This window comes from Lycorma delicatula, chromosome 4 (assembly GCF_047948215.1).
Source record: "Lycorma delicatula isolate Av1 chromosome 4, ASM4794821v1, whole genome shotgun sequence".
Classification (NCBI taxonomy): domain Eukaryota; kingdom Metazoa; phylum Arthropoda; class Insecta; order Hemiptera; family Fulgoridae; genus Lycorma; species Lycorma delicatula.
This window is the reverse complement of record NC_134458.1, coordinates 146579641-147156356: the sequence shown is the minus strand read 5'-3', so window position 1 is coordinate 147156356 and position 576716 is coordinate 146579641. Positions and strand designations below refer to the sequence as shown.

General features: G+C 30.3%; 3 protein-coding genes across 11 annotated transcripts in view; 1 reads left to right on the top strand and 2 right to left on the bottom strand.

The window, feature by feature from the left end:
• The first annotated feature begins 57327 nt into the window (after positions 1-57327).
• Positions 57328-118879, top strand: LOC142323934 (acylamino-acid-releasing enzyme-like). 4 transcript variants are annotated; one of them, XM_075364314.1, is made up of 13 exons: positions 57328-57345; positions 69653-69882; positions 75945-76117; positions 81754-81899; positions 83322-83586; positions 88735-88877; positions 94777-94948; positions 96155-96406; positions 101131-101277; positions 105767-105990; positions 107861-107940; positions 114360-114569; positions 118642-118879. In XM_075364314.1, the coding sequence occupies exons 1-13, from the start codon at positions 57343-57345 to the stop codon at positions 118751-118753; spliced, it is 2157 nt and encodes a 718-aa protein (XP_075220429.1). In that variant the 5' UTR covers positions 57328-57342; the 3' UTR covers positions 118754-118879. The 4 variants fall into 4 exon arrangements, with proteins under 4 accessions (XP_075220429.1, XP_075220428.1, XP_075220432.1 ...); XM_075364313.1 differs by lacking the exon at positions 107861-107940 and adding an exon at positions 107735-107814; XM_075364317.1 differs by lacking the exons at positions 57328-57345; positions 107861-107940 and adding exons at positions 68679-68781; positions 107735-107814.
• A 136461-nt stretch (positions 118880-255340) lies between these two features.
• Positions 255341-528124, bottom strand: retm (real-time). Of its 2 annotated transcripts, XM_075364311.1 has the most exons (16): positions 527912-528124; positions 350884-351033; positions 334457-334588; positions 319376-319611; positions 317987-318087; positions 315385-315503; positions 310743-310932; positions 305132-305220; positions 301957-302094; positions 300128-300248; positions 298863-298981; positions 289220-289294; positions 277784-277909; positions 276991-277132; positions 274400-274661; positions 255341-260231 (listed from the first exon to the last, which is right to left on the bottom strand). In XM_075364311.1, exons 1-16 carry the CDS (start codon positions 527972-527974, stop codon positions 260180-260182), a joined length of 2115 nt encoding a protein of 704 aa, XP_075220426.1. In that variant the 5' UTR covers positions 527975-528124; the 3' UTR covers positions 255341-260179. The 2 variants fall into 2 exon arrangements, with proteins under 2 accessions (XP_075220426.1, XP_075220427.1); XM_075364312.1 differs by lacking the exon at positions 289220-289294 and having other exon boundaries at positions 527912-528123.
• A 21589-nt stretch (positions 528125-549713) lies between these two features.
• The window catches only part of LOC142323932 (uncharacterized), a 483338-nt gene continuing 456335 nt past the window's right edge, over positions 549714-576716 (bottom strand). For 3 of the 5 annotated variants that reach the window (XM_075364305.1, XM_075364310.1, XM_075364307.1), the window contains 5 exons: positions 571095-571478; positions 566483-567800; positions 560981-561084; positions 559739-559874; positions 549714-550655 (listed from right to left, as the gene is read on the bottom strand). In XM_075364305.1, the coding sequence (XP_075220420.1) occupies positions 550589-550655; positions 559739-559874; positions 560981-561084; positions 566483-567800; positions 571095-571478 (2009 nt within the window). In that variant the 3' untranslated portion in view covers positions 549714-550588. Of the gene's footprint in view, positions 550656-559634; positions 559875-560980; positions 561085-561294; positions 561353-566482; positions 567801-571094; positions 571479-576716 lie in introns of those variants that run through there. The other 2 variants (XM_075364308.1, XM_075364309.1) reach the window with 2 other exon arrangements.

Here is a 576716-nt window from a genome sequence, read left to right as displayed (position 1 = left end):
AGCTTTTAAAGCACCTCTTTGTTTGAATGCTACAAGAATGTAAAAAAATACTGCTACAGTACATTTTTCAGGTCAAAAGGAATGTAATCTGTGTAGTATGTAATTTTTATAAATTATACAAAGTAGTATTTTGTGTATAATATTAAATTTTGATAGTGTGTAATGTATCAATGCAATCAATTTATTCCAGCTATGGTAATGATGGGATTTTTCAAACGTTTTGAATATCTGCTTAAGTTAGTTTCCTGATATACAACTGTCAACTACTACTTCTGATGTTACTATTGAATTTTTTTTAAGTTATGAGTGTCATTTTTTTAATTTAAATGTTTTTCTGAACCAGTTCATTAGCTTAGCTAACTAAAATCAAATCTGTTACTTAAATTTCATCAGCTGGTTTGTTGTTTATACTTTTTTTAATCTTTTCCCTTTATTTGAAAATTTAATAAAGGATAAAATCAGCTACTGTTATGCTTAACTACTATATAAAGTATACAAGCTGTGTTCAAAAAAGACCAAATTTGTGTAATAAAACTTTTATTATTGTATTTACAATTTTATAATAGGTTTGCCTCTTTAGTTTCTGTTTTTAGCAATGTACTCATTTCTCTCAATATTTCTTCAATTTTAGAAACATTTCCTGTAATATGTTTTTGGAGATGGCACACAGATGTTGTATTGTATCCTCCTCAGTTTCATTAATGATTTGAAAACTATGTTCTTTCAAAGTTATCTTCAAAGTAATGTTCTTTCAAAGTAATTTGGAACATAAGAAAATGTCTGCTGTAACCAAGTTTGGAGAGTAAGGTGGATGAGGCACTACAGTTGTCTCATGTTTTGTCAGATAATGGCTGACAAGAAGTGATATTTGACCGGCGCATTGTTTAATGTGCAACATTCAATTCTGGTTTTCCCTTAGTTCAAGCCTCTTTCTGTACACAGCATCTCTTAACAGATGTGTAACTTTGATGAACTCCTTGTTTACTCTCTGACCTTGTGGATTGAATTTATAACAGACCATTTTTTTCCAGTTACGAACATCAAATTTTTGTTTGACTGACACATGTGGCCTTTTTTTTTGCTCAGGACAATAATTTTTTCTCATTGTGATTGTAGCTTGGTGTTTACATTGTTGCCACCTCCTCATCTCTTGTTAAAATGTTTTTCGAAAGGTTTTCATGGGCTCTGGTGTAGTGAAGAAGGTCTTGACTGATCAAATTCAGCACAAATTTTGCAGAGATGAAACAAATGTAAGTTTTTCCATTAAAATTTACATGGCATGACTGTGTGCTGATGCCCACTACCTCAGCAATCTCTTGGACATGATCTTAATAAACTGCATCAATGTTATCATCATTTATTAGCGTGGAAAGTTGTCTGTCCTGGTTTGGAATTCTCATGAGTCATTGTTCTACCTTCTTTAAAACAAGTGAACCATTTGTGGCACTCCAATTTGCTCATATGGTCTTCTCCAGGTGCTTGCTGAAGTATTTTAAATGTCTGAGAAGTTTACGAAGTTTGAATCAAAATTTAACACAATAAACAGTTATTCAAGATCTTTCATTTTCACCTAGTTAAAAATCTAATGAGAGGTTAATACCGTGTATTTACTCGCGCAACTGTTAGGTTGAAAACTAACAATGTTGGCATGATGCATCAAACAGTATGTGTTTGCAAAAGTTGCCACTTGGAACATGCTTAGTGCGCTCGTTTTCATGCTATTATAAATGTATTTTTGAACACACCTTGTAGATCAATATTAAGACAGTAAAATGTATTTCAAAATGAATTACTGTAAATCTCAGTAATTAATTGTTTTATCTTATATGATGTTTTGTAAGATATCATGGTAGCTATTAGTGTTTTACAATTTGTAGTAAATTATCTATAATAATTTTTTTTAATGAATAAATAAATCAATTTTTTGAGATTATTATATTAAGTTTGATAACAATAACAAAGTTTCATAATTATTTTTTTGTATTTATTGTAATTAGTATTTCATTTAAAATGGAATGTAAATAACAGAGGGAGAAAAGTATTGATATAAAGTAATTATTCACATATCTGGATGAATGAGATTTGAGTAAATTTGTATGTGAGGGATGTTTACAGACATAATTTTTAATTACCTTTGTATATATAGTATTTAAAAAACTTTATTATTTTTATTAATTTTGTCATTAATTATTTATATATTATTTTTTTAATATAACAAAACCCTAACAATTTCTATCTTAATGTTAGGTCATATATCATTTTGATTGTAAATCTTAATTTCATAGTTATAATTTTACTAAAAATAAGCGTTTTATTACAATTACACATTTAATTACACATTTTTCATATGCAAACAGTTAATTCACAATTTTCAATTATTTTGTCTAATTCTTAATAATGTCAATTATTATGGTTCTGCTTCGTAATATATAAAGCAAGAAAAAAAATTATTTATTATTTACAAGTTTTGTTTTAATAATTTTTCAGAAATAAACAATAATATTAATTGTATGGCTTATAAAAATCTTTTGTTCTGATAACAAGTGAAGTATATCCACATTTGAGAAATGAATTGAAAGTAACATTGTTTTATACTTTTTAATTGGCTTATACAGACAGTATAGACAACAGTGCTATAGAAACTCACAACAGTAACATCAAGATAAATAATTAAAATATACTGATAAATTGTAAGTGGCTTTTCAGAACAAACAACACACTGTTCATTTGGTGTATGGGCACTATAAAAATGGGCTTTAATATAAAAATTGGCACTGGTATAACTTACCAGTAGGTAACATCTATATTGTTCAGTAATTTCCTGTCTATCAGTCAGTTATGTGTCTGACTATAGTCAATGTTTTTGATTTGTTGCGATTACAGTCATGCAGTTACGATTTGCTTTTGTTCCTAATTAAAGTGAATCAAATATTCACTGCCAGATTATCAATCATGCTAGATTATAAGATGGGAATTATATAAATTTACTCTCTTTTGTATTTATTGCTTTATTTTATATTTGGAGGACTGTATATTTTTTCTCTCATTTGTATTTATTGCTTTATTTTATATTTGGAGGACTGTATATTTTTTGTACATATTAATTTTAAACCATTGTTTAAGCTATATTTTATTTATTTTTTTTTGTAATATTATTTTTTAATTAATGTTACTACAGGTTTTATATGCTTTATATATAAAATATTTTTTATTTTATAGATTTAAAGAATTTATTAATACTATTGTTCAATGTTCCAGTTTTATTTTTTGAATATTTTATTTTTTTTAATTATATAAACTGTACTGCTCAGAAGCATTAAAATATGATATCATATTTTAAATAACTCTTCACCTAGTCACTTTAAGTTATCAAGGACTGTCTAACTAAAAGTGATGAGGAAAAGTTTTGATTTAATCCTAGTTCTACTATAGTGAAAATTTACTTTAATATTATATAATTAATTTTTTAAAACTAAATATAGAATACCTACCCTTAGCTCAAGTTACAGAGTGAGGCTGTATAAGTAATTATAAAAATTCACGCATTTCTGTTATAACTCACATTCTTATATTTATTGCTGTTATATAATATTCAAACTTTCTTTTGATCAGTTTTTTATAAATGGAATAAAATGATATAATAATCCTTTAAATTAATTAATAATCCTCTAAATTTCTTCACATCTATACCCCATTCATTCATAGTGTTCTGCTATTAGAGCAGGTCCTGTAATGGCTGCCGCTTTCCAATTAGTTCTATCCTTTGCTAATCTCTTTGTTTCAGCATATTTTCTCTTTTCCATAATCCCAACCATCATTTGATATCTCTTCCTCTTCCTTTTCTTTCATTCACCTAGCCAGATCCTTTTCCTATATTCAATCAGATTAGCATTTTTCTGCTCTCTTATTCTCCTTACTCTTTCCTCGTTTTTTTCACATGGTTTTGTCATCTGACATTTATCATTCTGCCCCATACCCTTATCTCAAAAGCCTCAATTCATTTTCTGACTGTCTTTCTCACCATCCACAGTGTTGGTGACACAGCATCCCTATCTCACTCGCCTTCCTATCCCTATTCTTCCTGTCATTTTGTTTCCTACCCTCACTTTTATTCTCTGGTTATAGAACAGCTCTTATTAGGCACCTCTTTTTCCAGTCAACTCCCTTCTTTTTCAAAATTAACAGTAATTTATCCCATCTAACTCTTTCAAACACCTTTTCTAGGTCGACAAATGCAACACACTCTCCATCTCCTTTCCATGTATCAACTATTACTGTTAGCAGCCGTATAGTGTCTCTTGTTCCAACACCTCTTCTGAACCTATATTGTTCTTCCTCAATACTGTCATCCAATTTATTGGTATATTCTCTTATTTAGAACCCTTAATAGTAGCTTAGCTGTATGTGATATTAGGTTAATCATTCTGTTCTTCACACTTCTTTGTATTTCTTTTCTTTTCTTTTCTGTTGGTACCATTATTATTCTTTTCTATTGTTGTCATTATCCTGGAAATTCTCCAGCCACTTTCCTTCTTTAAGTATTAGATTGCGTAGATCTAGTATTCTCCTGTCTCTCCTAGTGTTTTGAACAGTTCAATTTGTATTTCATCATGTCCCTCAGCTTTTCCTAAAATTATCTCCTGCAAATTATCTCCTTAAATCATCTTGTCTAACATTTTCACTTGTAACCCACTTTTTTCATATTCTGTTCCTGTTTTTAAACCCTATCATCTCTTTTGTTGTTTCCTTTAAACTTCTTAATTTATCTCCCAATCTCATTTTTTCCAGCATCACTTCTTGAATTTCATGTAATTTTTCCTGTTCTTTTAGCTTCTGCAAATCATAGTATTCTCTTCTCCTGTCACTCCCAATTTTTGTGAGCTTAATGTTCACTTTTGCCACAACTAGATTGTGATTTGAACTTATATCTGCACTTGGATAAGCCTTAGCATTCTTTAAATAATTTCTAAAGCTTCATTGTATCGTAATATAATCAATTTTATACTTTTTTCTATTCATTCATGATACCCACATATATCTTCTTTTATGATTTTTAAACAGGGTATTTCCCAACACAAATTCCTTCTCCATGCAGAATCTAACCAGTCTTTCTACTCTCCAGTCTTTCCCTTCACTCTCCAACCACAGCATTCAAATCACCTAGTATCACTACACATGCCCCTTCTCTTCTTTCCCAATTAACTTTTCTATCTTTTTGTAACATTGTTATACTTCCTCATATGTGTGCAGAGTGGTTGGCGGCGTTCATGTGAACCCACACAACCTTTAATTAATTTTGCATTATTCACCATAATGGAAGCATATCATCATTTTAAATTGAATATATTTTTTTATATTTATATATGTTTTTGATAGTAATTTGTTAATATTCATTTAATGTTTACCTTAAAACATAAATTTTATATATTTTTTTTTTATATGGTAAGTTTCAAAGAAATCAATAACCTGATTGCAAGAACTTTTTTACCGTGAAGAACAACTCTCGTGAAATAGTGAACAACAAGAGATCAGTCTAGATTGATGGCAAGAGTATAAAATAAAAAACAAAATTAAGAATTTTTTTAAAGAATGGTTTTCTTAACAACTAATAATTATAACAGTATTTTTTAAGCAGTCAGAATAATATTGTCATATATGACCAAAAATAAAAGTGTCAAGAGTTCATCATTACAATTGGCCTTAATGATTCAACTGATGTTAAAGCCTTTCTCTTTATTTGTAATGATTTAATTATCATTACAAAGCCTTTCTCTACTTTTGATTTAATTATTTAAAATCAACATTGGTTTGATAGCTTTAAATTTTTTGTAAATTTTAGATAATATTCCCTTTTTTACAAAAATTATCAAGTCAACTGGAAAATAGGAAGTGGTTGAAAAATTGATTATAAGATTTTATCTGTGTGGACAGACAGTGAGAGTTAAAAAAAGCTATAACTTGTTCAGCAAACAGTAGGTACTTCTGAGCCATATCATGTCACAATAGCCCTTCAATAGAAAACTGAATGTATAAATTAAAATATTATACTATCATAAAATAATGTGCAAATTAGACCCAGGCCACAACTAACTGTATGAATTATGTATAACTGAAATTAGTTTATTCTATTTTTCTGTTATGAAAAAACTTATAATTCCAAAAAAATGAATATCTTTGCTGGTTCTAGTAAAATATCACACCACATTTTATTAAAAATTATTTCCAGTATAGGAACTAATAAAATTATTTTTTTAGTGATTACTGTACTATGGAAAATTAACTTAAAAAATATGTCCTGGGAATTCCTAGTTGCAAATATGTTTGTTTGTTCATTTACTACCCTTTTTAAAGTGATAATGTAAGAAAGAGATATGAAGTTTATGGGATTAGTGTGTTCAGTCATTATGTAACTCGTTAAAGCAATTAGTGTCTGCTTGAAATCAGTAGTGTGTGCTGTAAACTTTCATACATAATGCAATTGGTTCTTATCGAAGATTTATTTTTTATTCTTTTTCTTCAGATTTTATAGAAAAGCTATCACTTAACAGTATATTGTAGAGTGGTGAGTGAAATATATCAATGCGGCATAGTTCAAGTTTAATGTCTGTTAATTTGTATGTGAAGTTATTTTTTGTTTTTTATAAAATGAGCAATGAACAGCATTTCCACCCAGGGTATTATTACAACATAACATCACTTTAACTCAGGGTATTATAGTTTTTATGTAAAATAATTTGATTAGCATCATTACACTTTACACTCACTACTCATATATATAAGACCCAAGGCCCAAGGCTCAATAATTGTAACTTTATGTGATTGCTCCTTGAGTGGAAATAATAGTAGTGGATGACATTGAATGTGTTTAAATAAAAAATTACCCTTTTTCTATTTACCAAATGTACATTATCTTGTAAGTACTAAATTATTTTTTATGTACCAGTTACATTAATATTTTTTTTTATATGTATTCTATAGTATATACAAATCAAATACTGTATTTCTGTTTACTTCATAAATTTTTGTCAGTTGGTAAGTTATTTCAACTACTGAAGATTCATAATGAATGCCAATGAAACCCAGTTTTATTGTATTTTTTATTTAATTGCTTTTATTATTTTATTAATGATCACCTGAAATACGTATTATATTTAAGGTTTTTTTTTTTTTTTTAATTAAAAAATGATATAATAATTTATTTAAATGAAGAATATATTACCTTTTTATTAATTTAACTACTTTTTTATTAGTTTTAATTGTGAAAACCAATGATTGTTTTACCTTACCAACCATCATTGGACGATAGGTTTTTATTTTTTATTATTATAATGTAATTATACTGATAAAAATTTTGTATATGCAATTTATTATATATTAATATAATTTTTTTTCTTTATTGTATGGTATATAAAGTACATGAAGTAACTGCATTAGTACTTTGTAAAGTTTTTTACTGCTTCCTGTTAAGTTGAGGCTGAAATTTTCAGGAGCACTTTATTAAATATAGCCAAGAAAATCTCAAAATTTCAATGGGTTTAAAACTATCTATGCTCTGCTTCCTGACTCATGTTTTAAATTCTTTACATCTATTTAAGTTATCAGTGTAGCACGAATAAAAGTATTTTATGATATGAAGCACAGTATATTCAGCTGATGATTTCAAAATTAGATGATACTATGATAAATACTAAATGAAAATTAATGTTATGAACACAAAAGTAATGAGGAGAGAAGACAGTAAGCCAATGAATGTCTATGCAAAAGTGAAAACAAAATATAAACCAGGAACAGTTATTATGTTCCTAGCCCAGGCATCTTGTCAAATGTTATAATAGTAATATAATTTTGTGAGTATGGAACTAAGAAAAAGAGAGAAAGAATGGCTGGAGATATTTGAAATGTGAGCATAGAGAAGGTTGGAGAAAATTAAATGGATACGAGTGATAAATGAATAAGGGTAAGTAGAAAATGAAGAAAATAGAAGCTTAATCAGAACAATTCAAAATTATAGTTGGGACATATAACAGGAGAAGGATTAATTAGAAAAACAGAAAATTTTGGCAGTTTCTGTTTTTCTTATAAGTGTCAGAAAGTTTTGCTGCTTTCTCTTTCTTGAAACAGGGTTTTTTTTTATCAGGGTCTGTAAAAAAATCAAATGTTTTGATAGTGGGTTCTTCCTAACGTTGATACAAGAAAAAATTGATAAATGTAGGTCAAGAGTTTTTTCATCTGTCACTAATTTGTTTCTTAAATAGAAATTTGTATCTCCAGGTTGTGTTAGGAATTAAATGTTAAGGAAGTGCATACATTATCTGGATAACTTCTATTTTACAGGGGAAAAAGGTCAAAGTGTGACCCACTAGTTAATAAATGTTACAAAGTATATTTTGGCTGTGAAGTTGAGGATCAAGAGAAAGATTAGTGTACTGTAATAGTATTAGTGCTGTCTTGAATGCACTTCATCTTGAGTGTAAGTCTACATAATGGAGACTTCAACTACTTTAAAGGCTGTCGTTTTGCATAGTGGCAACAAATTTCCTTCTACACTATTAGCTAATGCAATTAATGTAAAAGAAACATATGACAATATAAAAATCCTTTCAGAAAAAATTCAGTAAAAGTCTTGCTAGACCACATGTTGTGACTTAAATGTTTTGCATTATTAATGGGTTTGTAGATCACATACATTATTTGTTGTCTTTTTTTGTGAAATGGACAACATGGATAAGATATTCTTTAATATCAGGAAGGAATGGCTAAAGCATGAAGCACTTGCACCTGGACAAAAAAATGCTATACATCCCTCATTAGTTAACTCAGAAATGATTTTTCTACCTCCACTTCAAATAAAAGTAAGGCTTAACTGTTGAGGCAATGGATAAAAATGGTAGTGGATTTCATTATTTAAAAGAATAATTTCCTTTTGTTAATGATGTAAATATCAAGAAAGGAATTTTTGTGGTTCTCAAATAAGAACTTTGATTAAAGATTATAATTCAAAAAGCTGTTAAAACTAGTATTTGTCAAATTTGAACAATTGTTAAACTGTTAAGTCGAAAAGTATGAAAGTCATTAAAAGTATTGTGTAACACCTTTTAGGAAATCATAAATCTCCCAACTACCATGACAGTGTGAATGAATTATTAGTCATACAAACATAACATTCATGGGATGTAATTTAGAGACAATCTTGGTGCTACAGTGACAGCTACAAGAAGTACTTACACCAGCAAATTTCAGACATGGGAAACGGTACTAGCAACAGTGGAGTACAAGACAGCTTGCAGATTACTGTTGGATGTTACAAAAGGATAATATTCCTTACCCCAAACACAAAATGAAAACAACTACTTTTAAGTAAATGAAATTGTGCCCAGCATGCATGTAAATTCTTACATTTTTGCAAAGTTTACCTATATATCATAAAAAAAATTGTGAAGGAACTATTTACATTTGAATTTAGCATGAAAATTTCTATTAGATCACATGTAATTACAACAAACATCTAATTTAAAGCAAATTTAATTAACTTACTCTGAATTATACATAATTAAAATTTAAATAGTTACATAGTTTAGTTAAAATTGATACTGTACATATATATTTTGCCATGCTCATTTGCAGGGCTAATACATTGTATTGAATGCTGGTTCTGGTTCTTGACTGGTTGATATTTATTTTCACAACACAAATAAATAGATTGTTTAAAAGGCTTGTATAATATGTATGACAGTAGATTAGGTTCCTACATCATGAACAAACATATTCCAGATCTGAATCGAACAATTCAATACATGTAGACAACAATCTATATTGTGATAAAGTAGAAAATTACTGGGCTATAGGAATTCTTAAAGAATAAAGAAGAAATAAATTTGATCTTATGTCTTGCGTCTTATTTCATTATTATTGAAATTAAAAAAATATGGTTAAACATTAGGCCTTAACTTGTGTACAGAAATGTGGTATTATAATATTTATGAAAAATACCAAGAACCAGGATTCTGAACTGGAACTTTTAAAATGAAAACCACCTTAAAATCATTTAGCAAATATTTGAGTTTTTATGAATCTTCGTTCATTTCTATTTCTTATTAAGGAATTCTGTGAATATGAAAACTGATGTATTTGCTATTCTGATAAGTATGTATGTTGACAAATTTAATAAAAAAAAGTAGATTGTAATGTAAGAGCCATTCTATATGACACTAGTCCATTGATATAAATAATATGATAGAGATCTTTCTTATAAAAGCATTTTTATAATATTATACAGTTCTGTGTTAATTAATGTAACTAATATATAAGCCTAATTGCATAAGGAGTGATGAAACTATAAACTCATTTATTATTATACTCTGTACAGTATTAAAACATTAAAGTACATTCAATTTTTGCATTTACGTAGAGTTAAACTTAGTCTTTTTCTTTGTTGCTAGCATTTTTACATAGATTTAAAATTAAATTGAAGTCTTTTTAAAATAATACTCTTAGAATGATTAAGGTATTTGTAATTAGGTGCCATACTCATGATGGTTGTACATGTACTGACAAGGGTTACTTCTATGATCATTCTGAAGAATGACAAACATCCCATGCTAGACAAACTAAGGAAAATGTATAAATGTCTTCTTGTTGCCTTATTCACAAAGTCAAATATGCTGTTGCATACCACATCTACTGAAATGCAGGTGATATTCAACCCTATAAGTGTCCACATCATTAATAGAAACAGCATCTATAAAAATTGTGTTAATACTGTTTAAAATTACAAAAAAAAATGTTTCTGTGTTACTTTAATAGTATGTTTTTCATAAATTTTAGTTATTTTTCTATAATTTATCTTACATTTATAACATTTAATAATTTATATAGTAATTCATTTTATGAAAATTATATTTACCTCTTGAAGTAATATTCCAGTTTGGATATTTTTCAAATCGCTGATTAATTAAAATATACTTAAACAACAGTAATATCATTTATTTGTCATTAGAGAGTAAACCCTGAACAGTTAATAAATGGAATATACAGGGTGAATGTCATTAAATTCACCACTTTCAGACCACTTGTCATTTTTGCTGTTACTGTTACCTTCCAAACATATTACATTTTCTGTAATATTGCCCACCATTTTTTTGTTTTATGCATTTTTTTTTTTTTTTAATTTTTCACAAGATTTCCAGTTAGAATTGTTCATTTCTTCAAATGTAACTGATATAACTCTAGAAAGTTGTTTTAGGGTAAGCATCTACTTGGAGCAGGCTTCTGACAGCAAGCTTAATTATTGCTGATGTATAGCCTGTTAAAGGTTTTCAGTATCGTCTTAACACTTAATTTGCCAGAACAAAAATTTAAATATTATTATAAAGGACCAAAAAGTGTTACTATACATATATTCCTTTATAATTTGCATTCAAATGTGAAACTTGTAATGTATAATTGAACCATATTTATTTAATATGTCTAAAAAAACTCATCAAGCAATGGTCCTTAGTGACTACTGGCATAAGTTTTTCATTTAGGCCTGAATTATTGCGGGAGAGTTTTTGAGTTAAAAATATACATGATTAAGAATGAAGTAAAACAATTATTGAATTGTGTTAAGATTATGTTCCTAATAAAAGAGTGCACTATGATGTCCTTTTTTGTGTATGTCTAAAATATCAAGATTGTTATTTAATATTTGCACTTTGATGACTACATTGATATGGTAGGCTTGTTGTGTTTTTGAGATTTGTTTTTCTAAAAGTTATCAAAAACTAGATCTCTTTGAAATTTTCTCTTTCCATCAGTTGTTGCAAAGTGAAATTCTTCTCTATGAAAATGGCTGAAAAAGTGACTGTTTATTTTATGATCATGCATACTTTTATATATTTATCTATTATTACATTATAGTTGACAAATTAGTGGCAGTTTTTTTTTGTTTTTGTTATACATACTGTAAACAACTTGAATTGAATATAACTGTAGACACTACAGTGCATAATAATTTTTCAGTAAAATGTGTAATTTCTATATTTTTTTTGTCTTCAGTCATTTGACTGGTTTGATGCAGCTCTCAAAGATTCCCTATCTAGTGCTAGTAGTTTCATTTCAGTATACCCTCTAAATCCTACATCCCTAACAATTGGTTTTACTTATTCCAAACGTGGCCTGCCTACACAATTTTTTCCCTCTACCTGTCCTTCCAATATTAAAGCGACTATTCCAGGATGCCTTAGTATGTGGCCTATAAGTATAGGCCTTTTAACTATATTTTTCCAAATTCTTCTTTCTTCATCTATTTGCCGCAATACCTCTTCGTCACTTTATCATCCACCCATCTGATTTTTAACATTCTCCTATAGCACCACATTTCAAAAGCTTCTAATCTTTTCTTCTCAGATACTCCGATTGTCCAAGTTTCACTTCCATATAAAGCGACACTCCAAACATATACTTTCAAAAATCTTTTCCTGACATTTAAATTTTGATGTAAACAAATTATATTTCTTACTGAAGCCTCGTTTCGCTTGTGCTATTCGGCATTTTATATCGCTCCTGCTTCGTCCATCTTTAGTAATTCTACTTCCCAAATAACAAAATTCTTCTACCTCCATAATCTTTTCTCCACCTATTTTCACATTCAGTGGTCCATCTTTGTGTCTTCATTGTTTCTTCTAAATCCTTTTTACTCTCTGCTAGAATTACTGTATCATAAGCAAATCGTAGCATCTTTATCTTTTCACCTTATATTGTTACTCCGAATCTAAATTGTTCTTTAACATCATTAACTGCTAGTTCTATGTAAAGATTAAAAAGTAACGGAGATAGGAGATAGATAATCCTTGTCGGACTCCCTTTCTTATTACGGCTTCTTTCTTATGTTCTTCAATTATTACTGTTGCTGTTTGGTTCCTGTACACGTTAGCAATTGTTCTTCTATCTCTGTATTTGAACCCTAATTTTTTAAAAATTCTGAACATTTTATTCCAGTGTACGTTATCGAATGCCTTTTCTAGGTCTATAAACGCCAAGTATGTTGGTTTGTTTTTCTTTAATCTTCCTTCTACTATTAATCTGAGGCTTAAAATTGCTTCCCTTGTCCCTATACTTTTCCTGAAACCAAATTTGTCTTCTCCTAACACTTCTTCCACTCTCCTCTCAATTCTTCTGTATAGAATTCTAGTTAAGATTTTTGATGCATGACTAGTTAAACTAATTGTTCTGTATTCTTCACATTTATCTGCCCCTGCTTTCTTTGGTATCATGACTATAACATTTTTGAAGTCTGACGGAAATTCCCCTTTTTCATAAATATTACACACCAGTTTGTATAATCTATCAATCGCTTCCTCACCTGCACTGTGCAGTAATTCTACAGGTATTCCGTTTATTCCAGGAGCCTTTCTGCTATTTAAATCTTTTAATGCTCTCTTAAATTCAGATCTCAGTATTGTTTCTCCCATTTCATCCTCCTCAACTTCCTCTTCTTCCTCTATAACACCATTTTCTAATTCATTTCCTCCGTATAACTCTTCAATATATTCCACCCATCTATCGACTTTATCTTTCGTATTATATATAGGTGTACCATCTTTGTTTAACACATTATTAGATTTTAATTTATGTACCCCAAAATTTTCCTTAACTTTCCTGTATGCTCCGTCTATTTTACCAATGTTCATTTCTCTTTCCACTTCTGAACACTTTTCTTTAATCCACTCTAATTTCGCCAGTTTGCACTTCCTGTTTATAGCATTTCTTAATTGCCGATAGTTCCTTTTACTTTCTTCATCACTAGCATTCTTATATTTTCTACGTTCATCCATCAGCTGCAATATATCATCTGAAACCCAAGGTTTTCTATCAGTTCTCTTTATTCTGCCTAAGTTTGCTTCTGCTGATTTAAGAATTTCCTTTTTAGCATTCTCCCATTCTTCTTCTACATTTTCTACCTTATCTTTTTTACTCAGACCTCTTGCGATATCCTCCTCAAAAATCTTCTTTACCTCCTCTTCCTCAAGCTTCTCTAAATTCCACTGATTCATCTGACACCTTTTCTTCAGGTTTTTAAACCCCAATCTACATTTCATTATCACCAAATTATGGTCGCTATTAATGTCTGCTCCAGGGTAAGTTTTGCAGTCAATGAGTTGTAAATCTTTGCTTAACCATGATATAATCTATCTGATACCTTGCAGTATCGCCTGGCTTTTTCCAAGTGTATATTCTTCTATTATGATTTTTAAATTGGGTGTTGGCAATTACTAAATTATACTTTGTGCAAAACTCTATAAGTCGGTCCCCTCTTTCATTCCTTTTGCCCAGCCCGTATTCACCCACTATATTAACTTCCTTGCCTTTTCCAATGCTTGCATTCCAATCTCCAACTATTATTAAATTTTCATCTCCTTTTACGTGTTTAATTGCTTCATCAATCTCTTCGTATACACACTCTACCTCATCATCATCATGGGCGCTTGTAGGCATATAGACGTTAACAATCGTTGTCGGTTTAGGTTTTGATTTTATCCTTATTACAATGATTCTATCGCTATGCATTTTAAAAATACTCTACTCTCTTCCTTATCTTCTTGTTCATTATGAAACCTACTCCTGCCTGCCCATTATTTGAAGCTGAGTTAATTATTCTAAAATCACCTGACCAAAAGTCGCCTTCCTCTTCCCACCGAACCTCACTAATTCCTACTACATCCATATTTATCCTATCCATTTCCCTTTTTAAATTTTCTAGCATTCCACGCTCAGAGTCGTAGAATGTTATTTTTTAATTTTCTGGTGACCCCTTCCTTAGTAGTCCCCACCCGGAGATCTGAGCGGGGGACTAGTTTACCTCCGGATTATTTTACCAAGGAAGGCGCCTCCATCATTGCTATATGAAAATGCAAAGAGCCACATTTTCTTGGAAAAAAAGCAGCTGTAGTTTTCCATTTTCAGCTGCACAGTACTCAGAGGACTGAGTGATGTTGATATGGCCGTTTAAGTCATTCTGAGTCACGCCCCTAACAACTACTGAAAGAGCTGCTGCGCTCTTTCAGGAATCATTCCTTAGTCTGGCTCTCAACAGATACCTCTCCGATATGGTTGCACCTTTGGTCCAGCTACTGTGTATCCCTGAGCACTCAAGCCCCCTCACCAACGGCAAGGTCTCATGATTCATAGAGGAGGAATTTCTATATAATTTAGTTATATTAAAAAAATTAAATTCTTTCAATGAGGAGGAAGATGAAAAATTCACACTAGATCGTACATTTAACTTCCAAACCCACTTGCATTGCACAATTCAGAAGTTTGGATAAAGGTAATCTGAACAAAGGGAATTTTTTGTGTATTTCTATGTTGTTGCTACACTGCTTGATCATACCTGATGTTTAAGTTGTCTGTGTAATGTGAGGTTATTGTTCTTTGGTTACTTAGCAATTTTCATGTTTTTTTTTTCATTCTTTATTTAAGCAAATTGCATATAAGTAAGAATTCCTTATAGACATACATATCGGTAATAATTTTAGTTGTTTCATATTTATTATCACCTTTAACTTCATAAAAAGCCGAGGTGCAAATTCTCGTGTCGGCTTATTATTGTAAAATTCAAATAATTCTTTTTTTTTTTTCCCAACCATTTTGATATAATTTTTTAGTGACGATAATTACCTTAAAATCGGTGAAAATACCAAATGAATAGTCTTTTATTTGTTCGTAACATTCATCGACACATGCGAATTTCCCTCGTGCTAGTATCTTGAGAACGGTTGGACCTAGATTCATGGGACTAGAACCTATTGTTCTGGGAGATCTCAAAGTACTCATTTAAGCCGTTCAAAATTGCGTTAAAAATAGCCTAGGACACACCGTTTTGGAGATACACCCTTTTTTATATTTATGATGTGAGAAAAATTTAAAGAACATATACAATAAAGAATCATTAAATTGAAAAAATGATGCTTGTAAAAGGCTGCATAATATGTAACTTTTCTCTAGAATTGGCCTAAGTCGCGTGCTGCTCTCTGATTGGCCCTTCTTTAATGTATAGTAAAAATGCTCTGCTCCTTGATTAGCTCTTGTGCTAGAAGGAACACTTTATATCTACTTTATTACAAAATCATATTTTCATATTTTTGGTCTTTGTGTCTTGAATATATAATAATGAACATAACTTCAAGAAAGCATTTGAAAATTGTTTCTCTTTCTGAGTGCTCCAGTATGATATAAAAAACAGATAGCTTCTGAGGGTGGAGTTGGACTATGGACAGTGAATGCTATTTTAAAACAAATTAAAGAAATTGTTTCCTTTTAGCCTCAAAGGAAATGCAAATGTGGCTATAAAAGAAACACTACTCCAACACAGCGTCAGTTATTAATGAGAAAAAGTAAACTTGATCTGAAATTATCTGTTGTGGACTTAATTGAAAATTTGCAACCAGTGGAACAAATTTACATGCGACAGCTGTTAAACACTGACTTGTTGCAGCTGGATAGAAAGCTCGTCAACCAGGTAAAAAGCAACTTCTAATACCAGCATTATATAAAAAAAAAAATGCCAAAGCACATGCTAACTGGACCAAAGAAGACTGGAAAAAAGTTATATTTTCCAATGTCACATTTTTATGTTCAGCGGCAAAGGGTTCCACATGTTAAGTGTCAGATGAAATTACATCGCCAGCTCATACCCAACAATCAGTTAAACATTCCCAGAAAAAGTGTTTTAAGGCCCTTATTCATTAATTCCAGTAAATGATATGTTGAAAAGTGATGGCTATATCAAGATTTTGAAGGAAAGGGTTGTGAAACAGCTTCAAAATAAATTACAAAACAGACTGTTCCAACAAGATATGGCACCATGCCATACTCCCAAAAAAGTGGCCAAACTTTTTAAAGAACGAAACAGAACATTGCTCGTCTGGCCAAGCAACTCCCCAGAATTGAAAATATTTGGGCAATAGTCAAAAAATCTCAAAAATAAGTTTTACTTCAAAAATTGACTGCATTAAAGAAATAAAATATATATGTAGTATACTTGTTAAATTAATGCCAAATAGAGTACATGAAATGATTAAGAATAAAGGACATTAATTACTAGTTATTCACAAATTGTACAGTATGATTTTTTTTCTAAATAAAGTAACTTCTTATTAAATAACATCTGTGTTTGGAATTTGTATGGTACTGTGTGTTTTTGCCTTTATTTTAATTTCAGTGGATAGGTACAAATTGATAGTTTTACATTGACTAAAAAACATTTATTACAGTTAAGTTGTATTATTATAGTTATATTCATATCTTATTGGTAAAATCCAGATATTAGAGGTTTAAATCTAAGAAAGGTTAAGCATTAAGTGATGTGCTTGAATATCCTTGGACGAGACAAAACCTTTCTTAGATACCTTATGCTTATCATATGGTGTCCTATCTGGCAGCAGGTCCCATATCCCAACACTTTCTCCATCCATCTCAGATCCAAGCCTTCTCCATCATCCCCTTATAGTTTTCAGTCTTCACTTCATCTTTCTCCTTCCAATCTAGCTGTAAGATTTCTTCCAATGCAGCGGATTACATTTTCTGTAACCACATGTCCTAACTAGTTCTTTTCTTGTCCACATGTCCTTTTCTTTATGTACTTCCTGCATGAATGCTCTTTTTTCTTTAATCCTATTTATTACTTCCTCACTCCTCTCTTAATCCATCCATCCTACTTTCTTCATCCTTCTGGATCCACATCTCAAAAGCCTCAATCCAGTCCTGCTCCCTTTTCCTTAAAATCTAACCTAACCTCTTCCTTAAAAGTTTTTTACTTCATAGCAATTTCCTCTTGTCACTGAAAGTTTTCTTTATCATCCCTATATTTCCTTTTATTTCCATTGTGTTCTTCCAGTTCTCTGTAACCATAGTCCCCAAATATCTCTAATTTTTAACCGTTTCTATTCTTCCTTCACTTGTTACCAATAAATCCTCTTTTCATGTATTTATTTAGCGCTTAATGTTCCATTTATTTTATAAATATGACAGTGATATTTACAAAATGAAGTTAGTATGCTGTAGAATTTCAAAATGAACTAGCATCTTTTCTCTCAGTGATATGTTAAAAATGATCTATTATTCAATTTAAATGAAATTACTACTTTTCCTAGAAAACGAGAAGCTATTTAACAACTGTATAGAGTCAACTGCTAAAGAAATAATAATAATAATTTGTAACGATAGATTTAACTTATCGCCTAAATGATGATCTTAAAGTCCCATAAATATTTTAAGCTATTTCTTAGAATTAAACAATTCAAAACTAATGAACCTATACATGTTCAAAATTTTATTTTTCCTTATAATCTACCACTTAATTGAATATCTTTAATTTAGTTTATAAGAAATTGCAGAGTATATTTTCCTTTCATTTGTAGATTCTGGGTCAAATCCCATCATATGCTACAAATTTGTTAACATCCATTCTAGTAACTGTTATTAGGCATCAAATTTTTGTATATATGAATTAATTATATTTTATATTTACACGTACATATTTCATTTTATATATCTCATATTTTATTAAATATATATTTATAATTAATAATAATAATAATTGATAAATATAACAAAGTACCAACCTCAAATATAAACCTAATTTTGTTAATCATCAGCTATAAAAAATTTAAACAGATAGGATATTAAGGTTAAACTTAATTGCCAAAAAAAAAAAACAGTTTTTTTAATACTGAGTGTCGTTCACCAGAATTCAGAACAGGGAAATGTACATTGATATTCTTCGTCATTTACAAGACGTAGTAAGAAGGAATTATCCTAAAAAATAGGAAAGAAGATTGGATATTTTTGAATGAAAATAGCTTGCAATTTGATCCATATTTGTCAAAGAGTATCTAGCATGATACAGTGGTGGGCTACTGACACACATAGACTTTGCGGACGAGTTTGGAATGGCAGATATCATGCATGTATCACATACATGCATCATGCATGTATGGGTCTAATCACACACCACATATTTTAAGTGTTGATATTTGTAAAACCACTTGGAGCATTAACTTTGAGTGTGTCATTTCATTAATACAATAAGCTTCACGCTTTTAGTCGTGCTTTGTATTTTATTATTCAAACTCTTATTTAATATTCATAATTTCAATATATAATTTTTATCACATTTATTTATAGTATATATAATGTTCTGTCTATATACGAGTATGTCTACATACCTATTATTATTTTAGAAAAAAAAATCAGATGTGGACATGACTAATTTGTACGCCTATTAAATTACATATACTCGTATTTTTTTTTAAATGAAAAGTACATAAAATTTTATTTCATTAATAACTTATGATATTTTTTCATGTTTTTTATTTTTTTGTTATTGAATTATTTATTGTATTTTTTTTTTACAATCTAAGGTTAATAATTATTAATAAATCAATATATTTAAAGTTAAAAAAAAAAAAAGGAGATGAAGTCAGATTCGAACCGTTGTACCTTTCCCTTGTAAGATGTAAATATTTCATTAAATAAAATTTTATTTGGCTATAACTCTGAAAGCAATGAAAATAAATCCAAATTTTTTGGGTTTTGGGCTTTTTTGGACACTTTTGGTTCATTCGATTGCAATCAAAAAGGGAGGTGTCCAACTAGAAGTTACAACAGTCCTAAATCCAAAATTTCAACATCCTATGACTAATCATTTTTGAGTTATGCAAGATACATACTGGTCAAAATGGATTCAGGGATGGTCAAAATGCCTATTTTCGTTGAAATCTGTAAACTGAAATTTTTCACGATCACAATACTTCCTTTACTTTGTACAAGGAAGTAAAAAGCAGCAATCCATTAGCTTTTTTTTTGGATGCATTGAATCTTACACTCTATATAGTAGAGTGTATATTTCTCCTTTAATAATGTTTATAATTTTCTACATAAACTTTAAGTGCATTTTTTTATTCAGCTGGGTAAATAGATCATTAAATATTTTATTTAGACCAGTATATAATTATAAATTACAAATATTCCATCAGTTATGGATAGTTTGGTACTTCATATATTATTAAAAAATAAAGAGTGTGAAATTCTAAATAAATAAACTATAAATAATACACTTTTAACAACAAAATAACCACCAAACACAGTAACAGAACCTAAAAAACTGATACCAAAAGTCGACTTTTGTAGGATCCTGCATAATCAGTCTTTACAAAATTACATCAAACAAAAACAAATAATAAATAAATAAAAACTAAAAATTTAGTAAACATAAACCCTAATAACCACAAAACTGGAACTAATAATTTAGACTGAATAGATAATCTAAACTGAAAGAATATTATTCCAGTTCATATTGAGTTGTGTTGTTCAAGTTTTGTGGTTATTATTAGGGTTTATGTTTACTAAATTTTTAGTTTTTATTTATTTATTATTTGTTTTTGTTTGATGTAATTTTGGAATTTTGTACTGACTGATGATGCGGGATCCTGTGAAAGTCAACTATTTGTATTAGTTTTTTAGGTTCTGTTATTGTGTTTGGTGATTATTTTGAGGGTACTTGGCACAGTGGGGTCAGTATGTAGATCAATTATTTGAATATTCACAAATATACTTTTATATTTAAAAAAATAAGTATATGTAAAATTAACCATTGGTATATTACATAATTACAAAACTGAAAAAAATCTAACATTTAGATTCAAACTTTAAATAAATACTATAGATAGAAGATAATCTTTCACACAAGTTAGCACTGTCAGCTTAAGAAAATGGAAAGATAAAAGTCTGCTATATTGCAGTAAAATAATAATTATGTAATTGCATGGCAACTTTTCCCAGTTTTGTAATTCCATATTACACTGTCACGTGTTTGCAGTTCAAGCAGGATATTGAGAGATGTAACAACTAATAAATGTTTTAATTCATTGTTACTACATGCTTACTGATAACACTGTCAAACACCTGGTTCCAGCACTTGCTTTACTCCTCGCTTAATAATACTTACTGCCCCGGAATGGAATGGAATGCAAAGTTGGCGGGAGTTTATTTCTCCCTGCAAATCGCAGAACCTGGACAGAGTCCCTTGCTGCTGTATGATTCTAATCGGGCGTGTTTTTAAAAGGTTTATTTTTAAATGGCGGATCTAATTTTTCAAGTTTTGTTTTGTTTATTTAGTATTTTAAGGACGGATTTAATTGCATTTCAAACACATTTTATGGGCCGACCGCGGAAGGCTAGGCTTATGAAACCTGTCCTCCCGACGTTATTCCCCTTCAGACCGTCCACTGAAGTCTTTCGGTGCTAACACTTCATAGGCTAGCAGGAATACGCCACAATGGGGCACTAACTATATGGAGGGAGCAATGCGTCCCCTTTTCCGGAGGAGTCGCAATTGCTGATTTGTGTTAATTTTTATTGTAAGTTTTAGATGAAGGGTTGTGTAGAAGCTCTTCATCCACTTCTGTTATGGCTGCCTTTCAGGACGCATCTCTGCTGGGCTCTGTTCCGGACTCCAGTCCGTGATGTTGGGACGAGGAGAGGGTCTTCCTTCTTCTTCTTCTCCCTCTTCTTCTTCCGATGACCTCTTCATTCTTCTTTGGCCTGCACTTTCCGAGAATTGGTAGTAACCGAAGTTACATACCGTTAACCTTAAAATTCCCGAAGGGCTGAACGGGGGAAAGTGCAGGTTTCTTCCTTCTTCCGTGCTGTCAGTGGCTGCTGGGCTCGTTCCCTCATTCTTCTTTCTTGAAAGGAAAGGGAATAGGGAACTTACAATTTGGTGGTACCTATTCGCGATCGCGGTTTTGGGGTGGCGATTGCCTTTTTCAGAAGCAAACAGAAGTTGTCTACTGTACATAATATTAATCTCCAGACACACGTGTGTCCGGGAGGGGTTGGGGGTACCGCGTGGCCGCAGTGAAGAAACGATTTGTTTATTGTGGTGGCTGTTGGTATCTGCAACAAAAGAAACAGAACACACAAAAAAAAAAAAAGAAAAAGTTTTTTACTTTTTTATTTTAGGATGGCAGGATTAAAGGAAGAAAGGCCGTTTCCCAAGACGGCACGACGAGTCGTTCCTCACCCACGTCTCTCCCGTTTCTGAAACAAGAGAAACAAAAACACGCGGAAGAGAAAAAAAAATGAGAACCGCGTTTTTGTTTTAACCACGACTTACCGTATTTTGATGTCTTGAGACCGTATATCTCGCGAAAACCATTCACTCGCGACCCCGGAAACGCCTCTGACGCGCTATTCCGTTTGTGGCTCATGCGATATGGAGGCCCCTAAGCCTGGTTTGTCGATTCTTGGCTCCCGCACCGCACTATCACGGTGGTTCGTCCAGTACGGCGTGAGGCCGCTTCCTTACAACTGTCGGGGTTGGGTCCTCTCGGCAGATGTCCCGAAGATGACTGTGTTCGGACACAGCCGCTCTCCCGAACAATCCGCGCGCCTGCGCCACCCCCACCTCGGACACGGACTGCAATCTCGCATCGGATCGGAGAGTGGCGTTCCTGACGAACCACGGAGCTCCAAATATCGTCCGCAACGCAATGTTTTGGACGACCTCGATCTTCTTCTGAAGCGAGGAGCTCAACAATGCCCCCCATGCCGGGTAAGCATATGTCAGAATCGGCAGTACGTACAGCCGAAAAATAAGTAACTTAGTTGCCAGTGGGTACGGGCTGGCACTGTTCAGCACTGGGTATTGTGAGGCTCTGGCGGCCTTAGCCCTCCGGGTCGCATAATTTACATGTTCGCCGAAGGTAAGCCGCCTGTCCAAGACCACCACCAGGTACTTAACCGTTTTCTCAAAAGGGATTTTCTCCCCTGAGATTTCCAGCTGCCTGGCCGGTTTGCGTGTCTTGTATGTGAACATCACGGCCACCGATTTTTCACCGTTGACCCTGATTCTCCACATATCGAGCCACGGCTCCACTAAGTCCAGCTGCCTTTGGAGCCTCCGGACCGCGTAATCCACATTTGCGGATTCGTAGAAATATGCCATGTCGTCTGCATAAAGGGCCGTTTTGACCCCTTCCGACAGCGGCATATCGTTTACGTACAAAGTGTACAGGAACGGGGAAAGCACTGCTCCTTGGGGAACCCCAGCGGCTATTTCTCTGGTAGAGGAAATCGTTTCCCCTACGCGAACGACAAAACGTCGGTCTAGCAAAGATGACCACATCAGTCTGACATAGCGGTACGGTATCGCCGATTGCGCTAGTTTATAAAGCAGCCCGCTATGCAAAACTTTGTCAAAGGCCTTGGCCACATCCAGAAAAACGGCTGCAGTCACCGCTTTCCTGTTCAGGCCTCCGACAAGGTCATCTATTATTTTTACCAGTTGGAGGGTCCGACCAAATTGCTCCGGCCGCACTTCTCTCTCCATGTATCGCCTCAGTTTTTCGAGGAAAATTCTCTCGAACAACTTAGACAATACCGGTAACAGGGAGATTGGCCTATAATTCCGTGGGAAAAGTAAACTTTTCCCCGGTTTGGGTAAACATACGACTTTGGCCGTTTTCCAACAATTCGGGAAATATCCAACGTACAAAATGGACGTGAATATCACCGAAATTGTTGTAATCACGGAGGCCGGTATGTTCCGGAATGCACGGGCGCTGATCCCGTCGACACCCGGGGCCTTGTGGCCTTAATGGCTGCGGAAACTTCCGCTTCAGTGACTTGGTCAAGCTCTAGAGGGGCGTCCTCCACCTGTGAGAAATAATCTACAAGAAAGGATTCCACCTCGGTTGTGTGCTCGTCGTTTGGGCGGGAGGGGGGTTTGGAGTGAATTGCTCCTCCAAGGCGTCGGCGAAAACCTCGGCCCTCTCCGCCTCCGAATATGCAAGAAAACCTCGCTGCCCCACAACCGGATGGCGAGGCTTCTTCCCTTCTCGCAGTCTCCTGTTCAACCTGAACACTGAGGAGATGTCGTCAGAGACCGAGGCGAGGCATTCGTTCCACGAATCCTCTCGATGGCTTGTCAGCAGTTGTTTCACCCTGTCCGTTTGATTATAAAAAGCCCGTTTATCATCGGGGGACAGGGTGATTCGATATCTCCTCCTCAGTTGTCGTTTCTCCGCTATGGCGTCGGAGATATGAGGAGGGAGGTCGTTTCGAACAACCGCTCGAGTTTTGGCCGATGAGCTGCCTGCCACGGCCTCGGTCATTGACGACGTGACGCGCCCGACAGTGTCGTCGATTTCCTCCGGGGTGTTTAGGAGCTCAAGATTTACCGGCCTGTACTCCCGCTGGAGGGTCTCGTAGAACCTTTTCCAGTTAACTGACCTTCGGGGTATAGGCGGGGGATCTCGGCCACCCCCTGCCTGTCCTAGTTCCAACAGGACAGGGGAATGGTCCGAGCTGAGGTCTTCTATCGTTTCAATCATGAACGGGAGGGTACCCCCCTTCATGACTGCGATATCTAGCACGTCAGGCCTAAATCTGCCTGAATGATGAACGTACGTGGGCACCTCAGGGCCTACGACGACCAAGCGGCGGGCTCTCGCCCTTTCGTACAGCAATCTGCCATTCGGGTTTGCCAGATTGCTGTTCCATGACACGTGTTTGGCATTGAGGTCGCCCATGAGTATCATGGGCCCATCCCAATTTTCCAGCTCGGCATCCAGATCTGCGCCGGTTACCGCATCGTTCGGCTTGTTATAAGCCGAAACCAGCCGATACACCGTGCCTAGATGCTCCACATGCACACACGTTTGTTACATCACGTTTGTATGAAGAACAACGCGCGTATGCATGTGGCGTCTATGGACTAAAACCGCAGTTCCACCGGCGGTGGGGTATCCGGGTCGTACTGGCCTATCCGTCCTATATGTAAAATAGTTCCGAAGGGTCAGTTGCTTGCTTGGGTTCAAGCACGTCTCAGACAACAGTATCACGTCTATCAGTAGATCCTCGGCCAGACGGCATAGTTCCTCCGTCCGACCTACTACTGAGTTGGTTTTCCACTGCAAGAGTCTGAGGGTGGGCCTAACCATACCTAGACAGTATAGTCATGAGGCACTCTATTAAGGACTGAATACAGTCCTTCAGAGATTTTGCCTGGAGCAGGCGTGGCAAAACCATCATGATATCTGGCAGGACATCCCTCACTGTCATTTGTGACAGGAAATCCATGCCAGTATTCTCCAACGGGGTGGCCGGTTTCGATTTGCCGCTGGAGGCGCCTTTTGATGCGGCCGCCCTTTTGGTGGGGCGCGGGGCCACAGGGTTTTTAACAGCCTGCTTGGCCTTCCCAGCCGGAGCAGGCTTTGCCTTTCCCGTCGAGGAAAGCTTGGCCTTCCCCGCCGGGGCCGGCTTGGCCGCAGCCTTTTGTTTTACCACCTTTTTGGTGGTTGCCGCCGGTTTTGGCTTGGCGGGTGTTGGAGAGGGTACCTCCCCTTTTCTCACCACCGCCTTAGCCACAGGTGCCGGCACCTCCGGTTTGGGGACTGCTTTCCCCCCACCGGCAACGCGGGCCCAGCTGCGGCCGTCAACAGTCACGGGCTTTTTAATTCCCTTGATCCTGCTGACTTGCTCCTTATAATAGGGGCAGCCCCTGTAATTTGCTGGATGCGGCCCCTTACAGTTCACGCATGAGGCTGGTTCCTCACGCGGCTTGACACAAGTGGCAGTGTCGTGGTCCCCACTACACTTAACACATTGCTGGGCCCTCTGGCAATAATTTGAGGAGTGCCCAAATTTCTGGCATCTGTGGCGGCCCCCCTCGTGACACAAAAGCAGTCACTGTGACCTTGCAGTAAAAAATACTGCTAAGGTCGTAAATGGTACGCGCCATAGGGGTCCTCTTAAGGGCCACTAGGCAGGTCGGGGTTTCCCGACCGTCCCTTGTGAGGAGCTTCTTTACGGAAGTCACCTCAAAGCCAAGGGAGGTCAGTTCCTCCCTTACTTCCTCCGGGGTAGCCCCATAGGGGATCCCCCGTATAACTACCTTCAGCTCCCTAAACTTCGGGAGCTGAAAAGAGTGGAAAGCGACTCCCTTTGAGTGCAGAAAGCTCTGCACCGCCCGGTAGTCTGCCTCGCTGCCCAGCTGCAGCCTTATCGAGAGCCCGGTGCTTTTTGCCACCAGGCGCTCCCCAATCCTCGACTTAATGTCCCGCGCTAATGCTGGCCACTGCTTTGGGCAGTCCAGCATTATCGGCGGGATTTTCTCCCGCCTGACGGTAGCAGGCTGTGATGGGCCACCATCATCAGCCTGCGGGGTGACGGCTGCTGCAGCCCGCTACGGGCTCCGTCTCCATAGGAGGCACGGAGTCCCGACGTTTTAGGCGCTTCCTAGCGCCTGCCCCGCTTTCCGCTCCTCCGTCGGACAATTCCGTAGAGGGAGAACGGGGTGGAGGAGGCCTTATTTTTCCTTCCATGAAGGAAAAATAAAACACTAATTAAAAATTAAAACTTAAATTAGCACTGCTTATACTACACTTCCTGTAAAATAAAAACACTGACAAGAAAAAACAAACAAGATATAACCTGGAAACCTAAATAGGAACAGATTAAATCGAACAATTTAAAATAAAATTATTTTAAGTATGACACAATAGTCCTATAATGATTGGCTATTAACCTAATGTAATATAAATTACTATAAAAGTTCACTTTACATTGTTAAAAGAAATAAAATTAAAAGAAAGGATTATCCTTTTCTTAAGTGACTGGCCTGGAATCCAGGTAGCTGGCCGCCTGGCGGATGTCCTAACAGCACCTTCTTACATTGTCCGGCGACGCAGGTAGAAGCACTGTTGAAGACCAGTCTGGACTGCACACAACTCACTGAATACAGATTCAGTGAGTTGTGTGCAGTCAACTCTTGTATTCTGTTCAGTTGTGCAGCACAATAGTAGACAACCTTTCACTACAAAAGCTATTAACTATTAGCTAAAAACTATTACCTGCCTCATTTCTTAACTGTTGAATCATAATAATTTCATTGTCTGCACACCTACATTTTCCCATAAATTTCTATTCCAGTCCGGTAACCCTTCTAGTTGAACCACAGCCTTTGGAGGTATGCCATTGTCAGTACTACAAAGAACAGATTGTTAAACAGACCTGTTAGCCTGAGAAAGGTATCCCTTTTAGTTCCTTTCTCGATTCCTTTCATTATTAACTTTCTTCTTAATTGGAAAGAATCCATTGCCCAGGTGCATTATACTGGTCGTGTTACAATACCAATGGTTAACATTTAAATACATTTTTCTTTTTAATATTATTTAAAAAGGTTCTTCAACTGCACTCCATAAAATATTGCAGTGATTTTAACAAATTTGTAAAGTTTTTAACTCTTGTAGCATTCTGAAAATGAATATTGGTTATATCTGTCATTTATTCAGTAAATTAAAATAGTAATATATTTATTAAATGTAATATAATTCTTAACTTTTTGTTTCTTATTAGATCAAATAAACAAACGCTACTCTACAATTTTATACAATAATCTTTTTATTAAAAATACTTTAGTGGTCTTTTATGGTTTTTGTAAATTAATAATTCAATAAAATAATTTCATTTAATCACAGGACAGATTCAAAGGGTATTACACAGTGATATGCTGTCAAAAATTATTATCTCGCTATTGCTATTTTTATCTTTACACTCTTAAATTTCCAGGATTCGGCCCTTTGGGATGTTAATTGATTATTTTAAATCAAAATATCTTTAATTAACAGAGATTATAAAGAAATTTCTTTTAGTGTAATCATAGAAAATTAGTTAATCATTATTATGTCAGGCTTTTTTATCTTATTTTACACTTTCAATTGCAGCATGGTACTTCTGAGAAATGATTATTTATTATATATAGATGAATAATTACATACATATATATTTTACCCAAAACCCAGTTAACAGTTTGCACTGTACAATAAATTTTATCCCGTGCATATTGATTGAGAGATAAAGGAATAAATAAATATCCTAGGATATTTTGAACAAATATAAAATAAAAGTTCTAAAATCGTGATAATTTGTATTTATAAATTTACCAATGTTTAATGACTATAAAGTCAACCTAAATTTTATGTTGATGAAGCTGTTATAACCTGAATTAAAACAATTTTACCACAGTATTCTGATATTTAAAAAACTGAAAATAACAAATGTGTTGTATTAGGTTATGAAAAAACCAAATTTTCTTCCTCTTCCTTTACCCACTGTAAACTAACAAATAATTGAACATTTATTGTACCATTATTATTTTTACTCTTATATTATTTGCGAATAAAGTGCAATAATGCTTTTACAAACTTACACACATTTCTTAGATATGCTTAATAAAAATAGTTGCTTAGTTGTAACCCAAATATTTTAATGAGTATTTGAATTTTGCTTCGCAGATAAATAACTAAGTAAATTTAACAAAAGATTTTGAGCTTCAAGTACTGATATTACATTCTCAAAAGAAAATACAACCGAGAATGATAAATTTTTTACTGATATCTTCAGCTGCAGGGCTGCAATGATAATTATTACAAATGAAAATTTATATATTAAAGTATAATTTATGTATATATGAAAAGATTATATATTTATAAAAACTAATATATTAACATATGTAATAAATTTTGATAAAAAGGTTAAATATTAGGTTTAATACATAGGTATTAAAGTGTATTTTAAAAATGTAATACATATGTTAATTTATTTTTGTTTTATATTTGACTCAGTTGTGTAGCATATCAAAAATTGAGAATAAATAAATTAAAAGTTTTACAGAATTTTTTTTTATGAGTTTACCAGGAGTTAATTGTAACTACTACAATTAATTATTTCCTAATGTTAGAATAAAAATTAACTTTGAATTTATTCTTAAAATTTGTAATTATTATTTGATTTGTAGTTATTGTTATGTTACCATGGACACAAAAAAAGTAAATAAAATATAAATAATAATTATAAATTTTTTTAAAATTCAACAGTATTTTAGGTTTCAACATTTATTCGACATTTATTAATTAAAAATTTTATACATCAAGGTAAGTAGCTACTTTTGAAAATGATATATTGTTAGTAGTATTCACTTAGTTTAATTTTCTAGTGTGATTGAATTCACAGAGAGGTAAATTTGTTTGATCTATAATTATAAAGCGTATCCCTAAAAGAATCATCCGATTTAAAAATTTCGTAACTATTCAGCTTTTAATCAGTTTTGATTGAGCAAAGTACTGATGTTAGAAAGTACTTTCGAAAGAGTTTCGCGCGGTTGCCGCTAGGTAGCACCAGAACTTCCTTCGCTTTAGTGTTAGAAAAAATGGCGACTCCACAACGGAATTCATTTTGCGTTCTACGCTTCGCGCAGTGTGATTCGGTAATTACTGTAAAGCGTGATTTCCTGTGTTCAGTGTAACTATTGTTCAGCGTAGTGAATACGGGGTAAACCTCCTACCGCTCAGAGCATTAACCGATGGTATAGACGGGTTGTTTGTGTAAGGGAAAGTAAAGCGGTAGACCTCGTGTGTCAGACGAAGGTGTAGAGCGCATCTTGTCAGAATTTATCACGTAACCCCCGAAAATTAACTTGCCGAGCCGGTAGACTTGAACATTCCCAATTTCTATCTGGCGTATTTTGCATCGACGTTTGCTTATGAAACCGTACAAGATTCAGTTACTGCAAGCTCTTGATATAAGTCACAAAAATTACGTGTTTTTGTTAATTCGTCCTTAACAAGCTGGCAGAAGATGACAGTTTTGTTTTGACGCTTAATGTTTAGTGATTAGGCTACTTTTCAGTGTGAAGGTAAACCGCTACCATGTTAGAATACTGCGTACGGAGAAGCCACTTGAATTTGTACAGCATGTGAGAGACTCGCCCAATGTTAACTTTTTTTTGTTCAGTTTCTCGGGAAAAGGTGTATGATCCCGTTTTTTCTTAGAGAACACTGTTACGGGAACAGCATATCACGATATACTGGAAACTAGGTTTTCCCTCAGTTAGAGGCCGATTCGGAAGATTTCATTTTCCAGCAGGACGGAGCACCACCTCGCTGGAGTCTACGTTAAAGAATTTTTGAATGATGGATTCCTCAACGTTGGCCCGGCCGTATGGGACCTAACGATTCAGATTTACATCATTGACCTCCAACATCGTCAAACCTCAGTGGCAGCAGTGAATAGAGAAACGCTTGATGAGGTTGGGACTAGTTGGACTGTAATGCCTCCCAAGGGGGAGTCATATTGAGCACGTATGACTTTATATGTAAAAAAAAACTTTATGAATAAATCTTTAATACAAAATTAATCTTAAGGTTTTATACTCAATATTTTTCAGATTTTACATTCAACATTTTTATTTATGTACAATTATATTGAGAATTAAAATATTCCCTATAAACTAGAAGTCCAATAATGAATTTTTGGGCCTGACAGTGCATAGAAAATGTCCAGTTAGAACATTGATGTTACATTAACTTATGTACTTGAAATAAAGCTGTTTTCAATAGTGGCGGTGATGATAAGGCAAAACTTAGATATTGTATAATTGAATAATTCCTTTTTCCCATAGAAGAATATATATCTTGACAATGAGCAAAACAAAGTTTTTATAACAAAATTAAACACATCCATTTCCATCTGGATGTATTTCTAGGATGGTTCAATACTCTGTTAACAATAAAATACACTCAGGTCTTCACTTGAAGCCATTTATAAGTAGGAGTTTAATCCTTCAATTAACCCCTAAATAAATAAATAAAGATCTCTTTTGCAGCTCAACCACCTTTACAACCTTCTAGATGAAGCTTTAGAGTCATAGTGTATATTTTTACTTCTGTATAAGCTATTTTATTGCATATTTATAAATTATTTTTCAATTGCTGATAAAAAATATTTGAAATATATTAATCTCATTAATATCTGCCACAAAACTTTGAGAAGGCAGTTCATACCTAAGATTATGGAAATAATAATGGCCACATAGCTTTAAAGCTGTAGAATAAACAGGAGAATTTTAAGTTTTCTTAGCAGGTTAGTTCTTTAAAGAAAATTACCAAAAAAAATAAAAACTTCCAGTTCCAATTTGTTGTAATACTTTTACAGGATCGCCCTATAAAATTTTTAATTTCTTTCACCAAGGAGGGGTAAATATTAGAATAACACAATGTTATATTACATATTTTTTATTGATATTTGATGTTTAATTTCTTTCTAAAGGGTCTGCATAAAAACCACACAAAATTTTATCATTCAACAAATTCAGAACATTAGAAGTGAGGAAGTTTTAACCTGACTGATAGAACATCTCCTAAATGATTACATCTAAATCATTAAAAATTCCAGCACCATAAATAGAAGATAAATAAAAATTTGTTATTTCTGATTTGTGCAGTAATTCATAATACAACTCTTACAGGGAGTTCAACTCCAATTTTCCACGGTTTTTTTAAAAGTAATTTGTTAGCAGATCTTTTTTCCCCTGTTTAGTCTCCAGGAATCACCATCGGGTATTACTTCAGAGGATGATATGTATGAGTGTAAGTGAAGTGTAGTCTCAAGGTTGACCATTTCTGAGATGTGTGATTAATTGAAACCCAACCACCAAAGAACACTGTTGTCCACGATGTAGTATTCAAATCCATATAAAAGTAAATTGCCTTTACTAGTATTCGAATGTTCAAAATCAGCTGATTAGCGAAGAATCGTTCACTAGACCAACTCGGTTTTGTTAGCAGATCTAAATGTAACCTCCACTTAAAACTTAAATTTCAGAGACCACAGGTTAAGAGATAACATAATGTTGATTGAGAAAGTAAACTGGTTCTCTGTATTACTGTACTGTAATTTCTGTAGTAGTAGAGTAGTACTCGCATTTGTATTGTGTATTTCAAAAGTCTAAAAATTTAAATCAGTTTAAATTTATTACAATAAATAAAAATTGTTTAAAGTATATATGTAAATAGTTTTTCTACATTCTGTAATCCACCACCTTGTTGTAGGTAAGTTATGTTGGTTAAGCAGGAAATCTACCAAAACAATTAATAAAATTTAACCAGAAACAGTTCAAAAAGTAATATATTGAAGTAAAACTGGCCAATTTATAAAAATCTATTTTTAATTATCTAAATTATGATCAAGTGATAACCAATTTCTGGTAAGTTAAATATTTTTTTTATGCATCATTATTATATGTATACCTTAAGTCTGAAAAAATAACAAACATTTTGTTATTCTGAGATTAATATTATTAATAAGATATTTAACAAGTTATTAAAAACTCAGATGTTAATTACTCAATTTATTAGAAAGAGAAAGTTAACTTAAAATTCGTCATTACAAAATTACATGGTTTTCAACTTTTTTTTACATATATGTAATTCCTTCTTCTTTTTGTTTATTTTTTTAACTTATCTGTTTCTATTAAACTGTACACTTACATATATATAATGAATTTAACCTCTTGAGTACAAAGTAGGAGTTAGCAGAGTATAATTTCAATCACTGATTACAATTTACTCATTTTTTCTGTATGAATGAGATTTTATTTGTTTCTGATACAATCTTTATGCTATTTGGAATTGTGAACTAATATAACAGTCATCGATAGGAGTAAAAATCCTTGTTAGATTATTAAATTTATACTTGTAAGAGTTTAATAATAATGTATACAGAAAATCAAAATGATTGATTTTTTCCCAAAATATATAATTTTTTAGGGTTTATCATTAACTGGTGTTCTGCCTGGCTGCAGGTCCTTTACGTCATTAGTGTCTCCACAATCACTTCTTCATTCGCTTGTAGTTTTTAACCTTCACCTCATCTGCTAACATAATCCTTCTTCCTTGCTTCTTTTTTCCTTCTACTGATCCTTCCAGTGCAGTTGTCAATATTCCACTTCCTCTAATCATATGTCCTAACCAATTTTCTTTTCTTTTGTGTACTTCCTGCATAATAGCTCATTATTCTTTAATCCTGTCCATTATTTCCTCGTTCCTCACTTTATTCATCTAACTTTTCTTTTCACATTTCAAAAGCCTCAATCTAATCCCTTTCCATCTTTCTCATTGTCGATGTTTCACTCCCATACAACAAAGCTCTCCATACATCATTTGGCTAACCTCCTTCTTATACTTCTTTCATGCTGTATATCCTAGAGATTATCCTTCTTTCATATCGTACTTCTAACTCTGCTGTTTTTCTATGGAATTTTTTATTCTCATCCAAGTTTTCTCATTCTTCTTTTTGGTAACTTTAATTCCCTTAGCTAATTTTTCTCTCATTGTTTCCTCATCCAATTTCTTCAGTTTTTCTAAGTTCTATATCTTTAACTACCTTTTTTCTGTACTTTCTTTGAAGCTATTCTCATTTCCATCTTGAGTACCTTGAGTACATCTTCTGTACCTGGTAACACTGATAAACATAATTTTTGTTTTGTAACATGCGATACATGATTTTAATCTGTTTTTTGATGCTGAAAACGAATATGAACTTCATCTTTCTATTGCACACCATTTTTGAAAAATTTGTAAATTTTAATTAAAGGGTTTTTTCATTTGTCAACATATAGTTAGCATTTTAAGCTCTTATATTGTGTTTTGTTAGGTCAATTTTTATTACTTAACTTTGTTAACATAATTTGTAAGCTATAATTAAACAATACTAGGCAAAGAATTAAATCATATCACAGTCACATTATGACATCATATCTAATACTGAAGAGTGAGCCTTCATGGAAAAGATTAATCATGTCTGTGCAGGTCAAAACATGTAGCTGAAAACAGCTGTGTTGTTTGTATTGAGCACTGGATTTAGGAATGAATTAATTTTGTTCAGTCTTATTGCTGTCTTAGGTTTGTTAACAGTGCAGTCTCATAATGCCTCAAGATTGTGTAAATGATGTGGATGCCTTTTGTTATGTATGTGGTGAGTTTACCATAAAATCAAATAGAAAAAACATTGCACCTTTAATTAAAAAACCATATCATTTGTACTTTCAATGTAAAATTGGTGATCTGGATAAGACGTGGGCTTCTCATTTAGTATGCATTAATTTTTCTGTCTATTTAAGAGGATGGCTGAAAGGTACACGGAAGGCTTTGCCATTTGGTGTACCTATGGTTTGGCGTGAACCAAAGGATCATGTAACTGATTGTTACTTTTGTTTAACAAGTATGTCTGGAATTTCTAAAAAATCTAAAAACATACTGTAAAATATCCTTCTTTGCAATCTGCAATCAGGCCTGTACCTAACAGTGAAATTATTCCAGTTCCTGAGCCACCTGTGAATGTTTGTTTCAAAAGTAGCCATGAAGAATCAGGCAGTACTAAAGAAGACAATAATGATTTTGATTTTGAATTATCTTCCAATAAGCCACATCTTATATCACAAGGTGAATTAAATGACTTTGTTGGGGATTTAAATTTATCAAAAATCAAGCAACTGTTAGGATCAAGACTGCAAGGTCGGAATTTACTTTAAAAAAAATATAAAAATTTTGGGCTTTTGAAACTGACAAAAAGAACTTTCTCACTACTTTATTGATGAAAATAATTTGGTTTATTGCACAAATATTGATGAGCATATGTTGCACTTAGGACAAGTTCATAAACCTGAGGACTGGCACCTTTTCATAGATTGTCCTAGTATAGTTTAAAAGTGGTTCTACTACTCAATGGTAACAAATTCCTTTGACACCAATTGCTTATGGTATTAATTTGAAAGAGACATATGATGTGATGAAAGACATTCTTGAAAAAATAAATTATAAAAAACAGCTGGAACATATGTGGTGATTTAAAAGTTATAGCTATTTTGTTAGGCATGCAGTTAGGCTATACTAAGTACATGCTTTCTTCGTGAATGGGACAGCCGAGCTAGTTTCTTCCACTCTTTGTTACCAAAGAGTGGAAGAAACAAAACAACTCCAAATGGGAAAAATATTATTCATGAGCCCTTCGTTGAACCGAAAAAAAATTTTTACTCCCTCTCTATATCAAGCTAGGACCAGTGAAAAATTTTGTAAAAGCAATGAAGGATAGTCCTGGACTTTTGTACATCAGGCAGAAATTTCTGAATGTAAGTGAAGGAAAAATTAAAGAAGAAGTATTTGTTGGGTCTCAAATAAGAGAGTTAGTCAAAGATGATGTATTTAAATCAATGTTAAATTTGATAAATAATGTAGAAAGTGCAGCTTGGGTTTCATTTAAAGATGTTTGCAAAAATTTTCTTTGCAAGCAAAAATCCGACAATTATCACGATATTGTTAATCTACTTCTTACTTCATACAGAGCTATGGGATGTAATATGTCTTGGAAAATACATTTCCTCCACTCACATTTGGAATTTTTCCCAAACAACCTTGGAGACGTAAGTGACAAATACAGTGAATGTTTGGAAAGCTGCTATAAAGGGAAACGGAATACTAACATGCTAGCCGATTACTGTTTGACATTAATTTGGGATGTGCCTGAGACTATTTATAAAAGAAAAGCATCAGCGAAATCATTCTAACACAGGTATGGCCATGCAAATTTATAAATTTTACAGATTTTAACTATATTTTCCCTTAATTTTTTTAGCGTAATTTATTTAAAATTAAGGGTGATAGAAAAATTGTATTTATAGATCTGTAATGTACGCAAAAAAGCAATTGAAAAATGGTATCACACGTAGAGAAACATAAAACAATTTTTTTTTGTTTATCAGTGTAATCGATTGCCTTTCTAAACACCACTCCTATTCCTTTCATCTGATAGCTACTTTGTCCCCAGGGATACCTGCATACAACTCTTTCTTTCATGGTTTTTAAACCATGTGATTGTTATAAATAATTTTTTTCTCTTGGCAAAATTCTTCTAATCTGTTCTCAATTGCATTCCTTATCCCTAAGCCAAATTTTCCCACCACACTTCCTTTTTCTACTTTTTCTGGCCACAGCATTTTAGTCTCCCACCAGTACTTACAGCAGTCCTTTTCTGATTATATTACATTTTTAATTTCTTATACATCTCTTCTATACCTTCTTCATAATTTAATATTGGCATATATACGTATAATACAACTCAATCTTTGTTTACATCCCAATCCTTAATGATATTAATCGATCATTAATCTAACATATATTCTGCACCCATTTTGCTCATTCATTTTTCCATAATTCCTCATAAGTATTGCCACCCCATTTTTTTATTTTTTCCAGAATAGAATATGGTAACTTCTCCACTCTTCATTTCACCCTGCCCTTCCCAACTTATTTCATTCAGTCCTAACATATTTTATTTATCCCCACTTCCTTCTTGAGATGCTCTAACTTCATTCTGTAACAGTCTTGACACTCCAAGTTCTTATATGCAATCTTTCATATAGGAACATGCAGTCCTTCAACCTCTTCTGTTTATTCTTCTAGAAATCTGAATTAGAAGCTATTTTAACTCGGAAATTTAACAGAAGCCGCCACCATCATAGCATAATGCAAGGAATTATCACTGTATTCTAATGCTTCTGAAGAAGTATTTTCTGCAAAGATTTTCTAAAGAAGTATGGGGGTAGTCTCCTACCACCAGGGCAGTAGAGTGCCCTGCACCCAGTGCTGCTTATCCGTCCTCGAAGAAAGCTGTTGGCACTTGTAATGTGGAGAGCAACTCCTGATACTGAGAGGAACTCTATCCCTTTTGTTAGCTGCTTGTATTTACTAGTATTTATTAATATATAATCATTGCCCCCCCTCATACTCTGTAGCACCGGGAGATAATTATTAGGATATTCCCTTCATCGAATCTTTGAGCTAAAAACAATTTCCTAAATTCTCTAGTACTTTTAGTGAGGTTTTTATACTACCAGTGTAATAAATAGAAAAATTTTAGTTTTGACAAAAAAAAAACATTTTTTGTCAATGTGAAGATATTTAGCATACATTTCATGTATTGTAAATTAAATTTTATCTTTCTAAAATTATAAACATTGAAATCATTTAAGTCTATGAAAACTGCCATAATGACATTTACATCACAAAATGGTATGAAGAATACAATAAGAATTTTATACCACAGAAATGTCAGTTCTGTATTGGGAAAAATAGTTTTATCTAAAAAATAAATTGTGTAAAAGCAAATAATAAAATAATTGGAAGCTGTTTCAAAGAAAATAATTTTTTAGAGTGATAAGCTTTAGTTTCAAACCTGGCCATATCCAATAGTTCATATTTCTGCCACTGTGATATTATTTTATAAGCTAACTATTTTTTAGGTTATGATACTTTGTATTGTGTGTTGTAACAAGTGGTTCATCAGAAGTGTTGTTTTTGTGTTTTAAGAAGGGTGCTCTCAAAAATTAAATTGTAATGGAGTGTAATCCTTATTCAGTTTTGGGTGATTTAGCTAGAAAAAAATGTGATCCTAGTAAATGGAAGAAAAATATTGAAAAAAAATGAAAGATATTCTGCTGCTAGTCCATCTTTCTTTTTCAGTTTAGCCTCTGGAATCACCGTAAGGTATTACTTCAGAGGATGAATGAAGATGATATGTATGAATGTAAATGAAGTGAGATCTTCATTCCTGAAGACCTCACTTCATTCAGGTTGACCATTCTTGAGATGTGTGGTTAATTGAAACCCAACCACCAAAGAACACCAGTGTCGATGATCTAGTATTCAAATCCATATAAAAGTAACTGCCTTTACTAGGATTTAAGCCTTAGAACTCTTGACTTCTCGAAATCTATCAAATGACCTAACTGTACGCACAAAGTAATGCATTTGGTTGTAAAGTACTTAAAAAACGACATCAATCATTTTCATTACTGTTTTTATGAATCTGGAAATAAAGTAAAACTATGCTTTTTTGTTAAAGTACATTGACAATGTAAAACCAGTTAGGGTAAGACAGTCTGTTTGTATGAGAGAAAAAAAAATGTTTCTATCAAGAACTTTGTGAAACTGTATGAGTCCAAAAAAAAAGTTCCAGTTTGTAGAACTGTATTCTTAGGCATACTTAAAATAACATAACATAGAGTTCAAGGTGTAATTCAGAGATTTAATGCTTTAGGTTGTAAACCTAAAGAAAACCATTGAGATGATAAAAGATCAAAATTTTTAAACCAAAATTAGATTTAGTTAAAAGATTTATTTGTCTCCCAGCAGTAGAAAATCACTACGTCAAAGTAAACCTCTGATAGGATTTATTTAGAACAGATGCGTATAATTGTTTGAACTGATGCATATTCTGCATGAATTTCTTTTGATTAAAAAATTAAAACTGAGGTAAGCAGAGATAAAAAACGATTTGATAGCAGAAAAAAGAACTCATAAACTTATAGCAAAGGCTTTTTACAAACGTTTAAGAGATAAATGAACAGATTTAGTTATTTTATCATTTGACTGTCAGAAGAATCCATTACAAAAACTCCTGACCAGAGTGCATATTATTCAAGGAATAAGTTTAAAATACAATTTAATAGTTGTTGGGGACTCACAATGCCAGCAAAGAAAAGTATTTATCAATGGAAGGAGACTGACTTCAAGATGAAGTTGCATCAGCTGTGTACGTTTTTCTTTGCCAACAAAATTTTTCAGAAACCATCACAACTGTCAGGCTAGTATCTGATGGTTGTGGAAGCCAGAATAAAAACAGTGTTGTGATTGCTATGCTCTTTAACTAGCTATCAAAAAATGCTCCTGGACACATTAAGATAGTCAATTGATTTTTCTTATCATTGGATATTCATTTTTGCTACCTGACAGGGTATTTGCAGGAATTGATAAATGTTAAGAAAAAGGAAGTTATTGTTAATCCAGCCAACTATGTTAGTGTTTTCAGAATTTGGAACATGTGATACCTGTGGCTGACTTAGTATTTGACTGTAAATCAGCTGCAGTAGCAGTTTTGAAAATTACAGGACTGGCATTTTACAATCAATCCTTCAAAAAGGTTCTTCATTACAAGAAAAAGTGGGATTCCAGAAATCAAGAGATAAATTACAATACAGAAACAGCTTTTTATTGTCAAAAAGTTCCGATCAGTGTTAAAAAAGGTAAGTTAGTTTCAGTTTCACTGGGATTATTATTTTTCTTTTATCATACCTCACAACATTTTCTTACTTTGTAATATCATTCTGCTTTCAGGAAAGAGGTCTGAATCAATGAACCCAAATTCTATTCCAGAAGGAAATTTTAAGATCAATAACCTAAAGTTGAATGATGCTGATAGACTTTAAACGTTTATAGATCAGATGACAACAAAATGAGGAACTTACTTTTTACAAAAATGCTCTATTGACAAATAGTAATACCACTAATTTTTCTGAAGCTTTTCATGAACACTGTGGAAACATTGATGAAATTTTTTGATACTCAATTCAAAATATAAAAATAATATTCAATAGTCACTTTTTATAATATTTTTAAATGTGTATTATTTTATAAGATTTTTAATTTTCAGATTTCTTTTATTGCCAAGTATTTCAGGGACAGGTTTTTTTTTGCATTGAACAGTTTTTTTGCACTAATTTAAAGTATAAAATGTACCATATTAAAAATTATTACCAGAATTTACATTAATTTTACATTTAAAATCATTTAATATTAACTAGTTTTAATATAGACTGCAAAAATTTTTGAGTTTTATTAAAGAAATCTTATTCCAAAACCAGCCAAATCTAAATATTGTTCTTCCAAAACAGACATCTCTAAAGTGTTTTTTGTTGTATAACCTTTGTATTGAAATTCCAAATAATGATATTTTCAGTAGAGTAAAAGAGCCAGAAAAGCTTTGATATAATGCCAAAAAATTGGAGATTGCCAGTTTAGAAAATATATGACTCATGTATATGTACAAATTTAGCCTTGGATAGAACTATATCATCCCAGCTGTTTTCCAATGAGATATTGATCTTGATATTCTGCAGTGTTAATCAATAGTGCTACCAGTGTAGCACTTTATACATAGGCATAATGGTGAATGGATTGGTGATGGAATGAAGCTTAATCCAGTCACTTTGTATGGAGCAGTCTGTATTTTATTCCAGATTCAAACAGTATTATGATTTTAAATGGAGCAGTAAGAATTTCTTTTCCAAAAGGAATGGATATTAAGTTTTTAAAGCTATCAGATAGATGAAAATAGTTTTAGAATCAGATATTTTAGAAGTTATTAAATTTTCTCTATTGTATATTTTAACATACCATTTTGATTTTTTTATGAATGCAGAAATATGAGCACAGAACAAAACGAGAAAAACTTACCTATTGAAGCTGATGAGTCAATTGAAAAATGGGATATAGTAGTTTATAACTCTATCTTGAATTTGGGTATGTTTTTATCAGTTTGATTAGGTTTATATTATGATTAATTCTGAATTAATTTATCTATCTTTTGCATTTTATAAATACATGCCAAATAATTTTTCAAAAAATAAAAAGAAGCAGTAATAAACAGGCACCACATATTTCTATGGTTTTTACCACTGTTCATTCACTATAATGAAAAAAATACAGTAATCATGACTTTAGATGTATTTATAGAATAAAAATATCATTAATATTAGAGAAATAACATAATAGAAAAAAGTTTACCATGCAGTGGATGATTAGAAGTTACGAGACAATTCAAATTTATTTCTTCTGAAATGTTGCATAAATCTTTGTTTATTGCATAAATTCTTATGAATAAAAGTGTTGCGATTAATACATTTTTTGTATAATTAATTAGTATTTGCATGATTTGAAAGAAAAATCAGATACTGACAAAACAGATAACAATATTAAAAAACATAACATTATAAAGCCATTAGTACTGAAAAATTATAATCACATTATTTAAGATTTCTTTGTTTGGATTAGTTTTGGCAAAAAATTTATTACCCTGGATTTTTGTTGTTTAATTAAAATCAGTTTAAATATTAAAAGTGATTTTTTAATTTTACTTTATTAAAAATAGGAATCTGAATCTTGTCGAAGACAAGACTTTAAAATTTAAAATCCAGGCAAAATTATTGGAAATCATCAGTTTTTCATCTTTGATTTATTTGTTTTTTTGTGGGGCTCCTTCACAACCCTTTATTATTGATTCTGTTACCCACACCCTGTTAATTAAAAAGTTTCTTTTATTATTATTATTATTATTATTATGCTTTTACGGCCAACATGGGACCACTTAAGTCAATTTTAGTTGGATCTTTTCTGAGAAAAGCGTGTTATTTTACTCTTTCGAGCTGCCCAGTATTTCTTCATCCGTTCAGATCTTGCTTTCTTTTCTTCATCCGTAAACACCCTCTTCGTTGTATTTTGTCGTTTGTCTGTCTTTTGTTTAAATCTAATGCTTTTATCTTTTAGCTTTGTAATTTTAAAAGTTTCTTTATCATGATGATTTTGGTCAAACATGATCAATTTTCTTTTATGTTTATAACTTACTTCTTTCTGAAAATTACATAAAAAGTTGCAATATCAGGATATGTAGAGTAATTTATCAATAATAAGTTAACAACTGGTATCAGTAAGTATGATTATTTATAATTTTGATTATATTATATTTATAAGCATTATAATCTTAATGCTCATATAGATAACCAGCAAGTTGGAAATACCACACAACTATTTGAAAAACCTATGTTAAATAAAATTTAAAAGGAATGTTTCCTGAGTATTTTATTCATAAAGACCTTCTTGAATAAAACATCCCTCACTTCATTTGTAACTTTTCATCTAATTAGGTTCATAGGAATACCACTACCAGATTGTATTGGTTGTGAAATTTTGACAGACGTCTATCAATTTTATAGATTTAGTATTGATGTAATATAACTGAGAAGTAGATTCTTTTAGTGTTATTATTATAAGTGTCTCGGTGTGCTTATAAATTAAGGTTATAAGATCAAAAATAAGGAAGCACCAAATTTACCACAAGAATTTTAGTTTGGTTTAATTTCAAGACAGAAGCAGGGCTAAATGTTTTGCAAGCTGAAATTTCACACGCGCGCGTACGTATTTTAAATACAAAATGACAATATGTTAACTATTCAGTGTTTAAATTAGTGCTGACAAATAAAAATGGTAACTGATATGCTAAAACTGGATAACTGAAATAATAAACAAAATAAAATGCTTTGGATACAAAAAAATAAACAGGATTTTATTTAATTTTAAAACAATTTAATTCTTTGATTACTGTGTAGATAACATATTTAACAGATATCAAATTTCATAAATAACTTTTCAGTCTTATACGAAAATGTTCTCTTGTATGACGCAGAAGAAGCTAGAATAGTTGCTGCTACTTGAGTCAATTTATTTGTCATTTAATGTTAGTTTGTTTTGCTCTTAACAACCTGAGCAATGCAGGTAGATTCACAGTCTCTAGTCCAATTTGTTGTTCATGCCTTAGAATGAGATTTTTTAATATATTTTTATTTCTGCCTTCAAGGAATCAGTATTGCATGAATAATTTTCTGCCAACAGCTAACATTTCTTTATCAAGGAACATTTTACTTTTGGGATTCAGATAAGTGATTGCTTTAACAGGTTGGCTGTCGTGAGATACGCTTGCAATCCTCAGTTGGTTATTGTGTACATGCCGCTAGTATCAATGCTGGTTCCTCAAATATTACTACAGTGTATTCACCACTTGTGTAGGCCTGCTGAGATTGCATTGTAATTATTATAGGCCTGTCAGTAATAATTTATTACTGCCATCTATATGCAGCAGTTGTAGTTACACTTACAAATATGTAAAAACTGTCCTTTTTATTTCTACTTGTGTTAGTGTGGCTATAGTGATTTTTCTGTTCGTTTCTTTTTTTCATTTATGATGATTTTTACCAATTCCACTTCTAAGTATGATAAAGAAACTGATCTAACAATTCAGAATCTTTATCTGACTATGAAGAAATTCATTTAGAAAATGTAGTTTTTTATGTGGTCCAGAAAAAGCAGACAGTTCACATCTGGCAAATGACCTAGAAACTGTAAACTATAAGAATCAGAGTGGCAGGAAGTAGATTCAGACAAACTCAACATTAATTTTGTGGGTGGAGAACAGTATAAATATCATGAGGATTATCGTCAAAATGAAAGATTTGACTGCACATAACTCAGCACTTGAACATGTTGCAATAAAAAAATAAGAGATAATCAGATAGACATATAAGAAGATGTGTATTATGCTATTCAGAAGCGTGTCAACTGCTCATGGTCATCACCATACCCAAAAAAAGTCAAACTCGTGACAACAATGTGTAATGCATGTGAAAAATTTGTGTTTACCTTGCTTCTCTAAATATGTTCAAAAGCTAATTGAGAAGTAAAGACAACTGTGGAAATTAAGACAATTAAAAAGTATTCAAATTTTAATAGCATTGTAAGTGAGGATCACCTGCAATACAGGTGGCCTATGAAGAAAATTTTTTTGTGAGGATCACAGGTTATCCTCACATTTTTTTAATCCTTGATAAATTATATAAATTTTTACTTATATATTTTCAATATATGATAGTTAATTGATAATATTTTGTGTTCTCTTGCGGCCCCTGAGGAATGCATTTCCTTAAATATTGTGGCAGCCAGCCTGTTAATTATTATTGCAAAGTTTGAAAGAAAACGTCTTTCAAGTTCGCTGTCTGTGATATATAGAATTTTATCAAAAATCAAAGATTTGAAATCTGTTGGATGTACAGGTTTAAAGTTCCAGCTATATTTATCTGGAAAATCACAAACATGTACCACAAGATGTTTTGGTAACTTTTGAACTCAGCAAAGAGTAGATGATTCTATGGGAATATCAGCACCAATTTTTGTTGCTACATATACACTTTTGTGAAACCTGTATCAGATTCACGCATTTGGTTGAAAATATCCCTTGCAGCTTGCAACCAGTTTGATTGCAGCAACATATCACAATCTTTATCTGGAGGAAATCGGATAATGGCTTAGAGGCTTGCACTCTTTCAACAAACATGTGAACAGACATAAATGAAAAATAAAAGAAAAGTTCTTCAGCTAATCCTGATGCATCTGCAGCTCGTTCTGAATTTTCACTTTGGATGTTTACTAGTATTACAATAATATTTTGAATTATCTTCTTCACAGTCAAACATGAGCTATACTGACAGACCTATAAAGTTGCTTAACATCTTCAATTTCACTTTTCCAATCCTCATTGTTATTTGTGTATTTATAAACATTTCACATAAAAATTTACAGTTCCAGCAGTATCATAAAAAATTTGTAGCTGAATAGTCAGTTGCCACTATAATGAGATTTAATTTATGGTTCATACAATGTGTGTAGATTTCTTGAGGGACTTCCTGCTTAAAAGAGCTTGAACACCTGCAAAAGCCACTCATAAGTGCATCTCCATCATACATTTGTGCAACGTAGTCTAAATCAACTTCACAGTTTGCTAGTTTTTGTTTAATGCAGATTAATAATGAAGAAACATCTAATTTTTTTGCAGATTCAAAGCATTCATTCATAGTGTTATTCCTTTAGGCCCTGCTCTCCACATCTTGTTCTATCCTTTGCTAACCTCTTTGTTTCCGCATATTTTCCCTTTTCCATAGTCCCATCCACCATTTGAGATCTTTTCTTCTATTCACCAAGTCTTATCACATCCACTAATGTATTATCACACCTTCTTATATAATGTTCTAGCCAGTTCCTTTTCCTATATTCAATTACATTTAGCATTTTCCTGTTCTTTCCAATGCTTCTTCATTTATTATACCATATGATATTTTACTATCTGATATTATTACCATTTGAAATTTATCATTCTATGCTACACCCATGTCTCAAAAGTCTCAATTTGTTTTGTTTCTGACTTCTCATCATCCACGTTTCAGCTGCGCAGAGCATCACACTCCATATAAAAATTTCATTTATCTCCTCCTTAGCTCTTATGTTTAATTTTTCACACAGCAGTCTTCCCTTCTTATTAAATACCTGCTTACTTGATATTTTTGTTTTAATTTCTACTGTACAAGTCAGGTCATCAGTTATAAAGCTCCTGAAGTACTGAAATTTCTTCATATGCTCTAATTATTTATTTCCTATCTTAATCACAATCCTCTCCTCTGTTCCACCTTTCTTTTTCTTTTAGCCTCCAGAACCAGCATGAAGTATTACTTCAGAGGATGATGTGTATGTATGAATGTAAATGAAGTGTAGTCTTGTACAGTTTTAGGTCGACCATTCCTGAGATTAACCACCAAAGAACACCAGTATCCATGATCTAGTATAAAAGTAACTGCTTTTACTAGGATTTGCACCTTAGAACTCTCAACTTTGAAATCAGCAGATTTGCGATGACGATTTCACCAACCCAATGGGTTCCTTTTTTCCACCTAATACCATACATTGTGTCTTCTTTTTGTTGATCCTTATATTCTGATTTTTGCAAGCTTCATTTTAGTCATAAAGCATTTCATTTAGTCTACTTGAACTCTCCCCCAGTAGTCCCAAATCATCAGCAAAACAAATATATTCTATTCTTCTTCTCCTGATCTTTATTACTCTTTTCCCATTCAGAAAGCATTATTATTTCTTCCAGATATTTACTAAAGTGTTGGTTACATGCAGCAACCCTACCTCAATCCCCTTACAATTTCTATCCCTCCTGTCATTTCATCTCCTACGCTCACTTTAATTCTCTGGTTATAATACAGCTCTTTTATTAGGTGCCTCTCTTTCCACTCAACTCCCTTCTTTTCCAAAATTTGCAGTAATTTATCCCATCTAACTCTGTCAAACACCTTTTCTAGGTCGACAAACCCAACATACACTCTTTTCCATGTATCTCTCACCTATTACTCTTAGCAGACCTATAGCATCCCTTGTTCCAACGCCTTTTCCCATCTAAATAGGAACAAATCACTATTAAAAATTGCTTGGTTTTTCAACAATCTTTCGACTTGTCAACCATTAGAGCACACTTGAGCTTTTTATACTTCATCTTTTACATCTTGTAGCATGATAAGAATTTCATTTTGAATATCATGATGAGTGTATTTTTACCATTTAGATTCAGGTTTTTTCCATTCTTGAATCTTTTTTCTAAAGATTTTTTTGGGAAAGTGAATGTTCATCCAATTAAGCACACTGTGTCACCGTGGAGCTCCTCGTGCAGAAATAACCGTTGAGAGGAGGTTATTATTTTTCATTTATGAATAGGGCACACTAGGCTCGCTAGTTATGTCTTACATGACTGTTATGTCTTTATCTGTTATGGCTTACATGCAAATTATGTTGGGGAATAATGCTGTTGACTGTCTTGTGATTTATAAAGGTCATGCATCTTTATCCTAGAATTTAATTTTTTGTACGGTCCTTGTCGACTGTGTAAACCATTTGGTGTATGCTATATAGTAATTTTTACTCTAAATTAACGTTTTTAATGTTGTATCCACTGTGGTTTTTATTTCACATTTAATATACGTTGCTGGCTTTATCGTTTTAATATGTATTTTTACATTGCTAGGTTGTAGTTTTTAATTAATTTTTGTCAGTTTTTAACATTTATTTTTATGCACAGCAAATATATTGTGTCCAGGTGATGATAATGCAAAAGCATTTTTCTCCCAGAAAAGTCCAAACAAAAAAAAAAATCATGACCTCTTTGAGCTATACCTTGTAAGGCTGTGATTCTTAAAGAATACTACCACGTGGAAGGTTTAAGATATTTCAGCAGAAGTCTTAATTATTCTGTGCAATAAGTTTAATTTTTTTTTTAATCAACTTTCCATTTCGATGTCCCATGTTTCAATACAACTTGTACTGTATCTTTTGATAATAATTCTAGCTAAAGCATAGTATAAAAAAAGTAAAAGCTATTACTTTATTTAAAAACTACCTTTAATCTTCATTTGAATTTAAAATGAAGTTTAGACATTGGAACATGATTTGCCGGTCACTACTAGTCTGCATGAGCAGTGCCAGTAGTATGAATTGGACCCCTGACAATTACTGTTTGTAGTTGTTTTCTACTCACTTTTGAGCAGCAGTAGGATGGTGCAAACAATTTTAAAAAAACAGATTTCCTTACCACTGCTTTCTTCATTTCTCAAGGATCTGATTTTAGGCTTCAAAACTGTTCCTTGTTGTTGAAATTTATTAAAGGCAGTTTGAATTTCAGCTCTGAAATTTTTCCTTTTTACCTGGGTGGACCAGAGAGTTGGCCAAGAAAAATTTGGGGGCTGGGCTCCAACCTGCCCTACCTGTAGTGCCACACTAGGATTACTATCTATGTATATTAACATTGTCACATTTAATACCTATCTTAGAACAACATTTCATCCACAGCCAAAATCCTTAGTATAAGTCGCCTGCAGGAGTCAAAATGTGAGCTACATTTCAGCAAGGTCTCTGTGATTCAGTTGAATCTTGTGGAGATATAGGCAGTTGTAGACTTATCTTGTTGGAGCATCTTAGAAATACAAAAGAATAACAACAGATAACTTTATTTTACCTATGGGTAATAACAATTACAATTTTATATTACATCACATCATTGTAAGTTAGCATTGTTAATCGTGCAGCTAATTATAATTATTAATCTTTTTCAGTTGAAGGTCTGGGAGTTGGACTGATTGCAGCCTTATTTTTAAAAAGTAAGTTTCAAAACCTGTAAAACCATACGTCTAAAGAAAATTCTAATAAATTACATCACAATTATTTTCTTATTGACCTTACTTCTCGTTAAAAACATTCATAGTTATTTCAGTAAGGCGTATGCTGTGCAAAGCTTAACAAGTAGGTTTTAAAAGTATCAGATTGTTAAACTAAGAATTACAGGACTAGGAAGACCCATGGCTCAGGGTGTCTACAAAAGATGGTGCTGAAATTTAGAATGTCTGTATGAGCTCTGTATATTGCATCTAATGTCATAAATGTATTTGAATCAGGTGGTAATGAAGTCAAAAATCTTCCAAGCCGTTAGAATTCAGTGTCAACATTTAACTGCTACCTTAAAAATGAATGAAATTACTATGAAAAGTTTGTTAAAGCAAAGTTATAAAAGAACTTTACTACTAATATAATAAATTACTATGTAAAGCAAAAACGTTTCTTATTTCTTTTTAATGTAAAATTTTTTTTATGAATATTCTTTTAAAATGGTTTATGGAAATGTTTTAGAAGGTGTCATTTATTAACTCATAAATGTGTTCTACCAAAAATTGACATTATAAATACAGAAATAAAAAATAAAATATAAGAATTAATTAAAATTAAAAAATAATGAATTTAAAATACATTTTACAATTTATGCAGAGAGTAGAATACCCTTTGCACGAAAACTACAATGACAGCTATGCTATGCAGTTTCAGTAAAGCTTAAAAAGGAGCACAGTTTTTCTCAGAGTATAAAAAATTATGGCTCATCTGATTTTTATCAGATGAGATTGAATTTTAATCAGTTTTCAAGTTCATTGGGTCTGTATATGCACTGTTGCATTCATACACCCACACAAACTTGAAAATCTCCAACAATGTATTTTGAACCAAATATGTTTTATCCATATTGAAAATATTTTTGTAATTTATTTTTTTGTAACTTTTTTCTCAGAATTACTCAAATTACATGAAGTTAATATGTTGGTTAAAGTCAATTGTTCTTCCATCTCATCTAAAGTTGCAAAGATTTCAAATACAAAGTTCTTTTTAATTATTTTCATTTTCATTTAAAATTTTTCTATTTTTTGTTACATTTTTAAATATATAATTCCTTCAATGTCCTTAAACTACTAAAATTACTTAATTGAGTTATGATTTAAGTTTCTGTTTCACAGAATATCACAGCCTTCATAAAATATATAATCTTTTTCCACAGGTGATAACAGCACAATTTATTAACAATTTGTGAAGTTATTTCTGTTAAATAAGTCTCTGAATTATATTTCTTATGATAGACTTATCAAAGTTGTCTAGTTAGATTACCAGATATTCTTATTTCATTGTTTTCTCAAATAACAAAAAGCACCTTCACCACTGAAAACTACTGAACTAGCGTTTCTGAACTTGTAACTAGACTGAGTTTACTTCATATTTTTATTTTACTTATACCATACCATCTTGTATTTGTTGCATTTAGTGCATTAAAAATAATTTCTTGGTTTGATTAAATATTGAATTCGTTTAGTTCTATCTTATTATTTTGTAGTGATTTGATTAACTTTTATAAAAAACATGAATAAATTTTTTTTAAGAAGAAGATTTAATCTTTGTAGCAGAATTTGTTTCGTGTAGTACATAGAATTAAATGAAGTAAGATGATAGTGACTTTTTAAAAAAATATTTTACTATGTAGTATTTTAAACACAATTATATATATATATGTTGTATTTTGATTTTTAGCTAATATATTTTCCATAACATAATTAATTTTCAAAAGCCATCACTCACTAACTTAAATTTTTACAAAAGCTGTTAAATTCCACCTGCGCTCAGTCTTGCAAACATTAAGGTGTAGAGAGCAATTATCGAGAAACAATACAAGCACTATGTTGACTACCTAATGACTTTTTACTTGAATAAATTGTAACTTAATATCTAATTTTATTTTAAGTCATTACTTTTTAATCATCATTGTACTTTGCTGTTTTTAGGTAAACGTACGGCTATGGCATCAGGTCTGGCATATGGTTGCGGTAAAAGTTATGGAAATTACTTAGTTGAATTCTCCAAAGAGCAGAAAACAAGTAAAAAAGAAACTTAAATACCAAAACGAAATCAGTTATTTGTAGCCACAGAAATTCCCGTTTTCGCGTCCCGAACCAATTCAATTTCAGTATTTTGGTCACATAGCATTGGCCCGCCCATCTGCTGTAATTTTTTTAAACATTAAACATTTAACGAATATTTCAAAGGTTGTTAGAACTGGTCAATACCTGTTGTTGTCTGGCCAAGTTGTAACGTCTCAGTCAGCAAGAGAATTAAATATTATTTAAAGCATAAAAAAGCAACTGTAGGTCTCGGAACTTAACTATACTATAGGTCTTGAACTGTAGGTCGCTTGGTAAGTGGGGAGACTGGTGCAATAAACTGCATGACACATGTCTCTCTGACCTCAAAGCGAACTTTGTTCTTTTGTCGGGCAACCAAGTGCGCGACCAGGAGTTGATTTTTTACACTTGAATTATTATTTTCTCCCGCCAACTTCATAACCTGCAGACAACAACTTTAGTCCATTTCTACCAACCTTTTAAATGTTAGTTGAATAATATAATATTTAATGTGTAAAAAAATTAGGTTGGCAGCACTTCAAGCCAAAAATTCCCTCAGGGAAAATTGAAATTTCAAGGTAGCAGATGGGTAGAGCCAGCAGCATCATGGACCAAAAACTTGCAATCCTATTCGTTCCTGACATGAAACCAGCACTCCTATGAATAAACAAAATTATAAATATGTAACTTAAATACTGTACAATGAAATTTTATGTTAATAAAAGAAAATTCTATAATTTTAGTGTACATTATTGGCATTGACAGCTAAAAGTTTAAATGTGTCGTGGAGTGGTAGCATCTGTCTTTCATCTAGGAGTTGATTGATTATGATTTTATGAATAATTTTTAATTGTTCCAGGTTACATTGAAAAACTGAGCTATGATGAGTGATACATTCACTGATATATGGTGCCATATGCCATGTTAAATATTTTGACTGACTGGTTTGATAACTTTGAACCCTATCCTTTTGTTTTATTCAAAACAAATGGATAATGTCATCAAGGAGCTAAATTAGAAGCTCTTGGTACTTGTTGTATTAATGTTAAAATTTTTAATGGTCTGATTGATATCTTGATTTCAATTAAAAAGGGTGGACAAAGAGGATTTGACCAATCGATTCAGAATAATGGAAAATTATTATGGATCTTCCATAGAAATGGAGTACTTACTGCTGTATCTATTTCTAATTGTGATATGAACTTTTATCAGTGGGCTGTGAGAGTCGCTTGTCAAGAAAAATTGTATGCTATTTGTAAGGCTACAGATACAATAAAATGCATGAAAAATTTCATCATCAAAATAAACATATGTAGAATTTTTTGAAGGATCATGGAATACCAGTATAAATGGATAATGAATTTTGTGAAGGATGTATGCTCAGTAATCATAGACTCGGTTTCAGTTTTTGGTGAAAGAATTGAAAATCTACTAAACCAGAAGAATTGATTTTTGCTGACATGTGGGGCACATTAACTCAACCTTCTAGTAAGATAATAATTGAAAGCAACATTAACATTGCAACCAAGTTTGAAAACTTATGCTGTCTTTAGGTAAACACTTTAGAATTTTAATTTTTTTTTTAAATTTTGAGAGATCATAACCCAGATTGTATTAACAAAAACAAGATTTTTAGTGTTACAGAAGGACTTTGCAGTTTGTAAAGCATTTTGTTACTTTCAAATTAGATACATAAATTAATCAGTACTTTTTACATAATTATAAAGGGAATATTGAATCATGAGTAATGGTAGTGTATTACAAAACTTGATCAAACTATATTGCGTTTAATTATACACAAATTTTAAATACTTGTTTTTAACAAGTATAAGTTTTAACAAGGTATAAGTTATTGCTTATACCTTGGTTTATAAGACTATCAGTTGTATGAAAACCAATTGTCATTGAATGTGGTACTTGTGATTCTTATTATTGTGATTATCCAGTCACTTATTTGGTGTTGAGGTTTGATGGAGTAAATTTTGTTTAATCTTACATTTAAAGTTACTGAAAATAATGTCTAAATGTTCGGTATCTAATTTTATTTGCAAAGGATCTTGAAAAAAATGTTTTTTTCCTATTTGGATTGATTTCATAGTTACAGATCAACTTAAGTTAAACATAATTAGTGTATAAAACCTGCTCAAATGCTAGTGGGACAATTTAAAATTCTAACCTAGGTGTGACTACTTCCATCCAATTTTTAGTGATAAATTTGATGAAATCATAACAAATTTACCTGAAGATAAACCTATTGCATTAAGTAATTGCCAACATAAAATAAAATTGATATAAATTATGTTCTTGATAAAAATTGTCAGAGATCCTTTGATTTTAAAAGAAATACTTTTAATTTATTATGTTTTAATGTTACAAGTATTAAAAAAGTTTTTTGGTAGTTTTGTGTCTTTATAAAATAACATAGAGGACCAAATGTAAAATTACATTAATTGAAACCTGAAATTCAAGGTTGCTTTCTTCACAATCTTAAGGTTTCTGATTGTCCATAAATATTCCAACTAAAATATTTCTTTAAAGCATAATTTTTGTTAAATAAAATAAATTTTTTTCCTGGGTGTACAAAATGTCATCAGCTCCGAATATTTATATAGTAATTAAATATTATAATTAACTTAAAATCATGGCGTTAAGAAATCGTCAGACATCCGACAACATTGATCCATGGTTGCTCATGATATTTCCGATGTTAGCACCTAGTTCAAACTTACGATGCAATGCCACATAACAGACACAGCCCACAAGGATGTAGTGCAGTCACAGCGAGCACAGATAGGTTTATCGATCTGATTCATGAGGTGTCCATGAGCAGGTGTAGTGTGCCCTATTTGCCAATGTTAAATAATAAACTCTCGACAGTTCTTCCTGCATGAGGAACTCCACAGTACCATGTTCTTAACTGGATGAACTTTACTGTTGATTGTAGCATTCCATTCACTTTTCCACACATCACAAACTACTCTCTTTAGAAAAAAGACAAGATAGTTTGGAGTAATGCGAAAGATTAGGAAATGAACAGATAACCATATTTTATCAAATTTTTATATTCTGTTATTTGCTACTTCTTACCATTTTGTTTTAAAAAATTTAACCAAGAAGGATATGTAAATGAGCTAGATTCCACTTCCCCTTCACTTTTGATGATAAAAAAGTGGACTGTTGAATGTAAACGTGTCATGCATCCATTCAAAATGACGAATGCTTGGGATGCCCAAAAATTGCTATTGATGAAATCATCACAAGAATTTACAGTGCCCTATTAAATGACAGTCGATAAAAGGCAGATAAGATCACAGTCACCTTGATAGACTGTCCACTACATTTAAAATAATGTTTTGGGTATGAAAAAGCTTTCTACTGGATATATAAACACATTCAACTGAGCACTTCTAGAGTGTGTTTAGACCTATTTAGATGCGATTCCACTGAGTTTCTTAGACATTTTATAATAGTAAAAGAAACATTGATAAAGATTACACACCAAAGACCCAGGGTTACTACCTTTTATATGAGATCTAGTACTAGTACTTATGAAAAATTTTTATACCTCAGAACCTTTTATGGAAATCAAGTATCTTTTTCAGAGGCATAATATTTATCAAAATTGAGTGTCATCTATTTATGAAACAAGTAAAATTTAATTTGCAATTGGGTTCCCTCTCCTGCTCTCCGGCATGATCTCCATGTAATCTTTAATCATCTTTGTATAAATGTCCTGCTGAGAGAATCCTTGGACTTTAAATTTTTCATGCTAGCCCATGCTCGCTAGCTCAGTTGGTTGTTGTATTCCTGCATTCGAGTTGCATTAGTTTAATTCACTGTGCTGATAGTTGTATATGTAGTGTGGTGGTCTACTCTACAGCTATAGTATTAATAATCTTTATTAGTGATAATGTTATATTGTGTAAATAATTAGTATAATTATAAAAACTGACCCTAATTCATATACAGAATATCATAATGAAAAAAACACAGAAAAACCCTTCGTAGTTTAGATTTGTAATTTTGAAAGAAAAAAATGACAGTTTATTATTTGTAAGCCAAAAGTACAGCTTATAGCCAAAAGTAAAACATCACAAAGCAGTAGTATAACTGAACATGTAAGAATTAATGATTCACTCAAATACAACAAATTCATCCAGCTTGGCTAAAAAACAAAAGTTAATGCCAGATTAGACGATCTGTTATTAAAATAGTGAATCCAGCATTGTGACAAAAACAAACTGTGTACTGTAAATACTGTAATAGAAACGGTTATTGCGTTCTAAGAGACTTAGATTTTAAGTATAATTTTGTGAAACATGGAACTAAAAAGAGAGCTAGAATGGCTGAAGATATATGAAATGTGGGCATGGAGAAGGTTGAAGAAAATAGAAAATAAAAATAGTGATATATATATATAAATTAAATGGACAGTGATAAATACTTGTCAGTGATATATATACTTTGTCATACATTCTGTCTGATTGATATATTCCATGTATCAGTATATTTATCTTTGTTAAGGGAATGTATAAATAAATTTAAGGGAAGAAGGGTAAATAGAAAATAAATAGGTAAAGAGAATATGAGTTAAATAAAAACAGTTAAGAATAGGAAAGCTAATGAGCTCAGACATATAATATGAGAAGTATTAATTAAACAGAGGTAGAAGGATTAAAAAAGGTGCAAAAAGAAAAACGAGAAAATATTAAAAGTGATAGGTGATCTAGAAAGAAATTGAAGCCATCATTCTATTTCTAATTAGATGTGAAGGTTAGGAAATGGCTCAGAACAGATAATATGATTCGTGTATTTTTATATTCTATTATTTTCTAACATTTGCTACTTATTACCATACTTGTAATTTTTTTTTAAATATAATTTTTGCACAAATTTGAATCTGAGCTGTTTTGAATTGCAGTTGTTTTACAGTCTGTTATGTTGACCACAATATTCTAGGTTATTTTCACAAGTATATCAATTTTGCAATATTCGTTATTTCACAATCATGTAATTTTTGAGAATTAGAAACCATAGGTACTTATAATCAGAATATTACTAAAAGATTGCTGTAGTAAATATGTGAAACAATTTAGGATTCATCAAAACTGAAAATGAAAAATGTAAATATGATAGTAACCACAATACAGATGAAAAAAATATTCTGTATGGGACTCCACAAACAAAAATAGAGTTAAATATTTCTGTATAAAAAGACAACTCTAGGGATGAAAAGTGCTGCTTATTATTGGAAAAAAAGAGAATTTTGTCAGTTTCTGCCTTAAGGACAGAAAATTTTGCTGCTTTCTTTTTCTTAAGAAACTGGGCTTTTTTATCAGGGTATATAACAAAAATCATTGTTTTGGTGATGTGTTCTTGCTAACATTGGTACAAGAAAAAATTTATAAAGGTCAAAAATGTTTTTTTTTTTTTTTAATATGTTGCTAATTTGTTTAAGTAGAAATTGTATCTCCAGGTTGTGTTATGAATAAAGTGCCAAGGAAGTGCATAAATGATCTAGATAACTTCTGTTACACATGTAGGGATTTATAAAGAAAAATGTCAAAGTTTGACTCCATTAGTTAAAAATATTAAAGTATATTTTGGCTGTAAAATTGAGAATAAGAGAACTAGATTAGTGTACTGTAATAGTATTAGTGCTGTCTTGGATGCACTTCATTATGAGCATAACCCTACATAATGGAGACTTCATTGATCATTCAAAAATTACTTTAAAGGCTGTCCTTTTGCACAATGGCAACAAATTTCTTTCTGTAAAAGAAACATATGACAATAAGAAAATATTTTAGAAAAAATTCAGTACAAGTCCTGTTAGATTATATATTGTGACTTAAAAGTTTTGTATTGTTTAGTTTTGCATATCAGCTGCACTAAATTTTGTGCGAATGGGACAACAGGGACAAGACAATCATTATATCAGGAAGGAATGACCAAAGCATGAAGCACTTGCGCCTGGGCAAAAAAAGTGTTATACATCCCTCACTAGTTAACTCTGAAATGATTTTTCTGTCTCCACTTAATCAACTGCAAAACAAGTCAAATTTGAACAACTGTTAAACTGCTGAAAGTCAAAAAGTCAGCATGGAAGCCATTTAAAAATGTTGTATAACACCTTTTAGGAAATCATAAATCCTCCAACTATAGTGACAGTTTTGTAAATTAAAAATTTAATATCTTGGATTCATACTTAGATTTATTTCCGGTTAGTTTTGGTGCCAATGACAACCACATGGAACACTTACACCAGTAAATCACAGTCATGGGAAACAGGTACTAGCAACAGTGGAGGGTAACAATGCTTACAGATTATTGTTGGATGCTATAAAGGATATTCCATATGCCACATGTGCTGAAAACAACTATTCCATTTTAAGTAAGTTAAATAGTATCCTATTTAATTTATATGCATATAAATTCTTAATTTTTTTTTTAAATTTACCTATTTATCACAAAAAAGATATGGTGGGTGATGATGAAAATCTTGTTACATATTTGATTTTAGTGTGAAAAGTTAAGATCAGTTATTTTGTTATTTATGCTAAAAAAGAGTTCTTTTCTCATTCTAAATTTCATAGAAGTATTTAAAATTGATCTATATGTACAAATCTTGCCATGCTCATTTGCAGGGCTAATACATTGTATTGAGTGCTGGTTCTTTAAGTAAATGTAAAAAAAACAATATTTTAAGACTGTTTATTTATTTTCACTACACAAAAATAAATAGAATGTTTAAAAGGTCTGTGCCCTGTATTTATTATTATGAATTAATTATTACACACATGTTAATTGTAAGATGGATGGCTATTAATTAGGTTCGTACATCATGAACAAATACATTCCAGATTTAAACTGAATAATACAATACATCTTATCACAATCTATAACGTGTGAAAGTAGAAAATTACTGGCTATAGGAATTCTTAAAGAATAAAGAAGAAATAAATTTGATCTTGTATCTTAACAGATACTAAAAATATAACACATATCATTATCATTGAAATTAAAAAATATGGTTAAATATTGATTTTATGACATGATTAATTCACTACATTAGGTCTTGACGTGTGTGCAGAAATGTGGTGTGATAATAGTATTTATGAAAAATAGCAAGGACCAGGATTCTGAGACGGTACTTTCCAAATGAAAACCACCTTAAAATCATTTTGCAAAAATCAGAGTTTTTACGAATCTTTGTTCATTTCTTCTGGGAATAAGAAAATTGAGTATTTGCTATTCTGATAGGTATGTATGTTGACAAAATGCAATAAAAAAAGTAGATTGTAATGCGAGTGATGTTCTGTATTTCACTAGTTCAAAATTATTAATTTTTTGACTGTTACAGATACCTTTCTTATCAAAGCATTTTTATTCTCATAATATTACACAGTTCTATGTTAGTGTCATAAAAAGCTAATGAAAATGTGATATAATTTTTTTTTCTTTTTTTAACTAATTATTAAATACATAACTAATATAACATAATTACATAATGATGTGATAAAAATTATCAACACAGTTTATTATCATGCTCTGTTTGTACAGTATTAAGACATTAAGTATATTTAAATCTTTGCATTTATATAGAGTTCAACTTGGTTATTTTCTTTGTTGCCTAGTTGTTTTTTACACAGATTTAAAATTAAATTGTAACTCTTATTAAACTGCACTGAAAGTTGTGATTTATAATGGTAGGTAGTTTTGTTTTATGTACTCTTAGAATAATTGAGATATTTGTATGTCAGGTACCACACTCATCATAGTTCTATGTGATCTGACACAAGGCATTCACTCACAAGAATGAAAAACATCCCATACTAGTCAAACCAAGGAAAAGGTAATTAATGTCTTCCTGTTTTCTTTTTCACTAAATCAAATGTACTGTTGCATACCAAAATTCCAAACCTACTGAAATGCAGGTAATATTTAACCCATTACTCTGTTCTCACAGGACTGACTGTGTAATGAACATTATTTCTTTAAGACAAAGCAAATATGACTAGTGCCACATACCTCAGATGTATTACACATGACACTATTCTATATACTTAATTAAACAGTGTCTTAACATATATCTCAAATATTGTGTTTTTAGCCCTTAAGCAACAATCCTAATTTTCTACATTTTCTAGTAGAATATTATTTAATAGTACTTGACTATTTGTCTCTTTTTTTATTTCTTTCATAAAAACCACTCTATATATTTACAAATCTTTAAGTACTAAATAATAGTTTTCTAATTCCTAAATAATTTTGTCTGCTGAGTTAATGTATGAAATATGAGGTAAATTAAAACAGGAAGATAAAAGAAACACCAATAACAGTGCTTTGGATTTGGCACTAAGACAATTCCAATAGTTATTAGTCATATTGAATTTTAATGTGCCTGTATTGGAAGTTTTTTTAGATTCAATTAAGCGTTTAGTCTTTGGACTGGTTAAAATATGACTATACATTGATTGGACGTCTGCAGTAATTAAGTTTATAGCCACTTTAAGTTAATATAATCTCATGAAAAATATAAAACAGATTTTTTCTTAATACATTTAACAGCCGTGCACAAGAATGACAAACATCCAGTACCAGACATACAGAGGAAAAGTGAAATAGCTCTCTGTTGCCTTCTTCACCAAGTCAAATGTACTTTTGCATACCAGAATTCCAAATCTACAGACATGCAAGTGATATTCAACTCTACAAGTGACACCTTTTCTTTGTAACTCACAGAACTGACATTATACAGTGTCAGCATCATTAATAGAAACAGTTTCCGTAAAATTTTGAGTTAATATTCCTTTAAAATTATAAAAAATAAAAAATGTAAATAAAATTAGTCTTTAATTAAATTTCAATTAGCACCAATTGCTATGTTATAGGCTATGCCACTCGCCTTTATTCAGACTGACTACTAAAGAGGCAAGATCAACTGTGCTGCTCAGGCTAATACCTAGCCTAACATTAGGTTGGTTGCAAGATTGTATATAAATTGATTTCTTTTAACTTGTTTAATTTTTTTCAAAAAGTTATTTACTTTGCTAGTATGTTTTTTTGAAATTTTAGTTAATTTTCTTTTCTTATATTTATTTTTATTTATTTAATGTTACATCAACCTTATTGGTCATTAGCTACATCTAGTGGGTCATGTATATATAATATTAAATTACAGAATGTTGCTTGTAGCAGTAAGTACTATTCGGGGGTTTCACACAGATTTAGAACACTCATGTTTAATAGAATTTGTTACTTAGAATTTACACTTATGTGTAATTAAGAGTTTTCTTACAATTTACCACATTATTAAAGCACTATTCTAGATCTTAAAGTATCTTATGTTTCATTCATATTGTATGATAGTGTAGACAGTCTGTAATAATGTGTTTAACTGACTGATAATCCTGGCAATATTCTCATAGATTTTGCTTGCTCTTTTTCTTCAATATGAGATATATATGGTTGAAGTTCCAATTCTCAGTCGAGTTATGATTAGAAAAGAACATGCAGGATTTTCTTCGTAAGTACTATTTCGTATTTGGTGGAGTTTCTGAGGTATGATCTATTGTCATTTTTTTCTCTCAGATATTGATTATTCTCTTTTTTGAGTTTATTTAAGTGTCAGCAAAGATGTTCAATTGTACAGAGTGTTCATGAGGTTCATCAGCTTGTTTAGCCAACTTGTCTGCTTCTTCATTCAGTTTAATGCCTAAATGGGATGGTATCCCTGAGATTGATATGTGTAGAAGGTCTTTTGGCTTTAATTAGGTTGTACATTTCATTTATTTTTTGGATTATGCCATTGTTCATTAATTTATTTTTTATTGTTGTTATTGCACTCTGGAAATCTGGGAAGATTATTACTTTTTCTATATCAGCTTTGTCGAACTGTTTCAGTGCTTGCAGAATGGCAAAACCTTTGCTATTGAAAATAGAAACATCATCTGGGAGTTTAAATAAAAAATTCATTTCTTGTATAATTGCAGCCTTGTTTGTACATATATATAATCAGCGTAACTGTCAGCTAGTACACAATCATACACATGATTGTGTAAGCCATAGTCATGTATAGAAATGCCCATATTGTCTTTCAGTATTTCTGATGATTGAATTCAAGGAGGTGTTTTAGTAAATTCTCATTTCATTTATATTGAGGTTGATATAATGTGATTATTGAGGTATTTTGTTGTGCTGTCTTCAAATAATTTAGGCAATTTCTTTGCATTTTTGTACTGAAATGAGAACTGCGTGGATTGAACAAGTTATTAGCTATGTTAGATAGTGTTGCTATTGTTGATATGGTATAATTTAATGTTAATATTTTTCTACAGTACTCAAGTGGTGTAAGATTTGCTTCACATAATATGCTTTCGATTGGGCTAATTTGGAATGCTCCAGTCATCAACCTTGCTGCAGCATTGTGTATTGGTTCTAATATTTGCAGAAACTGTAATTCACTAAGTTATAAACTATTGAATAATAATCTAGTTTAGATTGTACACAGGTACAGTATATTTTAATAATAACTTCTTAATCTGCTCCCCAGTTCTTCAAAGCTAATGTTTTCAAGACGTTGAGTCTTTTGAAACAATCCATTTTTAAATATTGCTGATGATCTTTCCATGATAATTTGCTGTCTAGCGTTAGAATATAATAATTTGCTGTCTAACGTACATGGAAGTATGATAAATTTATTACCAATGTTTTAAATTCTAGAAAAATCAGAGTAAAAATTAATGGCTTACTCTCAGAAATGTTTGAAATTGAAAATGGCTTTCCGCATGGCAGTATCATAAGTGTCACTGCATTATAGTAGCAATGAATGACATTGTAAAGCTATTTTCAGTAACTATCAAGGCCACATTATTTGCTGATAATGGTACGTTAATGCTAGCAGTAAGAAATATTAATACAACACAAACAATACTTCAAAATGCCCTCAACACACTCCAGACTTTCTCGGCAATGAAATAGGTTTCAAAATATCTACAACCAAAATCTAAGTTACAGTTTTTAAGGTACAGAAGAAAAATGAGAACAAAGAATAAAACTATACCTTGATAAAAAGAAATTAACTGTTATAGATAAAGTCAAAATCCTAGAACAGTTAATTTCTTTTTATCAAGGTATAGTTTTATTCTTTGTTCTCATTTTTCTTCTGTACCTTAAAAACTGTAACTTAGATTTTGGTTGTAGATATTTTGAAACCTATTTCATTGCCGAGAAAGTCTGGAGTGTGTTGAGGGCATTTTGAAGTATTGTTTGTGTTGTATTAATATTTCTTACTGCTAGCATTAACGTACCATTATCAGCAAATAATGTGGCCTTGATAGTTACTGAAAATAGCTTTACAATGTCATTCATTGCTACTATAATGCAGTGACACTTATGATACTGCCATGCGGAAAGCCATTTTCAATTTCAAACATTTCTGAGAGTAAGCCATTAATTTTTACTCTGATTTTTCTAGAATTTAAAACATTGGTAATAAATTTATCATACTTCCATGTACGTTGCAATTTGTTAGCAGTTTTATTGTACGGTCTGTCCACAACATGTCATAAGCCTTCTCAAGGTTAGTGCGATAAGAACCAGTTGCTGATTGTTTTTAAAAGCGTTTCTTATGGTGGATTCAGTTGTTAATAAACAATCTGTTGTATTGGCACTGTCTGAATCCATGCTGATGTGGTGACAGTATACTATTACTTTCTAAGTACCTCTTGAGTCTTTTGTTAATTATTTTTTCTATAAGTTTTCATGAACAACACATTAAAGCTATCAGTCTGTAGCTTTCTTTCAGAGAGATTCTTACCTTGTTCCCATTTTGAGGGAAATATGTTGTTCGACCATATATAATGAGATATTTCAAGTAGATATTGAAGTCCTGAAAGCAGAAAGTTTTTGAAAAATATATTTGGGATACCGTTCAGTCCTGCGCTTGTATTTTTGTATGATTTCAATACTTCCTGTAGTTCTTGAAAAGTCAATCTGCCATTTAGATTTTTCATTGCTTCATCTGTTTCAGGGTTTTCTGATACTGTATCATCTGTTGTAGTATTCTTTATGTGTTTAATGACACTTGAATTGTGATTAGAATCACTCTGAGTTGTTAGCAAAATTTTGAGCTAGGAGACTGGTTGCCTCAGAAGAATTTTGCATGTGAAAGTGTTTTTCTGATTTAATTAATGGAGGAATTTAAAAAAAAGTTTTTGTCTGAAGCGAGAATTTTGTTCCACATTTCATCGTTTGAGGTGTTTTTTTAAGTTCAAAATAAATTCAAGCCAGGATTTCTTTTTGCTCAGTTTGATTGCACGGCAAGCCTTGGGCCATTATGTGTTGTGCCATTTGAAGGTATTAAAAGCAAGTTTAGCATCTTTTACAGCTGTTTTGGTTATTTTAATATTTAAATAATTTTATAAACAAAGATTATGTTTACCTCTTAGTAATAAGTATTATTTCCAGTTTTTATCTTTTTCAATTTGTAGATTAATTAAAGTAAAAGTACTTAAAGAAAAGTAATATCATTTATTTGTCATTAGAGAGTAAATCCTGGACAGTTGCAGAAGAAACAAAAATTAATAAACAGAAATAACTCATATACAGCCCTAATGTCATCAAATTAAACATTAAATTCACCACTTCTAGAGCACTGTCATTTTTACTGTTACTGTTTTCTCCCAAACAAATTATGAAATTTTCTGTAATATTGCCCATCATGAATTTTTTTTTACGTATAATCCTTTTTTTTAATCTTTTCACAAGAATTCCAGTTGGATTTGTTCATTTATTCAAATAGTATAACTGATATAAAAATGAAACTACCAAAAACTAGATCAATATGAAATTTTCCCTTTCTGTTAGTTGATCCAAAGCGAAATTCTTGTTCATGTAGATGGACTGGATTTTCAGTCACAAGTGACTGAAAAAATTATGAGCTTTTCAGGTGTGAAATAAATTTGGTTTAGCTTTATTTCAATAGTAAAAATTCTAACTTACAATTTTCATTTTCGACCATCATGGATAAAAAGACATTGAATGTCTTGTTCTTCAAACTGATAAATTATTTTATAATTACTGTTATTTATTTATTATTACATTATAGTTGAGAAATTAGTGGTTTTTTTTTTATACATACTATAAACAACTTGAATATAACTTTAGAAAGCACACTAAGACTCGTAACTAATTCATTGAAATTTATAATTGCTGCTATTTATATTAAAAAATTAAATCCTTTTAATATTTTTATTATTTTTTGGCACCACAGCTGAGTGAGGAAGATGAGAAAATTCACACTTTGTATAACATCTAACTTCTAAGTGAACTGTTAACACAAATCAGAGGTTTGGATGAAGGTGATCATAAACTTATACTGTAATCATATCTACAGTAGTGTGAAAATTAATCTAAACACAGGGGAATTTTTTGTTTATTTCTATTTGTGGCTGCATTGCTTGATCATACCCATTCTTTAAGTTGTCTGCGTAATGTGAGGTTATTTAGCAAATTTCATGTTAGTGTTTCGTGAGAGTTTATTTAATTTTTTATCGCAAAATCATATTTTTTGTTCTGTGTCTTCTTTAGTAATGAACATAACCCCAAAAAAGTGTTCAAAAGTTATTTCTCTTTCTGACCATACCAGTACACAACGACAAATAGATACTTATTAATAGAAATACTTCTGAGTGTTGGAAAGTGAATGCTATTTTAAAACAATTTAAAGAAATTGGTTCCTTTTCAGCTGAAACGAAAGGCAAATGTGGCCTTAAACAAAAACTACTCCAACATAGGGTTGTTATTAGTGAGAAAAAGTAAACTTGATCCAAAATTATCTGCTGTGGACTTAAATTGAGAATTATCAATGAGTGGAGCAGATTTATATTTGACAACTGTTAGACACCAACTTATAGCAACTGGAGAGAAAGTTTATCAGCCAGCCAAAAAGCAGGTTTTATCACCACCAATGTGTAAAAAAAAAAACTTTTGGGCCAAAGCATATACTAACTGGATTAAAGAAGACTCGAAAAAGTTATGTTTTCAGATGAGCCACATTTTTATGTTTCAGGGCAAAGGGTTACATACTTTAGTAAAGCATCAGATGAAAATACATCACAGCTCATATCCAGTAATCAATTAAACATACCCAGAAAAAAATGTTTTGGGATTGTTTTACATTTGAAGGCCCTTGTTCATTACTTCCAATAGATGGTATGTTGAAAAGTGATGGATATATCAAGATTCTGAAGGAAAGGATTGTGATACAACTGCAAAAAAAATTCCCACAAGTTCCAACAAGATTTGGCGTTGTATCATTCACCAAAAAAGTGAAAAACAGTTTAGAAGAATGAAACATTAAAGTGCTCTTGTGGCCAGGCAACTCCCTAGTCTTAAACCCAATAAAACTTTTGTTCAATAGTAAAAAAACGACTCTCAAAAATGAATTGTACCATAAAACTTAACCTCATTAAAGCAATAATATTGGTATGGTTTCATGAGAAGAAATAAGAAAATGTATGTAGTAAACTTGTTGAATTTATGCCGAAGTGATAAGTGATTTATCTTATTTAAGTGGTTAAGATTAAAGGAGGATATATTAATTACTAGATATTCACAAATTGTATGGTATTGTTTTTTTTTTCTAAATAAAGTTATTTTTTATTAAATATGTGTTCAGTTTAATTTATGCACTACTGTACTCAAAACTTAATAACTAGCTTATTTCACAGCCTTAGTTATTACAGGCTGGTACTTCCAAAGATTCCAGGCATCATGAAACTTACATTGTAGGGGATGCAATTTACAATCTTCCTTAAGATCATACTTCTGACATTGGTGGTCAGAGGTATTTGAAATCTAATATAGTTTCTATTTTATAATGAAGTGTGTAAAATTTACCTCTGAGATAGCTTTTGCTCATGTAAACTTCTTTATACATTTATCCTGGGAGTAATCAATAAAGGATGCAAGCTAGACAGACACACTTAGCATCTCAAAATATACAAATACTGTCAAAACAGAAATATTATTCTAAATGAAGGAACACAATCTAAATTACACACAAGATAAACTAAGATATAATTAAGACACTCAGCTTTATTTAATTTGATCATAAAAAGATAGATAGAGAGTAAAAACTGTAAACTAAAGATTAAAGTCTACAACGAGCATTAGCACATAATAAGAGAGGTGTAGAGAATGCCAGTCAATTAACTGAAAACTCAATAAAAACATTAACATGTTTGATAAATAATAATCAGTAATACATAATTTACTTTGTATATTTGAATTAGGTGTAATTATCACTAGTCTGCAATGAGAATAAAAAAAAGTGTGGAGTATTTTAAAAGATGTGGGATTTATTTTACATACTTACGTAAAAGTAAACATGTAGATCTGCAGAATTACACAACAAAGAAATGCAGAAAACACAGAATGTTTTCTGAAAATGCCTCAACTTACATAAATGGCAAATTCAACTGATAAGAACAGGTGGTCAGCTTAAGAAAGAAGTTTATTGATGCCCTTTTGTAGGGTAGTAGGAGGAGGGTCACTATGTTAAATTCAAAATGGCAACTTCCAAATTATCTCCATTTTGGATAAAATCTATGTAAAGATTTTTGAGTGATTCAAGTAGCTTATTTGTATATCTACAATCACAGCAGCCAAGTAGTGAGCATTTCAGTCTCATATTCTAGAGATGTCAGGTTTGAGTCTTGTTTTACCATATTATAAGTAATGCAGTAAAAAAATTCAGTAAAACATTTTTACTGTTTTGTTTGAACATAACAATCATTAATCTAAAAATCTTTATGAAATTGTGAGAGTAGGGGTAATAAAAAAAAAATTGGGGAACAAGAATTAACAAGTAGGCAACTAACAGATTTTGTTTTAAAAGACTTGAACAAATTTTTATTTATTTTTAAGTAAATTTTTTGTTTATAAATACACTAAATTTAATTTTTTCAAGTTTTATAAAACAAACTCTGTTAGGTTATGTTATATTAATTAATAAAATAAAATAATTAAAAAAAAACATGAAACTCATAAATTTTTTTTATAAATATTATGTCAGGCGAGCATTCTCCCACTAAACCACCGGTGCATGCGATGCCTCCATGCCCCACGGGAGGCCGAGGCACCAGAAGCGTACGTGCATTGTTGGATACCGAAGATTGCGGGGTTACGCCGAGAATGTCTTCGGCTGAGACGAGCGGCGCAACGTGCAAGGAATTGCATAGACGCGAACGCCAGGTCAGCTGAGCAAAAAGCGCGAAGAAGCGGCTCCGTTGAGCCATCAACATGAGCAAGTCACGCTGCTGACGAGAACTGACGGAGACCGTGGATGCAGACCCTTGGAGACTGGGTTACAAGATAGTAACTCAGCGACTGGCGATCTCGCGGTCACCAGCTCCACTAGACGAGGAGAAAGTGGAGCACGTCATTAAAACGTTGTTCACGGTCAACTAGGTTCGCTCCGAGCGGGTCTTGGGCGACTTCCCGCTCTTCTCGTTGGAGGGAGTCCTACAGTCGCTGAAGGTCAGAAAAATCCTTGGTCCCAGTTGTTCAAGCAGAGGACCACAACCATTTTTCGCGCCGTGTGGTCCTTCATGTTACGTTGGACGTGAAAAACGCGTTCAACTCAGCACGGTGGAGCGATATGCTTTGGCCCTGGAGTATTCCCTCCATGTGCCTCGATACCTTCTCTGAATGGTGAACGCCTATCTGAGGAACCGCGTTCTTATCTATAAGCCTGCTACAGGCTGGCGTAGAACCAAGACCACATCGGTGGCGGCGCAGGGATTGATCCTCGGCCTGACTTTTGGAAGGCTATCTACGACAGCTTGATTGCTGAGACTGGAAATTCCGGAAGAGTGCCTTGGTGGAGTACGCAACATAGAAACAGACCTACACCCAAAGGTATAGGTCTGAATTTCTATGCTGCGTAAGACATAATTTTTATTGGTATGAGTGTAGCACTCATTTAACTTTAAACTCGCTAGTTTTCTGAGGTATTCACAGTCACGAACGGTGCTATCAAATCTGGACTTGGCGCGGGATTCGCATTTTCGGTTGTTTAATTTGAGGGAATCATGTTAGGTTGGATGTGAAGATGTCCATTTGAGGCCTACGTGAAGGCGAAATTTGATATGTATTTTACTGATGCATGGCATCCGGTAACGTCACAAGGTGAATGTCTTACACTTCGTTACTATAAATTATGATCTATCGCACTCAGCATCTCCTCGTATCGGTACGATTTCCAAGAGGAAAAAAGGTCGGAATGCTCTGTGGGTAAGTCGCTCAATAACGTTGTACCAAGGGGTACAGGTTTGAGCGATTGTGATGCGATCAGGATCTGGTAGATTATCTGGGAGACCTCGTACGGGATTTTCGTCATCCACGCTACAAAGGTGTTCCTGATCGTCGGCAGTTGGCTGACCATTATCTGGGGCAGGAGGGAAACTATCATGATGAGCTGAGCAGTTGGTCGTCTCCGCTGTTGTCGTCGTTCCTCGTCGTCACCGTCGTCCGTTTTGTCTTCTTCGCCGGTCCGGTGCCCGTCTGGTGGTCTTCCGTAGACCGCTTCAAAGACTTCCCTGAGGACGTAGGTCTTCTTGCCCAGAGGCAAGAAGACTACGACCTCGTGTAACAGAGGTCAGACGTATTTGGCCCAGGGGTTAAGATTTGATGAGACCAGAAGTGGTTCGCGCAACTCACCGCTGCCTGCGAGTCGCTTCCGCTATCTTGGAGCACTGAGCTTCCACAACGCGCTTTCGACGATTCCCCGGGATATGAGTAGCTTGGTGAGTGTGGCCCGATTTGTCAGGGGTATTCTCAGGGCCAAGTATGGGCATACGTCGCCAAGTATGGCGACGTATACAGTCCTGAGCCAGATGAAAACTAGGTAGCGGTCTACTCAGGGTAGGATAGGGGGACTCGACCTGTAGTAATGTGTAAAACGGTACAGGTTTAGTCCTGGTAGAAAGTCTGTTTAATAAGACCAGACCAGCAGTGGGAGCCTGGCACTCCATGTGTGAATGCATTTCCAGCTCCCTCGCCCTCCCAATAAAAAATTACACTGTATATTAAAATATGCAAGAGAAGAAAACTGGGTGCACTCCAAACATGGGATGGTCTGTATTTGGTCACTTCCAATTAAAAAAAATGTCTGTGTTAGTGTTTATGTAAGATAAAAATAAAAATTAAAAAAACAAACATGGAAACTTGACTAAATAAGGTAATTGAACACTCAAAAATCTTTAAGTGGAGTTTACTCCAAAATGGAGCCAAGTTAGATGTCAGTTTGATTCTCCTATCACCCTGAAAAAGGGCATCAATAAACAATATTATAAGCTGACCACCTGCCTGCCATTATAGGACTAAACATAATAAAAAAAATTTAAAATAAAATAAAGCTTTATAAGATTATAATGTATTGAAACTTTATAAACACTCGAGAATCTCAACTTTAAACACTGTGATAACTGTATAATAGTCACTGAAAAAGCAAGTATGAAAGTTGTACTAGTGTACCATAGATTTTTATAAAAATTTAAAATGGAACTGAAATGTGATATTAGTTTTTCTAAATGGTAAACTATAAAACAAATCAGACTGGACTATCTACTAATCAATACTGAAGATGCACAACTCGTACATTACAGTCTTCATTTGTTAAAATGATTATAAAAGTTACTATTAAGTATTTATCTTTTGAGGGATTGTGGGCAGGAATGACCCCAATCCTACTATCCTCAAGTTACAATGTGGTCTAGTTCCTGATCCAAGGCTGATTAGAAAAGAATTAACCACATCTTTGAATAGGAATTGATTTTCCTTTCACACCAGCTACTTTAATTATTCTTCTTATGAATTTTGATTTTTTTTGCTCATTGTAGTTTTGACTTGAGGACACTGTTTTCGGTCCTATTGGTCATAGAGTGTACAGTAAAGCTGGACTTCCTAATTCCATCTAAAATATAAATATATTTCGTTTTTAGGGTTAGGTGTCCTTACTGATTAGATATGGCATAGATCTAGATCATTTTCAAAACTTATTTGCATCGAGTCTGGCGGGCGATGCTAAGAGATACACTGAAGTCCAGAATTTACCTCAGAACAACACTTGCTCTAAGGTGAGAAGGTAATTTTTCATACCGTAATAGTATTCAATTATAGTGTGCAAAAACTTGCACAGAATGCTGTAGATATTTTAAGGTTAGTTCTTGAGAGTTAATCATTGGCAGGTGACGTGCTTACAAGCAGCAGCTTTGTTTTTTCTGGTGAGCGTGAGCAAGTGAACTGATTTATTAAACTACCTCGCAAATGGGGTTCGTACTTAAATAATTTTGTTTTAGCTACGTTCTTTAATTATATGTTGTATCTATATTAAAAATATTTATTTTTATTTTTAAGTATTAATTTAAATAAACCAATTCCTAATACTTTATGATGATTTAGATTGGTATATATAGTGAATGCCGAAGTTTCAAATGTTATGAAATAATCATTGATACTAATGGCATTGGTTCATAAATTTCAAAGAGGGTTGGTATACAAAAAACTAACCACTAATCTCTATATAACTGGATAGAGGATCAAATAGCGTAAAATACAATTAAGTATTGAAGAGTACTTCAGCGCCACAGACTAAGTGGCTGAGAACTAAATAAAATCAATGTACGCTTGCGCGACAATACAAATCGGAACACCCACTGCATTTAACCTTTTATCTTTATTCTTACTTATCTCTGCGCATGCGCCGTTTCATTCTATTTAGTTCTAGCCACTCATTTAATGGCACTAGCATATGCTTCAAATTTTACCAGTTCCAATATGTGGATTCTCTATCCTGTTATATAGAGATCAGTGAAATAAACAAACCGCTAAGCAATTGTGATTGATTAATTTGTACGTAAATAAGATTAATACAAATAGGTTTTGTCTCTTTTGAGAAGTCAACTGAACACTTTTTTCTTACTTAGGAAAACTATACTTTTGCTTTAGGATATGGATAAGGTGGTGAAAACGTTTAGAACAGTTGCACTAGTGCCAACCATTTCTGAAGGAAAAATTCTTAGAAGTGGAACTGAAAAATTAAACCGGATTACCATACATTCTTTATGGAGCGAAAGATGTTTAGAACGTGGTAAAAATGTAAAGATTCAGCAAACATATTTAGTTGATCTGTCTGATAAAGATGTCATCACTTTGATGCCTTCAGATTCTTCCTCTGAGTAAGTGTTTTTTATTTTAAAATTCTTGTAATATGCATTTTTATCAAATGTGTTAGCATGGGAATATAAATTTACAGTATTGTATGCATGCTGTGGCTAATTATTGAATCAGCATAATTATCTGTTACCATAATAAGGTTCTATATCTATAGTGCTGTGTTAGATTACAAAACTGTTCAACTGGAAAACTGTTAGTTTAAATTAGTATTTACATTTTCATATAACCTTACTTTATTATTGCTAGTCCTGACTGGCTGCAAACATATACATTAGCATGTGATCAAAATAATTTTCGATAAAGCCTAATTGTGAATTACTTCACAATCAGGCTTTAGTAATTGTTTTTATATTTAATTTTTTTACCCTAACATATATATTTGTACTGCCTGCTTGCCTATGGTCTACCTGAACCGCCAGTGCCCAGGGCTGCAGTGCTCGCTTCATTCGCCACTCCCTTCTAGCCAGAGGGTTCTAATTGTTCTGCTTCTTGGACCTCACATTGTCCGTTACCTCATGGTTGAGAATCAGAAACAGAATTGTCAGGTATAATGAATTCTTATAAGCTAGATTGTGAATGAATGATCTTGAGGATAATAAAAAAATTGACAAGGAAAAAATAAAATTTGTTTAATTAATTATATAATATTTAAGATAAATAAGATAAGTGTGCAAATATTATATTATTAGGTTTTACAAGTTCAAAATAATTACATTTACTAGAAGTAAGTATGATTAAATGTGATGAAATAAGCAGTACACACAGTATATGGTAATTAACTACTTGAAACAAGTTTTATCTTTTAAGTCAAAAAACTAAATGTAGCTAGGTAACCAAAAGGATAATCTGACTAGTTTACCATAAAAAAAAAGCTAAATCAATATAGATAGTGTTTACAATTAATAAAAAAATATAAACAATAAGGTTGCATAGAAAAACAATTTCACAAGTACAGAAGGAAACTCATCTAATCGGCAAAAATAAAAATTTAATAATATTCTTGCCAATGCTGAAATTAAACTAAACAAAGCATTTGTCACAATTCTACGAAGGTGTCCAAAATTATGAAGTGAAAAAGGGTATAGATATGGTCCTGTAAAGATTGTGTATTGAAAAATTATTTACTTGGTTTGTAAAACAGTAAATAGCAAATTGTTTCAGTTATGCTGTTGTAATTTCTTGCCAGATAACTAATTAACATCTGAAATGCCAACAAGTCTGCTACTGAACAAACATTTGCATTAAGTTAAATAACTCATAATCATCATGCCATCGATTTAGGAATGTAATATAGGAATTTAAAAGAAATAGTTGAGAATTACCTTTCTTATTATAATATTATTCTTTGAGTGCATTGCCTTAAAAAGGTTGATTTCTGTATTTACATGTATAAATATGGTTTATAATAGGATATCATTTTTACTTTATTTTTGTATCAAATTATTGGTACATTTACAAACAGTATTCCTTTTAAATTTATTTAGTTTTAAATATTTATTTAGAATTCAGTATTGTACAAGTGGATCATTTATGCATATTGAGTCTGAATCATTCTTTGTAATGTGTAGTTTGGTTTACAGTATTAAGTTTATATTATTCTTAACTGCTATAAAATTTTCTTTTGAAATATGATTTTTTAAAATTACATTTTCTGCTCGTTATTATTCATACTTTAATAAAAATTATTTCTTTCCTTGTTTTGCTTGTAATTCTGTGCAATTACACCTTCAACTCTTTTCATACTTTAATATACCATAAATAGATATGCTTAGGACCAGGAAAACACAATATCTACATGTCTGAAAGCAGGTTTGGACAATGGGTGACCTACACAGTCGAAGTCTATCGTGTGTTATCAGTACTCTAGTCAATTATGAATCAGCTTTCTGAATTATGGCTGTTCAGATGCTAATCTGTTATGTGGAGACAAGTTTGAGTTTTGTAGTGAGAGGAATAAACTAATCTTAATATCGTCCGAGTTACCTTGGCTGACTGCGCCCTTTGTAAGGTGATTATCCATCATACACATGACCTGATAGCACAGAACATGTGATGTAGTCTCTGTAGTGACTATTTCCATTTAAACTTAAATTCGGTCAAGTGTCCTACAAGATAGTGTAAGTATTGCCATACCCTAGTAATTTATCCCTAACCTCTCTCTACTAGACTAACCTTATTTTTATCTCTACCCTTAACCCTAATCTCCCTCCACAGAACAGGCACTGATAATGTGGCACAGACTTTGAACTTGCATGGGCCACCTGCTGTTCAAACCTGCTTTCTGATATTTAGATCTTATATTTTCCTGATCTTAAGCATCTATACTATGGTATATTAAAGTTTGAATAAAATTGAAGTTGATCAAGTAATTGCTCAGAATTACCCTTTTGCTTATTGACACTTATACAGATTTATTAATATCAAATCGGTGATGTTTTAAATGATAAAATAATTTAAATAACCATCCCTTAGTAAGAAGAATCAGAGTTATATTTGACATGGAAAATATTGATTTGATTGCATTGTGTTTTGATTTTATGGTCATTGTGTAAGAAAAAGGAATTATATTTATCTTTCACTTTTTATCCTATAAAATTTCTAATATTTATCAAGTAAACTAATGGTTCTTGTGATGCAAAGCCATTTAAGCAAAAATTTAACTTAGTTCATTTTATAGTTTCAGTTAAGTTGATTATAATATTGCTAATATTTATTAGAATTTTATTTCAGGTACATGAAATAATTATCTGAAATTTTTTCTGTGAAAAAAAAAACATAAATAAGCCTTTTATTTAGTTTCAGTTTTAAGTTTTATTTAAGCACTATATCAAATTTGTATAGACACTATATATTTTACATATATGGACACATATGTAAAAACCTTCACAAATGTAAAAAATAAAGAGCTACTTGTTAAATTATCTCTCAATTTAACCATTTGTCATTTGTTTATTTTTCACATTTGAAACCAGATCCATTACTGAGCATATTGCATATTGCACCATCTTGCCCAATATTGCATGCTTTTCTGTCTAATGTCAATCTATACCAATTTATTCCTGCAGCCTCCTTCAATCATCTTCCCTCCTTTTATTTTACATACCTCTTTTCTTGTAGAAAGATTTCCAAAATATAATTTGTTTTGTACACTTATCTACCAACCTTGCCAGGTGAACAGTTCATTTTCACTTCAGTTTCTTAATTAACTACATCTGCCACTCTGGTGTTGCTGTATCTTTTCACATTTAACTTGGGCTTTCCTTTTCATACCAAGCATACTTCTTTCTTTCATTGATCATTGGGATACTCATGTAATTTGTATGGACTTCTTCGACAATGTCCAAGTTTGTGTAGACGAGACAAGGTGTTACACAATGGACTAATAATTTACCTTTCTGTGTACTACTCATCTGGTTGTTTTTCATAATAAATTTAAGGGATCAAATTTTAAGGGAATTTAAGGGAAAACATGTTGATCCCTATCCTTCTTTGGCTGCTATCATTCTTTGAGTCTCCTTTCCTGTTCTGTTCTCAAAGTTCACCAGTTGGCCTAGATAGATAATTTTTTTTGCTTGTTAGTGATTCTTTCCTAGCAGTTATAATTCTTTCTCAACTCCCCATGTATTATAAGAACAGACTTTTTTTCATTAATATATAAACCTGCTGCCTGGTCTTGTTTTTCTAATTCATTCAACGAAGATGAACTAAGTAGTACTAGATCGTTTAAAAAGTTCAGATTTGTCAGTTTTCTACCACTAATACTAATTCCAAATTTTTTTCTATCCATTTCAATTTTATAAATACTTCCTTCAAGACTGCATTGAACAAAACTGGTGATAAAGTGTCTCCCTGTTTTATTCCTTTTTCCATTTTGAAATATGAACAGACTCGGCCCATCATTTTTCTGGCCTTACTCGATGAATATAAACTTTTAAATTTAGGTCTTTAGGAGACATATTTTGGGGCCTTAATGCTCTATATAGGAATTGATGGTTTATTAAATCAAAAGCTTTTTTATAATCAGTGAAAATAATATCAATATCTATACATTTCTCTAAAGAAGTTTCATGCTATTTGAATTATCCCTTTCTTCTTTTTTTCATTTGTCCACTTTTTTCTGTTAACCCAATAGTCCAGGGAACTCTTCTACTTATTTGTTTCCTGAGTTTTCTGATTGATTTATTTTCCAGCATTCCTCTTCCTCTTTGTATCTTGTCTTTGCTTTTTAGTTTTTTGGACTGATGTGACAATTTGCTGTAATAAATGGATCTACATGGTATATTTTAAAAAGTTTTAACTGTTTTATGTTTATTATAAAAAAATTGTACCATCATGCAAATATTTATATATATAAACTGGATCTGGTTATATATATATATATATATATATATATATATATATATATATATGTATGTATGTATGTATATATTTTTTATTCAGATCCAGTTAGGCTACATTCTCTTCTAGTTTACTTCTAATCTGTTGAATGTTTTCTTCTGTATAAATCCGAGTGGTGTTGTACCAGCTTGGTCTAGGTTTTGTTATGGTATTTTCCCAAGTTGTAGTTCGTCAGTCTATAGCCTGTGTAATATTTAAAATTGGAGCTGAGCTCTATATTTGTAATTAATTAATTTTTTTCCAAATTATAGTCTATTTCTATTTTAACTTGTCCAATGAAAGCAATCTTATATCCTTTCCCTCCCTGTGTTTCTTAAAAAAGGTGTTCATTGTGTAAAGTTGATTTTCTTAGTAGAAATTAATTAACCTTCTTCCTCTGTGAATCTCCTCTCTATATCCATAAGGACTTATCACAGTTTTGCTCTCTACTTCTTTATTCCCAGCATGACTGTTGAAGGATTAGGAACAAAAAAATGAATTCAGAGAACCATAGAAATATAGGGTTTATTTAGGAAAATTAAAATAAATGTTGGGTTTAACGAATGATAGGATGATACCATTTAGGTAGAAAATTTATATTGATTTGGAGATAGTGGATTGTGTAGGTTAATGCTAGGGCTGGAACAGTCCCTTGGACCAGTATGAGAATGAAGATACTTGATATATAAGATAAATGATATTTAATAATTTACTAAGCATTTGGCACCGTTGGTATTAATACAATTGTATAAAATAAAGTTCCACTTACCAACAATTTTAAAAGTATATATCCGAGTACGTTTGGAGCTGTTACTCCATCATTAGGGATTTCCCAAAAGATGTTAATTCAAATTCAAATGTATAATTGTATTTAAATTAAAATTTTTATTTTCATAATAGGTCGGTCTTCAAGAAATAAAATTAAATTGTACGCCAATAAGACTGTAATTTGTGTTTGTAAGACGTTTGCAACTATTATGTAGTTAATATTTAATAACACTAAGCTATAAGACATAGTAAATACAAATAATGATACACTCGCTGGTGGAGTTGCATACTGACTTGCAGGAGGAGATGATCTCACTCTTGACAATTATTATGCATGACTGATTTAATGACCGGCCACCACCAAACCTTATTACAAGTTCTTCCACCACTTCTCAATGTCCAACAACTGTTAAAAATTAATACTAACATTTTATTTTATAGTTACTTTCCAACTTTTCTAATACTATCTGTAAAACTATTTAAACTCCCTTTAGGTTTCTTTGCATGTTTCTTCATCTACTTACCAGTGCCTAAATTTGAATTAATATGAGTTTTCTTCTCTTGCTTTCATTTGAAGTAAACCTACTCTATCTTTAATACCTTCAAATCTTATTATTTATACTTTTAGAACTGTTTTAATTAAGAGTTAAATATTCAGACTTTCTGGCAATTATTCTCTGGTAGTATTTCATTTGAATATCTCTTCATTTGTGAGTTATGAACAATTATTGTATTACATTTCAACTACTCATAAATGCATTCTTCTGTATGGTGGATGGCAGTTTTTGTTAGCACTAGCAGTTATGAAAGTTAAATGTTGCTTAATTCTTTTTACAGAATTAGTTTTTTAGTTATTCTTTTACGTGTTGTGTATTAAATATATTTATTTTTTGCTGTGTATTCTTATTTATTATTGCAGAATTCTGTCAAGCATATCACACAGTCAAGAATCCAGAGCTGTAATTAGAGAAGTTCCTTCTCAAGAAAATTCATCAAAAAAATTGCAGCATCTTGAAATATGGTCGAAATCACGGTTATTATCTGTTTCAGATTTAACAGCCATCGATATTCATGGAGATGTTTATGCTGATAGTAAGATTTTTTGTCCAATTAACACATTTACTGCTTACCCTTTACTGTAGTATTTACTTTCTCTGCTGAAATGTTTTACTTCCAAAATTAAACCCTCCCTGTTTTTGTCCCATTACTGGTTTCATGAATTTTGGTAGTTATTTTGGAGTTATTCTCACCATTCCACAGGAATAAAAATTATACTTCAATAAAGTATTTATAAGTTTTGTTGTGATGAAAAAGTTATTAGCTTATTCTTTCATTTGATAATGGATCTTAAATCATTCTTGGAGTTAACAGGCAAATGCTGTTTTATCATAGATACCTTTGAAAAGTATCATACTTTATTACTGAAAGAAATGATGAAAGTTCATGTACTTTACAAATATTTGAACACAGTATTGATATTAAACATCTCCTGGTTAACCTTTCAGGGTACATTTAGCACTCTTATTTTCATGAATTGTTTCAGATATTTTTTAAAATCACTTATCAAACATAACATTGCAACATCTGGTACATGCAGTACTGGGTCTGAACTCCAGTAATTATGTATGGTAGTACATTTATTTCATCAGTATTAGACTTAGTACTTTATTGTAACAAAATAAACTTACAAATATGTATTATTTTTCTACATTTTTCGCCATTCACTGCAATACATTTTTGATATTGGTTTACCAGCTTAATTATTCCATTACTGAAGAATTCTCCTGCCTGTAATTTAAATCAGTTAATTACTTTGTTTTGTAATTCCTTATCCTCAAACTTTTGCGATGCAAGCCATTGTTTTAAATGGAGAAAAAGGTAATCACTCGATGCAAGAACCGGCCTGTAAGGTAGATATTCAAAGATTTCCCAATGAAATCGCCACAATTGTTCAATGGTTTTGTTTGCCATCTGAGATTGTGCATTATCATGGAGAAACGAGATCCCATCAGGTAGCTTCACCCACGCCTTTTGTTTTGAATTGAATATCTAAGTTTTGAAAGTATTTCACAGTACGCATCTGCATTAACAGTTCTTCCACGTTAAAGAAATTCAATCAGCAATATCCCTTCGTCGTCCCAAAAAACCATAGCCATAAGCTTTTTCATTGAACTTTTTTGCTTAAACTTTTTGGGCTTCAGGGATGATAAGTGCCACCATTGCATTGATTGCTGCTTTGTCTCAACATTTGAATAAGATTTCCACATTTCATCATTGGTTACAACTTGTTTCCTTAAATGATAACCTTCATTTTTGTAGTGTTTCAAAAATGTTTGAGCTGCAGTAAGACATCTTTCTTTGTGTGTTTCTGTCAACATTTTTGATACCCATCTAGAACACAACTTTCTGTAACCTAGTTTTTCAGTTAAAATGTTGTAAATTACTGATTGTGAAACAGAAGGAAATTCAATTAATAATTGAGAAACAGTAAGTCTTTCTGTTTTCACTGAGTTTTGCATTTACATTTTCAGTCAATTCATCTGTGATGACAGTCGGGCAACCACTACGTTGTGAACATTCGTACTTCCTCGAAGAAACAAACTACATCATTGGTGAACTTTACCTTTGCACATAACACTGGGTTCGTAAACATAGACAATTTCTCTATGAATATCAGTAGCAGATTGGTTTTTTGCCAATAGATAACGAATTACTGATTCGAATTACACTTCACAACTTACAGGGTTATTTATTGTGGCACTCATTTCAGCCAGGCTATACTCAGCAACTAACACAAATAACATTAACCTATTGCAAACAGATGACCGTAGATGTAAATAAATATGCTACACTAGCACTATCAATTTTCACCACATATAATGGCGGCAAATGGAAAATGGCCCTTACTTAAAAAAACACCCCACATATATGCCTTTAATTTCTTAGCAGTTATTAGTTCCTGGTTCTGTAATTGACTTTTTATTTTTAATAACTTTTTCATGAAATGTGTATAAATCTCTCTGTCAGAAAGTCATCATTAAATAGTACATGTTTATCATTAATAGTATATCCAGATTCTGAAATGAATTTACAATAAAGATATTTGCAAGTTTAGTTTATTGTAATGTATAAAATAAATACTAAAAATAATGAACGCAAAAAATATGTATAGTAAACTATTGTTTATTTAATCAGTGTATAAAGAAATAAGAAAAGTTATAGATGGAACTGTAGAATGTTTGAGGAATTCATTAGTTTCTAAACTAATTATCATTTGACTTTTTTCATCGTTCATAACTTCAAAACACCTTCAAAATGGTTTTGTAGTCATCATCCAAATTAAATAAGAAAAATACAATGAATTAATCAATATATCACAAAATACAATCCCATTTTCCTAGGCCTACAACCAGATGTTATGGCTTTTATAAATCAGTGAAATTTTAATAAAAAAAAATACAAAAAACTGTTAATGTACTCTAAAAATCACGTACAAGTACTTGTATGTTACACAAAACATGACCAAAAAAATGTAGTTTAGTGTGGATGTTTAGTTTAGTGTGGATAACAATTTATTTATTAGAAAAATAAGTAATGTATTGTGGTTGTGTTTGTATTTCTAAATGTGGTCAAAGAATCAATAAAACAAAAAAATGAAGGGTAATAGCTTATCTCGTTTGTCAGTTTTGTAGAAAATAAAATCTTCAGAAACCTCAAACAACTATTTCTGACAATAGTCAGTGAAGCATTTCTGTTGTTCTATGGCTAGATGGTTAACTTCTTTTTTTTTCATTTGTGTACAGTTCATGCAAAAAATAGCACCACAATCCATAATTGGGAAATATAAATCCTGTGAATACAATCTGACCTTAAAAAGAATTAGAAGCCTAGTTTACCAAACCTGATAAATGGAAAAACAGTTTTTTACAGTTAACATTTTTTTTTTATAAGAAATTATTTTTAGTTATAAACTTCCTTTTTTTCTTAAAATATGTCTTTAGAATTTAAAAATTATTATGAATTTTTTATAGTATCAAAATATTACTCATGAATACTTCAACCAGTGAGTTACAGTAGAATACTTAAGTACCAATTTTATTTATCATTAAAAAAAAAAACAAGGACTTACCTGAGGGTGTGGGTATGGGAACAGTCCACATGTTGAAAATCAAATGTGATTTGAAAAACATCATTAATGTTAAAAAAATAAAGATTATTCAGGGATTAGCTGGTTCCCAGTCTCTATGGTGGCTTTGATACAGATACATGGTGTAAAGATCTGATCAGTGTTGGTTTTGTTTTAGGTAATGGTGTTCATTTTACAGTATTCTATAATATTCAACTTGATTGGCTTATTTACAGGTAGTTATGTACTATAGGTCATAATTGCAGTTGTAGATTTACACCATCTGCTTAGGTCAAAAGTGTAAATTTGGACCTCTCCAGTGTAACAAAATAGATTTTTTAGTAAATAAGTGATGGAAAACAATAACTTCATAAAAAAAAAGTAAAAGATACAATAAGAATAAATAGTGTAGGGGATAAGCAATTAATAAACACTTAAACAGTCTTATAAAACGAAACCATTATTGGAAAGATCATGTTTTAACTATTAAGGTTTAAAGTTGTTTTATAATGATAATTGTTTATTTGTTACCATTTATTACATTTTATATGTGTAACAAAATTAGATATGCTTGTATTAAATTCAGTATATGTATAGTGAGTAAAACAAAATATTATCATATATGAGGTGTGTGAGAAAAGTAATGAGATTGGTAACACTGCGAGCGATCTGGCAATGCTGTGTCTACTGGTCTGTGCTAGACCGGTTTGTTCATCCCTTCCACATGCTCAGTACGAGTTTCAACTCTGTTCAGCCAACACATTATTTTTGACAGCGCCATAGTGAAGTTGTGTTTTTGTTGTGTGTTATGAAAATGGAGCATCGGAATTTAGAGCAACGTTGTGCAATCATGTTTTGGTGTGACCTTTGAAAAGTTGAAACAGGCCTATGGGGAACATTGCTTATCAAAAGCACAGGTTTTCCGCTGGCACAAATCATTTTTGGAAGGCCGAGAACACGTTGATCAACCTTGCTCAGGGAGACCTTCAACTTCAAAATCTGACAAAAATGTTGAGCGTGTGAGGGTTCTTGTGAGTTCAGACCGTTGTTTAACAAGCGAACAGTTAAATTTAAACACTTTCATCGTACATAAAATTTTGACAGATGATTTAGACATGCGAAAGGTTTGTGCGAAATTGGTGCTGATAAACCTCACAGGAACAGAAGAACAATCGAAGAGACGTGTGCATTGATCTTCTTGAGAGGATTGACAATGACCAAGAATTCTTCAATCGTGTGATCACAGGTAATGAAGCCTGGATATTTGAGTACGATCCTGAAACAAAGCGGCAAAGCGAAGAGTGGCACACTCTGTCATCTCCTCAACTGAAAAAATATCGAATGAGCAAATCAAAGATCAAAACCATGCTGATTTGCTTTTTTGATAGTAGGGGTATTGTGCAGAAATATTTTGTTCCTCCAAGACAAACTGTCAGCCAAGTGTTTTACAAAGGTGTCCTTGAAAGGCTCAGGAAAAGAGTGATTCGTGTGAGACCAGACATTGCAGACAAGTGGATGCTTCATCATGACAATGCCCTGTGTCACACAGCCATTTCCATCAGGGAATTTTTTACCTCAAAACACATTCCTACGGTTCCTCAACCCCCTATTCACTTGATTTGAGTCCTTGTGACTTTTTCCTTTTCCGAAATGGAAACATGTCTTAAAAGGACGTCATTTTGGAAATCTGGAGAACATTCAAATGACTGTGACCGACCAGTTAAATGCCCTACCAGTTGAAGCCTTCCAGCGCTGCTACCAGGAGTGGGAACAACGACTCCGCTGGTGTATAGCTGCCCAAGGGAACTACTTTGAAGGGGATAATATTGTTGTTTGAAAAAAATAAAAACTTTAGTAAGTAAAAAGTCAGTCTCATTACTTTTCTCACACACCTCGTATAAGACACATATATATCAAATAATATACCAATCCTTATTACCAGATAACAACCTAATTAAATAATAAAATCCATCTATGCACACTTGACATTAGCCTAATACTTACAAATATTTAATACTCAATTTTAACAACATATGTAATAGTTTGTTTTAACCCATTGATTAATTGTCAGTTAGATATTAATGTATTGTTAGGCAATGCATTATCATTGTTATAAATAAAAAATGTTGTAATTATTAATTTTTTAACTTAGGATATGAAATCTGGTTTATTGATATAAGTTGATTTTTTTTTTAAGGAGTGATATAATAAACTGATATGTATATTTACATGAATATTTAACTGATTTGTATGTTTATATGTATAATAAACATACTTATTGGAAAAAAAGATTATAAATATGTAAATATTAGGCAGCTAATTTTGTCACAACTTGAATACACAAAATAACAAAAAAAAAACTTAACATATGTATTTATGGAACATAAAATAACGCATTCTGCCTAGCAACTATTAATTAACCCGTGGAGGTTAATAACAATTTTATTACTGAAAAGTAATATATAGTGCTGAGAAAAACTTGTTGGTTTCTGAGAAAATGATTGGATCAAATACTTCTTAAAAGCAGAATGTGTCTCTAGTGGTATTTCATATATTTTAGTATTAACACCTTTCCGTAATCTGATTTTATTTTTTTAATCAGGTGAATTCAGTTGTTTTGAGTGGTCACCATGTGAAAATAAATTATTGTACATTGCTGAGAAGAAAGTGCCAAAAACAGAACCATTTTATAAACAAAAACCACAGAATAATAAAGATGATGCTGGGTCAGGAGATGGAATAAAAAAGGTATTTGCTTAGTTCCAGTCTAAATTTTTACTTTCAAGGAGATTTGAATCACACTCTGTGCATCTTATTCATAGAATATTCTTCTATTTGTGCAAAAACAGTTTTGGCACACATTTTTTTTGGTACTGTGTCCATGCCCAAGTCATCTGTTAAAGCTATGTGTTTGGACAGACATCACTAATCAATATCATTGCAATTTTTCAAATGATTTTCCATTGTCAAACTGCACCCTTTGTTAATGATTTTTGGATATCAGCTTGTTAGTAACCTATAAAAAAATGCTACTCAATTTGAAAATTGACTGAATTTTAAAATTGGTTATACCACTCTTTAATTTATATAAATACTTCATTTTTGAAAGCCTTCTTAGTCTAACAAATTATTTTGCTTTGGTTATCACCAATATTTGGCAGAACTTAATGCAGTAACATTGTTCAACATTCTCCATTATTATGGACAGAATAAAAATGTTGAAAGCACCTGTTAACACATAATACAATGGCTACTGGATGATAACTGATGCTGTCTATAAAGTTGCTAAAAAACGTACACTAGGTATTAGGATATAAAAAGTACACTGTGTTAGTGCTGTATACTTCAAAATTTTTACTTCTAATTCAAATATTTTTGAAGAAAATAAATATGGTCAGATACTTATTGAACAGACCTTATGTAGTTATTAATGGTGTATGAATCTGAAATATTTATTCTGCAGTCTTCTGCTCTTTACACTCAAAACTTTAAGCTTGGGCTTCTACTTGGACTTGTCTCTGAACATTTATTTGCTATATAAATAAATAAGACATGTATATTTTTCATTATTTTGTAGTCAGCCTTCATTTATATAATACAACAGGGATTTTCATATTTTCACTTCCTCATTGGTGTTATAATACTGGTGTGCTATCACTCCGTGACCGAGTGAAAACATCCACTTTTCGTCTAGAAGGTTCTGGATTCAAGTCTTGGTGACTGTAATTGAGCAAAATTCTACTGATGCTTAGAGAAAAAATAAATTATTAATCCAAATTACCTTAGGCCCATTTCTGCTATGAGAAATTTCTATTCCTGGCCAAAATGTTATATATGATAAGTTTTTGGTTATGAAAGGTTTTGTTAAATTATATGCATGTATGGACATGCATTACCTGAATTTTGTTTTTCTCCTGTTTATTAATCAGTTATTATATATATATATGTTTTTGTTGTAGTATTAGTTGTAAATATGTAATTGTGTGTGAATGTATCAAGTCTGTGATTACATGATTATTGTAATTAAAGATGGCCACATAGGGGTTTTTAGACCTAAAAAATTAATCCTCAAGTAGAGAATTAGAGAACTGTTATTTTTATTTAATTTTTTATTTTCTTGTTATAGAATCTAAATTTAATAAATACTAAAGAATCTTGTATAAATTTCAGGGTGATGAATATGTTTTTAGACAAGATTGGGGTGAACAACTTGTAGGTAAACATCAACCTGTTGTAGCAGTATACGATTTAAAAACAGAAAAGATTACTATATTGGAAGGAATACCTGATCATTATTCTCCTGGTCAAGCAATCTGGTGTCCTGGTGGTGGAATTGTTGGTGTTGCTTGGGAAAATGAACCTTTCAGACTTGGACTTATGTTTTGTACTAATCGAATTAGTTACATATTTCATTTAACCTCAGATGGAAATTTTAGTATGTTTTGTTTTTAATATATATTTACTTTTAATAGAAAAGTATATCCAGTAAGTTTAGGATTTTTTCCTATAAACCAGACATTAATGAACTATAAAAATAATTATTATACTAATGTGTGGAATAAATCTTCATTTGAATATTTATGTCTATTAAAGATGATTTATAGAACAATTTTCCTTAGGCACAAGTTAATACTTGGATACTCATGTCATGTGGTTATTTATGCACCATATATGGAGTATTAAATAAAAATAATAGTATATGGATACTCATGCACCAGTGGTTCCACATGAAATGAGTATCCTTGTATTTCTTTCTTGATGCTACATCACTTTTTTATTTTTTTAATATGATATTGCATCAGAGAGTCAGATTCTCAAAATTTACAGTATTTTGTGTGATTGTAATGGTCATAATTGAAAGAATTTCCAAATTCTTGAATTCACAATTAGACCTTTATTTACATATTTTGTGTTACTTTTTATTTTGGGTGAGTGTTTATGCTTTCTACTTTAATTACTTGTGATTAATTTATATAAACTATTGCTCATTTATTTTAAATGATATATATTCTTTATCATTTTTTTTATTATTCATTCCTTAGTTTGTGGAGTACCTTGACAATACCTTATTGTTTTTTTGTTTTTCTGTATGCAGTTGCTACAGCAAAATTTATTTTATATAATTTTAAAAATTTCAGATTTACTTTGAAATTATATCGCTTGTTTTTCAGTTTCTTGTCAAATTTGTATGAGTTTTTATATGATAATTTGTTCGGCCACAAAAAAAAAGAATTGCTGACTAGTGGCACTATGTAATTTGTTACTTGTTGATAGAAAGGATTACATTAATATCATGTATTACTTTGTTTATGGCCATCGATGAATATAAAGCACCTGATATTAAAATTTTTAAGCTAGCTTTCTACTTTCTCTAAGAGTAATGATGTTCAGTTAAGTCTTCTTTTCTTTTTAAAGAGAGGGATGGTGTTCATGTCAGAAGTGAATATCACCTCCATTCTCATGGGCTTGGAATGGTGATGAGCAGAAGCATATATTTGGCATAGTAAAAGGCAACCAACCATAAACCATTTCACCTCCCATTTTCCCCAGTAAGCTTGGATAATAACTTATTATTCTTAAGAACAGGTAACACTATTTTTAGAAGTTACTTGGGTCTGTCAGGTATTACACAACCATTTTGCTTAGCACATAATAGACACATATTGAAAATTCTTTGATTTACTTAATACATTTATTTTCAATTTTATTACTTCTCATTCATTCTATCTGTTGATGGCTTGAATGCATACCTGACATTTTTCATTCATTGAAATCTAGAGATATTTATTTGGCAAAGAGTTCTGGTTTCCATAAAATGTTAGGTTTGTTTGAAGAAATATTTTAACTAATAGGTGATTAATATTGTGTAGATAAATTGGGCAGTATGTTGTGTAGTAAACTACAAAAATCCTTATTGAAATAAAAATGTAAAAGTAGAGAATAGGTTATATTCTGTGATTTTTGGTAACTTTATGTATTCTGTATTAGGTATTTATCAAATGCTATTGATTTTTAGTCATTAACCTTAATTTCAGGCTGTAATACATGTTTTAAATAGTTAAAAAAAGCATGTGCTTTCTTGTCACATCTGTTGGACAATATCAATCTTAAACGAAAATAAAAAGAGAAGTGCAATAACTTTTCATTGTAATATGTGAAATACTTGTGGAAGGAGTTAGAAGTGAAGATTATGTGCATAACTCCTTCCACAAGTATTTCACATATTACAATGAAAAGTTATCTCATTTAAAATTGGGAGTCTGTATTACTCAAACAATACTACATGTTATATACAATCTTTTCATTATCCATTCATGAAATATATTTATTATGCAATTTGATTTCTTCCATATATTCACCTTGGTTTGAGCCATATTGCCATATTGTGGATGTGGAGTTGCACATAAAATTCACTTTATCCAGTTTAATGGATTTATCTTATTTTTGTACTGTACTTAGCAATAAGTAGTCTTTTGTTATTGTATAGGAATAATGTTACATACTATCACATTATATTTGTTTAATACTTGTCTCACTTTAATTAAACTTGTCTCTCTTTAATTAATTAACTTTTATTAATAGATGCCTCTCTTAATCTTAAACTTAGATTTTAGAAAATTTCTTGAGAGTAACTGGGCATTTGTCTTTTTGTTTTAATGGAGTACATTAATTCATTTCTATCTAACTATTGAAGATAACCTTGATATTTTTTTCTAGATTTATAAGAATGTTAATTCCTAGGCAATATAATAAAAATTGCCTCATTTTCTTGGGGCAAACCTTCTGTTGATTGATTAAGTAGCAATTCTAGCTAAATTTCTTAGCCAGCAAGTCGGGCATTATCTGTGCAGCTGCGGCATTAATTTGAAGTCTTAGCTCAACAAGATCAGCAGGCAAAGGTGGTAGGTACATAAACCTGATCTTTAATGAAACCCCACAAGAAAAAATCTAGTGGGTTCAAATCTGGGGAGCAAGGTGGCCATGCAATTGGACCTTCACGACTGATCCATCAACCTGGGAATCAAGTATCAAGAAAATTTCAGGCTTCAGGCAGTAGTTATGTGGTGCCTTGCCTTGCTGGTAGTAATGGTGTCCATGTTGGTCATCATTGTCTGACTAAGGAAGTAGAAAATTTTGAAGCATGTCCAGATAAATGATACCATTTACGGCTGCTTCGTAGAAGAAGAATGGGCCATACAGTCTTTGTTTGCTTAGGGCTCAAAAAATATTGACCTTGAGGGCTACCATGAATGTGCTGCAAAGTTTCACAAGGGTTTTTGCTACCCCATATTCAGCAGTTATGGGTGTTCACCTTGCCACTGATGTGAAATGTTGACTTATTACTAAAAATTATATTATCTATAAATGTATAGTTTTTTGAAATTTTATCCATCATTTCCACACAAAACTACAGCTGAGCAACTTTGTCATCGTCTGTAATGTGTTGAACCCCAGTTAGTTTGTACGGCTTTAATTGTAGTAATTTATGTAATATGCATCAAACAGTCGTTTGTGGGATGCCAGTCTCACATGACACATGTTGAGTTGATTGCTTCAGACTACTTGCAAAGGTTTCTCTGAGTTGTTCCACAGCAGCTTCAGGTATGAGCGGGCTACCTGTTGATTTTGTATTTTTAACAGAACATCCTCTTTCAATGAAGGTTTGGTGCCAAGAGTAAATTGTATACCTACTAGGAGGCTCCCTACCAATACTCTCTACGAAAATGACATTGAACTGCAGTTACGACTGCAAATCATGAAACCAAAATTCACAGGGAGTACATTCCATATCAGTAAATGTATTCATTTTTAACAACACCGATGACCGAATTAGGTACTAATGAATTACTTGGTGTGTTTGGTATGAAATGAGACCTCAGCCGAGTCAGTAAGTTATCTAAATAAATTTTTTTGTGAAGTTCTTTTTGAATCACATGGTATTGTGGACTACGGGGTACTTACGTATTAACACCACCGCAGCTACAGCTTTATTTAAAAACAAAGTAGTCAATCGGATTTCGGTAGAAAATGAACAGTCTTTTTATTAATTTTAATAAATTGTTATTTATATTTATTTATTTTATAAATATAATTTAACCAAACTTAACCTACGCTCGCTAACCTTGACTAATTAACACTGTAATTTTTTGAGTATTTATTTAATAAATTTAGTATTTATTGCAATTATTTATTATTTAAATAATCAAAACATTCCTGTTAATTAGTCAAGGTTAGCGAGCGAAGCGAGTGTAGGTTAAGTTTGGTTAAATTAAATAAATATAAATAACCGTTTATTAAAATTAATAAAGAGACTGTTTTGAATCTATGTTAAACTCTATATCGGCCCAAGATTTTCCACTGAAATCTGATCGACTTTGTTTTTAAATAAAGCTGTAGCTGCGGTGGCGTTAATACGTAAGTACCAACTATGTTTAAATTGCATCTATTTCTTTAATTAATTTTTTTTTCTCTGGAAAAATAAATTAAAGAATTGTAATAGAAATTTAATTTTTCTCGGTATAAAATTTGTTAAAAAAATTGTCATCAATTTCTGTTCTGTTAGTTCAGTTCATAATTTTAATATATTGAAAGATACTCTCGTAAACCATATGTAATACATTTTGGTGCAGTAATTGAATGTCAGTAATTATGAAACGGTATGTCAAATAATGATGTATGAAAAAATAATATATGATTCAAAAAAATAAGAATAAAGTTATCATTGATGATGGGGATGAAAAGAAGAACTAACATTCCTTCAGTTAGCATTACAGCTCGTGAATCAAGTTAATGCCCGCAGACATTTCTGCGGGCATCTAACTAGTCTGTAGTTAGTTAGTTAGTTAGTCAGTTAGTTGTTAGATGGCACCACTGAAAGTAGAAAATAAATAAATTAAAATTATAATCTAACTTTATATAATAAATTTATATAAGTAACTAAAAATATATAAAGTTAGATTATAATTTTAATTTATTTTCTCCTTTCAGTGGCACCATCTAACTGACTAACTACAGATCGTCTTTCTTTTGTGGGCATCTTGAAAAGTACCAAATATTGTTTACTTGAGATTAAAAATTTTAGTCTACTGGAAGAAAATCTTTCCTTTTTTGCAAATTTAAAAAAAAAAACAAGAAAAAGGTTGTTTAGTAGGTTTATACATTTTTTTGTTGTTGTAATTTTAGATGTTTTTAGTGATTGATGTATACTTATTTTTATTACTGAAACTGTTATATGTAGTACCTGTTGTCCCTGTTTATTATTGAAGAGTATTCACATTACATATTTTTGAAGTATCTGATCTCATATATTTCAGAGTTTATATGTATTCTGTTATTGTTTTTAATTGTAAAGCCATTTCAAGTGTAAATAAATTTTCTAGGCGTTTATAGAATTTTATCGGTATAAAAAATAGCCTACATTCATTATAAAATGAAAAAAGGCAATTTATGTGGCGGGTAAGGTTATTCACTATATTCTATGGGTATATTTATTAGGTTTTAGCATGTCTCCCCTTTAGACATAGCATTAACTGGGACCACCAGACTTGTTTTATTTTAATTAATATTGTTATTTTGTTTATAGAGATTTTGTCGAAGAAAGGTCTTTCTGTTAGTTCACCTCGATTTTCACCTGATGGAAAAAAAGTTATCTGGTTAGAAAGATTGGCTAGTGGTACGCATCATGCTACACATCGTTTAGTAAAGTATTGCTGGTCTTCTGGCGAGGTAGGTTTTATTTCAATAGTATAATTATATTTTTTGGAAAATACTTTAGTTTTGCTTCAGAAACGTTTAAAGTATTTTGAATAGTTCAAAAGAATATTTGTATTAGTCGGCTATTTATCTATAAATTTGTTTAAAATTTTCAGTTTCTTTACAAAATAATTTGGAAAATTTAAATATAACATCTAATCTTTCTAAAACGCTCATTGTTTGCAAATCTTAAATTTCCATTTTTTAGTTTGCCTTATATTAAACAAATTCAACATTGTGTGTAGATTATGTTGAAGTTATTCTCTTTAATTAGGTGATCGGTAAGAAAAAAATTGTTTTAATTTTGCAATTGGTGACTTAAAAAACTTTAGTTAATATTTATTATTCAAAACAGCCAGTTTTGGTTTGGAGTTTCTCATTTATATAATGTATATAAGCTTTGGAACCGACAACAAAAATTTGCTTGTTGCTAAACTGATAATTGTAATAAAAAAGCATTTGAAACATATTCTAACATAAATGTTAATTAAAAGTAAATTTTATGCACTTCATAAAGTAACAACTGCTTTTAGTGTATGAATTTTATCAAACAATTTAAATTGTTTGAATATGATGGTTTATTTTAAAAGAAACACAAGTTTTTCAAAATTATTTTATTTACTTATGCTACCATCAGATTTATTCTTTTCAAAGAAGTATCCTCTACTGTTAATATATATATTTCCCTGCATTTTTAACTATTGAAATATATTCTAGAGTTCACCTTATGGAAACTACCATTTCAGGATGGCTTTTATCTTTGAAAACAAGAGTCGACAGATACAATATTGGGAAAATAGATGGTGATGGGGTACAGCAGTCAGTAAAAGCTAAAAAAAGTTGCTTTGTCATGATGCAACATTCGTGCTTTGTTTTCCCACATTTCAGGTGGCATGTTTCTCATTGCTTCTCCAAAATACTGCAGCATTACTTCTGAATAAAAATCCTTTATTGATTTTGTGACCGCACAGGTCATACTTGCAATAAGTGAACTATTCCATGAAAAATGACTACTCGCATCACCTTTCTTGACGATTTAACATCATTTGAATAACTGATGTGTTTGATTTGAAATGCTGTTATCAATAATATATTTACAATTCTTATATTCTTTATCGTAAGCTTCTTGTAGCATTTTCAAAATATTTGTTAGTCCGTTTTATTTTCTGTTAATTTTTAATCACTTAATCTGTTCTAAAATTTCTGTTAATAATTTTAAGATCTGAAATCCAAGCAAAATTTTCCACTAGCTGTAGCTCGAAAATGAAGAATTTTAGGACATATGTTTTTATATGAATGTTTTCTATTATTTTCTCCAGTAGAATAGGTTTTTCAAGTCTTGGGAAAACTTTGTATACTCTAAAATAATATTAATAAAAGTTCAGTTCTGAAATAAAGCCTAGGTTATCCCTACCTATTCTGAAGAAAGGGAAACCTGCTGATTGCGTGAACAATTTTCAACTTATAGCATTTACAGTGTCTTGCAAGTCGCTTGAACGGATGGTACTGAGGAGATTACAAACTTATCTGGAAAAGAATAGGCTTATCTCACACAAAAAAGCAGGATTTAGATGATATTGAAGTATCATAGAACAAGTAATACAGCTTACACAAGTCATTAAAGATTGATATCATCGCAAACAAAGTTTGCCTGCTGTTTTTGTGGACTTAAAAACTGCCTTTGATAGGGTTTGGAGGAGACTTCTCAAAAAGCTGTTAAAAAAGGGTGTGCTGGGCATATTGTTTCAAACTATTTAATTTTACTTAGGCCAAAAACTTTCTCATGACGGCTATAGACAAAGAATATCCAAATTCAGGCAGATAAAACAAGGCCTTCTGTAAGGTTCGGTCCTCAGCCCTACTCTATTCTGTATAATGACCTTATACAGATTCTTGAGTCCATACCAGGAATTGAAGTGCTTCTGTATGCTGATGACCTTGTGATCTGGACTACAAGCTATGATATAGGGACATTAGAAGCTTACCTGAATAAAGCGCTAGAGAAGCTCCAGCAATGGGCTGAGGGAAGTTATTACAGGTGCCCCAAAATCATCTTTAATTATGGCTATGCAGTTGGAAACGTGTATAGAACCCATTAAAATAAAAAATGAGATTGCAGCACTTACAGTGAGCAAGAAACTGCAGCGTTTGGTTATTGGTTACTGGAAGAACTGTAACCTGCACCACAAAACTTAAAACCCAGGTCACATTCATGAATAAAATAGACTCTGTTAGAGAAAATCAAAGAATTGCCATTGGTACTAGAGAAAATTTTATTATGATTACACCAAGGATCCCTACAAAATCAGCAGAAGCCAACTTACAGCTCCTGTAGCCAATAAACAAGCAAAGCTGCCCAAGGGTAGAGCTAAAGAATTTTGGGCTCGAAACTATAAGAGAGTGATACCCTACATCCCTATGGTTACATGTGCTCACAGATGGGACTGGAGTTTATGCAAAAGCTTTCCAGTTATCAGAGCTTGTGGGGAAGCTAGACGGTGAATTCTCACCTTGGAATCCATTAAAAAGATCAAACCGCAGAAAGTTGTTATCCTGACTGGTTTGCAAACTGCCGTAATTGCCATTTCTGATGCTTCCTGTTCTTCTACAAATCAACTTAATATGTGACAGAAACTGATTGAGGAGTTGATTTTAGAAGGCATACACGTCGTTTTACAGTGGTACCAGCACAGTATGGGTTGTTGGGCAATGAAAAAGCTGATCAATTAGCTAAAGAAGGTGCCAGAAATGAACAGCCTGATAAGCCAGTACCTTTTGTGATGGCAAAAAAATTAATCATCAATCGGGAGAGTTGGAGCAGAAATGGCAGCTAGTGTTAAAGGAGAAGCAATGGGCATCTTTACTTGATGAAAAGGGACGAGTGCCAGTAGATCTTCCAAGGGGTGAGTCTGTTGTACAGTTTTGAATGAAGATGGGGCATGACTACTTCCAGAGCCACCTCCACTGTATTGGAGTCACTGAATCAGCAACATGCCTACTGTGTCGACAAAGGTCTATGACATCCCTGCATCTATTGACCTATCCTGAATTACTGGACATTTACTGGAAGAACTGTAACCTGCACCACAAAACTTAAAACCCAGGTCACATTCATGAATAAAATAGACTCTGTTAGAGAAAATCAAAGAATTGCCATTGGTACTAGAGAAAATTTTATTATGATTACACCAAGGATCCCTAGAACCCTAGCAAACGGTGAGGGTGAAGTGTATGTGGCTGCTGCTAGATGTCGCTTGACCGAAATGGCCCAAGACAATCAAGGCATAGGATAAAAAAGAAGTTTTGAAGTAAATGAAAATCACTGAATACAAGTAATCTATAAAATCATTACACACGAGTAAAAGCAAGAGATATCAAAAGAGTTTCCTCTTTGCCTCGAATACAAAATATCATTGTATTTTGTGTGCACAATTCCTGGTGGATGATTATTTATAAAATATTGACTTTAAATTTAACAATCACTGTAGAAAGTAGCAGGATTTTCTAAAACTTTTATTAGTAAGATCTGCTATGATCTGAACTTACCAAATTATTTTTTATGTGATAGCAGTCAAAGTGATGACCGGTGTTTCTACAAATTATCATCTCTTGTGTGTTACTATAAACATTATCTAAAACATTCAAAAAAGGTTTTTCTAAGAAAAAGGATTTAATTTTTTATCTAAAATTGCTATTTTAAATTTTTTCCTAAAATGCATCCTGTCGAGTTAATCATGATGAGTTCTGTCGAAAATATAATAAAATAATTCTGCAAATGAAAAAGAAAATTATTTCATTAAAGTCCATCCTCAGTGCAAAATGAAGTAAAAAACATGAAAAAGTAAACTTGTCAGAAGTACCCATTTGAAATTATAGAAAAAAATATTTTAAGAAAGTCATTTCAGATATTAATTTTTCATTTTCACTTTATTAATTCTTTTATAAGATGCATTTTGAAGAATTAAGAATAGGAAAAGTATATACAAGGTCTGTAAATAAAGTATTGAGACTGGTTCAGAAAAACATTTAATTTACAATTCAATTATACATGGACACTATCACCTTCGAAATAGTTCCCTTGGGAAGCCATGCAATGCTTCAAATGGTTTTCCCACTTTTCATAGCAGTGTTGAAACTCGGAAACTGGAATATCCTTCAGATGGGGTCGGTTACATTTTTAAAAATGTTTTCTACTGTTCCAAAATGGTGTCCTTTGAGGTGTTTTTTTAAAGTTGGGAACAGGAAAAAGTTGCAGGGACTCAAGTCAGTTGAATAAGGTGGTTGAGGAACTGCAGGAATGGTTTTGTTTGCCAAAAACTCTTTAATTGAGAGTGCAGCATGATAAGGTGCATTGTCATGATGCAGCATCCAGTTGTCTTTGATGATGGCTGGTCTCACGCGGGCAACTCTTTTCACAGCTTTCAAGAATTTCTTGGTAAACATATTGATTTACAGTCTGTCCTGTAGGCAGAAACTCCTTATGGACAATGCCATTACTATCAAAAAAACAAAGTAGCATGGTTTTGATTTGCTCATTTTTTTCTTTTTTGGAACCTGATGAGTTTGAAGTGTGCCACTCCTTGCTCTGTCATTTTGTTTCTGGGTTGCACTCAAATATCCAAGATTCATCACCATTAATAACATTTTCTAGAAAATCAGGATCAGTTTTAATTCACCCTAGAAGATCGCGGCACACTTCCACCCTGTTGTTTTTCTGTTCAACAGTGAAGTTTTTTGGGACCAATTTTTCACAAACTTTTTTCATGACCAATTTGTATGTCAAAATTGATGGAGTGTGATGTGGTTCAAATTTAATTGTTATGCAGTCTTCTGACAGTTAATTGCCTGTCATTGTATCACGTCTCTGATTCGCTGAACACTGTCGTCACTTTTTGACGTTAACGGTCTTCCAGAGTGTGGATCATTTGCAACTGATTCCCAGCCATCTGAAAACCACCTTTCAGATGAACCCCTGAATTCAAAGCCCCGAAAGATGCCTTTGAATTCAGGGGTTCAGAAGTCCCCGTGCTTCATCGTTGCCACCCATCTATGCAAGCACAGACGAACAGCAACTCCACAGAGGGCTATCCCTCTCCCCCTAACTCTTCGATCAGTTTCTTCACCTCGATGTTAGAGGTCTTTTGACAAGTAAACAGTCATCATGACTCATCAGTCCTCTCTATTATTCCATATTAGTCTGCACCCCACTCTCTGAGCTCAGCTTCCTTCTTTTTGATAATACAGTAGGAAGTTGCTCAACTGCAGCCCAGTCGTGAGCTTTGATGATTGCTAACTTTCTGTATACTGTAAACGGGGTTTAATTTTACATAGGGATGTTCAGTAAACTGTTTTATTAAGGACAAAAATTCTCGTAATAAAGTTGATGAATAAAAATAAGAACCTGGTAAAATAAAAATAATACATCTTCCCTGATTTAAAACAAAATTTCACTGAAACAATTTGAATCTGTCTTCAAGTATATTATTATTAAGAAGTATTTAGTATTAAATATATCGGCATGTTATTTCAAGAGTTTATGTTTTTCATTAATATAAATTTTGTTAATGCAAATTATTGAAAGTAGTGGTCATGCTTAAAATTAAAGAATTGTATCTGTTGTATTTGGCTTTGGCTGATTCAGAATAGTTTTTTTTTTTTTAAATTAGGAACTCTGCTTATAACAGATTGTAGATGCTCTCATAAAGTGGATAGTGGTGAGTAGTTGTCTGGAAAATGACAGCCAATAAAAAATATTAGAATTTGTAAAGTATAGTAAAATTTGAAGTTGTTTAATTGTAAAATTAGGTATATATATATATATATATATATAAAAAAAAATACAGTAGAAGAAAATTTAATTTTATAATTTCAGATAGAGACTGTTATTGATATTATAAAAGAAAAATTGGATGATGTTAATGCTTTCCGTTTCCGTGGGTTATATATTCACAAGTTACCTAAACGTTGTTGGTCATCAGATAATACTCACATAGTTTTCAGTACACCAGGACCTGTAAGCATTACATCTTGCATTGTTAATACAGGTAATAAAAATCCTTCTCCTTTTTTTATATGTTACAAAATTATTAGAAAATTATAAATCCCAGAGTTTAAGATTTGCAGAGATCATCTAGCTATAAGAGTGATGGGCTTCTAACAATTACACTAAATGGACTTGGATACATAGGTCTTATATGCTGCAGATTATTGAATGATTTATTAAAATCAACCTCCATGGAATGTAAGTTAGAGGAAAATGAACTTAGGGAAGACTACATACGTAGTTAAGTATGAACTGTGACATTAATTCATCAGAGCTTAAACATTTTTTTTTTTTTAATTGGTATTGATTTCTTTTTTTGCAAAATTTATTTTTATGAATGATCATTAAATTTAACATATTGTATGAAATTGATTATAACATCAACTCGCTCAGAATAAATGACAAGGTACTTGTTGCTTATTTATTGATTCTCATAAACAATTTCATTTTGGCATATTTACAATATTATACATTACAGCTGAAATTGTAATTAAAAATTATAAAAATATACAAAAAACAATCAATTGTTTAATGCTATAGATTTATTTTTACATAGAATTAGAATTGTTTATTTTTGTTAACTAATTAACATAAACAATACTACAGTAGAATGAGTACTGATCCTCTCTTATTCTCTCAGTACAAACAACTGGTGACATTTATACACTATGGTGTAGATCTGTAGATGACATTCTGCAAACACAATCATGTGTGCATACCATGGATGGTTTAGTGCATAGTTATTTTTTTGCTTAATATTATTTGTAAATGATTTTTTTTGTTTATATGTACATTTTTTTTTTAAATTGATAATTTCATTTGAGTATTGATATTGGCATGATGTTTAGTATCAGAATGAAATATATGTATTCTGTACTCGTTCTATATGTATTTTATGTGTTTGTTATATATAGTTCATGTCTGGTATTTGTGCACGTGATCTGTGACATGATCTTATTCTCCTAGCTAATGAGAAATCTTTGACCAAATATCATAGCTAGTGTCAATCGTGAGGCTATTATAAGTAACAGGCAAACCTTTTTCCAGGTCAGTATTATTTCCAAACCTTAACCTTTGATTGTGCTTCAAAATTCAGTATCTCTTATGCATATGTGGATTTTTTGGCACAACCTTTACATATTTATTTTGTTAGGAAATTAAGTTTTTTTTTTTAATATTTAATTCATTACTGAATTTTATTTTGTAGATAATAAAAAGATCACTTTATTACAAGCCGATGAGGAAGAGGATAGTTTAATAGTGTTAGATGTTGTTGACAATATTGTATTATGCTCACGATCAAATCTTAGATTTCCATCTAGTTTAATTGTTGGGAAACTTCCATCTGGTGTTTCTGATGAAATTCAGTGGATATCTGTAACCGATTGGAATTGTTTTCCTGGTCTGGAAAATGTTGAACATAAAATTTATTTTACTTCAGCCACTTCAAACAGTGTAGGTAAGTTTTTTTTGTGTATTCTTAGCAGTCAGTACTTAGTGAAAATTAAACAAAGTTTGATGGATAAAATTTAGACAACTCCTGAGTCCATCATGGATATATATATATTTGATATAATAATTTTGTAGTTTGACAGTATATAGATAAATGGGATAATAGTTTAGTTTTTCTGCTGCATTGTTTTTCTTTTTTGTTTGCCAGAAGCTGTGTTCACTATCATTCTGGTTTAGATTTGGGCAGACGTAATTTAATTAAATGCTTTATTGGATTGTAGTTTGTTTTTAGAAAAATCTTACGCTGAACTTCTAGTCATATTTGCTAAAATGTTTTAATGAAGTACATTTTTAACTTACAGTTAAAAATGGAGTTTTGAATTATTGATCTCGTTATCCCATTAATTCTTCTATTTGTAATCTTTGTGTTGCTGAATAGTTATGTTGTGACCAAAACTTCAGAAAATGAAGATCTAGCCTTGTTTTTTCTTGATATTGATTGTTCCGTTTTTATTATGTAATAATTTACGAGGCATGTGCATAAAGTGATGGCCGTCTCCTTATATTTAAATATTAGCGGTTCTGAACACAATTTCATACATGCAGGGCCATCTATTGACTATTTACGAAGCCACTGCAGTTGTTTTGAATTTGTAGTCGTTTGCCTGCCGGTGTTTGCAGATTGCAATGTTCACGGCAATCGTTTCTCCCATCAGTTGTGAAGTGGCACGCTGCGATTTGATTTTTGTGTACAAAAGGATCTTCAGCTGCTGAAATTCATCAGGATTTGTGCCTAGTGTATGGACCTACAGTAATGACTGAAGGAGAGGTTAGACAATGGTGTTAAAACTTTAAAAATGACCACAAATGTGCATGACAAAGAGTGGAGTGGCAGGGCCAGTATTCAGACCTATGAAATCGTTGGACCAAGTGAACTGAAAATTGCGATGTGATCGGCGATTGATGATTAGTGCTCTGGCTGATGAATTTCCGCTTGTTGGATGCACCTCTATCTATATGATTGTTACAGAGAAGCTTGAATATTATCACAAATTGTGTGCCAGGTGGGTACCGAAAATACTCACCGACCAACACAAAGAGCAAAGAATGTGTGCAGTGGACGAGCGTTTTTGGACTGCTATTGACAAGATGGAGATGATTTGCTTTCCCACATTGTTCCAGGTGACGAGATGTGGATATCTTACACTAAAGCAGAATTGAAACAACAGTCAATGCAGTGGCGCCATTCAAGTTCCCCAAATCTGAAAAAGTTTAAGCAATCTCCGGACTTGAGTAGAAAAATGTTGGCTACCATTTTTTGGGACTAAAAGGTCATCATTTTGGTTGATTTCGTGGAACATGGATCAACAATTACAGCTGACGTATACTGCAAAACTCTCACCAAAATGAGACATGCGATCCGAAATTGACGACGTGGGAAACTATTGTCCAGTGTAATCCTCCTTCATGACAACAGGCATACTTACACCACTGCCTTAACCAAGAAGAAGATTCAAGATTTTTATTGAGAACTTTTTGACCACCCTCTATAAAGTCCCTACCTTGCACTTAGCGACTACTTCATCTTCTTGCATTTGAAGAAGTGATTTGGTGGACAACAGTTTGAAAAAGATGGGGAACTCAAGACTGCCATTTTCAATTGGTTCAATTCCCAGACGGCGAACTTCTATGCAGAGGGGTTAAAGAAACTGGTGCAGCATTACGAAAAAAGTGCTTAGAACTGAATGGCAATTTTGTGGAAAAGTGAAGTAAGTTATGATCAATGTTTGAGCATAACCATTTAAGTTGATAGTCACGCATTACTCAACTTTAGGATAATGTCAATAATAATTTAGAAGGTAACTTACCTTCTAAATGTTTGAAAGACAAACCAGAAGTCAATCTTTTCTCTCAACTTAATGACCATATTTGAACTTTGAGTGAATAATTTAGTTCTAGCGTTATTTCCAATTTGCATTGTTAATATTTACTTAGGTAATGGCAATCTGCTTAAAGTTTAGCAGAACTTTTTTAATTATCTAGTTTTTTTCTTCAGTAACCTGTAACAAAATAATCATAAGTTATTATAAGCTCTATATTTTTATTAACCCTGACAACTGTTTGTTAACAACTGTTACTAGTTTTATTTTCAAATGGCACTATCAGAAAACAATTATTAAATAGTTATAAATTTTATATTTCGATTATTAACTCTTTTTCAGTTGTCTTGATTTTGGTACAAACAGGCTTACTTGAAAGCTGGCTTACATTTAGTTCCTTTGTCGCGTGTTGGATTTTCAGTTTTATAATTTTGCTACTTGTCATAACAGCTAGAAGTGAGCTGAATATTCAGATGTTGGCTATCATTTGTAGTTACTGTGTTTTTATTTTATTTTTGCTTTATTTATAGAAATTTATTGTAAACTATGTTTATATATGCTAATAGCAACAATGTTTATATATGTTATAGTAGTAACGATGTTTATATATGAAAAAATGTTCCTATATAGTCTTTTCAAAATATTGTCAGCACCCACATTTCTGAAGAACCTGACAATGCAAACTGACAACAGTGTATGACATGTAGTACAACCAATTTTATAACTATAGCAACATGCCAGCCATGTTTATCCACTAGTCTACACTCAGCAGCATTGTGAAGAACATGCGTACACTCAGTTTTTTTATGTTGTAAGTGTGGGTATAAAAACGGAGCAATGTTGTGCAATTTGATATTATGTTGGATGCCGTTTATTGGCCCTAGCAACTGTGCAAGAGTTGAAGAATGCTTACAAAGAAGAATTTTTAAGTGACGAGACAATATTTCATTGGTATAAAGTTTGTTGAAGGTTATGAGTCAGTTGTGGCAGCTACCAATGATGATGATTACTGAAGGAAATAATAACACCATGGTGGCAATTATTCATGACAAAAGACATTTGTCAGTGTCTAAACCCTTGAATTGTCGAGTCAGATTCTAAAAATGTACATCCATTGTTTTCTTACCGACCATTTGAACATACAGTAAGTATGCTCAATGTGGGTCACATACTGACAACAGAACAGATGAATAATCAAGTGGAGATTTGAAATTGAGATTCTTGAAAATTCAGATTTCTTCTGTAAGGTCATCACATGCGATGAAGTGTAATGAGAGTGACAGTGATAGCAAGTAATTGTTAACTAACGTTTAAAATAAATCTGTATGGCTAAATTTATATTTTTTTTCATACATGTGTAGTACTGAGAATTCTTTACCTTAACTTCCTTGCAGCTTGCTCTATTGTTAGTTAATGAACAACATTCTTATATCATTTTCAAACTGCTAGATAGCTTTTTTTGAAAATACAAGTGGCGTTGGCTGCTATTCAATAATAGATATGTTGTGTTATACATATTTATTATATTTAGAAATATTAAAGAAGAGAATATATACTGCAAAAAAGTCATTGCCCTTGATTACAATATACTACTGTTAGTACTTAAATATTTAATGTTAGCAGCGAAATATGTATTGGTAAGAGAGATAACATGTAACTGATTACACATTAATCATCTTATGACTGATTTGGATTTGTCCTCCAAAAAAGTAACAATTTTTTTTTTTATTATTGTATAAAGAACTGATTATAATGGCATGTTTTATAGCAGAAATATTATATTATATAATATAATAATAATAATAATAATATTTTTTTTTTTTTTTTTTTTTAAACAATTCTTGTATAACATATAAAAACTTATATGTTATACAAGAATTGTTTTCTTTTGTAATTTACCATAAAAATTATTTTATACTTAGGCCTAAATTTTGATAGCAAAAAAACCTTATTATATGGTTATCTATTTTTGAAAGAAAAGATGAACTTACTGGGTAAATAAAAAATAACTGACTATTTATTAAAAATAATTTTATCTAAAAAATTGATAAATATTTTAATGAAGAAAAAAAATGGTTTTGTTCTTGTCTCAAACCATAACTGGTGGTCCTGTGTATTGGCTTGGTAGTAACCTATTCAGCACCAGAGTTGACTGAAGAGTAATATATAGAGAAATTGAGAAAAATGGTCCCATAGTTAAACTAGATATTGTTTGTGATAATAATGTACAAAGTAATTTATGATGATTGGATCACTCGTCCAGGAATTATGTAAAAGCTGGGTTACTTGTACTGTACAAGTACAGTACAGTACTGTTTTCACAGTTATGAAACATGCTCATATTTCATAATGGAATAATTTTTCATGGCTGATTTGAATAAATTTATTTTATTTTACTGCAAGTTTAAATGTAAATTCCTGCATTTAAATGGGGGTTTTGAATGATAAATGAGATCTGCTATATAACTTAAATTAAAATTATTGTGTTATCAGGACCAGTAGAAGGGTTTTTTTTTTTATTAAATAGTCTAACTCTAAAGTATTAAAACCTTACTAGCTAATTTTTTCATATTTTTACAGTTAGTGATGATAATATGTGGATAATGTAACGATTAAATGTTAAAAACAATTATGAACCAAATATATCTTTTTAGCTTTTAATTTAATCTCATTTCAGAAAGAGAGTTTTATTACAGTATTCATGTATGTTCATATATATATATATATATATATATATAAAGAAGAAATGCTAACGTTAAATAATATAAAGGTCTATCTTTAAATAGAAGTCATATGGTAATATTTCAGTGTGTAAATATAACATATAGAATTTTTTTTCTTTGATTTTCAGATAATGTTAAACAATTAAATGCATTATATTTGAAGCCAGTCTCTAATCCTGGGCAGAAAGTTCCACTTATTGTTTGGCCACATGGTGGCCCACATACTAATTTTGTAAATTCATTCAATACAACAGCTGCATTTTTTGCTCTTTTGGGTATGAAAAACTTTTTATATATACACACATATATATAGTTAAGTTTTATATTAATCTGATAAACCTAAGCACAGAATTAATAAATAAAATAAATAGGATGACACCTACTTTATTCCATAATTCTTGCAAGAGCGCTTTCGCGAGTTACTTGCATCATCAGTTGCTCCACATAACTTTTTCAAATCATTCGTATCAAATTACATATTAAAATTAAAATTAAAAATCATTTTGTACTATATGTAAGATTTAAAATTTAAAATTGTTAAAAGATTTAAAACTAATTAAAATCAAAAATTTTAAATTCAAAATTTTTTTTTAAATTTAAAATTTAAATTAAAATTAAAAATTCCATATATATAAATATGAAGTTATTTACTAAAATTAAATTAAAAGTTAAAATTTAACTCAATAATTAAAATAAAATAAATAATTTAAACAAAATAATAAGTTAAGTTATATGCAGAATGAGTTCTGTTTTTAAAAAACATGACCTTTATTTATACAACTAATATTTTTACAGTTAGTATACATGTAATTATAAATAATTAACTGTTAACATCATTATGTGTACATGCCCATGATGAATTGAAGAGGACGATGCAATATTGAACAAGTCTACTAATGCAGAACTGTACCCCATGAGAGCTGCTATAGGACTATAGGATGATGTATATTGATTGAGTCTTAAATAAGACTTTAATGTATGAGTCTGACTGGAACTGAATAATTGTTCTATGTAATTGGTACAAGATGCGAACAGGATGCACTTGCACTGCATTCCCTCTCAGTGGATTTCTTAGTATTAATTGATATGAAGCACACTTGGCCTATGGAATCCAATGCATTAGGATTTTTCTGTAACGTAACTCTCCCATCCCCAAATAAAACTCCATGGGGTTGATTAGCATCTGCCACAGGTGTTTTCCTATTAATTATTTTAGTATATAATACAATTATAACAATTACAATTAATATACAATACAATATTATGACCATATTGATATGTCATGTTGTCCATATTATTCTTCCTTAAAGCAATAAAATTAGAGGTACAGATCAGGTGACCATGGAGGCCACTGCAAACAAGCTCATGCTCATGCCGACTGATCCAGTGATTAGGGGAAATGTCATTCAGTCAACCCTGTACTGAATAATGGAAGTGAAAAGGGACACCATCTTGTTGCCAATTAAAGTTCTCTGGTTAATTTTGCAGTTAAAGAAAGAGCCATGAACAGCAAATGAGATGTGGCAAAAAAGTAATGAGACTGATTGTTTATTTTTATACATCAATGTTGTATCACCTTCAAAGTAGGACAACTATACATCAGCAGAGGTGTTGTTTCAATCCTTCATAACAGTGCTGGAAGGCTTCACAACTGGACTTGCCACAGCTCTTTGGTTACACTCCTTTGGATGTCTTTGACTACAAAAATGATGTCCTTTCAAGTGGGTTTTGGGGAGTAAAAAAAGTCAAACAGATAAAATCAGGCAAACGGAGGGAGGGGAGTGAGAAACCACTGGAATCCCCTATTTTCATAAAAAAACTGGTTGATTGAGATGCCCTTGTGACATGCTTACAAGGGTATCTGATTGTCTTTCTGTTTAGTGGAAAGATTTTTTGTCGCCAACCTGGTCCACACTTTTTTCATGTCCAAATCTGAGTCAAATTCTGATGAAGGGTAAAACGATTCAAATTTAAAACACTACACTCATCAGTCTCAGTGTTGGTTGATCTGACCTTACAAGAGCTGTCACTCTTTCCACATTTTCCTTAGTTTTCGATGTTGAAGGCCTCCCTGATTGAGGTTCGTGTTCCACTACTTCCCGGCCCTCCAAAAATATTTTGTGCCACCGTACTCTTTATAAGGAATGTTCCGCAAAATCTTGTTGCAACTTTTCGTAGGTCAAACTCACAAATTCACAAGTTTAACACAAATTTGATAGCATACCATTGCTCCAAATTTTGCTGTTCCATTTTTGTTATGCTCTACAAAAACATAACTTCACTTATCATGTTCTCCAGGTTTGCATAGTTACACAAGGCTGAAACTTTAACTCAGCATCTGGAAGTGGCTGAAGCACAAGCTATGTGAAGGGGAAGTCTGCATTGTTGCCATATCATGCCCGGTGTTGCCAGTCTCGTTACTGTTACGCCGTGTATTCTTTTCTCACTCCACCCACCTTGTATCCAGATAAGCATTACCTGTTATGCTTGCTCAGTGAAATAGAACAGTCTATAAACTTGCTGTTGGGTTAGCATAGTCAGTAGGCTTCAAAGCCTACTTACTATGATTTGGATGCAAACTTGTTTCCTTAAAACATTTTACACTGTCTCACTGGCATCACTAGTTTGTGGCTGGCTTTTCTAACAAATTTTTTAGAACTAGCAGGGAAAACTCCCTGACATGTTCAACATTTTCTCAGTCATCCTTTTGTCCTCAGTCATCCTTTACTCGTCCCTTTACACAGACATCAGTCTTTTTAAACCAGTTGTTTTATCAATGAAGTTATTGTCACTTGGAGGATCACAATTAAACTTCCTGTTCCTGTTGAACTGAAACTACAGATTCACAGGTGGCAAACTGGAAAACACAGAACGCTTTCTGTTCAAGAGACACCCTCTTTGCTAGTAGTACTGTCAAGGAAAAAACTAGAAAATCAATTTTCGGCCATGCACAGAAATTAAAACTGCCCTTCTTGTTGCTTGATTCTAGCCTTAAATTTAACATGTTTCATCCAAGCAATATAACAAATTAAAAAACTCTGTATTCTTTTTTATACACCTGTTATATTGATCTAATGTTGAGTTGATTACCTGCAAGCAACAAAGTATTTAAATAATAATTGTCCATAAATTCTCCTACTTAACACTTATTCTGGCATTCTTCCAGAATAAGTGTTAAAGCATTGTTCAAATTAATAAGATTTATTAAAAGAGTGAGAAGTGTAGCATCCTGATGCAATCTTTCTTTTTTAATGTTTTTAACAGATCATTCTGTACCTTAATTTTTCTGGAGTTATCTAAAAATCATCTGCAAGTACTTAGTGTTGAAGATTAAAAATTTTTAAGGTGATATTTTAAATTATTGAGAATTCCATTACTGGTTAATATTTGTTTTGGATTTTGGAACTAGGGTCTAAATTTATTGTACCAAAAACAACTGGTTTTAATTTTTACAAATTCATAACATTTTTTGTTAGTTTTGTTCTGTTGTGTTTTTAGTAATAAAAGTTGACTTTATTTGTTTTCCATAGTTGATTAAATCAATTTTCTCAGAATTATATTCTCTACAAGTATTGGTAATAAAATTTAGACATTTATTAGTCATTTAACGAAGTTATTGTATCTCAAACCCCCAAAAAAGTGTTTTTTGTCACCAGGTTTTCTGTTTTACATTGGATATCATGAAAATTATGGGATACAGTTCTGGGACCAAAAAACATTACAAATCATCAGTGTCTTTAAAAAAATTTCACTATGACTTCATTTCACCAGGGAAACTGAAATCTGATCAAAATATTTTGCTATCCACAACTAGATAAAGCGTTTTTGGATATAAATTTGTTTGAACTTTTTTCCTTATTTCAAGCTTTAGAATTAATTCCCAAATTATGTGCCTTTCCTCCTGAATCTGTATATATAATAGTGATTATCAATAATATATAATATGTATTATTGATTGTGAATATTTACAAGATTTCAAAAATAAAAATAGTATATGGCATGAAAAATCTTTTGGTCTAATCTAAACTTAAATGGTCAGAATGAATGATTAATATCTTGAAGCTGTTAATCTCTCTGATGAAGTACACTGCTGTATGTTCTGTTAATTAAAAATTTATAGAGTTTATAGTATGAATAATATTAGTACTAACATACTTTTACTCTTGTGTTCCTCGTCCCACTACTACAACTACATGAAGATTGGATTTGAGCAATAGATTTATGGGTATATTATGCAGAGATCTACTAATTATATTTGATGACCAATTTAATAATAACAGACATAAAAGAATTTTAAATAAATTAAAATAATTTAATCCTCAGATATAATTTACATTTGTTATTTAATGGTTTTTTTTTTGTATTTTATTAACTGAGAATATAAACAAAATGCAACTCATATTTTTCAGTTAATACAGTTATTGTTCACAGAAATTCAAATTAACCTATTGATACAAAAAAGTAAAGTTTTTATCAATATATGAATATATGATACATGGAGCATATAAATATATTTTTAATAATTAATAACTATTTAACAACGTGATAACTTAAACAACGTGATAAGTAAACAATTAACTTAAATCGTTTTTTTTTTTAAAAAAAAAACATTTTTCAGATGTGAATATTGATCAATTTAAAATATTGTACAAATATATAATCATTCAATTTAAGAAAAATTATTAAAGAAATGTATGCTAGATTCTTTTTTTATTCTTAGTTTTTATTTAGTTTATTAGTGTAATCGTGTTAATTTATTAATAGGTTATGGTGTCGTTTTAATAAATTATCGTGGTTCAACTGGATTGGGTGACAATTACACAGAATGTTTACTTGGTAAAATTGGTGATATGGATGTAAAAGATGTACATCAAGTTGCAGAAGAGGTGTGTCACTTATCATACACTAATTTTGATTCATCTCGTAAAGTTTTATTTGGGGGATCACACGGTGGATTTTTAGTTTCACATCTTAGTGGACAATATCCTGTAAGTAAACTATATAGAATTTTTTATTGAAATGTAATAGACTAATATGTATCTGCATTAATATACAACTAATGTGGAAATGTCAGTTGCATTTGGAACCTACTAGGTTTTTTTAAAATTAATGTTAATTTATGAAATAAAAGCTATTAAATCTAAGTGCATACAAAAAATAAATAATGTGTATCGATTACTCAAAATAGATTATAGAAAATTATTCAAATAATATACCAATCTTATCAAATAAATTCTTATAATCAAATGAATCGTTACTTATTACAACCTCAATTTACAATTGCAGACTCAGTTTATGAATTATACTTTCTAACAGCAGGATTCCATACATTTTTCAATTAATCACTATTTTGGTTTAGAAGGAGATATTTGATATTGACATTTTGTAGACATAGTTTGGTTATTCTTATACCTTATAATCTACTGATGATGAAAATTTTGATTTCATAAAACTACTTAGATTGAGATTTGGCATCTTTTAATGTGATGAAATAACTGGTGGATCTGCTAACTATTTAAAGAAAAGTTATTAATTTTTATTGATTGCAAAAAATACTTTTTTGTTAGAAGTACTTTTGTTTCTAAAAAAAAATAGAAGGATGTTTCCTTGGTTTTTATCAGTTTTGTTAGATTTCAATAACAGTTTGAATTAAACAAACTTAATTTGTATCTTTGGTTTTAGTACATTAAAAATAAACATTGAATTAGAAAATAATCAAGAGCTTTTGATTTTATTGGTTGTCATGTGTAGATTTAGTTAAGATGGTGTGGTCTTTCAGAATATGGTGGTTTGAAAATTAGTCTTAGAATGATATGAAAGATGGTAAAGTAGTAAGTTTTTTTATAAATATCTAAAAAAAAAATACATTCATCTTAGCACAAAAATATAACCGTGTTTTGAAATGTTGGACAGTCCTTCCAATTTTGCTTGGTTTTACTTTGTGCTACAAAAAATAACCGAGATATGATGTTCTTAATTTTTGCATTTTTTATGTGAATAAAAACACTTATTTTTGTGATCAGCTTGAAAATTGAGGTTCTAATTAAATATTGTATAGTCACTGTTTTCCCAAAATTTATTTTTTATTTCTTTTCACTTTCAGAATTGACAAAGTAATGGTCAAGAGAGAAGAAACCAGTCATTTCTTGAAAGTATTTTTTTATTCTTTGGTGTCTTCTGCTTATGTTGAGGTTAAATAAAAAAGTTAATTTTTTGTTAGTAAATAAGGAATAAAACATGAACCTCTACAGTTCCACTTCAGAATATTATTTTTTAGGCATAATGTCATAAATACAGCAGATTTTCAATAAATGTTTGCTTTCTTTTTCACTTTTTTTTTGTATTCAAAGAATGTATTGCAAAAAGAAATTTATGCTTGGTGGTATTTTGGATTGATATATCCGCAATCAAAATTGCATCACTCATAAAACATTTAATTAAAATCAGTTCTTATACAAAAACTAAAGAAAAATTTATTTGATACTTTTACAGCCAGTTAGTCCAACAAAATATATTTCTATAATTGCTTTGAGTTATTACATTGTGTGAAAAAAATTTGTTACAGAGGTTTTTTAAATATAAATTGTTGCCTATCAATTTCTTATAAAATATTTAATTTTGATATGTAAAGTATTTCTTTGTTGTGATGTAAAGAATTTTTTATTGTAAAAATGTATAAAATAAATAATCATTTTATAGGAATCATATACTATAAAATAATCATTTTTACAGGAATCATATAAAGCAGTTTGTACAATTAATCCAGTGGAAAATATTATGATAATGGTAGGCATTACGGATATACCAGATTGGTAAGTTATATTATGAATTATACAAATGATAGTTAACTTTTTTCAGGGTTCATTTAAGGCAGTTGCAACCAGGAATCCAGGAATTGATGTTTGTTTCTTATCAGCTACAACTGATATTAGTGATTGGTGAGTTAAAATGGTAATCCACCATGTACATGGTATTCAGAAAGATTGCTTTTTGTTACAGTGTGCATATAATGCTGTTGTTATAAAAAATCCAGTTACATTTATTCTTTCCAAGGTTATTATCTCTGATATCAATTCAACGTGAGTTTTTTATATTAACTTCTTTAGCTAAATCTCTTAACATATTTCTTAACTTATTACAAGAATCATCTTTCGAGGTTACTTATTTTACATTTTAATAAACATGGATGATATATGAGGGTTATTTTTTTTTCAAGGTCCGATCGGTCACGAAATTAAAACCACAGTGAAAATAAAAAATTGTTTATTTGTAACAAGTACTTACATAGTCGCCACTCCGATTTAGACATTTGTCATAGTGTGGTACCAACTTTCAATACCCTTATCATAGAACGAAGCCGCCTGTGTTTTCAGCCATGTTTCTACGCTGGTCTGCAGCTCGATGTCTGTGCCAAAATGTTGTCCTCCTAGCCAATGTTTCATGTCAGCAAAGAGGTGAAAATTGGATGGAGTCAAGGCCGGGCTGTATGGTGGGTGATAAAACACTTCCCAACAAAAACGCTGCAGGAGCTTCTTTGTTACAGCTGCAGTGTGCGGCCAAGCATTGTCATGGAGAAAGACAATGCCTGATGACAACATTCCTCTCTGCTTATCCTGAATTGCCCTTCGTAGACGTTGAGGAGTCACGCAGTACGAGGCTGCAGTGATGTTCGTGCCACGTTCCATGAATTCCACCAAGAGAACTTCATTCCGGTCCCAGAACACAGTAGCCTTACACTTTCTGTTGGAGAAGGTTCACTTGAACTTCTTTGGTTTTCTGGGAGAATGAGAATGCATCCACCGTTTGGATTGTTCTTTTGTTTCTTCAGTTTCGAAATGGACCCATGTCTCGTCCCCTGTGACAATTTTGTTCAAAAAATCTTCTCAGAAACGTTAGGAGGCGTCGATTCTCATTGCTTTGTGATGGTCGGACAGCATCTTGGGAACCCATGTTGCACACAGTTTGCGGTACTGAAGTCTCTCACTCACAATGGTGTAGAGAGCTGACCTTGAAATTTCAGGAAACGAATCACTCAATACAGAAATTGTGAACCGACGATTTTCTCGCCTCATCCACTTGCTCAACGAGATCATCGGTTGACTCTCGCTTCCTTCCCTGACCGCCTGCATCATGAACATCTGTACGTCCTGCTTTAAAGTTCCTGCACCATTGTTGCACTTTGCTGTCACTCATTCAAGTTTCACCATACACATTACTTATTCGTCGATGAATTTCAGCTGCATTACAATCCTCAGCCTGAAGAAATCAAATTACCGCACGCATTTCACACTTGGCAGGAGACGCTATTGTTGTAGACATGTTTATGTGCTAGCTGCGCGTTCAGAACTAAACGAAGTGACGCGGCATGATTGAAGGCCATACTAGAGACGCTGCACAACATATGCGCAAAGGTTCATCTGATTTTTGCGCAGGTTTTTATTTCGTGACCAATCGGATCTTGAAAAAAATAATCCTCGTATAAGATATGACCAAAAAGTCATACCAATTTATTTTTTATTGCAGTTAGCAGTTGTACCATGGGAGGGGGCCCTTAGACAAACACACAGTCATCCTGTTGGAAAGCTCTGTGGCAAAAGAAAGCCAGGCAATCGCTAAACAATGTGAAGGTCATGCTGACAGTATTTTTTAATTATCAAGGCATGGTTCATCACAAGTATGCTCCTTAAGGATAAACTGTCATTAAAGAATATTATGTAACTGTTCTTTATTAGCTAAGAGGTGCTGTTCAACACAACAGCTTTAGGAAAATGGTGATTGAAAAATTCATCATGACAGTGCTCCAGCACATGCATCACAACTTATTCAGAGATTCTTGGCAAAACATGTTATCGAACTACTTCAGCAGGGTCCTTATTCACCAAACATGACTTCCTGCAATTTTTGGCTCTTCCCTAAGCTTAAAATTCCACTTAAAAGAAAGATTTGAAAACGAAGTAAAGATAAAAAATGGAGTAGAGATCAAAAGAAACCATGTAGAGGACTTATGATGCTCACTAAAAATGAAATAGTCATTGAACTAAATAGGTTAAGTAGTCTTGTTTTTATGAGCCAAAGATGCATACTTTATGATCACAGCTTTTATATAAACAGAAAAGTTTATGTTTTGTTCCGTGTAACTTATGAGGCATAAATATGATATATTACATTTCTTTAATTTTTTTGTGAATTTTGCTTTGTAATCTGTGCAGAAATAAAAAGATTTTAGCTTAAGACTGCATAGAATCTCCATAGGCAGAAAGAACTAAAGATAGTCTCTCCTGTCTTATCATGGTTGGCTTGAACTGTTTTTAATCGTTAAAACAATTTTTATAAAAAGTCTATATGTAAAAGATTTTAATATTTGTCAGAAATTACTCCTGATGAGCCCCCCAATCAATATAGCACCAATAGGTGCCCGTACCCAGCAATTAATGTATCTTTTACATTTTGGCCCACCTTCTGTTGTACCAACCTAACCCTGTACTATATCCTCTGTGGAGACTCAACCCCATTAATTTTAATTACTACACCATATATAATAAAAAATGAACAACACCTCTTGTCTTTCAGTAAACATTTCATTATTTTCTATCAGAGACAAACCCAAACGGAGTACCACACACAGATGGGTCGAAGCAGAATGATCCGTTGGATGCACTTTTGTTGTAAATGACAGAACTTATGTGTTTGGTCTACCTGGTATAATAAGTATTTATACTTATACATTACTGAACTATATGCCATCAAAATGGCCTTGAATATCATTAAATCAAAATATTTTCACATCCTAATCCAGCGATTTGTATAGTGCTCTCCAAGCTTTAGAGGATTTGTATTCCAAACATCCAATTGACACCGAAATACATACAATCATTGAATTAAATCCTCTCAACACAAAGAATAATTTTTACTGATCCATAGCCATGTGGGAATCCTGGGTAACGAACTTGCAGATTCCACTACTAAAGATGCGTATAGCCACCTGTCTTTCTCCACTCGAGTTACAACTACATATTTCATTAATTCCATTAAACAACATTTCAAAGAAGCCGGCAAGATGACTGGACTGCTACAGCAGATAAAAACTCTTGACAGGTAAAAGACACTGTGTTACCATGGGACTCTTCATGCAGTAAAATTCACTGTGGGGACGTGGTCCTGTGTCGATTGTGATTAGGATATACCAGAGCTACTCACTGGCACCTGATGTCAGTGGAGAGTGCACCACTGTGTGTCTAATGCAACTGCCGCTTGACTGTGGACTGCATATGCTATATGGCCTTAGATTGCAAATTTAAATTGCTGAGGGACATACGGCGTGTCATAGAAAATGACAAGAATGTACTAGACCAGGTATTGTAAGTTCTAAAATGGATTAATGTACCTAATAAGATATAACCTGTCAAAATTTTGATATTCACGTTTCATGTATTATCCTAATTGTTACGTTTCTTTTACTATTGAATTTTATTCCTATTATTATCTTAGTTTTCATCAGAGTTTTAACTCTATTTTAATATCCAAGAAGAAGCATCTTGTTATTATTTTGACTTTGGCGATGGATAACGCAAAAGTGTTTTTCGCTAAAAAAAAAAACAAAACGCTGGTTGTTAGTTTATTTATTTGCGCTAAAGTTAGCGCAGGCCACCTGTGAGCTATCCTCTGTGATCACATGATTGTGTTAATAAACATGATTCAATGAGATTCCATTTCATGTTTATAGTTCATGGTAGTGGATTTTTGGCTTTATTACAAATATCAGAAAGTGGCTTAATGGGTCATTGTTTTATTATGCTTTACAAGTTGGTTAGTTTTACCTTGATCGATTAATATATTTTAAATGGAAGAAGTACATTAGTAAACACATGAAATATTTTTTTAATGGTTTCTTCAAATGAATTAAGCACTGGTGACCCTTTTATATGGGGTGTGTGGGAAGTCCCTTTATGTTAAGTTATGAAATTATTAGGATAGGTGCAGCTTACCTTCTATGGATCTAAAATGTATGTGTGGGTTCCACCATGTTCAAAGCACAGCAGTATGCACATCCATGTCTGGTTGTTCATTTGCAACAGCATATCAGGGGTGATCATTTCAAATGCTGATCGAACAGTGCCTTGGAGCTGCTCTTTGTTGACATATCTGCAGATAGAAGATATATTGACATATAAGATTTGTTGTCAAATCTGCAGATAAAAGAACAGATCCAAGATCTCTTCTTTTACAAAACCACAGAGTGCATTGTCAGTTGTGAAGTCAGGGCTTCTTGTTAGTCAAGGCAATGGAGCCAGTAACTCTTCTGACCCATATCCAATCCAGTGATTCAAGAAAATTTCATTGAGGCGTCTGCAGACATTCAAAGCAAAATGCGCCAGAGCACAGTCTTGCTGAAATGTAATGATGTCAGCGATCCCTTTTGCTTAATTCTGGAACCAATCACTTGTTGATCATTCTCAGATAACTGTGTTGATTAACTGTGCCATTGAAAAAATAAGAACTAAGGATATGTTCAGCTGTCATCCCAGCCCATATCATAACATAAGGTAGATGGTGTTCAGTTTCCTCAAAAATGTTAGTTTTTAGGTTATACGAGCTTCGATAAATCTCACACTTGTCTCAGAATATGATGTTCTTTTTATCATTTGCTCTTGGAAAGTTTTCAAGCAATAACTGACATGTATAAACACATTCATCAAGGTCATTGTCATAACTTATTAACTGTGGCTGGACGAAAACATTTAACTTTCAAGTCTTTCATAATGTTCTCCAATCTTTCACTGTTCATATCTGCCATCATTCCACACTCGACTACAAGTAAGATCATCCCACCACGAATGAAGACACCAAACGATACCCACCTTTGTTGTTGACTTACATTTGTTTCATAAATATTAAAATTTGTTTAACATTGTTAATTTGGTTTATTTTAAGTAAAAATATTTTTTATTTGAATGTAAATGTTGATAAAATAAGGGAAGGAAAATTGCTTAAAATTAATTGATGCATTTTCTTGAATTTTGCATAACTTCATTCATTAGAGTGAAGTGCAATGTCAGTTACTGATCATTTATTAAGTTCTTTGGTGATCTACTCTCATTGTTTTTGTTGGGATCAATCCCCGTAACAGGTTCCTTTATGATTTTGTTGGTTCATCCTCATTGAAAAGTGGGAACTCTGTCAAATCAGCATCATTTTTAAGCATTCTTTTATTCTTTCTTCCTCACAGTCTTCAAATCTGGGAATTGAATGAAAAAAAATTGTCACCTCTTTTAATATAGAGTAAAGAAGAGCCTCAATACCTTTGTGAAACTGGACCCAGTCAGTTCAATTTATTCAGATAACTATGATAGTGTAGACACATACTAATTGACATGAGTGACTGAAAGATGCAGTTTCTTTTATTTAATAAATTATAAGGCCAATATTAATAGACTTGAGGGTGGCAGACAGAAACTTGATTCAAACATAAAATACTGAGCTTATGGCAACCTTCCATAAACATAACTCCTTAAAATAGAATACCAGTTTGTCAGTGCTAAATTCTGCTGGTGGTGCTGAATTGTACTGTAACATTCTGGTAGTGAACATTTGGCACAAATAATCTAAAATTATATTATAGTAGGATGGTAGATCAGAACAGTACTCAAGTGTTGTAAATTTTATATGTTCTGTCTGCATATGAATGACTTTTGTCTGCAACACGACCTTTTGTCTGTATTGTGGCTGTTTAATATAGATTCATTGAATGTAGTAAAAGTGAAATTGTCAACTTGTGGTTATACAAGCATTATATATGAATATAGCATAGTGTAGGACATTGTATTTTTTTCTTCTTTTTGTGTTTCTCACCTACAAATTGCCTTTTTGGCTAAATCTCAACCAATTTTACTGCTAGGAACAATCTTACTTCTGGTACTATATAGAAAATGATAAATCTTATATGTAAAATATATAAGAATATGTATTTATCTAAAACGTTTGATATTCTGTTGTACCAGTTACCAAAGATAAAAAGTCTACTTTGTGTTTTTAAATTTTAGAGTTGATAAATATTAAATATAAGCAAACCCTGTATTACCAGTATCACTTATATGGATTGAAAAGTAGTAAGTGTTCAGAGAGGAAGGTTACATGGGCAATTTATTTATTAACTTAATTTATTCAGTTTTAACTAAAACTTAATAAAATAAAATTACGCCAATTTAATTTGGTGTAATTTTAATAATTACACCAAAAAATCTTTTAAAAAAATTCTATTGAACATTTAGATGGATGATTGCTGAATAAAAATTTGATATATTTAGCTATAAACTGATTTTCTGTGTGAAATTTCTTAAACTAATCTGATTGTACATAGGTGTGCTGTGGAATCTGGAGGTCAATATTCATTGTCAGATGATGTACCAAAAGATGATCTTGCTAAGATGTATAATGCCTCTCCATTGCGACATGCAAATAAAGTGAAGGCACCTACATTACTACTTCTGGGAAAGAAAGATTTGCGTGTACCATGCTCTCAGGGCTTACAGTTATTTAAAAGATTGAAAGCAAATAATATTACAACCAAGTAAGTATAAATTTTCTCATCATTTAAACCTTATATTTATATAGGTAATGTGAATAAATTTTATTTTCATTCTTTCTTATCAAATTTTCAATTAGATTTTGAAAATTTGTATATTCATGATTGCTAAGAATTCTGTATTTTTTCAAAATTCTCATAATTATTTTTTGCTCAATCCTTGTGAGAACTTGTCTCACAAAAATCTAAAAAAAGATATTTAAAAAAAAATTCACCCTAGAGATCTATTTTCCTATCTACAATGCCTGCTCACATTATATTATACTAGTCAAATGGAACTGAAAAGGGAGTTGGTGTTCTAATATAGTATTTTATGTACTGAATCTGAATATGTATTCTGAAACAACCCATCACGTAACGTTCTTAAGTTACAACCTCTTAAATTTATTTGTTTCATCATTCATGGAGCAAACAGTACACATAAGTTAGTATGTTTGTATGTTTGCTTTATTCACATCTGATTTGTATTGTGATGCATGCTGTAGACCTACTTTTGAGACATAACAGTCAAATTATCTCATTTTACATCAAGCCAAACATGTACAGACAAGTCAGTGGTCAAGTAATGAGTAATTCAGTGTGATGAAATTTTCTTCAGTACGAGTTCAGTTTTTGGTATGACTTGCTGTGATCTTTAGTTGTGGTAGTGGTTTTATCTTACACATATTATAAAGATTGTTTCATAAGTGATGCCATAAATTTAGTAAAAGATTTTTATGACGGATTAACGTTTTTGGTATTATTTTATTGAACATCAAGATTTGTAAGTTGTGTGAGTTTCGTGCTGTGTTTTATTGCACTCCATGATGAAACAGCTTTATAAAGTATTTAAATAATTAAGCATTTATAAATTAAAACCTTATTATTTTTATAATTAAGTTTCTATAATATTTCAGTTTACTTTCATTCATTAAAACATTATAAAAATTGGGCTTGTAAAAATTCTGAAAATGTTTTTTGTTATGTTTGTGGAGAATTCACCATGAAAAGTCAACAAAAACCAGTATTGAATCTGCTGAAAACTGCATACAGACATATTTTGATTGTCCCTTGGGAGGCCAAGATAAATCCTGGGCTCCACATGTAGTATACATCATGTGCTATGTTAAACTAACCCAGGGGTTAAAAGGAAAAAAAGAGCATTTGCCTTTTGGCATACCTATGATTTGGCAAGAGCCTACTAATCATTATGATGACTCCTATTTTTGCTTAACAAATGTTACTGGTTTCAATTCAAACAATAAAACCAGTGTTGCATACCCAAATGTTTGTTCAGCTATGAGACCAGTACCTTATGGTGTTGATTTACTGATTCAGATTGCTCCAACTTCTTGGAAAGAAACTTCTGATTCCCCAGAAGGCTCAACCAATGAATCCTGAACTTCAGTAGTTATTAATTACATTGTAGAAGAATCAAATACTGAACCTCACCTCATTACACAAGCAGAACTCCTAGGTTCACGTTTTAAAGAATGGAATTTATTAAACAAGGATACAAAATTTCAGTACATAGAAATTGAAATGAAAATTTACTAAAATATTTTAGAAGAGATGGTTTCATTTGTTCCTGCTGTGATGTTAAGGGCCTGAACTGGACATTGAATATGTTATTCATGATTGGCGTTTATTTATGGACTTGTCAGTAAAGAAGCTTAAAGACAGTGTTGTTGCGTAACTTGAATAAATTTTCTTCTATACTTGTAGCACATGTTGTAGGAATGAAAGAAACATATGAAAATATGTAAAAATTTTAAAAGCTATTAAGTAGGATGAACATTCATGGTGAATCATTGCTGACCTGAAAGCAATAGGACTTGTGTTTATGTTTGTGGCGTAGTTGAGCTACAAATAAACACTATGCAGTTAAAGACTAGCCAAAAAGAAATCAGTTTACCCGAGGAAAGAAGAATGTTGTCAATATTCCCTATATCGAAGCAGATTGTATTATTTTACCACCTCTACACATAAAACTCAAGCCTGATGAAGAATTTTATAAAGACATTAGAGAAAGATGGAGACAGCTTTAAATATTTAGGTGAGGTTTTTCATAATAAGTGAAGCCACATTAAAAGAGGGAATATTTATCAGGCCACAAAGAAGAAAATTAATTTGTGAAAATATATTACAGCAAACTGAATCCTAAAGAACTAGCAGCATCAAAATCATTTAAAGATGTCATTACTGGTTTTCTTGGAAACAAAAAAGCTGAAAACCATGATCAGCTAAATATAAATATAAATGCTAAATATAAATGAACCCTTAGTCAACTACAAAAATTTAGGCTGCAGAATGTCATTAAAATTTTGATGTTTCTAATTTTTATACATGTGACAATGTTTTGAAAATGGTTTAGTAACAGCTGTTGCTAGTAAATAAATAACCTCAGTTTTGTGAATTGACTTCTGTTTGCATTGTATAAATTAGCCCCTTTTTTTACTTCCATTTACAAAACTGCAAATAATTTTATGACATTAAAAGTAATAATTCACATTTTCTGGGCATTAGCTAAAGTATAAGTTGGATGTTACTTCTGAACATATTCCTGGTTATTTACTAGACAATAGAAAGAATTTTTACATTTCAGTTTGAGGGTTGTCGCAAAAATAATAAACAGTTTATCAGGATTCAAAGAAAAATTGTTTGTACACCAAATCAAGTTTAGAGCCCTTCAGTATGACCTGTATGTGTAATATACCCTCACCAGCAGTCTGGCAGCTTTTGAATTCTTTTCAAGTATATCAAGTATATCTTTGTTGAGGTGTTGAATTTCCTGGGTTGTGACAGTTTACTTAGAATGCTAAAATGAATTTCTGGGAGTAGTTCTTTATTTTCTATAATTGGTGCTTTCTTATGTATCTGAATAATAAATAGAAAAATGTGGGTAGATCTTTTAGTTTTTCACAAAAATCAATGGATTTATTTATTTCTGTTAAAAAATGTAATAAGTGGTAAGATACTATTTCTGTGAACTGTCCATCTATTTATCTAATTCTCTTTGTATACAAAATATGAGAAATATCTAGACAATTACCATTTCCACTGAAAAAATATATGAACTATAAATATTTCATCCACTTTTTATGCAAAAGTAAAAAAATCTAATCCCTCATTTTTATTTATTATTTGGATATTTAAGACTGCACTGTTTACATCAATTCTAATATATGATTGATATTTTATTTATCTGTGGCATTGTAGAAGAAAATACTTTCTTTTTTTTCAAATAATTTTTATTCTATTAAAAAATTAAATAAATGGGAACAAATATTTCTGTGAACTACTCATTTACCTTACATTCATATTTATATAATAATATTGTTGTGAATATTATATCATAATTAATTATAATCTATATATATAGTAATAATTATATTAATATATTATTATTTATTATAATATAATGTGTATATTGTATTATTATAATATTGTGAAAATTAAAATATTTTGATGGCTGATCACAAAAGGTCATAAACTACATCCAGTAGGATGTTTTCAAGGTTCATTGGTTCATGGCTGGGAAATCTTTGAATTGACCTCACAATTCATTTTTTTCCATTTAAAACAATGGCTTGATGAGGAGCTGAAAGGCAGAGTAATTTATTTATTTAAACTACTGGAAGAAAATGTTTTTAATATATCTAGTAGATTTATGTGAGAAATATTATGCTGTTGTGGTAGGCAACTACGTGGAAAAATAATGGAAAAATAAAAAAACTACGTGGAAAAATACATGAATGTGAGTTTATTTATTAAATGGAACAGTTTTTTTCTGATGCTCTTGTTTGTTTTTTACCAAAATGGCCCTTTAAAAAGCATAACTCGAATAAAAAAATGGTTTAACTATTTAAAAAACATATTCTCTGTTTTGACTGAATATAAAATATTTAAAACAGGCCTTGACTGATAAAATTAATATAACATTAATCTATAAGTAAGATTTATTTTTTCATAGAACATTTAAAATATTGAGAAAAATTAAATGGAAAAGATTATGATAAACATGTTTTTCTGTGATGTCTGTAAACAGAGATGTCTTTAAAAAATCTGAATTTTTTAGGTTGTTGATGTATGATGATAACCATTCACTATCACAGGTTCCTGTTGAAATGGATTCACTGATAAACTCTGTATTGTGGTTTAATGAACATCTTAATATTTCTCAAGAATAATATATACAGATTTTCAATAATAAAAAATAATAAAAAAATAAATCAATTAAATGATTGTTTAAACAAACTTTATTTTAAGAAAGAATTATTATTTTTAATAAAGAAAATAAAGATTATAAATTTTAATTTTGTTTTATTTTCATAAATTTGTATTCTGTATCAGGTATTAAATTTCCATCTGCTTATGAAAATATTTACCCTATGAAGTTAATACTGAGATTTTTCAAACTGATTATGAGGCAAAATTGATGGCATGTTTTTAACCAACAAACAAAATTTAACAAAATTGAATATTCCAATAAAAAAATGAACATTTAGAAGCTTAGAATTAAATAAATTATTCAAAATATGTCCTACTAAAGTAGTATAGAAATGGGGATTATTGCACAACCTTAATAATAAAAGCTTGTTAAGGTTGTTAATAATTAACAACCTTAATGTCATTTCACATCACCTTGTTAAAAGCCTTGATGTCACCTTGTCCAATAGAAGTATAGTATTAATGGCAGTTATTTATTTGTACACGCTCATGTAAATTACTACACCCAAAACATTAAGCCACATGCCTGGTTGCAGCAATTATGTGCATCCAGTATTATTGTTGTTTTTTATGTACACAAAAACAACAATTACAAACTGTCCATATCATATTTATACCCTCCTCCTGCTTTAAATTCATTTGTAATTAATATTAATTATATTATGGATAACAATATTTGTTATTGTGTAAATTAATAAATTCTTTTATCAATTATTATAATAAATAAATAAATGATTTTTTTATTGTTGAAGTATTTCATTTACTTTTAAAATATTTTTTATGATTGCATTTCCACACCATCCTAGAGGTAGCAACCTCAGTGCATCGAGATGAAAAATACTTTCTCACCATTTGCATATATTATGAGAATGGTCAACTTATATCACAGGCCTTTATCAACAGTTTCATACAATGATGCTAATAACTATTATTTTAAATAAAACAATAGTTGTACATTACTGTATGGGGATTTAAAGTGTTTTTGTTTTGTGTATTTATATATGTAAGTTTGTATTGTATGTGTGTGTGTGTGTGTGTGTTGTAGTCCTGAAAAGAACTGTAGTAGAATATTAACATGTTCTGTATGGTTGTTTGATATTAACAGTATTAATTTTAAATCGTTCTTATCCTTGGAGTAAAGAGGTACGCAGTTACAAAACAATGGCTCTTGTCCCTGTTTTCAAGAATGCACACTTTTACAGAGTGCTCTATTGGTGTCTACATCAATCTTTTGTAGCTATGGCATTTAATATACTATGCTGTACACTACATGACTTATTTATTTATCTTGCCTGTTCTTGACTCCAGCAACAAGAACTGTGGTTAGAGGCAATAAAACTTGAAATATTTTCTTATTATTTTTTTCAAAAAAAATTATTACTTATTCTTGTAAAGATTTTTTGTTATTATAGAATACTTTTATTTAGATTAATTCTCAGCATATCGTAATAATTTTTTTTTTTTGCATAAAGGTCTTAGCTAAATCTAAGCTAGAATAAAAATTATCAACATACAAATGCCTACCCTCTTCTATCTGAAAACAATTAACCAGATCTTTTACTACTATTAAGGTATGGCCTTTGACACACTTTTATCACCTCATCCACTGAACCATGGCATTATATGTATACCTATCAACTGAGCATAATTTGTAAACTTTAGTGCCATACTTGTGTGCTTTGTTACTTATGTATTGTTTAATCAACAGACATCCTCTGAAAGGAATCATAATCTTATCAACTATGTGCCTTCAAAGGGTGAAATATTTCTGGAAATGTTTTAACAATAAATAAAATACTTTCTTGATTTTATGTAGTCTGTTTTTTTATTGCTCTGCATTATTTAAAAAATGAATAAATCTGAGTAGTAGTAAAAATTGATCCTTGGGCATGATTTTCACTATAAATTCATTTCTAAACATTTTTTCTTTACTCCAATATAAATCTACCAAAGGGAGAGGAACTAATCCCATTACCAAAAGAACAGATAAAACCCAGTTTAATTCAACCTCAGTATCCATTCAATTTTTTATGTGTTACAGGACTAATTTCCTGGCTAGTTTTTCTGCAGCAATATTGGTTTGTTTCCTCAACTATTAATTGAAAAATATTGCTATATATGAGTAAACTAAATTTGAAATGGATTATCAACTTCAATGGATTCCATGTTATATTGTCTGCCTAAAGGTAAATCGAGTCAGGATCTGATACAACTATCTGCTGCCAATTATTTTGTGATTCAGTACTTACTGATGGCAAATATTCTGGCTGCTGCTGGTAACTTGTTGATGGCTGCAAATTAGCCCCTGTCTGAACTTACTAATGGCAACACATCTGTCTTTGGCCGGTTTTGATTCCAAAACATTATCATTTTGATAAGTTTCATCTCTTTCCTTGCAGTCACTTGTATCACTACTGTCACTGTTAAATTCACTTTCAGGTCCATAATTCTGTTCATAATCACTATCATCACTATTAAATGGTTCACTTTCACTTTCACTTTCATAGTCATGTTGCATCAAGCTATGCAAGTAACTTCTTTCCTCGTGAAGACAATCTTATTTTATCTAAAGAACAAAATGATTCTAACTAGATCAGTGGTTGTATACAAACTGAGGAGCAGCATTGGAACACCAGAATTATTGATTCAATGATCTGACAAGAATCAGCATGTCTGTATTTAATGGCCCTATATGATGCAAGACATAAGAGCCATAAAATATAGTCTTCTAATGTGCTTGAATGATCATGTCTGCATGTTTTCATTATTGACTCTGAGAGCAAGAGCCGCTATAAACATATAATTTCATAACATAAAATCGGGTCTTGGTGCTACACACAAGAATATGTTATGCAAAGAAACGGCTATTGGCCCCAGGGTCAAGAACACAATAATCAACAAAATTAAGAAAAAATTAACACTATATGCCTATTATTCTTTTGGAATGCATATAACAAGTAAGAAAAAACAAACAACCCTGCTTTTGATTAAGTTATACCAAGAATTACACCTGTCTCTAGTACATGAAATTTTATTGACCTCAGGGCCAAGAACTGTAAAGAATGTGTTAATGAAATACCCGTTTTGATGAAATTGTACATATTTCATGTTGTAAACAGTTGTTGTACATTATAAAATAAATTGATGCTAACTGATGTCCTTGTTCATGTTGACCACTTTCACCATAATTTATTTTAGAATCTTCTGTATCATGCATCAAGCAGTGATCCCTTTTGTTGATGTTTATTATTATTGGAACAATAATCTATTTCATCGCAGGCTCTGCATCCATTGGTTACAATATGAGAGGTGATGGTGAATCTCCTTTACTTTGCAGTATGTACATTAACTGCAAGAACATTATTTTTTAGACAAGATGTAGTTAGTCTGTTTAACATAATCGTATCCAACACCATATTCAATGAATCATTTAACTTTACACGTTTAAGGCCTTTACACGTTTATTGTTCTCACCTTGAAAACTACACTATTTCTTTATTGCTGATGGCACCAATCGAATTGTTCCCACATTCAAAGTTACAAAATTAGTCATTATTCATCATATCAAAGATCATCTTTATAATTACATTATCACCTTCTTTATCAAATACATCAACAATGCAACATTGCTAAGATCAACAATGTATACATAACTGTACTTTAATTTGAAACACATTGGTGACAAATGTTGTTTACTAACTGTAACGTCTTCTTGCTTAATTAGCTCCATAATACACACAATGATGATGATGTTAACAATTTCGACTTCCTATGAATGCTAGTTAATTTGCCTCTTGCGCTTGACATTAACCGCATCGGCTCATACCCGGGCGGCGTACAACAGAGACGACGTTATCACCGAGATGATAAGTCGCCTCTTCGACGTACGTGGAATTCCTTGTCCCGCAAAGAGACCTCGCAATTGTTGTTTCCACTATGTCGCAGATCATGGCCACATGTCGAGTATTTGAGGTGTTTATCCAGCAACATCCCTAGATATTTAATTCTTTCCACCTCGACACTTGCATTTGGAAGGAGACTTCCAAACTGTTGTTGACGACTCATTCATTCACTAGTTCTAAAGTAACATTCCACTTGTCCTCCACTTCATTTAAGGTACTGGCCTCCACTAGCAACGAGATGTCGTCCGCGTATCCTACGACATTCACCCCCGGTGGGAATTGAAGTCGGAAAATTTCATCATAGAAGATGTTCCAAAGTAGGGGTCCAAGTATAGACCCCTGCGGGACTCCACCGAAGATCTGATGACTTACCACGCCATCCACCGTATTAATTTCAGTCCGTCTCTCGGATAGATAGCTGGCTACTTGCGTCACTATGTACTCACTTATATTCATCCTTTGAAGTACCCTCAATATAGCTGACCAAGGTACCGAACCGAAGGCGTTCCTTATATCCAGGAGTATCATTAGTGGGATACGCCTGGTTCTCCAAGTCCCAGCTCTCACCGCAGCAGCCTATGAAACGACTGTTGATGGCGTTACTAGTTGACCGCCCCCGTCTAAAGCCAAACTGATTATCTGATGGAGGAGGTTGTTGTTTTCCAACTCCTCTATTAGCGATGAGCCTCTCCACGACTTTTCCCACATTATTAATGAGACTTATAGGGCGATATTCAAGAGCCCCTGGATCTGACTGTTTGGGCAAGAACAGTTCTTGACGCTTTCCAGCTAGCAGAAAAAAAGCAATTCTGGACCCTATAGCTCGCAATATTTGTCATTTCCCACGGGATGACGGACATCAGACCCTTTATGACTGCAGCTGGCACACCATCGGATTCTGGACTCTTTTCATATTTAGTTTTTTAACCGCAGTCGCCATTTCATCCTGGGTGAACCTGCCGCGTTCACCAGGTATTAGCGCCGTGATGCTCGATCGCCCCGCGGGAAAAGCGCTTCCATGTGTCGTGTAGCTTCGATCTTATGAAGTACGGGCAACCGTCTTCCCAGTCTCTTCATGACTATCTGGTACGCCCGTCCCCAGGGGTCAGCATCTAGTTCACTGCATAGCTTCTGCCCTTTTGCATGCTTAATCATGAAGTTTAACTGTTTTCTTGCGCTCGGTATTGTGTAATCGCCGTGTTCAGGTCTTGATCAGCTCCGTATATTCTCGTTCTAAGCCTCTGCACGCGCTTCTTCATTGGTTGCAGAACCATGCGTTGATCCGCAATATCAGAGGACCACCAGTAGACAGGGTGATGTCTGGTAGCTCTTTCGGGGAGCCTGGCCAGCTCAGTGATCATGATCTGTTGTAATATATCTGGCGTGACCGGTCTTCCATCCGTCATTTTTGTAGCAACTTTGCGAACAATGGTCTCTACCTGACGTTCCGAAAGTCTAAAGAATAGATGTTGATTTCTAGTAAGAGTCTCAGTATCAAGGATTTCAACAGAAACAGCCAAATGATCACTTGCAGACGCGACCTGCAAAACCTGCATGCTCACTATGTCTGGTGGAAATCTACCGTCGATCAATACCAGATCCAGGATAGAGGAATGGCCGCGGGCGTAAAAAGTGGGCGACCCATCATTAATGCACGCAAGCTCAGTAGTTCCTAGTAGTTTTAGCGCTAGCTCTATGTTGTTCGAGGATTCAGCCCCAGCCGCTACGGTACGGCAATTGAAGTCACTCAAAACAATTGTCCTCTTTGGGGCGTTCATGACCATCCTCTGCAGTTCGAGCAGTCTGGCCTCGTTCTCCGCGAGCGTCACATTCGGGCTTATATATACTCGAAACAATACAAAGTTACAGAGTTCTATCGCAACGACTCCTTCAGTCCTCAAATATAAGCTAGTCCCAGTTTTCAGTAATTTTCTTGATAACCACATCCCCAGCGGTATCTGGCACCCATCGAGACCCAGCCGCAGAGTATACATTAGGCTCAGTGGCAACAACAAAGTTGTACTCTCCAGTGTTAGCTGTCTCCTCCATCAAGTCATGGGAGAGGAGGCTTCGATGGTTATTGATTAATAAGACTAGGCATCGCGCTTCATTCCGCATTCAGTGCCTCCGGTGCGGTGATTTAGGCTACGGCAATCCAGACATTTGGATGCCTCTGCATTCACGGACACGGTGTCCAGCGCCACCGCAGTTATAACAGAGATGGGTTCTGTCCGGACCCTTACAGTCTCTACTACCGTGTCCGGTGCCCCAACAACGGTAGCAGCGCTCTCCTTCTACGCGAATATAGATCCTACAATGGATCCAGCCAACTCGTAGTCTTAATGCCACCAGCTTTGTGGCGCCTCTGTGTCGTGATGACAGTGGCGTTTTTAGTGTCACCGTACGCTTTCCTGAGAGAGATGACCTGGATCGTCTACCCCATACAGACAACTCTGGAGACCGCCTCTCTCACATCCTTTTCGGTCGTGTCTGTGTTGAGGTCCTTAATGTGGACCACAGTCCTTCTGTCACCTCTAGAATGTAGGTCCACCTGAAGTTCCGCTGCCCGATCTCTCAGAAGAGTGGTGAGTTCTCCTGCCTTCTGCGTCCTTTATACTCACTTCTAATTCTTCATTTCGTCCTTTCCGAAGGGAAAGACCTCGCCTACCTCTTCCTGGGTGACTTTGTTTTTCATTGTTCTCAACAGGTCGGCGTAAGTCTTTCCCTCGGCCTTAATAACGGTAGTCTTACTATCAGTTACCGGTTCAAAATTTAAGGATTTCTGTGCCCACGACGAAGTTTATGCTTCTCAAGGGTGCAGACAAATTATCATACAGTCGTAACCCCCGTATTAAGTATAAAGGCTGTGTAATCAGTCGAGTTCGAGTTTATAAGTACGTAGGTGTTTTGTTTGATGAGAAGTTGCTGTTTAGCAGCCACATTAGGTAAGTAGCGGCGGACGCCGTCTCTGTGATGCACAAGCTAAGGAGGATTGCTCAAAAGGATTACGGACTGTCGGGCCGTCATTTGTACATGGTTTACCGAGGTGTCTTCGAAAGTATGACCTCTTACGCGGCGTTTGGGCGCATAGGTTGAATAGAAATCGAGCACTTATTCAAAATTTAAGGAGTGCCCAGGGCAGAGCCTTGTACTGGTGCTTTTAAAACAACCACATACGAGGCTACTACTGTATTGGGAAAGGCTCTCCCAATCGATTTAGTGGTGAAAGTTTGGGCGGCCATGTGGGAATTGCGAAGAGGCAGGGAGGCGGAGGTATTTGGGATGCGGTTTCGAGCCGGGCTAGTACCGGAGCGGAACGGTGATCTTAATGCATCGGTTCTAAATTTTGAACAGTTGCCCACCTCCCGCCTTCGGAGGAGGCTTTACAGCCTCGTGATGGAAGCATGGCAGCAAGAATGGCACGCCACGACTAAGGGAAGGCCCTTGTATAGATTTATACAGGATCTGGGGAATGGTATACCTCTCCGTTTTTAAGGGCAACGGGAGCCCGAGTGCTCTCCAACCATGTAAATTTAAACCAATATTTGTTTCGGTTCCTGCTGGCAGCTGATGAGCTGTACGTCTGCGGGGAGATCCAGTCAAATGAGCATATGATGTTTGACTGCCCTGCTCTTGGTGGGTCAGAGACCGGGCCACCCTGGAACTTAGAGGTCAAGGGGAAAATTGGCCGCTCATAAACGGCGAGTCAGTGTAGCGAGAGCCGCATTGTCGGACTGCGTAGGAGTTCCTCGATGAGGTTGCGTTGTTTAATCGACACCGGTAGATTAGTTAAGGGTAAAGTATAATGACTCCTACTGTGCTGCTGTGTGAAGCTAATCCAGAGATAATGGCTGCCCATTAGCCAGATAAAGTTCCAAGCGCTTTAAATGATGGACAGGTGCTAGCTGGCATTCAGCGACCGATGCATGACAGGAAATTACTGTCTTTTTAATATAATAAAAAGGGGTGCGCCTCCCCGGTTTAGTTTTATTGTATGACAAGTGAGCGGTTGGGACACGTAAACAGGAGGTGTATGGCACCTCGCTTAGTCCGTTCACGCTGTTAGGTAAGCTCACTAGGAGCTATTAGATTATTGGTCGCTAAATTGTTTTTTAGGCACAGTAGCCGTTTTTGGCACGGACATATGCTCCATATGCGTTAGCATATTTGCCGCTAGCAGCACTAGGTCTCATTTGCTTGTTCAAGTCTACGAAATTACATCTGTCAGAGCTATCAGATTGAGGGTCAACGGAAGTCACTCTGTTCATGGTCCACGTGGACCAGCGACCAGGCAATCTATCGATTAATTGTTCGTCGGTCAGTTCGGATTCAAGAATGTCAGACAATTCTTCTGCCCTGGAGTGTTCGGTCTGTGTCCTCTGTGATTTAGTATCTACATCAGTTATTGCGTTATTAAGGTGCTGAAAAGACTTATATATCTCCGTCAGCTCCCTCTTGTGGACCTTTTGATGAGTCACCGTAGACTTGCCCAGGTTTTTCCTAAATGTTATAAGGACATGGGCTAGCTTATAAGTGAGTTCCCACAATGTGGGAACTCACTTATAAGCTAGCCCATGACGGTAACCGCTCCCAGTGGTTCACGTCAGATGATAATATTTTCAAATGCCCCTGGGGTGCCGTTCGGAAATTGGGGAGGGGGTGCGATGGGGTGCCACCGTAATATCTCGGCAACCGCTACCCCCATTTTTACGATTCAAACGGCGTATCAGTAGGTCAAGCGCTAACTGTTTAACTCATCGGGTACACTGTTGATCGACCGGATCTTGGTTATCCGGAAATTAATTCGTTTAGCCCTATGTTTTGATTGCACTCACCCGACGTAATACGCACAGATCCAATCTTTCGCTAAATACGCTCAAACCTGTGCGCTAGCGAAGCTGTAAAGTATAAACTTATAAAGACTAAAAAGTAGAAAATAAAAAATATTTTAAAACACCACTCTTAAACTAAACGCACTAAAAGGACGGTATCTCAGAATAGATTTGACAACAAGGTTTGATGGTGATATGCAAGATTATGTGAGTCATAGCTTCAGATTCAAAATTTGATGTTTTTCACAATTTTATCTTATGCGTGATGAATGGCCTAAAGAGTGGGGTTAAAACATGCATAACAAAAGATTGGCAAAAACATCAAATTTTGAATCTGAAGCTATGACTCACATAATCTTAGATATCAGCATCAAGTCTTGTCAAATCCTTGTGAGATACTGTCCTAAAATTATTTTTTATACAGAGTTATCATAAAAGAATGGTGCGGTTTTGAACATGGCTTAAATTAAAACAGAATTATTTACAGTTTATGTTTTTTATTTTTCAAATTTGTCGTCTCAAACATTTTTTTACATAATTAATAAATTTCAATATGTGCGCCCTTAGTCGCTCGACAAATGTCCAAACGATACTCAACTTCTCTCTAAACATTAGTTAACATTTGTTCGTTAATTGTTGTCATTGCTTCATTAATTCTGTTTTTTAAGTGGTTTAGGTCACAAATTTTTTTGTGTATAAACAACGCTTTTGATGTATCCCCACAAGAAAAAATCGCAAGGTGTCAGTGTCATTGGCCTCCTTGGAGGCCAAAGTATGGGTCCTTGCCGGCCTATCCATCGATCTCCAAATTTTTCGTTTAAAGCGTCGTGACCAATGCATTGAAGTGCGGGGGAGCACCACCTTGTTGGAAATGAAGTTGATAAATGTTTTCGAGTTTATCCAGCTGAGGAAAGCAATAATCGGTTAACATGTCAAGATACACAACTCCATTAATTGTTTTTTCAGCAAAGAAGAAAGGCACTATTACATGATTTTTCATCACACCACACCAAACATTAACTTTAGGAGAATCGCGTTGTTTCTCAATAATTGCGTGTGGGTTTTCAGAGCCCAATATTCGTGAATTGTGTCTGTTAACGCATCCATTCACATGGAATGTAGCTTCGTCTGTAAAAATTATATCATCTAAAAATGATTCGTTTTCACTTATTCTGTCCAACATTTCAACAGCGAAATTGTAACGTTTTACACCATCATCAGGTTTCAATTCCTGCAGTATCTGGATTTTATAAGCGTGTAATTTCAGTTTTTTATGTAAAACTTTGTGAACTGTTGATTTTGGAATACCTAATTCGACGCTTCGACGGGGATGGACTTCCCAGGACTTCTAATTGGTTCAACCGTTTCGTCTGGTACACTTGGTCTGCCGGTTGATTTCTGTTTCTTAACCGATCCAGTTTCTTCGAATTGTTTGAACCAACGTGTTATGTTATTTTTGTGTGGTGGATCTCTCCCGAATTCTCGTCGAAACGCACGTTGAACTAAAATTACGGATTTTAATTCAGCCATCAATAAAACACACTTTCCTTTGTCTTTATCCGAGAACATAGTAACTCGCTAAACTCACCGCAACAACAATACAAGAACTGACGTTGTGGTTACAACTGCTGATAAACAAACTTTTGGGTTGGAGTCTTTCAGGGATACCAATTTCAAATTATACGGCATAACTTCAAAGACATTAATTGTAGAGGAGAATGTCCTCTACATTTCTTGTTTGAAAAACTTTTCTCTAAAATGCATAGATTCAGAGAAAACACATTTCAAAAACTTTTTGAGTTTTTCAGAAATCTATGGGAGGGGGATGTTACAAATCTGGAGTTAAGCTTCCCTCATCACCCCTAACGCATGGACAAAAGATAAATTGGCAGGTAAGGATTTTCAAATACAGCCTATTTTGATGACAAATTGCCTGTTCTACAGGCGAAACGAGATTTCAGTCAGAAATGACAGTTAAAGTCATTTCAGAATCTGTCGTTAGTAAAACGCTGAAGGTCAAGGTGCATCGGAAATGTACAAGGAGGCCTCGACTCATTGTCTGTGATTAGGCATCGACCTCACTCCCAAATACGGATCAGAGCAAAGAGAGAACGGTATGTTTTTATCAGAGGCTTACTAACTTTGTAAATCTGTTTCGAGGACTTTGAGTAATTCAAATCGTAGGACAAAACTGAGGTTGTTGCAGTCAACACTTGTTTTGGTAGCACGAGGATAGTATTTTTGGCGTTTAAAGACACAATCAAAAATGATTTGAGTGCATCTTCTAATTGAAGTTAGATATAGGGAGAATTTTCGTGTGAAACCTTCGGTGTTATCAAAGGCCAGACCTAATATATCCCATTTAATAAAAAATATTACGTCTGGAAATTAATTTATAACAAAATTCATTTTATATTTAGGTACTTTCACCGATATTAATTAACAAATTAATACCTTATTCTGTCTTAGAGAACATAATTTTACCAAATTTTTTTTCTTAACTGAAAAAAATAAATATCGGTGCAAAAAACAAAAGTTCAATTCTGTAAATTACTATTGACAGAAAAAAATTTCTGTCAATTTTCGACTACATCGGCAATTCTGATGACGTAATTTGTTTTTATTAAATAATATTTTAATACAAGTAAAAGTAAAATTATCGTTTTGAAATTGGTTCCTTCTTTTATTTTAAATTCATATATATATTTTAAAGCGATTATATATTAAAGATTACTAAGTTACGTCAGGAGGGATTCATTAGAACAATTAAACAACTGTAAAACCGTTGACCAATCAGGAACACAGAAAAGTAATTAACTTGTTTTTCAAATAACAAAATTGTTTGTCTATGCCTTTAACGTTGGACGGATAGATATGTCACGAGGGAGCCGCTCGGGTTTGTAACGAAACACTCCGATATGATTGACCAATCAGAAACTAATTTGTTTTTCAATCTTTTAACGAAGTAAGACATTTTTCAGTCACGTCGTTGTCGTTTACATGTGTGCATATCGTCTGTGTGGTAACTATGAACAATCTTCTAGAAAATAAAACCACACAATTTAGGACATTATTTTAAAGTGAGGGACATTTATTTTATTGTATGCAACATAGATTTATTTTTTTTAATATATCGGTTTTAAATTAAACATTTTTTTCTTAATTTACAGTTTAATGAAAATGAAAATTTAACGTGGTTTTTTTTTATGCACGTTGTACAATTTATTTGTTGAACTTTTTTACATTAAATTTTGTTTTTTAATGATTTTTTTAAAAATTGAATATCTATTATAGATAAATAATAATCTTCCATTTTACAAAATTTGTTTTATTAAAAAAAAAAGAGGGGTGATGTAATGTTTTTTTGAAATGGATACATTAACATGGCAAAATTTTTGTAAAATTAATTACCGATGAATTTTATGTAGGAACTAAAATGAATTTTTTTCAAGAAAATGTTATAAAATATATTAATATATTCAGTAATTTTATAGGAATTGCCTAATTTTTATATTACATCTGGATACAAAACTTGTATAAATAGTAAGTGTAATTTATATGTACTGAATAGACATGTCTTTTCTTTTGCTTGGCTACCTTTAATATCTACTGAAAATAAGTACAAGTAACTTAGTACGATGAATATCTTGCAAGAACTATCAAATTTTATTGTTTGATGTATCGAACACTTTAATTATTATTGCTGAAACAGGAAATATTGTTTAGAAACTGTATTAAGAAACAATTTGTATTTTGAATTAGGAAAATAACAATGTGCAGTTTTATATCATATTTAAAATACGCTTATTCTTTCTTAGTTTTTTCACATCATAATAATTGGGTTATCTCCCCACTAGAACAATCAGAATCTTCTTTCATATAAAATCATTGAACTAAATCTTATTGGACATCCACACATTTTCACATCTACGATGTTCAATTTCTTTTTTCTGTAATTCTCTAGAAAATTCTAGAAATAAAAGCCAATTATCACATCTACAAATATTTTCCATTATTGCAGAGGTATTCTTAATTTATTTCTCAAGAGTTTATAATAATAAGAAATTATCTTTTATGTTAATTAAAGATAGTTTTAAATTTATTTTTGTTTCCTATATTTCTGAATTTTTCCTGGACGTCAGTTGTAGTTAACTGCATTCATTTCTTGATTGTAACCTGATAAAGAAATCTTTTGTAAAGCTGTTTTATTGTGTAATCAACAGATCTGGCTAAATTTATTTTAATTTTTTTCAGTTCACTAATAAATACCAACAGAATATTCTAATCCAAATAAAACTTGTTCTAATCAATTTTCATTTGATCCTTTACCATGTTTAGTGAATTGCCAACAGGCACACAAATTTCTTAATAATGTAATACAATCAAAAAAGTTTAATCGTATTTTTAAATTATTTTCAAGCAGGTGCAAATTTTTTATTTATTATGATTATACAGGTGACTAGGTAGAAAGAAAAAATCAGGGTGTAATTTTTTTAATTACTCATTTTTCTTCTAAATGAATTTTAGTATACGCTTTAATACATTTTTTTATGTAATTCTTAACTTTGTTAGGTTAGGCACTTTAGTGGTTAAGGTACTGATGTCCTATACCTCCCTTAGAACTATATTCATACCAAAAAGGTAGTCAATTATTTCAAATAATTTCTTCATTGAAATCATTTACAATTTTTTACTCTTATTTTTCTTTTCAGTTACAATTATTTTATTGAATTTATTTAATTATGTATAGCCGTTTGTAAAACTTTATGCAGAAAGAAAAATACAATCCCAGTTTATATTCCTGCCTTTAAGCAAGTAGTCAAATGACTATATACTGTAAAGGTTCCATTTATTTTCATAACAACAGGTAGTACACTGTATTTTTGTTCTTTATGTGAATTCTCTGTTTTTTAATGTAATGCAAATAATACAATTTTTCAAAAATATTAATAACCATTATTTTCCTAACCTTTTAATTAAATATTTAACTTTAACCTCTTTGGAAAAAGATAACTGTTTTTACTATTTCATATACAAATTATGTTTACACGGTTTTGTTGGCTCATATACAGTAATTTTAATAATACATAAAATAATTAGGTAGCTTGTAATTGCATGTACTTGTTATGTAGCTAGTAATTTCATGTTTTTTTTATGTAGCTTGTAATTGCATGTTCTTTTTTTGTATCTTAGAAATATAACTATTTTATCATAAAAAAATTATTTTACTAGCATTGACTAACTTTAACATTAATTACACTAATTTAAGTTTAGATGATGGGTATTTTATGTATATCATTCATTCTGCTGTATTTGAGTCGAATATCTAAATTTAAATGTAATATAATTTAATTTTAAAGTATTAAATTAGAACTTTGTCTTCAAAGAGGTTAAATTATAATATAATTGATTTTAAGGAAGAGGGTATATAAACCACTAAACAGACAATTTTTTTTAAAAATAAATAGAAATTTGTGATTTGTTAATTCATAGTATTGGCTTTTTTCAATCGTATTAGATCTGTTTATGTAAAACAGTCTCTCATTTTATTTTTCTTTGTGGATTTGCCTTTATTTTGATAATTATATGAAGTAATTTCTTAAATAAATAATCATATGTAACAACAAAATTAAATCCAAAATGCCCCTTTGATTATCTATATATAAAAAATTTAAGGATACAACACATCATCCGATTTTTTTAGCTTTCATTTAAAAACATTTTCTACCTTGCCCTAAGTATTCTAAAAGCATCTAACATTAGATAAATCTATTTTTGACACCATCACACAGTATTTGAACATATACTGGTCTTCTGCTCAGAAACATCAAGGAACTATTACAGTATGTCCATCAGGAATCATTTTAGTTCTATTTAAAAGGCCCATCATCTTTACCTTTGATAAATTTTACAGGAATATTAAACCTAAAAATACATTACATTAAACCTTTTGTATGAGCAAACTATATATATAAACCCGCTGGTTTTAGTCTTCTAGAGTGTATGCCATATCTTGCCTGGTTGTTATCCGCTGAAATTATTAGTTTATTTCTATAAATGTATATTTTTTATAAACCATTTTCCCAAACCAGGTAAAACTGAATCAAGCACCTTCTCTTTTCTTATATGAGATTAGAATTTGTGATTTAATCGGTACCTGTCATCTGCTATTAATCATTCTGCACCATCACTATTCACATATATAATTTCTTTCCAATTATATTTCATATCGATGAAAAATTACCTCTTCATGGATTACAGAATAAGACTGAATTTTTTTCTATAATTCTACAGATCAGGGTAACTTCAATACTACATTTAGTATTTGCATTATTTAATACCCCCTTTCCACTTGGATTGCCATCGATTACTAATGAATTGCAAATGGAGTCAACTCCATTTGCAATTCATTAGCAACCTTACCTTTTTTCAATAATATAAATTATATAATTCAGAAGTTTGGATAAAGGTAATCTGAACAAAGGGAATTTTTTGTGTATTTCTATGTTGTTGCTACACTGCTTGATCATACCTGATGTTTAAGTTGTCTGTGTAATGTGAGGTTATTGTTCTTTGGTTACTTAGCAATTTTCATGTTATAAATAGTTTTTTGTGAAAGTTTATTTAATTTTTACAAGATTAATACTTGAATCACTAGAAAATAAATTTTTTAACAACCTAGTTATTTCAGTTTGATCACAACTTCTAAACAATAAATATGTGTGATACATTCTACAAAAAAATTGAGAAAATAGATATATTTCCCATAAAAAAGGATGGTGCGTGGGTTTGTTTGTTGTATGTCTTTACATTTTTATTTTAGTATCTAATGGCGCAGAACGGAAACATGTGCACCGGACAGCTGCGCGCAATGTACGAACGATTCATTCGTTCGAACGTTTATTCTTCCTTATACGAACGATTTACATAAATTATGTTTTGGGGATAAAAATGGAAAAATTGGGGATAGAGCTGTGTTGAAAAATCACAACTCAAGAAACAGCCAAAAATGTTCAGGATTTTGAAGCATTTCGTTGTAAAAATTACAGTTGGCAAAATCATTTGTAATGAAACTTAAACCATGTAATATTTTTGTGGCGGGGCATAGGCCTACCTTTTTCCTAGTTACAGCTAATAACTGGTGGTTTAGATCATATATTAATACTTGAAATTGCATTTTTCGTATCGGCTCTTGTTACGTAGTCTTCTTAAACTGTGTTCGTTGGGATTCGTAACCTCCCGGAAAATTACGTTCATCTAATTGTGAATCGTTCAAAGAATTTCGTTGATCCTCAAACGTGGTCACACACTCAAACATTTGAATGTGCATGAAGATATTTGTTGGAGAAGAATCTAAATAAGAAACGGTTCGCATCTACAGTCAATTGATCGATTTGTACAGGAGTGTGGATCACATGGCGGCAGCATGACATATACATTAAATTTTGCTAGGTATTGCTGCTTACTGGCCATCTGAATGTCAGGTGAATATTTTCCTTCCATTTTGGGGTTTGCTGTAATTAATATTGAAAAAGATAATCTGGTTTATTGTAAAAACTACAATTTCATTATGTGAAAAATTTTAATGAAAAAAGTGTTGAATAAATTTAAAAAGTTGTAAAAATACAAGTCTTTAAATAATTCTCTCATTGTTAAGAAAAAGCCCATAAATGAAATAAGTTAGATAAGCTGACAGATAATGGAAAAAGTATTCTGAATTATATTATTCGTTTGTTCCTTCTTTCTAACCTTAACTTGCTTTTACTCGTATTCCTTTCTGTGAACTTTGCGCTTCTTTATTGTGTGTCAGTTTCACACAACCAGAGAACAGGGGTCCTGTAGATTTCCATGAATTGTCAACAGAATTATTAGAATAATCTATAATAAACTTATAAATAAACTGATAATAATACAACAATTCTCTTGTGTTTAACATAATTATGCTTAAAGACCCAATAACAATGCATTAAGTAGATCGTGTAAGGAATGGATAGGTATGCTACTTCATAGGTGAAAAAGGAACTGTTACAGCATTCCTCTAGTTGGATCCAGGTAAAACCTTGTTCAGAGCAGCATTGCAAAATAAATAATTAGAAAGTGAAAAATAGATTAGACTAAAGTTTATATTAATTATTAAATGTAAAAAAACTTGAAATAATATTTAGATAAAATACATGATGATGACACTAAATGGAAAAAATAACTGTAATAGTGAGTTTCTGCAGGAACTCTAGCCATGCAGATTCCGTAACTAAAGATGCATGTAGCCAGCTGTCTTTCATCACTCATGTTATTACCACCGATTTTGTTAATTTTGTTAAACACACTCTTCAAGGAAGGTGGCAAAGTGACTGAACTGCTATAGTAGATAATTAACTCCGACCCGCCAGGTTGGTCTAGTGGTATAATCGTCATTGCAAATCACCTGACTACACAGTAAATAGTTCTAAAATTAAAATCCTAGTAAAGTCAGTTACTTTTATACAAATTTTAATCCAAGATTGTATCCATGATCTATTATTCTTTGGTGGTTGACAATCTAGGATTCTGTGGTGGTTAATTACAAACAAAGGAACGTTCCATACGCACGTGGAATAAAAAAAACTACCTTCTACCAGCACTCCAGGATTGTCACTGCGGGAACAACAGTTCTATGTCATTCTCGTAGCCTCGGTCCGCTTCGTATGTGCGCGTGCGCACAACAACCAAACACAACGCCGCTGGAACTATGAATTGCACTGTTCCATACAAAGATTTCATATCTTTTTCATAAGCTCGGGGATGGCTACTGACATTAAACTTGAGGATTGTATACTGTACAAGTATGAAGAAAGAATTACAAAAAAAAGGACTCATTATGTTACATGTTATCGATAATATCAAGTGGAAATATGAGGTGCTGCAGTTCCACAGTGCTTATACACGAGCCGCCACTGAGTGCGTTGTTAGTGAATATTTTTGTCGCGTAGTTTTCATTTATATGCATCAGGATTTACAAGAGATGTTTGCGAAGCGGTCACCTGAACACTCATACTTGCAGTTTTTTTACTTGAACTCTTTAAGCTAACTGAATAAGACCTAGATGAAAAGATGATTGTGACTTGTAACATCAAAATAAGTTAACGATGAAAATTTACTTCATTTTTAACGTATTTCAATATGATTGGGTCAAGAATGCATAATTGTTGGGAAAATTTAAATAAAACCTCTTAGAAGTTAAAATTATTTTATCATATCACACAGCATTTACTTTTCGCTGAACAAAAATAATAAAACAAACTGTAGAAAATCATAAATATACCCTAATGGAGTTAGACAGACCCTATAAATAATAATAATATTAATAATATGATTCGACCCCCAATTTATTTTCTTTATAATCGTACAATTTAGGGTATAAATTAAAATAAAGGACTACATAAATTTTATAACTATGTTTATTCATACGTTTACGGAATAACTTCCTTAAATAAAAAGATGAACCTTAAATTCACTTCTTTAATTTCTCTTCCGTTCTTGCTATTTTTATTAAAATATTCCTTTCTGTAAAAACTCTTCAATTATTATTGCTGAAACAGGAAATATTTTTTAGAAACTGTATTAAGAAACAGTTTTTATTTTGAATTAGGGAAACAGCAATGTGCAGTTTTATATCATATTTAAAATATATTTATTCCTTTTTAGTTTTTTCAGATCATAATAATTGTGTTATCTCCCCACTAGAACAATCAGAATCTTCTCTCATGCAAAATCATTGAACCAAATCTTATTGGACATCCACACATTTTCACATCTACGTTGTTCAATTTCTTTTTTCTGTAAGAAAATTCTAGAAATAAAAGCCAATTATCACTTGTACAAATATTTTCCAATATTGCAGAGGTATTCTTCATTTATTTCTCAAGAGTTTATAATAATAAGAAATTAACTTTTATTTTAATTAAAGCTAATTTAAAATTTATTTTGGTTTCCTATATTTATAAATTTTTCCTGGACATCACTTGTAGTTAATTGCATTCATTTCTGGGTCTCTCGATTGTAACCTGATAAAGAAATCTTTTGCAAAGCTGTTTTATAGTGTAATCAACCGATCCTGTTTTAGTTAATTGCCGACCATGTTTAGTGAATTGCCAACCAGCACACAACTTTCTGAATACTGTAATACAATCAAAAAAGTTTAATCATATTTTATAATTATTTTCAAGCAGGTGCAAATATTTTATTCATTCTGATTATACAGTTATTATACTGATTATACAGGTAGAAAGAAAAAATAACAGCATCATTTTTTTAATTACTCATTTTTCTTCTAAATGAATTTCAGTCTGTGCTTTAATATATTTTTTATGTAATTCTTAACTTTATTAGGTTAGGTACTTTGGTGGTTACGGTACTGATGTCATATATATCTCTTTTGTCACTACATTCATATCAAAAAGTTAGCCAATTATTTCAAATAATTTCTTCATAGAAATCATTTACAATTTTTTACTCTGCTTTTTCTTTCAGTTACAATTATTTTACTGAATTTATGTATAGCCATTTGTAAAACTTCATGCAGGAAGAAAAATACAATCCCAGTTTATATTCATGTCGAGAAATGAACAAAAAAATAACAAGAATTGTATGTTACTGACAGCTGAAGTTAATTTTAATTTTAATGTTCAACAGAAAAATTATAAAATAATTATGTTTTATTATAATGCATTGTTATTAAACATATTGTTCAGGAAAATATTAAAATGTTATTAGTTAAATTTCCAACTTGTTTTAATTAAGTATTCAGAATTTAATTTAAAAAAATAGCAATTTAATTAATTAAGTAAGTATTCAAATGACCATATACTTTAAAGGTTCCATTTATTTTCATAATAACAAGTAATTTTGTTCTTTATGTAATTTTGTTCTTTATGTGAATTCTTGGTTTTTTAATGTAACAAAAATGTGAACAAAATTTTTCAAAAATATTAAGTATTATTTTCCTAACCTTTTAATTAAATATCTAACTTTAACCTCTTTGGAGAGAGATAAATGTTTATACTATGTATATTTAACATACAAATTATGTTTACATGGTTTTGTTGGCTCATATATAGTAATTTTAATAATATACATAAAATAATTATGTAGCTCGTAATTTCATGCATTTTTATGTAGCTTGTAATTGTATGTTCTTTTTATGTAGCTTAGAAATATAACTGTTTTATCATAAAAAATTGTTTTACCAACATTGATTAACTTACTAACATTAATTATACTAATTTAAGTTTAGTTGATGGGTATTTTATGTATATCATTCATTCTGCTGTATTTGAGTTTAATATCTAAATTTAAATGTAATATAAATTGATTTTCAATTATTAAATTAGAAATGCATCTTCAAAGAGGTTAAATTATAATATAATTGATTTTAAGGAAGAGAGTATATAAACCACTTAACAGGCTGTTTATACAATTTCTCCAGTTTTCTTTAAATTTATTATTTTTATCACAATTTTTTTTGTTAAATAAGGAGATATTTGTGATTTGCTAATTCATAGTATTGGCTTTTTTCAATTGTATTTGATCTGTTTATGTAAAACAGCCTCACATCTTATTTTCTTTGTGATTTGCTTTTATTTTATAATTATACTAAATAATTTCTTAAATAAATAACCATATTTAACAACAAAATTAAATCCAAAATGTCTCTTTGATTATCTATTCATTTAAAAAGATCTTCTATCTCACCCTAACCATCTAACATTACGTAAATCTATTTCAGACACCATCAAACAGTATTTGAAAGTATACTGGTCTTCTGCAGAGAACCATCAAGGAACTATTACAGTATATCTGTCAGGAATCATTTTAGTTCTATTTAAAAGGCCCATCACTATTACCTTTGATAACTTTTACAGAAATATTAAACCTAAAAGTACACTACATTAAACCTTTTGTATGAGCAAACTATTATTTGCTGTAACTTTTCTGGTGTCCCTTGATACTTCAACTTATGCATCTACATAGATGATGCAGCAATACTGTTCAGAGGAAATAACCATACTGATTACAAGAAAACTGTAAGCTCTCCTTAATATAATAAATTCCAGGTTTATTATTGGAAAATAAAAATAAATGTCACCAAATCAACATAAATGTCTTCCACTTTAAAACTGGTAATTTGCCCACCAGTAAAAATCAATATTTTTTTGATACCCACTGAATCGGTTCATTATTTGGATCTAATTCTAGAGAGAAATCCAAGTAGAAAAAACACATAACACATGTTTTCTATTTTGCTAACACTAGATTTAGCCAATCATATTTTTTATTGGACCATACATCAATACTTCTTTTACATTTATGACTTGCCATATACAAATGTTTTGACAGCTCCATATGGACAAATGGTGGTCAATATTTGGTATACATAAATCTAATATGGACATTCTACAGTTATTATTGTGGTTTGACTCTCATTGACATATCTTTTTATCTCGCTAACTGAGCCTATATAAATATCTAAAATTGCCATCTTTAACAACTATCTTGAATGAGCTTTTAATTAACCAGTGAGAAGGCAATACAAACGAGATCTTTGCCCACCATAACATGTTGCACAAAATTTTTTGACAAACTAGTAAAGGTCAAACTTGAATATTGTAGAGTACAAGAAACCCTTCTATTAATTCTAAATCTTAACTTCCAACCTAAATATGAAAATATGAATAGTCCTCAATCTAAATTCTACATTTATTAATCACTTAGTCTTTGCAGATCTATTTCATAAAAATTTGCAAAATGTATTTCAATTTAGAATCATATTATAAGTGACTTGGTCAGTTCATTTTTATACCAAACATGTCATTTTTTTATTGCCATATTACCAGATTCAGTGATAAATATGTAATTTAATTTTACAATTCTGAATATAAATGAAATCGAAGTTAAAAAAAAAATAAATAAATAAAAAAGTGTTTCTCTATGAAACTGAATAAAGTTTTTTTAAATATCTAAAATGTTTTGATGCAAGTTCTAATGATAATTTGTTGTATACATTCAGGCTTGTGATGTAAGAAGTTTCCCAAAAAAAAAAATAAAACTTTTTAATGTGGCTGGGATAATTCAACATGTAAGTTTTGTTGAATACAAGACTGTGAATACACAAGCAGTGGTTGTAGTGACTGGAAATTATAAAATGTAACATTTAAATGTATAGATACTGGAGAGAGGCAAGATTTTGTATTTTTTAATACTAGTTTATAGGACAAGATTATGATATAAAAAATATTTTAATGCTGCACTACTTAATTGAATGAAGATTCAGTAACTGGCATTTTTATCCTTATTTACATCCTTCAATTTTTGTATACTATTAAGTTATTCCAGTGTAAAAGGAGGATCAGGTTTTAAGGACAATTAACTAATTATCTTCTCAGAAAATTGTAATTTCATTAAGATTTAAAAACTGTACCAAAATCATTGGATATATTTTGTTTAGAAAAACAAACTTTTTAAATGTTTACCCTTAACTGGAACTAGAAATTTTGAGTTGAAGCTGTAAAATCAAATATACAATCACTAGTAGTTTCCATGAAAATGGATTAAAAAACTAAATAAAATTGAAAATTCACTGAATTTGCATGCAGAAGCAATATGTCCTAAGTGATTGAGTCAAAAGTATGGAAACCCCTCAGCAATTTTAAAAGAGTTCCAGACAGAATTCTGTAGCTTTCAGGATAATGTATCGGTCAACTACTTTACCTTTTGATGAGAAATAGAATTTCCACCACTTCTGGGGGTGGTCCAGGAGTAATAACTCAAATATTTTAAATGGTAATATCCTTTATGTGATACATAATTTTAAAGATCTGTCTTTAAGACAAGAAAAATGGTATAAATAAAATGTTGCTACCCAATATGTCTGCAGGATAATTTAGGATTTTGAAAAAAATTATATTGATAATAATTTAAGGAACTGTTATCACAAATAAATAAATTTATAAAAATGTGATTAAATGAATTATACTGAATAAATCTATTTAAAAAAAATTAAGCATAACGTTTCCTTATTTACATACATTTCATTTTAATAAATATTTGAAATGTCCTCCTTCTGTTGTTTGACAGAGTATCAGTCAGTTGTAAAAGGATGATACTGCATTATTCAGTGATTCCCTGGTGATATATGTTGTGCTGATTCTCAAATTCTATTTTGTAAATCATTGATATCTTTGGGCTTATTACAAACAATACTTTTTAACTGACCCACAGAAAGTAATCCAATGGTAACATTGTGATTTGATGGTGATCTTGCTGGCCATTCTATTTGACCTCTTCGGCCAATCCATCTTACAGTAAAAATTGCATTTAAAATTTCATATGCTTGAAATGAGGTAGGACACCATCTTCTTGAAACCAAATGTTTTGGAAGTTGGGGCCAACAATGTTTTGAATATTTGAAATGATATGGTCAAGAAGCAGTCTGATATTGCACTGCATTTAAATTTCCATCAACAAATATAGGCCCCATCAATCGTCCACCAACAATACTGGCCCATACATTTACTTTAACCAGATACTATGTATGTGCCTCACAATTCCAATGTGGATTAATGAAAGAATACCATTTCATTCTTTATAATAATATCAATGTAATTTTTTTCAAAATCCTAAATTATCCCACAACCATTTTAGGTACCAGCTCTTTTAATTTTGACTATTTTTCTGTCTTAAAGAGACCTTTAAAATTATGTATCATACAAAGGATGTTACCATTTAAATTATTTGAGTTACAACCCCTAGACCACCCCCAGAAGTGGTTGAACTTCTATTTCTCGTCAAAAGGTAAAGTAAATGACTGATACGTAATCATGAAAGTTACAGAATTCTGTCTGGAACTGTTTTAAAGTTGTTGAGGGGGTTTCTATGTTATTGACTCGCTCTGCATATCACATATATATTTTTTTTTTAATAAAATAAAGTAACAACAAACAAAATTTTTTCAATTTTTTTTCTCTCCTTTTTCCCATTAATAAACAGATAATATAAGATTTAGTGGAAAAAACATACATACTTCTTTATGTACTCCAGCTTCTTCTAAACATAAGCTCTTTTTTTTAGACTTTATCCAGTGAGCTCTCATTTGTAGTATCCGAGGAATAACTCTTGTTTCTTGACCACATCTATACAACACAATAAAAATATTTTTAAATAATTTTGTTTAATTCATTTTTTTTGAAAATTACATAGTGTTTATGGCCAGTAAAGCAAACGAAAATAAATGTAAAATGTTTATTTGTCATAAAATAATTATTCAGATATTTAAATTAATAGATTTTTTTTTTGTTTTCAAAATGCTTACTGCATGATAAATTCATGTAATGCGGTAATATGAAAATGAGAAACAAAAATGAACGAGTACATTACTAAAATACTAAATAAGTACCCCACAACTCTTTATTTATAAAAGGCTTCAGTGTTTAAATAATTAACCTGTTGGTCAAGTTAGTCTAAACAGTCAAAGAAAAGTGTAGTAAGAAGACCTACTGTGATTTCATCTATTACCATTTATAGAACATTCCCTCATTCTGTGTTTCTACGTATAACCAAATAGTTCACATACTGCCTGAAAGTAGCCCCAAAGTTGTAGTATTGAAAAAAATTCCAAAAATTAAAACTAAAATATTCTATTATTACAGATCATATATCAATTATTCTAATATGCTGCAGAACAAACTTCAACAGATTCAACTCCAACTGAAGGTATAATTTTAAACCAAATTTGAATGGTTACAATATCATACAGATTAAAAGGGAACCCCCCTGGAATCCTGGAATTTTTTATGATTCAAAATTAAATATTGACAGAAAAAATAACCCAATTGTGTTTAATAAAAAAGTGAAACAATAATACACTGCTTGACCAATTAAACCAAAATTTTGTTTCATCCAGCAACTCAAATAATATGTTCTGCATTAACCTCAACACCCATAACTTGACTTCATCTGATAATCACTTTAAAAACAAAAAAAAAGTTTGGGGATGAGAGATTCAACAATAATGATGTGCTCATTGAACTTGTATGTAGTTTTTTTTCAAAACAGATGATAAAATTGTTTAGCTTTGAAACAACTGCACTGCAGTTGAAAGGGGGACTAGATAAAAAATATCAGGTAATAGACTGTGATTATGTTGATAATTCAAATAGATTCTTGTTTACATTTGAACCACTCTTACGGAAGTGCGAGTAAATGTTTACATAAAAGAGAGTTTTATACAGAAGAACCTGGCTGTACATTTTCATAGGTAGAATGAAGAATACAAAAGAAACCTTCAAATGCCCAAAATTGGAAAGGAGAGCATAATTCATCTTTGAACTGTTTACTAAAGACCATTAAAAATCTCAAGAATTTGTGAAGAGGATATCACAAAAGTTTAAGGTGAATTAAATCTTTATATGATTACAAATTTATGAGGAGAAGAAGATTTGTGAAGGATTTCTACAATGTATAGAAGTTTCATAATTGAAAACAAGATATTATCAGTAAAATTAGGAACAAACAAAATGATAAAGACAATTATCAACTGATTTATACTTCCAAGATTACAGCCTCTTATAATAAGATGAAAGCAGCTTAGGCCAACCAGTCCTAAGTCAAATATCATTATTTGAACCCTGATAAGAGAAAAATTGTTTTACCAACATTGATTAACTTCTAACATTAATTATACTAATTTAAGTTTAGTTGATGGGTATTTTATGTATATCATTCATTCTGCTGTATTTGAGTTTAATATCTAAATTTAAATGTAATATAAATTGATTTTCAATTATTAAATTAGAAATGCATCTTCAAAGAGGTTAAATTATAATATAATTGATTTTAAGCAAGAGAGTATATAAACCACTTAACAGGCTGTTTATACAATTTCTCCAGTTTTCTTTAAATTTATTATTTTTATCACATTTTTTTTTTTAAATAAGGAGATATTTGTGATTTGCTAATTCATAGTATTGGCTTTTTTCAGTTGTATTTGATCTGTTTATGTAAAACAGCCTCACATCTTATTTTCTTTGTGATTTGCTTTTATTTTATAATTATACTAAATAATTTCTTAAATAAATAAACATATTTAACAACAAAATTAAATCCAAAATGTCTCTTTGATTATCTATTCATTTAAAAAGATCTTCTATCTCACCCTAACCATCTAACATTACGTAAATCTATTTCAGACACCATCAAACAGTATTTGAAAGTATACTGGTCTTCTGCAGAGAATCATCAAGGAACTATTACAGTATATCTGTCAGGAATCATTTTAGTTCTATTTAAAAGGCCCATCACTATTACCTTTGATAACTTTTACAGAAATATTAAACCTAAAAGTACACTACATTAAACCTTTTGTATGAGCAAACTATTATTTTGGTTTTAGTCTTCTGGAGTATATGCCATATCTTGTCTGGTGGTTATCCACTTAAATTATTAGTTTATTTCTATAAATGTATATTTTTTATAAAACATTTTCCCAAACGATGTAAAACTGAAATCAAGCACCTTCTCTTTTCTTATACGAAATTAGAAATTGTGATTTAATCGGTACCTGTCACCTGCTATTAATCATTCTGCACCTCCCACTGTTCACATATAGAATTTCTTTGTATTTATATTACATATCGTTGATGAAAAAAGACCTCCTTATGGATTACTGAATAATAAGATTTAATTTTTTTCTATAATCCTATAGATAAAGGTACTTCAATGTTACATTTAGTATTTGCATTATTTAATACCCCTTTTCACTTGGTTTGTCATCGATTACAACTAGATTCCATTTGCTATTCATTAGCAACTTTACCTTTTTTTCAATAATATAAATTATAGACTTAATTCCAACCGGGATTGGCCATATTATGCTGTAAAAATGCATTCTTAAGATAATCTTAAAAGGGGTAATTAAGAGGTCTGGATAGTAATGCATTTTACTATCTGCACAAGTTCAAAGGGAAAAAAATAAATATGGAAAATACAAGTAAATTCATTATGATAGAGTAAATACATTCAATATTTTTAATATTGAAAATAATAGAAGAATCCCTTAAGTTATATTTTTTCAAATCCATAACATTTTTCTGTTGAATTTATAAAACAAAAATCTTCTGGTCAATTCATTTATTTCCCTAGTTCAATCTTCTAATTCAGTTTCATTTTTAGAAATACAGTTTCAAATTATGTAATTATAAAAACATACATATTAGACTGTATTATACAGATAGCAAATTTTCAGATATGCTTTGGCACAGTTCAGGGTATATTATTTCAACTTTTTCCTTAGCGGGTAGGAAATTCGATGTGCTCTTGCACAGTTCAGGGTGTATTATTCATATCTTAGCTTATCAGGTACCAAATTATTTTTAATTATAATTCTTGATTACATATTGACACTGTAAATATCTATGTTGTATGCAATGATTAGTTCTCGCGAGTGCGAGAACTATTCATTGCGTTTAAATAGTACGAGTACTTTATGTACCCGGCACTCACCGGGTACATAAAGTATTCTATGGCGACCGTTTTCATCATCCCGATATCATTCATCAGGTTTCAGTTGGGGGGTGCTGTGTATATAAATGTATGCAAAGCGTCTGTCAATTCCTCTAGCCTGGCCACCAGCATCCACAGACATAGACTCTTCACTGTACTGTCCTCTTCTTTAGACGACGCAACCCTCAGTCTCTTCAAAGCTGGGGATGCCACTATTTCTCTCTGTACCGCCTTCAACGGTCCCTCAACCATTGCCTCCATGAGCTCAGATGTTGTTTTACTCTGTCCTGTCAGATTTCTCCCAACTGATGAATGTTCCAGCTTCCTACTGAGTTAAAAGGAGCTTCCTCCATCTCACTGGTCTCTAATTGATTTTAACAAAAAATTACCCTCAGAACTTTTCTGTGGGGCCAATAACGCGTCTTTAGAGACCCCACACGACTATTTCGGTGTGGTTGGGAAAATATATCCCTCCAAAAGTCGATTTTTTTTTGGGGTCAGAAGTGCAGGGGCTCCGGATTGATGGTGATCCTGGGAGGATGGGATCGGAAAAGAAAGAAATTAATGAGAAGAAAATCCCACCTATAATTGTGGCTGTCAGCACTTAGAAAAAAAGGTAAGTCGCTCACCTGTATAAATGTTGAAAATGTTCTAAGTCTAATGATGTAATCAACTTAGGTCCCATATGACCAATGTATAACATTATCCAGTCGGAGTAGTTCAGATTATAGAAAATTACTTGTACAAAATTATATCTTACAATTAGTACAGTGTATAAAAAGAAGTTATAGAATGAATATTACATACAAGTATGGGGTGGGCGGGAAGTCCCTTTACGCTAGTTATGAAATTATTAGGATAGGTGCAGCTTACCTTCTATGGATCTTAAACATCTGTGTGGGTTCCATCATGTTCAAAGCAACACCATGTGTGTATGCACCACCACATCAGTGGATATGTTGTTCATCCGCAACAACATATCAGGAGTGATTATTTCAAATGCTGACTAAACAGCATCTTGAAGCTGCTTGTTGATGTATTTGCGTTTTTGGATCCCTTCAATTACAAAACTCCAGAGTGCATTGTCAGGTGTGGTGAGGTCAGGGCTTCTTGCTGGCCATACCAATGGAGCTGGCAACTCTTCTGACCCACATCCGATCCAGTGATTGAGAAAAATTTTATTGAGGTATAATAATAATAATAATAATTATTATTATAATTGTTCAACTTCTGTTTTTAAGTACATTAACTACAGTGATATCACATATATATATATTATATTTATAGTGTTATTTATATTATAATAAATAAACATAAATGAACATAATAGGTGGAAACAAAATTTTCTTTAAAAAATTAATTTTTTTCATCTCATATAAAGTTTCTTTTTTTAAATATTTTTAATCATAAAAAATTTGCCTATTATTAATGCTTTTTCTCATATAATATACAAATTGAAAGTAAAGACTGTTTATGCAAAACCTGAGTCTTTTTTATGATATATGTAAATTTATTTATTTTTTAAGAGAATTCTATTCCCCCAAAAAAATATATTTCAATGATACATTCTATTACATTTACACAACTCTCAGGAGTGAGCAGAGGTATGTTTAAATAACTTATACTTACTGTTCTTGTTTCATAGACTATGTATGAGTGTCAACACAATTTGGAAATGAAAGTTTGGCTTATGTTTATATTTATTGTATTAATGATGGTTATAACTAATACTGTTACTTTTTTGTCCATTTTATTCATCTTTACTGAAATAATTCTTTGGATTATTCTTTAATATAATAATTGTATTACATTCCATAAATGTAATAAAGTAGAAAGTCAATAATCAGATATGTTAACAATCAAAACCCATTAAATTTCTGATATTTTTCATGAAAAATGACCAGCTGGTAGTTTTTGTTCGTTGTAGAAAATCTACTAAATAATTTACAAATATTTTTGCTTTACAGTGAAAACTAATAAGTTTTACCAGAAGATGGTGGGTAAGGTGTCTTGGGAATTGACCTAAGAGCAAGATCAGCTCTGGCAAATGGGGGTAAGAATGAATAATGATGGGCAAAGTCATAATATATAGATGTTTGATACATCTATATAATATAAGAAATTTTCAAGAGAATCTCATAGCCTCTTCTTACATCAAATCCAGTATGCCTGTACATCGTGCCCCTGCTCTGTCGAGCAACCCAGTAGGAGATTTTGATAACCAATCCCATGAGAAACTAGGTCGATAAACAGATTCTATGTTGAAAAATTGAGGATTACATTCTCAAGAATCCTTTACACCCGTAATGATAGTCATATGGTAACACACGTCTCATGAAGGATTACCAGATTAAACCCTTCTATAAATCAGGTGGCCTAAATAAAGCCTTAAGGAAGTAGCCCTTCAACATTAGCAACCCCAGTGTTGTACCAATAATTCACCTAGTTATATTTTTAATTCATAAAAATAGTATGTGCCAAACTGGATTGGATAAAGATAAAAATTAACAGCGTAATAACACTTTAATGAGATTTGGGCAATGGAATATAAAAACTATTAATAGTAAAAAAGTTGAAATTGTGAAAGAGATTAAAGTTATAGAATAATTTCCATTTTAATATGTTTTAGGAGTGGATAAGGTCATGAAGGAGGGAAGTGCATAGGTGATGTTGAAAAGTAGATTTCATTTTAGATATTCAGGGGTGTAAAAGAATGAGGAGATCAAGAGAGGGAGTAGATGATATTGTGAAGTCACAAGTCCAAAAAGTCACAAAATGGTGCCCAGTAAATTTTAGAATAATAAGAGTAGTTATTGATTTGAAAGAAAATATCTTTGTGATACAAATTATGCACCCACCAAGAATTTTATTGTGATTTACAAAACACAGTGGATAAAGATATAGCCAGTTCAAGAAAGTGATTCGTGGCAGAGGGGTTCGTGGGTGAGTGAGCTGAGTGGGTTGTGGTAGTAGGAAAACACATGAAATCATGGGTCTGTACAAAGATAAGAGTGTAGGAATACAAATGGAATCAGACCAATTTCTATATTGCCAATGATCTACTCACAGGGAATAATATTTTCCAATCATAAAACGTACATAAGATTACTTTTGAGGAAGATGCAAGGAAAGTAAGAACTGAATGAAAATAAAAATTAGAAAGAAAGGAGATGGGTCTAAATATTCAGTATTAACAGGAAAAAATGGAGCAGATTAATGGTTAAGAGATATCTCTGCATGGCTTTTACAGAGGATAGAGAAGATTGGATAGTGAAGTAGTAGATTAAATAAAGAAATAACATAGACCCAAAAACTAAGACAAGACTTTATGAAATTCTTGAATCCTTAATCCTATTGTGCCAGAACTGGGAGTTTGCCATTCCAAGAGAAACACATGAACAGAATAACAAATCAATAACTGTCATTTCAGAAAATTAGATGCTACAGGAAGAAATTTGGCATTATGAAATGAGACAGATGTCTGAAAGGATTAAAGAATAGCTGAAGCAAGAGTCATTGAGGAGGGATTGTACTGGTGGAAAGACAATTGAATTGGTTTTGTCATTGTCTGAATGCATGAGAACAAAAAGCTATAAGATGTTCATCTAGGTATGATTGAAAGAAATGTGTGACAGCAAGGTTGGTAAAAAATAACTTATAAAAGCAGAATTGAATTACTGGGACATAATGCAGAAAAAGTTTTGAGTGCGATGAGCGGATCAGCAAGGAGTAGAAGAATGGAGGAACTGTTTGTGATACCCTCAACACTATAATGGTACAAGGGGTTAAAATGATAGAAGAAGGTCCTAGATAAGACAAAATCTGCAATATCTTAGAACCTGATGGTTATTGAACATCCCAGGAAGAAACATTTTGGGTGTTGAAGGGTGTGAATAAAGTAAAATTAAAATGAAAAACCACATCAATAAACTGAATTTTGTATAAGATGACCAAATTGAAACATGCTGGATGCAATACACTACGTACTATTAGCATTTTTGGCTTTTTAGTGGTAATAACTGCATCAGTTGATACTGATAAAAGAATTTTTTTAAAAATCAGTGTTTAAAATAAATAGTAACAAATTAAATGTATTATAAAAACAATCATGATTAGCAAACAAAGATGTTTTGATATCTGTAAATATTTTTACTTTACTTAAAATTTGGTTATTTCCTAGAAAAATGTTTGTTTTGTTTAAATTTTACTTATAAAACAAGTGTTAAAACAAGTGTGGGGTGGTTGGCCATGTCAAGATGAGTTGCCACAAGGAAACTTGCTGCACTTCCTGCAAAACATTTGGCCATGCTTTGGGGGGCCAAGGTTGCAGAAATGTAAACCAGAAGTGAGGTGTACTTGCTATGGAGCGTAGAATTACGGTAGCTCCAATACAGGATAGCCTCATCCAGGATAGCGTTGGAGACTCTGGCTTCTCATCACCGATGAGTGGACAGGGACTCTTGGCGGAGCCATAGGGGGTAAATTAGGTCGTAGTCTCGGTGGCGGATCCCTTTGGGGGTTTCTCATTAGGAGAAGGGTGGGGAATGTAAAACCATAGTCCCAGTGGGGGTTCATCACTAGAGGCAAGGAGTAAAGACCGCCGGACTCCTGGTGGGGGGAATCCTTTGGGGTTCCTCATTTGAAGTATGGCAAATAATCAAAAGACCGGTTCCCAGCTACCTGGGTGGGACCTTGAGTTCTATCAAGATAATTTGAGGTGATGGCACACCCCAGAGCTGTAGTTATGCTTAATTATGGGTCGGCTCTAGGGGGGCAGAGTAAACAAAGATGAAAAGAGTTTATAAATATTTTTTTAAATGTTGCGCTATCTTATTTTCTTCTTTTTTTTGTTGATATTATTACTTCATCAGAGATAACAGTTTTTTTCTTCATTTTAAAACTAAAATCTACAAAAATTAAATATAATAACAAAGTAACCGAACAATCATAAATGACTGAAATATCATTATTTGTTTTCTCTGCTGTTATAAAAAAACACTTAAAAATTTAAAAAAATATTATACCTTTGTCTGACAAATAATTAATGCGCTATAAAAATACTCACAATAAGAAAAAAATATAAAAAATGAGAAGTTTTAAATATTCATTTACAAATTATCATAATTTTATATTTTATATATTTATAATATAAAATAAAAACAAAAAAATAATTTTTTTCTTTTTTTTTGTATCTTCATATATAAAATCGTTATAAATAAAATATTTATTTTGAACAACCAAATAGAAAAAAATTAATATTAAACAATAAAATTACAACCTACTCATAAAACATGGCAAAAATATAAATCATATTTATTATGTAAATAATAAAAACTGAAAACATACATTAATTAAAATTAATTTATAATAATTAATTAAAATCATACTTTTATTTAAAAATTACATAAAAATTCAACAAATATTTATTAAAAAGTATAAAACTAGAAAGAAAAATACAGTTGATTATAACTGAAAATTTTTTTTCACATCTTTGTTTTTTTTTAACTGAATATATACATTTTTTGTTACCACTTCAGTCTTTATTTTTAAAACAGTAATATTTTATTGATACCTCAAATTACAATAAATATTTATATTTAACAGTAATCACTTCAACTATAAATTCAGTGAAAAAAAAACTGCTCTAAAAAAGTAATAAAACTTATAACATTTAAAAAAATATAATTCAGTTAAACTGAACAAATATTTTTAAAAAAAAACTAATTTGCATAACAAATACATATGAAATTTTAATACTTTTTAATTTTCAAGTAACAACTAGTTTAAGATAACCATTTTTTATCAGCTGTAACAGCTGATATAAAAAAAATTAACATTTTTAACAAAAAACAACTGCCAGAGGTAATTGTTTTGCACTAACAATAACATGAAAATTAAATTTTGATGGAATGTTAATTTTGATCTTTTAATTTGTTTATTTGAAGCTAATTAATTTTTTTTGTTAATACATTATGCTTCAAATTCACTGTTAAAAACGATAACTCATCAAAAATGAATCTTTATAAAATAATTTTTGTCATATCATGTATATTTTGTTTTTGTCAGTTTCTTAATGTCATAATTGTACTGTTAATAAGATGATTAACATTGCAATTATGTTAATTATCATAATCAATTATGAGCTGCTTTTAATCACAGATGAACACCTTTCTGCAAGTGGTACATCCATGCCCAAAAGGCAGTACTTAATGTAGCCAAGAGAATTTGCATAACAAATACATATGAAATTTTAATACTTTTTAATTTTCAAGTAACAACTAGTTTAAGATAACCATTTTTTATCAGCTGTAACAGCTCATATAAAAAAATTAACATTTTCAACAAAAAACAACTGCCAGAGGTTGTTTTACACTAACAATAAGATGAAAATTAAATTTCAAAGATTATGTATTACAAAGATGATTAACAAAGATCATCTTTAATTAATTGATTAAATTTAGATGATCTTTGTTAATAAGATGATTAAATAAAGGCGATAACACAAAATTTTTTTTAACCAAAAAAAACCCCTTCCATGATTTTTATTAATTTTCTAAACAAAACACACTTGTAGGGTTCAATCATTTTGGAAATAATGACGATGTAAAAAACTAAAAAATTAAAACTGGCTAACAAAACTGCAAATTATCAAGTGGATTTCCGTGATGATGAAATAGAAGTCTAATGATGCAATAGAAGTATTTAAATTTAATTGATGACTATATAAAAACAAAGGTTTTGTTGTATGTGTGAAATAAATATTTTCTTTATTATATGTTTTGAATTTACCATGGGCCAAAGGTTTTTCTTTCTGGATGAATCCTATTTGTATTTACTGAGAGCTTAAAGTTTATTTTTAATTAATATTTTGTTTGTCATATAAATGATAAAATAACTTATTATATGCTTAACTATAATTAAATTAATCATTTCTAGGAACATAATATACAAAAGATGATTATAAAACCAGATGAAGAATTCAAAATTACATATTATAAACCAGTCTGTTCAAAATTATTTGAAAATAAATTCTCAAATACTGGTCTATAAGATGTATTTGTAAAATGATTAATGGTTCAGAATGAAGAAAACAACCTTTTTCCTGAACCCCAATTTGACCTTCCGGCTTCACATTCCACCATTTAACAACTACAATAATGGGTTTCATTGTATTAATCCTTGAAATTAAAAAAAAAGAATTAGTAATTCCTGCATTTCTAGATGTGCACCAGGCATATGACCGTATCTGGTATTGTTTATTATTAAAATTTATGATTTTATTTCATCATCTACATATTATTTAACAATAAATAACTTTTACTGATAGAATTTTATATTTTTTTAAATGTCTCTCTCAAACAGCATATTACCATATTACAGTATATTATTAATAAAGATGCAGTCCTAAGCACTATATTATATTACATCTACGCCAGTAACTTTTATGGTGTTCCTTGATACTTCAACTTATGCATCTACATAGATGATGCAGCAATACTGTTCAGAGGAAATAACCATACTGATTACAAGAAAACTGTAAGCTCTCCTTAATATAATAAATTCCAGGTTTATTATTGGAAAATAAAAATAAATGTCACCAAATCAACATAAATGTCTTCCACTTTAAAACTGGTAATTTGTCCACCAGTAAAAATCAATATATTTTTGATACCCACTAAATCGGTTCATTATTTGGATCTAATTCTAGAGAGAAATCCAAGTGGAAAAAACACATAACACATGTTTTCTATTTTGCTAACACTAGATTTAGCCAATCATATTTTTTATTGGACCATACATCAATACTTCTTTTACATTTATGACTTGCCATATACAAATGTTTTGACAGCTCCATATGGACAAATGGTGGTCAATATTTGGTATACATAAATCTAATATGGACATTCTACAGTTATTATTGTGGTTTGACTCTCGTTGACATATCTTTTTATCTCGCTAACTGAGCCTATAAAAATATCTAAAATTGCCATCTTTAACAACTATCTTGAATGAGCTTTTAATTAACCAGTGAGAAGGCAATACAAACGAGATCTTTGTCCACCATAACATGTTGCACAAAATTTTTTGACAAACTAGTAAAGGTCAAACTTGAATATTGTAGAGTACAAGAAACCCTTCTATTAATTCTAAATCTTAACTTCCAACCTAAATATGAAAATATGAATAGTCCTCAATCTAAATTCTACATTTATTAATCACTTAGTCTTTGCAGATCTATTTCATAAAAATTTGCAAAATGTATTTCTACTCGTTCAATTTAGAATCATATTATAAGTGACTTGGTCAGTTCATTTTTATACCAAACATGTAATTTTTTTATTGCCATATTACCAGATTCAGTGATAAATATGTAATTTAATTTTACAATTCTGAATATAAATGAAATCGAAGTTAAAAAAAAAAATAAATAAAAAAGTGTTTCTCTATGAAATTGAATAAAGTTTTTTTAAATATCTAAAATGTTTTGATGCAAGTTCTAATGATAATTTGTTGTATACATTCAGGCTTGTGATGTAAGAAATTTCCCAAAAAAAAAAATAAAACTTTTTAATGTGGCTGGGATAATTCAACATGTAAGTTTTGTTGAATACAAGACTGTGAATACACAAGCAGTGGTTGTAGTGACTGGAAATTATAAAATGTAACATTTAAATGTATAGATACTGGAGAGAGAGGCAAGATTTTGTATTTTTTAATACTAGTTTATAGGACAAGATTAAAATATAAAAAATATTTTAATGCTGCACTACTTAATTGAATGTGAATCTTCATTCAATTAATTATTTGAGTTACAACCCCTAGACCACCCCCAGAAGTGGTTGAACTTCTATTTCTCGTCAAAAGGTAAAGTAAATGACTGATACCTAATCATGAAAATTACAGAATTCTGTCTGGAACTGTTTTAAAGTTGTTGAGGGGGTTTCTATGTTATTGACTCGCTCTGCATATCACATATATATTTTTTTAATAAAATAAAGTAACAACAAACAAAATTTTTTCAATTTTTTTTCTCTCCTTTTTCTCATTAATAAACAGATAATATAAGATTTAGTGGAAAAAACATACATACTTCTTTATGTACTCCAGCTTCTTCTAAACATAAGCTCTTTTTTTTAGACTTTATCCAGTGAGCTCTCATTTGTAGTATCCGAGGAATAACTCTTGTTTCTTGACCACATCTATACAACACAATAAAAATATTTTTAAATAATTTTGTTTAATTCATTTTTTTTGAAAATTACATAGTGTTTATGGCCAGTAAAGCAAACGAAAATAAATGTAAAATGTTTATTTGTCATAAAATAATTATTCAGATAATTAAATTAATAGAATTTTTTTTTGTTTTCAAAATGCTTACTGCATGATAAATTCATGTAATGCGGTAATATGAAAATGAGAAACAAAAATGAACGAGTACATTACTAAAATACTAAATAAGTACCCCACAACTCTTTATTTATAAAAGGCTTCAGTGTTTAAATAATTAACCTGTTGGTCAAGTTAGTCTAAACAGTCAAAGAAAAGTGTAGTAAGAAGACCTACTGTGATTTCATCTATTACCATTTATAGAACGTTCCCTCATTCTGTGTTTCTACATATAACCAAATAGTTCACATACTGCCTGAAAGTAGCCCCAAAGTTGTAGTATTGAAAAAAAATTCCAACAATTAAAACTAAAATATTCTATTATTACAGATCATATATCAATTATTCTAATATGCTGCAGAACAAACTTCAACAGATTCAACTCCAACTGAAGGTATAATTTTAAACCAAATTTGAATGGTTACAATATCATACAGATTAAAAGGGAACCCCCCTGGAATCCTGGAATTTTTTATGATTCAAAATTAAATATTGACAGAAAAAATAACCCAATTGTGTTTAATAAAAAAGTGAAACAATAATACACTGCTTGACCAATTAAACCAAAATTTTGTTTCATCCAGCAACTCAAATAATATGTTCTGCATTAACCTCAACACCCATAACTTGACTTCATCTGATAATCACTTTAAAAACAAAAAAAAAGTTTGGGGATGAGAGATTCAACAATAATGATGTGCTCATTGAACTTGTATGTAGTTTTTTTTCAAAACAGATGATAAAATTGTTTAGCTTTGAAACAACTGCACTGCAGTTGAAAGGGGGACTAGATAAAAAATATCAGGTAATAGACTGTGATTATGTTGATAATTCAAATAGATTCTTGTTTACATTTGAACCACTCTTACGGAAGTGCGAGTAAATGTTTACATATAAGAGAGTTTTATACAGAAGAACCTGGCTGTACATTTTCATAGGTAGAATGAAGAATACAAAAGAAACCTTCAAATGCCCAACATTGGAAAGGAGAGCATAATTCATCTTTGAACTGTTTACTAAAGACCATTAAAAATCTCAAGAATTTGTGAAGAGGATATCACAAAAGTTTAAGGTGAATTAAATCTTTATATGATTACAAATTTATGAGGAGAAGAAGATTTGTGAAGGATTTCTACAATGTATAGAAGTTTCACAATTGAAAACAAGATATTATCAGTAAAATTAGGAACAAACAAAATGATAAAGACAATTATCAACTGATTTATACTTCCAAGATTACAGCCTCTTATAATAAGATGAAAGCAGCTTAGGCCAACCAGTCCTAAGTCAAATATCATTATTTGAACCCTGATAAGAGAAAAATTGTTTTACCAACATTGATTAACTTCTAACATTAATTATACTAATTTAAGTTTAGTTGATGGGTATTTTATGTATATCATTCATTCTGCTGTATTTGAGTTTAATATCTAAATTTAAATGTAATATAAATTGATTTTCAATTATTAAATTAGAAATGCATCTTCAAAGAGGTTAAATTATAATATAATTGATTTTAAGCAAGAGAGTATATAAACCACTTAACAGGCTGTTTATACAATTTCTCCAGTTTTCTTTAAATTTATTATTTTTATCACAATTTTTTTTTTAAATAAGGAGATATTTGTGATTTGCTAATTCATAGTATTGGCTTTTTTCAGTTGTATTTGATCTGTTTATGTAAAACAGCCTCACATCTTATTTTCTTTGTGATTTGCTTTTATTTTATAATTATACTAAATAATTTCTTAAATAAATAAACATATTTAACAACAAAATTAAATCCAAAATGTCTCTTTGATTATCTATTCATTTAAAAAGATCTTCTATCTCACCCTAACCATCTAACATTACGTAAATCTATTTCAGACACCATCAAACAGTATTTGAAAGTATACTGGTCTTCTGCAGAGAATCATCAAGGAACTATTACAGTATATCTGTCAGGAATCATTTTAGTTCTATTTAAAAGGCCCATCACTATTACCTTTGATAACTTTTACAGAAATATTAAACCTAAAAGTACACTACATTAAACCTTTTGTATGAGCAAACTATTATTTTGGTTTTAGTCTTCTGGAGTATATGCCATATCTTGTCTGGTGGTTATCCACTTAAATTATTAGTTTATTTCTATAAATGTATATTTTTTATAAAACATTTTCCCAAACGATGTAAAACTGAAATCAAGCACCTTCTCTTTTCTTATACGAAATTAGAAATTGTGATTTAATCGGTACCTGTCACCTGCTATTAATCATTCTGCACCTCCCACTGTTCACATATAGAATTTCTTTGTATTTATATTACATATCGTTGATGAAAAAAGACCTCCTTATGGATTACTGAATAATAAGATTTAATTTTTTTCTATAATCCTATAGATAAAGGTACTTCAATGTTACATTTAGTATTTGCATTATTTAATACCCCTTTTCACTTGGTTTGTCATCGATTACAACTAGATTCCATTTGCTATTCATTAGCAACTTTACCTTTTTTTCAATAATATAAATTATAGACTTAATTCCAACCGGGATTGGCCATATTATGCTGTAAAAATGCATTCTTAAGATAATCTTAAAAGGGGTAATTAAGAGGTCTGGATAGTAATGCATTTTACTATCTGCACAAGTTCAAAGGGAAAAAAATAAATATGGAAAATACAAGTAAATTCATTATGATAGAGTAAATACATTCAATATTTTTAATATTGAAAATAATAGAAGAATCCCTTAAGTTATATTTTTTCAAATCCATAACATTTTTCTGTTGAATTTATAAAACAAAAATCTTCTGGTCAATTCATTTATTTCCCTAGTTCAATCTTCTAATTCAGTTTCATTTTTAGAAATACAGTTTCAAATTATGTAATTATAAAAACATACATATTAGACTGTATTATACAGATAGCAAATTTTCAGATATGCTTTGGCACAGTTCAGGGTATATTATTTCAACTTTTTCCTTAGCGGGTAGGAAATTCGATGTGCTCTTGCACAGTTCAGGGTGTATTATTCATATCTTAGCTTATCAGGTACCAAATTATTTTTAATTATAATTCTTGATTACATATTGACACTGTAAATATCTATGTTGTATGCAATGATTAGTTCTCGCGAGTGCGAGAACTATTCATTGCGTTTAAATAGTACGAGTACTTTATGTACCCGGCACTCACCGGGTACATAAAGTATTCTATGGCGACCGTTTTCATCATCCCGATATCATTCATCAGGTTTCAGTTGGGGGGTGCTGTGTATATAAATGTATGCAAAGCGTCTGTCAATTCCTCTAGCCTGGCCACCAGCATCCACAGACATAGACTCTTCACTGTACTGTCCTCTTCTTTAGACGACGCAACCCTCAGTCTCTTCAAAGCTGGGGATGCCACTATTTCTCTCTGTACCGCCTTCAACGGTCCCTCAACCATTGCCTCCATGAGCTCAGATGTTGTTTTACTCTGTCCTGTCAGATTTCTCCCAACTGATGAATGTTCCAGCTTCCTACTGAGTTAAAAGGAGCTTCCTCCATCTCACTGGTCTCTAATTGATTTTAACAAAAAATTACCCTCAGAACTTTTCTGTGGGGCCAATAACGCGTCTTTAGAGACCCCACACGACTATTTCGGTGTGGTTGGGAAAATATATCCCTCCAAAAGTCGATTTTTTTTTGGGGTCAGAAGTGCAGGGGCTCCGGATTGATGGTGATCCTGGGAGGATGGGATCGGAAAAGAAAGAAATTAATGAGAAGAAAATCCCACCTATAATTGTGGCTGTCAGCACTTAGAAAAAAAGGTAAGTCGCTCACCTGTATAAATGTTGAAAATGTTCTAAGTCTAATGATGTAATCAACTTAGGTCCCATATGACCAATGTATAACATTATCCAGTCGGAGTAGTTCAGATTATAGAAAATTACTTGTACAAAATTATATCTTACAATTAGTACAGTGTATAAAAAGAAGTTATAGAATGAATATTACATACAAGTATGGGGTGGGCGGGAAGTCCCTTTACGCTAGTTATGAAATTATTAGGATAGGTGCAGCTTACCTTCTATGGATCTTAAACATCTGTGTGGGTTCCATCATGTTCAAAGCAACACCATGTGTGTATGCACCACCACATCAGTGGATATGTTGTTCATCCGCAACAACATATCAGGAGTGATTATTTCAAATGCTGACTAAACAGCATCTTGAAGCTGCTTGTTGATGTATTTGCGTTTTTGGATCCCTTCAATTACAAAACTCCAGAGTGCATTGTCAGGTGTGGTGAGGTCAGGGCTTCTTGCTGGCCATACCAATGGAGCTGGCAACTCTTCTGACCCACATCCGATCCAGTGATTGAGAAAAATTTTATTGAGGTATAATAATAATAATAATAATTATTATTATAATTGTTCAACTTCTGTTTTTAAGTACATTAACTACAGTGATATCACATATATATATATTATATTTATAGTGTTATTTATATTATAATAAATAAACATAAATGAACATAATAGGTGGAAACAAAATTTTCTTTAAAAAATTAATTTTTTTCATCTCATATAAAGTTTCTTTTTTTAAATATTTTTAATCATAAAAAATTTGCCTATTATTAATGCTTTTTCTCATATAATATACAAATTGAAAGTAAAGACTGTTTATGCAAAACCTGAGTCTTTTTTATGATATATGTAAATTTATTTATTTTTTAAGAGAATTCTATTCCCCCAAAAAAATATATTTCAATGATACATTCTATTACATTTACACAACTCTCAGGAGTGAGCAGAGGTATGTTTAAATAACTTATACTTACTGTTCTTGTTTCATAGACTATGTATGAGTGTCAACACAATTTGGAAATGAAAGTTTGGCTTATGTTTATATTTATTGTATTAATGATGGTTATAACTAATACTGTTACTTTTTTGTCCATTTTATTCATCTTTACTGAAATAATTCTTTGGATTATTCTTTAATATAATAATTGTATTACATTCCATAAATGTAATAAAGTAGAAAGTCAATAATCAGATATGTTAACAATCAAAACCCATTAAATTTCTGATATTTTTCATGAAAAATGACCAGCTGGTAGTTTTTGTTCGTTGTAGAAAATCTACTAAATAATTTACAAATATTTTTGCTTTACAGTGAAAACTAATAAGTTTTACCAGAAGATGGTGGGTAAGGTGTCTTGGGAATTGACCTAAGAGCAAGATCAGCTCTGGCAAATGGGGGTAAGAATGAATAATGATGGGCAAAGTCATAATATATAGATGTTTGATACATCTATATAATATAAGAAATTTTCAAGAGAATCTCATAGCCTCTTCTTACATCAAATCCAGTATGCCTGTACATCGTGCCCCTGCTCTGTCGAGCAACCCAGTAGGAGATTTTGATAACCAATCCCATGAGAAACTAGGTCGATAAACAGATTCTATGTTGAAAAATTGAGGATTACATTCTCAAGAATCCTTTACACCCGTAATGATAGTCATATGGTAACACACGTCTCATGAAGGATTACCAGATTAAACCCTTCTATAAATCAGGTGGCCTAAATAAAGCCTTAAGGAAGTAGCCCTTCAACATTAGCAACCCCAGTGTTGTACCAATAATTCACCTAGTTATATTTTTAATTCATAAAAATAGTATGTGCCAAACTGGATTGGATAAAGATAAAAATTAACAGCGTAATAACACTTTAATGAGATTTGGGCAATGGAATATAAAAACTATTAATAGTAAAAAAGTTGAAATTGTGAAAGAGATTAAAGTTATAGAATAATTTCCATTTTAATATGTTTTAGGAGTGGATAAGGTCATGAAGGAGGGAAGTGCATAGGTGATGTTGAAAAGTAGATTTCATTTTAGATATTCAGGGGTGTAAAAGAATGAGGAGATCAAGAGAGGGAGTAGATGATATTGTGAAGTCACAAGTCCAAAAAGTCACAAAATGGTGCCCAGTAAATTTTAGAATAATAAGAGTAGTTATTGATTTGAAAGAAAATATCTTTGTGATACAAATTATGCACCCACCAAGAATTTTATTGTGATTTACAAAACACAGTGGATAAAGATATAGCCAGTTCAAGAAAGTGATTCGTGGCAGAGGGGTTCGTGGGTGAGTGAGCTGAGTGGGTTGTGGTAGTAGGAAAACACATGAAATCATGGGTCTGTACAAAGATAAGAGTGTAGGAATACAAATGGAATCAGACCAATTTCTATATTGCCAATGATCTACTCACAGGGAATAATATTTTCCAATCATAAAACGTACATAAGATTACTTTTGAGGAAGATGCAAGGAAAGTAAGAACTGAATGAAAATAAAAATTAGAAAGAAAGGAGATGGGTCTAAATATTCAGTATTAACAGGAAAAAATGGAGCAGATTAATGGTTAAGAGATATCTCTGCATGGCTTTTACAGAGGATAGAGAAGATTGGATAGTGAAGTAGTAGATTAAATAAAGAAATAACATAGACCCAAAAACTAAGACAAGACTTTATGAAATTCTTGAATCCTTAATCCTATTGTGCCAGAACTGGGAGTTTGCCATTCCAAGAAAAACACATGAACAGAATAACAAATCAATAACTGTCATTTCAGAAAATTAGATGCTACAGGAAGAAATTTGGCATTATGAAATGAGACAGATGTCTGAAAGGATTAAAGAATAGCTGAAGCAAGAGTCATTGAGGAGGGATTGTACTGGTGGAAAGACAATTGAATTGGTTTTGTCATTGTCTGAATGCATGAGAACAAAAAGCTATAAGATGTTCATCTAGGTATGATTGAAAGAAATGTGTGACAGCAAGGTTGGTAAAAAATAACTTATAAAAGCAGAATTGAATTACTGGGACATAATGCAGAAAAAGTTTTGAGTGCGATGAGCGGATCAGCAAGGAGTAGAAGAATGGAGGAACTGTTTGTGATACCCTCAACACTATAATGGTACAAGGGGTTAAAATGATAGAAGAAGGTCCTAGATAAGACAAAATCTGCAATATCTTAGAACCTGATGGTTATTGAACATCCCAGGAAGAAACATTTTGGGTGTTGAAGGGTGTGAATAAAGTAAAATTAAAATGAAAAACCACATCAATAAACTGAATTTTGTATAAGATGACCAAATTGAAACATGCTGGATGCAATACACTACGTACTATTAGCATTTTTGGCTTTTTAGTGGTAATAACTGCATCAGTTGATACTGATAAAAGAATTTTTTTAAAAATCAGTGTTTAAAATAAATAGTAACAAATTAAATGTATTATAAAAACAATCATGATTAGCAAACAAAGATGTTTTGATATCTGTAAATATTTTTACTTTACTTAAAATTTGGTTATTTCCTAGAAAAATGTTTGTTTTGTTTAAATTTTACTTATAAAACAAGTGTTAAAACAAGTGTGGGGTGGTTGGCCATGTCAAGATGAGTTGCCACAAGGAAACTTGCTGCACTTCCTGCAAAACATTTGGCCATGCTTTGGGGGGCCAAGGTTGCAGAAATGTAAACCAGAAGTGAGGTGTACTTGCTATGGAGCGTAGAATTACGGTAGCTCCAATACAGGATAGCCTCATCCAGGATAGCGTTGGAGACTCTGGCTTCTCATCACCGATGAGTGGACAGGGACTCTTGGCGGAGCCATAGGGGGTAAATTAGGTCGTAGTCTCGGTGGCGGATCCCTTTGGGGGTTTCTCATTAGGAGAAGGGTGGGGAATGTAAAACCATAGTCCCAGTGGGGGTTCATCACTAGAGGCAAGGAGTAAAGACCGCCGGACTCCTGGTGGGGGGAATCCTTTGGGGTTCCTCATTTGAAGTATGGCAAATAATCAAAAGACCGGTTCCCAGCTACCTGGGTGGGACCTTGAGTTCTATCAAGATAATTTGAGGTGATGGCACACCCCAGAGCTGTAGTTATGCTTAATTATGGGTCGGCTCTAGGGGGGCAGAGTAAACAAAGATGAAAAGAGTTTATAAATATTTTTTTAAATGTTGCGCTATCTTATTTTCTTCTTTTTTTTGTTGATATTATTACTTCATCAGAGATAACAGTTTTTTTCTTCATTTTAAAACTAAAATCTACAAAAATTAAATATAATAACAAAGTAACCGAACAATCATAAATGACTGAAATATCATTATTTGTTTTCTCTGCTGTTATAAAAAAACACTTAAAAATTTAAAAAAATATTATACCTTTGTCTGACAAATAATTAATGCGCTATAAAAATACTCACAATAAGAAAAAAATATAAAAAATGAGAAGTTTTAAATATTCATTTACAAATTATCATAATTTTATATTTTATATATTTATAATATAAAATAAAAACAAAAAAATAATTTTTTTCTTTTTTTTTGTATCTTCATATATAAAATCGTTATAAATAAAATATTTATTTTGAACAACCAAATAGAAAAAAATTAATATTAAACAATAAAATTACAACCTACTCATAAAACATGGCAAAAATATAAATCATATTTATTATGTAAATAATAAAAACTGAAAACATACATTAATTAAAATTAATTTATAATAATTAATTAAAATCATACTTTTATTTAAAAATTACATAAAAATTCAACAAATATTTATTAAAAAGTATAAAACTAGAAAGAAAAATACAGTTGATTATAACTGAAAATTTTTTTTCACATCTTTGTTTTTTTTTAACTGAATATATACATTTTTTGTTACCACTTCAGTCTTTATTTTTAAAACAGTAATATTTTATTGATACCTCAAATTACAATAAATATTTATATTTAACAGTAATCACTTCAACTATAAATTCAGTGAAAAAAAAACTGCTCTAAAAAAGTAATAAAACTTATAACATTTAAAAAAATATAATTCAGTTAAACTGAACAAATATTTTTAAAAAAAAACTAATTTGCATAACAAATACATATGAAATTTTAATACTTTTTAATTTTCAAGTAACAACTAGTTTAAGATAACCATTTTTTATCAGCTGTAACAGCTGATATAAAAAAAATTAACATTTTTAACAAAAAACAACTGCCAGAGGTAATTGTTTTGCACTAACAATAACATGAAAATTAAATTTTGATGGAATGTTAATTTTGATCTTTTAATTTGTTTATTTGAAGCTAATTAATTTTTTTTGTTAATACATTATGCTTCAAATTCACTGTTAAAAACGATAACTCATCAAAAATGAATCTTTATAAAATAATTTTTGTCATATCATGTATATTTTGTTTTTGTCAGTTTCTTAATGTCATAATTGTACTGTTAATAAGATGATTAACATTGCAATTATGTTAATTATCATAATCAATTATGAGCTGCTTTTAATCACAGATGAACACCTTTCTGCAAGTGGTACATCCATGCCCAAAAGGCAGTACTTAATGTAGCCAAGAGAATTTGCATAACAAATACATATGAAATTTTAATACTTTTTAATTTTCAAGTAACAACTAGTTTAAGATAACCATTTTTTATCAGCTGTAACAGCTCATATAAAAAAATTAACATTTTCAACAAAAAACAACTGCCAGAGGTTGTTTTACACTAACAATAAGATGAAAATTAAATTTCAAAGATTATGTATTACAAAGATGATTAACAAAGATCATCTTTAATTAATTGATTAAATTTAGATGATCTTTGTTAATAAGATGATTAAATAAAGGCGATAACACAAAATTTTTTTTAACCAAAAAAAACCCCTTCCATGATTTTTATTAATTTTCTAAACAAAACACACTTGTAGGGTTCAATCATTTTGGAAATAATGACGATGTAAAAAACTAAAAAATTAAAACTGGCTAACAAAACTGCAAATTATCAAGTGGATTTCCGTGATGATGAAATAGAAGTCTAATGATGCAATAGAAGTATTTAAATTTAATTGATGACTATATAAAAACAAAGGTTTTGTTGTATGTGTGAAATAAATATTTTCTTTATTATATGTTTTGAATTTACCATGGGCCAAAGGTTTTTCTTTCTGGATGAATCCTATTTGTATTTACTGAGAGCTTAAAGTTTATTTTTAATTAATATTTTGTTTGTCATATAAATGATAAAATAACTTATTATATGCTTAACTATAATTAAATTAATCATTTCTAGGAACATAATATACAAAAGATGATTATAAAACCAGATGAAGAATTCAAAATTACATATTATAAACCAGTCTGTTCAAAATTATTTGAAAATAAATTCTCAAATACTGGTCTATAAGATGTATTTGTAAAATGATTAATGGTTCAGAATGAAGAAAACAACCTTTTTCCTGAACCCCAATTTGACCTTCCGGCTTCACATTCCACCATTTAACAACTACAATAATGGGTTTCATTGTATTAATCCTTGAAATTAAAAAAAAAGAATTAGTAATTCCTGCATTTCTAGATGTGCACCAGGCATATGACCGTATCTGGTATTGTTTATTATTAAAATTTATGATTTTATTTCATCATCTACATATTATTTAACAATAAATAACTTTTACTGATAGAATTTTATATTTTTTTAAATGTCTCTCTCAAACAGCATATTACCATATTACAGTATATTATTAATAAAGATGCAGTCCTAAGCACTATATTATATTACATCTACGCCAGTAACTTTTATGGTGTTCCTTGATACTTCAACTTATGCATCTACATAGATGATGCAGCAATACTGTTCAGAGGAAATAACCATACTGATTACAAGAAAACTGTAAGCTCTCCTTAATATAATAAATTCCAGGTTTATTATTGGAAAATAAAAATAAATGTCACCAAATCAACATAAATGTCTTCCACTTTAAAACTGGTAATTTGTCCACCAGTAAAAATCAATATATTTTTGATACCCACTAAATCGGTTCATTATTTGGATCTAATTCTAGAGAGAAATCCAAGTGGAAAAAACACATAACACATGTTTTCTATTTTGCTAACACTAGATTTAGCCAATCATATTTTTTATTGGACCATACATCAATACTTCTTTTACATTTATGACTTGCCATATACAAATGTTTTGACAGCTCCATATGGACAAATGGTGGTCAATATTTGGTATACATAAATCTAATATGGACATTCTACAGTTATTATTGTGGTTTGACTCTCGTTGACATATCTTTTTATCTCGCTAACTGAGCCTATAAAAATATCTAAAATTGCCATCTTTAACAACTATCTTGAATGAGCTTTTAATTAACCAGTGAGAAGGCAATACAAACGAGATCTTTGTCCACCATAACATGTTGCACAAAATTTTTTGACAAACTAGTAAAGGTCAAACTTGAATATTGTAGAGTACAAGAAACCCTTCTATTAATTCTAAATCTTAACTTCCAACCTAAATATGAAAATATGAATAGTCCTCAATCTAAATTCTACATTTATTAATCACTTAGTCTTTGCAGATCTATTTCATAAAAATTTGCAAAATGTATTTCTACTCGTTCAATTTAGAATCATATTATAAGTGACTTGGTCAGTTCATTTTTATACCAAACATGTAATTTTTTTATTGCCATATTACCAGATTCAGTGATAAATATGTAATTTAATTTTACAATTCTGAATATAAATGAAATCGAAGTTAAAAAAAAAAATAAATAAAAAAGTGTTTCTCTATGAAATTGAATAAAGTTTTTTTAAATATCTAAAATGTTTTGATGCAAGTTCTAATGATAATTTGTTGTATACATTCAGGCTTGTGATGTAAGAAATTTCCCAAAAAAAAAAATAAAACTTTTTAATGTGGCTGGGATAATTCAACATGTAAGTTTTGTTGAATACAAGACTGTGAATACACAAGCAGTGGTTGTAGTGACTGGAAATTATAAAATGTAACATTTAAATGTATAGATACTGGAGAGAGAGGCAAGATTTTGTATTTTTTAATACTAGTTTATAGGACAAGATTAAAATATAAAAAATATTTTAATGCTGCACTACTTAATTGAATGTGAATCTTCATTCAATTAATTATTTGAGTTACAACCCCTAGACCACCCCCAGAAGTGGTTGAACTTCTATTTCTCGTCAAAAGGTAAAGTAAATGACTGATACCTAATCATGAAAATTACAGAATTCTGTCTGGAACTGTTTTAAAGTTGTTGAGGGGGTTTCTATGTTATTGACTCGCTCTGCATATCACATATATATTTTTTTAATAAAATAAAGTAACAACAAACAAAATTTTTTCAATTTTTTTTCTCTCCTTTTTCTCATTAATAAACAGATAATATAAGATTTAGTGGAAAAAACATACATACTTCTTTATGTACTCCAGCTTCTTCTAAACATAAGCTCTTTTTTTTAGACTTTATCCAGTGAGCTCTCATTTGTAGTATCCGAGGAATAACTCTTGTTTCTTGACCACATCTATACAACACAATAAAAATATTTTTAAATAATTTTGTTTAATTCATTTTTTTTGAAAATTACATAGTGTTTATGGCCAGTAAAGCAAACGAAAATAAATGTAAAATGTTTATTTGTCATAAAATAATTATTCAGATAATTAAATTAATAGAATTTTTTTTTGTTTTCAAAATGCTTACTGCATGATAAATTCATGTAATGCGGTAATATGAAAATGAGAAACAAAAATGAACGAGTACATTACTAAAATACTAAATAAGTACCCCACAACTCTTTATTTATAAAAGGCTTCAGTGTTTAAATAATTAACCTGTTGGTCAAGTTAGTCTAAACAGTCAAAGAAAAGTGTAGTAAGAAGACCTACTGTGATTTCATCTATTACCATTTATAGAACGTTCCCTCATTCTGTGTTTCTACGTATAACCAAATAGTTCACATACTGCCTGAAAGTAGCCCCAAAGTTGTAGTATTGAAAAAAAATTCCAACAATTAAAACTAAAATATTCTATTATTACAGATCATATATCAATTATTCTAATATGCTGCAGAACAAACTTCAACAGATTCAACTCCAACTGAAGGTATAATTTTAAACCAAATTTGAATGGTTACAATATCATACAGATTAAAAGGGAACCCCCCTGGAATCCTGGAATTTTTTATGATTCAAAATTAAATATTGACAGAAAAAATAACCCAATTGTGTTTAATAAAAAAGTGAAACAATAATACACTGCTTGACCAATTAAACCAAAATTTTGTTTCATCCAGCAACTCAAATAATATGTTCTGCATTAACCTCAACACCCATAACTTGACTTCATCTGATAATCACTTTAAAAACAAAAAAAAAGTTTGGGGATGAGAGATTCAACAATAATGATGTGCTCATTGAACTTGTATGTAGTTTTTTTTCAAAACAGATGATAAAATTGTTTAGCTTTGAAACAACTGCACTGCAGTTGAAAGGGGGACTAGATAAAAAATATCAGGTAATAGACTGTGATTATGTTGATAATTCAAATAGATTCTTGTTTACATTTGAACCACTCTTATGGAAGTGCGAGTAAATGTTTACATAAAAGAGAGTTTTATACAGAAGAACCTGGCTGTACATTTTCATAGGTAGAATGAAGAATACAAAAGAAACCTTCAAATGCCCAACATTGGAAAGGAGAGCATAATTCATCTTTGAACTGTTTACTAAAGACCATTAAAAATCTCAAGAATTTGTGAAGAGGATATCACAAAAGTTTAAGGTGAATTAAATCTTTATATGATTACAAATTTATGAGGAGAAGAAGATTTGTGAAGGATTTCTACAATGTATAGAAGTTTCACAATTGAAAACAAGATATTATCAGTAAAATTAGGAACAAACAAAATGATAAAGACAATTATCAACTGATTTATACTTCCAAGATTACAGCCTCTTATAATAAGATGAAAGCAGCTTAGGCCAACCAGTCCTAAGTCAAATATCATTATTTGAACCCTGATAAGAGAAAAATTTTTTTACCAACATTGATTAACTTCTAACATTAATTATACTAATTTAAGTTTAGTTGATGGGTATTTTATGTATATCATTCATTCTGCTGTATTTGAGTTTAATATCTAAATTTAAATGTAATATAAATTGATTTTCAATTATTAAATTAGAAATGCATCTTCAAAGAGGTTAAATTATAATATAATTGATTTTAAGCAAGAGAGTATATAAACCACTTAACAGGCTGTTTATACAATTTCTCCAGTTTTCTTTAAATTTATTATTTTTATCACATTTTTTTTTTTAAATAAGGAGATATTTGTGATTTGCTAATTCATAGTATTGGCTTTTTTCAGTTGTATTTGATCTGTTTATGTAAAACAGCCTCACATCTTATTTTCTTTGTGATTTGCTTTTATTTTATAATTATACTAAATAATTTCTTAAATAAATAAACATATTTAACAACAAAATTAAATCCAAAATGTCTCTTTGATTATCTATTCATTTAAAAAGATCTTCTATCTCACCCTAACCATCTAACATTACGTAAATCTATTTCAGACACCATCAAACAGTATTTGAAAGTATACTGGTCTTCTGCAGAGAATCATCAAGGAACTATTACAGTATATCTGTCAGGAATCATTTTAGTTCTATTTAAAAGGCCCATCACTATTACCTTTGATAACTTTTACAGAAATATTAAACCTAAAAGTACACTACATTAAACCTTTTGTATGAGCAAACTATTATTTTGGTTTTAGTCTTCTGGAGTATATGCCATATCTTGTCTGGTGGTTATCCACTTAAATTATTAGTTTATTTCTATAAATGTATATTTTTTATAAAACATTTTCCCAAACGATGTAAAACTGAAATCAAGCACCTTCTCTTTTCTTATACGAAATTAGAAATTGTGATTTAATCGGTACCTGTCACCTGCTATTAATCATTCTGCACCTCCCACTGTTCACATATAGAATTTCTTTGTATTTATATTACATATCGTTGATGAAAAAAGACCTCCTTATGGATTACTGAATAATAAGATTTAATTTTTTTCTATAATCCTATAGATAAAGGTACTTCAATGTTACATTTAGTATTTGCATTATTTAATACCCCTTTTCACTTGGTTTGTCATCGATTACAACTAGATTCCATTTGCTATTCATTAGCAACTTTACCTTTTTTTCAATAATATAAATTATAGACTTAATTCCAACCGGGATTGGCCATATTATGCTGTAAAAATGCATTCTTAAGATAATCTTAAAAGGGGTAATTAAGAGGTCTGGATAGTAATGCATTTTACTATCTGCACAAGTTCAAAGGGAAAAAAATAAATATGGAAAATACAAGTAAATTCATTATGATAGAGTAAATACATTCAATATTTTTAATATTGAAAATAATAGAAGAATCCCTTAAGTTATATTTTTTCAAATCCATAACATTTTTCTGTTGAATTTATAAAACAAAAATCTTCTGGTCAATTCATTTATTTCCCTAGTTCAATCTTCTAATTCAGTTTCATTTTTAGAAATACAGTTTCAAATTATGTAATTATAAAAACATACATATTAGACTGTATTATACAGATAGCAAATTTTCAGATATGCTTTGGCACAGTTCAGGGTATATTATTTCAACTTTTTCCTTAGCGGGTAGGAAATTCGATGTGCTCTTGCACAGTTCAGGGTGTATTATTCATATCTTAGCTTATCAGGTACCAAATTATTTTTAATTATAATTCTTGATTACATATTGACACTGTAAATATCTATGTTGTATGCAATGATTAGTTCTCGCGAGTGCGAGAACTATTCATTGCGTTTAAATAGTACGAGTACTTTATGTACCCGGCACTCACCGGGTACATAAAGTATTCTATGGCGACCGTTTTCATCATCCCGATATCATTCATCAGGTTTCAGTTGGGGGGTGCTGTGTATATAAATGTATGCAAAGCGTCTGTCAATTCCTCTAGCCTGGCCACCAGCATCCACAGACATAGACTCTTCACTGTACTGTCCTCTTCTTTAGACGACGCAACCCTCAGTCTCTTCAAAGCTGGGGATGCCACTATTTCTCTCTGTACCGCCTTCAACGGTCCCTCAACCATTGCCTCCATGAGCTCAGATGTTGTTTTACTCTGTCCTGTCAGATTTCTCCCAACTGATGAATGTTCCAGCTTCCTACTGAGTTAAAAGGAGCTTCCTCCATCTCACTGGTCTCTAATTGATTTTAACAAAAAATTACCCTCAGAACTTTTCTGTGGGGCCAATAACGCGTCTTTAGAGACCCCACACGACTATTTCGGTGTGGTTGGGAAAATATATCCCTCCAAAAGTCGATTTTTTTTTGGGGTCAGAAGTGCAGGGGCTCCGGATTGATGGTGATCCTGGGAGGATGGGATCGGAAAAGAAAGAAATTAATGAGAAGAAAATCCCACCTATAATTGTGGCTGTCAGCACTTAGAAAAAAAGGTAAGTCGCTCACCTGTATAAATGTTGAAAATTTTCTAAGTCTAATGATGTAATCAACTTAGGTCCCATATGACCAATGTATAACATTATCCAGTCGGAGTAGTTCAGATTATAGAAAATTACTTGTACAAAATTATATCTTACAATTAGTACAGTGTATAAAAAGAAGTTATAGAATGAATATTACATACAAGTATGGGGTGGGCGGGAAGTCCCTTTACGCTAGTTATGAAATTATTAGGATAGGTGCAGCTTACCTTCTATGGATCTTAAACATCTGTGTGGGTTCCATCATGTTCAAAGCAACACCATGTGTGTATGCACCACCACATCAGTGGATATGTTGTTCATCCGCAACAACATATCAGGAGTGATTATTTCAAATGCTGACTAAACAGCATCTTGAAGCTGCTTGTTGATGTATTTGCGTTTTTGGATCCCTTCAATTACAAAACTCCAGAGTGCATTGTCAGGTGTGGTGAGGTCAGGGCTTCTTGCTGGCCATACCAATGGAGCTGGCAACTCTTCTGACCCACATCCGATCCAGTGATTGAGAAAAATTTTATTGAGGTATAATAATAATAATAATAATTATTATTATAATTGTTCAACTTCTGTTTTTAAGTACATTAACTACAGTGATATCACATATATATATATTATATTTATAGTGTTATTTATATTATAATAAATAAACATAAATGAACATAATAGGTGGAAACAAAATTTTCTTTAAAAAATTAATTTTTTTCATCTCATATAAAGTTTCTTTTTTTAAATATTTTTAATCATAAAAAATTTGCCTATTATTAATGCTTTTTCTCATATAATATACAAATTGAAAGTAAAGACTGTTTATGCAAAACCTGAGTCTTTTTTATGATATATGTAAATTTATTTATTTTTTAAGAGAATTCTATTCCCCCAAAAAAATATATTTCAATGATACATTCTATTACATTTACACAACTCTCAGGAGTGAGCAGAGGTATGTTTAAATAACTTATACTTACTGTTCTTGTTTCATAGACTATGTATGAGTGTCAACACAATTTGGAAATGAAAGTTTGGCTTATGTTTATATTTATTGTATTAATGATGGTTATAACTAATACTGTTACTTTTTTGTCCATTTTATTCATCTTTACTGAAATAATTCTTTGGATTATTCTTTAATATAATAATTGTATTACATTCCATAAATGTAATAAAGTAGAAAGTCAATAATCAGATATGTTAACAATCAAAACCCATTAAATTTCTGATATTTTTCATGAAAAATGACCAGCTGGTAGTTTTTGTTCGTTGTAGAAAATCTACTAAATAATTTACAAATATTTTTGCTTTACAGTGAAAACTAATAAGTTTTACCAGAAGATGGTGGGTAAGGTGTCTTGGGAATTGACCTAAGAGCAAGATCAGCTCTGGCAAATGGGGGTAAGAATGAATAATGATGGGCAAAGTCATAATATATAGATGTTTGATACATCTATATAATATAAGAAATTTTCAAGAGAATCTCATAGCCTCTTCTTACATCAAATCCAGTATGCCTGTACATCGTGCCCCTGCTCTGTCGAGCAACCCAGTAGGAGATTTTGATAACCAATCCCATGAGAAACTAGGTCGATAAACAGATTCTATGTTGAAAAATTGAGGATTACATTCTTAAGAATCCTTTACACCCGTAATGATAGTCATATGGTAACACACGTCTCATGAAGGATTACCAGATTAAACCCTTCTATAAATCAGGTGGCCTAAATAAAGCCTTAAGGAAGTAGCCCTTCAACATTAGCAACCCCAGTGTTGTACCAATAATTCACCTAGTTATATTTTTAATTCATAAAAATAGTATGTGCCAAACTGGATTGGATAAAGATAAAAATTAACAGCGTAATAACACTTTAATGAGATTTGGGCAATGGAATATAAAAACTATTAATAGTAAAAAAGTTGAAATTGTGAAAGAGATTAAAGTTATAGAATAATTTCCATTTTAATATGTTTTAGGAGTGGATAAGGTCATGAAGGAGGGAAGTGCATAGGTGATGTTGAAAAGTAGATTTCATTTTAGATATTCAGGGGTGTAAAAGAATGAGGAGATCAAGAGAGGGAGTAGATGATATTGTGAAGTCACAAGTCCAAAAAGTCACAAAATGGTGCCCAGTAAATTTTAGAATAATAAGAGTAGTTATTGATTTGAAAGAAAATATCTTTGTGATACAAATTATGCACCCACCAAGAATTTTATTGTGATTTACAAAACACAGTGGATAAAGATATAGCCAGTTCAAGAAAGTGATTCGTGGCAGAGGGGTTCGTGGGTGAGTGAGCTGAGTGGGTTGTGGTAGTAGGAAAACACATGAAATCATGGGTCTGTACAAAGATAAGAGTGTAGGAATACAAATGGAATCAGACCAATTTCTATATTGCCAATGATCTACTCACAGGGAATAATATTTTCCAATCATAAAACGTACATAAGATTACTTTTGAGGAAGATGCAAGGAAAGTAAGAACTGAATGAAAATAAAAATTAGAAAGAAAGGAGATGGGTCTAAATATTCAGTATTAACAGGAAAAAATGGAGCAGATTAATGGTTAAGAGATATCTCTGCATGGCTTTTACAGAGGATAGAGAAGATTGGATAGTGAAGTAGTAGATTAAATAAAGAAATAACATAGACCCAAAAACTAAGACAAGACTTTATGAAATTCTTGAATCCTTAATCCTATTGTGCCAGAACTGGGAGTTTGCCATTCCAAGAAAAACACATGAACAGAATAACAAATCAATAACTGTCATTTCAGAAAATTAGATGCTACAGGAAGAAATTTGGCATTATGAAATGAGACAGATGTCTGAAAGGATTAAAGAATAGCTGAAGCAAGAGTCATTGAGGAGGGATTGTACTGGTGGAAAGACAATTGAATTGGTTTTGTCATTGTCTGAATGCATGAGAACAAAAAGCTATAAGATGTTCATCTAGGTATGATTGAAAGAAATGTGTGACAGCAAGGTTGGTAAAAAATAACTTATAAAAGCAGAATTGAATTACTGGGACATAATGCAGAAAAAGTTTTGAGTGCGATGAGCGGATCAGCAAGGAGTAGAAGAATGGAGGAACTGTTTGTGATACCCTCAACACTATAATGGTACAAGGGGTTAAAATGATAGAAGAAGGTCCTAGATAAGACAAAATCTGCAATATCTTAGAACCTGATGGTTATTGAACATCCCAGGAAGAAACATTTTGGGTGTTGAAGGGTGTGAATAAAGTAAAATTAAAATGAAAAACCACATCAATAAACTGAATTTTGTATAAGATGACCAAATTGAAACATGCTGGATGCAATACACTACGTACTATTAGCATTTTTGGCTTTTTAGTGGTAATAACTGCATCAGTTGATACTGATAAAAGAATTTTTTTAAAAATCAGTGTTTAAAATAAATAGTAACAAATTAAATGTATTATAAAAACAATCATGATTAGCAAACAAAGATGTTTTGATATCTGTAAATATTTTTACTTTACTTAAAATTTGGTTATTTCCTAGAAAAATGTTTGTTTTGTTTAAATTTTACTTATAAAACAAGTGTTAAAACAAGTGTGGGGTGGTTGGCCATGTCAAGATGAGTTGCCACAAGGAAACTTGCTGCACTTCCTGCAAAACATTTGGCCATGCTTTGGGGGGCCAAGGTTGCAGAAATGTAAACCAGAAGTGAGGTGTACTTGCTATGGAGCGTAGAATTACGGTAGCTCCAATACAGGATAGCCTCATCCAGGATAGCGTTGGAGACTCTGGCTTCTCATCACCGATGAGTGGACAGGGACTCTTGGCGGAGCCATAGGGGGTAAATTAGGTCGTAGTCTCGGTGGCGGATCCCTTTGGGGGTTTCTCATTAGGAGAAGGGTGGGGAATGTAAAACCATAGTCCCAGTGGGGGTTCATCACTAGAGGCAAGGAGTAAAGACCGCCGGACTCCTGGTGGGGGGAATCCTTTGGGGTTCCTCATTTGAAGTATGGCAAATAATCAAAAGACCGGTTCCCAGCTACCTGGGTGGGACCTTGAGTTCTATCAAGATAATTTGAGGTGATGGCACACCCCAGAGCTGTAGTTATGCTTAATTATGGGTCGGCTCTAGGGGGGCAGAGTAAACAAAGATGAAAAGAGTTTATAAATATTTTTTTAAATGTTGCGCTATCTTATTTTCTTCTTTTTTTTGTTGATATTATTACTTCATCAGAGATAACAGTTTTTTTCTTCATTTTAAAACTAAAATCTACAAAAATTAAATATAATAACAAAGTAACCGAACAATCATAAATGACTGAAATATCATTATTTGTTTTCTCTGCTGTTATAAAAAAACACTTAAAAATTTAAAAAAATATTATACCTTTGTCTGACAAATAATTAATGCGCTATAAAAATACTCACAATAAGAAAAAAATATAAAAAATGAGAAGTTTTAAATATTCATTTACAAATTATCATAATTTTATATTTTATATATTTATAATATAAAATAAAAACAAAAAAATAATTTTTTTCTTTTTTTTTGTATCTTCATATATAAAATCGTTATAAATAAAATATTTATTTTGAACAACCAAATAGAAAAAAATTAATATTAAACAATAAAATTACAACCTACTCATAAAACATGGCAAAAATATAAATCATATTTATTATGTAAATAATAAAAACTGAAAACATACATTAATTAAAATTAATTTATAATAATTAATTAAAATCATACTTTTATTTAAAAATTACATAAAAATTCAACAAATATTTATTAAAAAGTATAAAACTAGAAAGAAAAATACAGTTGATTATAACTGAAAATTTTTTTTCACATCTTTGTTTTTTTTTAACTGAATATATACATTTTTTGTTACCACTTCAGTCTTTATTTTTAAAACAGTAATATTTTATTGATACCTCAAATTACAATAAATATTTATATTTAACAGTAATCACTTCAACTATAAATTCAGTGAAAAAAAAACTGCTCTAAAAAAGTAATAAAACTTATAACATTTAAAAAAATATAATTCAGTTAAACTGAACAAATATTTTAAAAAAAAAACTAATTTGCATAACAAATACATATGAAATTTTAATACTTTTTAATTTTCAAGTAACAACTAGTTTAAGATAACCATTTTTTATCAGCTGTAACAGCTGATATAAAAAAAATTAACATTTTTAACAAAAAACAACTGCCAGAGGTAATTGTTTTGCACTAACAATAACATGAAAATTAAATTTTGATGGAATGTTAATTTTGATCTTTTAATTTGTTTATTTGAAGCTAATTAATTTTTTTTGTTAATACATTATGCTTCAAATTCACTGTTAAAAACGATAACTCATCAAAAATGAATCTTTATAAAATAATTTTTGTCATATCATGTATATTTTGTTTTTGTCAGTTTCTTAATGTCATAATTGTACTGTTAATAAGATGATTAACATTGCAATTATGTTAATTATCATAATCAATTATGAGCTGCTTTTAATCACAGATGAACACCTTTCTGCAAGTGGTACATCCATGCCCAAAAGGCAGTACTTAATGTAGCCAAGAGAATTTGCATAACAAATACATATGAAATTTTAATACTTTTTAATTTTCAAGTAACAACTAGTTTAAGATAACCATTTTTTATCAGCTGTAACAGCTCATATAAAAAAATTAACATTTTCAACAAAAAACAACTGCCAGAGGTTGTTTTACACTAACAATAAGATGAAAATTAAATTTCAAAGATTATGTATTACAAAGATGATTAACAAAGATCATCTTTAATTAATTGATTAAATTTAGATGATCTTTGTTAATAAGATGATTAAATAAAGGCGATAACACAAAATTTTTTTTAACCAAAAAAAACCCCTTCCATGATTTTTATTAATTTTCTAAACAAAACACACTTGTAGGGTTCAATCATTTTGGAAATAATGACGATGTAAAAAACTAAAAAATTAAAACTGGCTAACAAAACTGCAAATTATCAAGTGGATTTCCGTGATGATGAAATAGAAGTCTAATGATGCAATAGAAGTATTTAAATTTAATTGATGACTATATAAAAACAAAGGTTTTGTTGTATGTGTGAAATAAATATTTTCTTTATTATATGTTTTGAATTTACCATGGGCCAAAGGTTTTTCTTTCTGGATGAATCCTATTTGTATTTACTGAGAGCTTAAAGTTTATTTTTAATTAATATTTTGTTTGTCATATAAATGATAAAATAACTTATTATATGCTTAACTATAATTAAATTAATCATTTCTAGGAACATAATATACAAAAGATGATTATAAAACCAGATGAAGAATTCAAAATTACATATTATAAACCAGTCTGTTCAAAATTATTTGAAAATAAATTCTCAAATACTGGTCTATAAGATGTATTTGTAAAATGATTAATGGTTCAGAATGAAGAAAACAACCTTTTTCCTGAACCCCAATTTGACCTTCCGGCTTCACATTCCACCATTTAACAACTACAATAATGGGTTTCATTGTATTAATCCTTGAAATTAAAAAAAAAGAATTAGTAATTCCTGCATTTCTAGATGTGCACCAGGCATATGACCGTATCTGGTATTGTTTATTATTAAAATTTATGATTTTATTTCATCATCTACATATTATTTAACAATAAATAACTTTTACTGATAGAATTTTATATTTTTTTAAATGTCTCTCTCAAACAGCATATTACCATATTACAGTATATTATTAATAAAGATGCAGTCCTAAGCACTATATTATATTACATCTACGCCAGTAACTTTTATGGTGTTCCTTGATACTTCAACTTATGCATCTACATAGATGATGCAGCAATACTGTTCAGAGGAAATAACCATACTGATTACAAGAAAACTGTAAGCTCTCCTTAATATAATAAATTCCAGGTTTATTATTGGAAAATAAAAATAAATGTCACCAAATCAACATAAATGTCTTCCACTTTAAAACTGGTAATTTGTCCACCAGTAAAAATCAATATATTTTTGATACCCACTAAATCGGTTCATTATTTGGATCTAATTCTAGAGAGAAATCCAAGTGGAAAAAACACATAACACATGTTTTCTATTTTGCTAACACTAGATTTAGCCAATCATATTTTTTATTGGACCATACATCAATACTTCTTTTACATTTATGACTTGCCATATACAAATGTTTTGACAGCTCCATATGGACAAATGGTGGTCAATATTTGGTATACATAAATCTAATATGGACATTCTACAGTTATTATTGTGGTTTGACTCTCGTTGACATATCTTTTTATCTCGCTAACTGAGCCTATAAAAATATCTAAAATTGCCATCTTTAACAACTATCTTGAATGAGCTTTTAATTAACCAGTGAGAAGGCAATACAAACGAGATCTTTGTCCACCATAACATGTTGCACAAAATTTTTTGACAAACTAGTAAAGGTCAAACTTGAATATTGTAGAGTACAAGAAACCCTTCTATTAATTCTAAATCTTAACTTCCAACCTAAATATGAAAATATGAATAGTCCTCAATCTAAATTCTACATTTATTAATCACTTAGTCTTTGCAGATCTATTTCATAAAAATTTGCAAAATGTATTTCTACTCGTTCAATTTAGAATCATATTATAAGTGACTTGGTCAGTTCATTTTTATACCAAACATGTAATTTTTTTATTGCCATATTACCAGATTCAGTGATAAATATGTAATTTAATTTTACAATTCTGAATATAAATGAAATCGAAGTTAAAAAAAAAAAAAATAAAAAAGTGTTTCTCTATGAAATTGAATAAAGTTTTTTTAAATATCTAAAATGTTTTGATGCAAGTTCTAATGATAATTTGTTGTATACATTCAGGCTTGTGATGTAAGAAATTTCCCAAAAAAAAAAATAAAACTTTTTAATGTGGCTGGGATAATTCAACATGTAAGTTTTGTTGAATACAAGACTGTGAATACACAAGCAGTGGTTGTAGTGACTGGAAATTATAAAATGTAACATTTAAATGTATAGATACTGGAGAGAGAGGCAAGATTTTGTATTTTTTAATACTAGTTTATAGGACAAGATTAAAATATAAAAAATATTTTAATGCTGCACTACTTAATTGAATGTGAATCTTCATTCAATTAATTATTTGAGTTACAACCCCTAGACCACCCCCAGAAGTGGTTGAACTTCTATTTCTCGTCAAAAGGTAAAGTAAATGACTGATACCTAATCATGAAAATTACAGAATTCTGTCTGGAACTGTTTTAAAGTTGTTGAGGGGGTTTCTATGTTATTGACTCGCTCTGCATATCACATATATATTTTTTTAATAAAATAAAGTAACAACAAACAAAATTTTTTCAATTTTTTTTCTCTCCTTTTTCTCATTAATAAACAGATAATATAAGATTTAGTGGAAAAAACATACATACTTCTTTATGTACTCCAGCTTCTTCTAAACATAAGCTCTTTTTTTTAGACTTTATCCAGTGAGCTCTCATTTGTAGTATCCGAGGAATAACTCTTGTTTCTTGACCACATCTATACAACACAATAAAAATATTTTTAAATAATTTTGTTTAATTCATTTTTTTTGAAAATTACATAGTGTTTATGGCCAGTAAAGCAAACGAAAATAAATGTAAAATGTTTATTTGTCATAAAATAATTATTCAGATAATTAAATTAATAGAATTTTTTTTTGTTTTCAAAATGCTTACTGCATGATAAATTCATGTAATGCGGTAATATGAAAATGAGAAACAAAAATGAACGAGTACATTACTAAAATACTAAATAAGTACCCCACAACTCTTTATTTATAAAAGGCTTCAGTGTTTAAATAATTAACCTGTTGGTCAAGTTAGTCTAAACAGTCAAAGAAAAGTGTAGTAAGAAGACCTACTGTGATTTCATCTATTACCATTTATAGAACGTTCCCTCATTCTGTGTTTCTACGTATAACCAAATAGTTCACATACTGCCTGAAAGTAGCCCCAAAGTTGTAGTATTGAAAAAAAATTCCAACAATTAAAACTAAAATATTCTATTATTACAGATCATATATCAATTATTCTAATATGCTGCAGAACAAACTTCAACAGATTCAACTCCAACTGAAGGTATAATTTTAAACCAAATTTGAATGGTTACAATATCATACAGATTAAAAGGGAACCCCCCTGGAATCCTGGAATTTTTTATGATTCAAAATTAAATATTGACAGAAAAAATAACCCAATTGTGTTTAATAAAAAAGTGAAACAATAATACACTGCTTGACCAATTAAACCAAAATTTTGTTTCATCCAGCAACTCAAATAATATGTTCTGCATTAACCTCAACACCCATAACTTGACTTCATCTGATAATCACTTTAAAAACAAAAAAAAAGTTTGGGGATGAGAGATTCAACAATAATGATGTGCTCATTGAACTTGTATGTAGTTTTTTTTCAAAACAGATGATAAAATTGTTTAGCTTTGAAACAACTGCACTGCAGTTGAAAGGGGGACTAGATAAAAAATATCAGGTAATAGACTGTGATTATGTTGATAATTCAAATAGATTCTTGTTTACATTTGAACCACTCTTATGGAAGTGCGAGTAAATGTTTACATAAAAGAGAGTTTTATACAGAAGAACCTGGCTGTACATTTTCATAGGTAGAATGAAGAATACAAAAGAAACCTTCAAATGCCCAACATTGGAAAGGAGAGCATAATTCATCTTTGAACTGTTTACTAAAGACCATTAAAAATCTCAAGAATTTGTGAAGAGGATATCACAAAAGTTTAAGGTGAATTAAATCTTTATATGATTACAAATTTATGAGGAGAAGAAGATTTGTGAAGGATTTCTACAATGTATAGAAGTTTCACAATTGAAAACAAGATATTATCAGTAAAATTAGGAACAAACAAAATGATAAAGACAATTATCAACTGATTTATACTTCCAAGATTACAGCCTCTTATAATAAGATGAAAGCAGCTTAGGCCAACCAGTCCTAAGTCAAATGTCATTATTTGAACCCTGATAAGAGAAAAATAATTTGCTTTAATAAAGTTTTTGTTTAAAATACCTCTGAAGAAATTCAAAATTATTTTTTTCACAATATCCTTCCTAAACGAATTTTGAAAAAAATAATAATGTGATCAATGTACACCATGTATAGAAATATTTGTCCCAAATTTGAAGAAAATCAGTTTGGTCATTCCTGAGATGTAAGGCCAGAATCAGAACGACACACCTAGTACATACGTACTATGTTTTTTTTTTTTTTTTGTCTAAATGAACTAGTTGGACCCTAAAACATATATTTGAAAAAAAAAGCTGTACCCCATTTTTTGACATGATCATTATTTTCCTCATTCTAGCTATTTTGTTGGGAAAGTATATATATATATATATATATATATATATACACACACACACACACACACACACACACACACACACACACACACACACAACATATATTGTGTTTGTTTTTGTTTACTCATAAACAGACAAATATTCTAAATAGAAGGATAAAAAATGAAATAATAAAAAAGAAAGACAATCAAAGATCAACATTCATTAAAAACATTAAGATTAATACTTTTTCTTAAAAAATTATGTTTATTTTCATTTTAACCTTTATTAACCGTTTTGTAACATTGATAATCTTTTTTGTCATTGATAAATTGGATTACGTTTCTTCATAAATAATTACTTTATAGGTTTATTCAGCTTTAACAGATTCTAATTTACTCATTTTAAAAAAGGAAGTGAACTTTCTATCTGATATTATTCTTCATAATTGCCCTCAGTTAAGTTATCTAATCCGAATAATTTCGCAACAATGCAGTAGTATCTTTCTGATATTAAAAACCTTGATTAGGATTTGAATCCAGAACCCTGAAGGTTCTGGATTCAAATCGTAATCAAGGTTTTTAATTTTTCACATGCTACTATATTCATTTCTTATCTCTACCATAATAAAGTGACTGTAACTCTGCATTATTCAGTAAAAGATAAATTAAGTTCTTAAAGTTCACATTTACAGCTAGAGATGTGGATGAATTTAATTTAATCTTACAGTTTTTGACCTTTGAATTGCTGATGTTACAGTAGTTACATGCATTTTTAGATTTATGATGTAACAATCTGAGTTTGGCTAAAGACGATGGCTGAACAGACAAGAAAAGTATTATGTAATATAAGCAATTAAAAATTAATTATAAAAAAATAAAGAAATAAAAATCAAATAAGAAATCCTTTAATAGTTTTAAGAGTGTTTTCTGGCCACATCCCACTGTAGTCAGTGGGATGTGGCCAGAATCGTACATATTACAACAGTTTCAGATTTCTTGTAATATTTCTTAAGATGTTTAAACAAGTTCCATTGGCATTTTGCCTATTCTTACATCTTTTCCATTGATCATATATTTCATTGTTTGTATAACTTCTGATTTTAGGACTGCTGCTTCTACTTTACCCTCTTCAATTTCATCCTGATCTTCTATGGGAAGATCATTTTTGACTTTCTGTAGATTAGTATAGTTCCTTTCTGTATTCCTTCCACGTTTTAAGTATATATTTCTCCTTGTATAATACTTTGCATTTCTACTGGCAATTTCGCTAGAGTCTATACTCTTCATCTACTTATTCCATGCTTCTGTTCTTTTTCTTTTTATACATTAGTTCATATTGCCTGTTTGTTTCCAAATGTTCTACATCAGAACAACCAAATCGCAAGGCATTTCTTCTTTGCTTTTTGTTATTCTTCTTCTTAAATCATTACTTAACTTTCAACCTTTCAACAGAACCTTCCTCATGGTAACCTTTTATTTTGGTAATCTGTTGGTTACCAAAATAATTTTTCAAGAATCTTCAATAACATTAAACTTCATACTACCAGGGATCGCAACAAATATAACTACAACATTATCTATTGTAATATATTTTAATTTATTACATTTAATTTATATTTTTTCATCATTTATGTAATATCATTGATTAATTTCACATTTAATTTATTTTGTTAACATTTCATATTATTAATTTAAGTTATATAATACCATTATGGAATTTGAAGAATCATAAGACAAAGAGCATCAGTAAAGACCTCTATAACAAGAATTCGCAACTTTACTAATAAATTTGATCCCTCACAAGATGCCTTACAAATTAAGTTAAGGGATATTCTTGATTTGCAAGACAGATATAACATCATTCAATCAAACATTGAAATGGAATTTGATGATAATGATTTTTTTTTAGATCATGAACAAGTCGAACAAGACTTGTGTACTACAGAACGCAAATTACAACATTTAATAAATGATAATAATAATCAAAAATCACCTAATAAAGAAATTAATCCAAATACAATATTTAAACAAACTCAATTACACCCTATAAATATACCCATATTTAAAGTTAATGTGTTAGAATGGCAGCATTATTTTAATATATTTATTAATGTAATACATAATAGAGATGATTTATCTAACATTCAGAAATTACACTATTTACATTCTTTGAAAAATGAAACTTTAGCTCTCCTTAAAGATCTTGCAGAAACAAATGAAAATAATTTTGTTGCTCTAGCATTATTAAAAGTACAGTTTGACAATAAATATATATTTGCTTTACACAATGTTAAACGCATTTTAAGATCAGATTCTTTAAAAAGAGATTCTGTAGATACTTTGTCCAAATTTATTAATGAAATTTCCTCAAATGTAAACTCACATAAAGCAATGCAACTTCCTGTTAATACATATGAATTTATAGTAGTCCAATTTCTGATATCTAACTTGGATTATAACACCTCAAGATTGTGGAGAAAAAGGTTGTCAAATGAAAGGTTTCTCACCTTTACAGACTTCATTGAATTTCTTAATTCCAGACGACAACTTTTAGAAAATATCAATCCATCCACTTCAAACACACAAGTGAATACAGAACCAAATGTTTTAATTTAAACCCTAATAAACAATTTAAAGAACAAAATGTTAGTTATTATGAAAAATCTAATTTTAATCAGTGTTCATTTTGTAATTCAAATCATTACTTACATCACTGTAAGGAATTTTTAAACTTGTCCATCAATGATCGTAAAACGTTTTTGGAAAATAATAATTGTTCTAATTGTTTGAGTAAAGGTCATTCTATTAATCAATGCTATTCTAAGATTTTTGTAAAATTTGCACAAAGAAACATAATACACTTATTCACATGGACAAATTTAATGATTCTAAGTTAGTAAATAATAAATCCAAAATTAATACATATTGTTCGTTTAAAAATCATTCAAATGAAAATATAATTTTGTCAATAGCTGTATGTGATACCACTGATATACATGGTAGTACATATTCATGTAGATTACTATTAGATTCTGGAAAATTTTTGCACATTTAGTTTTGCCTGCAAACTAGGACTCAAACTTAGGAAAAATGATCTTCCTATTTAGGTCCTATTGCGTTCTAGATACAGAAACTTTACTTTCAAGGTTCAATGCGTTGCTTTACCAGATATTACTAAAAGTCATCCTTCACACGCATTTGACATTTCTCATCTCAAATTACCTTATAATATATTTCTGACTGATCTCAGTTTCAATATACCAAATAACATTGATACCTGACAGGAGCTCAATATTACTTGAGTCTTAGCCTGCCAGGGAAATACATTCGAAACTTTAGATATCCTATTATTCAAGAGACTAGATTAGGATACATAATTAGCGGTTGCATTTCTATTAATAACAAGGGCAATAACATTATAGCATCCTTTCTTACTCGTAACAATCATAAAAATTTATCAAACATACTTGAGCAATTCTAGAAAACAGAAGAGATTACCACTGATACATTAGTCAATAAGAGTTCCAAATGTGAAGAACATTTTCAATTGAATACTACTCAAAACCACCAGGGCAAATTTGTTGTAATGTTACCATGCAAATTTGATAATATTCATTTGTGCGATTCCTTTATTAACGCTAAAAACAGATTTCTATATTTAGAAAGGAGATTAATTAACAATTCTAAGCTTAAAAAGGACTACACCACTTTCATAGAAGAATATTTATATTTAAGTCTCACGCTATTACTTTATTCCAATGATTTGTTAATTAACAAATCAAATGTCTGTTATTTACCTCACCATCCAATATTTAAACCACCAAGTTTAACTACTAAAATTCAAGTTGTATTTGATGGTTCTGCAAAAACCACTACCGGCTTAGATTCAGAATCCATAATTATGTCATTACTTCTAATGTAGCTAAAATGTATCATCAAGTATTAGTTAAGTCTAGTGATTCCAATTTACAAAATATACTTTGGCATGATTCTCTAGATAAGAAGATAAAACACTACGCATTATATATGGCAATGTATGGGATCGCTTGTGGACCATATTTGGCCACATGGTGTTTAATTAAAATTGCAAATGAATATGAAAATGAATTTCCACTTGCATGTAAGTCATTCAAAATTATTTTTATGTTGCTGATCTCACAATGGGTTCAGACAACTTTGATGAAGTTATTCAGTTAAAAATTGATATTTCTAAATTATTACAACAATATGGTTTTCTACTCCATAAATAGTTTTCCAATAATAGCATCCTTTTTACTTCTGAACACAATACTTCCATTCCTTTAAATCAAAAACAGAACTTACGTACTTTAGGAGTTCTATGGAATGATTCCTGAGATAAGCTACTTTTCCAAACTACTCATGCTAATGATTCTAAAAACCACACTAAAAGAAATATTCTGTTCATCATAGTAGGTGTATTTGATCCTTTAGGACTCATTGGTCCTGTTGTTTTCTCACATAAACATTTTATGCAATCATATTGTGGCAACTTAAAATTAATTCAGACGAAACATTACCCAATACGTAACTAACACAATGGCTCAATTTATACAATCAGTTGCATTTGATTGAATCCATTAAAATAAATCGTTCCATCAAACCCAATATTGATAGTAGAATTAACTCTATTCAAATACATGGATTCTCCAATGCCTCTATAAAGGGCTATGGCTGTTGTATTTACATAAGAATTACATACACTAATCATACAATTTCTTCTAATTTACTTTGTTCTAAATCAAAATTGGCACCCTTAAAACAAATTACACTTCCAAAACTTGAACTTTGTGGTGGTTTACTACTTAGTCATTTATTATTAGAGGTAATTAATACCTTAAACATACAGTTTGACGAAATACATTTATATACAAATTATACAATAGTACTACATTGGATTCATGGACAACCATCTAATTGGAAAGTATTTGTCTGCAATAGAATTTCTGAGATTAAACAAATTACCACAAATGCTAACTGGCATTACGTCAAATCCTCTGATAATCCAGCAGACGTATTGTCTAGAGGTTGATCACCAAGTAAGTTAATTGACATGTCACTTTGGTGGCATGGTCTTCATTTGTTTTCACAAACTTCTGCCGAATGACTAAAATATATTAATATTATCTTTAAATAATAATAAAAAATATATTACATAATTAATATAAGTGCTGAATGTCTAATAGGAAAATGCAAACATATAGTAACAACATTTGCACCTATTGTTATATTTGAATAAACAGTACGATTTTTACCACTACATACTTTAATTCACACTTTATTTTTTGTTTCAGATTTATCCATAATGCCAAATCAAGACAATCCGAACAAATTTCTGGCCCTTTATCTACTCAGGAACTAAACTGCACTCTTACCTTTTTTATTCAACAACCACATCACATGCATTTTAGTGACGAATTAGATAATATTAAAAACAATCAAACTACATCTAAACAAAGCAAACTTATATCACTTGATCCATTTCTGAATAATTCAGGCTTACTGAATGTGGTAGACTACAACACTCTCTGTTACATTACATATAATATACTGTAATATGGTAATATGCTGTTTGAGAGACATTTAAAAAAATATAAAATTCTATCAGTAAAAGTTATTTATTGTTAAATAATATGTAGATGATGAAATAAAATCATAAATTTTAATAATAAACAATACCAGATACGGTCATATGCCTGGTGCACATCTAGAAATGCAGGAATTACTAATTCTTTTTTTTTAATTTCAAGGATTAATACAATGAAACCCATTATTGTAGTTGTTAAATGGTGGAATGTGAAGCCGGAAGGTCAAATTGGGGTTCAGGAAAAAGGTTGTTTTCTTCATTCTGAACCATTAATCATTTTACAAATACATCTTATAGACCAGTATTTGAGAATTTATTTTCAAATAATTTTGAACAGACTGGTTTATAATATGTAATTTTGAATTCTTCATCTGGTTTTATAATCATCTTTTGTATATTATGTTCCTAGAAATGATTAATTTAATTATAGTTAAGCATATAATAAGTTATTTTATCATTTATATGACAAACAAAATATTAATTAAAAATAAACTTTAAGCTCTCAGTAAATACAAATAGGATTCATCCAGAAAGAAAAACCTTTGGCCCATGGTAAATTCAAAACATATAATAAAGAAAATATTTATTTCACACATACAACAAAACCTTTGTTTTTATATAGTCATCAATTAAATTTAAATACTTCTATTGCATCATTAGACTTCTATTTCATCATCACGGAAATCCACTTGATAATTTGCAGTTTTGTTAGCCAGTTTTAATTTTTTAGTTTTTTACATCGTCATTATTTCCAAAATGATTGAACCCTACAAGTGTGTTTTGTTTAGAAAATTAATAAAAATCATGGAAGGGGTTTTTTTTGGTTAAAAAAAATTTTGTGTTATCGCCTTTATTTAATCATCTTATTAACAAAGATCATCTAAATTTAATCAATTAATTAAAGATGATCTTTGTTAATCATCTTTGTAATACATAATCTTTGAAATTTAATTTTCATCTTATTGTTAGTGTAAAACAACCTCTGGCAGTTGTTTTTTGTTGAAAATGTTAATTTTTTTATATGAGCTGTTACAGCTGATAAAAAATGGTTATCTTAAACTAGTTGTTACTTGAAAATTAAAAAGTATTAAAATTTCATATGTATTTGTTATGCAAATTCTCTTGGCTACATTAAGTACTGCCTTTTGGGCATGGATGTACCACTTGCAGAAAGGTGTTCATCTGTGATTAAAAGCAGCTCATAATTGATTATGATAATTAACATAATTGCAATGTTAATCATCTTATTAACAGTACAATTATGACATTAAGAAACTGACAAAAACAAAATATACATGATATGACAAAAATTATTTTATAAAGATTCATTTTTGATGAGTTATCGTTTTTAACAGTGAATTTGAAGCATAATGTATTAACAAAAAAAATTAATTAGCTTCAAATAAACAAATTAAAAGATCAAAATTAACATTCCATCAAAATTTAATTTTCATGTTATTGTTAGTGCAAAACAATTACCTCTGGCAGTTGTTTTTTGTTAAAAATGTTAATTTTTTTTATATCAGCTGTTACAGCTGATAAAAAATGGTTATCTTAAACTAGTTGTTACTTGAAAATTAAAAAGTATTAAAATTTCATATGTATTTGTTATGCAAATTAGTTTTTTTTTAAAAATATTTGTTCAGTTTAACTGAATTATATTTTTTTAAATGTTATAAGTTTTATTACTTTTTTAGAGCAGTTTTTTTTTCACTGAATTTATAGTTGAAGTGATTACTGTTAAATATAAATATTTATTGTAATTTGAGGTATCAATAAAATATTACTGTTTTAAAAATAAAGACTGAAGTGGTAACAAAAAATGTATATATTCAGTTAAAAAAAAACAAAGATGTGAAAAAAAATTTTCAGTTATAATCAACTGTATTTTTCTTTCTAGTTTTATACTTTTTAATAAATATTTGTTGAATTTTTATGTAATTTTTAAATAAAAGTATGATTTTAATTAATTATTATAAATTAATTTTAATTAATGTATGTTTTCAGTTTTTATTATTTACATAATAAATATGATTTATATTTTTGCCATGTTTTATGAGTAGGTTGTAATTTTATTGTTTAATATTAATTTTTTTCTATTTGGTTGTTCAAAATAAATATTTTATTTATAACGATTTTATATATGAAGATACAAAAAAAAAGAAAAAAATTATTTTTTTGTTTTTATTTTATATTATAAATATATAAAATATAAAATTATGATAATTTGTAAATGAATATTTAAAACTTCTCATTTTTTATATTTTTTTCTTATTGTGAGTATTTTTATAGCGCATTAATTATTTGTCAGACAAAGGTATAATATTTTTTTAAATTTTTAAGTGTTTTTTTATAACAGCAGAGAAAACAAATAATGATATTTCAGTCATTTATGATTGTTCGGTTACTTTGTTATTATATTTAATTTTTGTAGATTTTAGTTTTAAAATGAAGAAAAAAACTGTTATCTCTGATGAAGTAATAATATCAACAAAAAAAAGAAGAAAATAAGATAGCGCAACATTTAAAAAAATATTTATAAACTCTTTTCATCTTTGTTTACTCTGCCCCCCTAGAGCCGACCCATAATTAAGCATAACTACAGCTCTGGGGTGTGCCATCACCTCAAATTATCTTGATAGAACTCAAGGTCCCACCCAGGTAGCTGGGAACCGGTCTTTTGATTATTTGCCATACTTCAAATGAGGAACCCCAAAGGATTCCCCCCACCAGGAGTCCGGCGGTCTTTACTCCTTGCCTCTAGTGATGAACCCCCACTGGGACTATGGTTTTACATTCCCCACCCTTCTCCTAATGAGAAACCCCCAAAGGGATCCGCCACCGAGACTACGACCTAATTTACCCCCTATGGCTCCGCCAAGAGTCCCTGTCCACTCATCGGTGATGAGAAGCCAGAGTCTCCAACGCTATCCTGGATGAGGCTATCCTGTATTGGAGCTACCGTAATTCTACGCTCCATAGCAAGTACACCTCACTTCTGGTTTACATTTCTGCAACCTTGGCCCCCCAAAGCATGGCCAAATGTTTTGCAGGAAGTGCAGCAAGTTTCCTTGTGGCAACTCATCTTGACATGGCCAACCACCCCACAGTTAAAACATTTGTTTTAACTGTTTTAACACTTGTTTTATAAGTAAAATTTAAACAAAACAAACGTTTTTCTAGGAAATAACCAAATTTTAAGTAAAGTAAAAATATTTACAGATATCAAAACATCTTTGTTTGCTAATCATGATTGTTTTTATAATACATTTAATTTGTTACTATTTATTTTAAACACTGATTTTTAAAAAAATTCTTTTATCAGTATCAACTGATGCAGTTATTACCACTAAAAAGCCAAAAATGCTAATAGTACGTAGTGTATTGCATCCAGCATGTTTCAATTTGGTCATCTTATACAAAATTCAGTTTATTGATGTGGTTTTTCATTTTAATTTTACTTTATTCACACCCTTCAACACCCAAAATGTTTCTTCCTGGGATGTTCAATAACCATCAGGTTCTAAGATATTGCAGATTTTGTCTTATCTAGGACCTTCTTCTATCATTTTAACCCCTTGTACCATTATAGTGTTGAGGGTATCACAAACAGTTCCTCCATTCTTCTACTCCTTGCTGATCCGCTCATCGCACTCAAAACTTTTTCTGCATTATGTCCCAGTAATTCAATTCTGCTTTTATAAGTTATTTTTTACCAACCTTGCTGTCACACATTTCTTTCAATCATACCTAGATGAACATCTTATAGCTTTTTGTTCTCATGCATTCAGACAATGACAAAACCAATTCAATTGTCTTTCCACCAGTACAATCCCTCCTCAATGACTCTTGCTTCAGCTATTCTTTAATCCTTTCAGACATCTGTCTCATTTCATAATGCCAAATTTCTTCCTGTAGCATCTAATTTTCTGAAATGACAGTTATTGATTTGTTATTCTGTTCATGTGTTTTTCTTGGAATGGCAAACTCCCAGTTCTGGCACAATAGGATTAAGGATTCAAGAATTTCATAAAGTCTTGTCTTAGTTTTTGGGTCTATGTTATTTCTTTATTTAATCTACTACTTCACTATCCAATCTTCTCTATCCTCTGTAAAAGCCATGCAGAGATATCTCTTAACCATTAATCTGCTCCATTTTTTCCTGTTAATACTGAATATTTAGACCCATCTCCTTTCTTTCTAATTTTTATTTTCATTCAGTTCTTACTTTCCTTGCATCTTCCTCAAAAGTAATCTTATGTACGTTTTATGATTGGAAAATATTATTCCCTGTGAGTAGATCATTGGCAATATAGAAATTGGTCTGATTCCATTTGTATTCCTACACTCTTATCTTTGTACAGACCCATGATTTCATGTGTTTTCCTACTACCACAACCCACTCAGCTCACTCACCCACGAACCCCTCTGCCACGAATCACTTTCTTGAACTGGCTATATCTTTATCCACTGTGTTTTGTAAATCACAATAAAATTCTTGGTGGGTGCATAATTTGTATCACAAAGATATTTTCTTTCAAATCAATAACTACTCTTATTATTCTAAAATTTACTGGGCACCATTTTGTGACTTTTTGGACTTGTGACTTCACAATATCATCTACTCCCTCTCTTGATCTCCTCATTCTTTTACACCCCTGAATATCTAAAATGAAATCTACTTTTCAACATCACCTATGCACTTCCCTCCTTCATGACCTTATCCACTCCTAAAACATATTAAAATGGAAATTATTCTATAACTTTAATCTCTTTCACAATTTCAACTTTTTTACTATTAATAGTTTTTATATTCCATTGCCCAAATCTCATTAAAGTGTTATTACGCTGTTAATTTTTATCTTTATCCAATCCAGTTTGGCACATACTATTTTTATGAATTAAAAATATAACTAGGTGAATTATTGGTACAACACTGGGGTTGCTAATGTTGAAGGGCTACTTCCTTAAGGCTTTATTTAGGCCACCTGATTTATAGAAGGGTTTAATCTGGTAATCCTTCATGAGACGTGTGTTACCATATGACTATCATTACGGGTGTAAAGGATTCTTGAGAATGTAATCCTCAATTTTTCAACATAGAATCTGTTTATCGACCTAGTTTCTCATGGGATTGGTTATCAAAATCTCCTACTGGGTTGCTCGACAGAGCAGGGGCACGATGTACAGGCATACTGGATTTGATGTAAGAAGAGGCTATGAGATTCTCTTGAAAATTTCTTATATTATATAGATGTATCAAACATCTATATATTATGACTTTGCCCATCATTATTCATTCTTACCCCCATTTGCCAGAGCTGATCTTGCTCTTAGGTCAATTCCCAAGACACCTTACCCACCATCTTCTGGTAAAACTTATTAGTTTTCACTGTAAAGCAAAAATATTTGTAAATTATTTAGTAGATTTTCTACAACGAACAAAAACTACCAGCTGGTCATTTTTCATGAAAAATATCAGAAATTTAATGGGTTTTGATTGTTAACATATCTGATTATTGACTTTCTACTTTATTACATTTATGGAATGTAATACAATTATTATATTAAAGAATAATCCAAAGAATTATTTCAGTAAAGATGAATAAAATGGACAAAAAAGTAACAGTATTAGTTATAACCATCATTAATACAATAAATATAAACATAAGCCAAACTTTCATTTCCAAATTGTGTTGACACTCATACATAGTCTATGAAACAAGAACAGTAAGTATAAGTTATTTAAACATACCTCTGCTCACTCCTGAGAGTTTTGTAAATGTAATAGAATGTATCATTGAAATATATTTTTTTGGGGGAATAGAATTCTCTTAAAAAATAAATAAATTTACATATATCATAAAAAAGACTCAGGTTTTGCATAAACAGTCTTTACTTTCAATTTGTATATTATATGAGAAAAAGCATTAATAATAGGCAAATTTTTTATGATTAAAAATATTTAAAAAAAGAAACTTTATATGAGATGAAAAAAATTAATTTTTTAAAGAAAATTTTGTTTCCACCTATTATGTTCATTTATGTTTATTTATTATAATATAAATAACACTATAAATATAATATATATATATGTGATATCACTGTAGTTAATGTACTTAAAAACAGAAGTTGAACAATTATAATAATAATTATTATTATTATTATTATACCTCAATAAAATTTTTCTCAATCACTGGATCGGATGTGGGTCAGAAGAGTTGCCAGCTCCATTGGTATGGCCAGCAAGAAGCCCTGACCTCACCACACCTGACAATGCACTCTGGAGTTTTGTAATTGAAGGGATCCAAAAACGCAAATACATCAACAAGCAGCTTCAAGATGCTGTTTAGTCAGCATTTGAAATAATCACTCCTGATATGTTGTTGCGGATGAACAACATATCCACTGATGTGGTGGTGCATACACACATGGTGTTGCTTTGAACATGATGGAACCCACACAGATGTTTAAGATCCATAGAAGGTAAGCTGCACCTATCCTAATAATTTCATAACTAGCGTAAAGGGACTTCCCGCCCACCCCATACTTGTATGTAATATTCATTCTATAACTTCTTTTTATACACTGTACTAATTGTAAGATATAATTTTGTACAAGTAATTTTCTATAATCTGAACTACTCCGACTGGATAATGTTATACATTGGTCATATGGGACCTAAGTTGATTACATCATTAGACTTAGAAAATTTTCAACATTTATACAGGTGAGCGACTTACCTTTTTTTCTAAGTGCTGACAGCCACAATTATAGGTGGGATTTTCTTCTCATTAATTTCTTTCTTTTCCGATCCCATCCTCCCAGGATCACCATCAATCCGGAGCCCCTGCACTTCTGACCCCAAAAAAAAATCGACTTTTGGAGGGATATATTTTCCCAACCACACCGAAATAGTCGTGTGGGGTCTCTAAAGACGCGTTATTGGCCCCACAGAAAAGTTCTGAGGGTAATTTTTTGTTAAAATCAATTAGAGACCAGTGAGATGGAGGAAGCTCCTTTTAACTCAGTAGGAAGCTGGAACATTCATCAGTTGGGAGAAATCTGACAGGACAGAGTAAAACAACATCTGAGCTCATGGAGGCAATGGTTGAGGGACCGTTGAAGGCGGTACAGAGAGAAATAGTGGCATCCCCAGCTTTGAAGAGACTGAGGGTTGCGTCGTCTAAAGAAGAGGACAGTACAGTGAAGAGTCTATGTCTGTGGATGCTGGTGGCCAGGCTAGAGGAATTGACAGACGCTTTGCATACATTTATATACACAGCACCCCCCAACTGAAACCTGATGAATGATATCGGGATGATGAAAACGGTCGCCATAGAATACTTTATGTACCCGGTGAGTGCCGGGTACATAAAGTACTCGTACTATTTAAACGCAATGAATAGTTCTCGCACTCGCGAGAACTAATCATTGCATACAACATAGATATTTACAGTGTCAATATGTAATCAAGAATTATAATTAAAAATAATTTGGTACCTGATAAGCTAAGATATGAATAATACACCCTGAACTGTGCAAGAGCACATCGAATTTCCTACCCGCTAAGGAAAAAGTTGAAATAATATACCCTGAACTGTGCCAAAGCATATCTGAAAATTTGCTATCTGTATAATACAGTCTAATATGTATGTTTTTATAATTACATAATTTGAAACTGTATTTCTAAAAATGAAACTGAATTAGAAGATTGAACTAGGGAAATAAATGAATTGACCAGAAGATTTTTGTTTTATAAATTCAACAGAAAAATGTTATGGATTTGAAAAAATATAACTTAAGGGATTCTTCTATTATTTTCAATATTAAAAATATTGAATGTATTTACTCTATCATAATGAATTTACTTGTATTTTCCATATTTATTTTTTTCCCTTTGAACTTGTGCAGATAGTAAAATGCATTACTATCCAGACCTCTTAATTACCCCTTTTAAGATTATCTTAAGAATGCATTTTTACAGCATAATATGGCCAATCCCGGTTGGAATTAAGTCTATAATTTATATTATTGAAAAAAAGGTAAAGTTGCTAATGAATAGCAAATGGAATCTAGTTGTAATCGATGACAAACCAAGTGAAAAGGGGTATTAAATAATGCAAATACTAAATGTAACATTGAAGTACCTTTATCTATAGGATTATAGAAAAAAATTAAATCTTATTATTCAGTAATCCATAAGGAGGTCTTTTTTCATCAACGATATGTAATATAAATACAAAGAAATTCTATATGTGAACAGTGGGAGGTGCAGAATGATTAATAGCAGGTGACAGGTACCGATTAAATCACAATTTCTAATTTCGTATAAGAAAAGAGAAGGTGCTTGATTTCAGTTTTACATCGTTTGGGAAAATGTTTTATAAAAAATATACATTTATAGAAATAAACTAATAATTTAAGTGGATAACCACCAGACAAGATATGGCATATACTCCAGAAGACTAAAACCAAAATAATAGTTTGCTCATACAAAAGGTTTAATGTAGTGTACTTTTAGGTTTAATATTTCTGTAAAAGTTATCAAAGGTAATAGTGATGGGCCTTTTAAATAGAACTAAAATGATTCCTGACAGATATACTGTAATAGTTCCTTGATGATTCTCTGCAGAAGACCAGTATACTTTCAAATACTGTTTGATGGTGTCTGAAATAGATTTACGTAATGTTAGATGGTTAGGGTGAGATAGAAGATCTTTTTAAATGAATAGATAATCAAAGAGACATTTTGGATTTAATTTTGTTGTTAAATATGTTTATTTATTTAAGAAATTATTTAGTATAATTATAAAATAAAAGCAAATCACAAAGAAAATAAGATGTGAGGCTGTTTTACATAAACAGATCAAATACAACTGAAAAAAGCCAATACTATGAATTAGCAAATCACAAATATCTCCTTATTTAAAAAAAAAAAATGTGATAAAAATAATAAATTTAAAGAAAACTGGAGAAATTGTATAAACAGCCTGTTAAGTGGTTTATATACTCTCTTGCTTAAAATCAATTATATTATAATTTAACCTCTTTGAAGATGCATTTCTAATTTAATAATTGAAAATCAATTTATATTACATTTAAATTTAGATATTAAACTCAAATACAGCAGAATGAATGATATACATAAAATACCCATCAACTAAACTTAAATTAGTATAATTAATGTTAGAAGTTAATCAATGTTGGTAAAACAATTTTTCTCTTATCAGGGTTCAAATAATGATATTTGACTTAGGACTGGTTGGCCTAAGCTGCTTTCATCTTATTATAAGAGGCTGTAATCTTGGAAGTATAAATCAGTTGATAATTGTCTTTATCATTTTGTTTGTTCCTAATTTTACTGATAATATCTTGTTTTCAATTGTGAAACTTCTATACATTGTAGAAATCCTTCACAAATCTTCTTCTCCTCATAAATTTGTAATCATATAAAGATTTAATTCACCTTAAACTTTTGTGATATCCTCTTCACAAATTCTTGAGATTTTTAATGGTCTTTAGTAAACAGTTCAAAGATGAATTATGCTCTCCTTTCCAATGTTGGGCATTTGAAGGTTTCTTTTGTATTCTTCATTCTACCTATGAAAATGTACAGCCAGGTTCTTCTGTATAAAACTCTCTTTTATGTAAACATTTACTCGCACTTCCGTAAGAGTGGTTCAAATGTAAACAAGAATCTATTTGAATTATCAACATAATCACAGTCTATTACCTGATATTTTTTATCTAGTCCCCCTTTCAACTGCAGTGCAGTTGTTTCAAAGCTAAACAATTTTATCATCTGTTTTGAAAAAAAACTACATACAAGTTCAATGAGCACATCATTATTGTTGAATCTCTCATCCCCAAACTTTTTTTTTGTTTTTAAAGTGATTATCAGATGAAGTCAAGTTATGGGTGTTGAGGTTAATGCAGAACATATTATTTGAGTTGCTGGATGAAACAAAATTTTGGTTTAATTGGTCAAGCAGTGTATTATTGTTTCACTTTTTTATTAAACACAATTGGGTTATTTTTTCTGTCAATATTTAATTTTGAATCATAAAAAATTCCAGGATTCCAGGGGGGTTCCCTTTTAATCTGTATGATATTGTAACCATTCAAATTTGGTTTAAAATTATACCTTCAGTTGGAGTTGAATCTGTTGAAGTTTGTTCTGCAGCATATTAGAATAATTGATATATGATCTGTAATAATAGAATATTTTAGTTTTAATTGTTGGAATTTTTTTTCAATACTACAACTTTGGGGCTACTTTCAGGCAGTATGTGAACTATTTGGTTATACGTAGAAACACAGAATGAGGGAACGTTCTATAAATGGTAATAGATGAAATCACAGTAGGTCTTCTTACTACACTTTTCTTTGACTGTTTAGACTAACTTGACCAACAGGTTAATTATTTAAACACTGAAGCCTTTTATAAATAAAGAGTTGTGGGGTACTTATTTAGTATTTTAGTAATGTACTCGTTCATTTTTGTTTCTCATTTTCATATTACCGCATTACATGAATTTATCATGCAGTAAGCATTTTGAAAACAAAAAAAAATTCTATTAATTTAATTATCTGAATAATTATTTTATGACAAATAAACATTTTACATTTATTTTCGTTTGCTTTACTGGCCATAAACACTATGTAATTTTCAAAAAAAATGAATTAAACAAAATTATTTAAAAATATTTTTATTGTGTTGTATAGATGTGGTCAAGAAACAAGAGTTATTCCTCGGATACTACAAATGAGAGCTCACTGGATAAAGTCTAAAAAAAAGAGCTTATGTTTAGAAGAAGCTGGAGTACATAAAGAAGTATGTATGTTTTTTCCACTAAATCTTATATTATCTGTTTATTAATGAGAAAAAGGAGAGAAAAAAAATTGAAAAAATTTTGTTTGTTGTTACTTTATTTTATTAAAAAAATATATATGTGATATGCAGAGCGAGTCAATAACATAGAAACCCCCTCAACAACTTTAAAACAGTTCCAGACAGAATTCTGTAATTTTCATGATTAGGTATCAGTCATTTACTTTACCTTTTGACGAGAAATAGAAGTTCAACCACTTCTGGGGGTGGTCTAGGGGTTGTAACTCAAATAATTAATTGAATGAAGATTCACATTCAATTAAGTAGTGCAGCATTAAAATATTTTTTATATTTTAATCTTGTCCTATAAACTAGTATTAAAAAATACAAAATCTTGCCTCTCTCTCCAGTATCTATACATTTAAATGTTACATTTTATAATTTCCAGTCACTACAACCACTGCTTGTGTATTCACAGTCTTGTATTCAACAAAACTTACATGTTGAATTATCCCAGCCACATTAAAAAGTTTTATTTTTTTTTTTGGGAAATTTCTTACATCACAAGCCTGAATGTATACAACAAATTATCATTAGAACTTGCATCAAAACATTTTAGATATTTAAAAAAACTTTATTCAATTTCATAGAGAAACACTTTTTTATTTTTTTTTTTTTTTAACTTCGATTTCATTTATATTCAGAATTGTAAAATTAAATTACATATTTATCACTGAATCTGGTAATATGGCAATAAAAAAATTACATGTTTGGTATAAAAATGAACTGACCAAGTCACTTATAATATGATTCTAAATTGAACGAGTAGAAATACATTTTGCAAATTTTTATGAAATAGATCTGCAAAGACTAAGTGATTAATAAATGTAGAATTTAGATTGAGGACTATTCATATTTTCATATTTAGGTTGGAAGTTAAGATTTAGAATTAATAGAAGGGTTTCTTGTACTCTACAATATTCAAGTTTGACCTTTACTAGTTTGTCAAAAAATTTTGTGCAACATGTTATGGTGGACAAAGATCTCGTTTGTATTGCCTTCTCACTGGTTAATTAAAAGCTCATTCAAGATAGTTGTTAAAGATGGCAATTTTAGATATTTTTATAGGCTCAGTTAGCGAGATAAAAAGATATGTCAACGAGAGTCAAACCACAATAATAACTGTAGAATGTCCATATTAGATTTATGTATACCAAATATTGACCACCATTTGTCCATATGGAGCTGTCAAAACATTTGTATATGGCAAGTCATAAATGTAAAAGAAGTATTGATGTATGGTCCAATAAAAAATATGATTGGCTAAATCTAGTGTTAGCAAAATAGAAAACATGTGTTATGTGTTTTTTCCACTTGGATTTCTCTCTAGAATTAGATCCAAATAATGAACCGATTTAGTGGGTATCAAAAATATATTGATTTTTACTGGTGGACAAATTACCAGTTTTAAAGTGGAAGACATTTATGTTGATTTGGTGACATTTATTTTTATTTTCCAATAATAAACCTGGAATTTATTATATTAAGGAGAGCTTACAGTTTTCTTGTAATCAGTATGGTTATTTCCTCTGAACAGTATTGCTGCATCATCTATGTAGATGCATAAGTTGAAGTATCAAGGAACACCATAAAAGTTACTGGCGTAGATGTAATATAATATAGTGCTTAGGACTGCATCTTTATTAATAATATACTGTAATATGGTAATATGCTGTTTGAGAGAGACATTTAAAAAAATATAAAATTCTATCAGTAAAAGTTATTTATTGTTAAATAATATGTAGATGATGAAATAAAATCATAAATTTTAATAATAAACAATACCAGATACGGTCATATGCCTGGTGCACATCTAGAAATGCAGGAATTACTAATTCTTTTTTTTTAATTTCAAGGATTAATACAATGAAACCCATTATTGTAGTTGTTAAATGGTGGAATGTGAAGCCGGAAGGTCAAATTGGGGTTCAGGAAAAAGGTTGTTTTCTTCATTCTGAACCATTAATCATTTTACAAATACATCTTATAGACCAGTATTTGAGAATTTATTTTCAAATAATTTTGAACAGACTGGTTTATAATATGTAATTTTGAATTCTTCATCTGGTTTTATAATCATCTTTTGTATATTATGTTCCTAGAAATGATTAATTTAATTATAGTTAAGCATATAATAAGTTATTTTATCATTTATATGACAAACAAAATATTAATTAAAAATAAACTTTAAGCTCTCAGTAAATACAAATAGGATTCATCCAGAAAGAAAAACCTTTGGCCCATGGTAAATTCAAAACATATAATAAAGAAAATATTTATTTCACACATACAACAAAACCTTTGTTTTTATATAGTCATCAATTAAATTTAAATACTTCTATTGCATCATTAGACTTCTATTTCATCATCACGGAAATCCACTTGATAATTTGCAGTTTTGTTAGCCAGTTTTAATTTTTTAGTTTTTTACATCGTCATTATTTCCAAAATGATTGAACCCTACAAGTGTGTTTTGTTTAGAAAATTAATAAAAATCATGGAAGGGGTTTTTTTTGGTTAAAAAAAATTTTGTGTTATCGCCTTTATTTAATCATCTTATTAACAAAGATCATCTAAATTTAATCAATTAATTAAAGATGATCTTTGTTAATCATCTTTGTAATACATAATCTTTGAAATTTAATTTTCATCTTATTGTTAGTGTAAAACAACCTCTGGCAGTTGTTTTTTGTTGAAAATGTTAATTTTTTTATATGAGCTGTTACAGCTGATAAAAAATGGTTATCTTAAACTAGTTGTTACTTGAAAATTAAAAAGTATTAAAATTTCATATGTATTTGTTATGCAAATTCTCTTGGCTACATTAAGTACTGCCTTTTGGGCATGGATGTACCACTTGCAGAAAGGTGTTCATCTGTGATTAAAAGCAGCTCATAATTGATTATGATAATTAACATAATTGCAATGTTAATCATCTTATTAACAGTACAATTATGACATTAAGAAACTGACAAAAACAAAATATACATGATATGACAAAAATTATTTTATAAAGATTCATTTTTGATGAGTTATCGTTTTTAACAGTGAATTTGAAGCATAATGTATTAACAAAAAAAATTAATTAGCTTCAAATAAACAAATTAAAAGATCAAAATTAACATTCCATCAAAATTTAATTTTCATGTTATTGTTAGTGCAAAACAATTACCTCTGGCAGTTGTTTTTTGTTAAAAATGTTAATTTTTTTTATATCAGCTGTTACAGCTGATAAAAAATGGTTATCTTAAACTAGTTGTTACTTGAAAATTAAAAAGTATTAAAATTTCATATGTATTTGTTATGCAAATTAGTTTTTTTTTAAAAATATTTGTTCAGTTTAACTGAATTATATTTTTTTAAATGTTATAAGTTTTATTACTTTTTTAGAGCAGTTTTTTTTTCACTGAATTTATAGTTGAAGTGATTACTGTTAAATATAAATATTTATTGTAATTTGAGGTATCAATAAAATATTACTGTTTTAAAAATAAAGACTGAAGTGGTAACAAAAAATGTATATATTCAGTTAAAAAAAAACAAAGATGTGAAAAAAAATTTTCAGTTATAATCAACTGTATTTTTCTTTCTAGTTTTATACTTTTTAATAAATATTTGTTGAATTTTTATGTAATTTTTAAATAAAAGTATGATTTTAATTAATTATTATAAATTAATTTTAATTAATGTATGTTTTCAGTTTTTATTATTTACATAATAAATATGATTTATATTTTTGCCATGTTTTATGAGTAGGTTGTAATTTTATTGTTTAATATTAATTTTTTTCTATTTGGTTGTTCAAAATAAATATTTTATTTATAACGATTTTATATATGAAGATACAAAAAAAAAGAAAAAAATTATTTTTTTGTTTTTATTTTATATTATAAATATATAAAATATAAAATTATGATAATTTGTAAATGAATATTTAAAACTTCTCATTTTTTATATTTTTTTCTTATTGTGAGTATTTTTATAGCGCATTAATTATTTGTCAGACAAAGGTATAATATTTTTTTAAATTTTTAAGTGTTTTTTTATAACAGCAGAGAAAACAAATAATGATATTTCAGTCATTTATGATTGTTCGGTTACTTTGTTATTATATTTAATTTTTGTAGATTTTAGTTTTAAAATGAAGAAAAAAACTGTTATCTCTGATGAAGTAATAATATCAACAAAAAAAAGAAGAAAATAAGATAGCGCAACATTTAAAAAAATATTTATAAACTCTTTTCATCTTTGTTTACTCTGCCCCCCTAGAGCCGACCCATAATTAAGCATAACTACAGCTCTGGGGTGTGCCATCACCTCAAATTATCTTGATAGAACTCAAGGTCCCACCCAGGTAGCTGGGAACCGGTCTTTTGATTATTTGCCATACTTCAAATGAGGAACCCCAAAGGATTCCCCCCACCAGGAGTCCGGCGGTCTTTACTCCTTGCCTCTAGTGATGAACCCCCACTGGGACTATGGTTTTACATTCCCCACCCTTCTCCTAATGAGAAACCCCCAAAGGGATCCGCCACCGAGACTACGACCTAATTTACCCCCTATGGCTCCGCCAAGAGTCCCTGTCCACTCATCGGTGATGAGAAGCCAGAGTCTCCAACGCTATCCTGGATGAGGCTATCCTGTATTGGAGCTACCGTAATTCTACGCTCCATAGCAAGTACACCTCACTTCTGGTTTACATTTCTGCAACCTTGGCCCCCCAAAGCATGGCCAAATGTTTTGCAGGAAGTGCAGCAAGTTTCCTTGTGGCAACTCATCTTGACATGGCCAACCACCCCACAGTTAAAACATTTGTTTTAACTGTTTTAACACTTGTTTTATAAGTAAAATTTAAACAAAACAAACGTTTTTCTAGGAAATAACCAAATTTTAAGTAAAGTAAAAATATTTACAGATATCAAAACATCTTTGTTTGCTAATCATGATTGTTTTTATAATACATTTAATTTGTTACTATTTATTTTAAACACTGATTTTTAAAAAAATTCTTTTATCAGTATCAACTGATGCAGTTATTACCACTAAAAAGCCAAAAATGCTAATAGTACGTAGTGTATTGCATCCAGCATGTTTCAATTTGGTCATCTTATACAAAATTCAGTTTATTGATGTGGTTTTTCATTTTAATTTTACTTTATTCACACCCTTCAACACCCAAAATGTTTCTTCCTGGGATGTTCAATAACCATCAGGTTCTAAGATATTGCAGATTTTGTCTTATCTAGGACCTTCTTCTATCATTTTAACCCCTTGTACCATTATAGTGTTGAGGGTATCACAAACAGTTCCTCCATTCTTCTACTCCTTGCTGATCCGCTCATCGCACTCAAAACTTTTTCTGCATTATGTCCCAGTAATTCAATTCTGCTTTTATAAGTTATTTTTTACCAACCTTGCTGTCACACATTTCTTTCAATCATACCTAGATGAACATCTTATAGCTTTTTGTTCTCATGCATTCAGACAATGACAAAACCAATTCAATTGTCTTTCCACCAGTACAATCCCTCCTCAATGACTCTTGCTTCAGCTATTCTTTAATCCTTTCAGACATCTGTCTCATTTCATAATGCCAAATTTCTTCCTGTAGCATCTAATTTTCTGAAATGACAGTTATTGATTTGTTATTCTGTTCATGTGTTTTTCTTGGAATGGCAAACTCCCAGTTCTGGCACAATAGGATTAAGGATTCAAGAATTTCATAAAGTCTTGTCTTAGTTTTTGGGTCTATGTTATTTCTTTATTTAATCTACTACTTCACTATCCAATCTTCTCTATCCTCTGTAAAAGCCATGCAGAGATATCTCTTAACCATTAATCTGCTCCATTTTTTCCTGTTAATACTGAATATTTAGACCCATCTCCTTTCTTTCTAATTTTTATTTTCATTCAGTTCTTACTTTCCTTGCATCTTCCTCAAAAGTAATCTTATGTACGTTTTATGATTGGAAAATATTATTCCCTGTGAGTAGATCATTGGCAATATAGAAATTGGTCTGATTCCATTTGTATTCCTACACTCTTATCTTTGTACAGACCCATGATTTCATGTGTTTTCCTACTACCACAACCCACTCAGCTCACTCACCCACGAACCCCTCTGCCACGAATCACTTTCTTGAACTGGCTATATCTTTATCCACTGTGTTTTGTAAATCACAATAAAATTCTTGGTGGGTGCATAATTTGTATCACAAAGATATTTTCTTTCAAATCAATAACTACTCTTATTATTCTAAAATTTACTGGGCACCATTTTGTGACTTTTTGGACTTGTGACTTCACAATATCATCTACTCCCTCTCTTGATCTCCTCATTCTTTTACACCCCTGAATATCTAAAATGAAATCTACTTTTCAACATCACCTATGCACTTCCCTCCTTCATGACCTTATCCACTCCTAAAACATATTAAAATGGAAATTATTCTATAACTTTAATCTCTTTCACAATTTCAACTTTTTTACTATTAATAGTTTTTATATTCCATTGCCCAAATCTCATTAAAGTGTTATTACGCTGTTAATTTTTATCTTTATCCAATCCAGTTTGGCACATACTATTTTTATGAATTAAAAATATAACTAGGTGAATTATTGGTACAACACTGGGGTTGCTAATGTTGAAGGGCTACTTCCTTAAGGCTTTATTTAGGCCACCTGATTTATAGAAGGGTTTAATCTGGTAATCCTTCATGAGACGTGTGTTACCATATGACTATCATTACGGGTGTAAAGGATTCTTGAGAATGTAATCCTCAATTTTTCAACATAGAATCTGTTTATCGACCTAGTTTCTCATGGGATTGGTTATCAAAATCTCCTACTGGGTTGCTCGACAGAGCAGGGGCACGATGTACAGGCATACTGGATTTGATGTAAGAAGAGGCTATGAGATTCTCTTGAAAATTTCTTATATTATATAGATGTATCAAACATCTATATATTATGACTTTGCCCATCATTATTCATTCTTACCCCCATTTGCCAGAGCTGATCTTGCTCTTAGGTCAATTCCCAAGACACCTTACCCACCATCTTCTGGTAAAACTTATTAGTTTTCACTGTAAAGCAAAAATATTTGTAAATTATTTAGTAGATTTTCTACAACGAACAAAAACTACCAGCTGGTCATTTTTCATGAAAAATATCAGAAATTTAATGGGTTTTGATTGTTAACATATCTGATTATTGACTTTCTACTTTATTACATTTATGGAATGTAATACAATTATTATATTAAAGAATAATCCAAAGAATTATTTCAGTAAAGATGAATAAAATGGACAAAAAAGTAACAGTATTAGTTATAACCATCATTAATACAATAAATATAAACATAAGCCAAACTTTCATTTCCAAATTGTGTTGACACTCATACATAGTCTATGAAACAAGAACAGTAAGTATAAGTTATTTAAACATACCTCTGCTCACTCCTGAGAGTTTTGTAAATGTAATAGAATGTATCATTGAAATATATTTTTTTGGGGGAATAGAATTCTCTTAAAAAATAAATAAATTTACATATATCATAAAAAAGACTCAGGTTTTGCATAAACAGTCTTTACTTTCAATTTGTATATTATATGAGAAAAAGCATTAATAATAGGCAAATTTTTTATGATTAAAAATATTTAAAAAAAGAAACTTTATATGAGATGAAAAAAATTAATTTTTTAAAGAAAATTTTGTTTCCACCTATTATGTTCATTTATGTTTATTTATTATAATATAAATAACACTATAAATATAATATATATATATGTGATATCACTGTAGTTAATGTACTTAAAAACAGAAGTTGAACAATTATAATAATAATTATTATTATTATTATTATACCTCAATAAAATTTTTCTCAATCACTGGATCGGATGTGGGTCAGAAGAGTTGCCAGCTCCATTGGTATGGCCAGCAAGAAGCCCTGACCTCACCACACCTGACAATGCACTCTGGAGTTTTGTAATTGAAGGGATCCAAAAACGCAAATACATCAACAAGCAGCTTCAAGATGCTGTTTAGTCAGCATTTGAAATAATCACTCCTGATATGTTGTTGCGGATGAACAACATATCCACTGATGTGGTGGTGCATACACACATGGTGTTGCTTTGAACATGATGGAACCCACACAGATGTTTAAGATCCATAGAAGGTAAGCTGCACCTATCCTAATAATTTCATAACTAGCGTAAAGGGACTTCCCGCCCACCCCATACTTGTATGTAATATTCATTCTATAACTTCTTTTTATACACTGTACTAATTGTAAGATATAATTTTGTACAAGTAATTTTCTATAATCTGAACTACTCCGACTGGATAATGTTATACATTGGTCATATGGGACCTAAGTTGATTACATCATTAGACTTAGAAAATTTTCAACATTTATACAGGTGAGCGACTTACCTTTTTTTCTAAGTGCTGACAGCCACAATTATAGGTGGGATTTTCTTCTCATTAATTTCTTTCTTTTCCGATCCCATCCTCCCAGGATCACCATCAATCCGGAGCCCCTGCACTTCTGACCCCAAAAAAAAATCGACTTTTGGAGGGATATATTTTCCCAACCACACCGAAATAGTCGTGTGGGGTCTCTAAAGACGCGTTATTGGCCCCACAGAAAAGTTCTGAGGGTAATTTTTTGTTAAAATCAATTAGAGACCAGTGAGATGGAGGAAGCTCCTTTTAACTCAGTAGGAAGCTGGAACATTCATCAGTTGGGAGAAATTTGACAGGACAGAGTAAAACAACATCTGAGCTCATGGAGGCAATGGTTGAGGGACCGTTGAAGGCGGTACAGAGAGAAATAGTGGCATCCCCAGCTTTGAAGAGACTGAGGGTTGCGTCGTCTAAAGAAGAGGACAGTACAGTGAAGAGTCTATGTCTGTGGATGCTGGTGGCCAGGCTAGAGGAATTGACAGACGCTTTGCATACATTTATATACACAGCACCCCCCAACTGAAACCTGATGAATGATATCGGGATGATGAAAACGGTCGCCATAGAATACTTTATGTACCCGGTGAGTGCCGGGTACATAAAGTACTCGTACTATTTAAACGCAATGAATAGTTCTCGCACTCGCGAGAACTAATCATTGCATACAACATAGATATTTACAGTGTCAATATGTAATCAAGAATTATAATTAAAAATAATTTGGTACCTGATAAGCTAAGATATGAATAATACACCCTGAACTGTGCAAGAGCACATCGAATTTCCTACCCGCTAAGGAAAAAGTTGAAATAATATACCCTGAACTGTGCCAAAGCATATCTGAAAATTTGCTATCTGTATAATACAGTCTAATATGTATGTTTTTATAATTACATAATTTGAAACTGTATTTCTAAAAATGAAACTGAATTAGAAGATTGAACTAGGGAAATAAATGAATTGACCAGAAGATTTTTGTTTTATAAATTCAACAGAAAAATGTTATGGATTTGAAAAAATATAACTTAAGGGATTCTTCTATTATTTTCAATATTAAAAATATTGAATGTATTTACTCTATCATAATGAATTTACTTGTATTTTCCATATTTATTTTTTTCCCTTTGAACTTGTGCAGATAGTAAAATGCATTACTATCCAGACCTCTTAATTACCCCTTTTAAGATTATCTTAAGAATGCATTTTTACAGCATAATATGGCCAATCCCGGTTGGAATTAAGTCTATAATTTATATTATTGAAAAAAAGGTAAAGTTGCTAATGAATAGCAAATGGAATCTAGTTGTAATCGATGACAAACCAAGTGAAAAGGGGTATTAAATAATGCAAATACTAAATGTAACATTGAAGTACCTTTATCTATAGGATTATAGAAAAAAATTAAATCTTATTATTCAGTAATCCATAAGGAGGTCTTTTTTCATCAACGATATGTAATATAAATACAAAGAAATTCTATATGTGAACAGTGGGAGGTGCAGAATGATTAATAGCAGGTGACAGGTACCGATTAAATCACAATTTCTAATTTCGTATAAGAAAAGAGAAGGTGCTTGATTTCAGTTTTACATCGTTTGGGAAAATGTTTTATAAAAAATATACATTTATAGAAATAAACTAATAATTTAAGTGGATAACCACCAGACAAGATATGGCATATACTCCAGAAGACTAAAACCAAAATAATAGTTTGCTCATACAAAAGGTTTAATGTAGTGTACTTTTAGGTTTAATATTTCTGTAAAAGTTATCAAAGGTAATAGTGATGGGCCTTTTAAATAGAACTAAAATGATTCCTGACAGATATACTGTAATAGTTCCTTGATGATTCTCTGCAGAAGACCAGTATACTTTCAAATACTGTTTGATGGTGTCTGAAATAGATTTACGTAATGTTAGATGGTTAGGGTGAGATAGAAGATCTTTTTAAATGAATAGATAATCAAAGAGACATTTTGGATTTAATTTTGTTGTTAAATATGTTTATTTATTTAAGAAATTATTTAGTATAATTATAAAATAAAAGCAAATCACAAAGAAAATAAGATGTGAGGCTGTTTTACATAAACAGATCAAATACAACTGAAAAAAGCCAATACTATGAATTAGCAAATCACAAATATCTCCTTATTTAAAAAAAAAAAATGTGATAAAAATAATAAATTTAAAGAAAACTGGAGAAATTGTATAAACAGCCTGTTAAGTGGTTTATATACTCTCTTGCTTAAAATCAATTATATTATAATTTAACCTCTTTGAAGATGCATTTCTAATTTAATAATTGAAAATCAATTTATATTACATTTAAATTTAGATATTAAACTCAAATACAGCAGAATGAATGATATACATAAAATACCCATCAACTAAACTTAAATTAGTATAATTAATGTTAGAAGTTAATCAATGTTGGTAAAACAATTTTTCTCTTATCAGGGTTCAAATAATGATATTTGACTTAGGACTGGTTGGCCTAAGCTGCTTTCATCTTATTATAAGAGGCTGTAATCTTGGAAGTATAAATCAGTTGATAATTGTCTTTATCATTTTGTTTGTTCCTAATTTTACTGATAATATCTTGTTTTCAATTGTGAAACTTCTATACATTGTAGAAATCCTTCACAAATCTTCTTCTCCTCATAAATTTGTAATCATATAAAGATTTAATTCACCTTAAACTTTTGTGATATCCTCTTCACAAATTCTTGAGATTTTTAATGGTCTTTAGTAAACAGTTCAAAGATGAATTATGCTCTCCTTTCCAATGTTGGGCATTTGAAGGTTTCTTTTGTATTCTTCATTCTACCTATGAAAATGTACAGCCAGGTTCTTCTGTATAAAACTCTCTTTTATGTAAACATTTACTCGCACTTCCGTAAGAGTGGTTCAAATGTAAACAAGAATCTATTTGAATTATCAACATAATCACAGTCTATTACCTGATATTTTTTATCTAGTCCCCCTTTCAACTGCAGTGCAGTTGTTTCAAAGCTAAACAATTTTATCATCTGTTTTGAAAAAAAACTACATACAAGTTCAATGAGCACATCATTATTGTTGAATCTCTCATCCCCAAACTTTTTTTTTGTTTTTAAAGTGATTATCAGATGAAGTCAAGTTATGGGTGTTGAGGTTAATGCAGAACATATTATTTGAGTTGCTGGATGAAACAAAATTTTGGTTTAATTGGTCAAGCAGTGTATTATTGTTTCACTTTTTTATTAAACACAATTGGGTTATTTTTTCTGTCAATATTTAATTTTGAATCATAAAAAATTCCAGGATTCCAGGGGGGTTCCCTTTTAATCTGTATGATATTGTAACCATTCAAATTTGGTTTAAAATTATACCTTCAGTTGGAGTTGAATCTGTTGAAGTTTGTTCTGCAGCATATTAGAATAATTGATATATGATCTGTAATAATAGAATATTTTAGTTTTAATTGTTGGAATTTTTTTTCAATACTACAACTTTGGGGCTACTTTCAGGCAGTATGTGAACTATTTGGTTATACGTAGAAACACAGAATGAGGGAACGTTCTATAAATGGTAATAGATGAAATCACAGTAGGTCTTCTTACTACACTTTTCTTTGACTGTTTAGACTAACTTGACCAACAGGTTAATTATTTAAACACTGAAGCCTTTTATAAATAAAGAGTTGTGGGGTACTTATTTAGTATTTTAGTAATGTACTCGTTCATTTTTGTTTCTCATTTTCATATTACCGCATTACATGAATTTATCATGCAGTAAGCATTTTGAAAACAAAAAAAAATTCTATTAATTTAATTATCTGAATAATTATTTTATGACAAATAAACATTTTACATTTATTTTCGTTTGCTTTACTGGCCATAAACACTATGTAATTTTCAAAAAAAATGAATTAAACAAAATTATTTAAAAATATTTTTATTGTGTTGTATAGATGTGGTCAAGAAACAAGAGTTATTCCTCGGATACTACAAATGAGAGCTCACTGGATAAAGTCTAAAAAAAAGAGCTTATGTTTAGAAGAAGCTGGAGTACATAAAGAAGTATGTATGTTTTTTCCACTAAATCTTATATTATCTGTTTATTAATGAGAAAAAGGAGAGAAAAAAAATTGAAAAAATTTTGTTTGTTGTTACTTTATTTTATTAAAAAAATATATATGTGATATGCAGAGCGAGTCAATAACATAGAAACCCCCTCAACAACTTTAAAACAGTTCCAGACAGAATTCTGTAATTTTCATGATTAGGTATCAGTCATTTACTTTACCTTTTGACGAGAAATAGAAGTTCAACCACTTCTGGGGGTGGTCTAGGGGTTGTAACTCAAATAATTAATTGAATGAAGATTCACATTCAATTAAGTAGTGCAGCATTAAAATATTTTTTATATTTTAATCTTGTCCTATAAACTAGTATTAAAAAATACAAAATCTTGCCTCTCTCTCCAGTATCTATACATTTAAATGTTACATTTTATAATTTCCAGTCACTACAACCACTGCTTGTGTATTCACAGTCTTGTATTCAACAAAACTTACATGTTGAATTATCCCAGCCACATTAAAAAGTTTTATTTTTTTTTTTGGGAAATTTCTTACATCACAAGCCTGAATGTATACAACAAATTATCATTAGAACTTGCATCAAAACATTTTAGATATTTAAAAAAACTTTATTCAATTTCATAGAGAAACACTTTTTTATTTTTTTTTTTTTTTAACTTCGATTTCATTTATATTCAGAATTGTAAAATTAAATTACATATTTATCACTGAATCTGGTAATATGGCAATAAAAAAATTACATGTTTGGTATAAAAATGAACTGACCAAGTCACTTATAATATGATTCTAAATTGAACGAGTAGAAATACATTTTGCAAATTTTTATGAAATAGATCTGCAAAGACTAAGTGATTAATAAATGTAGAATTTAGATTGAGGACTATTCATATTTTCATATTTAGGTTGGAAGTTAAGATTTAGAATTAATAGAAGGGTTTCTTGTACTCTACAATATTCAAGTTTGACCTTTACTAGTTTGTCAAAAAATTTTGTGCAACATGTTATGGTGGACAAAGACCTCGTTTGTATTGCCTTCTCACTGGTTAATTAAAAGCTCATTCAAGATAGTTGTTAAAGATGGCAATTTTAGATATTTTTATAGGCTCAGTTAGCGAGATAAAAAGATATGTCAACGAGAGTCAAACCACAATAATAACTGTAGAATGTCCATATTAGATTTATGTATACCAAATATTGACCACCATTTGTCCATATGGAGCTGTCAAAACATTTGTATATGGCAAGTCATAAATGTAAAAGAAGTATTGATGTATGGTCCAATAAAAAATATGATTGGCTAAATCTAGTGTTAGCAAAATAGAAAACATGTGTTATGTGTTTTTTCCACTTGGATTTCTCTCTAGAATTAGATCCAAATAATGAACCGATTTAGTGGGTATCAAAAATATATTGATTTTTACTGGTGGACAAATTACCAGTTTTAAAGTGGAAGACATTTATGTTGATTTGGTGACATTTATTTTTATTTTCCAATAATAAACCTGGAATTTATTATATTAAGGAGAGCTTACAGTTTTCTTGTAATCAGTATGGTTATTTCCTCTGAACAGTATTGCTGCATCATCTATGTAGATGCATAAGTTGAAGTATCAAGGAACACCATAAAAGTTACTGGCGTAGATGTAATATAATATAGTGCTTAGGACTGCATCTTTATTAATAATATACTGTAATATGGTAATATGCTGTTTGAGAGAGACATTTAAAAAAATATAAAATTCTATCAGTAAAAGTTATTTATTGTTAAATAATATGTAGATGATGAAATAAAATCATAAATTTTAATAATAAACAATACCAGATACGGTCATATGCCTGGTGCACATCTAGAAATGCAGGAATTACTAATTCTTTTTTTTTAATTTCAAGGATTAATACAATGAAACCCATTATTGTAGTTGTTAAATGGTGGAATGTGAAGCCGGAAGGTCAAATTGGGGTTCAGGAAAAAGGTTGTTTTCTTCATTCTTTTTTTTAACTGAATATATACATTTTTTGTTACCACTTCAGTCTTTATTTTTAAAACAGTAATATTTTATTGATACCTCAAATTACAATAAATATTTATATTTAACAGTAATCACTTCAACTATAAATTCAGTGAAAAAAAAACTGCTCTAAAAAAGTAATAAAACTTATAACATTTAAAAAAATATAATTCAGTTAAACTGAACAAATATTTTTAAAAAAAAACTAATTTGCATAACAAATACATATGAAATTTTAATACTTTTTAATTTTCAAGTAACAACTAGTTTAAGATAACCATTTTTTATCAGCTGTAACAGCTGATATAAAAAAAATTAACATTTTTAACAAAAAACAACTGCCAGAGGTAATTGTTTTGCACTAACAATAACATGAAAATTAAATTTTGATGGAATGTTAATTTTGATCTTTTAATTTGTTTATTTGAAGCTAATTAATTTTTTTTGTTAATACATTATGCTTCAAATTCACTGTTAAAAACGATAACTCATCAAAAATGAATCTTTATAAAATAATTTTTGTCATATCATGTATATTTTGTTTTTGTCAGTTTCTTAATGTCATAATTGTACTGTTAATAAGATGATTAACATTGCAATTATGTTAATTATCATAATCAATTATGAGCTGCTTTTAATCACAGATGAACACCTTTCTGCAAGTGGTACATCCATGCCCAAAAGGCAGTACTTAATGTAGCCAAGAGAATTTGCATAACAAATACATATGAAATTTTAATGCTTTTTAATTTTCAAGTAACAACTAGTTTAAGATAACCATTTTTTATCAGCTGTAACAGCTCATATAAAAAAATTAACATTTTCAACAAAAAACAACTGCCAGAGGTTGTTTTACACTAACAATAAGATGAAAATTAAATTTCAAAGATTATGTATTACAAAGATGATTAACAAAGATCATCTTTAATTAATTGATTAAATTTAGATGATCTTTGTTAATAAGATGATTAAATAAAGGCGATAACACAAAATTTTTTTTAACCAAAAAAAACCCCTTCCATGATTTTTATTAATTTTCTAAACAAAACACACTTGTAGGGTTCAATCATTTTGGAAATAATGACGATGTAAAAAACTAAAAAATTAAAACTGGCTAACAAAACTGCAAATTATCAAGTGGATTTCCGTGATGATGAAATAGAAGTCTAATGATGCAATAGAAGTATTTAAATTTAATTGATGACTATATAAAAACAAAGGTTTTGTTGTATGTGTGAAATAAATATTTTCTTTATTATATGTTTTGAATTTACCATGGGCCAAAGGTTTTTCTTTCTGGATGAATCCTATTTGTATTTACTGAGAGCTTAAAGTTTATTTTTAATTAATATTTTGTTTGTCATATAAATGATAAAATAACTTATTATATGCTTAACTATAATTAAATTAATCATTTCTAGGAACATAATATACAAAAGATGATTATAAAACCAGATGAAGAATTCAAAATTACATATTATAAACCAGTCTGTTCAAAATTATTTGAAAATAAATTCTCAAATACTGGTCTATAAGATGTATTTGTAAAATGATTAATGGTTCAGAATGAAGAAAACAACCTTTTTCCTGAACCCCAATTTGACCTTCCGGCTTCACATTCCACCATTTAACAACTACAATAATGGGTTTCATTGTATTAATCCTTGAAATTAAAAAAAAAGAATTAGTAATTCCTGCATTTCTAGATGTGCACCAGGCATATGACCGTATCTGGTATTGTTTATTATTAAAATTTATGATTTTATTTCATCATCTACATATTATTTAACAATAAATAACTTTTACTGATAGAATTTTATATTTTTTTAAATGTCTCTCTCAAACAGCATATTACCATATTACAGTATATTATTAATAAAGATGCAGTCCTAAGCACTATATTATATTACATCTACGCCAGTAACTTTTATGGTGTTCCTTGATACTTCAACTTATGCATCTACATAGATGATGCAGCAATACTGTTCAGAGGAAATAACCATACTGATTACAAGAAAACTGTAAGCTCTCCTTAATATAATAAATTCCAGGTTTATTATTGGAAAATAAAAATAAATGTCACCAAATCAACATAAATGTCTTCCACTTTAAAACTGGTAATTTGTCCACCAGTAAAAATCAATATATTTTTGATACCCACTAAATCGGTTCATTATTTGGATCTAATTCTAGAGAGAAATCCAAGTGGAAAAAACACATAACACATGTTTTCTATTTTGCTAACACTAGATTTAGCCAATCATATTTTTTATTGGACCATACATCAATACTTCTTTTACATTTATGACTTGCCATATACAAATGTTTTGACAGCTCCATATGGACAAATGGTGGTCAATATTTGGTATACATAAATCTAATATGGACATTCTACAGTTATTATTGTGGTTTGACTCTCGTTGACATATCTTTTTATCTCGCTAACTGAGCCTATAAAAATATCTAAAATTGCCATCTTTAACAACTATCTTGAATGAGCTTTTAATTAACCAGTGAGAAGGCAATACAAACGAGGTCTTTGTCCACCATAACATGTTGCACAAAATTTTTTGACAAACTAGTAAAGGTCAAACTTGAATATTGTAGAGTACAAGAAACCCTTCTATTAATTCTAAATCTTAACTTCCAACCTAAATATGAAAATATGAATAGTCCTCAATCTAAATTCTACATTTATTAATCACTTAGTCTTTGCAGATCTATTTCATAAAAATTTGCAAAATGTATTTCTACTCGTTCAATTTAGAATCATATTATAAGTGACTTGGTCAGTTCATTTTTATACCAAACATGTAATTTTTTTATTGCCATATTACCAGATTCAGTGATAAATATGTAATTTAATTTTACAATTCTGAATATAAATGAAATCGAAGTTAAAAAAAAAAAAAAATAAAAAAGTGTTTCTCTATGAAATTGAATAAAGTTTTTTTAAATATCTAAAATGTTTTGATGCAAGTTCTAATGATAATTTGTTGTATACATTCAGGCTTGTGATGTAAGAAATTTCCCAAAAAAAAAAATAAAACTTTTTAATGTGGCTGGGATAATTCAACATGTAAGTTTTGTTGAATACAAGACTGTGAATACACAAGCAGTGGTTGTAGTGACTGGAAATTATAAAATGTAACATTTAAATGTATAGATACTGGAGAGAGAGGCAAGATTTTGTATTTTTTAATACTAGTTTATAGGACAAGATTAAAATATAAAAAATATTTTAATGCTGCACTACTTAATTGAATGTGAATCTTCATTCAATTAATTATTTGAGTTACAACCCCTAGACCACCCCCAGAAGTGGTTGAACTTCTATTTCTCGTCAAAAGGTAAAGTAAATGACTGATACCTAATCATGAAAATTACAGAATTCTGTCTGGAACTGTTTTAAAGTTGTTGAGGGGGTTTCTATGTTATTGACTCGCTCTGCATATCACATATATATTTTTTTAATAAAATAAAGTAACAACAAACAAAATTTTTTCAATTTTTTTTCTCTCCTTTTTCTCATTAATAAACAGATAATATAAGATTTAGTGGAAAAAACATACATACTTCTTTATGTACTCCAGCTTCTTCTAAACATAAGCTCTTTTTTTTAGACTTTATCCAGTGAGCTCTCATTTGTAGTATCCGAGGAATAACTCTTGTTTCTTGACCACATCTATACAACACAATAAAAATATTTTTAAATAATTTTGTTTAATTCATTTTTTTTGAAAATTACATAGTGTTTATGGCCAGTAAAGCAAACGAAAATAAATGTAAAATGTTTATTTGTCATAAAATAATTATTCAGATAATTAAATTAATAGAATTTTTTTTTGTTTTCAAAATGCTTACTGCATGATAAATTCATGTAATGCGGTAATATGAAAATGAGAAACAAAAATGAACGAGTACATTACTAAAATACTAAATAAGTACCCCACAACTCTTTATTTATAAAAGGCTTCAGTGTTTAAATAATTAACCTGTTGGTCAAGTTAGTCTAAACAGTCAAAGAAAAGTGTAGTAAGAAGACCTACTGTGATTTCATCTATTACCATTTATAGAACGTTCCCTCATTCTGTGTTTCTACGTATAACCAAATAGTTCACATACTGCCTGAAAGTAGCCCCAAAGTTGTAGTATTGAAAAAAAATTCCAACAATTAAAACTAAAATATTCTATTATTACAGATCATATATCAATTATTCTAATATGCTGCAGAACAAACTTCAACAGATTCAACTCCAACTGAAGGTATAATTTTAAACCAAATTTGAATGGTTACAATATCATACAGATTAAAAGGGAACCCCCCTGGAATCCTGGAATTTTTTATGATTCAAAATTAAATATTGACAGAAAAAATAACCCAATTGTGTTTAATAAAAAAGTGAAACAATAATACACTGCTTGACCAATTAAACCAAAATTTTGTTTCATCCAGCAACTCAAATAATATGTTCTGCATTAACCTCAACACCCATAACTTGACTTCATCTGATAATCACTTTAAAAACAAAAAAAAAGTTTGGGGATGAGAGATTCAACAATAATGATGTGCTCATTGAACTTGTATGTAGTTTTTTTTCAAAACAGATGATAAAATTGTTTAGCTTTGAAACAACTGCACTGCAGTTGAAAGGGGGACTAGATAAAAAATATCAGGTAATAGACTGTGATTATGTTGATAATTCAAATAGATTCTTGTTTACATTTGAACCACTCTTACGGAAGTGCGAGTAAATGTTTACATAAAAGAGAGTTTTATACAGAAGAACCTGGCTGTACATTTTCATAGGTAGAATGAAGAATACAAAAGAAACCTTCAAATGCCCAACATTGGAAAGGAGAGCATAATTCATCTTTGAACTGTTTACTAAAGACCATTAAAAATCTCAAGAATTTGTGAAGAGGATATCACAAAAGTTTAAGGTGAATTAAATCTTTATATGATTACAAATTTATGAGGAGAAGAAGATTTGTGAAGGATTTCTACAATGTATAGAAGTTTCACAATTGAAAACAAGATATTATCAGTAAAATTAGGAACAAACAAAATGATAAAGACAATTATCAACTGATTTATACTTCCAAGATTACAGCCTCTTATAATAAGATGAAAGCAGCTTAGGCCAACCAGTCCTAAGTCAAATGTCATTATTTGAACACTGATAAGAGAAAAATAATTTGCTTTAATAAAGTTTTTGTTTAAAATACCTCTGAAGAAATTCAAAATTATTTTTTTCACAATATCCTTCTTAAACGAATTTTGAAAAAAATAATAATGTGATCAATGTACACCATGTATAGAAATATTTGTCCCAAATTTGAAGAAAATCAGTTTGGTCATTCCTGAGATGTAAGGCCAGAATCAGAACGACACACCTAGTACATACGTACTATGTTTTTTTTTTTTTTTTGTCTAAATGAACTAGTTGGACCCTAAAACATATATTTGAAAAAAAAAGCTGTACCCCATTTTTTGACATGATCATTATTTTCCTCATTCTAGCTATTTTGTTGGGAAAGTATATATATATATATATATATATATATACACACACACACACACACACACACACACACACACACACACACACACACAACATATATTGTGTTTGTTTTTGTTTACTCATAAACAGACAAATATTCTAAATAGAAGGATAAAAAATGAAATAATAAAAAAGAAAGACAATCAAAGATCAACATTCATTAAAAACATTAAGATTAATACTTTTTCTTAAAAAATTATGTTTATTTTCATTTTAACCTTTATTAACCGTTTTGTAACATTGATAATCTTTTTTGTCATTGATAAATTGGATTACGTTTCTTCATAAATAATTACTTTATAGGTTTATTCAGCTTTAACAGATTCTAATTTACTCATTTTAAAAAAGGAAGTGAACTTTCTATCTGATATTATTCTTCATAATTGCCCTCAGTTAAGTTATCTAATCCGAATAATTTCGCAACAATGCAGTAGTATCTTTCTGATATTAAAAACCTTGATTAGGATTTGAATCCAGAACCCTGAAGGTTCTGGATTCAAATCGTAATCAAGGTTTTTAATTTTTCACATGCTACTATATTCATTTCTTATCTCTACCATAATAAAGTGACTGTAACTCTGCATTATTCAGTAAAAGATAAATTAAGTTCTTAAAGTTCACATTTACAGCTAGAGATGTGGATGAATTTAATTTAATCTTACAGTTTTTGACCTTTGAATTGCTGATGTTACAGTAGTTACATGCATTTTTAGATTTATGATGTAACAATCTGAGTTTGGCTAAAGACGATGGCTGAACAGACAAGAAAAGTATTATGTAATATAAGCAATTAAAAATTAATTATAAAAAAATAAAGAAATAAAAATCAAATAAGAAATCCTTTAATAGTTTTAAGAGTGTTTTCTGGCCACATCCCACTGTAGTCAGTGGGATGTGGCCAGAATCGTACATATTACAACAGTTTCAGATTTCTTGTAATATTTCTTAAGATGTTTAAACAAGTTCCATTGGCATTTTGCCTATTCTTACATCTTTTCCATTGATCATATATTTCATTGTTTGTATAACTTCTGATTTTAGGACTGCTGCTTCTACTTTACCCTCTTCAATTTCATCCTGATCTTCTATGGGAAGATCATTTTTGACTTTCTGTAGATTAGTATAGTTCCTTTCTGTATTCCTTCCACGTTTTAAGTATATATTTCTCCTTGTATAATACTTTGCATTTCTACTGGCAATTTCGCTAGAGTCTATACTCTTCATCTACTTATTCCATGCTTCTGTTCTTTTTCTTTTTATACATTAGTTCATATTGCCTGTTTGTTTCCAAATGTTCTACATCAGAACAACCAAATCGCAAGGCATTTCTTCTTTGCTTTTTGTTATTCTTCTTCTTAAATCATTACTTAACTTTCAACCTTTCAACAGAACCTTCCTCATGGTAACCTTTTATTTTGGTAATCTGTTGGTTACCAAAATAATTTTTCAAGAATCTTCAATAACATTAAACTTCATACTACCAGGGATCGCAACAAATATAACTACAACATTATCTATTGTAATATATTTTAATTTATTACATTTAATTTATATTTTTTCATCATTTATGTAATATCATTGATTAATTTCACATTTAATTTATTTTGTTAACATTTCATATTATTAATTTAAGTTATATAATACCATTATGGAATTTGAAGAATCATAAGACAAAGAGCATCAGTAAAGACCTCTATAACAAGAATTCGCAACTTTACTAATAAATTTGATCCCTCACAAGATGCCTTACAAATTAAGTTAAGGGATATTCTTGATTTGCAAGACAGATATAACATCATTCAATCAAACATTGAAATGGAATTTGATGATAATGATTTTTTTTTAGATCATGAACAAGTCGAACAAGACTTGTGTACTACAGAACGCAAATTACAACATTTAATAAATGATAATAATAATCAAAAATCACCTAATAAAGAAATTAATCCAAATACAATATTTAAACAAACTCAATTACACCCTATAAATATACCCATATTTAAAGTTAATGTGTTAGAATGGCAGCATTATTTTAATATATTTATTAATGTAATACATAATAGAGATGATTTATCTAACATTCAGAAATTACACTATTTACATTCTTTGAAAAATGAAACTTTAGCTCTCCTTAAAGATCTTGCAGAAACAAATGAAAATAATTTTGTTGCTCTAGCATTATTAAAAGTACAGTTTGACAATAAATATATATTTGCTTTACACAATGTTAAACGCATTTTAAGATCAGATTCTTTAAAAAGAGATTCTGTAGATACTTTGTCCAAATTTATTAATGAAATTTCCTCAAATGTAAACTCACATAAAGCAATGCAACTTCCTGTTAATACATATGAATTTATAGTAGTCCAATTTCTGATATCTAACTTGGATTATAACACCTCAAGATTGTGGAGAAAAAGGTTGTCAAATGAAAGGTTTCTCACCTTTACAGACTTCATTGAATTTCTTAATTCCAGACGACAACTTTTAGAAAATATCAATCCATCCACTTCAAACACACAAGTGAATACAGAACCAAATGTTTTAATTTAAACCCTAATAAACAATTTAAAGAACAAAATGTTAGTTATTATGAAAAATCTAATTTTAATCAGTGTTCATTTTGTAATTCAAATCATTACTTACATCACTGTAAGGAATTTTTAAACTTGTCCATCAATGATCGTAAAACGTTTTTGGAAAATAATAATTGTTCTAATTGTTTGAGTAAAGGTCATTCTATTAATCAATGCTATTCTAAGATTTTTGTAAAATTTGCACAAAGAAACATAATACACTTATTCACATGGACAAATTTAATGATTCTAAGTTAGTAAATAATAAATCCAAAATTAATACATATTGTTCGTTTAAAAATCATTCAAATGAAAATATAATTTTGTCAATAGCTGTATGTGATACCACTGATATACATGGTAGTACATATTCATGTAGATTACTATTAGATTCTGGAAAATTTTTGCACATTTAGTTTTGCCTGCAAACTAGGACTCAAACTTAGGAAAAATGATCTTCCTATTTAGGTCCTATTGCGTTCTAGATACAGAAACTTTACTTTCAAGGTTCAATGCGTTGCTTTACCAGATATTACTAAAAGTCATCCTTCACACGCATTTGACATTTCTCATCTCAAATTACCTTATAATATATTTCTGACTGATCTCAGTTTCAATATACCAAATAACATTGATACCTGACAGGAGCTCAATATTACTTGAGTCTTAGCCTGCCAGGGAAATACATTCGAAACTTTAGATATCCTATTATTCAAGAGACTAGATTAGGATACATAATTAGCGGTTGCATTTCTATTAATAACAAGGGCAATAACATTATAGCATCCTTTCTTACTCGTAACAATCATAAAAATTTATCAAACATACTTGAGCAATTCTAGAAAACAGAAGAGATTACCACTGATACATTAGTCAATAAGAGTTCCAAATGTGAAGAACATTTTCAATTGAATACTACTCAAAACCACCAGGGCAAATTTGTTGTAATGTTACCATGCAAATTTGATAATATTCATTTGTGCGATTCCTTTATTAACGCTAAAAACAGATTTCTATATTTAGAAAGGAGATTAATTAACAATTCTAAGCTTAAAAAGGACTACACCACTTTCATAGAAGAATATTTATATTTAAGTCTCACGCTATTACTTTATTCCAATGATTTGTTAATTAACAAATCAAATGTCTGTTATTTACCTCACCATCCAATATTTAAACCACCAAGTTTAACTACTAAAATTCAAGTTGTATTTGATGGTTCTGCAAAAACCACTACCGGCTTAGATTCAGAATCCATAATTATGTCATTACTTCTAATGTAGCTAAAATGTATCATCAAGTATTAGTTAAGTCTAGTGATTCCAATTTACAAAATATACTTTGGCATGATTCTCTAGATAAGAAGATAAAACACTACGCATTATATATGGCAATGTATGGGATCGCTTGTGGACCATATTTGGCCACATGGTGTTTAATTAAAATTGCAAATGAATATGAAAATGAATTTCCACTTGCATGTAAGTCATTCAAAATTATTTTTATGTTGCTGATCTCACAATGGGTTCAGACAACTTTGATGAAGTTATTCAGTTAAAAATTGATATTTCTAAATTATTACAACAATATGGTTTTCTACTCCATAAATAGTTTTCCAATAATAGCATCCTTTTTACTTCTGAACACAATACTTCCATTCCTTTAAATCAAAAACAGAACTTACGTACTTTAGGAGTTCTATGGAATGATTCCTGAGATAAGCTACTTTTCCAAACTACTCATGCTAATGATTCTAAAAACCACACTAAAAGAAATATTCTGTTCATCATAGTAGGTGTATTTGATCCTTTAGGACTCATTGGTCCTGTTGTTTTCTCACATAAACATTTTATGCAATCATATTGTGGCAACTTAAAATTAATTCAGACGAAACATTACCCAATACGTAACTAACACAATGGCTCAATTTATACAATCAGTTGCATTTGATTGAATCCATTAAAATAAATCGTTCCATCAAACCCAATATTGATAGTAGAATTAACTCTATTCAAATACATGGATTCTCCAATGCCTCTATAAAGGGCTATGGCTGTTGTATTTACATAAGAATTACATACACTAATCATACAATTTCTTCTAATTTACTTTGTTCTAAATCAAAATTGGCACCCTTAAAACAAATTACACTTCCAAAACTTGAACTTTGTGGTGGTTTACTACTTAGTCATTTATTATTAGAGGTAATTAATACCTTAAACATACAGTTTGACGAAATACATTTATATACAAATTATACAATAGTACTACATTGGATTCATGGACAACCATCTAATTGGAAAGTATTTGTCTGCAATAGAATTTCTGAGATTAAACAAATTACCACAAATGCTAACTGGCATTACGTCAAATCCTCTGATAATCCAGCAGACGTATTGTCTAGAGGTTGATCACCAAGTAAGTTAATTGACATGTCACTTTGGTGGCATGGTCTTCATTTGTTTTCACAAACTTCTGCCGAATGACTAAAATATATTAATATTATCTTTAAATAATAATAAAAAATATATTACATAATTAATATAAGTGCTGAATGTCTAATAGGAAAATGCAAACATATAGTAACAACATTTGCACCTATTGTTATATTTGAATAAACAGTACGATTTTTACCACTACATACTTTAATTCACACTTTATTTTTTGTTTCAGATTTATCCATAATGCCAAATCAAGACAATCCGAACAAATTTCTGGCCCTTTATCTACTCAGGAACTAAACTGCACTCTTACCTTTTTTATTCAACAACCACATCACATGCATTTTAGTGACGAATTAGATAATATTAAAAACAATCAAACTACATCTAAACAAAGCAAACTTATATCACTTGATCCATTTCTGAATAATTCAGGCTTACTGAATGTGGTAGACTACAACACTCTCTGTTACATTACATATAATATACTGTAATATGGTAATATGCTGTTTGAGAGAGACATTTAAAAAAATATAAAATTCTATCAGTAAAAGTTATTTATTGTTAAATAATATGTAGATGATGAAATAAAATCATAAATTTTAATAATAAACAATACCAGATACGGTCATATGCCTGGTGCACATCTAGAAATGCAGGAATTACTAATTCTTTTTTTTTAATTTCAAGGATTAATACAATGAAACCCATTATTGTAGTTGTTAAATGGTGGAATGTGAAGCCGGAAGGTCAAATTGGGGTTCAGGAAAAAGGTTGTTTTCTTCATTCTGAACCATTAATCATTTTACAAATACATCTTATAGACCAGTATTTGAGAATTTATTTTCAAATAATTTTGAACAGACTGGTTTATAATATGTAATTTTGAATTCTTCATCTGGTTTTATAATCATCTTTTGTATATTATGTTCCTAGAAATGATTAATTTAATTATAGTTAAGCATATAATAAGTTATTTTATCATTTATATGACAAACAAAATATTAATTAAAAATAAACTTTAAGCTCTCAGTAAATACAAATAGGATTCATCCAGAAAGAAAAACCTTTGGCCCATGGTAAATTCAAAACATATAATAAAGAAAATATTTATTTCACACATACAACAAAACCTTTGTTTTTATATAGTCATCAATTAAATTTAAATACTTCTATTGCATCATTAGACTTCTATTTCATCATCACGGAAATCCACTTGATAATTTGCAGTTTTGTTAGCCAGTTTTAATTTTTTAGTTTTTTACATCGTCATTATTTCCAAAATGATTGAACCCTACAAGTGTGTTTTGTTTAGAAAATTAATAAAAATCATGGAAGGGGTTTTTTTTGGTTAAAAAAAATTTTGTGTTATCGCCTTTATTTAATCATCTTATTAACAAAGATCATCTAAATTTAATCAATTAATTAAAGATGATCTTTGTTAATCATCTTTGTAATACATAATCTTTGAAATTTAATTTTCATCTTATTGTTAGTGTAAAACAACCTCTGGCAGTTGTTTTTTGTTGAAAATGTTAATTTTTTTATATGAGCTGTTACAGCTGATAAAAAATGGTTATCTTAAACTAGTTGTTACTTGAAAATTAAAAAGTATTAAAATTTCATATGTATTTGTTATGCAAATTCTCTTGGCTACATTAAGTACTGCCTTTTGGGCATGGATGTACCACTTGCAGAAAGGTGTTCATCTGTGATTAAAAGCAGCTCATAATTGATTATGATAATTAACATAATTGCAATGTTAATCATCTTATTAACAGTACAATTATGACATTAAGAAACTGACAAAAACAAAATATACATGATATGACAAAAATTATTTTATAAAGATTCATTTTTGATGAGTTATCGTTTTTAACAGTGAATTTGAAGCATAATGTATTAACAAAAAAAATTAATTAGCTTCAAATAAACAAATTAAAAGATCAAAATTAACATTCCATCAAAATTTAATTTTCATGTTATTGTTAGTGCAAAACAATTACCTCTGGCAGTTGTTTTTTGTTAAAAATGTTAATTTTTTTTATATCAGCTGTTACAGCTGATAAAAAATGGTTATCTTAAACTAGTTGTTACTTGAAAATTAAAAAGTATTAAAATTTCATATGTATTTGTTATGCAAATTAGTTTTTTTTAAAAATATTTGTTCAGTTTAACTGAATTATATTTTTTTAAATGTTATAAGTTTTATTACTTTTTTAGAGCAGTTTTTTTTTCACTGAATTTATAGTTGAAGTGATTACTGTTAAATATAAATATTTATTGTAATTTGAGGTATCAATAAAATATTACTGTTTTAAAAATAAAGACTGAAGTGGTAACAAAAAATGTATATATTCAGTTAAAAAAAAACAAAGATGTGAAAAAAAATTTTCAGTTATAATCAACTGTATTTTTCTTTCTAGTTTTATACGCGGCGAGGTTCTTTCAGACATCATGAGGGTTCTTTACTGCGTAAATGACCACACACCTTTCTATGCGGCGAGGGAACATATCTCTATTCTGGATTTAACCATAATGGATGGACGATGGGACCGCTCCAGGTGTAACTGGAGCGTCCTGCAGGACAAAATGGCAAGTGATCACTTGGCCACACTATTAAAAATCGAAGACCCGTCGTTTCGTTTGATAGCCAGTCAGAAACTTCCAAGACTGACACGAAAGCAAGTTGCAATTGTCGTCGAAAATGTTGCCAAACAGATCAGAGATGGTAGAAATTTGTCGCCGTTGTCTTTCCAGGATTTGATAGTCCATAAGATTTCGAAGATTCCTAAGAGTAGTAATAGGTTTCACCCGGTTTATTGGTGGACCGAGCAAATAGCGCATATGCAAAGTGAACTTCAGAGTCTACGACGCCGAAAACGTTTTAAGGGTTAAGGGTTGCGGGAAGGGATGCATACGAAGAGGCTGCGCAAAGATGCGTACTGCACGATCCTTACTAAATTATGAAATCAAGCAGTCTAAGAAAAATAAATGGAGAAAACTCTGCGGAGAGCTCGATTCAGATCCGTTGGGGCGGGCCTATCATATCGCTGTGAAGCGATTTGGAAGGCGGCTCCCCATTCTTACGGACGAGACGCCAACTGATTAGATTGTTTTCTTGCGAAGATAACCGCGCTACTGAATACATCGAGTGTGACTGAAAGCGCTTCACGCAAGATGAGGTGACGGCGGCCATCCTCAAACTGAAGTACAAAAAAAGTCCGGGTCCAGACGGCATACCAGCCGGAGTGCTAAAGGGGCTAGTCAAGGAAGTCCTGTGGGAGATTACGGACATCGCCAATCACGGACTTTCCCAGAGTGCTGGAAGAATTCAAGAGTGATTTTTCTCCGTAAGCAAGGTGGAGATGAACGAACCTGGATTATCGCTCCCTGTGCCTATTAAATAATTTCGGTAAGGCTGTTGAAAGGAGGCTTGCACTTTGCGTGATGGACGAGCTTAATGCGGGCGCGGGCATCCATGCAAACTAGTTTGACTTCTGGCCGGGACACTCCACAATACAGGCGATACGAAAGGTAGTGGACTTGGCTGCTTTAGAGACAGAGCACCTGCGCACAAGAATGCCCATGCTAATCCTGTTGGACATACATAATGCATTTGGTTCAATAACATGGGAATTGATTATGGCAACGCTGGCTGTGAAGGGGTTCAGTGCCTACCTCAGGAGACAAATTTCTGAGTACCTGTCTGACAGATGGGTTGATGTTGACACCCAGAATGGAAGGCTGAGATAAAACAATTTATTAGAATTATAAAAAATAAAAATTATCACAAACAGTTACCACTATGCTATATGAATTATAAAAATAATGTTTATAAGCTGATTTGATCCTTTTGCAATTTATTTTTGTAGAAAAAAAATATTTGTTGATTCTGTGTAATGTTAAGTGGCACTGTGTGCGAAAACAGCAGTGGGGGTGTAATAAAATGATATGCATACACAGTATAGTCCCTTAATAAACATGATAACAATTAAATAAATCTAAATATGACACATACGAATATATATTTTTATTTTTCAAATTTACTGATCTGTACAAACATATCTTCATTAACTGTATATATAATATTCATGATTTATTATTACAATATTATGTAACACATAATAATGAAATAAAAATTATATTTTTTTTAGTAATCTAAAATAAAATGAATCCTGTTTAATATAAAATTCTAATAAACTAATTAATAACACAAAAATAACTACTGACAGTCTAACACTATTATTATAATAAAATAGATATTTTATAAACGATAGTAAAGTAACAAAAACTATTTTATTAAACATAGAAAAATAAATATACATATCCATTTAACATCTTATATAAATCTTTAATTAATTACTGATAATTAAATTGAACTGTAAAACTGAATGAATGTACCAAGGATATTGTATAACATTACACCTTAATGATTGGGAAGCTTTGCTTTTGGCCATAAAATATAACTTGTTATGGAAATGGATTTTTATCAGTGTCATGTAATAGTGAATAAATAACTGAAATGAACAGTACAGACAAAATAATGCTAATATTAAATGGCTCAGGGTCATCATAATTCGACTGAAAGCTAGAATGTCTTCAAGTTACACGTATTCTCTATGCTGACTACCACAGTTAATATTCATCAATTAATAATGTAATTCAGCAGATAACTTGACAGCATCATTTCAATGTACAGTTTGTCTGAAAACATTCTCTAATGATTTTTTTATTAGTACATACTGCTGGATTTTGTTTTTTAGTTATGTTCTATTGTTGATTATTAGGATTTTTGTTTTTGTGGCAAAAATATTTTTACCAATGAAAATCACCTAATGAAAAGTTCTGGATTTGAATCCCTGTCATAATTTAACCCTCACACCCGAAAAAATGTAAAGCGGCTGTAACTGAAGATTAGCTTGTACTCATAATCATGAAAAATATAATTAATGCAAAACAAACAGTATAATATGAATCCTCTTTTATGAATAGCAAAGTATTGAAATTTACACATTTAAAATTTATTGAAAATTATAACAGTTTTGAAATTTTGAAACAAGAATATGATGAGGAATGTATTTATGTTATTAATACAAATATTGGTAGTATGAATATTTTCAAGGTCCAGGTCATTAAAAAGTTACATTTTATTATTTTATAACAAAGTCTGACATAATCATCAATTTTTGATTGTGTTGTTGCTGAGGAGACAAGAGAGAAGCAAAATACAAGCAGCAGAAATTAAATTTTTGAAAAGTAATGTAAGAAAAACAAAAAAAAAGACAAAAATTATAAGATAGGAATAGATTGTGAATAGAATAATCAACAGAGCTGGGAAATAATTAAAATAGTTTGGAAATTTACAGGATGGAAAACTATCTAAGGAAATCTTTGAAAGAAAAGAAAAAGCAGTAAACTCAAAGGGAAATCCAGGAAGAAGTGATGTGATACTGTGGCAGAACAAAATGTCATTAAGTAAAGATAGTCAGAAGAGAAATGGTGTCTTTGGTGAAGGTTAAGTGGTGATTTATAATGAATGGGCCAACACAGTAAAGGCTGAATAAATTGCAAACAAATATTCTATATTAATAATACAAAACAGAATATCAGATTGAATATTGTATACGAAAATTCTGAGCAAAAATTAACTAAAAAAGGCATATACATATACCACATTATCTTGAGATAGAATAAAAATAACAAAGTATGATTAACTCATATAACTTTAATTGGAGGAAGAAGTTCATAAAAATCAATTATAACTGACAAGATATGTTTTGATTATTGTGCTTAGAATAACTTATAAAGAGACAATATAAGGATGAATCAACTCTGTCTAGAAATAATACAGATTAAATCAAAAAAAGCTTCTTCAGATCCAATCAGAGTCTTCAGGATTCTGATATGCAACTTTATTTATTCAGGAAATCATAAGTAGTGACATCTTCTATTTTAGAATAATATTTAAGCTGTGTTGTATTGTAGATTTATTAGGCAAGAATATGTTAATTATTAGGATCTACTGATTGAAAGAAGCTGAATCAGCAAAAGTGAGAAAGTTCAAGCTTATTCAACGTGGTTGAAGTTTTTTAGTAATCTTCCATTTGGAAAGGTAACCATTTAACTTCTTCAATGCACAGTGTACATAAAACATAGAGGGAACTACTGTGTTAACAAAGTATATTCATCTTTAAACTATGGAGTTGTGATGTAATTAAATTTTTCATTAGATGAAAACAGAATGCCAATAATAATTGGACTAATTTAAACGCAATTCCACTGACTCCCTTCAGTGTTTTATAACAGTAGATGAAAAATGGATTTACTGTTACATGTCAAAAACCAAATCAAACAGTGGGTGGAAGCAGTTGAAAGAGTGTCAAAGAAAGGAAAAATATTTCTAACTACAGTCATGGTCACGGTTTTTTAGGATTCTTGTGATGTGGTGCGCATTGACTAGCTGGAACATGGCAGGATTATCACCAGGAAGTATTATGCTTCATTACTAAACTGATTGAGACTCAACATCTACCAAAAAAAAGTGTTCTTTCACCAAATAACGTGGTTGCGGTGTTGTTGAGTAACTGAAAGTTTAGGAAGGCTCTTGTAGTTGGTACTCCCAGAAGGTGAAAGATATTAGTGATGTTTGAGTTATTATGGATTATTTGTGCTTAAGTAATAGGCTAGACTTTGTGGACAAATTGTACGAGTTTGTATAATTTTTTATTGTGTTAAATATATTTTTTATAACTATTTTAATAAAGTGCTACAAAGACCACGTGCACCAGAAGCCGTATAGGTTAGTTTGGTCGGCCAGTATTGGTGGCAACTACTGGCATTAACTTAGTGAGTGAACAGTTGTTGCTTCCCGTGCTAGTGGACTAGGTTAGGTTAGTCCGAAGACAAGAGTTATCCACCAGAAGCCTTAGAATTTTTCTTTGTGGAGGTGAGCATAAATTTTCCAAGTCATACAGGAGAAATATAAGGAAATTTATTATAAGGATTTATATATTTTATATAAGGAGTAATATAAGGTGGAATTTATTTTCTACCATTTATATTATGGAAGAAAATCCAGAAAAATCAGTGACGGCCTTGAGGGAGTGTAGCACTGAGCGTGGCAACATTATGGAAGTTGTGCCCTCTCAGCCTGACATGAGCACTTTGGTGCAGACGCAGGTTGTAGCTCCATCTGGGAAACACTGGTGGAGGGACGTCCCCTGGTAGCCCAGAAACCCCAGATGGAACTAAGGAAATCTGCCAAGAGATTGAGGCAGTATCACAGGTCTTCTACTGAAAAAGAGGAGCTGCCCCATGGTTTAGAGGAGTATATCAAGAAGCTAGGGTGTCTAACGACTGACTTGGGAAAACATATAGATAAAAATGTAAAACAAGAAATTAAAGAGATAGAGGGAGAACTGTCTAAAATGGTTAAGGAATTAAATCTGCCCAAGTGATGGAAAGGAGAGACTGCTGAGTCTGCCACACAGACAACCATGATGATTGGATGTCCAGTTACAGATGCGCTAGAAAATGGGGTACCACCGCAGCAACTCGTTGGCTTTATAAAGAAGCCTTGGCCTAAAAAGGCTTTTTGTAGTATGGTAGTTGGTCTGCCTGACAAAAGAGATGGCACTGTGGATACAATGGCAGTGGTGAATTTACATGAGGCGACGGCTGGCGGCCTACTTGATGAATTGACGGCTAGACACCCACAGGTGTCCTGGCTTCTGAGGGGTTCTGGGATGATGGCTGAGACTGTTCTTACGACTACCTTGGAAGTCAGATTAGTTGGTGATGAAGCGGGAGTAGCGGTACCGGTGAAAATCAAATTTCACATTACGTTCATGGATTCTGGTGGTGTCAGTGACTTTGCACAGACACTTGTCGAAGTGGTTGAGAAAGTGAGAAAAAACAGTGGTGGACGCCTTGAGATGCTGCAGTTTGAGGTACACAGAGTAAACACTGCCACTTATATGAGGAAAATCCTTGAGTGTGAGGGTAGGACAGGCAAAACGTATAATTTACTATCGCCTATTGGTAGATTCCCCAATACATGGAAGACTGAGGAGCCCATGGATCCAGATCATAGGAACAAGATGCTTGTCATTAAGATACCCGTGACTACCTTATATGCAGATTTGCTGAGGACACTCAAAACTGATGTAGCGGTGCCTAGAGCTTTAGAAATTCTCTCAATCCAAAAGGCTGGGAATGCCATGGAGATATGGGTTAAAGAAGAAAAGGACGCGGTTGGAACCTTCAAACAGGCGGTAACTTCTGCCTTCAAAGAGAGTAATGTCGCATCTAAAACAAAGATGGCAACATTACGTATACGTGATCTTGAGAAAGATATTGACTCCAAGGATGTATTTCAGGGGCTTGGAAGAATTATGTAGCTGCTCAGTATGGAAGCTACTGGAATCTCCCATAAGGGAGGGTTTCAGGGAGACTAATTGTCACATGTCAGCTCCCTACGGATTTGGCCACTGATATAATGAGTAAAGGTAGAGTAAAGATAGGACTTGTATCTTACCGGGTCGGTACTATTAAGGCCCCATTGAAATGCTATAGGTGTTTCGAATTGGGGCACCTCTCCAGAAATTGTAGTGGTGTAAACAGGGAAAACACCTGTTTTAAATGTGGTGAAGAGGGCCATCAGGCTGCTAAGTGCGTGAAGAGACCTAGGTGTCTGACATGTAAAACTGAGGAGCACCGTACTGGCGCCGTTACATGCCTTAAGGGTCTTGCCCTTAAGGCATGTAACAAGGAGTACGGTGAACTGGGGGAAGACCGGGCGTTCTTCTACTTGGAAATGAAGTTTGTTCAAATACATTTATATCACTCGGTACTTGCCCAAGATATTTTGGCACGTAGTGTATGGGAGATAAGTGCTAATATAGCAATCATCTTCGACCATATTCGGCCCGGCGTGGTGCAGACTGGTTAGAGCCATTATGCGAGTATGGTTTTGTTCGGGCCAGGATTGCCGGAATCTATGTATATAGCTGCTACATGTCGCCTAATGTGAGCACTGAACGGTTCAATGTATTGTCTGAACTTGTTGGAGACATAGCTAAGAGACGACCTACATTGATTGCGGGCAATTTCAATGCGTGGTCGACGACATGGGGCTCTGCGAGAACGGACGCAAGGGGAAGATTGTTGACCAAGATAGCTGCATCCTTGGACTTAGTGTGCATTAATGAGGGTGCACTTTTACCTACCGGAGAGGCACCTTTGGATTGACCATTAATGCACCTTTGCCAACCTCACCCTCGCGGCGAGAAATGGTGACTGGCGGGTATCGGAGGATTTTACTGGAAGTGACCACCAGCGATATGTATGACCGTGGAGGACGATAGACAGAGTGCATCTGGACGGCCCCTGATACATGGCTGGAGTGTAAGGAGAATTAACCCTCATGCATTTACTGAGAGACTTAACTTTTATAAAGTTACTGAGGTTACCGCCACGGAAGAGAAAGTTTACTGTTTGATGGAGGCCTGCGATGATCTCCTCCCCGAAGGTACGTCAAGAGGGAATGCCCTTCGGTTTATTGGTGGACTGAGGAGATCATGCAAACGCGGAAACAATGTTTGAGGGCCGGAAGGGAGGCTCAGAGAGTGCACTGCAACTCTGCCAGTGAGTACTGCACAGATAGGTACAAGGAGTATCGGAGAGAGCTCCGGAAACTTATAAAGGGCTTGTTGGTGAAAATTAATCCAGGACATACAGTATGACCGGTGGGGTAGGCCTTATAAAATCCTAGTTAGAAGTGTCCTTAAACCGAGAGCTCGTGCTGTCCCAGCAGTCGAGGAGGTACAGGTTATAATTAATGGTTTATTCCCCCATGGTGAAGGGGTATTTTGGGATGTAGATGAAGTAGAAAGTCCTATGCCGTTTACTAAAGAGGAACTTGTTCAGGCAGTGGAACGCCTACCGCGTGATAAGGCCCCAGGCCCGGATGTCTTGCCAAATTTAGTGGTTAAGCTGGCAAGTGTGGCACATGTAGATATTTTTCTAGAGACATATAATATGTCTCTGACATATTATATCTTGACATATAATATGCTGTTTGGAAGAGGGGCTCTTGCCTGAACTTTGGAATAGACAATGTCTTGTCCTAGCACTGAAGCCTGGCCGTGATCCGGCTCTCCCGTCTTCCTTTCGCCCCCTAGCGATGATTGATGCAATCGGAAAGGTCATGGAGCGAATGATATAGCAGAGATTGGTCCGAATAATTGAGGAATCTGAATTTCTTTTCGATGAGGCAATTTGGCTTCCAAGTTGGAAAATCTGCATTGGATGCAGTGGCCGAGGTGACGTTAGATGTGAGGAACGTGTTTAATTGCGCTTCTTACACCGCCATTGCCTCAGCATTGGTGAACCTTCAGGTCCCTAGTTATTTAATGAGGATGATATTGTCATATTTGAGGAATAGGAGGCTTATATACGCTACTAAGAATAACACTTCAGAGAGAGGTGTCGATCGAGGTGTTCTGCAGGAATCAGTCCTTGGACCGACCCCTGTGGAATGCTATGTATGATGGGGTTCTGCGGATCCCCCTTCCTTAGGATGTCTCTATTTTTGGATATGCTGATGATGTCGCACTAGTGGTAAGTGCAGCCACTAAGAAGGATATTGCCGACAAAATTCGGAATTCATAACGAGCCGTTAGTGCCTGGATGGCTGGTGTAGGATTGGAAATAGCACCAGAAGAGACAGAGGCAGGCTTAATTACTACTAGGAAATGACGCCCAACCCTGATTGTTGAATCGGAGAGAAGAAGGATTGTGTCAAAGCCTGCTATCAGATATTTGGGAATATGGGTTGACGTGCAGCTTACATTTGGGACTCATATCTTGGAGGCCACAGAGAAAGCAGAAAGATTAATGCGTCCGATTGCGGCTCTTCTCCCCAACACAAGAGGACCTAGTAAGCAGAGGAGGAGGCTTCTGTCGAGCGTGAAGTACTCCTCACTATTATATGCTACGGAGATTTGGACTAGTGCGTTAAGATATGACAGATACAAGGGAGTTAGACTCACTGTATCGGAAGTGTTGCCTGCGGATAACATCCTCCTATCAGACGATATCTCACGAGGCAGTGGAGGTACTGGCGGGGGCAATGCTGGTTGATCTACTGATAGCCCTCAAGAGTGAAACGGACGAAAACTAGGAGGTTGCCACCAGGAGAAAAAGGAACAACTTCAGGAATATACCAGGAAACTGATGTGCGTATTACAGGAGCGCGGTGGGACACAGGCCAGAAGGTTTGGTGGACCCGCCGTTTGGTTGGTGACATTCGAGCTTGGTGTGAGAGGAAACATGGCCAAATTGATTTCTTCCTTACGCAGTTTTTGGCGGGACACGGGGATTACAGGGCGTACCGTTATAGGTTTGCCCTGGACCACGCGGACCGTTGTCCGATCTGTGATGACGAGGAGGAAGCGGCACCGGAGGAACTCCATCGCATCATTCTAATGGGAGAACAGCAGTGGACGGCAATAGCAAGATTCAATAAGTACATAATGGAAGAGCTAAGATCTGCAGAAGACCGAAGAGACGACGGAGGGTGCCGGGGTGGACAGGCCCGCGGCCGAGCGCCTTGGGGGCCTCCTAAGCGTCTGGAGGTCGCCTTGGTGCGGTGAAGTCAAGGGCACTCTGTTCCTGGTGCTTGATGTCGTTCTTGTTGTTATAGAAGACAGTTGCCACTTTGTAAGTTCTGTGTTGTGAGTCTGTTTGTGTGATTTTTTACACTTTGTGTTGGTTATTGTGGTAGCGTGAATTATATTGTGTGAGAGTGTGTTACCATGAGTGTTCACAGTATGGAAAAAAATTTCCTGTGTTACGTGTGTTTTTTCTTGTTGTGATGTGCGAGTGATTTATTACTCTTTGTGTTGGTGTTGCACGAGTAGTGCTGTGTGAGTGTGTGTTTGGATGTTTCAGTTGTGATTGCGGTGACCGATTGTGTGTGCGAATGTTTCTCCCTTCCTGAAGTAATGCTACAAAACGATTCCCAGGAGGGACAGAAACCCAGGGGTGAAGGTTTAGTTGGTAGTGCACAGGAGCATGTACGCACTTAATAACGTCTTGTGGAACCTGTTAGCAAGTCTGACAATGCTTCGGCGCCTGTAAATGGGGTTCCTCTACCTCTATGAAAAAAAAAAGATAATGTGCTTGCAACTACACTTGGGGTTGTTGCTGCAAAACTCCATAACCTAAACACTGGAATGCTTCCATATTCATTGGAATTGTCTCTCAGCAATTACTTTCTAATCTAAGTTAAGAAATGTTAGCTATTTCTAAAAACAATCTATTTTCTTTATATGTTATAAAATGCTTATTCAATTAATCTAAAAAGATTGAATTCAGAGCATGGTTTTCTTTAACGGTTTTTTTTTTTGTTTACATAATCCTATTTATTTAATAATTTTAAAGAAATTAAACATTTGCTATACATCATATGACTGTTGAAAACATAATAATTACACTTTCTATACAATTAATCCTGATAAATTTCATCAAAAACTCCTGTTTTTTTTCAGTTTTACAATTCATTACATACACAAAATAAAAATTAAAAGTAATTTATTTTTATATACCTTAAACATACTTAAATTTGTAATTATGTTAACCACAGCCAATAAATATCTTTCTTTAATCTTTTTTTCATTGCTTAAAATCTCATACAAGTGTGAGATATCAGTACAATTCAGAAGTAAGAATTATTTTTAATATTAATATTAAAAATAAATACAACAAAAATTAACCATACATTTCCCATTAAACTTTTTTTTATAAAATAGTAAACATTTCCATTTAAAGACTGTACTAAATGTATCCGTAGTAAGCATTCATTGTCTTGAAATGTTAAACAAATTGCGCTACTGTGAATCTAATGCTACTATAAAAGAATAAAAGTTTTATCTTGTCATTTGTACTTTTGCCAATAATTAATTTAAACAGATGCACACATTTTTAGTCTTTTTTTTTCAATTTTAATCTCTCATTATAGAAGGTACTTCTTATTTATTCTTGTTTCAGTAAAAAACAAAATAAAAACTACAGAAAGCACTTGGAATAGAATTAATTAGTAAATCTGGATATTGTATTGTAAGGTAAATCTGAATATTATATCCTAAGGTTTAAATTTTAAACGCCAAACAAAAATACTACTGCTACAGTTATAGAAATTTTATACATTATAAAAATGTTAAATAATATTAGCCATCAATATCTTCTGTCCTATTGTACTGGATCACAAAGTAGTAAAGTAACTGGCGTTCTCTCTAGTACATCTTTTTACTGGGCTGGTCTAGTGGTAAACTCATCACAAATCAGATGTTTAACTATTAATTTTTGAAGTCGAAGGTTCTGAGGTTCAAATCCTAGTAGAAGTTAGTTACTTTTATACAGATTTGAATACTAGACACTGCATACCAGTTTGCTTTAGTGGTTCGGGTTCAATTAACCACATGTCTCAGGAATGGTCGGCCTGAATCTATACAAGACTACACCTCATTTACATGTCATCTCATACCTTATCATCATTATCTCATTGGACTGTGGGGGGGGGGATTGCTTATTGTTCACTGGTTGAACGGATTGCAATATACAGCTTAGGAAAATACAAAAAATATAACTGTATTATTTTAGCCAACAACAGGCTAATACTATTAGCATAAATCTACATTTATCAAAGTTAATTATAGTTTTTTTAAAAAAAGTTATCACTTATCACTTTCTGTTTAACTTAATCTTTTTTTTGACCTGGAACATAAATGTAAATATATTTGCAAATATGCCTGTTTTGCAATTTCGAGTTTTGTGCAAAATGGTTTTCCAACGAATGAATTAATTACAATTGACAAGATATAACTATAAATCTGTATTTTTTAATTTTTATAAAATGGTACACTTTATAGGTGAACATGAAATTTGACCACAAAAACTGCATCCCCCAAGTAAATTATTATAAAACAAAAGAAAATGAGACTTAAAAAAGTTTCACTGCAAAGTCTCATCCACAAAATGGTTGAATGTAATTCTTTTAAGCTGCTTTATCTCATGAATTATTCAAGTAAACCTTTAAAATTTGTTGTAGCTGTAATCTAATTACTAATATAAAATTCTATTCATGAATTATACCTATAAATATCAGATTATTTTAGTTAAGTTTAATTAAAACTGTCACATGTTAAATGGAATAATCTTTATTTTGAAAAAAACATCTAATAGTATACCTTGTGTTCTTGAGCAATGAAATGCGAGTCATGTTTATTATAAATGGTAGGAATAAAGTACTAGTGTACATTCATAAATAAATATCTGTTGGTAGTAGTAATGAAAAACAAGTAGTGGAAAAGTATCACATACATAAATATAAAAATAAATTTAAGTTAATAATATTAAAAAAAATTCAGACAATATATTTAAAATGACTTAACTGATCTATTGTAATCGATTGACCATTCTTTAAAATACTTATGTGTATTCTATTTTAATAATTTATATTTGCTGAAGATGTAGATAAATTCTATTACTCATTCATACGCAAGTCTCTTACCTTTTCTATCAATACATATAAATTCATTAAATAAAAAGTTATATACACATGTACATGTGTACATAAAGACACTTTTAAAAATAACTAATTATTGCTTGACAAATAGGAAAAGATTTCATGCTATATTAGGATACTAATTTTTTTTAATCATAAATATTCATTAATCTTTCAAGATGTTATCCAATCAGAACCCTGTCTTCCCTTCTGAGCAAATAATCTGTTTAGGGCATAGAAAAAAAACAGTTAAATTACTACTCTAATCTGATTTATATTTTAAAGAATTTTTTAAATTTTTAAACTTTCTCTAAATATCTAAATAATATTATACATTAATATTTTGCTTGGGGTGGGACGTATTCAATAAACATAGTTATAAAATTCACTAAATGTACCCTTACCAGTATCAAAAAATTTCAAAAAAAAAAATAATCTTTTAAACAGAATTTTATTCAATACTTTTACATTTTTTTGTAGTTTTTTATAAGTTCTGCAGAATTAAAGAAACAATAGATAAATTAAAAAAAATATAACAATTCTCATTTTTTCTTTTTGTATTTTACAAACAAAAATATGTTTTATGTTTGATTGCAACATAAAATAATAAAATTTTATATGATTTTATTGGATAAAATAAAGTTAAAAAATTATTATATTAACACAAAAATTATATTTATTTATTTCCGTTTGTCAAACACAGTTATAGAAACAGTGTAATGAAAAATTAAGCTTTAGTTCTATAAATTATGTGTGGTTAAGTAATAAGTATTTTGGAAATGGACTTACAGATTTTAATAAAGTACACATAAAAATTAAACAAGTTCAGTTTTAACGTTGGTTATTCGCCTTTTTAGAGCATTTTTTGGACATTACTTTAGGTAAATACAAAAAAACAGAGCCTTTTTTTAAGGTTTGATTATGAAGGATCTACTTTGATTATAAAATGTAAATACTAACTAGATTATTTAAAAATTAAACCATACTTTTTTCAATGGATCTGATGAAGTACAGATGATTTACTTTGGTGCTTCTCCACCATTTCTCTGCAGTTACAATTATATAGATATGGGCCCCATACTGTTTATTTTTTATGGCTCCAGTGTTATTTATTTAGTATTAAAGGTCAACTTCAGTTTCTCCAGTCCCCATATCAGAAGGAAATCATTCTGTAACAATTCCAGTTAAAAATGGAATGTACAAAATCATTACTCATAAAGTTATATAGTAAGCAAAAATAAGTTATAAATCGCTTAAAGAGTAACCAACCACAGTGATTTAAGCTAAATATTCTAATATGTCCACACTATTTAATCTGATTTTTATTAATTCTTTTTCATTCAATTCTGTGGTTCAGGAGATAAGACATCTTAAAATACTTTAGTAACTTAAAAATATTTATAAAGTAGAGATCATCTTAATTTTTATTGATCTGAGCTCAAATGGTTATAATACATTAATTTTGAAACTGAACAAAATGTGAATGTGGAATTTTTCAAGGTATTTATGATCAAAATGTCATAATCCTGTGATAAAGTGCACCGGCTGTCTAATAAGCTAGCTTACTATTAGTATAATACTTATTTCTAATAAGAAATTTTAATGTTCATTTATTGTAAATTTAAAAAAAATTAATTATCAAGATTACACACTATAAATGTAAATGAAATAATTTAACAATTATCATTATTTTTTCTTACAAATACATAAAATACTTTAATTATTTATTTTTAGTTATAATAAATATTTATTTACAATTAATTAACAACAATTAACATCAATTAATGAATTTAATTTATTTATATGATATATAATTATGAAGACTGTGACATAATATTTTTAATATAATTTTATTTAATAAATGTCTTATGATTTACATTCAAATAGAGATATAAATACATTCTATCAAACTTAGAAGTGAAATTATCAGAGAGAAAACATAACTGTAATTTAAAAACTTCAACGAATTAAAACTTGAAATGAGTTAATTAATAAAATAATCAACATAATTAAGTCAGGTTTGAAGAAAGGGGAGAAAAAGATTTTAATATAAAAGATCATCCAATACAGGTTTTAAATAGTAAGTAAAAATTCTAAATTAATAGTAGGATGATACTAGTAACTTTTTACAAAATTTTTAGAAGCGATAATTTTAAAAATGCAGTAGTTTCTATATGGTAGCCAGGAGATTGGAAATAATTCCAAACAAAAATTATACATTGCACCCCAGTTATGTTCCATTTAAAGGGATGGATACTGAGCTCCATATTGAAAAAATTCTAAATCTATTAAATGGAAGTCAAATTTGTGAAATAAAAAACAAAAATTAGAATTTTCTTATTGTAGACTAGTTTCTAATCACAGGTAACGACTATGTAACGGCTATTTTCTTAAAATAATTTGTTGAGACTTTTTTATAATTTACTTTGTAAAGTATGACTTTCAATTCAATTAAGTTATAACATTTTTTAACTAAAATGATCATTTTTTGTTAGCAGAATCATTTGATTGCTGTCTTAATTATATTAAAAGTGCTTCTTGGACTTGAAAAATACATTAGGTTTTTATTTTGTCATTGTTGTTTTCTTGAATTGCAATGCTTCTTTGACCATTATTATTTGGGATATAATTTCGTTATTGTTGATATCCACTCACTTTGATCCATAAATGTTTAATCTGCTTCTCTAAATTGATTACAATTATTTTAATCAGTGTAAAAATCAGAACTTGATTAATTCTCTATTTTAAACATTTTTCTCTGATTTTTGAATTATTTTTTGCATTTTGATGTACAATTCTGTACAATTAAATTTTTTTATAAGAAAAAATTTTCTTGCAGAGAAAAAACTTTCATTGAAAAACTTTTTCCATAATGTATCACAATTTGTGGTATAATTAAATACATTATAACTGAGGAGCATTGCATTTACATTGTGTAAACTAAGATGTTTCACTCTTAAAAATAATAACAATAATCCATCTTTTGCCATTAAAAAAATCAAAATTCTAACTTGAATGGTTTTGACTTTTACCTGTTTACATCATAAATATTGTGATTAAAATCAGCTAAAACTTGCATAATGAAAACAAATATAATTTTATGTAAACCATTCTATGTCCTAATGATGTAAAAATTAAAATCACTCACTATAAACTTTGGGTTTTTTGTTGGTAAGAATTAGTAAAAAATTATTTAAAAAAATACATAACAAATGTTCTAACTTGAAACTTTGATACTGAATATTTACTTTCATATGAATGCTGATGTACTTGACAGTAATTTCTAAAGAATACAGAAATGTTGCCCTAAGGGTTCCCGATAAAAATTTTTCAAATATTCTTACTGTGTGTAAAACAGTAATAAAAGAAATAATACTAACTACACTTTCAGCAGGTATTAAACAAATTTTAAAACCATGGCCAAAATAATGAAATAAGAACTACCAAACCAATACAATATCTCCTTAAAAGATTTAAACCATAACACTGAACAGTGAATTACCACATTTTTAATTTTTGCATTCTGCTTTGGTTTTATGTAACCATGATAATAATAAATGTATTAAACAGGATAATAATAAATGTTTATTTTCTGGTTTTAAATTTTTTATTATCTTACTACGTTTCTAACAAATAATTCTGCTTTTTCTACATCCTGAACCTGTTTTCTTGTTTAACTTAACCTTCATACTGACCAGATATTCTTTACGTTATGCTATCACTACAAGATCGCTTTCAAAATGCAGATTCATTATTCAGTTTCATCTATTACTTACTATTTAAAGTACTATAATTTCTTCATTTCCTCTGTACTTAGAATGAAAAAGGTAAAAAACAACAGAAATAAACATATAAAATAGGTATTTTTAAGTTATATATCAAAATAATTAATCAAATTTTTATTTTCATCATATGGCTTATCAGTAATAATCATCACCAAAATATTTTAAGTTGGTAGTAGTCTATCTACAATTATTTTAATGGCTGAATGAGATGTATGTACATACTTATAATGGGTAGTTACACAAGATGTAATTTATCACTTTTAAACATAATTTAATTTGTACAATTGTACAAATATTTGTAAACAACATATCAGGATTTTCTACCGATACTCATGTTTTTATTATTTTAAATAACTTATTTTCATTAAATTTAATCATGATTAAAAATTATTTATTTTAATAATTACTGGTATTGAAAGAAGTAATTAAGGTTATTTTTGTTTACAAAATATCCTTATATTTATATAAATACGTATATCAATTTAACACTAAGTAACAATATAAATCAATAACTCAAAATTCTTATTTTAAAATATTTGAGCCTCTTAGAATCCTAATAAAATCTATTTATTTCCAAATTGACAATCTTAATGTAAAATATATATTATATATATTGATAGATCCTAACCTACTTCTAAACAACAATACAGAAAATAAATAAAAATACGTTAATTTCAACATTAGAAGTATTTTTCACTTTTGTTAATAACTGAACTTTCTGTGGATTTCTAAAATTATATTATGGATTACTTTACAAATTAGTATGTAGCTTTTTTTAAAAAACAAAAGAATGCTTCATTAACTGAATTTTATTAAGCACAGCCCTTTATATCAATATATAAATTATTTATATAATAGTTTCCACTTACCAACAATCTTTAATAGTAATGTTCGAGCGTTTCTGGATTATTAATCCATCCTCAGGAACAATAATGTGCTATACATTATAATTATTTACTTCACATATCACTAAATATACTAAATTGAATTTTATAAAAATATAAGTATAACAATTGATTATCAAAAGGTAAAATAAAGTTAATGTTATTTGTCATGTCAGTATGAAGGTCTCAATTATTATGTTTATTAGTATGAAGCTGTATTACCAACCTCAGAATCAAAATTACTGTTTAATATTTGTTTGAATAATACATCATTTTCAAATTTTGTTTGTTCATTTAACAAACTTTTATTATTTAAGTGTATATAATATTTTTCTATAATATTTGTTTTATGAAAGTTATTGGAATATTCAAGAATATTAATAAAATTATCTGGATTATAATTCTGATTATTTTCTAAGATATATCTAGCAAAATTAGATTGTTATTGATTTCCTTTATTTATACAATTAATGTGTTCATTAATTCTAATTGAAAAAGATTGGTTAGTCATCTCAATACATTCTAGATTGCAATTTGTGAATTTTAAACTATATACTCCCTGTTTACCTGTTTATATTATGTTTTAAATATTTTATAGCCCTATATATTAATGAATTAAACGTCAACATTTCTTTAAATCCTTAATAATGATATTAAATTCACCTTAGGTCAAGAAAATAATGGCATAAATTTTTTGCATATAAAAATTATAATAATAATAAACTTGATATCGACATATATAGGAAACCCATTAAACAGGACAACATAATCCATTATAATTTGTTCCATCCTTGGAATCAAAAAATGTTGACTTTAATTCAATATACAGGCTATAAAATATTTAAAACATAACAATATAAAATTAAACATTGAATTAAATAATATCAAATATATAGCTATAACTAATGGATACAATGAAAACCTAATAAATAAATTTTATACTAAAATAAAAAATAAAATTTATATAAAAGATAATATAAAACTAAAAAATAATAATAATAATGGAAACAAATATGCTAAAACTGAATACAATATAAATTACAAAAAATTCAATAAAATATTTAAATCTTTTGAATGAAAACCTGCATACATAACGAATAACAAAATAATTAACTATATAAATAACAGAGATCCTACTTGAATAATAAAACATAACAATAAATTTAATTTAGATAAACAGGAAGTCTATAGTTTAAAATGTGCAAATTGCGATCTAGAATATAATGGGGATGACTAACCGATTTTTTTGGATTAGAATTAATGAACACATTAATTGTATAAATAAAGGAAATAAGTAACAATCCAATTTTGCCAGACATATCTTAGAAAATAATCAGAATTATAACCCAGATAATTTTATTAATGTTCTTGAATATTCCAATAACTTTCATAAAACAAATATAGAAAAATATTATATACACATAAATAATAAAAGTTTGATAAATTAATAATCAAAATTTGAAAATCATGTATTATTCAAACAATAATTTTGATTCTTAGGTTGTAATAATGCTTCATACTAATAAACATAATAATTGAGACCTTCATACTGACATGACGGATACCATTAACTTTATTTTACCTTTTGATGATCAATCGTTATATTTATATTTTTATAAAATGCAATTTAGTATAATTAATGATATGTGAAGTAAATAATTATAATATATAACACATTACTGTTCCTGAGGATGGATTAATAATCCAAAAGCGCTCAAACATTACTATGAAGATTGTTGGTAAGTGGAAACTATTATATAAAAAATGCTTCATTAACTGTTTGAGTATCAGGAACTATAAACTTTATGACTGGAAGTCATTCTTGCAAAATGTCGAAAGAAATAGTGTAAAGAGAAATATGAAAATATTAACTAAATAAGTGTAAAGAGTAGGTATAAAAACATGACACGTGGAAGGGATATGAACATTTCTCTGTGCCTGAAGATCCAAAATACATAACTAAAATGTTTTTTAATATTAATGAATACTAGAAAAAATAAAACAAGTTGAAGAGATGTAGGAAAAAGTTAAGTATCTTATAAGCAATCAAATTGATTCGTAAGTTACTATGTTGTAAAAAAACACAGAAAAATGTAAATTAATGATCAATTTTCAAAAAACAAATCACAATTACAGTATTTATCAAAACAGTTATTTAGATGAAGTAGTATTTTTTTAATGAAACCTCAAGTGATTTTATTTTAAAATTTCAGTGGCTAATTTATTAATTATATATAAAAACATAGTATCATAATTTTAGTTTTCCAACAGAACAAATTGTGCAGTCAACATACGTCATTTTAAAATAGTATTCATTTTTTTCTGATTTAAATGGGGATAAAATTTATCTGAATGTGAACATAAATATTCTAAATACTTCTATTTGCCTTTACTATAATAGTATTTGTACCTTTAATGCCCATTAAACAGCCTTTTAAAAAACAAAAATAATCTAAAGGTGAGTTTACTTTTAAAAAAACGTTTTGAATGTATCCATTTATTATTCAATTCCAAACTTATTAAAATAATTTTTTCTACATTTATTGAACAAAAACCATCATTATTGTACTGTATGACTTTGAAAATAGTGATCAGAATTTTTGCCTTTCTAATAAACTGTGCGCTAATAAATTTTATAAGAAATCTAGACAAATAGTTAGTTAAAACTATAACACTGAAAATAGGTTTATCCAGTTGATGGAAACTTCATGACAATAAAATTTTTTTCTAAAAAAAATTGTAATAGTTATTTTTAATCAAAAAATGTTTTTAATAGAAAAGATGAACCTTTCTTCTTCACCAATAAGTATTTTAAGAACTTATTAGTAATTGGTAACCAATTTAAAGGTAGGATAATCCAAAATTACACGTAACTCCTTCTGCCCGATACTAATAAAGAACAAAATTTTGAGCTGAATTTCAGAAGACCAGTTTGCTGCAAAAGTAAGTGAAACAAGTAATAGCTAAAATTTCACTAATTTTCATTTGTTTGTTATTTTCAACTGATCGGAATGAACAAATGATAAAAAAAGGGTAATATTTTAGTAGGGCTCAATTATTTAGTAAAGTACTAATATTTATAAAAAAGAACAAGATTTAGATTTTTAAAATAAATCAATCTACATAACCTTATAAGAGATTTTGTTGGAAAAAATAATTTTTTAAATCTTCAAAAGAGATAAGGAACTGTAAAGATTACCTACAGGATAAATCTATAAAAATGTAGTAAAATTAAAAGTGAATTACTGAAAAGAACAAGATATATTATTTTTAATTAGGAATTATTTCCACTTCCAGAATGGAATTTTTTAATTATTTAATGAACACAGATTGAATTTTACATGATTAAAATCTGAAAATTATGTTAATTTCTATAGAATTTTATAGACTTCTTTCCCCTAGGTAAGTAAATAACCAATAAATAGGAAACTACAGAAAAACAATTCACTAATAAGAAATTAAATATCATCTCATGAACCCTATAAAGAAAATACTTAAAATCCAGAACAATCCTGGATAACCCTGAATATTTAATTACTCAGAAACTAACTTAAAAATAATCCTGTATTATATTTAGCTCTTAATTACTACTTTAAACCACTGGGAAACATACTCTAAATTACAATAATAAAAAAAAAAAAAACTGTACAATTAGAAACAACTTCTTCATACAACTGTAAAAAGAATATTATACTAGAAAAGTGCTAAATAAATATACTTTTAAAAAATATATATGAATAAAATATACTCACAATAGTCATTAGTTCAAGCAAAGTAATAATGATAAAAAAATTATTTTATAAAAATATCAACATTAATTTTTTACTTTTTTAATAGAAGTGTCTTACTTTCACAAAATGCTGTTTTCTATTTCTAAATGTATCCTATAAAAATTTGACAAACGTTACGTTAAATAATAACTGTTTTACTGTTATCATTAAATATGCTGATTCTTTATCCGAGCTACATGGATTCTAAAATAATAATTAGAATAATAGTGAACAGACAATATATTTTATTATCTAATACAACATTTTTATAATTATATATAAAAAAAATATTATTCAACTTTATAAGTATACAAAATGAATAAATAATAACTATATTATTAAATTATGCAGCTTATATATTTTACCAAGAATTCTTATTTACATAAAAAAAACCTAATAAAAGATAAATTTTGGATTATGTAATTAGTTTATTTTATAACAAATAAAGAATGTTCAATAAGTATTCAAATGTATATTTTTTCTTTAAAACAAAATGAAGCAGAGAGGGTACTCAATTCAACAATGGATAATTTGTGTGATTTTTGCTTCTTCTTGGATTAACACATGCTTGTTCTATTTTCACTTAGAGCCAATGGCAAAATACAAATGATACCAGAGAACTAAATTAAATCAAGACTGCCATTACCAAGCCTTAATATCTGAGTAGCAACTGTGAATTTAGCCCTTCAAAACCAGTCACTATTGACATTCTTCAATATCAAGGAGATTCTTTTTGTACATATCAGACAACAGTTGTCACAATGAATGACAGTAAAATTACATGCCCAGAACTATCATTAATCTCAATAGTATTCAAAATCTCTTAAGACAACCTACATAAATAGGGATTCTGATCAATTTCCAGACTTTTGTAACAAATTCTAGATTTTGGCTTACAAAGTGCCTATCAGTAGGCTGGTTGCTATCTGTTAATCAACGTTCAATCAATTTTCTGACCAGTTAAACAATTCTTATAATTTATCTACTGCATACTAATACTGCTAAATGCCTGTTAAATATTATGAATTATTTTATGATGAATGTAAAAAAATCTAAAAACTTTATCTATTCACTATATTTTATCATTGGAAACAAACTGAAAATAAGATTATCATAATGGAAAATGCTAAGTATTTAGTAGCAACTAAAAGGTGAAAAATCATGCTTGAAGAGGTGGGAAAAATCACTGCTTACAGAAAATCATGCTACCATGATCTACTATATCATGTCACCTTGTGCAAATTGATCAAAAAAAAATCAATGCAAATCTCCTAATAATAAACAAACTAGCTGATCAATAAGATTGTTTTATATCACCTAATAAACAAAACTTAGTTAAAAAACTGAGTCGGTGTGTAGAAATTATAAATCAAGGAGAATATCACAGACATAAGTATTCAAAACATTTATTCTAAAGTAAAATGAATCAGAGTTTTAATTAATGATACCATAATCTTTTAATGATATTTAATAAGTTAAAATTCAGTATCATAATTAAAAGACTGTAACTTTTTATTTATTTCTTATTTTGCTGATGAATCATAATTAAATAGTAAAGATTTTCATTCGTTTTTAATCAGATATTCTGTTAACTACCATCAAGAATTGTGGGTAATAATAATAAAGGGATGAAGTTTTCAGTATAACAAGACTTGTAGAAAGATATGTTTCTGTTGTTTATTGATGTATATGCACTCTCATTCTTTCAAATATGGTGTCATAAAAAAATTAGAATTTTTTAATTCTGCGCATTTTCTTTTCTAATGAGTAAGCTTTTTTTTCCAATGTGATGCAGTACTGTCTATAACATATATCAATTATTTTAGCCATGTAGTTCAAAGGTCAAATTTGGCAGCTGAGTAATTAGGATGATTTTACTATGAGTGGTGATTTATTATGTTTGAAAATGATAAAAATAAATGACACCGCAATCTCTGTACTTTCCGGACATGGCATCCTGTGACTTTTTCTTGTTATTACTAATTAAAAGATTGGTGCAAATAGATGAAATAAAATAAGTAGTCGATAAATGAATTTATGGCTAAATCAAAACATGCTTTCCATAAATATGTTGCATTCCTGGGGAACTACTTTGAAGGAACATTATCAACATATAAAAATAAATAAATTTGTTTTTATAAAAATTAAATTTTTCGTTATTTTCTGAATACATCTTGTATATAATAAATATACATTTAACTTAAAAAGGTTCATAGAAAATAAGACTATACAGCGAGTTACTTAAATATTATTAAGCTTGTAGGATTGGCAGGAGGGGGCTACGTATACTTAGCTTATATTAATATAATATGAAATATAGACCATCAAAACACAGTAAACAGTATAAGTTAAACTTACCATATTATAACAAATTCTCCATATCATATTATAACAAATAACTAATCCTCACATTGTCCTGTATCTTCAGTTGGTATTAAATTCTATATATTACATTAAAACAAATTATTTTAATCTTTTGTCACTTTATTTGAAGTTATATTTTGAAATTTTGAATAATATAATGGGCGTATATGTAAATTTTGCTGTCCAGTACTGGAATGATGTCTGTATTATGTTGATGAATAATATTATTTTATAAAAAAAATATTCTAATGTTACAACAGACGTAAGTAACATTTGCCACATATATCACAGGAACAAAATATTACTTCATATAGAGTAACAGAAACAAATGTTAGCAGTACTTTACTGCTTTGGACCAATCATAAAACATGGCTACAATCTCATATTTTATATTAAGTAACTTTTTTAACATATATTGATTCTTGAACTTAAAATCAGAATTCAGATGTGTGTGAGATTACATATTTACTGTTGATGATATATTTGCATAACATTTGTTGTGGTAATGTATACCACAGGTTTGGTAAGTATAGCATTGAATGTTTAAAAGTCAATTCGTAGTTTTTATGTAATAGTGTGTAAAATTATGCTATTAATTTAATAAATACTGATGCAGTAATATTGGTATGCACTATTTTTTATGTTCAAAATCTATTAAAATATTTTAACTAATAAATACAATAAACAAATGATAAAGAAAATAAGTTAAAATGAATAAAATTTCTATAAAAATAACTAAATTCTATCGACTTAATTGTAGTACAATAATAATAAATCTTGTTAATAACAATAACACTATTAAAGATTGATCATTCTGTCACAATATGTCAGCATTACCCTACTTATTTCAGTCAGTTCGGATGATATTTTATGCTATTTGTAATATCATTTACCTTAGGCAATGTTAACTAAAGAAGAAAAATATTTGAACTAAAGACAGTTAATGAAAGAGTACAAATATTTTTATTAATTGATGGGATAAAGTTAATTACAATCAATCACTGTGCGAGTTAAAAAATATATGAACTTTTATCTATACAGGACAAAGCCGCATCTAGATACCAAATAGTCAAAACAAAAAAAAAATTCCTATGAAATTAAAATTTTTTAAAAGTATAACTTATTAGTGATAAAAATGTTTATTAAGATCCATCTAAATAATATTCCGAGAAAAATATTTTAAAAGTACATTCCTCATTTACATCATGGGTTCTTTAAAAAAGCCTGGATCAAATTACATAAGTTTGACAACTAATATTCAATCAATCTCAAAGTCAAAGTATCTGGATGAATGATCTAGACTTACTCCGTAAAATGTAATGTTGGGTGAGAATAAGTTTAAGTTGTCTGAGAAAGCTGGACAGACTGTCAAGAACTTAGTTAAGTTACTATCGAACGTTGGAGGGTCTTGTAACTCGAAGAGGAGGCTGTATGCGCATGTGGCGAACTCAATTCTTCTTTATGGTGCACCAGTGTGGAAGAGAGCTATGGCGGTAGGGCGTAACAGAAGACTGTTGGAGGGAGTACTGTGCTGTATGGCTCTTAAGGTGGTGTTGGCATACGCCTCTATCTCGACTGCAGCAGTGCTGGTGGTGACTGCGATGCCGCCACTACAGCAGCTGGTGCGCAAATTTATCAGGGTGTGTCTAAGAACAATGCCAACACAAATGTCTACAGGGATTGGCAAGCCAGGTGGGATGCATCCACGAAAGGGAGGTGGACGTATCGTTTGATTGCACACATCGAGTCGTGGGCCGAGAGGAAGTTTGGCGAACTGGGATTCTGGCTGACACAATTCCTGACCAGCCATGGGGTCTTTCATTCATACCTGTGTGGACAAAGAAGAGCTGAAGACCCCTTCTGCCCCTACTGTCGGTAGTTAGACATGCTGAACATGTAATATTCCAGTGCCCGTGGTTGGACAAGGAATGCAGTGACTGTACTGCCGTAACTGGGCATCTTGAGGTGGGACCATCGTTAGAATGATGTTACGAAGTTCGGTGGACTTTGACGGGGTTTGTGTCGGGAATACTGCAACTGAAATATCAGGAAGCGAGGGGGTGAGGGACAGCTCTGTACGGAACTGCCGTTTGCCCGTGCTTGCATAGTTGGACGATGGTGATGAAGTGCAGGGGCTCTCGAGCCCCTGAGCTAAAAGAATATCCCGACAGGGCCGACCCCGTTAGAGGCGAAGCACAAAGGACCGATTCCCGGTTGCTAGGTGATGGAGGCAGAGAACGGCATAGCCAGGCCTGGCGTTTCCTTTGTCTGGCGACTAGAGGCAAAGGCACCTCCCGGAACAATGTTCATGCTTAACTGGGGGTCTGCTTCCAGGAGATAGGGGAAAAAAAAAAAAAAGTTTAAGTTGTCTGAACAACTTAACTGCCAACTGAAGTTACTGTGTATCTTAGTACACAGAAAAAGTATTGTTTTGGAATAACAATGAAATTAACCAGGTATGATAATATAAGACCCAATATTATTTGCTGAAAGAAGGCTACAATATTTTGAAGGTACAGTGACTAAAAAAAATTAGTTGGCCATAATTTAGAAGAACCTTCATGGTTCCACAAACTCACAGAATTTTACTTTCAATATGATGCTAAAACATATGCCACTACTAATCCATAATAAATTGAATTAAGCTTTCAAACAAAATGTAACTGGATGAGTAACTATTGAGATAAGCTATCCCAATGGATTTCTTACTCAAGATTGGGTGGTCTATTTCAAGAAAAATGAGATAACAGTATATTTCAGCATTAGGAAACTAAGAAAGGTAATTGTCAGCGTATGTAAAAGTGTTCCAGGCAAACTTGAACAACACATTCTGATGAAGAAAATAGAAAACTAAATAATAAAATAATTAAACAAAAAAATTTTAAATTATAACTAATTAATAAAAAAAAAAAAAAAAAAAAATAGAGTAAATTTGGTTTTTGAATTTATGTGCTACATTACTTCTGCATGCACAAAAGTAATTAAATTGCAATCTGGATAAAAAAAAATTCAACAGAAAAATGTTTAGTTATAAGTGCATATTTTATTTTGTATTCATTATTCCTATTTCTTTCTATGATTACTGAAAATTGAATGATTAGATGCACTTCTTGACACTAATCTTATAGCAAGGATGAGTTATAAATATTTGTAGTGTGTAAAAAATATCATTCATGATCAAGATTTGAACTCAGAAAATAATCTTCATCCAAAAGATGGAGATTATTTATAGAGTGATAATCTCTGTAAACCCACTGCACTGAATATGTTAAATTTTATCATTCATTATAAATAATGAATCAGGTAAATCTAATAAAAACTACTCACTGAAATCAAGTTAAAAAAAAATTAGTTGCTAATCAAAACAGCTTTGTAAAATTCAAAGTTTTTCTTAACTGCTTATATGAAAATAAACACTGCCCTGTATGCTCATATTTGAATAAAAAAAAAATACTGTACTACTGTAATCAGCAAATAAAATTACTGTACAATACTAAAATGGAATAAAAACAATGTAAGTTACAGAAATATTAACCCAAGAAGTCATAGTATACAAGAATATTAATCAAAACACATATACAAATAATGTAAAAATCAAAATAAAAACATATACGAATACCTACAATTTATTTATAGGTAGGTGGTTTAAAATAGCTGTCTATTTTAGTTTGAACTAAGCCCTGGTATATATTCTTTTCAGTAAGTGACTGTTTCTGATATTAAAATAACGCCTTCTGGTAATCCTTTTTCTAAGAAATATTGCTTTAATTTTCTAACCTCTTTTCTTGTTACCTTACTCATAATGGCAAATACAGATTCATTGTCATTATCATCATCGTCAGGGTCATTTTTGTTAGTTTTGGAAGTAGTCAAGTCTGAGGCAGCAACAAAATCACAAATGTCAGTTGATACGTCCTTTCTGTTGAATGCATCGTCAATGTTCAGGTAATCTTTGTAGTTTCCACAGAATTTTCATTTGCTTCAGTAAGATTTTCAATGTCAGAATTGAAGGTAATTTGTGAAGATTTAATACAGGCTTTTACGAACGATTTCTCACTCATAGTAGTAACCTGCTTTACAGCCAAGTAAATCCATAAAAATGTATCCAAGACACTAATAGTTTTAGAAAGCTCATCAGCATCCATAACTTTCATTGTTGACAATGAGTATTGTAACATCTTTTTTTTGTACTGAATTTTAAAGCTCTGAATGTTCCCCTGATTAAGCAGTTGAAAAACTGCACTAGTATTTGGAGGGAAAAATATCAGTTTTACATTTTCTAAGCTAACATTAGGGTGGGATATTTTGCATTGTCTAAGAATAGTATGACTTTCCTATTTTGCCTTTCCATTCTATGATCAAAACTTAACACTCAGTCCATCATTATGCCCCTAGTCATCCAAGACTTTTTATTTGTAGACTGTTCAATTTCTAATGAATTTATGTTCATAACCTTAAAGCATCATGGCTTTGTTGATTATTAACGGTTTTTCAAATTCATCTGATATTCACAGCTAATATAACAGTCAGTCAGTCTTTCTTTTGATATCTTTTCCCTGCATGTTTTTCCTCTTTCAAACACATTGTTTCATTGGGCAAAGCCCAGAAAAAAGAGCAGTCTCATCAGAATTAAAAATTGTCTCTTTCATTATAACTGACCCATATTTCATTTAACTTTTCCTTCAACTCAAGACACCAAATTCTCATCTACAGCACCCACTTCACTACAAACATTTTAGTATGAAATGTTATGTCTAATTCGGAATTTATCTAATCAACCTCCTGATACTTTAAACTCATAGTAACAAAGTTCTTTAGCAATTTCTAGGGCTTTTTTAAATATCAAAGATTCAGAGACCGGAATGATATTAGCACAAGCGCTGCAAAACCACTTATAAGTCAAATTGTCAACTGCTAGGACTGGGGTTTTAGAAAATGCTTGTTTGCTTAACTGATTGTCACTTTCGGTCCAAAACTTTAGAATATCAAGTTTGCTTTTTAAGATACTGCTAATCTTGAATTTTCCTAACAACAAAACGCTTTGTCATATCACATACACTGAGTTTTTCTTATTTATAGACATTTATAAATGCTACTTTTTCTTTTAACATCAAGCATTTATGATTTTGAAATATTTTAAGTTGTGGTAATGATTTTTATAAAATAAAAAAAATTGAATGTATAGTAAACATATTTATAGAAAATGTAGTACAAGAAAAAATACAGTACTATAACGTAACAAAAATATTAAACATGTTCAATGTACAGTCTACACTTGCACAAAAACTGATAGCGAATCACATTGGTTGATGAATTGATTGACATCATAACATCAACTTCTAGAAAGAAAATTATGCAATTCACAACAGATAAACAAATTAGTCACACTGAATATAAAATAAAACAAGGGAAATTACAATTTTTGTTCCTGCTGTTCATTTCTCAGAACTGACTGAACAGTAGAGGTAAATTCATTGTCCATGTTTGTTATTGAGAAGTATTTTATCCATTAATACAACTACAAAATGGCCAGGGAATCTAAAAGTGTCCGAGGATAAGAAGAGTCCAAAGGGAAGTTTCACTGTACATACTTCAAATATGAAAAAAAGCTGTGTTAACCTTGTGAATCATATAGATATATTCTATATCTTTAAAAAATTCATGGTCTTTAAAAATATTTATGAAAAGAAAGAATTGTAAATTAAAATACAAAAACATAAAACCTGTTTTCTTCTACAAGAAACAAAAAAACAAAATCTTCGTATGGTAACATGATGGTGGGATCTACAGACATACAGTGAAGGCAACATTCATTTTCACACAAATGTGGAAATTGTTTTGTATATTTAAGTTTTAAAAAATGTATATTTTTTTAATGAAATTTATTAGTATACAAAAGGTACATTAAAATTATGTAAAAAATAATTATAAAAATGTATAGGCTAAAAATGGATGAGGCAGTTTATGTAATCAGCTGCTGTTAAGAGAAAATATAAAACTAAGGAGGCAATTGGCAGCATGCCACTTAATAAAGCTTTGTTTCATAAAGCTCTTAAAAATATAGATCTGCTGAGCTTAGTACAAACTGCTTCATTTATTAAAGCCATAAGTATAAGAAAAAAATAATCATCTTTATTACGTGAAAACAAAATTAACAAAAAAGTACAGAAAGTAATAAGATACATTTCACACATGCAATTTAATGCTCTGAAGGCTGACTGTAACCTCATTAATTTTATAATCAAGTGAAACCTACAAAGAACTGAAATTCTACTGTTTTTGTGATACTAGTCAGTTCCTTTCACCCCAGAGACTTATTATATTATGAACTAAATATATATATATATATTTAAATTTCATAGAAACATATACTATTAAAAATTAATAAGTACATTAACATTTTTTTCTAATTTTAAACTGAATATAAATAAAATAATTTAATTTAATAAAAACAGGCAAGAAATAATAATTTATGAATTACATCAATCCTCTTACTATGATAAAATCAATAAAAATTATGAGATTTTGAAAAATAACTAAACAAAATATTAAGTCTAATATGCATTTACTGTGAATATTAAACCAGTAAAAAAACTTCACCATAAAACAAATTTACAATATTTAAATCCTCTTGTTCAGATGTGATCCCTAACTTATATAAAGGTTATTTCTGGAAGCTTTAGAACAGTTAAATATAATTAATAGTATATCAAATTTTACTAATATGTGAATGTGTAGCTTAATATTTTGATATTAAAAATAACTTAAAAGTTTGTAAAATATAACAATAAAAGATAATATAACAATATTCACTGTGATTCTGTTACTAACACTGTGATGATTTCATACTTAGATCTTGTTGATCTATAGAATTAACAGATCTTATATCTAACAAACAAAATTCAGTAGTCATTAAAAAAAAAATTATATAAAAAATAGAAAAGAGTTATATAACCTGAAATTTTGATAACTAAGTTCCTTATAATCCAGGCAGAATTACACTTCAAAATAAAATAAAGCTAAAATGTGATATATATATATATATATATATATATATATATTGCTAACTTAATATTTTTGTACAAAAACATTATATGTTATAAAATTTTTCATACTAAAACATAACATCTATATTATTTTACACACAGCAAGAAGAGAATAAAAAAAAAATGTTACCCTGCGAACACAAGTCACTTGTACATCTTTTAAAAAGGAAGTAATATATATTTTGGTTGTAAACTACAAAACTACATTTGTGTAAAAATATTCCTTCCGTTGCTATTCCATCAACCAACCAATGTGATAGCAATGCTTTTTTCTTTCTTTTACTTTACAGTGAATTTATAAATAAAATCTGTATAAAATCAATTTATGGTTTTATTCTTTTTGATTTACTGTTTACACACAATCAGTTACTTTTTAGCATTGAGGATATATTTCTAAAATTTAAAATATTGTATCGTGCAAGTAATTAACTGTGATATTTAATATATATATTTGTGCATTACACAGTGTAAAATGTAGGATACCTGACTTCATACTAATGTAGTATTGCTGAATAATATGAGTTATAAATGAATACACATCTCCTTACCTGATTGCTAAATTAGAAGCTTTAAATCATATCGACTAAGATGAGAGTCTTACTAATGTAACCTGTGATATATTTCAGAGTAATTAAGGTTTACTATTGGTGACTAGAAACACTATAGATGTGTAACATGTAAAAATCGAATCATGACAAGATACTTCTTACTTTTATTATTTTCTAGTAATCTGAGTTTTTTTCTTATTAAACCTAGGAATCCATAGTTCAAATAATTATGATTAATTACTGAATATTATGATTAGTGTGACTACAACAATGCCATTAATTACTAAAGATAAAAATTTAATTATTACTAATCTTGAATAATAAAATATATATTTAATATCTGATAGACTGTGGCCACTTTTTATATAGTTTTACTATATTACTTATGTAACAAAATGTTCTATGTCAACTAGTAAACACTTTTTTTTTGCAGCAGTGATTTGTTATTCTTAAATTACATCTCTTCTTTTTATTCATCTATGAATTTATATTAGTTAAATTAAACTAAGTTGGGGACCTTAAACTAAGTTATATCTTGTAAAATATAACTTTTCTACTACAATTCAATTATGCTTTACTGAAGACCTTTTTTTAATTATTTACTACATTTAACAATTTTATGCCATGTAATCAAAGGATGCCTAAATTAATGATACAATCATTTTCAGCATTTTTTCTTTTACATCAGCAACTTTTATAGAAAGTTGATAAGGTAGGTTCAATTTCTGACCAGCAGAAACTTAGTATATTCATGCTGTTTCTCTTATAACAAAACTATAAGATAAAATAAAATTAAATATAAATATATAAATTATATTAAATCAGCATGTATATATTTTCAGATATTAATAGCTTTAAATGTAAAAAAAATGAAAGACATTTTTAAAATTGATTTTCTAAAAATACACTGCTCAGTGGTAAACAGGAAAAAATACTTATAAATAGTAAATTTCAGCCTAGATAAGGAAATATGTTAAATCTATTGTGTTATTTTCTGAGACAACATAAACACACAAATTTTAACAATAAAACTATTAAAAAATAGATTCTTAATTTTAGGAATAGCATTATTAAATTACGATTACTAAAATGCAATTTTATTTTTTAAAGAAAAAAAACAGAAATGTCAAACTTTTATTTCTATCAAAATCTCTATTTCTTTCTTTTTTTTTGTTATACTGCTATATAATATATCATTAGTAACAATTAATACATAAAAAATAGTAATAGCTACATAATCATATAATGCTTGTCCTAATGGCTGCTCTCCTTCTACAGCATTATTTTCTACGTTTAATAAAAGAAAATGGATTAATTATTATAAAACACTAAAATTACATATAACCATCAACAACTTTCTAAAAAGAACTAACAATCAAGAAAAAGCTTATAATTAATCATTAAAATTTGCTATAAAATACCTATATATATACATACACACACACATAAACGTATTAAATCTTATATATAAATATTATATATACCCCACATTACAACATTATATTTTATATAAACTATATATCTTGTACAATAATGGCAGGAAATTATTTTTTATTTATACAATGCTCTGTTGTAATTTTGTTAAATTAAAATAATAACAATAAAAAAAAATTGCTAAATGATAATTATTATTCTTATTGACAGATTTCAAAATATTTAATTTATAATTATAAAACAATCCCAATAGTTAAACAGTACATTAAAATATTCTTGAGTAGCAGTTTTATATACATATATTATTAGCATGTTATTATTTTATATGAATAAAACCCAAAGAAGACATACCTAACAATTTTACAAAAAATAAAAAATAAATAAATAAAAATAAAATAGTAAATTTTTCTGAAATTTTCAAAATATTTTATAGAATGTTGTAATACAGCAATATAGTAAAGTAAAAATATGAATAATATTTTCTTCTTCAATTTAATGAATATCATTTTCAATAAATTTAATTTCAGCTCAATAATATATTGCATAAATATATTGTGACAACACTTAATTGAGGAATACCCTGTTTATATTTTCTATAAGCAATAATAATTACTAAATAACAATTTCTAACTTGTATGACTGAATTAAAAGCTGCTGAACTGAAAAATAAATTTTAATGTTGAACAACAAAAGATATTAAAAAAAGGATTGTCAGAATCCTATTCTTCAATCTTTCTTACAACTAATGTCTAAATATACATTCCACACATAAAAACAGTACACGATGGATAAAATAAAATGTATTAAAAATCTTAAAAAGAGATAATTAAGCAGGATGAAGCATGGCAACTCAAGTATTATTAAACAAATTTTGTTTTTCTTAATTTGGTTCTGCTGCTGTATTAAAAAAAAGAAGTTAATTAGATTATTTCTATTAGTGAGGAGGCACAACTCCAAAGAAGATGACCGAGATAAGATCCTGATAACATTAAAAAAAAAATTAAATTCTATTTATAGATAAATAATTTCATGTTTCATATAATAAACATAGATGATTGCTAAAAAAAAATACCTATTCCTCTCAAGATCTAACTCTAGAGCCATGCTTGCTACACTTTATAGTAAGAGTTTATGAGTATTACAATTAAATATAATTTTTTTATATAATAAAACTAACTTTAAATTCTCTTTTCAGTAAAAATTAAATTAATAGTCGATATTAATTTATTTCAAATAAAATATTCTGTTAACTGAAGCACAAGGTGGGGGGATAATAATGATAAAAATATAAATTATTTTACTATGTATTTAAAATATTCCTACATAATTATATAAAACTAAAATTAAAATTAATTTATATTATGTTTAAAAATTATATCATCAATAACTTTAATATTTTCTAACATAAAATAAAAATATATATCTTGTAATTTGTTTATAATCTCTAAATAACAAATACAACACTAAATATGTGTTCCTTCTTTTACATTTTACTAATCAAGTCTCGTAGAGACTAGAAATTATAAAAAAATATATTTATTTATTTTTAAATCATTAAATCACTGATTTTCTACTGCAATCTTTAACATTTATCTAATGATACAATACATATATAATATATAAATGTAAATAATCATTTTTTTTATCAGAAAATCTGATATACAATAAATTTTTCCTGTTAATCAAGGAAAATTCATACATATATATTCTTTTATATAATTTTAACATTATATTATATGCATAAACGAGAAACATAACATCGGGTAAATTATATTTTTATATCTATCCATCTATGCATCAAGATTTTTTTTAAAGTTAAATTGATTAGCACAATGGCTGATTTGATTATAATTTTTCTTATTCTTTAAACACAATTAAAGACCCTGGTGTTGGAATGCAGTCATCTGTGGGTATAAACGGACATCATCTGGACGGGCAAGCGCTATTTGCTGACTGAAGACTTGACATAGAACCCCTGTTAAAAATAAAAAATAAAATTAAAGATCTACTTATCATTATTCCAGTAACGTATATCTATATAATAGAGTGGTAGGAAGACTAGAAGATATTTTATGATAAGAAAGTATAAACAGATGATATTAATAAATAATACCCTTATTCAAAGAAATGAAAACTATTCTACAACTGACTTTCAATTGCTGATAAAAAAATTGATACGAGTTTGTCATAACTATTTATTTCTTCAACCACTCTCACCAACATATATGTACTTACTAAAATATGACACTAGCTTTATCAGACCCTTATTGAAGAATTCTGCCACTACAGTACCACATCTATGAACTCCTTACAGTTTCACAATGCCAATTAGTCAGCTAGACCTTTATATTGGTAAAAGACGGTAACTACTTGATATTAATTATGATGTAGGAGAATGATTAAAACAAATCTCCAAGTTGAATTGTTTAAGTGAAAAACTCTTTGTGCAATCTGTAGTCATGCATTGTCATGTAAAATAAAACGTAATTTTTAAGTATCTAATTTTTGATCAAAATCTAAAAACATTTTCAAAATTCATTTAAAAGTTTAGAAATCATGAAAAAAACATATTATTAGCTATGATTTGTTAAAATTAATCAATACTTAATGTTTCTGTACACATTGTATGGTCTCTGATTCCCTGTCGCTATATCAGAATGATACGGTCTTATTTACTAGACCGACAATTTGTTGAACGCATAGGGGGAACAATATCCTCCACCAGAGACATAGCTGCTGGAGTCCCCCAAGGAGCAGTGCTTTCGCCGTTCTTGTACACGGCCTACATCAACGATATGTCGCTGTCGGAAGGAGTCAAAACAGCTCTATATGCACATGACACAGCATATTATTATGAATCCAGAAGTGTAGATTACACGATCGAGAGACTCCAAGGGCAATTTATCTAGTAGAGCCGTGGCTTGATATGTGGAGAATCAAGGTCAACGGTGAAAAATTGGTGGCAGTGATGTTCACATACAAGACACATGCTCCAGCCAGACAGCTGGAAATCTCAGGAGGGTAAACAGTCATGTACCTGGGAGTAGTCCTGGACAAACAGCTTACCTTAGGAGAACATGTTAAATATGTGACCCAAAGGGCAAAGACCATCAGGACCTCACTATACCCAGTACTGAACAGTGCCAGCCCATATCCACTGGCAACCAAATTGCTCATTTTTCGGCTATACGTCCTGCCGATTCTAACATATGCTTACCCAGCACAGGAAGCTTTGTTGAACTCCACGCTTCAAAAGAAATTAGAAGCCATCCAAAACATAGCGTTGCGGACGATATTTGGAGCACCGTGGTTCGTCAGAAACGTCACTCTTCGCTACGATGCAGGACTACACACCATATCCAAGGTGGGGGTGGCGCAGGCATGTAGACTGTTTGGGAGAGCGGCCGTGTCCAAACACGGCTATTTCCAGGACATCTGCGAGAGGACCGTACTCCACAGGGTATAAGAAAATGGTCTCATGCCATATTAAATGAAACATCGTGAAGAGGCGGTACGAGAGTCAAAAAATGACAAACCAGGCTTAGGAGTCTCTATATCGCGTAACCTATAAATGGAAACCGTGCAAAAATTCCGGCCGCGAAAGTGACTGTTTACGCAATTAAATTTTGTTAAAACTATAACAAGTTAGACAACACCCCACACCGTCCCATGAAGAGATCACAATTTCATTTAATCAGCATATGGACTCCCTCCGGAGAATGGAGTGCATTTCTCCCTCCAAATAACTAGGGCTCTGGTAGGCGCACTTCTGCTAGCCCATAGGTGCTGGTACTGAAAGGACTTCAGCGAATGGACCGAAGGGGAATCACGCCGGTATTACTAGGCTCAAAAGCTTAGTCTCTCACGGTCAGGACCAGTAAATAAATTTTGCGATGGTCTATACAGATAGGAATGCAAATTCAGAAATCCGTCCAGAAATAAAACTAAAAATTTATAACTGCCACTAAATAACCGATGAAATCCACCCAATAATAGAAAGATACAGCAGCAAGGGACATTGTCCAGGCTCTGCGATCTGTAGGGAGAAATTCTGAAACTCCCGCCATTCTTGCGTTCCATTCCCCCTGTATGGTCTCCTCAGTTATAGTTAAATGCTGCCCTTACCTGGGTGCACCTTTCTGAATTTCTAGCATTATTATCATAAACATAATGCATTCATCAACTGATTTCAGTATTGCTTCATCCTTCCAATTAAAAAAAAATACTAATAATTAAATTAACTTAAAATCTGTAAAAGTGGCTGCTACAGTATAATTGTTTTACTGACTGCTGCTTAACTAGTAGTGATCACAATGAGTAGCTGGAGATGGGCAAATAATTAGATTTCTGATGGTTACATACATCTATTTTTAATAGAGTTATGACAACTAGTTTAATTTTAAAGAATCAGTAGTCCTAATATATTGTACAGAAATTGTTACTAAATAATATAAAAAACTGAGATTAAGTTATAAAAGAAAAAAAAACACAAAATGAAATAGCATCAAATGAAATCTTCAATTTGAATAAAACAGAAATAACTAGAGAAAGATAGATTATAGATTGAGTTTATGGAGATCTTAAAAAGAGAATAGAGTTTCATAGAAAAAGACAGAAAATAGTAGAGATGATTTCCTGCCAAATCCAATGAACATTGCAAAAAAAAGGAAGATAAAATTCAGAAGTGTATAAAAATACAGAATATTTTGTTTGACTTCAAATTTTAAAAGGACAAAAATCTAATTTTTGATTTAAAGACAATTTCACTATTACAATAGATATATACTTTTACTGATCTGAAACAAGTTTGTATTATTAGGTGTTTTATATAATTTTAATAGCGATTTAACTTGACTGAAAGTATATAATGTAATAAACCATTAAAAATGAAGAAAACATGCAATGATTAGTATTTTGGCAACATTACAGTAAATTAATTAATTGTAAATTGATTTTTATTTCAATAATTATAAAGATAAGAATACAATTATAGATTCTATTCATTAAAGAAAAGGTATAATTTAAATGTAGTATGAGATTTATTTTTTAATTGTAAAATATTAGCACATAGTGAATAAAGGTTTACTTAATGATAATAGAATATATACAAATAATAATGTAGTTAGGACATGATTTGCATATACAATACTAATATCAATTATAATTTTGCAAGATAATCACATTCTAAAAATTTTAATTAAAAAATGATTGATTTTAATAAACTGACTTCTGCAAACATTTCAAATTTAACACTCGTGCAATGACTGCAAACAAAATGTGTCATCGGTATAGATTTTTAAAAGTAGTCTTCATTGAAAACAAAAGTTTAAAAAAAATCTAATATTAGCTTGGGCACATTATCAAAATGAACAGTTAACTTCTTCAACCAAAACAGCTTAAACAAATTTTTTTTAATTGAAAATTATGCACATGTACTTGCTGCATATATTATAATGTAAACTTTTATCAATGTTTATACAAACATAAAGAAAAAAAGCTGACTACACAGTTGTGGACTTTTCTGTCACACAGCTTTTTCTGATGCATGGCTTACAACACACAACTTAATTAAAAATATTTATAATGTTATTTAAATAAATAATTTTTTGTACAGCTGTATATCAGTGCTACACTAGTGCTCCTTGTGGTTACAGGGGGTACTATTGACGCAGTATACCCACTTAGCCACTAGTTGACAATTTTTTGGGGTGGGGGTGCAATTTTGACAATTTTTTTTGCTAATATTATTTTTTAATTGTTAACAAATGTGCCTAAGAAAAATAAGACCTTAATTAAGCAAAATCTTGAGATACTGAGGATGACCTTGCTCTACAGCCTCATCCCCTTGACCTTTTAAGTTGAAAATTTAATGGCATCAATGCCCCATACACAGAAGTAATCTGAGCAATTGTGGTCAAAATCGGTCCAGTAGTTATGGAGAAATAAGGAGTGAGACACAAAACACACACACATACATATAAACATCCAGAAAATTTCCATTTGGTTTTTGGGTTCCTTAGAGTTAAAATGTCAAGATTTGGTGAAAACTGCACAAGCTCAAACTGGACGGACTAATTACAATACTGTCCCTTCTACAGTTATAGCTCTGCTATAGCACTAGACGAGAAAGTAAAAGAAAATTTTTAATGAATTGTTTGATGTAATTAGAATATATTTCTGATGAATACTAATAGAGTTATAAGAAATTGAAATCAATGAAAACTATGATTGAAATATCACTTTGGTAAAAATCCAACTTATTAAGTGTCTTGAAGTTATAATGAAACAATTATTTTAAGAATATAAATATAGAAGATATATATATATATATATCTTCTGTTGATACATATATATATATATATATATATAAAGATATGTAAACATAATATTGCTTTTCAGATATGAATTTATACTGATAACGATTTTCAGTTTAAATTCAAAATAATTATATACATACTTTGTAAAATCAGTGATTTTGGGTGATATTTTACTATATGTTTAATGGACAAATATTATATAGCAAGTATATTATAAGAAGTAAATGCAAAATTACTGTGCGTTTTAAAATGAATATAGGGTTTTAAAGCTATGTAACATTTCTCAAGTTTCATGTACACTGATTAATTATATATGAATTGAAAGAGCAACTCAGTTTCAGCTGTGCGCAAGCTCATAAACTGTTTCCTGTACCTTCCATTTGAAAGCACTAATAGCAAAGATGGTGAACCCCCTCCCCCCGCCCACAACAGAAAGCGTTCTTTGTTTTGCAGTTTGCAAAACATGTGAATCTGTAATTATAGTTCAACGTGCATCTATTTGAAGTTCTGTTGTAATCCCCTGAATGACTATAACATTCGTAGATGGTATAAACAATTCGAAACCACGGGCAGTGTTAGTAAAGGAAAGAGTACAGGATGACCAAGGGTGTCCAAAGAAAGTGTTAAATATACATGTAAGAGAATCTTTTGCACATAGTCTTAGGAGATTCATAAGGAAGGCTATCTGCGAATTATCAATTCCAGTGACGTCTGTGCGGAGGGTTTTAAGTAATGCTTATAACTGCATCCATATTGTTTACTAAGCTCTAAAGGCTACAAATTATGGATTGCATGCTAGCTTCGCAAATGAAATGATGTACCATGTTTATCATGATTTTCTTTATCATGTCATATTTAGTGACGAATCAACATTTCATATGTTAACGGAAAAAAATAACACTTATAATGTGCGTATCTGGGGAGCAGAAAATTCTCATGAAATACTGCAGTGTGAACAAGACTCCTCAAAACTAAATGCATTTTGTGTCATATCCTGACGGCAACTTTACAGGGTGTTTTTTCTAGTAGAAGCAAGTGTGTCTGGAATGAACTATCTTGATATGCTATAACTATGGCTCTTTCCTCAACTGCAATATGAACTACAGTATATTTGACTACTTATTTGCAATAAGAAGGTGCCCCTCCTTATTGGCAAAATGCTGTATGCGATTGGTCAAATGAAATTCTTCCTGACTCCTGGAGAACAGATGACAGGGCTTGTTTGCTATGGCCTCCACATTTGCCCAATCTGACCCCATGCGAGGTTTTTCTTTGGGTTTTTTAAAGGTATGTGCCACCGTTACCAGCTGACCTACCTGACTTGAGACACAGAATTGAAGCATCTGTTGCATCAATTGCTCAAGACTTGCTGATTAAAGTATGAGATGAACTTTCCTATCAGCTACATGTGTGCTGTGTGATGAATGGTGCTCACAATGAACACTTATAGGAAAAACTTTTTGAGTTGCTCTTTCATTTCATCTATAATTTATCAGTATTAAGTAAAACTAAATAAATATTACATAACTTTACAACCCTGATATTCATTTTTAAACACACAGTATTATATTTTTAATGGAAAATCATAACAACAGAACCTGTTTATCGAGAGCTGTGAATATAATAATAATCTATGTACAGCTATAATAAGTAATGCCAATAAATTGAACAGTAACTAAAAATAAATATTTTGAATGAGCACTTTATTGTTTAAGAAAAATATACATTTAATACAGTAATTCACAAGCAATGAATTTTAAACAATAATAATGTAATACAAATGTAAAATGTAATGTATATAATGTAATATAGGGACATATCATTTATATAATATTTCAGTATAACTGACATCCACGAGTTGGTTCGTGTTAAACGGATAACTAGTAGGAAATATGAATCGATGAAATTTCCAGGCTATGCTCAATTTATTTTTCATATTCCTTGACCAATACATTACCTAAGTCTAAAAAGTGTAATCAATACCACATACATAAATTAAAATTTACTTTAGAACAAGAATTAGGGCAGAGCATTTAATTATAAAATAAGAATGTGTAACACTTAACATCCCCGTCTGGAACATCTGTAATTTTTTAATAAGGAGAGAATAAATATAGTAATTTTTTTTTTTAAATTTATTTAACTAATCTAGATCCTCAAATATTTCTCTTAATCAATCAATGAAAATTCTGAAATTAATTATCTTTTTAGATAAATTTCATAAGAAAACTAGCTACATGGGAGGATGATTTGACTTCTGGAAAATTTTGACATATCTTCGCGTTTCACATCCTCCAGACCCCAAAACCACTGTCAGTTCAGAAGTTTATATATACATTTACATATATATATATATATATGTATTTCACTTTCTTATGGACACAATAACTGCCGTAATTTTGTGCCAATCACTTTCAAATTGATACATAAAATATAATGACCCAAAATCTCAGTCAAGTTTGTTAGTGGGTAAAATCAAACAATGGGGGGAGGCTTTTTCGAAAATCAAAATATCGCTGTAACTTTCTTATTAAGTAAAATATTGAATTCGTTTAAAGTTCCTACTATTCTTTGGATAAGGGCCTAAAACTTATCTAGGTAAAGTTTTTTGATATCACCAACCATTGGCCCAGGGGGTGGGAAAAATGGGGTTTTGAAGACAAAAAAATCATACCTCCCTTAATAGCCACAGTATCGAAATGATTTAAAGTGGTTGTTAGTCCTCTAAACATTACTTAAAACTTTAGTCTGAAACAATTTTTGATATGACCAACCCTAACAGCAAGGGATGACCAAAATGTTGCTGGAATTGCAAGAATATGGGGCTTGTCATATGGTAACCATTGTCGCATTGAGTAAATTTGAAGTTTTTCTTAACTTTAGGGTTAAATCTTTTTTATTCCCTACTTAGCAATGGTGAAATCTACGCCTTCCAGTGTGCCGAAAGGGATTTTTATTACATAGGATATTTCACACATGACAATCAGGTATATAATTAAAATGTTTCATATTTATATAATCTTAGTATTAGTTTTACCCTTTATTAAATAGATTTTATAAATGATTTTAAATGTAATATTTACTAGTATCAACCAAGAATTAATTTTTATTTAAATCAGTAATTGTAATAACATTTAGGTACAATGTTTGGTCAGTCTTTACTTTTTAACTCTGTTAACCAATTATTATACAATTATAAAATAGCAAACTTATAATTTACTTTAATTATGAATTTCTGGATCAACATTTAATGATTATAAGTTTTAGGGAAGATTAAAAGTAATTTTTAATTTTTTTTGTGCAAGTTAAATTGAATTTCATGTGCTAGAAATCTTTGGAGACAGATTGTGTTTTATATATGATGTTGGTATACCTGCCTTTGATATATGTGTGTATACACACACACATATTCAGATGTACATACGTACATCTAAATGGGTATGTAGTTATTTACATTAAATTTGATTTCTAGTTCAAATATCTGAGTAACTAAGTAATGATTTGTTATATCCAGCAATCTGTAATGTTTAATAATGAAAAATAAAAAAAATTTCATTAAGTGTTGTAAAAAAAAAAAAAAATGTTCTAATGTCATTAAAATTATTGCAAACAGCTCTTAACTCATTTTATTTCAATGACCAAAACAGCAAACATCTATCTATAAGATTTGAAATTTTAGTTAAGGTTTTTTAATCTATTCTTCATTAAAAAAAGCAGTAAGCGTAATTTAAAAATTTATTAATTAAAAATTAATTTTAACAAAATAATTATATTATGTATAAGAAAAATGTTCAAACTTCTATCTACAAAACTGAGAATGGAGTAACTATTCAAGAAGAAAAAAAAAGATTCACTGATGACATTATTTGTTTGAGAGAAACCAAAGATGAAACAGAAGAAAGATGAGTGATATGGTTTTATTTCTAGGAGAGAAGCTCAGTCTAAAAATAAATAAACAGAAAAATATAATGAAAGTGACAGAAAGAAGGATAATGAAGAGTTAAATATTAATATAAGGGACCACAATATACTAAGAGTTGTAAGATTTTGTTTTTTAGGAATTAAAATTATAAAGTTTCTGAAAATATAAAGATGAAAAACAGACTGGTATAAGCAAAAAGGGGTTTTATGTAGAAAAGACGTTTGCTAGTATCAAATATAGATCTAAGAATTAGAAATAAATTTTTAAATATTTGAGTAAAGTGTAGTACTTTATGGAAGCAAAATATGGACAATAAGCAAATCAGTATAGAAAAGAATAGAGATATTGTAAAAGATTGTAGAAAATAATAGGTCAGTAACTTTCAAAATGAAGAGATCTAAAGACAAACAGGAGAGGAATGAAAACTGTTGTAGAATCTTATAAAAAGGCAAAATAAATTGGTAGATCATTTATTACGACACTCAGATATATTAATTTAATTAATTTGGCAACAGAGACAGATATTGAAGGTAAAAACTATAGAGGAAGATGAGTGGGATATATAAAAAGAATAATTAAAGGTATAGGAAGTACTAAATATGTTGAGTTCAAAAGATTTTCACAGAGCAGAAAGGAAAAAGAGCAACATACATTTTTAATTAAAAAAACCAGGCAAATGAGTGACAGCTACAAAAAGAAAAAAAAAATTAGCATCATGTCAATCATTAATAAATATGCATAACTATCATCATTTAATTATCCTTATCACCAAGATTGAGAAACAAATAAACATTTTATGTTCTGTTAATAACTACTTTCAATAATAATTTGTCAAATTCAAACAGGCTTCTGTGTCGACATTGCCCTTATTGTTTGAGCCAAATTTTTTTTCTGCAAGCCACGTTTTCATGTTGGGTAACAGAAAGAAGTCACAGGGAGCCACGTTGGGTGACTACGGTGGATGTGGCAGCAATTTATAGTACAATTCATGCAATTTGGCTGTGACTATTCCGGATGAGTGAGCTGGTGTGTTAGTGTGATGAAATAGCACGTTTTTCTTTGCAAAGTGGGGCCACGCCTATTTCAATGTTTCATTGAATCGGTCCAATAATTCACTGTAGTATTACCCCATGATTGTGCTTCCTTCTTCCAGAAAGTCTATGAGGATTATTCCTTTCGCATCCCAAAATAATGGCTACAGAATCATCTCCCAAGAGATTGCCACGCAATTTGCAATCACTTGTATAATTTTCTAAGAACTTGGGTTCTAAATTTGCAATTATTTATAATATTAACAGATTCTCCAAATTTGAAAATTTATGTTTATTAACATGATCTGCATATCAGACATATTATAATCAAAACTAAAAGGGACATAGTTTATTACCTTAAGTTCCTTATTTAATTTATTATTGTCTATAAATTTTAATGTTAACTATCCTATTGTAGGTTGTTATTCAGTTTATATTGTTATATTGCAACAATACAATTTTGTTACATTGTATATTGTAGTTTTGTAGAGTTATATTGTAGTTGCAGAGTTTAATGTGTAATCTTTTTTTACTAAGATTGGACTGTATTAAGATTTTTACTGTATTTAGCCTCTGTTAATGTAATTTTTCTGATTATCATTTAAATAAATGTTTTTACACTGAATGATTATTGGTACAAATTATATTAAATTTTATTAGATATATTATTGATGTGCGAAACTGAATGCAGTAATATAAAAAAATAAAATTAAGTAATTGTGCAAACAGTGCACAATTTACTGTTGATTCATTATTATAAAAAGTCTTGCGTTCTTATTGTCCACATTATACTGACCTTGTCTCTTACGAGAATGTTTTTTCTAAGTAAAAATCCCCATTGCAAAGAAAGATTTGAAACAATAGAAGATATAATAATAATTCACAAATGCAGCTATGTACAATTTAAATAATCTATTTCACTGATATTCATAGAAGCAGAAATTCCATTGGTGGTTGTATAGCACCAAATAAATATATTGTGAAATGAATTTATGTTTCTTTTAAAGAAAGAAGTCTTTAGCAAGTCTGTGGCAGAGAGGTAAAATTTTGGACTTTCTTCTGCAAGATTCTTAGTGAATAATGGTCAGGCTTGACACATTTCAAATGATACAAGCATCTTTTGTAAAGTGACTGTAATCAGGCAATAACCTACTATTTCTTAGAGAATAAATAAATAAGAATTTTATTAATATCTAATTAAAAATTATAGCTTAATGTGAAAAATAAAGTCCATATGCTAAATAAATAAAGATATTAGAGATAATATTAAAGTAGTCCCAATAAACATGAACTTTAACGTACAAATGACTGTCTAATTTTTGTTTTCTTAAACTTCAACTTAGTTTTTATAAAGCATTTTACATATATTAATAAAAAATTCATTTAATACAGTCAGTAATTAATGTTATTCACATGACAGGATTCTGCCTGCTAGTTGAAATAAAAAAGTTGAAATTTAAAAAAAAGGAAAATTGAGGCAGTTTTACTTAGCCTTATGTCTCCATAAGAGCAGTTAAAAAACAAAACTTTTGAAGAGGAAGATTTCTGATCTTACAGTGCTAAAACTGTAGTTTGAGATCTGACCAAATACTTGTAACACTTGCTAGAATAATTACAAATCAAGTAGTGGCATTAGATAGTCTTGTATATCTGCTGTGCTATACATTTTAAGATAAGTATATATAAAAAGAATTAGTGAAATTCTATTACGTACTGAAAATTATAAACAAATATTAACAGTAATAATTGATCTTCAATAAAACAGTATAAACAATACTTATTTTTCCAGGGACTCACATGGTTAAATTATCTTTCCCCACTTCAGTCCCAGATATACTGAAAGTACAAAGCAATGAAATTCAGTAGTAAGCCTCCTAGAATTTAGAAGGCATACACCTTGGGAAATAGTGATCCTCTTGAGGGCTTATCATCATCTCCATTCTTATCTGGTACTTTACACAATGCGTCAACTATTGGTCAAACCTAATAAACTACTATCAGAAAGATAGATACTACAATTATCTTTCTAAAAGATAAAAAGGTTCTGGGCTAACAATCAATTGCATCAATATTGAAATAAATTGGAACAGTTGGAAGTAAAAAAAAAAAAAAATCTGTAATATAAAAAAATTATGAAAAAATTCAGAAAGTGAAATAATAAATCATGCATTGCAAAAGCAATTTCATGCACTTATTAATAATAAATCTATCATAATACAAATTAATTATTTGAGATTAATGAAGAAAATAAAATTCATTAATTAAAAAGAGTAAATAAATTGGTTAAATTCTATGGTGAAATAATCATTGTTAAAAGATAAGACCAGCATTCCAATAATAAGTTTGAAAAATAACATATAAAAACAGCCACTAAATTATAATTTATGTAACCGTATCAAATATTAACAAAATTAATTATAAATTATATTGACAAAAATAAAATAGATTTGAACTCTACCAGCTTAGTTAAGGAAATGCCTACACTTGTGCAGACAAAAATCCCAATAAGAAAGCTATTATAATTGAAAAAAAAAAAAAACAATCAAAATATTCTAGTTAAAATGAGATTGAACTACATGATTTTAGGATGGATCACTAGATTACTTTAAAAAGCCCTGCAAAATAAATTTATATATTTCATTATCCTTGAAATTGGTTTCTTATGCAATGCATACTCAAAAAAAACTTCAAAAATAAATAAAATTTAAATAACAATAATAGTAATAGCAAAATCATTCATACCAAAAAATTAAATTTTTGGTTTAAAAAATATTTTTTTTTAGTGGCTCTTTTCACATAAATAATCATGCAAATAAATATTTAAAAAAAATAAAGAAATCTTAAAAATTACTTTTATTCAAATATGCAATAAAGAAAGGAACAATCATACATGTAAGTATTAACCTCAAAAATACTACAATTATAATGTAATTTAAAAAAAAAAACTAAGAATAAAAATGATCTAAATTTATAACTGAATAATTATAATAAAATAATATTAAAAGAAATTTAATAACTACAAATAAAGATATGAAAAATAATGATGTTTTATATAAAATACATCAATTAAAAAAGACAATTTTTTCTTATTAAAAAGGGTAAGGAATTTATAAAACATGGTCTAGTTGACTTTATGCAACAAAACTTAAAACTAAAATTAAATAATTAAAAGCTTTTAAATAGCAAACAGTGTAAAAATTATTTTTTAAATACTGTATTTTTATATAAATATAATAATACTAATACAGATTCTAATGATTCTTAAGTATTTGTAACAAACATAAGTTTTTGAGAGAGTATCCAGAATTATATTCTATAATCAATAACAAAGAAATTTGTATAAATATGAATACAGAAATGTCTCTTTTGCAAAAAGTGTTTCAAATTTTCTGAAGTAAATTAATTTCAATAATGAAAATATGATGCAATATTTATATTATATAACAAATTTTCATAACTAACATTATCAAACAATAGATTTAATTTTAATTTCAACAATTTAAATACATTAAGTAATATTTTTACCCTGAAATTTATTACTTAATTTATACATAAGAATCAGTAGGATATATAAATTCAAGTCAATTAGACTGCTTTCTAAAAAGTAAAACTGTAACTAAGAAATCTACTTATTAGTTTGATAGATATAGCAGAATATTCTCAACATGTTAACATTACATTAGGTGATAGTAAATATAAAAAATTCATAATTTTTTCATAATACACTTTCTCTTCATTACCAATGAAGATATCTTGCAATCTAGAACTAATTTTGTAATTTAAAAGAAAGAAAAAAATATATTTCTAATTAAAAAATTATTCTTAGGATTAACAAACTTAAATTTTTAAGATAAAACAAATGTATTTTTTATTCATGCTAGACATGGGGACCAGAACTGGTCACCTTTAACCAAGTTTTTATCAAAAAATTAACATTGATGAAAGGTATGGACACTTGAAAATGTTTTGACAAAAGTAAAAAAATCCCCTCCCTGTCACATACAAAGAATTGATGTTAAAACTTCTATAAATTCAAACAATTGAAATTATACAACAGAATCACCTCATTACTTAAATATACATTAAAAAGTTGAAAGAACTTAAAGATTGCGCTTAGTGCATCATCTAAAAAAAGAAAAAATTGAATGTTCAACAAAATTCAGAGAACAAGATATTTTACTTACCCATATTACTAAAAGATTATCATTTCATTTTTCACAAGATCATCCCACAACACAGATTACAATATAACAATAATCATAAAAAAAAAAACTATAATAAAATAAAAAATTCAGCACCAAAATCTAAAACTATCACTTAAAAATTAAAAATATTAATGATAAAAAGACCCATTAAATTTTTATTCAAACAATTTTAATTTCATTAAAATTATTTAATAACACATTTAAAAAATATAGTATTTTTAATTTTCACAACAGCTGATTTAAAAAAAAAAGAATATTAATGATGCTTGAATGTAATTTATTCACTCAATAATCCACTAAGCGACACAGAAATAAATTCAATAAAATTACTTTATTAACAGCAATTAATTTTAACAAATTAATTTGTTTTTAATTTAAAAATAATTAAATTATTTTTTAGATTATCAGATGGAAAAATAATTTATACTAAAAAAATGATATTTTTCAATTTCTTAGGATTAATACAGTATCTCACAATTTTTATATGCTTCTTAATAAATATCTTTAAAATAATAATTGTATAAATTACAGCAGTATTAAAGTGTGCAACATGCAAAAATGAAAATCGTGCAATTATTTTAATACTAAAATATGCCAAAAATGAAGAAAAACCCCAAGATTTTTATCAATTTTGCTTGAAATTTGATAGATGTAAAATTATATCAGACCTGTAGTCTGCTGAGCTGAGAACTTCATAGTAATACATCAATTGTGCTTTATGTGTTGTCAATGATTCCAATAAATCATGAGAATGTGAATGCGGGTGTTGTGGTGTGTGGTACCGCCATTGTAGTATGTAAGTTGCGACTTCACTGGTCACATGTGATCCTTGTATACTTTCACCATCATGACATATAATTGGTTGCTCAAGCCTAAAATATTCAGTGCCTTCAGACCAACCTTTTTCAATAACAGTTCTGTGTTCAACATCTAAAAAACAAAACACTCATTTATTAAAAAAAAAAAACATCACTGTAGATAACGATACGTTTATGTACAAACTGGCTTTCAAGTTGACAATTCAAAAGAAAACACACAAAAACTCAAAACAATAACCAACACATAAGAAAGGAAAATTAAGAAAACATTTTGTACCTTTTCAGCATTTAGCTGATTTTCCCAAATTTAACATTCTACTTTTGAAAATTACACTTCATTCCTTGTCCTCTACTTCTGAACAAGCAATTTGGATAATCAATTTGAAAGTCGCTATACGATACGTATGTATTGTACTGTTACAACAAATCATTGGCATAAGTTATACCATATTGTGTGTACATTTTTTCATATAATAGTTCACTAGAAGTATGCAGGTAATTTTTATAAATAATATAATTGCTTAGTCATCATTATATAAATTACCATATTGCAGTGCGGTTACTTTTTTCTAATTCTGATCTATACTTTGTTGAGTGGATTTGCCTTGGTGCAAAACATACATTTATAATCAACAGTTTCTTATTATATGTTTTGTATATTAACTTTTTTTTTCCTATAATATTTATACTGGACAGGATCTTCACAATTCTGATGCTTTATAATAATTACTATTTAGATTCTTTCATTCATGAAACTGGGTTTACAGGATATAATTCAATGGCTTTAATTTAATTTTTTAATAACAAAAAATATGAATGATAGAAGGCCGACAGTAACCTTGAAGTTAATGCCAAAAAACTAGATATAAGCTTAATAAGATAGAGAAAAAAGTTAGAAATTATTAAAAGAGCAAAGTATGAAATTTATGTATCTGTCAGGAATTTTCTAAATCTGCTAACAGTATTTCTTATGTTCTAAATGCTGGTAATGTTTCATTAAAAATGATTACTTAAGAACGATAAGGCCAAGTGATTAAACAAATAAATCAATCCTTTATTACAGTGATTGAAGACCAGCATCTGAAAAATGTTTTGATATCAGTCTTTTTATTCTTCAAGAAAAGGTCATTAAATTATATAAGGGGAAGACGGGATATATACCCTAGTATCATGCAAGAAGAGGTTAGTTCAACAAGCACAATAAAAGACATTGCTTGCAAAATATTAAATTATCAAGAAAATTTAATAAATATATATTTTTTTAAACGTGCTTATTCAGAGCAGAACCCCTGTATTATAATGGAAGTATACCACTTGACTTTTTAACATTCAACTTTAAAATAGGAATTCAGGAATGAATTAAGTTAGAAAGCTGAGGTTTGCCCTTAGCTTACAAGTTTTGTGGTTTGTTACGTGATTTAGTTAATATCAGGAAAAAATTTGATGAACTATAATAATAAAATAATTTAGCTTGAAGGTAGCTCTTTCTGTTATTGATACTTTTTATTTTTCTATTGTGAGACAAAAACATTTACATGCGCAAGCATGTGTGCATACGCATGCACACACATTCATGTGCATTTAAAAACTGTAATTGCTGGTTACTTCACGATTAGTATTTCTGAATGAAAATATTATAAAAAATAAATGTTATTCTAAATTGAATTACCTCTCTCCTGTTTTATATGCAGGAGTTAAATAAACACACAAGCTTGAGCTTCATCATATTCAGGTTTACATCGTGTAATGTTAAGACAACAACTTAGTTCCCATTTCTTTATAGTCAACTAAAAAAAAATCTGATAGAAAACATCAGCAAAGAGAAGTTACAAATATACTTCTTTACTAACACTACAGTTCTGAGGAACCTTACTTCCTCAACAATATTTTGCCAGTTGTCTATTCCCAAATCATTTTTTTAATTGATTATTCATTTATTTAACATAAACCTATCTAGCTATTCCTTTCTAAGTTCCTGTAACAATTATTTTTCACAAGACGGGCTCTTAGATCCATACCTAACTCCTACCAGGATGATCAGGTTTTTCCTTCCCTTAGTCAATGTGTATTCAATTTTATTCACCGGAAACTAGCAGATGGTGATTTTAATAAAAAAAAATTAAATAATTAGCAATGATCACGAAGTACTTAAAAACGGTTAGATAGAAAAGAAATAAAAGGTTGGATCAATAGAATATTTGTATTTATTGGTGTTCTCATGAAAGAAGGCCTTTCATAAAATACTGGTTTATTTTATATCACATATACAGGAAAAGAGAAAGAATCATTCAATGACTGATTATTGGGAACTTATCCTTTCTTCTTCAAATCATAAAAAATAAAGATATTCGATAAAGTATTCATTCAATAGTTGTTTATGTAGCGATTACAAGATTTATTGTATACCATCACTTATTTACTTTAATTACAGCAAATTTTACCTGAAGTACATTGAGTCTGTTCCTTGGCATCAATCAGATCTCTAGTTCTTAATAATGAGAACATAATATCTTGTCTCACTACATCAAAATCCCAAGTAATGACAGCACCAGGATCTTCTACAGGTATCACAACCTCATGAACCTTCAAAACAAGAAATGACAATCATTAATAAAAAGATAAAAAAGGAATAACAAAATCAGTTAAACAAATTTAACTTGAGAAAGGAATGAATGGGTATTATGCAAATAAGAATCTACATCAAACGTTTCCAGATTACATATAAATTATTTACTTATTCACCATAATAAAACAAAATCACAATCCAATACATAATTAAAAGCTAATCAGCTCAGTTTCTAACGGATAAAGTTGCAGCAATTATCTTGAAGTTAATTAATGCAATTAATTTACAACTTGATTTTCATACCATAAAATACAAAATATACATTAATATTCATGTATGTGCACACACATTTATAAAATGTTATAGATTTAAACTTATAAGTATTTTACACGTGGAAATATTATAAAAGAATGATCATTTTTAAACTAAATTATACCTCCAAAATAAAAACACACACACACATAAAACACAAATTCAATTAATATTAAACACAACATACAACACACATGTGCATATATATCAGTATATATTTATGCACTATTTAACAAATTAATGGTGCATAAATATTAAAACCAAACATTCTGTATAAATCTGTTGCAGCCTAATAATAATATTATTATTATTATTACAGGTAAATAGAAAATGCTTATCTTTTAAATGAAATTTACCTGTCCTTTACTTAAGCTAACTGACTGATAAATACTGTCTTCAGTCATTGGACAACCTTCTCTTTCCATTTCACCTTCGGTCAGGTATAAACCTTTTGGAACTAACCCACCTTCTAGCACCTTAGTCTGTAAAGAAATGTAAACATTAAAAACAATTCTAATATTTTTTATAATAAGTCTAGATTTTGAATTTTATTTTTATCAACTTAAAATTGTATGATATTCAAATTTTGATATGGTTAATTACCCAAAAATATGAATTTTCAAAAATATAAAATTAATGTTTTAAAAATAAGATCCATTTCAAAATAAAAATAAAATCAATGCCCTGGCTGATCATTATAATATTCTGTAAGTTTCTAGATCTATAGTACATTTCTAAATTTTGTACTCGAAGATAGCTGTTTCTTGTTCACGTAGTAAGTCTACCTGTAACTTATATAATTTATACAACTAATTTGCCAGGCAAACGTATTTAATTATAGCAAGAAAAAGAGAAAGAAGAAAAGCCAACATGTTACTAAACTTTCCAGAAAATGGTTTACTAGGCCTTGAAATATAACGTAATCCATGTATAGATTAAACCAGTTCCAACTAATAGTTGTAGATGAAAATTCCAAATTACAAACGTGTTTTAAAGTAAGGTCCATTTTCAACTTGCTTCCTAAATATGCATTGTTAACAGATGGCACTTCTGTAGCTCAGTTATTTCAATCAATAATCAGCTGTTAGCAACAATAATTTAATCATTTTTTTTAATTCATCGACTAATAATGATAGCTACAATTCATGATCCCGCCAGGTGTGAACTAAGAGTAATCTGGTTTTTGATGGTAAAAAACACAAGGTAATGAATTGTTTGATCACACTGTTACTGGTGATTAAACCTGGATCTCTTATTTCAATCTAAAAACAAAGGAGCAGTCATCATCTCTTGGACTGAAGAAGTTGAAACAAGAACGTTTGGTAAAGAAGCTTATCGCTACTGATTTTTGGAACAAAAAGGGTATTTTGCTTGTTGAATTTAGTGATGTGGAATTACTGTAAATGCTGATAAGTATTGCAAAACATTAAAAAAAATCTTAAAAGAGCTGTAAAAAACTAACGACATGGGATACTATCCAACAGGATTTTGTTTTTGTATGACAATACCTGGTCACACATAGCAAATCAGAGAGTGAGGCAATTGGAAAATCTTTAATCATCCACCCTACAGTCCTGACTTAACTCCAAGCAATTATTTTTCTTTTCTTCACCTTAAAGAGTGGCTTGTTTCACAAAAGTTTGATGATTATGACGAACTGAAAAATGGTGTTACTTCACGGTTTACATCAGTGGCGGTGGAATTTCTTGAAGAGGGAATGAAGAAGCTAATGAAACATTATGAAAAATATGTTAAGTTAAAGGCAATTATGTAGAAAAGTAGTAAAATAAATTTAGTTTATATGCATAAGTAATAAAGTATATTCATATTTTTCAGTTTACTTTTTATTTCAAAACAGAACTTTAAAAACACAACTCATATTTCATTCTTTTTAATTACAACACTGTAAATATTGTTATTTATAAATTTATATATTTTCTGCTAATTTTCTCTCTCTCTCTCTCTTGTGTATATATACGAGGTGCGACAATAAAGTAATGAGACTGATGTGAAAAAAAATGTTGCTTACCGTTTTAGTCATGTTTAGTGTTGTCTCCTTCAAAGTAGTTCCCCTCTGATTGCACACACTTATTCCAGCGCTTCTGCCATTGATGGTAACATTTCTGGAACTCATCTTCTGTAATATCCTCCAAGACCCTCATCACAGCTTTTTGGACATCTTGTGTTGTTTCAAAATGGTGTCCCTTGACCGCCATTTTGACTCTTGGAAATAGAAAAGTCGCACGGAGCAATATCTGGTGAATAAGGTGGCTGTGGTAGTACTGAAATTTGTTTTGAGGTTAAAAATTGCTGTACTGACAGAGCAGTATGGGATGGCACATTATCGTGATGCAGAATCCAATTATCAGCAATGTTGGCACGGACACGAAGAACTCGTTTACGAAGTCTTTCTAAAATTTCTTTGTAGAAATATTGGTTAACTGTTTGTCCAGGAGGCACCAACTCTTTATGAACAATTCCCTTGGAATCGAAGAAGCACACAAGCATGCACATTTCACTTTTGACTTTTGACATGCAAGCTTTTTTTGGTCTGGGTGATCCCTTTGAGCACCATTGCAAACTTTGGCATTTTGTCTCTGGATCGTATTGAAAAAACCAACCTTCATCACCAGTGATAACACGGCTCAACAAATCTGGATTAATTTCCGTTTGCTCTAATAGATCGGCTGCCACATTTTTCCGTGTTTCTCGCTGTTGTTGTGCGAGATTTCTGGGGAATCTTTCTCATACCAAGAACTTCAGTTAATATTAGACGAACCGTTTCTCGATTGATGTTGAGTTCTTCTACAATCATTTTCATGGATAATCTTCGATCAGATCATACGATTTCACGCACCCTGGTCAAGTTGACATCTGTCCGTGAGGTTGATGGTCGTCCACTGCCGTCTTCATCTTCAACGTTCGTTCTGCCTTCACTAAAAATTTTATGCCACCGAAAAACTTGAGCTCTTGACATAACCTCCTCTCTAAAAGCCTTCTGAAGCTTACCATAAGTTGTCATCGGGTTTTCACCCAATTTAACGCAAAAAGAAATGTCATACCGTTGCGCAATATTTTGTGGTTTCATTTCTGTGACGAGAGGCACAAACATGTGTTCACTTATTACAGCACAACTCACGACTGAGCAGTTGCATCAATGTGCTGCTTGGACTAGAAGTAGCTTATAGACCAAGGTCAAAGATGGTGTGCCTACGCAAGCTGCAGGGTTGCCACATCTTGCAAAGAAAAATCAGTCTCATTACTTTATTGCCGCACCTCGTATATATAAATATATACACAACGTTTGAATGAAAAAAACCAAATTTGTAGGTATTGAAAAATTTTGCTTACAATTGTTATTGAATTGAGGAATCATTCTGGGAAAAGACAAATCTTCATCTTTTAAAAAGAGTTCAAAACTTGTGTGTACATATTTTCATAATCCCAACACCAGCTGAGATATGACTTCTGATCTTCCTTTACCTAGCTAACCTTTTACACCATTTTCAAACTTTAAATACCATTAATACCCTATATGTACAGCCACAATGCAAATTTTGAAGAGTTTTGGTTAAGCAATTCCTAATTTAGTAATCTAAGTAGACACTAAAACACATACAAACACAAATGAAGGAAATTTACCCCTTTTACCATTTCTCTGTGCTTCATTACCACCAGACCAAAGATTAAAAAAAGAAGTGAAAATGTGATTCTTGGTTCAACTACATACTTTCTTCTTTGTGGTACATACTATAACTAATGGGAACGTAAAATTAAATACAGCTAAATAAAATTCACACATGAATAATATAAAATAATATATACAATTTATATATTTACTACTGACAAACAATTTTTACTGACTTTTAGAAGAAAAATATGGTATTACATCCAGTTGGATGGCTGGAGGGGGGGGGGGTGAAATTTAATTTTCTTTACATTTTGAGGTATGAGGAATATGAAAATACCATTCACTTAAATGTAATTTCCTTTTATGAGGTGTGGTTCTAAAGTAAGGGCCAACCCGATTGGTAACAAAATGATAACAGTTGAAGAAATGAAAGATTTATTCATGGTTTCAAATTCTTACATATTTATTTTATTTTTCTATATATAGTCACCAATTCGTTTCAAACACTTTTGATATAGTGAAACAAGCTTCTTCAAGACTACTGCATAAAATTTCATGGCCTGGGATAGTAATCAATTTTGCACTGAGATTTTCAACTTTTCACTTTCCTCGAATTGTTGAGACTCAAGCCAGTTTTTGAGGCGAAGGAAGAAATGGTAGTCATTGGGTGTGAGATCAGAACTATAAGGGGATGATAAAAAATTACCCACATGAATTTTTGAATTGTTTCTGTTGTGTATGCAGCCATGCAATATCATGAAGAACAATTCCAGATCTCAGCATTCCTCATCGTTGGTTTTGAATGGCATGACAGTTTACAAAGCGTTTCAAAGTAGACTTGTGATGTGATGGATGTTCCAGATTCCACAAAATCAATCAAAAGCAGACCGACCCTTTTGGCTTCAGAATATGAACCAAAATAAAATATGAACTAGTTGCTGTGATTTTCCTTTGAGATTGGGTTTGTACGAATTTCTTTCAGTTTAGGTGAACTGAAATGATACTACTGCATGGACTGTTGTTTTGACTCAGCATTGGCATGCAAAATCAACATTTCATTTATTGATATGGGAAAAAAAATTTGTCTCCCTTGTTAAAGTAGTCAAGAAAAGCACATGCAGATGTCATTCTCTGATCTTTGAGAGCACTTGTCAACATTTTTAGCACCAATCGTGCACACAGTTTATGACAGACTACAATCTCAATCATGATTCTCAACAATGTGTTGTCCTTGAAACTTCTGGAAATTGTAGAGAAAGACTGTGATGATTTTCTCTCACTTTTGCGTTCACATGTTCAATAAGATCATCAGTCCAGATACTAGGCCTGCCATCACTTCTCTGATCATGATGAACATTTGAACGGCCTTCCTTAAACTCATGACACCATTGCTTCACTTTTTCTTTACTTATTGCAGTAGGCCCAAATGTTTTATACAACTGATGGTGAATTTCAGCAGCATTATGTCCTCTTGCATATAGAAATCTAATTACTGATCAAACTTCAACAAAATTGGTGGGATTAGTTACTGCACTCGTTTTAACATACTGTCTCGTCACAAAGATAAACAAGAATGAACTTACAGCTATATGTCGAACAGATCACTTAAAGCTAATGCGCTTGGGTGAACAAATGAGTGTTACCATTTTTTATTTATAATTCATCGCTCCTTCTTTTTAATGGCACCTCATGTACATATATATATATATATATATATATATATATATAGATACTGGGTGATCATTAGAAAAGTTACCACATTTATTATTGAACAGCTATCAGTACAATCATATTTCTGTTTGCAGGCATGTATACCATTCTCGGGCTAAACCTTTTTAAAATTATTTTCGAAGGGGTGGAACCCACTCTCTCCGCTACACCTACCTCAACCCAAAAATCTTAAATGGCAATGGTAACTAACATTTAATTACATTAATTGACACCCGAAAAAAATAATGAATATTGGTGAAAAGAAAATTAAAATCTGCCCACACTTTCCCTTCGCTCAGTAGGAGCAAAAAACCATTTCGGGTAGTACTTATTTTAAATTTCAGTCCAACAAAAATAACTATAAAATTACACGATATTACTTCTTAAACCATTTGAAATAATCATAATCTGTGGATTAAAACTGTGAAAATTATTTTTTATTACAAAACAAAATTTTGCCCTTAAATTTTTTATAAATTTTCAAGGGTTGAAAACATAATTTTTTAAAATAAGACGATGTAGCTTGTGACCTCATTGGAAGGCCCATTGAATGACAAGTAATTTGGTACAAATAAAATAAAAATTGGTATACTGGTATTGAAATTATGATTAAAAATGTGTTTAATTTAGGTTATGTTGGTTGGAATATAGGGTAACTGACCCAAAGCATTAGGTCTGAAATCGTTCGTTCTTGTTAAAAATATGTTAATAATATTATGATTATTTCAAATGGTTTAAGAAGTAATATCATGTAATTTTATAGTTATTTTTGTTGGACTGAAATTTAAAATAAGTACTACCCGAAATGGTTTTTTTTGCACATACTGAGCGAAGGGAAAGTGTGGGCAGATTTTAATTTTCTTTTCACCAATATTCATTATTTTTTTTGGGTTGTCAATTAATATAATTAAATGTTACCATTGACATTTAAGATTTTTGAGTTGAGGTAGGTGTAGCAAAGAGAGTGGGTTCCATCCCTACAAAAAAAAAAAAATACAATGGGACTGACAGGTGTAGAATAATAAATGTGGTAACTTTTCAAATGATCACTTGTATATGTATATATACAAGTATATGCATATATATATGCATAGCCATATATATATATATATATATATATATATATATATGGCTATGCATAAAATTTGTGGCTCAAAAATTTCCAAAACTACTACTTCCAAACAACTAACATTGGTACGCCATTATGTGCATTTTGATGCCAAAAAATAAATTTGAAGTAAATTTTAAATGGACCTTATTTAAAAAATGCTCCTTATATCATAAAACTGTAATTAACATATTCACTTACTAAGAATTAAAAGATCATTAATTAATATATAGGTAATTGAAAAAAAAATGTTAAAATTTATTTCACTTTATTTAAATATACATACCTTAGCCGGTGAGTAACTCACCAAATTATAGTTAACTCTCAGAAATGACATGAATATCTTAATATTCATTTCATTTAAATATGTATAAAAAAATACTGGCATTTAATATTATTATGCGATTGGATTTTAATCAACAAAACCAGTAGTACTGTAAGGTTCAACTAAATTGCACACCATTGTAGTTTAATTCATAAATATATAAACACAAACAACTTTTAAGTTCTTCGTATAAAGCTTTAGGTCATTCATTCTAGTAAAACAAAACCAAGAATCTTCAACTCAAAGCTATCATCAAGTCAGTCTATTCAGTCAATTCATAATGAATTAAAAGAATTAATTCATAATGAATTAGTCATGCTATTGCATCAAGTTTTAAATGGTACATATAATGAATTTTTCTTTTTTTTTTTGTTAAGAGAACAAGTAATACAATTGAACACAGGTAACAAATTACATTTAGCCTTTTACTATTAAGTAAAATCTGTGAGTTTTGAAATTCATATATACTGATGCAAGGACTAATCTAAATATAAATGGGCAAATTTTGAACAAGATGCCTTATATAAAACAGTTAAGGAGTATAAAAACTACAGACTTTTTTTAGAGTATCAGAGGCATGAGGTGCCTTTTTAGTCTTCCATGAGTAATATGAAAATCAAGCCTCAATGAGTTATGGATTTTTATTACTGAAATTTAGTTCTTATAATAATAAAGCTTTCTGCTTACACATATTTTAATCATCTGAAACAATCATGAAAGTTTTGACCGTGAATCTGTAGTAGATTATCAGCAGTTTAAAAGAGTACCTTTACAAGTTATGATATGTTCATAACTTGTGAATCATAGTGTGTTGAGATGTCAATGGAGGCTACAGTCTAATCAACCAGTCAATTGGTAAACTTTACAAAACCAAAAAATCTTGTTAGGTCTGGCTAAATATCAATCATACAATTTATTTTTGAAATTCAGTGCTGTACAATTATGAATTTCAAATTTCTGTTAGAAATACAGATTTTTAATAAATAGTATTAGATGAAAATAATGCAACATCTCTAAGAAAGATGGTAAGATTCATGGTTCCTCTAACTTAACAACACACTTATGGACAAAAAAAAAATTAACTTTCTTTTTCACCTTTAGTTCAAGCGGGTGATAATACATGAAAATGAAAAGCAAGGAATACAGAATAAAGTAATAGTAGATAAACCAAATAGAGATCAAGAAAGTGCTCCTGTTGACAGAATGAAAATGAAAGACTGTGAACCCACTGACAGAAATGAACACTGATAACTTTTACAACACAAATTTATGACAAAATATAAACAAATATACAACATAAACACAAATAAACAACCATAAAATTTTTTTTTCAATCATGTCTACATAACAGAAACACAAATTTCAACAGTATATTATTAGAAAAAAATGCAAAAACTTTATTTTACAAGGAAGGAATAAAATAATTAACAAGCATAAATAATTAAGTGAATGTTCAAAACTCATACTGAATAGTTTAAGGTTACCATAGGATGTATCACTTAGCATTATAAGTAATTCAACTTTGTTTTTTTACTGTTCATTTATATATTAACTCAAAAACGGGTAATTAATAAACTTAATAGCATTATTATTTCATATAATACATAGACACAATGGTTTCATTAATGCCTGAAAAAGCTACCATACTAATAATTTGTTTAATAGTTTTAAGACATGCACTTCATCCTTCTGTGGTTATTCATGTGTGAGCAGTGTTTTTTATGAAAATTAATTAAATAAATGGTGAGTGTGTGAGCTTCATGTTTTCTTATGAAAAGTTGAATTGATATGAAACAGCTGTAAAAAAAAATTACAGTTGGACCTAGGAACAATTCTGAAAGAGGCCTTCAAGGTCAGTTTCCTGAAAAATCAATGGCATTAGAATCAGTACATCACCGCAGGAAAGTTATACTTATAATTATAAAAGATTAAATCGGTTACAAATGTCTTCAAAATATATATAAAAAAAAGTTTAACTTTGAGAAGTTTTTGAACAGATCTTGTAAAAGTATTCTTATTAATTTCAAATCAGTAAATCAACTGAAATGGAATACTAACATCCTACATGAATTTCTTTATTTATATCAGTAAGTTACTGCTATGAAAATTTTAATGTTAATTAAAAATTTGAATTTATTAACAATTATCTAATCTAACGTCATACATAACCTACAATAACGACAAGATGCTAAGATGACTCAACAAGACAACAAAAAATCCAAAAGCTAATACAACTAATTATATTTAAAAAAATGATTAAAACCAGTAAAATTATATATACAATTAAGGAAGTAACTAACATAACATAAAATCTTTCAGTGTGGGCAAAAAGTATTTAACATAAATTTAACATCCAACAAGTGTAAAATATTGACTTCAATTCTGAATAATTTAGACAAATTGTGAAATATTTAGTCATGATATACATCACATGAAAATTATAAATATAAAATCATTAATGGAAATAATTTAATTTTCCAAAGCCTAAATTTAATTTGGATAAATACACATAATTTCAAGTTACCGAATACAAGCAACATAAAACTTGACTCACAACTGGCATGCTATAAATGAAGATGAATTTTCATTACAACTGTAATTCTGTAACTCAATTTATTAAATTAGTGTTTTTGTTAGTCAAACAAAAAATAAATGTGAATAATAATATTAATATTTCAAAAAGAATATTATAAAATAGATCATAATCATAGAAAAAAAAGGAACTGCAATGTCATCGCATTACCATTACATGACGGTAATATATGATTGATATGGAGCACGTCAGATGAAATAAGAAGTCTTCCAGTATAAGACTAGTTTAATAAATCCAGTATAGACTAAACAGATAGATAACCTGAAGATTCATGTACTATTTGTTCTTAACCATGAATAAACTTAAATTTTATAATTTGATACAGAATAAAATTTGAAAGATAGTTTTTGTTGAATAAGATATGGTACTAAGTTAATTTTGTTAGTTTTTATTTTACAAACCTGTCTGGAAATTGCCATTAAATGTTACTTTTCAGCACAAAATGGTGTCTAGTTGAATAGTAATAAATATGTTAAACAATTTCATATGCCACACAATCCTGTAGATGGGTGAAACTTTTTTTAAGTAGTATGAACCTTTTGTCAGGTGGCTCTTAAGTTTTTGAATAAAATGTTTATGATAGCAGCATATACAATGGATTCTAGATAATCAAAACATTTTGAGAGTGGAACCTTTTAGCTCTATTTAATAACTCAGTTACAGCTGGTCTAACTAAATGATATTAATGAAAAATGAGGATAAAATTGTGTTATTCTATGACTAAAATAAAGAAATATACAAGCTAGTGGACTTTATATGCTACATTTTGGGCTGTTAAACCACCATAATTTTACATGGATTATACCAATATGTTTCTGTTTTTAAGAAAACTGCCCCAATAAAATGGCTGACCCAAATAACAGGTGGTCCTATTAACCAGAATTCTCTCTACTTCATAATCATTAATTATAAAAATCATCTTAAGCAAAACTGCAATAGCCTCTGAATAATTATGGGTAACATAAACTCCAAGTAATTCATTTTGTTTAATACTGGCAAATTTACTAACAATTTATTGAACTATCATCTTTATTTTTAAATGCAGTATCTGATGAATATAAATTGTTATGGTTGTTATATCAAAGAACATGGATTCACCTAAAATCAATATACCATTTAGAGTAACACCAAGAAAAACTTTGATGCGAGATATTTCTGGACAGAAACCAGTAAATTCTTAATATTTCAATCAGTTTTACCCAGTAATGTCATCAATTTTTTGGGCATTCTTAAGTCATACATCTTTAAAAACAAAACATAATATTCTCTAATGTGGTTATGTGGTTTTTAGCTACTTTCCAAAACCATTTTAGTTCAAAAATAAAAAAAATATAAAAATAAATTGTGATATATTCTAAAAGCTTCTATTTAATTATGTATTTTAAAAGAAATTAATTCTAGTTTTTTTTCTTCTGTTGATGATTAATTCACCAGAAAAAACTATGAAGTGTGTATATGAAAATTCCATAGTGTATGAAAAATGACAAGCATAATCAGGATTTGAACTCAAGACCTTATGGATAAAACACTGAGAAGATACTATCTTAATTTTAATTTTAGGTATTACAAATAAAACATAAGATTTGATACCACAGTAAAATTTTCTGAGAATCATATTTTTGCGCTGAAAAGTAACAATTTAAAGTGAAAAGTTTGTAAAACAAAAATAACTTACTACTACCTTATTCTACAAAAACTAACTTTCAACTTTTTTCTACTACTAAATTAAAAAAAAAAGTTTATTCATGGTTAAGAACACATGCATGAATTTTGAACACATAATATTATCTGACATGATCTATGATTATATACAAGCAACTGTGACTTTTCAATAAAACATATTGTAATTTGTCAATAAAATATATTTAAACAGCTGAAAATTTATGTTTTCCTAACCATTATGAATTGGGGTAATATAAATATTAACTCATAATTTCTCCATGCCATGGCAAATATGTTAACTTGCAAACATAATTGCCTTGAATCATAGTTTTCCAGGATTTTCATATATTTTTCTAGTTTTTCAACACTGCCCCAACAGTAACGATCTACTAATTATTGTACAAAAATGTGGTTTTGAAAAGTTATTTACATGAACTACATTACACTGAATTCTTTCAGTCATCAACAGTAAAGCAAGGATCAGCAGTAAAATTTATAAATTTGTAGGACTGATGAAATAAAAATACACAAAGTACAGTGAAACAGACACTACTAAGGAAAGTCCCACAAAGCTAGTTAAAAAATAAAATTTATCAATTGAGCAAACGACTTTATACAAAACAGAAATAAAAAGAATTGTGAATTGTACATAATTAAGTCCCTTTAAACAATGGATGTAAATAACATAAAACATGCAGAATTAATAAATAAAAAAGAATATAAAAAATCAAAAGAGAAAGCAAAAAAACAGACAGATGCTTACAGTGTTATTCCCTTGTTCCAGGCCAATAGAATAGAAGTTGTAGGGGACTTCAAATGAATCAGCATGCACCACACTCTGTACATGCCACAAGCCAACAATCCACATATTTTTAAACAAAATACATTTTTTCATAACCACTAATTACTGAAAATAATGTAAGTTATGAAAAATTGTTCATACTCACTTTATTGAATATAATAATGTACATTATATATAAAATTTCTAAATACTATTGTACATCTACATGTGTATATTCAATAAAAATATAAATAAATAAATTATCTGCTCATGCACGAGTCAAAGACAAAATTAAAATGGAATGAAGACAAATTAGTAATTACATACTTCTACATACTATAAAAAATTATTATAAATTATTAAACTATGTACTTTATAGTGACAAATGTTGAAAACAATTTACATTAAATCTTTGAATTAAAAACAGAATGCAAGGTTATTAAATAAAGTTCAACAGTTTACTTTGAAATAGATAAAACTAAACTGACCAAATTTTTTATTTTATATCTGCCCTATTATTCCACAAAATATAAAAGAAATGGTGTTATTTCATTGAAAATACAAAAACAATGCATTTTGACAAAAACTTAGTAAGTTTTATTTATTTGTTAATACTTTTAATGAAATCACTGCTATAAGTATTACTACAATCACCGATTTTTAGTTTTAAAAAGTTAAACAAAATAAAATTTCCTTGGAATACATTTTTTCTTTTATTAATTAAATGAACAAAATTTACTAACTGATCAACAAAAGCTCTGGACTCTCATTTTATAACAGATAAAGACCAACCAATTTTTTTTAACTATGTCATATTGGTTTTCATTCAATTCTCTAATAACCCAACTGAATTATAAAAAATTATCAGTATTACATTAAATATAAATATTTTATTTTAAATACAAAAGACATTAAAGGTAAAAAAGCACACTTTTATAAAAGTAAGTAATTCAAGATTATTTAAATACGAGTAAATGGAGAAACAAGAAAAAAGAGATTAAAATTTCATAAGTTTCATTTTCTCAATAAATAACAAAACATTCTTGATTTTCACTTAGTTTCATTAAAACAAAAAAAAAAAAAAAAAATAAATAAATAAATTTTCATTATTTCACTACATTACACCATGTACTAGTCGAGTAGTTCAGAATGAAATGGAAAATGAGTCGATGATTAATGATATTTAATCTTAGTTGATATCTATTACACATGCACTACGGTGTTATGAAAACTGATTTGTTTGTAATCCCTGGCTGGAGGTTAATTTGTAAATAGGAGACATATTGTTGTCACAGTAATTTTAGCACTTTATAATTAAAAATATATCACAGCACATATTAAATAAAACCACATAAGAGAATTTTTCCACAATTAATTAACGAACAAGTTAGAAAACTGAATTAATGTATATTCATAGTGTCCATAAATAGCAAACATGTAAACAAGATAAGGTACTGAAAATAGAACTAATATTTAAAAAAATCATCATAATAAATGGCCTACTGTATTTTAACAAAACATTAGTAAACCTCTCTTATTTGTAATATTTATGAAAATCTGAAGCTTTATGTTGGATGTACTGCCACAATGTTTGTGAAGCTTGCCATATTCTTTATTTATTCTTACTAGTAGAGAATTTCTTCAAAAATATCTCCACTATCTTTACATGATTTTTCTTGTGTTACTTTACATACAGAAACAATGCTTCTTTATTGTCCATCTCAATGAATTTGGCCATTACAGCTACATGTTCATCTATTATCACACAGTCTTCTAACTTCTCTTTTTCCATGGGTCCAAAGGCTGCATATATTTTCCTCAAAGCATTTTTCTACTATTACATTTTCTCAATTTACACACTTTTACAGGAAAAGAGAGTTGAAGTGGAAATTCCAAAAAAAGAATATTTATAGGTTATTTATATACATCTATTTGGGTTTTTGAAAAAAAATTATAGCATAAACAGTTTGATAACATTATGTGATTCAGCAATCATATACAGAATCATCGAAAAAGGCTGTAGCAATAAAAAAAAGTCATACCTCCCTAAGTAATTGAGAAAAAGTATTAATTGGAACTGCAAAATAATCGGGATATCTCTAGTTTTTTTAGACATGACTAACCATGACCTAGAGCCGATGTGCACAATGGCACAACACCTCTGCGCCACTGTCAGTCAGTGCAGTGATGACAGTTCAGCAGAAAGCACAGTGTGTTTTGTGGTTAGCTGAGTATAAGTCAGTTATAACTGTTCAATGGATTTTCGAGCATGTTTATGGCAATAATTCCCCTCATGCAAACAAAATTAGACAGTGGTACGAGCAATTTAAGGAATCTGGCAATATGGAACTGAAAAAGTCTTCTAGGCAACCCAAAAAGAGCAGTGAAGTAGTTGAGGGTACATGCCAAAGTTGTTAAAGGAACTTTAAAAAATCAAGTTGAAGAAGAAACTAATGTTGCTGTAATGTTTCAACAAGATGGTGCTCCCCCACACTTTAGTCTAGATGTGCTGTCAATGAGATTCCCTGATCGTTGAATTGGTAGGTCCTGTGCTTTGGCTTCTGAGAAGTCCAGATTTGACACCCCTAGACTTTTTTTGAATGGGGATACATCAAAAACATTATCTACAATGAAAAAATTGGGATCAACAACAATTAAGACAACAGCTCATCATACTATTGCCACAGTTACACCTACAATGATCCAGCTGACCTGAGCAGAAGTTGGCTCAGGCATGGGCAACGTACGGCCTGCGTAATGAATTTATGTGGCCCATGAAAAATTTTTCAATATTAGCTTTTTTTTATAAGCAATTGAATAATGGAAAATACGGAAATTTAAAAAAACTTGCGAAGAAATATTTTGTAATTTTCAGTTCAGCTTACATTTGTGAAAAAAAAATGTTTTCTTTAATGAATCTAAATAGAAGTACAACCAATTCCATAATAAAATTTTGTTTACTTAAATGAATTGTTTTTGTATTTAACATTTTTTAATTTTAATATATCGTTTGGCCTGTGAAAAAAGTTTTCTTTCCAATTCGGAAAGAAAAGTTGTTTTTAAACAACTTTTTTAAAAGTTGTAAAAAACTTTTTGAGTTGGTGAATTTAAAAAAAAAAAAATACTTGTTTAATTATCTCTATGTTTCTGAGATACAATTTCTTTAAATTGCTGCAGCCTTTTTTGATAACCTGTATAAGACATGTTTTTAAAACAAGCCTTAAAGGTATGTTAGAATATGCTGTCTATAAACAAATGTCACTTGCATATCTCAGTTATTTCAATTAACAGTCAGCTATTAGCAACAATAATTTAGTCATTTTTTTTAGTTTTTATATTCATCTGTTAATAATGAGTGCTACTACAATTCATGATCCTGCCAAATATGAGTACGAGGAGTAATCTGATTTTAGATGGCAAAAACAATTATGTGGCTAAATTCACAGGAAGATTTGTGATGTTTACAGGCCAAATATTATGAATGACCCTAAAGCAAGATGGTAGAGCCATTCATTTTAAGAAGGGTGAATGAACAGTCATGATGAAGAATGTAGCGGCCAACTGTCAGTGATAATGGATGACTTGATTAAAAAAAGTTGTCAAAAAATTGAAGAAAACAGTTGTTTTACCATGTCGGAATTGTCTTTGATATTTCCTATTTGTTTCATGATCTTTGATTTATAAAGTTTTAACTGAAAAATTGAGTACTGAGGAGGTTAACTGACACACAGAAGGGAAAAAGTCTTATTGCAGTGCAAGAATTTTTCTGGAGTTATGAAAATGAAGAGATGAATTGTTTGATCTCATTGTTACTAGAGATGAAACCTGAATTTCTTATTTGAACATAGAGACAAAGCAGCAGTCAATGTGTTGGTGGCATTCATCTTCTAAGTTGAAGAAGTTCAAACAAGAATGTTTTGTAAAAAAGCTTTCACTACTGTTTTTCTGGGGAAAAAAGGGGATCTTGCTTGTTGAATTAGTGATCACAGAACTACTGTAAACAGGATTTTGTTTTTGGATGACAATGCCTGGCCACACATGGCTATTAAATGGTGAGGTAAATGAAAAAAATTTTATTGGAAAATTTTCAATCATCCACCAATGACAATGAATTGAAAAATGACACCACTGTATGATTTAAGTCACTGGTGGTGGAATTTCTTGAAGAGGAAATGAAAAAGCTAGTGAAATGTGTTGAAGTTGAAATAGCTATGTAGAAAATTACTAAATAAATGTAGTTTTAATGCATAAGTAAGCTTGTTTATATATTTTTTTTAATTCATAATGGACGTTACTTTAAAAAGCACGCTTTGTATTATCATTTTGTGGTCGATGAAAGAACATCTTAAACAATATTAATTTGTCAAGTATTAACAAGCTTGGTGGCACCTAATTAAATATAGTACATAAGATTCAGCACAAACATTGGGGGACTGATGTTACAGGGATACAACAAAGTGAGAACAGTGTTTTTAATAAAAATCAAATTTTTAATCAAGATACATATAAAAGATAAAAAAATCAGAAGTTTAGGTAAGCTGATATTAGGTAGTTATATATTATCTAGTATTATTGCTCCTGTTTTTTATTTCATTTTTGATTGATGATATCACCAAATTAGTTTGAAGCTTGAGTGTGAGATATAGAAATGGAATTTAGTAGTATAGAAACCTCAGGTTCAAACACACCCCCAGCATGAGGAACTGTGCTTGAACCTAAGATTTTTTTCACGAGAGCAACCTCCTTTTTATAGTTAAATTTTCACCATGAAAGAGTGTATCTACTACAAAAAGCACAGCAAAACACGACTCCTCTTTTTTCTTCAATAAATCAATACATTAAAGATTGTGCTTGAACCTGTCAATAAATCAATACATTAAAGATGATTGCGCTTGAACCTAAGGTTTTTTTCACGAGCAACCCCCTCTTTCTAGTTAAATTTTCACTATGAAAGAGTGTATCGAGCACAATTCTGTATCCTTCAAAAAACAATTCTCATTATTGTATTTATACATCTAAGAAATTACGAAAGAATAAAAATAACTAATGTCAAAAATAAAATGTAGAAAATAAAAGGGAGCAGCAAAATATAACAGGCAACCTATTGCCTGTGTAATCAACCAGAGTTATCACCAACACTCCCCATATGACATGTAATTTTTTAGCTGCATTAAACAACTTACTTTAAAATGATTTATACTATAAAAAATTTGTTAACAGAAAACATTTTTCTATATAAAATTACATGAAAGTAACACTTGTAGATTTAATATGGTTACACTGCAATATTTAATATTTAAACAAATGATTTTCTACCCTTTTGCTCTAAATAATAGTAGAAGCATTCAGTTTTTATCCTAACCACAATTCAGGGCTTCTTATAATTTTTTAATAATGTATTCCAAAAGAAATTTTACTAATTTTTTGTTGTTCTTACACAAGTCATTTTGCTTTAAGTAATGAAAAAAAAATGAAATTGAGAGAACTAAACTTCTGAATAAGACGTATGATTTTTAATAAAAATAAATTGTTATAAAACTTTACTGACTTTACTTTACTGCTTTAAAATATTACACTTCTTCACACAAGGGTGCTACTGCTTATTACAGCATGGCAGTACATCTTGTCCAATTTCAGACAAAAAATTTCTTATATATTCATTATCTGATCCTCAATGATGTAATTTTGAACTAAATAAATATAATTTAATTCACTATTTTTGATTTCAAAAAATGCTGAAGACCTTTGAAGAATATAACTTATACAGCAAGAATAGGTTAAATTAGCTACTAAATTCTGTGAAAACTACAAATACAGTAGGGATAAATAAATTTAATGGGAATACTGCTTTAAAACTAGCAATTATGTGTTTCGTTGTGGTGCTCAGAAAAGCTGGCACTACTATTCAAACTTATTAATAATTAACAAACATGTACAGTTATCACATGTTTAGAATCACTGCATGTAAGTTATATAAATGCATTTATGCAGGTAACTAAAATTGAAATGACTATCAGAATAAAGCGATTGATTACATAATTAATGTGCCTTTATTTAATGTACATTTTTTTACGAAAATAATAGAAAAGTTATCTAAGTGAACAACTGCTATTTATAATTAAAGTTGAATGCATAAAATTAAAGTTAAATAATAAGAAGATTGATTAAAATATGTTTCCTTTAAATATTCCATTTCCATTTAAATATTCAACGTTTTTTTTAAATAAACAGCCTAAATTATAACTGCTTAATTTTAACTTTATGCCTATGAGAAAACAGTGTTATTATGACCACCATTTATTTAATTTCCTCACCAATTAAAAAGGAGAATAACTGAAACACAATATTCTCTTGAATTCAAATAAGAAGTTTACTCTAGAAAGATACTGTATAAATTAAGAACAGTTAAAAAGAAATTTGGGTATTAGATTCTGATAAAAAGTTAGGTTTATAAACCTATATGTCAAGATGGTATATGGGTTCAGAAAAAACAGTTATATTTTTAAATGTACAAATTGAAATTTATCTAGTTCACAATTTAACCAATAATTTGTAGAAGTTAAAACATATAATCTTATTTTCAATTTTTATAAATAAGTATACATAATCGGATTTCTAATTATTTTTTTATATACATACTGTTAGTAACACTGAAAAAATTAAACAGCAAACAATTGTTGTGATAAATAAAAATTGCCACTACTATTATTATACAAATTTGCACAACTTATTAAAACTGGAAAACTGGCTTCCTTCCCCCTTTGGCACTTTATTTTTACTAATAATACATCCTAAGATATTTCAAGTACTGTAGAACGACCAAATAGCAAGGAAATGAAGTTTATTGTCTTGTTCAGAATCCTGCTGGCTAAACCAATTTTCATAATTTCTATTTTTAAAACAACATCTGCAATAAGACTTATCGTTCTATAAATTGCAGTTTTTAAATTTAATATTTCTTCTAAATTAAGTTAATGACACAACCATAACAGGTTTATTTAAATTTTGCTTGAAAAAAAGTTCAAATTGTAATAATTTCATTACCCAACTACTTCAAATGAAATAAAGATAATATAGCCGAAAAATGGAAAAGTGTAATTCAAATTTTTTTTTAGCGTTTACAGCTTACTAATACTACAAAATAACATTTCTAAAATAATACGTCTATAATCATTAGTATAGTCCTTATTTACTAATAGTCTAGTGGTTAAAGTCGTTATCATAAATTAGCTGATTTTCAAAGTCGGGAGTTCTAAAGTTCAAGTACTTGTAAAGGCAATTACTTTTATATGGATTTGAATACTAGACTGTGGATATCAGTGTTCTTTGGTGGTTGGGTTTCAATTAACAACAAGTCTCAGGAGTGGTCAACTGGAGTCTATTCCAGACTACATTTTTACGGTACATTTACACTTACACTATAGCTTTGTCAGGTCAGGCAAACTGGTAGCGATATTTGCATTTGCCTACACACACACACACACACACACACACACACACACACACACACACACACATACACACACACACACACACACACACACATGCACACACCCAGACCCGGCAGTAGCTGGAAAACTGGTTGGAAAAAACAAAAAAAAATTTTTTTTAAGATAAATTTAAAAATATTTGTAGGTGTAATAACTAGAGAAAAACTATGCAGCTGAATACTGGAGATGTATTTATTTTAATAGAATTTGATCTATTATAATGAGGCAAAAATATCCAGTAGAGTGCCATTTAGGATTCATTCATTCCAGTTTTAATATGGTGAATTTTTTACCAGCATTTATCTTATTACAAAGTGTTAAATAAGGAAAATCCTGGGTTGCATACACCAAAGAATAGGTTATATTTAAGATTTTTTATTTTGTACTTCACCTAAATATTAACTTATTATCTGAATTTGTTAAAATGTATGAAAATAACAATTTTTATGGCTGAAATTTAAAAGACTGTCTAAATGTTGGGACTGTGTAGTTTGATAATTCAACATACCAGATCTTTAATGTATTCTATTTTAAGAATTAATAATACGAAATGATTGTAATGTAAGAATAGCATTTAATTAATAGTAAAGCAAGATTTTTTATTGTGGAAAAATTAATGTGTAAAATGGGATCAGTTTTCATATAATTAATTTTTACTTTAAGTAAACCAACCAAGCCACATTCATTTTTCAATGTTTAATTAACATGTAGTACTTAGTTTGATCTGGTTGTGTTGAAAAACAGCTCTTCTTCTAGGGATACTTAACTGTTTTTTTCCAAGGTAGTTAATTATCTAGTATTTTGTAAACTAATAAAAATTGCTATGCTTTATTTTATTATTACTGTTTATTTCTATATTGTAATAGTGATACACATTTTGGGTAAAAAATTATTATAATTATCTGTGAAAATGTGCAGCTATATTATTCTAGAAGAAATTTCCAATATTTTTATTCAATACAAATGAATGTTTTATATTTTTTTTTTTATTTACTTTGGATTAGCATAATGGTAACAATGTTTATTATTTAGTTATTTTTGAATGTATCAACTTATTATTTTTAGTTCTAAAATAAAATCCGTTTTATAATGCATATAGGTTAAAAAAACAACAATATAATGTAATAATTTTATATAGTATTAAAACGAATACATATTTATAATTTTCATTTTTCATCTACAAACAGAAAATTATTCTTATGTTTTTTTTTTAATATACCATCCTGGTCCTGAATGAGTCAACATGTTGCATTAAAACTCAAATTTAATACTATATTTTAATAACAAGTAGCTATTCCTAAAGGAAATTGCACTAGATGATAAAATGCATATATCTACTGTCTCTCCCTTCTTTCTAGAAACAAGACAGCTTGCTGTTGAAAGAATTAACAAAATGACATTACAGTTGCAAATACTGTTACATCTGTACATGAAGCAAAAAAAGTAATCGAAAATTTGTAAATTTTGTTTAATTTACAAACTATTGTGAAGATTTTGTAAAAAAGAGTCACAATAATTCTGATCACATATAACCAATATTATTTGGATATGTTATGTCTATATGCTTTAATTTATATGAGCACATTAAAAAAAATCTACACAAATCAAGGAAATATTGCAAATAGATTAAATATTAGGGCTAGTGAAGCATCAATCATAATGTAAACAATTGTAATTATTTGTAATAATTAATTAAACAGTTTTTCATACAAAAGTCTGCTACAGTTAACAATCCTAAGCTAATTAATTATCGTAGTTAAGGATGAACAATTTGTACAGATAAAAGAAAAAGTTAACATTAACTTAAAAAAGAATGCAATACACCACAATAATTTAATAATATAAATTTATGTCACTATTAGCATAGTAATGAATTAATAAATAAAAATGTTAAATAACATTTAAACTAATTAATAATAATTTATTATAGTTAATAAATGATAATAATTAGGAAAAAAATTAATTTTTTTTATTTATTCCTTCCAAACAATTATCAAAAAAAATATATGAAAACAAAAAATAGTAGATAAATTTTGTAAAATAAATATCTTTAAGCCTAATAAAACACCTAGAGAATAATTAAATTTAAAAATATAAAAGACTACAATAAAATATAATAAATATTAGATCTTTACCTTACAAGTGCCACCTAAAAAATCAGGAACATATTCCTCAGGAATATAACTTGTTAGCCCACCATTACCCTGATAATCATTACCAGCATAAAAAAGAAATTTGCTTCGAGTTGTATCATCTGTAAAAAAAGAAAATAAATGAAATGAAAAAATTGAAAATGAGGTATAGATTATAACCAATTTCTAGAACCATTAAGAATAAATGTCACAGTGACACAATCAGTCTTTTGAAATGAATTATATCAGCATTTTTTCAATTTTATAGACACTGAAATTCTTCTCACAAAAATATCACTCGACATCAGATTGTAATAACAGAATGTATTGTGCCATATCTGAATACCAAGCATATCAAAATTTGTCATAATCAGCCATATAAATAAAATATTTACTCTGTACATCACAGGGAATGGCTGTATATATTGAACACAAATTAATTTTCAGAGAAAGCAGATAACATTAGGTTTTCTGTTAAAGTACTATGTATCGCTTTATTATTACTATTATATTTGTATTCTATGTTGTAAAATTAATATGAATTTTTTTATTTATTTAAAAAAGCAAGCTTGTTATTACTGAACCTATAACAAACAAACCTAACAACAAACTTTGTTATTACTGAAGTTAGGTAAATTCCAGAATTCTCAGTGTATTAATTTATAAAGTGAAATTTTATTGAACGACTGGAAAAAAATCTTTCTTAATTAAAAAAAATAATACCTTTTTAAACATAAAAATCATCTAATACAGTAGTAAGCAGTACAAAAGCATTAATAAGTCTACATGTATGACAAGTGAAAAACCACTGACGTGAGATGTAATTAAAAATAATTTTAATAAATGTATAAATAAAAAAAACAACAAATAAATAAAAAACTGTGATAGTCATTTAATGCAGATTCTACATAAACTACTGTCACACAAGAGAAACACTGTATTGGACTTTTCCAAAAATTGAATATTTAATTACAAAGAATTATCATAAAATCATTAAATTTTTGTTCCATTATTAGTTTTAAAGTGAACACATAGTTCAAAGCAAGTGGTTCAAAGGAGTGCACTAAAGCACATTTTCCTTATAGATACAAAGATATTCACTCAATCAACTTGTTTTCTATTATCTACAATCAAATCTGAGTATATAAAATACTGATGCAGTTATTTGTGAAAAAAAAACCAAATTTTCTTAAATGAGTAAATTGAAGTAGAGAGATATCAAAAGAAATTGTATGAACAAATTTAATAGTAATAATCTGAGCTCTTACCAATGAATGTGCTAACAAGTGTCCACAAAATTGGAAAAACCCTTGGTGCTCTTATAACAAGGACTCTTCCTAAAGTTTCAGGATAGTTTGCTTCAACTATTTCAATTATTCTTAACAAAGCCTGAAAAAATCAAAAACTAAAATAATTACAACAGAATTACATATCAAACTATGGACAAAGCATTTTTTTGCAAACAAGAAAAGAACCATTCACTTAAATAAAATTAAAAATATGACTATGAATGCTTTTCTCATTCAAATGCTAATGATTAAGTAGTGGCCCCTATTATTTTGTAATAATATTGCTCTGCAGCAATATTATTACAAAGTAATGTTATATATCTAAAAAATATCAGCTAAAAATTTATTCCATTTATAACAAGTCTTATTTCCAACCCTCTTCTTTTTATCTTTCCTTTCTAAAACAGGTAAAATATATGCTCAGAACCTATTTCTAGTCTGTCCAGACTTTCAAGCAGACAGTTGGAGCTAATTTTTTTTTATTCTGCTGGGAATAGCCTGTAGATGTCATCAAGCATTGGCAGACCTTGAAAGAGATTTTTCTGTGAGTAATAACCTTGGGAAGTTTGGGGTCTTATAATGCTTAATGACATATCGAATGGTCACTTTGAGCAGAATAAAAAAAAAATCAACCCAATTCACTCAATAGAATACTCAGATGGACTTGAAGTAGGTTTTCAATCAAACATTTTTTTTAATATATAAGATAATTTAATGGCAGTTGTCAATGTGCAACAATGTTCCTTGTTCGACTGGCAGCATCAATAAATCAGATTTTCTACAACTATAATGTTGTAATTTTTTAGTCAAATTTTTGTTACAAGATAAAAATATCAAAGTAATTCTTGATTATGATTGCTTCTTTTTATCTATATTTTTATTGTTTAATTTACTTGAAGTCTGAATTCTCACATTTTAAATTGCTGTGATGTTAATAATTTTATTGGGAAATGAAGGTGATAGGTGAAGTAAATATAGAAGAAAAAAATGTAAACGACAATATTTGTTGCTGATGAGTTTATCAACTGGCAAAAACATAAGATGAATTAGAAGATATAGTATATCTTCTAATTCTTGCATGGATTTATTACCAGGATAAACTTCAGTCTGAAAACAAATAAGTTTATGTTGTGCGACAGGAAGAAAAGTAATGAAGAATTATATATTATCACGGTGGAGTATAATATACTAGAAGTAGGAAAATTACTTATTTAGGTAGTAAAATTACAATGGATGAACAAAATAATGCAGACATCAAAAGAAAATTAACGCAAGCAAGGAGCTTTCATAAAGAAATGAGATCTGCTAATATCAAATGCAGACCTAAGAATTAGAAATTCTTGAAAATATTCATGTGGGATAATTTAAAGTATTGAAACACAGACAATAGGAAAAACAAAGGAAAAAAAATAAATCCTTTGAGATTTGGTGTTATAGGAGGAGGATTCTGAAAATTAGATGGTAGGATAAAATTCAAAATGAAGAGGGGGATCTTAAGACAAATAGATGAAGAGAGAATTTTTCCATAGAATCTTATAAAAGATGAACTAGAATAGTGGCCTATGCACTAAAACAATCAGGTTTAGTGAATCTGATAATAGAGGGATTTATAGAAGGTAAAAATTACAGAGGAAAACAAACATTGGAATATATGGAGCAAATAACTGATGATGTATAGTGTAATAAATATATTGAGGGTAAATTACAGTTGCGTTGTGATTTTTAAAACAATGTACATCAATTACATCACTTTGCAGTCCTTCAGAACATTAATAATAATAACAATAACAGAAAATTATAACAAATACCTTGATGCCTGGACGCCAAAGATGTCTCATATTAAGACCTTCTAGATCAATCAATAAACACCATGTTGAAATTGGTCTTTCTCTTTTTAATGTGGCATCGTCTGTTAACCTCAATCCTTCTTCACAAACATGCATTGTCTACAAAAGTAAATATAAATTATAACTTGAAATCAAGATAAATTGTGAAAAAAAAAGTACTATATAATCTACACTAATTAACCACAAATAGATGAAAACTAATATAAATGAAAAATTAAAAACATATTTTAATATTAGCAGAAGTAACTGAACATTTAAACTGCTAATATCAGAAGGGTAAAGTCATACTTTTTTAACGGAAAGTAAAAGGAATATTTCTTTGACATGAAAATATGATGATTTTTGATTGATTTATAGTAGGATTAATTGGAGTGGAGGAAAGAGCATTGATATTAGCATAATGTCTTCTACAAAACGAATTCAGTTTACTTGTCATTAGATTTGCCTAGACACGAAAATATCCCTTCATGGAATATTATTTTATGACAGTATAAAAAGTTTAAAATTATGAAAAGTGTATTAGGTATATCTAATGATCCATTTTTCATTGATAGGACTGTTGAAAATAGTTAACAGGTACGACAAGCCCAATTAGGGTTCTACATAGTCCTTAACAACCACCACTAAACATATTGGACAGATGACACACAATCCATCACGATTTATATTTTACCAGTACAAAATTTAAACTATTCAGGGAATTCTGCTAAATAATCTATCAAGTTGCCTTGATTTTTATGGAAAATTCAATGAAATACTATACAATTTAATTACATCAGACCAAACTTATTCTATGAGAGGTTATCACTAAAGTAAAGACAGTTTCATTGTAAAAAAATTTATTTTGAAAACTTCATAAATATTTTTTATTTCTGTTAAACTACATATCTTATATTACTTCTATATATAATCACCACATGAATTAAGACATTTATCATAGCAATACACCAGCTACAACATACCCTCGTCATATTCTTCTGCCACCAGACCATTTAGTCACGATTAACAGCATTTTTAAGTGCACCATCACCCGCAAATTGCTTTCCACTCAAAAATTCTTTCAATTTCCCAAACAAATGGTAATCAGAAGGAGCTAAGTCTGGACTACATGGTGGGTGAATGTAAATTTCCCATCCAAATGTTCTCAGCAAATCACATGTCAAACCTGCAACATGTGGACGTGCATTATCGTGCAGCAGGACGACGCCATCAATCAGCCGCCCATGTTGCTGATTTTGAATGGCGCACCATAACTTAGTAGAGTTTTGCAGTAGGCTTCTGCATTTATAGTCATTCCACGTGGCATGAAATCAATCAGCAGTATGCCAAACTGATCCCAAAATATTGTGGCCATCAGTTTGCGTCCAAATGGCTGTGGCTTGACCTTTGTTGATCTGGTTGGTGATTGAGGATGATTCACTTGACTGCCATTTTCTCTCTGGTGTGTAATACGAAATGCATCTTTCATTGCTGGTAACAATTGAATTAAGGAACTCATCACCTTTTTCTGTGTAGCACATCAAAAATTCCAAAGCAGATCCTGTTCGGAGTTTCTTGTGATGTTCTATTAAGACGTGCAGCACCTACATGCAAAAACCTTTCTGAAGCCTGAATGGTCATGAACAACAGCTCTTGAAATATCAGGAGAAAGAAGGGCCAGGTTGGAAATTGTTATATAGCGACAATCTTTTCTGATTTCATCATTGATGCATTTCAACAAGTCCTCGGTGATTATCAAGGGCCTCCCTGAACTTTCTTCATCATGCACATTAATTCTGTTATTTCTAAACCTTTCCCACCATTTTTGGATGTTTCTTTCATTCATTACGTTACCATCATACACATCAACCAACTGCCTATAAATTTCAGCCAGCTTAACGTTTTGAGGTTTATAAAACATATGACTTCATGCATTTCACAGTCGGCGGCAACATCAATTTTCCTATTCATTACATAACATAATAACTCACACGTAATCAAAGATACTACAACGCGACAACTTACAGACAAAAATGTAGCGTGTACATTACTAGCGTGGCCATGAACACCATAGGTTTGCCAATCTTAAGGAGAGAGATTTCCCAGCGGTCTTTACCTTAGAGATATCCCTCATATTTAACTGGGTATGTTAACAAACAAAACTGCAGACACTGATCTTCTAAATAATTTTATCTTGTACAGATGTTATTGTGAGAAGTTAACAGTTTGATGTAAAGCCACAGTGTCTGGAATTCCTCATTTCCTTGAATACAAAAATTACAGTTCAAAATGCTTAAAATTCTTTTGCAGTGAAATTATGATGCTTAAACAAACTGAACTGTTAGGATGTTGAAGTGAGGCTCTTACCATACTGGTGCTCTTAACAACATTGTGAAATGATGCTAGATCACATAACTCAAGAAAATAAATGGATATTTTAAGACCAATGTTACCTGACAAATTTTTACAACAGTAACATTAATTACTCATCAGGATTAAACTAATGTGGCACTATTTAAAAACAAAAGTTTATGAAAAGAAACAAAGGTCAACTGAAGAAAAATATTGCAAATGAGGAAAATAAAACCACAAATAACAAGTTTGGATGTGAATTTTATAATCTGAGGAACTGAATATTGAAGAATGTATTGTCAACAATATATGGGTGAGTGAGTGAGTGAGTGAGTGTGAGTGAGAGCTATGAGTAAATAAAACATCAATTTCTTGATTTCTTCTTCAAAAGTACAACTGATTTAGTAACCATCTTAACACTTAACGATAACAATCCTTAAAAAGTGTTGGTAAGAAAATATGATAGTCAATAGTAAAGCATAGGTCCAGATTTCTATGTAAACCTACTGATTAGATTACATAACTGTACCAATATTCTTATTTCATTAGGATTTAAAAGTAACAAATGCACAATCATATTATTATGTTTTTTTTTACATTACATCAACATAATCGAAGAATATAAAAATGAATATGTTGGGACTGACCTGTATTTCCACACCCAAACCATGAATTTAATTGCAGACCTTCAGTATAGCAGATAAGCAAGCTACTGCCTCAGCAAACTGTCATTACAATTTTTTACTAACATAAAAGAGTAAAATAAGCCTCAATAAATGAGGGAAAATACTGAAAATAAACTTACCAATTTGAGCAAACCATCTTCACCAATTGTTTTCAATAATCCTTTAACATCCATCTGACCCAATCTTAATAAATACAATGGACGGCCATCTAATAAAAATATAACAATTAATAATTCATTAATGATTAATAATAAAACAGATTATGTAAAACAAAAAAAAATTAACAATAAAATATCTTATGCAATATAAATAATCACAGTGGAAAGTTTTTTCATAAAATAGTTCACGATAACCAAAAAAATACTGTCATTATAGAAACTTGTTACACTTGAATTTTACATTTAAATTCACTCAAGAGTATACACTGCTTCAGAACCTCAATACTCTAGTAGCATATCTTAAAGCTAGTAACTTAAAACTGAACTGTGCCACCTCGATATATAATATCTGTCTACTTTATGTTGAGGTCTGAAATAAACAAAACAGATGTCAAGCAAGGCAATACGAATCGAGTGTACATAAAATTGCATGACAGCTACTGTGTACCTGATTTAGTTTCTATTGTAATAATAATAATAAAAATATAGAAATAGCTGCCTATTGCTCAGTATAGTCTAAAACATTTCATGTTTATTAAATTAAGAGAATGTTATGAATTGTTAAATATATTAAAAGTTAAAAAAGTTTAAAGTTATCTTAAATGGTAATTTTGTTTTTATGTTACAGCAGTAATTGTTATACACAGTTAGTAACTGTACAAAATAATAATGGTTTAATAAAACGATATAAATAAATAGGTTTGTAAATAATTTAAGTACTTTACATAAGCCCTGAAATACTATTTACAAGCATAAAATAAATTAAAATATATTTTATGATTTATTACCATTTTTTGTTGGTTTTTCTCAATTTCTTACAGTGAATCACTATAAATAATCACATCCACTCAACACCTCACCTTTATCTTCATTAACATCAGACTCTGAGTAGTCATTTTTGAAATTAATAATGAGTTTATCCACCTCGATATCAACAAAATAATCCATTTTCTACATTTCTTCTTCTTCTTGCAGCACATGTTTAAGACAGTTCTACTTCTTATCTGCCGTTACCTCATCGATACCGTTTTCAAGTAAACATCCAATAATTTATAAGTTTTGTTATTACAAGCTACAAATTCTTTTACTTGAGTCCACACTAGTTCTATTGGAATCAGACTGCAGTGGTATGGTGGAAGCCTTAATACTGTATGTTCATTTGTTTAACTGTATCATCGATTGCATACATGTTAAATTTTTGCTTATATTTTTAACTTCTTCTACGAATTCAACCTTTAAAAATGTAGAATCAAATGGGATTTGTTTTTCATTCAGCCACGAATACTACATCTGCTTTTAGCCATGATCCATGATGTATTCGGGATTTTTTATAATTTTACGCTATGGTATGATGCATTATCCATAATATTAACACTATTTGGCAGAATTAATTTCATAATTGTATTAAACCAGTTTTTAAAAAAAATTACCATTAATATCTTTGTGGTATTTACCCTTTTTATTGGATTTGAAAACTAATAATGCACCATTAACAAATCCATCTTCATTCCCTACATGACCTTTTTTTTCCTTGTTTAACCTCTGGGATCACCATTAGGTACCGCTTCAGAAGATGATATGAATGATTTGTAGCATGTGTGAAAAATGCCATGCCTGACCGGGATTTGAACCCGGGACCTCCGGATGAAAGGCTGAGACACTACTACTCGCGCCATGGAGGCTGGCTCCCTACATGACCTACAACCATTTTCCTCTGTTTTTTGCAATTTTTATACCGGTACTTAAACCAGACAGAAAAGCCTGTTTGTTTAAGATGTCTTAACGAAAGTGTCACACTAAACTTTACTGACTAAATGACCTTTGTTCACCCAAGTTTCACCAAGATAAACATTTTTTCCCCTTATTTTTCTAAACTCTTTAATATGCTTCAAATATTTTTTTCGCCAAATCTTTATGTCATCTCTATCAATGATAAAACTAGTTCTACTTTTTCCAGCAAATTCGAAACCTATCAATAAAAGAAGTTTATATAAACTAGCTCAACTAATTTTCCATAAATTTCGCTAATTTTTTTCAGTACTTTCAGCCGTCACTTTTGATAGTAGAAAGTTATTGATTTGGGCAATTCAATTTTAAAAAAGAAATCGTGGACTTAAGATCTGACAGCATTTTTATTGAAATCATCAATTGACCTAAACAGGATTTGACTGTTTTTTTTTTCTTTTTTGGTGTGTACACTATCCCATATTTTTTTTTTTTCAGCTCACGATCTCTCAATAATTGAAATGGATACACTTGTGAATTCAGATGTAAGCGCTTCTACTATATTAATCTCTAAAGTAGCATATTTTTTTGCGAATTTATTGAAAACATTAAGTACTATCATCTTTTCCCCACTTCCTGATATTTTACCTTTTCTGTGTTTAACTTTACAGCAAGAAGGACTCTCAGCCACAGTTATTAAATTTCATGACACTTAAAAACAAAAATTTAATTTCTAGCAATGTAATAAAGCAAATTAGTCATCAATTTCAGTATGATACTTATTTAAACCAAATTAATGACAAAAACAACCTCACTTAATGTAACTTCTATTATAAGCAGTTAACAACGCTACAGTTTAAATAACAATGAAGTTTCACAAGACAAAGTAATCATTTTTAATATAGTGTTGGAAATATAATTTAACTGTATTATAAAGCTATAAATAGCTATGAAGTATTGCTATTGTTTATAATAACAATGTACATGATATGTACCGAATTGAAATTCAAAAACTTGCACTAACACATGTAACGTTTCTTTACTGTATGCCTCAAGAAGAAAATAATATGATTATAAAATTAGGAAACTGAAATTAGTATAAAGTTTTCAATAATAGTGCATTGTTTATATTGCTGTATACCTAAAATATCTATAATTACACAATAACTAATAATGTGGTAATCTGAAATTAATAACAGGCGTAAGTAATGAATAACATTCTTATCGTGTGGTAGCTATTTTTAAAAGTGATGTATCATTTTAGTCCAACTGGTGGATTGCATCAACTGGTTGAAGGTTGTCATATGTATGCCTATTGTGTATTTACATGCACCACACACATGCAGATTGTTTACTTCAGGCCTCTATGTAAAGTAGACAGAAAATAGTTATTTGAATGCCATCTTTAACAATGCTACTACTCGTACTAGCACCATTATTGGTTAAGTATGTTACAACTCTCATCTATTGTTAATTGAGTTGTAAAGTGTTCATACTTAAGTGCAGCAGTATAATCTCATTCTTTATAATGTGTTTTTCTAAGACTGAAAATCCTCACTAGATGATTTTATGTCTACTTCACAGTGAGAAAATCAGTGTATGGTGTGCTGGTAATTCTATATTGGGACCAATATTTTTTGACCAGACTATCAATACAGAAGTGTATTGTATATACTTTTCAAAGAATTCTATGCTCAACAGATCAGAAAAAGAGTATGGCTTCTTTCAGTAAGAAGGAGCCATATGATGCAAATCAAACAATTCAGTATCATGCATTCATGTGGATTTTATAGAAGAACAAACTATCAGCAGAGGACAATGGCTTGCACACTCCCCAGATTTGTCTAGTTTCAATTTTTTTTCTTTGGGGCGACTTGAAGGATAGAGTTTATGTACCAAATCCACACTCTATTGATGAACTAGGATGAACGTTCAACATGAAATTAGCAGCAGCAACATTTTGCGATGGGTGACTCTTATTATGATCACTTGAACACAGAAGTGCATCACTGCACAGGGTGTAAATTTCGAACATCTTTTGTAAAAATACAGAAAATATGTTCAGTGTTGTTAATGAGAATGAGTGAGTATTGTAAATAAATAACTTGTTGCTTAACTTTTTAATAAGTGTTCTATAGTCAATTTTTAAAACAGTGTCATGGACATCAGAATTCAAACTTTTAATGTACGCATAATTTTGTTTACAGTCTATTGTATAAAAGCTACATGAACACCAACAAGTAAAATATAAGCGACATGTAAGACTTGTCTGTTTTGTAGCAAGAAGCTGTACTCTTTTTCATGATCTGTTAAATGAGTAAAGAATTCTTTGAAAATTATACGGTACACTTCTGTGTTGACAGTCCAATTAAAAAATATTGGCTCCACTATACAATTAACATACAAAACCAATAGTGGTGCTAGTAGTAGTAGTAGTAGTAGTAGTAACTGTAGCAGCATTGAAGGTGACACTTAAATAACTGCAGTTTGAGCCAGCATGGTTGGGTTTTAAGTTGATCAACCAGTAAAATTCAGTCCTTTAAATAATTTCCACAATGCATCAACTCTTATTTTACTGATAATTAATTTATGAATAAACCACCAACACAACTCACTAATATAGATATAATTTGATAATCAGTTTTGAATTTTAATTACTATTTCTGCAACTTATCAAGGACTGAGGATAAAAAATATAAGCTGATTTTTCTATTTTCAGCCCATGAGGGCTATACAGATTATAATTAAAAACTAAAACTAAAATCATTTATCAACAAAAATGTCTCAATTCTGATCAGTTATTAAAATAATTATCTCAATAGAGAACTATAGATTCATTTATTCAATACTTGCCTGAAAGATTAAGCCTGACTAAACAAGTACTTTGTACCACGTGACTAACTTAATCAACAAAATCAGAAAAATCAAGATATTTAATGAGAACTTATTTTCTCTCTCAACCAATTAATAATTCTTTATTATAAGTAACAATCTTCAGATAATATCAATTTTATAGGAAGGTAGATGGAGCAAAACTTGTACATTTGTATTCTTAAGATTATAAATGTTTTAAATAAAGAAAGAAATGAGAAGATATGTCAAACACAGAATGATTAACATTCTTTTTTCTCTTTATTTCTCATGTAGTCATCATTACTATGAAAAAACTTCAATATGGTAACAATAAAATGCTGTCAATTTAAAAGACCCAATAAAAGAATGAGAAAAAAGGAGGGTAATAATAATACTGTTTGGGTTCACTTGCCCTTCTCATAGAAGGTTCTTTCTATTCTAAAAGTAGGATTGCACATTTTAAAAAAATAACTGAATTTGTAATTTTTTTTTTAATATGATTAGTTTACCACAAGCACAAAGCTTTTGCTGTGAAAATATAAAAAGAATTACGTACCATATGAAAAAAAATGCTATGTCTGAGCACGATTCAAACCCAGGACCAATGGAAAAAAAATCAAGATGCTACCAGTCCACCATGGAGATCAGTAATTAGTCTTTGGATGGTCAGTTATGTATTGCATGGTTTTTGCAGATGACAACCAAGGTTCACAGTGGTGGTTTTACATAAACAAACTCAATATATTTTTAATAACAGTCTTAATGGTTAAAGCTGATTTATCACTAATAATAGAAAACACCAATTTAATAAAAATGTAAATTGCCAGCTCACGGAAAATACTGATAAAATTTTTCAATGTTGTATTAATTTCTCAGTTGTATTCACAGAATCAAAATTTTGTTTTATTTGAAATAATTAATATTTTTAAAAAATTTTTGTAGAATTATGTTGTACTAAAACTAGTAAGCAAATAAATAAACCATAAACAAGTACCTTTGTCATGGTGATGCCAGCCACCAGGAAAATAATCAGATAAAACCTGAGGAGTTTGATATTCAGAAAGTATACGATCAACATTATGTTTTTTGCGCCAAGTTAATGACTCTGATAACATAGTTCTAGCTTTCTCGACATTAAAATCACGAGCTCTTAAAAATCGTAGAAGCATGGTGTCACTAGGAACCTATAACAATAAAGTAATGTTTTCATTAAAAAGGAATGGAACTAAACATCATAGATACATAATAAGTAAAATTGTAATAAAATAATATGTAGCTGAATATAAAAGGATACAAATAACACAAATGAAGAACCTTCCAATTATTTTAAAAGGTATTAAAAATATTAAATTGATTACAAATTGCTTCCAATTTTCCAGTATGGTAGATCACTCTAGTTAAATAACATTCCTGCTCTCTGTGGTATACTCAAATAAAACAACACAAAAGGATTAATTCAATTTAATCTTAAGTATTACTTCATAAACTCAATCACTTAGGGGATTCAGGCAATCAAAAGAAATTAAGTTATTACTGTTTGATTAAAGGAAGATTACTGTTTTTTTATGTTCCGAGTTATAAATTATGATGAAAGTACAGCATATTTTATATAAAAAAATAAGTATTTTGATGCAAACCCTTTTTTTAGAAATTAATCTTTTTTCTACACTTCAACTATGTACCAGGATCATTTGACCAGACGCAGAGATGGTTTAAGTATGATCAAATGGCTATAATATTTGTCTAGTATGATCCTTTAAATAGAATGCTATTAAGTTTCAAATGTATGTACTATTTGCTAGTTTGTGGTAACTGAGAAAAGCAAACTAGTATTGATATTTTCTGAAAAATGGATAAAGTTGAAATTTGAGCTTTTATAAAGTACTTTGTTTCAGATGATTTAACAAAGACAGACATACAAAAAAGTTAGGTTCAACTTTAAATGATTCTTCCCCTTTGTTTTCAATGGTAATAAAGTGAACTGCTGAATTTAGTGGTTGTAAAACCATTAAAATTTATGAATGCTTGGAATGCCTAAAAACTGCTATAACCAAAAATATTGTCACAAACCAGTGCTGTATTAAATCATCACAACTGAAGGTATGCTAGGTTGCTGACTGCGAACATCTCGACAGTCTGTGTCCATACATTTTACATGTTTTAGATATGAAAAAGCTTTCCACTTAATGGGCACATGTATGCTAATAGTTGACTGAACACCAATCAAGGTTGTTTAGATTTATTTTAACATTATTCCTCCCTGAGTTTCTTTGTATTGTTTTATAACAGTGTAAGAAACATAAGTCACTATTAAACACTAGAGGACAAAAAGTAGGTGGGAGAAGGTAAAAGTATGCCAAAGAAAGCAAAAACAGTTCCATCTGCACCAAAAATCATTGCTACAGTTTTTTTGGGGGGGGGCTTCTCTTGGTATAGTGCCCATAGACTACCTTGAAAAAAAAGCAGGACCATCAACGGGAAGTGATAAGTTTTACTACAAGAACAACTGAAGGCTGCTATTCAGACTGAAGGTCTAAATCCAAAAAGAAAGTGCTCTTTCACCATGATAATGCACCTGTACACACATCTCGGGTTGTTGCTGCAAAATACCCTGATCTATGTTTCAAAATGCTCCCAAATGTGCTGTAATCACCAGATTTTGCTCCCTGGATGAAGGCTCACTTCAAATTATGAAGTCAAAACTGAGATAACCATTTATTTTTCGGTTGGACAAATCCCACTTTACTGAGAGTAAAAGTGGGTAAGTCATTTGTCTAAATGCATAGAATTGTAAGGCGACTACTATATTGAAAAACAAACAACTTCCTGAAAAATTTTGTGTTTTCTTTGTCAGGCCAAGAACTTTCTGAATGACCCTCATATGTCAAGATTATTTAAAGGCAAAAGTTTTAGTAATGTAACATTTGATATTAGCCTGAATTGTAACAAAACACTGGAAAACAATCACCCTCTTAGTTCAAATATATGCTTAAATATTTGTATTAATTAAGTTTATTATCTTTGAAGTATATAAGTAACAATGTGTAGAATTTCACCACTTTCTGATGCATGCTGGAGTGGGGTAGATGGTCGATAGACTAAAGGATATTGGTTGGTATTAACAAATGCGTAGAATTGAGTACAATTGGATGGTTTAAAAACCAGCCAATTTAATGATAATTAACATAATAACCCTTCATACTGATCCCAGCCAGAATTCTGAATATTCCCATATCAAATGTACCCATGAAAAGAGTAGGGAGTTGAAAAGCCCAGGGTAAATTCAATATGGTAGAAGTGGGGATCTTGTCACTACCCCCATCCTTTTTTAAATTAAATTTATTACAACCTAAATTTTGAGTATAATATCTCTGTGGGTTAACAGATGTCTGTTATTCAAATATAACCATGGGTTGCTGAGATCCTGTGTATGTATGGCAGAGTACACTCAGAATAGGTTGTAACAGCAGTAAGTTAATAGGAATAAGGATATTTAGAGTATGCAATAATTTGTGATTTTTCCTTATTAAATTTAGTTTGTGTGCTAATAATAAGTTGCTAAATTTTAATAAATGCTAATAATTTTAATAGCTAAATCAATAATAACTTGCTTAATAACTGAATCACAATACTTGTGAACAGAGAGAAAATTGATTTGTTGTTATCAGCTATCCCTTCTGCCTTGTTACACTACAGGGATACTCATTACATAAATAAAATTGATGCATTACCTACCACTTCAGAATAAAAAACAATATTGCATTAAATATCTGAAAACTATGGAAATATCATAAAAATCAATCACTGTTGTGCAAAAATAAATAAAATAATTATAACTAAATAAGTCAAATGCTTATTTATGTGCATCTTTCATGAGGTGAAAGATGAACATAGTATTTTCTTTAAGATTCATACATTTTATTAAGACAATTGTAAAATAATTTAAAAATGAAGAATGGTAATACAGGCTTCATGTTTCACCTTTCACGAAATTCCTTCTTAGCCTAGACAACCTTTCTTTGCAGCTCACTGTACAAGTTACAACCATGTACGGAAATGAAATGTTTTTCTATAAATTTATAAATGATTAGATTCAACTGAACAATATATAATATGTGAAATTGCAGTTTATAATTTAATATATGTATGAGAAGATGCTAACCAGCCCCAACTGCCATTCATTCCGATTTGAACTTTTTTTATATTCAAATGTAAAATCTGCCGTTATTGTGTTACAAAACCCAATACAACAAATTAGAACATTTTTTAATGGTTATTTTTTTCCAATAATAAAGGTAAAAAAAGGACAAATATTATATTATGATATACAAAATTCCTACTTCTTTAAAGTAGAAGTTTCTTTAATACGTATGTTTAGGCTTTGATAAAATATCAACAATATAATTTAAAAGACTATTATTTGGTATTCATTCACAAACTTGAGTTTAGATTTCTATAATAATTTATTTTTTTAAAACTGCCAATTTTACGAAGATTTCTAGCAATGTAGTAAAAAAAAAAATTGTTTTCTGTAATACTAAATTCTGGTTCTGCAGCTTCCAATGCAGGCTTTACTTCCTTTTACATTTTAACAATAACAAAAGAATTTATTTTACAATATTTACAAAATATTATAAGCAAAGATAAAATCCCATGCCAATGAAAATGTAAGAAATTATGATATATCAATGTGATGCAGTATGATATTATGAATACAAGACGATCAGTGTTTGAAACTGAGATTAGATACACTATTTTAGAGTTCTTTTCTTAATTTTTTATTCATGATCAAATTGTAAAAAATATATTTTTGGTATTAAAAGTGATTTAAAATGGAAGAAGGTAGCAAACAAATGTTTTTCAGAAAATATGCTGAAAAAATTAATTTAGAATTTTAACAAATTGTGATGATATATTTAACTGATATATTTAAATGATATATTTATGTTTTGATAAAATACAACCAACCTCAGAATTATGAGTAATTAATTATTTATTATACGAGGGACATTCGATAGTTAAAGAGACAAACTGATGTAGAAAAGAAACTGTGTATTTTTACAAAATGAGATTTACTATTATTCAACATAATCCCCAACAATATTAATACACTTGTCCCAACGATGAACTAGTTATTTTATACCTGATGCAAAGTCCTTGCTTGTTGTTTGAGTCACTTTCCCACAAATTCTTTGACCTCCTTGTTGTTGCTGAACATTTTTCCACATAATGCCTCCTTGAGTGGATCAAACAAATGAAAATCTGAGGGAGCTAAATCTGGACTGTAGGGAGGATGTGGTAGTATCTCTCATTTTAACCAATTTTTCTAATGGCTTGGGTCAGCTGGGCGTGAGGGCGAGCATTGTCGTGTAGCAATATCACGCCTTTTCTTTGAGATCTGCGACGTTTTTCTTTCATTGCTGGCATTACTTTTTTCATCAGCACATCTAAGTAGTAGACACTGATTACTACGCTGATTTTTCAAATAATTTAAAGAAAAAATATGCATTCATTTGAATTGAATTTATGCTCACTTCATTATACGGTGTCAGAAAAAGTATTAACTCCTACAAATTAAATAATTAATACCTAAACTTTCTAAATATAATCTAATTATGTATAATAACAAAATTAACCTTTCCTCTTTGTAGATTGGCAACCCATTTTCTTAGTTGTATGAGCCTTGATTCCTGTATTGGAGTTAATTCTCCCAAGTACCGCTGAATGTAATCTGAATCTAGTTGATTCTGACATTCTATAACATAAAATTTATTCAGGTTAATCCACTATATAACAAATAAGAATGTTGTAAACAAACAAAATAAGTATACAGATTTATATTTAATGTTTAATTAACTAAATAATTAATTAGAAGATATTACATTTTCTAACAGATCAGTGAAAAGCAGAACTTCTTGTCTTTTTTTCAAGTAGACAGTTCTTTCAAATTATTTATATAATCACTACATTTAGGGCTAAATATAATTTTAATATATAACAGAAATCAGACACGGAGTAGTAGTAGATTAGGAATATGCATCTAACTACAGACAACACTAAAGATAAAAAAAAAAAAACAAGGCAAAAACTGCATCAAACCTGATTGTTCGCAATATCTGGAATGTCTCAGGGAATAGCAATACAAAATGTTAAGGAGTGTGAAGGATAAAATGCTGATAGCTAAAGGCAGGTAAACTATTTCCTTTAGATCACTGAAGTTAAACAATTATTTTTAGTGACTAATGATCACAGTAATCAATGAAAAAAAGGTTTTTTGATGAATTCTGCCACTGACCATTCACCATTCCATTCCTAGAACTTAAGTTCAGTTCAGTTGAGTCAGAAAGTTGACTACTATACCAAACATTTAATTTTTATTTTTTTAGCAGTAAATAGAAAACAGCTATAATACAACATTATTGAAATAAAATAGTGAACACAAAATTTTAAAGGACTTTCTACCAAAAAAAAAAAATAATATTAACTCAAAAATATTCCAGTTGTTTTTGGGCACCATCTCATATTAAATACTGGCTGCCTACTGAGCATTAAATTAAAAAATTAATAAATAATTATTTTTTTAACAACGCTTATTCAGTAACAGAAATTATCTGAATTATAAAATCATTTCTACTGGGACCTTCAGTAGGAGTACATCTTATAGAGGTTCAATTTAACCAAGCTAACAGATATAGGTAACTCTACTCTATCAGTCAAGGTAGAATTCTAAGAAGAAAATTATGAAAGAGTTTAAGCACACAAAAAGAAACAATACTTAAAAAGAGACTCCATGCGAGAAGTTTAATTTTTAGTAACATCAAGAAGAAACTATACTGAAGGAAAAATAACAAAAAATCTAAAGCATAAAGAAGAAGTATAATATTTATACAAAAAAATTTGAACAAATCTAAGAGAAAAAAAAAAACAGAAATGGAAGGGCCATAACAATATAGGTGGAGTAGAGGACCCCACCTCCAAAATTGTTTTTGCTTCTGCATATTTAATTAAATCTGAAATGTAAAAACCTAATAAGAGTGAACAGTTATTTTTAAAGGCTACGTAAAATTATAAAAAAAGTTAATCCCAAGTAAAAGAAAAGCAATAGAGAAATGATTCTACCATAATGATATGGGCCATAATAATATGAATTTTTTTTTATATTTATTTAAAAATCTGAAATGTAAATAAAGCAATGAATGAGATTGAATAATTTTTTTTTAACTGCTATAGTAAAAATTATTTGTATTAAAAATATGAAACTATTAGTTTAATATAATTTCAAAATTATTGAATTTTTTTATCTATACTCCAACCAGAATAACATAGGAATGTAAGTGAATTAGATCATGTTACTTAAAGTTAACTTCTTTTATTAATTTTTATTCAAGAAGTCTATCTTGACTGACACTATAGTTATCAATCTGTTAGCTTTGTTAGATTGAACCTCCCTAAGTTTAGGTCTGAAGCAAAATTTAAAAGATGTACTCCTACTGAAAGTCCCAATAGAAATGATTTTATAGTTCAGAAAGTTGCTATGTTACTGATCAAGCATAGTTAACAAAATGTTATTAACTTTTTTATTTAATCATTCATAATGTTATTTGTTATGAAGTTTTAAGCTGCCAATATGAAATGATGACCAACACTAGTCTGTGCAAGGTTAAATCTGTTGCACACTTCACCTACCAATTTTTAAAGGATTTTGAGAGGAATACAACTAATTACTAATTGGATTCAAAAACCTGAATATTTTAGTTTACTAACATCTCTATTAAAAGAAAATGTGTTGAAAGGTAGTGGTCCGGCCAGATACATCATGTTTCCATAACATTACAGATGACAACATGATTACAAAAAAAGTCAGCAAAACATTTTTGATTACTCATGTTATGTGTGGCTAGCACTTCCACCTTATTAAAAAAGAATTATGCTGAGTGAAGAATAAATATCAATACCAGTTTAGTTCATGAAAAATAAACAATAGTGTATGTCATCAAGTAATGAAATGTTGTATATAAGATTAAGTAATTTTGTAGGCATTTCAGTTGTTTGACTAATTTTGCAGCTCCTGGACAGGAAAAAAGTTAGAAAGCAGACAGCTGGTCCATAGGGAGGGGAGCCTACACCAGATAACAGAATTCACTGCCTTACACCTATCTGTTCCTGATAAGATCTAATAATTATGTACTGAACTCAATAACATATTTATTATTAAATTAATTAAGTAAAAATAATTACCTTTTGAACTCTGCTGACAAGAATTGCGTTCATTTGGTTTAGAACAAACAGATATTGTTTTCACTCCATTAGCAACTTCTTCCATATTATTATTTGAAACACTGCAGAAAAAACTCAATCAAGTAAATTAAAACAAAAAAAATATACATATACTAGTACAATGACCTAAAAATGATATTACTAACTGCTTAACAGTTGAATCCATTGGCCATTTAAAAAACACCTTGTTGGTAAACACCCTGTTTATCAACTTGGTTGGTAACTAATAGTTGATTGATAAACAAAAATACCTATATTTTCCTACAAATAACTACTACAATAATTAGCTTTCTGTGAGTATAGTGTAACAGGACCAGTATAACAGACCAGGGTAACGAGTTTATTCCAATTAAGAACAAAAGAGGAAATAAAGAAAGAAGAATCTAGAAGGAAGTAAAAGAGATTCTTTTCTTAGATAACAGGCTTGTTTAACAATTTTTTCTTTATAATACAGACAATGGCACCTCCAAAAGCTCTTGTTCGATGAGAAGGATTACTGGACCAGAATAAGAACTTATGGAATAACCTGATATGGACAATGAAAATTATTACTTTTCAACAATTAAAGGGAAAAACCGTATACTGGTTCTACAGGCCAGGAGACATAAATACTGCTATGGACCAATAGACAAAGTCAGTGCGAGGCTGTGTTCAGCACAGTCATAATAACAGCAATATCAAGTAAGTGTGAGGTAATAATGAGTAAGGAGTACGTCATGAATATTCCAGTGTGAACCGCTGGAATATTATCACTTTTAGGTAAAAATCCTTTCAGAATTGCTACGTAAACACTAATGAGCAATAAATTCCAAATAAGGTTAATTAGGGTCCAAAATTATAAGACCAAAAATAGGCCAACATACATACGCATAAACATCTGTCGGACAAAAATAGATTTTTTGGACTTGGGAGAATTGAGATAAAAGATCTTTTTCATAAATTATTTACAAATTATTTAAATCTATTTTTAAAAAAGTCTCTGAAATTTAAAAAAAATAATTTTTTTTTGAGTGATCTTTATACTTTTCCATTAATGCTGCTATAGTAGCATATATCGCTGTAGAAGGTAAGAAAATATTTTAAATATAAAATTAGTTTTAGGAAAACAAAGTTCATGATTAAAAGATTATAAGTGATGTTTAAGTAATGCAATACTAACAAACTGTGTAAAATTAATTCTTACTCAACAAGACAGTTTTTCATTTCATCACAACATCATCATACAGACAAATATACAAGTACAAAGACTAATACAAAATATTACTTTCATACAATTGCATGTTTAAAAAAAGATTACAGATCTTATGAAACTCTATCATTAAAAAAATGTTTAAAGTAAAATGTACTAACCTATCACCAATAGTTACAGGTAGATTCTCTGGACGTTGCCAACGTTCAACATGTGTAATACCTTCAGACCGTAACTCTTTCATATAATGTTCAATTATTTCTTTACCCTTTGCAATATTAGCTGAATACTGTTTCATAGCAAGTTTTTCAATTGTATTCTCAAAACCAAAAAATGACTTTATATCTAAACTTGCTGATTGTTCAAAACATGTCCATTCTGAATTATCAGGATGTACCTAAAACAAAAATTTAAATAAACATTATATTTGTAATAAATCCTATTAAAAAAAATAAATAAATTTTAGCATCTTATTTCTACTCATAAAATCTCAAATTGTAACATTTTTGCAAATTAATCCTACAGTATTAACTTCCATGAACGAGATATATGAAAAAAAGGCCGGCCAATAACTAAAACATAATTCAAATAGTATTAAGCTAATAGTGACAAATACAACACTATTTTATGTACATTAAACATACTTTTCTCATACCAGGAAATAAAATAAAAAGAATCTCTAGTCTCATATAGTGGTAAATACAAGTATATGTGGACTGACCTGAAACGGAGATGGCACCTAGTAAGTTAAGTATCCATTCCCTTCTCTTTGTTTAATGTACTTTCATGCACCAACCTTCCCACAATCAATTTATTTAAAATGTAGTCCAAAATACACGTATATTTATTTATTTTATTGTGCTCAATGGGGAAATACTGAAATTGAGGACTAATTAATTTTGTTATATGGTCAACAAAACTAACTCAATAGAATGTATCAAATAAATTTATAATATTTATTAAATATAAATAAATGTAATTATACAATTGCCATGCTTGTGAATTAACCATAATATAGTAAATATTAAATATACAAAATCAACTTCTTTAAAAAAAAATATTTCAATGCAATTTTGATGTGTAAATGGGAAGATAACTTCTTTTTATGATTGTCAAACTAATTTATTAATCCTGCTTCCTTATAAGCATTTCCACCAGCAAACAGTTAACATATTTGCCTTGAGTTAAAATTATAAAAGAAACTTTTGTATCTTACATAACTGTATATTTTTTTTATATATAACCTTTCAAAAATTTTATAGGATGCTTTTGTGCTTAAATTTCATGAAAATTTTAAATGGCAATAAATGAATCTAATACTTTAAAAAAAATATATATATACAGTGTTTATAAAAACCGTTTCAAGGGGGATGGACCCCACAACAAAATAAAGAAAAACTTCATATCAATAAACGAGGTCTGTGAATAAAGTAATGAGGCTGGTTCAGAAAAACTTTTTATTTACAATCCAATTATACATTGACTCTATCACCTTTGAAATAGTTCCCTTGAGAAGCCACACAATGCTTCAAATGGTTTTCCCACTCTTCATAGCAGTGTAGGAACTCAGAAACCAGAATATCCTTCAGATGGTCGGTTATATTTTTAAAATTTTTTCTCCTGTTCCAAAATGGTGTCCTTTGAGGTGTTTTTTTAAAGTTGTGAACAGGAAAAGTTGCAGGGACTCAAGTCAGGTGAATAAGATGGTTGAGGAACTACAGGAATGTTTTTCTTTGCCAAAAACTCATAAATTGAAAGTGCAGTGTGACAAGGTACATTGTCATGATGCAGCATCCAGTTGTCTTTGATGGCTGGTCTCATGAAGGCAACTTTTCCATAGTATTTTAAGAATTTCTCAGTACATATATTGATTTATAGTCTGTCCTGTAGGCAAAAACTCCTTATGGACAATGACATTACTATCAAAGAAACAAATTAGCATGGTTTTGATTTTTGATTTGTTCATTTTTGCTTTTTTGGGATCTGGTAAGTTTGAAGTGTGCCACTCCTTGCTCTGGTGTTTTGTTTCTGGATCGTACTCAAATATCCAAGATCCATCAACAGTAATAATATTTTTTAGAAAATGAGGACCAGTTTCAATTCCCCCTAGAAGATCGCAGCACACATCTACCCTGTTGTTTTTCTGTTAAACAGTGAGGTTTTTTGGGACCAATTTTGCACAAACTTTTTTTATGTCCAATTGGTTTGTCAAAATTTTATGGGCTGTGATATGGTTCAAATTCAATTGTACTGCAATCATTCTGACAGTTAATCGCCAGTTCTACTGTATCAAGTCTCTGATTCACTCAACACTGTCATCACTTTTTGATGTTAACAGTCTTCCAGAGCGTGGATCATCTGAACTGATTCCTGGCCATCTGAAAATGCTTTAAACCACCTAAAAACTTCGGCTCGTGACAGAGCGTCATCTCCATATGCCCTTTTCAATTTTGAAAAAGATTCAGTAGCATTCTCACAGAGTTTAAAACAAAACTTGATCACACAATGTTGCTCATAATTAGCATCGCTCATTTTTGCAACGCACAACAAAAACTTGTTTCATGAAAAAATTGTTTACGTTTCACATTGCAACAATAGACTAAAAATATTAATACCTAACATAAATCAGCTGTTCATATAACCATATGTTTACTAGTAACTTTACAGTGTTGCCACTTTGGCTGCCCAAAAAAAAAACTAGTCTCATTACTTTATTTACGAACCTCGTATGTCCTGAAAATGCTTAGGTTACTGAGCATCTGCAATTTGTATCTTTAACATAAGTTTATTTCTCAGGAATCGTATCGAGCTGAAATTTTATATCCTGCTAGGGTACCTTGAGGTTTACTTGTAAAAATAATGAACTTCATCTCTCAATCCATTTCAAAATGGCGGCCATGTAAAGATTTTAACTGTTAATATCTCTGCAACTGTTGGCTTATTTAAATGTTATGTTATTACAAAAAATGTAAATTAAATTAAATACCTAGTTTTCATTTCCTCCTGAATAAAATTAAATAATTTGACATGACTTCAACTAGAATAATTCTATTAATGTTATCATATAAAAATTATAATAATTTAATAATATGAAAATGCTATAATAATAAATAATATTAATACTGAAAAATAATTTGTCCTACACGTTTTTTGTTTAATTAGTAGATACCGGTTATTAAAAACTGTTTTTTTTTTCCAATTACGATTTATTTAATAACAATAAATTATCATACCAGATAATAAAACACTAATAAAAGAAACTACAGTTGCTGTTCAAAATGGCGACCCTCATTCAAAATCATGTATCTAGGCATTGTGAACTTTACTTACAGGAAGAGGGTTTACCAATGGGATCCCCATTAAGCAATATTTTAGGAGATATTTTTAGAAAATATGGAAGAGATTACTATATTTAATATTAAATATATTCAAAACAAAACATGTAACTTTGGATTAGATATGCAGCTGTTTTTGTAATATTGAATAAACAAATAAATTCAGAACACATAATATTTAATAAAAACAAACTCAATGATTTCTATAAAAAATATAATATATACTGTAGAAATTGAAAATAATATCATAAATTTTCTTAACATAAATATTAAAAAGGATAAAGGGAAATTAAAATCAGGAGTGTACAGGAAACCAATTTTACCAATAACTACGAACAACCTCTCCATACATCCATTCCATCAAAAAATTGCCACATACAATATAACAACAGAGCTTTACAATACATCAATAATATAATGTTAAAAAATCAGTTAAATTTAATTAAACATATAGGGATTGAAAATGGATACAATAAAAACACCATTAATAATTTAATAAATAAATAACATACAAATACAGAAGTGAACAAACATTTTCACTCTTATAGTTAAAAACGTTTTCTACCCATACTGTAGCATTTTCACTGATGTATACCTGGATATAATTTCCAATAATTTTCCAAAACAAGTCCTGTTTTAATTAAATGATAAATAAACTTAACTGAACCTCATTATTATATTTTAATTCAGTTATTCTAAACCTCTCCTAGTCCTAAAGCAGTGAATGTTCCATGTTTCAACTCTTAGAAAGTAATGAATTTAGTAATATTATTATACATCTGATCAGTCAATCAGTCTTTGATGATTATTATATATCTTGGACTAATCAAAGATATATAATAATATTGCTAAATTCAAATTGCAAAATAACTAAATTTTAACAGCGGGTTAAAAAACAAATTCAATTTTACACTTATAAAATTTATTATAAATAAAATAAAATACTAATATTACACTTTTGTAATGTTTGATAAGCAGTTAATTCTAAACAATGTTGAATAAATAAATAACTTCATGCATATGGAGAATAGCAGGAAGTGAATTTAATAAAGTTCATAATAACAGCATAAAAATATTAAATTAGTGATACATATTAAAACTGTGATAAAATAATAATCAACATTACAACATAACTGACCTATTCACGAATTAAACTGCGCATATATAAATTATGTAATGAGCTAGACAATGAAAATTCATACTCTAATGATATCTACATTGAGTTTTTTTATTATATAATAATATTATTTATTTTAATTAACAAACTAATATTTATTTTTATTTATTTTTTTACATTTTAATGCATTATTATAAGGTCATATTTTAAACAAAGTTTAATAATATATGAATGGTATATTACAAATCTTGTTCTAGACAAGTGTTCAGCTACAACAGCAATCTCTGACATCCCTAACTGCCAAACTCTTCTATCTGCCAATTTTCCTCCTCCAAATTTCTTCTCTCTATCGCCTTTTATCATTCCAAACATCCACTGGTTTGGAGGTCATCCATGTTTCCTCCTCTCTCCTGGAGTCCATTCCAAAATCCTCCTAGGCCATCTATACTCCTCCATTCTCTGAACATGTCTGTACTGTTATAGTCTTCTTCCCTCCAAAACACTAATCACTGTATCAGTTGCCCCAATTCTTCTGATCTCCTCATTTCTCACACAAAACATTCTAGAAACTCCACAATTCCTGCGCAGTACATCTATCCCCACAGCCAATAACCTTCCCTCATCTCTTTTTTTATTTCCCAAGCTTCTGACCAGTAAAATAAGATGCTCTTGATAACACTCTTGTACAAGCTATACTTAGTTGCTTTCCATATCCCTTCAGACCACTACAAAGAATTTCACTTCTGGAGAGCCATCTACCCCAAAGTTAAACGATGATTTTTATTTTTTACACTATTTCCTTCCTGTAATAACATAGTCAAGATACTTCATCTAGGTTTTCACATGCCTTGATGATACACATCTCCTTTTCCACCAGCCACTAGATACTTCATCTTACTAAAATTTACTTTCAAATCCCACAGGTTTAGTACAAAGTATATTATAAATACTGTATAAATAATGCTTATAAATAAACTAAATAACAATCTTTAATACTCATAATCACAATCTGTGCAAAAACATATGCTGATGTCCAATATCTATATACAGTTGTCTTCTGTCTTTCACTATCCATCTTGCAAGTCTCTCGATCTCATGGCTTTATACCCTCTACCAGGATTTGAGGCTCTTCTGGGTTTACTTCTTTTACCTTTTGGGATGTGTGGGATTCAGTCCATTGCTGGTTTAAGTAATCTGTAGTTGGCTATATGTTGCACATCCCTATACCAAGTAAGTTGTGTTCTCTTGATGGCCTCCATAATTGTATCCTCCAGTTCTGCCTGGCATCTGATGTCTTCAATCCTGATTCTCCCCCCATAAAGTCCTTACCAATTGTCTACATGCATCCATTTTAGTGGCTTTTAAGATTCTCTTACGTGAGTCGGTAATTGTCCAAGTCCCTGATCCATAGAATAGACTGCATTTAATTACTGTATTATATATATAGTATTTTCAATGTCAGGTTATATCCACATATGTCAGGTTACTCCACAAAATCCCATTCAAACATCTACAACTCGGTTTGCTTGTATTATTCTTCTTCAAACCTCCTTTTTGTCTGCGCCATCCTGTCTAATATTATTCCTAAATATTTATACTCTTCACAGGCTTCTGTCTCATCTGAATTATCTAATTATAAATTTTGCATTTCAGATCTGATGCTAAAATGTTTATTTTTTGGATGTTCATTGTAAGACCCAACAATTCCTTATACATTTCTTCCAACTTGCAAGTCACATATTCAAGATCTTCTCTAGTGCCTACTAAAATTTCCTGATCGATCACCTGCAAATTGTTAATTGTAAACAGTTCTGTCTTCCAGTAGTATTCCTATCCCTTAGCATTTTCCTTTCCATTTCATGAATACTATTTTAAATAAAGTTCTTTATTCTTATAACAGCAAATTTGATAATATATAAAATCTTATAACAATTTTGATAAAAAATACCATTTTTTGAAGAAAAAATCAATTTAAAATGAGACATGTTATTTAAAAACATGACATGATATGAGACATGTTATTTAAAAATATGACATGATATGAGCCATGTTATTTGAAAAGAAAAAACTATAACAAATAAGTAGCTCTGAAGTTTTTAGAACTCTAAAATTTGGAAGTGCTAGTTTACAGCTCACACATCTCAGGAAAAACACCAAGTAATGGGACACTGCTCCACAAAACGAGCAATGCTATCTTTGTTTATGGTAATAAATTTTTTTGACTATTGTATACAAAATCACATATTGATTTACTCTGATGAATGGCTATGAAAAGCATCCACTACCACGATACTGGATTTCTTGACTAATCCATATGGAATTTGGTTTCAAGGATGTTGTAACAAGTCATCGAGCAAAATTTGTGCCTGAATTATTACCTCACATTAAAAATCTTATATGGTTTTTTTTTTAATTAATAAGAGGCCAAGTAAAAAATTATCTACACTTTCACCAAAATATACCTTCAAGGTTCTTCTGTGCGTGCGTGTTTAGAGTTGGTACATGATTGCGATCATGTGTGCAAAATTTGATCCTGATTGCATCATTTTCTTCTGGGTATTACAGTATAAACATGTCTGCTCTGCTAACAGTTTGCACCAAGTAGGTACAATAATTAGTGATCTGATTTCTCTGGTCGCAGGGTTGAAAGGGGTTGAAATTCATTGACTTTTATCACAATACAGGAACAGTGCTTTATCACGTAAAAAATAGCCGGACAAGTGTGATGTATGAAGAGGGAGCAGGACACCTGTCAACCTCCATCACGGATTACAAGATTAAGCAAACTCAAGCGATGGTTCTGGCAAATAAGTGAGTTACCACTGATGCCATAACATCATCAGTCATTCATAATTCTACCACCAAATCATTCACAACAAGCTCAGCTTCCATAAAGTCTGTGGACGATGCGCAATATCAGGAATATCTGTGAATATCAAGAATACCAAGATATTCCATATGCCATATATGCCAAGATAGCCATATAGTGGCAAGCCTCTATATGGCTTGCCACTCTTCAAACTATCAACATGATGAATTTTGAGATACTAGAACACTTTCCCTACAGCCCAGATCTTGATCCCTCAAACTTTCATGTCTTTGGCTGCTCAAGAATGCTTTGTGAGGTCTTTGATTCTTCACAGACTTAGATGTTCTGGAAGCAGTGCAAAAGTGGCTTTGTGACCAACCAAAAACCTTCTTCTTTGAAGGAATATGCAAGCTTGTGGACCGCTGGACTGCTTGTTCCAGCAGACCTGTTGACAAGGGAGGTGACTAGTTAAAAAATGATTTACATGTTGTAGCCCTACCTTTATGCAAATAAATTGTAGAACAAAAAGTGTAGATAACTTTTGACTTGTCCTTCTACAACAAAACAAGATCGGTGATAAATAACTGTCAACATAGTTTTTTTATAACCAATGATTTTGATGTGTACTCACTTTTCACCTTTTAAGTATAGAAAGAAATTAAGTGGAATGTCAAAAATATAGAGCCATTTCATTTAAATAATCAATCTGGCTCAATAAGTATTTTTTAAATATAAATTAATACGTTGTTGTAGCAAGTTTGTTTTATAATCTGCCTTTGAGTAATTGTTGTTGTCTTAAATTACCATTACTACTCTTAAATTATTCATTTCTTCTCTTCTAATTCATCAGCGTTAATATTATATGTTCCTTAATAGATAGCCTTCAATTTTTAATTTTTTAAGTGAAAACTTCAGTATTTTTTTCCCTTTCTTTTGGCAAAAAAAGGAGTTTAAGACCTTTTTGCAATTTTGCAATAAAATAATCTTACCTTTGTACAATTATTATATAACTTGTTTCATTCACTTCATAAGTTTTATGACCATGAAGTTTTATTTATCATCTGCATGATTTATAATATGTTCAGCGCACAGAAAAATAAAGCTTATTATACAATCAATAAGGCACTTATATTAGTATAGCACAAAAGACAATAGAAACAGAGCTTGATCTAGGAAAGGGAAGAAATGCATATATTTAAGACTATAATAGAATAAGCAATAAAATTTAAGATTAACCAAAATCTCTCTTTATATAATATATATACACACACACACACACATATACAAAATGTATATTTCTTCATTCAATCCTTAGATCACACACCTAAAATCAGATTAAAAAAACACATTTTTCATTTATATTTTTTTGTATAAAATATTACTACTACTGTTTTCCCTGATGAGTTAAAACACTGTATATATTACTGCTGTTTCACAACAAAAAAAGAAGGTAATTAATTAGTCGCTCTTCATTATTTGTTCCCAACTTTCTTGTGGCTGCAATGCATTTAAAGTACCTGATGTTCAATAGGCAGTAGTTACTTTTTCTGATTAATAACATTCACTAGAGTTACTTGTATGGGTGAATATCACTCACATTTTAGTCAGGTTGGAAAACTGATATACAATCATACAATTGGTTCAATGAAGAAGTCAATAGGAAACCACTACATTTTCTCAACTGAGCCTAGATATGGGTAGAGCACTTCCCATATACTATCTTATTACTAATGTATTAATAATTATTAAAAAAAAAAAAAAAAAAAAAAAAATCAAGATTATTTTTTAATTCCATTTATAATTAAATCAGTACAGATCAAAAACATCTCTCAAATAATGAGCTCTGTTTTAATACAGTATTTAGGTGATTCATTAGCTATATCAATAATTAATAAAGCAGATCGGACATAACAATTGAATAATACAAACAAAAAAAAACTTATAAAATATCATAGTATTTATTTAATGAAAGATTCTTTTTCTATTTCTTCTAGACTGTACAAAGTAGGAGGACAAATATTAATATTCTTTTTATTTTTATCTACAGTACTTGAAATGTACACAAACTTTAAAGAAAAAAAGTGTTGAATTATATTTATAAATATGTTAAACTGCTATAGCCTCTTAATGCTATTAATTAAATAAGTCGCACAGCCTTACACTTGGTTGTAGTTACTTTATGATAGATGAATTTTGTTGCGTATGAAAAATATCAAACCAAAATTTTAATCCAGAACTTTCAGAATGAAAGGCAAAGATGCAAGGCAAGAGATGAAACAAGTTGGTTTGCTGAGAGTCCATAGAACAATATAATTTAAATTCAAATTATCTTACATAAGGTCAAGTTCATGGATAAATTGCCATATAAAATCTAAACCTAGACCAAAATTTAAAAGATTAAAAATCCATTTAACTTATCCTTATTTTTGTTTACTAGTGTGTTAACAAAATAATTCACCTTATGAAAAAGGCTCTTCCATAGCCATTTTTAGTAAATTACTGAACCATGTAAAAAATCTTCTCAACGATTTATTTAAAATTAAAAGACGAGTTTAAAAGATGGGTTTCTTTTTACTGAAGCAACATTACTGTAGTGATGAATTTTTAAATACTAATAATTTTTTTAAAAAAGCCCTGAATTTTCTACAACACATTTAACATGTACAAAAATAAATGCTCAAATAATTTTCATTAACTACTGAATTGTGATTTATATTATACATATTTCTACTCTGAGTATCTTCAAATATTTACCTTAATAATATTTTTTATTTTACAATTAACTGTGTATTTTATGATGTTGCTCTGATAAACATTTTACCACAGTGTCAACTCTTAAGAGACATGTCTGTTAAGCAATGATAAATCAGTTTTTTTTTATCTATGAATTAGTATTTCTACCCATTATTAATATAATCTACATAATGTAATATAAATGTACTGATTGGAATAAAAGATTTATTTATTATTAGTACATGTGATAATACAAATTTTTTTTTAAAAAGGCAAAAGGAATTCTTAATTGTAAATTCTTTTAATCAATTAAACAATTTTATCTCTTGAACAAAAAATTATTATTATTATATTAGTATAGCACAAAAGACAATAATAAAAACAGAACTTGATCTAGGAAAGGGAATAAATGCATATGTTTAGTATTATAATAGAATAAGCAATCAAATTTAACTTTAACATGACAAATTAATGAATGTTTTTATACAGTAAGTTTTTTCTACAATTTCTTTTTTCTTATAATCAATTAAGTTGAAGTTCTACTAATTTACTTAGATTAACACTACTTAAAACAATTGTAAAAAATTTTACAAGCTATTTTCTACCCAACAACGTAGAGAATATAGCTTGGCTTCTCTAGCCTATAGGGTAGAGTAAATTCAGCTATTAGGTTTCTTGTGAAGCAGCCACTGAACAGGAAGCACAGTTTTTAAATTGACCTGCAAAACTCCTTCTACCAGATTAAAAGAAGGATGTATTGATTTTTTGGACCCTGGCATCCCCAACATGGAAAACCTGGTAGAGTTAATCCTACATCTACATAAATGATAATAGGGAAGAAGGGATCAAGGATAAAATAAACAGGTGGATGGAAAATAGGATATTTCCCTGATCTACTCAGTGGATGTAATCTCATCTACCTGTTAGGGTGGATTGGGATACTTTCCTGTTTTGCTCAAGATCCTTATAGCATACATATTTACTTCCTAAGAATATGTATACCTAACATAAATACTTCTAATTTCTTGTTCTGAAAGAAGTTTTATCAGTTACAAAATGTAAGTATATATTGGTAGTATCAGCTGTCTATAGTTCTAGTCTTAATATTCAGTGGTGATCAAATGTAAGACAAATCATATATATATAAAAAAAATTAGGTTAAAATAGTACAAAAATGCTCAAAAACAACAACATCTATACTACAGAGAGATTACAGTGAAATGATTTCCTGTGTATTTTGACAAATAAATTATGACATGTATAAACATCTAGAACAAATAAATACTGTTGAAATTCAGCCTTACAGGAAATATTATCCAATCACAGGGAATGACTGTTTATAAAACATCATTACTTTTTATTTAAAGTAATTGTTATTGATGCTTTTTCTTAACTTAGAAGCTTTAATTTACATTGCTATAAGGATGACTGGAAGATATGAGTAAAAGAGCAAAAAAGGTATAGTAATATCTTCCTCTCAACAATATCTACTATTGATTTTTACTCACTCACAATGTTTGATATAATGGTATAAATTAATATTATTCTTGATAATGAGAGAAATTTATGTTCCTGTGCCTACATTATTTTTTTTTATAATGCGGGTTCTGCATAATTTCAATGGATGAATAACATCTGCTTATGTTATTTCTACATTAAACTTTACAATTAGTGATCAAGAATTAATTTTTTTTAAGTTCTAAAAAATAAAACAAATAATCATCAAATTATACTACAGTTTTGGAAAAACAATGTTTTAAAGAATAACACACTAAATTTTATGTAAATCATTTTCATATTATTATTGAACTTTTATGATCAATAATAAATCCAATGTAATATAACTTTTATAACACCAGTAATAAATTAAATAAGAGAATAATACATTTTAAATAGTCTAAAGCAATAGTAAATGGTTGATGTACTCTAGTGGCTAATGGCCTTGATTAGTAGTTAAATATAGAACAAAAAAAAAAAGATTAAATATAAAAAGAAAAAAAACAAAAATCAATAAAAATTTACAATATTTACATCAATTTATATTACAATGCATTGCACTGTTAAAAAAATAAGTCCTTCTAAAAATAAATTTATCCCTAACATTAAACCTACTTAATACAATAAAATCTCCCATATCCATTGGCTTCATTGGAAAGAATAATAAAATACTAACTCCTTTTTTGGACTCTAATATGAATGAAGGTTTGTAAAACATATCTAATTCCATTTTTTTGTTAAACATATAATTCAGTAGGGCGTTTTTATGTTTTCACAGTTTTACAACTTTTAGGAAAATTCTATTAAAAATTACATATAAGTACATATTGTTTACATATAAAATTAACTTCTTGATGATGTATATATAAACATGTTGTGCAAATGTCAACTCATCAACCTGACAAATTTTTGTGTGCAATTCCACCTTATCAATAAGTAAATCTATAATAAAAAGCCAAAACATGACTGGAAGCTTTTATCATTATATCTGTTCGCAGTAAACTGTTCAGTGCTAATTGACAAAGATTCATTCAATTTAAAAGTGTTGTGATTATTACCAAAATTCTTTATCAGTTTTAATTATTACTGCTGTCACTGTTTTCAATGTATTTTCATATTAACTGTAATAACAACAGAAAAAAAGAAGTAATGATTTCAATATATAAAAAAAAGCTGGAAGCCATTACGTGACTTGAAATAAATACATAAAGTATATTTATATATTTGAAAACCAAATATGACCTGTTATATACCAGATATAAAAATGGATCAGTATTTTAGAAAAAAATAAGAAATTTGTTTATTACTTTATTATGAATTTGTAAATTTATCCTATTGGCAATATCAGAGCAAGTTGAATGTTTTTAAACATATGGTATAATTTAAATTGATATATAATTAATTTATGTATAACCAAAAAAACATTGTAGGTGGTTCTATTACCTACAACCACCACAGCTATTTTAAAGGTACTAAACATCACCAGCTTACTAACAAAAAGAAGTAAATTGGTTATCTATTACCAACTTTACTGAGTTAAACATACTGCTGATTATCAACATGCTGACTACCAATATGCAGTTGTTAAAATCTTCAAGTGACAATTTCATTCTGTTCATCATAAGGACTGACTGCATAGAGAACATCAGAAAAAGGAACTTTTATTTGAACCTCTTACCCAGTAGATGTATTTCATGTGTCACAGTTGTAAGCAAGATTGGGCCAAATAGTATAAAGGAAGGATATTCATATTAAATAAATGTACTGATATTAAAATGAAAAATGTATTTTTTATCATCTTCAATGGTTCAATCTGCATTATTGCAATTATAAGAAGTTTTTTGTATATACAAAATTAAAACTTATTTAAGTGTTTATTAATATTATAATGTTCTAATTATAAATGAAAATAATTAGACAATTTTTTGTAATTTTAAGAAAGGTGCTCATAAATTGTACATTCAAGCAAAGATTTTCATAACAAAAACTTCTTTAGTAATCACAAAAAAAAAATCAGCTCTAACATTGTTCCAAAGCACTGTATTAATAATTAATTATACTAATGTAATATATGATATACTGTTTTTTCTTTAACTTTTTTACAGCTGACATTAATCTACTTTTCCTGTTTTAAAGAGCTATCTTACTTGAAAACTCCTTTTTACTTCCTTGTAAGAAGTAAAGGAAATAAGTATTATGATCATGAAAAATTTCAGTTTCCAGATTTCAATGCAAATATCCATTTTGACCATCCCTGGATCCATTTTGACTACTTTCAGTGTGATATCTATACCAACATTATGTATGTATGCATGTATCTCACATAACTCAAAAACGATTAGCCATACGATGTTGAAATTTTGGATTTAGGACTGTTGTAACATCTAGTTGTGCACCTTCCCTTTTGATTGCATTTGACTGAATCAAAAGTCTCCAAAAAAGCCCAAAATCCAGAAAAAATTTGCATTTTGGACTTTATCTTAACTGCAATAATATTTTATTGCTTTTCAACGATATATTAAAGTGGTACTTATTTTCATTGGTTCCTCAGTTATAGCCACATAAAATTTAATTAATGAAATATTTGGATCTTACAAGGCACATCGGTTCGAATCGGACTTCATCTCCTTTTTTTAATTTAAATATATTGATTTATTAATCTCTCATAGTAAATAAAATCTTTATGATGAATAATAATCAATAGAAAAAAAAATTAAAAAAATATTAAGTTTTTAATGAAATAAAATTCTATGTACTTTTCATTTAAAAACAAAATGTGTAAATGTAATTTAATAGGCATACAAGGAAGTTATGTGTGTTGTCCACATCAGATTTTTATAAAAAAAGAATGGCCACTTGACAAATAACTTTTTTATATTAAAAAAAAAAAATTAACAGTTACAAGGTCATTTTTTTCCTTACAACTTTTACTTTTTTGTTTATATCACTTACTTAATCACAGGTAACAGAGTCAAAAGACAAACAACCTAACAAGGAAGAGAATGAGATTATGCACAACTGCCAAGAAAGTGAATGTATTTAATAAATAGGACAAACAATTTCTTATCAATACATCTGAAGAGAACATAGTTTTTTTATAATAAATCACTGTAAATTCAATCTCTCCACAAGTTAAAAAAATAGAAATATTTCTCATTTAGAATATGCATATAGAATGTTTTTACATGTTTAAGGGACACAGTTTATGAACAGCGTAATCTTTAATAATTACATTTTTTCTATTTTCTTCAAAATAGTAGCAAAATCTCACCAATGACACAACTGGTTATAATTTTACAGAACTTTAATAGTATGTAATGTACTCAAAACAGAAAAGTGATTAAATAACAGTGAATTCTATTGTTTAAAATTTCTTCAATATTATTTCTATAAAAATTTAGTAATGGTTCAACTAAAAGCGGAATACAATAGTATAAAAAATTATTTAAGTCTAAAAGTATCTATAATAAAAAAAAAAATCCTCAATAAAATAATAATCAACATTTACAGGTCAGACTGTCTAGGTCATTTAATAAAAAAATGCAGTTAAATTACAATCAGTTCAATATAGTTCACTGGCTCATTGTACAAAAAAAAACATTTATTATATACCATTAATACATAGATATCAAGTTTTAAGAAAAAAAATCACAATAGAAATGCGTACAATTAAAATTAAATATCTATAAATAAACCATAATATAAGTAATAATACAAATTCATGAATATAAGAAAGATGAAAAATACTTACAAAATAACGGCACTTTTCAAGCACTATCACTCTACTGGAAAAACTTTCATTGTATGCTTCAATTTCAAGAGTTCTTGTCCTTAAATTTAAATCATTCTTTTGAATAAAAAATACATGATCAACACCAATGATCTGAAAATAAAAAAAATAACAATATATTTTTAAATACAAACAATTTAATAATAATAAAAATATATATAAATAATAAATATAAATAAATAAATGTGCAGAGTTGGAGCAGGTATGGACAAGATGTGTGTGTGTATGTATGTATGTATACACACACTATCCTTTTTATATATTTTTTCAAGTGGCCATCCTTTATATATATATATATGTATAAAGAATGGCCACTTAAGAAATACTTTTCTACACTAACAATAAAAATTAATTGTCATAAGGTAATTTTTTTATTTTATGACCTTATATATTGTTAAGACTCATGTTTCATCACCTTATTATTTTGTAAAAGTAAATAAATATCTAATCTGTATAGTTCTTCTTACTCACTGTAAAATATATGAGTCTGTCTATACTCAGCTAACCTTGTTAAAAAATAATATTTTGTAATAATAATGTAACAATAAAACTATTTCTGTATTGTTCAGTATAAATTCAATACTCATACAGTCAAGATGTACACTTTCATTAAATCATATATTTAGTAACAATGTAATAAAAATTCATGGAACATTAAATATTATTTATACATATAAACTGATCATTTATTATTATTTAAACCAACAAATTATATTAGAGTAATGGAACCAGGACAGCTTGTTATTTGATGAATATATATATATTTTTTTTATATACCATTTATAATTTTTGACCATATAGCCTGGGCTATATAGCTGCGACGGGGAGCTTCGCCTAGGCTATATCATTACTTGTGTTTCCCGTTGCAGTCAATTTTTTTTATTTTATGCCTTTTAGTCAAGTAACTGGAGATAGTTACAGCTAGTCGTGTCGCACATACAGTAATAGTGGCAGTGGCTGTGTTGGTTGAGCCATCATGTCATACATTGTCGTACCCCTTAAAAAACTGAAATTCAAACAAACAAAATGGTTTTTAGATATTTATCTGAAGAGTATTTGCAATCCCAAATCTAGTGAATTTCTTGTTTAGTATAGTTGGAAATGGGGGAAATTTGCAATCATTGATCAAAATGTTTATACTTTTCTTCATTCCTTTCAAGTTTGAATTTCAAGAAATCTGGAAATTTGTTTTTAGATATTTATATGAAGATTACATATACCAGAAATGAAGTTAATAATATCTTCATTTGTCACAGAGAAATTCAAAAAATGGTTGGATATAAAAAAAAAAAAAAAAATAAATTTTAACCCTTTAAACTCGGAATTAAAAAAAAATGTAGAAATTGGTACTGTATGGCGAGTGGTCCAGTAGCTCAAAACTGAAGGATTGTTTTGTTAGCCATATAAGGCCAAGCACTATTTGAAAGTAAAATCAAACTTTTGAAAGTTTATTACGCTTTTTGGACTTGATTTTTGCCTTCGGTAATTCCACAAACTTTTAACATTTATAGTTTTTACTCTGAAGTGAATCAAAACTGGACCTTCTACATCCCAAAATTCTGTCACTACCAACTTGCATTTCCTTCTCTTTAAATTTCTTTCTTAGCTTATATTAAGAAATATAAATATTTAAGTGTTTTATTAATGTAAATGTAGGCTATAAATGTTAACAAAGATATATTTTATATTTAATGTAAACACAGATTAAATAAAATAAATTATGTAATAAATATGGTATGCATTATGAAAATGTAAAAAAAAAAGTTAAACTTTGCATGTTAGCAATTCATTATTATTATTATTTTCTACTTAAATATGTTGAGTAGACTAACTAATTAGACTTTCATATGTGTTAAAATAAGGTTGTTCATTTGGTTAATGATGTAATTTAAATTCTTGCTCACACTAAAAGAAAAGTTTTGTAAAACCGCATGATATAATAAAACTTAATTTTAATTTCATGAATACATGTTTTCATCAACACAAGTGATTACATTACTAGAAAAATAAAAGAAATATTTATAAAAAGGGTATAAAATTATATATAAGTTGGCATGCCAATTCTTTATTATTTTTAAAAAATGTTTAATATGAATTAAAGTACATAATTTCAATTATTTATTCCTAATTTATAATAGGCTAAATTAGAACTGAATATTTTCATAATTACAGATAAAAACTACTTTTTTCTCACAAAGTAAAAACTTTTTTCTCTAAGTGAATCTGTCTTTTGACCAGTTTCAACTGAACGCTCTGCAAATTTGTCTTGGTCTAAAGCATAACCCCATATTCCCATACAGCCTCTTTTCTTCTTAATCTCTGTATGAATTCCAATATTTCTTCCCTGTCGTCTCCACCTTTTATTTTTCCCTGTCTGAATCCTCACTTTCTAAAACTGAGATGTTTTCCTCTTCCATATCATCTTCATTAAATTCTGCTTTCACCCTCTCCTACCTTCTCAATAATTCTTCATTTTAACATTTTACTCATCCATTTCATTTCTTGTTTTTTCTCAAACAACATATTCAAAATTATCTAAGAACTTGAAGTGTATATAAAATTTAATATTTTTAATATTAAAGAAAAAATGGCAAAATACTCTTAATGCTACACTTAAAATGCTATTAAAGTTTGTAGTAAATTAATTATTTTAATTTTAAAAACCTTCTAAGTATTATAAACAATAATCACAAAAGGTATTTAGCAACATTATTTCCTTGAATTAATATCACCCGCTAAAAGTTTTAATACTATTTCAGTTTTAATCAGGAATGAATTTAAAACGTTTATAATAAAATATGATGAAAGTAAGAACACACCCTGCGTAACATGAACACGTAACTTGTATAACACTTACACAAAACTGCTGTTTTTTGTTTACGGAAAAAACAATTAACTACACTATTTACATAAACATTCAACTACAGTAGAAAGATGTGATATTGTTTTTATACTAATAAGTAAACACAAAAATAATGTAATAGTGTATTGTATTATCAAAAGAGAATTATCTACTAGAGCTGCTTAATTGTCTAATGTGGTACTAGTATTGTTCTAATATAGTACTGTCAATAAAACTAAAAATTCTTCTTGGTTTCATTAAATGAATAGATTTTAAATACTTCTTGTAGAAGAAAAACTGCAGTATAAAATTGAACTGCTTAGGTATATTAAATTGTAAAGGAAGAAGAAGGGTAGGCTTACATTCTTTTCACATGCTACAAAATTCAAATTTCTGAGAGAAACATATCATAACTGTGTGAATATCAAATATAACCAGTAGTTTTGTGCAAGAATAAATAAATCTTAATGGTGGCAATCATACTGATGGTTCTTTATTTTGGGCAGTTGAAGAAATCATTTAAATATCTGCCTGCTACTCGTATAATAAAGTTTAAAAAATATTTCTGTGTTGATACCTCATTAGTTAAAAATAATTTTATAAAAATTTCATGTTGATAATCTGAAAGAGTAAATGATTAAAAAAATCATCTAATTACTATTTTTAGGGGAAGAGTGGGTGAATATTTCAAATAATACTCTGATAATGTTTAATTTAAATTATCATTACAATTCTGATTATGCCTAATTTATAAAAAAAAAAGAAAACATTTCTGAATCGATAGACTGTAAAAACTAAATGGTACAAAAAAATTTAAAACTCAAAGCTTTAGTAAAGAAGAGATTAAATTAATTTTTTTAATACTATTACTTTTTGAAAACCTTAAAAACCGCCTGCACAAGTTAAAATTCCATGACATCCAACGCCACTATAAAAATAAAGCCAATCATTAATATCTATCAATCATTATATTATTAAATTTTTTCAAGTTATAAAATCAAAAGTATAACTGGTGTGGAGTAAATAAAGAATTCCTTTGTCAAGGAATTATATAAAGAAACTTTATATAAGATATATCTCACACTAATTCTATCATATTGTGTAGAGGCTTGGGTGACAAAAGACATGAAGAAAGTACATTATAAGCTATCAAAATTAAATTTTCTTAAATTATGACAGGCAAGACACAGAGGAACTGTATGGGGACTTAGAAATAGGAGCTCTCAGAAATGCAGGAAGTGTTTCAACAGAGAATAGAGAGAAAAACTGACATTGTTTGGATGTGTTAAGAAAATGAGATAAGAAATAAGTGAAAAAACTAATAACTGAAAACATGAATTGGGTGATAAATTGGAAGAGATTAGAAAAAGATGGCTTTAATAAAGTTAAGGAAGATATTAAGAACAGGAATGAAAAGTTTAACACTGCTATGGAAAAGGAGCGATTGATGGCTATAATGAAATGACAATGGTTTGCTAATACAAACATAAGAAATCCATTTTAAATTTGATTGTGAATATACAGCAAAGTAATTCTTACTTTATGAATGTAATGAATCAGTGTTTCCATCACAGGAAAAACAATTTTTTTAATAATTATCAGGCTAAACCAGGCAAATAACAATAACCTTTTACTGAAACTTTCATCTTTTATGAATAATCAATTATTCAAAATTACTTTGTTTAAAAATTGTTTCTACATTTGAATATACTGAAAATAAAAAGGTAATATAATTTTGAAACATAAAATAAACTTTAAAAGTACAATTTTAAATTCTATAAAGAAATAGATAGCATTGCAAAAATTCAATTTTTGCATTCCAAGAGATACCAAAACATCAAGGTAAGGGCAAAATCTGCAATAATTTGAATTAGATATTTATTTATTTTTTTAAATTTGTATACTTCAAAATAAAAGAATAAAAAGTAGAATACAATTTGTCCTGCACATATTCAAGTACATAAGTGAACGTTAAACGTCCCATAACTGAAATTGTTGTAGATGACCAGGCAGTATCACAAGTAACTTCTGAAAAATAGCCATCCCAAGAATAAAAAGCTTCCCATGCCAGTCTTAATAAGAAAAGTGTAGAGTAAAATAATTTTCTACTGCTTTCTTCACCAGCTGAATAAACAGTTGCATATTAGCATGCCAAGTTAACAAAAATATTGGTGATATTCAAACTTACAAGTAACATCTTTACTCTGCTTACTATAAAGAGCACCTCAATAATGAATACCATTACTCTCAGAGAGAGACAGAGCGAGAGACGAGGAGAGAGAGAGCTACTATGGCTGTTGCTTACAGTACCTCATATCACCGAAAAGAAACGCTGGGAAAGTTTACATATATTTGTTAAAGTAAAACAATAAATTAATTTAACTTTTTTGTTGTGAAATAATCTGCTATATATATATATATATATATATATATATATTGTTTCATTTTAGAAAGTGGTATTCAAGAATAAAATACAGTTAAGTTTTTTAAGATTGCATCACTACAATAAAATTACACCTCTCTAAATAGTGAACTATAATTATCTAACAAGAATAAAAATGCTGAATTTTTTTAATAAAATTAATACAAATACAGACAATAAAAAATTCAACAGAAAAATTATATTTACACAAAGAAAATCAAGACATGCAAAAGTTTCTTAGTCTATAAAATATCAAGGTCAATGTTGTTAATACATCAAGGTTAAGGTGAAGGACTATTACATGTATATCTAAGTTAAAATAATTTATCAGTACTTAAGGATTATAAATAATCAAATGAACTGAATATTTGATAATAAGATGATTAATTTTGTGATAGCATAACAAATGACAAAGTAAAACAATTTATAGAGAAAAATCCTTTAACTTATACCTTTAACTTATTTATTTTATCTTTAAAATATATAAAATTGAGACTATTAAGCATAATTAAACTAGCACCAATAAATAAACTGAAAAAACTGATATGGTTATTACATCACTTTCTCCTAACAAAGTTTCACATGTATTCTTTGAAAAATCAACATCGAACTGACTACAACAATTCTATACTAACTTTATTATTAGAATCAAAGAATTTGCATAAAATTTCTAATAATTTTAATAGGCTATTAAATACCATACATCCATTATTGAATATTTATTACTAATAGCTCTGACATGGCAAGCAGTAATCATTAATTACCAGCAATAAACTGTGTAATAACTATGGATTCTATTGCTACAAGGTAATTTGAACTTAATCATACAGAGGGTACGAATACAATACAAATATCTAATTTCTTTAATTAAAATAAAGTGAAACATATTTAAATAGATCATAATTATTAGAATCTTTAATAACTCCCAACATTTAAATATGTAAAATAATAAAAAAAAGAGGAAATGCCATCCTAAATCAATTTTAAACACTGCATTTAGATTTTTTTACATACTGTCTTTAATGTATTAAGGTTATTTCATTGACACTTGTTAGGGAAATATCCTCCCTTACATATTCAAACGCAAAACTTATGCCTGATTTGACTCATATGAAGTAATGTTCACATTCATGTTGTTCTATTTTAATTTTGTCTCTATAGTGATTTTTTTCTTAAAAGTTTATCATTAAAGTTTATCGTCAGCTGTTACAGTCATTAGCCACTAAAAAAATAACACCACATAGAGTGAAACTGCACCCAATCTTTGGTGATCTCCAAAATCCGGTTTAAGTATTATGTCATTTTATTCCTATTCCATGTTATTCAATTTCAAAAATGTTTTGCTATCCGATATTCAACATGTTATGGAACCATCGGTTTTTTTACGATAAATCATAGGACTGACGTAAGATAAATCATTAATTATTGATTTTAAAAAGTTTTAATATTTACTTAAATATCAAAAAATATTGTAGAATTCTTTTAAAAGAATTTTCTATTTTCTAATTTATTATACTTCAACTGATACTGGGCAATTTCTCTTGTGTCATTCATTGCAACTAAAATTCAGAAATGTTTGCAGTGTTCGTCATTAGATTTAATAAAAACCACGTTATAAATAAAAAATGTTATAAAATTAGACAAATTTTAAAGATAAGATTAATTTCATGGTTGGAAAATGTTAAAATTGAATTTATATATTTACTTATAAATCAGTCTCATGGTATGAGTGTTAATTTTTATATATTTTTATAAAATAATAAAATTTACATGTCAGCTTGATAATTTTTTTTTGTGGAACTTATTTTTTCCTGGGCTTAGGTGAAAAAGGATTTTTATTTTTATGACAGAATATGCTCTTCCTGAAACCAATCTACAGAGAATGCCAGCAACACATGAAAGTACATTCATTTATCTGTAAACTAATCATACCCAACATTATTTAAATTTGTTTGTATAGGAAAATGTTTCTTTAAATAATAAAATAACGACTTGTAATGACAAAAAAATTGTACCATTTAATGCAAAATATTAGATGTTGGATAAATATGTGAAGAAGCTAATGTTAAACAATTTTTTTTGATGTAAAAAAAAAGCAAAATAATAAAGTAATTCAAATGTGAATAAAAAGTGAATGAAGAAGTTAAATGGAACAAGTAAAATTAAATTCAACAAAAAATCATCAGAAAATCTGAATGAATGGTAAGATTCAAGCCATGCTCTTTCTGATCGGTTTACCAAAATGGTCTTGCATCTAAAAAGCAGAACCATTATTACAGATTTTCTTATCACTTAAAATTGTCTATTAAAAAAAAAATTAATGTAAACTGAAAATCATCCTACTGACATAGAGTAAATGAATACAAGTAATCTATATTTAATCATGAAGAGCAATTCTGAAATAGTTTTTTAACAGTTAAAAAATAAATAAATAATACAGTATAAAGTTACATTTATTTTATATGTTTTATTCATGATTTTGTTATCACTAGTACAAATATTCATCACAAGTTTTGTTAAACATAAATGTAAAAGTTATTTTGTATGCATATCACTGTACAAGTCTGTTTATCATCATGGCGTTAATATTTTAATATAAAGGTGACAGGGGGTCAGGTGAGAAGTACATCAATCAAACATCTTATTTTAATGAAGTTGGATAGATAATACAAGTCTGTTAACATAAGTATACAAATGTACTCAGAAAAGGTCAAGTCACTTTATCTTTTCACATAAAAATGTGATAAAACATATTAAACATGCACCGTTAATATATGTCTAGATTAACTTAACAATTATCATCAAAATTCAATAAACAGAATGGTAAATTATGAATGATAAACTTACATAAATTGAGATATAGATATAGACTCTATTGTCTGCAAGTAATATAATCATTTAAATCAATATCACAGAAATAAGACAAATGAGTGACTAGAATTCATTAAATAAATTACCAGAATATTACTCTTGCTCTGGTATGAGTACGTTTATGCCATCAAGGAAGCCAAACTCAAGTTTTGGCAAGACTCCATGCGCGAGCTGCAACGCAGCCCCTGGCAGCTCGTGAAGTCATGTTACTGGCCAAAGTAACATGTGCTGTATGTGCTATCCAGTGTTTGATGCATGTTTGGAGTCATGAACACACTTTAACATCTGTGGTGACTTACCAGGCATTCCTGGATACTCAATTTCCAGATGCTTCGGAGGGTAAAGCAGAAGTCGGCGTTAGGGAGGGTGAGACACCATTCCCTGGCGTACAGGCTGTGGAACTTGTAGATATAGACCAAATGGTTTCTCGAATGGCACTGAGAAAGGCACCGGGGATTGACCAACTTGACTCTGATATTTTCTATCATCTGCTGCCAGTCATAAGAGAGCCACTGAAAGGCACCGAGAGGCTGTTCTCGGGGTGCCTAAGCTGAGGTTGCTTTCTGACTTGTTGGAAAGTGGCTTTGATGAAGGTGCTCTTAAAATCAGGAAATGATCCGAGGGAAGTCAGCAGTTATCAACCCATCAGTCTCTTGCCGGTAATCGGCAAGTTGCTTGAAAGGCTGGTTGTGGAATGGGTCTGGGAAAGCATCGATATGAACTCACTTCTAAATCGAGGCCAGTATGGCTTCATGAAAGGGTTGGCACCAAGGACTGCATCTTAAATGCTCTTGCTGAGGTGGAAGGCGCCGACTGTAAATATGTTTTGGCAATTTTTATTGAAATAGAGGCAGCATTTCCTTCCTTGTGTTGGAGTTTTGTCCTCTATGAGCTGGAACGCCGCAATGTTCCCGTAGCCCTGCAGGCCGTAGTGCGTGACTATTCATCTAACCGTATGGCTCTGTTTCGAGATGCGCACTTGGCTGTGGAAAAGTCCGTCACCAGGGGAAGCCCGCAGGGTTCCGTTCTCGGTCCCCTGCTCTGGAACTTGGTATTTGACGGATTTCTGAGACTGACATTCCCAGAAGGGGTCACGGCCCATGCTTTCGCCGATGACTGTCTCCTATTAGTTTGTGGTAATTCACGGCCGCAGCTAAAAGACCGGGCGCAGGCGGCCTTTTCAACTGCGGAGGGCTGGATGGCCATGCAAAATTTAAAGATTTCTGTGCCCAAGACGAAGTTTATGCTTCTTAAGGATGCAGACAAATTATCGTACAGTCGTAATCCCCACATTAAGTATAAAGGCTGTGTGATCAGCCGAGTTAGAGTTCATAAGTACCTAAGTGTTTTGTTTGATGAGAAGTTGCTGTTTACCAATCACATTAGGCAAGTAGCGGCGGACGCTCTCTGTGATGCACAAGCTTATGAGAATTAATCGGAAGGATTACGGGCTGTCAGGCCGTCATTAGTTCATGGTGTAACGAGGTGTCTTTTAAAATTGGCCTCTTATGCTGCGTCCGTTTGTACGCATAGGTTGGACAGAAATAGAGCACTTATTCAGAATTTAAGGAGTGCCCAGCGCAGAGCATTAACAGTATGCAGTGGAGTTTTTAAAACCACCTCCTACGAGGCTACCACCGTATTGGGAAAGGCTCTCCCAATCGATTTAATGGTGAAAGTTCGGGCGGCCATGTGGAAGTTGCGAAGAGGCAGGGTATTTAGGATGCGGTTTCGAGCCGGGCCTCACCGGAGCGGAACGGTGATCACAATGCAATGGTTCTAAATTTCGTTCAGTTGCCTATCTCCCGCCTGAGGAGGCTTTACAGCCTCGCGATGGATGCATGGCAGCAAGAATGGCACATCACGACTAAGGGAAGATCCTTGTATAGATTTATACAGGACTTGGGGGGATGGTATGCCTTTCCTTCGTTTTTAAGGGTAACAGATGCTCTCCAACCACGCGAACGTGAACCAATATTTGTTTCCGCCTGGCAGCTGATGAGCTGTGCGTCTGCGGGGAGGTCCAGTCGAACGAACATATGATGTTCGACTGCCCAGCTCTTGGGGGGGCCAGAACTCAGGCCACTCTGGAACTTAGAGGTCAAGGGGAAAATTGGCCACTCATATGCGGCGAGTGAATGTGGTGTGAGCCGAATTGTCAGACCGTGTGGGTGCTCCTTGATGCTGTTGCTTTGTTCAACCGGCATCAGTAGTTTATTTAAGGGAAAGACTCCTATCTCACTGCTGTGGGAAGCTAACCGAGAGTTATGGCTGGCCATCAGCCAATTAAAGCTCCAAGCGCCTAATATTGGTGGACAGGTACTTGCTGGCATTCAGCGACCTAGTCGTAGCAGCGAATTGCTGTCTTAATTTGTTTAATAATTTAATTTATTGAATGTCATACATATTTTGGTAGCTGACGGGGTGCGCCTACCCATTTTAGAATATATGACAAGTGAGCGGTGGGACACGAAGCATGTGGTGTGTGGCACCATGCTTATTTCGCTCACGCAATTAGGATACGTAATTCTATCCTTTAAGCAACTATAGGCTACAGAGATAAATTTTATAGCGCGTGATAAAATATCTGACTTGAATTCAAACCCAACAATTTCTGACTGAAAGACATAGTTACTATAACTCCGCTGTGAAGGTTGATATATGAAGATAACTTAATATAATAAATGATTCAGTAATAATAAGAAAACTACACAAAAATCTAAAAAAAAAAAAACATATCATAATCACTTATTTCAAATATGTGATTATAATTTTACACGATTTAAACATCCACTGCTATTAGTCATTACTTATAAAATCAATTAACAAAATAATTCTGCAAAATTAATTAATTTTATATTTTACCCGCTTCATGAGTAATAATGACAATCTAATCAGTTTTATGTCTGTTTGTTTGTTACACGTAACACACAAATTAACTTTATGAATTTTTATAAAATTTAATTAATTTATTTATATAAGCTGAAGAAAGGATATATAAACATTTTAGGAGGTTAAAATTCCCTTAATAAACTTTATTACGTCATTTTCCACAGATAAAGTCTTCAGAATTACTTACAATGAAACTAATTTAAGCAAATAAAATTTAAAACATAATCTCTAAAAAATTAAAACTCATAAAATCTCCCAATATTTAAAAAAAAATATTTTTTTTAACAGTACGTTGGTAAAAAAATCCTGTATCAGCCGAAAGTAACATAAGCTCTGATCGTCTCCTGAAACTAATCTTGTTTTTCAGTTCTTAAACTCTTTTAAAAAGTGCTATTAAACATGTTGCTTCCTCTCTCACTCTCTTTCAAAGTCCTTCTTCTAAATACTTTAATAAATCATTAATTAATTAAATTTATTTGAAAAAAAATTATATCAGTCAATTATGTTAATGTGTAACTGTTTATTAAAATTTTAATGGAAAATTATGGTTAGAACCAAAGACATCAACCACCGCGACGGTTTGAAGCACCGTGGTGACTTGATTTGCGAGCGCTCGAGTGATGTGAAGCATACGACGCCGCGCTACCTAAAAATGAAAACTCGATAGCGCGGTCGGTTCGCTGTTTCTTGGACAATTCGCACTAAAAAATTTGAAATACACATCAGATCAATGTTTAAAAACTCCTTAATCATTCCTCCAAATTTCAGCTCTTAATTTTAATTAGCTTCGGAGATATATGAATTCTGCAATAAAAAACACATTATTGCAAATATCTCGGAAACCCCTTAACAGATTGAAGTCTTTCAAAGCTTAAATTAAAGGAATCAGTTGATTTGCAATCATTTGAATACATGCATTTTTCGCAGTATTTTAGAATACTGCAAAATTTTATAAAAATTAATAAAATATAAAAAATCAGCTACAAAATATTTTATTTTTTTAAATTCACATTTTGCTTCTTCGTTCAATTTAGCTCAAGTAAACCCAGAAATCCCTGTATGCTCAAAAGTTATGGACAGTTCCGAGTTTTTGCAATAACAAATTAACTAACAGCGTCCAGCTCGGGGGTACTTTTTGGACAACACTAGAGCTATTTTTTCCCAAAATTTGAAGCGTTTTGAGAAAAAAATAAAAAAATTACTGAGTCTCAAACGTCAGGTTCATCTTTTCGCGCTTTTTTTGCGTCGTGCATTTGAACTAATTATGGAATCGTTATCTAAAAAATCTCAATTTAAGGTTAAGCACGAAACATTGGATATTCATGTAAATTATGCGAATGCTTTCTCAGTTCTCCCATTTATGTAAATGAAAGAACTGTGAGGAAGTAATTTCATCCATATCAGTAGCGACGATAGACCATGTGTGAGAAGAAATCGAATATTGATCGGGCATTTACCAAACCAAAGAAATCTCGGATATTGAAATTTTATGTAAAACTAATTCGAGGTAAACAGAAAATTCTATAGAATTAAAACGGATAGATTACCTTTAATAAACAAAAAAATTATAAAGAGTAATTTTTACATTTTTTTTAAATTAATGTTTTGAAACTTCAACCGCATTTTCATTACCAATCAATATGTTTTATATTTTGCGCTTCTTATATTACTAATAAAAAAATTCAGTTATTTTATAGAACAAGTATTTTCCTAACAATGTAAAATAATTCTAAAAATATGTGGATACCACATATTAAATCTTATAAAATAATGATGACTAAAAAAAATATCTGTTTGGATTAATAAATTAAAATAAAATTATATATTGACTGAAATCATTATGAAGCAGTAAATTTTAATTTAAATTTTGTATTAATAGAAAAATTAATTTCGTTTTAGTAAAGGAATAATATGAAAACAGGTTCCATTTCAGTTGTTAAGAGTTAGAATTTTATAAATAGCATTTTTCGGTCAAATTTATAAGAGCCAGATAATTTTTTTTTCATTAAGACAGGTTTTTTCGTACTAGATTGTGGATACCAGTATTCTACGGTGGTCGGGATTCAATTAACCACACGTCTCAGGAATTGTCGGCCTTAGTCTGTTCTAGACTACACGTTTACCGGTACATTCATACAGATTCTGATCTTGATGATTATATATATACAAATTCTCGTAAAATATAAGGTTTAGAAAGGATTTTTTAGCATATCAATTTAACAAAAAATAAGAAAAATGAAGAATACAAAAATATCAAGTATTATACAAGGAAACAAACTACAGTTTACGAAGAATACAACGTAAGATTATCAATAAACTCCACGCGAAAATTAATCATCAGTTGCATAAAACTGCGATAATTCTATTATAGAATCGAAAAATAAAACTTCATTAGGTCACTAGATTAATAACTAAAAAAAAAAAATGAATAGAGAATTGGTGTGTATAATATTTTATAATACCCGACACATATTTCATTAATAAATCATACATGAGTAATAATGATAATTATTTTCTTAATCGGCATTTAATAACACAGTAAATAATTTTATAATACAGTTAACTGCAACACCATACTGTATATCGGTACATTAAGTGAACACATGCTATGCATTCTACATTCCTGACTAACAAATATAAATACGATGTAGTAAAATCAGGAATAAACAAGTAGTTTATTTTAATTATACAGTTTCAACAAAAAAAAGAACATAAATGTACAAATAAAATGTAACTGATAAAAAAACAGAAGCCGAATAGTTAAATACGGTAAAATAAACCAGAGAATGTAAATAAAAAGAGGTTTATTTAGCATATTGTTCATTATAAGTAGCTAAGATGTAGTTATTCAAAATCATACACTCAAGCGGGTTATTTTCACAACAAATCATATCACAACATTAGAAGATACCTTAACTTTTTCTTATTAAGTTTAGAGTTAGAAATTCTAAAAGCACTTAATATTATATTTGGGGGGAAAATAAGCAAGTTAAAATATTGAATAACACTATTCTGTAAAATAACTTTATTTATTTACACGGTTAAAGTAAACAATTATTAAAAAATGAAACTCCAACTTACCAGCAAATTAAGTGCGACTCGAGATCTTTCAGTTTATTTCAAAACCAGCATCAGGAGTTAAAAAAATTAAAATAAAATAAGAGTATACTGTTAGAATGCAAACAGTCATGAATGTAAAAGTATTTTAACTCCTAATGATGGTTTTCAATAACTAAATATTTTCAAACTAAATATTTTCAAACTAAATAAAGTTTTTCTTGTAAATATTTATTACAAAAAAATCACACACACACACAAACATTATTTACAACTTATTTCTGATTCTGATATAATACTTGAAATAATGTATGAAATTTTAAAAATTATTTTGAATTTAAAAACATATTTCAGGTCAATAACGAGTCAAATATGTTGGAAAGATCAAATAATAACAAAAATTGTATATAAATATCTTAAGATAAAATTCACTTGTTTTAATAATAAAACAAGGTTAAAGAAAACAGCAACAAAAAACCGAACTGTTATATACTAAATCAATACAATACATTTTAAAAAGACAGACGTTTCATGTTAAATCAACCAACAAAACTTACAAAACAATATTTAGTAATTTACAGACGTCAACAACAACAATAAAGATATTTTTAGAATAAGATTACTTTTAACAATCTTAAACCATTTAATAATATAAGTGTACTCAAGTAAACTGTTTAATAGTAATAATTATGTTGTTCATTTTAAAAATAATATAGTAAATTTTTTATGCGTATTATTCTGCTTTTGTTTTTATGGATTATTAGGGTATTTTAGTTAATAAGTGAAAAATTCTTCCAGCATTCAGTGTTGTTTGGCTTCAATGACCTACAGGAATTAGTTAATTTATTAATTAATTGAACACAATTATATTCAAAGATATTTACTACTATTTACTTTGAATTATTTATTTTCTAAGCTATTTCTCTCTGGCACATTTTAAGTGCCGTAAAACTATTAGGAATTTAAGGGAATGCAATTTACTATCTTATTCAGAATCTAAACAATCTAAGTTTTTAAAATAATAATTAAAGAACTGATGTTACCTTATTCACTAATTTTATTTTTATTTTTACTCACCTTATTTACATTTAATTTATAAAAAAGAAATCTTTTACTAAATTATACTTAAAATTGCATATATTATAAAATCAATTGACAAAAGATTTAATCACTATTCTACATTATTATCAGTTTCAATGAATCATTAAAATAAATGTAAATATCAAGTAAATTTTGCTTCCATTATATAAAATATCCAATTCCTTCAAGAACATCCACTTTTCATTCTTTCTGAGGAAGTTAATTCCGTAATTCTTAGCTCATCTTGCAAAGAAATGAGCACACACCCAAAGAACATGATCATCTCTTCGGTAATTTTTTTCCTTTTCTAACTACCCTTTGACAGAAATTTGCATATTTCTTTATATCTGGTTCTACACCAGGTTGTGCTCCACTAAGCTCCAATAACAGCTGTTCTACTTACTGGTAACCAGAATGTGCCAGCACCTTGCCAGATATGGGACCAGGTTGTCTTACTCAACATCCACAGCACTTATCCAAGGAATAAGGAAAATGAAGGGAACAATCAAACTAAAGAGACTACCTCTAATTGGATAAAATTCACCCATGTTTATATAAAACTAATATAGTATAAACTAATATTTATATTTTATATAAAACTTATATGTTTGTATAAAGTTAAAATTAGATTATTCAGAATCGTTATATGAGCACTGCAATCTAAACAGCTAAGCCAGTACAGGAATTTCAGAATTTAAACTGCAGTGATTACTTGGAGCCAAAAAACGTTTGCAACAATTATTATAAATTGACACTGAAAGAATATATAAAAGTAAAAAAATAAAATGGTTGCATAATAATGTTAATACAAAAATTAATTTATGTTAAAAACAAAAACAGAATCTAAGGTTGTTTAAGTTCTTAACTTTCAAAGAGGAACCGTGAACATTGATTATACAGAACAAGTTGTGACAGTTACCAGAGAACAGTCACAAAAAGAAATACAAGTGACAAGAGAGAAATATCAAGGAAATAATGAAAGCTTGAAAACGTAGAGTGCACATCCTACAAAATAAGGAAGAATGATCTTTATAATAAATATGTCACAAAGGAACAGTTATGCTGATACGTTCTGCTGACATGTGAACAATGGTAACAATACAATATGAATGTACAACTGAGAGGGTAACAACAGTAATGTAATGAATAAACAAACATAATTAATAACACTCTCGACTACAAATATACATTAATAAACATTGATGAAAATTACACATTATATACCTTTTTGAGCAAATATGGTGCATCCACACTTAACTTGCATCTACGTTCTGTAACCCTTAATGCACCATCAGGGCTTGTACAATCGGAAATAATATCACAGCCTATAACAACTGGAATAAGAGGACATGATGGAAACCTCCGTTCATAAGCCTGCAACAGAAATATAAAAATTAATGATAAAATATTTTAAAATTAATAACAATCTGAATCACTGAACAAATAAAAAACAGTAGAATTAAGAATAACATGACATTAAAATCTGCGAGGAAAATATTTAAAATCATCTATTTGGAAAACAAATAGTTAGGTGATGATATTTCATTGATAAACCAAATTACACCATAAAAAAACGAGTTGGTATTGTACTTCCAGGTAGTATTCATAAAAAATTAGGAAAACTTTTGATCACTCAGCTTTTAGGATAAAACAATCTATAATAAAAAATGTTGCTACTTATTTTAATTTACATATTTAAAGTGCCATATAGTACTACGGTCATTAGTCATAATAAATGAAAACAATATGATTTAAATAGCATCTAATATTATTTAACATATGTGATGTATGGGAACCTCTTCATTGAACATGCCTTAGTCATTTTATCTTACTTCACATCCTTCAATTCTGTTAATGCTACACCAGAGATATTCTGGGTAATCCAGAACCATCAGTTTGTAAGAAGATGAAATTTACTTCTTACCTAATGCCCAGTTTGAAGGAAAACTATCTTAATACGATTCACAATTTTTAAATTAGTGGATCCCCTGCGTAGGTTATTAATGATGAGTTTATGATGTTTTAGTTAATTTAAAAAATTCTGTTTGTACAAAAATATCTATTTATTTATGAAGATAAGATGCAATAATAAAATATGGGTATTAATTATAATATACTAAAATTGATTTTTATTTTACACACATAAAATATTAATTATACATTTATTAACAAAGTAATAGATTAAACTACAAAAATAAGCAGTTGTATACATCTAATACTTAGAGGATGAGATGTGAAGTTAAAAAAGTGCTTATTCATAATTTATGTGGAAAGAGTGGATCATGAATAGAACTAAATAGATTTAATAAACTAAGTATTATTAATAATTTCACCTATGTTGGTTATTGATTAATGTTGTTAGTCATCAATTAACTGTTCTGTGATAGTACACACATTGTACACTCAAATTACATAACATCAAATTTTTATTGGAACACTTTAGTCAACTGATTCAATAAATGGCATTACCTCAGGACTGTTCAATCTAAGAATGAACAAAACCAACTGCTAAACTACAATCCAAAAGGTTTTAAATTTGAATTATAGTTCAGTTATTCATATGCTAAAACATTTATTTTTCATTAAAATAAAAAAGTAAAAACAGTTTAGTAGCTGTGAACTGTTACAGATTCAAAATACGAATATATATCTGTAATTTACCTAGTTGAAACATTTTTACATAATAAGTAAAAGTATAATGCAAAATAACTGAGTTATTTATACCACAAAAACAAGTTGCTCAAAAATGTCACTTATCTGGTATAATGAGATATAAGCGACCACTCAGTAATGTAGAAAGTAATACAGTATAATTAATATTTAACCTATATCAACAATGTTAAACACATAAATTAAAAGTTACATAAGAAGGTAGCAAGCAGGTTACAGAAGAATAAATTTTATTTTTTACATTTCATCCAATAACAGCTAACCTCATATTTTTATTAACAGCAGTGTTTTTATTTTACCAATTGTTATTTTTTGTTCAACTTGCATGTCTTTATATTTTTTATTTACTTAAAGAATAGAGGGAAAATTATTGAAACATTACAGTATTATCAATATTATTTGTTATTGGTTATTATTATTATTACTGAATCATTATATTCTATGTAATATTTGCATACACATATTACATATTAAATGTTTACACACACACGCACGCACACACACACACACACACACACACACACACACACACACACACACACACATATATATATATATATATATATATATAAAGTGCATGTGTGTGTGAGTGTGATTTAATCAAGGTTAGTTTTATATTATTATAGATAACCATCTAAATGATACGACATACCAAATATTATTTAGCCTATTTATTTTATTCAATTCATCGTACATCAAATAGTTTCTAATTTTAGTTACTGCATAAAATTAGTAAATGATAAAAAAAATTACTTAATTTTGGATTGTTTAATTTTTATTTATCTTGTACAGTCTTATCTTAAAATTTTCAGTATCTAGTTTTACAATTTTTCTTAATACATATTATATTGAATAGTTATATTATTTATAAACATTAAGTAATTTGGTAATGAAACAAAATATTTGATGAATCTTAATTATTAAATTAATTATATTTTATTTTACATAATTTAATACTGTGTAAATTTAAGATAAAAAGCCAAGAACGTAAGATTCTGCTTTAGTAATGCTATAGTATAATATAACATCTATGCTAGGCTGCGATGTAGTAGCATTTTTATAACTAGCTCAGTTGGAACCCTGTCTACTTACTCTGTTACTTGGCAACATCAAATATTTTGGATTTGTCACAACAGTTTTAAGACATTGTCTTCTTTAGTAATTAGGCAGGAGACGGTGTAAGATGACTATTGAGAAATTAAACAAGATAAAATGGAAGTTTACCATTTCAAAACAACCATCATACATGGTACTCTACAGAATTTCTTTGCAACTGTGGTTACATGTCAAATCTGACGTGGAACACAAATCATTGCTGAAATCAGCAAAGCTATTTTCAGAAGTAATCCATGTCAAGCTTACTAAAAAAGAAATGAATAGTAAAGTGGTATTTTTTTTCACAAACCCACTTATATTGTGCGTATCAACATGTCAAACTGACCAAAATGCAGGTGATATAAAGTTCTTTACAAGTGAGATTTACAGTCTTCTTCTGGAAAAGTTGAAATAACATATTCACTCTGAAATTAAATAATATATGCAGCTGAACTTAAAATTAAATAACTTAGAATTGACTTGTCAGATTTTCATGAAATATTACAAAAAAATTAATTTCTTAAGTTTTGCATAGTTAGTTGGCCTTCAAAAAAATCTCACTATTTTATTTGAGATATTTATAAGGTGATTTTTATAAATTTTTATAAGATTTTTCTAAACAAATTCATTAAAGTAAAAGAAAAAAAAAAGCTAAAGAAAACAATACACAAAATTAAAAAAAAAAGACAATAAAAGCAATCATAGATAAAAAGTGGAAGTATAATACATTATGAATAACACAGTATGGTCAAAGGAAGGATTATTTAATGAAATCATCACAGTAATTGTAGAATTAGCAATATTTATATGACCTCTGCTACTATAAGCCCCAAGGCAAGTAATGCAAAGTTTTTTTTTATAACATAACATTTCATTGTCATATGAAACAACTCTACCATTACTGTATTTAAACTTCACATGCAATACAATTTATTTTTTCATAAATAATTATGTATTCTAATCAAACATATATATTAAAATAAATTATTTTCATGAAACTGTTAAGTTTTACTTTTAAACAAATACAGCAAAATCTGTTGACAAGAAATCTGGATTCAAAGTGATCTTGTTTACAACTGAAGCTCATAAGAAAAAATGTTCACCTTTTTGCAACAAAATAACCTAGATAATATGGTAACAGAAATCTCCTGTTTAAATAATGAAAAACAAATTGTCAAGTGTATGAAAGTATTCATGAAATTATTGACGATTAATGTGTCAAGTACATACAAATGTTCTGTTTTAACAATTATATATCAATTATAACTTATACATGCGATGCCATAAAATAGCAGGTTATATGGATCAGAAACCTGGACACTACTGAAAGAAGTCCTAAACAAATTCGAGGTGTTTCAAACATGATGCCTATGGTGAATACTAGGTGAAACACTGTATGATCGTTTGTAAAATCACATAATCAGGCTCAGATATAATGGACAACCTACAATTGAAAATACAAAAGCACAAGCTGTGGTTGGTTTGGGCACGTATGCCGAATGCATGAATACCGACTTCCATACTGTTTCCTATGGAGACAACAACCTGTACAGTGGAAGATCCAATGAAGTGCACCAAAGAAAATATGATTCAAGCAAATTGAGGACAACCTAAAACACCAGAGACTAAATTTAGCTGACGCAAAACTTGCAGCTACTGTCCAGAAACAATTGAAAAATATCATGTTTGTTCTCCAGCGGCACCCATAACAACGTACTGGCTCTGAGCCCACTCTTGGTCACATGTTCATTAAGGGATCAAAGAAGAAGAAGAAGAAGAAGAAGAAGAAGAAAATAGCAGGTGCAAGCAATTTAATACAAAACATAGTCATTCATGAAAACTGCATAACTACTAAGGTCATTCAATAATAATTAAAAACACATATTGCTCTGGAGCTAAAATGGTTCATTCAATCAATGTAATACTTTTTTCACTTTTCAATATAATCTTCAGCAACATTAATACACCTATTCCACCACTGAATCAGCTTATTTAAACCTGCTGCAAAGTAATCTTTGTCTTGACATTGTAGCCAATTTAGCAAATTTTCTTTGACATCATTATTACCATTAAACTTCTTAATATGTAGCACCTCCTTGGGTGGACTGAACAAGTGGGAATCCGATGAGGTCAAGGCAGGACTGTGTGGGGTGTAAGGTAGCACTTCCCCATGCAATTTTTCAAGTTATCTTAGTCGTTTGAGATGAGACTGGGCTTTATTGTGAAGCAGAATGTTGCGCTGAAATCCAGGGTGTTTTTCTATGCTGCTGGCTTCAGTTTGTTGATAAGCAAGTCACAGTAGTATGTGCTGCTTATTGTTTGCTGATCCTCAAGAAAATTGATGGAAAAAAGGCCTTTTGCATCCCAAAAGATTGTCATCATGATTTTGTAAAATTTGTGCAATTCAAACAACTTTGTTTGTATTATATGGTTATACAAGAGTAAATGTTAACTGGTTTTTCACTTCAGAAAGCAAAAAACGATCACTACATGCTGTTAAATTAATCTGCAAACTTCAAGAGGACTCACCATAGTAAAATGACATTTTCAGGTAATAAACAAAATACTTTTACTCAAACAGCTGATCAAAAGTTATCACATGGTTATCAACTTACTGTTCTGAAAGTATGATAACTCTCTTAACAACTCCACACCTAATTGAGACTTTAATTACTGAATGAACTTTGTATTTCCAAGAATAACAAGCATATAATACTAAGCTTTCTGCAATATGTAAGCATACAAGTAATTTATTCACTCATCTGAATATATATATTTCTGAAGGCAAGTACCTTGTCTTCAGAAATGCAAATAGCATTTAACCTTACAAGTGACATCCTTATTCTGATCACCACACAAACTGGTTGTAAATAAACATCATTACTCTTAGAGTAATCAACACTGATTAATGTTACTTTTATCTCAGTTGGTTAACATAAATCACAATCATACAAAAGTTTACAAGAGATAATATAAAGCAAGAAATCAATTTATCCTTTTCTATAAGAATTTTATAGTATAAAGTTATTAGAAATTATCAATAATTTTGTTTTAATATTCCCACAATATTAATTATAGAAGACTCATAAAAAAAATATCATGTCAAAGTTTTAACTGATAATCCATTTTACTTTTCTATCATATATAATTTTATTATTTAATTAGTCATTATATAACTGGTATCTAACTATTCTAGTTACATAATAATTATTATTATTTGTTAATGAATTAAGCGGCGAGACAGAACTGAAAACAAAATTTATCATAATTCTTTTGACTTAACATTAATTGTAATAAATTGTTCATATAGAAAATAATAGTATCTAAACACACTTTATCTGTAAACCGTTGTTGACATCAGAATGACAAAGATAAAAACAACCATGAGAACAAGGATCATAATAATGATCCTAGATCATTAGACAACATGAAAAGGCAAACTCTACAATGTAATATTAAATGGGTTGTGGAATTACATGTTTTCTCCAACAAAACCAATTTGGCACTGTTAAATATCACCTGTAAAGTAAGAGTGTTACTGAAAATAGGGCAAATAAAAAAAATCCTTTATGAAATAAGTAGAATTTACATTTATTTTTTTCTCCAACCAGTTTTCTACCTACTGCCAGGTCCAGGTGCGAGGGTATTTTATAGGAAAATCCAACTACTGCAGTGTATGTGTAAATGTACCAGGGTAAACATGTGGTCTTGAACAGACTCAGGTTGGCCACTCCTAAGACATGTGGTTAATTGAAACTCAACCATCAAAGAATACCGGTATCCACAGTCTAACATTCAAATCCACATAACAGCGGCTAGCCTTACAAGGATTCAAACCTTAGAGCTTTAACTTCAAAAATCAGCAGATTTTGCTATAATTATATAAAATACAACAAGGCAACCAAGATTAATTTACATTTTATTCATCTGGGAGAATTTAAATAGTAAAAAATAAATCTTCATTTTTATTCTTGTTATGAATTGTTCTAAAAATCTGTTACATAAGATTTGGAATATATTATAACCAATAAAATTATGAATTTATGGTAACTTTGCGTTGATAATACAACACTTTATTTAAAAAATGAGTAATATATAGACAATATAATGCCATAAAATAAATATCAGATTAGTTTTTTTACAGTTGTACATTTTCCTATTACATAAAATGTCGGTATCATGCAACATAATGCATTGTTTCTCAACAAATGGGATACTACTTATTTTATTGTTCTGAACTACCTCTCCCATCTTTCTTATGTCACATGTAGATTTGTGATGCATGTAAAGAATTTAATTTAACAAGTGGTACTAATAAAGAATTTTTCGCTGAGAGTAATGATGTCCACCATACTACCAATATCTGTGACAAGTGTCACTTTTAGGGCTGAGTATCACTTGTATTTCAGTGATCCTGGCATTCTGATACTCAACAGTATATTCAGATTACTGAAGATGGCAATGTAAAATTACTTCACTGTTCATTTTCCTTAGTTATCCTGGCATAGGATGTTGTTCATTCTTGGTTAAGGCTATACTATTTTTGAGAGTAACATTGTCTTGTATCAAATCTCAGCAACATAACTGCAATAAACTTTATCTTTAAACCACACTATGTTTTATAGCACGACTGATTATTCACGATTGAATACAAACACCTAATTTTCTTTTTAAAGAAAAAATTTCTTTTAAATAGAAATTTATTTGATCCCATAAAATTCTGTTACGCAAGATTTGATTGAAGAAAGACATCACTTTTATGTAACCTAACCAACAAAATAATTTACTTACATATTTAATTATTTTAATAAATGATTTAATTTAACACAATAAACTTGAAATGTAGATCATAAATTATGTTATTCAGATTGATACATAATCAATTACATACACTCACATCATTAAAAGAGAGATTACTTAAATTGGAAGGCAATTACAATTTTGAACACCTTTTTGGCAGGAGATGCAGCAAATGGACTGTTCTTAAAATTATTTTTTTAAATTGATCATAATTTATTAAAAATTACAAATATAAGCCCAGTCTCACATTCCTGTACTGTGCTGAGTTAGATGAAAATAGTTTAGTTATCTAATTTTATAAAAAAGAGATATTCTTTTTCTTTTAATTTGTTTTAAGGTAAAACATAAATGTAAATGAATGGATAATAAAAATTTTTAATTTATTAAATCAGTCTATACGGTTAGGAAGCAATGATCATAATAGTCCATTTTTGAATCTTGAAAATTCATTTTCACCTTTGGGAGGAACCCGAAGAGGTAATATTATATTTTGGACAGAAATATATGCAAGTGTAATAAGTATTTTATCGATTCTTCAAAATGAAACTTATAATTATTTTATTCATACATTAATAATAAATTATTTACATTAATCTTGAATATAAATACTAAATATCAGTAAAATAACTTTGTAAACAAAGCTGTTTCTGAGACGGCGCACATACAAATAGCTTTTCAATTTTAAAGAATTGGCTCTTTCGATATCACTATTCCTAAACCATTCATTATATTTAGGCTCTCTATTTTGGTACGAAAAATTCGAAATTTCCCTACAATGGCAAAAAAGTATGTATTTATAACTACTTTTGATTCGATGCATTTTCTAGGGTCATTGACCAAAGTGTTTGAACTCTTTGAATAAAAACGAGTTACACTAGATTACAACTCCTGGTTCACTCCTTTTCATAAATTATAAAATACAGAAATAACAAGGACGGGGACGACTACTCAACAGTACAGTACACCTTTCAGCTTCTTATAAGCCATAAATGTTGACCTGAATCAAAAACCGTAATAACCAACGAGGAACTGATATTCTAACAGAAATTCTTGAAATTTTTAACACGTTTACCAATTTCATAGCTAATCTATATATAACTAAAATTACTGTACCGATGAATTTATTTTAAATAGTTTATCATCGCCTTATGATAAGGAAACTCAGTAACATATGCTATTCAGTAGTGGCAGTCCAGAACACATACTGACATTCACAATTAAAGTTACCGTTACTATTGAACCCGTGATTTAAGATGCAGTACATAGTGTATGTTAATGTGTAACATTACAGTAGAGTACGTTCAGTATTTACAATAGGGTACATTACTTTTTTTACTTGCGTTAAAGTTCTTTATATTTGAGATTATGATTGGTAAAGGTAAACTACTTTCTACAGAAAAAAGAAATTAAAATTATTCGATCAAGCATCGAAATAAACAAGTTGACGTCTACCATAATTTTAATTTGTTTCATCTACAGTAAGAACAAAGAAAAATTCCAAAGACGCATCACAAAGTAATCAAAATTAAATAAAAAAATTGAGTACAGATTTATGATCATCTAGGTGAAGCAATTTTTTAATAGTTCTAACAGTAATAAACTTCATACTTTCCGGTAAACATTTTTTACGTTAACGTAAGTTACGTAAATTCGTAAAAAAACAATAATTATTTCTGAAAGTTTAATAAAGAAATGAGGGCAATTAAAATAGTTTTATAATGTTTTTTAAACGAATTACGAGTTTTAAATATTTTAAAATGTTATAAATTTTAAGAAAAATTATATTTAATATATTTTTTTTTAAATTCTGTACGTAACATTACAACTAGATCAGTAAAATAACTTTTTAAATAAACGGTTTCTGAGAGGGCGCACGCGCACACCGATCTTAAAAAGGAATCACAAAAAGAATAAAAATAAATAAAAAAAAGTGCAAATATTTTAAACAAAGTATACCAGGACAAATCAAGGGACACCTGATAAAATTTTGATCTGTTCGATAACTGAAAATGTACAATTAATTGTATATATTGAAAAATTGAAAAGCGATTAAAGCCGACATTAACAAACAAAAATAGTAAATAAAATCTTAAAAAAAGTTAACCTATATGATCGTAAACCGGTACTCAATTTTCTTATTTAATTTTGTTTATCTCGTGATGCGTCTTTGGAATTTTTCTTTGTTCTTACTGTAGAAGAAACAAAAACAAAAGTAAGTAAAATAAAACTTAAAAGTTAGTAAACGTAAACTACTTTCTTCAGAGGAAAAAATTACAATTAATCGGTCATAAAAAGATCGAAATAAACAAGTTGACGTCAACCGTAATTTTATTCGTTAAGACAATAAAATCACAAAACAAATGTATTCGCCGGTAATGTAAAAAGATATTCTTACTAAATCAATTATTTATTTAAAGTATTTATAATACAATTTGCAACTCAATTAATTAAAAAAAACTGAAATAGAATAAAAACAAAATACTAATTTTATCTGCCATGAGGGTTAATCTCAGTGTTGACATTACTCTCAACACAGAGGAAAGCCTTAAAAAACTAATTAATTATTTAATTATAAGCATGTTTTTTTTTTTGTTTATTTGCTTGTATTAGTTTATTTAGTTTTTAAGCGGATAGTCTTTACTGATCAATATCTGTTTGAAAAATGGATCTCTGCAATAGGTTTACATTCCTACATACTTATAAGTATTTTTTAATTTAGCCAAATTCTATTTAATCTTTAGACAGAAACATTTACCATTAGTAAACGACTACAGTACGTTTACCGACATAGCAATATAAATATATATTGCTATGATTAAAACAGTAACGCGATAAAATAAATTCTTTCACTTACAAAGAGTAACTTTACAATATAATTCGTGGGCAAATTTCATTTAAAATCATCGAAGACAAACAGTACAACATTAACTTTATAACAACAAATATAAACGATTCTAAACTATTTAAAGCTTCTCGAAACTTTTAAAATAAAAGTTGAATATTTTTGTAACTTTTGTTGAAACAAAAAGTAAATTTCTTTCATTAACAGAATTTTCAATAGAAAAGCGTAACAAATAAGAAATAAGATAAGAAGAAGAATTTAACAAAAAAAATGTACTGCAGCAGCATATTTTAACTTCTTTTATATTTTGTTATTGAATTAATAAAACCAGTTATACAATTTACAACTTAAATCAAAATAAAATCGTAATAAAAAAATAATATTTTATCAAACATCGATTCGCAAGAAACAATTTACCAGCGTTCTAATAAATAAGTAATAACAAACAAAAAGCTGGCAAAGCACAACATGACTTTCGGCTATTAATAATAAAAATTTTAAAAGAGTTACAGCCAAAAAAAAAAAAAATACAGAACATACATTTTTTTTAGAGATGGGGAATAAATTTTAGGAAAAGATTTTCTAAAAATATTTATATACAGGTTACGATTAACAGGCTTGCTTAAGCAAAGTTTTCTCTAAATCTAACACTGCCCCCCTTCAATAAAAGCTAAATAAGAAAGAAATTAAAAAAAAAAACTTTTCTGTATTTTAGATCCAGGGGTCAATAATTAAAAATAAAATTGAAGATATTTCTTTATAGCTTTATATATAATATATAAACATTTAAACAACATTTGAAACATACTTAAACCGAAGGGAGATAAAGCAAAAGAACAAAACACATATATATTTCAGTTTAAGAGCCGGGAGTTGATTTTTTGTAAAAAATGTTTTAGTTTATTTATATATGGATTGTAGGCTACAAATCTGCTTTTATAAAGTTTTCTCTAAAATACCTCTGAAGAAAATCGAAATTAGTTTTTTCGTGATATCCCTCAACGAATTAAAAAAATAATAATAATATTACCCGTGTCTCATACATAGAAATATTTAAGCCAAATTTCATGAAAAACGGTTTGGTCAATCCTGAGATATAAGGCCAAAAGTAGGACGACACATATAGGTAACACATACTATGATCTTTTGGTCTAGATAAACCAGTTGAAACTGCAAAAAAAAACCCGATACCACATTTCCGACATGATCACCGTACTTTCCCCATTAATATACTAGCTGTATTCGCCGGGAAAGTAAAAAAATATTCGTACTAAATCGATTCTTTATTTAAAGCATTTATAATACAATTTGCAACTCAATTAATGAAAAAATTGAAATAAAATTTTAAAAAAATACTAAATTTTATTTGCCAAGAGGGTTCATTGTGTCTCAGACTTTCATTCAGACGGTCTTGGGTTTGAATTTTGATCAACCTCGGCATTTATATTTCAATACAAAATTTCTACACCACATACACAGATAAGCTTACATTTACGAAATGAAGGAATCATAAACCAATTAAATGAAAAATCTAATAAGACTTTCCCGAACAAACATTATTATTACTGTTTTCTCAATTATTAATTTATTTTTGATAAAGTTGTTATTTCGAACTTCTACTTACGCTACATAATCTAAGGGGGGGGGGGGTTAATACAGGGTGAATTACGGGAAATGGATGTTTTTTGAACAGCCAGTGCATTTTTGTTGTAGGTAGTGGGGAGATTGAGGTTAGGTAATTCAGTTGGAGTCCGGCCTACCATTTTAGTCACAATGGAGCAGTGGACGATACAGCATCGTGTTTTTGCGTACGATACTTTTATTCGAAATAACGAATCTATTGTCACAACACAGCCGATCTTTCGTCGCCACTTCAACATCGGTCGGAACGGCACAGTTCCAAGCCGAAACACGTTAAGATGGGGTGAAGCGTTCAGAACAATAACAAAGAAAAAACCACCAGGCCCTGCAAGAACCGTAAGGACGACCGAAAACATCGCCAGCGTGGGAGCGACATTAATCAGTAGTCCGAGTCTATCTGCACGCAGATATGCACGAGAACTAAACATGAGCGGTGATTGTGCGAGAAAAGTTTTACGGCTTGATTTGAAATTCCATCCGTATAAAATGCAGGTGGTCCAGCAACTCAAAATGGGGGAATACAAACAAAGAAAAGACTTCACAGTGCATATTCAAGTGTTGTTTAACGATAACCCTAATGCAATACTGTTAATGAGCAACGAAGCTTATTTTCATTTAAACGGCTCGGTAAACAAACAAAAACCTCGTTACTGCGCCCCTAAAAATCACTGTAACGTTTATGAAAAACCTCTCCACTATGCAAAAGTTACCGTTTGGTGTGCGGTTGCCCGTTTTGGAGTAATCGGGTCGTAATTTTTCGATGAAAATGGCATCACGGTGACAGTGAACTCACTAGCTATGTTCACAAGTTGAATTCATTTCTCGAACCAGAACTTCACAGGCGAGGATTATTCATGAGGAACGTTTGTTTGCAACAGGATGGTAGCACAGCGCACACTGCCCGCACATCGATGGCAGTTGTGAGAAACATGTTTCCTGGCCAGCTGATTTCGCGTTTTGGTGACGTACCGTGGCCGACAAGGTCACCGGATTTGTTATCCTGTGGGGATATTTGAAAGAACGTGTTTATGCTCACAAACCCCGTAATTTAATAGACTTGAAAGATGCAATTACAGAAGAGGTGCATTTGATTGAACAAGATATGTTGACCCGAGTTGAGGATGATTAAGAGGCTGGAAATCAAATGGATGGCCACCACATGAGTGACATAATTTTCAAAAAATGACTATTTTTAATCAAATAGTATGTTTTGACCTTTATTTGTGTAACAATAAAATAATATCATTTTGTAAATTAACTTTGTACTACTCATTTGAAAACCGTCCGTTTCCCGTAAGTCACTCTGTGAGATTTGTTTAATTATTTCTATTTTAAGATGAAGATTTTTTTCAGTTATTTTTTTGATGTTTATCTTATTTTTTCTGCTTGTTATAGAGTGATAATTTTTTCTTTAACTCAGCATGGTTTATATTCTAGTGATTTAATTTTAATTAATTCTTGTTGTGTTCGTGAATTTTTCAAATTCACAGCAGCTTTTTCAACAATTTCCAGCTTTGGTGGTTTTGCGACTATTTTCAATTATTAAAAAGTAATTTTTTCTCGATTTTGCGGTCTTACACATGATTTATAAAATTGAAATTCATAGATTTTATGCGTTTTAGTAAACCTTACACCAGTGCGTTTGAACCAACTTGATAGCTTACACCAGTGCGTTTGAACCAACTTGATAGCTTACACCAGTGCGTTTGAACCAACTTGATAGCTTACACCGTTGTTGCGTAATGATTATTAAAAAAGTTTAATTTTGGCGGCCATTTTGAGATGAACTCGACGGCCGATCGCGGCCACTCCGTGTCTTTTGGTAAACCTCTAATCCAAATCCGAAATAAAAATCTGAGACAAAAGGTGTTCACCCAAATAAATAATACTGAATTCAATAACGAATTGTTCGTTCGTTGAAAATTCTCGCAGGAAGCCTAAACATCAAAAGGACATGACCATACCAGGGACAGTAAGAAAATCAAAAATCAAATATCTCCTGGCAGCCAAGAGGCATATCTAGCTTGTATGTATTAAATCGTTTATTAAAGGCAATACAAGAAAAAAACTTTGACAAAACATTACTAGGTCCTCCAGGCAAAGAGATCATTGCAATGAGCCACCTCCTCATTAATTGTAAAAAGAATAAAAAGTTTAATGAGGAAATAATAGAATTACTCTAAAACTATTGTGGCAGAGTCGTAGCATCTATGTTTTCAACTAGAAGGTTCTGGGTTCAAATTCTGATCAGGTTTGGCATTTTTCATGAGCTACAAGAATTGATCAATCATACAGATAATTGTAATCGGGTAGAGTACTATTTTTAATTCTATCATCATTGAGATTACTCTCAACACAGAGGAAAGCCTTAAAAAGAAAAAATAATTAATTATTTAATTATAAGCATAAAGAAACAAAAGTAAGAGGTTTTAGCGAATGTTATAAAAAATGATTAAAATACACATTTTATCTAAATAATAATTACATATTAAAATAAATACTTAATGGGACTAATTCACATAACATGGACTGATAAATTATACTCATTAAATTAATACTATGCGCTTTATGGAAAGTTTTAATCAATTATTTTCACTGAAAAAAAGTACAATACGTTATGAATACAAATGAAGAGCAAGTAGTAAATCCGCATACAAAAGCAGTCTACACATAATATGTACGAATTAACTAAATAAAATCTACATTACGCATGTAATGATTTTTTTTTGTCTTCAGTCATTTGACTGGTTTGATGCAGCTCTCCAAGATTCCCTATCTAGTGCTAGTCGTTTCATTTCAGTATACCCTCTACATCCTACATCCCTAACAATTTGTTTTACATATTCCAAACGTGGCCTGCCTACACAATTTTTCCCTTCTACCTGTCCTTCCAAAATTAAAGCGACTATTCCAGGATGCCTTAGTATGTGGCCTATAAGTCTGTCTCTTCTTTTAACTATATTTTTCCAAATGCTTCTTTCTTCATCTATTTGCCGCAATACCTCCTCATTTGTCACTTTATCCACCCATCTGATTTTTAACATTCTCCTATAGCACCACATTTCAAAAGCTTCTAACCTTTTCTTCTCAGATACTCCGATTGTCCAAGTTTCACTTCCATATAAAGCGACACTCCAAACATACACTTTCAAAAATCTTTTCCTGACATTTAAATTAATTTTTGATGTAAACAACTTATATTTCTTACTGAAGGCTCGTTTAGCTTGTGCTATTCGGCATTTTATATCGCTCCTGCTTCGTCCATCTTTAGTAATTCTACTTCCCAAATAACAAAATTCTTCTACCTCCATAATCTTTTCTCCTCCTATTTTCACATTCAGTGGTCCATCTTTGTTATTTCTAATACATTTCATTACTTTTGTTTTGTTCTTGTTTATTTTCATGCGATAGTTCTTGCGTAGGACTTCATCTATGCCGTTCATTGTTTCTTCTAAATCCTTTTTATTCTCGGCTAGAATTACTATATCATCAGCAAATCGTAGCATCTTTATCTTTTCACCTTGTACTGTTACTCCGAATCTAAATTGTTCTTTAACATCATTAACTGCTAGTTCCATGTAAAGATTAAAAAGTAACGGAGATAGGGAACATCCTTGTCGGACTCCCTTTCTTATTATGGCCTCTTTCTTATGTTCTTCAATTGCTACTGTTGCTGTTTGGTTCCTGTACATGTTAGCAATTGTTCTTCTATCTCTGTATTTGAACCCTAATTTTTTTAAAATGCTGAACATTTTATTCCAGTCTACGTTATCGAATGCCTTTTCTAGGTCTATAAACGCCAAGTATGTTGGTTTGTTTTTCTTTAATCTTCCTTCTACTATTAATCTGAGGCCTAAAATTGCATGTAATGATAAAATTAACTAAAAAATTTAATATATCTTTATTAAAGCTTATAAAAATAATTAATACGATAAAAAAAATGATGTGGACACCACATGACTTCCTATTAAACTACATATATACATTTAAAAAAAATGAAAAGTACATAAACTTTTATTTTATTAACAACTTACATCAGAAGTTGTTATTGAATTATTATTTATCGTAACACTTTTTTCTACAATCAGAGGTTAATAATTATTAATAAATCGATATATATAAATTAAAAAATAAGTTAAAAAACCGAGATGAAGTCCGACTCGAACCGATGTGCCTTGTAAGATCCAAATATCTCATTAATTCAAATTTCATTTGGCTATAACTCCGGAACCAATGAAAATAAGTACCGCTTATGATATATAGTTGAATAAGCCCTCAATGAGGGCTTATTACTGCAGTTAAGAAAAATTTCAAAATCCAAATGTTTTTTTGATTTTGGGCTTTTTTGGAGACTTTTGGTTCAGTCGATTACAATCAAAAGGGAGGTGCACAACTAGATGTTACAACAGTCCTAAATCCAAAATTTTAACAACCTACGGCTAATTGTTTTTGAGTTATGACGTCACGCCGAAACTAGTCAAAATGGATATTTCCGTTGAAATCTGAAAACCGAAATTTTTCGCGATAGTAAAAATTATCTAATTAAAAGAAAATGATAATATTTTAAATGCTCAATAATTATCACTAAAAGAAAAAAAATTATAAAAAGCAATTAAATGGCATATTTTCTAAAGTTTATTAGGTAATTAAAACAATAAATAAAACTTTAGAAAATGAATACTAAAACTGATTGTCATTAAAAATTAATGTTTATTTACAGTGTGATTAAATTAGCTTTTCCTAATATATTTCATTGGAAACAGTAAATTTTAAATACAGAATTCAATTAAAAAAAAAAAATCAAGATACAATTCCACTTCAGATTTAAAATTATATCATTAATTATATCTTTAATTTTTTATTAAAATCACGTCGCTGTGTTCCTTGGTACTTAAAGTTCTTCCTTTTCTTAATAAATAAAAAATTAGATTTGGTAAAAAAAAGAAGAAAAACCTCACACATTACACTACATTTTTATTTCACTAGTAAAACATATATGAAAGTAAAATAAAAATATCTATAATGAAGTGGCAAGAAGAAGAAAAAGAAACGAAATAATTTCTCATGGAGAGTTTTTCAGTTTATTGTCAATTACATTAACAAATTTAAACTTTTTTTAAGTAACTCTGATGAAAATAGCTGTATTTAAAGAATTTTGTGGTCTTAAATACAAAAATGATATGCAACATACTGTAACAAGTATCTTTTTTGCTATAGGATTGGGGGTTTGACTAAAAACAGAAGACGACATATTTTTGCAATGTAATGTTACTGAATAAAAAATAATTTATATCAAAAACATGAAATAATCTAATTAGATATTTTATTAAGGACCGTATTCAATAAAAAATAAAATGTTACGTAAAGATACCACACAGTAACAAAATATTCCCAGCGTTCCTGGTATCGTGTTTTCATTGTCTTGATGTCCTGTTGAAATCTCTCTCCTTGTTCGTAACTTACTTTACCCAAATTTTCCGGAAAAAATCCAAATGAGAGTGTTAAAAATGCATTTTTATGGACGTAAGACATCCTAGTAATTCACAAGCTTTTAAGAGTTCATCTATGAGGGTTTTATAGTTCTCATCTTTCTTATTACCCAGAAATCCCTACACTATATTTACAAAACAGTTCCAAGCTGCCAATTCTTCATTATTTAATTTTTCTTTAAAAAAGAGATCACTTAAAATTTTCCTTATTTAAGGTCCAATAAAGATGCCTTCTTTTAGTTTTGCATCAATTAACTGGGAAAATAGTTTTTTTAAGTACTTGAAAGAATTATCTTCTTTGTCCATAGCTTTAACAAAGTTTTTCATTAGATCAAGCTTAATAATTAAAGGAGACGCGGGAGAAGCACCTTTTTTGGATTAACGAGGGGAGTAATATTTTATATTTGAAGTACCTGGTTCAAAAGAAGTCCTACGAGGCTAATCTTTCTTAATGAAGAGTTATTGTGTAGCCCGACTGTCTCACAGGCATAAAAAAACAGCAGTACTTTGTAAAAACCCCCTTGAAGCTCTAGAAATATACCTATTGCTTTTAAATCTCCACAAGTATTCCACTGATACTGTTCATATTTAACTTCCTTTAATATGGTAGTTAAGTTATCATAGTTTCACTGAATGAGCTAAAGGAATAGATGAATTTTCGTCTCCATAATAAACAAAAATGAACGATTAACATCACCAATTATAATCTTAACATTAGGACTAATTCATGAATGAAAAACAGAAATATTAGAATGAAGAAAATAATTAAACTAAATACGAAAGTAGTTAAAAATACCATTTATTTTGCAAATAAAAAGTATTGAAAATTCAATCTTTCTTAAATAAGAGTAAAGAAGTAATGTTTCTTCTTGCTTAATAATATTAAGTATATGTTCCATATTAAGTTCACCCATTAAACCATCAATATCATAACAGACGCATAGCTATCCTTCTATTTATAAAAACTAAAAAAGTTATATTCCGTTTTCGGTAAAGTGAAACACTGGTGTTTTTATCTAACCGGTTCCATTGTTGAAATCTGAAATCAAGAAGTTCAGCTTTTTGTTCTGACAAACCCAAATCACATATCGAATCATTTAATCCGTTTTGAGTTATTAAATGAGGCTCACTGATGGTCGGTAAAAACGTAGGGTCACTACTAGCGGTCTCAGGAAGTTGTGAATCAGATCCTGATGAAGAACAAAAATTATCGGGAGATGTAACGCTGTCCAAATTTAAAGGCAAAATCGGCATTGGTAATTCCTGGCTGTAAGGAATGGGCCTTAGTGCTGAAGGCAAATTTGGATACTCAATTTTGCTCTTTTACTTTTTTTAATACCCCTCTGTTTTAGTAACACAGAAGTAGCAATCGCTTTGCGGTCAGAAGGTTCTCTCCACACCATAGGAACTGCAAACGGCATAGAATTTTTCCTGCCATGTACTCACTTTACCAGATTTACGTAACAACTCGCACAGCAAACATGAGGAGCCCAAAGTTTATCTTGATGTACAATTTGGCACTAAAAATATAAAAAGTAGGCTTTTTATACTTATATAGATCTTATAAACTTATAGAGATATAGATCTAATCTACAACTTTAAAGTAAATCTTCCACAAATATAATAAAACTTATCCGCTGGAGTTTTGTAACATCGACGACTAGAAATTGCCATTTTATATAAAATATAACAAAATTACTAAAAGACACTTGACTGTACGCAAGACAAAATCTAACTAAACTTTAAAGAAACATAACAGTCTTAAAGGTTCTTAGAATGCGATGTGAATACCCAGTAAAGCCAAGTGTAAACAATTCCAGGTAATCCAAAAAGAGTACTCGGAAATTGGACGAAGTAGAACATTTCTGTGAACATATATTTTAATAACTAGTAAAATGAACTACGAAAAGAGCGTTTTCAATAGTTACAAAAATCAGGTCAACCAGTGTTATGAGGATTAGACAACTAAATAAAAAAAATCATTTAAAAAACTACATTAAAAATACTTTTTCAATTTTTCTTTAAATATGACTTCTAAAGTCAAAACAAACTGCAATCACCAATTTATTAACCCTTAATTTGATATAGATTCAAAATTTAAAAATAGTTGAATTATATTATTTTAGAACAGATTTTATTATACCGGATGCTTGAAAAAGGACTTCAAAAATTTAAAAGCACATAAAAAAATTTACTGACAACCAAAACTTGTACGTAGATTATTATTATTACCGAATTCCGACACTAGCGCTGTCAAAAAATTGATACATTTACTATTGGGGAACGTGCTCGCTATGTGTTTTGGTTTCATGATTTGCAGTCAACAACTGCAGTTTACGTAGAGAGTACGATAGGCAGCCTCCTAGTAGGCATACGATTTACTCTGGCACCAAACCTTCCTTGAGACAGGTTGTTCTTCCTTCAGGCAGATCGGCCCGTTCTTCTTCCAGGAGACACCGTAAATGGTATCGTTTATCTGGACACGGTTCAAAATTTTCTAATCACTCAGTTAGACAATGATGATCAAGATGGAGGTCATTACTATCAGCAAGACGGGGCACCACCTCATTAACGCCTAGAATTCCGAGATTTACTTGATACTCGATTCCCAGGTCGGTGGATTGGTGGTAAAGGTCCCCATTGGCGGTGAGGTGGCATGGCCACCTCGCTCCCCAGATTAGACCCCGCAAGATTTTTTCTTGTAGGGTTTTATTAAAGATCGGGGTTATGTATACTGCATTTGCCTGCTGATCTTGTAGACCTAACATTTCGAATTAACGCCCGACTTGCTGCCTACAGTCTGGAATGAAATCGACTTCAGGTGGAATGTATATCGCATTACAAACGGCAGCCATATTGAACCAAAGTGAATGTTGGGAACAACATTGATTTCTATTAAATGAGACCTCAACCGAATCTGTAAGTTATCTAAATAAATTTTTGTTTGCTTTTAAGTTGTGAAGTCCTTTTTGAATCACCCGGTATTAATTTGTATTGACCGAATGCTTTATTTACATTTTTTGTCAAATTTGGATATATGTATATTAAATAACATAAATATAGAGGAGAGTCACTCTGAAAACAACATAATTTATTCAAAAATAACAAGCCTCTCGTGTCAGGTTTATTAAGAATAGGCCTATAGGATACACGAGGGGCATAATTAAAGAGACAAATTGATGTAGAAAAAAAACTGTGTATTTTTACAAAATGAGATTTTTACTACTTCTCAACATAATCCCTACCAATATTAATACACTTGTCCCAACGACGAACTAGTTTTTTTATACCTGATGCAAAGAAGTCTTGTCTTGTTTGAGTCACTTTCCCAAAAATTCTTTGACCTCGTTGTTGCTGAACATTTTTTCACAAAATGCCTCCTTGAGTGGATCAAACAAATGAAAATCAGAGGGAGCTAAATCTGGACTGTAGGGAGGATGTGGTAGTATCTCTCATTTTAACCCATTTTTCTAATGGCTTGGGTCAGCTGGGCGGTGTGAGGGCGAGCATTGTCGTGTAGCAATCAATATCACGCCTTTTCTTTGAGATATGCGACGTCTTTCTTTCATTGCTGGCTTTACTTTTTTCATCAGCGCGTCTAAGTAGTAGACACTGATTGCTGTACGCTGATTTTCCAAATAATTACAAAAGACGACACCTTGGGCATCCCAGAAGATGGTCAAAATGACTTTTCCTGCTGATGCTCGCTTCTGAATTTCTTTCGGACAGGTGAGCTGATGTGTTTCCATTCCATTCATTGTCTTCTGGACTCTGGTTCAAAACGGTGAACCCAAGTTTCATCACACGTTAAAATCTTGTTTAGAAATGGGTTACCTTTCCTTTCATAGCGTTCTTTCAAGTCTGTACACACTGAGTCTTGTTTCCTTGTGTTGTTACGTTAACTCTTTCGGGACCCACCTTGCACTTGTTTTGCTGTAATTGAGCTTGTTACTGATATCGTTAGGAACTGTGCCAACACTTCTAACTGTTTTTGCTATATGTTCAACTGCAATACGTCGGCGTTCACGAATAATGTCGTCAATACGGGTTTCAAGCGAAAGAGTTGACACTTGAGACACTTGAAAAGTTGACACGCCTGGCCGGCCAGGACGTTGCTCGTCAGCATTACTGAACTTCGACCGTTTTTGAACTGTTCTACCAACTTATAAAAATTTCCGTTGTTCATATAACTTTCACCGTACTGTAAAATCATTCGAAAAAAATATTTTAGCCTGTTTTTCACCTGGAGAAAGCAAAAAACTGATCACTGAACGTTTTTCAGCTAATGTGGAAACTTCAAGCGGACACGTCATCGTTAAATGCAATATTGAGGTTATAAAAAACAATTCTTATCAGTCAGCTGTTCTGACGGATCATCCCAGTGATGCCAACCTAAAGTCATGAAAGTACAAAACTCCTACAAACTCTTTCATTTCTACATCAATTTGTCTCTAATTATTGAATGTCCCTTGTACTGTTTGTAAGAAAAGATGCTACTTTCAAGATAAAAGGTAATAAGGTGTTTGAATATAACGAAACAACATAAAATGCTATGGAGGTCTCTGTAATGCAGGGATATGAATTATTTTTTATGTATTTTGATAAAAATAAGAAAAGTATATATGGTAATCATGTAAAGAAACTTACTGAATGTGAACTAAGACTTTCTATAGTGCAGGAATATGTATCCCGCATTTGTCTTTGCCTATTAAAATTAAGTGCTCATTTAAAACATCATCTGCTTCAGTTATCTGGAAAAAACTACAACAGGACCAATAGAGTAATTCTCTACAAAACTTAAAAAAGAATCCTCACAACTGATCCATCTGGTGGAGGAGTAAGGTTTGAAAAAATACAATATATATATAGGTCAATAGGATATATATATATATATATATAGAGAGAGAGAGAGAGAGAGAGCGAGAGAGAATTTTATATAGGTCAAACTGAGAACTTTTTCATAGTTAAAAAATTGTGAAAACCATTTTATACTTGAATTACATGAAAAAAAAATTGTATCTTATTTTTTGGAATACTGAATTTGAAAAAGTGAACAATTTTTTTAAAATTAAAACACTTTAAGTATATAACATTCAACTACCTTTACATAATTATCATGCTACATTAAATAAACAACAAAAACATTTAACATTGACTATACCAGCGAACCGAATAGATTTTTTAATATAAGTTCAAAGTAAAAGTCAGATAGTGAAATCCATGACCTCATACATTAACCTTGGTTTTATTAGTGAGTTCTTTCATCGCATTAAAAGATTTTGATCAATTACCATAAAACTTAATCTAAATTTCTTAATATTACTGGCAACTACCCAACAGTATATAACATCATGTATGAAGGTCAATTACAACATCTAAAATACTTCTAATAGAGAAGATTTTTCTTAATCAGAAATGTGTTTATCATTTTTATTATGAACATAAACATAGAATAAACCAAAATGTATAGACAGATAATTAATGGGACTATAAGATACATTATAGGATTTCATATTACAGCTTAAATCAATAGTTGTGCTGACATTAACACTGCCAACGAATTCTCAAAACTAATATTTCTACTTACACAGTTTTTATTGAGCAAATTGGAATTAAGAAATACCTTTTTAATCAAGAAGTAGGCCAGAATGGGACTAATTATAATTAAGGCTAAAAGGATATTTTGCTACAATCTCCCAATTAACATTCTGTTAATAATTTCTGATTAATAACACACCCTCGTCTGTCGCTTCAGAGATGTAACAAGCTATACTTAAAACCTTCACCCAAAGAATAAATGAAGATATGTTTGGGTCCCGAATCAAAAATGTTCAACTAGGTAGGTAACTGTAAACTTCCAGATTATAAAAATCTGTCAATCAGTTTTGAACACAATCTGAATAACATCACTTTGCAGTAATACACCTAAATCAATTTTTCCTACATTAATACCCATGGGAAAATATTTGAAAGAATAGACTTCTACATAAAATAAATAATTTGATGCGGACACCACATAACTTCCTTGTATGCCTATTGAATTACATGTATTTTTTATATATTTATATTTTTTATTACATATTTTTTTATTTTTTTGTGATTGAATTATTATTTATTGTATTTTTTTTTAAATCAGAGGTTAACAATTATTAATAAATCAATATATTTAAATTTTTAAAAAAAGTTGAAAAAAAGAAAGGAAATGAAGTAGGATTCAAGCCGATCTTGAAAGAGCCCTTGTAAGAGCCAAAAATTACATTAATTCAAATTTTATTGGGCTATAACTCTGGAACCAGTGAAAATAAGTACCACTTATGATATATAATTGAAAAGCTCTCAGTGAGGGCTTATTACTGCAGTTAAGAAAAAGTCTAAAATCCAAATTTTTTGGATGCATCTTTTTTTTATTTTTTCGCTTTTTTTAGATTTCTGGTCCATACGATTGCAATAAAAAGGGGAGGTGCACAACTTGATATTACAACAGTTCTAAATCCAAAATTTCAACATTCTACGGCTAATCGTTTTTGAGTTATTTGAGATATATATGTATGTACATACAGACGTTATGCCAAAACTAGTCCTAGTGGATATTTCCATTGAAATCTGAAAATCGAAACTTTTCGCAATTACAATACTTCCTTGTACTCGTTTGTACAAGGAAGTAAAAAAATTGTGTTAACATGGAACCTGTTAACACCATCCCACCTTAAAACTTATCTTTCATCTTTCTTTGAAGATGTGCTGGAATGGTACAGATAGTTAGCCTTCTCATCAAAGAGTTTAATAGTTCAAGGTTTGACCAAACCAGTTATATTTTAATGCTAACAGCTCTTCAGTACTGCCACTTCATGATCATTCTCTTGTCAGGTTCTAATTAACAACAATGTATCCTATCAGGCATACATCCTTTTGGATGTAACATGTTACTGGTATACTAATTACATGAATAAATATGCAGTTGAAACACTACATATTTATTCTGTATTTTTTGTGAATCGGTCAGTTTCGAATCCCTTAGTCTTTTGTACCTTACCCAATTGTAATTTTTACAAATAATACTGGTTCATATTTTGTGGTTTTACTTAATAATTTATCAATGTTTAATTTTTACATCCTCTGGCTTTTAAAATATTTGTTCTTTGGCAAAATGGTAAACTAACCTGATCGACCAAAATCAGAGGCATTGCTCTGAAATCAGAGGCATTGATTGTTTCCTTCCATTTCCCTCCTCATTTTATTTATTTATTTATTTTTTTGTATTTCTTCTTCCTTGGGCAAATAACATTGGAGTTGCGCCTGTAGTCATGATATCATTTGTGCCATTACCACACAATCTGGTGGCCAGCAACAGAACCACTTCTTTATCAGAGCTTAGTAGGGTAATAACCTTATGAACTTGTAGAACTGTACACAAATTCTTGTTTCCAGTTCAGTCACATTCTCTTTTACTCCAAATCTAATACGGTTTGATTCAATATTTATTCGATTATATTTAACTCTTCAGAATTATATTTTGTCAAATACAGTTACCATTAATCTTAATATAAAGCTGTTAATGCTGTTTTTTTATTTTAATACGTGCTGTAAGAGGTGTGTAGTACTGTTTATCACAGTCGTTTCTAATTTTATTAGAATGCTTTGTTGTTATTACAAGAAAATAAAATGTATTGTTTTTCTCTGTTACTGAATTGTTGTTTTTATTTATTTGTTTTCTTAATTAAATCTTATTCAAGCTGTTTGTAAGCATGCAATCTTAGAAATCTTTAATTGGTAAATTCAAACATAGACTTATTTTTTCAGTAAAGTACTGGGTAGGTAGGTTGTTGTAAAGTATTAGGTTATTAATTTGCATGCTACTGTATATAGTGCATATACATATATGCGTGCAAATTAATCTGAACACAGGATTTTTTATTTTATTTCTATGTTTGTTTATATATATATTTATATTTTATATATATGTTATTTTTTTTATTTACTCTACATAAAAAACTAGTGTTATATTTTATTTATGCTATAATTGTTTATATAACATAAAAAAGATTGTGTAATTAAAATTCTTTTTAAAATATGTGCATGTTGACGCATCTATGATCATCAGTAGTAAAAAAATTAAAAAAATCAATTAACATAATTTTTCAAGGTGACCTGTAACCCATTGATTGCATGTCCATTAATAAAATGATTTAAATTAACATTATATATGTGAATTATTTAGTGCAGGGTGTTGGTATTATTAAAATTTCTTATATTAGATAATATAATTGATAAATGTAATCATATTAATTAAATATAAAGCTGAATATGAATAATCTGTCATTGTAAAGCTAGTTTATTTATTTTTTGTAAATCTTATTGTTATAAGAAATTTTTCCTAATTATTCATTACATACTTTCCCTATTTTTATTTTTCAATTTATTTATCTATACTGTGTTTTTTATTAAGTATGTTTGCTAAATTTGGTTTATTTCCCTGAGCCCAGATTTGGAATGTTGTTGGTCGCCTATGTAATAGCAGTCATTAAATTTATAGTATAAATTCCTGAGTTATTACATGGGTCCATATTTTTTTCAAATGTAGTATTTCAACATGCATTTTTTATGTTAATAGTTTTAAGTGCTGCATTGTAACATTAGTTTTTACTTTCCCAGTTATATTATTACACTGTACTGTTATAGCAGGCTACAAATGGTAAAGAGTATGCTAACCAGTCAAATTTTACATGTCAGGGATTTTGAAAGATGTTTGTATTTCATGACTTTCCCCTCTTACATAATAAAAAAACAAAAAAAAAAACAATTTAAATATTGAACAATTATGGAATGATGTAAGTATGTCAGAATGTTATCTTGCTCTTTGCTGGATCGAATAGACCAATTTGTATAAAATTTGTCATGGTGATTTCTGTATGTGGGCCACTGATGCCATGTAATTTTGGTTATAGGGGCAGGAAAATGTGGATCTTAAGAGACCCATACCTCAAATTTTTACTGGAAAGGATAATTAAATTTTTCCATACAACAATCATTCTGAGGTAGCTAAGATACTTTTCTGATGTTGTTTGGTCATATTCAAACATTTATAACAGGGAGGACAGAAATCCTTTTCTGTTTTTTGTTTTGCTTAGCTGAAAAGAAAACACGTATAGTACTCATTGTTGTACTAATTAGATGACTTCATCAGATTCGTATCCGACTTTGGTTATCCACTGGGACAATTTCATTCAGTAGTGCAAGATAGTCTATTGTTTTATTATCAGTTATGGTTTTGCTTTGTATCTTCAGAGTTGATTGACTAATTTATTATGAAATTTTGTTTGATAAATTCTGATTATATGGGTCATTGGTGGCATTTAATTTTTGTTACAATTGGTCAAGAGATATGTTTACTGTACAGTGATCATATCTTTGACCGTACTTTTAAGATACAAGGACCCACATCTTGTAACTCAAAATTTTACTCAGTACATTAATTTTTTTTTATAATTACTTATTTGCATATTTATATACCTATCGTTCCACTTAATTTTCTTGTATGTAGTAGTTTGTCAAGAACGAAACTGTAGTCATTATTTCATAACTTTTTACCAGCATTATTTTAAATGCATTATTTAAAAATTAAATATATTATTTAATATTTTATTTGGTAATCTTATGTGATTTATTTTGTTTTTCCAAATTAAAATTAAAATTGTTTTTTTTATTATTAATTTTGTTATATTTTAGTTAGTTTTTACAGTAATAGGTATAACTTAATAGCTTTGAAGTGTATTCCTTATTGTTATTTCTTTTCATGTAAAATTATAATGAATGGTAAATAAATTATTATTATTATTATTAAAAAAAACAAATAGACATTTTAACTTTTTGGCTGTGGAAATAGGTTGGTGTATGGCTTAATGATGTTTTTTTAAAACCTTGATACAGCTTCATAAATAGATGAACCTCTCTTCCCAATTATTGTGCACTAAGGAGCTATGTAACCTATTTGTAGTAACTCTACTCTTTGATGTACTCTAATTCACATATATTGATATAATTCTATGTTATGGTAGCTTAAAGACTTGTTACTATCTACTTTGAACAAACAGAAGCGTATATAATTTAATTTTCATTCATGTAGTGTACACATATATGCATATAGTTATTATTATTATTATTGTTATTAACATTAGCCTTGCTGCTTAGTTTAGCTTAGTTTACATTACGCAGTCTTTATTAACAACTGCGGTACATTAAAGAGATGTATGTTTAATTTAAGGTTAATAGCATCCTACTTTATTGAGGTTGGTTGATAATTTAATTATGTTAACTATTCAGCCTTGCTTCTACAGAAAGTACAAGTTCCTTTGAATTTCAGAGTATATATTTATAATTCTACACTGCTTGAAATCAATATACAAACAAGAAATTGAATTAAAACAAAAACATTCATCTTGTGCTATTAATATTCATTTACTTAAATTATTAATAAAGAAATTTTTATACGGGCATCTTATCACCGCTTTCTCCTACAATCATGTTGATGTACTGACTTTCTAAACATTCTTTTTATTGCAACCGAGATGTAAATCTGTATGTTCATTAATTACTGTGATTAACTGTTACTTATCAGTTGAACAAATCTCATAGTAAGTAATCTTTTTTTAATTGTTTAGTCTTTCATACTATACCCTAATTTTTCAACGTTCTGTGATGATTGTGTTTCAGTAGTATGAAAGAGTTTTAGTAATTAGGATAAAATACAACTTTTTTTTTTTATCCTTGCAAATTATTTTCTATTATTGAAACAATCATAGTGCCGTATTATTTTCTTGGGATAAAAGAAATTAAATTTCTCTACTTTCCTTGGGTACTATATGAAGAGCCTGTGCACATAGGAAGTCGTATATACTACTACAAGTATACATTCATATGTATTACGAGTACATAGGTACTTGTATTTACTTGAATAACAGTTTAGTCATTGATTTTTTTTTTATAAATTCAATATTTCATCAATATATAAGTCCTTAGATGAAAATTTCTAATTTGGAAAAACAAAATAAATCACAAAAGATAACCAAATAAAATATTAAACAATATATTTAATTTTTAAATAATGCATTTAAAATAAAGCTGGTAAAAGGTTATGAAATACTAACTACAGAGTTTCGTTCTTGACAAACTACTACTTACAAGAAAATTAAGTGGAACGATAGGTATATAAATATGCAAATAAGTAATTATAAAAAAAATTAATGTACTGAGTAAAATTTTGAGTTACAAGATGTGGATCCTTGTATCTTAAAAGTACGGTCAAAGATATGATCACTGTACAGTAAACATATCTCTTAACCAATTGTAACAAAAATTAAATGCCACCAATGACCCATATAATCAGAATTTATCAAACAAAATTTCATAATAAATTGGTCAATCAACTCTGAAGATACAAAGCAAAACCATTTTTTTTTTGTCTTCAGTCATTTGACTGGTTTGATGCAGCTCTCCAAGATTCCCTATCTAGTGCTAGTCGTTTCATTTCAGTATACCCCCTACATCCTACATCCCTAACAAATTGTTTTACATATTCCAAACGTGGCCTGCCTACACAATTTTTTCCTTCTACCTGTCCTTCCAATATTAAAGCGACTATTCCAGGATACCTTAGTATGTGGCCTATAAGTCTGTCTCTTCTTTTAACTATATTTTTCCAAATGCTTCTTTCTTCATCTATTTGCCGCAATACCTCTTCATTTGTCCACCCATCTGATTTTTAACATTCTCCTATAGCACCACATTTCAAAAGCTTCTAATCTTTTCTTCTCAGATACTCCGATTGTCCAAGTTTCACTTCCATATAAAGAGACACTCCAAACATATACTTTCAAAAATCTAATATAATTTCAAATTATATTTCTTATTGAAGGCTCGTTTCACTTGTGCTATTTGGCATTTTATATCGCTCCTGCTTCGTCCATCTTTAGTAATTCTACTTCCCAAATAACAAAATTCTTCTACCTCCATAATCTTTTCTCCTCCTATTTTCACATTCAGTGGTCCATCTTTGTTATTTCTAATACATTTCATTACTTTTGTTTTGCATTTGTTTATTTTCATGCAATAGTTCTTGCGTAGGACTTCATCTATGCCACTCATTGTTTCTTCTAAATCCTTTTTACTCTCGGCTAGAATTAATTTTTTTGAAGTCTGACGGAACTTTCCCTTTTTCATAAATATTACACACCAGCTTGTATAATCTATCAATCGCTTCCTCACCTGCACTGCGCAGTAATTCTACAGGTATTCCATCTATTCCAGGAGCCTTTCTGCCATTCAAATCTTTTATGCTCTCTTAAATTCAGATCTCAGTATTGTTTCTCCCATTTCATCCTCCTCAACTTCCTCTTCTTCCTCTATAACTCCATTTTCTAATTCATTTCCTCCGTATAACTCTTCAATATATTCCACCCATCTATCGACTTTACCTTTCGTATTACATATTGGTGTACCATCTTTGTCTAACACATTATTAGATTTTAATTTATGTACCCCAAAATTTTCCTTAACTTTCCTGTATGCTCCATCTATTTTACCAATGTTCATTTCTCTTTCCACTTCTGAACACTTTTCTTTAATCCACTCTTCTTTCGCTAGTTTGCACTTCCTGTTTATAGCATTTCTTAATTGTCGGTAGTTCCTTTTACTTTCTTCATCACTAGCATTTATATATTTTCTACGTTCATCCATCAGCTGCAATATATCGTCTGAAACCCAAGGTTTTCTACCAGTTCTTTTTGTTCCGCCTAAGTTCGCTTCTGCTGATTTAATAATTTCCTTTTTAACATTCTCCCATTCTTCTTCTACATTTTCTACCTTATCTTTTTTACTCAGACCTCTTGCGATGTCCTCCTCAAAAATCTTCTTTACCTACTCTTCCTCAAGCTTCTTTAAATTCCACCGATTCATCTGACACCTTTTCTTCAGGTTTTTAAATCCCAATTTACATTTCATTATCACCAAATTATGGTCGCTATCAATGTCTGCTACAGGGTTAAGTTTTGCAGTCAACGAGTTGATTCCTAAATCTTTGCTTAACCATGATATAATCTATCTGATACCTTGCAGTATCGCCTGGCTTTTTCCAAGTGTACATTCTTCTATTATGATTTTTAGATTTTTAAATTGGGTGTTGGCAATTACTAAATTATACTTTGTGCAAAACTCTATAAGTCTGTCCCCTCTTTCATTCCTTTTGCCCAGCCCGTATTCACCCACTATATTTCCTTCCTTGCCTTTTCCAATGCTAGCATTCCAATCTCCAACTATTATTAAATTTTCATCTCCTTTTACGTGTTTATTTGCTTCATCAATCTCTTCGTATACACACTCTACCTCATCATCATCGTGGGCACTTGTAGGCATATAGACGTTAACAATCGTTGTCGGTTTAGGTTTTGATTTTATCCTTATTACAATGATTCTATTGCTATGCGTTTTGAAATATTCTACTCTCTTCCCTATCTTCTTGTTCATTATGAAACCTACTCCTGCCTGCCCATTATTTGAAGCTGAGTTTATTATTCTAAAATCACCTGACCAAAAGTCGCCTTCCTCTTCCCACCAAACCTCACTAATTCCTACTACATCCACATTTATCCTATCCATTTCTCTTTTTAAATTTTCTAACCTACCAACCATTTTTAAACTTCTAACATTTCACGCTCCGACTTGTAGAATGTTATTTTTTAATTTTCTGGTGACCTCCTCCTTAGTAGTCCCCCACCCGGAGATCCGAACGGGGGACTAGTTTACCTCCGGAATATTTTACCAAGGAAGGCTATATGAACATCATTGCTATATGAAAATGCAGAGAGCCACATTTTCTTGGAAAAAAAGCAGCTGTAGTTTTCCATTGCTTTCAGCTGCGCAGTACTCAGGGGACTGAGTGATGTTGATATGGTAGTTTAAGTCGTCCTGACTCACGCCCCTAACAACTACTGAAAGAGCTGCTGCCCTCTTTCAGGAATCATTCCTTATTCTGGCTCTCAACAGATACCTCTCCGATATGGTTGCACCTTCGGTCCAGCTACTGAGTACTCAAGCCCACTCACCAACGGCAAGGTCCCATGATTCATTGAGGAGGAGCAAAACCATAACTGATAATAAAACAATAGACTATCTTGCACTACTGAATGAAATTGTCCCAGTGGATAACCAAAGTCGTATACTAATCTGATGAAGTCATTTAATTATTAGTACAATGATTACTATACGTGTTTTCTTTTCAGCTCAGCAAAACAAAAACAGAAAAGGATTTCTGTCCCTCCCTGTTATAAATATTTGAATATGACCAAACAACATCAGAAAAGTATCTTAGCTACCTAAGTATGATTGTTATATGGAAAAATTTAATTATCCTTTCCAGTAAAAATTTGAGGTATGGGTCTCTTAAGATCCACATCTCCCTGCACCTATAACCAAAATTACATGGCATCAGTGGCCCACATACAGAAATCACCATGACAAATTTTATACAAATTGGTCTATTCGATCCAGCAAAGAGCAAGATAACATTCTGACATACGTACATCATTCCATAATTGTTCAATATTTAAATGTTTTTTTTTTTTTTTTTTTATGTAAGAGGGGAAAGTCATGAAATACAAACATCTTTCAAACTCCCTGACATGTAAAATTTGACTGGTTAGCATACTTTACCATTTATAGCATGCTATAACAGTACAGTATAATAACATAACTGGGAAAGTAAAAACTAATGTTACAATGCAGCACTTAAAAACTAATAACATAAAAAATGCATGTTGAAATACTACATTTGAAAAAAATATGGACCCATGTAATAACTCAGGAATTTATACTATAAATTTAATGACTGCTATTACATAGGCGACCAACAACATTCCAAATCTGGGCTCAGGGAAATAAACCAAATTTAGCAAACATACTTAATAAAAAACACAGTATAGATAAATAAATTGAAAAATAAAAATAGGGAAAGTATGTAATGAATAATTAGGAAAAATTTCTTATAACAATAAGATTTACAAAAAATAAATAAACTAGCTTTACAATGACAGATTATTCATATTCAGCTTTATATTTAATTAATATGATTACATTTATCAATTACATTATCTAATATAAGAAATTTTAATAATACCAACACCCTGCACTAAATAATTCACATATATAATGTTAATTTAAATCATTTTATTAATGGACATGCAATCAATGGGTTACAGGTCACCTTGAAAAATTATGTTAATTGATTTTTAAAATTTTTTTACTACTGATGATCATAGATGCGTCAACATGCACATATTTTAAAAAGAATTTTAATTACACAATCTTTTTATTGTTATATAAACAATTACACCATAAATAAAATATAACATAGTTTTTACATAGAGTAAATAAAAAAATAACATATATATATATATATATATTTATATATAAACAAACATAGAAATAAAACAAAAAATCCTGTGTTCAGATTAATTTGCACGCTATATATATATGCACTGTATACAGTAGCATGCAAATTAATCTGAACTGAACAAAGTGAATCTTTTGTTTATTTCTATGTTGTGACTACAGTACTTTACCACAACAATTTTTTAAGTTGCCTGAGGTTATTGTTCTTTGGTTTATTTAGCAGGTTCATGTTATAAATAATGATTTGTGAAAGCTTATTTAATTTTTTATCACAAAATTATATTTTCATATTTTTTATTCTGTGTGTCTTGAATACATAATAATGGAAAGAATTACAACAGTGTTCGAAAATCTTTTCCCTTTTTTGAGCGCACCATTACCATACAATGGCAACAGCTTCATAGTTTGGTGTTGGACTAAGGACAGTGAATGCTATTTTAAAACAATTTAAAGAAACTTGTTCCTTTTCACATCAAAGGAAAGGCAAATATGGCCATAAAAGAGAAACTACTCCAACACAGGATTGGTTTTTAGTGAGAAAGTAAACTTGATTGAAAATTTCTGCTGTGGACTTAAATCAAGAATCAGAATTGGTGGAACAAATTTGCATGTGACAACTGTTAGACACTGACTTCTTGCAGCTGAACAGAAAGCTTGTTGGCCAGCTAAAAAGCAACTTTTAACACTAGCAATGTGAAAAAAAGGTTCTTGTAGGCCAAAGAACCTGCTAACTACACCAAAGAAGAATGGAAAAATGTTTTCTGATGAGTCACATTTTTATATTCAGGGACAAAGGGTTCTGTATGTAAGAAAAGCATCATGAAAATACATCACCAGCTCATATCCAACAATCAATTAAATATCCCACAAAAAATGTTTTGAAGTTGTTTCACACTTGAAGAACCATTCAGCAGATAGTATGTTGAGAAATGATGGATACTTAAAGATTCTGAAAGAAAGAGTTGTGACACAACTTCAAAATACATTCCCACAAGGCAATATAGTGTTCCAACAAGATTAGTCAATGACTCAAAATGAATTGAACCACAAACATTGACCTCATTAAGGCAATAACATCAGCATGGTTTCATGATGAACAAATAAAAAAAAAATGTGTATAGACTTGTTGAATTGATGCCAAATCATATATGTGAAGTGATTAAGAATAAAGGAGGATATATTAATTACTAGATATCCACAAATTGTAGATATGATTTTTTTTTTATAAATACAGTTATTTTTTATTAAATAAAACCCTTATTTGGATTAATTTTTACACTACTCATACATATATTTATAAACAATGTTTTTATTATGATTTTATATCATTTTAAAAATGCATTTTTAAAATGCACTGTAACCTTTTAAACTTTCCAAGGAAGCAGGTCATTTGTTAGGATGGTGATTATACATATGTACACACACACACAAAACACAAACGTGTGTGGATTTTTCAAAAACTACAAGATTTATTACCACCATCAATAACACTGTTTTTGGATATCAGCTTGTTTCAGCTGTATAAATAAATAAACATATAACAAAATACAGTATACTGACATAAAAATTTGTTAACAGTTCATCTACTTAGTTTATCACATAATGTGTCAAAATTGTTCTGAATTTTAATGTGAAAATGTATATTAGTGTAAAACTATTGTTTACCTTCACCAAAAAAAAGAAAAGAAAAAAAACAATAATACATCTAGTTTGTGTGTCATAATATAAAGTTAAATGAACTCAAAGACGCTAAAAAAATGTAATTATAATAGATTTCCTTTTGGTTAGATGTAAAAATGTACAAAAGGGAAGCAAACCACATCAAAGTTTGACTGATATCATCACTCGAAAGATGAATGAAAAATTTTACCATAAAATGTTAATAATAATAATAAATGATTTATACAAGTATCTGAGTTTCCAAAACAAATATAAGACTGCAAAATTAAAATAAATTTTTTGACTCCATATACAGCATGAAAGTTTACTATTGGTGTATATTCCAATCAGTTAATTTATGTGGATACCTTCCAGGGAGTCCTTTCTGATTACTCAATATGGGGAGAATAGTTTCAAAATTAGTATTAACAGTGATAATGATAGAAACCACAATTTCTCCATATTTATTTAATACTTTCATTTTGAATTGATTACAAATGAACTTAAATTGATTAAAAACCTATTGTCATCTGCATATGATGTGGAAGTGAATGCTATAGAAATATATTAAATCATTCTTAATAACTAAAAACAAAAACGGGCCAAAGATCAACTATTGTGCCATACCTATAATTACATAATAGGACTAAATTTTGAATTATCTATAGTAAAGGCTTAATTTTTATATTTTAAACATGGTTTCAATCAGTTGTAATGTAATTCTTCTACTACAATGCCGTAGTACTCAAATTTATCACAAAATGTGTCATTTTATTATTATACATGATTGTATATGCATGTCCATTTTTTTAATCTATAAAAATATGGCTTCTACTACATATTAAATTAACTTGAAAATAATTTGCATTATTTAATTAAAAAATTCACACAAACACTTAAGTTCTTAGAAATATTATGAGATTACAATTTTAATTCTTTATAAATTTAGATGCAGGCTGGTGATATCAAAATAAAGTGAAAAGACTAAAAGTATTTCGCTATTGTTTAAAAAAAAATTGTAGAACAAAAAGTTCAAGTTTTCATATTTAAATAAGAAACCACATATATGAAAACCTTTTGAAAGATTAGACAAGAAAAGATTTAAAAAAAAAAACATATATATATATATATATATATATATATATATATATATATAAGTAGCTAACTTATCAACAAACAACTGTTTGTTTAATATAAACTATTAAATTATATTTTATTTTTAAAAACTTTCTAGTCGTTTATTATTTTAAAATAAGTTTATCAAAAACATGTTAACCTTGAATATAAGGAATTATTTCCTTCTACTTAACCTTGAAATGCAACATTGACATGGAGAGAGAAAGAGAGAGAGAGAGAGACAGATGGGGGAAGGAACATAAATTATACCTGTATACTACGTAAGTATAAAGTATAAGTATGAATGTGATGTTTCCATATAAAATTTATTGTGGAAGACTATTGTGGTAATTTATTGCAGAAATAACAGTCTACACTTACATATGTAATTATTATTCTAGTAAGGAAAAACCTATACATATTCAAATAATCATGCAATACAAAAATAATAATTTAGGAAGTTATACATCTTCAATTTATCAAAACATAAAAATGTCATTAAAATATAACATCAATCAAGAATGAGATCTGTTAATTAGAAAGTGAGAAAATAATGTGTTTAGCAGTCTGCATATGCATACTTGCTGTCATGAAGCAATAAATTTCCAATTTAAACATTATTATAAGTGACAGTAAGTAAATGAACCAAAGTATTTTGTACTACTTTGCTAAGTTGATACCTGTATATAGCTGCATCTTTTGTTCATGAAGCAACACAAGACAGATTTGCCAGATCAAGACATAAATTAATTAGAACCTCATGACAAATAGATTATAAAAAAAACATAACCAAGGAAGGGATGGTGGTACTGGCATTAAAATAGAAATGTATTCACTTCTGGTAACGTACAGACTATGTTAAATTGATAAGAAATCATTTTGAGTTAATTCAAAAAAAAAAAAAAAGGATTTATACTTAATAAAAAGGTTTTGTTAATACAAAGGATTCATAAAAATGGTGTTATACTAATAGAAATCATTAATGATGATGTTTTAGCAACAAGTTTTGGGAAAAAGCAGTACTCACTCTACCTTCTTTGAATTTATTTTAATGGTCAAACTAATAAGTAGATAATTATCACCCAAATGGCTACAAAAATAAATTACCATATTTACAAACCCAAAAACATAAATACCAAAAAAATAATCTTATTTTATGATTATCACATATATCCTAAACATAACATACCACTCATTTGTTATTCATTCTTTTTTGTTACATTATTTACATTGCATTATGGCATTATTATTATCATAAAATCATTTATTTTTGGTCTTTATTGCTCAAACAGAATTTATTTTTCTACTTTTAATTATTTTAAAATTTATTTAATCTGGTAATTAAACAATTAATTGATTTAACAACACAATTAATAAAAATTTTTTGGTTTTTTTTAATCATTATTTTTTCTTACTTGTTTTTTCATTACTTTGTTACAACTGAGATAACACGTAATTACCAGTTTTACATTCTTATTTCTTTTTCAACTCCTCCTCTATATAAAAAAATAAAATTTATGCTCAAGTATAAATTTAACTTTCATCCAAATATTACGGTACATATAACAGAACAAATATGTCAAATGACTATGTGTATTCACACTACATTAAGTATGTATTCAGCGGATAAATAAAAATATTTTGTTGTTATTTTAAATAAAAATCTTAATAATTTTTATCCTGTAATTTAATGAAACAATATTTTAGAAATACATTCTGGCTGAGTTATGGTCACTCATATACTGTATTACCTTATATATAATGAAAAACTTGCCTCCCTTCACCTATTTGAGCGATCCAAAGGCATGAAAATCATTAGGGAAAAATTTGATGAATACGATGGATATGGGAAACACTTGAATGATATTTATTGTATCGATACAGCAACTGAATGTGCAACAAGGGGTTAAGCATTAAGTTACAACAAAAACAGAGTTGGGATTGTTGCAACAAAACAACTGCAATCATAAGTCAACATTGTTTATACTTGAGTGCAGATGCATTAATTCTTGAGACTTGCATATACTCCTCCACTGGTGATAGTGTCCTTTCTGGAATGTAATGATCCTACTCTGTTTCTGTTTAGGTGGTTTCAGGAACCATAAGGTATTACTTCAGAGGATGATGTGTATAAATGTAAATGAAATGTAGTCTTGTACAGTCTTAGGTTGACCGTTTCTGAGATGTGTGGTTAATTGAATCCCAACCACCAAAGAACACCGGTATTCACAATCTAGTATTCAAATCTGTATAAAAATAACTGCCTTAACTCATTATGTAATGATCCAAAATTAACCCTCATTCATTTAAACGAGAGTCAACATAAAATGTCTCATTGATTTTTGTGAGTGGAGTATTTCTTGTTTTGATGATTTATGGTGTTATTCCTTTAACGCTTCCTTAGTTTCCAGTCAGTGGTAGTGGACCCAGGTTTTCTTTCCAGTCAAATTCTTTCAAGGAGCCTAACACCTTTTGTTTCAAAGTCCTATAAAAGTCCTTGGGGCATCAAATTTTTTTTAATTTTTTTATTTCTGCAACTAAATGATGCAGTACACACCTTGCTGGTAATTTACTGAAGTGCAGATAATTATAACAATATGAGTTGCTGATCCTGACTATTCAGACATGAAGCTATCTCATTCTCTGTACACATATTTTCCTTACCTTGGTTTCAACATAGTAATGGCCTCTGGCAATAACTATTCAGTATGCCTAAACTGGTTGAGGGGAGTCTGTTACAGAACTATGCTGTTTATGAACTTCCGCTCGCTGTTGAATTTTGATGAGTTTCACCCAGTCACTACTCAAAAAAAAAAAAAACGAAAGATTGAACCTCTTTGGTGTATCTTGCAAGTGAACCATCATAATCTTAACATTATCACTGCACTCTTGTGTTAAGTTCTGGCATCCTGCTGCTCCAAGTTGGTCAATCTTCAAACCAAGAACATCTCTATTCCCAACTTACACGGCAATGATTAGGTATTTAAAAGATTTAGCTCAGGCTTAAAATTTTTATTTGAACTTTCTTGTGCATTGATTATCAATAACAGATAGCATGAGGTATTAGATCATATTACTATCATGTTTATGGAGTAGTTAGCATTACCTATAGACTAAAGGTCACCATAACCTAAAATCTTCATAATCTGTAACAATTTGATAAGTGAGCAGTAAAATTACATGTATGATAAATATTATTTAAATTATGATTAGTTAGGACATTTATTTTTCAATCTAATTAGTAGTTAATCAGATTTTTTTTGTCTTCAGTCATTTGACTGGTTTGATGCAGCTCTCCAAGATTCCCTATCTAGTGCCAGTTGTTTCATTTCAGTATACCCCCTACATCCTACATCCCTAACAATTTGTTTTACATATCCCAAACGTTGCCTGTCTGCACAATTTTTTCCTTCTACCTGACCCTCTAATATTAAAGCTACTATTCCAGGATGCCTTAATATGTGGCCTACAAATCTGTCTCTTCTTTTAACTAAATTTTTCCAAATGCTTTTTTCTTCATCGATTTGCCGCAACACCTCTTCATTTGATTTTTAACATTCTCTTATAGCAACACATTTAAAAAACTTCTAATCATTTCTTCTCAGATACTCCGATTGTCCAAGTTTCACTTCCACATAAAGCGACACACCAAACACATACTTTCAAAAATCTTTTCCAGACATCTAAATTAATTTTTGATGTAAACAAATTGTATTTCTGACTGAAAGCTCATTTCGCTTGTGCTATTGGCATTTTATATCGCTCCTGCTTTGTCCATCTATAGTAATTCTACTTCCCAAATAACAAAATTCTTCTACCTCCATAATCGTTTCTCTTCTTATTTTCACATTCTTCTTATTTTTACTTCTGTTTTGTTCTTGTTTATTTTCATGCGGTAGTTCTTGTGTAGGACTTCATCCATGCTGTTCATTGTTTCTTCTAAATCCTTTTTACTCTTAGCTAGAATTACTATATCATCAGCAAATTGTAGCATCTTTAATCAGATTAAAAAGTTATAAAGAGGTTAACATTAAACAATGAAATAAAAGCAATTTATCAAGTTTTCTTCAACTCAATGTCACACAAACAACTGATAAATGAGTCTGTTGCTTTATTTATGAAAATTCTGATTTTTTAAATACTGTAAAATCAATAAACCATATTTATTTATATTTTTTCTTTTAATTTTTTATAAGCATTATCACCTTCTTTTTTAAAAAATTTCCATCAATTCAATTCAAATTTATTTTAAACTAAAATTTCTTATTAATTTTTAGAATCATTAATTTATTAAATGACTTTCAAGATTAAATTATTACTGTTAATAATAATACACTTTAGTGATTAAGAGTAAATAAGACACAATTTAAATAAAAATGAGTGCGTTGGTGCATGGACACTTGACAGAAGCGAAGCTTCTGAATTATTAATGGTGCAAAATAACATATACACAACATGGATTACATTAAACACAAGAAACAGTAAACTTGCATATTTTTTGTATACTTAATTATTAGGTAAAGATTAAAACCACAGATTCCTTTCAGAAGCTTAACCATATCTAGGTTAAGATGCGCTTTTATTTGCAATCAGTAAGTTGGAAAAGTAGTAGTCACAATTTAGACAAAATTAAATTAACAAGGAATAGAAAGAGTTACACTACTCCCCTTCAACATTGTATAATACAATGAATATATTGATTATTAAAATAAAAATCAAATATGAGCATGATCAAAAACCGATCACAGAAAAATTACATATTATTCTCTGAACAAGATTCTTGAATGAACTGTTATCAGCTAATGTGATACTCGTTTTTTCTTAGTTGATTCTCCTCCCAAACTCTGCGTTAAGAAGCTTTGCTAGAAAAATTTTATAATCATTCTGGAAGCATAATTTTGTTTTAGAACCTTATAACAAAACAAAATTATGGATGAACTGGAAAATGTTATTCCCTTACACAACTTAACTGCCCCTAACACCTGTAAAATCTCAAGAAGTAGAAACTGAAGGCAGTGAAGAAAGATAAAATACCAACAGCCAAAATTTCATTTAACAAACTGGTCTCTGTTGCTCATCAAAGTTCAGTGGGTGAAGTTTTACTGCAAGTTGTTGGCATTAATTATTTGCTAAATATGTGTTGGAATGGCACAGATGATTAGGTGAAAGCTTTCCTATGTAGGGAGTTGAAAATCTGAGACATGACTGAACTAGTTATTTTAATTTCAATGGTCTCTTGACATTGCCCCTAGCAAACAATCCATTGTTGTATTCAAATTAATAAATTATCTTGGTCTGGAGATCCATGGGTGTAACAACTTACAGAATATTTACTACACAAAAAAATATAGCTCTCTATAGGCTCTGAATTAAGAAAGTTGTCCTACATATCTGAAGGCTTCCAGAATAGCATATGAATCAATCAACAATGGTGTTTATAAAAAAATAAATAAATAATAAATAATTTATATATTTTTTTTTACTTTATAATTATTTTGTATCCCTTAATGAGTCACGACATTGTACTACAGAAAGGATTCATTAATTTGTTGCTTTTCACTATCTGTCCAAAATCTTTATTAAATCTGCAAATAGATATATCATCTTAAGTACAAATTACACTAGTCAAAATTGTTCCTTCTAAGGATAATGATATATTTATAAAACAGTTAAGTCATAGTGGTGAACAGAGTGAAGGTTACTATGCTGATATAAAACAATGTAATCACCACAAAGAAGAGAACATTTCATTTTCCAATTTTCCTAATAAATTTGAATTGGGATGTTAATTATTCTTGGAACTGGTTACACCATTTTTTGCACATGAATTATGTTTAATATCAGGTTGATAATAAAGAATCCTACATAAATTATATTTTTTATATCCTCTTTTATTTCTTTAACACCTATTAATGAATTAGTTTTTAAAAATCTAGTCTTAATTTAATATATAATTTTTTAACATATTTTCAATTTAAAAAAAATGTCTATAATTAACAATTATGATATTCAAATCACCAAACACTGAATCTGTCATGTAAGTAACAATCACTGTGTGAAATTATTTCAAGTAAATTTGATTTCATTGTGGTATGAGAGTGAAACAATTATATATAAATAACCTAGACTGTTAAATATACAACCTCATTTCCACACACGTATAGTAAAAATAACAAAACATCCTTAATATGTGATCGGGATTAGAAATTAATACTTTACCAATATCTTTAACATAATAATGAATTTGCCTATCTGTCCAACAGTCAGTCAACCATTCTATCTTTCTCTTAAGAAAGGAATCTGTGATTATTACAAAACTTAATGAAAGAGTTTATAGTAACCTTCATTTAAACTTTGACTAAGTTTCATCAGAACTTAAAGAGCATGCTTTTTCCCCCCTCGGGAATGTACAGAAGATAATTATTACAAAAGAAAATGAATTACAATGACTATGTAAAGGACAAAACTACGTTTAAATACTTCATTCAACTATAACAATTACATTCAGTTATACTTGCTTACAGATTAAAGAAACACATTTTTTATGTTTATACAAAATGTAATTTAGGTGGAACAGTATTTTGCAAAATAAATTAATTTCAATACTGATTAAGATTTAAGGTATGGATTTAAAATGCTTTATACATATATACACCTATAAACATCAAGACACTAATTCGCTATGGATGCAACAATGAAAATAAAATAAAAAATCATCAAAGGAAAATAAAAATTAAAACTCAAATAAAATTTTCAACAACTCAAAAATTTTAAAGAACTCTGACCTCTTCATGATACTTTTTTTAAATTTCTTGGTGAGTATAGTTTAAAAAAGATTTTCAAAGGATAAAGAATAAACAGAATAGATTTGTTACATGCTTTGTAGGTATAAGATAATACAGCATTTCCTAGGAGATTAGCCAAATTTAAGGGATTGGATTCAGGAAATTAAAGTAAATAAAAAGTGGACAAATACACTATCTTGTTTCATCCTCTCTTGTCTGCCATTTTGTTTTTTTCAATAAAAATTTATATTTTAAGAATGGATTATGAAATTTTGTATACAAGTAACAAACATCTTCTACAAAATAAATAACTTTGAAAATTTCAAAATGGGAGTCATTACCATTCTTTAAACATCAATAATAGCTCCATAAATATTAATTTTACTGATTTATGTTATATTTAGATAAAATGTTAAGCCTTTTATTGCCAACAATATGATACCTCATTTGTTCAAATAGCTTGATAAATAACTAGAACATGGCTAAAATTGTTAAAATGAATCAAAAAAATAATATGAGAAAACAGGAAAAAAATTTATTAGACTGCTCACTAAAAATTTGATCTACATGCTCAGGATATACTTTATTAAAACGTAAAAAAAAATATATAATTATATTTGCAAGAAAACTCAGTTGTTTTTTTGTTATTTTTTTAACAATGAATGACAATTAGTGTTATCATTTTAATATGCATTTAAAATAGATAACAATAATAAACATATAATATACAAAATTCTTTTGTTAAAAATGTTAATAAAATGTGGCACGTACACCCAATGACAGTAATTATAATTTGAGATAATACAACTATTATTTTGTCTATCCTTGAATACTGTTTTTATAAAATTAATTTAAAGATACATTATATAATACGAAATATGAATGTTGTATAGTATGTATGAGAAATATGAAGTATACTTCTTAATACAGCCATTAAAAGTGTACGTCACTAAAACACCCATGAAATTTCATACTTAAAAAATAATACTATTCATATATGACAGTACTAAAAAAAATATATACATAGAATGTATGTATGGATATATATCTCCATTACTGGAGAACAATGGTCTAAAAGGCATTATTAACAGGTAAATTCTTTTAATGATACATCTAGTGTACCACTTTTAAATTGGAACATCTCTTTTTTCATATTTTTATCAAAGGTATTTTAAGATATTTTATGATGAATAAATACATAGAATGTCCCATAAGTTTCCATACAAAGGAAAAATAATATTTTTTTTTTTTTTAATGAAGGCCATGGTGTATCAGAAAAAGACCCAAAACATAAATAAACCATCTCATTTCAAGGAATGGGTTCAGCGGGCCAGTGTAGTGGTTAACTCATTGTCATAAATCAGTTGTTTAACAGCTGATTTTGAGGTCGAGAGTTCACAGGTTTAAATCCTAATTACAGTAAGTTGGCTTTTATTTGGATTTGAATACTAGATCACGGATATTAGTATACTTTGGTGGTTGGGTTCAATTAACCAAATATCTCAGGAACGGTTGACCCGAGTCTGTAGGAGACTACACTTCACACAAGTCATAGATATATCATCCTCCACTGATTGGTCCTTGGGGGAGGGGGTTGCTTCACTAGTTGAACAGAGTGAAACGTACACATTAAAAAAAAATCTGATGTGGACACCACATGACTTCCTTGCACGCCTATTAAATTACGTATACACATTTTTTTTACAAGTACATAAAATTTTATTTCTATAACTTCTGATTTTTTCATTTATTTATTTTTTTTGTTATATTGTTATTATTTATTGTAAGTTTTTTTACAATCCCAGGTTATAATTATTAATAAATCAATATATTTAAGTTAAAAAAATGGAAATGAAGTCGAATTCGAACCTATGTGCCTTACCCTTGTAAGATAAAAATATTTCATTAATTAAAACTTTATTTGGCTACAACTCTCAAACCAATGAAAATATGTACTACTTATGATATATTGCTGGAAAGATCTCAATGAGGGCTTGTTACTGTAGTTAGTTCAAAATCCAAATCTTTTGGATTTCGGCCTTTTTAGGAAATTTTTGGTCAAGTCGATTGCAATCAAAAGGGAAGGTGCACAACTAGATATTACAACAGTCCTAAATCCAAAATGCCAACATCCTACAGCAAATCGTTTTTGAGTTATGCGAGGTACGTACGTACAGACGTCACGTCGAAACTAGTCAAAATGGATTCAGGGTTGGTCAAAATGGATATTTCCGTTGAAATCTGAAAACCGAAATTCGCGAAATTTATAGCGATTACAGTACTTCCTTTACTTCGTACAAGGACGTCAAAAGGACATATCACAACGCCATTACAAGCATAATCCAGCCGTGATAAGCACAGCCGTTGTATGCATACTCCAATATGCTTGTAATTGCGTTGGTGATACATTCCTTGAGATGATTTATACCTTCTGTATCTTTTTTTGATACAAAATGACCTTCATATAGAAAAAAATGTTTATTTTTCTACGCATGGAAACCTATGGGACACTCCGTATACAAGCATATTGAATATCCAGCAAGATAAAACAATAGTACAGTCAATTTGTATTTTTATTTGAAAATCCTTACCTACCGATTGATGTTTTTTCCATATGTTAGGGGTGATGAGGGAAGCTTAACTCCAGATTTTTAACATCTCCCCCTCCCATAGATTTTTGAAAAACAAAAAATTTTTTGAAATGCGTTTTTCTCTGAATCTATGCATTTTAGAGAAAAGTTTTTCAAACAAAAAATGTAGAGGACATTCTCCTCTATAATTAATGTCTTTGAAGTTATGCCGTATAATTTGAAATTGAAATATTAGGTGGCGCTGAAGTTGTAAAAAACGTGTTTTTTCGGTTTTTTCATCGGAAAAAATTGTTTTTCGTCTGTATTGCATTTGGAAAAGTTGTTAATCTAAAAAAAAAACAGGCAACTTTTGTTTAAACAATTTTCTTGTACGACTTATCGTTTTGGAGCTGTAGCTTGTGAAAGTGTGAAAATGTTGTGAATTGGGCACGTGTTCGAAACCGGTCTAGTCGTTTACAACGTCTTTTACAACTTCAGCGCCACCTAGTATTTCAGTTTCAAACTGTACGGCATAACTTCAAAGACATTAATTGTAGAGGAGAATGTCCTCTACATTTTTTGTTTGTAAAACTTTTCTCTAAAATACATAGATTCAGAGAAAAACGCATTTCAAAAACTTTTTGAGTTTTCAAAAATCTATGGGAGGGGATGTTAAAAATCTGGAGTTAAGCTTCCCTCATCACCCCTAACGCATGGACAAAAGATCAATCGGTAGGTAAGGATTTTCAAATAAAATACAAATTGACTGTACTACAACGCTAACTTTAAAGCTTTATTATAAATAAAATTTACTGTTCATAAATTTTGGCGCTTATTTTCATTTTAGATCTAGACAATTAATTATATAAATTATACACACGATTCATCACTGTATAATATGTAAACATTTCTGAATATTGTTATCAATCACTAAATATAGAATAAACAAATAAAGCATCAAAAATTAATTACAAATTTCACAATTAAAATATATTGTAATAACTTCTGCTTGGAAAATCAAAGGAATGCTTTTTTGAATGGAATATGAATATTTAAAGTATGTTTTCCAAGCGACGGATTATGTACCGCTGCGGAAAACGGAAGATGACGTCAGACGTAGCATTCCACGCAGTTGATAAACAGTCTAAGAATGTAGTATTTACCAATTACTCGTATCAGGTTATCCGCCGGCGGGATTGGTTGACGCCGGTCGGAGGAGTCTATCGTCCGTCGCGAGCAAAAATGATGTATTCGAATAAATAATACACTGCTTATAGTACTGAATTTTTTCCAACAAGAATAACTCAATTTTCTCTTGCCGATTTACTAGTAACTTATTGAGATGGTGCTTGTCACAACCTGATTTTAAGAACACGTTAAATAAAAGTCTGATTTGTAATGATATTGGAGGAATGGTCAACAAAATAATTCTCGGTCGGAATATATTACCCGCCCACAAAACTTAAGTTTTCCGTATAGCAATGTACTCTTAATATTTAAAAAAAAACTGGAACTTGTGTCTACCAAGTAATATGAGCAATTCAGGCCGCGCAATTTTATTTCTTGTACCTTGCCCGTTACCCGAAAACGAAAAATTTGGCCCTGACAGGCCAAACAAGTGTAGTTTTTTTTTAACCTCCGGGTCCGCAGTGAAGAATTTTTTCCGCAGAGGATGAGATGAATGCTTTGTAGCATGTGTGAAAAATGCCATGCCTGATCGGGTTTCGAACCTAGGACCTCCGGGTGAAAGGCCGAGACGCTACCACTCGCGCCACGAAGGCCGGCAAACAAGTGTAGTATGTGCATGATTGGTATTAAATGGTTATTGTACGTGTATAAGGGACCGTTATGTGGGGAAAACATCTTAAATCAACTTGAAGACAATCCTTTCAAGAAAAGGATATATATATATATATATATATATATATATATATAGGTACTAGATACCACTAAAAGTTTTAAAATAAAAATAAAATAAATTACAGACTTCAAAAAATAATAGTACTAAACAGTTACAAATAATTAAAGTAAAAGTATTTACAACAAATAACTATTTTTGAAATAGAAGCCAGCCAACACAAATTAAACATAAAGTTACGAAAAGTTAGTATTTCAACCGACCGCTAGGCGGCTAAACTGGATTCCCACATATAAAATAGGATCTCAAGACCATATAAAGAGAGCTCTCACGATCATACCTCATCTTGACTTCACTAAGGTATATAGACTTCGTGATAATATATATATATATATATATATATATATATATATATATATATATACCTAAGCATCTATTACGAATTCTATCATATTTTTGTATGTCGCATTTTATTGTTGTATTATATTTTTGTAGATATCATTTTATTGTAGTAAAACGTCTACTACCAATTTTGGATTGTTTAAAGTAGGATTTGTAATATACAGTTCACAGATTTTTTTTTTGTTTAATTTTTGCTGGAGGGCATCTACTTCAAAAATAGTTATTTGTTGTGATAAATAAGTATGAAATATACGCATTATAATATTAAAAGTCACAAAGAAGAGGAATACATCGAAGTACTAACTTCAGGTGGGTTTCTTAACGTTGTGTACAGTGCTTGTAAATTTCTCGCTCATTACAGAAAAAGGATACTTCAGTATCTAAAGGATAGTTTCCTTTAGATCCTACTTCATTAGTATTATCTAAAGGATACTACTAATGAATATAATGACACTAAAAAAAAATAGTGGATAACACAGAATTCCTCATGTATATTTCTCAACTTTTCTAATCATTAATAAATAGATAATTCCATCAGTCTCTTTTCGTGTTAGGCGACGTAGTATAACAAATAACAAAGTCATTGTTTTTATTTTATTTTCAATGGCTGCTTAAAATAAATAAAACTTAAGACCTGAGACTGAATCTGCATTGAAATGAAATAAAGGTTGTGTTTTAAGGTTCAAATCCTAGTAAAGGCAGTTACTTTTATACGGAGTTGAATACTAGATCGTGGATACCGGTGTTCTTTGGTGGTTGAGTTTCAATTAACCACACAACTCAGGAACGGTCGACCTAAAACTGTACAAGCCTACACTTCATTTACATTCATACATATCATACTCATTCATTCCCTGAAGTAATACTTTACGGTGGTTTCGGAGGCTAAACAGAAAAAGAAATACGGTCAAGTATGAAGTCTACATAGAAATAGAAATAAACAGGTTATCAAACCCATTAAAACTGGATAAAATTACATATTAATTAACACAGAAAATCTTTCGATAATTAACATACGTTTAGCCGTACCCTAAGACTAAATCAATTTGAAATCACAGATAGTATATTTCTTTTTTGTTTAGAACCGATGTAAATAAAACTTCTATTCGTCTCCACTGGTAGACTGCATCCTTGAGATCATTGAAACACGCTTAGCGTGTAGCGTTTTTAATTTTATTAAATTAAGCATTAATATTAACATAAAATATATACTATTAAGTTGTTTAAGCTGAAGTTGGGTTTATTTTATTTATTTTTTATTTTTTTGAACTCTACTCCCCTGGGCCGGTCCGACTGGTTGGTATTGCGCCACCCAGGGGAGTGTCTGTTCTACTCTAATGGGCCTTCCCACCTACCGGCTATTATTATTTATTTTATTTACTGCTGCTGACGCTAACCTAATACTGGAAGATTTTGTTAAAATCATTTTGTAAACATAAAAGTGAAGTAGTGTAAAAACCAAGCAAAAAAATTAGCAGTTGTGCAAATGTGTTTACTTTGTTGTTTTAATTGTTAATAAATGTTAAAGAAAACTTAAATAAAATTTCCTTTAAACAATTTTTTTAAAGTAAATTTTGAACGGCGCTACAAATCCCTACCATAGCTGGCAGAAAACTGTGAAATTTTCTTTTCTTTTATACGGTTGGAATTTTACTAAAACATTTAAAAGGATGAAAATAAAACCCGATCGCAATTTTAAGAAATTCTTCAGGGATAATTAAATCAAAGCTTACTTCTATTCAATCAAGAAATTTTTTTATAGTTTTCCCTTTTACCTGGTGATTTAGGAAAGAAAATTAAAGAAGAAATAAGACATAAAAAAGCATTTGAAATTGTAAGTAAAAATTAAAATTTTCGTTTTTTTTTTTAATTCAATGAAATGCTCTTTGTTAAAAATATATTAGTACCGTGTTCAGCCAGTTATATATAGTAGTTAACTATGACAGATGCCCGTATTTACAGATTAACTGTTCTTATGAAGGACATTACACAAAACATGTTAATATTAGCTTATTAAATATTAAATGGAATAAAAAAAAATACCTACTACGCGCCGAAATTTTCAATAATTGGAAAAAATAATTTCACTAATTCCACGCCCAGATGCCATAAGCTGTCTACTGTTTTTAATCTGTAATTTAACTGCCTATCTAAAACTAGCTGGTTTTATTTCTTTACCTTAGTAGAATAATAGCAATTATATATATATATATATATATATATATATATATATATATATATATATATATATAATATATATACACACACACACACTTTTTCAATAAACATAAATCTTCTATATCACGAAATATTAACTTAATTTTTTTTTTACTGAAAATTAGTTTAAAAAATTGATTCTTATAAAGAATGATTAGATAATTTAAACAAAGCAAACATACACGCGAACTTAAGCCCTTGAAACTTTTTATATAACAACATTGAGCAAGTACTTAAAAAATATCATGCAAAACGCATAATGCAGATTTTATCACAGTAAATTAATACGAAAAAAAGCAAGAACATTTTTATATGTGAAACAATGGTGTAAAAAAAAAAAAACATTAATCAGATACAACAGGTGGAAAGGAAATCCTTAAAAATTTTCAAACTATATTACAGAAAACCAGGTATTATTTCTTCACAACCTTTCTTCTATATTTTAGTGGTTATTTAAATGTTTAAGCAATTTTCAGTTAAACAGCCGATGTAAAATTAATTATTAATTTAATTTTAGTTTCCAATGAAAAATTTATTCATTTTAAGAATAAAAAGCAAATTAAAGAAACGCTCGAAAAAAATTTACTTAAAAATTTAAAACTGCATAATATCATTTTGATTATTAAAACAATTATTAGTTGACATTGACGAAAAAATAATAAAATATATTAATTGGCGAAAACAATATTCAATATTTTATTGTTTATTTGTCAATTAATATCATTTACTTCTTTTTTCTTTTTCTTTTTCTTTATGTACTCCTCCTGAGTATCTTCTGACGATGAATGTTAACAATCGAAATAAGTCACGCAGTTTTAGATTTTAAGTAAAATTTTTGTGAACGGTTTTTGAATGTTTTCTTGTTCTCTGACTTCTTTCAATAACCGATTACTTACTTTGTTACAATAACTTTAATTTTAAATAAGAAACGACAAAAAGAATTCAAAACTTCGCTGTGACCGGTAAAAATAATTAATTTTGTTTTACAATAATGAAAAGATCAACATATATATATTATATGCTAGAAAAAATCCAATAGTTCGTGAGAACCACAGCCACACTTGGTGCGTCTAAATTACAATATCTGAAGCAACATTACATTAAGTATGACGTAAAAAATTGTGGTTGCTCCTAAAGACCTACAACAGTTCGTATATCTCATTTGCGTAATCATTATTTATTTATTTATTAAAAACAATCAATAAAACCAGAGAAATATAGTCACATACAATAACCACAATGGTTACTAAGCGGAACTGATAAGAAGCAAAATCATTTTTATAAACGTTATGTTATATTTCATAAATAAAAAGTATTCCTTACTAGTTACGATGAATAATTAATAGTAAAACGATTCCACTTGGTTTTTTCCAACGAGTCTCCAGGCGAATGCAAAGTTTATTAAAAGGTTTTTTAAAGCAAATCCGAAAAAATCGTTTTTAGATATTAGACTATTATTTGCAAAAACTGAGCAGTTACATATTTCATCTACAAGATTAGAGCAAACATAAATAAAAACCAATCCCACAGTAACCGACCAGGAAGAATCTCGTAGTAACGGGTTTATTGTAACCAGTTTTAAGTAAGAAAGCATTCGATTATGTTTAATTAACCGAAAAGATACTAAAATCTACAATTTATATCTTATTCTATACTATATACTCTTTTTTTATTGGTAAGAAAAACTGTGCGGCACTGGGAAGCCATGAGACCCATTTGGGATCTAACATCCTAGGGCCACAAAAACCAATATAAATTAATTCAAGACCATTTATGATACGTAGAATTTTTCAGTGCAATAAAAAACTATTACATTGTAAGAAAGGCGGGGAAAACGATCAATGAGCAAGACTCAATAAGGCAACCGACTTTTATATTCGTAATGAATGCTTGTTTACCTTAAATGGGTACCACAATAATACTATAAGTTAATTTTACCTTAATTTATAAGTTAAATACTACTGATTGTGCTAATTTCTGAATAATAAATAAAACCAATAATAAAATACGTTCGTCTGTCAGATGCTGGTTAATAAGCGAAACTAAGAAACAAAAATCATTTTTCAGCGATTAAAAGTACTTCAAACCAGGAATGATAAAATAGTTAATAGTAAAATGATTTCCCTTTGCTTTTTTCACCGAGCTCAGGTGAATGCGGGCATCTCAAATCAGCCAAAATGAAAAGTAAACAGCACTACAAATGACATCGCTACACTTACCGCAGGAAAGATTATACGACTAAATATTACGTGGGATTAAGTTTGAGAATAAATATTTCAGAAAATAATATAGCTGTTACTTCTTTTATAACTTAATTTTATTTTATCTGACAGTCCGAGTGATACATCTAACACGACTCTCTCTTTTTCTGTTTAGCCTTCAGAACCACCGCAAGGTACTACTTCAGAGGATGAATGAGGATGATATGTATGAATGAATGTAAATGAAGTGTAACCTGGTGCAGTCTCAGATCGATTATTCTGGGACGTGTGGTTAATTGAAACCCAACCACCAAAGAACACCGCTATCTTCGATCTAGTATTCAGATCCGTAAAAAAGTAGCTGCATTTACTAGGATTTGAACCTTGGAACTCTCGACTTCGAAATCAACTGATTTGCGTTAACTAATTAACAACTAGATCAAACCGGTGGGCACATCTAGCACAACTAGATCACCATTTCAATATTCCTCAAGGAAGTCATTCTCATAATGCGATAGACGATTGAAGCACATACACAGTTATGGCTTCTTTTAATCACTTCTCTGCCGCAAGCATCAGTTGCAGTCTTTGTAAGCTTACTATATACTATTCGACAAAGTAAACTGTTTAACTGCTCGTTAGGAGAGATTTACTTTTGTGTGCGTGTATATAAATATATATATTTATGCATGTATGTATGTATCAAATACAAATACAAAACTTTTTTCGTGAAGTATAGACTATTATGGAATACTTTGTAAATTATATCTTTTAATAATCTACAGCAAATTTCTTACTTAAATATTTATTACGCGATATTAATTAGTTTAAGAAACATCAAGAATTAAATACATGAAATACGAATGATTTATTCTACTTTTTAATGATGACAGTTTATTGTCATCATCTCTGGATTATCCGACATGCCGGCTAAAGTAAGGAATGAACTCTCCAATCGGTTGGATGGATGTGTGCTGCGTGACGAAAGGTGCCACATTGAACACTTGTAGAGAAAAACTGTAAGAGTTATTCTTTTATTTTATTTGCAATTCATAACTGTACGTTAAAGTTAAGAGATGTTAATATCTTTAAACCCCCGATATTCTTTTTTGTACACCCAGTACATACAATAACAATTAAGATAAGAACCGCTATATAAACCTAAATAGATTTCTTGAAAGTAAAATTAACTGGTTGCTTTAAATAAATGACAACGTAGCATCATTTTCTCCAATTCGTCTACTTTACGTAGCAATACATTTTTAAAAATTTATAACAACAAATTTGCTCATTATAACTTCACTATACTATTTAATTTAAAAAACGATAAGTCCCGTATCTCTACACTGTTAGAGAAGTTTCATAAATCGCAAAAAAAAAAGAAAAAAGAAGATAATAATCCGACATTCAGAAGATCTATTTAAAACACTATGGGGAATAAGATCAACTAAAATAAAGTATCTCAAACACTTAAAAAAAAAATTTAACAAACATAAAACTAAATATATTGTAGTTTGAAAGATAGGATCATCCATTTTCTAGATGTATATCCTCAAAGCTCAACTACAATAAATTTTAATCGTATACAAACAACAAATGTGACTGTACCACTCTACAGGACGGTATCATATACGTAAACTAAGCCGATGCTTCCTTCTTTTGGTTAAACATTTATATCTGACACGTAATTTGAAAGAAACAAACAATGCTATACGAGTACTCTCAACAATTAATAAAGATACGTAATAAAATAATTAAGCAGCAATAGAAAACCAACTGCATCATGATTAAACTAAATAAATAATTCTACTTCATTCATTAAAAAACAGTCTTCTATATAACGAAATAAAACATTTAAAAAAATTCCACGATTAAAAAAAAGATAATTTATTATTCTTTCAAAGTACTGTAGAGTTATGTTATTGATAGTTGAAGCTTTTAAACTTGTAAGAAATACTACATAAAGAAAATGCTGAAAAGAAAGACTTCTTTTATTTTATTTTTCAATGAATACGTTATTATTCTTATAAGCACTTAGCACACGTGAATGTGTTGAAAATACACAGATACACACACAAACTTTCAAAGAGAATAACAAATCATTTCTTTACATTATTTCATACGATACTGTATTACATTTTCTTTTGAAAATGTAAGAATATTTAAAAAGAAAAATATAACGAACATATATTTAAGTTAAATATATAGCTATGTGAATAAACTGAAGCTAAATTAATCATTTTTTTCATATTTAAAAATGTTGAAATAAATAAATGAAAAATTATCCATTACTTCACAACTGAAATGAGTACGTTAAATTTCTTCTTTTATCTGTCCCAGTCTTCCTTATGGTTATAACACAACTAAACGTTTTAAGCGCAAGAGACATATACGCTTTCTCTGAGAGTAATGATATTAAATATAATGATAGTCTCCGGTGTAAACAGAGTGTATATGTCACTTGCAGAGCTTGATAAGCTAACATGTAACCGTATATACGGTTTAGTGAAGAAAACAACATCAAAAACAACCCGTTGCTTGTTAATTTGTAAGAAATTCTATCATTTGCAGAAATTACTTGTGATTTATGTCATGTCATCTGCAGTCATTACAGTTATCACTTACATTAACATAACTATAAAATCGTAAAAAAAATCTACTTTCAGCTGAATGTAAAAGCTATTTATATATCAGTGATAAGCAAAACCATTATTTTTAGAAATTTCAAACTTCTAGAAATAATGCTTTTATAGAGAATAATTTTTTTACTAAGCACAATATAAATCACAAAAAATGACGTTTAAAGAAAACAAAAAAAAAAAAATGGAATCTGCAAATAAATATTTATTTGTGCTAGGAAAAAGGCGAGCCTAGGGCCCGCCGCAAAAATGTTACATGGTTTATGTTTATATTTAATTTTGTTAAATGTTTTTGCCAATTCTAACTAAATAACGTTCACGAATTTAGCGCAGTAACAATAACTAAAACTATTACAATGAAAAGCTTCAAGATCCTAAACATTTTTGGCTGTTTCTTGAGTGGTGATTTTTTAACACGTCTCTAACCCAATGTTTTCCTTTTTTTTCTCAAAACACAAATACAATTTTACCTCGTAGATAAGTCGTTCGTATCAAGAAGTATAAATCGTTCGAGCGTTTCGCACAGCCGTCCGGCACGTGAAATTGATGTTGATGGCTCATTTGCAACACCTTCTCGTACAAGAGCAATGTTTTCAGCAGAACGTGCAATTTTTGGCTCCCTGAGTGTGGTTTACTGTGAACAGACCCAGTGTTTTCAACACTGGGTTGGTCTAGTGGTGAACGATGATTTCGAAAATCATCTGATTTCCAACGTTCAAATCCCAGTAAAGGCAGCTACTTTTATACAACTTTGAATACTAGATCGTGGATAACGTTGTTCTTTGGTGGTTAGGTTTCAATTAATCACACATCTCAGAAATGGTCGACCTCCGACTTTACAAGACTACTTCACTTACACTCATACATATCATCCTCTGAAGTAATACCTGACGGTGATTCCCGGAGGCTAAACAGGGGAAAAAAGACTGTATTTTCACATTTTTTTTGTTAAATCCCAAATTGCTAGTTCAGAAGAACGATCGAAAGCTCCGAAAAAGTTACGTATTTTACGATGCGTTTCTTTTATATACATTTTCATAATAAGTTTTTATTATTTCATTACGCTGTTCTTGCGAAAACAGTTAGTTTTGTACACTACTCAACTTCATGTATATAAAGTTTACCTGAAATAAAACATTTTGTATTTATAATAATTTAAAATCCTAAAACCATTTTTGGAACGAACATTATTTAATTTTGTATTGATGAAAACGATAGCTATGTACCTCTTAGGAAGACAAATATACCCTGTGCGATTACGTAGTGGGAATATTTTTATGAGTGTTAAAAGTAGTATTTCTATTGCCCGTATCGTACATTTTTTGGGTACATTGTTATATCATAAAAAAATTATCACGAGCTAACCAAATAGGATTCATTTACAACAAAATCAAACTATAGTATGTTTCACTTTAAAATGCCTTAATCGATCGTTAAACTTGAAATTAACGTTAATTATTCATTATGCCTATGTACGAGTATATTCTCGTCTGAAATATAATATTACATCTTGGCATTATTCAAAAATGATTTTCAGGATACAAAAATGGTCTGTTAGGACTTGGTTTAGCGTACTTATACATAACTATAGATCAATTCCTAATAAATTAAAACTTCTAAAATTCCCATTAAAAAAAGAAACAATTAGCCATTTCTAAAAAAAAAAACTTGTAATTAAATAGTATTTAATTATAAATATTATTTACTAAAAACTATTTATAAGTAAATAAACACCAGATAACAGAATTATTTTCGCGTTACAAGCTCTAATACTTTGGCCTTTAGTAACGTTTATAGAGTTCTAAAATTATCAAGCAGTAATTATAAGGGTAAACGAGACACTTTTACATTTAGTATGAGCTGAGCAAGATATTAAGAAATACACAAAATATTATGAGGGGGAATTAAAACAAATGAGATGAGGCTACAATCCTTACGGTTTATGGAGGGCATTATGGTTATTTCACAGAATGAAATTGGTCCGAGGAGAGCTTTATTAACACTGGATGATATTTTGCAAAGTAAAAAAAAACAAAAAAAAAACATAAAACTGTAGTAATAATCTGTTGCAAGTTCCCTGAAACTACTATAACAGTGCCCCATTTCCGTACATAAAAAATAAACATTTTTTGATGAAAACCATTTTTAATTATATAATATACTCTACATAACTACCACTGTTTTGAAAACACATTACGATACCTGTACTCCACTGCTGAAGAACACGTAACCGCGTAAGTTCCTACACATCGGAAAAATAAACATTTTTTTTTATGAAAGCCAGATATACATCAGCAGAAGTTCCTAATACGCCATGATGGTCTATCAGGATTTAGGTGTATCCGATGGTGAATCAGGATACAAAAGATACACCTTATGGTGTAACTTTTTCTGATACACGGCCTTTATAAAAAAATGTTTATTTTTCCTATGTATGGAAACTTATGGGATAATCTGTACTTTTAAAATGGATAACCATCTATTCAAGCAAGTACCGAAGTTTAAGTAACTGGAAAGTTTGTTCACCGAGTACGAAAGAAGTAGGAGAGAAATGTGAGGCGGCGAATAAAGAAAACTAATATAATGTTTTATAACAAGAGACAAATAATTACTTCCAAGAGCCTCAGTTTGGATAAGAAAAAGAAACTAGCTAATATTTTTAATGGCTCTGGAACGGAAACCCTTTGCAAAGAAATGAAGAAAGAATTTACAAATTAAAAAAAAAATATGTTATTAGAGGAGCACAAAACAGAAATAGTAACGAATGAACAGTTATTCCAGATGATTGACGAAGGTAGATAGCTCTTAAACTCCTTTAAGAAGAAAGACCTGCTTGGTTAGCCCATTTATTTTTACGGTTAATATTTTAGAAGGAGTAATAACTAAACAACGGATTAGAAAAATATTTCGGCTACAATTTTTAAAGCAAGCCTCTAAAATATAATGGAGTTGACACTGCACGAACAACAAACGGAAGACAGTGACCGGTTTCATAATAGCTTCCTTTGCAGGAACCAGAAACTATTGATGGCTATAGTATATTTTTACAACCAAAAAAGAGTATTATACTTAATAATACTATCAAAATAGCCGGCCTTATACGAATTTTTCTATAAAATTTTCATTTCAAATAATACCTTTAATTTCTACATTAAGCGTTATAATCCAGACAGCAAAATGAAAAATACCAAACAAAATTATATCGCGTTAAAAATATAAAATCTAACAATAAAAATGATAAGTAATATCGTATTTTATTCCAACGAGTCGAAAACTGTAACCGGCTCAAAACCTCTCGTCTGACATTCGCTAACGAGCTTGGACGTAAGTTAAAATTTGGCACTTGTAAATACGAGCCATGTACCGGCTTATAGAACATAGTAGCAATCTCCTACGTCTATGATCCATTTGATATGATATAAATTAAACCATCTCGGCGCTTTTAAGCCCTCTTACAATCTCCAATTTGTTATGGGCTTCATGAGACAATGAATTGAATGACTTGTAACAGATTTAAGATGGACAGCTGCCAACTAATCATTAAACTGAATTCAAAAGAATAATAGACACTATGCTTTGTATAGCTGCTCAGATAAAATTTTTCCCACGGTTTCCGTCGATCCTTCCACGAAATTGCTGGATAAGTCCAGTTTTGTTATTTGTGAAATAGTTCACTCACCATTCCTGACTTGTTCTATAATTACAAACATTAACATAAAATCATGTTTGGATTTGAATAAATTATTTATTTATTTACTGGTTTTCAGTCATTTTTTTGGAAATGTCAGCTTTAATAAATTAAAAGAATGCACTAAAAACAAACAAATACAGATTTTCATGTCTTCACTGAAATTGGAATTTGTTTTTAATTTGTCGCCTATTTCATAATATCAAAAATCCAAGAATTGAAAGAGAATTACTTTTTTTCTGATGTTTACCACGTTTTATTTAAAAATCAGTCGTAACTATTTTAAAGTTCTCTTTAATTTTATTTAATAACCAAAATTCTGCGTTACTTATCCTACATCCTTTATATCATCCATTTTAATTTGTTTTCTTGTATTTCTATGTAGAAAATCCGAAGGTTATTTACATTTTTACTGCATAATAACTTAAGTTGTAAGTTCCAACGTTCATTAATTGTTTTACGGGTAAACGTGAAACACACACCGTATTCGATAGGAGGCGTGGCGAGTTAATCAGAAATGGTAATATACTGTTCGTTGAGGGATATTTTAACGACAGTCATAAAATGAAATACCGTGCTTTACAAACATTAAGTAAATTAAAACAAACAACCTTAGAAATAATTCAAATAATTTTGAATGCATTACTCAAATTAGCGAAATATCAGCAAGAAAACACGCGAAAAAAACCGCAGAGGAAAGGCGGAATTCTACTTCGACGAATAATATTTATATATACACATATACATATACAGGTAATGCCAATAAACCAAATAAAGCAATCATCATTTCTAGATTAAAATCTTAAGTATTTTAAAACAATACGCATTTTGCGTAAAAACGTTCTGCCCCAACTCAGCGATAAAAAATGTGTAAATAATTAAAAAGAAATTAAAATAAAAGATTTTCTTTAAAAAAAACACTACCTAACATGGTAACAACTGGATGTACAAAAAATATATAAACAAAAGAAACAAACCATTGCTGAAGCGAAAAAAAATTGGACGTACTACTTCATAACGTTTGTTATTGTTTGGGCTAAACATAACTAAAAAAATAACATCATATATATAAAAAAAGACAAACAAACATCAACCTTACACAGAAGCGCTAGCGCCAAGTTTTTTTTTCTATTAACAGACCTCTCATGTACCAATAAACTTAACCGACTTTTATATCTTCGACGTCACCGCAAACGCCTTTATTACCTATAAATTCTTGTAACGCAAAAAAAAAGTCTTTTGAACATACAATAAAATTAAAATCAAATATGTTCTGATGGTTGGGATTATCTAACAGAAAATCATAACAAGTCGGTTGAACTGCTAAGACGGCTGGTCTGAGCACGTGCACGTTTTACTAAACCCCTGCATACCTTCCGACCGAAAATTTTCAATACATTCAGTGTAGTATTAAAAACATAAAGCATGCATACGTTGCTACTATCACGTTTATTACAATAAAAATTTAATATATTTTAATAGTCAGGCCATAAAAATAAAATCCGTTTAACTGAAGCTACAAACAGAAAAAAAAACAGTATTTTTTTAAATTAGGAAATTTCTTCTCGTTTATTTATTTTTTATTTAACAACATTGTTTTTTTTTTTTGTTACACAGTATATTATTTACATTCTAATACATCAACAAAGAGATACACATTATTCCGTAATAGATAACACTATACAAAAATGTTTACTACAAGTTGCGTAACCATGAATCATATGTATTATTCAAACATTTGGAATAAAATAGCTCTAACAATTTAAGATCAATTCAATTCTACAACCAACGCAAAAAAAAACATTTAATAGAGTTTAAGATACCAAAAAATAGTATCCTAAACTTAAATTAAACTAAATATTAATAATATTAATTTAAATAATTAAAAATTTCTGGCCAGAATTTTTTCAATTAATTAAATCTTTTTAATTTTAATTTTTGAAGCCAAGATGCTCAACAAAATAAAACAATAACTAAATTTTTAATTTTAGTATATTAACATCACAGTTTCGAAAAATATGTTTCCCACTTTTTGAAAGTATGCAGTCGTCTCGTGCATCCGGGGGCTTTTTTTAATGATTAAAACATTCACTAAAATTGATTAAAAAAATATTACAATCGAAATTTAAAAAAAATATTTTTTTTTATAATTTGGGAGCTCCCCAATCAAGGGGAAGCATTTGGGTGAAATTAATTTTTAAAAGAATAATCCCTAAATGGTGATAATTTAATTGTTTAAAAAATACAAAGATACAGCCGTAATTTTAAATAAAAATGTTGTATTTATCTGATTTGGGGGCGGACATTTTTGGAAATTCTTTTTTCAAGCAATACTAAAGAGTATGGGCTAACGAAAAACTACAATTTTTACATTTAAATGCAATGGGTAATTTGCGAGATAGATTTTTAATCTAATAAAATTAAAAAAAAAGTATTTTTTGTTACCACAGATCACTGGAGTGGGACGGGCAAAAACTTTTTATAGTGATTTGAAGGCCCATTGTTGTAGAAAATATAGACGAAGAAAACTTCCTTTAATATATTTTCTGAAGCAAAGTACAGTTAAAAGAAGAAAAAAAATATATATATATACTGTATATGTATGTCATTTTTGGGAATGGGGGTAAAGAATAAATAACCCCATTTGGTAATTTGTGATCTCGATAAAAAAACTTCAATTTCTGTAAAACGTTTATTTGCTTAAGTGTCCCGGCAAAAATTTGAAATTCTATTTTGGCCAAAACACCTGCATCCTTTTTCCAATTTTCGCAAAGGTATAATACATAATTTGCAGAAAATCGGTCAACAGGGTCATATTACAAGAACAAATATGGGGCAACATACATACACATCCACCTGACAAAATAATTTTTTGGACTTGGGAGCATTGGAATAAAAACTTTTTACGCAGATTATTTACATTTCATTTAATTAAATTTAAATCAATTTTTTTGTTAAATTTTTTATACGTTTCCTTAAGGCAGAAAACTTAGAAAGAGACCAAGTTTTTTAGATTTTGTCTTTGACCGATACTTATACTTTCCCATATATCTACAGCAGCATTTACCACTATAGCCGGATGAGTAAAAATTCCGTCGAATAATATTTTGATGTATAGTTATGTATTATTATATTTAAATTATTTGGATGAGATACGTTAATATATTTTGTTATTCGAGTACAATAATTAATAAAATACAAAATAATAAAATCACGCTGCAAGCCCGTTAAATACATGTTAAAATAAAAATATTGAATAAAGTTATTTCTAGTTTGAAGTACCTACTCTATTTGCATTGCCACAAGACTATCCATGTTCAGTCTGCCATGAAGACCGTAGTAGTTTTCCGTATACTGTAATCAACTCTGGAATCCCTGTTCCGCGTCAAGTATATTATCGACTATTGTTTACGATTCAAAACAATTACACAATAATACATAAAAAATGAAATATCATTATTACACATGTATATAATAACGTATTGTGGCAACACACGTTAATTAACCGAGATAAACTAAAGATTACTAATGTTGTAAAGACGAATGTCTTAATCAAATTAATTAAAGCATAATAAAATAAGTATATAAACTACGATTTACTAATTATTAATGAAAAGGAAATATTAATAACAATTAGTAATCACTGATTATACTGGCGCGCCTATATTTTGGTCGAAGAATCGCAAAGCTTAATAACGCGCTTCAATAAAAACATACAATAAAGGACGAGTTGTCTTACTACCACAGTACTTTACTATTAATTACAGCAATTTCATTAAAAAAAAAAAAACTTGCTACTTTTAAACCTACTCTTGTAGAACACGTAATTTTTTACGACTAAGACGAAATGAAGTTATAAAAAAAACTACATAAACTGGTACCGAAAAAAAAATAATCAAACCAAATATTAAAAATTAAAGCACAATCAAGAAGGATAATTTTCTTGCGGGTTTGTTATCCTGTCTCTAGTGTTAATAGTAATCGCCCGTTCTGGAGCGAAATGTAAAATTACATTTTTATTTACAATCACTTCATCCACATTGTAACAATGGTTACTTTTAATTACTAATTAAACGTTCCTGACTGGAACAGCTATTTCTTTAAAACAAAGATAACCGGTAATTAAAATACTGTTGGTTCATAAACGGCTTAAATCGGCAAGGAAAAAATTATTACGCAGTTAATATGTAATTTTTTCACGTTTCACACCGACGTAAAATCGAGATAAGTTAAAAAATAACAAACAATTTTTCGTTGGTTTTTCAGGTTTACAGAAAGGCGATAGAAAAGTAAAATAAGCTCATATTCGATTGTTTTCCTTTATTATGAAGGAAGATAATCTAAACAGTCACTGGCAGATATACTTCACCACGTATAGTCACCCGATTTGAAAAATTTGAATATATGAAATAATATGTTCCTTATTTTAATAAATAATATATTTTTCATACCGATAAATAAAAAAATCCTTTATATAATTACAAGACTTATTATTAAATTACATGGGAATAAGGAATGAATTACAAAGAGATTAAAACAAGGTGATAATTTTTCATAAACGTTTTGTCTGGGTGGAGGGAGAAAAACGACCAATATCTATTTATTATTAATCAAAGGTCGCGAAATGAATACCTTATTCACGAAATTTCAAAATCTTTTAATGTTGTGAAATCAATATTCAAACCGTATTTATAATTTATATTTTAATAATATTCATTCATCATTTTCTTTTCATTTCTTCCAAAATTAATTTCGAAGTATGTGCTTACAGTAATTCGCTTTAATTTTATATAAATTACCTATTCATATTAATCTTTATTTTGTATCGAAGCATTTCTCTCCTGAGATGAAGCAGTATATACGAGGTGCGACAATAAAGTAATGAGACTGATTTGTCTTTGCAAGATGTGGCAACCCTGCAGCTTGTGTAGGCATACCATGTTTGACCTTGTTCTATAAGCTACTTCTAGTCCAAGCGGCACATTGATGCAACTGCTCAGTCGTGAGTTGTGCTGTAATAAGTGAACACGTGTTTGTGTCTCTCGTCACAGAAATGAAACCGCAAAATATTGCGCAACGGTAGGCCATTTATTTTTTCGTTAAATCGGGTGAAAACGCGACGACAACTTACGGTAAGCTTCAGAAGGCTTTTGGAGAGGAGGTTATGTCAAGAGCTCAAGTTTTTCAGTGGCATAAAATTTTTAGTGAAGGCAGAACGAATCTTGAAGATGAAGACCGCAGTGGACGACCATCAACCTCACGGACAGATGTTAACTTGACCAGGGTGAGTGAAATCGTACGATCTGATCGAAGATTATCCGTGAAAATGATCGCAAAAGAACTCAACATCAATCGAGAAACGGTTCGTCTAATATTAACTGAAGATCTTGGTATGAGACAGATTTGTTCAAAAATGGCCCCCAAAAATCACACACAACAACAGCGAGAAACACGGGAAAATGTGGCAGCCGATCTGTTAGAGCAAACGGAAATCAATCCAGATTTGTTGAGCCGTGTTATTACTGGTGATGAAGGTTGGTTTTTTCAATACGATCCAGAGACAAAACGCCAAAGTTCGCAATGGTGCTCAAAGGGATCACCCAGGCCAAAAAAGCTTGCATGTCAAAGTCAAAAGTGAAATGCATGCTTGTGTGCTTCTTCGATTCCAAGGGAATTGTTCATACAAGAGTGGGTGCCTCCTGGACAAACAGTTAACCGATATTTCTACAAAGAAAATTTAGAAAGACTTCGTAAACGAGTTCGTGTTCGTGCAACATTGCTGATAATTGGATTCTGCATCACGACAATGCGCCATCCCATACTGCTCTGTCAGTACAGCAATTTTTAACCTCAAAACAAATTTCAGTACTACCACAGCCACCTTATTCACCAGATATTGCTCCGTGCGACTTTTTTCTATTTCCAAGAGTCAAAATGGCGGTCAAGGGACACAATTTTGAAACAACACAAGATGTCCAAAAAGCTGTGACGAGGGTCTTGGAGGATATTACAGAAGATGGGTTCCAGAAATGTTACCGTCAATTGCAGAAGCGCTGGAATATGTGTGTGCAATCAGAGGAGAACTACTTTGAAGGAGACAACACTAAACATGCCTAAAACGGTAAGCAACATTTTTTTTCATATCAGTCTCATTACTTTATTGTCGCAACTTGTATAACACAATGCTACAGTATAGAAAGAAGTATATTATCTCCTTTTTTCTTTATACTACGTATATGTCCAATAGCTGTGACGTATGTAAAGTACCTGAGACATAAAAGAGGCACTAGTAGCGTTGCATTCTCTAGCAATTATGATGGTCATTATATAAATAGTCCCCGTAGTAAACGGAATGGTGTCGTTTGTAGCTAGCCATCAGTTGAATTTCGGAAGGCTGGACAGTATACTGATATACAACCGCATATTTGGATCAGTGAGACCACACATTCCTAATTTTCCTTTTCATAAATCCGGCATGGAATGCTTATATTCTTATGGATGGCTACATCCTTTTGATTTGTGACAGGTCGCCTAAAACTGTTATGGTTATGGTGCTTAAAATACATTCATTAATATCGATCGGGTGGGCCAAAAATCATTTCCTATTAAAAAAAAATTTACAATTTTTTTATTATTAAATCTTTCTTCGGATTTAACTTAAATAAAAACAAGATTCATTTTGTAAAAATATACCCTTAAGAAAGAAGAAATATAATCACATTTTACTTGGAAAGTCAAAGGAGTGTTTCTGAAACACAATTAAAATTTTGAAAGTTTTACAAAACTATAAAATTACCTTCTGGCGTAGCCATCCACGCAATAAACAGAACAGACTGAACAGCGGGAGATGCTAGAAGATCAGGGAGACCAAGTTCTTCCAGAAATAAGGAAAATATTGAGTCTGTAAGGAACAGTGTATCGAAGGATGCCAAAATGACAACACGAAAACGTTCCACTAAGTCGGGCATTAAATCGGACATCATCGCGTAGAATATTGCACAAGGATTTAAAAATGTTTCCTTACAAAAGCCAATTAGCTCATAAAATGGACTCGAACGATTACGCCTGGAATACTACCGGAAGTTTATCGACACTGACGACTCCTTTTTTCCTAATTTGTGGATGAGTGACGAAGCCCATTTACACCTTAGTGGCTATGTCAACAAACAAAAAGCTCATTTTCCCCCAAACATGCTTTTTTTATGATCACTTTTTTTATTGGCAGTACCCCTACTGCCAATCACGTTACACATGAACGTCGTTTAGTCGTACAGCTACACAACGTTACGGTGTGGTGAACTCTTTCTCAACAAAGACTCACCGGACCGTAATTTTTTTGAAGAAAATGGCGATACGGTGGTAGAGAATAGCGATAGATATAAGCAAATGCTTGAGGAATCTTTCTTTCCGGCTCTTGGAGATGACGTCAAAGAGGCCTGTTTACAGGAATATAGAGCCACGTCTCACAACAGCAGAGCCATAGTGGGTTTCTTAGGTCAAAATTTAGAAATCGAATAATTTCGAGAAAATTAGATGTTCGTTGGCTTCTAAGGTCACCGGATTTGATGGCTCCCGATTTTTTTCTTCAGGGCTATTTGAAAGAAAAGGTTTATGTAAATAAGCCAAAAAATTTAGAAGAGCTAAAAAAACAATCGAGCCGAAATAGCGGAAGAAACATCGGTTTTAACTACTATGTAAAATGTGTTAAACAGAGTCTAGATTTGTGAACCCTTCAGAAGTCAGCATTTAGGCTAAAAGGTATTTTGAAAACCTAATTTATTAAATCATGTTTAGATTGAAATTTAATTTAAAAACAAAAAAGATAATTTTGAGTTAATTTGTAATGTTTTATTAAAAAAAAAGTTGAGAAGTTAATTTTGGCCCACCTGTAAATGTTAATATGAATGTTTAATGTTCAAATTTATTTTTATCATTTTTTTAATAGATATTTTAAATATTACTTATCAGTAGAACATATTATATTGTTAATTTTTATAATTACTTTCTTTTATTATGAATAATCTGATAACTCTACTTCGTAGTTTTATAAACGATTTTGTTTTTTGTTCCTTAGCTAAAAAACAATTACGTATAAAACCGCGATTTTATTTTCTACAAATGGTCGTAAACCCGGTATTGCTTGTTACTAATAATATTAAGAAAATCATATGATACTCTTTTCACGAAAATTGGTAGTCATTGTACAGTTATGGAGATGAATCAACCAATATATATACATCATCCTAACAAATGACCTGCTTCTTAGAAAAGTTTAAAAAGCTAAAATAATTATACTGCAAGAGTATTTCTTCAAAGTAAAAATAAAATAATAATCTAAATGAGTTAAGACTTAATAGAATAAAATTAAATTCAACTTACGAACTTCAGTAAGATAATTCTATGAACGTACCTGAAACAAAAATGAATATAACATTAGATTACTTTTGGCTTATATAGCATATTAAGAGAGAAAAAAAACAACATAAAAATCATAAATGCACAAATATAAACTTTAGAATGCAACAAAAAAAAAAAAATGGAATATGGGGTTATTATTTATTTCATACATTTATAAACCTTTTGTTCTCTGCAAATGAACCTGAAAAATTTATTTAAATGATATAATGAAATGTCGGTTTATAGTGTCGTTTTGTACTCCACCCACTATTATAAAATTAATAAAAAAAACATAACAATGATAAAACATCACTAAATTAATAATTCTGTAACAACCGGGTAAGAACATAAAACTACTTTTATCTTTTGATACAAAGGCCTCTTGCTCAGTTTTTAAATAAAATTACAAAAGTTATTTCTACTTTATTCAGCCTGAATACAAGATAGATCAAATTTATATAAGTAATAAATTAGAATTTTATTCGAACGGTAAAAAATAGGAAGCGAGTGTTCATTATTTTCAATTAAGTAAAAGATTTATGAGCTTAATATACCTGAAACGGAACTCCTGTTAATATTAAATTACGTTTTAGGAAAATATAAATTAAGCTAACAAAATTACTTTATCCTTAGGTTGTGAAAAATCATTACGTAAAATTATTTATTTTTACAATCTAATATTTTCCAGGCAAAGATCCACGATCTTTTTAAAAAATTAAATTTAAATTAAAGAGCGAAGATTAGAGCTTTTCCTCTTAAAATAGTACGGGATTTTATTTAAAAACCAACAAATTTTAAAATCATTTTTACATATGAGACTTGTAAATAACAGGAAACATTTAACAATGAAATTTTCTGCTTGAGATTTGTACAATTTTACCCGGTTACCACACAATTATAAGAAAATAAATAAATTGATTTTTTCCCCTAGTGTGAACGTTGCAATCTATTCAACTAGCGAACAATAAGCCACCCTCCCAAGCCCCAATGAGATGAGGTATGACGTGTAAATGAAGTGAATTTTTGTACAGACTCGGTCCGACCATTCCTGAGAGTTATTAATTGAATCCCAACCACCAAAGTACACCGGTATCCACTTTTTAGTATTCAGATCCGTATAAAAGCAACTAAAGTTTGCTACAATTTGAGCCTCAGAACCTTCGACTTCGAAAATCAGCTGTAGCTGATTTTCGAAGTGATTTGAAACGACGAGTTAATTACTAGACCAGCTCGGTGGGATAAGATTACACGAATAACATTAAATTTCGTAAAACATATAACTTGCCGAAGAAGTCGATATCGAAATTCAGTATTCCTCAAACAATCAAAGTTTGTCAAATATGTAGTCGTTATTCCCTTTATTTGTATTAACAAACTACTTTGTTTTTACGTAGATTACAGAACCTGCTATTTCTAAAATCAGCTGTTAAACGACTGATTCGCGACGATGAGTTTAACCACCGGGTGGGCTAAATGAATTAATATGACAGAAATGATATTCACGTAAAATGAAAACGTTAACATTTTACAATCTATACATACATGCAAAAAAAAAAACATTATTACACCCTATAAAATTAATATTAACGAAAATACTACTAGTGCGAACAATATAAGAACTAGATACAAATTTTATAATAATAATTTTCCAGGAATTAGGTTCGTAGATTGTTCGCTGGTCATAGGATTTTTTTTTTCTCTGGTGAGGGGAGAAATCCCATTTATAGACGAAGTGTTGGGCTCGCTAACAGGTTCCGCAAGATGTTGTTAAAATGTGTATGTATATCTGCGCCCTACCAACTAAACCTCTACTTCACCGACTCCCCTCCCGCGGCCGGATCCGCAATTATGCATAACAGTCCCGGGAGTTGCCTTCGAGCTCGAGGGATCTAAAGTCCTCGTGTATCATCACTGTCGCCCATCCACGCAAGCGCGGACGAACGACGGCTCCATAGGAGGCTGTCCGTCACCCCCTCGCTTTCCAGCCTCCATAGGGGATCCGTAGTCCAAGGCTTGTCATAGCCTTGTCTTCCAATTTATTACTTTCCTTTCATTTATAAATAAGATCGTGTAAAAGCCGTTTCATATTTTCTAATCTTGTACTATTTATTAATAATTTTGATCCACATAGTTATCCGCTTCCTCAATTCTTTTCTACTAACTTTTCTCGACGCCTGCATCGTTTTTCGACGAAATTTAATGTCATAAAAAATGGTAGAGATTACTTAACTTTTCATAAAATTTCATGTCTGTATTCGACTGTGCTTTATTCTTTCATTTTTAAACCGATGTATTTCATACAAACTGATATCGAAAAATCTAATATCAATGTCAATATTTCACACATAACTGAAATACCAATAATTATACTAAATCCAGATTTTCGTTTAAAAAAAAAGAAGAATTTCAAAATTAACATTATAATATCTATGTTTATTATTTACAGTCATGATCTTATCACTTACGGTATTCTGACGTGAAATTAGCATAATGATATTCTTACCGAAGATAAACAAAGCTACATAAATTAAATCAATTAATTTTGAAAAGGCTCTTCATAATTTTTATAGGAATAAAATATTACAAAACCTTTACGAGAAATGGGTTTAAGAAAGTAGAAAAAGAAGAGTTGTATAAATACCACGATTAAAAAACCATAAAAATAAAACGTATAATGAAAAAAATATATTCTTATTTTGTGATCACCTAAATAGAATGGATGAAAATAAGCTGGTTCAAAAAAAAATGAAAAATATAAAAAATTATTAAATATTTCCAAAGAAACAGAAAAGGAAACAGAGTGGATGACTCGAAGAAAGGAGACAATGGTAAGGGAATGAAATTGGAAAAGAGAGAAGTATCGGGACTTTGCATGTGATTCTTAGATCCGATTAGTCCGAGAGAAAGGGTAAATATATTCCCTTACCTAAGGACGTAGCAGGAATTTCATAACACAAAGGTTTTTAAATTGCAAAAGGCTGCATATTGCAAAATGCAAAGGTTCAAAACTTCTATACATACAGTTTTAGCAAAAATATAAGCTCGACAGAAGACCTATTCAAAAAAATATAGTAGTAACGGAGTAAAAGAACAATTTCAATACGGAAAAGTCCCAGCTTAATTTTTAGATCATAAACAACTTTTATTTTATATCAAATTATGGTTACTATTAGAAAAAAATATACGATTCACCGATTAAATGAACTTAAAAATTTTTAGTACTTGACAAACATTAGCGATAGCAGCGAGAACAAAACTAAACCAATAAATTAGACAACCGCACAAAATTATACAATACACTTAATTATACGCAAAAAAAGAACTGATAAAACGCACTTGATTAAAGAATTATGATTTCATATTTTAATTGTTGAAATAGGAAATCATTTTATTTTTGAGAACACCTTGGCAATCTACAAGTACTCCATTCTACTTCGAAAATAATGTTTGGGTAGGGTATATCTAAAAAAAGTTTTTTTTTCTGCTTCATTAAATTTTGCTTTTCTTCTATTTTTATCGGTACTTCATTTTATCCATTCACTCCACTTTTTCTATTCATCACATTTCAAAATTATCGAGTACCTCTTCAAGTTATCTTCGTTCCCTCTTATCAGAAGGATTTTAAAAATTACAATTTCCAAAATCTTTTTTTTAATATTTTTTTTATTTAAAAACATCATAAGATGAAAAAAAATACAATACCGTTCGATATTTCTATGATGTACCGTATGAAAAAAAATAACTATTTCTTTCCACTACAATATTGCTACCTCTACAATTTTTAAAAATCACAAAAACAGCCACAACTGAACAAATTAAAAAAATTAACCTTAACATCATCGGAATAATAATTATTAAAACCGACCTCGTACTTAAGTGATTTGTTTAAAATTAGTTGTAAATACAACTACAATGTTTCCATTTTTTAAAATTAAATAATTTCATTTGTAATAATTACATTTGTAATAATTACATTTGTAATAATTACTGCATGTAAGCTTATTATTATATCATAGATGAGTATTTTCTTAAAAAAAGGTATTTCTGCATTTTAATTTTTCAATTATTACTATTATCTGACTTTATTCGGCTAATTTCTGTTAATTTTCATAACTATAGTACCCGTTTAAAAATCAGCAACTAAATAGATAAAAATAAACAGTCTAAAAATTAATTTCACATCACTTTTAATCTAAATTCAAAACTCTATAAAAGGCTTAAAAAAATTTAAAATGGTTCTAAAATATACAAAATTAATAAAATGTTATTACTTTTAATTTTATTCGATTGCATAGGTTGTTCTTTTATATATAAACAACAAAAAAAATCGTAATGTACTCCGTTAATCAACCTGTACGAAGTACAGGTTATTAATCTTTACAGGAAAAAGAAAAATAACTAAAATAGTTATTTTTTGTAAAATAACTAGATTATTTTACAAAAAATTGTAAAATATCTAGTTATAATTCGTTGAAAACGTATAGTGGCCAGTTGAAAACAATTAGATTTCCATAAGGTCTGTTACTAACACTACGTGCGACTTCATAAGGATTTCATGGCACTCAACTTGTTAGCAAAGTTGCAAATATTAAAAGTAAGTTTACTATCGCTGAATAGTTTTAAACGCCGAATACAGCAATTACGTAATTTATTTTTAATCCTACCCTATTAAAGGACATTTGTATGTGTCCGTTCCTCTTATTGTACAGGCACCGGAATGTACGGATCACTAGTGGAATATCCGGATTCGTCAGTGCACGTCTCGTGGTGGTCAGGTGTTTACTTGTTTTATATATCTATATATATGCGAAATATATATTAATAATATTTTTTTATTTATGTGATTAGCGAAGCGAGTTACTCGGTCGATTCCTTTTTTTTATATAGGGATCCCATTTTAATACGATATATTGTTTTTATCCTACAACGAATTCTACAGGTGAATTCAGTAAAATACGAAACAGTATTAAGAATACTATATAAAAATAAACTGTGATACATTTTGTTCATCACATCTTTTTCGTTGATATCTAATATATAAATAGTTTGCAAAAAAAACATTAGCTCAACATAAATAACGTCTTATATTGAAATATAAAAGAAACTTCATGTAGTAGGAAAAGGATCGAACGAAAATTTAGGCTTGACAGAATGTGTTTTGATTTAATTTTTTGCATAGAGTTGAAGATAGAATTATCCATAGAGTTTCACGTAAATTCATACTTGATCCTAAATAATCTTTTTGGTAAAAAAAAAGAAAAGAAGAATGTTTACTAATATATATATATATATATATGTATATATATATATAAAAGGAGTTGATTTCTTTGAAATGCCAGATTAAGGGACCTCACACGTAAACAAAAAAATTCTATTTATAGCAAGGGTGATTTTTATGTTTTTCTTGTATACTCTCGATTATCCGGTTGTCCGAACACTATCTTATTCCGAAATTCAGTTATATCTACGAGACGGTTTGACCAATTTAAAAAATTCAAACGGCTTATTTTTTACAATGTTAGTGCTAACACTTGCATTAAAAAAATGTACGCTGGATCATTCGGTTATCCGTTATTTTTCCGAAATTTAATTATATCTCCGGAACGGTATGACCAATTTTAAAAATTCAAACAGCGTATTTGATAGCAGTACAAGGGATAACGTTAAAATTATGAAATATAAATAAGAAATCGAAATGAATAATTAAAGTACCGGAAAAGAAAATAGTAAAAATCGTTTAATTACAATAACTTTTGGTAATACGCAGTTAGTATGAGTATAAAAAAAACACACATTTGCTTTTTTTGTGGAAATAGTTACAATTATTTTGTAAAATTTTAGTGAATTTTATAACCAAAGTTAAAAAAGGTTATGTATTTTTACACGATTACGATAAATAATCAGTTTTCAAAAACTGAATCTCCTTTTACGCCGCAAACAGCAGAGCGAAGCGAAGCCTGACTGACCAGCGAGTATTTAAATATTATACAAAGTATAACTTCTGTTCGTATGCATTAAGAAATACTGTCTGAGGTCATAATTTTGTTTTGTGTTCTAATTAACAGGACATCCTGGCCTAGTAACCCGACGATGTAACAAGCTAAATGTATACTTGTTATATGATCCAAGGTCACAGCTACTTACGAGCTCAATATCAAGGACATGTGACTTTAGGAATCATATGAATGATCGATCATTCGATTTCGGAAAATGAATAAACGCATATAATTAAAATATCTTTATATGAAGTACTTCAGTAATTTGCTATTGCACAATTGTACTATACCCAGTATTAATTGTGCAAAAACTCATACCAATTTTATTAAAAACGAATACTAAACACTTTTTAATTTGCATTATAAACAAGTCATTTTTTTAGCCTTTTTTCCGATATTACTTAAGCAATAAAAATTAATATACGATAAAAAAAATTCGGTTGCTTACAACTGTCTTCCCGTACGTTAAGTGAGAGCATAAATGTATTATTGAAAGATCTATTAAAACAAAAACGACATGTATGTCTCATCAAGGTAGCATTGTACTGTTACGAGAACCGCCTTAATCCCAAAATCGACATCGGAGTATGAAAAACAATTACTTAACTCGTTGAAATCCATCAAGCGGTATATAAATTAAAGCGCGTTTCAAAAAGTAGCAGAGTATAGCACATGTATTTGAGTTCCGTTGTGCCAATAATATAATAGTACAACATATTTTATCTTCTAGGCTAACCCCTAAATAACAAATAGAACGTTAATCTTAAATAAACTTTAAAGGAAGCCTCTCAATCAAGCTGTCGTCGATTTTAATTCATAATTATTTTTTCTTAAAAAATTAGGTCAAACTTATTTATCTTTTATCCGTGTAAGAAAATATAAATCTTTTGTTACTTAAAACCTAAAATCAAAATTATCAGTATAACATTTTTTTTTAATTAGCTCGAAATTTACATACTACAGTAAATCTATTTAATTAAACATTTAGTTTGATTCCCCCCCCCCTTAAAAATTGTATTTGTTTGTCACTAAATAATTCTATTATTTAAACTAAACAATAAATAATTATTTTCTTAAAACTCTATTTTTTATATTATGAAAAATAAACCTAAATTCCCAAGAAATTTATTAATAAAAAACGAAATTAAAATTGAATTTAAAGAATTGCGTAGTTTTATCACCAAACTGAGCCTTCATAGAGGAATTCTGTTTTTGTTTTGTTGCAATTTTACCGATCTTTTAACAGGTAAAATTAACATTTTCAAGGATATTGGTAAATACGCTTTTCGCAAAGATAGAAGACTTAGTACATGGCGATGTATATAATGCAATACACTGTTTCTTTGACAGAAGGGGCACGTTAATCCTTTATATTGCATTATCTATCTCAGCCTATTACGTTTGTGAGCATGTAAAGCACCTGATGTACAAAATAAACTTTGATTTCCCTGTATGTAATGATGTTCACTACACAGCCTGTCTTATACAGAGTGAATGTATATTTGTAGGGCTATCCATCTTCTGCATTATGGTAGGGGGTTTTCGCGCCGATCTGCCATAGTATGTTTGGCTTAGTGAAATAGGCCACTTCGCTCCTCACTTTTATTTTTTATCGCGCCTGGTATTGGGTTTTCGTTGTTTTTAGAATGGCTTTTCCAGTTCAGGATTCTTGTATTTAATGACAGTCGCCTATCCTTTTAACAATTAACATACAAACAAAAGCGGTCTGAATAATGTCAGTTAAGTATAACAGAATATTATAACAAATTCTGATTTTTAAACGACGATTATGTATAAAAAGATTAATTATTTTTAGTCCATTATTATTATTATAATGATATGTAACAGAAGGCGGATTTACAATATCTTAGCAGTTTTTTTATGTACATAATGCCTTTAAAATACCGAATAGTGTTAGCCAAAGAATCTCTTTCTCTGAACAATAACGATATTCAATAAACAACCGGTCTTTATACTGAATGGATGTCATTTGTATTTTCTCAAAGGATGGCCTTGGCATGCTCATGTACAACAGTATATTTAGGTTCAATGAAGAAGTAAAAGACTAATCTCTCTCTCAGTTTTCCTCAAAGGGCCCGTAATGAGATGTTTGTTATCCTTCAATATAGCTATGTGACGTCATTCAGGCTATTAAAAACATTCAAAGAGAAAAAAGGAGGTAATAGCATTTCTCCTACTTAAAAAAAAGGAATGACTCCATTCATACATTTTTATTCCTCCCCGTTTTTTTTAATATATTTTATATTTATCACCGTTTTTATATTCCCACAAGTCCCACATTTTTTAAAATCTTGGTTACACAATTCTGTATGCATATGTAACGGCATTTATTTGGCTTTCTATCTCAGAAGCAGTTTAATCATAAAATTTGGTTTGGTATCTTGTATATTAAGGGAACAGTTACTATTAAAATTCCGAACAAAAAAGAATAAAGAAGTAGAAGATATTGAAAAATATTAAAAAGAGTTATATCTCGAAGAGAAAAGAAGTCAACGAAAATTTTACTAGGTCGCATTTTTGTAGGTTGTAAAAAAATAATATCGTAAATTGTATTATATTGAAAATGTTTTGATATAAAAAAAAAAAAAAAACTAATAAAAGCATCCATCCTTATAAAAGCAAAATATTTTTACATCAATCGTCTTGTTTTGACCTTTGTATTGTCAACTTACCGACTTAAATTGTTAAACTGATAGATACATTTTTCAATTATATATCTCGTCTAAAATTGTTTTCTCTAAAAGCATCACCATTAAGGTGAAAACAGTATAATAATTCGAATAAGAAATTAATACATCTACCATAACAAATGGTAAACTGTTTAATTAAAAAGTTAAAACTTTAATTCTAACGTTTATTTTTTTAATAATTTTACTGTGTACGAGGCGTTATTGTATGGAAATAAAACATTCTATCTTTTTAAAGAAGTAAATTATTATTTTTTAAATGTACCGATTAATTTAAATTAAATATATATATATTAAAATAACTTTTTACTGGATTAAAAAACTATTGAAAACATGATTTTTATAAAAACAAAAAACTGACAAAGTTGTATAACAATCCTGGCATTGGTTATTTATTCCTATATAGTGAAAAAGTAATTATACATGAAAAAAGCTACCTATTTTCTTTTTTGGGATGGGGTTAATCAAAATTTTACTGTAAAATAATTATTATTACATGTTTAAATAAACCAAAAAGTTTTAAAAATCGGTATTCTTTATTTTTTCTGCTACCCCACCTCCAAAATAACCTTCCACGATTTTTTTTTCTACGTTTACTTTGTTAACTGGAGAAACTAAAAAAAATTCCAGTGAAAAAAGTTACCTAAGATTTCTTTTTTTTTTTTGGTTGAATTATGATGAAATTTTATTATATTATTATTACTACTAATTTATTAAACGTTTAATAATATGTATTAAAACCGCAACTCCTTGAAAGACTCTTGGTTCAAATACCAGTCAGATTTCAAATTTTATTATACGCTACAAAATTCATCTTTCATCAAAAAAAGAAAAAAAGGTACGGTAACTGGGCCTCAGCTTGTAATAGCGAGCGCGAATAAAATTATTATTATTAGTATTATTATCACTACGTATAAGAATTCAATAACAATCAGAAACGAATTGAGTGATAAATTTGTAGAATGATATAATACACTAAAATTATATCCTGTATTAAAGAAAAAAAAAATCGATTAAATTATGAAATAAATTATTACAAATAATATTAGAAAGTCGATTTAAAAAATTTACCAACTATTAAGAGAAAGGAAAAAATAATCTTAACTAATTTTATACCGCATATATATAATGTGACTGAAATAATGCCAACAAATTGATAATTAAAGTTGCAAAAGTGGAAATATGATATGTAAATAACAATTATTTTTAGTTGTTACATTATCTAATAATTAGTCAACAATTAATGTTGAAATATATATATATATTAAAAAACCGCAACAAAATACATTTAAATATTAAAACTAATAACTCTTAAGCAGACATTTAACTTTCTCTTTATTTAGAAAAACAATATTGTAAAACTGTTAACCACAGACTGCTAGATTGAATTTCTGATTGAGAAAGGAGTTTTAACTTCCATTAATATATTTTACCCTATTTCTTAAAACTGTTTCTTTAATAACTCGTCTAGTTTTATCTTTTTTTTCTTTTAAATTAGCAAGTTATGAAAACTGTAAATAAATCTATCTTACCTGATATAATAATAGATCTAAATACTGATTTTTTACGTAAATAATTGTTTCCCCAACTGCGTTGAAGTAACCCACCGGGTAGGTCTGGTGGTGAACGCATCTTTTCTCAAATCAGCTGATTTGGAAGTCGGGAGTTCCAGCGTTCAAGTCCTAATAAAGCCAGTTATTTTTACACGGATTTGAATACTAGATCGTAGATACCGGTGTTCTTTGGTGGTTGGGTTTCAATTAACCACACATCTGAGGAACGGTCGAACTGAGAATGTACACTTAATTTACACTCGTACATATCATCCTCTGAAGTATTATCTGAACGGTATTTACCGGAGGCTAAACAGGAAAAAAGAAAGGAGTTGCGTTGAAGTAGTGAACATAATGAACTATTTCACGATAATTGTTGCTTTGCACTCTCTATCCTAGTCTTTTTTAACGCTACAATGTAATGTAAAGCACCTGAGGTAAAATAGGAACCAGTTAGTATTACTTTTTTTGAGAGTAATAAATAATGTTCCCTGTATAGTCAATCTTTGAAATGAACAGACAGAAGGTGTCATTTGTAAGGGTGAATATCACTTACATTTTAGTGAACTTGGCATGCTGATATGCAAACGTATATTTGGCTCAATGAAGAAGGGTTTCTGTTTTTGTTTTTCTGGGCGAAAAACGCTTTCGCGTTATCATCGTCCGCAAACGATACATTTTTTTGTAGATAAAAAAAAAGTTACAAATTGACAATTAAAAATTAATTAAAAACTGAAACCTAGCAACGTAAAAATACATCTTAAAACGAAAAAGCCTATAACATATGCGAAAAGCGAAATAAAAACACAAATAAGTACCACAGTGGATACAACATTAACATTAAGAATAAAAATTACCATCCGGGATACGCCAAACGGCATAAACAGTCGAGAAGGGCGTATAAATAAATAAATACATTTTTGAATCAAGATGCAAGGCCTTTATGTTAATCACAAGACAATCGATATCATCACTGGAATGTTCCCCAACATATTTCGCATGTCAGCCTCTAGTTTAAACTTGCGACGCAATGCCGCATAATAAATACAATCCACAAGGATGTGGTGCACTGTTAGTTGGCAGTCGCAGCGAGCACAAACAGGTGCATCTGTTTCCATCATCTGATATCCATGGGCAAGCCTAGTGCGCCCTATTCGCAAACGGCAGATAATAGCCTCCTCCCGACGGTTATTTCTGCATAAGAAGCTCCACGGAGACACAGTCTACTTAAATGGATGAATTTTATTGTTAATAATAGCATCCCATTCACTTTGCCTCTCAACGTGAACTACCCTCTTCAGGATACAAACAAGATCGTTAGAAGAATAGCAATTTGTAAAATTAGGCTGAAAACAAGCTTCTTTTGCCGCACTATCTGCGCGCTCATTGTCTGAAATTCCAATATGGTTGGGGATCCAGTAGAAGCTCACTTACTCACTATTGTACTACGTCTAGTCATTTGCTAAATAACACAATGAACTTCACAAACAATAGGATGTCTGGAGTACACGTCACTAATCGCCTGTAAGGCGCTCATGGAATTCCAGCAAACAAGTACATGTCGAAATGTTGGGTTAATTACGCTTGAGACCTTATAATAGCAAACAGTTCCACAACGAAAATACTGGTGACGCTGTGGCGGCCAAACACGAATGTTCTGTTGCCAACCACAACCTACAGAATTAACATTTAGAGCCACACGTATAAACTGTAATTATCATGATTCAAGTTATCTATAATATTATAAATTTTTTTCGCAAAATAACTGGATTTGTGTTATTTTTAAAATACAGGGAACGGAAAACTAATTCACTCCTCATTTTCCTTAGTAAGCCAGGCACGGGTGGCTTGTTAGTCTTGAAAAATGTTAAATCACTTACAGAAGTCATTTATCACTCGTCAGGTTACCCGCAACAATTAATTTTAGCACTTAACCTTAAAATCTATAAAAACGACACCTGGAATCGAATGTAAAAGACACTATTTACAATGATAAGCAAGATTCAAAAAAAATTTGAACACGTCTGCTTTACAATTACTTAACATTTATTTTCACATCACATCTAAATTCCAATCTAACTTCATCTCTATGATTAATGCTAAATCTTTAAAATGTCTTACGATTTGCTTTTTATATCCAAATACTTCTCTCCCTTACCAGTTTTTATATTTTACACTTTTTCCCCCTCATTACTAAATTATAATAAATAATCCTGGATTTCTTAATAAGTAACTAATTCAATTTATTATTCAAGTTATAATTAATAAGAGCCTTTTCTTTATCCATCGATTCATTATAAAACCTCTTCACTTCCAACCTTATTAGTCGGCGTAATTATAAGTACGCTCTTTTAAAATAGCACAATTAAAAATCCTCTATTCTTTTCCTTAGTAGTTTTCATATTGATATTAATTCACTGCCATAATGATATTATTATATTAAATAATTCTTCCGACTGCTAAATCAATAATTAAAGTCTGCAGAGGAGTTATTATAAAAATAAATCTATAATTTAAGATTTAAGAGAGAGGTAATCCAGTATTGAGGCATCAACTGAAAAATAGAAACTTCAAAGAAAAATTAAAGAGAATAAGAGTATTAACAACAAATTATATTTAACAAGATTTTTTTTTCTTTTTGATTAATTAATATTATATTAGGTCTTGATTTCATATATAGAACTACCTCACAAAAAAAAAACCCATTAATGTACACCTATGCATCAAGAATTCTAAACGTTTCACAAATTTCAAACTTTAATAAAAAAAAATAAAATTCCGCAAGGATTCGGTAACTTACGTAACTTTCTGAACCGGTTTCTAAAGGAGCTGCATCCCTTATTTGTGTATAAATATACCTGTCGATAATTATTCAAATTTTCCGGTTCGTCAGAAAAGAATATATTGATAAGTGAACAAAAAAAAAAGATTGCGGCTAGAAATCAGTGTTAAGGGACCGATTGTTAAAATAAAATTGATCTGGCTTGACCTAGAACCAGAAGATAAAGAGAATTTGAACAAACTATGAAAAATAAATTACGTTATTATTACTTTCCATTTATGAATTAAAAGATAACATTTTTGAGGGAAATTGTTTAAAATAGTATTTTAAATACAATAAAATAAAAAATTTGTATATAATTAATCAATTGACCGTTCAGAAATTTTATGGTAGCATCTTTAAAAATTCTATACCCCCCTGACCGTACCCATGATGTGATTGTTATGTTTTCCAGGACTCTCCTTTAAAATAGCATGAAATATGAACACCTAGAAAAATCTTTAAATTAAATTTTAAGATTTCGAAACTATAATTAGAATTTATTTCCTAAAATAAATAAAAAATAACAATTTACTTTTTATTTATTTATATAGAACAGATTGATAGCTAACAATAGTTAAAATGAATTTTGTAGCATATAAAAAATACCAAGCCAATTAAAAAATCTACGTATTTATAAATTAATTTTCGAAGTTGTATTGATTTATTAATGTATAGAAAAATATAAAAAAGCACAATCTGTGTTGATAATGAAACTAACGCTGTAATGTACTACATATAAAATTTTTCATACAAAGAAATACTGCGTTGTACGAGTATATTAATCTGTATAAATCTTTTCTCCATTTTTTTAAGTACAAAAATTTCATATAAAACTGTTAAACGCGTAGAATACAACATGCCCTGGAATGATGTTAACAGCCGTGAATCACGTGACATGCTTTCTGATCTCTCCCCACTCCACCTAACATGATAAGACGTGATAGTTCGCCACATCCATCGACAACGTATCACGCAAATCGTGAATGGCTTCCCATACTCGTAGATATCTTCCCTGATCATTACAAATGTTATATATAACTCATTGTTTGTTGGTTTTGATTATTTGTACCAATTTTTATTACAGTTGTCACAATTATAAAGGATTTGATACAGAAGTGAAACCAATCGAGAATTATTTCTCTGATATTAACGATGTTCATTATACATCTGAGTTTCTGAAATGAAAAGACTGAAAGTCACTAGTACGGCTGAATATCACCTTCATGTCGGAAGGCTCGGTATGACGGTAACAATGATACAGTAAAGAATATGAAGTAATTCTTTATTTCTCACTTCCCACACTAAGCTTGCCATATTCTTAAAAACTGGTTGTCACTTTCGTGAGTGAAATGTTAAGTAACCTTTTTTTTGACTATCACATCAAAAATACATCCACATATAGAAATTTTTTAGTAATTATTTCATATGTCTATATATATATATATATATATATATATATACCGGGTGAGCAACTTATAACCGAACCGAGCCGGCTCAAACTGCAGTTATTTGAGTGTCACATTTAACGCAGATACTATTAGCACACTATTGGTTATGCACGTTACTACTCTTGTCAGTTGTAACTATTCATACCTCAATGCACGATAATATGGTTCTTTGAAATTGTGTTTTTCTAAAATGCCTAAATCGATAGAAAAATGGGTTGATGTATAGTAAAAGCTTATCTGCGTTTTGAATCCTTTCAAGAAACTATCCGAGTGCCAGTATCCTAGCAAAAAGTAGCATACACGATTTAACCCACCGGGTTGGTCTAGTGGTTAACGCGTCTTCCCAAATCAGCTGATTTGGAAGTCGAGAGATACAGCGTTCAAGTCCTAGTAAAGCCAGATATTTTTACGTGGATTTGAATACTAGATCGTGGATACCGGTGTTCTTTGGTGGTTGGGTTTCAATTAATCACACATCTCAGGAATGGTCGAACTGAGAATGTACAAGACTACACTTCATTTACACTCATACATATCATCCTCTGAAGAATTATCTAAACGGTAGTTGCCGGAGGCTAAACAGGAAAAAGAAAGAAAGCATACACGATTTAGTTAAAAAATGTCGGACAACGGGATCACTTTCAAAATGCAAATAGGCAACACTCTGTTAGGACTCCAAGGTCATGGCCGATTTTCAAAATATTGATACCGGTTCGAAAAATTTTTTATTAAAAAAGTTATTTTAACGAAATGGTGAGAATATTTCATCTTGACATAAGATTCTTCACTTTTTAAAATTGAAACCGTATCATTTAACAACTGTGCAACAACGTAACAGAATAAACAAACCAAAACATCTTAATTATTGCCACTGGCTTCTCAAAAACTTTGTTTATGGACAGATGAATCACGTATTTCATGTCAGACGAGGTTTGATTTCATTTATCTGTCCATGTTAATTCGCACCAACACCACGTATCGGATGAATGAAAAGCCTCACCAATATTTAAGTGTCAACTTCAAGATGAGACAATCGATGTATGGTGTTTTGTTTCACACAGTGGTCAACGCATAGTGAGATAAATATTTTTTTAACCGGACTGTCAAATACAGAAATGTACCGCGTATAATTTTCGAAGAATTCTACGCTCAGATTTTAGTTCGTGTTAAGAGTACGACTTCTTCCAATACGATGGAGCAATGTATCATACATCAAATGATTTACTAACACTTGTTCATGCGGATTTTACATATCTCAGCGGTTCCCAAATTTGTGTAGTTGCGATTTTTCCTTCGAGATTGTATAAAGGATAGAGTACATAAATAAAATTTCCACACTATAGATGAACTGCCGGTGAACACTTTACAAGAAATTGATGGCATTGGCAAAACGTTTGCGTCAGGTCACTCTCAATATGATCTCTCCAGTACAAAAGTAGATCGCTGCGCAGAGCGCTCACCTGGATCAACTTTTGTAAAAATATGGCTAAATATGTACATTTTTACTTATCTAAGTGCAGAATTTAAGTTAATCTACGTTTTTATTTTATTAATAAAATGTTAAATTCATCCACAAAAAGGATCCAAAACAGACCCAAAAAACTACAGATGAATTTCGATTTTGGAAGTTACATACAAAATTCTATCGTGCCGAACCTCAATTGGGTGAATATCAGGGTGGATTTAGGAAAAATAGATCTTGCGCGGAGCAAATCTTTAATCTCAAAAATATTATGAAATACTGTAAGTGTCAAAACAGAACATATGATATAACTTTTATTCATTTTCAAAAAGCATACGATTCGGTAGATAGAACATCACTTTTTTCAACATTAACAGAATTAGGCTTAGATAACACAATTAACTAGAACTTACTCCGAAATAAAATTTCTGGAAGAATTATCTGATCCTTTTCCTATCGAAACCGGCGTAAGACAAGGAGATGGACTTTCTTTGCTACTGTGGCAAATCCTACAGTTAAAAAGGTAGTTAGAGAATGCAAAAAAATTAATTAGAGAATGGAACAAAAGTTTAGATAAAAATAGTGAAACAAGACTTGGAAGTAACGGACAACAGATTAACTGTTTAGCTTTCGCTAATACGTCATAAGCTAAAAACTGGAAAGAAGCTAAACAACAAATTAAAGAATTAGAAAAACAAGCTGCTAAAATGAGATTAAAAATCGCGTTTGAGGAAACTAAAATTTTGACTTATGATAAAAACTGCTCGAATTTCTTGATTATAAATAATTGAAAAAAAAAATACAAAGATAAAGTGGATAATTTCAAATATCTTGGAGAATGGATCAGTAGGAATTCTTCAGTTAAAAAAGCGTAATAATTAGAACTAATAAAATGGAATTATCTCTCCAGCTAACGAAAACACATAACAAATGGTCTTTATCACTGAACTAAAACTTTCAACACTATAAAACTGCGATAAAGCCGGAAGCACTCAATGCGGCAGAAACCCTAAGACTGTGCAACAAAGGTCTACTAGAAAATCTAGAAAAAAAAGAAAGGAAATTTATAAGAAACGTTTTAGGCCCTAAATTTCAAAATAATCAGGTAAAATTAATTCCAAATAACCAACTTTATACTAAAATTGAAAAACTGTCAGATACGATAAGGAAAAGTCGAAATGCATTTTACTCCCAATTATTTAGAATGAATAACAGTAGATTGACTAAACAAATTTTTGATTTCTTCCAAAGTAAAAAAACTAGATAAATGGTTTCACATAAGTCCAAGAAGACCTTTTCTTTCTTTTTTACTGTTTAGCCCTCCGGTAACTACCGTTTAGATAATTCTTCAGAGGATGAATGAGGATGATATGTATGAGTGTAAATGAAGTGTAGTCTTGTACATTCTCAGTTCGACCATTCCTGAGATGTGTGGTTAATTGAAACCCAACCACCAAAGAACACCGGTATCCACGATCTAGTATTCAAATCCGTGTAAAAATAACTGGCTTTACTAGGACTTGAACGCTGTAACTCTCGACTTTCCAAATCAGCTGATTTGGGAAGACGCGTTAACCACTAGACCAACCCGATGGGTAAGTCCAAGAAGACCTAAAATAGCTTAAGATAACTGAAAAAATTATAAGAAAAGAGAAATTTTAAAGAGAATATTAAAAGATAAAAATATAAGATCGCAAGAAGTGCCAAAACGCAAACAGAACAGAGCTGAACTTGATGAAGAACGAAGGAAAGATATCAGAAAGAATGAAGATGCACTGGGCACATAGGAAAATAGAGAGAAAAAAAAAAGCAACCGCAAATAAATAAATGATCTACATGTTCTAAGGTGAACTATTCGGAAAAAAGTTAAATGTCGCTAATCTAGTCTGTAAATACATGTCGGTTCGGTTTCATTTAACAATAATGCTTTCTTTTTTGTTAATGTGCATGATTTTCTTGACAATATCGCCACGTAAGCTCGAACCTTATTGGTGGGGGCGGATTCCATCCTTGGCTCTTGTAGTGAAAGGTTGTGTTTTGTTGTGCTCTGTGAATTGTCAGTTGTAACCAGTCCAGCCAGGTGTTCAACAGTTCTTCTACCTGCGTCGCCAGAAAATGTGAGAAGGGTCTGCTAGGACATCAGCCGGGCGGCCAGCTACCTGGACTACAGGCCAGTCACATTAAGAAAAGGATAATCCTTTTCTTAATTTTACTTTTATACTATTCAATATTTCTAATAATGTAAAGTGAACTCTTGTAGTCATTGTGAATACGTTAAGTAAATAGCCTATTATTATAGGACTATTGTGCTACTTTTAAAATAATTTTATTTTTTAATTGATTTTCTTGTCAGTGATTTTATTTTACAGCAAGTGTAGATTAAGAAGTGTAAATTAAGTTTAATTTTAATTTTTAAATTTTTCTTCCTTATTTTCCTCAATGGAAGGAAAAATAAGGCCTCCTCCACCCCGTTCTCCCACCACGGAACTGTCCGACGGTGGAGAGGAAAGCGGGTCTGGCGCTAGGAAGCGCCAGAAACGCCGGGACTCCGCGCCTCCTATGGAGGCGGAGCCCGTAGCGGGCTGTAGCAAGGCTGCAGCAGCCGCCAACTCGCAGGCTGATGATGGGGCCCCATCACAGCCTGCTACCGTCAGGCGGGAGAAAATCCCGCCGATAATGCTGGACTGCCCGAAAGAGTGGCCAGCATTGGCGAGGGACATAAAGTCGAGGATTGGGGGGCGCCTGGTGGCTAAAAGCACCGGACTCTCGATAAGGCTGCAGCTGGGCAGCGAGGCGGATTACCGGGCGGTGCAGAGTTTTCTGCACTCGAAGGGAATCGCCTTTCACTCCTTTCAGCTCCCGAAGGACAGGGAGCTGAAGGTGGTTATACGGGGGATCCCCTATGGGGCTGCCCCGGAGGAAGTAAGGGAGGAACTGACCTCCCTTGGCTATGAGGTGGTTTCGGTTAAGAAGCTCCTCACAAGGGACGGTCGGGAAACCCCGACCTGCCTAGTGGCCCTTAAGAGGACCCCTTTGGCCCGGGCCATTTATGACCTTGGCAGTATTTTTTACTGCAAGGTCGCAGTGACTGCATTTGTGTCACGAGGGGGGCCACCCCAGTGCCACAGATGCCAGAAATTTGGACACTCGTCCAATTACTGCCAGAGGGCCCAGCAATGCGTAAAGTGTGGTGGAAACCACGACACTTCTGCCTGCGTCAAGCCGCGTGAGGAACCAGCCTCATGCGTCAACTGTAAGGGGCCACATCCGGCCAATTACAGGGGCTGCCCCTATTATAAGGAGCAGAAGAAGGCCAAGCCTTCCTCGACGGGAAAGGCAAAGCCGGCCCCGGCGAAGAAGGCCAAGCCTTCCTCGACGGGAAAGGCAAAGCCTGCTCCGGCTGGGAAGGCCAAGCAGGCTGTTAAAAACACCGCGGCCCCTGTGGCCCCGCGCCCCACCAAAAGGGCGGCCGCGCCAAAAGGCACCCCCAGCGGCAATCCGAAACCGGCTACCCCGTTGGAGACCACTGGCATGGACTTCCTGTCGCAGATGACAGTGAAGGATATCCTGCCAGATATCATGATGGTTTTGCCACGCCTGCTCCAGGCAAAATCTCTCAAGGACTGTATTCAGTCCTTAATAGAGTGCCTCATGGCTGTACTGTCAAGGTATGGTTAGGCCCACCCTCAGACTCTTGCAGTGGAACGCCAACTCAGTAGTAGGCCGGACGGAGGAACTATGCCGTCTGGCCGAGGATCTACTGATAGACGTGATACTGTTGTCTGAGACGTGCTTGAACCCAAACAAGCAACTGACCCTTCGGAACTATTTTACATATAGGACGGATAGGCCAGTTCGACCCGGATCTCGCACCTCTGGTGGAACTGCGGTTTTAGTCCACAGACGCCACATGCATACGCGCGTTGTTCTTCATACAAACGTGATGGAGCAAACGTGTGTGCATGTGGAGCATCTGGGCACGGTGTATCGGCTGGTTTCGGCTTATAGCAAGCCGAACGACGCGGTAACCGGCGCAGATCTGGATGCCGTGCTGGAAAATTGGGATGGGCCCGTGATACTCATGGGCGACCTCAATGCCAAACACGTGTCATGGAACAGCATTCTGACAAATCCGAATGGCAGATTGCTGTACGAAAGGGCGAGAGCCCGCCGCTTGGTCGTCGTAGGCCCTGAGGTGCCCACGTTCGTGCATCGCTCAGGCAGATCTAGGCCTGACGTGCTGGATATCGCAGTCATGAAGGGGGGTACCCTCCCATTCATGATTGAAACGATAGAAGACCTCAGCTCGGACCATTCCCCTGTCCTGTTGGAACTAGGTCAGGCAGGGGGTGGCCGAGATCCCCCGCCTATACCCCGAAGGTCAGTCAACTGGAAAAGGTTCTACGAGACCCTCCAGCGGGAGTACAGGCCGGTAAATCCTGAGCTCCTGAACACCCCGGAGGAAATCGACGACACTGTCGGGCGCGTCACGTCGTCAATGACCGAGGCCCTGGCAGGCAGCTCATCGGCCAAAACTCGAGCAGTTGTTCGAAACGACCTCCCTCCTCATATCTCCGAAGCCATAACGGAGAAACGACGACTGAGGAGGAGATATCGAATCACCCTGTCCCCCGCTGATAAGCGGGCCTTTTATAATCAAACGGACAGGGTAAAACAACTGCTGACAAGCCATCGAGAGGATTCGTGGAACGAATACCTCGCCTCGGTCTCTGACGACATCTCCTCGGTGTTCAGGTTGAACAGGAGACTGCGAGAAGGGAAGAAGCCTCGCCATCCGGTTGTGGGGCAGCGAGGTTTTCTTGCATACTCGGAGGCGGAGAGGGCCGAGGTATTCGCCGATACCTTGGAGGAGCAGTTCACTCCAAACCCCCCTCCCTCCCCGAACGACGAGCACACAACCGAGGTGGAATCCTTTCTTGTAGATTATTTCTCACAGGTGGAGGACGCCCCTCTAGAGATTGACCAAGTCACTGAAGCGGAAGTTTCCGCAGCCATTAAGGCCACAAGCCCCGACAAGGCCCCGGGTGTCGACGGGATCAGCGCCCGTGCATTCCGGAACATACCGGCCTCCGTGATTACAGCAATTTCGGTGATATTCACGTCCATTTTGTACGTTGGATATTTCCCGAATTGTTGGAAAACGGCCAAAGTCGTATGTTTACCCAAACCGGGGAAAAGTTTACTTTTCCCACGGAATTATAGGCCAATCTCCCTGTTACCGGTATTGTCTAAGTTGTTCGAGAGGATTTTTCTCGAAAAACTGAGGCGATACATGGAGGGAGAAGTGCGGCCCGAGCAATTTGGGTTCAGGGAGGGTCACTCAACCACCCTCCAACTGGTAAAAATAATAGACGACCTTGTCGGAGGCCTGAACAGGAAACGGGTGACTGCAGCCGTTTTTCTGGATGTGGCCAAGGCCTTTGACAAAGTTTGGCATAGCGGGCTGCTTTATAAGCTAGCGCGATCGGCGATCCCGTACCGCTATGTCAGACTGATGCGGTCATATCTGCTAGACCGACATTTTGTCGTGCGCGTAGGGGAAACGATTTCCTCTACCAGAGAAATAGCCGCTGGGGTTCCCCAAGGAGCAGTACTTTCCCCGTTCTTGTACACTTTGTACGTGAACGATATGCCGCTGTCGGAAGGGGTCAAAACGGCCCTTTACGCAGACGACACGGCATATTTCTACGAATCCGCAAATGTGGATTACGCGGTCCGGAGGCTCCAAAGGCAGCTGGACTTAGTGGAACCGTGGCTCGACATGTGGAGAATCAGGGTCAACGGTGAAAAATCGGTGGCCGTGATGTTCACATGCAAGACACGAAAACCGACCAGAGAGCTGGAAATCTCAGGGGAGAAAATCCCTTTTGAGAAAACAGTTAAGTACCTGGGGGTGGTGTTGGACAGGCGGCTTACCTTCGGCGAACATGTAAATTATGCGACCCGGAGGGCTAAGGCCGCCAGAGCCTCGCTATACCCAGTGCTGAACAGTGCCAGCCCGTACCCACTGGCAACTAAGCTCCTCATTTTTCGGCTGTACGTACTGCCGATTCTAACATATGCTTACCCGGCATGGGGGGCAGTGTTGAGCTCCTCGCTTCAAAAGAAGATCGAGGCCGTCCAAAACATCGCGTTGCGGACGATCTTTGGAGCTCCGTGGTTCGTCAGGAACGCCACTCTCCGATCTGATGCGAGATTTCAATCCGTGTCCGAGGTGGGGGTGGCGCAGGCGCGCAGACTGTTCGGGAGAGCGGCTGTGTCCGAACACAGTCATCTTCGGGACATCTGCCGAGAGGACCCAACTCCGACAGTTGTAAGGAAGCGGCCTCACGCCGTACTGGACGAACCACCGTGATGGTGCGGTGCGGTAGCCGAAAATCGACAAACCAGGCTTAGGGGCCTCCATATCGCATGAGCCATAAACGGAATAGTGCGTCAGACGCGTTTCCGGGGTCGCGAGTGAAAAGTTTTCGCGAGTTATATAGTTTGAAGACGTCAAACACGGTAAGTCGCGCATAAAACAAAAACGCGGTCTAAATTTAAAAAAAAACTTACAGTAAGACAAAATATCCCAGCAATTGCGACTCCTCCGGAAAAGGGGACGCATTGCTCTCTCCTTATAGCTAGTGCCCCGTTGTGGCGTATTCCTGCTAGCCTATTAAAGAGTTAGCACCGAAAGGACTTCAGTGGACGGTCTGAAGGGGAATTACGTCGGGAGGACAGGCTTTATAAGCCTAGCCTTCCGCGGTCGGCCCATGAAATGGGTTCGATAACGCTGGTTTAACAACGGATTGGAATGCAATTAAATCCGTCTTAAATTCACTAAAATAATAATAGACAAAACTTGAAAAATTAGATCCGAGATAAAAAAAAAAAAAATAAAAAAAATAACCCTTTTAAAAACAAGCCCGATTAGAATGATCCAGCAGCAAGGGACTCTGTCCAGGTTCTGCGATAAAGTAGGGAGTAATAGACTCCTGCCAACTTTGCATTCCATTCCATATTGGTGGGATATGGGAGTTAAGTATTTGTAGCTTATGAAAAATGCCACGCTGAACGGGGCTCGTCCGGGACCTCCAGACGGCCGAGACGCTATCACTTCGCCACGGAGATCGGAACTCTCTTTTCATTTAATATTAATATATCACCAATACTTATATACCTGTTAATGTAACAACAAAGGATGAACGTTATTTAATGGATTAGTAACAAATCTAATTTTAAGTTATTATAGTTGATTATGTACAAATTATTTACATCAATATACTATAGGTATAAATACACATAATTTACACAGAAACTGAATAAAAATACATATTACATATTCATAATTTAAGTACTCTTCAATAACGCAAATCACCGTCATCAGCGTTTATGACGTCAACAGTAACGATGCATAAAATAAAATATACGATCAAAGCAAATGTAACGTAACAGTAAGTCAATTCCTTCTAACATTATAAAAAACAAAACAAATTTATACGAATAAAAAGAACTGCGTGTTTTAAAAGAGAAGATAAAGCTATTTGAAAAAAGTTAAAAATAACAATAGGGTAAAAACATGTAAAAGGTAAAAGGAATATATCACGTCTCCATTATTACCAGGTCTCACTTTTCTCTTATTACGTGTCACGAGAACCAATTAATTATGTCTACAACAGTTCAACGACATAGAAATTCTACATGCAATCCTAATAATTATTTTACAAAAAAATAAAAATAAAATCTCACCTTAGCTTGTATAATCAATTCTCATGTTCGCTGACGATAAAACATTTAAAAGTAAGAATTAAATAAAAAACGTTACACAGGATGCAAAAACTACATATTTATGATTAGACTTGATCACTATTATTCAAATTAAAAACAATTTATTATCATTATTGAAAAAAATTATATAATTACTACAACTGCATAAAAAGAAATTTTATAACAAATTTTGTCCAGCAATTTTAAAAACTTATTGCGTAGTTCTGCGCAAGAAGATCGACTTTTCGTTATTTTATTCATATAATTATTTTTCCCCTCACCACTCTGAAACACTGCATAAGCCTGTATAAAAAAATACACCGATACAAGGTCAACATAACCTCAAATTGAGGTTTGCTGTCTGTTGTCGACGTTAAATTGAGTGAAACTGAAGAACGATTTAATCAATCTTCATCACATTTTCACATGTACATCAGATACACTTGTACGTAGCAATTTCAATGAAATTGATAAAATAGTTTTGTGAATTTCAAGCCACAAGTTTACACAGAGCTAAATTACATTTTAAGTGAATGGTATTTGCTAACTCCTCGCACCTTAAACCGTAAAGAAAATTCAATTTCATCCCCCAATCCCACCGCGCGAACAAAAGTAATACCGTACTTTTCTTCGCAAAGTCGGTAAAAAAAAATCTGATGTGGACACCATATGACTTCCTTGTACGCCTATTAAATTACATACACTTTTTTTTTAATGAAAAATACATAACATTTTATTTCATTAAAAACTTCTAATATTTTTTCATATTTTTTTTAAAATTGTTATTATTGAATTATTTATTGCAATTTTTTTTACAATCGGAGGTTAATAATTATTAATAAATCAAAATATTTAAATTCAAAAAACATACAAAAAACGTTAAAAAAAGGAGATGAAGTCGGATTTGAACCGATGTGCCTTCCCCTTGTCCTTGTACGATCCAAATATTTCATTAATTTAAATTTTAACTGTGGAACCAATGAAAATAAGTACCACTTATGATATATCGTTGAATAGCTCTCAATGGGGGCTTATCACTACAGTTAAGAAAAAGTCCAAATCCAAATTGTTTTGGATTTTGGGCTTTTTCGGACACTTTTGGTCCATTCGATTGCAATCAAAAGGGAAGTGTGCACAAATAGATGTTACAACAATCAATCCTAAATCCAGAATTTCAACTTCCTACGGCTAATTGTTTTTGAGTTATTCGAGGTACATACGTCACGCCGAAACTAGTGAAAATAGATTCAGGGATGGTCAAAATGGATATTTCCGTCGAAATCTGAAAACCGAAATTTTTCGCGATCACAATACTTCCTTTACTTCGTACAAGAAAGTAAAAAATGGATAAAAATTAATTCCTTTCAGTAGTTTTAAATTATCAGATGCCACGCAATAGGAGACTTTTATGGGATCCTAGTAAATACCATTTAAATATTATCAACCACTTATCTTTAAAAAATAAAAAAAAACAAAACAGTATTTGTGATTGTTGTATAATAAATATTTATGATACTTAAATATTTTTGCCTGCATAAATATTAAACGATAAATTATTACTCATAAAATTAATTTTTTCAGTTATTGCTTTTTTTCTTTCCGCGTGCAGTACTTTCCTACTAATCGGTAGCTTTATCAGAACTTTTTATTAGAGAATTAAATTTAACATTTCCTTTTTTTTAATTACAAATATGTAGTTTAGTATCTTAGTTACTAATATGAGCGACGAAATATTCTGCTGTTGTGACAACCTGTGGTAGATATCCAAAACGTTTTTGATGCACTAGTTTGAATATACGTAAATTAATATAAATTGAAATAATTTAAATTAATGTAAATTATTTCATAAATCCAAACACCATGAGCAAATTTTACTTTTTCATTAATTATAATTTCATTACTAATTTTTATATTACGAGTGAGTATTTTCTTGTAAAGGATTTAAAATTGTTTTTATCGATTCTTTTTTTAATGTTTGCATGTTTTCTGTACTTGAAAATGTGTATTTTGTTATATAATGCGATCAACGTAATTAGATTTGGCTTGTAGATGTTAAAGAAAGCGTTTTTTTGTCCACCATTCCTAAACAATTTTTTTTTATAAACTACTAATTTATTATAAATATTAAAATTAACATTTTTTTTTTCTTTTTTGATTCCCACTTTACGATCACGTTCCAATTTCCTTTACTTTTCTTCCGTTTCTTTCTTCCCAGTACCTATTAATTTTCTCCGCATATGGTCGTTTTCTACAATTTCATTTTCAAATTTTCTTTCCCGATCTTTATTTCTTAAACCCCTCTACCATCATAATCTTAGTCTCAAAAGTTGTTTATTTTTAATATATTCTTCTGTTTATTTTTTAATTTTAAGACTGTTTTTAACTTCTTTATTTTGTTTTTTTCATATTATAGAAAAAATTGAGGATTTGTTTAGTAAACTAATTAATTAATTAATTAATCTGTTTAGTTAACAAGATGAACAAAGAACATCAATCTTCGCTTTTTCATTATGTCCGTTATTTTTTTTATATTTTGATATATATCATTGTTTCTAAGTTTCTATCCTTTGCGGAACCTAATATATTTTTTTAATTATTCTACTTTCCTTTGATTCTATAGTTTCCATAATTTTCTTCGTGTTTAAACACTTAACGCACATAAATTCTCTACGTTTATTACTGTATTATAAAATCTGATTTTCAGGTTTTTTTGATAAACATGATTTATTGTATGTATTCTTGATTATTAAAATGAATAACAATTTACTATTTTATATTTAATTACTTATTTATTTTGAGTATGGCCGACTGAATAAGACCACGTGAAGCAACCTTTTGCAATAATTTCTCTTTTTATGGGCGCCTTTGGTAGCTAAAATACTTTTTAATGGTGTTTGATCTTTTTTAAACCCCCCAAAAAGGGGGGGGGGAACTTTTTTAAAAATTATACTTCTACATTTTTTAAAACACATTTTTAAATTAAATCGTTTTATTACAAAGAAGAAGGAGTATTTGCATAGTTAATATTGGTTTAAATCTCTCATTTTCCCACTATCCTTCAATCATATATTTTAGCTGTTTCGTATAAAAAAACTGAATAAATTTCCGGGGAAGAGCATTTTATTTTTTATATCATTTTTTTATTGTGGTTCATGTTTTTTTTTTTGAAGCAACGTTTTGTTTTATCAAATTTTGTTCGTTTAAGGTAACATTTTCATAAATTATCAAATATAATAATCGTTTTTAGAGTTCTTTTTTATAAGCTGGTTTTGGGTCTAATATCTTGAACTACAATACTACACAAATGTTTTATTCAAAAAAGTTAAATTAAAATTTTCCCCATATAAAAATTTCTTTATATCTTCTGCTTGGTTATATCAATTTATAGTCGCTGGTTCACGCAAAAATAATCAAGTTATCATTATTCAGACTCCCATTATAAATTGTATAAATGAAAGTAAATATGTACTGACTGAACAAGACGAGATCCTGTTTAATGTATAATACGAACTTGTGACATTTTATCTGTAACGTGCTTACAACTAAACGTGTTTTCTAATTTTTTATATAAATTTGTTGTTTCTTTATCTAATAAGCGAAACTACGTATTTATAACGATGTTGCATCCAAATTTTCTGTATCAAAATGGCGGCCAACATTGGAAAGACCGCCGATTGTTATTTCTCGCCCAGTGAGTTATCGCTTGATGGATTCTCTTTGTATATTTTTAAAATATTAACATTAATGTTTACGTAACGTATAATCTACTACGGTTAGAAAAAATGACGAGATATATAAAAAAAAGGATATGAGGGAAAATTGTAAGGTCACGCATTAGTCACAATGTACAGTATTCTAGTAAACGTCGGTTACCGATATTGCTAAAAACAGTAATTTTATTTTTGGCTCTGGTTAAACATTCCATAAGCAATTACAATCGACAATTAATTCAATTTTTAAATGCAATAGGAAGCAATCTAGGTCTACTATTTACATAATTAGTAGTAGTAATAAATACACGCAATATTTTTTTACATTTAATTTTTATATATACATTCATTTATAAAATATAAAATCAAATGTACTACACATATTTACATGTATACTATTTAAATTAACACAAATTTTCAATCGAACTTTCTCGATATTTCTTACGATATAATTTGAATATCAGATGAGATCTAGCTATTATTACACTACAACAATCTAACATTAAGCAACGAAACGTTGAATAAATAAAAAACATTTAAAAATCGGCTAAGAAGTTAATAATTTCTCGTTTCATGAATGTTCCACTTATTTTACCAAAAAAAACTTAACAATTGAAGCAACAGAGACATCTTCCACAAAATAATAAAAATGTTTATAAAAAAAAACATTAAAATCGGTGCATTTGTTGAGAAAAAACCAAATTGAATCTGGAGGTCCCGGGTTCGAATACCGACAAAGCATAGATTTTTATACGCTAAAAGTTTTATTTCATCTTTCCACGCACAAATTTCGAGCTTAAGTAGTGAATTATTCATCAAGAAAAAAAAAAGTTAAAATAAAATTACAATTCAAAGAAAAACGGGAAAAAAGATATTCTTAATAAGATTATGTAGTTAGTAAAATGAAAGTGTTCAGTTAAAACAACCTAAACAAAACAGTTAAAACAACGTAACAGTTAAATTTTTTTTTTTGTTTTTGCAAAACATTAACTTTATTATACATAAATGTAATTAACCATAATTAAAAAATACAAACAATAAAAAAATTTAATGCAGAAACAAATTTGAGATATAGTATAGCGGGCGGCGTATTGCTGTGCACATAGGCTGACGGCTGGCTGACCGCGATATTTACTATCCTGAACAATGACAATGTACTGTATACTATGTAAGTAAACGGAGCTAAACGAATATTTTCGTAAAGAAATGACTACCTAACTGTTCACCCGTCCTATAGTCTATCTCTCTCGTACGCAATGTGCACAGCTATACGCCGCCCGCTATAGTGTGGTAATAACTACGCGACAGTCGTCGATCGGTGAAGCCATGGTCCTGGAAAGAGTGCTTAATACACGGAGCGTCCCCGGAGGTGTTAGCAAACACAAGGACCTGATGGATTTAGGACATCAAAATACATAAAAACGTTCATGTAGCCAAACGCCCTATGTCGCTTCATTTTCCCCTCATCAGCCTTTTTTTTTTTCCAATAAAAAATTCCATCTTAAGAACCGAATGGGGTATTTCAATGAAATTTCGTGTACAAGTACCCAACAACATCTTCTACAGAATAAATAAATTTAAAGCTTTAAAAATTCAAAAATGGCGGCCAATAATTATTTTTAATTATTAATAGTTCCATAAGACGTATCAGTTTTACGTAATTATGCTTTTATATAAAATGTTAATTCTTTTAATTTCAACAACATGCAATCTCATCTGTTAAAATCGACTGTAAACAGCTGAGGTACGACTGAAATTGTTTAAAGTGGAGTGCAAAAATAATGTAGTCTGACAATTGTTGCCTGTTTTATTATTATTATTATCAACTCAGTTAGTGAAGAAGATGAAAACGGGCACAAATTTGTGTGTTTGTAAAAGTTTTGCGATTCATTTTAACAATTTTGGCTATATCTCAGCAATTTTTCAGCGATTTGAACAAATATGGTTGTATTTTGTTCGCTATAAAAGCTAAAAATTGTATCCAAAAAAACTAACATTTACAGAACTATTAATGATGAATCTATTTAATTGCCCGCCATTTTGGACTTTTCAAAATGATCTATTTTGGATATACAACTTTCATTGAAATATCCTTAATCCGTTCTTAAGATATACATTTTTATTGAAAAAAAAAACACACACACAAAATGGAAGTTAGAGGGGAAAACGAAGCGAGATCTTTAAATCAGTTCCTTAAATTTGGCGAACATCTTACAGAACACCCAGCACAACTAATACAGCGGACATTTTTTGTTGCATAATTTAATTCAATTTTCTTGTAGAACTTAATTAATTAAATTCAGTACAAAATAAGCGAGGTCTACTGTTAACAGAACTATTAAGTTACAATTAAGTAAACTACAATATTATAATAATTTCAGGGGTGAATCCAAGAAACCCTAAATTTAAATAATGTTTACAGTAAGTACATAGATTATTCCATAATTTTAATTAACAACTAATGGAAGAAAGATCTGTGAAAGAAAGAATAGTATCCATTATAAATGCCAGGAGTCTTGGTCATTTTATAGAAAAAATTCACAGTCACTTCAAAAAGTAAATAGTTATTTAAAGATTTGTATTATACGTTTAATAAAGGAATACTTATAAAAGGATTAATTAACTAACTGCTATGTTTTGAAATTATCAAGATAAATGGTAAGCGTAGAATAAAATATTAATTATATTCTTTTATAGTTTTTCATAATGCAGCCTATACTTATAAAATTCAATAAAATTTCAATAAAAAAGAAAAATTTATTTGTATCATTTTGATTGCTATTAAAATATATATATATATAATAAAATCTATTATCAATTCATACAAATGATATGTGGATGGGAGAGAGAGAGAAACAATAACACGTGTTGCAAGCTAAAGATAATAAATCAGTATTTGACGTAATTAAAACTACATAACAAAACATTGTAAAGTTTCGAACGAATTATACATAAAATACAAACATTATTAAACGTAGAAAAATAAACAGGATTAATATTTTTTATTTTTTTTAAGGTTCCTTGAATTTTTCTAGGTTAAGAATTCTCAATAAAATAATAAAAAGAAAAATGTTTTGGGTCTACATTTAAAAAAAAGTGTAACACGATTTACTCTGAATTTTAAAGTATTTTTACCGATTTTAACAAGCGCTAAAATTTATTAACCCCCCGTTTCCAAGTTTCTCTATAATTTTATATTATTAACATGATCATTTATTTTTACACGTATAAAAGACATTAATTTAAAAAAAATATATTTTGAATACATCGCTTCATCGAATACAAAAAAGGAAATTTTAAGTTCAGTTTTGAAAAGGAAACAAATAATAAAAGAAAATTACAATTGTAAAAGTACAAAGCGATTTTCTCCACCTGAATTGCACAATATTCATGATTTAATGAAAATCGATTTTTATTATTATTTTAAGAAAATAATGAAAGATAAATTTAAAAAAAAAATTACAATTTAATTAAAAAAAGACACATGAAGGATTTCATTATTTATCTATTGTTAAAAAGAGCCCCGAAGAACAAGAAAAAACATATTGTAACAAGAATAGTAAAACGAGACAGGAAACGGATTTCTTCCAATTAAGAAGAAACAGATAATAATGAAAAGAAGAATCCAAAAAGAACTAAATGGCATCCTTTTCTCAGAGTAACAGATCCGTTAACAGTCTGTTCTTTGTAATAGGGATAATAACACTTCCAACAGCTGTTGTTCGACCAGAAAAGCTACGACCGGAATAAGAATTTACAGAAAAACGTTAGGGCGAGGATGATGAAAATTATTACGCTTCAACAATAAAGGGATGAGGCGGGTACTGGTTCTACAGGCCAGGGGATAAAACTACTGTCAGGGACCGGCGAAGAGAGTCAGTAGTTCGGCATGGTTGGGATAACAGAGTAGTTTCGCAAGCCTGAGTTCGACGCGGTTTCGGTGATGACGATATCAGTAAGCGCATGGTAACGAGTTAAGAGTACGCCGCAAGTATTCCAGCATGGAAAGTGGGTGAATGCAGGAAGTTGTTCGGTGAATTATTGGTAAACAATAGTGAAAGTGACAGTATTCTAATTAATGAAGTGTAGTATAGTTCTATTGTAAACAGTAAAAGTAGTAATACCTGCAGAAAATTGAATTGTATGAACTTTTCTAGTATTATCTTATTGTTAATGCAATATTAGGTTCTAGCGGTCATTATAATGTTTTTAGTAAACTGGACTATATTCCGGTTTTTACAATTTAATTGTAATTAAACAAATCTTGTCCTTATTTGAATTATTATTTTGTGTTATGTATACGTATTGACATTATTATTATTATTGTTGTTACTGTAATTACTATTTTTATTAATTGTTTTGTTTATATGTATCTAGAGTAATAATTGTATTTATAAGAAATTGTTTGTTTGTTAGTCTGTCAATATCCTGATCGAGCCGCGAACACACGACAATATATTTAAAAAAAAAGCTGTATAAATAATTAGTGCATACAAAATAATGTATAAATATATTTTAATAATGAAAATAACAAAATTACATGTAATCGACTTAAGACTCAAACAACGACAAAACCCAACAGTAAAATTATTATTAAAAAAAAATTGAATTTGTGAATGTGCATAATAAAACAAATGTAAAAAGTCTAATGTGGACACCACATAACTTCCTTCTACGCCAAATTAATTACATATACCCATTTTTTGCTGCACTTCATTTAAACCTATTTCATTTGAAAGTGAGACATTCATGATCTTCCAATTCTTTAATAAAGTGGACAGTTACAAAATTTCATTGTGGTGGACACCACAATGCATAACATTTTTTTGTGGTGTCCGTATCAGCACTTTATATATTAATTTTGTTTCACGTCGCTCAAGTAGTTATGTGGTGTAAGTGAGAACGTGTCGGATCCGTACCATGGACATATCGGTTCGAATCAGATTGATTTCATATACATATATTTCTTTTAACTTTTTTTTTTTAATTTAAATATATCGATTTATTAATAATTATTAACCTTTGTAAAATTGTTTGAATTAAAATGAAAAGTACATAAAATTTTATTTCACTAATAACTTTTGATTTTTTTTCATTTGTTTTTATTGCTATTATTGAATTAGTATTTATTGTAAAACTTTTTTAGCAATCAGAGGTTCATAATTATTAATAAATCAATATATTTAAATTAAAAAAAAGTTAAGAAAAAATACGTGTATATGAAGTAGGATTCGAACCGATGTGCCTTTCCTTTGTAAGATTCGAATATTTCGTTAATTAAAATTTCATTTGGTTATAACTTTGGAACCAATGAAAATAACTACCACTTATGATATATCGTTGAAAAGCTCTCAATGAGGGCTTATTACTGCAATTAAGAAAAAGTCCAAAATTCAAATTATTTTGATTTTGTGCTGTATATTTCCATTGAAATTTTAAAACCAAAATTTTTCGCGATCACAATACTTCCTTCACTTCATACAAGGAAGTAAAAAAGTAACGACACAGTAATAAAAAGCAAACACTGTGTGACGTAAATTTTACGCTAATGAAAAAAAAAATTAAAAAATAAATTCTAATTAGAATAAATAACAATCATTAGAATAAAGAGATTCATATAAAATGCGTCATTTTTTAAAATTAATATTAAATAGCAAACTCCTATAAAAAAAAGTTAATAATTAATTTTTTCATACAAAAAATTATCTTCAGTAAAAAAAAAAATTAAGTTAAATGTTAAAAAAAATTATGAAAGACTCTTTTGTTTAATCACGTATATCAGAAATTAAATAATAATGATAATAGAAAAAAATTCATCAAATTAAAGTTAAAACAAATCATGAAATAATTTTTCGCTTATTGAACACTGCTTATTACAAGAAATTTTATTCGTTACAAGTTCTGCTATGGACAAGATCCCTTAAAACAGGTTAAAAATGTAATCTATAAATAATATAAAAGAAGGAAAAATTAATAAATTTTATTGCAAAATAATATTAATAAACCAAATAAAAAAAAAAGTTTTAAAATTATTGCAAAAAGGCGAAATGTTGAATGATTTCTAAACTAGGTAATGTGTTAATTTTTAAAAAAATACACCATGAAGTGTTAGAAATAGCTGCAAGACTATTTTAATTAACACATATGTTTATATAAAATTAAGAATATACGAGTCATTTTCAAGTATGAATAATTTTCTCATAAATCTACAAAAATTTGTTGTGACTCAAACTTTGTTTTTACAACGAAAATATCTTAAAACTTTTTAAGCATAATCCCTGTTATAGTGGTTGACGATTTCCATATTTAAAAACGCTGTTGCACATTTCTTCTTTAGAGATATGATCTAATATCTCCAACTGAAAATTACCTTTTGATGAATTCCTTTTTGTTTTTATTACGTCAATTGACAATTTCAACCGTTGGAAATTATATTAGATAAAAATTTGCGACCGTCCACTAGTTTTGAAAATGACTTTAAAACTAAAGAGTTATGAAAAATCTAGCGTAACTGAACTGGAGAATGGGTCTTTTTGCTAAAATTTTAAGACTTATTAAATTTTTATTTATTTACTTTTTTTGAGGAGTTTATTTTTACTTTTCTGGGGTACTGGGGTAAACTTTTTTGATCGCGTACCACTGATAAAAGACGGAAATAATTATAAGTTATACTCCATATAATACAATACGTGTGTGTGTGTGCGCGCGCGCGCGTGTGTAGTAAAAATCAAATTATTTATTATTTATACCACTTCTCTGGCGTACTCCCTGGGGTACGCGAACCAACTTTGTAGAACAGTGCTCTAGACCTATGCTGTAAGGAGATTATTTTAATGGTAATCATAAAAAATCAGCGGAGTTTATTATGTTAGCGGTGTTTCTTCACATCGCTAACATAAACTGTACATCGAATTTTTTTTTCTTCATTGGCAGGTTATTTTTCCGCTATATAAGAATAAATAAATAATGTTAGGTAAGTATTAAAACTTTGTTGTCAGCCTTTTTTATTGATGTAATTTACACACCAAAATATATTAACAAAGTCAAGTTATACAATTTCTGCATTATAAAATGGAAAATCATAGAACCATTACGGGATGTGTTTTTCCGATTAGGCAAAGCGAAAAGAAACGAAGAGAGAAGAAAAGGATCAATTTCACAAAAGAAAGTTTTAATTAATAAAAAGGGAATCCAGCACATAAAAAAACGCAATGTAAAGTGAAATGAAGACTGGTCACAAAATAAAAATTTGGATAACTAACTAACGACTTCACTACAATTTGTCATGCTTCAATCGACGGTGAATAAAAACAAACTCCAAAATATTTCATCTCATACGCTTTCAGATATTATCAAGTTAACCTCTTCTACACATTGCAGCTCGATGAAGAAGAAACACCGTTAACATTAACTGTACATCGAATATTTCTTCATTTCGTTACATTCCCAGTTGGTGAACTTGTGGAACACTTCATTTCTCTAAATCTTGCCTTAAAACAGTTAAGACTTAATAACCACAATCTATTTATAAATTCTTAAATATTCAACGGAACAACCAAAAAAAGTATAAACAAGCTGAATTTAACCTTGAATATTGTTAAGACTTATTATGTAAGCTAGAGTATGTTTTTAAAACATATTTTAATTGACGGTTGGAATTATTTCCGGGTATAATTTTTAGGATAACTTTCAATCCCTATCATTTCTTTCCAATTTTACCCTGTTATTCACTTGTTTTTCACCAATATAAAATACACACGTTTATGTTACATTAAATAACAGAATAATAACTGTAAAGTACACTCTCTAAATTCACGGATTTAAATTCAGCAAGTATATTTAATTTATTGTCGATTGTTAATCAACCAACATAAATTCAAGTACACACATTTTATCCATGACCTTCAAATAGAATTAATATTTATGACAAATTTAATTAAAACTCATACATACAAATTATTATGTTGTAATCTACGTTACAGCTTCTTAAGAATGTAATTATTATTATAATGTATAACACATAAAATACTTCATAAAAAAAAGAGGAAATTACACCCTACTACTTACGTACATAAATGTATTAACTGATTATTCAATAAAAGAAAACCAAATTTAATAACAATACGGAAAACCAAGTTTGGATTTTTTATTTAGTATTTAACTTTTTATTATTCCTAATATGTACGTTGCAATCTGTTCAACTATACGCAACCCTTCCCCCATGGCCCCAATGAGATGAGGATGATAAGCATGACATGTAAATGAGTTTTGTAGAGACTCAGGCCGACCATTCCTGAGATGTGTGATTAATTGAACTCCAACCACCAAAGTACTCCGGCATCCACTGTCTAGTAATCCGTATAAAAGCAACTATATTTTACTAGGTTTTGAAACCTCAGAACCTTAGACTTCGAAAATCAGCTGTTAAACAAGTTATTTGCGACGACGAGTTTACCACTACACCAGCCCGGTGGGCTAAATACTTAATAAGCAGTATAAATGTTAAGAAATCAGGTTACTTGATTACAAATACAATTTAATAATTAAATTACACTAATATAAAATAAGACAGTGTTAATATTATAACCCGATGCGATGTGCTGTGTCTCTGTGTTGGTATGGTTTGTTCTTGAGTGTGTAAGTGCATGTAGTATGTGGGTGTGAGGTATCTATGTGCCTATCCGGTATGTTTATGTTTGGAATGGTATAGTGTTGATATTCTGATGAGTTTTGCTGTTTTGCGTGATGGTCGGATTTTGATATTTGCTTGTGGTGACCGATTCTATGTGTGGGCATTTACTCCCGTCCTGAAGCAATGCTCTATTAGGGCTTTCCAGGAGGGGTGGGTTGCCAGGGGTAGAGGTTTAGTCGGTAATGCGCAGGAATACATACGCAATTAATAACATCTTGCGGAACCTGTTAGCGAGTCCGACACTGCTTCGGCACCCGTAAATGGGGTTCCTCCAACTCGTCAAAAAAAAAAGAAGTATTATAACCCAAATGATTGTAAGCGACATGAGATAAATCCTTACAGTATGTAGTCGTGTTTTCAAAAATAATTACCAATCCATGCCAAGCTTACTAAGAAATTTAATGTAGTAATCCCGCTGATACGTCTTCATAAAATGAATAAATACGAAGAGTATTTTTAAATAACTGTTTGCATATATAAAAGAAAGGAAAAAAACTAGATTTTTTGGAATGCAACCTGATCGTGATGTGTCATAGACCGGTCTGTAACGTGTAGCTTAGTTCCAAAATTATAAAGTCCATTTAGACTTTTTTTCAGAAGAATTCTACTAACCCCATCGATTACAAAGTTCAATCTTCGATTCGTTTTTAAATGAAAAAAGTATTTATCTGGATAAATTCATAAATATCTAATTAAAATGTATTAATTAAATGTATTATGTAACGAACAAATAAAATGCGCGGAAATAGTATCGGTTATTCAATAAAAGGAGGGGAAGTCTGATTCACAATAACGCGCGTCCTCGTGTTGCTAAACGTTACGGGGGAGATTCGATAAATAAAGAGACAAATTGATGTACAAATAAAACAGTTTGTAGAAGGAGTTTTGTACTTTCATGACTTTAGGTTGGCATCACTGGGATAAGCTGAGAACAGCTGACGGATGAAAACTGTTTTGTTTATACCCTCAATATTGCATTTAACGATGGCGTGTCCGCTTGAGGTTTCCACATTAGTTGAACAATGTTCAGTGACCGGTTTATTCTTTCTGAAGGAGAAAAACCGGCTAAAATATTTTCTCGAATGAGTTTACAGTACGGTGAAAGTTATATGAACCGTGGAAATTTTTATAAGTAGGTAGAACAGTTCAAAAACGGTTGAACCTCAGTGACTGACGAGCAACGTCCTGGCCGGCCAGTTGAAGTGTCAACTCCTTCGCTTGAAACCCGCAGAGACGACATTATTCGTGAACACTTACGTATTACAGTACAACATATAGCAAAAACAGTTGCAGTAGGTGTTAGCACAGTTCATAACGTTATCAGTAACACGCTCAAGAACAGCAAAACATGTGCAAGATGGGTCCCGAAAGAGTTAACACAAGGAAACAAGACTCAAAGTGTGTACAGACTTGAAAGAACGCTATAAAACGAAAGGTGACCCTTTTCTAAACAAGATTGTAACATGTGATGAACCTTGAGTTCACCATTTTGAACCAGAGTCCAAAAGACAAAGCATGGAATGGAAACACACCAGCTCACTTGTACTAAAGAAATTCAGAACGCAAGCATCAGCGGGAAGAGTCACGTTGACCGTCTTTTGGGATGCCCAAGTTGTCATCTTTTGTGATTATTTGGAAAATCAGCGTACAATAAACAGTGTCTACTACTCAGACATGGTAATGAAAATCAGAATGTGGGGATTTTGTTGAAAAGTGGTAAAAGTCTCATTTTGTAAAAATAAACAGTTTTTTTCCTAATAAATTTGTCTCTAATTATTGAATGCCCCTCGTACAAACGTTTTCATAGACATACTGCACCATCCTCCGTACAGCCCAGATCAGACTTTCATATTTTCCAAATATTAAAGAAATTTCTGGGCGGAAAACGCATACAGATTGACTGTTTTTTGAGCGAAAATATTTTTATGTTATCATCACCCGGAAATCAAAAATATGAAATTTAAAATCTAATAATAAAAATTAAAGCAAAATAAAAACTTAAAAGTAGAAATTTAAAAACAAAATAAAAACTATTTATACAAAACAAAACTACTGTAAAAAAATTTAACAACACTATTAAAAAGTATGTAAAATACTAACACTTCGGAGAAATGAAAACACCCGGTCCAAAACTTCTGTATTATTGCCCAGGATTTGACGAAAATTCCTGGGAAATTTAGATTTACGACGACGCAAGGCCGCATAAAATATGCAACCCACAAGAACGTGGTGCACAGTCAAGCGGCACTTACATCGTACGCATATCTGTGCATTTTCTGCTGGACATCAGGTACCCGTGAGTAGCTCTCGTATGTCCTATCCGCTATCGGCAAAGAACCACTTCCTTTCAGAGCATTTTCCTGCGGGAGGAATCCCATGGCAACAAAGTATCTTTAACATGTCGAAGTTTGTTATCTACTGTGGCAATCCAATCATCTTGCCACCTCGCGCGAAGTGTGAGTTTTACATAGTTAATAAAATCGGATGTAGTAACACGGTAGTAAAGGATGGTTGACTACATGCGGCTTTAGTAGCGGAATCTGCACATCATTACCCGGAATCCCGGCGTGACTAGGGATCCAGCAGAAACTTGTGTGTTGCGATGGTTCAACTCGGCGATTGCATTGTAAATTTCGGTGACGATAGGATGTCTGGAATAAAACTTTTCTAAGGCTTGGAGAGCACTACATGAGAGCACTACAAATAAGGATATGGCGGTACTTAGGGTTAATAATATTCAAAACCTTATTTGTAGCGTATAGTTCAGCAGTAAAGACATTAGTAATACCGGGTAGACCAAACATATAGGTTCGGTCATTAACAATAAAAGAGTATCCAACGGGATCGTGTTGTTTCGATCCATGCGTGTATACTACTGCGTCTGGGTTTGTCTTTGAGAGAATATGGAGAAACATTTGCTGAAAGAAAACAGGTGGTGTTGAATCTTTATTGTATATCGTGAAGTCAAAAATAAAATTTATAAGGATATAAAATGTTCGTATCCTCCACGAGGATACGAACACGGATAAATTGTAAAAATAAAAGGTGCGTCAACATTCATAGAGACTGATGAAAATACTCCTCAATTATCGTAATATGGTGCAAGGAAAAGGTGACAGATTCTTCAAGGAAGGGATCATCAAGCTTCTCTCCAGATCTCAAAAATGCGTAGATATCAAAAATATGAAAAATAGTTTAAGAAAATCTTCACAGTAAAAACAGAAATTTTGGATTACAAAATATTCATATTTGTTAATGAAAAAACAATACTTGAGAAATTACATTCGTATATTGTATGTATTCATACTGAATAGTGTAACCTAGCTTTTAGGTTTTTGAACTAGGAAGAATTCAAAGTTCAGTAATAAAACAATAGGGAGCTATTTTCTTTTTTGATCGATTAAAATGCTATCTGTCAATTGTGTGTTGTTTGTAAGCATAATTATTACAGTTAGAGGCGATCTGAAAAAATAATCACAAATCTATCTTTAAAAAGGCTTAGCTATTATCCCATGCCAAGCTTACTAGAAAAAAAGAAAGTGAAGTAGTTCCCCACTGCTTCTTAACCTAATCTAATATACCACTGTAATCAGCATCAAACGTCTTCATGATATGCAGACGAAATTCCTACAAGGAACAGCTTCAATTAGTTTATGACTGTAATTAGGTAATGACTGTAAAACGATCATAGAAAGCAACTTCGTTTGATGCGTCAGATGCTTTGTATCCTGAGGCAGGTGCTTTATCTCATATTGTCTATCCAAATAAGAGGCACAAGAACCAGCGAGCTAATACCATCACAGGATGCTGACCACTTGCTTTCTTACGAGTTAGTACTCACCATTCGTTCTGAAGTGATGCTTAAGCAAATTTCTATTCACAAAATCAATTCATTCAGCACATATAATTTGGTATGTATATTTAATCATTACATTGCTGATATTACAGGCCTAATTATATAAGAAACAGTATCATAAAATATATCATTTGGTTTATATCTTTATCGATAAGCTTGTATTACAAGCTTCTAACCGAGTTCTAACCGATTCGTACCATAAAAAACTAAAATATAAGTTATATTATTTTATTTCTGAAACTTCTCATAAAAAAAAACTGAAGAAAAACTAAAAACTCGTCTTAACGCCTTTGAGGACACAAAAAAAAACCTTAACATTTGCATTATTAATTCCCTAAAAACTAAATGTTTTCTCATTGGTCTGGCCAAATTTGATTGTTTTTTAAACAATAGTTATAGCATTTAATATTAATCTAAAATAATAGTTTTTACTTCCTTGTACGAATTAAAGGAAGCAATTTTCAGATTTAAACGGAAATATCCATTCTGACCATCCTCGAATCCATTTTGACTAGTTTCGGCGTAACGTATGTATCTCGCATAACTCAAAAACGATTAGCCGTAGGATTCTGAAATTTTGGATTTATAACTGTTGTAACATCTAGTTGTGCACCTCTCCTTTTGATTGTAATCGACTGGACCAAAAGTGACCAAAAAAGCTCAAACTCCAAAAAATTTGGATTTTGGACTTTTTCTCAACTGTAATAATAAGCCCTCATTTAGAGATTTTTAACGATACATTATTTTCATTAGTTCAATAGTTATAGCCAAATGAAATTTTAATTAATGAAATATTTGGATCTTATAAGGGGAAGGCACAACGGTTCGAACCAGACTTTCACATTCTTTTTTTTTTAATTTAAATATATTGATTTAATAATAATTATTAACCTCTTATGGTAAAAATTTTTTACAATGAATAATAATTCAATAATACTAATAAAAAAAAAATCAGAAGTTATTAATGAAATAAAATTTTATTTACTTTCCACTTTAAAAAAAAAAAGTAATTTAATAGGCGTACAAGGAAGTCATGTGGTGTCCACAACAGATTTTTTTAGTATTAATCTAATAAGAAAACATGTATATTATATTTTAAACATGAACTGATATTAGCAAATAAACCTTAAGAATCGCTATTTAGTTAATGTCACTGCATGATGTCATAGTACGTTTTTTCTTCTAGACAAATTATTTAATTTTATTTTACTGTCATTTATAGCGAGGTTTTACTTTTAATTAGTATGTAGATTTTTATATTTTATATTGTTATCAATATTTTAAGTTAACAAAATTACCATATGGAATTGAAATAGCTATATTACATTATGAATGGAAAATAAATAAAGAACCGTTAATCGAAAAATACAGAATTTTTGCCACAAAAATAAAAAAATATTAATAATTGAACATTTTTAGAAATCTTTTCATGTTTAAGTCATTTATTAAGTAGCGAAACAAATTTTTTTTCTTTATTATTACTGGCTTTTTACAAAGAGACATTTCATGAACGAAATAAAATTTGCAAAGGTATACAAGAGTAAATACAAGAGGTATATAATATAAGGTAATAAAAGAGAAAATGAAGAATAAAGTAAAACATCTTTTCATTTTTTTAAAATAAAGAAATGATATTATGCTTCGAGTTTTAAACTACAAACAAATCCGTAAAGAAAAACGCGAAACAAAGATGCGTCTGAAACAAAGATCAAATGCTACAGCATAACAGGCCCAGATTGCTAAAAAAAAACCTTCCACTAAGTAAATGTTACAGTCGCGCGTCAATATAAAATCCTCACTCGCATCTAAAAAATCAATATCGCCATGTGATTTCAGCATTTTGTAAAGAGGTTGTTCTATATTCAATCCAATATTGATTAAAAATCTGGAGCACTTTGACATATTTTCAGTCTGATCTTTATTTCCCTCTATTAATTTTTCATTCATTTAAAAAAAAAAAAAAAAACTGGAACGTCTCTATAAATTACTGAAATCATTCAGTCAGAATTACCAATTCAATAACAGTAATTTTACACATAATAATGTAATTTTATATAACATTTTTATTTGATCGGTTGGCATATTTATTTTGTCCAAGTATCAGCAAGGTCTAATGCAAATAGCCTACAACTACCAGTAATTCATCTAGGCATCAAGTACATCAATTTATGTCAATGAATAAATAAAGATAAATATAGTAAATCAAGTAAGCGTGATTTGGTTACTAATATTATCGTTGGCTTAAAAACATCATCAGACAACTTTTCAATGTCGGATAATACACTCGAACAATATATATATCCCCACTCGATGAAAACAATACTATATTATACGAATTAAAAACGGACACAAACAATCAATAAATTTACTCTAGAAAAATCTCATTTTTATTATATTTTTAAGGGATGGAACAACAAATATGAAAAATAATAGTTAATAATAAAATTAAGAATAATTTATTACCTCCAATCATTAATCTTGCTCGATGATCGGTTGATATACTTTAGGTTGAGGTAACGAAACTAATAAATTGTGTTATAAATTTCACTCTTATCTATTTATTATATTAGCACTTAATATGTTTATTATAGCGTGAGCAATTTAAACCTACATCGAACCGGCTCAAACTGCAGTTATTTGAGGTCACCTTCAATGCTGCTATTACTAGTGCCACTATGTATACTACTATTCTCGTCTACTGTTGTAAACTGTCCCTGTTACAATGCAATATAATTTCGTTCTTTGTAGTTATGTTTTTCTAGAATGCCTTATTCGAACGAGGAAAGGGTTGCTTTAGTGGAAGCCTATGTGCGTTCCGGATCCTTTTAAAAAAACGCGTCAAATTTTCTGAATGCCAGAATCCCAGAAAAGAGTAGCATACACCATTTGATTTTAAAAAAGCCGCGCAACGGTGACCGTTTCAAACGCAAAACGAAATAGTCAACCTTCCGTTAGGACAACAGAGACCATAGCCAATACTCAATGAATTTCTGCCGGTTCGAAAAATCTATACATAAGTTATTACAACAAAGTGGTGTAAAATACATATCTTGCCGTAAGATTCTTCGTGATTTAAATTTGACATCGTATAATTTAACAACTGTGTAACAACTTAACAGAACAGACAAACTGAAAAGTCTAAATTACTACGACTAGTTTCATAAAAACATTGTAAATGAACAGATAGACCCGATGAAAGGATCAGACAATTCATGTTTTCATTTATCTGGACATGTTAATTCCCTCACAACAACAGGTAATTGGTCGATTGAAAATCCTCATCAGATGTTTGAGCGTCCAATTCACCCTGAGCAAAATGGTGTATAATGTGTTGTTGCTGGTAACCGTATAGTGGAGTCAAAAATTTATTGACCCGACTGTAAATAAAATGTCATGAAATGTACTGTACAACTTTCGAAGAATTCTACGCTGTCAACAGATCGCGAAAAAGAGTACGGAACTTCTTCAAACAAGGTGGAACAACATAACTGTAGACATCAAACGATTAAATAGAACGCGTTCATGCGGCTTTTACAAGATAATGAACCGTGAACCGTCAGCAGAGGACAGCGTCCTCCGCATTCCCCAGATGTGTTTATGGATCAAATCCCTACTCAATCGATTAACTGAAGGTGAACATTTAAAAAGAAATCGACGGCAATGACCACAATGTTTTGCATCAACTCAATATGGCCGGCCTCCGTCGAGCGAGTGGCAGGGTCTCGGCCTTTCATCCGGAGGTCTCGAGTTCGAATCCCGGTCAGGCATGGCATTTTCACATGCTAGAAAATTGACATTTCATCTCATCCTCTTTCTTTCTTTTTCCTGTTTAACCTCCGGTAATTACCGTTCAGATAATACTTCAGAGGATGATATGTATGAGTGTAAATGAAGTGTAATCTTGTACAGTCTCGGTTCGACCATTACTGAGATGTGGAACCCAACTACCAAAGAACACCGGTATCCACAATCTAGTATTCAAATCCGTCTAAAAATAACTGACTTTACTAGGACTTGAACGCTGGAACACTCGACTTCCAAATCGGCTAATTTGGGAAGACGCGTTCACCACTAGACCAACCCGGGGGGTTAATCTCATCCTCTGAACCTATAATACCTAACGGTGATCCCGGAGGCTTAAAAAAAGTGACTGAATATGATCACGCGAACCCAAGAGTTCATCGCTGGGAAGGACGCTCACTTCCAACACGTTTTTAAAAAATATGGTTAATATATAAACTTTTGCTAATGCAAATGCAGAATTTAATTTTATTTACGTTTTCATTTTTTCATTTCATTTAGTTTTACACGCAGCAACTGTGTTTACTCTGTAGCGGTACGTTTTTATGTTAACTGATGAAGTATTTTAAGAAATAAATCAGCCTTTTGTACAAAAAAAACACACACACACACACACAAGATGCCATCCATATTTTAATGTATCCTAAAATTTTGGAAATTTCTGAGTTCAAAAATGCAATTTCCAAAGAATATTAGTGATTTAAAAACAAAACAAAAAAAATTGAGTATAAAAAAGTACTTGGAAAGAATATTAGATTCTGAATATCAGAGAATTTTCTAAATACAACCTTGGAAACTAAAACTAAAACTAAGGTACAGATTTCGTTCAAATTTTTTTTACACTATTAAAAGGGCTATATAAAATCATACGATTCTAGCCCAAAATTATCAGTTCTGATGTAAAAGACATTATTTTCTTTCTCGAGAGCCTTTACTATGATTCTGAGCAAACTTGCAACCTTTAACTGAACAGACGAATCCCCAACAATAGTTTAATAGTTGTCTCAATTATGAATTTGTTTTACGATTTGGAACCGTAATTTCTACTTTTAAAAGTAGAACTGCACAACTTTGTTTAACGTAATAAATTTTATTGATCCATTGCAAGAATAGAAATTGAATTTGAAAGTAAAGAAGAACAAAAAAGTAATGAAACGATACGAGGACAGATAAAATAAAAGAAAGATCGCGGATCTGACCTTTTTTTCAGAATTCTGACCAGGAATTTCACTCTTTCTAATTAGTTATACTTTAACTAATATTGTATATACTCCTGAAAATGGCGTTAAAAACTGAAAACCCCTCGAATTGAAAAGACTGAAGAGAAAAGTCTTTCTGTAAGAAAGAGTTTTTATATAATTTTTTTTCTCTTCGATCAAATCTTATATTAACAATCTGATGTTATACAAATGAATATGAAAATATTTAATTGAATATTATCAGAATAAGATATAAATAATTATCCTAACTGAAGTACACTTGAGTTTTTAATTGTGCAAAAAAAAAACTTTATTTAGCTACGAAAAAAAATTATATATACTTTTCTTCAGTATTTGTGATTAAATAAGAGAGATTTAACTGCGATGATGGATTTTATATAGAACATAAAATCTGATTTAAAAGAAAAGCATATCATCAATAAATCGTAACTTGTCAAGTAGGTGCTACAATTCTGTAAATAGAAAGAAAGAAGAACTGATAATGAAACCGAATTTTTTCTTATATTATTAAAATTCATTTTAATTTATGATAATTTTAAATACCAAGAGATACACTGAAATTAATTTACAATTCAAAAGATAATTTTAAAAATCAATCAATTTCCTTGATAAAATATTTATTTTTTGTGTACGCGCGCAGTGTGTGTGTAAAAATATTACAAAGCCATGGAGATCTCGATATAAATGTAAAAATAAATAAACTTTGATACGCTTATATATGAAATAGTTTCTATATAACTTCAACAATTTTTAACAGTTTCTAAAGGAATATTCATTACACCAAATTTGATTAAATCTTCTATAGATTGTTAATATGAGGTGTTATTTTATTTTTAACTGAAATTCTCAAAAATACTTTAGTGTTTATAAAGTACGTACAAATAATAAAAATTAAAAACAAGCACGCACAGTTGCAGACCCGTGCATAAATATACGTATTTAATATCATCCACATAAGCAGAGCTAAATTTATACAGTTAGATAAAAGTCGGCTTAAGGATCTCTTGAATGATCCTTGATTAGTTTAAATGGAAGAATACACATTTCCGACCGTGATCCAATGTATGAACGAACATAGCGTTACATCCAGTTTGTTTGTTGTCCTGCAGTTGTATGATGATTAATAACGGTTAAAAGTTATTAGTTTTTTATTTTACAGCCCTATACTTAGGCTAAAAGACAAACCAAAAAACAAATACAAACTCAAATTAAATTTAATTAATGTATTTTTGTTGTAAGTTATCTGAAAATTAATGGTTGTTTTCTTCAATACAAAATAATCATTATTACAGATAACAATAATATTATATACAACAATAATATACTCACTGCAATTCAGCAAGCTCTTCGCTACACTGAACACTATTGCGAAGAGAGAGTGCTAATATGTTCCGATTCATTAAGTGCACTCGTCGCAATTCGGAACAAGAACATTAAGGATGTCCTAATTGCAAACATGCTGTCCATTTTATACGTACTAAAACAACGAGGACAGCGATGCGTATTTGTATGGACTCCGGGGCATGCTGGTATTACAGGTAATGAAATCGCAGACGAAGCTGCCAGAAAGGCAACAGTCTGCGATGTTTTGGATGCATTTCCTGTAAGAGTGGCAGATGTTAAAAACCGTCTAACAAACATAGTAAAAAACAAGTGGAATGCTGAATGGAGGAGATTAAATACAAAATTAAACACAGTAAAATCTTCTCCTTATAAATGGAAAAGCGACTATAAGTTGACTCGCCGTGAACAAGTAGCGGTGACCAGACTTAGAATCGGTCATACGCGATTAACAAATTTATATTTGTTAACCGGCGAAGTGAGACCAATGTGCGGTGTTTGTAATAAATTACTAACAATCAAGCATCTTATAGAAGAGTGTACCATATATGAGGACCTCAGAAAGAGGTTCCGTTTTAGAAATAATATTACTGCTGATCTGGATAATGGAAATGAAGAAAATATAGTTGCATTTTTACACGCCAGTGGACTTCTTAAAAGTCTATAAAAATGAAAGTTTAAAGCTGTGACAAAAGAAACTCTAAACGGTAGCTCATATATATATATATAAAGAAAAAATGGTATTGATAAGTTTAATTTTAATTTTAAATGTATGCATATATACATAAGGGAGTCTCGAAACGTGGCACGTATAGTGACGGGAGGTAGCCCTCTTGCCTAGGCCATTTTGGCTTACCTGCATTCAAGAGCAGTGAGTCGGAGTGTATCCGATGATGGCATTGGGGACCCTCAAGGGTGGATTGAGGGCGCGAGGCTGTGGGTGTACGCTGTGCATGCCTATAACCTGTTTATAAGAAGGATTCAACTGCCACGGCACCCTGGCGCGACTGATATACTGCTCAACGGCGGTTCTGGTCGCCCCGAGGGTGCTTAAACAAACTATAAATGAGACTCGTAGAAGAAAGAAAGAAAGATATGGTAGGATAAGTTTTAATTTTAATTTTAATTTAATGGTCTTTTGGGAACCTATCTCAAATTTTAATATGGGGCCCTTTACAGCCCATAAGTGTTTGTGATTGTCCTTGTCTTTGTCTTAAATGTTTTGTGTAGTTTGTGCTTTTAAATAAAATGTAAGGGCCCTTTACACCCTTACATATGACGATCCAGATGGTGATAGTAGTTTCTTTTAAAGATTGTGACGAGGGCTAATGACCTTAGCAGTCGATGCCCATAAAAATTAAAAAAAAAATAAAAAAAAAAAATAATATTATAGAATAAATTTTCGCTACGTCACATTTAGAAATCTAAACTTAATGACCTTTGGTTAAACAAATATCAAATAGAATTTCGTTCAAATAATTTCTTTCACAAACGACCGACGAATACATTTTTTTTCTTTATAATTTGAAATGAATACAAGATACCGAAATGGACATCAGTTAAAATCATCATTTACGATGAAATTGTTTGTACATTTTTCTCTCGTGAAAATATTAAGAACTTTCACTAAAAGTAATAAATGCGATAACTGATTACCAAAATAAAGAAGCAAAAAACCGGAAGAAAAAACAAATAAAATAACTTTGTAATCAATGAAACGTATAAATAGTAGCGACCAATAAAACATTACATTAAAAAACAAAAAAAAATTACAAGAAATCGATACGATACGAAGATCTTATGAAAACAAATGAATAATACATAAATAATGATAATTTACCCTTTTCCAAATATTTATTCAAGAGCAAAATAAAGAAAAACAAGAAAATAAAGCTAACAAAAGGTTGTAAGAATGGTGCGCGCGCGCGACGACCTACCGTTAAGAGAAAGTAACTTTTACAAGAAGTTAGGAACAATGCAGCCTATTTCTTTTTTATTAAACTTAAAAAACCGAAAAAAATACGCATCAAATTAATAGTATTACAATAACGATTAATTCTATAATTTACTAACAATTTATATATATATATATATATATATATATATAAACAGGTCCCGTAAAAATAACTCCCCGATTTGAAATATAAATAAAATACACATTAAAACAAAATTATAAAAAAGTTAAATATACTCTGAAAGAACAGTGTTTGCCATTTATTTTCACATACGTTTTATTAATTTTTAAAAATTATGTCGTTTATATGCCGACCTTCACTATTTATAAAAGTTTTTAACCTCTCCCAGAAATTCGGCATTACTCTTCTTGTCAATCCAATGGTATTATAGTGGTTTGTTTATGGTGAACAACTTTTAAATGATCGAGGGTTCTTGGCTTCTGTTTAAAAATTTCAGCCTTCAGATGTCCCAAGAGAAATAAAAATCACATGTTGCAAGATCGGGTAACCGTGCACACCATGGGGATGTCTCCTCATTGTGAAATAATACGTTAGGAAATATTTCTCGGAGGAAATTTATTGATTGTCTTGCTATGTGAGCAGTGGCCCCATCTTGTTGAAACTATAAATTTTCGGCTTGATTTCAGAGTTCATTAAGTTTTAGTTATGCGACTTATTTAGCAATAAGTCGCGTAACATTTTTACGCAGGGTTCAGAAGTTACTGCAACTGAATGGATTTATTCCTCAAAAAAGTACGGCCTTATTATTCCAAACGCAGTAACCGCGTACCAAACTGTAATACACTGAGTGTAGACTGGGCTCATGAAGTTGTAGAGGATTATTTTTTGCCCAGTATTGAAAGTTTTGTTTGTTAACACAGCCCGATAAATGAAAATGGGCTTCGTCACTTTACAGCACAAGCAGGTTCATTGGAACATTTTCCAGAATACCCTGGCAAGAAACAATACGGCTAATCCGGTCACGTTCATTTAGCTGCTGCAGGGTCATCATTCTGTAAGGCTGAAACTGTAAGTCGGTGTGTAAAATTCTCTTTCAGTCCGATCAGAGATTTGTAACCCAGAAGGGTGTGCAAGAGCTGAGCGACGTGGAGATTGTGTAACTGCTTGTCTCACTACTTCAATATTTTCGGGTGTTTGAACGCAGTGTGGCCTACCTGGAGGTTTCTTCTTCAAAGCTGAACCGGTATTTCTAAAATTGGACACTAATAACTGAATTGTTTTCTCAGCGGGTACCGCGGTGTGTCGACCTAGCCGAAAGTGTTAACGAGATAATTGTTGTTTGTTGATAATAGAATCACCATTTCTAAAATACTCTTCACTAAAGAAAGCGCGACGCTCTCCACTCCACGCCATGGTTGTAGATGAAATGGCAAAACATCCGCTACAAAATGGCATACCAACACCACGCCCTGCATTATTAGCACTCCACCAGCAGCGGTGGGAAATCGGGAAGTTATTTCTGCCAGATCCTCTCTCTCTCTCTCTCTCTATATATATATATATATATATATAAAAATACACTTTTCCCCTCTCCCATTTATTAAAATAAATATCCATCATAGAAATATAAATTATAATATAATATAAATATCCATTATGAAATCCATATGTTCAACAAAAATTTTAAACATATTCCAGTAAAAGCATGGTTACTGACTTCAATTACCGGCAGAGTCTTGAAATTTTTTCGCCAATCATATTACCCATCTCATCAACTTCGTTAAAATATATGTGTAACATTTAAAAATATTAAGTAAAATAAACAACATTGTAGTATAAAATGTGATGCAAATTCTGCATGCTACTTTAATCAATTAAAAATAACTAATAACGTAGTTTCCACACTAAGAAAAAATATATATACATAGTTTTAGATAAAAATGCATACGAAAGTATCAATACTTTCACACGGGATAATACATTCTATAGCAAACCACCGTAAAAAAATTCAAGGTCTCTTCATTAAAATCCCGGTAGTAAAAAAAAAGTCTTCCAATATTTCAGTACTAGCCTGTACCTAGCATCAATATAGGAAAAAAAATTCGCAGTAAGTGCGTCAGAGGGCCGGATTTCCACCTTTAGTTAACCTTGAAAACGTACCTAACAAGTAATTTTTTGCTTGTTAACCTCTTAATTAGTTCCTGTAAACAGATTCGCTTGAAAATCAACAAGAGTTCTATTTCTGCTAGTTTTACATAATTCTACAAAGTTTCATCGAAACCTGTTAAAAATTTCGCCCAGTAGAACGAAAAACGCTGGAAATGTACCCAAAAACCCCTTTTTTGGTTCTAACTCCGGTTCCTCTGAACCGATTCGCTTAAAAACCAATAGGGCACTAGGTTAACATCACCTCACTAAGTGTCGTCAAAATCGGTTAAAGATTTTTGTCCGGTAGAGTGGACCAAAATGTTTTACACATATACGTGTATATACGCATAACCGGAAGCAGAAGCGATTTTCAAATTCTTTAGAAATCGGCTAAAAATACGTTCCAAAGCTATTTAATGTCAGTCTATTGTATTCTTTTAAAATAAAAATTCAGATCTTAAGAACTGATTGAGATACTTTAATAAAGTTTGATGTTGATCTTTCATTAAACCGGCACTCGATGTAAAAAAATATAAGTTAAAAAAAATGTAATAAATAAAATTACAACTTTGTTCACATAATTTACGTATGGTAGAAATTGTTAGCATCAACATTGAAACTAAAAAAAAAAAAAACGCTAGAATCTGAAAAATAAACTCTACGACAAATATAATTTCCTCCATTAAAATTTACTTTTAACATGACATATAAAAGGACTTAAAATTTTCTATAAAAAAAAACCAAACATGATTAAATTGTATACTTTTACATTTGATAACATTATTATTAAAATTATGGCAATCAACAATCATTAATCATTGCATTATTAATTATGAAAATTATGGTCATTAATCATTAATTACTTCAACTTTTGTCTACAATAAAATGGACATTTTCCAACTCTTATAATTAATTTGTAAGAAGCACTGTCTCTGACCTTGAAGTAGATGGTTATATAATTTAATTGACGTGTTAAGTTAAATCCAAAATATTATTTGTATCCTTAAAAAATATATTTCTTATTACAGAAGGTTCTAATTCTACTTTATGAACATAATCGTATATATATATATATATATACACACGTATATTCCTTCCAACAAAATTCTAATGGTGCCTGAATATAGAAACGTTATATGGAAACATAACAAATTAAGGACTAGGAAAATCAAAATTAAAAAAAAAAAAAGAAGTTATATGGAACAAAACCTTCTTTTACATCTTATATATTTATTTTTAATTTAAAGTGGTCTCGTCTTATATAGTAATTAGGTAACAAAATATTTATTTAACTATACTATACTATATTATATATATATGAACGGAGAGAGCTCGGAATGAGGAGGTGCTTCGTAGAGTAGAAGAGAAAGCGATTATCGAAATAATAAAAAAGAAAATGCAATTGGTTGGGGCACTGGCCGAGAAGTGACTGCCTGCTGGTGACGGCATTGAAGGGATTTGTAACGGGGAGGAAAGCAAGAAGTCGAAGACGAATGAAAATGGTAGAGAATATAAAAAGGGAAGAAGGTTACTACTATAAAATGAAAGTGATTGCACAGAATCGAGCAGAACGGAGGGTGGCCATGTGAAAACTTGCCTTTGGGCAGAACACTTGTTATATTATATATTTATACCGAATATGACACTCCCGGTAACAAGTATTCCAACGCCGGGTCATAAACTAAATCGGTTCAACTAGTGGTGCGAGCATACTTATACGAGAGTATACATAATTCATCATAGGCACCCTAAATACATTACACTCCTTTCTGGGTAGTTGTGTAAAAATAAAGTCCATCAGTAAGCTATCAAACTATACCAAACTTATATATCTTCAATGATCTGCAGGAACAGACGCTTTGATCATTTACATGTAAAAACTTACATTTTATTCTTAGTTCACAAGACTAACTTACTCTGTAACTCTGTAACTTGCAGTTACAGAGATATCAGTAAAACATATTCCAGGAGGACATTATTTTTATAAAAGTTTAAGATAATACAGTCTCCAACAAGAATAAAATAGATCAGTAATAAATTGTGTTAAAGAACGCTGTAGGATATTAAATCACAGAATTTGATACGTATTGTTAGCCGGATTCAAAGTCAGATACTGATTGGATAAACCAGATTAAAAAAAAAGCTTGAAAAACTTCCAAGTGAGTGTACGCGTTTTTTATTTTTTAAGAAGGACATTCATGGACGTATAAATTAATGCAGAAAGAAAGATTCACGATCAAATCCAAGAAAAAAAGAAAGTTTTTCGGATGACTTGGTAATCTACTTTTCTGATAATTTGATTTAAAGGCTATAATAGTAGTTTTAATAGTTGAAATCTGACGAATTTGATGCCACAAAAAAATAAATTTAAAGTACAAAATTTCGAAATCTGGATTTGTATGAGTAATTAAGACTTAAAATATTACAAAGAATACTCTTTTTATTTATGTCTTTAGCCGGGTTAATACCTAGCGATTAAAGTTTCGAAACAGAGTGGATGACCAGCGTGTAGGAGGAAAAAGACGAACAAGGCCACGAAGAGACTATGTAAAACATCACCTATAGTGCACTTTTTTATTAATTCGAAAAACAGGTTATTATACTTTCTTTTTTTTAAATACTCAGCGTTTTTTTCTCGAATTCCTTAAATATTGTACATTATTATGATTTAACATTAACATTTACAAAAAGCTGACAAAGTTGTAGAACTAGGATTCTTCTTCAGATGTTTCTGATGCACGACTTAAACACCTAACTTAATTAAAAATATTTACCATTTTATTTAAATATAATATATTATAGTTATTTAATTTAATGTTTATAACTAAAGCGCGCGCGCATACCGTATTTAATTCGCGCTAGTGAGGCGGTACTAGCGGCGACGGTCGGCACTAACTAAACAAATGTAATTTCACAACTTACAGAGAACAAATTTTGCTTGTACAGCCGGTGGACTAGTGCAGCCGCAACGCTTAACGCACCAAGTACAGACAGAGTCAACCGGGCAATTCAAGACCCGGCCAGACCGAGATATTTTTTTACACTTTAAATATTATTCATTTATTTACTTCTACTGCTCACCTGTGACGTCAAAACACAGCAGTAGTTTAGAGCATTATTTTAGGGTGGAAGTGCGATTTTGCAAAATTATTTTTTGCAAATATTATTATTTTTTAATTGTTAACAAATGTGACTAAGAAAAACACGACCTTAATTATGCGAAATCTCGAGATACTGTGGGTGACCTTGTTCTACAGCCTCGCTCCACTTGAGATTTAGTTGAAAAATTAAAAACATCAATTCCCCATATATAGAAGTAATCCGATCAAATTTGGTCAAAATCGGTTCAGTAGTTCTGGAGATATAAGGTGAATTACAGATCATAGTTCTGGAGATATAAGGTGAATTACAGATCAACACCGAACACAAGTACATACGAACATTAACACAGAAAATTTCCATCCGATGTTTTGGGTTCCTTAGGTGTCAAAACGTAAAAAGCCAGTGAAAATCGCATACGCCCAAACTAGATCGATAATAATTCCCTTCTAGAGGTAGGACAGGAAAGTAAAATAATAACAAAATTAAATCTTCAATCTCTCCATAGTTAATAAATTTTACATTACACATTTTAATTTTTTTGTTATTTTAAGAAGTATAATGATGACGTTGACAGCGCTTGCAGAGACAGTAGCGATTGTGAAAGTGAATCTGATTGTAATTAATATTTATTCAATGTACATTACTTGTACGGAATTATTTTATGTATAGGGACTTTTTATTATTACAATTAAAATTTTATTTTTTTAAATAAATAGGATTATCAAATTTTTAAATTATCTATTTTTTATACAACTATTATTTTTATTTATCAATTCCCTTATCAAAAACCTTTTGAAAATGTACGGTGCGGCTTAGATTCAAGCAAATACAACAAACATAACGTCGCGTGTTCGCGGCTCGACCAGGTATTGAGAGACTAACAAACCAAAAATTTCTTATAAATACAATTTAGTATGCTATAAACATAGACTTTTTTTGGGAGGGGGGGCGAAAAACGCTTTCGCGATATCATCGCCCGGGTCAAAATAATAACACGAGGCTTCTTTTCGGATATTAAAATGTTAGCAAAATATGATTAAAACTATGATGAAAACTAAGGTAATAATAGGAATAAAACTGAAACGGTAAAAGAAACGCAACAATTAGGATAATACATGTAATGTAAATAACAAAATAATGTCGGGTTAAATCTTATTAAATATATGAATTCTTTTAAGAAGAAATAATACCTTGTCAATTATAGTCTGTCATTTCCTAGGAAGCTTCGTATGTCCCTAGGCAATTTAAATTTGTGTCGTAAGGCCGCATAGCATATGCAGTCCACAAGAATGCGGTGCACAGTCAAGCAGCAGTCGCATCGGACGCACAGTGGTGGGCTCTCCGCTGACAACGGGTGTCCGTGAGTAGTTTTGGTATGTCCTAATCGCAATCGACACAGGACAACTTCCTCTCGGCAAATTTTCCTGCATGAAGAGTCCAATTGTAACACTGTTCTTTTGTGTCGGAGTTTATTACAAATAACTTACCGAATAGCCTTCTGCATTCACCTGCTGTTCCCAATGAAATGCTCGCAACGTACTCTTTACTCGTTGTTACTACACGCTTACTGATATCGCCTGATATCGAACTCGGGCTTGCGAAACTACTCTGATATCGCTTATCACGACTACGCCGAACACGACCTCGCAGAACTACTGACTGTCTCCGCCGGTTCCTGGCAGTATTTAAGATTGTTAACGGATCTGTCAGTCTGAGAAAAAATCTCTTTTAGTTCCTTCTGGATTCTTCTGTTCATTATTATTTTCTCATTCTTTCTCTCAGTTGGAAGAAATCAGTTACCCTGGTCCTATTACAATATTGTTACGCTGGTTAGTCTACGGATAAAGTATAGTTTAAAAAAAAATAACAAGGTATTATAATAATCCAGCCGAAAATAAACAACAATAATCTACGGAAATAATATATTTATTAACAGAAATTACACAGTAATAATTCAAAAATAAAAAAGTACCAAAAAATCAACGTTTACTAAATCGAATAGAAAAGAAACATGCTAATAAAAATATATTTAAAAAATACCGGTTATGAACTTCTTCTTCGTATTATAATTATTAGTAAATATTTATCATAAACCACTCACAACTTAAAATATAACGTAGATAATAGTCTTAATAAAATTAAAAATAAATAAAAATAAAACTTAATAAAAATTTTAATTAATAAAAAATAAAATAAAAATGAGAATTTTACAAAAATTTTTTTTTTTTAATAAAACAAAATAAAATCAATAAAGCTCAATAAAAATAAAATACATAAAATAATAAATAAACGAATTTAGTTTCTTTATAAAGGTTATATTTTAAATACCAAATAAACTTCCATAATATTAAAACTACTACCAAATGGCATAACCTTAGAAAATAATAATAGTAATAACACTACGTGAACTACATTTTAATTTTCTTTACAAGCTTTTATCAGCCCACCGTATTTAATCTAGGTAAATAACTTTTATACTACTTTTATTCTATCGTCCTTACTTTTATTCTATCGTCCTATTAACAAAGTATAGACGTGCAATAAAGATATGTGTGTGTGTGTGTGTGTGTGTGTATTGCCGCATAACATTAATCAAGTATATACCGGGCAATCATCCAAAGGAAAAAACCTAACTCAGTATTTTCCATCAACCTTAAAAAAAAGAAAAAAAAAACATCGGTGTTTATAAATACTTAGTGACACAATTATTAATTTTTTTATATTAATAAAATACCAGGGGTATCGTATTTGTAACTCACACCAAATAACTTTCTAGATCCTACTAGCACGTCCTTTTACAATAAAATAAAAATCAAATAATGTACGGTAAGTAAAGTGTGAAAGGTACAAACTTAAGGATTTTAATATATTAGTTATTTCGGATTAGGTCGAATTAAAAAATTATTTGAAAATAGGATTTTATAAAATTCACATTTCAAGTTAAAAAAATCCCTTTCGGCACGCCGGATGGCGGTGGTAGATTTCACCGGTGCTAAGCAGGGGATAAAAAAGATTTCCACCTTAAAATTAAGAAAAACTTCAAATTTACTCAATACGACAATAGTTACATGTGAAAAAAAGTTGTACATGTTTAGCATAGGATAAGCCCATCTTTTTACAATTCCAGCAAAATTTTAGTCATCTTGCCGTACGGGTTGGTCGTATCAAAAATTGTTTCAGACAAAGGTTTTAGGTAATTTTCAGAGGACTAACGACCAGTTTAAACTGATTCGATACTGTGCCTATTAAGGGAGGTATGATTTTTTTTGTCTTCGAAACCATTTTTTCCATCCCCTGGGCCAGTGGTTGGTGATATCAAAAACTTTACTTACATATGTTTTAGGCCCTTATCCAAAAAAAATAGTAGGGATTTTAAACGAAGAAAGTTATAGCGATATTTTGTTTTTTCGCAAAAGCCCCCACGTCCATTTCCATTCCCATAGTTCGATTTTTGCCGTTAATGAACTCGACCGAGATTTTCAAATGAGTTATTTTAAGGAACAATCTGAAAGTGATTGGCGCAAAAATTACGGCAGTTATCGTGTCCACAAGAGAGTGTAATATATATATATATATATATATATATATATTTTGAGCTGACGGTGGTTTTGGGGTCTGGGGGATACGAAACGCGAAGATATGTCGAAATTTTCCGAAAGTCGAATCATGGTACCCATTAGAATAGGTAGCTTTCTTATGAAATCTACCTAAAAAAAAGGCGGCAACGGGTTGCTTTAACTCCCCTGAATGTACTTATTTATTTTAGTTTCTGTGAAACTATTTATTTATAACTTCATTTATCATTAAAATAAGTTATATTTCGAACTTATTAATTGAAAATTTTAATTACGATAGGTTTGATGTAATACACAGAACACATCAAAAATTTGCTTTGTACGTGCAACAAATAGAACAGATATAGAAACATCTGGTGTAAATATATACAATCGATGACTATCAGAATCAGACGTCAGAAATGTATGCTTAAACGAATTTACTAAACATTGATAATAAAAGTACGCACAAAACTTATCACACATAATCAATAAATGTGAAAAATTTTGAAAATTAAATTTTACTTAAATAATAATCAAATAGTTTAAACAAAATTTTAAATCTATTAAAAATAAAATTTTGACAAAATTTGATTTTTTTTTAGACAACCGATTATCTGCTTTTGTTAAAAATAAATTCACAAAATCACAATATATATTATACTCACACGTCCCAGTTGGTCATCACCTTAACATGGAGTAGTATCCATGGACCTTTAATATGCATCTCTGTAGTTATATTAATTATACATAGTACCTACATACATAAAATGTTAATACAGTCGATGTTAATACTAAATTAGCATACGAAATGATCTTAATTAGTATGCACGACTACACAAATTTCAACTGAAATTTACAATACGAGACTATGGTATACAATTAAGCAATACAATACAATTACACGATAGGCGGCTAGTTAACTAGTAATCACAAGATCCAATGGTACACTCCTTGATCCATTTTCCAACGCTAATTTCTGTTACTTTTCCACTATTAAATAGAAAATACGCATAAAACTATGTTGTGAATTGTTTCCTCGAAGGAAAAAAGTTTTATTAACAAATCGAAATAATTTTTACTGGATTCTATGATCAAGACATTACTGGTTAGTTTTAATTTCTATCCTAAAAAACGACAATCTAAGTTTTTTTTACGGAATGTACTGAATATCCGTATATCCTGCTCATACCATTATACAGATTTATTGTTGTTACTTACACTCTAACCAATAAATCATAAAATAAACTTTTTTAATGAATCTCCTTAACAGATTTGTTTTTTCGATAACAATAACCAGTTACAATTGAAAATTCAGCGTTTATAGATTTATTTTATTCATACACTTGTACACATTTATTTATTTAGTAACTACTGGCTAACCGTTCAATTATATTTATTTATGACTGATGAAGTCATAAATTGATCATGTAGAGAATCTATTTTGATAACGTGAATAAACTAACAGCAAATTAAAATTGGCCTTACTTAGAATATGCTCTGGCAAAGCATTACATGACTTTCCCAGCTATTAATAACAAAAAATTAGAGCAAGAGAAAAAAATATATATATATTTTAAAGATTAGGGATAAATTTTATAAATTTTTTTCTAAAAATAATCATATATAGTTATGAAATATGCATAAGTAATGTTTTCTCTAAATCTAATACACCCTTCAATAATAACTAAAATAAGAAAAATAAAATTTTTAAAAACTTTTCTGAATTTTGAATCCGGGGTCTATAATTTAAAAAAATTGTAGATATTTCTTGATACCGCTATAAATGATGTATAAACTTTAAAAAAATATTTTGAAGAACATTTAAACCGAAGGAGGATACAAAATAACCATTACTTCAAATTATAAGAGGATGTTGATGTTTTGAAAAAATCTTTAGATTTTCTCAAAAATTCCTCTCGAAAAAAATCGAAATTGGTTTTTCACGATGTCCACCCCTTAACGAATTAAAAAAATAGTAATTTGATCAATACCCCATACATATAGGAATATTTGAGCCAAATTTGAAGAAAATCGGTCCGGTCAATCCTGAGGTATAAGGTTAAAAGCAGCGCGACACACAATACAAACGTACAAATTTACATAAAGGTTTTTAGCTCTAGATGAACTAGTTGAAACCTAAACGTTAAGATTTGCCGGGAAAAAACCGGTATCCCATTTTCACATAATCACCATAATACTTTTCCCTTTCTATTCTAGCTTTATTAACAGGGAAAGTAAAAACGATCAGGGATATGCTTTTCAAAAAGATTCAGTCTTCTATTTACAAAAATTTTAAAACTGCACAAATTGCAATAGCGCAGAGAAAGAAAAATGATGCAGCTATCGTTAGCACTAAGATAGAAAAAAAGTCATTAATTTTACACTGTGCCAAAACATGTTAACACGAAATTAAATATGATGGTCGACCTTTAAATTGTTCTGGTATTTTATCAAAATATTTCTGGCTATAAAAGTTAAATATTTATTTAACGTAATCTATCATTATTCCAAATAGTATGACGAAATATAAATACGTGGGTGGAAAAGTTAAAATTACAAGGTCAGTAAAAGAATTATACTGTCATCCACATTCAAGGCAATTAATATTCTAATATATCTATTTACATTATAAGCCAAAAACTATTTTTGCAGGAATAAAATAAGTAAAAACACTGATAAGCATTCAGCTTCAGATATTTCAAAGAATAACGCAATTCTACAACAGAAATATATATATAAATGTAAACAAACACGTCAACAAGAATTTTCTTAAAGTATTAATCAACTAAATAAAAATAGAGCAAATGCAACGGTAATGGAATTTTATTCAACTAATGTAATAATGATTTTTCAATAAATTCCTAAACTAATATATAATGTAATTTAAACGATTGCATAATTCATCAATAAGAAATCGATATTTAATTTTTGAGAAAAGAGAATGAAAAACGATTTCTCAGTAAATCAACATAATTCATTAAAATTAATAATCTACACACTGTAATATATCAAATAACTACACAGGTAATAATAAATACGAACAAATTACTGTAAGCTAACGCGAAATTTTTTTTTTTTTTAATATATATAAATATTAAAAATATAACATTTATATATCAATATTTCAAGAAAAATTTAAATTAAAAAAAAAAGTTAAAATTTCAAACAGCCCACTGTTCCGTGAAATACACGTTTTCAATAGCTGATATATATACATACGTAAATAAAAACAATACAGTAATTCTATTGTCTTTTTTTTTAGTGTCACATAACACAATAACCACGCATCAATTTGTGAATTAATTTACAACCAAACAAAAGCACATAAAGTGAAATAGATTCCATCAAATCATCCTATTTTCTTTTTATTTATTGTATTTTTTCAAAGTAATAAATAATGCAATTTTTAAAAATATATGTTTTAAATTTATCTAAATAATTTTTTTTACTAGCAGATCATATTTATTTCATGCTACAGCTGAAAAAGATTACACGCACACACAACCTTTAGATAAAGTAAAACATTTTCTATTGTAGCAGAAACTATAATTATCAAAGTATCTGTTGTAGAAAAAAAATTAAAAATTTTAACATAGAAAAAGATAAAAATTGACCAACACCCAATATTGTCCGATACGGATCACAAATGTTAGTTTAAATCAAACTTTTAAAAAACTTACAAATAAAAATTAGATAATAGAAAAAGCTTACCTTAACAACAATGAAGGAAAAAAATTACTGTGTATATATGTATATATATATTTATTGGTTTTTATATATATTTACGATATATATATTTATTGTATATATTTATGTATTTGGAGTATGAGCGGTACAAACCGTTTTTATTCTAAATTTCCGCTTTCGACTGGGATTCTTTAAAAATTATAATTTCATACTTCTAAACATCATTTTTTTTAAAATTAAATATTATCATTATTATAAACACAAAAAAATCTTTTATGAAACATTTTGTAATTATTGTTGAATAAGCGGACAACCGCGCTCACTGATAATTCCAAACTTGATGAATAATTCCGACACATCATTTAAGCACATTCTAACAGGAGAGAAGCAGAATAGGATCTTATATTAATAAGATAAATAAAAAAGTAGGTCTCCTGAACAATTATTTAGTATGCAATTGCCTGGTACGGCTATAAAATTTATATAAAAATATGTATCTACTACTAAAAGTAATAAGATCAGAGATGATACATGTAGATAATAAAAGCATCTACATGTACACTAACTTCTACAAAGGTTAGCTTGGTAGAAGAGAATAAAAGTTGATTTCAACACAGCACTGGCTCTGAAGTAACAATAGTAAAACTAGAGTCTTTCACCCTATTATTTATAACCCTACTCACATTACCACATTTTTGTAACTTTCATTTAAATATTTCGTTAAATAATAGGAAAACCATTAACTTTTGTATAACACAAACATAACTTTTACAAAAATATTTAGTTTAATTCAATTTTTAAGTACCAGGTGATTCAAAAAGGACTTCACATCTTTAAAACATACAAAAATTTATTGAAACTTACAGATTCAGTTGTCTCGTTTCGCAGAAAAACCCATCAAGTTTGTCATCCAACATTCACTTTGGTTCAATGTAACTTCCATCTGTAACGCGGTGTACTTCCCACCTAAGTCGATTTCATTCCAGACTGTAGCTGTTACTTCTGCAGCCGAGGCATTAATTCGAAGTCTTAGTTAAACAAGTTCAGCAGGTAAATGTGGTACATAAACCTGATCTTTAATGAAACCCGCAAGAAAAAAACTAACGGGATCAAATCTGGGCAGCGAGGTGGCCATACAACTGGACATTCACGACCGATTAACAACCTGGGAACTAAATATCAAGAAAATCTCGGCCTTCTAGACGGTAGTGAGGTGGTGCCCCGTCTTACTGATAGTAATGGGTCTATTTTTGCCATTATCGTTTGACTGAGGAATTAGAGAATTTCGAAGCACGACCAGATAAACAATACCATTTACGGTTGCCTCCTGGAACAAGAACGGGCCGTACAGTCTTCGTTTGCTCAGGGCACAAAAATATAAATCTACCTTAGGGCTATCACGAATGTGCTGCAAAGTTTCATGAGAGTTTTCGTTACTCCATATTCGGCAGTTCTGAGTGTTCACTTTGTCATTGACGTGAAACATTGACTCATCACTAAAAACTACATAGTCTAAAAACGTACCGTTGTCTGCAATTCTATCCATCATTTCCACACAAAACTGCAGTCGAGCAACTTTCACGTCATTTGTAATATGTTGAACCAACGTTAGTATGGCTTCAAGTGTTATCGTTTATGTAAACGTGCCGAACAGTCAGTCGTTTGTGGGATGCCAGTCTCACGTGTCGAGTTGATTTCTTCGGACTAGTGCAAAGTTTTCTCTGAGCTGTTCCAGAGTAGCTTCAGGGACATGAGCTTCCTACTGATTTTGTATGTTTAACAGAACAACCTGTCTCAACGAAGGTTTTGGTGCCAAGAGTAAAGGCCCATACACACCTTCCAATCCAATCAGATTCGATGTCTTAAATGTAGGATGAAAATGGCAAATTATGTAGTGTGTACGTTGATCGTCCTAACAAAAAAGTTCGAATTCGATTTAGGAAGGTCGGACGGTCTTCTCCATCCGACTAGCCGACTTAGAACAGACCCCCAATCCCCACTCTCCTTCCTAGATCGGATAGTGTGCAGTGCAGTCAGGCGTTGGTTCCGATTAGTAGTTTGTTTCTTCAATTTAAAGAATTTATTTCAATACAAACAACGTGGTAACATTATGCTAGAACATATATATTGCTGGAAATTTTCAAACTCAAGCAAAGCACTAAAACTGCGAAAAAAAAACTTTTTTTTTAATAATTGAGAAACGTACACAATAAAAAATGGCGAATTTTCTCTTGCTCAGAGGAACTAAAGTGGAAAGAAATTGAAAACTTGGTGACGCAAATTTTGATGACAAAAGAGGAAGACTTCCGAGAATGGCGCAGTTATTGATGTCACAAAAAAAAAGTGAAAAGACCGAGTCTCGTCTGCTTGGGGAGGGACCCTAGGAAACGGCATAGCCGGGCCAGGGTTTACCCCTGTCCTACCAGTTAGCGGCATGGCAAAGATGAATAAATCCAGAACCAGCGGGCCGACCTGCCGTGCCGGCGTACAGCCGGTAGGTGGGAAGGCCCGTTAGATTCAGGACACTCCTCTGGGTTGATTTATACTTGAATGTTGAACCGACCCGGGGGAGCAAAAAAAAAAAACATTCTCTATGAACGGCTTTACCATTCTCAGCAATAAAACACTGTTCAATCATTCGTAAAAAAATTCGGAAATCGTCCGAGTTCAATTGCTTCAACAATAACGAATGGGTAAATTTCTTTTTTTCTTTAGCCACTTTTTTGCTAAAAATTTCCTTTCTGGTGGGAGCATTTGAAGGATCAACAATGTTGTAAGAGCAACTCCAATTTTTTTTATTTTTCGACAAAAACGGTGCTATTACGAGGGTTAGATCAGGTCGGGAGTCTCAGTGGTACTGACTAATGATGAGATCGGAAGAAAAATTGTAGAGTGTGGATAGCGATCTCATACTGTCTACGTAAATTAAGTAAACTGCAGTTGCTGACTGCAAAATGTGAACTAAAACATAAAGCGAGCACGTTCCGCACCAGCAAATATATCCATTTTTAACAATACTGGTGACAGCGCTGGTGGCCGAATTCGGTACTAATGAACTATGCGAGTCAAAACCTGATGAAATGAGACCTCAACCGAAGAATCTGTTATCTAAATAGATTTTTATATGCTATTAAAATTGTGAAGTACTTTTTGAAACACCAGTAGAATAATATTTAAACAAAACAAATCAATACACGAAGAAATATTTGTATAGAAAGAACATCTTTTGCCAGTATCTAAAAAATCACCGGTAGAATGTGTAAACCGAAACGGGTAGAACTTATAAAACATTTTTTTTAATAATTAAAAAGTTTAGAAGTTTCCAAACCAATTACACTGTTTAAAAGGTCGATTTATTAACAATTTAAAACAATTAAGTATAATAAACCACATATAAAAAGTTGTAGATCGTGTTAATTGAAAAACTTTCAACGTTAACAAACGTTTCTTAAACTTTCTTATTCTTAGTTCTATCCTGATGTAAACAGTATCACTAACATTTTCTTATTGGATGGTCAAACGTAACACGAATGAGAGCATGAACAATGCATACATACACTCACATTCCAGGAATAGAGCTAGTGCCGTCAAACTCATTGTATGAACAGCTTTAAAATAAACAACCTGTATATATATATATATATATATATATATTTTGTACGTATAATCGTAAATTGTGTCAGTAGAATCATTTTTAACATACCTCTATGAGTTCAGTTTATTTAGTAGAAGTTAAAACCAAGAAAAAATAAAGTATATATTAAAAATAGATTATTGTTTAACAGTTTGCTAACAGCAAAATTTCAGTAGTAGTTAAGTAGTTATGAAGGCAATACAGATTATCTCCTGCATTGAATTTAATTTCTATAACAGCCGAAATCCTCGAAAAGAATTTAGTCGTACAATAAAACAAAAAATAACAGCAATATGAAAAAATCCGATAAATTTATATTAGTTAGACCATGTAAGAAGATGCCTTGGTAAGAAATTAAAAAGAATAACCGCTGTTTAATAAAACTTTCACATGTATCGACAATATAAAAACAGCCAGTTTCTAGAATTCTATCAAACCGATTTTAACGAATCTTGTGCTTTTTGAATCCTTTTCTTAAGTATATTTATAAGAAATATTTAAAAATCCGTTTATCTGTGAAAAATTCACGTAATTCCTTACCTGTTGAAGATATTATCTAATAAGAACTTTTTAATCGATTCTCCGATTAAGAAAACTAAAACTAAAACAAAATAAAAACCATAAATTTTTTAATGTTTTGAAACTGTAATGGCCGAAGTTTTTCTATACCTACTGTAGGGTTTAAAAATCGTGTAGACCAATATTATTTATAAAATTAAATACGTTAATTTATCTCTGTTTATATTTAAGAATGTGCAATCTTAGCTAAATGGAATGGTTACTTATTCTTAGAAAATAACAATATCCATTTTTTCCAAACCAGACAAAATAACTGTATTCTATAACTCGAAACAATACTTCGACTTACGAGAAAGAGCCTTATTATGGTTTCGTTGCCGTTTTTAATTAAATTGCTCAACCATTTTGAAAAAGCTTCCCACAAATTTATTTAAAAAATAATTAAAAGATTTTATTTTACGGAAACAATATTATTACTATGTCGATGAACTTTTAATACTAATTAAAAAATAAACTTATAATCTACGGGAAAATAAATTATGGCAAAATAATTTTCAATAGAGCCTTATGAATTATTTTCTAGTAATTTTTTTTAAATTTAATGTTTTTATCTTAAAACTGATGTGTTTGTATTTATATAATTAATAGGGACTTTTATCACAATAAACATTTATTTATTTACTTATAAAATTAAATTTGTGAATTATATCTACTCCTTCCTACATTCAATTACTCATAACACCTAATACTCTTTCAATCCTCTCAATTTCATCCAAGACAATGCTAACTCGGAAATCAAGTTAACCCGCACTCTTATTTATTCCCGATGAAGAGATATCACGTAAGAAATCATTTCTTTTCGGAAAACCAATGTGTTTTTCTTCAACCATTCTTTTCAAAACCCTTTACTTATACTTCAACATTTTTCATTTTCCCTTTTTTACAATTAAAACTGTCCATCCACCAGAACAAGACAAATTATTTCCGGTTTAGAAAAAATCTTTACAAAAATAACAGTATATGTAAAAAGAATCTTTCGACGTATATGACTAATTTAAAAAAACAAACTGTGGAACATAGATTATGCATACCAAGAAATCAATAACCCCCCCCCCCCAAAAAAAAAAACGTTTAAAACCTACAAAAAAATAAAAATAAATAAATAAAACATTACCGGTGTACTTCGAAATAGTGGTTAACACGTCGTTGCAAATTAGTAGTGGTGTAACAACTGATTTTCGAAATTGAAGGTTTGAATTCTAGTAAAAGCTAGTTACTTTTTTTAGTGATATGAATACCGGTGTACTTTGGTGGTTGGGGTTCAATTAACCATACGCCTCAGCAATGATCGGCCTGGGTCTGTACAAGACTACACTTTTATATGTCATACATATCCTCCTCATCTCATTGGGCCGTGAACGGGTTGCTTATTGTTCACTTGTTGAGCAGATTGCAACTTTAGGAAAACAGGAAAAAAATATATATATAGAAACACGGAATGGGTATCCACCTCGCTTTTCCTGGGAGGACTATCATCCTGGAAACGCTTCCACATTTTTCATTTTAATTAAAGAAATTACTGACATTTTTCTGTAATCCGTTTTTTTCATACAATTGAATTTGTTGCTAATTCACTCAATAAATGTACAAATATTCAATTATATTTGCTTCTACGAAGACTCGTGAGCATCACCCGAATATTCAAATAAAATATTCGTTTCCGTAGTATCATTCACATATATCTATCATATTCGAACGTAAAAAAAAAAACAATTAATTAAAATAATTATGCTTGTATAATCAAGTAAAAATTGAAAATGGTTGAAACATATAACACTGACGCAAGCAATATCAAACCTCTTTCACGGGTACATGTAAAAAAAACACGAAATGACACATTTTTTTTGTTAGAATTCATCGTGTGTTTTCAGACGATGCATCCTCGTCATCTGTCAATAAATACAGGAAAAGGTTCATCGTATAGAAGTGGAAAACAAAATATACTGTCTTAGAATAAACGACATTATGTTACATATAACAACAATTACTGCAATTTAAATTCTAGTAAACAATAATATTTGCAAGGTCAAGTCTTTTGATAATAAAAATTAGTTATATCCGCTCATTATAATAAGTAACCCATTTATAAAACCACTGGTTTCCTTGATAGATAAAGTACTCGTAAAACCACAAAAATAATAATACAGTACGAATTAAACTTCATACCTTTTAATAATACATAAACAAAAAATAAATTAATATTATTTAAGTATAATAATTAAATATATTATTTAAACTAATAAAAGAGTAAAAGCAAGAAATGTTAACTTAAAAGAATATAAAGTACGAACAGAAATTAATAAATTTAAATCACTTTGTTATTTGTAATTTATGTTAATTTATTATTGCTTAGCGCTGACGTAAAAAAAATGCCAACTATACAAATTGTTTCAAGTAGAATATTGACACGTCTTTTCTGTTCATAGTAGGGACTAACTGCTGTATAATGAACATCATTACTCTCAGAGGAATAAATTTTTATTAGTACTATTTGAGTTTTACAAGTGCATCAGATTATTAATAGGTAATCAGAAAAGGAACATAATGTACGCCTTATAGAGAGAAATATGTGTAATATGGCTATTATATGTATACAAGCATGTAAGAGAATAAGAACTGTATTCTTATTAAAAATAACAAATATTACGATGAAATAAAAAACTGTACTTAAGTACAGACGTACATTAAACAACTGCTGCATACAGGAAATTTAACGATAACGAAATAACATAAACGACATATTAGCTATTATGACCTGTTGCTTTATAAGATACTTTGGACAATTATTTTATTGCAAAAATTACTGCACAACCACCTTAGTGGCCGAAATATATAAGTTTTTTATTATTTTTATTTACGAATATCACTTCATTTGAGGCACGCGTTAATCAGGCTTTTCAATCAATTAACAATTCGTTATTAAATTCCATTTGTACTCATACAATTGTGAATACTTTTTGTCTAGGATTCTGATTTTGGATTCAGATTGAGCATCGTTAGATTACAAAAATATCGGAACGGTCGCCGCAATCAGTCGTCACGTTCACCTCAAAATGGCCGCCAAAGTTTATATTTGGTAATAATAATCGTTACGCAATAACGGTGTAAGCTATAAAGGTTGTTCAAAGGAACTAATGTACGATTTAATAAAACGCATAAAATACAGAAATATCAATTTTGTAAATCACGGTGAGATCTCAAAATGAAGGAAAAACTAACTTTTTAATAATTGAAAAATAATAAAGTATGCAATAAAACTGCCTAAACACGAGATAAATGAATTATATTAACTTAGCATATGTAGAATAAGTAGATGATAGAGATAAATAACTTTATTAGACATGAATAATTAAGAAAATAATAATTATGAAATATTAATAATAATAAGAATGTTCGTTCAGGAAGGTCTAACTAGACTTTTCATTAGTAAGTTTTTTTTAAAATTATATATGCATTCCACAGCGAACTTAACTACTTCAACATTACAATTATAGTAATATAATTATTTTTTAAACATTAACCATTACCGACTAAAATACATTTTTATTTTACGTTGGACGAGGGAAGATTTCTAACACACCAACCGCCTCCTCAGATAGTAGTGTCGGACTCTCAACAACACGCGAAGACCGGACCCGCCGTAAGCAGAACACAGTCTCTGGTGGAAATCGAAGAATCGCCTATCGGAAAGGGGGGGGGGGCAAGAAACAGCAGAGTCCACGGATACCGACGGAACACGTACATCACAGCGTTCTAACTCAGCCTGATCTAACTTGGCCTAATCTAATCTTCTATCTTTTTCCTGTTTTAGCCTTCGATAACTACCGTTCAGAAAATACTTCAGAGGATGAATGAGGATGGTATGTATGAGTGTAAATGAAAGTCTTGTACAGTATCAGTTCGACCATTCCTGAGATGTGTGGTTAATTGAAACCCAACCGCCAAAGAACACCGGTATCCACGATCTAGTATTCAAATCCGTGTAAAAATAACTGACTTTACTAGGACTTGAACGCTGGAACTCTCGTCTTCCAAATCAGTTGATTTGGGAAGACGCGTTCACCACTAGACCAACCCGGTGGGTGGCCTTATCTAATCTAAGTGACGCAGATGGATGCCCCCAGCCTACGTGGGACTCCCGACACCGCCCTGTGTGGAAGCTCGCAAGGATACAGCAGTCAGTCAGTAATGCCGGAAGGCGGGTATCCGGGTTGCTGTATAAGGTGGGAGGTTTTTTGGTCAGTGAGAGTCCGACACTAGCGGCTTGTGCGGCAGACGGTCGCTGGTAGAGCTCTTTCCTCTTCCTATGACAAAAAAAAACCAAAATAAATCCATAGGTCGACCTCCATCCTTTATATCCAGCCCCCTTCTCCGTAATGATACTCCTGACTATCTCGGAGACCGCATTCCTGCTTTCGACGCTAGCGAGCACGCAGATCGATTATATTGTTCGTGTCTAGCGGGCCTGTTACCGCCACACACAGCACCCTTGGATTCGTCCAAATATTGTACACAAAAATCAGGCGCTCAACATCATCAAGGACGCCACAATACGGGCATAAGTCATCTTCGATGCGCTCCACAGTATACAGATACGACCTGATGCAGCCATGACTCGACCGGAACTGCAAAGAATTAGTTTTCCCTCCAAATCCTCTACTAACCCACAGCGTGACACGTTTGTCCATTTTCCCTTGTTAGATTCATCTCATCTGGACTGCTACTTGTCTAGAACACTGTAAGAGTCTTCTTAAAAAACACTTTTTAGAGTGTCTACTCTATCACCCCCCCCCCCCTCAAACTGATAACAGTCATCCCTGAACCGTGCCAGCAAGTCTATCGGCGGCGTACTGGCGATAACGAAAGCCGTCTCAGAGGGTACAGTTCTGTAGGTCGAGCAGGCGCGCAGAGATATCCTTCACTAAATCCGCTGAAGAGTTAGTCTGTTACGCTGTACATTCAGGGCTCATAACCAGGCAGGTGCCCGGTGTCCCACATAGCAAAAACAAGTTCACGACACAAATACATGCGTTGTTTGGAGGATCATGGTCCGTTTAAGTCATTGAGAAGCTTGCTCAGCGCAGCCACCGCCCTCTCTGCTTTAACCGGGGTTTCAATCTTTTGTCTCATACAGGTATGCCATAATGTCTCTTCCAGCCATAATTCACGGTTCTTCACTGAAGTACTGGCAAACACAGACATCTTTTACTCGGATGGCGATGTGCCTTAATCTCCGCCTTCCGGCCACAATTAACACCTTAGTCTTCTCCGAGGCCAATTCCAGTCCTTTATCGAGTAGCCAGCCTCTCACTAACTCGATGGCTTCGTTGGCCCTGTTCATCACATTCTACTCGATCCTACCCACTATGACCAGAACCAAATAATCCGCGAATGCGACTGGGACAACACTCTCAGGGAACGTTAACCTCAGGACCCCATCGTAGACAACATTCCACAAAAGGGTGAAAGTACGGATCCCTGCGACACACCCCGATCGAACGTAAACGTGGCCCTGCCATTAACGCTAGATGCGATGATAGTCCTACTGCAGTGATAGGCGTCTGAGATAGGCGTCAACCCACTTATCTGCAAGTGACTCGAAGCAACGATCATAACAAACTGTTGAAGGCGTTCCAGACGTCAAAGAAGATGAGCGCCGGGAAGTTCTTTTATGTCTCAAACCAGCAAACGCACTGCCAGCCGTATCTCTTACCCTGATTGACGGCGTCAATCGTCAAAATGCCTTGGATTTAATCCTCCGGTATGTGTTCGTTTATTAGGAAGTAGTTGAATGCGGTCGCTTCAACCATAATCCTGACCACCTAATCAGAACACCGTCAGGCTCAGGATTTTTCCCAGTCTTCTTCTTCTTCCGGGTAGCGTCAAGCAGCTCATCCATGGAGAACCAAGGAATATCGTCAACGATTATCTCCCTTCTAGTGTCACCACCTTCTGGGACGCAACTTTACACAACATTGCAACTGACCATCAGTAAGGACCAGCAGCCTTCGCCCGAATTACTTTGGGACGATCCCAAACGTCTCCGTCGATCTCCCTGCACAGCTGCCTCCAACAGTTTCCCTTAGACTTCATGATGGTCAACTTATAACTCCTCCTAAACTCGAAGAAAGAAATTCTCGTTAGTTCTCTTCGAACCAGATCCGTCCTACGGTTTAGTCTCTGGTACCACTGTCGTGCTGACCAGTAACATTCCTTAGTTCGGCAAGTTTAGCCGACCACCAGTAGAGCCGCTTTGGCCGGGTCTCCTGACGAAAACTCATGAGGTCTTACAGAAATTCAAGACCACTTCTGCAAGGACATCCGATTTCATATCATCCTTTTCGTCTAACCTGGCCGCGATTAATTTCCGGAATCTAATGCAACCATCTAAGGATACCGCCACCCTGATTGCCGCTGCTGCCCGCCGAGAACGCAGCGTTCAACTCGATCAAGATGATGCGATGATCGCTTAGCGAGATCTCATCCGAGACCTTCCAAAAGCTGATCCTCCAAGCATGATCGCAGTGACGAGATTCAGATCAGTCAACGAACGACCATCGTTCCTCTAAAGTAGGAAGACGGTCGTCGTTCAGACAAACCAACCCTGCCGCGCTCATCAGGTCATTCAACACGAAGCTCCTTGGCTGTCAACTAAACCACTCCAAGCCCTGGAATTCGTGTTAAAATCACCATCGACTACGACCATACGGTCCCGAAGTTAGCGGTACAGTCGTTGGGCGAGCAGTAGCAGCTGAAGACCAACTGCCCTACAGCAACCGAAACAAAGGCCTCACCACCACCGCTACGTAGCAACGGTATACAAGTATACCGTTGCTAACGTTAACGTAGTTAAAGTGGGTCTTAACTATATGGGAGGTAGCCTTCTTCCGCGCGTCTTTAAACCAACCGCCACCCTCGATTACAGAGACATAGAAATCGAACACCAAAACCACGTTTACATCTTTCCTGGTGGCCACGTCTCGGCAAGCGCCCATTGACAAGGGGCTCCGGTTTAATTAATCAGTAGGATCTTAATTTCCTACCTTGCAGGCCTTGCTACCTAACCTGTATATTCTAAAATACATTTTACTTGAAAAATTTGATAATCATAAAATCATTGGTCCAAAAATGCACAAATTATGTTAAAAAATTAAAAAAACAAAAAACATTGGTTACCACAAGGTAATGAATGGGATGTATAACTTTTACTCGTTTGATATCGGTGGAGGGTGTACATTCAACTTAACAAAACTTTATTTTTTCTCGGTTCTTAAAACATTCATTTTAATAATAAATAGAATTCCAAAGGGCAACACAAAGAAGTATGATGATTATTAAAAAATCAGCACAAAATATTTTTTTGAAGTTTTATTATTTAACAAAACAAAAAATGTTAAAACTGATGAATGAAGATTTAATTCAACCAGTATAAGAATAAAAAAAAAATGTCACTTTAAATAATTATTTCTCAAATCGAAACTCGCTGTTTATAATTAAGTCAAGCAATGAAACAACGATCGACGTATTTAATTGATATTTACTACAAAGACTTATTTTATTATATTTTAAGCACATTATATATCGTAAAGAATTCCCTTACTTAAAATTATTTTTGCTTAAATTTTTCTTTTTTAGAAATAAAAAATTTTAAAATACCATAAATGAAACAAAAAAAACGTTTAAATTTCACAACGGCAAGTGATACGTCAGTTAAAACAAATAAGAATGAATAGGAAGTCGGTTTCTTTTATAAACAAGCTATTGTTTCAGAAATGTTAGTGATTTAAGTTACGCTTATAATCATCTCGTGTAAAAGGTTCAAAAAAGAAAACAGTTAGTTTGCATGAATTATTAATAGTAGCAACAGGTTTAATTATTTTAACATCCACTTAGAATTTTTGTTAAAAAGATAACAATGTTATCATGTTATTGTGATGTTAATAACACGTTCATCATGTTAAAATCATGTTATGTTAATATCATGTTATAACAATATAATAAAAACGATAACAATATGTACTACATTTTTTTCGGAAATTGTTCGATGCTATTTCTCTCAGTATACAATGCCAATACGTAAAAATTATATTATTTTATAGCGAGGAAAGAAATTAATAATACCCTGTTTCCCCACTTTCGAACTTACTTTACGCTAGATACGATAGAAGATCAGCGATTCAGATTTTGGAATTCCCTGCAAAAACTTTATCAAAAAAGGTTTGTCTCTTTTTCCCCGGAATATGTAAATAGGATCATTATTCTATTTACGGCCGGTCGCTCCCAGGCTGATTGTCAAACTGCGTGCGTTTTATTACTATATTAAGGCAGGTGTACAATTCTAGTTAGCGCTATCCAAACGTTCAGTTTCAATATATCTCATATCACTCCCGTTTTGTGAAATCAATCATGGATGAAAACTTTTACAGTCAATTTCCTATTATTTTCAATCTTATTTCATCTAAAATCCATACCTCTCATAATTTTCCGGAAAGTTTTATGCTTGCAATTTATCTTCGAATATTTTAGTTCTATTTATTTGTGTGTGTGTGTGTTTTCTAATAATAACTATTAAATTATCGAACACCTATTCTAGATCGAAGAATATTAAAATAGGTCAAGGTGTTGAATAACCTTTAACGGTACCCACCCATAATATATATATCGTATATCAAAACTACACGCAGTATACTTCTTTTTTCACAATTTATTTTAAATCATTTCTTATCACGCCATAAAATCAATTCAATAACAATAATTACAAAGTATTTAAAATAGAAGACACAGCTTACAAACGAATTTGAAGTGGATAAAAATAATCTTATATATATTTACTAAATCGTTATTTCAAATTACGTTACATTCAAGTACAAACAAGCAAAAATAAATATAGATTTAAAAAAAATTCAGAATAAGATAAAGTATGAACTTTCAAATGTAAATAGAAGAAAAAAGATTAAAAAAAAACTAGAAATAACAGTAATCGTTTATATTTAATAACTAAGCGATTTGACGTCATAAAGAAGTTAAATAAATCCATGGAATAATAGAAACTGTTTTTAAATAGTTAACGACACTTTAGCCTTTAGACAGTACATCAATAAATAAATAACTGAACGTTATCTTTGTGTATTATTATAATTACAGTTTAGTACATTAACACCACAAAGGTAATTTACAACCGCAATATTAAAATTTCAGTACGTATTTACGTCAACCGAATAACCACTCGTAACTACATTATGAAAAAAAAGTACTTTCAAACTTAATTTCACAGTAAAAAAAAAATCAAACTTTTACAGTAGTTCATTGCATCGATATTTTAAGTTCGAGAAGGCATTAAAAACAAATAAACAACTCTTTATTTAGGACTAATTTTTAAAATCAGTTATATCAATACTTATTTTAAATTTACTGTTTTGTATATTTATTTAAATTATAGTTAGACAAACAAAAACGCAAAGAAACTTATTACGTTGATTAAACGAAGCAAAATCATCTTTTAATTCGAACTTTTGGAATTTTGTCGATTTCTGCATTAGTGATGAAGTTATATGTTTCCCACATTTTATGAAACTTTGCACAAAAGTTCCTAACTGTTAAGCGGAATGACGTATGTGTAACGATTTTTCATAACATTACATTTAAGAATGACGACACTTCAGTGTTATCAGTTTTATACATAGGCGCGCGATCATCTGGTGTGGACGTTGAATCTTATCCTGGTAGCCTAAAATGATGAGTAAATTTATTTTTTTCTAAAATTTTCTCTTTTTTCTTTAACAAAAAAAAACTTATCTTTAGAATATAAATTAAACTAAATTATAATTAACCTGAAATATTTTGGATATAACTGAAATTATATATCCGTTGTATAAGTAGGTTTTAAAGCCTGCTTACTGACTAGGCTGGCCGTGCCGACTTCGCAATCGGAAATGTTGCACATTGGAAGATGACGACTTCCTTGATTGTATCTTATTTATTTATTGAGTCAACATTAAATCTTAGTGGAAAAGTTAATACATATAAAATATGTCCTTATCTGGGAGTCAGAAAATCACATTGGACTCTTACAATACGTAAGGGACGTATTAATACGTAATATTAATATCCCGACGGCAATTTTACAGGCAGTTTTTTTTTGTGCTGAAGCAAACGTATTAGGAGGAGCTTATTCTGTTATTTACTACTGTAAAATTGTGATTTTTTTTATTGTTCAATTCAATTTGAAAGTATATTTTTTTCATAATGTAATTACGAGTGGATATTCGGTTGACGTAAATATGTACTGAAATTATAATACTGCGGTTGTAAATTACCTTACACCTACTTTTGTGTACACCCGATATGTGTGTGTGTATGTGTGTTTTTGTGTGGCTTGGTTTTTATCTGAAATATTTTTTTAAATAACGATACACAATTTTTTTTAATAAATATATTTGTTCTTAAACAACTCCGTATTGCATTAATTAGATGTCCTTACCTTAACTTTTAATTCTGAATGGGGATCAAATTTCATGAATGAGTAAGCGGCATTTTCATAGGGATAAAAGTAATAATGAGAATTAAAATTTACTTTTATTTAATTTATTAAAGATTATTATATAGTAAATTTTTCATTGTTATTGTATTATTCTTACTAATTTTTCGTTTTGATAAACATTTAAGCTTTTCTTATTGTTTTAATTTCTGTTCTTAATTTACTTGTTTCAATCATTTTTATTTCACAAGATGTATTTATGGTTAAAATTTTGTAAAATTTAAAATAAAATAGCTACGAATTCAACTACATCAATGTAAATGGGTTTCTCCTTTTCCTCATGCGCCAATAACTATAACTTACTTTTTTATTTAACATTAAAATTCTTCTTTCTTTTATGATTGTAATTAAATTTAACTTTGTAGTATTTTGGCAGTAAATTGCAATTTAAAAAAAAATTTAAATCAAGTTTACTTTTTACATTTGGTGCAAGTTAATTTGGATAACTTTCCATCCAATTTTATTGAAATTTCATATGAATGCCTGATGAAATCTGGCTATAAATTATTATACTATAATCTAACAGTAAAGAAATGACGGCATTAAACAAATATGAAATATTATCACATCTCCTAGAAAAATCTTCAAATATTTATTTTATCTCGCTTAATTATTCATTTATTTTATATGACAGAAATTTACAATGGAATCAACAAGGAAATTCCTCTATTAATAACAATAGCAACAAAAAGAAATTTAGTCGATTGAAAACCTCTTTTTTTTAAGTCAGTAAAAAAATAATAAAATATAGTCAATGAGGAAAGAAGCAACGAAAACCAGTGCAAAAATAATGTTGAAATCCTTGATAAAATTACGTTATACAATAATTACAACCCTGAAATCAGTTGTAAACAATAACGCAATGATTTTGATTATGAATTCATTAAAAACAAGATAAAAAAATGGAAAAATATATAAAAATAATCTCTGGAATAAAAAGGCCAAATAAGTGAAATCAAAAACAATTAATAAAACAATATGAATTAATCAGATTATGAAATAAATCATACTTACAAGAATGGTAAACAAAAAACAGATTTGAAAATAATTGTTGATCGTCTTATTATCGATAGAAACGCGTCATAATGAAAAAATGTTCGTACAAATAATTTATACTTAAACAGAGGGAAAGCTATGTATAAATTTTAATACCTACACATTTTTATTCAAATTTAGTATTCCGCTGACGGCAACTACGAGTAATGTAGACGCGGTTTCAAATCATATTCTCAGAGAAAAACTTTATAACGACGCTCCAGCTTAAATTGAACTAATACAATTTATAGAGAGCAACTATACAGAAAATATTCTTCTATTTGTACCCCCCCCCCCCACCAGGATACGTTATACTTACTAAATTAAATGCGGGAAATCGAAAACAGGAAAAAAGAATCAACGATAAAGGAATGGTGGGAAATAATAAAAAAGGATGATCTACTCTCGGAAAAGTCGCAGTTCGAGTCAAATATTCTAAACCAAGATTACTGGAGAAATATATAGGATGCCAAAATTCCTAATACACAATAAATTTTTTTGGCAAACGATGTATTCGACAGAAGACGATTCTTTACTTCGGTGGCTGTATGGTAACCTCTTAGCCTTACATCTAGAAGGTCCAAAGTTCGATTAATGACCGTGTTTAGCATACTATATGCACTACAAAAAATGTCCACACCGTATTACTAAGCACAAATGAATTAATCATATAAACAAAAAAAAGCTAGGAAAATATTGTACGACTTTCCTGGTTACGCCGCTCAAGTCGAACAATACCTTGCGCAGATTTTTCAGTTCAGCCTTTTGCAATTTGACTTCAAACATTAAGGGTTTGAGGTTTATTCTTAAAAATTAATAATTTAAAAGAGAGTTGTTTAAAAATGTTGAAAAAATAAAGTAAATTTTTTTAAAAGTAATCAAAAAACTGCTTCTCATTTGGGGTCCGAAATACAATAAAGGTGCAAAAGTTACTTTAAACTTTTGCACTTTAAATGAGGAAGAAAAATACAATTTTTTTCTTTAATAATAAAATGAAAATACTAACGAGCAAAAAAAGAAAATTTATATTTTTTAGAGGTGGAAAATAAATTCTAGGAAATTATTTTTAAAAATAGTCATATATAGATTAAGTTCAAATTTGCTTAAGTAATTTTTCACTAAATCTAACTCCCCCTTCAATAGAGGCAAATATAAAATAAAATTTTTAAAAAACTTTCCTGAAATTTCGGTCCGGGGTTTGTCGTTTAAAAATAATTGTAGGCATTTCTCGATAGCTCTAAACATTGTAACTTTCAAATTATAAAAAAAACAATTTTAAATTTATAATTTACAAAAATTTTTTGAAAAATATTTAAGCCGAAAGGAGACAGAGAAAAAGAACAAAAAAACATATTTTTCAATTTTAAGAGATTTTTGAAAAAAATTTGTTGGATAGTTACATTTGCAGGTAACAAATTTGCTTTAATAAAGTTTTCTCTAAATGCCTCTTAAAAAAAAAATCAAATTTTTTTTAGTGATATCCACTAAAGAAAATCGGTTGGGTCAATCCTGAGATGTAAGACCAAAATCAGTGCGACACAAATACATACATACTTGCTTTTTTCCTCTAAATGAACTAGTTGGACCCTAAAACATAAAGATTTGCGAAAAACTTGATAACCCATTTCCGACATGATCACTATACTTTTTCCTTTAATAGTTATTTTAGTTATATTTGTCGGGAAAGTAAGAAAAAACCAAAAGTAGGACATTCCAGGATTTAGAACTATCAAATCATTGCATTAGTGAATGTGATATCTCCTTTATTTTTTTAATTAATAATAATCTTAAAATTCCTATATTAAGTCACGAAATATTATTATTGTTTTAAGCTACAAAAAAAAGTAAGTTATATTTGAAATGATTTACAAAAATAAATAAATAAATAAAAGGTAAGTTTATTTCTAATAAAACACATACAAAAGCAAATAAAAGAATCTCATAAACAAATAAAAAAAATTTAGTTTTTTATTTTAAGATTTGGTAAATGCGAATCTAAAAATATATTAAATGTTTGTAAGAAGTACTATGTATGTTGCTTTTACATGGATTTGAATGCTAGACTGTGGATACCGGTGTTCTTTGATGGTTGGATTTCAATTAACCACACGTCTCAGGAGCGGTCGACAAGTCTGTTCTAGACTAAATCTTTACCGGTACATTTATAATTACACTGCAATTACGTCAGCCCTGGTTAAGCCGGTAGCAGTAATTGCATTTGCCTATACACATACACTCAGACCCGGCAGTGTCTAGAAAACCTGGTTGGGGTAAACAATTAAGTGTAAATTAACTAAGATTACGCTAACAGAAAATAAAATTGTAGAACTTAATGGATAACTTAATCGATTGCTAAATAATCATCTTCAGTAACTACAACAATTACAAAACAGAAAATAGAAAAAAACTTTCTTTTTTTTCAAAATGTTCATTCAAAAAAAAAAAATTGTGAGTGAAACGAGGTAAAAATATTGCTTCCAAGCGTGAGTTAAGTGTTCAAGAACGCAGAGAAATACGTACAGTTGTATACTTTACCTTCATATCAGTAAGCTTTAACAATTTTCACACTAGGCAACAATGACAAAAAAATTTTAAATATCAGATTTTCAAAAGGACCTTCCAAGTAAAAAAAAATCGAAATCAATCAATCTGTGAATACGTAAGTTTAAAATCTACAAAAAAAAACTAACTAAAAACCGGTGGTACAGAGAAGTTTTTATAAGTTGTTTAAAAATAAAGCCGAGACAAACTTTACTAGTTTTACGTTTTAGTACAAAAGTTTCCATTTTCTGGTGGAAGAATCTATTAAAAAATGTCCAATTTGATATTTCAACAGTCAACAAATTATTTCCGGTAAGTTTTCCATAGAAAAACAGCACTGCAGGAATTTCTTAAAAATATTCTAAAGAAAGGTTTCGGAATATAGAAATATCTATTCGGTAGAACTTTAGAAATATAAATATTTTTATACAAATAATACGAAAACCACTATTTCGATCACAGATTACTAAGTATCAAAGAATTAGTTTCAAGAAACTATAAAAAGGGAATCCTAAATATCTCACGGGATTAATAAGCATACATACTCGTACATGTACATTACACCTAACATAGGCGAACTGAAAAAAATTCTACATGTCAGAAACCGCGATGGAAAGAAAAAAGTTATAGGATAACGTTTTTTCTACACGTTACTTACATTAGGTTAATTCTTGCGGGAATATTTAAATACAGTTTAAAAAAAAAATTTATTTAAATTACATAGATTAATGATATGAATTTTCAACAATATTATATCGCTATTACAATACCAGAATTTTAATACTGTCCTACCGCAATATTATGTTATCATACCTACAAAGACTTATAAAGCGGGATAACCTAAATATTAACTCTACAAATTAAGGCCAAGGATTAAATTAGTAACAATTTAGAAACTGAATAAAATACAGGTACTATTTGCACATATAAATTGCACAACATAAATCAGACCTGCTAACATTAATAAATAATAATTAATAATGAATCATTACTATTAATAAATAAACACAACCAAATTAGTTAGTTGATTAAATTACATAAATTTTTCAAGTAAAAGAAGGATATTATTTATAAACAGTTATAAATTCTGGGAATTACAATGAGGAAAATCGTCAATGTTATCAACAAAGTAAATATGATACTGTTTTAACATCTCATATCCTGAATGCTTACAGCTTAAATCATTTTATAGAAATATTAATAATACAAACTAATTTGCACGCGTACAGACATATACAACGTAAGCTCTAATAAAAACAAAAACCTCTAAAATGTAAAAGTTCTGATCCAAAAGTTTTACGTTAAAAACAAAAAGAAAAAAATAAATAAAACCACAGGAAATGTAACATTATTTTTCGTTCGATTAGTAATTTTTACATTTTTTAAAGTCGAAATAAAATTTAAAAAAAAATGTCTATAAATACAGCTAAAGTACACAAAGACACGATTTAATTTTTCGAACATGGCACCCGTTTGGTATAATAACTATAAAATATCATTTTAAACGGCTATATTCTGCCATGTTCAAGAGGAATATAATTATGATTAAAATTAATAAACTACCATAAATAAATTATATACGTATATATATATATATAAAATTGATCGTCATTTTATTATTCGACAAAAGTTAAAGTTTAAGTGACTAGATAACAGATAACAGATAACTAGATAATAGATAACAAATGAGAAACTGTTACAATACGGACTTAGTCAATTAAACTTTAACTTTTAACGAATAATAAAATGACGATCAATTATGGTAATTTTTTAATTTTAATCATAATTATATTCCTCTTGAAGCTGGCAGAATAGCCGAAAGCGCTCGAGAAAATTAAACTGGAATTTGGTAAGCTGTTTTTTAAATTTATACATAAAAGATACGATTGTGTTAAAAACGGTTATTTAAGCAAATCTCTATATACATATTAAATATTGAAAAACCGTTAAAAATTGTCTAAAACTAATGTTTTTTTTTAATTTTTAATTAATTTCAATGTGTATAAAAAGGTTATTCAAAATGAAAGAGCAGATTTTAAATATTTATTTCGTAATGAATGACAATAATAATAATAATAATATGAAGACACATATAATAATTTTATAAGAAACACATAATTTCAAAATTTTATTTTATGCAATCAACATTTGTTATGCGACAAACGTCTAATCAAACAAACAATCGGTAGTTCATTTCTTGCCACAAACGAATTAACTGGTCGCTGGTTATTAAATTCACTAACAATTCGATTCCGCAGATCTTGAAGGGTAACAGACATATGAGGTACATACACGCTGTCTTTTATATACCCCCACAAATAAAAATCGCAAGGGGGTAGGTTCTGGTGACCTTGGAGGCTACTTAAGACGAACAAGATCATGTTGCCCACCTCTTCCAATCCCTCGTCCTGGAACTGCGTCTTTTTTCATTATCGTCAGGATGCAGATCCTAAAGTAACTGCAATCTATATTGCTTCAGATGCAGACGTATTTCAAGTACGAAATTTCAAGTTCTCTGCTTCCCCTCTGCTTGTGGATTTCTTAGGGCTATGTTCGAAAGCAGTTCAGATACGCTCAACATATTTATTTAAGACGACCAGTACTTTTCCCTTTGCAGAAGCAACAATCTTCTACGAATTTCTTGTACCAATTATAATCTATTTATGACGAGTCGGCTCTCTGTTTAACTTACAATGAAATGCACGCTGCACTGAAACAACTAATTCACTCTTTGCAAATTGCAGAACACAAAACGACTCTTCCTTGTGACATCACCATTTTCTCGTAAACAAACCACAGCGCCGCTGTAGGCATTGAATGGAAATATACTTAAAACTTCGAACTTTCCTCTATTCAGTGATGTATCATATGTGTATCTATCTACTGTTGTTCATTAGAAATAAATATTTAAAATCTGCTCCTTCTTTTGAATAACCCGATATATATAAACAAAACTTTAAATAAATAAAGAAAATAATGATAAATAACAATACTTTACAAAACAAAGCAAGAAACTAATTTCCATCTGGGTTTACAAAATAAAACTAAAAACAACTATCGACTAAAGACAACATATATCGTTTTAAAACATACAAATCGAAAGCGGTCGTTTAACTTACATACGAGGCTCGGCTGATAAATTTTACACACTAGCGTGCTACACGAATACAAAACGTAATATCCATTTGGGCGTGGCAGCACATGAGCTAGAATCCACCTCTACAAACCTGCGATAATGCGTTGAAATCCGTTTACCGGCTTGTTTTCAGTAACAGGTAAAATGGAGGCGAGTACGTCCAATATGTCAACACGGTTAAAAGAGCGCGCAGTGATCGAATTTTTAACAGCAGAAATTGTGAATCCTATTTATATTTTTCATCGTTTAAAAGCGGATTACGGTAGTGAAACTGTTCACAGGAACACTGCGAATAGGTGGGCGTTGAAATTTCGCAAATGTGAAGCAGGTAAGACGACAATTGAGGACGCACCTCGCAGCGGACGACCAGTTTCTGTGACTGACGAGAAACATCGAAAAGAAGTGGACGAATTGCTTCAAAGTGACCGGCGAATCACCCAGCAACGTATCGCTATTCAGTTAGGCATATCTAAAGAACGAGTAGGCCATATTTTCGATAAATTGGGTTACCGTAAAATCTGTGTACGACGGGTAACGCGCAAACTCTCTGATGGCTCTCCGCAAGCTGAAGTTTGAGCCTATTCCGCATCCGCAATACTCGCCGGATTTGGCTCTGTGCGACTTCCACTTCTTCCCTCATCTCAAAAGTAATCATTATACCGCCAACAATAAGGTGAAGGAAGCTGTGGCCACTTGGATGCGAAAAAGACCGCCAGAATTTTTCAGTGACAGAATGCAAAACTTCACACGTTGGGAAAAGTGTGTCAGTGTAAACGGGGATTATATTGAAAAATAAATACTGCATTTTGTAACTAAGGTATTGTACTTCATACATTTTTTAATTCATTCCAATATCTCTCTTCATTCCCATGCTACGCATATATGTGCAAAGTTTATCAGCTGAGCCTCGTACTATTAAAGCCACTTAAATTTCAACTAAGACTGGCCGTCGATTCTGGTTTTGTCAATGCAGCGAATCAGTGTTGGCAAATATCAATAAACTTAATTATTCTTGGTAAATTGTAAGGTTTGTAATTAAGGTCATAGTGTAGCTTTAGCGTCAAAATACATACTATTCAATGAGAGGGAGGGGAGCGATGAAAATTATGATTGAAAATTGGGTTGCAAATGCTGAAAGATTGAGAAACGCTGCCTTACGATAAAAAATAACGGTTTAATGTTTTTTAGGACGGAAAACGTTCAAAATATGATTTTAAATAAAATCAAAAAGAATTATTAGATATCGATCCCAATCTTTGTTTCAGTTTGAACTTACATTTCTCGTAAGTATTCGTAGTATAACTTTCAATTATTGACCTTGCAAATCAATTTATAGATATTTACGTAATACTAGTGTAGGAGTTATAAATTATTAATCATTAAATTGTCTGCATATAAGATACAAGCTTCAAGCATGACTTGTACAAGTAGCGATTATATTTTATTGATATATGTATTAGTAATATCGATAATTATTTATAAACGATCCCTTTAATGATTCAATTCATACTATATAAATGTAGAAGGCGTAAATTTGCTTAATTGTAACTATTCTTCTTTTACCACATTTATTTCCATAGTCACATTTCCATTTCATTTCTTTTCAATAAATATATAAAGAAATTTAATAACTAAATTTTTAGTAATAAAAAAAACCTCAATTCAGTGATTGTTTTAAGCGAGATTGCCGACAATCACTCAGTTACGGGATCATATACCAGTCATGTTATATCTTGCCGAAAGTTTGATAAATAATTTACATAATAAAGGGGAAAAAAATCGCCGATGATCTTATTTTCTTTTATTTCAATATTTAAATGTCTCGTGTAATAAAAAAAAAATAAGTATTTGTTCATGAATAATTTTTAACTTAACACAACTGTACGACCTTGTAAAATAGCGAAAAATATTCTAAAAATACGACATATTAAAACCCTACTTATTAATTAACCTTTCCCAATCGTCCCAGAACAATTTGATTATTTTTCTCCACGAGAGGTATTCCAGTTTTTCAAACAATTATTTCGTATTCTCTATTTTTTTTTTTTTTTTTGGGGAACTAATAGACCATCAAAGAATCACGCAAATATAATTCTTTAATCTTTTTCTTTCTTCCAATAATTTCTTCATCTGTTCTGATTTCATCTTTTTATCTTCAATCCATTTTCTACAACTGGGCTTTTTCTGTGCCACAGGTATTAGGTTCAAATTGAACAAGGAGTTTATAAACACATTTCTGTTTGAGTAAGATTGAATTTTTGCATTTTTTGTTTTTATATATTTGATGTAACCTTGATAGTATTTGTTAGCCCAAATTTTACCAAAGATCTGTTTGTTTAATCTACATTCATTCATCCTCATCATATGGCCATGAGATCTTAATCTTCTGTTTCTACAATCTTCCTTTCTAAAGTATTGATATTTTGATAAATTTCTTTATTTGATCTTTAAAAGTAATTTGGTCTTTTTAGGACCGCATATTTTTCTTTGGATTCTACTTCCTATTTTTATTACGTTTTCTAAATTGTCAATGTAAACTGTTTCCATACTGTAAAGAAAAACAGGTTTAATTACTGAACTGTAAGATTTAATTTTGGCGTTGACGGATACTTTTTTTGTTTTTAACATTTTTACTTAAAAATGCTAGTTTTTTAATTTTACCAATTTACTATGGAAGGAATTTTTATCTGTACCATTGTTGTTGATTATTTCTTCTAAATATTTGAAGGTTTTAGTTATATATAAAAATTTGATATGAATTATTTTCTTGTTGTCGTTTTTAATGTTTACTACATGATTTCAGTTTTGGCAAGAGACTAATAATTTATTTAGAAAATAACAATAAATAAAGCGCTGGGATACAAAGAATCGCAAATAATTTATAAAAATATTTTAAGAAGACAAATACTGTGCAAGAAATTTCGAATGCACCCACGTTCAACGCAAGAAACTTAAAGAGAACTAGCTCACTGAATCCCACATCGTTTCTAAGAAGCTTCCTTTAGTCAACAGTTAAGTGAAATAAGCTGACAAATACAGGACACATTTTCTAGACGGCCTTTCGATTTAGCGGAAAACTGTAAAATTTTTTTGTAATCATAATGAATGAAGGAAATTACGTTTCATCGAAGGAAGATAACTTTTCCCCCGACCTTGCTGGGCACAATTTGACAACAAGGCATTTTTATATATATTTTTTTCAATAATACGATATTATTCAATATAATTCCTGACTTTAATCCTAATACTGTAACGCGGATTTTTAAATAAATAGTACGGCGAAACTTTTGTAACTGATGAAACTCAACTCCCTTGCTATGTATTTAAATAATGTTTCGTTAATTTGTTCTACAACTAATGCACTTCCTACCTTTTATTTTTTATTAAGCGTATTCTGCTATTTTGAGGTAACTTCTGCTATTCTGAGTATTTTTAACTGTAGCTGGAACGAATACCGATTGCAATAATATTATTTCGGGCTTGGTTTAAATATTTTAATGCTTGCGATTAGAGTAAGTTGATGAATTATTTTTTGCGATTCACCGTGTGCGAATTTTTCAACTCTCTTTTACATTTTTCACATGTTTAAATAGAATTTCCAATTGAATTTGGTAATTCAGATTTATTATTATATAGTTAATTTGCCCAGTCGATTAAAATTTTATTTTTTTAATTTCTCGATAAAATCTCTAGAAATACGTATAAAACATTAATTTTAAGTTAAGAGAATAATAATACTTTTAAAATCATATTGCAACAAAACGCAAGTTAGCGTGAAATAAATGATGTGACAAAACAATGAGAGTGAGTAATATCATGACGTGAGTAACACAGGGGTAGCAAACTACTGCAAATTTTCAAAAATATTAAAGGAAACTAATTATACACTGACTGTGAAATTGGATGATATTTTTAAATTAATACTGTAAAAAGACTTCTACATAAACATATGATAAATGGATAACAAAAATCATTTAAGGATACGTACTCTTTTTTGTTAAAAATTTTAAATACTCTAAATTATTTAATAAACAATTTCCACTAATACAACTGATTAGATTGTAAAAAATTCTAATTTTTACTTTCCCGGCTGTAGCGACATATGGTGCTACACAATAGTGATCAATAAAAAAACTATTTTGAATGGAAACATATTAAGAAAAACGGTACTTACGTATTAACGCTACCGCAGCTACAGCTTTATTTAAAAACAAAGTAGTCAATCGGATTTTGGTGGAAAATGGGCGATATAAAGTTTAACATAAATAAATAAATATTTATTTTATAAATATAATTTAACCAAACTTAACCTAAGCTCGCTAACCTTGACTAATTAACACCGTAATTTTTTGAGTATTTATTTAATAAATTCAGTAATTACTGCAATTATTTATTATTTAAATAATCAAAACACTCCTGTTAATTAGTCAAGGTTAGCGAGCGTAGGTTAAGTTTGGTTAAATTATATTTATAAAATAAATAAATATAAATAACCATTTATTAAAATTAATAAAGAGACTGTTTTGAATCTATGTTATACTCTATATCGGCCCATTTTCCACCGAAATCCGATCGACTACTTTTTTAAATAAAGTTGTAGCTGCGGTGGCATTAATACGTAAGTACCAGAAAAACATTTAAAAAATATATATTTAAATAAATAATTTGTGAAAACATTTTTTATTTCAATTCTCCAAGTCCAAAAAATCTATTTTTTTCAAACAGACATGTATGCTTATGTTTGTATATAATTATGTTTGCTTGTATTTGGTCTTACACTGGACCCCGTGGACCGATTTTCTTTAAAGTTGGTAGGCAGGTACTCTACCTTCGGGTAAAAAGAATGTACTCAATGTTGACAAAAAATGGAAAGAAGGGGTAGGGTTGGTTTTGGAAATAAAATAAAATTTTAAATCATTATTGGAGCACACTTTAGTAAGTAAAATGTTTTCTTACAAAAATTGAAAATTTTTTATCGAGATTATTCACCCCCTTTCAAAGTAAAAGGACTTTATAGTTTTTTTCTTTATTTAACTACACTTTGCTTAAGTAAAGGAGTTTGCACCTATATTATTTACATCGATTTATCTTCAAACTACTACAGATTTTTTTGCCCATCCCACACCTATTGGCTGTGGTAAAATAAAGTTTTTTTATTAAAATATTTATTTATTTGGAATATTAATATTTATTTATATAGAACTATGGCTGAATCTTTGTATTTTTTTAACAGTTTAAAAAACTCCTTTTTTAAATTATTTATTATTACTACTTAGAGATATTTTATTAAAAAACAATTTTAGAAGAAGGTTTTCCCTTGAGTTTGGGATCCCACATATTGAAAAAAAAATCTGCTGTAGACACCACATGACTTCCTTGTACGCCTATTAAATTACATAAGATACATTTTTTTTAAATGAAAAGTACATAAAATTTTATTTCATTAATAACTTCTGATATTTTTTCATAATATTTTTTTTTTATTGTTATTATTGAAATTGTTTATCGTAAAACTTTTTTTACAAGCAGAATAAAAAAAGTTAAAAAAAAGATGAAGTCTGATTCGAACCGATGTGCCTTCCCCTTAAGATCCAAATATTTCATTAATTAAACTTTTATTTGGCTATAACTCTGGAACCAACAAAAATAATTACCACTTATGATTTATCGTTGAAAAGCTCTCAATGAGGGCTTATTACTGTAGTTAAGAAAAATTCCAAAATCCAAATATTTTTTGAATCTTTTTTTATTTTCGCAATTCGAATTTTAAATGATAATTTTTGTTAAAACACTAAAATAACTTAAGATCACCCCCCCCCCCCATGATTGGTGAACTCCATAAAAAATAAAATCAATTATTTTTTTAAAATTAATTTTAATGAATATATTAATCGTTAAAAAATCCCTCTGATGCATGAACCCCAAATTTTCAAAAAGGGGAAACATAGGTGTGAGAAAAGTAATGAGATTGATAACACTGCGAGCGATCTGGCAACGCTGTGTCTACTGGTCTGTACTAGACCGGTTTGTTCATCTCTTCCACATGCTCAGTACGAGTTTCAACTCCGTTCAGCCAACATATTATTTTTGACAGCACAATCAGTGAAGTTGTGTTTTTGTTGTGTTACGAAAATGGAACATCGGAATTTAGAGCGACGTTGTGCAATCAAGTTTTGTGTTACACTTGGGGAATCTGCGAGTGTGACCTTTGAAAAGTTGAAGCAGGCTTATGGGGAATATTGCTTATCAAAAGCACAAGTTTTTGTGCTGGCACAAATCATTTTTGGAAGGCCGAGAACATTGATCAACCTCGCTCAGGGAGACCTTCTACTTCAAAATCTGACGAAAACGTTGACCGTGCGAGGGATCTCGTGAGATCAGACCGTCGTTTAACAATAAGGATGATGAGTGAACAGTTAAATTTAAACCCTTTCACCGTACATCAAATTTTGACAAACGATTTAGACATGCGAGAGGTTTATGCGAAATTGATGCCGAAAAACCTCACAACGGAACAGAAGGACAATCGAAGAAACGTGTGCGTTGATCTTCTTGAGCGGATTGACAATGACCAAGAATTCTTCAATCGTGTGATCAAAGGTGATGAATCCTGGATATTTGAGTACATCCTGAAACAAAGCGAAGAGTGGCACACTCGGTCATCTCCTCGACCGAAAAAATGTCGAATGAGCAAATCAAAAATCAAATCCATGCTGATATGCTTTTTTGACAGTAGGGGTGTCGTGCATAATTTTCAACCAAATGTTTTACAAAGGTTCCTTGAAAGGCTCGGGAAAAGAGTTATTCGCGTAAGCCCAGTCATTGCAGACAAGTGGATGCTTCATCATGACAATGCCCCGTATCACACGGTCATTTCCATCAGGGAATTTTTGACCTCAAAACGCATTCCTACGGTTCCTCAACCCCCCTCCTAATTCACCTGATTTGAGTCCTAGTGACTTTTCCTTTTCCCAAAATTGAAACATGTCTTAAAAGGACGTCATTTTGGAACTCCGGAGAACATTCAAAAGACTGTGACCGACCACTTAAAAGCCCTACCAAATAAAGCCTTCCAGCGCTGCTACCAGGAATGGGGACGACTCCGCCGGTGTGTAGTTGCCCAAGGGAACTACTTTGAAGAGTACTGAACTATATTGTTGTTTGAAAAAAATAAAAACTTTGGTAAGTAAAAAGTCAGTCTCATTACTTTTCTCACACACCTCGTATTTTTTGAAATTGTGATGCTAGAATTTCCCCAGATAGTTTAAAATGAGGTTGAATTAAAAAAAAAATTGTTATTTGTATCAGTCCGCATGTTTCTGAATGAAATATAATCAGGACGTTGGATTGGCAGCGGTAATCTAGTGTCACCAGTTCCGTTATCATGGCCAATACGAAATCCTGATTTCACCACACTAGACAATTCATTATGGGGAATTATCCAGGCACACGGATCTTCACGTCGCTACAATACGAATGAAGAATTGCGTGACGCTGTGAAGAATGCCTTCCGTAACGTAACACTAGAAATGCTACATCGCATGTCACAGAGGACGTGGCAACGTATAGAATTGTGCGTGCAACGTGAGAGCGAACATACAAGACCCACTGGACCATTAAAATTAATACTATGTATCAAGTGAGTAAATAAAGTAATTCATTATTATATCGCAGTTTTCATTTATAACTCATTACAAATGTTTGGTTCTTAAGGAAGTACGGTGACTTCTCGGACACCTGTACATATAGTATAGTTTTTTTTATACATCAGACCGATACACTGGAGGGTTCTAGTAATAGCTGAAAATTACTAAGTAGTTTCGTACTTCGAGATCGGTGAAGCCGATCTCCATGGCGGAGAAATAACGTCACCACGATGTTTCGGGGTTCGAGTCCAGTTACAGCCTGGCAAAGAAAGAATATATTTTCTACATGCTACAAAAAACTAATTTATTTCATCCATCGACAGCTATTACAGGATGCCAGCCCAGAATAAAACGGAATACAAAAGACCTCATTTTTATTGGGCTTTCTCTCCTTCAAATAGTTTAAAGAAAAGACAAGCAACACGTTTTCGGAACGGAACAGAACGAAAGGATAGCGGGAGATTATTAACGCCCTACTAATCGCAAAGCCTGGACGAATGTCCCTTGCTGCTGTGTCTTTCGTTTATCGGGCAGGTCATAATTTATTTAGCGGCGGTTATAGATTTTTGTGTTTTATTAATGGACGGAGTTAATTACGTTCCGGTCCTTTAGACCAGTTAGAAAAAATTGACCGGGGCTGATCGTAGAGACTCGGGATCTTCTCCCCTCCGGTGGGGGGGGGGGGGTTGTGATGATCTTAGAGACTAGGCGCTTATGAGCTTCGTTCTCCCGGCGTGATTCCCCTTCAGTCCGTTCCCTTAAGTCCTTTCGGTGCTAGCAACTTTCGGCCTAACAGGAATACGCCTTTCGAGGGCCCTAGTGTTTTGGGGAAGCAATGCGTTCCCCTTTCCGAAGGGAGTATCATATTCTGGGTGGAGATATAACTGTAAGAATTAGGTAAAAAGGATGGTGGGTAATTGATGAGGTGAAGAACATCTTTTCATCGGTCCGAAGAACAGACTGTGGAATTTAATTGTGTCAAAAAAAGCCTCATACTTTTTATGTTTTTAGAAAAAGACGATTTCGCCAATCTACTTACATTATGATGATTTAACGATTACTATATTATACTTGTTTAATAGTACATATTGATACAGCAAAACGGTAATTAATCTTTCACCTAATTAACGTTTCAAATAGATGCTTTAAAAACGCATTCCTTCAGAAAAATCTAAGAATTGTGAATTAAAATGCTACAAATCATTAAGATAACATAACTAATTAAACAATATTTCATACAAATCAATTTCATATTTATCGATAATTTGGTAAAATCGATAATTCGGTTCTTATCGGTAAATATAGTCTCGTTTTATCGATATTTTCAATAAAAAATTATCCATAATTAATTTATGATACCAAAAAGCTTTAATTTTAATGATTTATTATGTTCAGCAATAACAGGCTGAAAACTAGCGTTATAGCTCCCATCCTTGGTTTTTTTTTATAATGAATAATGGATTCTGTAGCGTGCGAAAAATGACAAGCGCCTTTTAATTATGCTAACCTACATATAATCGTTGATACAAAATTATTTCGACAGGTGCCAAAACAAGTTAATCGAATTTATAATTATTATTACGTATAATGATAATTAAATAACAGAAAAAACAATAAATCAATAAAAACGTGTAGAAAGGTTTAAAAATAAATAAATAAAATTGTAATCGATGAAAACAAAGTAAAATATCAATATCAGATATCGATATTCATAAAAACAAAAATGATATAACTTAAAGATTTGTAATAAATGAATTCAATCCAGTAGTAACAACGAATATTGCATAGATGAATACAAAACTACAAAAGATTAAAAAAAGAATTACATAAAATTATCATAAATACATTGTACTCGAACAAACAACATGTCAACGACCTCAGAAAAAGAGAGAACAGTACTTTAACAAACGCCAACCAACTTACTTTATATATTATTAAAGCTCTAAGAAATAACCTAAGGAATGCGATGCGATGCAATACAATGCGATGTAAGACATCCTACTTAATTCAATTAGTGTAACAAGACTTTCTTTTTGAAACTAACTACAAACTGTTTAGATTGCAACTATAAGATTTATATTTTATTATGTAATAAAGTATCTATTAAATATACTCTTATAAACCCCATTTATCATTTTATATTCTATGACTAACAAATTATATATATATATATATATATATATATATATATATATATATATATATATAATAAAACACCACTATCGTACTAAACTAGGCTAGACAAATATAAACTCTAGACGAGCTGAATTTCTCAAAAAAATATTCTTAAGATAAAATTATAATTGTAAACAGAAAGACCGTGTTACTTTTGAACAAAAAATTAAACTACAAAACGAAACTGTCCATCGACATTGATTCCAAATTTAAATAACGCAAACAAATTACTACTCGTATTTTATAATATCGTAAATCTGTTTCCGGTAACAACGGACATCAGGGACTGATAACCGAGTAGAAAGTATTTACATCAATATGCTATATCTTCAGGTTATTTTTGTAAATAAAAAAGAAGAAAATACAAAAACTTTATAAAAACACAATGTGAAAAATAAATAACTTAAGTTGTACGGAGATTAAAAAAGGTAGTAAAATATAGAAATGTTAATGTATTATACGCGTATCCGTTAAGAAACTGGAGACGCAATTTTCAGTCTATCAGCAGAGGCGAGTTGACGACGAAAACATCCCCTCCACCGCATTTTCCCCCCTCATAATATGTGAAAGATAGCAGCCGCCATTTTGAAACGGCAGATTTGACGAAAAATTGTTAAAATTAAAACTATGCCATATTAATCCCCGAATAACACTACACTTTACTCATCCTCCCCGCCTATTTTTGGTGTTATTTTAACCGACAGTTTTCAAGTTATTGTATATTAATTTATTTAAAAATAATCATTCCTATTGAAAAAGCAATTTCGTAAAAAGTGGCCAATAACTTGAAAACTGTCGGTTAAAATAACACCAAAAATAGGCGGGGAGGATGAGTAAAGTGTAGTGTTATTCAGCAATTAAAAAGGTATAGTTTTAATTTTAACAATTTTTCGTCAAATCTGCCGTTTCAAACTGGCGGCTTAGCTTTGTATATGCATATCTTACTATTATTTTTATTTTAGTAAACCGAGTCTGAAAATGCTAACAATAATTATGAACAACCATATTACGGACAAGGATGAAGTGACACATGTGAATAAAAATTTAATTTAAATATTTAGCGCCAGAGAGCAGTTATACAAGAGAAATCAGTTAACCAGAGAGTATCTTAAGAACGATAGCGCACCATAGAAGTTAGAAAAATATTATTATGTAGCAAGTACATTTATCGTAGTATTTGTACGGTATCTCAAACAAATAATTTTTTTTTTACAAAAATTCTTGTTTCTCTGAGAAACCTGTATTTTTTGTCATATTCTCAATGTTACGCATAGGAAGAACAAAAAACACCACCTGATATCTTATAAATTATAACGGCTTAAAATATAATTTTATAAAATCAATATCCTATCAAATTACATTTACTTAACACTTTATTTGTTTTTACTTTACTACCAATTTTGACCTTCTTTCGAAGGACTTGCTGCGGTTAACTTTAGATTTATTTTAAATTAAATTTTTAATCAAACAGTTATAAAAGCATTTTGAAATATATACTCGCAGAACGAGAAACAATCAGTTTCGTTTGCATAGTATAACAGTATAAGATTTTATATTGAAACTATTAATTTCAAACAAGCAGTCTTTCTTTTGTTTTTTCTTTACCAATTTCTAAACATTTACTGGATTTCCAGTAACTGAATTTAAATGAATAATTTCGATCAGAATTGAAATGAGTTGAACTTTTTTCCACGTCAAAATGGTTGACTTTCCAGCCTATTTTCACAAACAAACCTCAAGCTTTAGTGGTAACTTAATTGTATAATAAAAAAGCGTTACTTTTTTCATTTTCATTTTTTATTGATATAAATTACAATATCTGTTTTTATTATTTATAAAATAAACCTCATTCAAGTAACTTCTGTAACAGAAATATAGCACTTCGCGTTTGTTTCCATAAGTTCCGGGACGGAATCCCGATCGGGCACGGCATTTTACACGAATTACAAATTTCCAGACTTGATAGGGATTTCCAGAGTTTCAGTTAGATAGGCATTAGGAGTGGTATCCGGCCGTAAAAAAACAAAACTAGATTCCATTTTGTCTAACCACCCCCCAAGCAGGAAAAATGGGTGTGAAAGAAAAAATTATTAAATGTATTATTTAAACTTTTATACTTCATGATAATAATTTTATGAAACCATAATTTAAATATTTTTAATATTATTTTTCACTTTGATTGTCGATCAACTTTCTTAAAAAAAAGATTATTGTAAAGATTTTTTTTCTACCTTCAACTGGAGTCATTTAGAGAGAATGACTTTTTTTAAACTGTTTAATTAAAATCGACTCTTTCCACGATTTTAACACCGTTCAGATATTAGAACCGAACTGAATGTGAATAGAGAGATGTTTTATCCCTTCATCCAATCATTTTATAGTTATGTTTTTCATATCATCTAATGTTCTATACAATTTTTCACTGTAACATTCAATCACTGAACTTACTTCTCCTCAGTTTAAATTGCGAAATTTTTCGCAGAGTACGCTCGTAAAAATTAATTTATTAAATATTATGAAGTACAACATGTAATAAAGTACGAGTAACATAAATATTTTAAAATATAACTTGTAAAGACCTCAAAAGATAACAAAAAAACATTGCGTGCATTAAGCATTGAACACTAAGATTAAATAAAACACAGATTTACAAGTAGTACACAAAATAAATGCAAAATAATTGTTTAATACGGCATTGGATGACTTGAATAATTTAACCTCCATTTACACCCTTTAATTTACTTAATGCAGTAAATATTATTACGGAAAATTATTTCGCGATATAACATAATATTAAACTATGTACTAATGTATTAATAAAAAAAAACACATCCTTTAGATAAGAATAACGTAATGTTAATGTAATATATAATTTACACAGTAGGTAAATGATACCACCATTTTACAGATATCAGTTTTTTTTTTTAATTTTATCAATTCATTCTCACTTCACAATAACTCAGTTTCAGTTTTCTTGGATATGGTTAACAAGCCTCTCCAACGTAAAATTCTTACATCTGCCTCTATATCATTAGCATCTTTCTTCTATTGGTCGATCACCTCTACTTCTCTCTTATCCTCATCCTCTTGATCTTCCTCTAACCATACTCACAGGCAAATGTAATTTAACCATTAAAAAAAGTATGCACACACATAAATATATATATATATATACTGCGTCTCTTATCCTGACACGTATGATTCTAGTAATATCTTTCTCAAAATGCTTATTATTCTTGTGAATAGCTATGAAACCTGTGCCGGGCTCCGTGGCAGCGTCTCGGCCTTTCATCCGGAGGTCCTGGGTTCGAATCCCGGCCAGGGTTTCGAATAGTTCGAACCCGAACATTTTGAAATGCCACAAATTGTCATTTCATTTCATCCTCTGAAGCAATATCTAACGGTGGTCCCGCAGGCTTAAAAAAAAAAATAAAAATGCTATGGAACTTTAAGGAGTCATTTGCCTCACTTAAGGCTACCGACAACCATTCAGCTACGGCATCTATACAAGCGATGCTACTATATCTTTGCCTATGAGTTTGATGTTTCATAATAAGAATAAAAATTGTACCGAAACAAAAAATATCTGTACTTTTCATAAAATCGAAATTTAGGAAAATATTTTCATATTAATGGGAAACGTTGCTTTGACCTATTTAGCTGTCACACTAAACCGGTTAAGAAATCTCTTCGAGAAATATCCTTGACACTTTCAACAAGCAATTCAAATTTAAAACTGGGTAAAAACAAAATGGCTTAAACAAAATACAAAAACCACAATATGACACAGAAAGCGAACCGGAATGTCAGGATATATGTGAGCCTCAAGGTGTTACAGTCGAGTCTGTTAATAAAGCTTGTTCGGCACTTTGCATTTCTCCCGTTAAGGTTAAAGAATTATCAAGCAGCGCAAAGGAACCAATTTAAAAAAATAAATTTACAAAAATAGCCGAGTTAGCCGAGAAGAAACCAGTTTTTAGTACCACAAAATTATGCTGACATACGCACTTAATAACTTCTTGCGGAACCTGTTAGCGAGTCCGACACTGCCTTTTGGCGCCCGTAAATGGGGTTTCTTCTCCTCGTTAACAAAAAAAAGTGCCACAAAATTATGCTGATTTAGGTAGGGAATACGAAGAATTAATCATTAAATTAAAGAATAAAATGAAAACGGTTACATTCACCAAGGAAAAAATTAATTTTAAGTTATTAAGTTATTTTAAGTTTATTACCAAGCAGCTGGGGCATTCAAAAAGTTCAAAATTAGTTTAGTGTTGGTCACTATTTAGCCCGTCAATCCAAACAAATAGTTAAAACAAGTGGAATTTTGCCATAAGTCGGCAAAAAGAAACCAATCACGTAATTGACGAAAATTTTATTAAATGTGTCCAAGATTTTTACCAGAATGATGAGCACAGCCGAATGCTGCTAGGCAAGAAGGCTTGTGTCTCTGTAAGACAAGCTGACAGGAAGAAAATTAATATTCAAAAAAAGGCTTATCTTATGTAACTTAAAAGAATTGTACACAGCCTTCAAATAAAAACATAATTAAAAATGGGTTTTTTTCAAAATTGGCTGATTTAAGATCTAAATTTTGTGTTCTGGCTGGCGGGTCAGGTACTTTCTCCGTTTGTGTCATTCACCAAAATGTAAAACTCATGTTATCTGCTCTAAAAATGAAATTTGATTATAAAATTGTCCTTTCAACCACGGTATGCGATACAGAAAATTGAAAACGTGCATGCTGTCACAGTGTGAAAAATGACCAGGCACTAATGAAGTGCTCGGATTATCGCAAGAGAGTTGAATTCTGAATTTATCTTTAAACAGTGGGTTTCTGTTTATTGTTGTGAACTACCTACTCAAATTCTTCCATTTCAAGAGTACTTAGATAAACTTAATGAAAATTTAAATAATCTAAAAAGGCATCAACTTGTTGCAAAGAAACAAGCTAATTTCCTCAACATTAAAAAGGAAAACTTGTTGGAGAGTGAATGTATTGTAACGGGATTTTTCTCTTAAAATTTTCCTTTTTTGATGAATGAAGTCCGTTCATATCACTGGTCAAAAACTTATGCCATAGTACATACATTTCTATTTTAAAAAAGAAGGAAGATTAAAAAGCTAAAGTTACTGTGCGATTAGCGAGTACTTTAAGCACATCGTCCTTCTGTTTCCAAAAGCAAGTTACAAATAAAGTAAAAACACTGCTACCACAAGTTAAACAATTTTTTTATTTTTCTGATGGTTCCTCAGCCCAGTATAAAAAACAAAAAATTTCATAAATTTGGGCTACCATCAAGAAGATTTTGAAATCGCCGCTGAATGGCATTTTTTTGCCTCATACCATGGAAAAGGACCATATGATGGTATTGGTGGAACTGTAAAAAGGACTGTGACTAAAGCGAGCCTTTAACAGTCAACAATCAAATTATTACACCTTCTCAAATGTACAAATATTGCAATGGCAATATTAAAAATATAACATTTATTTTCTGCTCTAATAAAGATGTTCAAGAGACTGAAGCATACCTCAGTTCTCGTTATCAGGTAATCACAACAGTCCCAGAAACAAGAACCTTTCAGTTACGTTCCAACAAGTCAGAAATGTATTCCGAAAGTCCGGGCGACCTCGGAATCAGAAACATTTTGTAATTATTCTGTAATTGACTATTTATTAATTTATTCATTATAATGAGTTTAGTTGTAATTTTTATAATCGGAAAAAATACATAACATCACGTTTTTTGGATACGTTGTTTACGGTTAGAAGGAACGGTGTTTTTAGCGGCTTTGTTGGGTTCATTACTCGTTAACCCCTTTGAGTAACAAAATAAATTTTATATGGTTTTAAAGTACTTACTGCTGTAAATATTTCAGATTTTTACCACCTGTCCCACATGTGGTTTTTGGACCCTAAATTTTCAAAATCTTACGATTTGGCGGCCATTTTTTTTAAAGAGGACACTTGGTAACTGTCCAATTTTTTTTTATAATTACTACTGGTACCTAAGAGCTAAAAAACAGGCCTGTTACCTTAAGCCCTTCATTATTTATTTTGGGCCCAAAATTTGAATAAACAACAATTTGTAAACGTAACTTCAGTAAACATTACAAGATTTGGTTATGTAACAAAATGAATTTTGAGTACACTAAGATGAAAATAGCTATTTTCACCTGTTGGCGAGTTAGAAAATAGTCTATAACTCAGGAAAACATTTTTTTTATATAAATTATTTTTTTAAGTTGCATACCAAATACATCAAAATCAAAAATAATGATGTACTGATCATTTGTTGAATTAAAATGGAATACCCCTACTTTCTTGTAGATCAATTTTTAAGCAAACTTTTCCAGTTTCATTTTTATTTTGGCAATATATATCTACAAAAAATTACCCAGCCGACCGTAAGAAATGAGCAGTTCGGAAGCAACACGTATGGCGCGAAGTCTTGATAAGTTGGTAAGGAATGGAGAGAAATTACGTTAGTAACGACCACATAGAATAATTATTTTTTTCTTAAAAGTAAAAAAAAAAACAACGAAACGACAAACAAATATCTCTATTGAGAGTCAAATACTGTCTAGAATATTCTTAAATGTATTTATCTTCAAACAACGACAGAGATAAAACTGAAATTACAATAGGAACGGTAACATCGGGGAAATGTACCCTTGCAAAATTGATAGTCTACATAAACTGATTTGTAAAGAGCAGGTTATGAAGACGAAATTATGGAAAAAACAATCTTACAGAACTGTCATTGAAATGAAAAGTAACGAAAAGCAAAAAGACAAGCCTAGTAGATAGGTAACGTGAAAGCGAACTTGAGCAGAAGGATCACGTATGTGGAGAGAGTATGAACGATGGAAAAAGTAACAAAGGGTAGAATTATTAACCCAAAGGAAAAGGATGGATAAAAATTTTTAAGTAAAATGGAAAGAACGAAAATACTTCAATTTAAGCCTTTTACAAAACTTACCATTAAGGTCATATTTTGATTTTATTCAACGGCTGATATAAATCGGTAAAAATTTTAATCTGTAGCTAAATACAATTGCTAGAGAAAAAGAAAGACAGATAAACAAAATTCTTTTAATGGAAACAAGTAATTTTTTTGTCTTCAGATAAAACAAAATAAGTTAAAAATTCTGATTTCGAGGTTTCAGTTCTTTGGTTGGTTTTAAATTTAGCTTACAAATGAAAAGATCTGAAAGGACATTACTTTGTAAAATGTACTCTTGTTCTGTACATTATATTATAAATACTAGTTTTACATTTTTTCGTAAATATATATATATATATATATATTAAATTAATTCATCACAAAAGTTTTAAAGCTTGTACCTGGGAATATGGAAATAGAATTTTGAAGGGCATGAAAATGCCACTCCTGTTCGCAATTTGAACCCGGGACTCCGGATGAAAATGAATAATTTGTCAATTATTAATTTTTATAATTAATTATTTTGCCATTTACTTATTTAATTTTCGAAAATAGTTATTGCCCATAATTTTGTTTCCCAATTTATCCGTTAAGCACAACTCATCTTTTATATTTATTATTTTAATTTAAAAATTATGTATTATTTAAATTTCTAACAATCAATATTATAAAGTAACAGAAAAGTATGGTTAAGAGAAATCATAAAATTAATTGCTTGTGTTGATAGTAGAATTAACATCAGTTTTTTTAAACAAGTTTTGATTCTGTCTAAATAACTGAAAACCATAATGGAAAATATAAAAATTATCAAAATTTATTAAAGTTCGGTGAATAATCATTTCTAATTTAAGGAAAATAAATAAGTAAAAGGAAATCCCTTTTACCTTTTCGTTATTTATTTTTGATAAATAATAAGAAAGAATTGAAAAATTAACCTATAAGTAATAGCATCAAAATTAAAAAAAAGGAAACAAAAATAAAACAACGGTTTTTTTTAATAAATAAATTTAAAAATAATGAATAGTAAGATGAAGTTTGAACTTGGGAATGTCAAACAGAAATTTTATACCAAATAAAAAATGTCAAGCAAGACAGACTCGAATCCAGGATCTACCAACGAAAATCTAAAACCACTCCCGCTATGAAGTAGGCTAATTCTATAAAAATATAAATGAAAATGATCATCTTCTTAGAAATAAAAATCATATTTAGCATAATTTACAAATTTTTGAAATAATTAGACAACAGTGGAAATTAAATGCGATGAGATAAAAACACAAATATTACGATAAAAGAACATATAAACTAATTTAATATTGACCAGCAAAACTGAACATGCAAAGACTGAACATCAACAAACAAGGAAAACCCATAGAGTAAAGAAATATGCTACTATGAACACATTTAAAAATTAAAAGAGAAACAAATTTCTTAACATTAGAATATTGTATAGTAGTTTACGATAGAAAAACTGAAAATTGAATTGAAAAACCAGAAAGAATTAACAGATTTTGAAACGCGGTAGTGGAGATAGTGTGAAAAATATCTAAACTAATATAAGAACAAAACCTATAATAAATATTGTAACAAGAAGATTATCGCAGTAGAATTTAAATGCACCTTAGGTCCAGGTTGGACATCTTATACAGCCAGATAAGGGGTAGGAAACAGACCTCAAGAAGATTATAGGCAGAACCAACCAGGTGGCTCTGCTTGTAATCGAATATATATCAGACATCTCCCAGTAACTCAAAGATGTATTAACGATGTAGGGACCAAATTGTTTAGCAAAACCCACAGAATATCATTAGGAAGAAGAGAAGGATAAGTGGACAATCTACCGATTCAATGATTATGAAACAATACAAACAGCCCCACCAAAATGAATATTTCAGGACTTTTTTAGGTAGTAGGTCATCCGTCTTATGAACAATTCTACGAGAATTGGGGTATCTTTACCCAAGATGAGAGCAGCTAATTTTACAATGTTTGACCGAAATATGATGCAGTACACTGTTTTTCCTCCAAATACTAAAATGCAAAATTTATCTATACCCTGAATAGTGTAAAATATAGAAGAATTTGATGACTGAACTTACATATAAACTAAACCAGTTTATTATATATTATTAAGATACTCTCAACCGGTCAGTTAATTAAAAAATAAATGGAAATACAGAATGTAAAACTAGTACAGCAGAATTAGATTAGAATACATTAAACAAATAACTGAAGAAGTAAGATATAGGATACAAAATTAAGATAAAAAAGATGGACGTATTCAGTATGTAAAGTTTAATAGTAAAAGATCAAAGGAATGAACAGTGACATGCAACAAACCTACCATGTAACATAAGAGAAATATATTTACACTTATTTGATTATTATACAGAAATTTATAAATAAAATAAAATGACGTTAGTATTGTATCAATGCCTGTAGTAATATGACATGGATCATTGAAAGGAAGTAATCAGTGATAGTACTCTACAGATTAAAGATCCAACACAGCTATACTAGTTACAACAATAAAACAACAATTTCTTTCAATAATGATGATGGCATTGTTATTTGGTAATAAAAATTAATTAAAAACAAATTAACTATATGTATAAATTTTTTTTTCTTTTAATTAACTTATTACAAACAAAAACAAAATTTACTCTAAAAAAAGTTAGAATCTAATTCATTACTTGGTAATTTTTAATTAATATCCAGTCATAAAGGAAATTATAAATTTTAAAACCATACTTATTGTTAGCGATTAAAGTTACGGTTATTTATTTACAAAGATTTTACAATAAACTATAAAATGAATTTTGATTTCTGGTTTTATAATTATGTTAAATAACATAATAAAGTTAAAGAAATTAACTTTGCAATTATTTTAAAAGCTTATTCTTGTTATGAAATGCCACATATTTTCTATGAACGGTATAGAACAAATTTATACACTATAGATTAAACCTGGGATTACAATGTGAAGTGCAATTAACATATGAATGTTTTTTATTGTATGCCCATTCACCTGATGTAATAGTTAAATCAAATTGCATGCATAGACTCATAAATAATTACAAGCAATGAACGCTTACTTTTTACAATCATTAAAACATGTATTTTTACAAAACCCTCTAAATACCCAAAATTGCAACTAAACAAATCTGGTAAGCAACATGTTGCTCTATCTTATTGAAAGAAGCTGCAATTTTTTCACAAACTGTTAACTAAATGCAGAATTTGAATTATATCGTATACTTTAATACCAGCAGTCAGGTTAATAAAACCCACTGGGTTGGTCTAGTGATGAACATGTCTTCCCAAATCAGCTGATTTGGAAGTTGAGAGTTACAGCGTTCAAGTCCTAGTAAAGTCAGTTATTTTTACATTGATTTGAATACTAGATCGTGGATACTGGTGCTCTTTGGTGGGTGGGTTTGAATTAACCACACATCTCAGGAATGGTCAAACTGATACTTTACAAGACTACACTTCATTTACACTTATACGTATCATCTTCATCCATCCTCTGAACTATTATCTGAATGGTAATTACCAGAGGCTAAACAGGAAAAAAAGTGGTCCCACTACACGATTTGCAGAAACAGCACACCATAACGAATTTTTCTGAAGAAGTGAACACTCAAACACGATTAAATAAATAAAACCATGCCTCATCTGGCATGAAGTACAACATCAATTCTATCTGTCCACTGACAATATTTCTGTGAAGCCAATTGCAATAATTAAGATGTTTCAGTTTGTCTATTCCCTTAAGTTGTACAGTTGTTACAAGGTTTCAAATTTAAATTATGAAAAATCTTACAGCAAGATGTGTATTTTACATCAATTTGTTGTTAAATGTTCCATTTAAAGGTTTGAAGAATTTTCTTAAAATATGGAAAATTATTCAGTGAAATCCGGGTAAAAACAAAGATCACATAACCTTACCATTCTTATTTAAAGTTATACTTATAAAGCAAGATTAAGTTAAAAACATTTAATTACAATTTGAAGAAAGCAGTATTTTGTCAAAATACTACAAGATTATGGAACTAAATATAATAATTTGACATTTCCTCATTTCTCCAATGCATTTAAGCATTTAAAACAAAATATTATTTGATATCGTAAATTTAAATTAATTTTTGTTATTAAAAAAAAAAAAATGGTTATTTTCATGGAATTAGTAATTCCCTACAGAAAATGTAAGTTTTACAAGACGTAGTAATTTTTAATTTTAAACTATCTAAAACGTTTTCTCTAGCTGAGGTTGGGGAAATCTTAGTGGATGAACATATTACCTCCTCCACTTTCCTTTACACACCAAATTTCGCTAGCAAAAGTAATAACATAAAACAAAAAGTTCTTAGCATGTAAAAAAATCATTTTGATGATTGAATAGATGTGAAATTAGAATAAGGAAATATCTGCAAAAAATCCATAGTCAAAATATGACAATAAGCCAAGACGACAAAATTTATCTTAATACTAGTACTCTGTAACAGTAGATCTTGTTCATTTTGTGTTGTCAAATTTAACTTTCTTCTACATTAAAATTTAATTAATAAAGTGAACATTAAAATAAAAAAACAGAATTGTCAATTATAATTTAATTAGAAGTTTTGGCCAGTGCCAAAATTAATCTCACTTATTAACAATAATTCAAACACCATTTCTAGGAATACTGGCTGACAACCATTAAAGAAATATTTTCACTATGTTCCTATATTTTTTACTTCCATAGTTTTATTCTTTTTTAAATTATACAACAAAATTAATATTTATAAAGCAGAATGTATGAACAGCAGCCTCAGCATCCAACAGGCATACATCAGAGGGTGAGGGCTAACAGTTGGTACTCTTCCCAACAGCTGTAATGGCCGCCGTTCAGAAATTGAAAATGTTATAAAAATCATTATACAAATATCATTACACTTAATAATGAGAAACCTTGGTTCAACAGTTGTAACTATTAGAAAATGCATTTGGCTATAACTAAGTCACAAACAGCAATAGAAAAAGTGCAAAAATTAAAATAAATCAAACAAAATAGGCTTGTTATTCATATCAGGTCACCTACAAACATTATGATTATGATACTTAATACACATACAGAAGTGGTTTAAGTGACTTCTGACTAGTTCAATACTATGAATGGTTAGTAACAATGTAATTAAATAAAAATAAATATGTATTTTATTTTTGGAATGCAAGAGAAGAAAAATATTATATAGAAATCCAGTTGCATTACTCAAGGAAAACAAATTATTTAAAAACAGACACTTAATTATGACTGCAATCAATAAAAAAACTTAACAAGCAACATCAGATTAATATATCTATTTTAACATTATACTCTTATATTTTACCATATCAAATTTACAGCACTTTCTCAAACCACACTACATATAATAATAAAAGATGCCAAGATTTCAAAGTAACATGATAGAAAATATTTTTGGAACTGATATAACAGTGCAGAAATAGTGGGATTTTATACTTTGGTTACTGCAAAGCTAGCGAATGCACTTTAAGCATGTGCATTAGTAATTTTACATTTATGATCTGAAATGGAAGAACATGCATCCATGACCCATTTATGTTTGTTGAAAAAATATTTACTTGGATGTAATGAATAACATTTTGGTTTTCCTTAAATTATAGGTAATAAAAAAATAAATAAGTCATCTTTCAGAAAAATGGTATACTACGCAATTAAGTTACATGGTTACAAAGAAAATATCTATAAACTACAATCAATAAATTATTGTACTGCATATTTACTGAGCAACAAGGAGCACCTGCAATGAAATGTATTAAAGAATGCTATAAACTTTCAGTTTTTTCTATAAATTTGATGTGTGCATTGATGACCCTTTATAAGCAGTGTTTCCCCAGATAAGATTATTTTACACTTTAACCTTTCACTGAAAGGTACACTTACAAATATCATCAATACAATACACAAATCTATCAATATAAATAATGATTTTTCAAAAACTATGTTGGACTTAGGTAAGTTAAATTTAAATCATAAAAAATCAATATAAAAGATTGCTGAAGATAATATGTTTAAATCTACCAGTACAAAGTAACAGATTAAAATTTATACTATATTAGATAGTTTAAAAATATAAGTAAATTTATTTATTAAATTACTAATTAACCTAATTAATGAACAAATAATGAACGGACTGTGGCTGATGCAAGTTAAGAGAATATTTTGTGAAGTGTATTAGAGTAGAGAGAAGTCCTATGTTGATGACTGAATAGACAGGAAATAAGAAGAAATAAGGAAGTGAACTGTAGAGAAGGGAATGTCATCATTCATAATAAACAAAGAACTTTTAACAAACTGCTACCTACACAATATGCATTTAAAATCTTATCCTACCAAATATATATATATATATAACCTTCCAGATGAAAGGCAGAAATGCTACCACAATGGTGCATGAAATTGGCATCTGTAGTTATATTAAAAAAGGAATTTATATGTATACATAAATGGAGTATTTGTATTGTTGTATCTAAAATTATAGGCTACAAATAACATTAAATAGAGAACCATCCCAACTTTTTTTTTAAAGATGCTTTAATAAAATCACTTTTCTGTGTAATGGACAATTTTATTTCTTAATAAGCCCTTCCTTGGTCTTCTAAATATACTAAACTACCGCGATCAGAAGCAGTTTTCTGTATGTTGATCAGACCCTTTTTCTATTCATTCTCTTCCTAATCATGTATGCCTTCTTCCTTAAATTGGGACCATTAGAACTGAGGTAACCACAATGCTGGCACCTAGTAGCTACTGAGATGCTCCATATTTTTTAGACTTGCCAAGGTGGTGACTGTGCCTGTGGGCTCCATTTTCTACCCAAGGAAAGTGAATAAAATTCCTAACTAGTGACTGAAATGCTTGTTAAGTAAAACCAGATCTTTGGTTTCTCTAATATTCAAAATGTAATAATATGTCTTTCAAGGCCTTTTTTTTAATAAATATATAATTGAAAAGAATTTTAAATACAAATTAAAAAACTATAGGTGAAAAAAAAAGAAAGTATATCTTTACATACTGTGCAAAGAGTATACCAGCTCTTTTTTAGTATAGTTTTGTATTAATATTTTTAAATCAGTCTGTGCACATTTTAAAATATTTATAAATAATTATATGAAGTAAAATGGCAACTATACCATGTCTTCATGGACAAACACCACCACAAGGAGATCTACAACGTAAAAGTCCTCAGAGGAATAGAAACAGGCTCAGATTACTATGTAGTCAAAATTAAAATTAAATTTACTCCCCAAAGAAAGCAACAAAAGCACGCCCCTAAAACTAAAAGAAAAATGAACCCTACCCCAAATAATCAAGAACGAAAATTACCAAAAAGCAACAAAAAAAATAATCACTGATAAACTCGAAGATCTAGTCAACAACCTTAAACAAGTGTCAGAAGAATTAGCCCCAATAAAATCCCATAAAAAACATCAGTGGTGGAACAGCAATGTGACAAAACGGTGGAGAAAAGACATCGAGCATGACTATTTCACCAAACCCAAAATTCTGAAACATCCTTCCAAAATCTAGTAAAACAAAGAAAAGAAACCACCCTAACCCGAAGGAGAATAAGTAGACAACATCATAAAGACACAATGAAGTCAACAGAAGAAGACATCAACACAACTGAGAGACTACTAAAAAAAAACTTCAAAAATACAAACCCCCAACCCTACTAATAAAGAATGAAAATGGTAAACTGGCCCATAACAATAAGCAAGGAAATCCTAGCTAAATATATCAACAAACTCCTAAACTACAAAGAAGCAACAGAACTCCTAAACTTCAAAACTAACAACCCAATAACAACACCACCAAAAAACATCAACCCTCCCGCATTAAAAGAAGTCTACCAAGCACTGGGTGACATGAAGAATGACAAAGCAGCAGGAGATCAGACTTTTGTAGAGATCTGGAAACATGCAGGAAGATCAGCAGAAACTGCTCTTCATCAACAGCTTGTCAACATTTGAATCAAAGAACTACCAGAACATTGGATGACAGCCCCCATTCATTCACTACACAAAAAAGGGGACACAACAGACCCTAACAAATACAGGGGAATCTTATTTCTACACACAACAAAAAAATTCTTTCATGAATCCTCAGCAGGATCGGTTCACAACCAGAGAAACAACTATGAGAATACCAGGAAGGTTTCATACCTTGAGGAGCTGTCCAGATCAGAGTCACAAGCTAATAATGGATTACAACAAGAAAAGAAACAGGGACATGGTAAGATAGCATTTATAGATTTCAAGAAAGCTTATGACTGCATTCACAGAGAATCCCCATGAAAAATTCTACAATACCTCAGACTACATACCAAATTGATAAAACTGACCCTCACAAACACTAAATTGAAGATAAAATTTAGAAGTGAGCTTTCGGAACCATTTGAAATCAAAACAGGACTGCACTAAGGTGATGGGCTCTCACCGCTACTACTCAATTGCATTCTAGAAATGGTAATGAGGTAATGGCTCAAAAAATGTTCCCAAAAGTAAAGATAGGCTGAAAAATCAAAACAAACTGTCTTGATTTTGCCAATGACTTGGCACTGCTAGCAAATGACATTGACGAAGCTAAATCACAGACATTAGAACTTCAAAACATTGGAAATAAAATTGGCCTCAAAATATCAATCAAAAAGACAGAAATTATGATCCAAAAACCAACACAATTAAGATAAGTAAACATAAATGGTAATAAAATAAAAATAGTAACCCAATTTAAATACCGCAGAGAAATATTAATAAACAACCTACATGAAAAAACCTCAATCCAAATAAAAAGAAACAAACTAGCTAAAGCTCAAAAATTAACCTTGTACACTTGCAATAAAAAATGCCTATCAATAAATGCAAAAATAAGACACTACAACACAGTTTTAAAACCAGAAGCCACTTGCAGCAAAAACACTCTTCCACCTGAATGAACAATCAAATACAGACACTCCAGAAAATCGAAAGAACTGGAAGAATCTGCATCAATAAAAAGTACCAGAAAGACAAGCAGTGGTGAATTGTGCCCAAAAAAGTCATGTACAAAGTGTTAAAACCCATCACTGACTTCTGACTTAACTTGTACAGAAAAATCTAAACTCGAAAAACACCAAGACAGGATTCAGATGAATCATAGAAATAAGAGTGGATCTGAAGGAAATTGGCTTTACACCAGAAGACACCGCAGATAAGATAAAATTAAACAAGAAAAATCAAGAACGAAAACACTCACTTTACATGCTCAAGAAAAAACTCACAACGTGAGCAATAGTAAACTTTCTACACAATAAATAACCAAATTCATACATATTACTTACGATTACCCTCTCCCGTAAATATTAAACCATTATTGCAATAACTTATACTAAATTTTTCACCTTTCACCTTGGACTTTTCAAATATTGTAATGATAATTGTACAACAAACGATACAGAATGTAAAATAAGGTATAATTTCCATGTGACCAAACTAAAAAAAAGAAATTATTTTAAATCATAGTGGAAAATAAAAATAACTGATAAAACAATAGAATATAAAATTCTATTCTATAAAATAAAATGACGAATTATAATAAACAATAAAAACACAAAATGGTACATTCTTCTACTGACTCTTCTAATCAGGAAACATATGTAAACAACAAATTAACCGTTTAAGTTTGACCAAAACAGTATTGACCTACATTATCTTATCCATTCTACTGGATGGATCCATTGAAAGGGGCAAAAAGTCAAACATTCCACTTGTATTGGCTTCAATTTAGCAGGAGAAAATAGTTATTTTTAAACAGTTACTGAAATAAAATCATAAATATACAACTGCTCAAAAACTGTTTACAAAGATAAAAATTGATAGCCGTACATTTTTTAATTACATGATAAATTTTTATTTTTTTGTTTTTATTGACTGCTGTTCTTTGTGCATACTGCAATTACAAATATCTCTTTGCAGGAAAGTAACATTTCTTTGCAGTAAGTACCATTTAAGCAAGTGAATCATTTGAAACCTATTTCATAAAACTGGCAATCTTAAGTTTTGGGGGCACATATGCAAAACATATTACCTCGTCCTGACAGCTAGTTAAAATAACAATTTAATTGTATTAACTTATCATTTCTGTCATGTTTTTGCATATTATATTAATGAATGAAGTAGGATGCTATTTCTAATACAAAAAGCAGCATGTAAACAGATAGTATTTATTAGCCAGTACTACTGAAGCCACATCAATAAATAATAATTATCGATTAAAATATAGTTTCTTTTATTTCCAAGGAAATAAAAGAAATAATAACAAAAAAATGTTGTAAACAAAATATGTTAGACTGTTAAAGTAATACAAACAATATTGTGAAAATTTTTACATTTTAGGTGTACGTAAAGAGAAAACACAACAAAAATTTTAAATTATGCCTTAAGACTTTATTTGTTGGACATATCCATGAACTGATCATATCTTCCCAGTTTCCTGTTAACGTTTATTTTTATTAGTATAGATGTGGTACATCTATATCACAACCATATTAATATATTATTATATTGTACACAAATAAAATACAACTTTTTTTTATTTTTCAGTTTATATATATATTAATTTTTTTTTCTAAGTAAAAACAAATTTTATCTTATCAATAAAATAAAATTTTATGAGATATCTGACAAACAAAAAATTGTAGTATTTTATTTATTTATTATTTTTTTCTAATAAATAGCGGCAACTAAGTAAACAAATAATGTTTTTTTAACGTATATTATTTAGTATAAGAAACAAAAATTAAGTTAATATAGGGGGACAGAAACATACATAAAACCCAAAATATATATAATTAAAGAAATTTAATGTTACATGTAAATGTTATAAATCCTCTACCAAACCCTGAATAACACGTTTATAAAAACCTGTAGCTGTTATCACGACATACGGCGTTAAAATGTCTGAAAGTTTGTAGGCATTCCAAGGTCAATAATAAATGTTAACGTTGTGAATTTGACCCCCACTTATGGAAATGGGTTGAATGACTAAACCTAGTTCATTGAAACTAATTTTATTAATATACATTAACTTCCTGTTAATACCGAATGACCCTATAAAGCATAACTGTTCAATGTCAGTTTCAATTACAGTAAAAGAAAAATATTAAAATGCAACTTAAATTAAAAATAAAACCATTACGGCACTACAATCAAAAAATACTACGACGGAACAACAAATAGTTTAATTTTTTTATTTTAACAAAAAATAAATTTTTCTTTTAACTTTTCGCTGTAAACAATATCGAATGTAAACACAGAAATCACAATACAATTTTGTGACATATTGTCTCGTATCGTCCAAGAAACTGCAACTGAACATCACAACAAATAATTAAAATTTACGAGCACCTTTTTAATATTCAACTTAACCTTCCCAGTGACTCCGAAATATGTAGTACGAATACTGAACAATACAAACTGTCATCTAGGTTATTAAAACATTCATTCTAAATCTACTGTTAAAAGCTAAATAATAATAAAAATTATAGTAAATCATATCTACTCATAAAAACTGGACAGATTATTTAAAAGAAAATAATAAACTGACATGCCGTCGCATGTTTATATTCAATACAATACGGAAACAAATTACAAAACAAGAATTTCAAATTTTCTTACCTTCATAACCAATTCAAAAGGATATTTGTATATCCTAACAGGTGACTGATAGTGTTGAACCATTTTAAAATAAAATAATATCTGTAAACGACACCTATAAATTTACTAACATATCGGTACACACATCCACCAACCTCAAACGCAATGGCAGAACTGAATAGAAATTGATCAATGAGCTGACTGATCAGCTGCTTTGTTTTCTCTCTGCAAGTTTATGAAACCGTCACTGTTGCCGAAGCGTTTTTCCCCTACTCTTTCACAAATTTTTTCAAGCAATTAAATAATTTTGGGCAAGTGATAGCACTCTTCTATTTATGTTCGAATAAATGTAAAAAGAGATTAATATAAATTGATAAATTTTTATTTTAAAATAAAAAAGGGTTACTATTTCTGTTAAAATTTATAAAAAAAATTGTACGAATTAATAAAATAAAAATTAGGATTTAAAATAAAGTGAAAACTTAACCACTGAGTCGTGTTAATAAGTTTTATACAGACTAGATAAATAATCTAGCACTTTGAATGTTTACAGCTGTTGATTTTAATACAAAAAAAAAAATATTCTTCTTTTATTTTGTTATATTTTAATAATACAAAAGATAAAAAAATAATAAATAGAATGATGATCATTCACTAGCGCTAGCTTCGGCATAAAAACTAACTTAGATCAGTAGAGTAGCGCTCCAAGTGAACCAAAGTAACATTTATTGTATGGAAATTAATACTTAAGTTAGAGACGACGTGATTGTAGAATATAGATTTAATCTTTTTTCCAGTTTTTAAAACAAATTTATTTATATATTTTCAGATGGTCATTTATCCTTGTTGTAGTACTTAATGTTATTAGTTATGGTTAATATTTTATTTCAATATTTTATTAAGATTTATTTGAATTATGTTTCATAATCAAACTATATTTAATATTGCATTTACTTTGCTACATTTCTTTATTGGTGTTCAACCCTTATCCCTTATATAAAAATATTTCCATCGTTATAAATTGTTTGTAATTTTTTTAATATTAAAAAGTAACTTACTTGTACTATATTAATTTATCCCTGTTGTACTATTTTCTTTGCCTCTACTTGGCACATTTATTGATGGATGACGTTGTATTTCGTAGATATTAAAATTCATTCGAAATTTAAGTTTCATAATCTTATGATAACTAACAAATTGTTACTTGTTGTTAATAAATTTAACAACAAAAATAAATTTAACAACTTGAAATTTCAAGTTAAATTTCTGATTGTATTCCTTGTTTATACAATATCTATTTTCATTAAAAGTTATTGTGTGAAATAAAGCAAATTATGTTTGTAAAACTAATTTGCTTTATTTTTCGGTACTTATCGGTTATCCTCCCGGCACGTACAGTCGTTTTAATCAAACCGCCCGTTACTACTACTACAATACATTGCACTTGTCTCACATTTTTGCAGGCGGCCAAGTGTCCTTAATCGCCTCATAGCGTCAAACGCGTCTTTTTCGCGAACTTCATTAACTCCTCTAAGTATGACTCCAGATAATGGCGGTCTGTGCCACATGAAATAAAACGTACCGTATATAAGAAAGTAATCTATAATTTTAGGACCAGTTTCCAGCAACGTAACCTAACCTAACCTTTAAGTACGTGACGGGCAGATAACGATAAGAACCGTTATTAATTTGAACTCTGTCACTTCCTATACTACTTAGTATTGTTATATTTTGTATTTAAATTATTTGATTTTAATTATATTATCAGAATCTCCAGGTATCTATTACAGCTTTGGTTGCCATAGCGTTGTATGGTGAACAAGCATCCATTGTTTATAGCGAGTGTTCCTGTAACTTTTTACATCTCTGAAATACCTGGCTAGGATTTGTTTTGAATTAGATCTTGGCAACAAGTACTGCATATTAAACAGCAAATAGTGATAGCATTAAGGAGCCATTAAAGTTAAAATATAATTGGTCGATAAGGACCTCAACTTTTATTTTTAGATTCAAGAAGGCAAATAGCAAACTTCTGCACCATTGCAATAAGCTATGATTTAGTGTTTGAATATATTATTTTGTTTAAGGGTTTTAAAATGCGTTACCATTTTATTTATCTAGTTGTTAAATGCATTATATATTTTGTGTATCTTTCTTCTTATTGTAAGACACTGTTTGCTGTATTTATATACTTATTTCATTCATGAATGTTAAATAATTGTTTAATAACTTTGTTATTAGTTGTAAAATATTTTATTTGTGTTATGTTTCTGTAACTTAATTAAGAATTCCGACTACAGTTAATATATAATGTTTTTACAATACAAGTTAAAATAAAGATGCAGTGAATTTATAAAAGAACCCTTTGTAATATGTAACATTAGCTAGCCTCCTTCTTGAAGCAAATTATAAGTGAAACATTAAAAACATATAAATTATACATATATAAAAATGAGGGCCCTCATCTTAATTCGCCTAATGCTATGGAATATACAGACATGCTGAAAAAACTTTTCGTGATATTAAAGAGACAGACAATGAGTTGAAAGCTAACATACTTCTCACTATTTACAATGCTCACATCTCCCTAAATAACTTAACTAGGAATCATAGAACAGAAACAATGCTGATCACAGCAGCTGAAGGTAATTTTACAAAAGTAAAAAATTGTTATATTTTAAATCGGCTAAATCCATCTTAAAACTGTATATTTTTGTATAAGTATTGAAAAAAATATAAATGTATATATGAATAAAAATAATGACTTGGAGAAAAACTATCTTGTCATAATTTTTTTATTGGTTTAAGAAGCAAAGATTTATTCACAAAAAAAAATCTTCAATATTTCACTGATAAGGAAAATTTAATTTAAAAAAAAAATTATAAAACAATATACTAAAAAGGAAGTTAAATGGTGAATTAAATTTTAATAAGTCAAAGAATCTTTTAATTTAGACAGTAAAAATCACAAAGTATAAACAATGTCAAGAAGATATTAGACATAGATAAGTAGAAGGACAGAAAAGTACTTTTCTGGAAATTTGTGGGAAAGAGATTTGTTATTTCAGTCATAGATTTAGGAATTAAAGAGGAACTTTTTAAGATATTTATTAAAGTGTAACAGTTTTTTATATTTATGGTGGAATATGAACAACAGGAAAGTAAATATACAAAGACTTTTGAAGAAAGTTTGAAAGTTGCGCTATGAAAAAATATGTTAAAAAACTCCCTCTATGAATCATGAGACCTTGCCGTTGGTGAGGGGGCTTGAGTGCTCAGTGATTTAGAGTAGCTGGACCGAAGGTGCAAGTAATTTTTTGAAGAGGTACATAAAACTCATACTAGTAAAATTTTAATTTCAGTCAAATTTCGTTAGGAATGTATAAATAGTGTTAAATTATAATTTAGTTAATTGATTATATAGGTTCATAAAGGACGCCAACCATTTCTCAACAATTAACCATAAAAAATTTACATTTAATAAACGCTTCTACTTTAAAACAAGGTATTGTTTTGGTACGAGGCCACCTCAAGGCCAAATCTTCATGGAAGGTAGGTAAAAAAAAATAAATGGAAAGAGTTGGGTTGTGATAAATTATTTTCAAAGGGGGTTGAAAAAAACGTAAAAAGCATTGAACTCCGTCAACTGTTAGAGAAATGATTACCATTTAATATTTTTCACAGATAGTTTCAAAATTGACCTACAGTGTACATCGAATAGTGATCTCATGTCGAAAAATAGATCGTTTTAAGGAAGGAGCATTTGCTAAATTTAATTTTTTTATTTTTCAGGTTAAGAGATATTAAATTTCATTTGAAAATAGGTGTGAAAAATATTAAATTAACATAAGTTTGGTTAGGGTTGTCGCAGTCCGAAAAGTTTTTAGTTTAAAATTTATTATTTTCAATATCCTTTAAAATTTGTCCTTATTTTTAAAGATTTTTGAGTTGCTTCCTTCCCCATGAGGGCCGTCTGGGTGCTTGGGTTGTGGTGAACTCATACCAAAAAAATCGACCCCTCCATGATAGGAGCATCTGATACGTTCAGTGGTTGAAAAGTTATTTACGGGTTGCCTTACTTTATGAACACTGTATGTTTTAAAATAAAATAAAAATATTACTGTATAGTCATAATATAAATCTGACTACTCGTATTTATTTATGGAAATAATAAGAAAGTTAAATACTGTAATTAAAAAAAATAAATTTGAGCAATCATAAATTTTGAGTAGATTACAACTAAAAAGTAAGTTAACTATTATTATTTTTTATGGATAGTTTTGTAAAATTGTTAAAATTTGAAGAAATTCATTTAAGTTTTGTACTCAACTATAACAAAAAAAAAAACGATTTTCCGATAAGTATTAGTTCTGAAATTTATTATCTAATGCTAAAAAAAAAAAAAAAATTAAATTCAAGGACACTTTTAATTAAATGTAACAGCTTAAAATCATTACTATTTTGCAAGAAAAAAAATATTTTTAAACTAATCAACTACTATTTTCAATTAAATGTCTGTATAGATAATAAAAATTAAGAAATAAAAAAATAAAAACCGATTACTATACTACGCTGCAATATTATTTATTAATAGAATCTATTGTTTTTACCGAAACAAAAACTTTACACAAATGTGTAACTTTACACAAATCCTCCTCTATGAATCATGAGACCTTGCTGTTGGTGAGGGGGCTTGAGTGCTCAGGGATACAGAGTAGCTGGACCGAAGGTGCAACCATATCGGAGAGGTATCTGTTGAGAGCCAGACTAAGGAATGATTCCTGAAAGAGGGCAGTAGTTGTTAAGGGCATAGGTTAGGACGACTTAAATGGCCATATCAACATCACTCAGTCCTCTGAGTACTGCACAGCTTAAAGCAATGGAAAACTACAGTTGCTTTTTTTCCAAGAAAATGTAGCTCTCTGCATTTTCATATAGCAATGATGCCTTCTTTGGTAAAATATTCCGGTTGTAAACTAGTCCCCGGTTCGGATTTCTAGGACTATTAAGAAGAGATCACCAGAAAATTAAAAAATAATATTCTACGAGTCAGAGTGTGGAATGTTAGAAACTTAAAAAGGTTGGTAAGTTAGAAAATTTAAAGAGGGAAATGGATAGGATAAATGTAGATGTAGTAGGAATTAGCAAGATTTGGCGGGAAGAGGAAAACGACTTTTGGTCAGGTGATTTTAGAATAATTAACTCAGCTTCAAATAAAGGGTAGGCAGGAGTAGGTTTCATAATGAACAAGAAGATAGAGAAGAGAATAGAGTATTTCAAAATGCATAGCGATAGAATCATTGCAATAAGGATAAAATCAGAACATAAACTGACAACGATTGTTAGCATCTATATGCCTACAAGCGCCCATGATGATGATGAGGTAGAGTGGGTCTATAAGAAGAAATTAACGAAGCAATTAAACACTTAAAAGGAGATTAAAATGCAAGGAAAAGCACTGGAATGCAAACTTGCATTGGAAAAAGCAAGGAAGGAAATATAGTGGGTGAATACGGGCCGGGCAAAAGGAATGAGGGGGAACCAACTTATAGAGTTTTGCACGATGTATAATTTAGTAATTGCCAACACCCAGTTTAAAAATCATAATAGAAGAATATACACACGGAAAAAGCCAGGCGATTCTGCAAGCTATCAGATTGATTATATCATGGTTAAGTAAAGATTTAGAAATCAACTCGTTTACTACAAAACTTACCCTGGAGCAGCCATTGATGGCGACCATAATTTGGTGATAATGAAATGTAGATTGGGGTTTAAAAACCTGAAGAAAAGGTGTCAGATGAATCAGTGGAATTTAGAGAAACTTGAGGAGGAGGAGGTAAGAATTTTGAGGAGGACAACGCAAGAGGTCAGAGAAAAAAAGATAAAGTAGAAAATGTAGAAGAAGAATTGGAGAATGATAGAAAGGAAATTCTTAAATCAGCAGAAGCGAACTTAGATGGAACAAAGAGAACTGGTAGAAAACCTTGGGTTTCAGACGATATATTGCAGCTGATGGATGAACGTAGAAAATATAAGAATGCTAGTGATGAAGAAAGTAAAAGAAACTATTGACAATTAAGAAATACTATAAACAGGAAGTGCAAACTAGCAAAAGAATAGTGGATTAAAGAAAAGTGTTCAGAAGTGGAAAGAGAAATGAACATTGGTAAAATAGACGGAACATACAGGAAAGTTAAGGAAAACATTTTGGGGTACATAAATTAAAATCTAATAATGTGTTAATCGATGGTACACCGATTTATAATACCAAAGGCAAAGTCGATAAGTGGGTGGAATATATTGAAGAGTTATACAGAGGAAATGAATTTGAAACTGGTGTTATAGAGGAAGAAGAGTAAGTTGCAGAAGATGAAAGGGGAGAAACAATACTGAGATCTGAATTTAAGGGAGCATTTAAAGATTTGAATGGCAGAAAGGCTCCTGGAATATATGGAATAACTGTAGAATTACTGCACAGTGCAGGTGAGGAAGCGATTGATAGATTATACAAACTGGTGTGTAATATTTATGAAAAAGGTGAAGATCCGTCAGACTTCAGAAACAGTGTTATAGTCATGATACCAAAGAAAGCAGGAGCAGATAAATGTGAAGAATACAGAACAATTAGCTTAACTAGTCATGCATCAAAAAGCTTAACTAGAATTCTGTACAGAAGAATTGAGAGGAGAGTGGAAGAAGTGTTTGGAGAAGACCAATTTGGTTTCAGGAAAAGTATAGGGGTAAGGGAAGCAATTTTAGGCCTCAGATTAATAGTAGAAGGAAGATTAAAGAAAAACAAACCAACATACTTGGCGTTTATAGACCTAGAAAAGGCATTCGATATTGCAGACTGGAATAAAATGTTCAGCATTTAAAAAAAATTAGAGTTCAAATACAGAGGTAGAAGAACGATTGCTAACATTTACAGGAACCAAACAGCAATAACTGAAGAATATAAGAAAGAAGCCGTAATAAGAAAGGGAGTCTGACAAGGATGTTCCCTATCCCCGCTACTTTTTAATCTTTACGTAGAACTAGCAGTTAATGATATTAAAGAACAATTTAGATTCGGAGTAACAGTACAAGGTGAAAAGATAAAGATGCTACAATTTGCTGATGATATAGTAATTCTAGCTGAGCGTAAAAAGGATTTAAAAGAAACAATGAATGGCATGGATGAAGTCCTACACAAGAACTACCGCATGAAAATAAACAAGAACAAAACGAAAGTAATGAAATGTAGTAGAAATATCGAAGATGAACCACTGAATGTGAAAATAGGAGGAGAAAAGATTATGGAGGTAGAAGAATTTTGTTATTTGGGAAGTAGAATTACTAAAGATGGACGAAGCAAGAGCAATATAAAATGCCAAATACCACAGGCGAAACGAGCCTTCAGTCAGAAATATCATTTGTTTACATCAAAAATTAATTTAAATGTCAGGAAAATATTTTTGAAAGTATATAATTGGAGAGTCACTCTATATGGTAGTGAAACTTGGACGATTGGAGTACCTGAGAATAAAAAGATTAGAAGCTTTGGAAATGTGATGCTATAGGAGAATGTTAAAAATCAGATGGGTGGATAAAGTGACAAATGAAGAGGTGTTGTGACAAATAGATGAAGAAGAAAGAAGCATTTGGAAAAATATAGTTAAAAGAAGAGACAGACTGGAATAGTTGCTTTAATATTGGAGGGACAGGTAGAAGGAAAAAATTGTGCAGGTAGGCAACGTTTGGAATATGTAAAACAAATTGTTAGGGATGTAGGATGAAGGGAATATACTGAAATGAAACGACTAGCACTAGATAGGGGATCTTGGAGAGCTGCATCAAACCAGTCAAATGACTGAAGACAAAAAAAAAGTTTAAAGATAAAAGGTTTAAAATCAATCTCAAAATAAAGAAACCTGTGACAAGTTGGTTTCTTACAGTTTTTTGTAGTAAAACTGGAATCAATATTTTTATTTTTATAGGTGAACAACCAGGAGGGGTTATTTTTACATGAAAACACAAACAATAAATCATATAAGATATTATGATGTTCCAAATTTGATACTTTAGCATCAGAAAATGGAAACATTGTGGAAAAGATAATAATTGGTTATGTATGATTTAACAAATACATAAAAATTAAAAGATTAGCACAGAACAGAAAGCTACAGAGATATGCATCAAGTGTAACTGAAAAAAATTTATGATAAAAAAATTTCATTTCTTAAAATTTTCTGTTTTTTTCCCTAATCTTTTTAACTGCTAAAATGATTTAGAATCTCTTATCCACCACATTTTTTAAATCACACTTGTTTGTTGACTATATATTAATTAAATAAACATTATGCCTTAAAAGCGGTTAGTAGATTGTCAGTGTTAAACATTTTCACAGAGAAACTTTTGGAACAGTCTTTTAGGACTTCTTTCTGAACATCAGGTGTAAGAGAAAACTTATTTCTTCTCTAACAAGCTCTATAACTTCTTTAGTTAAACTGTAAAAGTGCAAAAAGTTTGTTTGAATCTTTCTTGGTTTACAGAAGGTTTAAGTTCTACTGTGTTATTTAATTTTGTTTCCTCTTAGGGTAAGTCATTGAGTTCTTTGTTTTTTTTTCCATTTACAAACAAACTGGATGTTATCTGAGATTATGTAGTAATAAGTAGCTTGACTTTCTTTCATTTCTGTACTGTTACAAGGTTTTCTACATAAGAGTTTTTTTTCTGAAAGCAATCAATAAAATCAGCAAAAGAAATGAAGTAACTAAAATGCTGCTAACAAGAATAGCTGATCAACTTTCCTACTGATGAATGAAATGGTGCTTATCTAAATTATTTAATATCAGTTTGTGTTGAATACACAGAATGTTAAAAAAAGAATATCAGGGTTTTAAAGCTATTTAATATCTCTTGGCTAAGATCAAAATGTAGTAACTCTTAAAATTTTACTTGCAGTAATGGATCGCAAATAAAATTAAAGTCTTACAGTTTTTCTCTACAGGCATTGAAAGTGAACACCTTTCATACAGCACACATCCAACTGATAGGACAGTTCATTCAATATCTTTAACCAGTATGTCTGGAATAATGGAAACGACAGTTGCTTCAATCCAATGCCTAAAATTGGGTAGATCAATAGGTAGCAGAGCCACATACACAAGATCATTTATAAAACCACAAAGGAGAAAAATCAAATGGGATCAGAAAGGGTAACCTTGGAGGCCATAGCAAAGAAATTCTGTCATCAAGTCCACAGCGACTGATCCAGCAATTGGGAAAATATCATTCAAATACCATACAGAGTTATGCTAGTGAGGAGGCACACCATCTTGTTGTCAAATAAAATTCTCTGGTCTCTTTTGCAGTTGAAGAAAGAGCTACATACGCAGCATATGCAGATAACAAACACCTGTTATGCATGCTTCAGAAAAAAGAAAGGCCTGTAAACGTACCATCAGGATATTGCGCAAAAAACGTTTAATTCTTGAGAGTCCCTTTCTCACTGTAATTGTTAAAGGTGATTTTCTTACCCCCCATACCTTCCCTTAAGATGAAAAGTTGACTCATCACTAAACACAATACAATCAAGTTGTCATCTTCATACAGCAACATTTTGATTGCAAAGACTGAGCACAGACAACCTAGTTGTAGGCTTCAAAGCATGTGACAGCTGTAAACGGTATGGAAGCGTATGTAAGTATTTCCTTAAAACATTCTGCACTGTCACCAGTGGCATTACTAGTCCATGATTGGCCTTCAAAATTGATAGGACTCACAGGGGGCTTGATACAATTGATATTTTCTTCACCCTTGATCATCCCATATTCTTCCCTTTACACAGACATCCAGTGGTTTAGAAATGATATGCCATGGACGAATGTTATTGTCACTTAGAGGATCATAATGAAACTTTCCATAGAACGCTCATTGAACTGTAACTACAGATTCAGATTTAGCAAACAGCAAAACACACAAGACTTAATGTCAAGCAGAAAGATAAGGAATCAGTTTATGGCCATGTGCACAACTAAAGCTGTCATTTTGGGTCTCTGATCTAGCCTTAAATCAACACTGTACACTTCAAGAGATGTAACAAATTAAAACCCTGGTATTCTTTTGTACACCCAGTATAACTATTTTTCTATACACAATCTATACTTCTGGTGATTATAAGTGTGTCATCAACTGCTTAATTTAAAAAAATAATGATGGGTATTTAAACATGTTACAAGAATGTCCATGTGAGTATGTGTGCACACACACTCGCACATCTATATATGAACTGGATTGTTTATATATTATAAACAATCCTGTTTAGACTTACATATACAACTTATAATTGCCTAGCCATTCTACAAATTGTATTAATGTACAATGTGTATGCACACACACGATGACATTTTCCCACCATTATCTTTCCATATATATATATATATAGAAAGATAATGCATTTTATATATATATATATATATATATATATATATATATATATATATGTTTTTACTACTTGGATGGGACTGTTTTACAACTTTCATTTTGCCTTATTTTGTTTTCTTTTTACCAATCTTCCTACATCATTTACTGTGCCACTTCTTTCTTTCTTTTTTCCTATTTGTGGTTCTTTGGTTTTGGATTGGCTGTTTCCAATTTTTGAATTCTTTTCTAAAAGCTTATCCATACTAGATTTCCTATTCCATAATCTCTTTTCTCTCATGTCTTTACAGACTTCTGAGAGCCAAGTTAGTTAACTTTTAAAGAATTCAAATATTTTCTTTGTCAGTGTATTTTAGTTCATTCTTTAAAGACATCTGTAAAACATTAACTTTTTCTTTCTTATTGAATCTGAAAATTTTTTTTGGTATATTTCAGAATTATTTTTTATTCTCAAGGTTTTTTTTTTTGCGAATCCTAAAAGTTTTTCTTAATTTAAAAAAAATGATATATATTCTATCGTTTTGTTTCTCTGTTTATATTTACTTTGACTAATTCCCTTACCAACATAATTTGGGGTTGATATTGTTCAGCATAACTCTAATAATAAAAATAATTTTATAACATAATTTGATGATAACTGTTAACAATCAAAGTGTGCATTTAAGTTTCAAATTTTATTTTTTTCAACATTTCTTGAGTGTTTTTTTACGATTTTATTTCAACAACAATTCTTTTTTTTTAACTAATAACATCAATTGAAGTTAATTGTAAAATTAAATATATTACACCTTAATTAAATATTTTTGTACTAAAAAAAAAATAAATAAATAAAATGAAAACAATTATTGCAGTATTTTGTAAAATTTCTTTTTTTTTTTTAATTTTGTGAAATCTTACTCTTAATCATACATTACATCTGAGGAGGTTCTTCAACAATATTTTCTAATGAAAATTTTTTCTTTGATTCAAATCTTTCATCAATGGATTCATCCTAAATTAAAAAAAAAAAAAAAAAAAAAAAAAAAAAACTCAGTGTCATTATACAAACATAATTTAATAAAAGATTAGAAAAATACAATATTTTAATAAATAAATGATAAATTTAAGAGAAATGGGGTGTATACTAAATAGTTTACAAAGTAAAGTTTTCTGGCAAGTCTACAAGCAGAAAGCTTGAGAAATCGGAAGTTTATTTGCAGGTATCACTTCTATATACGTTCATTATCTAAGATTGCAGATTGCCCTTTAGCAAACTTTTTAAATTTTAGTTTGTGATCTCTAAACGGTTTGTGCAAACATTAAGGTCAGTAATCTATCTTTAGAAAATATTGGCTTGATTTCAGCAAAACAGTCTTTTTATAATAAAAACAACAAACTAAGTAATTTTTATTTTATAGAATTGAAGATAAATTGTCTTTGTTCATGAGGTGGATTCAAAAAAATAACCTTGCCAACAATTATTGTGGGTATAACAACAAATCTATAGATCTACACTTCAGAATAAGACTACTTTGTTTTTTTTTTTGGAATTAATCAGATAAGTTTAAACATAAAAAAATAATGGTGCAGTACAGGATATTAAGTAAGATGTTATTAAGTAAAGAAAACAGCTGTAAATTATATTAAAAAAAATTGTTACAAACAGCCCAATAAGGAAATGTATCATGTCATTATTGGCAATGAGAAATTTATAGAAATCACTATGAGAATAGCAGACTCGGAATAAATAAATTGTATATTTCTCAGTCTTTTCTGAGAACTTAATTGGCGTTTCTTTGCCACAACAAAATGGATTTATAGGGTTTAAATACTTATGACTTTGCTGTTAAATAGTATTTGTATATCTTCAGTGACTTTTTTTCTTTTTTTTTTTCTGTTTAGCCTCCGGTAACTACCCTTTAGATAATACTTCAGAGGATGAATGAGAATGATATGTATGAGTGTAAATGAAGTGTAGTCTTGTACATTCTCAGTTCGACCATTCCTGAGATGTGTGGTTAATTGAAAACCCAACCACCAAAGAACACCGGTATTCACGATCTGGCATTCAAATCCATGTAAAAATAACTGGCTTTACTAGGACTTGCGCTGGAACTCTCGGCTTCCAAATCAGCTGATTTGGGAAGACGCGTTCACCACTAGACCAACCCGGTGGGTCATATCTTCAGTGACTGGACACATTAAACAACACTGCAAATACAGGAATAAGAATCTAAATTAATGATTTCATTAGAAATCAAAAATAAATTCTTCAATTTTTTCATCTCAAATTTTTTTTAACTCATAAGGTTCAGATTTTCAATCTGGATTTGAGAAATACTTTCAGTTTTATGAGAGATCTTTCTCCCCTACAATTTTTTATAACAACTTATGCCTAAATCAAACCTAAAACTGAAATTTGGTGTATATTAAATATTCTGTCCCTGAATTATTTAAATTAGGATTCTTCATAAAGAGATATTTCTATATTTATATTGTTTGTTATAAGCTATGCTTATTTATATCTTTTAAAGTCAGGTTAGTCAATACTCAATTACAGATACAAATGGTAATGAGAGATGAATTTTGTAGCATATGAAAAATACCAAGCATGACTAGGATTTGTACCTAACACCTTCTGCATGAAAGGCAGAGATGATTGTATTGTTCCACAAAGAGCTATATAGAGATTATCTGAACATGGTTACTGCTAATCTGAAAACTTGTATCAAAAACTTTATACATTTATATTAAAAGACAAACAAATAAATTTTAGTTGTTTATTCAACTGGATACTGTGTAATAGGAATGTAAAATATAACAATAAACAAATTTCAACATATTGAATACTGATTTCTCTTTTATTGAATCAGCTAACACTTATTCTGCCTTATCTTATTCTGCTTCATGGTTCTCCCACCACTTCTTTCCATCTCATTGCTTCTATACAAGGATATTCATGCAATAACTATGGGGTTATCTATCACTTGAACTTTTATGGGGAAGCTTTTGAACTAACTGTTGCTTTGCTTCAATAATGTTATTATTTTTAAGTACTAAATATATTGAATTTATACATTTTTTAAATCTATTGAGTTAATATTTCTAACTGGTAATGGTAATTTTATACTGGGCGATCTAAAGATTATTTAGCTGTAAATTCTATTAGAAACTTCACTAAGAAAACAATATTTATTTGGTTGTTCACTGAAGGTTGACTGAAATGGAATTATTATTTTGATGCTATCGTAACATCTTTTCAAATGAAAGAAAAATACATCTCATATTCCTCACATCCACAACAAAATAGCAACACATAATTTATTCTTCATTGCAGAATATGAACACAACAAATCAGTTAACCTCGTGATCTCATCATATCCAAAATTTATAAATACATTTTAAATGCACAGAAGACCCACTACATCCAACACTCTTAACAACAACACAAGTAACCACCCCACATAGTACAAACAAGCAACTTTCTTACATATATTATAACCTAATATGAACACTATCAGCTCACACCTACACTGAAGAACTTTATAAATTACATCTGGCAGAAATTAATAGTACCCCCTCTCCTCACATATTAGATATATTATCCTTTTAATAATAATAATCCTTCCTGACTGAAAAGGACCTTGAGCTTTCATCTGGGTATGTTAGGTACTATAGTTCCTCTAAAGGTAGAAACATTCTTTTATATCATCCATTCCCTTTTTCTTATCCTTGATTCCTAAATCTCCTTTATCAGTTCTGTAGGTGTGGGTCTAACTGCTAGAACCTTCATGTTGAGGATGCCAAGATCTGTACAGCCTATATCTTTTTTGGTGTTTTCTCATACGGACTGTCCATCATGTCACACAGGATCCAGTGGCTCCAGCTTATGAAGTCTCTACCAGTAAACAAGGATGTCCTAATATTTCTCTAAATACAAATGTATAATGTGTGTGGGATGAAGTAAATTCACTTAGGTTAAAGGATTAGAACAGAAAATGAGATCTATAAAGACAGTAGAATATAATTTTTCAAGAATTTTTGGCAGAGGGTGTTTGCTGTATATGTTCAATATTAAATAGATCGAAAGTTGAAGCAAAAAATATCATAGTATTACCTCAAAGTTACATAAGAAAAAAAGGAAATTTATCAACACTATATTTCTGTGTATTGGTTCACTTAAGAGTGAAAAAAAATTAGTGTAATACAATGCATATACTCCATATTTATGTATTTACCTAACATCTTACTTAGTATCTTTTATTCTGTTATTTTGACTACTAATTTACTTCTACAAACATTTGGTTGCATTATTGTTATGCTTTAATTGATTTCTTTCCTTTTCATAAATTAGGTAAATTCATATAATTCTGCCAAACAATAATAAAATAATTAAAAAATTAACATACCTCAGTATCCTCATCATCAGGATCACTACCACTGGCACGCTGAAGGCACAGTTTTACTTTACGAAGACTTCTAAGTGAAGAAAAGCTTGAACTCTGTTTTGGTTTGTTAAATGTTGTAAATATATCCTCTGGTACAGGAGGAAGACTCACTACACTACTTAAATCAAATGATTCTTTAGACCAGTTTTCTGGGTATTTTTCATCAATTTCTAATCTAAATGAACGTGAACTACTGGTTGTTGGCAAAGAATTTTCACCTGATCTTTGCTTCATTTCAAGTTGACTAATTTTTTCTGAGATACTTTGTTCATGTAAATTTTCCCATCTACTATGTTGATCTATCGGTTCAAAATCACCAACATCTAATAATTCTTTTTCTAGGATAGATAACAATTTTTCTAATTCTGATCGAGTTTCTAACATATTTTCTGAAACAGGAAGTGAATCAATATTTTTAATACTTGCAATAGCAAGTTTTTGGGCAAATGATAAAAATGATCTACTTGATTGCTGCATAGCTATTATTACTCTTCCAGCACGCCAAGCTAAACTTCGAAGGTAACACGAATATTTTTCACAACATGCTGTTCGGTCTTTTAAATCCATTGCCAATTCTGTCATTGCCACAGCACTATATGCCATTTCTTCGATCTGATCTTTAATTCCATGTAATCTTGGATTATTTTGCATTTTGTAATATAGAAAAAAACCTTTTGTGTGTGAAATAACTAATAAAAACTGTCTAAAGTGTAAGATTTAAAGTTTAAGCTACAAAAAATTTATTTTATTTCATAGCAACAAGATTATTATAATTATTTTTTATTAATAAATAAATATTATTCATTTTTGAGTTTCAAAACATAATTTACTGAAGACATACACTTTTTAGTATTGGATTATCAAAGGATAGATAAAGCAAACCCTGACTGCAAATCACTTGATCTTGCAGGTTGGATTGGGTTAGGTGTTAACTCCCTAAATCTAAAAAAAAAAATCACAAAATATGCCTTGTAACTGGACAAGAAATCTCAGTGAGGATGGGTGTTAGAGCTTGGAAAAGTAATATGGCTGATAGAGAACAACATTACCATAAATATTCAGGTGCTTACTGTGATCTGGGACCAAGCTGTTGCAGACCCTCATTAAACAGCTCTGTCATCAGGGTCTCAGCCAGCCATTAACCATACCCATGAGGCCCTCAATGGGTTTCAAAGCACTGAGTAGCCAACCAGACTTACATCTCCCCAATATATAAAGATATATTTTCAAGGTAAAATAGTTGTCACTTGTTGCCACATCTATGCTATGAAAGATGGAAAAAATTTGCTCTTAAGCTGCTCAAGTAAAATCTTTGTATGATTTGTAAAAGAGGATTATCATGGAAAAGAACAGAAGAACAACACCTTTATTAAATGATATATGTTTTGGATTGACTTCTAAAACTTCTTCAATGTTTCCCAATAAACTTCTGATGTTATTATGGCCTCAGGATCTATGAATTCTCAAAGAAAAGTTCACACTCCCAAAATGCTCAACTGTATATCCATTTGTTCACCTAACTATGAAAATATCATTACCACAAATATTAAACAATATCTGATGCATCTTGGTAATGCTATATCCTTCTGCTTGCAAAATATTTCACAGTTAGTGAGAATAACAGTGACATGTTTCTTCAAGTAACTTATTGCTTTACCAGCAATGAAAAAAATAGTCAGCAGATGGACATGTAATAAAGTTGTAGGTTGCTGATGGTTACTACAAATATAGCTATGCCAAATGGTTATTTTTAACACCCAATTAGAAATTAATTTGGAGTTGCCCTTATCTATAAATTCTATATCTATAATTCCTCATAATCAAATTCTGTTAAACATTTCATATGATAAACCTTTTCCTGAGAATTCTTGCAAATAATATGCTTATGTACCATCACATTTGGGGGTTAAATAGCAATGAACTGGTGTAGTTGATTTTAATTTGGAGCAAAATAAAACTGTGACATATATTTTTGAAGTTGTAATAAATGGATATATATCATTGTCATATGTTTCTAAAAATCTAAAAAGCCTGATTCTTAGAACAGACTCAATTGTTTACCCTACTTCTTTTTGACTGTTCTGTGTAATTACTCAAACCTTCTTCTTTAGGTGTGTAAAGACATCATAGGACATGTATAATGTTTTATCATTTGTGATCAATTATGAATTATTATTACTAACAGTGTTAATTTTATACATTCTGTAAAGAATGAAGTTTAACAGTACTGACACATATCTTCTCTTGAATTGGATTTTTTTTACATAAATAATTCAGAAATTTATGACCACTAATTCATCTAGTTCAGGATATTATCATTTTGATATAACACATAACAGCCAATAACTAATCAACTTTTATGCAATGTTCCAAGATCCTCAAACTAACTCGGTTAAAAGACCTTTAACTAAATTTGATTGCTCATTATATTGAAATATTTTTCTCACTTGGTTTCAGTTAACAGCCTTTGATTTGAAAGGACTGTGACTTGTTGGGCTAAAGGACTTGATGTTAGGCAATCAAATTTCAAAATAAAAGATTTAAAATCTTAAAAGCACCCAGGTGAAGCCAACAATTCAATTTACATCAAAGAAAATAGCACCTGCTTTACTCTGTTCAGAGTTAGTTCAGGCTATACCATAAGTGTCATGACAACTCTCAAACTCTCAGACAAATAAATATTTATGTATATTTGTTGAATGTAACATTAATTTTTTTTATGGAAAGAATAAGTTCTACTATGCTACAATTCAATTTTTATTTTAAGTATACAATGTGATCTGTGCTGCTGTGAACAGAATTTAAAAAAATTAAAATGGATAAATATATTATAAAATACACAAAGCGAGGGATCCTGTTTGACAAAATAGCCAACTAGTACCACTCTACTAGTTGGCTAACTAGAATAAAAAAAAAATGAGATCAGATTCATCTGGCAAGATAATTATCCACAATCATAAAATACTAATATTAGTTAATCCCAGTTAGGATTTGAAGTTTAGATTTTTAAGTAATTAAAGAAATAATAAATAATATCAGTTCTAAAGAATATGGTTAAAGTAAACAATAATACATGAAAAAAAAAATTAATTTCAATTTAGTTTAATTATTGATTTGATGATGCAACCCTGAAAACAAACAATTACCAACAACTTATTTACCCATAATTTGTTTATAACATTAAAAGATAAAAATTTAAAGAACATTTGAAAAAACCAGTTGTGAATGAAAAGTCTATTAAGACTTTCCTGAATGAACATTATTGTTCTCTCATTAAATTTTAATAAATTTTTGATGTTTAATATTTGCAAACTCTACTGTAATAAATATTAATCTTAAAATTAACTTCAATATATTATGTATAATTTATATTTATTATTTATAAATAAATAAAATGTATTACTTACATAAAAAATATATATAGTTTATAGTTTGATTTTATTATTTTATAATTAGTTGAATAATGTCAATAACATTGACATTGTAAGATAATTATAATTATATTTCACCATATTATATTTGACCATCTGGCAGGTATATATAAGTATACATGGGTTAGTCTAGTGATTAAACTTGCTATTATAAAATCAGCTGACTTTCAAAGTTCAGAGTTCTAAGATTCAAGTCCTTGTAAAGGCAGTTGCTTTTATATGGATTTGAATGCAATACTGTGGATACCAGTGTTTTTTGGTGGTTGGGTTTCAATTAACCACATGTCTCAAGAGTGGTCAACCTGACTCTGTTCCAGACTAACATTGCTCTGGACTGTATAATGAAAATTTGGCAGGATCAAATTGGAAGAGGAGGTTAAGTTATTAAAATAAACTGCTTAGGATTTGCCGAGGACTTGGTCCTCCTGGCTTTGTACATGAATTAATTTTGCTCATAAATTTCTAGCCTCGAAAATAAAGCCCATAAAATTGGATTAAGAAACTGTTATGAGAAAACAAAAAAATTATGGCGACTGACCCTCTCTACACAAATAAAATCAAAATTAATGGGAATGAAATTAGACTAGTGTTCAGCAGTTAAAATATTTAAAGGAAATCATAGAGTGCAAATTAAAAGAAAGATCTTTTTGACAAAACAGAATCTCCAAAATCAGAAAAGTATAAGATTTAACCTGGCAGACCTACAATAAAAAATGCCATTCATCCTGTCTTTTACAAGTGAAAGAAATTGAGTGGTGTAATGTCATGGGGTCAAGGTGGCCAAGGAATTGGTTCACACAGCCAATCCATCACTGAAGAAATTGTTCATGTAGGTAGTCAACAACATATAAACCCCAGTGCAGTGGTGTGCCATCTTGTTGGAAGTAAATGTTGAGTTGTCAATGTTCAATTTTTGATACTGCATACTCCTGTAACATGTCTAGATAACTAGCACTAGTAACCATTGGCTGGGTGAAGAAGAATGGTCTGATAACTTCATAAACAGTCAACGTACACCAAATGTTAATTTTCAGTTTATCACACTGTGTTAAACTGGCATAATGTTAAATGACATGAGGGTTCTCTCTACCCCACCATGCCACCATATACACCATACGAAGGTTACTATGACCAGAAACATGGGAGGTAGCTTTGTCAGAAAAGATTAATTTTTCTACAAATGGACATTATCTTCATTCACTTTATCAAGAATGTCCGCAGCAAAGTTTTAATAGCATGGTTTATATCATCCTCAATCACATGCTCCAACTGAGTTTTGTATGGAGAAGATTTTAGGTACTTCTATTGAACCTTCACAACTGTTGATTGTGGTATAACCAGTTTCCAAACTCACACACAATGAGTTGATTTACCCAGGTACCTCTGAAAAGTTTCTCTTATTCGATCCACAACTTCCTTGGAGTCAGGAGGTCTGCCGGTATCTTTTTGTGATATCCTTAAACTGCTGATAGCAATGTTTATTAGAGTCTTTATTAGGAGGATCAAGGCTGTACTCTAAACAAAAATGTTTATGAACAGCAATAACAGATCCACTTTCATAAAACCATAGTATACGCATTGCTTTCTCTGGCATCGTAGCCCTTGCTCAACTGACGAGCCCCCCTGTCATTAGACTGCACTGGCGTGTTCATTCAAGGTCATCCGTAACTCTAGTTTAATGTTTGAAAAATCAACATTAAACATTGTTATTGCTATTATGATCTTGGATATGCTACCTAAGTATTCTAATGAGGAAGATGAGAAGGATGAAATGATACAGGAAAAAGAAAACCTTTTTAATAAATCAATTTGAGATTAGCTGGTCCAGAACCAAACGTGCTAATTGCTAAAACATCTGAAATGGTAAAACATTAACAAAAATAGTTGGCGTAGTGGTTGTAAGGAGAAAAGGTTGTGTAGTGGTTGCCTAGAACAACAGAATATCTAACTCGTTAATGAAGTAGAATAAAGTAATGAAAATATATTTATTTATTAGCTTATCTTAAACTTTACAATCTGTTCTTGAGTTTTCAAAAAGTAATTATTTCATAAGTATATATTCATACGTAAATTTATATAAATAATATATATATTTATAAAATAATAATAAAACAGAGAAAATATTATAATCCATGATAGAGTAGAAGTCAATAAATAATAATAATATTAAATATGTTAGTCATAAAAAAAAATACATCAATGATTTATAAAATTAGTTATAAATTGCAAAAAAAATGTGTAGATTGAAAACTGATAAATTAAGGCAAGACAAAATGAATCGTATATATGAGTACAAAAATTGTTTGTGTAAATAGTGTTATTGATTAAAATAATAAATTAATTCATTTTCACCTATACTTTTTAATGGAAAGTTAAAAGTTTTAAATAACAGAATTTTATTTTGTAATAATTTATTCATGAATATTATATCCATAAAAATGAACCACTTTTTGATGTAAAATTTAATTTCTTTAATTAAATTAATTTATACACATATTTTTCCCTCAATTAGTGAATTAAATGTTTTACTACTTTTTTTTACTGTAAAAGTTTTTTAATAAAGTAAATTAAGTATGTTAAAATATTTTAACTATCAAACAGTTAAGAATGTTTAATGCGAATAAAAAAACATAAAATGTCAGTTGCAGTTAACACAAAATTATGTTTTTACCTACCTTTGAAACACTCCCTTTTAAGTAACACTTCCTCGTACTTAAAAGGTTTTATACTGCAATTAAACATTTACATTTTATACTTCTCTATATTTACTTAAATGTTCGAAAGGTACAGAAAAAGAAAAGAAATGAAGTGTTCATACTGTTTTTTTCCAGTTTTGTTTTCAGATTTAAATAGAATTAATTGAAGAAAACAACCACACTTAAAAGTTGAATAATTAAAAAAAAATCTTGTTTTCAAGTAATGCTGCATTTGAATTCTAATTTACTAAATCCCCCATTATAATTATTTTTGGGGAATCTGTGAAATTTTTATTTATAAATAAAAGATTATAAATTTGAATAATTTGGAACATGAAATCATTTAAAATGTATGCATTTCAAAGTATAACACATAAAAAGTTTTTTTAATTTATTTTGAAAAGCTCTGGAGCTTTATAAGAAAATTTTGGATTTCTTTTTAAGAAACAAAAAAAATGAAATGAGAAAGAGATGGAGTAGATATACTAAAATAATAATAAGAAAGAAAAAATAAATTTTGCTTTTTCCATTGCCTTAATCCTGCTACTGAGTACACTTTGACATCTTTATACATATTTATTTTTTCATCTTTATATATATTTATTTTTTCCATATGGTTAACCAAAATTGGTTTAGTGAACTCCAAAAATAATTGTCCACTAAAATAACTTATCTAGAAATAGTGGTTGTTTAACTTTCTTTTAAAATTATTATTATTATTTTTTTTTATTATGTTCTTTAGACATCATGGTTAAACAAGACTAAAAATTTTTACTTTAATGTTAAATTTGTCTGACTGCAAATTTGATTTAGAATGGAAAATATTTTTAATGTTATCTGATGAAACTAAAATAAATATAATGAAATTCAACAAAATTAAATAGAAAAAAAAAAAAAATTATGTTTACAACATTCTTTCAAAACAGAATGTTAAAAAACACAGCCTTAGTGAGATATTTTATGGTGTTCATTGCACTTTTTTTTAAGCATACACCATCACAATTCATTACAAACAATACAGCAATCCTTGAATGACTTTATTTTACTTTCTAAACATATTGTAATCCAAATTTCTTTGTTCCTTCATTATCTGTGCAAGAGCATAAGTTGCAATACTGATGCCCACTAAATTTATAAATATGCCCACTAAATATAACACAAAATTTATAAATTATGCAATATAAAGAAAGCAAAGGTCTGTTAAGACTTTTGAGAAATTATATAAGAAAATTTCAAATAAGTGTCACTAAGTGACAAAAAGTAATTAAGTTAAATACTTATCATTAATAAATATGGTTGATTTTTCAAATTATTATTTTTTTAATAGAGTAATATTAAATCATGTAGTTAAATTCTATATATAGTGAGAGAGCTTAAATAAAGCAAAAAATCTTTTCTTAAATAGGAACTCATATTATTACTTAAAACTTAATAAGTTTATAATAAAAAAAAAAATATTAGTATATAACAATATCAATAAAAATAATATACACAAAAATATAAGTAAATAGCAGTCATTTAAAAGCAATAATTTAAGTATTTTTATACCATCTGACCAATCAAATGCAAATATTTAATTAATTTATGTTTAATATTTAGCTTAGAGTTTTTTAAATAATAGCTGAGAAAATATAAAGAAAAAAACAAATAAAAAAAAGAAAATTAAAAATTGATTTGAGATCCAGAATCAGTCTGCCAATGCCAAGAATTTAAAAATCTTTATTTGATGGCTTGCGATATCACTTCTTCTCTGTGACTAGCACCACTGGTACATTTCTTCTTGCTTCTGTCAAACAAAGAAAAAATGACATTATAGATCAAACACAAATTACAATATAAACACTCAGATCAAAATATAATAAATTATCCAATGTTGAATGTTGAACATGTGATATTACAATTGGTACAAAAAACAGTCCCAAGGCTTTGAAAAGGATCAAAAGCTAATCTAAAATATAACAATTTGTAATAAAAATACTGGCCTATACCAATTCTTTCATTAAGTCAGAGCTGCCCCAATGATAGCGCACAGCTACTCAAACACATGGTTTGTAACATATCTTAATTAAACCTTGGTATCTTAATTAAGCCTGGTCCATGGTATCTCAAAATTACTTATAACTGTTACTGGAAACAATTCAGATTTAAGAATTTTTTTGGCTGATTGATGAAGTCATTAGTAAAAAGACAATTCCATATGTTTGCAGTTTCACAAATAAACAGGAACTTGTTAATTAATTTCAGAATTTTATGGGAAAAAATTTTTCAAGTTGCTTTGAAAACTGTCTTAATCATCTTGTATCATTTATTTCATTTTTTTTTTGTAGGTGGGAAAATGAAAAAGGAATTTTTCTCAAATTGTAATTCTATTTAATGGCCAATATATGATTAATTTAATACAGCTTTTTCAAATTCAGAATCTTTTTTATGTTGAGCTCTTGAAAAACTAAGTAAAGCCAAAAGAGGATCTGATAGTGAGGGACATGTTTGTGCCTTCTCCAGCCAAATATGGCATACAATTTTGTCATATGTTTATAACAAAGATCTTTAATTTTCATTTAATCATTTCTCAGTCAGTTATACTCCATCAAAACGATAAAACTGTTATTTTCTGTAATAATTGAACAATCTAAATATTATGGTGATTGAGTAGGGCAAAAAAGATGTATTAAAAATTTAAGTTCTTACCTCATAACCAGGCTACAATTCAGTATGTAAAAGGCTAGTAAACATTATTTTGTTCCTTTTATTTAATTATTTATTCTTCTTCTAATCACATGCTAACGTCTATTTACAGCCAATCTTTTCTCTATTTCCTTTTTTTTTACAATGAAATGAATTTTGTTGTATGTGTCAAATCTGACAAAGGTTCCAATACAGATCCTCCGGTTTCAGCTCTATTGTGGAGGTCTTAACTCATCATCAACTTTATATTAAATGATTCAAGTTATTGGAATAAAACATAATGCCAGAATTTCAATACAATAATATTTGATTTTTTCTCTTTTACTTTGTAAGTTTATTCTTTTCTAATACACAACTTACTGCTTTTTTTAATTGGCATAGTATTTCTATTCTTTTTCTTTGTTTATTCTTAGTTCCTTTTCATACTTCTAGTCATTTATCGCTTTTTATTAAAATGCTTTAACTTTCTACTCTTTTCTCCATTTACTGAAACATTCATATGTTAATCTATTTTTAAAATTATGCATCTTTGTTTGCTTAAGTCATTTATTGTAAATCTTCCAGCATTTCTCTTTATTTTATTGATGTAGGCAAACTAGATAGTCAACTGTAAATCTGAAGTTTTTTAAGTCATCCAGCAAGGGTTTGTACTTTAGCTGGATAATTCCACATGCCAGACAATTAAAAGTTAATCCTAAAAGAACCTAAAATTTAAACATAGATGGCTTTTTAATGTCTGAAGATAAACAATCTGATGCCGCATAAACTTAAAATAGTTAATGAAAAATCATAAAGATTCTCTAATCTCTGGAGGACCTTGAAGTTCTCCTTTGAGTAGGGTTGTTTGTCTTGCTTCTGTGAGAGCCTATATCACTATCCTTTCTTTACAGTATCACTCGTGATTACAGTTTGGGAGTATGGCTATGGCTTCAGACTGATTGAAAGGGACTAAGCTGTACGTGGGGCTGTGGTGCTGATTATGTAAAGCTGATAAAGACTTACTTCCATCTAAATACATATGTTTCATGTATTTTTCTGTATGCAAAAAGTTTTGCATATTAGTTGATTGCTTTGCTCATTCCAGTCAAAAAAGCTTGATAATCTATAATAATGGATTCCAGTTTGAAAATATAAAATTCCAGGTTACTCATAACTCTCTGTATCTATAAAATGATATAAATCATGGAATTTCTGAATTAGATTCTGTGAATGTTTATTTACCAGGGTAAAAGAAGCAGTGGCCTATGTAAAAATAGCAATCTACCCAAAACAGTTGAAATATTTTAAACTTTAATATATTCTAGTTAAAAATAGATTATGATTCCATATTTATTAAACAAAATTGTTGTATATGAGTCATAGCAATTTTTTAAAGAAGTAAACTTTGTTAACATTACCAGTTTTTTATTTGGGTTAAAAATTTAACGGTTGCAAAAATAATATAATGATCTTTCATTCAATCATTTATTTGTTTAAGACAGCACAATATTTCACCTTACAAGAACAGGCATTATTATGCTTTTATTGCAATATTTAATAAATTACTGAATGATTTAAAAAAAAAATTCTACCAATTTATTTAAAATAAAATTAAAAATCTTCTTTGCATAAATAATATTACTCTGTTGTCGAGTATTAATTAAAAAGTTAAAAACGTTGAACTTTCTGCACTCTGTTAAATGTGTAGATTACATGTTCATGAAATTTCCATTTACACCTACTAAATTATTTTTGTAGCTATTTTTTATATTTCACAACTTCTAAAATTTATCTTAACATTATTTCATTTGTTTATATTTTAAATAAATAATACTGATTTTAATCACATCTGCTTTTTAATTTTGTTATTAATTATGAATTTTGTGATTCTGCTCTTGTCAAGTTATATCATGGTTTACCTTGATTCAGTCAGGAAAAATACTAGGGCTAGTTCCTTTTCTTATCTGTGTTGTAGTAATATATCTACATATTCCTGACATGATTTATATAATGTATATACTGATCAGAATAAAAGATTTATTAATTTCAAACCTTGACATATATAAGCATAAATATATAAATATTTGTAACAAACATGAATTCTTTTACTGAATTTTTTTTTAATACTGTTTTCTAATTCACTTCATATATTACTTCTTTTATTATTAAATAACTTTTAAAGTCTGAATCAGCTTTTTTGAATTTGAAAGAACTGCAGCTCTAGAATTTAGAAGAATTTGCATATTGAGTTTTTGGATCTCAATACCATGTTTTAGCAGTACATTTATTTGCAAACTAATCTTTCTCTTTTTGTTACAATGCTATTTTCATTGTCTTTTTATTTATTTATTATTATTTTTAATGTCTAAGTGACAAAAATATTAAGAAAGATACCTTTGATTTTGAATCTGACTTTTATAAAAAGTTGTTTTATGAAAATGAAACATACTATTTTATAATGCTCCAAATTTTTTGGTAATATCAATATAATTTTTAATTCCGGTATTTTAAAAATTTCCAAAATCTGGTAATTTACCAACAAAGTACACTTTGTTAAATTGAAAATATTAGTTTTGTTGAGGTGCTTATTGCTATACCAAGTGATATGTAATGATAAACATTGATTTTTATTGTCATTACAAAGTCTTCTAAGAAAGACTTTATGTACTTTATGAAAGTTAAATTATGAATCGTTTTAAATTCTAAAGTACGATTTGTATAACTTTATAAATACTTTACATGTATTAGTAACTGACTGAATTTATTGAAAGAAAAAAATATTACATGAAAATCAAAATTGTATACAAAATAAATATAAAAAAAATCCTTAAAACATATTTTTAATGGATTTCTCATGAAAATTCAAATTCACATATTAATTTTATTAGTAAAGTTAAACACATGCTAGTTACTGGTACAGTAATGTAAGAAATGAATTGAAATATCAGTATTTTTAGATAACAGTGGACTAGATAAAGTACTTAGCTGACCATTAATGAGGATAAGAAAATATATGCGAGCTATATTACAGCAAAAAAAGCAGTTCAAGCATTTTACTGCAGGCTTTTACTTGTACAAATTTAAGAACAACATGCATTGTTGACAAAGTTAACAAAGAAAAATAAAAAGGCTTTATAACATATTTTCAAATCAGTGAAAAATAAAATGTCTGTTGAAAGATTGCTTTATTAAAGGTATGTAATATATGAAGAATGTCTATGTATAACATTGTACAACTTTAGGATAAAAAAAATGAACACAAAATGAACAACTGATGCAGTTGTTCAATCAACACTGAAAATGAAGAGTCACTTTAAGAATAAAAAAGGTACTCACTCAGCAATGATTTATCTGTGACAGTTGGTGGTATCAATTTTTAACAAACCAAACAGAATTTATTTTAATGTTATAATTTTTAAACTAATGTTCTAACAGTAGAACATCTTAAAGATGACCTGAGGGGTCTCAGGTATTATGATCAAATTGAATTATTTTTTATGAGGTAATATTCTTAGTTATGTTTTTCGCATAGATAAATCAGTCCCCAAACAAAATTTAAACAAATTTTGAAATCTAATTTTGATTTTCTAGTCATACACAGTGGGTTCTCCCACTGCTAATGTTTTAAATTACATAATGTCATTTTAATCAAAATCAACTAACATTTTTCCAGTATCTTTGTATCATTTTTTTTAAAAAGAAGGGCCATACATTAATGCTCACTGAATTTGGTTTTAGAAGGAGGTGCAGAGATAAAAATGATAATGAAAAGCAAAAATAAAAATATATGAAACAAATAACTGAGGGTGTAGGATGTAGAGGCATGCTGATTGAAAATAGATTGAGAAAGGAATGGAGCAGCGTATCGAACCAACAAAAACTTACGACAAACTTCTCTAGTCCATTTCATTTTATTAAAAAAAGTTATTTACTTGTAAAATAAAAATTAAAAGATTTATAATTCTCAACAAGGAAGTATTTTATTATTTATTTTAAAATGATTTTCAAATAAAAGGAGTAAAAAACAATTGAAGTCATTACTTCAATTGTATAATGTAAAATGTGGATAGTATATAAAGTGCTTTCAACTAGAAAGGATTGATTCAGATTGCAGTGAACAAAGAAAATTAGAGCATACAAAATTCTGATAAATAGGTCAATGTGATTAGACAGAATCAACTCATTAGCAACTGGTTTCATTTGAGTAATCTAGCAAATGTATAAGTTGGAACAGATTATTTTATTGAAAAGAAAAAAATTTGTGCTAAGGGTTTAGGAAAAATTAAATTTTCTTCTAAATTTCATTCAGTTTACTAAAAACCCTTTTCTAAAACTGGGACTGTTGGTCTAGTTGAAAAAACAAAAATAAAGAATCTATTTGGTAATTTCAAGACTGTGCTTTTTCAAATCTTAATGACCGAAGTCCGACTTTTTAAACTTAATCTATGTAGTATACTCATACACCACAGAAAACATATATATGTATATATATATAAAAGACAAATCTCTCTTTAATAAAGCCCTTTCCTTCAATTATATATATTTATGTTAGGGATTTAATCATAGATCCATTAATTGTTCACAATTTTTGAAATAAATTAAATGTCTGTCACTGAAACTAGAATACATTAAAGTAATAGAATGCAATATAAGAAAATAATAATTTAAGGAAAATAAAAGTAATGATAAGTAGTAAGGAAAACAAAGGCAATAAGTTCTTTGTATAAAAAAGGGATTAGTTAGAACAACTGAGGAATTCATTAAAAATTTTGAACAAAAATTTGTGAAAACTTTATGTAATGTTTTGTTTGTTATTGTGTCGTGTTGTCAAGAGTTTTATTTCAAAATGACCACTATATGCAAATGATGACATGCAAACTACTCAATATAAAGAAAAAAAAATTGAAAAAGAGAAATTCTACAGATTTTGAAGAAATCAATTAACATCCTAGGAGTACTCTGAAAGCACGTTTTCTTAAATTTTATGGTAATCCTTCCAGCTGAAAAATCAAATGAAAAATTCTATGACTCTTATATGGTGTTTATTTTATAAAACATTTCCTTTTTTCTGCTATTTTGTGACAGTTATCTTAGTGTTTTTATCTTAGTTTGATAAATATAGCCTGTACAAAATACATACCACTCTATAACTTGCCAATAATGAAAATTTCTGTGTTTTTATTAATTAGCTTTAATATTTTTTTAAATTTATTTTTTCCTGGAAACTTAGGGGGTAAAGATCCCTATTGTTTTAATCTAGAACTTTGCCTCATTACTGGGCTGTTTCTTACTGATGACACTGGTTTTTTCTGCTAGTTCTGTATTTGTTTTTTTTTTTTATAGATTTTAAGTGGCTTAGCCTTATGTGAAAAATATTTACAGCTCCTTGTTTGGTCTTTTTTTTCTCTTTTTGGCATCTCATGTTTTGTGGCATCTTAAATGCCACAGGAAACAAAAGTCCAAATAAAGAAGTAGCTGCTCTATCAATTATTTGAAGGTGGCCACATAATGCAATAGATGATGTCAGGGTGATGGCTGACATTCTTATCATTATTCCTATTGTACTTATTCAAGTTAGAAGGGATTGATTGATCATTTTTATTTGTTGTTAGAACTAAGGCAACATAATTAAATAGCATAACCCATAAAGAAAGGTTTTTGCTGCTGACAATAATAAATAAGAAAAAATAAAACAGAAAAATAAAAACATAAGGGTGTAAAATAAAAAAATAGAATGAGAGGTTGGACGAAATCTACTTATATAGATTCCAGTAAAATGTAAGAAACATAAGGAAAAGGGGTTGTTTAGGGAAGAAAATATCATCCCACAAAGTGTGTTTCTGATTTTAGTAATTTAGCCTTTTTGCCCAATAATCTTTAGATCTTTTAAATAAACTATTTAAAATGTTATCTAATATGTTTTGCATTTATTTGTTAAATGTCATTTTTAACAAAATTTTTTAACTGCATTCTTTTTAAAGAAATATGTATGAAATAAAACTATATATAGTATAAATATTATGTTCTCTTTGATAATTGTATCAGAAAAGTTACTGGATAATTAAGATCAACAAAACTATATTACCTTCTAGTAAGAGACAGATTCGACCATATGCCAATGGTGATTGAACAAAAGAATTGTATGACAGTTCTTTAAGTTATTTCAATAAATGAAAAATTATGCAAATTGAAAATGTCAATAATTTTATTAATTTATTTTTAAATTTATGTTCTAGTTTTATTCTTAACAATTAAGAAAATTTATTATGGGTAAAAATTTCACTACAATACAGATGTATTTTTTATAAAAAAAAGTGAGGTCAAAATGTGAAAATTGGAAGTAACAAGTTTATATTACATTTTCTTCTGAGCTTCTCATGAAAATTTAATTCTGTAATAAAATTTAATTTTAGTGCTCTTATAGTTATACAAGTTTTCTATTACTTGTATTAGAATATTTTATTTCTCAAATCTAACCTATACTTGATTTAATGTAAAATGTTGTTCTATGCTGTTACCTATTATCATTTTTCAAAAATCTTACTTCATTAAATAACATTTAAAAAAGTGAAAAATACTGCAACAAAATCAATTAAAATAACTGGATGAAAATCAGTTGTGCTGAGTCAAATAATAATATTGAACTTATCATAAAAACGAACCTTCAGAATACTCCTGAGAAGAACTATATATACATATAAATAGAGAGTGTCTCAAAATTCTTAGGTGCTAAAAATTTCATATGTTAAAAAATAAAATTATAGTATTTTAATACAAAGTTAAGAAAAATTCAAGACTGATGTATTATTAAAATATGAATGGTTGACAGTTGTAATGAAATGGGAACAATTTAAACGTACATATTATACATCAAGTTACTCCAATACATATCTTATTAATATCAAAGAAATTATATTTTAAAATCTGACAAATTACTACAATAATCCAGTATGTAAATCACTTATTTAAAAAAATCTTCTAGAATCAACAATGGAAAGCGGTGATGTTCTTACTCTACCTGTATTTTTTCTGAAGAGAAACAATAACTATTTAACTATATCAAATAAAAGATCAGTAATTAAGAATTAACTAAATAGTAACTAAAAAAATCCCTAAAACCAATTAAACGTGTAACTGAAAGTTCAGTAATATTTAAATACAAATTACATGATATCATGTAGGGAATTAGTTAATTAACTCTGTGATAGCACTATAATATCAATAACAACTTGACAGCAGGGTAATTACTATTATTACTATTTGGTACTATAAATGTTTTTGGAGGTAATTTAAACATTATTGGTTTTCCAACTAGGAGAAGCAGTTACATGATTATTCATCACTAACTCTCAGTACCATTCCAGTTTTAATATTAAAAAAGATATCTGTACTTTTTTAAATGTAGGATTAATTCTCTATGTAAGCTCAAAATTTTAACCTTGGAATATGGTGTTGAGTATTTTTAGCATTTTCACATTAATTTATAAATTGTTTTCAAATCCTCTTTTTAAAATGCAAAATAATTTGCATTTTAATCTAAAATAATTTGTTATTTTTAATTTTAAATTGGGATTTGGAAGTTTTGTTTATGATATAAACCATGTTTTTTTAAAATGTATAATTATTTCTGTTGGATGCCAAAACCTAATGATTGTAAATGTCATATGAAAATTAACTCCCCACTGAAACATTGCTATTCTCATTTAACAAGTCTCATAACAGGCTTTGCAGGGAAAATAAGAAGTTAAGTTGTTATCTGTTGCCTTTTTTCAAAACTAAACATATAGTTACCACACCAAAATGCCAACCATACCAAAATACAGGTGATATTCAGTGTTACAAGTGACACCATTCTTTTCTCTATTGTTTAGTGAACACAGTTACTCTTAGAGAAAGTAACTAACATAACTGTGATGCATGTAAAACCCCTGCGACAGAAGTAGAATTTAAGCTACATCAGGAAATACTACAAGTTAGAAAATTGAATTTTGAAACACTCTATTGTGATTGAGTTATGTATGACAGTTCTGATAGAAGTGATATAGCTGTTCTGTAGTTTAACTGCGTTTGCACACATTATCGAGTTTTTTGATTACGGTACCAGCTGGGGAGAAGGTGAAGAAGGTTGGGGGGTGTTAAGGTCAAACACACGGGCATTGGGGCCGAGGACGTGTGCGTGTGCGATTTCGGTTGTTGCGTACATACAGGGCGTGCTGAGTTCTGGTTCTTCCAACACCACTACCACCCCCAGGTCTTTCTGGTGGCCTTCGTTCAACTCGGCTACTACGTTCGCACCTGATCACTGGTGTTGTTGTTGCAGCTGTATTTGTTTTTCCAGAACCTAAAATTAAATAACAATCATCTGTCAGAAAAATGTTACATTTATAAATAAGAATATAGAAATTTCCTTATCTCTACACAATATATAGAAAGAGCCCATCGGACTGGTCTATCTGTTAACTTGTCATCGCAAAATCAGTTGTTGAACAGATGGTTTTTGAAGTCAAAGGTTCTGAGGTTCAAATGCTAGTAAAAGTTATTTGCTTTTGTATGGATCTGGATACTAGACAGTGGATACTGGTGTGCTTTAATGGTTGGCATTCAATTAACCACACATATCAGGAATAATCAGCCTGAGTCTGTACAAGACTATACCTCATTTACATACCATACATATCATCCTCATTTCACTGGCCTACGGGAATGTTTCTTATCAGAAGGGGATAAAAACATCAAAATTTCAAAATATTTAAAATATAAGTATTTATACTTTAATATTTTCAATTTGTTCCAAATATATATTTTTAAATAATCTGGAAAAATAAATACTACAAAACATCTGAGGAACAAATCATCTGGAAGTGTTCTACATTTCAGCATATCGAAGATATCAGTCAGAGTTAAGGTAAATTCAACAAAAAATGTCAATAAAATCATTTTGGGTATTTCTGATTGATGTCGAGATAAACAAATAACGTATTACTTATACAGCATAATATAGTTCTAGTATAACAGTACAATAGTTCTAGTTTAACAGTACAATAATAGTACTAGATAGTATAATATTACATATTACTCAATATACAGATTTTTCTACATATTGCTATTATCATATCTATTGCTCAGTAGAATGAAGCAGCTGAACAATTTAAATATTTAACAGTTTTATTTAGCTATATCGACACATTTTCAGATCACATTTTATAATTTTATAAATATTACTGGTAATTTTTTTCTACTATATTTCTATTTTTAACAAAGATTTTTTTTTTATACATTTAAAAATTATTTTGTTGTTAATTGTATAATTCAATCTTGATTAATAATTATTTACAACAAATAGTACAACGTAACAAATGCAAACATAAATTATAACTCTTCAGTACTGAAATTTTTATATAGTTTTTTCAGATGTAATTAATCCTTAAGTATATAGCGTTAACCTACTGGGAGTTGCAGAAACTCTATTTGTTCTAGTTTTGTCATCAGATTTTCTTTTATGAATCACTGGTTCTTTCTCATCAGAAGCAATTCCTCCAGTCCGTTGAACTCTAAAAAAAAACAAATAAAAATAATAAATAAATAAACATGTAAAAAACTGTGTGAAAGTTATTTATAAAAAAATAAACAGCTTAAAAATTGATTTATCTCAGTTAGTAGTATGTGAACTAAAATTTTGTTGATCTAGGAGATGAAATGCTAATACATTTTTCAAAGTTATTAATGAATTACAATCAAAATTATGTGAAAATTATACTTACTTCCTAAAGATCTTTTTAGAGTTATTGGTAGTTTATCTTTTTAGAGTTGCTGGTGGATCTGTAAAAGAAGGGTGCCATTAACTAAGGGCCTTCTGAAAAGTTGTTGCATAATTAGCTTTGAAAAAATCTTCTAGAAGAATAATTTTTACATGATACTGAGATTTTGGATGAAATGATCTCATTATCATTTACATGATAATGAGATTTCATTAAAAACTTTTACTATTTTAAAAAACTAAATCTGTTTTAGTTAAGAATGTCAGTGCAAGTAACTAACCTTTGTACCAAATGTAGAAGTATTACTTAGCATTTGTTGTCTATATTAATGAGAAAATAATTCCTACTTCTTTTTACTAACTAAAGTTTTTTTTATGTTGTATTCTTTGTACTGTTAAACATATTAATTACGAATGTTTATAAATACTGTGTAGCACTATCTTTTACTCCCTTTTATCGATCTAATAGAGAATACTCATTATGACCTCTCATGCAGTAATAAAGTGAAGTTTTATTATTAATGAGTCTTTATGCTACTGAAATAAAACATAACTATATTTAGGTTTGTTTATGTTAAGTATTTTACATATTAAACACTTAAGATGCTGATTGAAATTGAAAGAGATCTTTTACTTGTAAATGTTCTGGTCTCACTTTTTAATTTGTTCATTATAGCTGTAATTATATATTATTATATAAAACAGTAATATAAACATGTAAAAAAAATCTATAATTTTAAAGATACCGACTAATTCATTGTTAAGATTGAAGTGATCAAATTTCTAACTGACATAAAATAAAAATTATATTCTTTCCTTATTACTAAAAGTGCTTTTAAACCCTAAGGTTCATCATCAGTTAGTAAAATTATCCAGAAAAAATCATTTATTACATATAAACATATGTAGTGGAGTTAAACTACATCACTACACACAAGCAGTTTATTTTTTTTAAAGATTTAAAAATTTATGCCTTATGGCTAAAATTTAAAAATTTTACGTTTTTTGTCTTTTTTATTAATTATTAATCATATTAAATAAAATATTTCTTAGAATCAGAAATTCTAACAACCATCTAATATCACAGAAAAACATCAACCTTAATATAAAGTAATTAATTTGATAATATACTGTTGAAATTCATGGATGCATCATCAGTTATATAGTACTATAACACTTTTGCATTACAATTACTATAACACTTACTTGTCAAGCATTACCATGTTTACTTATAAAATTTGATAGCTGTCATGACCAATTATTATAATTGTTGATTGTTATAATTAAGGTAACTATTATAACAGGTGTGTACTAACTCAAATAATTCAGCATGTTTATATTTATATTTATAATTGTAAATATAATATTTTTTAAAATGTTCAAACTTAGTAATATTTTGAGAATTATTTATTTCTAATGTTTGTAGATTATTCCCTATTTGTAATGAAATGATCAGCAACATTTGAAAAATTCTATATTTTTACCCGATGTGTATTTTAGTGCATTTACCTGTTATTGTAGTACTTAATAACTAATGATGAATTTGAAAAGCTTATTATATAAATTGGCAAGTATTTGTTATGATTGCAATTCTGTGTATTCATAAAGTGTGTATTTTGATTAAATATTAATTATAATACACTAGACAACAATTTCAAAAAAGAAAAACATTTTCTCTTAAGAAATATAGCAACTGCTGAACTCTTTTATAAAGACGTGAAAGGGAGTGCAACTGATTTTTAAAAAATCAGCTTATCTTGCTCCAGTAGTATATAAAATAAATATATTACTCCAAAAATATAAAGAGTGTTTGTAAAAGCAGTTTCAAAAATTTTGGGGATGGTTCCCCATACTGAAATAAAAAAAAAAAAAAACTTATTTAACATATGTCCAGAAATGCTTAATTTACCAGCTATCCCCCATTTTGTATTTTTAATATAAAAATTTATTGCTCAGGAATGATTAATTGTATATCAAGATGAAATTTTGTATATTTCTAGGGTACACCTAGTCGTTTAATTGTCTAAAAATAATGAATCTGATCTCACAATAAATTATAAAATGGAACCATGTAAACCTTTTAATTGTTAATATCTTTGCAATTGCTGGTTTATCTAAATGTTATGTTATTACAAAAAATGTTAAAATTTTATGATAAAGAAAATGGTACCATATTTATTCAAATCTGTTCATAAATAACAAAGTTATGGCAAAGGTTTATGGAGTAAGTCACTAGATTAAAAACCAGTTTTCATTTCCTCCAGAATAAAATTAAATAACTTGCCACAATCTCAAGTGGAAGAATTTTGTTAATGGTCATGTAATAAATTATAATAATATTAAAAATATTACAATAAAATATAATATTATTGAAATGGTTTTTTAATCTAGTTACTCATTCCAAGAATTTTTGCCAGAACTGTTATTTATGAACAGATTTGAATAAATACGTTTGAACAAATAGACTGATATTTTCTTTGTCATAAAATGCTTAACATTTTTGTAATAACATAACATTGAAATAAACTTTACAGTTGCAAAGATATTAACACTGAAAACTGCCATTTTGCAATAGATAGAGCAATCAGGTTTATTATTATTTAGGTACGCTAGCAGTATACAAAATTTCAGCTTGATATGATTATCCATTCCTGATGTTAAGACGCAAAGTTATTTAAATTTATAAATAAAATGATTCACAGAGCTTCTCTTAGGACAGTAATGGTTACATAATTGTTTTCCAAAAATAAATTTCTTTGTACAGAATTTGCAATGATGGTTATAGCATGACATACTGTAATGTGCTGGCCTAATCTATTTCTATTATCAAATATTTTTTTACAATGCATACACTTGTATTCTTTTCTATCTTTTCTGTTTTTTATCACATGTTCACATTTCTTTGTGTCTAACATAATCATTTTTCTTTTTGTATGTCCTCCTAGTATCTAAGTCTGTATCTGAACTACTTGAGCTAGTTCCAGTATATTTACTTGTATCCGTATCTGAATCAGAATCTGTATCGCTACTACTCTGACAAGAAGATGATGATAACAAATCCAATTTTTTATTTTTACTTTGCTATCATCACTATTTCCAGTTAAATCAATATCACTAAAAGACTTTTTATTCTTTTTTTTATATTGCTATTATCACTATTATTTTTATTGTGTGAATATCAACTTTTTATTTTATCACTACTACACGACAGATTTGGATTTTGCAGTTCGCTAAAGTATATATCCCAATTTAGTCTCCTGAATAATAGGATTTTTCCCAGGCAAGATAAGACTCAAATAGAGTTGAGCTCCAATTAGTATGTCAATGTTATTTGGTACGTTGAACTTGGGTTCTGCTAGAAATATATTTCAAGGAAGACTATAAGATTAGAAATGTCAAATGTGGTTGATGGAAGGCTGTCTGATGTATCAGATAAAACAGCACATTGTACTTTGAATGAAAAGTTCTTATATCGAGTGTATAATGCAAGTGTAATACTGTATTTGGATTGTGATAATGATTTATTTATGCATGAAATGGGGATATTATTTTTAATTAGTTTAAGTCCTAATTTTCGGGCAAATTTATATGTGCAAAAATGTGCCTGGCTACCAGAATCTAACAAGATTCTACACGAATGATGATTACCATATATGTCATTGATGTTACACATGGCTGTTGATATTAGTATATTTTTTGTTTGATTATTAAATGAACAATAAGTATTATTTTGAGGCTTATTGCTACTTAAATTAGAATCATTAATTTTGTGCATGTAAACAAGTGTATTATGTTTTTTAGTACATATAACTTTTTTGAGTAACACTCATTAATAGAATGACCTTTATTTAAACAAATAAAACAACAATTATTATGCCCCAAAAAGCCTCTGCGTTCATTGATGGGTAAATTTAAGAATTCTTTACATTTTTGTTAATGATGGTTTGACTTACAAAACAAACATTGATCAGAATTAAATTTTGATTATTAACTAATATTATTTCCTTTGTCATGATGGGCAGAAGTCTAAGACTTTTACTAAATCTTATATAGCACTTTTCATATCTTTCACTATATTTAGAATTAGTTTCTGATCTGATTTCAGTATCGTTTATTACAGCATTTAAAAGATTTATATCATGTATGGGTATTTCCACTCAAGTCTTTTCTGATATAACAGTTCCAACTTCCATTCCGCCAAAAATATACTTTATAAATTGTATCAATTTTTAAATTCAGAAAAAACTAAAACCAGACGTTCAAACATTCACAACTACACAAGGTATAACCTGGTCATTATTCCTCCCTCTTCACCCCATTTTGGTGGTTTATGGGAAAGCACATCAAAAGTATTAAATTTCATATGCGTTGCGTAATTGGACAAACGATCCTTAATTTTGAGGAATTATATATACAATTTTAACACAGATTGAAGCCTGTATTAATTCCTGTTCTATCTTTGTTAGTTCAACAAATCATAGACAACCAGAACCTCTATCTCCAGGACACTCTCATATAGGATGTCCACTCACTAAGACGCAGGGTTATTTAAGAGAGGAACTTTAAATAACCTTGCATGTTAACACATGAGAAATAAATTTTTATGTTAAAAATATAATATGGCTAATAGCCAGTAATCTAAGCATTTCCAAACATAGGTTGATACAAAATCTTTTCTTTATTTTGATGTTGGGGACCATCCCTTGAATTATTGAGAGTTTTATAAACACTCTGTATATTTATTCCATTAATACTAAAAATAATATTTACTTCAGTTCAAGAAATTACCTTTAAGAACACTATAAAGTTGTTAAACAGGATTAAAATTGTATTTGCTAATCTCTGCATATCTTCTAAACCTGTTTTATGTAAACTTGAAATTCTGTACAGATTATACAATACTAATATTCTTTGAAAATATTACTTAGGTTTTCCCTTTAAACCATTCCCAAAAGAATGAAGTTAAATTAAGGGTAAATTTCTCAGCTCCCATTATATTTTGTGGTTCAAATATTATAGAAGCTACAATTTGACTATGAATACAACCTTCATTCAGAAAATATGAAAAAAGAACTTGGGGCTTTGCTTTAACTGAATTCAAAAGAAGTTAAATAGGATGAATCTGAATTCCCTTATTCATGAGCATGCATTAAGTATCATCCAGTAAAGACTTATACATGAACAGTACTAACCTGTCCTTAGTTCTAGACGTGCTGGCAACAGTACTGTTCTGATGAGAAGAGGTTCTTGATGAATATTGTTTAGCAGTCCTTCTTACAATTCTTTGCTTACTTCTTTGAGGTGTTGTTTCAGTACCTGATGCAACATCTTCAGACGAACTAGCTCCAGTATTTTGTAATAAAAGCTCTCTACTACTTGCTCTTTGAAGAAGTCTAGCCGCTCTTCTTTTACTACGTTCCTCTGTTAAAAGTGTTTTTACTTCATTAGCACCTTCAACAGATGAATTCGATGAGGTCTTACATAATCTTATCCTTGAAGATGTTCCTACACTACTTTGTGCTGGTGAAGCAGAAATTTTACTAAAATTTTCCCGTTTTACAGCAGTTGTAGTCTTTTTCTTTACAGGCATTTCTGAAATAGTTGTCAAAGGTTTTGATAATGTTTTTTCTTTACCATGTTTTCGTCTGTATTCATCATCACTACTAGCTTTCATAGATTCTTCATCGGTATAACCATTAACAGCTAATAATATTTGATCAGCTGCTCTAGTAAGTTCTTCTAATATTGCTGATTCTGTTTCTAAACTCTCATAAGGATCTTTATTATCCTTTTTAATTGTTGAATAAACTTCTCTGTTTTGATAAATTGGTGATTCTGAACCTTGTCTCATTGATGTTTTACCAGAACTTTCTACTTTATTAGTAACTGATATAATTTTTTTCTCTTTTTTCATTTCGACATTATTTTGTCTTTTGTTTTGTGATGAACTAACTCTTTGTCTCATTTGGCTTTCTTTAGGAGTATTTAACCATCCATCTCTTCCGCTACTACTTGAAGACAATCGACGTTCTTTATTTTTTTGTAATCTATCTTTTTGTGTCACACTATCATCTGACTGTTTCTTTTTAATACTGTCATCTGTTTTCATTAATTCTTTCTTTTTTGTTTTATTTACAGCAACTGATGACCAGACAGATGAATCAGTTGCAGTTACAGTAGCTGGTATAGATTGTTTTGTAGCCATTTGGATTTGACGAGTGTTAGCATAATCAGGTAAATTATTTACTGGTCGTATAGGGAATGGTACAGGTGACATTGATCTATTTCTTGAGGTAGTTACTTGGCTATATAATGATTGTTGTTTTGATGATCTTTCTAAAAATACTGAATCGGATGATGGTGATTTTGTTTTTTGATTTGTTATTACTACTTGAGAAACTTTCTGTTTTGTTGTGTCATCTTTTGTTTTTATATTTTCAAATGGAACTACGATTTCATGTTGTCGTGAATGTAATTGATTTAGACTGCTTTTAAATTTATCTTCAGTGTCTGTTAAAAAAAAAGTAATTAGAATTATAATATTGAAATTATAATTACCAAAGTTGGTAATAATTACTATCAAAGAATATTAAAAACATACACTATTTATATTAGTAGTTGATAGTATCAAATAAAAAAAAAAAGAAAGGAAGAAATCTGGTTTTAATTTTTCATTACTAGTATTATATTGAAAATTGTTTTAAATATAATAGTTTTGAGATTACTCCATAGCTATTAAACTTTGAAGGCGAGGAAGTGAAAGATCTTGTATGTTGATATAAGTTATAGTCAACTTTAATTAGAAAAAAACTTCTATTAAGAAAATGCTTATTCAGTACTAAAATATAATTATTATCCATAAGAATCATTACTGAATAAACACAAATTTTAATTATAAATGATGCTACTTCTATTTTAAAAGTGTACTATGATGTACACTAAATTCAGAAAAAAAGAAATCAGGAAAAAGGAATGCTAGCAGTAAGGAACAGATCTTTACTGCTGGGAGCTGTTTCTCATTAAGTCTTTTGTATTACATCCTGCTTTTTAATATCCAATAAAAAAAGCTCACTAATCAATAAATACAAAATATGTTTAGATCATAAACAAATATGTTTAGATATTTACAAATTGATTAATTAATGAAGCCTTCAAGTAATGTGCAAAATTGAAACAATTTTTTTATTATTTTGCATTCACACAAAAGTGCTTATACCTATGTTGTTATTGTTAATTTGCAAAGTTTCAGAAATAAGTTATGTATAGTACAGTTATAAATAAGCTATACGTTAAACAGTGTATTTAAGTCAACTCTGAGTACCTCAAAGTATACTATACTTTGAGGTATATCCATTATCAAGGATATAGTACTATGATAAAGAATTTAATAAATGAGTGTTTTTCATTATAAATAGTGTACCAGAAAAAAAATAAGCAACAGTGATAGTATAGCGATGGGATAATAATAGTGTACCAGACCTGTTGTTGTATGTTACATTTATGAATAAAAACATGAATGAGTTTCATTTTTATTTTAAAAATAAAATTGTTTAAAAGTAATATTAAAGCAATTTAATCAATTTTTTATCTCTGTTAGAATTTTATGATAAGCTTTTATATTTTCTTTAAGGGATGATCAACCCTATCATCTTCCCTAGATGTACAACCAGAAGGATTTAAAATAAATGATTAACCGAGTGTGAGGCTGTAATAACTAGATAAATAAATAAATTAGAAAATTTATGTCTGTTATACAGAGAGATCCAAAAGTCGCACACATCAAAATTAAAGTGTCTATTAACAGTACAGTTGAAAACGTTATATTGGCTACCACAAGATATCATCACCATGGGTATTAACAACAACAAACCTAGACACCATTATGATGTGTATTGATCACATAACGCTTGATGTAGTGCTTTGTTTATTGCTTAGTAAACATGTTTTCCCCCAGAGCCATGAGTTTTCATTGTTGATTGTTATTTTTCCAGTCATTCTTATGCATGTGTTGTAGATGAATTTTGTGGAAAATATCTGGATGTGGCACCCTGCCTAACAATTCAACTGTAACAAGATTAATCATCTGTTTAAGAGAATGCGGATCAGTTGCAGACAAGAAGAGAACCGGGAGACTGACCATTTTGAATGATGCTAAACTGGCCTGAGGTTAAGAATGTGATGCAGCATCTGCCTTCAAAAAGCTTGAGGAGATTATCAGTGCACTCTCAGATTTCATATGGAAGTGCTCAGAGATCGATGAAGTGGTTACACTTTTGTGCATATCATGTTCAGTGTTCAGGAACTGAAGGAGCCGGATAAAGAAAAGCATACAATGTACTGTACATGGTTTTGGTCATTTGTTGACAACCATGGAATTCCAGAGCTTGACTGTGTTTTCTTCACTGATGAGGTGTGGTTTCACCTTAGTGGCTACATGAACAGTCAAAACACTACAATTTGGTCAAATGAAAATCCATATGTGTTATATGAAAACCGCCTACACTAAGAAAATGGAAGTAATGGAAATGTGGTGCACCTTATCACATTGTCGAATACTGGGCCCATTTTCTTTGAAACTACAGTGAACAGTGTTGTGTACCAAGAGTTCATTGCGCTTCTTGAAGATGATGAATGTGATTATAGGTTCCAGCAGAACAGCGCCACATGTCACACATCTAATGAAACCATGCATTTCTTATATGAGTTTTTTAGTGAGCATATCTTTAAAGAAGATTCACCCAATTTAACATCCCCAGATTTCTTCCTGTGAGGTTATCTTAAAGAAAAGGTATATAAAAACAGGCCCCACACACTGGAGGAACTAAAGATGAACTTAACAATGGAGAGTAACAACATCAGTATACACGTGCTCCACAAAGTGGCCTCAAACATGATAAAAAGAGTTTGTACATGCATTACTGAACGGGGCAGCCATTTTGACCGTATGTTGTGAAAATAAATAAATCTTTAAATATTATTACTTAATATCTTATTTTTTTATTACTTTGATGTACATGACTTTTGGATCTCTCAGTAGTTAACAGAAATATTAAAAATGTTTTTTTTTTTTCTTTAAGTACTAGTTAATAATTTCACACTTTTATGATGAGCAATCTCATAAGTTATAATAATACATTTATAAATGTAAAAAAAATAAGTCTAATCTTTTTTCTTTAAATTATGTTTTCATTATATTGTAAATACTACTCGTACAGTATCACAAATAAAACTTGATTAAACTTTACGCTAATTTGGAAGTCTCTGAATATCTTGTGTAATGTTAAAGAGTATATATCTACATCTCTTATTCTTGATATAAATATAAATATTATTTGTTCCATTCAGGATTGCCATACCAGAATGTCTTATTAATTGATCTTAACGACAGGAAGATAGAAACAGATAATGAAGCCAAAAGCAATAAAATTAACTGGCTCTACTAGATTTTAAACTGTCAATCTTCCAGACAGAAAACAAGCAGTAATTCTAGATGTTCCAGTCCATCACTTAGATCATGTTGCTGTAGGGAACCTCTACCAGATTTGTGTCAGGAAAGAAATCAAATTACAAAAATCCTCTCCTATAAGTCTGGAAAACTAGGAAATAACAATGCAAAAAAAAAAAATATACAAATTGAGTAATCTGTCATATCTAAAAAAAAATCACGGAAGCTTGAAATATAAGCACATGGGATAAGCGACCAAAAAATTTACAAATATTGAGGTTTTTTTTTCAATGGAATAAGAATTTTATTTTATACTAAAACTTAAAAAATATGACAATTATATATAATAGCATACTTACCAGGAATGTCCTTCTTAATGGCAGATGTAGTTGTACATGCTTTACTGACTGAAATATTATCGGATGGAGAATATGTAGTGATTTTACTTGGTTCATGTTTTAATACTCTTATGTTGTGTACTGAATCACTTTGCATTTGTGTTTGATATATATTTGTTTTATTTATTTCTTCTCTTGTTATATGTGGTGATTTTTCAACATTTTTATTATCTGTGTTATTAATATCATCAGTATATCTTAATGAAATAGATGTTATTTTTGGATGTCCTGATCTTGTACTGACAAGTGTTTCAACTGATTTCATTTTATTTGTTTGCCCAATGTATGTTGGTACTACATTTGATGTTACAACATGTTGTGGTTTCTTCATAGGTAATACTGTTTCTAAAATTACAGAAAAAAGTAAATTAATCTATGAAATCATAGCACACTATAAATTTTACACATTAAAAAGATTTACCTCATATTATAAGTTTTGTTGCTGGTAATCTGTGTTACTATTCCTAGTGTCATTTGCTATTAATTTTAGATTTTTATTCAGTTTTGAAATTTTCATGTTTACTAATATGGTAATAAGTTGCACTTCATACAGCTGAATGAAGTTCTCTTGGGCCACCAGTGTAAGTTTCAAAACAAATTTTGTTTGGGGTGAAAGGTAGCTCAGACTCAGGAAAAGTTTTTATAACATTTACTTTAAATTAAAGTGTGTTATAGAGTATATTAAAAGAATATTTTATATATTTAAACATGGTATTAACTTTAGTATGAGTGAAACAGCATCTGATAGAAGAAAGGGAAATGAAAATGATCTTAGAACTGTGATTGATACTGCAATTTACTTTTCCTCCAGTATCACCTATGGTAAACACACATTAAATAAATAGAAATTTAGCTTAGTACTTAAAAACTGAAAATATAATTTAAAAAATTATTAATATAATCTTTTCTTAGTATAAATGCCCTTCTAGACTTTCCTAACTGAGTAGTATTCAGTTCAGTTTATTATTATAACCACAAGAGGGTACAATTCATGGCAAAAAAATAAATGATAGTTTAATACTGTTATATAAAAACTTTTTTTTTGTAAAATGGTAGTTATAAACTAAAATAATGAATTAATGTATACTTACAGAAAATTCCTGCTAAAGACTATGACAAAACAATGTTGAAGAAGCTAATACCAGTTATAATGACTATTTCAGGTTTCAGGTTTTGATTTCATTTGATAACATTTGAAACTAAATTTTAGTGTATTCACTAGGTTTAAGTATAAATAGGATTCTCATAAGAGTTCTGCCCTTATATTAGGTGCACAGTAGACATGACTCCGGGACAGACACTTATATGCCTAAACTTGTAATCAGTAGTGTTGGTTACACTTCTCTTCCCCATGTCAATTATAAGAGATTTTTAGTAGAGATAATAATGTAGTTCAGAGGTTCCATTCCATCTCAAGATCTACATCAAGCTCAAGTCAAGATCAACATCAAGTCGATTGGGGATGAATGTTTTTTTTTGTTTGAAAATATATAAATGCAAGTTATTTAGAGAGGGTTGGAAAAAAGTAAATCATGAACTGCAAGTTTGTTGACCAAGACCTCAGTCATTTAAGACAAACAGACTAACAGTCAACTAAAACATTAGTACCATTAAAAGAATTCTAAAAACCTTGAAATAGATATGAATATAAGGAAGACTGACTGTTTGGTGTCATATAACTTCTACAGCAATATGAAAAGGATATGCTTTTGCACTTTTTGCAATTTTGTCTGAATTAGTGCTACTGTGTAACATAATAGCACTATTTCAAACCAAATTCAAATTGAGTGAAAATAGTTATGCAAAATCTATGTTTTCACTGGGAAAAATAGTGGCAACCTTCTTTTGGGATTACAAGGTATACTTAACTCAAATTTCTCATGGAAAAAAAGAATCTTCACCACTAAATCGTACAATTCCAAGCGAAGAATTATTCAACCTTTTATATTTTTCTCAGGACAATGTTTGTCTTCAGATTGATGCTTTAACTATGGGAAAACTGTGAGAGTCTGAGTGGATATGCTACTCATTCTATGAAGCACTGATTTAGAATCACTAGATTATTCTTTTGAACTGTGGGAAGAAATTCAACTCGAATGAGGAAAACACTGATGTTCTGTAAGGATTAAATGATATGAAATTCCTGAAAGTGAGTCATCCTAATTGATTTAATCATCCACTGTTTGGTACTTTCAGTAACTTAAAAATGAAAAACACATTTTACCAGAACATATTTTTTTTTATGAAACTTTATTAAATAAAAATAATCTGAAAGAATGTTTCTCTATTATCTATTTTCTACAGTTAAATAAGCTAATATATAAAAAGAAGACAGATTTCAAGCAGGAACGAAGATATTTTATTCTTCAATTAATGCTTTACTTTTCTATTAATTATTAACAAGTTTAATCAAAGGTTATGTAGCAAAATAATAATGCGACACTAAAAACCTCTTAAGAGAATCCAGTTATTCTATTATTGTGAAATATTATGTAGGACAGTTTGATTTTATCTCTCACTGTTTTATAAAACAAATTAAACATATAAAATTCTTTTAACCTACTGTATTTAAATCATAATTAATGTATTCAGGGAAAATATGTAGAATGTGCTTACAATACTGTTAAAATAATTTATGTCTGTAAAAGTATTTAAACCTGTAAAGCCATTAGTTGATTTAACTGCCATAAGTAAACTTCTATAATAGAGAAGTGCTTAGTTATATTTGCTATTTATATTACATGTTAAGACAACAACAGTGTTAAATTAAAAGTGAATATAAACAGGTGAGTGGCCTATTAATTATTATTATTTATTTAACTATCAGTAATATTCAATTTACAAATAAAATTTCCTGTTATTTATCATTAAATCTAACAAACTTAGAAATGAAATGATCAAAATGATAAAATATAACATTTTTTTAGATATTGAAAGTCATTAATGACACTCACAAAATATGCAAAAATTGTTCTTCCACAAGATCTTTTTGGAACTAATTATACAGGCTACTTTTTCACTAGGATCTATATTTAATGATACTAAAAATAAGGAACACCAGTATTTTTGAACTCTGAGACAAAAAGCTACATAATTATTTCTGAAAAGGTTTCCTGGAATATTAATTTCTATATAATTTGAAAGTGAGATGTTAATAAATTATTTAACATTTTTAAAAAAAGTTCCTTTGTTAATTTGAATTATATTTGTCTAAGTGAATTTTTTATATGATACCTACTTACTTTTAATGCATTTTGGAACTCTGAAAGTGAATCACATCAATCTTTAAATTAATCAGTCACAACATGACATGTCCATACTGTCGTCACATAGAGCGACTGAAGAACTTATGCCTATGTTTGTGTATGGTTTTGTGTGTTGTTAATTGTGTTATGACTTTGTGTGTATACATTATGTTTGTTTTTTGTTTTTTTTTTTATCCTATCTTGATGTGATGACCTCAGTGAGTGATTTTCTGAAGATGGAGCAGAATTCCAAAACGTGTTAAAAGCGAGTAGATACTATATAAAAAGTTCACACAGATAAATGTAATTTATTAAATTAGTTACCAGTTGTGACTTGGATACATTAAGATGAATTTTAATCTATACTTATTTATCAATTAATTTATGTTACATTGAATGTATTACATACATTTTTTTGAAAAAAAGATTAAATTCAATAGGATTTTTTTATTCATGATTTATGGTACTTTCTACACAAACAAATGTTTCAATAAATTTTTGTTGCTTTTAAAGAATCTATTATATTATTTATTAAAATAATGGTGTTATTTTATGAATAGTTTCATTAATATTTGAACTAATTTCTTTATTTTGTATTCTGTCAATATATTATTGTACAGAACTCTGTGCTTTGTTTGAGTTGAATATTACTACTTGAATATTACTACTACTAAAATGAGTATACAGCACACAATAATTTCATTCAAGTTAGTTAATGTTGGTACAAACTGTTGTGGAGCACATCTAGATCATAATCTGAGTACATCTATATAATTCATATGTTGTTTTTAACAATATATATTCCCATTACAATGTAAAATAATGAATTTATACTTTCACAGAAACATAATTTTTTCCAAAGGATTATGACCATTTAAGTTAAAATATATTTTTCAGTTTTTTTTAATTAGTAGGAAAACATTTATCAGGTTCAGAACTTACAACTTTAAACACATAAAACTTATTATATTAACATAATATATCAATCTGGTGAAACTGGTTTGATGATATATCTAACTAGTAATAAATCAAACTGGTGAAGAAGAAATCTTTTTAATAAATAAAACCATAAAACATATCCGTAAAATAAATTCATCAACAAGTTCTACTACTGACATGTCATTATTATTATTATAGTGGATTAAAATTACTTTTATTGATATAAGAATGATCAGGAAGTAGAATATACTGAGGAATTTTAAAATTAAATTCTTTTAATCTTAATTATGCATTAAATTAAGAATATATGCTCATATGTCCAGACAAAATTTATTTTTAATGATATACAGTATTTGGTGAAGATAATTTTTTTTAGAAAAATTTTATTCAATGAAAACTACAGCAAACAGAATTTTTAAATAACTTTCATATGATATTTTTTTTTTAATTTCAAGTAGTGGAAACAATCATTTTACAATATTTACTCACAGGGATTAACCCTGTGAGAAAATGAGAATGGTATTGACAATTGTACTTGAGTAATTGTGTAATTACTATGCCTAATCATAATTTTAAAAACTACACTTTCCTACATGAAGCATGAGTATGTTTTAAAAGATGCTTTTGCAAAGATACATTAATACAATCTATTTGTAATAACGTTTTTGTTGTACACAGTGGAATATGTTGTCACAGTTACTTGCCTATTTGGTTTCATATCAGCTATTAAAAAACAACAAAAAAAAACATATGCATTTATTGCATTGATGTTTAGTATTATATCAAATGCTATGTATAGGATTTGCCAACCCATTATCTATTAAAAAATGCAAAGTGCGTACAACAAACCTGCACCCAGCATTCTTAACTTCAGCTATGTACAGATACAATGGTTAATTGTCTTCAATAAGAATATGATAGGGATTTGGCATTAAATCTCATGTCATAACCATGTGCATAACATGTCATGAGTTTTTCTCTAAGACATTCCAGAGGCTTGTTTTTTGAAGTACTTTCCAATTTTCATTTCTCATTTTTGTTTTGGTATTTTCTGTTTTCTTAAAAGTAAAAGTTTGAAACATTGAAAAGTAAATAGTGCAAAGCAAAAAATGGGATTATGAAGTTGTTTTTTTTTTTAAAGGATTTACATTTTTAATATTTAAATTTGCAGAAAGTTTAGAGTTGTCCTGTTTTTTAAAAAGGTTTTTCTGATTTTTCAGAATGTACTTTTCAAAATAAAATTTTTTCATGTAACCACAGTTAATAAAGTTTCTTTGAAAAAACAAAAAACAGCAGCCAAAACAGGAAAGCCAAAGAAATAGCATTTTCAAAACAAAATTTTTGTGTGTATCCAAAGTTAATAAGTCTCTCTGAAAAAATAGGAAATAGCTGCTTTGAA

Coding starts and splice junctions, on each gene's coding strand:
- LOC142323934 (XM_075364314.1), top strand. Junction 101,278..105,766: donor TGCATTTTTTGCTCTTTTGG/GTATGAAAAACT, acceptor ATTTATTAATAG/GTTATGGTGTCGTTTTAATA. Junction 105,991..107,860: donor ATCTTAGTGGACAATATCCT/GTAAGTAAACTA, acceptor AACTTTTTTCAG/GGTTCATTTAAGGCAGTTGC.
- retm (XM_075364311.1), bottom strand. CDS start 527,974: ATGGTTCAACACTATCAGTCACCTGTTAGGATATACAAATATCCTTTT. Junction 334,589..350,883: donor CACCATATTTGCTCAAAAAG/GTATATAATGTG, acceptor TTTTATTTTCAG/ATCATTGGTGTTGATCATGT. Junction 277,910..289,219: donor TGGAACAAGGGAATAACACT/GTAAGCATCTGT, acceptor ATTTCTTTACAG/ACTAAGGTGCTAGAAGGTGG.